Source organism: Sus scrofa, chromosome 12 (genome assembly GCF_054392235.1).
Source record: "Sus scrofa isolate SSC_HxYL_T2T_F1_AM1 chromosome 12, Sscrofa_HxYL_maternal_Yorkshire_Landrace_v2.0, whole genome shotgun sequence".
Classification (NCBI taxonomy): domain Eukaryota; kingdom Metazoa; phylum Chordata; class Mammalia; order Artiodactyla; family Suidae; genus Sus; species Sus scrofa.
The window spans coordinates 65,287,072-65,837,890 of NC_139394.1; the positions used below are offsets into that span (position 1 = coordinate 65,287,072).

A 550,819-nucleotide genomic window follows, 5' to 3' on the forward strand; every position below is an offset into this window, starting at 1 on the left:
CCTACCGGAGACCCCTGCTGGCGCTCTCTGGCAGGTTCCCCTGCAGCAGCTGCCTGCGGGGCCTCCTGATTCTAAGCCCGCCCACACCCGACAGAGGGGGCGTCTGGAGGCAGGACTGGCCTCTGATCTGCTCTGGGAGCGCATCAGCCAGGTCAGAACAGGACGCAGGATCCATGGTAGGTATTTTTAATAGCAAGAGGTTCAATAGAGGGAATTCGGTCTCTACCTAACACGGGAAGGGGCTGGAGGAGCAGGCGCTGGGTGAGGCCTTGGGAACCGCTCCCAGGACACAGGAGAAGGGCCCGTCCGGAGAGTGACCCTCTGCCTGGGGAATCTGAGCCACCTCTGGGCTCACTGCCGTGGGCAGTGGGCTGGGGAGGGGCACTGCCACCCTGACTGTTCTTGACCACAGCCCAAGCTGTTCCTGAGTCCCAGCTCCTGCTGCTCGCCCCTCGGCAGGTCAATAAATCAAGAGATGGGTGCTGAGGCAGGAATACCGACTTTATTTGGGAAGCCGGCCGATGAAGAGCGTGGACTAGCGTCCGAAGAACCGTCTAGTCTGGGCTAGAATCCAGGCTCCTTTTATACTAATGGGGGAGGGAGTAACGTGAAGCAGTCCCTGCGCCCCTGGAGGGGACGTGTTCGTTTTCTGCCTGCCCGCAGTCCTTCACAGGTGGGCCAGGTCAGGACGCTTCCTGGGGCCGAACCAAGGCCTTTGAGGTTCACGCTCCTGACCTGCGAGGCAGGGGGCCCAGAGACGGGCCGTTATGCACGATTAGAGCTGATAAGCAACATCCCTGTGTGATTAACCGTGATAGAATACAAACTTCTGCCTAATCACGGTGCCTGGGCACGTGATGGTTGGGCAGAAAACTTGACAACTCAAGCAGCCTATCCTGTGTCTAAGGACAGACCTGAATTCTCAGCTAGAGCCCGGGGCCGCAAGGGAGTCTGGGAAAGGCAATTTTTAGCCACATGGAAAGCGGCTGGCCTGAAAGCAATAGATGCTAAAGGCCCGAGGACCTGTGCAACGCTCCAGAGCTGCTGCTTCATCTCCAAGTGTTCTGACTTCAACCCTTCCCTCCTAGGGCTGGTGAGAGGATGGAGGGAGAATTGCCGAGCATGCACGTGGCACAGCGCCCGAGCAGGGGCTGCTGAGCATTCCTCACTGTCGCTGAGACGCCCTCCTGCTGGTGGCCTGGTTCTCCAAGCCTCTCTCCGAATCGGGCCCCGGAGGTCCCCCCTGGGTGGAGCGTTTGCTTTCGGAAGTTTAGCACCGGTGGTCTTGACAGGGCAGCCCCGCCATGGCCACGGCCAACCAAGGCTCTCCTTCAGCACCAGCCTCCCTAGACGCGCCAGCCACTCGGCCATGCCTGGAACTACTGGCTTTCCAGGGGTGTTATAGAAGCTGCGTATTGACTCTTCTATAAGAAGTTTTGGAAATATCCACTGGGTATGGCCTAAGCTGCTCAATTCCTAAAGGCAACAGAGATGTTTCCTGTGGGCGAGGAGGCCACGTGCACAGCCCCTGCCCAGGCTGAGGGCCAGGCCCGGCAGGACAGGCAGGGCTGGCAGCCTCCCCGTCAGTCCACTCCCTGCTGGGAATTCCTGTGTGCGCTTGAGGGCAGGTCCAGCCGCCCTGGCTGAGGGCTGAGCGGTGCCCCAGTTCCCTGCTGGGCAGCAAATTCTCTGAGGTGAAGCCCCCCACCGCCCCACTGCCAGACACTGAGTGTTCACTCCAGGCTGGCATCAGCTCTTCCAAGTGGCAACAGCCTTTCAGCAAAGCGGGAGGGGAGGGGGCTCAGGGGTGTGTGAACACGTGTTCTCCGCTCTCTGGCTTGACTCGAGCTTCACACGCTTTGCTCCCTCACATGACAACGACGCCCTGCAGGTGCCAAGCTCCCCCAGGGACTGCCCTGCCAACCTGGGAGCGCTGCCCAGGCCTGGTCCCAGGGCGCCTCCGCCCTTTCAGCCAAGGCCGGACATGAGCTCACGAGTCCTCATGTGACCTTCTGGGAAATAAATGTTCACGCTGCTCGTTGTGCTGGAGAGACAATAGCCCTCAGTTCCCCAAGCCTGTCTGCCTGGCAGGAGTTTACAGGGCCGGGAACTGGTGGAAACTGGACTAACACGTCTTCTCGGAAAGGCAGAGAGTGGGAGCAGAGAAGACCTGGCCCGGTCAGTGGGTGTCCTGGCAGGAGGAACATTTCAACACGGAGCTCTTTTTCAGAGGACAGGCCAGCACTTGCTAGATGGGCAGATACCCATTGCTTCTCCTCGGCCCCGCGCCCCCAGCAGACATTGCCAGCTGATCCCAGACTCCACTGCTGCACTGGCTGAGGTTCCCAACAGCCGTGCCAGGCAACATCCATGGAGCGGAGCTGCCAGGCTGGAGGAGAGTGCTTTGCCATCCCAAGTGGAGCAGAAAGCACACGTACTTTGGAGACAATACAGACCCAGCCTCATATTCTGCCCGCCCCCCACCCCTTTATTTGGGCAAGTACCGTATTTCCCTGAGCTTTAGTTCCCTCATTTGTACAACAAAGATAAGCAAAGCCACCTGAAAAGACTGGTACAAGGTCAAATGCCATCATGTGTCTAATATTGCTGGTCCAATTAGCATGTAATCAGGAAACACCTGCAACACACACCATTTCACAAACACACACTCCTCTCAACACACATTTTGCAGGAAATCTATGGACTCAGCTTTCTCTAGATTCTTCTCCTTCCAAAAGATTTGTGGTGCAACATTTGTTATGTAGATTATTTAAACTGCTTAAGAAACCCAAGGACTTGTGCAGCGTTCACTCACTTAAAGGTAAAATCTGGGCTATTTTTAAGTTAGTCTCATCTAGTCTGTAACTTTAGAACATTGGGAGTCAAAAATCAGACTCTAAGGGAGTTCCCGTCGTGGCGCAGTGGAAATGAACCAATCAGGAACCATGAGGTTGCAGGTTCGATCCCTGGCCTTGCTCAGGGGTTAAGGATCTGGCATTGCTGTGAGCTGTGGTGTAGGTCACAGATGCGGCTCGGATCCTGTGTGGCTGTGGCTGTGGTGTAGGTCAGCAGCTCTAGCTCTGATTAGAACCCTAGCCTGGGAACCTCCATGTGCCGTGGGTACAGCCCTAAAAGGACAAAAGACACACACACACACACACACACACACACACACACACACACAAATCAGACTCTAAGGAAGAAAGGCAGAGAAAAGACTCTAACAGCTAATAAATGCCTGCAAGGGTCCAGGCACTTCTGCAAATGTTAACTCATTTACTTCTTGTGTCAATACTTTCCGTGAGGCTTGAAAAAACATTTAAAAAATTTTTTTAATTGCGGTAAAATGCACATAACCTAAAATTAACCATCTTAAATGTTTTAAAGTGTACGTGGTCCAGGGGCGTTAAGCATATTCACCCCAGAACCCTTTTCATCTTGCAAAACTGAAACTCTAAACTCATTAAATATCCCCCCTCCCCCCCGTGAATGTGGTGACTCCAGAGCCTCATATGGTACTTCATACTGTGTTGGTTTTTCGGCTCAGTTCACCCAAGATGTTGTCTTTAGTGTTGATACTGTGGATGCGGCATCTGTCAGGATTTCCTTCCTTTTTTTAAATTTTTTTTTTTTGCCGCACCCCCATGTGGAAGTTCCTGGGCCAGGGATCGAACCCTCGAGCCACGTGCAGCCTGCCCTACTGTGGCAGCAACGCTGGATCCTTAACCTGCTGAGCCACAGGGGAGCCTCCCAGGATTCCCTTCCTTAGGAAGGGTGCACAGCGGTGCACTGTTTGGATAGGCATGTGGTTTATCCATTCATCATCAGTGGCCGCTTGGAATGCCTCCCCTTTCCCTGTGGCTTCTTGAGATTGGCGGTCCTTAGGCTTTGATTTCCTCACCTTGAGTCATTTCCAGGCGTGGGTTTGGGTTTGCTTACGTAAGCCTTCTTGTTTAGCTAACATAACACTCCTTTGCGCAAACGGCGGGTTCAAAAAACCACCTCAATAAGGGGCTGTAGGTATGACGGAGTGGGGGAGGGGGTGTCCTCTTTCCTCCCAGGCTGGCTCTGATCAGATGGGTGGGGAAGCTCTTGCCAGGTGGCCCGGGAGGTCTGCTTCCCTAGCAAGACTCACGTGGAGGACAGTAAGGCTCAGTGGGGTCGCTGCGGAGACACGACGCTGGGGGTGGGGAGAGAGCCGCAGGTGCAGAACACCTGGCGGGCTCTTTGTAGTCAGGGGTCGCGGAGTGGCAAGAAACCGACCTCCCCTCGGGTCATCTCATGAGGACAGAAGGACGAGGCATCATCTTGTAGGGAAGAGTGACAGCCAGGCCACAGAGTGACCAGACATGGAAAAGATATTGGGGAAAAAAAAAAAAGAGTGCCTGACTGACTGAATGAATGAATGCTGTTGTGGCCCCTCACGGGGACCGCTCTTCTTTTTCTCCCCCACTGCGCTGCCTTCGCGGGCCCAAGCCTCCAGCCCCTGATTTTGCGCGGGACTCACTCGCCTTGGCGCAGAGCAGAGGTCCAGATCCGCCTTTCCTCTGACCCACCCCCTGTTCCAGGCCCACCCCCGAAGTCCCGGGAGAGAATCTGATTGGCCCGGCCTGGCCGAGGGGGCCAATAAGCTGCAGCGGCGGAGGCGTGTGGTCACGTGGCCCCGGGGCCCTCCCCGCCGGGCGCCATGGGCGGGGCCTGCGGGCGCTGGAGCCGGGGGTGGGGCTGTGGCGGCGGCGGCGCTGCTGAGGGCGCTGGTGCCCGCGCGCCGCGTGCTGGCCCTGCCCGAAGCCGGCTCCGGAGGCTCGGCTTCGCGGCGGGGTTCCCCGGCCTTGGCTGCGCGCGACGCTGGTGTGAATTAAGGCTTGTTTGCAGAACAAGGAGATTTTTCCCACCTGGGCCGCCTACAGCTGGCGCTTGGCTTCCTGTTGCCGCTTTCAGGTGGGTCCCGCACCAGCCCTCAAGGCGGTGCGCTGGCTCGGCCTGCCTTGACCTTAGGAGCCCCTTGTTTGGGGCCAGCGGCTTACCGCCTGCCGACTACAGAGCCTCGGGATTCTCACTGGAGAGGGCACCCAAGTCCCCAGTCCCCTCCCTGGATGGCACCTGCTGGGGCTGCACGGACCTCATCTGGCAAGGCTGAGGGGTCCCCGAGGACTCCCCGCAGCACGTGAGCAGCAGCCTCCTGACCATGCGTCCCCCCAGGATAAGCCTTCCTGGGAGCTGGGCTCTCCCAGCCCACATGCCTTCCAAACCCACAGGTGTCGGAGGACCGGGGGCCAAGGTCGGAGCGGGCGAGTAGCAGGTAACTGAGCCCAGAGGGCCCGGCAGTTTCTGGAAGAGACATGCATCTCTGGACAGCTGGGGTCTCTGGGAAGAACCACCCGGAGGCCAGGCTCAGGAGGCCCCTGCTGCACCGGAGCCCTGGGAGAAGGTGAGTTGGGACCTGCCTCAGTTTACTGAAGTAACCATTAAGCTTGGTGCCGCTGAACCCCTTCATCCTTCCTTCGAGTGGGGTGTGCCAGGGCAGTGCTGTGCTGGGAGCATGTGTAAAGGTGACCCGGCCAGGGCTTCTCAGCCTTAGCTGCCCTCAGGACAATTACCTGGTGACTCTGAAAGAATGCCTGGAAGAGGAATTCCTTGGCGCTGAAAATCAAGAGAGTGATTCTCCTCGGTGGGGGCTCGTAAAGTCCCGTCTCTTGAGCTGGCAGCTGTCACTCAGGTGCATTTTAATTTATGAAAACTCATAGAGCTGTATCCTTAATACACGTGTGCTCCTCTGTGTGAGAGGTATACTTTGAATGTTAAAGGAAACAAAATTGCTGCCTCAGTTAATTAAGTCAGAACATCTGAGGTGGGACCTGGGTAGTGGTATTTTTTTTAAAGCATTAAACTTTTTTCTTTCTTTCTTTTTTTTTTTTTTTTTTTTTTTTATTTGAAGGGCCACACCCATGCCATATGGAAGTTCCCAGGCTCAGGGTCGAATCGGAGCTGTAGCTACCGGCCTACACCACAACCACAGTAACTTGGGGTCCCAGCCGCGTCTGCGATCTACACCACAGCTCATGGCGGTGCCGGATGCTTAACCCACTGAATGAAGCCAGGGATCGAACCCACTTCCTCATGGATCCTAGTCAGGTTCGTTACCACTGAGTCACTAAGGGAACTACCAAATTTAATTTAATTTTATTTTATTTATTTATTTATTTATTTTTTTTTTGGCCTCACCCTCGGCATGTGAAAGTTCCCAGGGATTTAGCACAGGATCCTTTAACTCACTGCACTGGGCCACAATGATCACGAGCCACTGCAGCCAGATTCTCAAACCACTGCGCCACAACAGGAACTCCGAGGGGTATTTTTTGGAAAAAGCTTCCCAGGTGATTCTACAATGCAGTCAAGGGTTAGAACGGCTGATTTCACCCTAAATTCAGTAACCCCAGCCCCTGGCGATGAGCTTACGTTAAGCAGGGGTGTGTGCGATACTAGAGGAAGTTGGAACTTCTGGGAAAGGTAGCTTTGCTCCTAAAAGGGGTCGGAGGCAGAGACTGGAGTACGGGTGTTGTCACCGGGGAAGAATAAGGTGCTCGGGGCTGCTGCAGCCGTCTTGTAGTCAGGAAGAAAAAGCCAGGGGAGCAGCGACGAGCTGACTCATCTGTAAACACTCCCTGCGTCTGATTTCCTGCTCCGGTACAATACACAAAGCCTACATTTTCCAGTGTGTTCCACCACCTGGATCTTGAGTCTGTCCCCCACCCCACTGCATTTTTTGGGGGGAGGGGTACCTCCTATGGTGCACGACACACCACAGCCCCCTTCCACCTCCTGCTGAGCGCCCTCTCCGGGAGGGTGTCCCGGAAGTGCTGGGCTGGGGACACAGTGCGCCTCAGAGCAGCACCAACTGGGGCAGGATGGCTCCCTGGACCTCTGGGTGTCACAAGCTTCGGGTTCTCTAGGCACTGGGGGGCTTCTTCCTCCTTTTCTAGACTGTTTTATTTTTATTTTATTTTTTGCTTTTTAGGGCTCCACCTGTGGCACATGGAGGTTCCCAGGCTAGGGGCTGAATCAGAGCTGAAGCTGCCGGCCTCCACCACAGCAGCAGGGGATCCCAGCTGCATCTACAACCTACACCACAGCTCACGGCAATGCCGGATCCTTAACCCATTGAGCGAGGCCAGGGATTGAACCCAGAACCTCATGGATGCTTGTCAGGTTCGTTACCACTGAGCCACAACAGGAACTCCCGTAGATGGTTTTATTTTTATTTTTATTTTATTTTTATTTTTTTGGTCTTTTTGCCATTTCTTGGGCCGCTCCTGCGGCATATGGAGGTTCCCAGGCTAGGGGTCGAATCGGAGCTGTAGCCACCGGCCTACGCCAGAGCCACAGCAACGCAGGATTTGAGCTGCGTCTGCAGTCTACACCACAGCTCACGGCAACGCCAGATCCTTAACCCACTGAGCAAGGGCAGGGACTGAACCCGCAACCTCATGGTTCCTAGTCGGATTCGTTAATCACTGCGCCACGACGGGAACTCCCGTAGACGGTTTTAAAATGTAGGTTTTATTATCGTTCAGGTGCAACAAGGCCCATAGAGCAGGAGATGATGGCCTTTGAAAAGATAGTTCGTTGCAGTTCCCAAGCGGCGGGGGCAGCACCTGCCCCTGGGGACCACCGGGGGTGGCACCAGGGTCCGTGGCACGGAGCAGAAGGCGCCTAAGAGCCTTTAACGTGCTTTCGGGGGACTGTGAGCGGCTGGGAGGGGCAGTCAGGCTTGAGATTGGTTCGTCTGAATAACTTCCGCTGGCTCCGAGGCCTAGGACTGTCCGCCTGTGTCGGGTAGCTGCCTGGGGTGATGAAGGCAGGCGGGTGGCAGCCTAGTCCATGGAGGACACGGTGCAGGTTCTGTCAGCGGGGCAGAGCTGTCTGTATTTCTAGGAATTAGTTGGCCCTGGAGGGGCAGTCTGTGCAGGGTCAGCGAGGCCCCTGAGATGTCACTGAATGAAAAGATGGGGTCCACGTAGGGATTGCTGGATGTGCCCAGACCTGCCGTGAGGGGGCACCTCTCCCTTTTCCCTCGCTAGGCGCTGACTGAAAGTTCCAGACTTTGTTGAGCAGTCCTACCGGTTGTTGCGGGCGAGGAATGGGTTGGAGGGACGCCGGCCTGGGGGCAGGGAGGCCAGAGACGCGAGGCCCCGGGGGAGGAGGCCGCGTTGGGAAGGAGGGTCGGGGTGACGGGCAGGAGCCCGTCCCCTGCGTCCCCAGGAGTGGAGAACGCCTGGTCAGGGCTGCTCTGCCCGGAGGTAGGAACCGACCGACCGGAGAGTATCCGTGACAATTTGGCGGCCGTCAGCCCGTGCCAGTTCCCAGCAAGATGCATGTGGCATGTTGGGGACATTCATGTGGAAACTGGGGTGCAGGGAATGCGAAGGGCTTTGGGGTGGGCATCTCAAGGTCAGCCAGAGGCGGCCCCGGGGCCGCGGCGTGCCAACTGGGAGCTCACGGAGGGGTCCACGTGGGCGGGGCCCTTGCTGTGGCCGGGCCGCCAGGGGCCAGTGGCGAGGATGCCACATGCGCCCCGGGGGCCGTTCTGTTTCCAAGGCTGGAGTCTCTGTTCCCTAAGCTCATGGCCTCCCCTTTGCGTCTGTTGAGGTCCAGCAACCCCCAGGCCAGCTCTCCTGCTTCTCAGGTTGTGCTTTTTTTTTTCTCTCTTTTTTTTTTGTGGCTGCCCAGGGGCACATGGATGGTCGGAGCCAGGGACTGAATCTGAGCCCCAGCTGCAAGCAACGCGGGATCCGGGATCCCTTAACCTTCTGCCCCGGGCTGGGGATCAAACATGCGCCTCCACAGCAACCCGGACCTGCGCCGCTGCTGTCGGATTCTTAACCCACCGCACCCCAGCGAGAACTCCTCTTAAGCTGTGCTTTCTTGCACTTTGCAACCTTGGCCCCCGACTTGGAGCGCAAGGCTGAGGGAGATTTTATCCCACAGCTGAAGCATTTCTTCTGTCGCCCGTCTTGTGACTTAAGCTTCCTCCTTGGCTTTTCGTGCCTTGATGGTTCCTTTCTTTTTAGCACTGAATAGTATTCCTTTGCATTCCTGTAAACGGCTCCCTGGCGGGGCATGCCCCCCTCAGGCTTTGGGAGCCCTTGCACTTGGCGGCTCCCCCGCGAGGGCCTCCAGAACTGCTCTGACCCTCCCCGCAGTGTGGTCTGGCTGGAGGAGGGAAGGCGAAGGATGGAGGGAGAGGTGGGGGCCGGGGGGCCGCAGGCCTCTCGCAGCTCTCGGTGCCGTGTCCTCTGCCCTGGAGATGTACGTGGCGCTGAGGGGCCAGGCCAGAGTCCCTCACTCCCCAGGGAGAGCTGGGGGTTGGGCAGTCACGGGGCCGGGAGGAGGGGACAGAGAGAGGGATGTTGGCCCCCTGGCCAGGGTGCAGGGCTCAGGGCAGCCAAAGGGCAAGTGCAGAGGCATCAGCCCTGGTGAAGGGTAACCAAGTGAGGAAACGCTTATAGGGGCCTCCAGCTGTGCCTGGCAGTTAGCTGAGGGCAGAGCCCAGAGCCAGGCCCGTCCCCAGGGGGACGCAACCTCCTGGTGTTGCAGGACTTGCGGATGAGACAGGCCCTCTTGGGGTGGCTCTGTGCTGGCATTTGGTCTGTGGCAACAGGGGCGCCCAAGCTCCTCTCGCCCTCCCCCTGAGGTTGCCAGGTCACCCACTTTGCCCAGGTCAGTGGCTTCGGGCCGGGTTCCACACGGGCTTCCTTCCTATACGTGCCAGTGCCTCATAGCACAGTGAGGCTGCCAGGCACCAGAACAGCTCCAGGGGAGGCTCTCCCTCCCTGGTTAGAAGTCTCCCCAGTCCCAGGGTGGGGGGGGCTTGCAGCGAGTCCCCACCCCCCATCCCCAGGGCCTGGGGCTTTGGGCCCTTCTTCCCTGTGACGGTCCTGGCAGCCCTGAGAACCTCACCTCTCTGCTCTGGCTCTGGGCCTGGGCGTGGGGAGGGGGATGCGAGGTGAGCAAATCCCAGGGGCAGCAGGAGGTGGCAACTCTTTCCTCTCCCAACAGGCACAGGTGACCTGTGTAGCTTCCCTGGCTTCCTCTTGCGCTCCTGAAACGTTCCTTGTCATGCCAGCCCCACGCCATGGGATGCCAAGCTGCCCAGAGAGGTCTGGGGAAGGAAGACAGGGCCCCAGCCGAGCAGCCTTGTGGACCGTCCTGCCTGGGCGAGCCTCAGGGCAACAGACACAGAGACGAAGGTGCAGCGAAAACCCCAGCCAGCTGATCCCAGCCCACGTGGTATAAATGGTGGCTGACTTAGGACCTGAACGGGGGTCCTTTTTATGCAGTGGTCTAAGTGAGCAGGATGTACAGGAGGTCCCATTCTTATGTTCAGCATCTCATCCTTTGGGGGGACCAACCTGCCCCTCCAGGAGGTCCCCAGCGCCCCCCCTCTGTTCTCCTCATGGGTTGGCTCTGACCCAGCCTCCTTTCCGGGAGTCTGCCTCTGGAGCTGAACGGGCTTGCCCTTAAAAACCCTGGTTTTCTCATTCTCAGCTGCGTTCTAGATCACCTGCCAGTACTGATCCCCGCCCTCCACATTGTCTCGAGTTAGCTTTGTCCTGCTTCCATCGAGGAACCACGACGGACATACATTTGGCAGAAGGGGGAAATGGCAGGCCGCGGGGGACGGGGGCTCGGGGACAAGTTCTCACCCGAGAAGGGAGAGGTTCCCAAAGTCCTGGCATCCGTCTCCACTGGCGGGGTCGGGGGGTGGTCTCTGAGCCCCGTGGACGAGGGACCAGGGGCTGCAGGCCACTCTTGGCAGCTGTGGACAGTAGAGAGGGGCGCACGGCCCTGCAGTCCTTACCCGGCCACAGTGCGCTGCCCTGCTCTGAGACTCCGCGCCCGCGGCCGTGGGCAGAAACACTGGGAAACCAGACTGAGAGGCTGAGCCTGCAGGGCTGCTGAACTGAACTGGCGCTGGCTGGATTTGCTGTCGCCACAGCTCAAGGAAGGCATTCATTGGAAAAGCCTGGAAGCCGTGGCCTGAAGGTCAGTGTGTGGGCACCAGGAGGCCTGGGAAGCCCCCGCTGGAGGGGATGTTGGTGGGACCAGACTCCGAGGACCTTCAGCCAAGAAGTTGCCCTCCAGGCAATGAGCTGACCTTGACCGGCTCAGCACCCTTGGGGAGCACCACGTAGATCCAGACCTGCTTGGGGCCCTGGGTTGAAGCGGCCGCTGGCAGCTCCACTGAATGCCCTCCCCTGGGGGGCAGAGAGGGCTTTGCCCCTGCCCCCTCCCACCGCACCCCGCTGGCTGCAACCCGGCTGGGTCCCGGAGCCGCCCTGTCTTCATCTGTGAAATGGGAGTTGTGGCCCCATCTCACCGGGAGGTAAGACCCCTGAGGCCCAGACCCGCCCCATGCGTGTTCCTCCTGGGCCTTGGCTGCTGACTCCCGCGGGGTGACTGGGAGGCTGGGGGACTCCGGGTGCCCAGGGCTGTCCCGTCAGGGCAGCCGGGCTGCGGTACCTGGGGGGCAGGGCCGTGCACAGGTGGCCACCTCGGCCCCTCCTCCTCCTCCCCGTACTCATTAGCCAGGCTGCAAGGCCACCCGGGCCAGCGGAGCGAGGCTGGCGGGGAGCGCTCAGGCGCGCAGTGTGGCAGGCGGGCTTGGAATGGACGGTCTCCAGGACACAGTCCCCCCGGGCCGAGGGAGCCGCTGCCCTGCCCTCCGCAGGCTGGTCCCCGTGGGCTTCGGGGCGGAGGCGCGGATACTGTTTGTTCTTTCGGGACCCCTGGTAAGGAGGAGGGGTGGGGGGCCAGCTGCTGTCCAGGCACAGCCTGCGGGCACTCACCGCCCTGCTGGAGGGGACCAGTGCGGCCCTGACGCGGGAGCTTGGGGGTCCCCCCTGGGGTCTTTGCCTGCTTTGTTTCCAAAGGGAGAACGGCCTTGGATGCTTTTAGGTAAAGACAGGTGCATGGGTGCTCCCTGTAAGAGTTTCAGGCCAAATGGAAAGTTAGAAGGAACTTCTTTTTTTTTTAATTACTCAACGAATTTATCATATCTGTAGCTGTACAATGATCATGACAATCCAATAGAAGGAATTTCTTTCTTTTTTTTTTTTTTTTTTTGTCTTTTTGCCATTTCTTGGGCCGCTCCCACAGCATATGGAGGTTCCCAGGCTAGGGGTCTCATTGGAGCTGTAGCCGCCGGCCTACGCCAGAGCCACAACAGCTCGGGATCTGAGCCACGTCTGCGACCTACACCACAGCTCACGGCAACGCCGGATCCTCAACCCACTGAGCAAGGCCAGGGATCGAACCCGCAACCTCATGGTTCCTAGTCGGATTCGTTAACCACTGAACCACAACGGGCACTCCAGAAGGAACTTATTTCTAATTCCAGCACCTAGACAGAGCCGTTCCTGAGGCTCTGGTGCACGCGATCCCGGGCTGACAGCTTGTGGCCTGAGGAGCTGTCACAGGCACACCTGCCTCTCCCACAGGGAGACGGGAGCTCAGAGCATAAGCCGGTGGATGGCCTCAGCCACACACTCGCTGCCGTTCCCCCCGCCCACGGGTGACTCGCGTGGGGGCCTCGAGGGGCTATTGAGGGCCTTTGGCTCCGCCGCGCAGGACCTGGCGAGCCTCTCCTGGGGGGCTGGGCTCTGAGGGCTCCGCGGGGCTGAGCGGGGCCCTTGACCCTGGCCGCGTCCTCCAGTTCCTCTTCCAGATGCTGAACTTCCTGATCTATGTCGTCAGCTCCGTCTTCTGCGGACACCTGGGCAAGGTGGAGCTGGCAGCAGTGACCCTCTCGGTGGCCGTGAGTACAGCCAGGCCCGCAGGGACCTTCTGCCCCAGGGAGGGGTGCCGGCTGCCGTCCCAGCTGGACCGCAGGGCCTCTGTCGGGGCACACAGTGCGGGCCGGGCCCGGCCAGGAGGGTCTCCAGCCCCGAGCAGTCCCCTTGGTGGGGCCCCCTCCTCAGGCTCCACCTGACAGCCTGTCCTCCCCCGTGTGCGCCTCCAGTTTGTCAATGTCTGTGGTGTGTCCATTGGATTCGGCCTGTCCTCGGCCTGTGACACCTTGATGTCCCAGGTAGGTGGGCTTCGGGGACCCGGGCAGGGGTGAGGCCCCTCCTCAGCTGCTGCAGGAAGTGTGGGGGTGGGGCCTCCCCAAAGGCCCCTCAGTGCCCCCTGGACCTGGGAGCCCGTCACACAGGCCGGGGGGCGGGGGGGCAGAGGGGTGGGCAGCTGTCTGGTCCCACCCCCGAGGGCCACGTGCTTTCGGGGACCAGAGACTCCCCTTGAACAGACTCTGGGCAGCTGGGCAAGAGAGCGGTGGAGGGAAAGGCCGTTCCCTGCCCTCCGTGTCCCGTGCTGAGGGCGCACGGGGGGCCTCCTGCCCGTGGGGGCCCACAGCCCGGTGGGCTGAGCTCTGGGGACTCGGGGCTCGCAGTGGGCCTGGCTGCCGCTCGCCCCCACGGAAACTTGGCGGGCGCTCCGGAGCCCCTTTGCCTCCGCTGCGGCGGGGGCCGTGTCCTCCCGACCAGGTGCCACTGGGGACTGGGCAGCATGGTGGGGACAGAGATGGGAGTTCCGCCAAGAGTCGCTGCTGTAGCTCCGGCCCCTCTCCCGGGCTCGGGGCAGAGGGCAGGTGCGGGGGCCTGGGGCTGACCCGGCTGTTCTGCAGAGCTTCGGCAGCCCCAACAAGAAGCACGTGGGGGTCATCCTGCAGCGGGGCGCCCTGGTCCTGCTGCTCTGCTGCCTCCCCTGCTGGGCGCTCTTCCTCAACACCGAGCACATCCTGCTGCTCTTCAGGCAGGACCCGGCCGTGTCCAGGTACCTGCGGGGACCCTGGGGAGGGAGCCCCCGGGGAGCCCCCCCACCTCGGGCCGGTAGTCTCCGGGTCCCAAGCACAGCCCCTCTGGGGGTCTCGGGGGGCTGGTTTGGGGTCTCCCACCCAGCCTGCTGCTCCAGCTGTGACCAGCAGGGGGCAGACAAGCAGCCCGTTTAAATGGAGGAGGCAGAAGGGAGTTGCCTGAGTTGGCAGCTGTGTCCCAGCGTGTGTTTGGAGCCTAGAGAAAGGAAGTATGTACTCCTGCCCATTCCCGGACCAGAGAAAGAGGACCGAGCCCGATTTCTGATGAATCACACAGTCTGCTTAATTTTCGATTCCCTGGCAGGGGAACCCCTTGCTTGTTTTCTGTCACGCGCACCTCATTGGGTTATGTCTTAATAAGCCATAACCTTTTTCCACCTTACAAACTGTGCCTCTCCCCAGGGTTCAGTTCCCTGGCCCTGGGGCCCCAGGGTTGGGTCCTTGGGCCCCACCTCCGGGTGCCTTCTAGCTGCTAGCACGTTGGCGGCGGCACCCTGGTGGCTGAGGCTCCGTTGTCTTGGCTGAAGCCTGTCCTCAAACCCGAGATGCCCAGGGGGGTTCCTGGGGCAGCCGCCCAGGCCCACGTGTCGGGGCGCAGGCTGCTCAGCTCAGGGCTCTGGTTCCTGCAGGCTGGCCCAGGACTACGTGCAGATTTTCATCCCTGCACTCCCGGTGAGGGCCCCTCTGAAGCTGCTCTCTCCCGGCCACACTCCCCACCTGCCGGTCCCCCCCCCTCCCCCCCTCCCTAGCGCGCTTCCCTGGGGTTGAACGGGAGACTCGGGGCCTCCCTCCCACCGTGGGAGGGGGCAGGGTATACTTTAGTGAAGCCTCTGCCCCAAACTCGGCTCAGAAATACCTGTTCGTGTCATCTGGTGGCGTTTGGGAATTTACTTGTATCTGTGTGTTTATTTGATACAGGCGAATTTTCTTTACTGCCTGCTGGCAAAATACTTACAAAACCAGGTACGCGTGGCTGCCCCTCCCTCCCCCACCGCCCTGTTCCTCAAATAGCAGCCTGCTGGGCCTGCATGTCCAGCCCACACCTCACCCCCACCCCAATGCACCTATTTCAGGGTGTCGTCTGGCCCCAAGTTCTCAGTGGCATCGTGGGCAACTGCGTGAACGGCCTGGCCAACTACATCCTGGTGTCCACGCTGGGCCAGGGGGTCAGGTGAGCTGCAGGGGCCTGGTCTCGAGCCCTGCCCGCCAAGCAGCACCCCTGACCAGGAGGGCCAGGCACCGTCCTGGCCTCTCCTACCGCAAGGACCCTGGGGGCTGCCTGTGCTGCCCAGAGGTGGGGGCCGTGGAGGACTGGAGGTGGGGAGAGGACACTGGTGGCTCCTGGGTGAGGCGGATCCCAGGAGGCGGTGAGGCCCAGCCTGGCCTGTGGCCCCCCTCCCCGCCCCCCCTCCCCCAGGGGCCAGAGTCCACCCTCCGCCCAGCCGGCTCTCCCTCCTCTGCCTCTTCTTCCAGGGGCTCGGCCTACGCCAACACCATCTCCCAGTTGATGCAGACAGTTTTCCTCCTGCTCTACATTGTGCTGAGGAAGCTGCACGTGGACACGTGGGGAGGTGCGGGGCTGCCCTGCGGGGGAGCGGGCACGGGGAGGGGGAGCATTGGCTTGGAGGAGGGGGCGGCCATGGAGGGGCCCCGTCTGGGGCGGGCTCCGCTGCCCTCAGGGCCCGCCCTCTGCTCCACCCCTCGCACCCCCACCCCCAGAGGCCTGGGGTTTCCCGTCCAGGGTGCCACGGGGCCGAGCCCTGCGGGGACGGGCCCGGGAGCCGTCAGGATGGAGGTGGGAGTCTGAACACGGGTAAAAGCCCAGGTGGCAGCGGCGGGACGTCCCCGGCTCAGTGACGCCTGGCCTGGTTCTCCCCATTGACACGGAGGAAGTTGCTACGGAGTTGGAGTAATTTGCCCCCAAAGCCAGAGGTGGGACCCGAGGGGCCAGGACTCGCCCCAGCGCCCGGGCCTCGATTCCAAGCTTTCAGCCCCGGAAAGCCCACTCTGCGGACCGAGCGCTCCTCTCACGGGGCTGCAGGAGCAGCTCTCTGCCGGGCGCCGGGGGCTGCGGTGGGCTGCGGGAGCCCCGCGCTGCACAGCCCCTTCTGCCTTGGCGCCCCCCGGACAGCCTCCCGGAGGCGGGCAGAGCTAAGGACTGACGTTTTCAGATGAGGAAATGGGGCTCAGAAAGGGCACGGCGGGTGTCCAAGACCCTGTGGCATCACAGGCTGCTGTCCCACGCCCGCTGGTGCCCTGTCCCCGCATCCCCTCCCCCGACGCTGGAGCAGCTGGCCCGGCCCTGCAGGCTGGCAAGTGCTGGGTCCTGGCAGGACTGCGGCTCAGCCGGTGGGCTTCTGCTCCTAGGCTGGTCCTGCCAGTGCCTGCAGGACTGGGGCCCCTTCTTCTCGCTGGCCGTCCCCAGCATGCTCATGACCTGCATCGAGTGGTGGGCCTACGAGATCGGGAGCTTCCTCATGGGTACGTGGAACCGTGTGGGTGGCCCCCCAGCTCAGAGGCCTCCATTCCCAGATGGGCAGTTCACCAGCCAGGCCCGCCTCCTTACCAGGCTGTGAGGCCCAGAAGCAGGCCTGGCATGGAGCAGGTGCCCAGGCAGGGTGGTCAGTCAGTGGGGACCTGAGATTTTAGGAGCTGCTGCGTGAACAGGCCTGGCAGGTGTGGGGCGTTCCCTGGCACACCGTCTGCTCAGCAGTGGACTCGGAACAGAGTCCAGACAGCCAGGGCTGCAGAGGCCCCGAGAGACCTGCCTGTCCATCCCGAGCCCACTTACAGATGGGAAAATCGAGCCCCAAGAGCAAGAGTGTCCGGAATCACACCCCAGCGGGCCTGAGACCTGAACTCCTGACCCTCCCTCACCACACCTCCTACTCAGAAGAGAGACCCTACCTTGACCCCCTGACCCTGACCCTGACCCTGACCCTGGCCCTGACCCATCAGGGAACAGCCTGTAGGAAATTCTGTAACATCCCAGCAGGGCTCTGGAAGGCTGAAGGTCGAGCAGGGATCCTTTTTGCTGGGTTCCTGCTCGGAAACCATCTGCCCCTAGAGCACGGGGCATCCTGCCAGCCCAGGGCCGGCAGGGGCCTGGCTGGACACTGACCGGGCGCCTCCCCGCAGGGCTGCTCAGCGTGCTGGACCTCTCTGCCCAGGCCATCATCTACGAGGTGGCCACTGTCACCTACATGGTGAGGCTGCTTGAGAGTGCCCTGTCCTGCCCCCTGGTGGCCTGGGCTGTCAGAGGAGGAAGGGGTGGGTCTTCCCTCCCCCAAGGGCAACTCTGTCTCCTGAGGGACCCACCCGGCCCAGGCCCCACCAGACCTCGCCCGTGGCCCACAGCCCCACCGCCAAGGGTAATAGGGAACCTCGCGGTGCTGGCATTTTTAAAAAATTAATTGGCACCCCTTAAAAGTGGGAGATTGCGTAACACCATCTGGAGTTTTGCATTTTCTTGAAAGATGGGACATTCCATTTAGCAGTGAGCCCGCGTTCCTGTACGGCCCCGCCTCCGGGCCTGGGGGACAGCGCCCTTCTGGGGGCCCTTCCTTGCCTCCGCCTCGGTCCCTGCAGCTCCCTCCCCTCCCTGGAGACCTGGGTTGTCCCAGGTCCCTTGTGCCCACCCTGCCAGCCTCCTGGGGCACGCAGTCTGTGACCCCAGCTGCAAGCAAAGGGAGTCACAAAAACCTGCAGGTGCAAAGCTAATTTGTAAGGCGATTCTTGCTGTTACAAATGGTTTCCACCAAGTCTTATTCTTAAGAGCAATTTTTCTGCCACACACAATCACACTCACCTCTCTAAAAGGGGTTTGCTTGTGAGTTGTGGGCAGCGTGTTGGGGCTGCTCAGGATGTCTGGGGCAGCGGCGGGTGGGCTTGGCTGGCGCCCTGGGGGTGTCTCAGGCCTCGGCTGGTCACCAGCAGCAGCAGTGCCCCAGCTCCTCAGGCCACCTGCCCCCTCGGCCTGGGGGCGGGAGGGGGCCCCCCTGACCACACCTTCTTCTCTCTGAGCCCAGATTCCCATGGGACTCAGCATCGCGGTCTGTGTCCGCGTGGGGACGGCTCTGGGAGCTGCAGACACGGTGCAGGCCAAGCGATCCGCCGTCTCAGGCATGCTCTGCACGGGTGAGTGGGGTCAAGGCCTCGGCCAGCGGGGGGCCTGTGAGCCAAGAGTTGGCCCTCCAAATCTGTCACCCTGCCACAGGCCCGCTGTCCCCTCCCCACCTTCCCCTGCTGCTGCCTCTTCCTGCAGCTCCGAGGGGCCTGGGACCTGCCCATCCCAGCTCTGGGGAGGGACCCACCTGGGTCCACCCCGCCTCTGCTTTCTGTGGCTGGCCCCTCCCGGAGAACGTTGCTTCTCAGGCTTCAGCCCTGGGGAGGGGGCGCTGTTTCAAAACTCCCAAGTTGCCGGCTTGGGAGGTGGGAGAATCTGCGTGCCTCACCAGCCCCCAGGCGAAGCTGGTCCGGGAACCCCACCGTGAGACCCCGGGACCACACCCGAGGGTCTTGGTCCAAAGGAACGCAGGCCTGGGCTGGCGCGGCCCCCGCAGCCAGGCTCCTCCACGGGCGGGGGTGGCCCTGCTGGGCTTGGTCTCTTGCAGTTGGTGCTGCGATGGTCGTGGGCGCCCTGCTGAGCATCCTGAGGAATAAACTGGGCCACATCTTCACCCATGACGAGTAGGTAATCAGTTCTCTCTCCTGGCTGGTTCTCGGAGCCCTGTCGCCCGCCTGGCTCCCCAGCTCTGCTCTCTGCTGGTCCCCAGGCCACAGGCTCCCCCACTCGCCCGTCCACAGACGAGGCGCTAAGCGACACCCTGGTTGGGGGGCGGGTTAAGACGTGTCCCCCAACCTAGGGAAGCTCAGAGACGGAGGGTCCGTTAAGTTGGTGTGGGACAGCCACCTGTACGCTGAAAACTAGGGGGAGGGGCGGGAGAGAAGGGACACGAGTGCGACCCTGTGTCGCGTCTGCCTGCTGCACATGAGGCCTTTTGCGTCTCTTCTGCAGGGAAGTGGTCGCCCTGGTCAACAAGGCCCTGCCGCTTTATATCATCTTCCACCTGTTTGAGGCCACCTGCGTGAGTCCCGCTGTCACACACACCCGCTCCCCGCCAGGACCCCTCCCTGAGGCAGTGCAGGGACACACGGAAGGGGCCACCACGGGGAGTAAGGCTTACAGGGTCTATTGTTACTCAAACAACAAGCCCCATTTCTCTTCTGCAACTTCACCTCGCCAGCGATGCAGGCAGGTCAGCGAAACCCTGACCCCCCGGCCCCGTGGAAGCTCACAGATCTTCTTCCTGGTTCCCCAGGAGCTGGGCCATCCCTGCCCTGCCCAGTCAGGAGCACTGGGGCGAAGGGACATGTCTGAGGCTGAGTCAGTTCGGAGTGGGAGGGTCCTGAATTTGCGCTCCTTTGATCACGGGACAGGTCCCATGTAGTGCAGGCTTGATTTATGGCTGCTTTTAAAAGCATGGCATAGCAAAGGAGACACACAAAGCCCGTCTGAGAAGGAGATTGGAGATCCCGTGACTTCTGCTTTGTACGCAGGTCACGTGAGTTTCCCAGGAGCGCGGCTCTGTGTGTGAGGGGGGTTGTCACGAGCAGATGGAACAAAACAGCCTTAAGGGAAATTGTGTTCGTGGAGGATTTGCCCTCGTTCTCTGTCCGGGACAGAGGGTGAATGTTCCGGGATTGGCTTTTGAATCCAGCCAGGCGCAGGCTTGGACCGTTTCTGACCGCAGCAGCACTGCTTGCTCTTGGCTGCGTTTCCCCATGAAATCCTGCAGCTCTTGCTGCAGGGCATTGAAAGGGATGACCTTATGGATCCTGTTACTGCTGGTGTCGTGGGACAGGTTCAAGGACCTGTCACTACTTTTCCTCTAGCTCTGAGATGAGGTCACAGCTGAGAAATTCCTCCCACAGTGTAAGGTCAGAGGGAGCTCTGCTTTACCAGATGCTTCTAGGGCAGCACCCCTCTTTTCCCTTGGCCCACCAGGGAGCCCAGAAGCAAGCTTACAGCCAGCAGTTGTGAGGGGCCTGGTGGCTGGTGTCCCCACTAGCTTTCCTCCCTGCTGTGTTGTTGTTAGTTTATGTTTTCCGTGGACCTAGTTTTTATTTCCTGTTTTCACACCTTTCCTGGGTTGTAATTTACATGCCATGACATTCATGCAAGTTAAGTACATAATTCAGTCCTTGAAGATACAGTTGAGGTGCACAATCAGCGCTGCAATCCAGTTTGGGGCTGTTTCCATCAACCCCACAGATGTCCTGGCGTCTGTTTTGCAGTCACTCCCGGCCCCACAGCCAGGCCCAGGCAGTCCACGGACCTGCTTCCCGTCCGTATGAACCTGGCATTTCTGAACACCTTGTAGAAATGGAATCATACAGTTTGTAGCCTTTTGTGTCCGAGCTTTTATATCTCTCCGCATGTTTCGGAGGTTCATCCTCGTTGGAGAGGACTTCGTTCCTGTTTGTGGCTGCGTGACAGCCCCTTGTGTGGCTCTGACACCTCTCAGACCACCAGGTGCTGGGCATCTGTGTTGTTTTTTGTGTTGGCTGTGGCGACTAAGGCTGCTGGGCACGGGCGCGTACGAGTCATTGTGTGGACGTGGGTTTTCACTCCTCTTGGTGGAGTCCTAGGAGTTGAATTGTTTGGGTGAAGGACGAGTTTATGCTTAACTTGCTGAGGAGCCATGAAACTGTTTGCCGCAGTGGCTGTACTGTTTCGCCTTCCCATCAGTGACACGCAGGGTTTCCAGTTCCTGCCCTTCCTGGTCAATTGTTGATATTGTTTGTCTTAAAGGTTTTTAAAAACAGATGGTTGTTTTTTGTTTGTTTTTTTTGTTTTTGTCTTTTTGCCTTTTCTAGAGCCACTTCCCACTGCATATGGAGGTTCCCAGGCTAGGGGTGCAGTCAGAGCTGTGGCCACCGGCCTTTGCCACAGCCACAGCAACGCGGGATCCGAGCCTGCACCACAGCTCGTGGCAATGCTGGATCCTTAACCCACTGAGTGAGGCCAGGGATCGAACCCGCAACCTCATGGTTCCTAGTTGGATTTGTTAAACACTGCGCCACCACAGGAACTCCAAAAACAGGTTTATTTTTAAGAGCAGTTTTAGGCTTACAGAAAAATTGAGAAAATGGAGTGTTCCCATAAATTCCTCCTCCCATTTCCCTGTTTATTTATTTATTTGCCTATTTGGGGGTCTGTATCTGCAGCATAGGGAAGTTCCCAGGCTAGGGGTCCAGTCGGAGCTGTAGCTGCCAGACTACACCACAGCCACAGCCACAGGGGGTCTGAGGCATGACTGTGATCCAGACCACAGCTCACAGCGACGCTGGATCCTTGACCCACTAAGCGCGGCCAGGGATCCAACCCGCATCCTCATGGATACTAGTTGGATTCATTTCCACTGTGCCACAGTGGAAACTCCTCCTTGCGTCTTGATCTGGCTTGAGTATCAAGGAAGGTGTCAGTGGCCTCATAGAGTGATTCGCAAGTGTACACTTCTCCTGTACATTTTGAGTTTGTGAAGCATTGGCCTTACTTCTTTAAACACATGATCGAATTTACCTGTGAAGCCGTCTAGGCCCGGGCTTTTGTCAGAAGATTTTAAATTAATTCAGTTTATGTACTTGTAGAGATCTATTCACTTTCTGTGACTTGTTGCGTTAGTTTTAATAATTTGTGTCTTCCTAGGCATTTATTCACTTGAACTAAATTGTTTAAATCTCGGACGTGAACTTGCTGATGTTATTCCCTTATAATCCTTTTTTTTCATGTTCAGTAGTAATGTCCCTTCTTTTATCCCAGATTGTGGTAATCTGTAACTTTACTTTCCTGTTTTCTTGGTCTTGTTTTTTTTTTTTTTTTTTTTTCCTTTTTCCTCTTGGCCTTATTTTAATGAGGTCAAATCTTTAGTACTTGTTTTTCAGTTTTGTGGATCAAAGAACTAGAATTTTTGGTTTCATTGATTTTGTTTTTTCCTGTTTAGTCCAGTGTTTCCCACTCTAATCATTGTTTTTCCTATTCTTCTGCTTAGGTATAGTTTGCTCTGATTTACTGGTTTCTTAGGGTAGAATATTAGGTTACTGGTTTGAGACCTTTCTTTTCTAATGTAAAGCTATGCATTTCCCTCTAAGTATTGCTTTAGCTGCATCTGGTAAATTTTGATACATTGTTTTCTTATTCGAAATGCTTAAAAATTTTTCTTGTGATTTAGTCTCTGACATGTGGGTTTAGAAATGTGTTGCCTCGTTCCCAGATATTTGGGGGTATTCCCAGATTTCTTTGGTGGCACCTCTGGTTTAATTCTGTTACGGTCAGAGAACATACTCTGTATGAATTCAGTCTAAGTGTACTGAGACCTGTCTGGTGATCTAGCCTAGGTCCATGCAGAGCCCGTCCTTTCCCCAAGGACTGCTGTTTTGTTTAGCGATGTGCCTGGACTCTTCTTTTTCTGTGCATCCTGCCTCCTCCACAAACTGTAGCCGCTGTCTCTGCTCAGTTTGGTATTTTCTTTCTTGTGTTTAGTTTTGCTTTTTTTTCTTGTAGGGCCACACCTGCAGCATATGGAGGTTCCCAGGCTAGGAGTCCAATCAGAGCTTAGCTGCTGGCCTATGCCACAGCCACAGCAACACAGGGTCCAAGCTGCATCTGTGACCTATACAACAGCTCTTGGCAACACCAGATCCTTAATTCACTGAGCAAGGTCAGGGATTAACCTGCCTCCTCATGGATGCCAGTCGGGTTCATTAACCATGGAGCCATGACAGGAACTACCCTTGTTTTTAGCTTTCAGCTTAGCTTCCTAGGGATCACCCCTGTGTCTACATATCTCAGACTGAACAGCCCATCACTGTTTGGAGGTGGTGTTCAGGCACCTCTGACAGCTGGTAGGGCCTCCAGTCTCTGCGGAAGGGTCCGAGTGGGGGCGGGGGCTGTTTTCAAGTCCGCCCCAGCTTTTACATTCTTCTGGGTCCTCCTGCATCTTCTGTCCACGTGCCAGGCTCCACGTGCCACTGCCCTGTGCACTCTGAGATGTTTGGCAGCCTCCCGAAGCTTAGCTCATGAGCCCACAGACCTTGGCACCCTGGCCCCTGGCCCTGTAGATGTTACGTGGCAAGAGGGGTCTCTGCAGACATGACTGAGCCAAGGGTCCTGAGGCAGGGAGGCTGTCCTGGGTTGTCCAGGTGGCCCAGTGTTGTCACGAAGGCCCTAGGAAGTGAGAGAGGGAGCAGAGTCAGGAGATGTGATGACAGGAGCAGAGGTCAGAGTGAGGCCTTTGCTGCTGAGGGCCCATGGGCCAGGAATGTAGGTGCCTCTGCTATCTGGAAAGGAAAGAATTAGGTGCCCCCAGGGGCCTCCACAAGGAACCGCCCTGCCTCTATCATGGACCGTTTCAGCCCTTTAATCTCAGGAGCTGAAATGTGACATACATGTCTTTTTTTTCTTTTTCTTTTTAGGGCCATACCCGAGGCATATGGCGGTTTCCAGGCTAGGGGTCAATTCAGAGCTGCAGCTGCCGGCCTACAGCCACAGCCACGCCAGCTCCAAGCTGCGTATGGGACCTGCACCACAGCTTATGGCAATGCCGGATCCTTAACCCACTGAGTGAGGCCAGGCATCAAACCTGCGTCCTCATGGATACTAGGCAGATTCGTTACCACTGCGCCACAACAGGAACTCCCACGTGTCTCGGTTTAAACCACCTATATTATTGTTATTATTGTATTATCATAATATAAAAAATAATAGCATCCTTATTAGAAGCTGCTGGTAACCTGCTGCCACAGCAACAGGCATCCAGCCCCCCACACTGTGTCTCGGACCAGCGTGGTGGGGAGAGGCACCCCCTTGCCCAGTCCTGGCAAGGCAGCCACAGTGGGGAGCCTGGGGCTGTGGCCTGGGGAGACGGTGCCGGCAACGCAGCTGCTTCTGGGTAACCCGGGCAGGTGCCCATCCTGGGCCCGTGCCGTGGGCCTGGGCGGCGGCGGGGGTGGGCAGAGACGCAGGTGTAGTCCCGCAGGTCCTCCCGGCGTCAGCCTCGGCGCCCCCGACCCTCCCCTGCCTCCGCAGTGTGTCTACGGCGGGGTCCTCCGAGGAACCGGCAGGCAGGCTTTCGGGGCCATTGTCAACGCCATCATGTACTACGCCGTCGGCCTCCCGCTGGGCATCGTGCTGACCTTTGTGGTCAGGATGGGCATTCTGGGTACGTGGTGTGGGGGGAGCCCGGGGGAGGCCTGGGAGGCCGTTGTCGGAGGCGCCCATCGGTCACCTGTGTCCCGCAGGCCTCTGGCTGGGCATGCTGGCCTGCGCCCTGCTGGCCGCTGTCGCCTTTGTCACCTACACGGCGCGGATGGACTGGAAGCAGGCTGCAGAGGAGGTGAGTGGCGGGTCCCTGGGGTGGGCGTCAGAGGGCCCCCCGTGCCGCAGCATCGGCTCCGTCGCCGCCTCCAGACCCCAGGTGGTGCAGTGTCAGCGGGGGCCCCTCAAGCTGCAAAGCGAAACCCCGCCAGACACTGCCCCCTGCAGCCCTGCTGCCAAAGGCCAAGCTGAGCAAAGGGCTCCGGCCCGCTGCCCCCGGGGGAGCCCTGAGGGTGGCCGGGACTCGGGGAGAGGTAATGGCAGCAGCCTGTCCACATGCTCTTGGAAAAGCTCAAACAGGGCAGGCTGGCACTGGCCTTTCTGACACACTTAGGCCACAGCAGAGGCTGAAGGCCAGGTGTGGAGGGTGGCCTTGGACTGTGGATCAAGTTCTCCTGGCGTCTGAGACGGCAGATTAACAGAGATTGCAAACACCACCGCTGGAAAGCCTCCCAGTTGTGAACACAGGCTGACCTCACTTTATTGCAATTCAGACACTGCAGTTTCTCCAAGTTCAAGGTGATCCTGCACTGAGCAGGTCCGTGGGCGCTGTGTTCCCAGCGGCAGTTGCTCCCTTTGTGACTCTGTGTCACATGTGGCTAATCCTCAGCACATTTCAAACTTTCTTCTTCTTATTCTGTCCTTAAATTGAGGTGTGATCTGTTACTATTGCAAAAAGGTGGTGACTCAGTGAAGGCTCTGAAGACGGTAGTTAATTTTTAGCAACAAAGTACTTTTTCTTTTGGTTGTACCCATGGCATGTGGATGTAAGTTACAGGCCAGGGACTGAGTCCTTACCCCGCTGAGCTACCAGGGAACTCCAGAGTGAAGTGTTTTTTAATTAAGGATTTTTTTTTAGGTATAACGCTATTGCACGCTTAACCGACTGCAGTATAGTGCAAATGCAACTTTTACATGCGCCAGGAAACCAGAAAACCCTGTGCACATTGTGATGTGTGCTCTATTGCGGGGACCTGGGGCCTCCGAGGCATGGCCAGGTGTGGCTGGGTCCTGCTCAGCCCGCAGGGCGTTCAAGGTGAGGCAGGAGCACGGAGGCCGGCAGGCTGACCCAGGCGCCTCTCTCTCCAGGCTCAGAAAAACGTGGGGCTGCCGCCGAGGAGCACCGAGAGCACGGCCCCCAGGCCCGGGCCCGAGAAAGTGGTCACGTCTTCAGGTAACAGACCCTGGGTGTTGCTTTTCCCCCTCAGTGTGATGGAACATGCGTCCTAAGTGCCAGGAGGGCCAGTGGACGTCTGCCGTCTAAGCAGGTCCCGGGAAGCAGGTCCCCTCTGTCCTGGCCTGGGGGGCAGTGGGCCTCGGTCCCATCTCAGGTGGGGAAGCGCTTAGGTCCCCTCCTCGTCCTGCAGCTGGAGAGGAGGGACGAGGTCAGGGCCTGGGCCGCCAGGGCCTAGAGCGTGCGGTCACCGGTGGCCGCATCCCAGCCTGCAGCTGGCTGTCCAGGCAGGTCAGCCTGGCTCCACTAACTAGCCTGGGGTGGGGGCACCTTCTGTCTGTCTCTCTGCACCTCATCAGACAGGCACTTCTTAAATATGTCGTCTGCGCGATCAGGTGACAGCCTGGCTCAGGTCCCAGGTGCTCTGCCGCCCCGAGGGATGCTGAGCGCCAGGTGGGCATGGCCACAGCCCAGAGCCCTGGTCACCTAGGCGCCTCACCTTGGCCTGGGCTGGGCGTCGATGGGTGCAGCAGGGAGCCTGGGCCATGACCAGGACGTCGTGAGGCAGCACGAAACGTGCCGTCCGAAGTCGCCGGTGAAAGTTCCCGACCATGTGTCAGATGTCACCACCCAGGCTCAGGCCCACATGGCGTCTGATCCCAGCTTGGCCTGGGCGTCAGATCTGCAGTTTAAGATGCTCTCCCACGTGACTCCGCCCTCTGACCCTGCCGTGCAGCCCAGGCCGGGCCTCCCCCGCCCTGCGGCTGAGCCTGCCCCCATTTGCCTCTGCAGTGGCCACAGGCAGCCCTCCTGGCGTGACCCTGACGACATACTCCAGGCCCGAGTGCCACCTGGCCCTCTCGGGGACTCCAGAGGCAGCGCAGGCTCTGCCGGCTCCTTCCAGCAGACTGTCAGCCACGCAGCTGGCCCTGCGCCGCGGGGCTGCCCTGGGGGTGGCGGTAGCCACGCTGCTGGCCGGGCTGCTCATCAGGGTCCTGATAGCCAGGCCCTAGCCCGACAGCTGGACACAGGAAGGAGGCGAGGGCAGGCGCCCACCCATCAGAGCACCGATGGGACCCGGGAGCGGGGGGCGCCTGGGGCCACCCCCAAAACCAGGCCTCCCTGCAGGGACGCCTCTGGGACAGGGACTCGGCTTCGCGGCAGATCGCCTGGTCCTCTGACTCGGACTGCTCTTCAGACGACACCAGCCAGTTGAGCGATGGCCCTCGGGTGTCGCTACTGTTACTCAGTAATGTAAATGGTTTCAGACGGGAGATTTCGAATCAAAATTGCAAACGTGGCTGTAACATTAAAAAGTACGTGTTTCTAGGCAGTTGGCTGCAACCCCCATCCGCGTCCTGCGCACGCGCGCCCTGCAGGTGGGGGCGGGGCGGTCGCCTAAGCCCCGCCCCGCTTCCGCCAGCCCTTCCTTGGCATCCGCGTTGTCACTTGTCGCAGACCTTGAGAAACCGCCTCTTTCGGCAGCGCTGGGATACAAACAAGGCCCGTGAAACCCGGGCGGTTTGGCCACGTGGCTTCAGGATGGACTGTGGCGCTGCCCCATGTTCTAGGATGCTTCTGAGCCTGGGGACAGGCTCCAGGCCGCGCCCCACCGCCCGGGTCGGGGTCCGTGTGGCCTCTGTCACCACTGCCCCTGCGGCGTCGGTGGCAATGAACACGTTGGCCAAACGGCCAGTAGGGGAAAGGGTGTGTGAACCCCGGTGCCGAAGCATCCCCGTGCTGTGGTTCCAGCCCCCGAAGCCGGCACCCTCGCCTGTGACACAAATAGCTTAGCTCGCGCCCCTAAAGCAAGGGGCCAGGGGCAGCGCCATCGTGTGTCCTGAGAGCGAGGACTGAGGCAGGGGTTGGGGCTGCAGGAAGTCTGGGAAACCACAGGCGCCAGCGCGGCTCAGGTTCTGAAGCCCCCAGACTGCAAGCACCCTGCTGGGTGCTCTGGCCACGCAGGCGGCAGGGGATCGGGGTGGGGCTGGCGTCCTGGGAATGTGCCCGTGGTCAGCACGTGGGAGAGGAGAACACAGTGGGGAAAAACCCACTCGCTGTGGAGACGACTTGAAAAAGCAAAGACCTACGAGTGACCAGGTAAAGCTTGAGAAGATCTTCTTGGGTGAGAACTTAAAAGGAGAAAGCCGGACCTAAAGACAGCTGGCTACGGGCCATCGTTGGGGGATAAAGGCAAAACATGGATTCAGAGTTGGAGAAAGCGTAGACGTGTCTCCCACAGAGCAGCTCTGAATAACCAGCATTTTTATCATAATTCATGGCAATTTCACTAAATGTATTTATTTCGAAGCAGAATCTACTAGTAGACAAGTCAGTATCGTTTAGCTAGAAAGTGATGTACAATCGAATGTATCAAATGAACATTCCGTGGTGGAGTTTTGTCTGAGATGCCTTGTGCTTCTGACAGGTGGAGCCCGTCTCAGCAGCTTGTTCCTAAACCAGCCTCGTGACTAATTCTTGACACCTCGCCCTGTGAGGCAACATCCTCCAGACAGACGCCTAATGAGACGCAAAACACACTCATCCCCCAGAGTGAATTATACGTCCTGTAAAGTGAGTCACATTTGCCGATTCAGTGGTGGATTTTGCCAAGCACGTGCATGCGTGCGTGTAGGGGTTGGGGGTGGAGGAAGTGGGGCCTGTGGCCAGGACCCGCCCCAGGCTCTTTGTGAGACTTTCCATTTGGCTAAAGAACCCCGGCGCTTCCTGTCTTCTGTCCCCTTCCGTGGGGCCCGCGCTGTCCTCGCAGAGTTTACAAGCACTTTTGTTACAGCGTTAAAATGCACGTTAGGGTTTAAATTCTGCAGCAGCTCCACTTGAGGAGGGCAGATGAAAGCCGCGTGCACGCGTTGGCCGCTGTCTTCCAGGAAGCCTTAGGACGCACTGGACGCTCTAGCGACGTCGGAAACCGAGTGTGGACAGCCACAAGGGACCGTCGCACCCCAAGCACAGGACAGGACGGAGCAGAGACGAGAAAGGGAGATGCCCGCGGGTCTGGTCTTCAAGTCTCAATGGTGAGCGACGGGGACCCCAGCCCGACCCTAGCTCGAGGGCCTCGAACCTGGAATGGAGGCTGGGAAGGCCTGGAAACCAGGGCGGGGCTGGCTCTGGAAGGTTTCCGGGTGATGCTTCGCGGGGGGGGGGAGTGGGCGCTGCTCCCCAGCCCAGGGCTCCAGGGCCCGGGACCCAGCGGGATGGGGTCCTCCCAGGACCCTTAGCCCTGGGTGGGGGCGTGGGGCTCTGGCTGGAAAGACAGTGAGTGGCAGTGACTCTCAGGTTCCATCACGGTGCGTTTGTGTATCTTCTACTATTTTTGTTAGGATTTAAAAATTATTGGTTCATTAGCTGTTTAATAGAAAAATGGAAGAGACAAGGCGTCGGCAGCACAGGCAGCTCCTTCAGCGGTATCCAGCCTGGGGAGAGGAGAGAGGCGTCCGGTCACCTGCAGGCTCACACCCACCCGCCCTGCCCTGGATCGGGGCCCTAACAGGTACCTCCTGCGCCACTTCCTAGGAGCCTCTAAAGGGCCCGGGTACCCCGAGGAGTCTAGTGTGGGGGGCTGAGGATGAGCAGTGAGGCCTCCCCCGAGAACGGCAGCAACAGGACAGGAGGAGAGGAGACAGGGTGCTGGGCCAGGGCGAGACAGGAGTGGAAGGGACTCATTCGCCGGCCAAGGTGGGGAGCAGGGGGCTGCGTCTGCACGAGCTCCGACCGTGACGCACCGTTTGCTCCCCAGACTCCTGGGTGCGCGCGGGATTTCACCAGCGCCCCTGAGGTTTCAGAAGCTGCCCATCCTCAGAGTTCAGACGTCTCGTTTAATTTTCAAAGGCCTAACGACCCCGATTCATTTTAACTTTTTATAGTCCTCAACTTTTTAAAGCTCTTCCAGTGCCTTCTGTAGCTTATGTCGAGTTTTGCTGGGACTTGACTGTGTGTGTGTGTGTGTATTTTTGGCCAAGGCGTGATGTGGGATCTCAGTTCCCAGACCAGGGACTGAACCCTGGGCCACAGCGGTAACAGTGATAAGCCCTCACCAGTAGACCACCAGGGAACTCCCCCCGCCCCGACCGCGCGCCTTCTCTTGAGATCTGAGCCCGTGGATTATGGAAATATGCTCTGTGTGGCCCACCCAGGGCCCAGGCTAGTAACCTTGGAGGAAAGCTGGTTTCTGGAAACTCGCTTCGGGCAGCGAGTACTGTGAACTTAGAGCTCTTTTCAAATTGCTTGAGATGGGCTGAATTCAGGCGGCAGCCCCTGGTGTTACGGCGATGGGAGGCAGAGGAATGGGAGAGACGGTTGTTTGCCACCTGGGAGTGGGGCGCAGTGGCTTCTGTGTACTTCTGTACATATTTTTAAGTGGACAGAGAAAATCCCCCTCAACTGAGGTTCAAGGTGCTCCTGCTGGATTGATAGTCGCTGCTTCCTATTTCCATTCTAACACCAGTCAAGTGATATTAAAATCATACCCAAGGAAGTTCCCAGCAGTAATGAGCCTGACTAGCATCCATGAGAACGCGGGTTCAATCCCTGGCCTTAGATCCTGGATGGAGGATCTGGCGTTGCCGTGAGCTGTGGTGTAGGTCACAGACACGGCTCAGATCCCGCATTGCTCTGGCTGTGGTGTAGGCCGGCGGCTACAGCTCCGATTCAGCCCCTAGCCTGGGAGCCTCCATATGCAGCAGGTTCGGCCCTGAAAAGCAAGAAAAAAAAAAGCCCCCCCCAAAATCATATCCAAGTATACAAACAAATAACTACAAAGTGCAAAAAAGCAATTTCAGGAAAATGTGTGGCAATTACAGCCAATAAAGCTTTCTCAAGTAAATGTACAGTTTAGATTCAGAATCGTTTTTTTTTTTTTAATTTTTTGGACCACACCCACAGCATGCAGGGATTGAGCCCAAGCCACGGTAGTGACAATGCCCAATCCTTAACCTGCTGAGCTACCAGGGAAACCCTCAAGAGTCATTTTTTAAAAGTAAGAAGTGATTTGAGAAAGATGATTAAAGCCTCAAGAGCAGAGCAGAGAAGCAGCAAAGAGGAAAAACCTCAAAGCTTGACCCGGTTCCGGCTCCCAGGAAGGAGAGCAGGGAGGTGGGGCTGCCGGGGCACCGGCCTCCCTCGCACCCCCACCCTCCTGCGGACGAGCAGAGGCTGAGGCCTAAGGACGGGCTCGGGAGACGCTGTCACCCTGCCCAAGGCCACAGTCAGGTCCCTCTCAGAACCTGAAATCAAAGCCGCACTTTCTTGTTCCCAACTGAATGACACCCTGCTGCTTCTCTAGACCCGACCAGAGAAAGGCTGGTCTGCAAAGCCTCCCGGGGACTCTGGGCGGGCTACCTGGCCTGCCCAACCTGTCTGGGAGGGCCTCTGTACCCAAAGGCCTCCCGGGAACCCCGTGCCTGGGCCTCTGGATTTTCCACGAGGCTAAGCAACTCCATCCGGACAGAGAAGATGTGTGTCAGGCTGGGGACCAAGGTCTTGGGAGAAGGTGGGCAGATCGGACCAGAGACCCAAGCACACCTCCGACCTCAGGAGGATGCGGAAGAAAGAAAAGACGGAAAGTTCTAGATCCCCGTGTTTTGATTCCCCAAGTTTGCTACATGAATTCTAAGTTGACCTTTTTTAATTTTTGCCTTTTTTTTTTTTTTTTCTCCTTCAGGGCCTCATCCGAGGCACATGGGGGTTCCCAGGCTAGGGATCCAATTGGAGCTACAGCTCTGGTCTACGCCACAGCAACACCAGATCCCAGCCGTGTCTGCAACCTGCGCCACACCTCATGGCAATGCTGGATCGTTAACCCACTGAGCGAGGCCAGGGATCGAACCCGTGTCGTCGTGAAGACTAGTCAGGTGCATTACCACTGACTCAAAACAGGAACTCCAAGTCAAACTTATTTAAAAAAACAAAACAACTGAAAACAAAAAGCGACTCAGGGCTTTTTATAAGATTTTTCTCAAATTGTGAAACAAGGAACGGTGACTAGGCCTAGCGGGCCAGCGGGCAGGCCCCCAGGACGGTAGACACACCTGTGACTGTCCTTTCTGGAAGGGAAGCAGGCCTCACCTGGACCCAGAGAAGCCAGTACCTCTCACCCTGAGAAACGCGGGCTAAGAGCCAGCACTCGGATCCTCAAGGCCAAGTCCGAAGGGACTGGAGATAGGCTTTCTTTGTGGATAACACGTAAGCCTCCACATGCAGAAAAACAGCTACAAGGACACACACCCTGAGCTGGCCTGGGTTATGGGAAAAAGGAAACGGGAGCCCTGCCTCCTCTATGGGAACCGGTTCTGGGAGCTGGGCTTGGTCTGGGAGCCGCCAGCAGAACCAGCAGGGCCTTTGTCCTCGGCACAGCCTGGGATCTCTCAGAAAACCCAGCTGATTCCAAATGCAACCGGGAGCCCAGCTCCGACAAGGCTGCGCCAAGGCGAGCCGGCTTCTCTCCCACTTTAAACAAAATAATGGTACAACCACAGCTGCTTCCAGGAAACGCCCGAATCCCGCGGCCCCGGGGCCAATTCTTCATGGGCTCGAGGCCTTTTCAACGCACCCCAGCGGCCGGGAGACCCGGCAACTCCGCCCGCTCTCACCGCCCCCTTTTCTCCATCACCCAAGTTTACAGACCGCCCTGGGGAGCCCACCTTGCGACCGCTGATCTCCAGAGGCAGACTCTCCGCGGCGCTCAGCAGGAGGGGTCACGGTCAAGACGCTTCCCCAGCACAGAAGCCCCCGTGCCGGGTCCCCGCCCAGCCCAGGCCACAGCTGCAGCCGAGGCACCCAGAGCGGACGGCTCCGGGCCCGCAGCTCAGGCTCCAATGCAGGGGGTGGGCTCACGCCCCCTGCACTGACTGAGGCTCGGGGCCCGACGGTCCCTGCGGCCACGACTCAGCCCTGTGGCTGGGACCCCAAAGCAGTCGGAGATGCGCAGGGCCGGACCTGAGGCCCAGAGGGGTCATAGGACGCTGTTCGTTTCCAAGGTCGGGGCTCCCGGGATGGAAGGCGCCCCCGCACCCACCTTGAGGAGCACGGCCAGCACGACGCCCAGCAGCGCGAGGAACAGGAGGCCCAGTCTCCCTTTGCTGACCCGCTTCAAGAAGAAGAACTTGGCCCAGTCCACCTTGGACTGGCTGTTGGGGGGGTACCTGAGCTTGTTGGCACCTTCCCCCTTCAAACTTTTTAACAGGCAGGGCCGGAGGTGGGAGAAGGTTTCGAAGCTGTGCTTGCCGTGATAAGCTCCCATCCCACTGGAACCTGAAATGAAGGGAGACAGGACACCAGAGGTGACAGGCTCCTTCCGGCCTCACGGTGGCGGAACCGGGAGCCCCGGCTGCTCCACCAGGACCCCCGCTCGTTCCAGGGCTGTCTCCCCGAAGGTCGAGCCGGGACTGGCAGCTCCCAGGGGCCACGTGTCACTGGTGCTGGGGACAGTGCTCGTTGTCACCAGCACCCCTGCTGCCAAGCAGGTAACCTGCCCAAGGTGAAAAGTGCAAAGCCCAAGCGTGACCCCAGACGTGCCGAGTCCGAGGGCTGCGGGCGCCTATCCCCACGGTCACACTGTCCCTGCCCCCCTGGCCATGGCCCCAGGGCTCCTGGAAAGTAACCAAGGCCAGGACGGCAGGGCGACGCGGCCACCTCTACCCCTCACACAGCTGCGCTCTCCACTCAGGCATGTGGCCCAGGTGACGGGGCCAGGGCACGGTTGACTGGGGCCAGGCTGTGGGGCAGCATTAAGGGGGCAGCTGAAGCTGCCGACAGGTGTCCCAAGGTGTGTGTTCTAGAGAAAAAGCTCAGCTGTATTTCACGACACCGCCCGTGTTTGTGCCTGGAAGTCAGGACTTCTTCCTCCTAAGTGGCCCCGGGTCCTGCCTCGCAGACACCCGCAGGGAGTGGACTTTGGCACGTGCGCCGGACGTTAGCTTCCAACAGTCGGGTCTCGGGGAGCCTACATTTCCTCTCTGGGCTCTTCTTCCCCAGGTTTTCTTGAAAAGGCTGTCTTCCTTTTGCACTTAGGGGAACAAGGGTGCCGTCTGTCATGAAGAAGCACGTGTGGCCATGCCGCCACGTGCCGCTGCCTGTCGTGCAGGGGGCTGACCCCACGCCACCAGACTCGCCCTTGGAGCACCACTGATGTCACAGGAGCCGCGAGGTGGGGTCAGAAGCGTGCGGGGCCTGAGGAACTAGAGGTGACACAGTCCGCCCTGGTCCTTAGGGGATCTGGGCAGTGAGAGCATCCTAACTCCAGCCCCGAACCACCAGCCCTTTCTTTCCTCCACCACCTCTTTCCCCGCGACGCGTTCAGCCCATCAGCAAATCCCAAGGCCTGACCCCCGGAAACACCTGCAGGCTCCCCCCACGGTCCCGGTCCCCGTCTGCCAGCTCCGACCCGGTCCGATGAGTCCCCATCCCCTGACCTGGCACCTCCCCACCCCTCACACTCGCCAACAGTGCCAGGCGCTGGCGATACAGCTACACCAGAACGGGGGGACACGTGGCCACCAGGGGAACTGTGGGACAAGTGCCTCAACCAGGCACAGGCCACCTGGCCCCTGCATCCCTGCGGCCTGAGCTATGGAGCTATTACAGGCGAGAGGGGAACGGGGAGCTTGAAGACCCAGGCTTCTGTTGTCTGCTCTTTGCTCTACAGGTTCGCCCTTTGGTAATAACGCCATCAGATGGGAGAGAAAGCAGCCACCGCCTGTGCCCCGAAGGGAAATAATAGGCTGGGCCCGTCCTCTCGGGTGTGGCCAGGAAGGCAGAGCACAGCCCAGAGGGGGCAGCAGGGCCCCGCTGTGTCCACAGAGCTTCACCGAGAACAGGTTTCGCCCTGCCTGACCCCTTCTGGGACAGGGGCGCTGGCTTGCTCTTCTAGAATCATGAAACACCTTGGGGGGCGCTGTGCGGGCACTGGGAGGGGCTCAGGTGGCAAAGGGACACTCCTGCCCCCAGCTGATTTCCCGCTCCTCACTCAAAACGCGACAGGTGCTTATAAAGCAAGAAAAGGGACATGGCCGCGCGGGGGCGGGGCGGTAGGACACAGAGACCTCAGCGGGGCCCCGCTGGGAGGGCAGGGGGCCCCTCGGACGGGCTGCGGGGGCACGGCGGCGGGGGGCACTCACCCACGCCTCCGAAGGGCAGGGAGCTGAGCATGAAGTGCATGATGACGTCGTTGCCCGTGACACCCCCGCTCGACGTCGCCTCGATCATCCGCTTGATGAGCTGAGGAGCAGCACAGAGGCCCGCGTCGCTGGCACCCACGGCTGGGATGCACGCCCTGGCGCGGCCAGCAGCCCCTCCAGTCGGGGCAGCGTGCCAGCCTGAGCCCTGAGAGGGCACGGCTCGGCCAGCGTGACGGCTGCCGAGTCCCTCCCGCGGGGTCACGCTGCACCCCGAACCCGCCCCAGCCTCCTGCCAGGGACCGTTCAGGACGTTTCCCAGGGTTTAAGAGTGGCTGCTCTTTCTCTGCTCTAAGTCACAGCATGGGGTTAACAGATAGCATCTGATTCTTAGGAAATGCAAAAAATATTTCAGATTTCAGACACAGCATCCTACTTGTGAAGAAAGCAGTTGGTTGGCCCAGGTCGTGAACAGGCACAACCTGCCTGACTGGCAGATGTCGCTTTCACCTGGCTGCCCGCCAGCTAGGTCCTCTGTGCCAATGTCACCGCCACCCACAGCTCCTGGGACCTCAGCACCTGCTCCGTCCACCGCTGCTTGAGGTCACCTCATCTGTCAGCTGCTGTGGCTACAGTCCGCCCTGTGTCCGTCCCACTGGGCAGAGCTGCAGAGGTCACGACCCCGACAGCATCGCAGCTCTAGACATGGTCCCAGGACCGTACTCGGCCCGTGATGTGGGATCTGCTTGCCCTCGCCTGCCACACCTGCCCTTTCTCCAGGGGCGCCTGAACCTACTGCCCACCCGGAGGCCGCTGCCCCTCAGCAGCAGCCAGTCGCCGCCTGTGCGGATGGTCGAGCTGCAGGCAGAGTCGGGGTGGGGTGGCCAGGCCTGGGGGATGTGGTGTGATCTGCCGGCCAGGCCTGGGGGATGTGTGATCTGCCGGTCAGGCTGGCATGGCAGCACCGCTCCAACCACAGAGTCACGCCACGGAGTGAACCGTCTCGGAAGACGTCTCGACCAGTTCCTGAGCCTTGCTGAGTGGCCATGGGCACCAGGCAGGGATTAGGGAGGCTCCGTCTGGGAGGCCCGAGGGACCAACAGCGAGAGCTTCTGAGGCTGGCGTATGAAAGTCTCCCCAGGACGCGGGAGTTTGTGCCACTCCCAGGACGTGCCTCTGACCCCAGGGCCTTATCACCCAAGACGGCGCCGGTGAGCACAGCCCCACGGGGGCGGGGGGGGGGTGTCTGGCATCACAAATAACCACCCCCTGCTCTGCGGCAGAGAAGGAACGGGGGTCACGGCCACGGTCGTGGCGTCTGACCGGGGACCGTCCGCTGTAACGTTTACCTTATTGTTACGAGAAAATACGTAGAAAGCCAGGGGCTTTTCACGTTCGTTTATGAATTTTACGGCTTCGTCTGCATTCTTCACAGGCACTATTGGAAGAATGGGTCCAAAAATCTCTTCTCGCATCACCTTGGCTTCAGGATCAACATCGGTAAGTATTGTTGGGGCTGGAAAAGAAAGCAGCAGAACGAAAACGCTGGAGGAGGAGCAGCCCAGGATGCTGGGCTCATGGGGTCCCCTCCCCGCCTCCCACCCAAGTGTCATCTCCTGAGAAAGGTCCCGGGTGCGTGGGTGAGCTGTGCAGATGTTAAAATCTCCAAGCAGGTACAGTGGGGACCCTCAGGCAGCCCAAGGGGAGAGACTTGGGTGAATCCTGTACACCTGTGACCCCGCTGGGTGCTGTGTTCCCACGTAACAGGAGGTGATGTTTACGGCCAGTGCAGACAGCCCCTCCTCGGGTCAAACCAACACCAATTCCTTGTTGTTGTTGTTGTTGTTTTGTCTTTTTAGGGCTGAACCTGCAGCATATGGAGGTTCCTAGGCTAGGGGTCGAATTGGAGCTGTAGCCGCCGGCCTACACCACAGCCACAGCCGCGCGGGATCCGAGCCACGTCTGCAACCTACACCACAGCTCACGGCAACGCCAGAGCCTTCACCCACTGAGCGAGGCCAGGGATCGAACCTGCAACCTCATGGTTCTTAGTTGCATTCAACTGCGCCACGACGGGAACTCCAATTTTAAATGAATGTGTTTAAAATGGCAATACACTCTTGTGGCAAAAACCAAAACACACAAGAGAGCACCAGACGACGAGGTGCAGCACAGCAGGGCGCCCGTGGCAGTCGTGGAGTTAGAGCTCCTTCCCTCCCTGGGCTGCTCGTTCTCACAGCCACAGCTGCCATCGCGGGGTTTCCTCCTGCTTCTCAAGGATGCCAGGAGACAGAAAATGCGATGAAACGTCTGCAAAACCATACGCAACCAGTGCAACCCAGGGGGCGCTGTGAAACCCATGTACGTCGCCTTCCAATGCTTTGTAACAAGGGGGTGACCAGAGAGCAGTGCTGAATAGCTCAGGAAACACTGTGCATCCCTGAGGCGGTTTTGTGTCGGGAACAGGAGGAACCGCTCCACTGCCTCTTCCCACAGGGAAGCTCCCGTTACCTATGTAGCGAGTGGCCTCGTCCGTCTCCCCACCGAAGGCTATCTTCTGTCCCTCGAGCAGACTCTGTATCCTCTTGAAATGACGGAGATTGACGATCCTTTCATAGTCCGGAGAGTCTTTTATATTATCTCCATAAAATTCCTGTTTAAAGCAGAATTTCCTCATCGCAGAAGGCCCGGGTCTTCATTTCGTAGTCATCACAAACTCACGCACGCCCCCAGACCAGGCCTTACCCCCCGCCTCCCGGCTTCTTCAGCAGCGGCGAGACGAAGCTCTTTGGCACGTCGAGGACAAGCACTCACGCACCCCCACACCTCCCACTTGCCAGGGGCTCCTCTGCTCCCTCCTGGGGTGAGCTCCAGGCAGGCCCTGCCCTGCGTCAGCCTCTCTCCTCCGGCAGGGAGCTAGGTGGCGGCGGCAGAGACCCTGTGGTTGCAAAGCTAACTATTCACCGAGAATCGTGAAGCCCCTCAAGACATCACAATGTAGTTTGGCTGAATGGTCCAAAGGAAACGGGGTTCCCGTCGTGGCTCAGCTGTAACGAACCGACTAGGGTCCACGAGGATGCGGGTTTGATCCTGGCCTCGCGCCAGGGGGCTAAGGATCTGGCATTGCCCTGAGCTGCGGTGTAGGTTGAAGATGTGGCTCAGATCCCGCGTTGCTGCTGTGGCTGTGGTGTAGACCGGCGGCTGTAGCTCCGACTCGACCCCTAACCTGGGTATTTCCATATGCTGCGGGTGCAGCCCTGAGAAGCATTAAAAAAAAAAAAAAAAAAAAACACCCAAAAAATTTTCCAAAGGAAAAGAACCTCAAAAACCAAGCAATCAGCAGGACATCAAGCCCGTGGGAACTCTCAATTACGCTCCCACCACAGGCTGTGGGCTTGCCCCCCACTCACGGACTCCATCTGGACAGCGAGTGGACACGCATGTCCTTGGGCCCCCACTCCGGAGCCACAAGCTGCAGCTCAGGACCCGGACACCTGGGCCCCAAGTCGGTCCCGGGGGCGTGAGGACTGGAAACCCCGTCCACAGCTCCTGGTGAAGCTCGGCGAAGACCCGCGGGCTGAAGATTTGCAACGCCTCGGAGCACGGCTGCAGGTGCTCGGGGGTCACCACGCTCGCCCGACGTCCACACCCAGACCCCCCGCACCTCCGTAGTTCCTGTCTGCGCCGAGCTGTTCCAGTAACTTCTCCCCGCGGGGGCTCCGTGACCCGCTACCACCACCACCACGGAGCTGTCAGAGGGCCTCGCCCCATCCATTCTTCCAACCCAAACCCCCCGTTTCTTCAGGCTCAGCCCAGGACACTGCCGTGTGGCCTTCCTCAACCCCCTCGCGAGAGTGCATGGCTGTAAACACCCCACAGGACGGGTGGCCGTGTCCAGAGCTCACCAGACACATCTGAGTGCCCCCCCCCCCCGCCCAGCTGGCGACCACGGCCAGCAGCACCCCAGGCCAGAGGCTGCCTGCCTTGCAGGGGGCTGGCAGCATCCTCCCAAACCACCAAACAGCTACTTTGTCTTAAAGCAAGAATTCCACTAAGGACTCTTGTCCCCGGCAGACCCCCTGGACAGCGCAAGTGCGTGTGACATAGACCCAAGCCCGCGCCGTGGACCCCCCAGGAAGAGCGTGCGGGGCATTCGCTCCTCAGTTGGGAGGTGAGTTCAGCCACACGTGCTCCTGGAGTTTTCCTGGGGGGGGGGGGGACAGCCCCTGCGAACAGCTGATTTCATTTCACTCCAGGTCCCCGTGAAACACACCTTCACGGCTTCCTTCGTCTTCTGCACGACCTGGTCCTGGAGGGACGGCTCGCAGAGGACGTAGTCGGGGGCGATGCAGGTCTGCCCGCAGTTCATGTACTTCCCCCAGGCGATGCGTCTGAGAAAAGCCCCGAGAGCCACAGGGTTGAGCCCGCCGGTCACCCGCCCGCACGCCTGCGCTGGCTGAATGGTCTTCAGCCAGCTCTCCTCGCCCACGGACTTGGTAATCTTTATCGAAAAATGTTTTAAAAACTCATCGCTCCATCAGTCCATTGGAACTGAGGCTAGAACGTGCTAAGGAGCAGGGAAAGCCCCGTGCCAGGGCACGCGGGGGAGCCGCTGCCCACCGCAGCAAAAGGGAGCGACAGCCTCGGGCACCTTCCCCTCCCTCCAGCCAAGGGGACATCCAGCGGACAGGACCCCACGCAGACGCCACTGCTCCTGCGGAGGCTCTGGGCCCCGCTGCAAAACGCCAGGTGCAGGCCAGACAAGCACCCGTAAAGCACCCGTGCCCCGCGCTGGAAAGCTGTGCCCCAGATGCGCCCCCTGAGGGGTTCCTGTTCCAGCAAGTCGACGTCTCCTTACAAAGCCACCCTGGGCCCGGGCCCAACCCCCGCCCCCTTCTCTGAAGCGGGGAAGGGGCCCTGAGCACTGGCGGCTGTGGCTTTCAGCACTTGCTATCAGCTCCACTGATTGAGCAGCGAGAACTTGAAACCTTTCGTCTCCCAGCTCATGGGTGCGAGATGCTGCTCTACCCTGAGGGGTGAATAAGACCGGCTTTTATCCACATGGGAACTCGGTTAAGAGCTGGGCTTAATGCCCTTCTCGCCACTGTCTACTTCTGGGACCGTCAGGCAGCAGGGAACCTTCTGGCCACATCTACCACCTCGGGAACAGAAAGAACACTGCGTCATCCCTGCGGTCAGCCAGGGGCTGTCCGGACCCCGTGTCCCTCACTTGGGGCCACGGTATCGGGAAGCGCTCTGCCAAAGAGCCCTGTTCCCCCGTGAGGACACCACCCACCCCGGAGCAGGAGGCGCAGGGTCCAGGGCAAAGAGGCCCCGGCGGCCCCAGCGGAGGCGTCTCACCGGGCTGGGACACTCGGGAAGCCAGAGGGCCAGTCTCACCTGCAGGCGACGTCCAGGTCACAGTCTGGGTCAATGTAACACGGGCTCTTCCCCCCCAGTTCAAGGGTCACAGGGGTCAAATGCTTGGCAGCGGCTTCCATGACAATCTTCCCCACCGCGGTGCTTCCCGTGTAGAGAATGTGGTCAAATCGCTGCTCCAGCAGCTTCGTGGTTTCCTCGACGCCGCCATTGATGACAGCGTACAGGTCCTTGAAGGAAGAAGCACAGACACCTGCACCTCCCGCTGATCCTGCCGTCGGACACGAGCGGTAGAACTTGGGAAGACGCGGCAAGGGTCCGATGGCAGCGGGGAACCACAACCTGCAGTGGGACTGACCGCAGAGCCCAGTGGACGAGAGGGGCGGCTGGACCCGACCCGGGGAAGGCACTGCGCGAGTGAAACGAGGCTTCCCTGAGACCGCGGCTGCTGCCGGGGACCAGGGGACGGGCCCCCAGCCGGGGTCTTAACCTGGATGTCCCTCTGCACGGGGCTCGGCCCGTGTGGGAGCCAGGTCAGTGCCTGCCGACCGAACAGGTGCCAGGCTCCCCGGTCAGGGCCCAAGTCCCCAAGTGGGACCCGGGCTGCACCTGCACCCTGAGCCTGCCGGCTCCCAGCCTCAGCCTCCTCTTGGGGCGGGGGGAACAGCACAAAGGGGCACGCCGGGCCCTTCTCAGCACTGTGCCATCGGGAGCAGCTACATAAAGAGCGGGCATCTTAGATCACGACAGCAGGAGAAGCCAGGTGGCAAGGACGGCAGCAGAGGGCCAAGTTGGGGAGACTCTGAGGCCTGGGCCTGGCTCCCGCCGGCTCCCTGCTGACGCCTCGTCCACCCGACCTTCACCGGCCCAGTTCTGACCTGCCGACGGCTTCGTCCGCAGAGCGTGTGCGACTGCCCCCTCCCTGCCACAAGCACAGTGGGCCTCCCCCTGCTGCTTCCAGATCCTGCTCAGGCCGGCTCGCTGTCTCCCCACCCTTCTGAGCTGCCCTTGGGCTGTGAGCCCCAAGGACGTCGGCAGCCGTGACGCTCGCCCAGGACGCCTCCTGGCAGCAGCTCCGCCGGGCATCACAGCCCCTCCTCGGAGGCGCCGGGGCCACCGCAGATCGCGTCCTGCCCCGGCTTCGGGTCACTGACTCCGGGGGAGGGTCCACGCTCAGTCCAGGGGGACATTTTCCTTCTGTAGTTTTCGGGCCACCAACACACCCGCTTAGACACGGACGTGCTCGGTGAGGACTGCGCCTCGGCAGGTCCCTCGGTCGGTGAGGGCACCTGAAGCCCTGTCGGCGCAAACAGGGTCGGCGTGAAACGCCAGATGGCGGGGGGTGGGGGTGGGGTCTGCCCACGCTGTCATGGGCCTAAACAAACCTTCCCCCCCAGTAGCTGAGCCATCCTTCAGTTTGTCTTGGAACCAAACTCCTCCTGTTAAGCCAAGCGCGCGAGTCTTACCCCGGAGGCCTGGCCGCCAGGACAGGTGCTGGCGGGAAGGGCACTGCAGGTTCAGCCTGCCAGGCGGATGCGCCCAAGAGACGTGAGCTGCTCTCACCTGGTCTAAATACTGGGGGAGGAGCTTCGCCAAGATCTTGGCTGTATTTTCGCTGATTTCGGAAGGTTTGATAATCACCGCGTTTCCTAGAGAGCACAAAGTGGGCAGCGCTGTCGCGGACTCGGGGAGCTGACCAGGCGCCCAGATGGTGCCCGCGGAGAGGGCACAGGCCAAGCCCTCCAGTGGCCCGGGCTCTGCACCCTGCCCCGCCTCCTCAGTTCCCACCATCAGGCCTGGCCACATCAGCCTGTCTCCTCCCACCCTCTCCCACCCTCCGACTTTCCTGCTTGCCCTGTCATTGTGCCCTGTCATCTTGTTGTGCAAACAAGATAAGAACTTCATCTCCCAGCATGTGCTCCACGCCCAAGCTACCATGACTCCCGCAGCCCGTATGTGACTAAAGAAACGGGTCAGACCCCAAAGCCAGAGGTGGCAGCTGAAACCGCAGGAGACCACAGGTGCCTGACTCCAAAGCTGGGCCTGCCGGGTCACGCCTGCCTTTGCACCCTGGCAGGTCCATTCCCCGAGGCTTCACAAAACAGTCACCCTACACATGTTTGGAGCCCACTGCACAGGTAATGGACACAGTTACAAATTCTCAATGCACTGCCGCAGTAAACCAGGGCAAAGCCCCCAGGCGAAAGTACTCAACTAGACACACTCCTTAATTTACAACCAATCAGAGACTAAGCCCCTGGAGGAAGGTGTGCAGCCGGGGGCAGCCGTCAGACCTGCAGCGATGGCTCCTATCAGAGGCTGGATGGAGAGAACCAAGGGGTAGTTCCACGCGCCAATGATCAGCATGACACCCAGGGGCTCTGGCTGGACATACGCCTCGTCAAGCATGGTTAGCAGGTTCTTCTCCGCTGGCCGAGCTGCAGCCCATTCGGGAAGCTTCTCCAGCGCCAGATCAATTTCCCCAAGAATCGTAAGGACTTCTTGACTGTAGGCATTGAGTTTGCTCTGTTAGGAGAGGATCACAATTAACCCTCCTGAGCCCGCAGTGTCAGAAGCTCGGGGCTGGGCACGCCCACAGAGGCAGCTGGAAGGTCGGACTAGCTGCCAGCCACGCAGAGCCTTCTGCCCCTCCCAGCCCGCGAGGAGGACTTGCCAACTCCCTTTCTAATATCTTCAATCCCTCTAAATCCTTCTTTACTGATCCAGACCATTGGAAGTCAGATTTAAACATTAACACTCTCGGAGTTCCCATCGTGGCGCAGTGGTTAACGAATCCGACTAGGAACCATGAGGTTGCGGGTTTGGTCCCTGGCCTTGCTCAGCGGGTTAAGGATCCGGTGTTGCCAGGAGCTGTGGTGTAGGTCGCAGATGTGGCTGTGGTGTAGGCCGGCAGCTACAGGTCTGATTCGACCCCTAGCCTGGGAACCTCCGTAGGCCACAGGAGCGGCCCTAGAAAAGGCAAAAAGACAAAAAAAAAAAACAAAAACAAAAAAAACCACTCTGGAGAAGACGTCCCTAATTAAGAGTGTGCCTTGATCACACTTTATAAATGACAGCGACGCCACGCTGATCTGTTTCTTAATATTTCACTGGCTTTACGACTGCATATTTGTGTACATTTTGTTTCCCAACCGAATTTAAAACCCTGAAGAGCAAAGAGTTTAGTATATTCTTTTTTTTTTTTTTTTTTAGGGCCGCACCCGCAGCATATGGGGGTTCCCAGGCTACAGGTCCAGTCGGAGCTGTAGCTGCCGGCCTGTGTCACAGCCACAGCCATGCCAGATCGGAGCTGCATTTGCAAGCTGCACCACAGGTCAAGGCAACGCCGGATGCCTAACCCACTGAGGGAGGCCAGGGATGAAACCCGAAACCTCATGGTCCCTAGTCGGATTCTTTTCCACTGAGCCACAACGGGAACTCCCCTTTATACTTCTTTAGCAATCCTGCATATTTACACACACACACACTCACAAATGCTTTTAAAGTGAACGATTCAGACTTTGGAATCGTACTTAATCCACCTTGATTAACAGGCGTCCCAGGCCCTCTGCCCCAAAAGTACTCTAAAGGAAATTTTATAGTCGCTGTTGTCACAACTGATGTTACCACCTACCAGGTAATCTTTGGGAGTAAGTGAGAACCGTTTCTCACAAAGAACAGCGTGAGAACGGAGCTCACAAAGCCAGAGCAAGGCCCTGTTACCCCTAGAATGAAAATAAAAAGTAAAAACAAAATGCTAACGAGATTATTATGAAACACAGGGAAAGTGTGTGTATCCCAAAGGCCACCCAAAGCCGTGTTGCTCAAAGCATGGTTCCCAAACAGGCAGCACCGTCTCATCTGGGACCTTGTTAGAAACTCTGACCCGCCTCCCAGACCAACCGAAGCGTCATTTGCATTTTAACAAGGTCCCCAGGTGACTCGCCGGGGGGGCGAGGGTCTGAAACACTAAGTCATGGAGGAAAAATCTGAGTACGACAAGCAAAAACCCCGTGTCTACATAAAAACCACAAAGTTAAAAGACAAGAAAAGCCTCGGAATCAGAGGTCTGAAAGAAACGAAGCTGACACAGGATGTTCGGGGGGAACGACCGCAAACACGGAGGGGAAAGGGCAGGAACGTGTAGGGCAGCGCAGAAGGGGGGCCGCGGGAAGCCACGGCCCGGCGGGGCGCACCTTGCTCAGATCCGCGGCGATGGCCGCCAGCAGGTCCTCCTCGCGCTCCTGCACCATCCTGCGCAGGGCCTGGAGCTGCTGCAGCCGGAAGGCCAGAGGGCGCGATCGGCCCGTCTGGAACGCGGCGCGCAATCGCTGGACTTCGCGCTCCATGGCCGGTCCTGCGGGGACAGGGCGATCGGGCGCCGTGGCGGGCCGCCCGGACACCGGGAGGCCGGCGGCGCCTCCCCCATCTCCCGGCTTCCCACCCTGCCTTCCGGACCCCCGCCATCCCGGCCCCTGCCACCCCGGCCGCACCTCGGTCCCGAGCGCGCTCGCTCCGCCGCCACCAACTGCTCGACCCGCGCCCCGCAGGCCGGGTTCGACACCGAGGCGTGCGCCTATTGGCTGGCGCGGCCCACGTGACCGCCGCAGGCCGGACGCCGCGCGCAGCTCCGCCCCCAGGACTCGGACGGCGGGGGCGGCGGGTGGGGTTGGGATGCGGGCTGCGGGGTAGCGTGGCCCCGGGGGCGAGGGGCATGGGCAGGCGCGGGGCCCACCGGCTTCGAAGCCTGCGGGGCTGCCCTTGGGCCGCCCGACAGCCCCTCCTCCGCCGGAGCCGCCTGGACCCCGCTGCGGACGTCTGCAGGATCCCGCCCAGGTGAGTGCTCGCCCCAGCCGCCCGGAGCCCTCCTTAAAGGGTCCCGCAGGCCCCTTCCGTGGGCGCAGCTCCTCCAGGAAGGGGCTGCTTCTCGGACCCTGTCCTGCTGCCCCCCTGCCACATCCGCGCAGCTCCGGTCGCTCTCTGCGCTTCACCTGTGCGGGTTGGAGGACCCTTTCTGGCCTGTACCGGGGCTGCCGTGCACTTCGTCTGCCCGTGGTCTGTTTGTCGTGCCCTGTGCATCTGCTTTACCCTCTCCGGGAACGAATGCGGTGTCCAGACGGGTAGGAGGGCCCCTGCCTGGGACGCCAGGGCTGGTGCTCCTTCAGAGCTGGGGCTCCCTTCCCAGACGCCGGCGTCTTGCTGACTCGCTGCGTGCTCGCTCCTGTGCTTCTCTTGAAACCTTCAAGGAATGTATCCCGTCGTGGTTGGGGCATATTCTTTGTCCGGAAGAGATAAAACTGCTGGAAACCGTGCTTCTCCAGAGCGCTTCCCTCCGTGGGGGAGACGGGGCCCCTGGGTGTAGTCCTGGGTTTGGCCAGGAAAAAACTCTTCTGGCCTTACTATCCGCTGTTCTTTGGTTCCTCTTCTCAGCGCAGTCGCCCAGCTGGTCATTTCCATTCGCTGGAGACACCGGCTGGAGCGCCAACACCTGTGCGCTTCGCGTTTCCATTTCTCTCCCTGGGTTTTTCTGTGCTCGACCTTCCTCCTCTCACAGACGTTAAGTGTTCAGTGCCCTGCGGTCCAGTCCTTGGGCCTCTTCTCTTTCCACAGTCAGAACCTTATCTATTCCCATGGGTGGCAGTCAGAGAGGGTTTCACAACCCATCTCCACTCCCGCCCCCGCCCTCCCCCCTTTTTTTTGCTTTTTAGGGCCACACCTGCAGGATATGGAACAACCCCGGCCAGGGCTCGAATCGGAGCTACAGCTGTGGGCCTGCATCACAGCCACAACAACGCAGGATCCTTAACCCACGGGATCAAACCTGCAACCTCATGGTTCCTAGTCGGATTCGTTTCCGCTGTGCCAGGAAGGGAGCTCCCCAGTCCCACCCTTGGAGCTCCAGCAGCTGTGCTCAGCCACGTGCCACTCATCCTGAAAGTTGTCATGGGCATCTTTGAACGTGGGGTGTATCCGTATCCACCAAACATATTCGCACACCTCCCCCAGTGTTGCTAGGCTCGGTAAACGGTGCCAGGCTTTATCCCGTTTACTAAGGCCGCCCTCCTTGGAATCATGCTGGATGCTTCTCTGTGGCCCTAGCTTTGAAAACGTATGGCATCGAAGCCCTTGTGCCCTAGTGGAAGCCATCATCCTTTTCACCTGCAGGTTGTATGGCATCCTGCTGGGTTCCTTGCTTCTCCTGCTCCGTCTTGCACAGGCCCGTTTGCAGTCTGTCCTGCAGACCCCAGAGGGTGTGAACAGCTCTCCCCAGGGGGCAGGAGGAGCAGGAGTCAGAAGGCAGCAGAGGACAGCAGCTCTCCCCACGTGCACCCACGTGGCCTGTAGTGAAGTGAAGCTCAGTCGGTTCCTGACTCCAGCAGCCCTTTCCTCGGTCCAGGGCCCCTCTGTCCTGAGTACAGGATGCCAGCCAGGGCATCTCCGGGGGGGGGGGGGCACAGGCACTGGCTTGTGCAGCCCCCTGGCTTCCAGCCAGGGGTGTTTTAGCTGCCGTGAGTCTAGGATGTCACCCGTTCTTGCTTTTGCCGTCTTACTCTTCAGATGCTCTCTGGCTGCAGTAATGAATGCGGTTTCTCTTTCCAGGGCTGGACCCTGACACGCTCTGCCACGGCCTGGCCTCCCCTTGGCTGTGATCCTTTCTCAAGGCCCTTGATCTTGTCACGTCCCTGCTCAGGGCTTTCCAGTGGCTTCCTGTGACATTTAGAATAACTGGGTGCTTTTCGGACCGTCTCAGCTGTTGGGTTCAAGTCTCTGGCAGACGTGTGAGAGGCGCGAGCCGCTCAGGTGTGCTCTGGTCATTTTCCTGGTAAAGCGTAACCTTTTCTTGTTAAGTTCATCCTTCACAGTTTCCATCCCTTTTGTTTCCTTTGTGGGCGTGGCCCTCTCTTTCCTTCCAGATTCTGAAGGGCTGTTGTTTGTCTGTTGAGAGGTGTTAAAAGTCGGCGCGTGAGGTTTTTTTTTATGTTGAAGCAATTCTGAATTCCTGTCTTTGCTTCTCCAGGTTTTGCATCGATGCTCCGTGCTCCCTGTGGTCTCGTGGTTGGGCAAGCTCATGGGTTTTTCCAAGGACACAGTCCTAGCAGCGACAGATCCTTTTATATTCTCGTCTCCAGATGTCATGCCACTGATGGCTTTTTTCTGGGTGCCGCCTCCGCTGGTATAATTGATGGGGGGTGTTGTATAATTAGTATTAGGTTCGTCATGTAATTAATTGAGGTGGCAGTGCTTGTCGTCTTCAGGCGTCAGAGGTAGTGCTTCTCGTGCTGCTCTGCTACATAGCAGCCTGGGTTTGGGGCTGACGTAAACCCTGTCGGCAGCAGTGATCAGTAAACAGTCTGTATCCGGGAACCAGAGAGGGTCTTATCTGAGCAGTCGCCTGCGAGACGCAGACTCGGGAAGCCCCTGGATTGTTTTCTTCCAAGATTACGAATCGAGAGGCTTTCCAAAGGCATAAACTGCATCAAGAATTGGGCTTGGCGCTGGCAAGAAGCAAGCCTGCTACTGAGCCCGGGATTGCTTGGGGTTGAAACGGGTGCGATTGTGTAAGGGGGACTTTGAGACCATAAAGCTGCAGTTGGCAGCTGCTGGCAGACACTATTCTGAAGTCAGGTGTTGGTGTCCTGGACTCTGACATGGTTGAGAAAACTCAGGTGCCCAGGGTGACACGAACGTGTCTGAAGCCACCTCCACAGCAGCCAGTCGGCTCCATTTGGGGTGCCTGACCCGTGGTGGCTTCCTTTCTGATTTTTTTTTTTTTTTGTCTTTTTTGTCTTTTTTGCTATTTCTTGGGCCGCCCCCGCGGCATATGGAGGTTCCCAGGCTAGGGGTCGAATCGGAGCTGTAGCCGCCGGCCTACGCCACAGCAACGCAGGATCCGAGCCGCGTCTGCAACCTACACCACAGCTCACAGCAACGCCGGATCGTTAACCCACTGAGCAAGGGCAGGGACCGAACCCGCAACCTCATGGTTCCTAGTCGGATTCGTTAACCACTGCGCCACGACGGGAACTCCCCTTTCTGATTTTTAAATGATCTTAAATACATCCTTAGCACATAAACACACACACACATAAACAAATTAATGTGTGCATCTTTTAAAAAACCGTGTCCAGGAAGTACCCATGGGGTCAGCTTCATTGGATGTTTTCAACAAGGAGGGTTGAGGATTTTGTTGTGACTCTTCCCCGCCCCCCTTTTTTGCTTTTTAGGGCTGCACGTGCAGCATATGGAGGTTCCCAGGCTAGGGGTCCAATCAGACCTGCAGCTCCCAGCCTACGCCACAGCCACAGCCACACCAGATCCGAGCCGCATCCGCAACCTACACCACCTCTCACGACAATGCCAGATCCTCGACCCACTGAGTGAGGCCAGGGATCAGATCCACATCCTCGTGGATACTAGTCCGCTTCTTAACCCCCCGAGCCACAGCGGGAACTCCTGTCTTGACTCTTTGGTGCCTCTGGCGGTGACCCTCTCATTGTTCTTAAATGTGCTGGGATGATAAACCATATTAAGTGGTTTCCTCGTGTTAAGTAATCCTGAATATAATGTGCTGTTCTGAGCTGCTGGATTATGTTAATATTTGACTTAAGAATTATGCAATGGTGGTTTCAGGTAACATTGATCGTGGCTTCAGTTTTTTGTGTAACATCTTCCTAAGGGTTGATGGTGATGGCATTCATGTTACACGCATACTGTACATAAAGAAAATGAAAGCTATTTCCTTTATGAAGGCTCTGAAACGTTTCCAAAACACAGGAAAGGTCTGTCTGATAAAACGCGGGTGGAATTCTGTGCGGTTGTCACGGCTGGTGTTTTTGAGGAGTTTGTCGTTGCAGCTTTCACAGTTTCTTCTCTGAAAATCAAGTTCCTTTAGACTTTATTATCTTGGGGGGGGGTCAACTCGGCAAATGATACAGAGTTGCAGAAATGTATCCATCTTGTCCAGATTCTACGCGTGCATAATTCTGCAGCACAGCCTGTCACGTGCTTCTGGGGCAGGTGGCTGTGTGGTGACACCCACATCTGCATTCCCTGCAGTGACCAGGCTTTTACCTCCTTCAGAAAAGTCTGAGAGCAGGATGGACCAAATGCTGGCGAAGGTCCTTGAGGGACTGCTTTTGCTCTGGGTCCAGCCAGTAGCTTTTCACCATGCAGACGGGTCTGCATCTGCCCCTGCTGCTCTGTGGAATTTCAGTCCTACAGCCATCGAGAGCCTTCCGTGTCACACACACACACACACAGGTGCTCCGTGGCTTTACCACGACTTTCTGGAACTGCTGTCCTTTGATGGCTTAATGAGTAACTGACCTCGGCGTCATCTCTCTTGGGTGACCATGGGGCACTGGGCGCCTGCGGGTATCAGATGCATGTCAAGGTGGACTTTGTCATACTCTCTTTGGGACACAGACCTGTCACCTATTTATTACTGTCTCATTTCTACCCACCCCCGTCCTGGACACAGGGGACATTCTCTTCCGCCAAGCAGCAGGAGCCTCTGCCCCGATGAGCTGCTGGGGTTGCATAAGCGGCTTCACTTGAAAAAAGCAAAACACCTCAAGGACCTCGTCTCAGACTCCAAGCTCCTTTAGCATAAGAACGGATCAGATTCCCTTCCTGTCCTTCAAAGTGCTTCTTGCTGTTGTATTGAGCAGGTACTCAGGTTTGTTAAACAGCACCTGCTTTTAAATGTTTAAAGTTATGCAATAGGGAAATTTGCTGAAAAAACATAAAAACACGAAGAAAGTTAAAATTACCTCTCGTTCACACCTCACATGTAAAAGCTGAGGCATTTCAAGGTGTCGTCTCTCAGCCGTTCCGAATGCTTTGTATTCCAGCACTTCTTCTGTGATTGAGAAACGCGGGGTGATGCTGAGTCTGTCCCCCTATCCAGCCTCTCCTCAGGATGGATTCCTGGCAGCGGGCTCCGTCCGTCCCAGGGTGTAGACAGTCAGCCTGCCTGCTGCTCGGTGCCAGAGCCAATTCCCGTTAAATGCCAGGTCTGTGGGAGGACCTGCCTCCGTGCTCCTTTCCCAGAGTGGCCCAGATGCGGGAGGATGAGCTCAGGCTGACTCCCGGTTCATGCCCTGTCCCAGCTCAGGTCTACACAGCCTGCCTGTGCCCCGCTGGGGATGTGAGCAGCTCTTTCCTCTTGGAGACATAAGGATCCCTCAGTGCTTCAGGAGAGGGGCATTGTTTGTACGTGGGGGGCCCTTTGTTAAGGAGACAGGCATTGTTTGTATTTGGGGGGGCCTTTGGTTCCCAGTAATCTCTCCCCCACAGCAGTTGGAGAGGCAGTTTCCAAGGGGGTTTTGAGCACGCTGGGGGCTCACACACTCACCGCAGTCGGGAAGCTCCCGGTGGGGGTGGGCTCGCACCTGACTTGGCATCAAGCCTGGAGCCTTCAGGGCTGGAACGCTCTTCCCTGACCTCCGCCCCCGCTTTCTGCCCCCCCTGGGCCCAGCCTGCCCTCCCCTCTGCCCGCGGGCCCTGCCTGGAGCCCCACCACTGGCCCGTCTGCCCTCTGCCCGCACCCTCCTCCTGGCGGGGCTGCAGGTCACGGCTCGGCCCACGTCCTGCTGGGCCCTGGTCACTCTTAGCAGCGTCGTGTTTCCTTGGCCACCGGGTGTCTCCCCAGGAGCTCCTAAGCCTCGTGAGGGCGCTGACCCCCTCGGCCTGTTCCTTCCCATGTTTCCAGCCCTTCCACCACCACCCAGCCCAGACAGAGCCCGGGAATACTCGTCGGGGCCGCATATAAAGCAGCAGACAGTCTGGGGGGCGCTTTTTATTGTGACTGATGGACCGACTGCCCCGGAGAGGCCAGGGCACGCAGGCGGCTGACCCTGGTCCCTAAGGACCGCGCGTCTCGGGGCGCTGTTCTAAGTGCCGTTTGCTGTGTGGACACCACGGGGCCGGGACAGCGCTGCGCTGACGGTCGCAGGATGGAGAAAAGCGAAACGGGGTCCCTCGCTTTGCACCCGCAGGTCTCTGGTCCGGACTGACGGTCTGCGTGTCCCTGCAGACCCTCTTCTACCTGGTGCACATCTGGAGGACGGACTGGACCAGCGCCGCCCAGCAGGTGAGGGGCAGCGCGGCCCCGGGGAGGGGGCCCCTCGGGGTCAGAGGGCAGCCACGCACCGGCAGCCTGACTCACCTGGGCTCGTGGTGCGCGTCGCGTGTGGGTCGGGGCCGAAGAAGGTCTCACGCCAGCAGGTGTTTGTTCCGTCAATACTGAGCCCTTTGCGTCTGCTGGGGAGGCTCGGCCGGAACCAAACCAGCCTAGAAAATACTTTGCAGAGTTCCCGTCAGGGCTCAGTGGAAACCAGTCTGTCCAGCACCCGTGAGGACGCAGGTTCCATCCCTGGCCTCTCTCAGTGGGTTAAGGATCCGGTGTTGCTGTGAGCTACAGTGGGGCTCGGATCCTGTGTCGCTGTGGCTGTGGTGCAGGCCGGCAGCTGTAGTTCCGATTCGACTCCTAGCCTGGGAACTTCCTTCTGCTGTGGGTGCCCCCCTAAAAAAAAAAAGCCGTGGTGTCGTCGCCCTGGGCGAATAGCGGTGTGTCCTGTTTCTCCTGCTCTGTCGTCCGGATTAGGCCTCCTGAGAAAACCCCGTGGTCGGTGGTTCCCTGTAAGCAGGGCGAGCAGCCCGTGCCCCGTGGGAGGGACGCGGGACCGACCTGCGGGCAGAGGCCCGGGCGGGACCCTCGGCGTCTGGGCCCGGAGTGCCCTGTTGGCTGGTCGGGGTCTGGGGTGAGCGGCTGGGGGCGGGATCCCCGAGGAGAGGGGCCTGGGGATGGACAGAGGGCGGGCAGGTCCTGTCCGCCTCCCCCGGACTGACCTGCGGACACGGCAAGTGCCCAAGACGCTAGTCTGGACCCTCGGCCCCGAGCAGCCGTCGGTGCTCATCTTTAGACTTTCTTCCGTGCGTCGGTGGCGGGAACAGGGCGCAGCGCGGAACCTCGGTTTCGCCTGCACCTGTCGCAAGGGGGACTTCTCTGTGGCGGCGTCGGTTTAGCCCTCGCTCTCTCCCTTTCGCCTCCCTTTTAAGAAATGTTTTCTTACATGTAAGGATAACCTGACCCCCTTGCTGTACAGTGGGAAAATAAAAAAAATTATTAAAAAAAAAGAAATGTTTTCAAGGACCGGAACTAAGCCGGGAGGCGCGCCCACCGCCCCCGCGCCGCGTGGGCGATGATCCCGCGGACCCGTCATGGTCACAAAGCTGACGACGATCCTAAACGGGGCGCTCGCGACGCCGCCGCCTCGCCTGGTCCGCGGCTTCCACCCGCTGCGGTGCTTCCGATGCCCGTGTGTGCCCATCATTGGGAAGGTCCGCAGTGTCCTGTTGGAGACCTTGCAGGGCGCCCGAGTTTTAAGTAAAAATTTCTCCTCGACGTGAATGCTCCTGTGGCTTTTAAATGTACAAATCCGATTGTCCCTTTGGAGTGTTCATACTCCTCCTTCTTCTTCTTTTTTTTTTTTTGTGGTTGTAATGTTTTTAATCTTTAGTAAAGCGCTGTATATTAAGAAAAAGTCTTTTGAAAACACATACCAGCCTACTATACAGGAGTCTTTAAATAGTATGCCTTTTAACGTGAGCAGTAACCTGTTAAAGTTTTCTTAATTCCTGAGATAATTATTGTGGTTTACTAGCATGTTATCCTGACAACATGCTTTTTTTGCCTTTTTTTTTTTTTTAAAGGGCCGCACCCACAGCATCTGGAGGTTCCCAGACTAGGGGTCGAATCAGGGCTGCAGCTGCCGGCCTACACCACAGCCACTGCCAGATCCCAACCCACTGAGCGAGGCCAGGGATTGAATCCACATCCTCAAGGATACTAGTCGGATTCGTTTCTGAGGCACCATGATGGGAACTCCATGACAACATACTTTTTTTGGCTGCACCCGCAGCACATGGGAGTTCCTGGGCCAGGGATCAAATCAGAGCCAGAGCTATGACCTGTGTCGCAGCTGCAGTAATGCCGATCCTTAACCCACTGTGTCAGGTCAGGGATCGAACCCACACCACTCGCTCGATTCTGCTCGTTTTGTTATCTATAAGTGCTTCCATAAACGTCTGTTTTGTGCTTGAGTTTTGCATGTTTTTCCCACTTGTCTAAGTGGAGCCGTTCTTACATGCTTCTTTGTTCCCCATTTCTTGAACGTAGCTTCGCTCTTGTGAAATCCACCCATCCGTAATTCAGCCACTTCCCCTTCTGCGTAACACCCCGCTGACTGCAAACACCACACTTGTCGTTGCTTTTTTTCTCTTTGTCTTGTCTTTTTAGGGCCGCAACCGAGGCATATGGAGGTTCCCAGGCAGGGGTCCAATCCGAGCCTCATCTGCGACCTACACCACAGCTCACAGCAATGCCGGATCCTTAACCCTCGGAGCGAGGCCAGGGATTGAACCTGCGTCCTCATGCATGCTAGTGGGTTCGTTTCCACTGAGCCACAGTGGGAACTCCCTGCTTTCATTTTTGATTTTGGGGAATTTGGCAGCTGCCTACTTGTTTGCTTTCCTCACTGTACAAGTAATGCTGTAGCTCTGATTCAACCCCCAGCCCGGAAACTTCCATATGCTGCAAGTGCGGCCCTAAAAGGCAAAAGAAACAAACAAAAAACCCCGCATACCTCTGAAGTATCCACTGTTAACATGCTGTAAACTTCCAGGCTTCTTTCTTTGTGCGCCTACTGAGTTTGGCTCCCAAACTCTGGGCCACGGTGCTCAGGGGACAGCAGTACATCCATAGGGATGATTCAGGGTACATGAAAATTTCAAGGGCAACAGAATGAGGTGTGACACCTGTCAGCCACCACGCAAGCTGTCAGCTAAAGGTACTCACAGTTCTAACATTACACGCATCGTGTCTTTCGTCACGCTACCGTTATCTTTGCAAAACTGATGTCAGCAGTTGCTGTGATAAAAAGTTACTGTGTGAAGTCAGCGTGAAATAGGAAGTGAGGGTAGCAGGTCCACCCCGACCCCAGCGTCTGAGAAGTTAAGTGCCCGACAGGTGCAGGCGTCCCACTAGGAAGTAATGGCGGTTATTAAAGAATGAGACCGAAAGACACTATAATCTTTTAAAATGTATGTGTATTGTTTTAAAGCAGCTGCTAAAGTGTTAGCACATAGGTAATTATTAACTTGTTTAGACCTAAGTTACAAACAGGTATGTCTTTTGTCCTTGGGGTGCCCTGAAGAAAAACACTGCAACACTAAGAGTGCCATTAACCAAGAAAGCATGGGAATCTCTATCATAGACATTTTTTAACAAAGTGAATGTGGGGTCACATTGTGACACTCTGGCTTTCAAAGGGTCAAGGGACCGTCTCCAAGTTGTGAGTCCCTGATGGGGGTCCACAGAGATGCAAGCGTCGGGTGTGGTCTTCGCCTAACTCTCCGTTTCTGGGATAACTGCTGCCCTGGAGAGTTCTTGGCCATGTCACGGCCTGTAGCACATTCTCTGGGGCATGGACGGGCCAGTTGCTTTTTCACGTATGTATATAATCCCCTCCACCCCCGTCATCAGAATAGCTTTTAATTGGTTTTTAAATTTAAAAAAACTTTATTACAGCATCATTAATTTACAGTGTTGTGCGAATTTCTCCTGCACACTGAAGTGACTCGGTCGTACATGTACGTTCTTCTTTTATCTTCTCTTCCATCCTGGTTTATCCCAGGAGACTGGATAGAGTTGCCTGTGCTGCACAGCAGGACCTCATTGCTCATCCACTCTGAATGTCATAGTTGGCATCTACGAACCCCAAACTCCCCATCCATCCCACTCCCCGCCCAACCCTTGGCAACCACAAGTCTGTTCTCTATGTCTCTGAGTCTGTTTCTATTCTGTAGATAGGTTTATTTGTGTCATATTTTAGGTTATACATATGAGTGACATCATAGGGTGTTTGTCTTTCTCTTTCTGACTGACTTCAGTTAGTGTGAGAGTCTCTAGTTGCAACCATGTTTCTGCAAATGGCATTATTTCGTTCCTTTTTATGGGTGAGTAGTATTCCATTGTATATATGTACCACACCTTCTTTATCCATTCATCTGTTGATGGACATTTGTGCTGTTTCCATGTTCTGGCTATTGAGAATAGTGCTGCTATGAACATAGGGGGTCATGGATCTTTTTGTATTAGAGTTTTGTCCAGATATATGCCCAGGAGTGGGATTGCTGGTTCACATGGTAGTTCTCTTTTAGTTTTCTGAGGAAGCGCCATACTGTTTTCTGCAGCGGTTGCACCAATTTACCATCCCACCAACAGTGTGGGAGGGATCCCTTCTCTCTTCACCCTTTTCATTGTTTGTAGACTTAGCAATGATGGCCGTTCTGACCAGTATGAAGTGGTATCTCATTGTAGCTTTGATACGCATTTCTCCAGTATTTAGCAATGTTGAGCATCTTTTCATGTGTGTTTTGGCCACCTGTGTGTCTTCTTTGGAGAAATGTCTGCTTAGATCTTCTGCCCATTTTTTGTTTGTTTGTTTTTTGATATGGAGCTGCATGAGTTGTTTGTACATTTTGGAAATTGATCCCTTGTGGGTGCATCGTTTGCAAATATGTTCTCCCATTCTGTGGGTTGTCTTTTTGTTTTGTTTGTAGTTTCCTTTGCTGTGCAAAAAAAGCTTTTGAGTTTAATTAGGTCCCATTTGTTTATTTTTATTTTATGACTTTTTTTTTTTTTTTGTCTTTTCTAGGGCTACATCCACAGCATGTGGAGGTTCCCAGGCTAGGAGTCTAATCAGAGCTGTAGGCGCCAGCCTACGCCAGAGCCACAGCAACGCAGGATCTGAGCCGTGTCTGCAACCTGCACCACAGCTCACAGCAACGCCACATCCTTAACCCACTGAGCGATGCCAAGGATCGAACCCACAACCTCATGGTTCCTAGTCAGATTCATTAACCCCTGAGCCATAACAAGAACTCCCCGTTTATTTATTTTTGTTTTCATTTTTATTACTCTAGGAAGTGGGTCCAAAAAATATCACTGCAATTTATGTCAAAGAGTGTTCTTCCTATGTTTTCCTCTAAGAGTTTTATCATATTCAGCCTTACATTTAGGTCTTTAATCCATCTTGAGTTTATTTTTGTGAATGGTGTTAGAGAATGTTCTAATTTCATTCTATTACATGTAAGTGTCCAGTTTTTCCAGCACCACTTATTAAAGAGACTGTCTTTCCCCCCCTTGTATATTCTTGCCTCCTTTGTCATAGCTTAGTAAACCACAGGTGTGTGGGTTTAGTTCTGGGCTTTCTATCCTGTTCCACTGATCCGTATGTCTGTTTTGTGCCAGTACCATATTGTTTTGAGGCCTCTAGCTTTGTAGTATATTCTGAACTCAGGGAGCCTGATTCTTCCAGCACCATATTTCTTTCTCAAGATTACCTTGTCTGTTCAGGGTCTTTTGTGTTTCTATACAAATTAAAAATTATTTTTCCTTCAGTTCTTTGAAAAAAATGTCATTGGTGATTTGATAGGGATTGCACTGAATCTGTGGCTTGCCCTGGGTAATGTAGCCATTTTGACAGTATTGATTCTTCCAATCCCCAAACATGGTGTATCTTTCCGATTGTGTTGTCTTCTATTTGTTCCATCACCATCTTGTACTTTGCAGAGTACAGGTCTTTGCCTCCTCCTTAGGTAGGTTTATTCCTAGATATTTTATCCTTTTTGATGTGATAGCAAGTGGCATTGTTTCCTTACGTTCTCCTTCTGAACTCTCATTGTAGTGTATAGAAATGCAGGCGATTTCTGTGTATTAATTTTATATGACGCAACTTTATTGAATTCATTGATGAGCTCTAGTAGGTTTCTAGTAGCATCTTTATGATTTTCTATGTATAGTATCATATCATCTCCAGACAGTGAACGTTTTAGTTATGGTTTTCCAGCTTGGATTCCTTATATGTGGTTTTCTTCCCTAATTGCCAAGGCTAGGACTTCTAAAACTATGTTGAACAGCGGTGGTGAGAGTGGACATCCTTGTCTTGTGCTTGATCTTAGAAGAAATGCTTTGAGCTTTTCACCATTGAGAATGATGTGAGCTGCGGGTCTGTCATATATGGCCTTTATGACGTTGAGGTGGGTTCCCTCTAGGCCCCCTTTCTGGAAGGTTTTATCATAGGTGGGTGGTGCAGCTTGTCAGAAGCTTTCTCTGCATCTATTGAGATGACCGTGTGGTTTTTACTCTTCACTTGGTTAATGTGGTGTGGTGTGTCACCCTGATTGATCTGCAGGTGTCAGAAGGTCCTTACGTTCCTGGGATGAATCCCACTTGATCCTTGTGTATGAGCCTTTTAATGTACCGTTGGGTTTGGTTTGCTAGTATTTGGTTGTTGAGGACGTTGGCATCTGTTTTCATTGGTGATATTCGCCTGTGATTTTCTTTTTTCAAGGTATCTTTGTCTGGTTTTGTTATCAGGATGACGGAGGCTTCGTAGGATGAGTTTGGAAGCATTTCTTCCTCTACAGTTTTTGAAAATAGTTTCAGAAGAGTAGGCATTAACTCTCCTCTAAGTGTTTGATAGAATTTGCCTGTGAAGCCGTGTGGTCCTGGACTTTGGTAATCACAGTTTTAATTTGAGTATTTGTGCTTGGTCGGTCCTGGAAGATTGCACCTTTCTAAGAACTTGTCTGTTCCTTCTAGGTTGTCCATTTCCTTGGCATGTGGTTGGTGTACCAGCCTCTTCTGATCTGCTGTATTTCCATGATGTCAGTTTTAACTCCTCCTTTTTCATTTCTAATTTATTGATTTGCCTTCACTTTTTTTTCCCCTGATGAGTCTGGCTAAAGGTTTATCGGTTTTATCTTTTCAAAGAACCATCTTTCATTTCATTCATCTTCTCTATTATTTTCTTTGTCTCTATTTCATTTATTTCTGCCTTGAGCTTTCTGATTTCTTTCCCTCTACCAACTTTAGGTTTTGTCTGTTCTTTGTCTGGTTGCTTCAGGGGTAGAGTGAGGTCGTTTGGGATTTTTCTTGTTTCCAGGAGTAAGAGTGTATTGCTATTAACTTCCCTCTTGGACCTGCTTCTGCTGTGTCCCCTAAATTTTGGATTTCCCATTTTCATTCCCGTCTTGGTATTTTTTCATTTCCTCTTTGATTTCTTCAGTGATCCATTGGTTGTTTATAGCATATTCTGTAGTCTCCATGTGTTTGTGGGGTTTTGCTGTTTTTCTTTTCAAGTTTTGTTGAAGTTTAGTTGACTGCCAGTGTTGTATTGGTTTCAGGTGTAGAGCCAAGTGGATCAGTTCGGGGGTGGGTGTGGGTGTGTGTGTGGGTGTGTGTACACACACCTCCGTTCTTTTTTCCCATGTAAGTTGTAACAGACTGTTGAGTAGATCTCCCCGTGCTCTACGGTGGGTTCTTCCCGTCTCTCTTCTGTGTCAGTGTGTGTATAGGTTATTCCCATCCTCCTAAGCCCCCCCGGTTTCCCCTATGGTGACGGTAAGACTGGTTTTGACATCTGTGAGCGTGTTTCTGTTTTATAATTTTTGTCTCATTTCTTATTAGATTCCGCATGTAAGTGATATCATCTGATGTTTGTCTTTCTCTGACTAGAAATGATCAGAGGACAGGACCCTCGTCAAGCTACATGCGCCTTTGTACTGCTTTTTGGGGTACAGACGTCATGCTGTTTTTCTTGCTTGACCTCTTTGCTTCCCTTTGTCCTGTTCCTTTTCCCCAGAACAGCAGCACATGCGCTGGCGTTCATTTTCCTGCCTTTCATCTTTTTCGTTGTCTGACAATATGCACAGCATAAACTCTGTCACTTTCGTCATTTTGAAGGGTAGATGTCCCAGGCATTAACTACATTCAAGAGCTTGTTCCGTTGCCACGGCTCTCCACTTGCAAATCTTTTTCTCACCCCAAACAGAAACTCTGCACCCACTGAGTAACAGCGCCCCATTTCCTCCTCCCCCGACACTAAACCACAGGTGGCTCTGCTCACGGCATGACAGGCCAGCAAATTCAGGAATAACAACTTTAATCAGAAAGCTAGCAGACTAAGAAGGTGGCAAATGGGGGTCTCAAAAAACCGTCTTGCCTCAGAGCGAATTCGGGCTCCTTTGCACTGAGAAGGGGGAGGGGCCAAAGGTCACTCACGAGCTGTCACTTGCGTGGGGGCAGGGCTCACTGCAGTGCTGACCCGTGGCTGAGCAGGGCCACTAAAGGTCGCTCACTGGCGGTCTGTCGCTCACAGCTCCCCCCGTCCACGTCCATTCCACGGGCTCGTGGGAAGGGGGCCTCGACCTTCCTGGCGACTTCCTGCTGACCATGGGCGGTGGGGGGTGATGATGGATGGGACTCATCAGCCTTGTTCTGGGAATAGGAAGCAATACAGGTCTCTTTACCTTCAACTATTTAAACCTAGTAAAATTCCTGCTCCACTGAAGCTCTGATCTCAGCACCTATCCTTTTTCCAGAGCAACCATATGTCTTTGAAGGGGTCGCAAACCCATGGCTCCCTGGGCCCCTCGGGAGTCAGGTCATTGCCTGGTGGCAGTGGGGCTCCTCTGACCGTGACGAATCCGAGGCTTTACTCCGGCTATAACCTGACGGGTGAGTGCGTGTCGGTAACGCCACGTGGGGTCCTGCCCACCTGCAGTCAGCTGGCGCTCGGGCCCTTCTTCTCTCCAGGTGTAAGGAGGACTCCGTCTCCAGGTCAGAAAGGGTGTAAGCTACCTCAGGTGCATGGGCAGACCTGCTGGAAGCAAACTCCTGAACAGAGGTTGGCGGAGTGCCCAGAGTCCTGGCATGGTTGGCAACTGCTGGAACTTTCAGAGCACTTAGAGACAGACAGACAGACAGACACACCCCACCCCCCGCCCCCACCACACACTGTTTCGAGGGGGCTTCAGTCAAGCCTGCTTCTGGGAGCCGCTGTGACCCACAGCAGGGCAGCCGGCCCGGCCTCATCCCCAGGTAAATGGTCTCCTGACACTCTGAGCCATGCTCCTCTTTAGCGTCGGCTCGTTTTCTCGGCCTTTCCTGGGGCTCGTGGTCTCCAGGGTGAATGTCGCTCCCAATTAACGGGCGGGGCTTTCGGCACTTGCTGGGCCGTGCTAGGGACAGAAGCAGGCCCATTGTCCCTTCGAAGGGAGTTAGGGGGCCCACCTCGGGGCCCGATTTCCTTCAGGAGGGCTTTAGCCACCTTGGAGGCTTTTTCTGTGCTGATAGGATCGGCCTCCACCCATCCTGAAAAAGTGCCCACAAATACTAGCAGGTATCGGAAAGGTCCTGCAGCTCGATTCTATTTGCCAGTCTTCTGGGGGGCAGGTCCCTCTGTGTTGGGTCCCCATCTGGGGAGGCCTCACAGCAACCTTTGGATTATTTGAGCACAAAGCATGCAGTTTTGAGCGACTCGCTGGATGGTGCTTTATAGGTCAGATCTCATCATCAGTTTTTGAATCCGTGGCAAGCTGGCACCTCTCCCGTCGCGGGACGCTTAGGAATGCGCTGGAGCACTGGGTCCAGGAGGGTCTCGGGGGTTGAAACACCTCCTCGTGCCCTGCATTTCCAGCCAGGCGAGGCCTGGTCAAGACTGAACCCCACTCTCTGGCCCTCTCCTGGTCCTTTTCTGGATGTACCGGCTGCTATTCTGACAAGTCCGTCCGGGCGAAGGGACCCTGACGGCTGGAGAACCGCCTTCCTTTGCGGCTCCTCTGCAGCTTGCTCAGCTGTCTGCTTGCATTTCATTCCCTGAGCGTCGCCCTTTCGGTGGCCTGGGCGGGGCATCCTGGCCGCTTGTGAGGGCGTATGGACTGCCTCTGACAGGGACAGGTTTTGTGTCTTTATGGTTTGAAGTGGGGAGCCCCTGTCTCCGGACTGCCCCGAGGGCGTGCGCCCCGGAGACGGCACGCTTAGGGTCTGTGCCCGTGTGTCTGCATTTTCCCCCGGTGGCCGCAGGGCTCCTGTCAGAGCCCTGGTCTCTGCCTTCTGAGCCGAGCTCCCGGGCGGCAGGGCTTTTGCTTCAGCAGCATTTTCAAGGGTCACCAGCGCATCCTCATGGCGACGCCGCCCTCGGTCCATGAAGCCGTTTGCCTCGTGAACCGTCCCACGTGTGGCTCAGCCAAGGGCTGGTCCGTTGGGTCCCGTGTCCTGGAGCTCACCAGCCCAGCGACACGGAAGCAGCCGCGTTCTGGGGACGGTGTGGCATCGACCGGGAGCAGCGCAGCTGGACTCGGGGCTGAAGTGACTTGAAGTCGTAGTGAGAGTTGTCTAAGAGGACGGCTTGGTGCTTTCCCGTCCTCCTGGGGGTCAGCCAGTAGCCCCCTTGTTGTTCCGGTAAAGAGAGGACAAGGGACAAACACAGAGGTGGGCGGCCCCGGGGTAAACGTCTCAGCTTCCTCGGGCGGGTCACAGGTAGCTGCCAGAGCTCGGAGGCAGTCTGCTCCAGCTGTTTTGAGAAGCAGGCAGAGGTCGGGGGAGACTCCCCGGGGACTGAGTGAACACCCCGAGATGTATCTCATGGACGCCCCATTTGAAAGGTTTCTTAGGTCTGGCAGTCCCCAGGCCGGGGTTCCACTGACCTTGTCTTTCTCGTCGCCAAGGCTCTTTGGCGCTCCGTAGTCCACGTGAGGGGCTCAAGGTCATGTCCCTTTAAGGCCTCAGAGGGGCTTTGACGATGAGCGCATCCGATGAGGGGGTCCAGATCCTGCAGAATCCTGCCATTCCCAGAAACCCTCGCGGGTGCCGGCGAGTCTCAGGTGCGCCCAAGCCTGCAGGTGCCTGTTTGCTGTCTCGGGCAGAAGACTCCGCTGTCCTTGGGAAAGGGCCAAACCCAGACGCGAGACTCGTTGCTTTCAGACTGGAGCCTCCGTCTGGGAGGAGCCGGCTTCTGCGGATCTTCTGCCGACACGCATGGTAGGGCGGGCTTGCTGTGAGCAGGCCGTCCATCCGCATGGTGGGTAAGAGTCCTTCGTCCTGTGTGAAGTTTCCAAGGTCCCTGGCCAGCATTCCCCCAAACGAGGTGGGGGGACTCTGAAATCCTTGGGCAGGACTGCCGGGCAGTGCTGTTTCTGGGCCCTCCCATTCCAGGCCCAGCAGCTGCTGTGATTCTTTTGCAATAGGGATGCAGAGAAAAGCACCTTTCGAGTCTAAAACCGTCACCCAGCCGCCTTCTCCCGGCACAGGTGTGAGTAGGGGGTGGGTCAGAACCACAGGGTGCAAATCGTGGGCCGTCTCGGTAACAGCCCTCGCGTCTTGGGCAAAACGATACTCTTGCTGGGTTTGGATTTTTTTTTTTACCAGGAGGATGGGATGTCATGTGGGGAGCTGCAAGGTTTAATCAAACCTGTTTTCAAAAACTTTTCGAGGCATTCCCGTCGTGGCGCAGTGGAAACAAATCCGACTAGGAACCATGAGGTTGCGGGTTTGATCCCTGGCCTCGCTCCGTGGGTGAAGGATCCGGCGTTGCCGTGAGCTGTGGTGTAGGACGCAGGCGCGGCTCAGATCCTGTGTTTGCTGTGGCTCTGGTGCAGGCTGGCAGCTGTAGCTCCGATTCAACCCCTGGCCTGGGAACCTCCATATTCCTCAGGTGCAGCCCTAAAAAGACAAAAACAAAACAAAACAAAAACACTTTTCGAGAATTGGCTGAGCTCCCTTTTGGCCTCTTGCCTCAGAGGGCACTGTTTTAGATGAGGTGTCTCAGCATCCCTTTATGACGGCATTTGTATCAGCCAGGCGTTCTGGGCCGCCCTGGGTGCCTTCAGCCCATGCTTCCGGCCTCACCTCTTTGCAGGCCTCTGGGGGAAGGGGCGCTGCCTCCTTTGTTGGGGCATCCGCGAGTGCCATGTGTAGGCTCACGGTGCGCTCCCGTGGGACTCTGATGACAAGCCCTTCTGGCAAAATAGTGACTTGAGCATTTAATTTACAAAGAAGATCGCGGCCCAGACGATGGATCGGACGCGCTGGCGCGTGTACGCAACTGGGTTTCAGGGTGAGGTCCCCTCATCGGCGTTCTAGCCGTTGTAAGAAAGAGCAACTGGTCCTTCTCCAGAAACTCCCAAAACTGGGATGGATGGGGTGTTTCCTGTGCCACCCGGGTGTTTACCACAGGGTGTGTCGCACGCGTATCTATCGGAAAGCCGGTCCACGGGCCCCGCCGTCGGAGTCACCCGGGCTCCTGTGGGGATGTTGGAATTGGGCGCCTCAAGTCCAAGGGAGCCCCTGGGCCTGTCCGTTCCTCATCAGAGGCTTCTCTTGCTCTCCCAGCAGAGGCTCCCGCCTTTGTTTTAGCGGTTTTGTCCTACTCTCCAGCCTCGGGCGCTCTGCTCCCCAGGCCCGGGTGGCTCCCTCTCTTACTAGGTTCCTTGGCTTCGGGGAAACCAGTGCTGCTGCCAGAAGGCAGCCTCGTCTCACAGCCTCTGGCTTCTGCCGTTGGTCCCTGTGGCTGAACACTTGGCGAGCACCCTCTCGCTGTTGTCATTCCCCTCTTACATCTGGGGCGCTCTGTTTCCATTCTCGTATTTTCGGGGGCCTCAGGGTCTGCAGCAGTGTAGTGCCCATAAGCTGGATAGATTCCTCCTGCCAACTCGGATGGGTCCTCATTGGGTTCTGGTGCATCTCCTGGACTTTGTCTCAGCTCCTTGCCCAGGCAGCCCCCTTGGCAGACCCACCGAGACGCCTGGCCGTAGTGCCAGGGCGGGGGGGGGGGGGCGTATCCCCATCAGGGGACCCCAGTCCGGCTCCGCAGTGGCAGCCGCCACACTTGCTTCCGGGCTCTTCCGCCGGGGCCTCCTCTCTGGCCTTGTCAGCACCATCCTCGGGTCGTGCCAGCCAGCGTCGTGTTCTACGAGTGTGAACGGCTGCCCGGGAGGGATGGCGGGTGGCAGGGCTGGACGTGAAAAGGTCCGCCAGGTGAAGGGGGGCCTCTCGGCAAGTAGGACGATTTAGCTTTTTCCAGTTAAACCCGTCAGAAGTCGAGAATGGCCTGTGTGCCATAGAAACCCCGCAGCTGGCTGTTTGCATTAAGGCCTTCTGCGGGTCGGTGGCACAAGGGAGACTGTCTTGCTGCAGACGTGGCTCCGGGTCCAACGTGGGTGCCCTGTGGGGTCTTAGATGGTAACACCAAACCAGACTCCCTGAGCTCCAGGGGTTCAATAGAACCTTCTAGTTGATCCCCCCTAAGGAGGGGAGACAGGAGAGGGTAAAAACACTCCTGGCAGGGGAGCTCGCTCAGCGACAGGGCGAGTGGGGCTGGCTGGAGGGGTTCAAGGCTTGAGCCGGCAGGCCCTCGCTGGCACTTACTCCCGCCCCCGCTCGTGGAGCCGGTTCTCCCTCGGTTTTGCCCTCAGACAAGGCGGCAGCCGTCTGACTCCTTTTCCTCCTGATGCAATAACGTAAATGCTTCTACGTCTGCAATGTCACCTTTTTCACCTGCGCTTTCTCAAAACCATTCTAACTGCGGGATTGTGTAAGCGAGCCACTCAGGGGCCACTGCTCTCCAGATCCTAACCCCTGTGGGAACCACGCACCGCGGCAGTAGCCGACCGTCTCTTTCCTAGTCCCAGGCCCCAGCCCTCTTTTGCCCAGCTGTTTAAGATACGCCCCGAAGGGCCTTCCTTAGGGACAGATGGAGTCGTTCCCGTATTTATAAGTTGAAGAAGCACCAAGCACAAAAAGCGCAAATTCCAGTCCCAAAGGCGCGAGCAGATTCCGTCGTGGATGAAAGCAGAACAAAAGCAAATGAACCGGTTCGCAGATCACATCGGGTAGAAGCCACCAGGAGTTCCCCTCTGTCACACGGTACTGCGGTCAGATGCAGGACAAACTGGCTTTTCCCTAAAGAGCCCACATTGAGAGGGGCGTGTTCCCGGTGACACACACCAGAGCGGCCTACCCGACCGCGTGGAGCCCGCTGGCTCCCACATGTCAACTCCTTGCTCCAGCTGCCAAGCACGGGGGCGGCCGGTGCCACTTGAGGGAGTTTCGAGGGCAAGAGCCTCAGGACGAGTGGTCCTGGCAGCTGCTAGGAACGTACCAGAAAATTGCCCCAGCCAGGCTCCTGACTGCTCTCCAAAAAGTGTTACGAAAGCCAAGTTCGCTCTGCTCGCCGCACAACAGGCCGACGCATTCAGAGAGCATCGTTCAGGCAGGAATAACGACTTTGATCAGAAAGCTAGCAGGCTGAGAAGCTAGCAGACTAGTGTCTCAAAAACCATCTTGCCTCAGTCCGAATTCAGGCTCCTTTCATACTGAGAAAGGAGAGGGGGAAGGGGCCAAAGGTCACTCTCTGTCACTTGCTTGGGGGCAAGGCTCACCCCAGTGCTGACCCGAGGCTGAGCAGGACCTCTAAAGGTCCCTCACTCACTCATGGTTCTCGCTTACAGTATCTCTTTGAGTCCCTGCTTTTAAGTCTTTGGGGAATAGCCTAGAGGCAGAACTGCCGGCTGAGAGGCGGCTTCTCCGTTCAGCTTTGTTGGGAGCGGCCAACCGGGTTTTCACAGTGGCTGCACCGTTTACATCCTCGGCAGCAGGGCACGGCCGGTGCCCCTGACTGCATCCCCTCACCGACACTCACTTTTAAAACGGTTACTTTCCGGTTGCAGCCGTCGTGATAGGTTGTCAGGTGATCTCTCCTTGTGGTTTTAATTTGTGTTTCTAAATGGCTGAGACTGTTGGGTACCTTTTGACGTGCTCATCGGCTGTCTGCGGCTGGCACCTGCACTGCAGCCTTTCTGGAGACCTGGCTCCCTAGCTTGCGGGTCTGATGCTGTTTCCAGTTAGCGAGTGTCAGCCTTGAATGGCGTCGTCCACTCCCAGTTGGTGTCAGCACTGCCCTCCCGCCTTCCAGTTCTCGGCCTGCTCTCCTGCCTGGCCCAGCGGCCACAAACTCTGCAGGGGCGTTTTCATTTCTGCTGTCACACTACTTCAGCTCCAGGATTTCTCTTTGGGTCCCGTGCTTTCTTCTCCTTTGATCCCATTGACTATTTGTTGCTGATGAAGTGACTCTCGGTGGCTCCCAGATAGAATCGAAGGGTCAGGGGCCAGTTCACAGCTGGCCCGCGGAAGGTGCGGGAGGTCTGGGCCCACAGCTGCTCTGACGTCGGGGACAGCCGCTGGATGCCTCCCCCTCCGGGTAGTTCGTGGCAGGGCTGGATGGCATCAGGATCGTCCTCTGGCGCTGGGAGATTTGGGGACTCGGTGGTGGGCGTGCAAACCCCACAGTCTGGGGGCAGCGTGGGAATGACCCGTGGTGCCATGTGCCTTTTTCTGAGGACGGATGCTGACCTCCAGGCCCCTCACCCATCACACTACACAGGCTCTGGTCTGGTCTTAAATTTCTTCCGCGGTATTTTTCTATTTCGAAAGTGCTTGGTTTCTTCCTGACAGTTTGGCAGTGGAGCTCTGGCCATGTCAAAAGTGGATGCAACACAGGAAAAAGTAGATAAACTGGGCTTCATCAAAATTGAAAACTTCAAGGAAAAAAAAGGAATTCCCATTGTAGCTCAGCGGGTTAGAAAGCTGACATAGGGTCCATGAGGCTGTGGGTTCCATCCCTGGCCTCGCTCATTGGTTAAGGATCTGGTGCAGCCTAGGCCTGCAACTGCAGCTCCAATTCACCTCCTAGCCTGGAACTTCATACGCTGCAGGTGCAGCCCTAGAAAAAAACTGAAAACCTTCTGGGCATCCGAGGAGACACTGTTAAGGAAGTGAAAAGACAGCCTCCAGAACGGGGGGAAATATTTGCAAACCGTCCATCTGACAAGGGCCTGGCATCCAGAGCATATTAAAACTCTCAGAGCTCACAGCAGAATGTCGCATGATTCAATTAAAAAATGGGTCATTGCTCCAAAAAAGATACACATTGGCCAGGAAATTTGTGGAAGGTGACGATGCCTTTGGTGACGTGCATTAGAAATGCAGAGGCTGCAACGACAGACGCTCCCGGCGGGCTCGGGGGAAGCGAATCTGACGGGCATCCATGAGGATGCAGGTTCGATCCCAGTCCCCGCTCAGGGGGTCAAGGCTCTGGCGTTGCCGTGAGCTGTGGTGTGGGTCACAGATGCGGCTCGGATCCTGCGTGGCTGGCACGGTGGTGGAGGCCGGCAGCTGTAGTTCCGATTCGACCCGTGGCCTGGGAACGTCCATATGCCGCAGGTGCGGCCCTAGAAAGCAAAACAAACCAAAATACCAAAAAACCAATGCCACTGAATTGTGCCCGCGGAAGGTTAATTTGAGGCGAATGTTCCCTCGGTACGTGTGTCTTGAGTGATTATCCCGCAGCATCGCGGTCCATGTGGTGGGGACAGTGGTCGGCACTGTCCCGCAGGCTTTGTTCCTTCCAGCCGTGTTCTCGAATAACTGCCCTGCCCGCGCTCCCCCCAGGGCCTGCTGCTCACCGGGGGCTGGAAACAGCGCTGCGCTCTGCTCGTCCCCTGGGCTTCGTGTCGGGAAGCTCCGGCGGCCGTCCCTCTTCTCAGGACCGCCTGTGTGGGCCGGTCACATCCCCTGTCCCAGGCTCTAAACCCCCCAGGGAGGTGGGGACGCACCTGCTGGCATTTGGGGCCTGGGCAGCGGGAGAGAGCATAGGCTTATTTTTTAATTAACATGAAAGCCGAACAAAAATTGGCTAAAAGGCAAAAAAAAAAAAAAAAAATCCTAAAAGTTATCATTTAGGTAAAAATATTATGCACACACATTCGACATTTAAGGTGTTTATTTTATCAGAGCTTCCCCGAGACAGGACCTCCGAGCACCCCGTCCACCCGCCCAGCGGGACGGGTTCAGTGAGAGGAGCGCCACAGGCAGAGGCTGTCGCACTGGGTCTGGGCAGACGGGGACCCGCTGTCCTGGGGGAGGACAGACCCTAAACACAAGACAAGACAGAAGGGAGCACCCGCGGAGGCCGAGTTGCGCTGGGGGAAGATGGGTCTCTAGAACTGTAACCCCCGCTCTCCCGCCAGACAGCGCGAAGTCGCCGCGGGACAACGAGGAAGCCGTCGCTGATGCCCCTTGGCACGCGGCTGAGGGCGAACTCGCTGCGGCTGCCGAGGCGCGGCCCCGCGGCGCAGGCTGGCGACGGCTCTGCGTCACCCGCGGCCGTGGAGAAGCCTGACTGCGACTCCCGCGGCCAGAGTAGCGACCGCGAGGGCACAAGCCAGCCCGCGGTAGAGAAGCAGCTGGCCCCCAGTCAGGACCGCCCCGACGGTGGGCACCGCGTCCTGGTCGCTGCCTTCCGTCCCCATCAGCTGCGTGGCCTGGCGCTCCGGTCGGACGACGTCCGGCAGGATCACCCCGCGGGGCCCGTCTTTTTCCAGGATGGGCAGCTCTGTTCGCAGAGAACGAGAGACGGTTCCCGCTGTGCTAGTCCGAGCACAGGGACCTTCCCGGAGGTGACACAGGCACACGCTGTGGCCGGGACAGCAGCACTGGCTGGTGCCGGAGGGATCTCGAGAACGGCCGTCCCCAGGAGACCCAGGCGGGGTCTCCAGGTAAGGGCAGAGACAGGGCAGCAGCTCCTGTCCCTTGTCAGTGTGCCCTGAGCACCTGGGCCGCGCGAGGTCCCGGGTGAGTGAGGTGGCAGCAGAGGGCACGGGTTGGGGGGGGGCCTTACCTGTGCCAGTGGGCTCGGCCGCTCTGACCCTGCGCAGCCCGGCTCGAACCTGCGCCTGTCGCAGAGGTAAAGGCAGGGTGGTCAGGTTAGCCCAGGGCCTGGTGGGAAGCTCGCTTCAAGCTCCCGCTTGGGGTTTCAATCCAAGCACGTCCGGAAAACGCCAGGGACGGCAGGGCCGCACCCAGCACTCGGCTCGCCACTGGCCGCTCCCAAAAATGACCCAAGAGGCGGCCCTGCTTTAGACTCGCAAGCGAAACCGAGGTTCCGCGCTGCGCCCTGTTCCCGCCACCGACGCACGGAAGAAAGTCTAAAGATGAGCGCCGACGGCTGCTCAGGGCCGAGGGTCCAGCCTGGCGTCCTGGGCACTTGCCGTGTCCGCAGGTCAGTCCGGGGGAGGCGGACAGGACCTGCCCGCCCTCTGTCCATCCCCAGGCCCCTCTCCTCGGGGATCCCGCCCCCAGCCGCTCACCCCAGACCCCGACCAGCTAACAGGGCGCTCGGGGCCCAGACGCCGAGGGTCCCCCCCGGGCCTCTGCCCGCAGGTCGGTCCCGCGTCCCTCCCACGGGGCAGGGGCCGCTCGCCCTGCTTACAGGGAACCACCGACCACGGGGTTTTCTCAGGAGGCCTAATCCGGACGACAGAGCAGGAGAAACAGGACACACCGCTATTCGCCCAGGGCGACGACACCGCGGTTTTTTTTTTTTTTGGGGGGGGGCACCCACAGCAGAAGGAAGTTCCCAGGCTAGGAGTCGAATCGGAACTACAGCTGCCGGCCTGCACCACAGCCACAGCGACACAGGATCCGAGCCCCACTGTAGCTCACAGCAACGCCGGATCCTTAGCCCACTGAGAGAGGCCAGGGATGGAATCTGCGTCCTCACGGGTGCTGGACAGACTGGTTTCCACTGAGCCCTGACGGGAACTCTGCAAAGTATTTTCTAGGCTGGTTTGGTTCCGGCTGAGCCTCCCCAGCAGACGCAAAGGGCTCAGTATTGACGGAACAAACACCTGCTGGCGTGAGACCTTCTTCGGCCCCGACCCACACGCGACGCGCACCACGAGCCCAGGTGAGTCAGGCTGCCGGTGCGTGGCTGCCCTCTGACCCCGAGGGGCCCCCTCCCCGGGGCCGCGCTGCCCCTCACCTGCTGGGCGGCGCTGGTCCAGTCCGTCCTCCAGATGTGCACCAGGTAGAAGAGGGTCTGCAGGGACACGCAGACCGTCAGTCCGGACCAGAGACCTGCGGGTGCAAAGCGAGGGACCCCGTTTCGCTTTTCTCCATCCTGCGACCGTCAGCGCAGCGCTGTCCCGGCCCCGCGGTGTCCACACAGCGAACGGCACTTAGAACAGCGCCCCGAGACGCGCGGTCCTTAGGGACCAGGGTCAGCCGCCTGCGTGCCCTGGCCTCTCCGGGGCAGTCGGTCCATCAGTCACAATAAAAAGCGCCCCCCAGACTGTCTGCTGCTTTATATGCGGCCCCGACGAGTATTTCCGGGCTCTGTCTGGGCTGGGTGGTGGTGGAAGGGCTGGAAACGCGGAAGGAACAGGCCGAGGGGGTCAGCGCCCTCACAAGGCTTAGGAGCTCCTGGGGAGACACCCGGTGGCCAAGGAAACACGACGCTGCTAAGAGTGACCAGGGCCCAGCAGGACGTGGGCCGAGCCGTGACCTGCAGCCCCGCCAGGAGGAGGGTGTGGGCAGAGGGCAGACGGGCCAGTGGTGGGGCTCCAGGCAGGGCCCGCGGGCAGAGGGGAGGGCAGGCTGGCCCCAGGGGGGTGCAGAAAGGGGGGGGGCGGAGGTCAGGGAAGAGCGTTCCAGCCCTGAAGGCTCCAGGCTTGATGCCAAGTCAGGTGCGAGCCCACCCCCACCGGGAGCTCCCAGACTGGGGAGAGTGTGTGAGCCCCCAGCGTGCTCAAAACCCCCTTGGAAACCCGCCTCTCTCAACATCGTAAAACCAAAACCACAACCCAATTAAAACATGGCAGAACTGCTTGGGTATTTTGCCAAAGAGGACATAAAGATGGCCAACAGGCACACGAAGAGATGCTCAGCGTCGCTCGTCACCAGGGAAACGCAGATCCAAACCGCAGCGAGCGACCCCCGCACACCTGTCAGCATGGCCACCACCAAGGAGACCAGGAATAGCACTCGCCGGTGAGGATGTGGCGACAAGCGCGCTCTCCTGCACGCCGGTGGCATGTAATCGGGTGCAGCCACTGTGGAAAATAGCGTGGAGGTTTCTCAAAAGACCACGAATAGAAGTACCGCGTGATCCAGCAACTCCGCTCCTGGGCACACATCCAAAAAAGCCAAAACACTAGTTCGAAAACACACATGCATCCCAACGTTCTCAGCAGCAGTACGTACAACAGCCAAGATACGGAAGCAACCTCAGTGTCCATCAACAGATGTGTGGAAAAAGAAGATGGGGCATCCATGCCTATGCACGTGTGCACACACACGCACACACACCGGTCCCACACACATCTGGGAGATGAATGAAGGAATCGTAAACCTTGGAGTGAGACAGACACCACGCACTGCAGAAACGAGAGTGGCTCTAGGGGCAGCCACCTGGGTCGGGACCTTGTCTTATCACCTACTGTCTGTGAGTCGAGTTATCTAAACTCTTGAGGCCTTGGCTCCTCCGTGTGTAAAGGAGCTGACAGGAGAGCGTATCTGATGTCGTACATTTAAATGACGTATGTACCTGAAAGGTTAGCGCACTTCTGCACAGACCCTCTGTGAAACTCTCCCACCCTATAGATTATAGCCTTACCTTACTTTTTTAAGTTAAAAGTACTGGTGGGTGGTACAGACAAAAGGTTAAGATTTTATCATAGAACAATAAGGCAAGAAATAGAAATAGGAGTTCCCATAGTGGCACAGTGGTTAACGAATCCGACTAGGAACCATGAGGTTGAGAGTTCGATCCCTGGCCTTGGTCGGGTTAAGGATCCGGCGTTGCTGTGAGCTGGGGTGTAGGTCGCAGATGTGGCTTGGATCCTGCATGGCTGTGGCTCTGGTGTAGGCTGGCGGCTACAGCTCTGATTAGACCCCTAGCCTGGGAACCTCCCTATGCCGTGGGAAGCGGCCCTAGAAAGGGGGGGAAAAAGACCAAAAAAAAAAAAAATAGAAATAAAAGGCATTAAAATTGGACAGGAAGGAGTAAAATGATTTCTGTTGACATATGGCATCCTCTATAGAGAAAGTTCTAAAGAATTCACAAAAAATACTAGAGCAAATAAATGGATTCAGCTCACTGGAAAGCTCAGCGCACACAAATCAGTTGTGTATTACCATACCAGCAAAGAACAATCTGAAACGGAAATTAAGAAAACAATTCTGTTTCCAATAGCATCCAAAAGAATCAACCCTCTAGGACTACATTTAACCAAGGACGCGGAAGACTAGTACAGCGACAACTGCAAAGCATTGGCGGAAGACCTGCAAGACCCCCGTGAATGCAAAGACGGTCCCCACCCATGGATTAGAAGACTTAGCCTCGTTGAGAAGGCAGTATCCCCCCAAAGCAGTCTCCAGCTTTCGGGCAGCCCTGACTTAAAAAAAGAAAATTCCAGTGGGCTTTTTTGCAAAAATGGAAAAGCTGATCCTCACATTCCGTGGAAACGCAGGGGCCCTGAATGGTCAAGACAAAAGGGAAAAAGAAGAGCCAAGCAGGACGAACACGTCCTGATTTCAAAGCTCTCGGCCCAGCTACCGTCACCCCAACGGTGTGGCACCTGCGTGAGCAGAACAGAGTGCAGAAATAAACCCGCGCCTCTGTGGCTCGTTGACTTCTGGCGAGGATGCCAGACCATGCCACAAAGACCGGCTTTTCAGCAAATGCCTTCACTTCCTCTAGGCAACTCGAGTGGCATCTCAGGTCTCAACCGATGCGTTACGACCCCAGGAAGCTGTTCTCAGCCAGCTTCCTCCAGCCCGTCACAGGTGCTCACAGCACCCGGTTCTTCTCTTTTGCAGTATTTCACCCAAATGGAATACGGGCGTGATTTCTTTCTTAATCTCAGTCTCATCCTGGGGGCGGGACCGTGCTTATTTTCTCCAAGACCCAACATTTCCAGTGTGTTTGTGTACAGCATACACAAATTGCTTTTGTATACAGAATATACCAATTGTGTATTCTAGATACAGAGTAACTATTTAGGGAGAAAATACTGTTTTCTATCCCCTGGGGCCCACTTTCCAGACAGCCGCTGTGTTCCTCATCGGTTTGCCTGAACCTTCAGGTGAGACTTGAGCATCACCAAGGAACCAGACACTCACCTATTATCCCATGATGAGCAGCAAACATCAGGGATACTCCAAGGGGGAAACCAAAGACATAATAACCAATGGCATTCGAGAAGGCCCCCATCTTTTGCTTTCCAGTGCCTCTCAGGACTCCGCCAGAGGTGCCCTAAAGAGAGGAAAACCAAAGCCAGCGTTGCCGTCATGCAGCCGGGCATCGGGTCAGAACAGCACCCTGACAGTTCACAGCTCTGACCGGGCTCAAAAGAGAGAAAAGCATCTGCTTCTCCAATGGCATCGACAGCGGCTCTAGCATCTCTCACCAGAAACCCACCCGCTTATGGCATTTAAATCTCTGTTCAAAAATGTTTATAAAAGCGTATGTGTTTTTTTTTTTTTTTTAATGTAGGGGTTTCACGGATGGAGCGCTCATCAGAAACTAGTCTGATATCAGGGCTGAAGAATATTAATGCAATCACAGGCTTCAGAAATGCCCAGAGCCAGAGTGGTGATAACCATCTTGCTGTCTTTTGCACTTTTTTTTTTTTAATGCCACAGCCAGCGTCCAATCATGACGTCACATCTTCTGAGTCACCGTGACTCAGCAGAAGAAAACCCTTGGGAAGAAAAGCAAGGTGGCACGTGGACCCAGAGGTCATGTCATCAGGACTAATTGCTGAAACCAGGAATAAGCCTCAAGGAATGATTCCAGGGTTTAGCAGAAGGGCCTTTAAATACCTGTAAATCTACAGAGGAACAGCCAGGAGAAGAACTTTCTCGTCGGCAGAGTTGCCTCTGAGGGAGCATGGCCCTCCTCGGAGGCCACGCAGAGGTCCCCTCGCCATCTGGCTGGGAGGTACCCAGAGCATCTGCGCCCAGGTGCAGCCAAGGAGGCGGGCTAACCGGGTCTCTCCCGCCTGAGGCGCTACCCTCTTGGGTCAGCTGCCTGCCCCTCGCACAGCCCCAACCGTTGCCAGCAAAGATGAAATCACAGCCATTTCAATCAAAACCAGAAACGCAAAACAACTTTTTCTTCATAGAGGCAGTAAAATCCGTGTACTCACTGCAAGTGCATCAAATAGATGAAAGGGAGCAAAAATAGGCATCACACGGCTCACGAGGGAGATAATTGCTCTGTGGGAGGAAGAGACAGCAGTCAGTGACGCAAAAGCCGTAGTGGAGTGTGCAGCATTTATAACCACCACCGACCCGCCCAACCGATCAGTCAGCACAGTCCAAAGGCTGCTTTCCTGTTTGATAAAATGAGGACGTGAGAAAACCTCACTCACCCAAATTTTACTAGTCAGAGTGTAGGTGACAAGGGATGTGGCTAGACTTCCGCTGTAGCAGGTGATTACTGAAGTTTGGTCTGAGTATAAACCGTGGGTCAGGAAGAAACAGCTGCAGGTTTCCACCTGTGCGCGACCACCCTCCTCGGCAAACCAGAGTCTTCCTCAGAAAGGCACTTGGAGGCCAGGGTTTTTTGTTTTTAATGTTTTTTGGCCACGCCCACAGCATGCAGAAGTTCCCGGGGCAGGGATCAAACCCACACCACAGCAGTGACCAGAGACCTAGCAGTGACGACATTGGACCCGTATCCCACTGAGCCACCAGGGAAGGCCAGTGTTTATGTAGAAAACACCTCAGTGGGTTAAGAACCTGACATAGTGTTGGTGAGGAAGCAGGTTTGATCCCTGGCCTCGCTCCGTGGATTAAGGATCCAGGGTTGCCGTGAGCAGTGGCGTAGGTCGCAGAGGTGGCTCGGATCCGGCGTGTTGTTGCTGTGGTGGAGGCCGGCAGCTGCAGCTCTGTTTCAACCCCTTGCCTGGGAACCTCCATGTGCGGCGGGTGCTGCTATAAAAGGGAAGGAGAGAGGGGGAGAGGAAGGAGAGGGGGAGGAATGGAGGAGGCCTGTGCTTCCCCCTCTGGCTGAGCGTGAGACTCTGCCCAAGCAGGAGGCGAAGGTCAAGGCTGAGCTGTGGGCTGCCTGGCTGAGCGCTGGAGGGGCTGCGACACCTGCAGAGAGCTCCCCGCCCCGCCAGCAAAGACTGGGAGGGGGCTGGGTGCAGACGTTGAAGGAACTGTCCAGTCGTGGTGGACCTCTAAGGCCACGCAGCAGAGCCCTCAGTGGCCACACTCAGCAGACAATGCAGACTCGCCCACGTTAGGTCACAGAAGTCACTGAGCCAACAATAAGCAGCAACAGCAAAGCCCAGGGAAAGGGAAAATATGATTTCCAGAATTGCCACATTATACCACTAAAAAATACCTAGTTTTCAACAAAAAATGATGAGTCCTTTAAAGAAACAAGTACGCATGCGCCCTACCCAGGGTACAAAAAGGAATGAAAAAAATCGTCTCTAAGGGAGCACAGACCTTGGACTCACTAAAAAATACTGACATCAGCTATTTTAAATATGTTCAAAGAGTTAAGGAAAACCATGTCTAAAGCTAAAGGAAGGAGTACCTGTTGTGGCTCAGTGGGTTAAAAACCCGACTAGTATCCATGAGGACACGGGTTCAATCCCTGGCCTCCATCAGTGGGTTAAGGATCTGGCATTGCTGTGAGCTGGGATGTAGGTCACAGATCCAGCATTGCTGTGGCTGTGGTGTAGACCAGCAGCTGCAGCTCTGATTCCACTCCTAGCCTGGGAACCTCCATGTGCTGTGGGTGCAGTCCTAAAAAGACCAAAAAAAAAAAAAAAAAATCCCACAACTCAGTGAACTTGAGGGTAGGGTACTTGAGATTATTCATACCAAGGGACACAAAGAAAAACGAAAGAAGGAAAATGAAGAGAGACTGTTGACACACCCAGGAAACCAGCACACATAACAGTGGGAGTGCCAGAGGTGAGGAGAGAAAGACAGGAAAAATACTGGGAGAAGGAATGGCTGAAAACTTCCCAAATGGGGAGGTCAGAGGTTACTGGGGCGAGGACAAGGGCACTAGAGAGAGGGGCTGGGGCAGTGGGTAGCTCATCTGTGTGGATACCAAGCTCAACCAGGATGCTGGTAGAATTGACAGGAGGGGGCAGAAGAGCCTAATGAAGATGCCAGAGATTTAGGCAAAAGAGGACATGGAGATATCAAAGCATATATCAGGAGTTCCCCGTGTGGCTCAGCAGGCTAAGAACCTAGCTATTATCCATAAGGATGCAGGTTTGATCCCTGGCCTTGCTCAGTGGGTTAAAGATCCAGCATTGTTGTGAGCTGTGGTGTAGGTCACATATGTGGCTCAGATCCCGTATTGCTGTGGCTGTGGTATAGGCTGGCAGCTGCAGCTCCAATTTGACTCTTAGCCTGGGAACTTCCACATGCCATACAGATGCCAGAAGTAGGAAAGAATAGGAAATACTGTCACTAACAGAATTAGGAACGAAAAATGTCAGGATGAGTCCCAAAATAATAAAGACTCTGGGTACAAATGAAATGTAAGCTCTGCATTTCGGCTCAAGAAAACAGCCACATGAAGGCAGGGTGTGGATGCTGGGCTGGTCACAGCACACCCACAGTCAGACTGACTGTGGTATTTCACTAGAAACCCATCATGTAGAACGAGGTACAGTGGACATAGTTCTGCTCTAAATGGGCTAAGAGCACAGCCTTCAGGTCTCACAAATTCTAGATGGTGGAGACTCAAAATCACACTCCATGGGGCAGGTCAGAAGGAATTCCAGATGGTTACATACAGAGCCTAAGAGACACCTTCAAACATCCGCCAGCTGTAATTCAGAAATGGATTTAGACTCCTACAAGCACTGGAATAAGTGGGTGGAAATTATGGGTAGATTTCAGTTCAAAATAAGAAAGGTGCCCTGAGAATGATGCTTCCTTGGAGGGGGGCAGCACAACCTCACCACAGGGGTTATGAAAGTGGAGGTTGGACAGCCCAGCAAGAATGATTTGGAGGGATCCCAGTGTAAGTTGGGTAATTATATATCAAATAGACTCTTAGATCCCTTTAGTTCTAAGATTTTACCAAATGAAGAAAGATTTGCCAAGTTTTTTTTCCCTGTCCTCTCTCTGCTTAGAAAATGATTACATTCTTTTTTAGGCAAATCACATCTCACGGATATTCCTTTATCCCAGTCTTTTTTCTCGCTGCATTTCCTTTAGAATATGGACTATTGCTATATCTTCAAGTTCACTCATCTTTTCTTCTGCAGTGTCTAACCGGCTGTTACTGTCATCCAAAATGTTTTCCTTTCAGACATTTTTTTCAGCTCTGTAAGTTCAATCTGTTGTTGCTTTTTTTTTAAAAAAAAAATCTTTGATGTTTTACTTGAGCATGCTCATGTTTTCCTCTGCCATCTTGAAAATACAAAACATAGTTATTAAATCTTTTAATATCCCTGTGTACTAATTCTATCATATGTTTCATTTCTGGATCAGTTTCAGTTGATTGATGTTTCTATGGATTTTAGTTTCTTGCTCCTTTGTATGCTTGTTTTTTTTTTTTTGGCTTTTTAGGGCCACACTCATGGCATATGTAGGTTCCAAGGCTAGAGACTGAATCAGAGCTGCAGCTGCTGGCCTATGCCACAACGTGGCAACGTGGGATCCAAGCCGTTTCTGCAAGCTACACCACAGCTCACGGCAACACCAGATCCCTGACCCACGTCCTCATGGATACTAGCTGGATTTGTTTCCACTGCACCACAACAGAAACTCCAACTTAGTCATTTTTAATTAGATGCAGGCATTGTGAATTTTACTCTGCCAGGTACTACATATTCTTGTATTATTTTAAATACTCTTGGACTGTGATACAGTTAACTCTCTTGGAAGCAGTTTGATCCTTTCCAAGTCTTCTTTTAAGTCTTGTTTGGTGGGACCAGAGCAGCCTTCATCCTAGGGCTCGTTTTCCTCCATTGTAGAGGCAAAGGTCCTTCAGGGAACTCCCTTAGCCATCCCACACACTACAAGGCTTAGTTTGTTCTGCCTGCTCCTTTCTGGTGTCCCCCCAAGACCCCCACCCTGCTCCCCCAGCCTCAAGTAGGATCCTTACAGGCATGATCAGCTCAGTGGTCAACTAAAGACTCGAAGTCTGCAGCCCTCCAAAGCTCATTCTCTGGGCGCCCTCCCTGCACTGGGACTCTGCCTGGGAACCCGGCCGCATGGCCTCCCTGACTCCCAGGAGATGGAGTGGCTTGGCAGGGCCCCGTCTGTGCTTTGTCCTGGGAATCCCCTTGCGGTAGGTACACTGGGGCAGTCAAAGGGTTCTCCCCATCCGTCTCCCTGCACGGTTTCTCTGTGCTGCCTGCTGTCCAATGTCTGAAACCATTTTTTGGTTTTGTTTTGTCTTTTTGTCTTTTTAGGGCTGCACCTGTGGCATATGGAGGTTCCCAGGCGAGGGGTTGAATCAAAGCCATAGCCACTGGCCTATGCTAGAGCCACAGCAATGCGGGATCCGAGCTGCATCTGCAACCTACACCCCAGCTCGCGGCAGTGCTGGATCCTTAACCCACTGAGCGGGGCCAGATACTGAACACACATCCTTATGGATGCCAGTCGGCTTCATTCACCACCGAGCCGTGGCAGGAATCCCCATTTCTTTAAATACAGATTTTGTCCCCAAGTTTAGTTGTTTCAGATATGAGGGTAAATCTAGTTCCTATTACTCCATCTGACTAGCTCCTCGGTCCTGAGATTTGATGAGAATATGTTTAAGCACTCGTCGAAAACCAATGGGGTCGGGTCAAACAAGGGGAGCACATTTGGAAGTAAAAAAACTGATTTTCTTTACATGCGGAATCTGAGGCAACTGGTTTAAATTACTGAAGCTTTTTCATGAGGATTTGGCTAATTCAAGATAGTTTCTTGTATCTAAATAATTACACACTCATAATTACAGAGAATGCAGTGACATTCAACCTAAGATTGGGTCCATGGTTTATGCAGACATTGCCCAGATGACCCAGAGGTGCTTGGGGATGCTGTGCCCTGGACAGGGAGGTGCCTCTCCTGGGAAGAGGGTTTTCCCTTTGCTCTTCCTGTGTGTCTCTGAGCAAAACCACACTGAGCACAGGAGAAACCCCACTTGGGTTTGATGGATGAATGAACGGGTGTCGGAGTGGCTTCCATGGGCTTCCTTCCTCCCACCTTGTTCAGATTTAGGTACTGTGGTTCGCTCTCCCGGCCGCCTGCAGATTTTCCCGAGAAGTAAAAAGTGACCCACCTCTCAGAGCCAGAAAAGCACAGCAAAGAAAGCAAGCATCTTCGAGAAGATGGTACCTACTTGTCTCTGGTAAACGCATAGGCAACCACATCCTTTAAAGCAGCAAGCACGGTGCTTATCACAAGTGCACAGACACCTGGAAAATACACACAAGACAACGGGAAATGGCAGCTCTGCAGGCAGGGATCAAGCCCTGGACTGACTGCTCACGAGGGATCTGGGTCAATAATTGAAGAAATGTAACCACGAAACTGTTTCTTCTCATCGCGGAGGAAAAGAGCAACTAAGTCGGGAGAGTCTAACTCCTTTTCTGAAGGGAGACTCGGAGAGATGCTCAGTAGACACCACCAAACTCAGGAAAGTCTCTGATGCGCAGATTCCAGGACATTCCAACTGTCTGAGAGGCAGTGGTCCAGGGACCAGGAGAGCTGGACACACAGACTCTGGTCAGAAATAAGCCTGCCCATGATAACAACTGCCTTCGAAATAGTCCCCTTGGTACCAAGTGGAACAGAATTTAGTTGGTACCTAGTAGCAGAAAATCACGCTTAGAAGCTTTACTTAACTGAGTATCCTGGAAATGGCGTAAAGAACAAAGATTTCGGTTGAGTTTATATGTGTAAGTCAATTACTAGGGCAAATCTGATATATATATATTCTTTTTAAATCCTTTTACTATCCTTTACTTATTTATTTTTCTAGGGCTGCATCCGCAGCATATGGAGGGTCCCAGGCTAGGGGTCCAATCGGAGCTGTAGCCGCCAGCCTTCGCCACGGCCACAGCAACATGGGATCCGAGCCGCATCTGCAGCCTACACCACAGCTCACGGCAACGCTGGATCCCCAACCCACTGGGCAAGGCCAGGGATCAAACCCTCAATCCTCTGGTTCACAGTCGGATTCATTAACCACTGAACTAAGACGGGAACTCCTGACATATATATATTTTTTTAATTTAAAAATGTTTCATGGCCACACCTGCAACATATGGAAGTTCCCAGGCCAGGGGTCAAATTGGAGCTGCAGCTGAGGTCTACACCACAGTCACAGCACCTCGGAGTCCGAGCCCCATCTGTGACCTGCACCACAGCCTGAGGCAACACTGGATCCTTAACCCAGTCTGGAGTGCAGCCCGGGATCGAATCCACATCCTCACAGAGACCACGGTGGGTTCTTAACCCCCCGAGCCACAGGGGGAGCTCTATGTCATCTAGACACACTTACAGCTGCATGATACTCAGGACGGAAGCCAGCGGGCAGAAACGCCACACTCACCTGCACACAGCAGGACGGTGACACCAGAGTGCCTCGCCTGCTCAGGATTCCCTGCCCCGAGCGCGTTGCCCACCCGGACGCTGGCTGCCACGCCAAAGCCAAGGGGCACCTAGGAATGAACGAGCACAAGTCACGAGGAGAGGTGAGAGGATCCCAACATCCGAATATGTGGGTGCCCTGGAGTCTACCTGGAAGGCAGCCAGAGCCCGTCGGAGACCGGGGTTCTAGACCTGCTTCCAGCACGTCCTCTGCTGTGCGACTGGAAACAAACAGCTCGGCCCCACCCACCCAGGCTCTGCCCCGCACAGGCGGTGCCGACCGCCCTGGCCGCTGCCCACATCCAGGGCATCAGAGGAGAGCCTCGTCAAGGTGCCGGACCCGAGGACAAGCACCTCTTTGCTTAGCAAAACACATTCTTTCGAAAGTCCACTCAGCCCCGTCTCACTCCACGAGATGGAATGGGCCACACGCAAGTAAGCAAGCTGTAAAAATTAAGTGAACCGTGTGCCAAAGCACTTGGAACAAAGCCTGGCACCCTGGGGGAACTCCACGAAAAGTGATGAAATCTGACTCCGTCACACCTTGGGTGCCCAACTTTCCATGTGTCTCATTACCCGTTAAATTGAACCACGTGGGAGTCCCGTTGTGGCTCAGCAGAAACGATTCCCACGAGCATCCATGAGGTTGTGGGTTCCATCCCTGGCCTTGCTCGGTGGGTTAAGGACCCGATATTGCCGTGAGCTGTGCTGTAGGTCGCAAACACAGCTTGGATCCCGCGTGGCTGTGGCTGTGGCGTAGGCCTGCACCTGCAGCTCTGATTCGACCCCTCGCCTGGGACCCTCCATGTGCCGCAGGTGCAGCCCTAAAAAAATTAATTAATTGAATCATGTCCCTTCAGATGCCAAAACCGTATTAATTCATGATTATGAACATCTGACGCTATAAGCTTGCTTGCTGCTTAAACGAACCGTTCTTCCAGCTGCAGGCTCACCTCCTGGACCCCCTCCTGTTACCCTGCAACACGGCGCTGCCCTGGGGGGCTGTTTGTGAAACACTGGCTGTGTGGTAATCTGGTTTTAGCGCCCGCGTCTGCCTTCAGTAACTTATACATCAGCTTTCACTTCGTGTTCCCACTAGAAGCAGCCTCTTCCTGAGAGCTAATTTGTTGCGGTTTGAGAACTAGCCTAAGTTGATTTTTAAAAAAGCATTAAAAATGGTTAAGATTAAGAACTGGAAAGACAATGCACCTGGCGATATAAAAATGTGCAAGATTTGCACACCCCAAGTACACATTGTGGCTTCAGCTCAAAACGAATGGCCCGTTCACACGCGGAACCCTCTTCTGTCCCCAAATGCCACCAAGATGTCCGTGAGGCTGTTTACCAGAAAATGAACCCATCAACAGCAGTGAGAGTAGAAACAGACCAGCTTCCGGAAGAGAGAAGCCCACAGGAAGCGGAAGTCCAGAACAGAGTCAGGAAGGGCCTGGTCCCTGTATTCTTCGAGGGGGCGCCCAGGAGGCGGCAGCCGTGAGCAGTGCTGGGGACAGACAGCTCGGCCAGGCCGCACTGCCCACTGCACCGTCCTCTCAGGCTCCCTGCACAGGGCCTGGTCGACCTGAAGGCAGTTATTTGTATTCTTTGTGAGTCCACGTGAGGTCCTAGCAGTCGGTCACAGGGACAGAGGTGCTGGTGGCTGCCACCCTTCTCAGAAACAAAGACCAAAAGGGAGTTTCCATTCTGGCTCGGCGGGTGAAGAACCTGACCAGTATCCAGGAGGATGCAGGTTCGATCCCTGGCCTTGCTCAGTGGGTTAAGGATCCGGTGTTGCCATGAGCTGTGGTGTAGGTCGCAGATATGGCTCGGATCCGGCGTTGCTGTGGCTGTGGTGTGGGCCGCACCTGTAGCTCCGATTTGACCCCCAGCCTGGGAATCTCCATATGCCGCAGGTGCAACCCTAAAAAGCAAAAAACAAACAAACAAAAAAAAACGAAAGAAAGAGAGAGACAAAAGAAAGAGAAACTCAGTGTTTACAAGGATGTGGAAATATCGGTATGTACATACTGCTGGTTGGAATGTAAATGGTACAGCTCCTCAGCCCCTGACCTCTGCATGTCGGGGTTGCTCCAGACACTGTCCCTTTTCGTTCCTGGGTGACCACATCAGTTCCCACTCACCCTTTCCTTCATTTTCAAGATGAAAATACACAAGTCAATGGAAACAAAAACAGCTTATCATCCCACTGCCCAGATGGCATCTGTGTTTAAAAAATAAGGAACAAACAAAGCCAAGGTCTTAGGTGTACGGGCTGGAATATTCACAAAGCATCAAAAGGTACAAGGCGTGACCCCCACGCAGCTGTTCAAGCAGAAGCCCTGGGGTCCCTGGCAATCCTTTCCGTTGGCCGCCTTGCCTTCCGCGTCCAAACCTGGTCCTGCCCCTTCGGCTCTGCCCCACCATGTAACTAACGCCGCCGCTTCCCCCTCCGGCACCTGCAGCCTTCTACTTGCTCCCCTGGACGATTCCAACAGCCTCCTTCCTGCCCCCACCCACCACCCCCGCACTTGTCCTCCAAGCCAGCTTCTGCACGGTGCCAAGAAGCTTCTTTGCTCACTAACCCCTCAACCAGGTCCCTGAACACGCAGGGCTCTTTTCCATCCTGGAGCCTTTGCTCAAGCCTGTGGTCTCCTCTGTCCATCAGCTTCCCAGGCTGGTCCCCTCTCACTATCCAAGTCTCAGATTAAATAGCCGCCTAGAAGGACCATTCCCAACCCATCTGAAAAAGCGTGTCCCTCTGTTTTCAGGCAAGTTGGACTCTTTTTGCTTCTTTCGTGTACACGTCATGTGTCTCCATCATGCTTTTATTCACCTGTTTACCTGTTTGTCTCTGTCTCACCAGACCAAAAGCCACAAGCTGCTGGCAGGGACTGCCTCCCTCCCATGTTTGCTGAATTAGCCTGCCAGGTGTTGTGCTGAAGATTTCATATGCTTTATCCTATTCAGTCTTCGCCTGCCAAGTTGGGATTCTTTTTCCCATTTTGCGTATGAGGAAACTGAAGCTCAGAATGGTTAAGTAAGAAGCCCAGCAGCACACAGCTGGGAAGCCTCCTGGCCAGGACCCACACCCAGCAGTGAGTCTGGCTTCCCTGTCCCTGTGCTGTCTCACTTCTATCCCAGCGGATGGCACAGCACCGCCTTACCGTGTAGGCTGCAGTAACCAGTTCATAAACCACGGCCTGGGCGCCAAGCTCTGTCACGCTTATCAGTCCTGAAATGTTCAAAAAATGGAGTAAAGTGAACGTTTTCCTTACAAAAACTAGAGAAGAGGAGATCGCCCCTGGAAGCATAACCCAGTGACAGGAGTCACTGTCTGTGCCGAGGACAACCCCAGAGTCCACTCCACTTCTGAGAACCTCAGCAGCTATGCTGTCATATAGGCTTGTTCCCGAAGTGCCTACTCCACCCGGGAACAGCGCCCAGGGCTTATGGTAGAAAACAACGAGGTGCCCAGAGGCACAGGTCATCCCTCAGGAGGACAGAGGGCCACAGCGTGCATGGGAGGACAGAGGGCCGAGGAACCCATGAGAAGTGATGGGGCCGTTCATGTGTCTACAGAAACATCCACTCAAGTAGTGTCCTCCATCTCTGTTTTCTCTATTCCTTCACTAGCGGTGGAGGCCAAGGTGAACGCCCATGACCAAAGGCATTACAAGTCTCAAAGAAACAGAGCAAGGCTACAACAGAGCCAAATCAGTCACTTTGCCAATGCCCTGGCCACTTGGCACGGTGCCTAGCACAAGTCAGCTGAGACAGAAGGTGGCCAAAGAGTCGAGAACTAGACTTGGGTTTTGTTCTCCTGCTCCATGACCTTGGCAGATCACTCCATGACCTTGGAAGGCCACTCCATGACCTCAGCACTTCACTCCATGACCATGGCAGGTTGCTCCAAGATCTTGGCAAGCCTCCCTTGTGAAGCTACGAAATGAAAGGGAGTGGAGTAGCACAAAGCCTCACCAAACTGCAGATGCTTATGGTCGGATGAAGATTTAAACCCAAACTGAAACCTTCCACAAGAGCCCAATGAAGCTGAGAGGAAGGAGAAGCCAGCTTGGGTTCCCGGAAAAGCTCTGGAGACATGGTTAGCCAGGCTATTGACAGGTTTCCTCTGAACTCTTGACAAACCTGCAAGGAAGGTTCCAACCTCAAAGGTCCACCACTCGATGCACACCATGAACATGCTGGGGATGGCCAGCTGGATGAAGGACCCCCACTCCTGGAAACAGTCCATGGTCCAGCCTAGAGGATGGGGACAACAGCACTTAGCTTTCCATGGTTTGGTACCAGCAGTTCCATTCTACATGCCTGCCTCCCCCAAATGCCCAGAGACAGGGAGGGACCACTGTTCACCAGAAAAGTCATACAGTTCAAAGATGTCAACGAGACCAGTGTTTGTGTGCTGACACACACAGCAGAGAAACTTTCATTGAGCCCCATAAGAAACCTTGGAGGGTATTCACTGGGTTGGTGTGCTTGTATGGGGGTAGGGGGAGAGACAATCACTAGGGAACTAGAAAAATGTGGTGGATGCGTACTACAGGTAAAAGTAGACCACTGGGTGTACACATGGCAGTACAGATAGGTCTGAAATATGCTATACTCACAGACAACTAAAGTAAAAATAAGATGGATTGGACTACATCCAAATGTAAAACTTCTCTGTGTTAAAGGACACGATCAACAGAATGAAAGGTAGCCCACAGAACAGGAGAAAATATTTGCAAATCATCAATCTGATAAGGATATCTGGGTCTCATAATATCCAGACTATAGAAAGAACTCCTACACCTTGACAGGAACAATGATTTTAAAAATGAGCCAAGGGCTTGAATAGACCTTTCTCCAAAGAGGATACACAAATAGTCAACAAGAACTTTTTAAAAAAATGATCAATGCCACTGATCATTAGGAAAATGCAAATCAAAACCACAATAAGATATCATCTCACACCCACCAGAATGGCTGCTTAAAAACAACCTACAGAAAATAACAAGTGTTGGTGAGGATGTGGATAAATTGGAACCTTTGTACACTGTTGGTGACAATGTAAAATGGTGTAGCCACTGTGGGAAAACAGTATGGTTGTTCCTCAAAAAATTAAAAAATAGAGCTACCATATGGTCCAGCAATATTATTTCCAGATACACACACACACACACACACACACACACACAATAATTGAAAGAAGGATCTCCAAGATTTTTACACCCATGTTCATAACAGCATTATCTGCAATAATCAAAAGGTAGAAGCAACTCAAATATCCATTCACAGATGAATAAATAAGGAAAATATGGCCTATACATGCCATGGAATATTATCCAAACTTTAAAAGGAAGGAAATTCTGACACGTTACAAAATGGATGAATCTTGAGATTATTATGCTAAATGAAATAAACCAGTCACAAAAAGATACATACTGTATAATTTTACTTATATGAGGTATCTAGAGCAAACACATCAAGTCAGAAAAGAAAATCATCATTACCAGGGGCTGAGGGTAGGAAGCATGGAGAATTGTTAAAAGTGTAGACATAAATGAAGAAACTGACAATAACACAATAATAGTATTAATACCACACTTACATCAATGGACAGAAGAATCAAGAAGGCCACAGTGGTTCTAAATGACAGAATAGGCCAGTTGGACTCAATAGATATCTACAAGACATCACATCCTCAAACAGCAGAATACGTATTCTTTTCAGGTGCAAGTGAGACATTCTGAGGATAGATCACATGCTAAACCACAAAACAAGTCTCAACAAATTTAAGGGCATAGAAATTATATCAAGCATTTTTTTTTCGTCTTTTTTAGGGCTGTACCCATGGCATATGGAAGTTCTCAGGCTAGGGATCAAATCGGAGCTGTAGCTGCCAGCTTATGCCACAGCCACAGCAACTTGGGATCTGAGTTGTGTCAGCAAACTACACCACAACTCACAACAATGCTGGATCCTTAACCCACTGAGCAAGGCCAAGGATCAAACCCACGTCCTCATGCATACCAGTCAGGTTCGTGACCACTACACCACTACGAGAACTCCTCAAGCATATTTTCTAACCGCAGTAGTATGAAACTAGAAATCAACTACAGGAGGAAAATGGGAAAGGAAGAAACATGTGGAGACTAAACAACATGGTACTAAAAGACTAACTGGTCAATGAAGAAATCAAAGAGGAAATCAGAAAGTACCTCAAGCCAAATGAAAATGGAACACAACACTCCAAAAAGCTATGGGATGCAGCAAAAGCAGTTCAAAGAAGGAAGCTCATAGTCTTATAGGCTTTACACAAGAAACAATAAAAATCTCAAATAATCTACCTCCCAAAGGAATTAGAAAAAGAAGAAAAACCAAACCCAAAGTCAGCAGAAAAAAAAGAAATAATAGCGATCAGAGGGAAAATAAATAAAATAGAGACTAAAAAATCTCAAAAAAGATCGATGAAACCAAGATCTGATTTTTCTAAAGGATAACAAAATTGATAAACCTTTAGCCAGGCTCACCAAGATAAAAAAAGTGAGAGGGCCCAAATAAAACAAGAAAAAAAAAATAACAACTGATACCACAGAGATACAAAAAATCATAAGAGAATATTACTATCAGTTATATGCCAACAAACTGGACAACCTAGAAGAAATGGATGCATTTCTAGAAACATACAACCTGCCAAGACTAAATTAAGAAGAAACAAACTATTTGAACATGCCAATCACTAGCAGTGAAATTGAATTTTTAATTTAAAAACTCCCAGCAAACAAAAGTCCAGAACTGTACAGTGTAATGGGGAAATTCTAGCAAACATATGAAGAAGAACTAATACTGATCCTCAAACTATTCCAAAAAATTGAAGAGGATGAAACATTCCCAAATTCACTCTATTAGGCCACCCTCATAATAATTTTGGTATTACCCTCATACCAAACCCAAAGATATGACAGAAAAAAGAAAATTCCAGGCCAATAACTTTGATGAATATAGATGTAAAAATATTCAATAAAATATTAGCAAACCAAATCCAACAATATATATCATGATCAAGTTGGATTTATTCCAGGGTCACAAGGATGATTCAAGAGTCACAAATCAATCATGTGATACACCACATTATCACAAGGAAGAATAAAAACCACATGATCATCTCAAAGAAAAAGCATTTGAAAAAATTCAATATCCATTCATGATAAAAACTCTCATCAAAGTGGGTATAGAGGGAACATACCTCAACATATTAAAAGCCACTTATGACAAACCCACAGCCAACATAATACTCAACAGTGAAAAGCTGAAAGCCTTCTCACTAAATTCAAGAACAAGACAAGGATGCCCAATATCACTGCTTCTATTTAGCATAGTATTGAAAGTCCTAGCTGTAGCAATCAGACAGTAAAAAGAAATCAAAGGTATCCAAATTGAAAAGGAAGAAGTAAAACTGACACTATTTGCAGATGACATGCTACTCCATATAGAGAATCCTAAAGTCTCCACCCCGAAACAATTAGAACTAGTAAATAAATTCAGCAAGGTTACAGGATACAATATTAATATACAGAAATCTGTTGCATTTCTATACACTAATAATGAAGTATCAGATAAAGGAAGTTAAAAAAAAATCCCATTTGAAATCAAATAAGAAAGAATACCTAGGAATAAATTTAAGCAAGGAGGTGAAAGACCTATACTTTAAAAACTATAAAGCACTGATGAAGGAATCTGAAGGTGATACAAAGAAATGGAAAGATATCCCATGCTCTTGGACTTGAAGAATTAATATTGTTAAAAGGGCCATACTACCAAAGCAATCTACAGATGTAACACAATCCCTATCAAAATACCTGTGACACTTTTCACAGAACTAGAACAAATAATCATAAAGTTTTTATGGAAAACACAAAGGCCCTGGCCAAAGCAATCTTGAGAAAAAGGAATGAATCTGAAGGTATCACCCTCCCAGACTTCAGACTATATTACAAAGCTACAGTAATCAAAACAGCATGGTACTGGCATAAAAACAGACACAGGTCAATGGAACACAACAGAGTCTAGAAATAAACACAAACGCACAGTCAACTGATCTGCAACAAAGGAAGCAAGAATATACAATGGAAAAAAGACAGTCTCTTCAACAAGTGGAGCTGGGAAACGACCACTGCAAGTAAATCAGTGAAGTTAGAACATGCTCTCATGCCATACAGAAAAATAAACTCAGAATGGATTAAAGTCTTCAAAGTAAGACCTGAAACCATGAAACTCCTAGAAGAGAGTATAGGCAGAAAATTTTTGACATAAATCAGAGCAACATATTTTTTGGATTTTTCTCCTAAGGCAAAGGAAATAAAGGCAAAAATAACCAAATAGGACCTAATTCGACCTAACAGCTTCTGCACAGCAAAGGAAACTATCAACAAAACAAAAAGACAACCTACCGAATGAGAGAATCTATCTGCAAGGGATATGACCAATAAGGGGTTAATATCCAAAATATATTAATGGCTCATTCAATTCACTATCAAAAAAAAAAAAAAGGATAGGAAAACTGAATAGATGTTTTTCCAAAGACATATAGATAGTCAACAAACACATGAAAAGATACTCCACATAGATAATCATCAGAGAAATGCAAATTAAAACCACAGTGAGGTATCACCTCCCACTCAGAATGGCTATCATCAGTTCCCGTCATGGTGCAGTGGAAACGAATCCAACTAGGAACCATGAGGTTGCGGGTTTGATCCTTGGCCTTGCTCAGTGGGTTAAGGATCCGGCGTGGCCAGGAGCTGTGGTGTAGGTCACAGATGCAGCTCAGATCTGGTGTTGCTGTGGCTGTGGTGTAGGCCGGCAGCAACAACTCCAACTAGACCCCTAGTCTGGGAACCTCCATATGCTGCGGGTGCAGACCTAAAAAGACAAAAGGACACACCCAAAAAAAGACCACAAATAAATGTTGATGGGAATATATGGGCAAAACAGAACCCTATGCACTGCTGGTGGAATGTCAACTGGTACAGCCATTAGAGAAAACAGTATGGAGGTTCCCCCCAAAACTAAAAATAGAACTACTGTATGATCCAGCAATTCCGCTCTGGGTATCTATCCAAAGAAAATGAAAACACTAATTCAAAAAGATACATGCATGCCTGCATATTAAAGGCAGTATTATTTACAATAACCAAGATACGGAAGTCACCTTCGTGTCCAACAAGAGAGGATTGGATAAAGAGGACATGGAGTCTTCTGTACACACACACAGACACACATCTGCACAATGGCATGCTTCTCAGCCATAGAGAAGAATGAAATTTTTCCACTTGCAACAACTTGGACACCCAGAGGGTATTATGTTAAGAAAAATAATTCGGAGAGACAAAGAAAAATACTATATGGTATCACTTATATGTGGAATCTAAAAATAAAACAAAGGAATGAATATAACCAAACAGAAACAGACTGGGAGCTGCCTTTGTGGCTCAGCAGTTAACGAACCCCACTAGCATCCATGAGGACGTGGGTTCAATCTCTGGCCTCCCTCAGTGCTTAAGGATCCGGCGCTGCCATGAGGTGTGGTGCAGGCTGTAAACGCAGCTCGGATCCCGCGTTGCCGTGGCTGTGGGGTAGGCCTGCGGCCACAGCTCTGATTCGACCCCTAGCCTGGGAACCTGCATATGTCGCAGGTGCAGCCCTAAAAACCAAAAAAAAGAAAGAAAGAAAGAAATGCAGAACATGGTAAGAGCACTGAAGTGTACACTTAAAATGGTTAAAATGGCAAATCTTACATTCTGTATACCTTAACCACAGTGCCAAAAAATAGACAAAAACGAATCTATTTCACTCTATTCGCCAATGGATGGTGAACTATTTAAGGGAATGTAGCTGAGCCGTGAGTGGTACTGGTTGGTTGAGTGAGTTCCATCTGTTTGTGTGATCTGATAAGACATTAATCAAACTTGACTTTGATAGAGCAGGATGATGTTTGGAAACAGCTGGGATTTTTTATTCCCAATTTTAATTCATGTAATACTCATTCTTACAGCCCCGTAGGCGCCTCTGAATAAAGGCTACCTCCAGAGATGAAAAAAATATCTCATACCGAACCTGTAACTTTTATATTTTCATCGGCTTTTAATTATTTTCTATAACTTTTAAATGTATCAAAATAGAAAAAAAAATCCAGAAACCAGAGTTACGTACGTTTTTCTGAATAACGAATTACATGGAAGAAAGCGACGACCTTCTTACCGCCCCACGTGTCGACATGGATTTTCTTCCACCGCAGGTACAGGAAGAGCAGCGCGCACAGGAAGAACTGGGACGTGGTGTTGGCCCAGGCTGATCCCCTGAAGGAAAAAGGGTCTTTGTCACCTGTCAGTGTCTTCCTCCCAAATAGGAGTAAACCGACCCCAACACGCTTCGGCTGTGTGCAAGGATCAGGGTTATCAGATGAGCCCGGGGCGCATCGAATCTGCCGTCTTTTAATACTTTAAACACTGGACCCACTTATAATGGACGTGTTTTCTTTCCCCCAAGGTTGAATTCTGTGTTACTGCTCATCAATACAAAAGCAGAAGGACATAAAGACGCTCACCCTTCCTTGTCCTGACAGCTTTAAAGAACCCATCAGGGAGTTCCCGTCGTGGCGCAGTGGTTAACGAATCCGACTGGGAACCATGAGGTTGCGGGTTCGGTCCCTGCGCTTGCTCAGTGGGTTAACGATCCGGCGTTGCCATGAGCTGTGGTGTAGGTTGCAGACTCAGCTCGGATCCCGCGTTGCTGTGGCCCTGGTGTAGGCCAGTGGCTATAGCTCTGATTGGACCCCTAGCCTGGGAACCTCCATATGCCGAGGGAGCGGCCCAAGAGATAGCAAAAAGACAAAATAAATAAATAAATAAATAAAATAAAATAAAATAAAATAAAATAAAGCACCCATCAAATCAATTCTTACACATGCTCCATCAAAGAGCACATAGTAGGAGTTCCTGCTGTGGCTCAGTGGCAACCAAACTGACTAGTATCCCTGAGCACGCAGGTTCGATCCCTGGCCCTGCTCAGTGGGTTGGGGACCCGGTGTTGCCATGAAAGTGGTGTAGGTCACAGACGTGGCTCCGATCCTGCATGGCTGTGGCTGCAGTGTAGGCCGGCAGCTGGAGCTCCGATTCGACCCCTGGCCTGGGAACCTCCATATGCTGCAGGTGCAGCCCTAAAAAAAAGGAACATAGCTAACAGCTCTTGTATCCAAAAACTGGTGTCGGGTCATCGTGGGTCTGTTTCCTGGGATTACAATAAATTTGTTTTCTCCTAGAGACTAACCTTCAAGCATCTTCAGTAGAGGCCTTCTTGTCACCACAAAGAGGTTGGCGCCCCTCTGGCACAGGAAGCCAAGGACTCTGCTTTTTCTGCTATTTTTCCTTTCACTCCTGACCAACCCTCAGGTTTTACCTTAATCTGCGTCTTGTGGTTCTCTCCTCTTCCCCACCTGCTCCACACGGCCCTTCGTGTCCCTGGTCAGGAAACGTCGCAAAGACGGGCCCCGAAGTACACCCTCAGGGAGGCCGGCTCAGGGGCCCGCGTGCGTCAAATCACCGCGACTCAAACTTGCCCCCTCCCCAACTTTTAACTCCCCCTCGGCCAAGGCCTTGGCCGTTTACTGGAAGGTGTTATAAATGTTTTTCACTGCGTGTTCTTACATTCCGACTCTCCCTTTATTTTATTTTACTTTTTGGCTTTTGAGGGCCACACTCATGCCATATGGAGGTTCCCAGGCTAGGGGTCGAATTGGAGCTGTAGCCACCGGCCTACGACACAGCCATAGCCACGTGGGATCCGAGCCGCATCTGCCACCTACACCACAGCTCACAGCAACGCCGGATCCTTAACCCACTGAGTGAGGCCAGGGATCGAACCCGCATCCTCATGGATTCTAGTTGGATGCGTTTCCGCTGCGCCACGACGGGACCGCCCCGACAGTCCTTTAATTAATGGCCTCTGTATATATTTTCCCCTGTGACCAACAGGAAGAAATAAATTTCCATCACTACCCAGTACCCCCACGCATGTGTGCACACAGGCCACAGAAACCTAAGGCTCATAAAGAATACCCCGTAGTGCCACCTCTCCTCTTCTGTTTCCCCCACGACAGATTTCATTCTGTAAAGTGCTGCTCATGCCCCACTAAACTGGTTTCCACTTGTAAAGAAACATGCTGCAAACTGCCGGGGCCGGTCTATGCGTGCCAGCAAGGCCCGCCTGCCACTCGGGAGCCGGCCCTGGGGTCCCCGGGTGAGAGAGGGGCTGGCACATGGGGCGCCGGCAGGAGGGCTGTCTCTGCGTGACCCACGCGGGCTCCAGCTCCATCGAGGCGGGATCTGTCTCGGCTCCTCACAACCCAGAGACGACGGGACGGTGAGAAAGAGGTTGCAAAGGTCTCTGGGCCCCACGGACGCTCGGGTGGCCGACGGGGTCACGACTTACTGCATCCCGAGGTCCAGGGCGGACAGCAGGAGGGCATTCATGCCCACGTTGAGGATGTTGGCCACGATCCCGGTGATAACCTGAGGCAGGATGATGCCCTGAGACCCCCAGACAGGACAACGTTAGCAGGTTCAAAAGCGCATCCGTTCGGTGGTGAAACAACAGAAAACACGTCTATCGGTCTCCGCCCCCAGCCCCGGCACAGGGCCCTCTGGCCCTTGGAATCCCCTCGGGGCGAGGCCACCGGAAGCATCTCGTCCCCGGCTCTTGGGTCTTTGATCCCAGTTCCTGACAGGGCTCTGGAGTCCCTTGGAATTTCCTGGGTGACAGGAGCATCTTTTGTCCCAATAAGGTGACCCCGGTGGGCTCCTGGAAGGGGGCTGGTCCCCCCGATCAAGCGGAAGCTCTGCATTTTCAGGCTCCCCGTCCCCCGTCCTCCAGAGAGGGGCGAGGGGCAGGCAATGGACTTAAAGGACCACGCCCTTGGTAGGCAGCCTCTGTAAGGTCCCAACGGCTCGGGGCTCCAGGCAGCTGCCAGCTGCCCCGAAAGCGTGGAAGCCCCAGGCCCCTCCTGTACCTGCCCTGTGCACCACCTCTGCCCGGACGCTCACCCGTGCCCTTGACCGTGTCCTGTCCCAATGAACTGTGACAGTGGGACAGTGTCCCTGAGTTCTGTGACGAGCTCTGGCACATGGTCCACTCCAGACAGGACCACGGGAGCCTCCGGTTTATAGCCACAAGGTCAGCAGCACAGGTGACCTAACCTGGACTGGGGATTCGCGTCTGGGGTGTGGGGCGGTCACTCTGGGTCTGACGCCTGACGCGCCCCCAGGCACGCAGTGTCGGCGCCGGGCTGAACGAGGGCACCAGCCAGTGCCTGGAAACCCACCTTCAGGCTGCGGGAAAACTACACGATCTGGGAGTTCCCATCGTGGCTCAGCGGTAATGAACCCCGCTAGTATCCATGAGGACACGGGTTCGATCCCTGGCCTCGCTCAGTGGGTTAAGGATCTGGCGTTGCCATGAGCTGTGGTGTAGGTCGCCGACGCGGCTCAGATCCCATGTTGCTGTGGCTGTGGTGTAGGCGGGCGGCTACAGCTCCAATTCGACCCCTAGCCTGGGAACCTCCGTATGCCGCAGGTGTGGCCCTAGAAAGACAAAAAGGAAAAAAAATTATACAATCCGACGTCAGACGTTGTGAGTGTGGACATGTAAGCATAAAGGAGAAACAGGAGAAGGAATTCTTCTCACACAGGTGACAGCTGAACACTCAAGAGTTAAACAAGTGACCACGTTACATGACAGCAAAGTGACACAAGACCCACAAGAGCCAGGAGCGGGAACCATGGGGCTTCTCTGCTGGTGCTGCCTGAGCCAGACCGACCGGAAGCTGGGAGATGCTTCTGCACACCTGTCAGGTCCCAGCTTCCGTCACAGTGGCAGAGAGGACCACCCCAAAGGGCACACCCCAAAGGGCACACACCCCTGGGAGGCACCTGAGCCCAGTCCGTCCAGGTCCTGCAGGCCTGCGGTGAGGGGGCCCCAGGTCACCGCATCCAGAGCCCGCAGCGATGCTGGCGGCACAGCGGGGTGCAGTGAGTGGTCACCCCTTTATTTTGCTTGGCTCCCCTCGCTTGTCCCTGTTGCCCCTTTGACTGGTACTTTCTGGAAGTAAGACCTCTGCATTCAAACCGCCGACCACTGTCAAGGTGGAGTGGCCTGGGGGGGGCAAACGGTGATGCGGGTACAGCAGGGGGCTCACGGTGGGGGCAGGGCGGGCCCTCACCTCCGTCCCCCACGGGCCCTGTGCGTGGCTGGGAGGGTGGCCGAGGGATGCTGGGTCCTCCTCCCCTAAAACAGAGGCTCCGGGGCCAGGCTGAGGCCACAGCACAGCCAGCAGGTGGCCCCCGGCACCACTGGGGTGGCGCGCAGGCTACGGAGAGAAAGCAGGTGGCCTGGAGGATGGGACCGACTGGGTATCTCTTGGGCGAAAAACCCTTCTCCCAGAGCTGGGAGTGGAGCTTCAGGAAAAAGGTGTCCGTTACTTTAATGGACAATTCCCTAAGCTACTTACTCTGAGGGGGGCCGGGAGGACACCTCGGTTTTCTGCGACGAGGTGCACCTCTGTCTAAGCACAGAGGGGGTCGGGCAGAGGATGCCACCAGGATGGAGAGGTTGCAGTGGAGGGGCAGAGGCAGGGGGCAGGTCCCAGGAGCCCCCAACTGCACGGAGCCAAAGGTGCGGTTCTATCAGGCCCCCGCGTCTCACTTAGACCAGGGGAGGGGCAGGTGTGAGATGGGACTGCCCGTGTCAGTGGCCTCCGGTCCCCAGCCCACCCCGCCTTGCAGCCCCCTCCACTGTAGCCCTCAGGCCCAGCCCAGCGCTGGGCTGCTGTGTTGGAAAGAGAAATACTCCACGAGGGTCCTTAAGGCAGAAGCGTTTCATCCTAGTTGTAGCAAAAAATCCGAATCCCGAGTCGATCCACCCTCTCCAGGCCTGACGCTTCTCTTCCGTAAAGCTGGGTAAAAAATTACTCTCTTGCAAGATTCCAAGAGACAAATAGCGACCCTCACTTGGCATGGCGTTGGGTGTGTCTGCATGAAACCGGAGCCGGGGAAAGCCTGTCCCAGAAGGACAGACGTCTGAGTGTGGAAAACTTTGATGGTGACTTGGTGACATGGTTCAGACTGTGGAGCCAGGATGAGTGCACCTCCCTGCTCTGTGGCCAACGGTCCCCGGGAGCTCGGGCACGTCACGCAAACTCCCTACCACAGTTTCCTCACCCGAGAATGGAAGCAACAGCACCTACTCATACTGCGTGTGCTTGAAGTTAATGTAGTTATAAAGCATTTAAAACAGTGTCTGGCACAGAGCAAATGAAACAAACTATTGTTCATAAACAAATAAAATGCAGACATACCGGGTTGAGATGGGGAAAAAAAAACAAACATTTACTATACACTTTTGGTATTACGGAGGAAAAATAGAAAATCTGTACCTGATTTTGTAAATATTTTGCCTGCAGCTGGAACAGGAATGTTGCCTGCAAATAAAATAGGAAACAAATACATCTTATTGATAAAAAAAACTATAATGCCAACCGTTCCCATCAATTCTGGCTTTTAGTAGGATATTTACTCTTGTTTTTGGGCCATGCCCAGAGCAGGCAAAAGTTCCCCAGCCAGGAATCAAACCCACACCACAGCAGTGACAATGCTGGATTCTTAACCCACTGTGCCACCCTGGAGCTCCACGATGAGAGCTTTTAAGGTCTACTCTCTTACGAGTTCCCGTTGTGGCACAGTGGAAACAATCAGACTAGGAACCATGAGGTTATGGGTTCGATCCCTGGCCTCCCTTAGCAGGTTAAGGATCCCGTGTTGCCATGAGCAATGGTGTAGGTCACAGATGCGGCTCGGATCTGGCGTTTCTGTGGCTGTGGTGCAGGCCGGTGGCTACAGCTCCAATTGGACGCCTAGCCTGGGAACCTCCATGTGCCTCAGGTGCGGCCCTAAAAAGCAAACATAGAAATAAACTTTTTAAAAAGCTCAACTTCTTCATGAACGGCTCTCTGATAAAATAAACAAAGGCGGGGAGGTGAGCACAGGACCTGTTCCACGAGCTGCTTCCTTATACAAGGATGCGCTTGACACTTACAGGAAGAGAAGGGATTAAAGTCATCACGTAAATCTGGGCCATCCTGAAAGGAGCAAGAAAACAGCCTCAGTCACCACCGGTACACCTGCTGTCCATGCTGTTTCCACATCGGGTCCACAGAGCATTTTGCAAAACTACCGTAAATAACTTATATGGGAGAAATGGAACAATTCTAAGTGGACTCCCATCAGACGCTGAAATGTCTGCTTATTAACGGGAGCTGGACTTGACATCGTTCAGCTCATTTCAGGCAGGAAAGGTGGAAGGAACGCAGCAGAATCAACTAAAACTTGGGCAAAGGCCAGAAGCCTCTTGAAAGAGCCAGGGCTGAGCTCCCTCAGGGGAAGCAGCCCCCACCTCCCGCCTCCCCAGCAACACAAGGGAGCATCTGGAATTGTGGGTTGAGAATTCCAGCTCCGGAGTTCCCGTCCTGGTGCAGTGGAAATGAATCTGACTAGGAACCATGAGGTTGTGGGTTCGATCCCTGGCCTCGCTCAGTGGGTTAAGGAGCTGGTGTTGCCGTGAGCCGTGGTGTAGGTCACAGACATGGCTCGGATCTGGCATTGCTGTGGCTGTGGCTGTGGCCGGCAGCTGTAGCTCTGATTCGACCCCTAGGCTGGGAACCTCCATATGCTGCGGGTGCAGCCCTAAAAAGCCAAAAGAAAAAAAGAAGAATCCCAGCTCCAACAACAGGGAACTGCATTCAATAGCCTGTGATAAACCATCATGGAAAAGCCTAGCCCACCTGTGGAATATTCTCTCTAAATTAACTTGCTTTCACTTAAACAAAAAAAAAATGGCAAAGATTATGTATGTGCAGAAATGAGTCACTGTTCTATACAGCAGAAATTAGCATTGTAAATCAACTATACTTCAATTAAAAAAATTTTTTTGGGCTGCCCCGCAGCTTACGGAGTTCCCGAGTCAGGGATCAAGATTAGAGCCACAGTTGCAGCCTAAGCTGAAGCGGTGGCAACGCTGGCTCCTTAACCTACTGTGCTGGGCTGGGGATCGAACCCGTGTCCCAGCATTCCCAAGACACTACCCATCCCTTTGCGCCACAGCGGGAACTCTCGATAAAATTTTTTTAAATAAAAAAATGTAGCTGCTATAAAAAAAAAAATCCCAACTCCAAAAGTAAACGTGACGGCAACCGCTTGTCTCTTCTTCATCAGGAGAAGGATACGCTGCGTCTGCCAAACGGAGAGACTCCGGGCCGGGCAGCTGGGGCCACGACCCGGCCAAGCCAGGGTCCCAAAGGCCACAGGCACAGCTTCCACCTTCCAGAGGGTTCAAGGGCAACTGACTGGCCGGGGACGTGAAGCCATGGAAGGAAAGCAGAGGGCCGCTGTCTCCGCCCGGGGGCCTCGGACGCTGGGGATGCTGCTGACCTGGAGACCTCGGGGTCTTGCTTGAGGAGCCGCAGGAGGCTCTCAGTGTTGATGAAGATGGCCCAGCACGGGAGGCAGCAGAGCAGCAGGATGAGGACGCCTCGCTGCAGTATGACCCCCACTCGCTTCAGGTTCCTGCCGCCAAAGGACTGGGGAAAATCAACCCGGTGATGGAGAAGGCGCCGCACACAGGCCCCCGCTGCGCACGCGCGCGCGCACGGCCCCCCGCAGGCCTGCGGGCGCTGCCTGCCCTCTCTCCCGCCCTGGCACCCGAGCTGGGCGCCCTGGGAACCGGGCAGCAGAGCCCCCAGCTTGAAAGGGGTGAGAGGAAGGGGGCACGTATGAGAAGCTCCCAGACTCCTTCGACCAAGGCGTCTGGAACACCTGCTGCGTGCCAGTCATGCGTGCGGCTGCCAACTAAGCCGGCAGGGAACTAGGCAGGTGGGAGCCCGGGTCTCGTGCAGCTGACTTTCTAGCGGGAAAGGGAGACGGTGACCCCGGAGAGAAACCAACAAGATGAGCCCAGAGAATGAGCGGGGGACCCCTGGGGGGCTGGGGGCGTGGCTGGGCAGAGCCGGGGAGGCGTGGGCCGCTGGAGAGTTCCCAGTACCGGAACCACCTAGAGGCAGAGAGGGAGGAGAGGAGCTGTGCGCGAGCAGCTGGGAGGCCCAGCCTGGCAAGCTGGTGGTGGAGATGGAGGTGCACCGGCCTGGGCAGCCCCTTCCAGGCTCCTGTTTCTGCAAGTAACTGAATGGTTGTCTCTTTCTGCAGCCAAAAAAGAATCTGCTTCCACACCCACTCAAAGAGACAATGGAGGAGGAATTCCCATCCTGGCACAGCAGAAATGAACCCCACTAGTATCCATGAGGATGTGGGGTTCCATCCCTGGCCTCGCTCAGGGCGTTAAGGATCCAGTGTTGCCATGAGCCGTGGTGTGGGTCTCAGACGCGGCTTGGATCCTGTGTTGCTGTGGCTGTGGTGGAGGCAGGCGGCAGTAGCTCTCATTCGATGCCTAGCTTGGGAACTTCCATACGCTGCAGGTGCAGCCCTAAAAAAGACGAAAAAAACTGAGAGACAGAGACATAGACAGAGACAGTGGAGGAGATCCCTGGTGGCTCAGCAGGTTCCAGCATTTTCACGGCTGTGGCTCTGGCTACTGCTGTGGCGTGGGTTCGATGCCTGGCCCAGGAGCAGCTTCATGCTGTGGGCATAACCAAAAAAAAGAGCTACAATGGAAATAAATATTCCACCACAGACGAATGGACAGGGCGGTGACATCATACAGAACATTATGCAAATATTAAAAGGGGGAATGTGCACCAACTTATGGAAACAAAACATTCTCCAAACACATGGTTTAACAGGAGGAAAAGATAAAACCGTATGTAAAGTTTAGAATTGTGTGGGTCTTTCAATGTTCACAGGCTGAACTATTTGTAGGAGACTCCAAAGCTAATAGAGGTAACTTGGGAGCAGGGATAAGATTTAGAGATTTCTTTTTAACTTTTTAATATTTTCCTAGATGACCTAAAGTTTCTAAATGTGTTTGGCCTTTAGAAGCTCTTTTAGAAGCTATTTAAACATCTGGGAAACAATGTGTGTTTGGAAATATATTCAATAATAGAGGAAGATGCCCAGTTTATATTGATAGATGGGGAAAGAAGTGAAAGGTAGTCTTTTTTATTGTTGTTTTTTTTTTTTAAAAAAAAAAAACCCATATGAATAAAAAATGACTGAGGGAGTTCCCGTCGTGGCGCAGTGGTTAACGAATCTGACTAGGAACCATGAGGTTGCGGGTTCGGTCCCTGCCCTTGCTCAGTGGGTTAAGGACCCGGCGTTGCCGTGAGCTGTGGTGTAGGTTGCAGACGCGGCTCGGATCCCACGTTGCTGTGGCTCTGGCGTAGGCCGGTGGCTACAGCTCCGATTGGACCCCTAGCCTGGGAACCTCCATATGCCGCGGGAGCAGCCCAAGAAATGGCAAAAAGACAAAAAAAAAAAAAAAAAAAAAAAGACTGAAATGGTACCAAAAAAGGGACAAAACTATTTTTTAAAGTAACATTTCCTATAGCATGCCAATCCAGGCTTTAGCCTAAATCACATTTAGTTCTCAGAGCCGTGCTCGGCTCGGCCCTTAAACACCTTCTCAGGATGCCTTCATGCGTTACTCAGCAGGAGCCCAGTGCAACAGCCTAGGGCTGCTCAGGGCTGCTCCTTCCTTGGTAGGTAACTCTCACTCTCCCGGGCTCTGGGCTTAAAGATGGGACTCATCCAACCACCCGCCCATCACCCCGTATATCCCCCTGCCCATCCATTCATCCATCCACCATCCGCTCATCTTTCCATTACATACCATGAACCCATCCGTCACCTACCCATCATCCATCATCCGTCGTAACACACTCCTGCACTCATCTGCCCACCCATCCGCCATACGCCCACCCCCTCATCCACCCGTCCACCCTATACTATGAATCTGTCCCTCCACCATCCGTCTATCCATCCATCCATCATCCATCCACCCGCCCAACTCACACAGCCACTCGCCCACCCATCCATCCCTGCCTCCTCTCCCTCCCTGTCACTCATTCAGCAGATTCCACGGTACCAGCTACCCAGCAAGCACAATGCTGAACCACAGGGATTGGATGACTGAAAGGGACACAGCCTTTCTCCTCAAGGAGCTCGGAGTCTAGAAGGAAAATCACTGTGGTTATAGACCAGGCGGGCGAGAGGAGAGACAGAGCCAGGAGCGAAAGGCTTCGACCAGCACTGGCCTCTTCTCCGGTGATGCTTGCACCCCAACCCAGAGCGCCCAAACCCACGACAGGCACTGAGGATGAAGAGAATTAGCAGAGTCGAGAGCAGAGTCAAAGTCAATACTAATCAATAGTTCTGCTAACGTGTGGACATGCGGATGAAGCAGAGGGCTTCTGTCGAAGCAGAGGGTGGTACGTTCCTGCAGGAGGAAGCGGCACAGGAGACTCGGTTCAGCGTGGGGAAGACGGTGGGCTTAGCCCTCGAGGAGCTGGGTCTGAGGACACAACAGACATGGCATCCGGCCCACAGGGAAGAGGTGTGGGCAGCAGCGGGGGATGTCAGTCTTCAAGATCGGGTGGAGACGAGCTGGGGAGGGGGGCATGGTGGGAGGTGAGGGCAGGGGGCTCTGAGGGGCAGGAGGAAGCACGGCCACCATGGAAGGAGAGGGACCCGCCAGGGAGGATCCGTAACCATGGCAACCAGGGAGTGGAGGAGGCAGCCCGCTAAGCGTTCACCTGAGGACCAGGCTCGGGGGGATGTGTGGGGACGGAGTCGAGGGTGGTGTCCAGAGACCACAAGAAACATCTTCAAGCAGTTTGGCGTGAAGGGGAGGAGAGTGTGGCCGAGGGCAGAGGAGGATGGTTTAGGGAGAGCTCGGACAGGATGGAAAAAAAGAAAAACAGCCCCTGAGCAGATGCACCTGGAGGCGAATTAGTAAAGCCGGCTCTGCTTCATTTACAGCCGTTAGCAGCAGGTGTCTGACAAATTAAAGGCAGCAAAACCTTAGCCTGTCCAGAGTCCCCTAGACCAGCTCTAAGTGACAAAAAAAAAAAAAAAAGAAAGAGTCTGGGGGTGGGGCTCTCACCTGAGACATTAGCGTGTCGCAAGCTGAGGCCAAGCCCGTTCCGATGGAAATGCCAGAAACATTCACAACCTGCAAGGAACAGCAGACTGGGGGTGGCAGGCAGCCGGGGACCAGGCCGGAGCAGCGGCGCTGACAGGCGGCTCCCCCGAGGGACCCGAGGAGCAGCCTGGGACTGCATATGCTGGGGCTCCACGGCCTCGCTCGCGAGGGGGTCCACACCCCGCCTTGTCCATCACATACAACAGCCTCCAGCGACAGGATCGCAGTCACTTGTGTTAAGCAGGGGTGCCGACAACCTAGGTGTTCTCAAGCAACACAGCGCAGTTTGTACCTTTGAAGGTAACGTGGTTAATGCCTGCAGGGGTGTGGATTTAATGACAGCGGCTGCCAGCGTGGCCGGAGCACGTGTCACGGGCAGGGGTGATGCCAAGCCCTTCACATACATGCTGCTAGGATCGCGGCTCCCATTTTATGGGTCATTTGAGTGAGTCACAGAAAGTTCAGTGACCGACCTGAGGCTGGGAGCCTGACATCAGGCTCTGGTCCTCCAGTGAAGAAGAGGAGGAGTTTTTGTTTGTTTAATTTTCTAAGTTATGATTATTATTATTATCATTTGTAATATAGTTGATTCTGGGAGTTTCCATCATGGCGCAGTGGAAACGAATCCGACTAGGAACCCTGAGGTTGCAAGTTCGAACCCTGGCCTCGTGCAGTGGGTTAAGGATCCGGCGTCGCCATGAGCTGTGGTGTAGGTTGCAGATGCAGCTCAGATCTGGTGTGGCTATGGCTGTGGCTGTGGTGTAGACCAGCAGCCATAGCTCTGATTCGACCCCAAGCCTGGGAACTTCCATTTGCCATGGGTGTGGCCTTAAAAAAGCAAAGAAAAAAAAAAAAGAAATATACTTGATTCCCAAGGTTGTGTGATTTCAGGTGTACAGCACAGTGATCCAGTTAAACGTATTTTTTCAGATTCTTTTCCCTTGTAAGTCACCAACAAATACCAAGTAGAGTTCCCTGTGCTGCTCAGTAGGTCCTTGTTGGTCATCCCTTTTACATGCAGTGCTGTGTATGTTAATCCCAGACTCCTAATTTACCCCTCCCCCCTTCCCCTTCAGTAACTATAAATTTGTGTGTTATGTCTGTGAGTCTCTGTTTTGTACATAAGTGGATTGGTATCATTTTTATCAAATAAGTGACAACATATATTTGTCTTTCTCTGACCTACTTCATTTAGGATGATAATCTCTAGCTGCCTCCATGTTGCTGCAACCTACATTGTTTCATTTTTTATGGGTGAGTAATATTCCACTGTGTGTATGTACCATCTCTCTCTTCATTCCTCTGTTGATGGACATTTAGGTTGCTTCTATGGCGTGACTATTGTGAATAGTGCTGCTATGGACACTGGGGTGCATGTATCTTTTCAAATTATCATTTCTCTGGATATGTGCCCAGGAGTGGGATTGCTGGATCATACGTCAACACTATTTTTAGTTTTTTAAGAACCTCCATGGGTGGCTGCACCGATTTGCATCCCACCACAGTGCAGGAGGGGAGCAGGACTGGCTTTGTGTCACCCTCTGGCCTGGACCCCACCCAGCACCCCTGACACCCAGGGTAAAGCCATAACCTTGCGGGTAAGGGTCCGAGCCCAAAGTGCCGATCTGCAACAGAGCTGGTGGGGTGGGGAGGGGGAAGACCCTGGTTCCTCCTGGGCTCACAGGTGCTGATCCGCCCCGGGCTGACCTCCTTGGAGGTCCAGGACCACAAACTCCAGTCCACGGGAGTCAGCAACAGGCCACCCCCAGAATAGGAGGCAGCATCCACCCCAAGACGCCTTCTGCTCTGAAACCGCTCAGGGTGGCATCAGGACGAAAGCGCCCGTCACCCTGACCTTCCAGGGAGAGACGAAGATGGAGCAGGGCAATTTCTGAAGGGTGTTGCCCGGAGAAATGGGCTTCTGGTCGCCGGGGGCATTTGGGTGCCACGCTCCCCTCGGGCTTAGAGTCTTCGCGAGTCAGGTTCCTCGGCAGAGGCGGCTCTGGTCAAAGCCAACGAACGCCGATGCCACATCTCCCCCCCACGCAGCCCACAGACGGCTCCCGAGTGTCCCCCAGGACCTGTCCCGCAGCAGTGGCCGCTTTATGAAACCCCACCAGACAAGCTCCCTGTGACTCAGCACGGGCAAGGCCGTCCCCCCAGCGCGCTGGCTCAGGCACTCTGGACACCTGGAGGGGGAGCTGAGAGCCGACTGGCAGCCTCTCAGATGCCACACACTGCCCCCCCTTGCATCTTCCCCCATCTGTGTTTCTTTGACCCGATTCTGCAACCAGGTTTTTATCCTTCTGCATCAAAAGTATTTTTATAAACCAACTCGAATTCTTTGTAGAACAGGTGGCCATAAATGAAGCTTCTTCAATTTTAAAACCAAACGCTTTTATAAATCCTCACCTACTCTATGCACAATTTTCCACAAAGTGAAAAAAAAAAAACAATGCAACCGGTGTCTGGCTTGCATAAAAAATTCGCTCAAAATGACCCTACTGTCTCCCTAGCAGTTGGTTACTATTTGACAGCTGATTAAAAACAAAGTATCATCACCCACAGCCCAAGGGAGGAGGCACAGATTCCCCCCTATCTAAGACGCTGCCCACAGAAACCCTGGCTTTGGGACATACCACCTCCCACCTGTGCTTTTCAGCCCTGTCTCTCCAATTTTACGCTTGTATTCACTGTGTTCCTATTACTATTTTTTCTCGTTAGTCACACACAATCTCTTTAGTTTTTATCAAAATATAGTTGATTTATAATGTTGTGTTATTTCCACACATACAGCAAAGCAATTCAGTTATATATATGCACAGGTATGTGTGTATACACACACACACACACACAAAATTTATATAGTTTTATAGATTCTTCCCCATTACAGCTTATTACAAGATATTGCATATAGTTTCCTGTGCTATACAGTAGGTCTTTGTTGGGTGTATTCCTATTAGTTTTGCTTCAAAAAGTAGGAATGCTTTTTTTTTTTAATAATATTTTTTCTTTTTTTTTTTTGCCATTTCTTGGGCCGCTCCTGCGGCATATGGTGGTTCCCAGGCTAGGGGTCAAATTGGAGCTGCAGCTGCCAGCCTACACCACAGTCACAGCAACGTGGGAATCTGAGCTGCGTCTGCAACCTACACCACAGCTCACAGCAACGCTGGAGCCTTAACCCACTGAGCAAGGCCAGGGATCGAACCTGCAACCTCATGGTTCCTAGTCAGATTCGCTAACCACTGAGCCACGATGGGAACTCCTAGGAACGCTTTTTTTTGCCCTCTTACCTTTGGGTGATGGGCGGGGGGAGGGGCAGAGAGAAAGAGGGGAGCATCACCCAAATCTTAATTCCGTTCCCTCCCCCAAGATAGGCTTCAAAATACTTCTGATGAAATAAGCGAAAGAACAGGAGCTGAGACATGTTACACTACACACGACCCGCCGACCTCAAACCCTCACCACGGCACAGATGGGAAAACAGACGTGCCTCAGGGCAGAAAAAGGTAAGTTCAAGAGACACATGGGCGAGAGCCGGCTCCCAGGGTCCCCCGAGCTTTGCATTTCTGAGATGTCTGTGCAGCCAGATGAGTGCCAGCAACCAGGCCTCGCAAACCCTCCCAGGGACTGGCCCATCACCCGAGAGCAGGCTGGGGCCGGGACAAACCGTCGGCAAAGCACAAAGCAGCCAGGACAGGGGGGACACAGGACACTAGGCACTGTGGAGGGTCCTTGGGGGCAGCTTTCTGCAGGTGCCCCCAGCCCCATTGAGCCAGACATGCCCGGACCTCGCAGGCAGGTAATGGAAGTGGGTACCACCGCAGGGGCTGAGGCGGGCTGACATCCCTGTCACCGAAGGGCGCCAAGCTGCGTGGGTTTAGACGCTGGCCGTGGATGGAGTTGGGGTGGGAGGAGGGAGGCCAGTCAGGCTCGGGGGTGAGGGGGGGATGAGGGACTGGCTGGGAGAGTGTCGCAGAAAACAGGAAGAAAAAAAAGAGGTTATTTTAAGAAATGTGGGGAATTAAGGTAGCAGGGTTTGCTGATGGAGATGCAGGTGTAACATGGGGGCAGGGGGTGCAGGATGCTTCCTGGGCGCTGGGGGGAGCCCCTGGTGCGTTCCAGCAGATCCATCCTCAAGTAGCAAGACACCCATCAAGGACAGAGTCACAACCTGGGGGCCCCGACAAACAGCAGGGTTGGAGGGGCGGGGAGCCGGGCTCAGAGTTCCCGGATGGAAGCCAGGGAGGGCAGGTCCTAAGCCCTGGAGGTTGCTGACAGCTTTTGAGAGAGGGGGTTAAAAGAAAATGAAGCCATTCTGCAAAGAGCCTAAGTGAACAGAGGCCGGGATGCGGGGGAGGGGGGACTGGGCAGGGAGGAGACGGCAGATAAAGATGTTTTTACAGAGAAGGAGAGATGCGGGTATGTTTACCCTAATTCAGTAGAGCTGCTACTTAAAAGGAAGGTGCTGGAGGAGAAAGGAAAGTTCTGAGCCTGGGGGGGGGGTGGGGGGACCAGTCTTAGGAGAGTGATGGAGCCCAGGGGGCAGGGCTGGAGGCCAGGTCGGGGGCGGTCAGGGTCAGGCACGAACTGTTTGGCCCTAGATTCCTGGAGGGGACCAGGTGGGGCTGCTGTGGAGGGATCAGAGCACCGGGAGATGCCCTGAGGTCAGAGGCCAGGCTGGAGAGGGGTGAGGACTTGGCAGGCTGAGGGGTGAGAGGTGAGTGGCAGCGTTAAGCTGAAAGCGTCTGCCCTGGGTGCGCACTGAGCCATACACATGCAGGGGGTGGGGCCTGACTTAGATGTGGGGGTGCTGGAAGCCAGTACGATGGAGGGAGGGGACCCACACACCCAGGAAGACAAGCCCTCAGACCCTGCAGCCTTCAGGGAACACAGAAGTGGCCACAGAGATACCAGTGACAAGGAAAAGCACAGGACAGCAAACCAGGTGGATTGTCCAATAAATGGGTGCAGGAAAGTTTAACAAATGGTGTTGGGAAAACTGGAAGCGACATGAAAAGAAGGAAACTGGACGCTTTTCTCACTCCACACACAAAACCAACTCAAAGTGGATAAGAGACTTGAACCTCAGACGTGAAACCATAAAACTCCTAGAAGAAAACAAACAGGCAGTGGGCTCCTTTAATGGATTTTAGGGATGATTTTTTTTGGGGGGGGGTGACACCAAAATCAAAAGCAGCAAAGCAACAAATGCAAAAATGCACAGGACCACATAAAACTAAAGAGCTTCTGCACCGCAACGGAAACCATCAATAAAATGAAAAGGCAACCTACAGAATGGGAGGAATATTTTCAAACTATATATCTGATAAGGGGCTAATATCCAGAATATATAAAGAAATCATATAACTCAGGAGCTAGGGAAAAAAAAAAACACAATCAATCCGATTTTAAGTAGACAGAAGCTCTGAATAAAAATTTTTCCACAAAAGACATACATGAGTTCCCGCTGTGGCACAATGGGATCAGCTGTGTCTCTGCAGCACCAGGACACAGGTTAGAGCCCCAGCCTGCCCCAGTGGGTTAAAGGGTCTGGCACTGCCGTAGCTGCAGTACAGGTCGCAACTGTGGCTCGGATCTGATCCCTGGCTTGGGAACTCCATATGCTTCGGGGAAGCCAAAAAAACAAAACAAAAAGCCCCCAAAAAGACATAGAGATGGCCCACAGGACTCAGTATCACCAACCATCAGGAAAATGCACATCAAAACCGCAATGAGATATCATCTCGCACCTGCCAGAATGGCTCTCGCCAAAAAAGATCATGTGCCGTCGGGGATGCAGAGACAAGCGTATCCTTGTGCACAGCTGGCAGGAGTATAAGCTGGTGCAGCAACCATGGAAAAGAGTACAAAGGCGCCTCCGGAAAATCAAAAACAGGACCACCTATGATCGAGCAATTCCATTTGTGGTTATTTATCTGAAGAAAATGACGACGCTGACTTGAAAAAACACCTGCACCCCATGTTCAGTGCAGTATTTTTTTTATTTTTATTTTATAATGATTTTTCCCAGGTATAGCTAGTTAAGTGTTCTGTCAATTTTGCTTATCCATTCCAAAGGCAATAGTTTGCACCCATTAACCCCCAATTCCCAGTCCCTCCCACTCACTCCCCCTCGGCAACCACAAGCCTGTTCTCCACGTCCATGATTTTCTTTTCTGTGGAAAGGTGCATTTGTGCCGTATATTAGATTCCAGATATACGTGATATCATATGGTATTTGTCTTTCTCTTTCTGACTTACTTCACTCAGTATGAGAGTCTCTAGTTCCATCCATGTTGCTACAATGGCATGATTTTGTTCTTTTTCACGGCTGAGTAGTAGTCCACTGTATACACGTAACACATCTTCTTAAGCCATTCATCTATCAATGGACATTTAGGTTGTTTCCATGTCTTGCCTATTATGAATAGAACTGCAGCATTATTTAAATAGCCAAGACACAGAAACGACCTAAGTGTCCACTGATGGATACGTGGATAAAGAAAGGTGCTATATCCAGACAATGGAATACGCTTCAGCCACAAAAAAGGAAATCCTGTGTTTGGGAAAACGTGGACCTTGAGAGCATTATGGTAAGTGAAATAAAGACCAAAAAAGACAATTACTGTTTGACCTCACTTGTAGGTGGAATCTTTAAAAAATTACGACTCAAAAGAATGCCGAAGATACAGAGAACAGACTGGTGGTTTTGCCAGGCATGGGAGGTGGACAAAAATGAATGAAGCAAGTCAAAAGGTACAAACTTTCAGGAAGAAGATAAGGAAAGCTGGGATGTAAGGTCCTGCGTGGTGACTGCAGCTAAGAATACTGTGAATAGTGTGTTGCATGTTTGAAAGGTGCTCAGAGAGCAAACTCTCAAGGTTTCAGAAGCAAGGAAGAACATTCTCTGCGGAAGGTGACAGGTAGTCTTAGTGTGGTGATCACTTTGCAATATGTACAGATACCGAATCATTACGCTGCCACCTAAAACTAATAGAATGTTATATGTCAATTATCTCCCAATGTTTTTCCCCTGCGTTTTAGGGCCGCACCCACGGCCTATGGAAGTTCCCAGGTGAGGGGTCGAATCGGAGCTGCAGCTGCCCGCCTACACCACAGCCACACCGGATCCTTAACCCACCCAGCAGGGCCAGGGATCAAACCCACATCCTCATGGATACGAGTTGGGTTCGTCCACTGAGCCCCAGTGGGAACTCCTATCTCAATGTTTTAAATTAATTAATTTTTAAAAAATGCTAACGGCCCTGAAGAATAACGGTTTGGAAGCAGTGATAGGAAAAGGTGGACCCCACCCCCGGCCCCTGCGGAGAAACTGGTGAACGTGTCCCTTCAAGATTCAGATAATGACCCATTGCGCATGTCCATTCCCAGGGAGCAGGGCGACCAGACGATAGTCTGTGCCAAGGCCGCGTTGCGCTGCGCGGTAGAGGCATCAAGCTCGTCCTTCCTGGACGGATAACAGGAAGCTTCTCTTCTTTCCGGACTTTCTAGCGGCCCAGTCAAAACGTCCAAAGGAAGCTGCAATCTCCCTTAACCCGAGTTAATTCACCCAGTAAGAGACCTGCAGATTATCTCACTCCACATCCCCAGGGGGCTCAACCCTAAGAAGTGTGGGCCCGCCACGCTCTCAAGGCCACACCCACCTAGGTGGGGACAGCCACCATCACCAGCAGAAGGAGCATTTTTCACCTTCTTTGAAATCCCCAAGGAAAGCAGGAGAGAGGCGACTTTCCACTGCATCACCCACAAAAATGCAGGGACACAGGACTTTAAAGGAGGTGTCATTTCAAGCCACGGCAGAAAAAAGATGATTTAGTACAAGGATGAATTAGCGCGGCCCTCAGCGAACTGTATGCTTCAAACGAACGGCAACCAACTTGATAGTCTAAGTTCTCTGGTTTAACTGCATACACCACACACACACACACACACACATGCACGCACGCGTGCACGCTGCAGTTCTTTTATTTTTGCCAGTAGAATTTTTCTCATTGCTACACAACTCCTTGCAACACCTTGTCCCCCCCGGGAATTAGCGCTCAGCCACCACCGGGTGGTTTGAGAGGAGGGGGCCCGCGTTTTCTAAGGAGCTGGCACTTTGCAAGTCTAAGCTAGGGCAATGCAGCCTCCTGGGTCAAGCGGGAACCCCGCAAAGGAGCACGTGTCAGACATCATGCAATTCAAATTCCAGTCTTTTCCGTGTCCTCAGCCCAAAGAAGAAGATAAGAAAGTCAAAACCTACCGAGACCGCAAGCATAACGGCGTCCAGTTCAGCCCTACCCAGGTGTCCGCAGAAGATGGAGCTGACGATGCTGATGAGAAAGGTCATCAGCTGCGCGAGGAACTGCCGAGGAAGCGGAGGACAGCGCGTTACTCGACCCTCCGGCCCGAGGGACCGCACCGGTGCACCGGCCAGACCTCGGGGGACGCGGGGTCCGCGGAGAGACGGACCGCCGGGGAGGAGGGGTGGCTGCGGGGAGACACGGCGGGACCTCGGGGAGACGCGGGGCGGGGGAGCCGGGCCGCGCACGCACCACGGGGCCCGCGAGCATCATCAGCTCGACCACCTCGCGCCCCACGTCGGGCGGCAGCGCGCCCCGCAGGCCCCGCAGGCATCTGCGCCAGCCGGGGACCCTGGGACACTGAGCGCCGTCGGGGGCGGCCACGGGGGTCTCCGGGGCGGGGGCGGCGGGGGTCTCCATGCGGCGCGGGAGGGCCTGGACGGCGGGGCAGCAGCTCCGGGAAAGCGCGGCAGGCGGAGGGCGCGGCCGGGGCGGTGGGCGGGGCTGGCGATGGATGGCCCCGCCCACCGTGGCCCGCGGGCCTGGGGGAGGCCGGTGAGAAAAGTACTTCTAAGGGGCCGGAGAGGGGCCGGCTTAGCATCCGCGGGCTCTGCAGGTGGCTTCGCTCCCCCCCCCCCGCCCCCTCCCCCGCCAGGTCAAATAATGAGCTCCCTGCTGCTGCCTTTGCGGCTCCCTGGGAAGGGAGGCCTTGAGAAACTTCAGCTGGGCTCGGGGTGCCCGGTGCGAGGGCGTGGAAAACTGGGACCCGGCGTGGCCACGGCCCAACTGGGGGGCCACGTTCGCTGCAGCCCTTATCTTGGTCCCTAGAACATGGCCCTCCACTTACGGACCAAGAGGAATGAAGCGCTCCGCGTGGGGAGCCCCCCCAGAAACGTACCCTAGGGTGTTTTTCACTCGCCTGAGCTAAACTTTCTCGGTTTTGTCCACGGTCTGTTCCTTCAGGGCAAAAGCCGTGGCCGGCTGTTTGTAGCCACCCCAGCGAGCAGGTACTTGGCCCGCCCTGAGGCTTGCTAACAGCGTGGAGCCTGGCAACCTGCATTGCAGCATCACCGCTGAATCCAAGGCTGCTGTGGAAGGGTTGCCCTCCCACCTGCTGAGAGGGGTGAGCAATGGTTTGGATTCTCAGAGCTCCACTTACCTAAGGACTTCCAAGGCCAAGAAGGGCGCATTCATTAAAACCTCATCTTTTTTTGCTTTTTCTTTTTACAGCCGCACCTGCAGCCTATGGAAGTTGCTGGGCTGGGGTTCAGGTGTGGGCCTACACCACAGCCACAGAAACACTGATCTGAGCTACATCTGTGATCCACGCCACATCTCACAGGCAACGCGGATTCTTAACCCACGAAACAAAGCCAGGGATCAAACCCGCATCCTCACGGACACCATGTCGGGTTCTTAACCCACTGAGCCACAGTGGGAACTCCAAAACCTCATCTTTTTGAAATGGGACCACACACAACCTTCTGGATACACCTGTGCCTTTTTTAAGATGAGGACACACCCAGGAGTTCCCGTCGTGGCTCAGCGGTTTCAAACCTGACTAGTATCCAAGAGGATGAGGGCTCAATCCCTGGCCTTGCTCAGTGGGTTAGGGATCCGGCATTGCCGTGAGCTGTGGTGTGGGTCGAAGACGTGGCTCGGACCTGGCGTGGCTGCGGCTGTGGTGGAGGCCGGCAGCTGTAGCTCTGATTCAACCCCTAGCCTGGGAACCTCCATATGCTGCAGGTGCGGCCCTAAAAAGCAAAAACCAAACCAAACCCAACCCGGGCCCGTAAGAGGAAGCATGGATGGTAACCGATGCCCCCCCGGCTCCTTCCTTCGTGGCCCTCTGTCTTCTCCCCTCTCAGTTTCTCAAGCGTGTCCACCCCCCTCAGCCCCTGAGATCTGGACCCCAAAGGAGTATTAACGAATGACGTCACCCGCTGAATAATACTCAAGGCAGCAGGAAAGATACATTGTAAAATATATTTTAAATAATTCAGAGAGTAAGAATCCTTAAGTATCCTCGGTATGTGGGATTGTGTCTAAAGAACAAGAAACCAGTAAGCAGAAGAAACATCAAAGCCCTCCATCCAGGCAGCCAGCGCTTGGGGTCCTCGGTTACAACAGGTGCTGTCTTGGGCTAACATGTATTTTTTTACATTAGTTCCTTTTCTTCATCAGAAAATACCTTGGAACCCTCCCTTCGGGACATCCATAAAGTCCCCTGCAAACGAACTGCCGCCTCAGGGCCGGTGAATTCTTTGTTCGGCAGCACAAGCATCACGTGACCTGCCGGTCTCCCTCTCATCACGTGACCTGACCCTCTCCTGCCCCGTCACTGAATCCTGACACACACTCTCACTAAAATCCCCACCAGCAAGAGGGACACGGCCCCCAGGAGCAGCAGCCCTCGACGCAGCAGCAACTGTCTCCCGGACAAGGTCGGCTCGGCTCTGGGATGAACCTCGACGTGCTCTTCCTGGGGCGGCTGCTGACCCAACGGGGTCGCCTCTTTTTTGGCAACATCTCTCAGCAAAACTCCTCCGAGGTTTTCAGGGCCCACTGGAGGGGAAAGGAACTTAGCGAGCATCTTAATATGTATTTTTCATCTGTATAAAAGCAGAGGCAAATGTGAGCTACGAGCTGGGAGGCTGTTAATTTGGGAAACAGGTGCTGCCGTGGATAATAAGAGATCGTAACTCAGGTGCTGTCTGCTCACTCAGACACAGATCAGCTTGGCTCCTCGGGGGCTCTGCCCCAGCAAATAAGGTAGCTCTTTAGGTTAAGGGTCTCAGGGAAAATTTTCAAGGGGCCAGCCCCCTTGAACTAGCATCTTGGAAAGAGAATAAGGCCAGCGGAGGAGAGAGATCTAAGGGATTTTTAAAAGCCGATAACCGCCCAGGGGAGAGAGGGCCTGCTTAGCACCACGCAGGCTAGAGACCCAGACCTAGACTGAGCCTCCCGACCCTGCAGGAGCAACAATGAGGAAAACAGCCTAAATGCTGACCTAAGTACCAAACTGGCCACCTGCCGCCTTTCATCACCAACAGCGGTACCTCTGTGTCTGCAGTTAAAGCAAACAAGCTTCAGATCTGTGGACCTGAAATTGCGTGTTATCACTTGTTTCTGAAACATCATGGCCCTATTTACACGGGCACCCAGGAGCTCCCCTTATGGCTCAGCGGAAACGAACCTGACCAGCATCCATGAGGACGCAGGTTCGATCCCCGGCCTTGCTCAGTGGGTTAAGGATCTGGCACTGCCGTGAGCTGTGGCGTAGGTTGCAGATGCAGCTCGGATCTGGCCTGGCTGTGGCTGTGGTGTAGGCAGGCAGCTACAGCTATGATTTGACCCTTAGCCTGGGAACCTCCATATGCCGTGAGTGCGGCTCTAAAAAGACAAATAAAACAAATAAACCGGTGCCCAGAGCAGCCAACGGAGCCGTGTCCCCCAGACGACCCCTCTGAGACCACCTGGGCAGGCCGTGCTCCAGGAGCGGAGGCAGGTGTGACATACCTGGGTAGGGTGGCTCCCTCGAGAGAACTGCGGTCCCGTCCTGGGCCACGTTTAGTTTCAAATTGGCATGGACCTGAGCCTAGGAGACAAAATGAAGTCAATGCACAGGCTTCACCACAGAGCTGCCCCGACACTTGGCTTGACTGCCCCGTTTAGGAAAAACAAGCCATTTTCTTTTATCGGCACGTAACATTGGCGCTTCTCTAGTTACCAGTCTTTCATGACGACCCACGTGGGGTCAGTGGGCTGGGAAGGTGGGGTGGGGACCGAAGCCCGAGGAACCCCCCCCTTCCTCATTCTCAGCTATTTCCCACCCTATGTCAACCGTAGGAAGTGGACAGAGAGAGAGGCCCCGGGAATCTTAAGGGAATACTGTGGGTCATAGAAACAGTACCAGGATGGACCGGTGGCCCCCCACCTGTCCCTCCAGTTCCAAACCTCCTCCTGAAATTGGCGTCTCAGGCACGAGGGCGGAACCCTCGCATAGGATGCAAGGAAGAAAGCAGCCCCCCATTTTTCTATTCAATGAAATAAACAAGGGGAACGTATAGAGCCAGGCTCCCTGGCTCTTCACATCTGCATAGAGCCCAGGAGATCCTGCTGTGGCGCAACGGGACCTATGCAGCGCCAGGACTCAGGTGCGATCCCCGGGCCAGCACAGCGGGTCAAGGATCTGGCGTTGCCGTGAGCTGTGGTGTGGGTCGAAGATGCAGCTCAGATCCCGTGTTGCTGTGGCTGTGGTGGAGGCTGGCAGCTGTATCTCCCATTAGACCCCTAGCCTGGGCACCTCCATATGCTGCGGGTACAGCCCTAAAAAGCAAAACAAACAAAAAAGAATGAAGTCGAGTTAAAACAATAGTGACGGAGTTTCCTGGTGGCTCAGTGAATTAAGGACCTGGCATTGTCACCACCGTGGCTCAGGTTCCAGCCCTAGCCTGGGAACGTCCATGTGCTGCTGGCATGGCCAAAAAGAAAGGCAAAAAAAAAAAAAAAAAAAAGTAGCATTTATAATAAAAGAGAAAAGGACCTTCCAAAACCAGGGAGAGAGAGGCAAGGCTGCTTCTGTGTTTTCAGGGAGAGCAGAGCAAGGAGCAGAGTACCTGCTGGCAGGCTGTTTTCCAGTTTAGCCGCGCAATGAAGCCCAGAAAACACACGGCCTGGGAGATGGTGCAGATGATGATTCCGAGCCAGAGACCTGGAAGACGAGCGGTCGACAGTCGCCGGTTCCGGGAGAGCCATAAACCTGCCCCTTCCCTCTCCTTTGGTTTCCAGAAGCTTCCAGGAAGCCCAGAAGCCCCGAGGCCACCTCCCCGGCTTCTGGACGTCAGAACAAACATCCAGAGGCTCTTTTGGTGGCCTTTTCCACCATCCTGCTTGGCTGGCTCGAAAAGTGCCAATTATAGGAAATACTCCAGGACAAGCGATATTCTATTCTTAACAGGACTATACCCAGTTTCCCTCAAGAAAGGGAACAAATGGGAGTTCCCGTTGTGGCTCAGCGGGTCAAGAACCCAACTAGTATCCCTGAGGATGTGGGCTGGATCCCTGGCCTCGTTCACTGGGTTAAGGATCTGGCAGAGCAGCCTAGGTCCCAGATGTGGCTTGGCTCCTACGTTGCTGTGCCTGTGGTGGAGGCCGGCAGGTGCAGCTCTGATTCGACCCCTGGCCTGGGAACCTCCATGTGCCGCCCTAAAAAGAAAAAAAAAAGGGGGGGGGGACTACCCTTTAAAACTGCAGCTGTCCCCAGCCTCTGTCCCTCCCTCCTGCTTCATGCTGGACCTGACCTGCTCGGTGACCTTAGGACCTCATGGGACAGTTATGCACACAGACATTGAGTGGGGGCAGAGGATGGGAGCAGCTTTGCCGATCTCAAAGTACCCAACAAACGCTGTCCCATAAACCCCACACCAGGACTCAGGCGGAGACCCCAAGTGACAGGGTTTTTTTGGTCCAGATGGAACCAAGGGCAGAATCAGAAAGTCCAAGGACAGCCGTGAGAGACAGCACGCACAAGTGAACACACACCGAACTCTGGCCCACAATGAAAGGCAACCCCTTTTTCTGTAATTAACCACCAGAAATAGCCTGTCCTATGTCAGACTTACAAGAGGCCAGATCGCTATCTTTAGGGACAGGCCGTGACCCGAAACTGACAACTTCCCTAAGTTTTGTCCCTGCTTCCAACTCGGGACCACAGAGAAAGGCACACATGCCCCCTGACCCATCACACAGGACGACCCCTTCTGGTCGGCTGGCCTCCAGGCTCCCCAGGCCAACAGCCTCCACCAGGCGGCCCTGAGGCCCCCCTCGGTCCCACTCTGACTCCTTCCCCTCCTCCGCCTGCCTCTGACTCTCTGCCAAGTGCAGGGGCTGGAGGCTGAGTCCCTGCTGCAGCTCAGCATACATGGCCTTGGCATTCCTCGGTCTGCATTACTTCCCGTTAATCCCAGAGGCCCCGCAAGACTGATCTGCGCCACCTGTCACCGTGGACCCCAGGGGTGGCGCCCTCAGAGGCCCCTGGCGTCTTTTGGCCTGTGGCTCGTCCCGAGCCTGAGGACGGGATGCGGAAGGGCCAGGTCTGGGCCCCCGTGGCTTTGCACCGAGCTTCTCGCTGTTTCTTCTTGGGTTTGGTGACTGGGTCTGGTCGGGTCCCATTCGCTTGGCATCCCTGGTGGGGTCGGCCTCATCCTTTTCACCCTTTCTGCTGCCTTTTGTGCCCCTGCGCTGTGCCGTGTAAAAGCGCTGTCCTAAGAAGGGGATTCGAGAGCAAAACGCAGGCAGAGGCCCGCTAATCCCACGTGGAAGTGGGTCTCACAGGCCCATGAGCTTGTGGGTCCCCACCTGACGAGCAGCCTCTGGGCCCCCTTGGCTGGGAGTCACCGCTAAACCCCACGAGGTCCTCTCTGTCTCAATTCTGTGTCCTGAGAGCCTGGCTTTGATCCCGGGGCCATTCTCTCTGTGTTCCACCCGCTGGGGGACACAGCATATCCGTGTGCACTTTGGGGGCAGCCAACCATCAGGCTGAGGGCCTGAGACAGGAGACACACAAATTTCCTGCCACCTGGGGTCACCTCTCGTGGCCACCGGCGGCTGCAGCCTCTCCTCTGCCTGCAGAAATGCCTGCTTCATCCGTGCATTCTCACCCACATCCAAATTCTCGCACCGCTCCTGGGCCTCGTGGCTCCTGGGCCACCTCCAGTGGCCTCTCTGGGAAACACTGCCTTGGACAAAGGTGTCCGTTGAGAAATACCTCCGAAAAGAAAGGCATGCGGGTTCGCAAGCCCAGTGGCCAGCATCACAGGGACTCGGGAGGAAATTCTGAAGCAGAGGTGGCTTCACTCAAAGAGCCGCTGGCTACAGTTAATGAGCAACTGGACAGAGTAAGCAAGAACAAATTTGACCTGCTGCTGGAGGAAAGCCTCTCCCTCCCTGTCCTGCCGCTGCCTCCGAAGAACCAGCTCCCCGCTTCTGTCCTCTGCCCTCTCCCCTCTGGCACCTCCATCCTCTTGCCCTCGTCTAGACCCTTGACCGGCACCCTGACTCTCCTAAGACCCCCAAAGGCCAGCTGCCCCTAAGCACCCATTCTTCCCATGAACCAGGGATGCGGGCAACTGTGGCAGGTCCAGAGACCCTGGATCTGGGCTGAGTGAAGAATTCTGAAGAGCTCCCTAAACCCAAACAAAACCAGCACATGTTCTTAGAAGTGAGAATTCTCCTGGGTACCCCGGGTCACCCAGCCTGTACCATCTTGACCATGTGCTGGTTGGAACCTCAGATCTTTTTAGCAGCAAAAGCTGACAGGCCTGGCTGGAAAGGGACCTCCAGGATGAGAAAAGGCCAGAAAAATCAACCAAAGCCCCTATGTGGAGCCCGCTGTCGAGCACAGAGAACCCTACCCAGTATTCTGCGATTATCTACGTAGGAGAAGGACCTGAGAGAGAATGGATGTAAACTCAAGCACAGGAGTTCCCGTCGTGGCTCAGTGGTTGACAAATCCGACTAGGAACCATGAGGTGGCAAGTTCGATCCCTGGCCTTGCTCAGTGGGTGAAGGAGCCGGCGTGGCCGTGAGCAACACGATGTGGGTCGCAGATGCGGCTCGGATCCCGTGTTGCTGTGGCTGTGGTGTAGGCCGGTGGCTACAGCTCCGATTCGACCCCTAGCCTGGGAACCTCCGTATGCCTCGGGTGCGGCCCTAAAAAAGGCAAAAAGACCAACAACAACAAAAACCACATGCGTAACTGAATCACTTTGTGGTACAGCACAAGTGATCACAATTTTGTAAGTCAACTATACTTCGATAAAACTTTAAAAAAAAGAAGACGAAAGTAAAAAAAAAAAAAAAAAATCCACACCTGAAAGCTTTCCAGTAAAAACTCACGGGCCCATAATTCAATCATGCAAACAAAACCAGGACGCAACCATCAGAGCTTTCCAAGATAAACTAGAAGATAATCTTAACAACGTTCGGGGGTTCAAGAAGGCGCCTTTCATCTTATTCTGTCCGTGAGACAATTACACCTGAAACCGGAGACCTAGTTGAGAACAGAAATTGGAACGGGAAATAGTTCCTTTTGGCTGAGTGACAACACCTGGCAGAACATTTTGCAAAGGCTTCAGCACCAAAACGCCAGGAGAACCAAAGGCGACATGAGCTGCCCCCCGCCCCAGTGCCCCCCATCCGCCGCTCAGCTGCCTGCTGACAAGGACTTGCAGGTGCTGAGACGGAAGGGACAGCCGGGAGGACAAACCACTAAGGTGGGGGCCCAGGGTCCCGCCATCCTCTCCGATGCTCGGGGTGAACCAGCCGCAAACGCCCAGCTTCCATCTTCCCCAGTTCCTGCTGGGGACGCGCTGCTCTTTCCACGGCACAGCGGCCACCGCTGCTCAACCTCTGCCTCGTGGCAAAGGCACCCCACAGGTGGCAGGTGTTGCCAAAAACCAGGTTTCCCCAGTCCTGCATCCTTAGCTCTCTCCCTCGGGCCCTTGACTAAAAAACCACACCTGTGGCTCAGTGGCAGCTGCCTTGCAGGCTTCATAGGCGGCGGCTTCCTGTGCAAAAGGAAAGGTGATATTAAATATTAAATGCACACAGGGCCATTATTGATTGAGGTCCCGGAGGACACGGCTCTTCAGAATCCAGGTGTCCATTCTGGATGTAACCTGCCTCTCATTTATTTGCTGCAGATCCCGAGGCTCTTAACCCTGTACCTTACACCCCAGGGTAAGTGGAGCCCCCTGCTTGGAGCAGGGTCCTACTTGCGGCAGGACCCGTAAGAGGTCAGACAGCTATCAAATGCCACCCACACTTCCCAGCATCCCACGCAGGCAGAAGCAGGGGAAGAGACCAAGCCTAGAAGGAAAGGCTTTTCTCCGGAGGGCCTCTCCTGATCCTGCCTGCCTCCCAGGGAAGGGGGCCGGTGCGGTCTGCCCTCAGCTGGGGGGTCTCAGCCCTCACGCAGACTTACGAGAGCCCCTGCTGACAGCGCCGGCCCAGCGTCCCCTGTTGCTAGGTCGCAGCACAACGCTGGTTGTCAAGCAGATGTGCTGTCACTATGGAAGGTCTCCTTTCGCCCTCGGCCTGTGGCGACACCCGCCCCAGAGTTACTGTGCTCCCTTGAGCGGGCCCGCCAGCCGAGGCCCGGAGAGCAGACTTCCGCACGGATGGCAGGCCAGCCGGAGGCCGGGGGTAAGGACATGGCTTTGCGATGCCTCTGGCCTCCGTGAGCCCCAAACAAGCTCAGGAAACTTGAGACGTGCTTGTGCTCCTCCCCCCAGAGAGGCCGGGACCTGTCCGGCAGGTCGCTACCCCAAACAAGCCTCTCCGTCGGGCTGTAATCCCATCTAAACCCTCAAAGGATAAATCTCTGGAGCATCCAAAGAGGTTGTTATAAAACTTCAAGGTCTAGCCCCGTTTTGAGAAGGAAGAACAGGATGGGGTGGCACCCCAAGGGGCAGGGGGTGCACCTCGGGCCGGTCAGGATGGCCGTGGGCCTCGGGATGATTTCGAATAGACACGAGCCAGGGAGTTCCCTTTGTGGCTCAGCGGAAACGAGTCCAACTAGTATCCAGTGAGGACATGGGTTCGATCCCTGGCCCCGCTCAGTGGGTTAAGGATCTGGCATTGCCATGAACTGCGGTGTCGGTTGCAGAGGCGGCTCGGATCTGGCGTGGCTGTGGCTGTGGCTGTGCTGTGGTGGAGGCTGGCAGCTGCAGCTCTGACTCGACCCCCAGCCTGGGAACCTCCATATGCCACAGGTGCGGCCCTAGAAAGCAAGACAAAATGAAACAAAAATACAAGCTAAGTTGCTGCATGAAAATACTCAGCTAGTTGCCAGGGTACTTAAATCCACCTTGGATTATATAAAGGTAGAAATTGACCTGTTAGCTGCTATATTTCAGGCATGAACCATAATGGGGGGTGACTTGTACGGATTATGAAATACTCACTTATCCAGTTAATATTCCTCATCACATAATTGCAGACTTTTTCCTTAGATGGGAACTTTTTCTGTGACTGCTCTCACGGCATGCAGAAGTTCTGGGGCCCAGGATGGAACCCGTGCCACAGCAGTAACCCGAGCCACTGCAGGGATACCTCTGGCTCCTCAACCTGCCGTGCCACCAGGGAACTCTGGGATGAGAATTTTTAAGATCTACTCTCTTAGCAACTTTCAAATATACACTACGGTATATTAATTATAATCACTGCAAGTTCGTACCCTAGTATTTCTTTCTTTTTTTTTTCTTTTTTTTTTAGGGCTGCACCCACAGTCTCGACTGCCACCTATACCACAGCTCACGGCAACGCCCGTTCCCCAATCCACTGATCGAGGCCAGGGATCGAATCTGCATCCTCATGGACACAAGTCAGATTCATTTCTGCTGCACCACACAGGGAACTAACTCCCTGTCCCCTAGTATTTCTCTTGGCTCCCTCTGCTCTGCACACACTGGGTTTTGTTAAAGGGCAGAGTGGGCGGCGTACAGCTCTGGAGACACAGAGGGAGCTATATTTTTAAGTGGATTCCTCCAACTTTTCCCTTAGCTATGCTGCTGGTAAATCCCAAAAAACATGAGTGATGCCAGAAACGCAGCCTCGATCATTTTCTGCACCGTGAACCTTGCGTTGGCAACGCCATTCTTTGAACATCGCCTGTGTTTTTCATTAAAATATTATTGAACCTCAGAAACATGTGTAGCAGAATGAAGTACGCTGAACCGAAAGCTGAGTCTCGGTATCAGATGGCGTCTCATGGCCTCTGATCCAAGTCCTGAGGGATACAAACGAGCACGGTCACACCCGCGCCCCACGATAACATGTTCAAGTTTCAACATAACCGTGGATTAACTCCCGGTGTGTTTCAAATGATTATTTTAGAAATCAAACCCGAGCAATCATGTGTTTCCCTAGTCTTTTTTTTTTTTTTTTTTTTTTTTTTTTTTTTTTTTGCCCCACCCGAGCCATGCCGACATTCCCGGGCCACGGAACTCATGCCACTGCAGTGGCAATGTCCGATCCTTAACCCCCTGAGCCACCAGGGAACTCCTGTTTCCCTACTCTTTTAATGACTAGCTCTGGTACCTTCAGATGCTATAGATGAAGTTTTTTCCTCCAAGTGTAGGAAGGGGCTCGAGTTCCCCCACCTGCCTTTGTCCTGAGCTGCTCACCCACGCCCCACCTGCCAGAGGACGGGGTGGGAGAGGTGATGGGGGTCACGGTGGCCTGGGCTAAGACCCGGGGCGGGGGTCGCTCTAGGGCAGGTACAGCCACCACGGAGGCCACCCCCTTGCCGCTCCCCCACCGGCTCTGTCTTCCTCGGGGCCCAGAAGGAACGCGGAAGCTCCAGCACTCCAGAGCCACGTCTCGTGCACAGCCGCCTGCTGCGCCCGTGGAACTCCCACCCTCGAGGCTTACCGACCACTCCAAGTCCAGTGGCAAACATCAGCGAAATCCCGATGGGAAGGCCGACCACATAATACCCGATGGTGTTGACAATGGCCCCGACCCGCTGGTTTCCGCTCCCCCGCAGCACGCCGCCACAGGTGCACTGCGGGCAGAGGGCACTCGTCAGTGTGGACACCGCGGGTGCCGCCAAGACTCCGGCCCCGGCAGCCCCCGCTCGGTGGGACCCTGCCTCAAATCCAGGATCTGGGCAAGCGAAGGCCCCAGCCCTGTGCCGCGTTTGCACATCCACCCTCATCCGAGGCAACAGCACGATCGCAAAAGATGTTTTAGGAAATGCCGCAGGATACTCACCGCCAGACCCTCAAAGAGATGGGAAACAGCGTAAATCGGAACCACCTGGGCCACCAGGGCAATGATTTCCCTGCGAGGAAGACAAGGCAGAAGCTCATCAGGAGAGCAGAGAGCCGGGGGCTCCCAGTGACGGTGACAGTGACAGCCCCGCAGGGCTCCGTGTGCAACCCAGCTCAGGCACTCTGCCCGCGTCCTACTTAGGGGCAGTCCCACTGTTTCTGGGCCTGCAGAGGAAACCTCTGCATGCTGCATGGCATGCCGTCTAGAAAACACGCAGTCCGGGGGCTTGGCACAGTCAGTCCCATCAGTGGTTTCGAGCCGAGGTGTAGCGCCATCCTTCTTCTCGCAGGGTCCCAGGCGTGTCCCTCCGTGGGTCTGAGGGACACACGGCAGAATAAGGCTCAGGCTCCTCCAGGGAACCCAACGTGGCCAGTCCTAAAGGCCAGAGATGGAGCGGACAGACCTGTCCTTGGCTCTGACCTCTAAAGCCAGACACTGGGGCTTTAACCACACACGTGGGGCGCCAAGTGCTCTCAAGTGATTATCGAGTCAACCTAGGATGTGGTCCGGAAAGAAGTATTTGCGGCATGAATGAATAAACAAGAAATCTGGCATGGACCAGGATGCCACTGCCTCCTGCCAAGAAAGGACGGAAGGACAGTTCTGATCAGTTCTCGTATTCGAACGGTATTCTATGTTTTTGAATACGAAACAGAGGCAAACGGTTAAAAGAAACCAGACGAGATGAAAAGGATTTGGAGAAAGAGTTTATATCCACTCTCTTCCCAGGCCCCCCACTGCCTGCCCCTGAACGGTGTAATAATTCTTCCTGTATTTGTCCAGCGCCGATGACAATAAAAGCAAATGCAAACACACGCATCCTACGTCCCTTCCAAACTCGTGTGATTTCAGGTTACAACTTTTTTTTTTTTTTTTTTTGGTCTTTTTGCCATTTCTTGGGCCGCTCCTGCGGCATATGGAGGTTCCCAGGCCAGGGGTCAAACTGGAGCTGTAGCTGCTGGCCTACGCCACAGTCACAGCAATGTGGGATCCGAGCCGCGTCTGCGACCTGCACCGCAGCTCATGGCAACCTGGATCCTTCACCCACTGATCGAGGCCAGGGATCGAACCTGTGTCCTCACGGATGCGAGTCAGATTCAGTTCCACTGAGCCCCGATGGGAACTCCTTATTTTGGATTTTAAAATCACTATTAAGTAAGATCAGTCTGCAGCTTGCTTTTTTTTTTTTTTCTTTTTTTTGGCTGTGCCCACAGCATGCAGAAGTTCAGGGCCAAGGACTGAACCGGAGCCACAGCAACGACAGTGACGAGGCTGGACCCTTCACCTGCTGTGTCATCAGGGAACCCCCTTTCTGTTTTTTCTTTCTTTTTTAATGTGCAAACTCTGTCAGATTTTGGTACCAACATTATACTTCATAAACAGAATGAGTGTCCCTTGTTCTGGGCTCTGAAACTGCCAAAGCAGCACTGGGGTTAGTATGTTTTAAAAGTTTTATAAAACTCTCCTTTGGAAGCCTCTGGGGTTAGCACTTTCTGATATTTTGAAATGACTTTTTCTTATTTCTTCTAAGGAAATCGGTCTACTTAGATCTAGCTTAAGTTCAGGTAAATTATATTCCTAGAAAATTATGTATTCCTTCTAGATGTTTAAGCTTACTTGCAAAAGTTGTGAAAACTCGTCTCTGATGCTTTAGGAAAATAATGGGTTTTTTAAGGAACTTCCCCCGTTTCTGACTCTGCATGGGGTGGGTGGGGCATATGGCCTTTTCCCCTTTGATTGGGTCAAGCATCTGTGTCATCGTCAAAATCTGTCATTGGTTCTGCCAGCTTCAGCTGAGTCTGGTCAGCTCACAAGTAATTTGATTTTGTGAATTTTCTCTTTTTTTCAAATTAAATTTTTGTTTTAGATTGGAGTAGATTTGATTTACTCTGCTGTGTTCGTTTCAGGTGCACAGCAAAGTGATTCAGTTATACACACATATATCCACTCTCTTTCAAATTCTTATCAGGTCATTACAGGATATTGAGCCAACTTTGCTGTGCTCTACAGTAGGCCGTTGTTGGCTGGCTGTTTTATATATAGCAGCGTGCAGATGCTAATTCCAAATCCGAATCTCCCCCCATCACACTTCCCTCTGATAACCACAAGTCTGTTTTCAAAGTCTATGAGTCTTTCTGTTTTACAAATAAGTTCATGCATATCTTTGGGTTTTTTTGCTTTTTAGGGCCACACTTGCCCCATATGGAAGCTCCCAGGCTAGGAGGTGAAACGGAGCTACAGCTGCCGGCCTACACCGCAGCCACAGCCACAGCCACATGGGATCCAAGCCACATCTGCGACCTACACCACAGCTCACAGCAACTTTGGAAGCAAGGCCAGGGATCAAACCTGCATCCTCATGGATACTAGTTGGCTTCGTTTCCACTGAGCCACAACAGGAACTCCTGGTTTGTTCTTTTTTATGGCTGAGTAATATTCCATTTTGTATGGACCACATCTTAATCTAGTCCTCTGTCAACAGACATTTAGGTTGCTTCTACGTCCTGGCTATTGTGAATAGTGCTGCTACGAACACTGGGGTACATGCATCTTTTCAAATTATGGTTTTCTCTGGATATATGTCCAGGAGTGGGATTGCTGGATCTTATGGTGTTTCTATTTGAGTTTTTAAAGCACTCTCCATACTGTTTTCCATGGTGGTTGTACCAGTTTACATTCCCACCAACAGTGCAGGAAGGTTCCCTTTTCTCCACACCCCCTCCAGCACTTGTTATCTGTAGACTTTTTGAGGACGGCCTGATTTTGTGAATGTTCTATGTCTCTCAATCTCATCAAAAATACAGACTGTGGGCCTTTGGCTTTTCATTTTTTCCCTGCTCTGCATGGTTTCAGGCGGTGGACAGATTCAGAATTAAACATCTGGCACATTTCCCCAGAAGCCATCCGTGCAGGATCCCCTTCTGATCAAGTGAATTCTGACCCCCTTTGAAGGCCGTGAGGACGGCTGCTGGTTTTGCCTTCCCATTCACTCTGAAGTGAGGGATATTTGAACATCTTTCTTCCACACAGCCACGTGGCAGAGAGGACATCCACCCTCAGAAGTCAAAGGACAGAGGCCTGGGGAATACACCGTGCGAGTCGGATCTGTCCACACCACCTGCTTTGTGAATCCGCAGAGACAGTCAGCTCTGCAGGTCTAACTTCTGATAAATGATCACGAATGGGGGGCAGCCCCTCAGTACAGCTTCCCAGGCAGAAAGCACCAGCTGGCCTCACTGATCAGCAGGCAAACCCACCGAACCGAACCCAAAAACCCAACCAAACCGAACCAACCGAACAGAAACAACCCCCCCAAACCCCAACCAAACAGACCCTGCAAAGCCACCCAAGCAGAACTAAACAACCGGAAACAAACCCCCAAAACCAGCCAAACAGAAACAAAGCCATAAAACCCAGTCAAACAGAACCAACCAAATAGAAACAAACAAACAAACAAAAAAAAACAGAACCCACCAAACAGAACCCGCAGAGCCAACCAAACAGAACCACCCAAAAGGAAACAAACAAACAGAACCAATCAAACAGAACCTGCAAAATGAACCAAACAGAACCAAACTGCAAAAACCCAACCAAAAAACAAATCGAAACCAACGAAACCCACCAACCAGAGCCCACAGAGCACAGGGGAGCTGCCCAGGGCCAGGTCCCCTCAGTAACCAGCTGTGACAGAGCACAGGGGAGCTGCCCAGGGCCAGGTGCCCTCAGTAACCAGCTGTGACGTGTGGGGACGACGGCTCAGAGGTGAGATTTGCACCTCAGTCCGGGCTGACAAATGCATCTGGTAAGCTGCACTCCAGGCACGTGTGGGCTGGGCTACCAAGGTGAAATAATTGACTGAAGAGGTAGCCAGGCCCCCAAAAGGAGCTTCCTCCTTTAAAACACATGAGCGACCCGACAGCCAGACCACCAGCAAGCTGGCCCCAGATCCCAAATCTCTCCCTGGATGTAATCGGCTCTTGCCAGGTAACAACCTAGGTACCCAGCCTCGCAAGGGACTCGGGCATCCCCAAGGGCGTGAACGCCCACGAAGCCCGGGGTGGAGGGTGGGGAGGGAGCAGCTGCCACCCAAGCGTTTCTCTGCCACGGGGTCACATCGTCCCAGCGCTCACCGGTCCTTGGTGAAAACGTAGCCCACAAGGTCCTTGCAGCTCAGGAGCAGGACGCAGAAGGTTACTGCGAAAAGCTCTGCAGGGGGAACAGCAGAGGGAACCGCACGGTGAGACGGGAGGCCGGCAGGGAGGGCGGGGGTCTCGCGGGCTGCAGCACGTGACCGAGAGTCTAGGCACCTGTGACCACCAGGGCGACAACCGAGGACCTTCTGGCCTGCTCGATGTTTCCGGCCCCCAGCGCGTTCCCCACCTGGACGCTGGCGGCCACGCTGAAGCCTGTGGGTACCTGAAACGAAAAGGGAACCGGGCAGGGATGCTGGGGGTGGTGTCAGAGCCTGGCCTTCCCTGCATCCTCCTGGGAACAGGGACCCAGGGGCGGTGCCTCACTCCTCAGGGGTCACACCTGGTCTTCGAACTTCTGAGGGGACTTGGCACCATCCCCTCTGTCCAGCTCCCGTGGGGCGTGCAGGCCGGGCTGGGACCCACCTCGCACACTGAGCTTCCAGCCCATGCGGGGAGCCCCCACAGCTCCAGCCCTGGGGACCCAGGAGCCCCAGGTCTGTTCTCAAAGACCTTCGGGGCTCGAGGTGAGAAGACAGAGCCCTGAAAGGGTGACCTTTCTCTTCTTCCCCCAAATACAGGATCAACGGAACTTAGGAAAACAGGAAGACACCATGTCGGTGGCAGACAGATGCTTTTAGTGAGGAGCGGGTGGTGCGAGAGGGGACACAGGGGCGGTGCTGCAGGGATGAACGGAGGACCCTGGGCTCAAGCCCCATGACCCTCGGCTGGTAGACGCCTCCAGATCTCGGCTGTTCCTTCTGCAAAAGGGACCCTCTCCCTTCCAGGGACCAATTAGTGTAACACCTCACACACTCTTACCTATTCCATAAAGACCAGCCTATTCCATTGCGGTCTATACACAATGGAATACTACTCAGCCGTAAAAAGAACCAAATAATGCCATTTGCGGCAACATGGATGCAGGTAGACTTTCTCTTGCTGAGTGAAATAAGCCAGACAGACAAAGACAAATATCATACGATATTACCTATATGTGGAATCTAAAAAAGTCCTACAAACGAACTTATCTACAAAACAGAAACAGACCCACAGACACAGAAAACAAACTTACCAAAGGGAAAAGTGGGCAGAAGGCTAGATTAGGAGCTTGGGAGGAAGAGATGCCAGCTGCTGTATGTAGAATAGATCGTCAAAAAAGCCCTGCTCTATAGCACAGGAACTCTGCTCAATACCCTGTAAGAACCTACACGGGAAAAGAAGCTGAGAAAGGATGGATGTGTGTATGCGTGCGCCTGGATCACTTGGCTGCACACCTGAAACTAACACGACACCGTAAATCACCTCTACCTCCGTAAGCAGGTGGGTTTTTGGAAATCAACTGAGAAACGAGCACTAGTAGAGAAAAAAAGAGTCATCACTCGTTTGCAGACGAAGGATGCCTTCGCGTCAAGACGGCTCGACGACAGCGTCCCCGAAAGTCTGGGGCACACGTCGAGGAGGACGGAAGACCTGAGCCCCCCGCCTAGAAACTCGCTGGTGGGAACAAACCTGTGGGTCTCACAACCAATTATTTATTTCTTCCAGCGGGAAAGCGAGTAAGCTGACGATGGAGAGACCCAGCGGACCCCACCGTCACCGAGTCACTATCACCAGTAACGGGATATTGACTGGATACGAGGCACAGAAAGCAGGTCCCGGCTGTGCTATTCCTGCCAAAAACAGAGCGTCGGGGTCTGTCTGTGAGGACACGTCAGCGACAACACGTCTCCAGAGAGCCGCCTCCGCTCTTCGCAAGGTCAAGGTTGAGAAAGGCAGAGGATCCGTTCTAGATTAAAGCACACGAGGGAGGCCAGACACCTGCCTCCCAGGAGGCAGATAAGGATAAAGGTGAACAGAACACGGGCTCAAACACGGACGTGGAGAGAGAGGAAGGCAGAGTGAAGAAACAGGGCAAAATGTGAAAACCACTGGTGACCGTGCGTGAGGGTATCAATCCTTCCTTCAATGAGGGAGAAATAAAATGTAAATTCTTTTTTTTTTTTTTTTGTCTTTTGTAGGGCCGATCCCAAGGCCATATGGAGGTTCCCAGGCTAGGGGTCCAATCAGAGCTGTAGCCCCCGGCCTACACCAGAGCCACAGCAACACGGGATCCGAGCCGCGTCTGCCACCTACACCACAGCTCACGGCCACGCCGGATCCTTAACCCACTGAGCAAGGCCAGGGATCGAACCCGCCACCTCATGGTTCCTAGTCGGATTCCTTAACCACCGCACCATGACGGGAACTCCCAAGGAGAAATAAAATGTAAATTCTTATAAAGCTGTCAGAAAGCATACAGCAAGATTTGCCAAAGACCTAAAGCTGTGATTAAATTTCACCTTCAGGAATGTATCTTAAAGAAATAAAGCTCACGAAGATATTTGTCCTAAGATGTTCACCCAAGTGTTATTAGTAACATCAAAACATTGGAAATAAACTAAATAGCCAACAAAAGGAGATGGGTTTAAAAAGTTATATGCCGTACAGTAGGATACCAGGCACCATGAAGCTTTTTCATGTTTTCTTTTTGGCTGCCCCACGGCATATGGCGTTCCCAGGCCAGGGATCAGATCTGAGCTGTAGTTGCAAACTAAGCCACAACACCAGATCCTTAACCCCCTGTGCTGGGCCGGGGATCAAACCTGCGTCCTCCCAAGAGGCCGCCGATCCCATTGGGCAACAGCCGGACCTCCACCATGAAGCATTTCGATTTGCATGTACTTACGAAACTTACTGAAATATGAACTATATGTAAAACATAACAAGTGTTGGCGTTTCCAGTGTAGCGAAGTGGATCCAGGATCCCGTGTTGCCGCGGCTGCGGCGCAGGTCGCGGCTGTGGCTCGGATCCAATCCCTGGTCCAGGAAATTCCATATGCAGTGCGGCCCAAAAAGAAAAAAAAAATTAAATAAACGAATAGTGTTGCAGTGATAAATATGAGTTTAAGAATTTCTGCAGAAAAGAGAAAAAAACGAAAAGCATAGGTGCTTAGGGGAGTGATTTTCAAGGAAACAGGAAATGCATTATTCTATGTACTTTTCAGATATAACCAGTCTGGGGCGGGGAGGAAATCCTACCAACAAACAAATGTGGGCCTCGGTCCTTGCCACCCTGCATCTCCTCTCTGTCCCCACCTCCCTGCTATGCTGCTAAAGTGGCACTGGTGGAGCAGAACACCCTTCTGAAGGTCAGCGGGTGTTTTCAATACAACAAAGACAGAGGAAAGCGTCCAGAGACCAGGGTCCTTCTCCAGGGCATCATGGCACCCACCGGGTGCAGAGCCCGCACTGGCACCCCTGTGGGCACCTGGGCACTTCTGCATTCCTGTGGCTGTGAACAGCGCCCCTAGGAACTTTCGTACAAACACCGGCTCGAGCCTCCACTCTCCTTTCTTTGGGTCTAACCTAGGAGTGGTGCCCCCACTTTTCAGCCGCATCTCAGGAGAATGGACTATCCTGGGAGTGGACTCAGGGAGACACGGGCGCTTGGCCCTGCCGGCCCGCACCCAGCGCCGCCACCTGTCCCCACGGCATCTGTGCTGCGACAACCGCACGTCCGGCAGTCAAATCAAACCCTTCAGACCTGATCCGTGTTAGGAGTCAGAGGACCAGCCATGACCGAGCCACCCGGAGCCTCACCTAGACCCCGCCAGGCCCACGCCAGAGGGAACCTCCGCGCCACGCACCCCCGGCTCAATGGTTCCACCAGCGGCCGCCGCTCCGAACACCCTCGCTCGGGACTCCCCGAGGGAAGACCCGCCCCCGGGACCGGCCCAGACGCTCACCATGTACACGATGACAGCCAGCTCGTACACGACGGACTGGGCTCCCAGCTCCACCATGCCCAGGGTACCTGCGGGGACAGGGACCGCTGACGCCGTGCTCCCGGCCAGGCCCCGCCCCGCCGGCCCCCCACGGCCGTGGCCACACTGACCGCTCAGGAAGCTCCCGATCTCGTAGGCCCACCACTCGATGCACAGCATGAGCATGCTGGGGACGGCCAGCGAGAAGAAGGAGGCCCAGTCCTGCAGGCACTCCCAGGACCACCCTGCGGGCGGACACAGACACGGGCGCTCCAGCCGAGACTAAAGCCCCGTCCAGCCCCGGGCGCGGGGGGGGGGGGGGGGGGAGGGGCACGCGGTGGGGGGGGACGCAGCCTTTACCTCCCCAGGTGTCGCGGTGCAGCTTCTTCACCACGATGTAGAGAAAGAGCAGCAGAGCCAGGGCGAACTGGGAAACCGTATTTGCCAGCGCCGAGCCCCTGGGGAGGAGAGGGCGGTCCTGGTGAGAGGGGCCCGGCCCCAGCCTGTCCCAGCCCTGCCAGCGACGCGGCGGGCCCCGCGGGGACCTCCACCCAGAGAGCATCCCCGCTGCGGCAGCCAGAGAGGCCCAGAGGGGGCACCCCGCGTGGACACCCTGCCCCCCGCCCCCCGAGAAGCCACGTGAGGCCACCCTGCCCCCTGTCCCCAGACTCACATCACCCCAAGGTGCAGCGGATAGAGAAACAGGTAGTTGGCGAGTGCGTTGACCAGGTTGGCTACGACTCCAGTCACAATCTGGGGCAGGACGATGCCCTGAAGGGAGAGGCCGCGCTGGGGACCCGCGGGCAGGGCCGCCGACTTCCACCCCAACCTGCCCCACACGCTCCTACCGCCCTGCCCGGCCCTCCTGTGTCGCCCGCGATGTGGGGGTTCTGGGGGACGAAGAGAGATGCTTGGGCACAGGAGCTTGCTGCCCGCCGGGACCACACAGCGGGATGGGTTCCCTCCCCCTCCAGCAGCACCAACGCCGAAGGTCGGGACCCTATGACCTGGGGTGTGGGTGGACCCCGTCTTGGCCTCCCTCATCTCGGACGGAGACTTAAAAGCTGAGAGTGGAATGACATCAGACCAGGGGCTAAAAATCTGTCCCTCGGTCGTCCAGATAGAAAAACACACTCCGATGAAGCCAGCGCTGATGCTGAGTGAAGAAGCACCACTTCTCCCGGGTGAGGACACGTCCCTGCAAGGCGTCACCTTAACAGGTGAGTGGACACGGAAGATGTGGTGCCTGACAAGGGAATACGACTCAGTCGTCAGCGAACAGTGAAATCTTGCCATTTGCAGCAACACGGATAGACTTGGAGGGCTGAGCATACTCAGCCCTTAAGTGTAAGTGACTCAATTATACTAAGTGAATTAAGTCAGAGAAAGACAAACATACTACGGTATCTCTTATACGTGGAATCTAAAAACAGGACAAATGAACTTATTTCCAAAACCCAAACAGACACACGGACATAGAGACCAAACTAGTGGTTACCAGTAGGGAAGGGGGGGTTGGGGGGGCAACTGAGGGGTACAAACTCCTATGCAGGAAATAAATAAGCTACAAGGATATTCCGAATAGCACAGGGAATGCAGCCAGTATTTTATAGTAACTATACCTGGAGTACAACTTTAAATATTGTCACTACGTTGCATGCCTGGAACTCATGGAATATTGTTACACCCACTGTACCCCAATTTTTTTTTTCTTTTTACCGCTGCACCTGTGACATATGGAAGTCTCCAGCCTAGGGGTCAAATCGGAACCCATACCACAGCCACAGCAACACTGGATCCAAGCTGCATCTGCGACCTACACCGCAGCTCATGGCGACACCGGCTCCTTAATCCACTCAGCGAGGCCCACATGCTCGCGGAGACTACGCTGGGTTCTTAACCCACTGAGCCTCAATGGGAACTCCAACTATGTCTCTCTTTTTTTTTTTTTTTTTTTTTTTTTTTTTTTTGGCTACCAATGACTACTCTGAGAAGCTGGTTTTCCAAACTCATGGACTGCTTGAAACTTTGCTATTTGAAATCACATCAGGCCAAATAAAACATCCACTCTTGCCCAGGGGGTGAGGCCACTTTCACACAAAAAGGCAGCCTGGATTTCCCAGGCAGGGGCCGAGCCTTGAAGCGTTGCCAGCTCTGCCATCAGCGGGGAGGGTGGGCTCGGGTCCGTCTGCAGGGCAGGCAGGTGATGGCCCCTGAGTCTCACCTGCTCTGCTCTGACCTGAACCCTACACTTCAGAGCTCAGGAGACCCACGCTCCCCTGAGCCCCCGCCCTGTCCTGCAGCCCTGTCTGCCCGGGGCCTGTGGTCTTGGGCTCAGGCGCGGGAGGAGGGCGTGACCACAAGGGAATGCAGTGCATTTCCTGATGTGCCTTTAGGGATGGCCCTTGTGGGCCTGGCTGCAGGACCGGGGAAGATCCCGCCCGAGGTAAAGCAGAGGAGGAACAGGAGCGAGAATGAGGAGGGGGTGCAGCTGGGACCCCTAGGCCGGGTGTGCACGTCCCCCTGGGCCTCATGGGCCTGCACCTCACTGCCCCGCATTCTCTGCCCCCGGGGCCCCCGCAGCCTGTCCCTCACACCCCGCCGTCTGTGGCTCCGTCTTTTCCTCCTTTCCTGCATCTGCTTGGCCCCCCTCCCCCTCCAGGAGCCCCCTCTGTGTCCCCCACAGCCCAGGTCACACCCCCTTACCCTCAGCTCATAGCCCCTCCTTCTCGGGGTCTTGAAGGCGCGATTCTCCAGCCACCCCCTCACTAGATGGCTCAGGAGCCCGCGGGGAGGGGTGCTCATGTTTGCTGGGGGCTGAGAGTCAGAGCAAAGGACCTCAAACGAAGTCACGGACTCTCAGGAGACAGCCCGGGGCACCCACAAACGGATCACCACCTCCTTGTTTTACTTTTTTGTCTCTCTCTCTCTTTTTTTTTTTTTTTTTTTGGCCACGCCTGCAGCATGCAGAAGTTCCTGGGTCAGGGATTGAACCCGCGCCACTGCACTGACCCAAGCCACAGCAGTGACAATGCCAGACCTGAACCCGCTGAGCCACCAGGGAACTCCCTGTTTTCCAGCTCTTCATGGGCATTTCAAGCATATAGTTCTGAACACCAATAAAGATTTGAAACGTCTTTCTGTGACGAGGGCAGTATCTTAATTTTAAGACCGTCCAACAGGTAGGACGCTTCCCTTTCTCTCCTGGCCCCATCCCCACCACAGGTGCCCTGGAGAGCCTGCCCCTGTGGCCGGGAGCCCCCGCCTGGCACCCTATTTCCCTGGGCTCCACCTGCAAGCAAGCGTACAGCCCCACACACGCTATCCTCGTGAATCCCTTCCTCCCGAGCCGGGCAGCCGCCCCCCAGCCTCTGGTCACAGCTGTCAGTCACCTATGTAGGGTCCTGACGACCTGGGGTCCCATCATCCCAGGGGGGCTTGCACGTCCCCACTGCGGAAAGGGGACCTGAGCTGAGAGGTTGGCCGGCTGGATGGCAGAACAGGGCCAAGAGCAACGGCCCCCTCCCGCCAATGAGAATATTTCCAAGCGGGAATCGGATATGAATTTTCCGGAGCCAACGATAACGCGTCCTTTCCCCGACACCAGTCCGGCATGCACCACTCCGGGCCATGCATCTCTGTGGCTCCCCCGCCGCCCACGGTCTGCCGGCGCCCCCAAAGGTGGAGACGCCGTTACCCCTTAAAGAAAAGGGGGTCTAGCATTACCTGGTTGAGCAGGTACTTCACTTGTAAAGTGTACAGGAAGGTCGCCTGCAAGAGAGAGAGACAGAGGGCAGCTCGGGCCGTGCAGCCGAGGGCTGGGGGCCCGGGCCTGGCCGCCTCTGCTCCCCCCTGCACCCCCAGAGCGCCAGAGGGGGGCCGTCTCTCAACACCCCTCTTGCGGACCCACAGGGTCCTAGCATCCCCGGGGTCCGGAGAAGGGCAGCTTCCTTGCGCATCTGGCCCGGACTCTTGGGGTGGGGGGCGGGGAGGAGGGCTGCAAAGGGGGCCCCTGCACAAACTCTTGGGGGCACCCCCTTTTATCAACTGGGCTATAGTCTTATTCGGTGGACTGATTCAAGAACGCTACCTCTTAAAGGATATTTTAGAGACCACAAAGCCAATTTTGTGGCATTTTGTTACAGACGGCCACTTTTAAGAGCTAAGCTGTAACCCCTTCCGAGGCACGTGCTGAAGCCCGAACGCCCAGTGTGGCTGTATTTGGAGACACACTTTAAAGAGGTGATGACATTGAACAGGGGCCACCAGGCTGGGCCCTCATCCACTAGGGCTGGTGTCCTAGGAGGACATGCCAAGGGCGCAGGTCCACGGGGAGGGCGGGCACCACGGGGAGAGTCAGCAGGACAGCAGCGTCTGCAGGCCAAGCAGAGCGGCCTCGGAGGAAGCCAACACCCCTTTGTTTTTTTCTCTTTTCACCTCCAGCATGTGGAAGTTTCCAGGCTAAGGGCTGAATGGGAGCTGCAGCTGCCGGCCTACACCACAGCCACAGCAACGCACGATCCAGGCTGCATCTGTAACCTATGGTGCAGTTTGTGGCAACGCCGGATCCTTAATCCACTGAGTGGGGGCCAGGGATGGAACCCACATCCTCATGGGTACTAGTCAGGTTCTTAACCTGCTGAGCCACGATGGGAACTCCTAGAAACCCACGCCTTGATCTGGGACCTATCAGTTCCCAAAACCGCGAGGAACCAGGTTACCGATGTTTAAGCACCTGGCCCGTGGCATTTCGTGACAGCAGCCCAGACTCACCCGGCTACACTGCTTATCTGAATAAAGGTAGCTCTGATTGGCCACTGCCCAGGTGGGCACAGGCACGGGGTACCAGTGTCACATTCAGCAAGCAGGAGTCTCGGGGTTCCGAGGGGCCCTCGGGGTTCCGGGCTGGGAGGAACTGACGCCTCTGCAGAAAAGGTCTGACTCCCCACCGTGCGTGAGCCTGGGGCTCCCAGCTCAGGAGCTGGGGACAGCGGCCTCTGGGGTCGCCCTGCCCCTGGTGTTTCTCTAGGAATGAGTGTTTGTGTCCTTCTGGGCAGAATTCACACTTCGATCCCTGGGAGGAGCTGGCACCACGTGGGGCTCCCAGGGCTGAGCCCAGCAGCTCAGCTGCCTGTTACCTGGGACCTCGAGGGGGGACCCCCTCCCCCAGAAACTTACAGGAAGAGCCGGGATGAAGATGGTCACGTAGCTCTGGGTGAGCCTGGGCGACGGAGGGAAAAACCGCGTCAGAGGCCTCCCTCAAGGGCAGCGAGGGCAGCGGGCACCAACACCGCCTCCTCGTTCTTGGCTCGCCCTCAATTCCTGGGCGTCACGTGCTGGAGCCACGGGAACACTGACACAGAGCCGGGCCCCTCACAACCCCGGGGGCCCTGCTCGGTTCCTCCGAGTCTTTAGATCCAGGACAGTGGGTTCAAACGGCACTGCTGGGTAATTCTCGCCGAGGGAGCCAGCCTGTGCGTCCAGAGATGTCTCGAAGCAGCCTGGGTGTCTACCAGCAGCAACGCCCAACACCAGTTCTGACATCCAGAAAGGTCTCCTGCCTTTCAACTCTCCCCCCTCTCTACCCGCCGCCCCCCACCGCTGGATTCAGAGCCACAGGTCCAGCCCCAGGACCTAAAGGTCTTTAGCAACTAAACCATCAGGTCGCAAACCCGGCAGCACCTGCAGACTCACCCAGGGGAGGTGTGACAACACAGATGCCCAGGCCGCACCCCAGGCCAACGAAACCAGAATGCTGGGTGGGGTGGGGGTGGGGGAACCACGCCGGGGGTGGGCTTTAAAAGCAGCCAGGTGCTGTTTATATCCGCCAGGGACAAGAACCACAAAACCAGGAACACACACCACAAACTACTGTCGCACACGGAGGGGTGTGCAACTCTTATTTCACCCAAAGCTGTTTTGGCTGGATGTCACCCAGGTGGGGGCAGGTCGAGATGCCAGGGGCCAAATGCGGAAAGTCAGCTGAGGAGAGCTGATCCCCCCACCACAGGTACAGCCTTGTCCCTGGCCTGAAGAGCAGCAGGCTGGGTGGGGGACCCCAAACCGGCCCCCCGAGGCCCCCAGAGGGGCTGCGCTTGGGACCCGGAGACTACCGGCCCGAGGTGGGGGGGCTCCCTCCCCAGGGTCCCCGCAGGTACCTGGACACGGCCGGGTCCTGCCTGAAGAGCAGCAGGATGTGCTCGGTGTTGAGGAAGAGCGCCCAGCAGGGGAGGCAGCAGAGCAGCAGGACCAGGGCGCCCCGCTGCAGGATGACCCCCACGTGCTTCTTGTTGGGGCTGCCATATGTCTGCGGGCACAGCCAAAACACACCTGTCAGCACAGGAGGGCAGCCGCCCCACCTTCAACCGCGCCTCATAACGAGGCGGATAACCTCATTCTTCAGATTCCAGCGGTTCTCGAACTTGGCTGCACATTAAAATCACCGAGGGAACTTTTATTTTAGTTTAGGGCCGCACCTTGGAGGAAACCAACACCTTTTTTTTTTTTTTTTTTTTTTGGTCTCTTTTTACCACCAGCATATGGAGGTCCCCAGGCTAGAGGGTGAATCAGAGCTGCCGCTGCTGGTCTAGGCCACAGTCGCAGCCACACCACATCCCAGCTGTGTCTGCAACCGACCCCACAGCTCTCGGCAACGCCGGATCCTTAACCCACTGAGTGAGGCCAGGGATCAAACCCGTGTCTTCATGGATACCAGTTGGGCTCATTACTGCTGAGCCACAAGGGGAACTCCCTAGGGAACATTTAATTTCTCTTTCTGATGTGTCATCCTCGGTGTACAGAATGCAACCCGCTTCTGTGTATTAATTTTGTATCCAACATCACCAGACGAGTTCTAGCAGTTTCCTGGTGGCACCTTCAGGATTTTCTTTCTTCTTTTTCTTTTTTCTTTTTTTGTCTTTCTGTCTTTTCTAGGGCCACACTTGCAGCGTATGGAGGTTCCCAAGCTAGGGGTCGAAAGGGAGCTGTAGCCACCGGCCCACACCAGAACCACAGCAATGCAGGATCCGGATCTGAGCTGTGTCTGCGACCTACACCACAGCTCACGGCAACGCTGGACCTTTAACCCATTGAGCAAGGCCGGGGATCAAACCTGAAACTTCATGGTTCCTAGTCGGATTCGTTAACCACTGAGCCATGATGGGAACTCCAGGATTTTCTATGTATAGTTCATGTTGTTTGCAAAGTGTAACAATTTCACTTCTTCCTTCCCAATTCGGATTCCTTTTATTTCTTTTTCTTGTCTGATTGCTGTGGCTAAAACTCAAGACTATGTTGAAGAAGACTGGCGAGAGTAGACATCCCTGCCTGATTCCTGATCGTAGAGGAAATGCTTTCTGGTTTTCACCACCGAGTGTGATGTTAGCCGTGGGTGTGCCATACATGGCTTTTATTGTGTCGAGGTAGGCTCCTTCTGTGTCCGTCTTCTGGAGCGTTATCATCATAAATGGTTGTTGCATGGGGGGAACATTTTAAAATCACTGATGCCGGGAGCTCAGTAAAGGTAAGTCTGGATTCCAGGCACCAATAATTGCTAAGAGCTTCCAGTGTCCATGTGATCCTAACGTGCAGACGGGTTGCAGCCCCTGGACCCCTATTAGAAAAGCTGCGTCTTGGGCCCCACCCCAGACCTACTATGCAGAGCCGTGGGGAACAGCCCGTGGGGGGCCGGGGCCAGTGCCCACTGCTTGTGAGCCCACGGTGCCCATCTCTCCCCAGCTCCCTGCTCAGTGACCTCTTCGGGAGCTTGAAAGGAGCTGTAGCGGGAGACCTCGCCCTCCCCCGCCCAGACCTGGTGATTCCACGTTCCCCCGCTTCACGACTGTGGACCCCTGGAGGGTACCAAGCTCAGAGGCGGAAAGCGATAAAAGCGACTTTTTCAAAACGTCCCCTTGTGAAAATGTGGCTTAAGGCAGCAGTGCAGATAAAGCCTCTGCAGCCACACTTCAAAGGGACAGCGGAGAGCTAGAATGCGGCAGGGTTTGCCTGGGGGGCCCCGCCCTCTGCCCCCCTGGGGGTTCCTCCAGCTCCAGAGGTCACAGCAAGGGGACCCGGGGCTTCCATTTACCTGGGAGATGAGGGTGTCACAAGCAGACGACAAGCCAAACCCCACGGAGACACCCGTAACGTTGATCACCTGGAAACAAGCACAGGGAGGGCCGGACAGTCAGCGGAGGCAGGAGGCAGCTCTCGGTCCGCCCCGATCGGAGCCCGGGTGCGGCCAGCGCGTCCGCCCTGCCATCTGCCTGGGGCCCCTGTGCAGACAGACCCCTCGGACCCCAAATTCGAGGGCAGGCAGGTGCAGAGAGGAATGGACATGCCAAGTCAGGGGTTATCAACTGCCTTCTTCTCTCTTAAGCCTTTGGGCTTTTGCTCCTGGTTTCAGAGGAACGTGAGTCCTTCTCAAGGGGACTGCGGATGGCACAGAGGAGTCCCGGTAGGTCCACCTGCCAGAGACCGAGCACCACCCAGATCATGTCCTGAGGACTCTGGGAGCACAGAGGCAAGTCTCAGGGTCAAGGCTACTGCCCGAGGCCTTTCAGGGTCAACAGCAAAGCCCCGGGGCCCCCGGCAGCACCCCCAAAGCAGAAAGTGGCAAGACAGGACAGCTGGCGCTCCGCCTGCCCCCACCTGCCGCCTCCCCCAGGGACCACGGCCAAGGCCGGCCCAGCCCACGCGCACCAGCTTCCCTGCACCTCCTTGGCCAAGAGGATCTGTGGGAGGCTTGCCGAGTCCCCTCCAAATTCCCAAACATCAGAACCAAATGGGGTAGTGACACCCAGCTTGTCCATGCTGCCCTGAAAGCGACACCATCTGTGGATACCTGGGGACTGCTTCGGCGCGGTCTTGCCTGGCTCACAGGTGGTAAACCCAAAGGCCCGAGGGACCGGGCGGGTGAGGCAGACGTGCGCCTCCCGGGGGTCTCAGGGAGGCCCAGGAAGGGACCCCCACCCGCAGAAAGCCATTGAACCCCCTCCCCTAGAAACACCCACCTGGCTGAACCAAACGAGCTGGCAGGGCCCTCTGGCCGGCCAACCCCAGCCAAGGTCAGAGACCGCTCTCTCGGGTGGTGGGGCCACATCTGGAGAGCAGAGGGGACGTGGGGGTCCCTCCTGACCTTGGGTTTGGACACCAGGACCAGGGTTTCCTCTTCCAGTTGCATCTCAGGGTGGCAGACACACTGGGTGTGTGTGTGTGTGTGTGTGTGTGTGTGTGTGTGTGTGTGTGTGTGTGTGTGTGTGTGTGTGTGTCAGGGCTCCTCCTGGTGAGATCAGACCTCAGCCCCCTCGCGATGCCTGCCTCCCAGAAGTGGGGCCGAGGGCGGGAGCCAGAGCTCCATGAGTGACAAATCAGCTGGTGTTGCAGGCAGAATCCCGGCCCTCCAGATGTCCCCCAACTCCGGACCCTGGCACCTGGGCACTGCCAGTCCACCTGGCCAGGGAAACTTAGGCTACAGATGACATAAGGTGGCAGCTCTGCCCACGCCTGGATCTCAGCCCAGCGAAGCCCCGCTCCGACCTCAGCACTGCTAAGATGTTTGTCTTATGTGAAGCCCCTAAGTGGGGGTGACGGGGTGACAGCAAAAGAGCAAACGGACAGGCAGGCGGGCCTCCCACCTTGGAGCCAGAAAGCCCCACACGTACCGCAATCGCCAGCGTGACCGCGTCCAATTCCAGCTTCCCCAGGTGCCCACAGAACACGGAGCTCACGAAACTGATGAGAAAAACCATCAGCTGGGCCAGGAACTGGGAAGAGACAGGAAACCAGAAGCTGCAGGCGAGGGACAACACTATGGGGGTGGGGGGTGGGGGTCCCAGGCACCCCCCCACCCTCCCCGAGTCAGCCCCCCGGAGAGGAGAGAGAGGAACCCGCCCCTCCTGAGCCTCTCCCGACTCCTGTAGGCAAGGAGCTGTTTCTGGGGGCGCTTCTTGAAAACGACTTGAGTTCCTTGGTTGCCGCCAGCAGAATCACGTCTCTAAGACCCTGCTGGCCTTGGAAATTTCTTTTCCACTCTAGAGTCTCAGCCACAGACTGCGTGTGTATTTCCTCTGAAACTGCCGCCTCCTGGGAAGGACCCCGAGCTCGGAGATCCCGGCTGAAGGCGGCGGAACACAGCCTCGACAGCCAGCAAGACCGTCCAGAGCGAGGGGGAACGGAGGCGGAACGGAGGGCACGTGGTCGCGAGGCCGGGGGACCGGGGGGCTTGCAGGCTCTGGGGTGAGGCCGAGCAGCCTGGATGCTTGGATTCGGTGAGGCCTCAGACATGCGGGCAAATGCAGCTTCTGGAACCCTGAGCCAATCTCGCTCACTTTCCAGGACCTTGGAGCTTCAGCTTTAGGCCCGTATCTTGCTGCCTTAGGTTCATTTAAAAGGACCTCCCACAGTCTGTGGGCTAGGGGCAGGGGGGCCCCCAGAACCTCCTGCGAAAGCCCCTCTCTCCTGGGAGCCTCTGTGGCCCAAGAGGGGACTCATCTGACTCTGACCACCCCCCCTGCCCGGGAGACAGAATCGAGGCCCAAGGATGCCAGTCCGCCCCACGAGCCCCGTTCAAAGCTGACCGCTAGGGTCCAGCGGGCACTGCTGCCTCTCAGTCCCCCAGGGCAGGCGCCGCTGCTCTGAGCCCAGAGAGGCTCCCAGGGGTCCTCATGCCACCACCACCGGCCACCCCGCACCTGCCCACGCAGCAGTCACCCCAAATCGCCACATGGGGACCAGATCTGGCCCTGCCCAGGGCAGTTCAGGTGACTGCCCGCTTCCTCCCACTGCATCTGGGAAGAGGCGGCTGCTGCTGGGCCCAGATCTTCAAACCCTGAAAGACCCACTCCTACCCGTGGGGCTGGGGGGGGTGCATACCTCTCCTTATCAACCTCCCGCTGTGCCCCGGGGGCCTTCTGCCCTCCCCACTCGCTTCCCAGAGAAAAAACTCCCCAGAACAAAAGGCAGAAGATGGGGGACAAAGACAAGCTGGGGGTCAGGATGTAAAGAAAAAGCTTTTGGTGTGAACCACCCAGTTCTGTAGAACCCAAAGCCAGAGCGGTGTCCCCCCACCCGGTGCTCCCCATAGGCCTGAACCCAGGACCGGCCACAATTTAGGTACTGTTACCACCTGGCAGATATTCTGTGGTTTCATTGAGTGGAACTGGCGTCTCTTTGTGAAATATATCACTTTAAAGGTCGCGGGGCCCTTAGTGGGTAAATTCAGCATCATTTTCAAATCGTTCCAGGTTGTTGTTTGGTTTTTGGTTTTGGGGGGGGGGTTGTTTGTTTTTCTTTTTTAGGGCCACACCAAGGTATATGGAAGTTCCCAAGCTCGGGATCTTATCAGAACTGCAGCTGCTGGCCTACACCACAGCCGCAGCAACACCGGATCCTTAACCCACTGAGCGGGGCCGGGGATCGAACCCTCAACCTCATGGTTCCTAGTCTGATTCGTTTCCGCTTCGCCACGAATGGGAACTACCGCCCCAGGTTGTTTTTAAGCCTCTACATGCAAAGACAACTGCAAACTGCTGTTGTGGACCGTTCTCCCCACCTCCGTGCAACCCATACGTCCAGAACTCAGCCCCTGTCCCCCAGGGGGCCACCTGACGGCGGCTTTTGTTCCCGTCCGGCACGGCCAGGCCTCTGGGCCATTTCCCAGGTCTTGCTTTTACACACCTGCTGCGGGGAACGTCCTCTGACTTGGGTGGAGACGGGCATTTTCTCAGGGTGAGTGCCCCGTGCAAGGGTGCAAAGAGCAAGCTCCCTCAGATCAGAAGCCAGGAAGTCTGGCTGAGTTGGGTTTTTCTTCTCCGTCGCTGCCAGACATAGTCCTTCCTGAGCCCCGTCTTGGGGAACCCGGCCCAGGGCTCATGTTTGCTCACCACACACTTGTTCTCGGGTCCTGGTTTCAGGCCTCTGGGGGTTGGAGGGGGAGGCACCTGAGGGTCACCTGGGGGTGTCGTCATTCAGCATGCTGCCCGCCCCCATCTCAAGAGATGGATGGGGGTTGCAGAGTGGCTGTAGATCTGTCTTTCAACATATCCCCCCAAAACACACACCCAATCAAGAGGCAGCGTCACAGACCAGACCGTTCAGCACCATCCCATCCACACCTGCCACTGTGCCCGGAGAATTAACCCATCGGCACGCAGGTCTGCTCCCCCCGCATCTCAAGGGCCGCTGTCGGGGGCTCAGAGGGAGTCAAGGGGGCCAGAGGGGCAGCCAGGCGGACTGCGCACCTGTCTCTTCCTCTGGTCACAGACGCCCTGCTCACGTTTGGCCATGCAACCATGAACAAAAGTCTTACCCCGGGGCAGCTTTGGAAGGGTGCTCTCCGGAGCCAGATGCCAGAGGGGCAAGGGGTGCCCCCCCACCCCGCTGTGCTATACGGACTCAGTTCCCAAGGGGCCCACCCACCTGCAGTCCCAGGGATGCGGGAAAGCCAGCACTGGCAGGGCTGCCAGGTCATCAGAGGCACAAGCCCAGGACAAGGACCGGCGAGCAGGCTGAACAGCCGGCCCTGAGGCATGCAGCTAGTTCGTGGGTGCAGCTAGGACCCACCACCTGACTCTCCGCCCAGAACCACCAGCGTCTGTGGGCACAGAGTCCACGCCAAGCACGGGGGTACAGACATGGCAAGGCAAACACACGTGGTCATCCCCGCCCCAGGAAGCGCACAGCGCCGCAGGAGAGATGGTCACGAAACCACACAGCTGGTCGCACGGGATGGGCCTTAAGAAGGACACAGGGGCTGTGACAGCAAGCTGAGGTGTCACAGAAGGTTCTGGAGGAAATGCAGGTCCGCTGGAACCTGACGGCGAACAGGGGGGTGAAGACAAAGCGGCCTGTCCATCTGGGAGAACGTTCCAGGCAGAAGGAACAGAGAACAAGGCGGGGGTGGGGGTGGGGGCAGGGGCCAAACTCTAGGGCCTCACAGGACCGGGAAAGGCAGTGACAGCTCATTTGATAGGGGCGTCTGGTGGCTCCACGTGGGGCGTTTTGGCAGCCGGACTGGAGAGAGGAGAAGCCAGTTGGGGGCTGGGAGCAGGCAGTGGGCTGCGGGGAGGGGGCCACAGAGGCAGTCGGGGGAGGAGGCGGGGGGGGGGGCAGGACCACACCCACGCCCACCCAGGTCTCCCCTGCCCACTGGCCCCATCCCTGAATACCCCTCGGCCTCACATCCACCGCCCTGTGAATCGCCTCCCAGATGGACTGTCCCCTCCTTTCAGGCCCTGTCACTTTCTGCCCAGACTCTGCCTCGAGCAACCAAATCCTATATAATGTCACTAAGCGCTGCCTGGTAATTATCTCCTGCTGCCTACAGGATGAACGTCAGACCATCAGCCGGCAGGATGTGCATCCCGAATGCAGGGGACCAGTCTCGCCAGAAACCCTTCACCTGGCTGGTCTCTCCCGGCAGTCCTGAAGTCCCCACGCTCTCTCCGGGTTCCAGGCACTCCCTTCTCCAAAATGGAAATAAGGGCCCCTGTCCTCGCCCAGGCTCCGCCACCTCCCCCGTATCCCCACCTCCCCTGCATCCCCACCTCCCCCGCATCCCCACCTCCCCTGCATCCCCACCTCCCCTGCATCCCCACCTCCCCTGCATCCCCACCTTCCCTGCATCCCCACCTCCCCCGTATCCCCACCTCCCCTGCATCCCCACCTCCCCTGCATCCCCACCTCCCCTGCATCCCCACCTTCCCTGCATCCCCACCTCCCCTGCATCCCCACCTCCCCCGTATCCCCACCTCCCCTGCATCCCCACCTCCCCTGCATCCCCACCTCCCCTGCATCCCCACCTTCCCTGCATCCCCACCTCCCCTGCATCCCCACCTCCCCCGTATCCCCACCTCCCCTGCATCCCCACCTCCCCTGCATCCCCACCTCCCCTGCATCCCCACCTCCCCTGCATCCCCACCTCCCCTGCATCCCCACCTTCCCTGCATCCCCACCTCCCCCGCATCCCCACCTCCCCTGCATCCCCACCTCCCCTGCATCCCCACCTCCCCCGTATCCCCACCTCCCCTGCATCCCCACCTTCCCTGCATCCCCACCTTCCCCGCATCCCCACCTCCCCTGCATCCCCACCTCCCCTGCATCCCCACCTCCCCCGTATCCCCACCTCCCCTGCATCCCCACCTCCCCTGCATCCCCACCTCCCCCGTATCCCCACCTCCCCTGCATCCCCACCTCCCTGCATCCCCACCTTCCCTGCATCCCCACCTTCCCTGCATCCCCACCTCCCCTGCATCCCCACCTCCCCTGCATCCCCACCTCCCCCGTATCCCCACCTCCCCTGCATCCCCACCTCCCCCGTATCCCCACCTCCCCTGCATCCCCACCTCCCTGCATCCCCACCTTCCCTGCATCCCCACCTCCCCTGCATCCCCACCTTCCCTGCATCCCCACCTTCCCTGCATCCCCACCTCCCCTGCATCCCCACCTCCCCTGCATCCCCACCTCCCCCGTATCCCCACCTCCCCTGCATCCCCACCTTCCCTGCATCCCCACCTCCCCTGCATCCCCACCTTCCCTGCATCCCCACCTTCCCCGTATCCCCACCTCCCCCGTATCCCCACCTCCCCTGCATCCCCACCTCCCCCGTATCCCCACCTCCCCTGCATCCCCACCTTCCCTGCATCCCCACCTCCCCTGCATCCCCACCTTCCCTGCATCCCCACCTTCCCTGCATCCCCACCTCCCCCGTATCCCCACCTCCCCTGCATCCCCACCTCCCTGCATCCCCACCTTCCCTGCATCCCCACCTTCCCTGCATCCCCACCTCCCTGTATCCCCACCTCCCTGCATCCCCACCTCCCTGCATCCCCACCTCCCCTGCATCCCCACCTCCCTGCATCCCCACCTTCCCTGCATCCCCACCTTCCCTGCATCCCCACCTCCCCCGTATCCCCACCTCCCCCGCATCCCCACCTCCCCCGTATCCCCACCTCCCCCGCATCCCCACCTCCCTGCATCCCCACCTTCCCTGCATCCCCACCTTCCCCGCATCCCCACCTCCCCCGTATCCCCACCTCCCCTGCATCCCCACCTCCCCCGTATCCCCACCTCCCCTGCATCCCCACCTTCCCTGCATCCCCACCTCCCTGCATCCCCACCTCCCTGCATCCCCACCTCCCCTGCATCCCCACCTTCCCTGCATCCCCACCTCCCCCGTATCCCCACCTCCCCTGCATCCCCACCTTCCCTGCATCCCCACCTCCCCTGCATCCCCACCTTCCCTGCATCCCCACCTTCCCTGCATCCCCACCTTCCCTGCATCCCCACCTTCCCTGCATCCCCACCTCCCTGCATCCCCACCTCCCCTGCATCCCCACCTCCCTGCATCCCCACCTCCCTGCATCCCCACCTCCCTGCATCCCCACCTCCCCTGCATCCCCACCTTCCCTGCATCCCCACCTCCCCCGTATCCCCACCTCCCCTGCATCCCCACCTTCCCTGCATCCCCACCTCCCCTGCATCCCCACCTTCCCTGCATCCCCACCTTCCCTGCATCCCCACCTTCCCTGCATCCCCACCTCCCCCGCATCCCCACCTCCCCTGCATCCCCACCTCCCCTGCATCCCCACCTCCCCCGTATCCCCACCTCCCCTGCATCCCCACCTCCCCTGCATCCCCACCTCCCTGCATCCCCACCTCCCTGCATCCCCACCTCCCCCGTATCCCCACCTCCCCTGCATCCCCACCTTCCCTGCATCCCCACCTCCCTGCATCCCCACCTCCCTGCATCCCCACCTCCCCTGCATCCCCACCTCCCTGCATCCCCACCTCCCTGCATCCCCACCTCCCCCGTATCCCCACCTCCCCTGCATCCCCACCTCCCTGCATCCCCACCTCCCTGCATCCCCACCTCCCCCGTATCCCCGCCTCCCCCGCATCCCCGCCTCCCCTGCATCCCCGCCTCCCTGCATCCCCACCTCCCTGCATCCCCACCTCCCTGCATCCCCACCTTCCCTGCATCCCCACCTTCCCTGCATCCCCACCTCCCCCGTATCCCCACCTCCCCTGCATCCCCACCTCCCCTGCATCCCCACCTCCCCTGCATCCCCACCTCCCCTGCATCCCCACCTTCCCTGCATCCCCACCTCCCCCGCATCCCCACCTCCCCCGCATCCCCACCTCCCCTGCATCCCCACCTCCCCCGTATCCCCACCTCCCCTGCATCCCCACCTCCCCTGCATCCCCACCTCCCTGCATCCCCACCTCCCTGCATCCCCACCTCCCCCGTATCCCCACCTCCCCTGCATCCCCACCTTCCCTGCATCCCCACCTCCCTGCATCCCCACCTCCCTGCATCCCCACCTCCCCTGCATCCCCACCTCCCTGCATCCCCACCTCCCCCGCATCCCCACCTCCCCTGCATCCCCACCTCCCCTGCATCCCCACCTCCCCCGTATCCCCACCTCCCCTGCATCCCCACCTCCCCTGCATCCCCACCTCCCTGCATCCCCACCTCCCTGCATCCCCACCTCCCCCGTATCCCCACCTCCCCTGCATCCCCACCTTCCCTGCATCCCCACCTCCCTGCATCCCCACCTCCCTGCATCCCCACCTCCCCTGCATCCCCACCTCCCTGCATCCCCACCTCCCTGCATCCCCACCTCCCCCGTATCCCCACCTCCCCTGCATCCCCACCTCCCTGCATCCCCACCTCCCCCGTATCCCCGCCTCCCCCGCATCCCCGCCTCCCCTGCATCCCCGCCTCCCTGCATCCCCACCTCCCTGCATCCCCACCTCCCTGCATCCCCACCTTCCCTGCATCCCCACCTCCCTGCATCCTCCACAAGGCAGTGCTCAGCCCAGGCCCCCTTGGGGATTATTTTCACGACTGACAGTTCAGTCTGGCCGAGAGATGCTAACGACAAAGAGGACGCAAGATGGAAATGCCTGGGGCTAGATGACTGCAGCGAAGGCACAGTGGCCGCTAAGCTTTCTGCTGGTCCAGGGAGGATGTGCCCCAGCCTCTGAGCAGAAGCGCTTGGCTCATTTCTTTCCTTCCTCCCTGTTGGGCATTAATCTCGCTTTCCAGCCCTCACGGCGAGCTCCCGGGGAGAGAGAAAGTCCAAAGGCCTCAGCCTGAAGCCTCCCTCGGATCCCCAGGGGGTCAGGGTCAATATGAGAGGCTTGGAAGGGAGAGTGGGAAGGCGAAGCCCCAGAGACGAGACCCCAGAGCATCACGCCCCTAACTGACAGTGGAGCCTTGGCGAGCAGAGCGGGGGCCACCGCACCGGCAATGTAGGGTACCTTTCCTCTCCCTCGTGCCCCCAGAAACGGAAAACCCACAGCAGAGGGTTACAGAGATGGAGACAAAGCAGGAGGCGGCCCCCGCACAACCCACAAGAGACTCAGCAGGTGCCACAGCTGTCCAGTCTCACTGGGTAAAGCGGTCCCTCGGAACGAGCCCTTAGAGGGCCGGAAAGAACATTGCCCAGTTCTCTCTCAGACCATCTCAAACTATCTCAGACACTTTTCCTTTGTTTGTCTTGGTTCTCTGTTTTTCCTGGAGGAATCTATGCTGCACGCGTAATTAACACATGGACACACATATACACACATAAAGGGGGGGGGGCGGCATTGTCAGCCTCGTGTGGTCCCCCTGGAGACCACAAGGTCCCCTCCATCAAGGGGACCAGGCGATGGCGGGGGGACAGCAGGGACAAGAGGCCTGCCCTGGGAGGGGCTGGGTCTCAAAACACTGCCTGGCTTACTCATTTATTCTTTGGTTCCAGCAGAGCGGCGCAGTCTTGGCAGGTCTTTCTCAGAGCAGCTCTGCGGGAGCGCGTTGGGCAAAGCACGTCTTATTACCCTGGTTTTGTGGATGGACGAGCAGAGGCTGGACAAGGTTCATGCCTCCTCAGTACTCAGGTTCACGCAGCTGTTTCCTAACCGCCCCCCCGTGAGCTCACAGCAGGGAGCTGGGCCCCACGCGGTGACATTCGTAACCAGGTGTTCCTTTGTGGGTAGGAGCACGGCACCGACGGCTCCGGCGACACGGATCTTCATGCCACTGCTTTGTCCCTGGCCCTGTCCTTGCGCCCGTGCACAGCACAGAGGGCATCTCAGGGTCCCACGGCAGCAGGGTCCCCATGCCCGGTCATGCCCACCAGCCTCGGCCTCTGCAGGTGCAAAATACCCTCCCGTGCCCAAAGGCTTATTCTTGCCTTCAAACCACATCGGATTCCTCGCGTTCACCTAAAGGGCTCCTTCTATCCCGTGGACACGAAAAGCACCCCAACTGGCAGAACAGGGAAGGGATTATATATTTTGTGGTTCTTGTGGTTTTGAAAACCCACATTACTTGTGAAGAGACAACACGGAAAGAGCCCTAAACTAATGATAAGACAAAAACCTCCACCCCAAAGAGAACCACATCAAAACTCTTTTGAACACAATCATGGGGTCGGGGGAGGGGGGTCGTTCCCTTCGTGGCTCAGCTGTTAACGAACCCGACTAGGATCCATGAGGATCCGGGTTCGATCCCTGGCCTTGCTCAGTGGGTTAAGGATCCGGTGTTGCCGTGAGCTGTGGTGTAGGTCGCAGGCGCGGCTTGGATCTGGTGTTGCTGTGGCTGCGGTGTAGGCTGGCAGCTACAGCTCCAATTTGACCCCTAGCCTGGGAACCTCCATAGGCCGTGCTGGAGCGCAGCCCTAAAACAGCCAAAAAAAAAAAAAAAAAAGAGAAAGAAAGAAAGGAAGGGAGAAAGGAAGGGAGAAAGAAAGAAAGAAAGAAAGAAAGAAAAAAAGAAAGAAAGAAAGAAAGAGAGAGAGAAAGAAAGAAAGAAAGAGAAAGAAAGAAAAAGAAAGGGGGGGGGAGCGTGGGACAGAATGCCCGTGGTTTCCTCGTGCTCAGGCTGGCTCTAGAAAATTCCGAAGAAACCGTTCTGGGGATGTGAATCTGAGACAGGCCATCCACCGCCCTCCTCCTGCCCCCAGCGACTCCGCAGACCTGAGCTCCGGGACTCGACTGCTAGTTTTTCCGTGTTTTCAAGTTTTCCAGGGTTTTGCGTTTCCGGTGGCTTCTGTCCGCTTCGCGGGAACCGTCACCCGGAGAAGGTGCCGGGGCGGGAGCCTGGAGGTGGCCGGTCCCTGCGCTCCAGCTGCGCCCGCTGTGCACGCGGAGGCTCAGGGACCGCCCGCCTCCGGGCTCCGGGAACCGTGGCCCGCGCCCGCCCGCCTGCCCGCCGCCGGCCCGCTCTGCGCCCCCTGATCCCCGGCCCCCGGCCGAGGTCCCCTACTCACCGCGGGGCCCGCCAGGAACAGGAGCGCCCGCAGCTCCCGGCGGAGGGCGGCCGACGGCAGGCTGCAAAGCGCGCGGCGCTCGGGGCCGGGCGCCGGGCCTCCCTGCCCGGGCGCGGACGTCTCCTCGGCCGCCTCCATGTGCCGGGCGCCGGCGGCGGGGCGCGCGCAGGCGGCCGCGTGGAAGGCAGGGCCTCCGCGCTCCAGTCCCCGCCCCGGGTCGCCCGCCGCCCGCGACCTTGGGCCCCCGCGGCACCGTCGCAGCGCCCGGGCCGCCCGCGCCGCTCGCCGAGGCCCGCCGACCTCCGGCCTCGGAGGCAAAGTCCCGAAGCTCTGGAAAGAGGCGGAAAGCGTCGCGGGGCTGGGTCCTCGGAGCCTTAGGCGCCGGGCTCGTCGGCTCCGCGCCTCCCCCCGGGGCTCAGGGGCTGCAAGTGCGGCGGGGAAGCCCTGCGGCCAAGGGCGCTGGCTGGGCGCACGGCCGGCCGGCGCCGACACACCCCTTGGCTCTGAGGGCGCGCGCCCCGCACGCAGCCTTGGAGACGGACTCGGAATGTGTGTACCCCTCTTCTCCCACGAAGGAACGTCGACTCTCCCGGGAGGGAGCAGCAAGGCCGCTTTTCCAAGGGCGGCGGTTCACGGTTGCTGATCTTGGGTTGTTTATCCATCAGCCCGATGGGGAGCACAGGAGGCTGTGTGCGGTCAGCAAACGTGCGAGACACCTGCCGCGTACCCCCCCCCCCCACCTCCGAGAGTGCGGGCAACGTGCTGGCCCCTTAGAGTCTCAGCTTTCCCACCTGTAAACTCGAAGTCATATCTACACCCGCCCGCTGTGGTGAGGATTCAGTGGGACGGTACAGGTGGACCACCGTGCTCTCAGCCTGGTGCCCAATATCTGTCTAACAAATGGTGGGTTACCCGCGCAAGGAATATTTCAGTAACCCTCAAAGTTCCTTCTCTTGTAAGGGACCCAGCATTAGCAAAGAAACAGGAAGGCATAAATCTGGGGAGCCTCACATAACCCACAAGCTTGGCTTCGGGGACTTTAAACCAGGTCACGAGTGTCCAGCTCCCTCCCCTGCCCTCCTCTCCCATATTCTCTGTTTTCTCCTCACCCATTCTTTCTCTTAGGCAGCTTCTCTTTGCTTGTTCAGGAGGGCCTCCCCCAACCCTCACCCCATCTTTCCCACCCTGTAATACAGATAATAAGGCTCTCCCCGCTTCTCCTTAGTTCCAAACAAAAAACAGGGAGAAAAACTGGCTGGCTCTGGAGTTCCCGTTGTGGCGCAGTGGTTAACGAATCTGACTAGGAACCATGAGGTTGCAGGTTTGGTCCCCGCCCTTGCTCAGTGGGTTAACGATCCGGCATTGCCGTGAGCTGTGGTGTAGGTTGCAGACGCGGCTCGGATCCCAAGTTGCTGTGGCTCTGGTGTAGGCCAGTGGCTACAGCTCCGATTGGACCCCTAGCCTGGGAACCTCCATATGCCGTGGGAGCAGCCCAAGAAATAGCAAAAAAAAAAAAAAAAAAAAAATTGGCTGGCTCTGTGTAGTTTTCCTGCCCACCTTCGGAACAGTCAGGGAAATAGCCCCAGACCTTGTGCTCAGCTCTGTACCCGAAGGGCTGGGTGTCTGTCACCGGAAGTCATGCCACCAGAACTACACATGGGATCCCGACAGACAGAAATCCTAGGATGTACCCTACATCTCCAATCGCTGCTCCTCGTTAATCCTCTCCTGGAGTGCCAGCCAACGCAATAAGACACGAAAGCGAAACGTCACGCGTACACGGTGAGAAAGAAGAGACCGAAGCCGTGCTCACAGTTGTAATTCCAGACAATCCAAGGAAATTACACGGGGAAAAGAGCTCACAGGATTAACTAAGGGGTTTCATCACGTTGCTACACCTAAGTCCTCCAATCGATACTATCAGCCCTCTGGACTGGTGATACCGTATACAAGAATAGTGGAAGGAGAAACCGCGTTCACAACAGCCGCAGATAAACATCCCTGCCGTCACATGGCCTCCTTGTGTGTCTGCTTTGGTGTCCCTGTTTTCTCTTCCTATAAGGACACCAAGCATTGGATCTGACCCACCAACCCATGCGACCGCATCTTAACCTCATCACATCTGCAAAGACCCTGCTTCCAAATAAGGTCACGTGCTGAGGCTCCAGGTGGACGTGGATTTGGGGAAGGGGACCCTGTTCAACTGAGGGCCTTTGACATGATGTAATGAAGACGGTACTTTGACCGCCGAGGTCCTTCCTTCCCCAACCCCCCCCCCGCGCACCCCCCCCATCTAATCATAGGGAAAATATCAGAGTCAGGCAGGAGTTCCTGCCATGGCTCAGCAGTAACGAACCCGACTAGTATCCCTTCGGAAGCGGGTTCAATCCTTGGCCTCACTTAGTGGGTTAAGGATCCAGCATTGCTGCGAGCTGTGGTGTAGGTCACAGACACGGCTTGGATCCTGTGTTGCTGTGGCCGTGGTGAAGGGAACTTCCCTATGCCAAAGGTGCTGCCCTAAAAAGACAAAAAAAAAAAAAAAAAAAAAAGAAGAAGAAGAAGAAGAAAAAGAAAAACATGAGGCAAATCCCAACTGAAGGACATTCTGTACAAACACCTGACCGGTACCCCTCAAAACTGCCAAGGTCAGCAAAACCAAGGACACTGTGAGAAACTGTCACAGCCAAGAGCAGCCTAAGGAGACAGGAGGACAAAAGGAAACGTGGAGCTTGAGCCGATCTGGGGACAGAAAAAGGACCTTAGGCAAGAACTAAGGAAATGCGATCGCGGCAGGGACCTCAGTCGGTGATGGTACATCAGTGGCGGTTCAGCGCCTGGAAGTTACTGTTTAGCAAGACCCGGAGCACCCCCTCCAAGTACGGGCAAATGGCTAGAAAACGCCCTCCAGGGAGTCACATGTGATGGCAGCAAAGCCAGCGGAACAGGCTGGGGGCGTGAGGAACACTCTTCCACCTGCAAAGCAACTCCTGGGGCTTGCACGTGTCTTCTGGGGCTTACTCTGCATAGGGAAGAGCATGCATACGAAACTGTTCACCGGTCTGTGTGCTGGGATGTTCTTCAGTTTTCAGCCACTGGATTAAAAGAATCAAAGCGAAACGCACTCCAGCCAGAGCACAGGCATTTCTGTGCTGGGGCGGATCCTCAAAACTGCTGGAGAAGAATCTTAATGTGAAATATATGTGATGTCCATTTATGAATTTTAGAAAATATTTTAATTAGAAACACATACATGATTTTTTTTTTTTTTGGCCGCACCTGCAGCATGCAGAAGGTCCCAGGCCAGGGATCAAACCTGAGCCCCAGCCGTGAACTGAGCCCCAGACGTGACAAGGTCAAGTCCTTAACCACTAGGCCACCAGGGAACTCCTAGAAGTGCATGATCTTGAAGAGACCAGTCTTTTGCAATGAATAGATTGGGGTTTAGTCCCCTCCAAAACAATTCACGCTTTAAAAATTCTTAATAGTGATTATAAGTGCCTGTGAGAGTGTAAACAGGCAGAGACGCAGAAAAAAAAATTTTTCTGAGAAGGTAGTGGGGAGAGAGTTCTGTTGGCTGATAATTAGTTTTGTTTTGTTTTTCACTTTGGCCACCCCATGGCATACAGAGCTCCCGGGCCAGGGATCCCAGCCACAGTCTCGGCATAAGCCGCAGCTTCAGCAACACTGGATCCTTACCCAACTGCGCCAGGCCGGGGATCGAATCCGGGTCCCTGCGCTCCCAAGGTTGCCCCCAGTCCCGTTGCACCACAGCGGGAGCTCCCCAATAATTAGTTTTAAACCAATATACAGTTAGCCTAAGACCAGACATTTAGACCAAGGGAAGATCGGGCAGCCAAGAAGGAGGTCTTGCCCAGGGACCTTGTCCCCCGTGAGACTGTCGCGGATGTGACAGGCACTGGACTCCACGGAGAAGGGAAGGGTGACCTCATCCGGGGCTGGGGAACAGCCTGCTCAACTTGCAGCTGTTGGGGTTTGACTGACCTTGCATTTTATCTGCAGCTTTATTCGGAAAGAATGCGCCTCATTAAAACACGGACTCTTGGGAGTTCCTGCTGTTAAGAACCTGCCTGGTGTCTATGAGGAGGCGGGTTTGTTCCCTGGCCGGGCTTGGTGGGTTAAAGGCTCCGGAATGGCCAAGAGCTGCAGTGTAGGCGGCAGACGTGGCTCAGATCCCGCATTGCTGTGGCTGCGGCGGAGGCGGGCAGCTGGCAGCTCTGATGCGACCCCTCATCTGGGAACTTCCATATGCTATGGGTTCAGCCCTAAAGAAGCAAAAAACAAAACAAGACAAAACCAGCAACAACCAAAAGAACCACTCACTCTTCGAGTCCAATCGGCTCGATTCGCCTCCTCTGCAATTTGCTGATTTTACTAAGGAGTTTTGATAAGCAGTCATTATCACATTCAAATGTGGCTCTTAACTTGCTACGAGATTTTTTAAAATTTATTTATTAATTTGGCCTCCCTGAAGCATAGGGAGTTCCCAGGCCAGGGATCAGATCCAAGCCACAGCTGTGATCTAAGTAAGCCCCAGCTGTAGAGACAGCACCAATTCTGCTGTGCCACAGGGGAAACTCCGAATTTTTTTAAAAATTTTTTGGGCTAAGAGATTTTTTTTTTTAATTATGTATTGAAGTTGACTTTTATCATACTTTTATTTTTTCAGTGTCCTTTCTATTAGGGCAGGAAGTGCATGGTCGCTTTCCTAGCATGTAACCGCCACTGATTCCTGGAATAAACCCCCCTGAGTCGGGGAGAAAGGCATTGTGCTGGACCCTTGGAGGTTCTCTGGCTGATCTAAGAGTTAAACTGACATGAGACAGATGACCAGGAGTTTAAGAGCCTGTACACATGGGAGAGACCCAGGAAAACTGAGCAAGTCACCCAAGGACCAAAGCCCTTCCCTGAAATTCTATCCTCCACTAAAGACACAAGAGGGTGTGAAGGGTGGGAAGTTAGTTATGTGGGGGGGCGGGGGGGTGACCCGGAAAAGCCGTCTCCCCTTCAGTAAGGCTTGGGCAAGAGTGGCAGCCTGTAAGCAATTTTTACCAATCCTTCTGAATTATTAAAAAAAAAAAGTCAGAGTTCCCTGGTGGCTCAGTGGCTTAAGGACCTGGCTTTGTCGCTGCTGTGGCTTGGGTCGCTGCTGTGATGCAGGTTCGATCCCTGGCCCAGGAACTTCCACGTGCCATGGGTGTGGCCAAAAAAAGAAAAAAAAAATCATTGTAGCTCAACATACATGAATCAAAGTGTGGAGAGCACGGGCCCGGAGTTTGATGAATTTTTGCAGCGCGGACGCACCTGTGCAACGGTACCCAGACCACTCCCCCCGCCAAAGCCCCTGTGGCCTGTCAGTAAACTCCCCAATAAAAGCCTGGTCTCGGCTTTCAGCTGCACAGTAGTGGGCTGAATGCCTTCCACCAGACAGAGCCAGGCGCCAGTCTCCAGAACAGGGGGGGACCGTCAGCTTATTTGGAAACGAAGGCTTTGTAGATGTAATTAAGAATCTGGAGGGGAGACTGTTCTGGGTCAGCTGGGTGAGGCCCAAGTCCAGTGACAAGTCTGCGCAGGGACAGAGGAGGGGAAGGCACGGACGCAGAGCAGAAGGCCCTGTGCCGTGGAGGCCGAGACTGGAGGGAGGTGGCCATGAGCCACGGGCAGCCCAAGACCATGGGGAGCCCATGGCCACGGGCAGCCCAGAGCCACGGGGAGCCCAGAGCCCCAGAAGCGGGAAAAGGCAGTGATGTTCTCAGAGAGGGCAGCCGTACGTTCACCCTGACTTTGGACTCCTGGTTTCCAGACTATAAGAGAATGGACTTTACTTGTTTGTTTATTTATTTATTTTTTTGTCTTTTTAGGGCCGCACCTGCGGCATATGGAGGTTCCCAGGCCAGAGATCGAATCAGAGCTACAGCTGCCGGCCTGCACCAGATCTGAGCCGCATCTGCGACCTACACCCCAGCTCATGGCCACGCTGGATCCTTAATCCACTGAGTGGGGCCAGGGATGGAACCTGCATCGCCATGGATACTAGTGGGATTCGTTAACCACTGTAAACTTCTTTTATTCAAAGTTGTCAAGGAGTTCCCGTCGTGGCGCAGTGGTTAACAAATCCGACTGGGAACCATGAGGTTGTGGGTTCGGTCCCTGGCCTTGCTCAGTGGGTTAAGGATCCGGCGTGGCTGTGAGCTGTGGTGTAGGTCGCAGTCGTGGCTCAGATCCCATGTTGCTGTGGCTGTGGTGTAGGCTGGTGGCTACAGCTCCGATTGGACCCCTAGCCTGGGAACCTCCATAGGCCACAGGAGCAGCCCTAGAAAAGGCAGAAAGATCCAAAAAAAAAAAAAAAAAAAAAAAAAAAACCAACAACAAAGTCATCAAGGTTGTGGCAATTTGCTACAACAGCCCTAGGAAACCAAGATAAGCATAGATTTGGTTTCCCGTTTTCTACTTATGCCAACAGAATTTACAGAGCACACGTGTTTGGGGTCTGACTTCTTTCCCCCCTTGTTATCTCAATGCAGGGGTTTGTCTGCCTTGAAGGACGCGTGGTTGCAGGTTGTTCATTGATCATGACTGTACTACGTAATTATGATGATACCACATACCTAACCCTAACCCCACATAACCCGCCGCACAGACATACCCACTGGCAGTGCAGGAAATGTCCATTTGCTAATAAGGTTGGTCATCTTTTCAGATATTTTTTGGCTGTTCGAGTGTATTCTTTTTAAAGTGCATTCACATCTTTTGTGTCTTTCTCTATTAGATGAGCTACATGTTGCCTATTTTTCTTATGGATTATAGGACATCTTTATATATGTTGAGTACAAATCCTTTGCAGAATGTGTGTCCTACAAGAATGTACTACTATTCTCTGAGTTGCAACCTACTCTCTTAATTTCTTTCAATGAACTTGTGATTTTAACGGCCAAGAATCCATGCCGAAGCAATCCTGAGGAAAAACCATCAGAGCTGGAGGCATAACCTTCTCAGACTTCGGATGATACTACAAAGCTACAGTCATCAAAACAGTGTGGTATTGGCACGAAAAATGGTCACATGGGTCAATGGAACAGAATTCAGAGCCCAGATATAAACCTACACATCTACAGCAGTTAATCTACAACAAAGGAGGCGAGAATATAGGATGGAGAAAAAACAGTCTCTTCAACAAATGGGGCTGGGAAGGCTGGACGGCAGCATGTCAACCAGTGACGTTAGAACACACCCTCACACCATGCACAAAAATAAACTCCAAATGGCTTAAAGACCCAAATACAAAACATGACACCATAAAACTCCTAGAAGAGAACACAGGCAAAACACTCTCTGACATCAACCGTATGAAGGTTTGCTTAGGTCAGTCTCCCTAGGCCATAGAAATAAAAGCAAAAATAAATAAATAAATGGGGAGTTCCCCCAGTGGCTCAGTGGTAACCAATCTGACTAGTATCCATGAGGATGCAGGTTCGATCCCTGGCCTTGCTCAGTGGGTTAAAGATCCTGCATTGCCGTGAGCAGTGGTGTAGCATGCAGATATGGCTTGGATCCTGCATGGCTGTGGCTGTGGTGTAGGCTGGCAGCTGCCGCTCCCATTCAACCCCTAGCCTGGGAACCTCCAGATGCCACAGGTGTGGCCCTAAAAAGACTATATGAAAAATAAATGAGACCTAATCACACTTATACGCTTTTGCACAGCAAAGGGAAACCATAAACAGAATGCAAAGACAGCCTACAAAATGGGAAAAAATGTCTGCACATGATGCAACCGACAAGGGCTAATTTCCAAAATATACGAACAGCTCGTACATCTCACTAACAAAATCACGCAGCCCAACCCAAAAATGGGCAGAAAGCCTAAATAGGTGTTTCTTCAAAGACACACAGACGGCCAATAGGTCCATGAAAATATGCTCATCATTGCTAATTATTCGAGAAATACAAATCAAAACTACAATAAAGTATGACCTCACACCAGTTAGAACGGCCGTCATCAAAAGGTCTGCAAGTAACAGGAAGTTCCCATTGTGGCTCAGTGGTAATCAGCCCAACTAGTATCCATGAGGATGCAGGTTCCATCCCTGGCCTCGCTCAGTGGGGTAAAGGATCTGGCATGGCCGTGAGCTGTGGTGTAGGTCACAGATGCGGCTTGGATCCCATGCTGCAGTGGCTGTGGGGTAGGCCAGCAGCTGCAGGTTGGATTCAACCCCTAGCCTGGGAACTTCCATACGCCACAGGTGCAGCCCTAAAAAGACCCAAAAAAGTCCACAAATAACAAATGCTGGGGAGGGGACAGAGAAAACCGAAGCCTCCTACACTGTTGGTAGGAATGTAAATTGGTGCAGCCGCTGTGGAAAACAGTATGGAGGTTCCTTAAAAAGCTAAAAATAGAACTACCATATGATCCAGCAATCCCTGAGCCTATATCCAGAGAAGATCAAAAAGCTACATGCACCCTGATGTTCACAGCAGCCCTACTCACAATAGCCAAGACATGGAAGCAACGGTCCATCCACGGATGAATGGATAAACAAGACGTGGTACAGTTACACCATGGAATACTACTCAGCCGTAAAAAATGAAATAAGACCATTTGTAGCAACATGGATGGACCTAGAGATGACCAGACAAAGTCAAGTAAGCCAAAGACAAATATCATACCATAGTATTTATATGTGCGATCTAAAAAATAGTACAAATGAACTTATTTATAAAAAGAGACTCAGAAAACAAATTTACGGATACTGAAGGGGAAGGGTCGGAGGGATAACTGGGGCTGTGGGAATTAGCAGACGCACGGCACCATTTATAAAATTGATGGGTACCAAGGAACCAGATTCAAGATCTTGTAATAAGCTACAATGGAATGGAATTAAAAATATACATGCACATATATGTATAACTGAATCACTTTGCTGTACACCTGAAACTAACACAATATTGTATTTTTTAAAAAATAAAGGCCAAGAAGTTGCCTCCTTAGCGCAGTAGGCAGTGTGTCAATCTTATTTCTAAAAAGTCCAAGAATCTATAGATTAAGGAAATTAAAGTCTACAACAGAAGAAGGATTCGTTCTCATAAAACATAAATTCCACACGCACTGCATCTTTAGCACATGGTTAAAGAGAGCTGAGGGGAGCAGGCTTTTGCACCAGCCTGGGGGAAGACAGAAGAGGCTTAAGACACAGCATCCCCCAGCGGAGACAGAGTACCCCGTCCTCCATTCTGGAAAGTTCTGTGCAGCTAAGAATGGCAACTTGGAGTCCTCCGAGGGACTGTTTTTGTAAGAATCACAAAGACTCAAATCTCAGGCGTCTCTGAGCCACGTGTGTGAGGTGTTCCCTAGGGCTCAGGGCTCCATCGGCCCCGAAAGGAAATCTAAGAGATGGGGCAGGGACCTTTCAGGACGTGGGGGTTATTCGGGGGCAGCGCTGGAAGCATTTTCTATCCCTTAGCCCATCCGACTCTATCCCCAGGAATATTAATCACAACCACAACGGCTTCCGGACCCTGGTGGCGGCGGCGGGTGGGGGAGGGCTCCCTGCCACCAAACAACCCTTTGGCACCAGCTGGGGGACCTTCCACTCCACGGACACCGTCTACCCGGAGATGGTGTCCGAGCCCACAGGTTAGGGGTTCAGGCCCACGAGGCGGCCCCTCCTCCCTCGGACACCCATGGCCAGTCAGGCGGTCGCCTGCGCTTCTGACCCACAGGCTACAGATTGGAATCTATGGATTGTAAATTCCAATAACCCCTTCTGGGGTCCAACCGGTTTGCTAGAGTGGCTCAGAGAACTCAGTTTACACACTGCGCGCCAGTTTATCATAAGAGTGAAACAGACCGGGACCCCGCGGTGCCCTCCTGGGAGCAAGTCCCCTCTGTGTCCCCTGTTCCTCGTTTGCAGGAAAGAGGCTTCACTCGCCTTCACTCAATCTGTTCAAGAGAGCAGATTCCAAGGGTTGCTGATGGGGGAAGGAGCGGGACAGGGTCCCGGTTCCTCCTCAAGGAATCTATGTCCTATTATCTTTGAGTTCTTCTGCCCCCAAGGCTGACGGGCATGCTCGGGAGTGACCTCCCCACCAGCCAATCAGAAGAAAGCCACACACCTGCCCCCCTTGGCCCCGACTTTGCCTATAAAACCATCTATGAAAACCGTCGGGGACGTTGGGGTTTTGAGCGGGAGCCGCCTGCCTGCCCTGGCCCTCGCCCCGCGCGCCCCTTGCCCAGACCTGCAGCCACCCTTTCTCTGCGGCAAAATTCCGACATCCCCGCTCGGCTGGCCTCCCTGTGTGTCGGCCACACAACCCTGTGTGTGGTGACAAAAGGAAAGAACTCAGGAACAGCCAGCGGGGAGGGTGGCACAGGGCGAGGGGCGGGAGAGGACACATCTCCACGTGGTCTGAGGACCACACTGCCAGCAGCAGGGCTGGAGGGAAGATTCCAGGGTTCACACTGGATACAGGCCATACAGTATCCAGGGTGTCCTCAGGGCATGGCCCTGAGACCAAGCGAAGCAGAAAAACAACACTGTCCACTGGCCAGCATCCCCACGAGACTAACCCCCATCAGAGACCATCTCCAGTGCCAGCCCCTACAACAAATTATCCCATTTGGTTCCAAGAAAGAAAGGAAGAAAAGAAGAAGGAAGGAAAGAAAAAAGGGAAAGAAAGAGGGAGGAACACAGGCAGGCACTGTTATTCCCTCTAATTATCATTCACAGATAAGAAAACTGAAGCCTGTACAGAAGCAACACAATCCAACCAGGATTTGAACGGAAATATACCTAACATCAGGACACACGTTTCATGCCACTTCAAAGCGTCTAAGACCACGCATCCCATAGCACCTTCAAAAAGCAGGGATTCAACCTGCATTCAATTCCCAACCATCACTGTTTTTCAAAATTAAAAAACAATTAGGGGAGTTCCCATGGTGGCACAGCAGAAACGACTCCGACTAGAAACCATGAGATTGCGGGTTCAATCCCTGGCCTCCCTCAGTGGGTTAAGGATCCGGCGTTGCCCTGAACTGTGGGGTAGGTTGCAGACCCGGCTCAGATCCTGCATGGCTGTGGCTGTGGTGGAGGCCGGCAGCTGCGGCTCTAATTCGACCCCTAGCCTGGGAACCTCCAGATGCCTCCGGTGCAGCCCTAAAAAGCAAACAAAAACAAAAACAATTAGGAATAACAAGGTCCTAATGTGAAGCCATATAGCACAGGGGACTATACTCCATACCCTGGGATAAACCATAATGAAAAAAAAAATACTAAAAAGAATATATTTGTACTGGAATGACTTTGCTACACAGCAGACATTAACGCAACACTAAATCCACTAAACTTTAATAAAAACAATTAGGTGGTTTTCAAATGTTTAATTAATTTATTTATTATTTATTGGTTTTCAAATATTTTAATTTCCCCACATTCAAACTGTGTTTACATGGCTTACTAAAAATGTAAATTCTTTCTGTGAAGATTTCTGAAGTGCCAAGAGGACATTTCAAATTACTGGATCAAAACTCAGTATATTTGTCTAGTTCGTATCAGCGCTGTGCTAATATTAATGATATTAATTCACTGGTTATTCATAATTACACTAATTATTAGTAACATCAATCGCACAGAAACATCAACACTTCAGGCCTCTGAGATCTCAGGAAATGAGACATTTGTACTAATGTTTTACAGCCTGTATTTGTGTCTTTGTGGCGAGACCTATGGCAGAGTGTATGTAAATAAAGATTTTCAGCCTAAAAATATGTTATCATAAATGCATGGGGGGAGGGAATGGAACTATAAAGAGAAAAAGGAGACATGCAAAACATCTATTAAAGAAAAGCTCGTTCTTGTACTTTTAAATCCCTCCTAAGATCAACTCAGGGTGGCGTTTATACCTTGCAGTTTATATTTAAAACAATGATGTAACCGTTTCATTTTAACATGTTACTATTTCCGTCATGCCAGCCCTCGCCACGCTTACATAAGGGGTTAGATGACCACTGGACAACATGCGAGGGGTACGCCGTTTTCCGGAAATCCTTTGAAAGGCGCTCAGACAAAAAGGCTCAGCACGCACGTCTCACCTTAAAGGGACCAGAGGTTCCGAATTCGCGGTCCCGCTTTTGTTGGCTTTGCCTCTGGCGCCCTCTGCTGGCGAGCTGCGTTTCTGCGGCCTCTTGGTTCTGGTCCCCAGGGCGGTCCGGATCCCCGCCTGCGCGCCTCGCCGGAGCCAGGATGCCCGCGGCTGCCCAGGAGCAGGAACAGGTCAGGGATTTGAAGGACCCGTCCCCAGGGTCAGAGAGGCGGCCGTCTGCTCTTACTCATTCATCTAACAGGGGTTTCTAGCCTTGGAAATAGTACCGACGTTAGGAAGGTATACGAACCACAGAGCCAGGCCCCGTTTGAAGCACTCTCGGCAAACTCACTCACTCAGTTCTTTTATTCGGAGGTACGTGAAGATCCAGGCCCTCCCACTCCAGGTGGAGACACTGATCTTTTCTTTTTTTTTTTTTTGTCTTTTTAGGGCCGCGCCCATGGCACAGGGAGGTTCCCAGACTAGGGGTCGAATTGGAGCCACAGCCGACACCGCAGCTACAGCCATGCAGGATCTGAGCCTGGTCTGCGACATACACCACGCCACAGCTCGCAGCAATGCCGGGTCCTTCGCCCACTGATCGAGGCCAGGGATTGAACCCGCAACCTCATGGTTCCTTAACCACTGAGCCACGATGGGAACTCCTGGCCGTTATTCTTTACAGAAGGAGGAGTGGTGCAAGGGGATCCGTGGTGCCTCTGAGCGCTGGGATGCAAGTTCGATCCCCGGCCCAACACAGTGGGTTAAGCAGCTGTGGCTCAGATCTGATCCCTGGCCCAGGGACTCCACAAGCCAAGAAGACAAAAAAAGAAAAGAGAGAGAGAGAAAAAAAAACACAGGCTGCTGAACTCTCTCAGCTTGGTGACTTGAACTCAGCCTACTGGGAGGCAGGTTCTGATGCCCAAGCTCACGGCACCTCCCTGCGGCCAAGGAGCAGGATGCAGCCTGTGTCCTCTTGAGAGTCCTGGCCCTGCAGCAGCATCAGCCTCAGCACACAGATCCTGCCCCAGGTCCTGGAAGGTACAGTGCCCTGGGCTTTGCCACCCTGGAGCCTGCAGACCTGGGGGAGGCATGGCCCCAGCACTTGGGGACAGAAGGCCCAGGGATGGAGTCACTTGTCAGGAACTGTGAACCCTTGTCCAGGCTGCAGTTTCATTGATGTAGGGAGGCAGCTGGGGAATTCACACCCTTTGAGAGACTGAATATACATATGGATGACAGTCAGACCAATGTAAACAGACCTAGGAGTTCCCGGCATGGCTCAGAGGCAATGAACCCGACTAGTATCCATGAAGATGCGAGTTCTATCCCCGGCCTCACTCGGTGGGTTAAGGATCCAACTTTGCCTGCAGTTGTGTAGGTCACAGATGGGGCTGGGATCTGGTGTTGCTGTGGCTGTGGGACAGGCCGGCAACTACAGCTCCAATTCAACCCCTAGCCTGGGAACCTCCATCTGCTGCAGGTGTGGCCCTAAAAAGCAAAAATAAAAATAAATCAAATAAAATAGAACCCAACCCACACTCTGCAGTAACCAGCCCAGGAAACCAACCTGTCGTCTGCGACCACCAGTCCAGGAAGCAGGCTGCCGCCTCCAGCAACAATCCAGGAAGCTGAACAATAACGCCAATTACAATGACCCCCATGTGTCCAAGCCATTTTTTTTTTCTTTGTCTTTTTGCCTTTTCAAGGGCATATGGAGGGTCCCAGGCTAGGGGTCCAATCGGAGCTGTAGCCACTGGCGTATACCACAGCCACAGCAACGCCAGATCCTTAACCCACTGAGCAAAGCCAGGTTTCGAACCTTGAACCTCACGGTTTCTAGTTGGATTTGTTAACCACTGAGCCATGAAGGGAACTCCTCCAAGCCTTGATCAGTAACTGAGAGCTTCCCTAATTTTTGTCCCTGCTTCCACCTCAGGACCTCAGAGAAAGGCAAACACGCCCCCTGACCCATCCCATGCACGCCCCATTTCCCATCAGCCTCCAGATTTCCAGGATAATGGCCTTCACCAGGGCCTCCCCAAGCCTCCACTCCGGCCCACGGACTCCTGCCCGCCTCCACCTGCCTCTGAGTGGCTGCCAAGTGCACATGCCAGAGGCCGAGCCCTCGCCCCAGGTCAATGTGAAGAGCCTTTGCTGGTCTCATGTCCACACCTTCTGCTTCCTTCCTGCCCTGTGCCCTGCACCAGCCAGCTGGTTGGAAGCCAGACGGCAAGGGTCACGTGACCAGTGCACAGCGGTGTCACATCGGGGGAGGGGGGGGTCATACACTGGGTCAGACACAGGGGCTATAAATGCAGACACACATGGGAGACCCAGGAGAGAAGTCGCATTGGAACAGGGTCAGGGACAATGGGTCACATCCACGACATACAGAAGTCACCCATGGGGTCCCACGGGGGCCTCCACCCATCCTCACACAAGCCACCACCAGGGCATCCCATCCCAGAGCGCTTAGACACCTCTGTCAGAGATTTTGTTCTAGAACCTTCTCTGCCTGACCCTTCAGGTGTCCTGGGTCCTTCAGCCCCTGACACTATTTATTGTCTGCCTTTCCCGCCAGCCCAACACCCTGCCCTCAAAAACTATCCACAACCAAGTGTCCCTGGGAAGGTACGACATTCAGTGGCGTTAGGGACTGTTTGGGATTAGGTAACATACTCATACTGCGGCCAAAAATCAAAACATTATAAAAAATGCATGTGCAACGTTTGGTCCCATCTCTGCCCTCTTGCAAACGTATTCCTTCTAACTCGTCATTGGTGGATTTTATTAAAACTATCAGTTTCTGTACCATTACTTTTGTATCTCGCTACCTTTCTGACTTCCTTTCTTTTTAATAAATTTCAGCTCTTTTAGGTTTTCTATGCAATCATATCTTCTGCAAATAATGAGAGTTTTATTTCCTCCTTTGCAATGTCTACACCTTTTTTTTTTTTTTTTTTTTTTTTGTCTTTTGTCTTTTTTTTGTTGTTGTTGTTGCTATTTCTTGGGCCGCTCCCGCGGCATATGGAGGTTCCCAGGCTAGGGGTCGAATCGGAGCTGTAGCCATTGGCCTACGCCAGAGCCAGGGCAACGCGGGATCCGAGCCGCGTCTGCAACCTACACCACAGCTCACGGCAACACCAGATCGTTAACCCACTGAGCAAGGGCAGGAACCGAACCCGCAACCTCATGGTTCCTAGCCGGATTCGTTAACCACTGCGCCACGACGGGAACTCCTGTTTTTTTTTTTTTTATTAGGGCCACACTTGCAGCACCTGGAGGTTCCCAAGCTAGGGGTCGAGTTGGAGCGACAGCCGGCGGCCTACACCACAGCCACAGCCACATGAGGTCAGAGCCACAACTGCGACCTACACCACAGCTCACGGCAACGCCAGATCCTTCACCCACTGAGCGAGGCCAGGGATCGAACCTGCATCGTCACGGATCCTAGCCGGGATTGTTAACCGCTGAGCCTATACCTATATCTCCTTTTTAAAAACTGTCTAAGTGTCTTTGACCTATGGAGTAACTTGGAATAGTTCTCAAATATCCTCATTTGAATAACCTTATTATGTAAGCGGAATTTGCTGAGCGAAAATGGCCTGAATAATACATACGCTTTGAAATTCGCTCTTTCCTTTATAGTCTAGAAGGCGATTGTGTTTCCCACTGTTCCATGGGACTCGAGAGCATCACTCTCTAATTATCCTACGCAAAGTTCTGCGTCCGTCTGATCAACATGATTAATTAGTCAAATCTTCATATCATTACCTGTTCTGTTTGCATCATCAACCAATTAGCTCTGCTGCTTTAGAGATTACCCTACATTTTCACATACTTAGTGGCCTCTGGTGAATAAATATCTTTCCTTTAGGGTCAAACAATCACAGGGGAATTATACCCAGGATCCTGAGACAGACCGTGATGGAAAGTGACATGAAAAAAAGAATGTGCATATATAGATCTACACACACACACATATATATGTGACGGAACCACTTTGCGGTACAGCAGAGATCCGCACAGCTCTGTACATCAACTATAATTTTTCAAAGGTCAGAAAAAGAAATAAATATCCTTCCTTTCACGCAGTAGCACCCCCTGAAAAGGCTTTACTCCCAAATTATGTTCGCTCTGGCTCGGTGCGGTTCTCGTCCAGGACTGTGCTTCTACTGGCCACTCCTGGGCCTGCTCTCCCTGCTCTCCCCCACCCCACCCCGGATGCAGAGGCTCGCCCCCACCTCAAATCTCCTCGGACGCCGGTGCTCCCTGCCACCCCTTCGTGCTTCCCTTCGGGACTTCTGCGAGGGCACAGAGGTGCTTGCTAGGCCCGTGCCCTTCCGCCCCGCCGGGCTCAGCCGACCGGCTGCTAGTCTGCAGCCGCGGATGCTACCGCGCAGCATTGAAGACTGCAAAGTTCTTCTTTTTGGCCGGCTCTCCTGCCCACCTGGGCACAGGGCCGGTCCTCGTGCCCGGCGACCGTCGGCTCAGGACCTGCACACGATCGGGCAGAAGCGGGCTTTGCCGGCTGCTCCACATCGCGGGGAAGCCCTATCCCACCTCCCGGGACGATCTCGGGGCCTCGGGGCTGCGCAGAGCTGCTGGCGGTCCCCACGTGCCCCGGGGCATTGGTCACCTCGGGGGGCGCCGCTCTGAGGGCCGCAGGGAAGTAGGAGCTCCCGGCGCGTCAACCACGCTCCCGGTGCGGGTTCGACCTGCGGACCAACTTGCGGACGCGGACTTCCAGGCTCACGAGCGGCCGGACCCGCGACGCGCGGGGAGGGGGCATGGCTCGCGGGGACACGTGCGGAAGGCGCCCCGCCTCCCGGACCCGGGTCCACCTTCTGGCCGGAGAACGTCCCCCGACGGGCGGGGCTCGCGGGGCGGGGAGACGGGCGGGGGACGAGGGGCGGGGCAGCCCCGAGGCACCGCCCCCTGCCTGTCCCCGGCCGAGTCGCGTGTTCAGAAGGAAAATGAGCGCGTTTTCAATTCTGTCGGAGGATAACTACCCTGCGCGAGGCCAAATCCCGGCTTTAGGGCCATCGTTCGGCCCCCTGCACTTGGGAGGAAAAAAAGCCAACGTGACCCCGACGTGACTTGAACACGCAACCTTCTGATCTGGAGTCAGACGCGCTACCATTGCGCCACGAGGTCACAGCAAGTGAGTGCGTCCGCTTAGCTAAAGGCTTCGTTGAGGCGGCGCCGGCGCGCGGCCTGGGAGACGGAGGAACTTCGTCCGCGTCGCCCGCCCTCTCCCGAGAGAGGCGCCCGGGCCGCTCGGCGCCTGCGCGACCCCGGGACGGAGGCGGGGCGGAGCTTGGGGGACCCGGCTCCCTCCAGTGACCCCCAAACCCGCAAAGGGGTGGGGTCTCCCATCGCGGAGAAACTTAGGGCTTAATAAGCGAGCTTGCGAAAGGCAACAACTTTATCCTTTCACTCATCAAATCAGCTCATTGTATTCGTATTTTTAACTGAAGCTTAAGAAATTGATTTACAATTATGATTTCTAAACTGTAAGAGTAAGCATTGTCTTTGAGCAAAGTCAGAGCGGGGTCTGGAAGAAAATTAGAATCTTTGACCATCCACCATCCAGACAAAACCACGGCTAATGCTGCAGATCTTTCCCGGCCGCATCTACATCCCAAATGCCATTGAACTTTCAGTGAACCCGCAGCACACATCCAGAAAAACAGCCGTGCATCTTCACAAAGTGCGAACGCCCGTGTGTGTCCAGCGTCCAGATCCAGAAAGAAAACGTGAGCGCCGCCCTCCCAGTCACTTCGAATGCATTGCTGAGATGCTATTGCCCTAACATCTTGTTAATGTTCTCACTTGTCACTCGAGAGTCCGCCTGTTTCAGTTAAGATATTTTATAGCATCATTTTAAAGGGCTCATTGTCCACCTCTTGGGAGTCCTAAGTCCCTGCTTTTGGACAGGGACGTTTTTCTTAAATGAGAACGATACAGCTATTCAATACACGAGTAAATACGGTCTTAAAAAGCTACTGAACAAGAAAGCCCTACTCCAGTCTAAGGACAGGAAGCATCAGTCAGCTCAATAAACACAGCAGGCACAACCTTGGTGTTCTTTGGAGAAGGCAAGACCCAGCCTTTGCTGAGGAAGAGGAGCTGCGTCTGTGCTCCCTGGCAGCTGGGGCTGGGGTGGGGGGCGCTCACCACCCCTTTTGGGGGGAGCTGAGAGCCCTCCTTGTCTCTCGGGAAAGGACTCTGGCAGCTTGTGTTTGTGGCCAAGTGTGACACCTGCAGGCATTTGGGATTCACCCCAGGGCTGTCAGAGATCAAGGCTCCACGGGGCCCTGGTGGGGACAGCCAGCCAGCCCAGTGCATGATTTCTGATTCCATGTCCAGATTCCTAGGTGCCAGAGACCAGTCACCTCCTTTCGGCTTTTGGTACCCAGGGGGTGAAGTGGACCCTGATGGGGGCGGGGGTGGGGGGTGGGGGGGAGAGTGGTGGGAACCAATGAGGCTTGGTTCGGGCTGACCACACATCCCCCGCTTCTCCCGGCTGAAACCCTCTGGCACTTGCTGCACAGCCAAGCCGCTGAGAGCCTCCCCACCGAGGTCCGGGGCCGAGTCCACAGCAAGGAATGCCTCGACCCTCTGGCACTTGCTGCACAGCCAAGCCGCTGAGAGCCTCCCCACCGAGGTCCGGGGCCGAGTCCACAGCAAGGAATGCCTCGCCCCCAAGAAAAGACCAGAGATGCTCCTGAAACCCTGCTCAGAGCTTTGGATACACACACGTCCCAGCAGTGGAAGCAAAACCCGGCTTTTAATCCTGGCACCGCCGTGCCCCCACACAAGTTGTGAGGTGCAGTCATGACTGGGACCAAGGGATTAAAGTGGTCGGTGCAGACAGGGTGGGGGCGCCCGCTGCGCACAAGGCTGCAGGGGTGAGGCAGCCATGCAGCTGTGCAGGTCAGGTCCTCTTACTCAAAATTTTGATACCTTGTTCATCGTGGATTTTTTTTGCATCAATTTTTTAAAAAATTAATTTCTTGGGAGTTCCCGTCATGGCTCAGCGGTGAGCGAACCTGACTAGCACCCACGAGGATGGGGGTTCGATCCCTGGCCTCACTCAGTGGGTTAAGGATCCAGCGTTGCCGTGAGCTGTGGGGTAGGTCACAGATGTGGCTCGGATCCTGTGTGGCTGTGGTGTAGGCTGGTGGCTACAGCTCTGATTGGACCCCTAGCCTGGGAACCTCTATATGCAATGGGTGAGGCCCTTAAAAGACAAAAAGACCAAAAACATAATAATAGCAGCTTTTGGCTGCGCCTGTGGCATATGGAAGTTCCGGGGCCAGGGATCAAACCCAAACTGCAGTTGGAAACACTGAGAGCCGTGCTGGGTAATCCAGAGCCCCAGGCTGAGGACAGGTCTCCTCGGAGCTGTGGCCTCCTGGTTGACTGACAAGAAAGGGCAGTCACAGCCTGTGAAGGAAGATCAGGACGCCTCTGGCCTCAGCAGATCTGGGGACAACAGAAAAAGTCCTTCTATACCGAGGAGTGGGGAAGCCACTCCGGCTTAGACGCGATTTAACCCAAGTGTATGGTAGCTAAGACCGCCCGCGTGAAGCCTCGGCTCACCCTGCCCATCTGCCTTCACCAGGAAAGAACAGGCTGCAGTGACCAGAAATCAAGAATGTCTCCGTGAAAAATCAAGATGGGAGTTCCCGCCAGGGCGCAGTGGGCTGAGACTCCAGCTGCAGCCTGCTGCTAATTACTGTTCACGTAGGCCAGATGGCACAGCTCCTGTCTCCACTCGACGTTGCTTCTCTCTCTCCTCTGCTTTTGAAACTTTAGTTGCTGCACCCGCAGCATGTGGACGTTCCCAGGCCAGGGATCGAACCCTCGCCGCAGCAGGTTCAGACAATATTGGGTCCTCAACCCACAGAGCCACCAGGGAACTCCTCTCCTCTCTAATATGTATTTTGTTCTCCTCTGATTCGGCTGTGATGAGATCCAACCAAATCACCCCAACTGCGGGCCCGGACTAGCCAGTGTGACCTTGTGTCATCCGATGGCTGAGGACATGGGGAGTTATGACCCCAAAGTATCTCATCGACCCGATCTGAGTGGTCTGGAAACTCAGACCTTTGCAACATTGCCGATGACTTTTTACAAAGCCCCACTGTGTCCCTGGCACCATGGGAGGCATCTTATACGGTCCTTCATCCCCTGCCTCACCCTCACCTTATGGGCATGACTGCCTCTCCTCTGAATCTGAAAGTTCAAGCAGCCAGCGCCTCGCGAGCAGCCCGGCCCCCAGCCGACCGTCCCAGCCCTCGGACGGGACGGCTCCAGCACGTTCTCTAATCAGCAGGAAGCACTGGCTCTTAGGCCAGCGGCGTTCCTTCCAGCAGCCCCCTGTCACCCACGCCCCCCTTGGTAATGTCACGCCCCTACCAGGGACAGCCTCCCCCCCCCCGTCCTCTCTGCCCTACGGGGGGCCGGGGGTCCTCCAGGGCCTTCGCCTTTCCCTTGAAAGAGTGTCCGTCCAACAAATCCTCGTGTCTCAGTCCGGACTCCAGGCTCGATCTTCCGCCCACGGCTGGGCGAGGACGCGGCCCGCGGGAGCCAGCGATGGGCCGGTGAGGACGCGGACTGCAGCCCAACAGCAGTCTCTGTGCACTGTTCTCCGTTCTTCCTCATTCTCGAAATAACTCCCTTTGGGGAGCCTTTGCTGGTGGGTTTTGTTTTTGTTTTTTTTTTAAATTTCCGGAGGGATTTTTCAGCTTTGGGCTTCCATTCGCATCTTGGCAGCATAAGGACGCCTGCGTTTTCGCAGAGATACTGTGAACGCTTGATCTGTTGTCCTGTCTGCTGAGATGCTCTCTTTCTGAGGGGGCGTGATCCTAAGAATAAAACAGGAATAATTACGGGCGCCCAGGAGGCTTCAAGAAGTTCCGGCCGGGGCCTTGGGCTCCCATCTCCCTCAGGACAACCACTGGCCAGCCAACCCAGGGGTCCCTCCGGAGGGAGAACTGCACCCCCGCACCTCTGCGACCCGGGGTTCGAAGCCCAATTCTGAGGTTCCGACGTTTCTGCAATGTTAGGCTGCCTGCACCTGTCAAAACTTCTCGCCACTCCTGGGACCCGGTTCCTCCTGCTCCACTTGGGTTTCTTCTACAGGCCATGAGCCTACTGTAGTTCCCATATGCTCATTTTTTTTTATTTTTATGTTTTTTAGGGCCACACCTGCAGCATATGGAAGTTCCCAGGCGAGGGGTCAAATCAGGGCTGCAGCTACCAGCCTTCACCACAGCCAGGGCAACACCGGATCCGAGCTCCATCTATGACCTACACCACAGCTTGTGGCAACACTGGATCCATAACCCACTGGGCGAGGCCAGCAAGGCAGCCTGCGTCCTTGTGGATACCAGTTGGGTTTGTACCTTGCTGAGCCACAACGGGAACTCCTAATTTCCTACAGTCTCAATGCAGTTTCTTGGATGGATGTTTCCAGAGGGGCAGTGGGTCCTGAGGCCATGGAGCTCTCCTGCTGGCCATTTCTGCTGATGCCAAAGGCAGCCCGGGGACCGGACGCTCTCCCGGGGCATGGGTGGTGGGCTCAGACTGGGGATGTGAGTGAGAACGGATCTGGGAACTTGAAGATGAAGGGTGAAAACTCACACGGCGAGCAGAGGTTCCCAGGAGCGTGGGGGCCCATGGCCCAGGGTGGGTGGGTCAGAACCACCGCTGCAGGTCCCTGTCCACCCAGGCCTGGCTTTGGACCATGGACTCCGAAGCACCAAGGCCATCTGTGTGCCTCTCCTCTTCGACCTGGCATCTCTGAACGGAGGTAGAGCAAAATGCCTCCTGCTGAGTCTGTGACTTTCAAAAGGTTTCCGTTTAGGGGTCTTTCACGGGTTTGGGAAAGTGAGGGCCTGGACTGATCAATCTCAGGCTGCCACCATTTCTCAGGTCCCCCGTCTTTAAAATCTGCTGCCCGGAGGTGGAGGAGGGGAAGAGACCCCTTTAAAGGAGAGACGGGAGGCTGTCACCTACCACAAGCTCCAACCTCACGGGCGGGGGCTGCCAGCTCCAGAATCCCTGCATTTGAATGAGTTGAATGACGGGTCGTCTCAGCTGGTCCTTTTTTACTCACTCAGTGAATTTGACTCCATTTATAGGTGTACAAAGGTCATCGCAACCCAGTTGTATCGCATGGCCATCCCAAACCCCCCAACCTGTCTCCTTTGGAAACCAGAAGTTTTGCCAAGTCTGTGAGTCAGTATCTGTTCTGCAAAGTCCATTGTCATCTTTTTTTTAGATTCCACATGCTGCGGTTGGCGTCTCACTGTCTGACTCACTTCTCGTAGCGTGACCATTTCTAGGTGGTTCTGGAGACTGAGACACCGCAAGGCTGCAGCTGACAGCCTGGAGCCCAGGACGGCCAGTGGCACAGGTCCCATCTGAGAGCTATGGTGTCACTCGGTCCGAGCCCCTCTCTGAACGCGAGAGACCAGGGGCCCAGCCGAAAGCCCCTCAGGGAGAGCAAGTGTCCTGCTCGGGCCCCTATAGATTAGACGGGGGCCACCCACAGGCGGAACGCCTTCTCAGTTAACCATTCCTTTCTTTTTTCTTTGGCTACAACCTGCAGCAGCTTGAGGTGGGATCTCAGTTCCCAGACCAGGGATTGAACCGGGGCCAGAGTGCCGAGTCCTTAACACTGGGCCACCAGGGAGCTCCCCCAATTCAAATTTTCATCTCATCCCAAAACACCCGCACAGACACATCCCACATAGTATCTGACTAAATATCTGGCATCCCGTGGTCCAGTCAAGCTGATACATGAAACAAAGCACAAACTAGAGAAGGACGTTTTCCAGGTCAATCTGACTGAATCTATCGACGTAAATTTTTTTTTTTGTCATTAGAACCAATAGTTTCATTATATATTTAGGTAACTCTCCTGGAGAAATATTAGTGCATAACCACAAGAGGCATGTAAAGCTTATTCCCATTAAATGGTTTGTATCAGCAACAGTGGAAGGATGTCTATGTGCCACCAAATGGGAACATAAAAACGTATTGCCATTCACTGAATGTGAATGTGGCGATTATGTGGCAATTAAAAATACTGAGGTAGGAGGTCCCATTGTCGCTCAGCGGTAACAAACCCAACTAGGATCAGGAGGACGAAGGTTCGCTCCCTGGCCTCACTCCATGGGTTAAGGATCCAGCGTTGCCACAAGCTGTGGCACAGGTTGCAGACTCGGCTTGGATCCTGCATGGCTGTGGCTGTGGTGTAGGCCGGCAGCTACAGGTCTGATTCCACCCCCAGCCTGGGGACTTCCATATGCCGCAGGTGCGGCTCTAAAAAGACCAAAAAATAAATTAATTAATTAATTAACTAATTAAATAAAATAAAAAATTGAGGTAGACGTATATTTAGCTACTTGAAAATATCTAATATGCTTTTTTTAAAAAAAAGTTGAAGAACTATGCATATAATACAATCTGATATTTTTTTCTGGCCACAATCGCATGCAGACGCTCCCAGACCAGGCATCAAACCCACACCACTGCAGGGACAATGCTGGATCTTTAACACACTGAGCCATTAGGCAACTGCAATCTGCTTCTAAACTGTATATTTTAAATATATTAAAGTATTACTGTAAGTAATACATAATACATAAGTACAAGAGCTCTAGAGAGAGTTATATAATTCTGGGATGGGAAATTTTCACTCTATGCATTTCTGTTTGCTTAATTGTTGTTTTTGCTTTTTGGGTTTTGTTTTTTTTTTTTTTTGTATTTTTGCCATTTCTTGGGTCGCTCCCACGGCATATGGAGGTTCCCAGGCTAGGGGTCGAATCGGAGTTGTAGCCACCAGCCTACACCACAGCCACAGCAACGTGGGATCCGAGCCGCGTCTGCAACCTACACCACTGCTCATGGCAACGCCAGACCTTTAGCCCACTGAGTGAGGCCAGGGATTGAACCATCGTCTTCATGGATACTAGTTGGTTTCGTTACCACTGAGCCACGACAGGAACTCCTCGCTTAATTGTTAATAGGAAAACAGTTCCTTGCATCCCTTGTGTTACAGGAGGTTTCCCTGGTGAGTTTCCAGGGTACCAGTACCTAGAAGACCAGACCTCCTGTCCTGTCTCTTGTCTAGCCACGGGCGAGTCCCTAGATTTCAGAGGGATTTATGGCCACATGTAACCATGGAATGGATTTTTCTGACACCAATTTCTCTGTGGTTTCCCTCCCAGTTGTTGGATTTTCTTTTTCTTTTCTTCTTTTTTTTTAGCCATACCTGCAGTTTATGGAAGTTCCAAGACCAGGGATTGAGTCTAAGCCACAGCTAGAACCTACACGGCAGCTGTGGCAACAGGGGATCCTTAACCCACTGAGCGAGGCCAGGGATTGAACCTGCGTCCTCATGGATACTAGTTGGTTTCGTTACCACTGAGCCACGACAGGAACTCCCATTACCAGGGATCCTTAATCCACAGCACTAGGCCGGGGATCAAACCTGCGTCTCAGCAGAGACCCAAGCTGCTGCAGAGACAGCGCTGGATCCTTAACCTGCTGCACCACAGTGGGAACGCCTGGCTTTTCTTTTTTGTAGTTTCAGTTCCTTCCTCTTGCGGCGAACAGTGTGGGTAATGGCTCAGGATAGAACCTCAGCAGTTATTGTTGCTGTTTCCTCTTGCATCTGAAAAAAGATGGGATCTGAGAACGTCCATCAGCGGAGGAACAGCAAGCCTGGGTCCCCACGGCAGGGTGACCTCGGGCTTAGAGGGAGTTTCCTCGGGGATTCCTGCAGACTCTGGTCCTTCACGGCTTCGTTAGACTGAAATGTCTACAACGGCTGCTCCTACGAAATAGTTAAGTCTACTACACAAAATAAAATTTACCGGAGGCGGACAGTCAGACGGCCCAACCAAATGTCTTTACAAGTTTGCTCTCCAACCAGTGACAAGCCTGGGACTTGTTTAAAAACAAAATTCAACCGAGTAAACTTGAAATTGACCGTGTTCAATGATTCCTGAATCAGGCACCTTCTCATCCAGCAAGGAGAAAGGCAGCCCGAGGAGCTGTACAGAAGGCAGGCTTTTATAGGCAAAAGGAATGGAAAAAGAAGTTTCCAACAAAGAGTGGACCGTTCCAGGCAGGGTCCCCTTCCTTTGAGGGGGGCGTGGGGGTCCATCATGCAAATGAGCTCCTAGTGCTGGTCTGGCAACTCCAGGTTGACTGGTTAAAGGTCTTATTCCTGGGAGAGGCTGATGGCAATTAGTTTAGATATTAAGTTATTCTTTGCGAGTGATATTAAGATAGTACGTTGAGATATTAGTTTAGATATTAAGCTATTCTTTGCAATTTGGGGCCTATTGTTCCTTTTTTTTGACAGACTCTACTCCCTTCTCAAGGCCTGTGGTGGGATTATGAGTAGAAGTTATGGCTCTGAGAGAGAGGTAAGATGCTATATTAGACCCCCCAGGCTGCTGCAACAAGGAACCACAAACTGGGTGGCTTAAAACAACAGAAATGTGGAGCTCCCGTCGTGGCTCAGTGGTTAACGAACCCGACTAGGAACCATGAGGTGGTGGGTTCGATCCCTGGCCTTGCTCAGTAGGTTAAGGATCTGGCGTTGCCGTGAGCAGTGGTGTAGGTCGCAGACGCGGCTCAGATCCCAAGTTGCTGTGGCTGTGGTATAGGCCGGTGGCCGTGGCCCCAACTGGACCCCTAGCCTGGGAACCTCCATATGCCATGGGAGTGACCCTAGAAAAGGCCAAAACAAAAGAACCCAAGAGAGATGTGTTCTCTCACAGTCCCAGAGGCGGGAGGTCCAAAGTCAAGGTGGTTGCAGGGTGGTTCTCTGGAGGTTCTGAGGGCGCGCCTGTTCCCTGCCTCCCTCCTGGCTTCTGGGGTTGCTGGAAGCCCTTGGCCTGAAGCCACACCCCTCCCATCTCAGCCTCATCTTCACACGACGTCCTCAGTTCTGTGTCTGTCTCGGATCTCCCTCTCCTTTCTCGCACAAGGACATGGGTCACTGGATTTATGACCGACCTCAAATCCAGGGTGACCTCATCTCGAGATCCTTAGCTGAACTGTGTCTGCAAAGATCCTGTTTCCAAATAAGGCCGCAGCTGAGGTTCTTGGTGGGTATATGCCTTTTTGGGTGACACTATTCAACCCACTGCAGATCCGTCTCTTGCTTGCAAATGGCCTGGGTCTCTGGTTGCTCCAGACTAAGACTTTGACCTTGGGCATCTCCCATAGCCTTCGTGATGTTTCGTTTCCTCACTACCTAAAGGAGGTTTGGTCTTCCCTTGGTCTGCATCACTCACTCAGCCTTGCATTCAACAGATATGGCATCATGGGCTCTGTCCGTCTTTGCCGCCTCCCGGGAGCTTTCACAGTAAAGAACAGGAGCCGGGGGGATGCCAGCAAGATGGCAGAATAGGAGGTCTCATCCCTTACTCCCAACAGAGACACCCAATTAACATCGGAAACACCAAAATACCTTCAGGAGAACTCCAGAAACTGGCTAAGAAGTTGCAGAATCCCCAGGCAAAGGCAGAGCCAAGAACAGTCACGCTGAAACGTCTAAGAAGAGCCTTGGCTTTGTTTGTGCTTGCCCCTCCCCCAGCTAGCACAGCCTGTCCCTGGGGGTGGGGGTGGGGGGTGTGTGTCACCATTCTCCGGGGAATGGCTTCTGTCTCTCTGGACTCAGAGGGCAAAGAGGCCAATGCAGTTTGGATGTCCAGAGGGTGCAGAAAGCAAGGATGAATGAGGGCAGCTGTCAGCAGCACATGGGACCCGTGGTGCTGCAGAGGGAGGCCAGGGCAGCTCAGTGTGATCAGAAGATGCTCAACTTAGCAGCTTCTTCCCCAGGAGAGAGGGAGACACGAAGAGCATGAGTCCAGCAACCTGGCTTTTGGAAGATCTGCCTGAGAGCTGGTGTCTATCTCCTTCGCTTTGGGGAGCTGACAGGCAGGGGGCCAACTCTGATGCCTGGGGGCTGCAGAGAACCAACAGAGAACCAGGGAAATGCAGTACCACACACAGACACCAGAGGGAGCAAGGGATTATGTATTCAAAACAAAACAAAACAAAACAACCACCCAGAGAATTTGCACCTGCTCCCCAAGATTTCAGAGGCCCAAGAATCTCTGGATGGGCTAATTAGTGAGGATCTTTCTTTGTTTGAAGACAGTCCCTAAAGATTAGGAGAAATTACTTTTTCGAAGCATAAAACTCAGCAAATAATCACAAGTCACATGAACAAAAAGAAAGATGTTTCAGTCAAAGGAACAAAATTAATCTCCAGAAACCAACCAAAAGAAACAGATATCCATGAATTACCCGATGAATGATTCAAAAGTAACTGTAAAAGAAGCTCAGTTTTCTACCAGACAACATAGACAGACACCTAAATAGAATCAGAAAAATGATGCATGAACAAAATGAGAACATCAACAGAGAGAAACTATTTAAAAGAAACCATACAAAGTATAAACTGCAGAACACAGTAACTGAATTTCAAAGTTCACTTGAGGGGTTCCATAGCCAACTTGATCAAGCAAAAGAATCAGCAAACTCAAAAACAAATCATTTGAAAGTAGAGTCAGAGAAGCAAAAAGAGGAAAAGAGTGAAAAGTGAAGAAAGCCCAAGTAACTCATAGGATGTTTTCGAGTTAACCAATACAGACATTACGGGAGACCCGGAAGGAGGAGGGAGAGAGAGAGAGTGCGCATGCAAGGAATGAAACATTCGTTTGAAGTTATCATGGTCAAACTCTGAGGAAGGAAATGAACATCCAATTTAAGAAGCCAGAAAAACTCCAACTAAGATAAACCCAAAGAGGCCCACACTGAGACACATTTTTTTATTAAACTCTCAAAGGTAAAAGAGATGAAGTTCCCACTGTGGCTCAGGGGGTTAAGGACCTGATGTCTCTGTGAGGATGTGGGTTCAATCCCTGGCATTACTCAGTGGGTTAAGGATCCAACATTGCGTCAAGCTGTGGTGTAGTTTACAAATATGGCTCAGATCTGGTGTTGCTGTGGTTGTGGTGTAGGCTGCAGCTGAAGCTCCAATTTGACTCCTGGCCTGGGAACTTCCACATCCCACAGGTGCAGCCTTAAAAAAATATAAGTAAAAGAAAATTTTTTTCTCTTTTTAGGGCTGCACCCATGGCATATGGAAGTTCCCAGGCTAGGGGTTGAATCGGAGCTGTGGCTGCTGGCCTACACCCACACAGCCACAACAATGCCAGATCCGAGCCACAACTGCAACTTACACCACAGTTCACGGTAATGCTGGATCCTCAACCCACTGAGCAAGGCCAAGGATTGAACCTGTGTCCTCACCAGTGCTAGTCAGATTCATTTCCACTGAGCCATGACAGAAACTCCAAAAAATCTTGGGAGCAGTTAGACAAAAGTGACTTGTCATGTTTAAGGGAGCTCCCATTATATTATCAGATTTCTCAGCAGGAACATTACAGGCTGGAAGGGAGGGGGTTGGTATATTCATAGTAGTAAAAGAAAGAAATCTTGCCAACCAAGAATACTATAGCCGAAACAACTATCTCTCAAGAATGAAGGAGAAATAAGGGACTTCCTAGATAATCAAAGGCTGAGACTGTTCGTCACCACAAGACTTACTGTATAAGAATTGCTGGAGGGCATCCCCTCAAGTTAAAATGAAGGATGCTAGAGAGGAATGTGAAAGCATATGGAAACATAAAGTTCTCCGGCAAACAAACAGGAATCCTGTAATCCTGTAACATTGGAGGCCAATGGCTCCTAGTCAGATTTGCTTCTGCCGCGCCTGGAGGGAACTCCAAGAGACGTTTTTAGACGTAGGAACACACAGGCTGAAAATGAAGGGATGGAAGAAAGTGTTATGCAAATGGTAGCCAAAAGAGCAGGGGTGGCCATGCTTACATCACACAAAACAGACATTCGGTCAAAAATGTCAGTGAGGGAGTTCCCGATGTGGCTCAGTGGAAACGAATCCAACTAGGAACCACCAAGTTGTGGGTTTGATCCTTGGCCTCACTCAGTGGTTAAGGCTCTGGCATCGTCCGTCGTGAGCTGGGGTGTAGGTCGCAGATGCGGCTCGGCTCCTGTGTTGCTGTGGAGCTGTAGCTCCAGTTTGACCCCTCGCCTGGGAACCTCCATATGTCACCAGTGCGGCCCTAAAAATCAAAAATAAAATCTCAATGAGACCAAGACGGACATTATATAACGATAAGAGTAATTCCCTAGGAAGATATAAGGATTATACATTGGTAGTCTGCAGGTCTTACAATTGAAGAGCAAGACAGATGCTCTTGCTGTGTAGTTTCTGTAACACTGCCCAGAACATCAAGTCCACGAAGCCAAATCCAATGAGGATGCTAGACAAAGGGATGCAGATGTTTCTGGACACTTTTAGAAGGATGGCAGCATTAAGACATAACCTCCTTCCCTTAATCGTATATACATGACTCATGTAACAGAGGGGAATTTTTTGAAGGCTTATCTTGACGAGATTTTTCTTGACTAGCATCCAAGTTAACCAGGTGTGTCCTTTGCAAATTACCACTGGCGAGTTTATCAACTGCTTAAAAAGACAGAACATCAAAATATGTCTTTTCTAGAACAAGAAAGAGAGTTGGGGCTCAGGAATGTGGTGATTGTATCCTTGACAACAACCCAGTGTCCCTAGATTTCCCATTGATTTGGGTTCTGGTGAGAACTAGAACTTTTCCCAGGCAGGACAGTCCTACTTTGTTTCAATCGAATTATAGCTGATTTACAATGCTGTGTTAGTTTCTAGTGTACAGCAAAGAGATTCAGTTATATATACGAGCCTGAGATGTGAGAGAAGCCCAGGAAAAAGTCAGGTCCCAAAGGAGGTCATGGAGTATATTTTATATATATAAATATATAATTTTCCATTAGAGTTTATTATAAGATACTGAATGCAGTTCCCTGTGCTATACAGTAAATCCTTATTGTTTATGTATTTTATATACAGTAGTGTATAAGGGTAGACCTACTGTATTTCATAAATTTTATTTTACTTTTGCTCTTAAGGGCTGCACCTGTGGCATATGGAAGTTCCCAGGCTAGAGGTCAAATCAGAGCCACAGCCACGCAGGATCCAAGCTGTGTCTGCCACCTACACTGCAGCTCACAGCAACGCCGTATCCCTGACCCACTGAATGAGGCCATGGATTGAACCCACATCCTCATGGATACTAGCTGGATTCATTTCCACTGCACCACAAACAGGAACTCCTGTTTCATCAATTTTAAGTCTGAAAATAACTGTCTCATCTGCCTACGACAGGCAATTTTTAGGGAAAGGACATTGAAGTCCAAGGCAGATTTGTGGGCAAGGAATTCCTCTGGATTCATAATTCAGAGGGAAATCTGCTTTACTTTAGTATCCTGGGGTTGATTTTTCTGCAGTTGCTCCAGTAGGAGAATAAGGAAAGAAAGAAAGAATTGTATAGTGATAAAAGAGATAAGTCTGTATTGAAGGTAGCGTTTTATTCAAGAAAACAGACAAAAAGAAGGCAGAGCAATGGAATTTAGGGTGGAGTTCAGAAAAGAGGTTTCTGAGAAATTAACACCAGCCGAGACTGAAAGAACATGAGAATGGGATAAGACTGTGTTGGACATATGGCTCAATGTGGAGGTCACAGCAATGCTTAATTGTGTAGTTCTGAGAAGAGCTTCAGAGCTTAATCTCCGGATGCCTGGGGACATATTAACTGAGTTGTGACTAAAGGAGGAATAATCTCTGCTGGTTTGGGGGTAGGGGAAGGTCTGGCTTCCCTAGGAGATGTTACTTCATTTTAGGTTCCGACAGGGAAATTCATACAAAGGTCATGGACACTGCTGTGCCCATTAGATAGTGATGGGCTAAGAAGCAGCAACAGGGGAAACAGGTAAGTCAATGGGACAGTGTGTAGGGTGAGAGGAGAGTGGGGCTAGGATTACGTCTTGAGATGTTCCAGAGGTACTTACTGAGGCGTTCTTGGCAGAAGAAGTGGCACGAGCAGTCTGGAGATAGACAGGAGCCTGAGATAGGAGAGAAGCCCAGGAAAAAGGCCGCCAAAGGAGGCCATGGAGCCAGGTTTGAGCTACACTCATTGAACTTATTTATGGGGGTTTTCTAGGGATGTTATCAATATCTATTTCCAGAGACATCATGGGTGATACTAGGAGGGAAAAAGGTAAGGAGGATGTAAGGCTAGGTGCCTTCTTTTTCGGTTTGTTATTTAACTTCGATTTTATTCTCGCCATCGTAGATCTGTTTTGTGGCCAAGCGTGTGATCTACCCTGGGGAATGTTCCATGGGCACTCAAGGAGATGCATATTCTGTTGTCTGGTGGCGTGTCACAAAGCTGCCTGTTGGTCTAATTGGCTCATGGTGGTGTTCAAATCTCACTTATTGACCTTCTTCTCATCCATTGTTTTATCCATTATTGAAGGGGGGGTGGGGTATTGAAGTCTCCAATGATTAATATGAAATTGTCTGTTTTTCCCTTCATTCCTGCCCATTTTTGCTATGTATTTTGATGCTCTGTTATTAAGTACAAGAATGTTTAAAATTGTTGTAGCTTCTGACGGATTGACCCTTTTATCATTATAAACTATCCCTTTATATGTCAAGATTTTTTTGTCTTCTGTCTTTTTAGGGCCATACCTGCAGCATATGGAGGTTCCCAGGCTAGGGGTCGAATCAGAGCTGCAGCTGCCAGCCTCCACCACAGCCACAGCCACGCCAGATCTGAGCCATGTCTGCGACCTGCACCACAGCTCATAGCAATGCTGGATCCTTAACCCACTGAGCAAGGCCAGGGATTGAACCCCCAACCTCATGGTTCCTGGTCAGATTCGTTTCCACTGCACTACGATGGGAACTCCCTCAGGAATTGTTTTAAGTTTATCTGGTCTGATGTTAGTACAGCCATTCAGGCCTATTTGTGGTTCCTGTTTACATGATACCTGTTTTCCACATTTTAACTTTCAATCTATTTCTATCTTTAAAGTGTATTTCCTGTGGACAGCGTATAGTTGGATTTTTTTTTCTTTTTTTGGCCATAGCCATGGCATAGGGAAGTTCCCGGGCCAGGGATCAAACCAGCAATGCCACAGGGAAAAGCCAGGATCTTTTTTTTTTTTTTTTAATCCAGTACAACAAACTTTGCCTATTGTTTGGATTGTTTTATTCATTTACATTTAATATTACTAATTTGGGGGGAGCTTTTTTTAGGGCCATACCTGCAGCGTATGGAAGTTCCCAGACTAGGGGTCCAATCAGAGCCACACCACAGCCACAGCAATGCAGGATCCGAGCCGTGTCTGTGACCTGCACCACAGCTCACGCCAATGCCAGATCCTTATCCCACTGAGTGAGGCCAGGGGTTGAACCTGCGTCCTCATGGCTCTGAGTCAGGTTCGTTAACCACTGAGCCACAAAGAGAACTCCTAATACTGCTATTAGCATACTCAGATTTACCTGATGTTTGCTTTTTGTTTGCCTCTTATGTGTCTCGTGTGTTTTTTGTTCCTGTTTCTCCTTAATTGCCTTACGCATTATGTGGATATTTTCTAATACAGCATTTTAATCTCTAATGATTTTTCTCACTATATATTTTTTAGTTATTTCTTTAGTGGTCACTCTAGGGCTTGCCATATCCATCTTAATTCATCAGAACTGGCTTCAGATATTGCACTAACTTAATTCCAGTGAAGTACAGAAACTTTACACTTTACACTCCCAGTTCCCCATTTTCATGGTGCTGTTCTTGTACATGTAGCATCTATAAATTTTACTACCCCAACAATGTGTTTTTATAATTACTACTTTATATAACTTCGTCTTCTAAAGAAGCTGAGAAAGGAAAATAAAAGCATATATTTATTGCTTTGGCTGTTTTAACCTTATATCTATCCTTTCTGCTTATTTTCGTTTGTTCTTATTAATTCTGGAATCATTTCCTTTTGCACCCACTCACCCCCTTGTGCTGGTATTGGCAAAAACATCCCATTTTAATATGTTATTGGCCCAAGCATACATTATATACATATTTTGTTACACGACTGCTCCTTAAGAGAGAAAAGGAGGAAATATGCATTTACCACAATACTTATGTAATTAGCTTTACTTTTTCTCTTTGTTTTTTCATGTAGATTTGAACTACCATCTGGAATCACTTGTTTTCAGCTTGAGACTTTCCTTTAGAATTTCACGTAAGGTTAGTCTGCCAGCAACAAACTCTCCCAGCTTTTGTTTATATGGGAATGTCTTGTTTGGCCTTCTTTTTTTGAAAGATAGCTTTGATGGACACATGGTTTTGTGTCTCACACTTGTTTCCTCGGAACGCTTTGCATCATCCCACCGTTTTCTGGTTTCCACTGTTTCTGGGGAAGGAGTTAGCTGTCAGCCTCATTTGAGTTTCCTGATAGAAGATGTCTGTTTTTCTCTTGCTGTTTTCAAAACTTTTTCGGCCTTTGACTTTCAACATTTTTACTATTGTGTTTCTGTTTGTAGATATCTTCCCATCCACCCTACTTAGAGTTCAGTGAGTCCAACTGCACATGTTTTTCTACCAAGAAATCGGGGGGGGGGGGGCTTTCAGCCTTTATGTGTCCAATACTTTTTTCAGTTCTTTCCCCTGTCTCTATTATGTTTATGCTAATGCACTTAAAAGCATCACACATTTTTCAAAGGATCTGTTCATTTCTTGTTCATCCCTTTTCCCCTCTCTCTGTTCTTTGGATTGCAAAATCTCTATGGACCTGTCCTCAAGTTCACAAATTCTTTCTTCTTCCGGTCCAAATCTCCTGTCAGACTCCCCTAGTGATTTTATTTTTCAGCTATTGGCCTTTCAATTCTGGAATATCCATTTGATTCTTTTTTTTTTTTTTTTTTTTTGTCTTTTTGCCATTTCTTGGGCCACTCCCACAGCATATGGAAGTTCCCAGGCTAGGGGTCTAACCGGAGCTGTAGTTGCCAGTCTACACCAGAGCCACAGCAAAGCGGGATCCGAGCCGCATCTGCAACCTACACCATACCTCATGGCAATGCCAGATCCTTAACCCACTGAGCAAGGGCAGGGATCGAACCTACAACCTCATGGTTCCTAGTCGGATTTGTAACCACTGTGCCATGATGGGAACTCCTGATTCATTTTTTAAAACAATTTCTATCTTTGTTTTTATTTTCTATGTGATGCAGCACTGTCATCATGCCTTCCTTTATTCTCCGAATTTATGTATAATGGTTATTTTGAAGGCTTTGTCTGCTAAAAGCAACATCTGGTCTCATTCACTGTCAGTTTCTGTGTCTGCTTTTTCGTCCTTCTTCTGGTGAGTGGGTCATACTTTCCAGTTTATTTGCATGTCTCATCTTTCTTCTGTTGGACATTGAACATTTTGGAGGATATGTGATAGCAACTCTGGGTCCTGGTCCTCCTCCTGGACTTTTAAATTTGTTTAGTGATTAGATGAATTATTTTAGTCTATTTCCAAGCCTGTGGCATTAAGCTTATAAGGTTCTTGGGGGCACAGCCTCAGATGTGCATGCTGTCATCTTGGAATGACACTGGTTTGGGCAGGACTCTCTTTGACTCTCTGTTTCCCTGACTGCATCCAGCTGTTACACACCACTAATTATGTGCTGATTCTTCTATTGCTTCAACAATACCCTGGGGTCATAAATTGCCCCACAGCCTAAACTCATAAAGTTCCCACTCCTTTGAAGGGATATTTGTAGAGTGTTTGAGATCAGCTATCTCCCTTCCTGATTTTTGGGCAAACCATGCAGCCTGCAGTTAGCTAATGTGTCCGGTGATCCCACAAATCTCCTTCTAACTGCCTTTCACCACATCCTCCAGTGCTGAGAGCTCCCTTAGGCTTGAACTTCTCCATGCTCTACCGAAAATGAAGTCAGTTCCTCTGGGAAGAGTTGAGACTATATCTGCTTTGTGGCCTGCATCTGCCCTGGGCAAAATCTCTTGAGCCAGAGTCTGGACCTGAGGATGACTGAAATGGTTCCCTTCTGAGTGCTATCAGCCCAAGAGAAGCTGGGCACTCAGTGGGAGGGGTGGGCAGTTAACACAGCTCTTCTTGGCTTGTCTCTCCGGGTGTGGAAGCACCACCTTACAAACTCAGACAATGGCAGTCAGGACCTTGGTGTTCCTGATGGCGGTGAACCCAGGGTAGAGACCCTGTCCCACCAGTAGGGCCTGTGGAGGAAGGGACCCCCACCTCGTGGCCGCACTTGCACAGAACATAACTTCCACGGCAGGTAGCTGAGGGCAGGTAGCTGAGAAATGCTGAAGCCCTGCCCTTCCTGGGATGATAGACCTTCTTGTGGAAACGGGAGTGAAAGGGAGCCCTGTGCTGCCCCCAGCCTCACTGAGCTGAGTGGGGAGGATGGGTGGGTTTTGATTCAAAGACTACCAACACTTGGCATGCTTACTGACCTCTAGTCGATCTTCTTGAATAAATATTTCTTCATTTTGTCTATGCCCCCAGATGGCTCTAGAGACTTTAAATGGTTGTGCTTTTATAATTTTCACCAGCTCCACTGGCGAGCAAGTCCACGTCGTCCCTCACACTGATGTGTTCATCACCTCACTCTTCATGCATATTTTCTCCTTTTTCTTTTTTGAGTGATGTTTTATTCTGCTTGTACCAGGAGCCAAACTGTATACCCCCCCTGCTCTCATTATCCTCCACAATCATCACCCACCAGCTATTTGACAGTTATTCAAACATTAGCAATAAGGACAACCTGAGCCCTATGAGGCTGGAAAACAGGGACCTATACAAATTTGAGGGTCAGACTTTCCATTTTTTGCAAAACAAAGCCAATGGGGTTTTGAGTGATGTTGCCTTGAATAAATAATTCACTAGGGAATAATGTCAGCCTAACAATATTCAGCCCATTAACACAGGATGTCTTTCCATTTGTTTAGATCTTTCAGCAATCCTGGTGTTTTTAGGAGTATGAGTATTAAACTTCCTTGGTTCAATTTACTCCTAAGCATTTCATTCTTTTAGGATGCTATTTTAAGTGCAATTGTTCTCTTAATTTCCTTTTTGGTTTTACTCATTGTTATCATGTATAAATAGAACTCGTTTTTGTGTGTTGATCTTATACTGTTCTGCACTGACACTGCCCAGTAATGACTCTGGAAGGAAGTGTATTTAGATCACTGTGGTCATGGATTTTGGAGGGATTTCTCTCTCTGTGAGACCCTACTTTCAGGACATGTTATGCATGTTCTTGCGAGTGAGATATGTGGAAACACTGTGCCCTAGGGAATCAGCTGAGTGGCTCTTCAGTGCTGAGATGTCTCTGTGTGGAGAGTGGCTTCCATTCCTTAGGGACACAGAGATGGGGCATCACTGATCCAGAAGAGTGATGTCCCTTCAAGCCCTGTGTTTGTCCCTGTGCATACACATTAAAACACTGTGTTTTAAAGTATATGTGCATCAACCCTGACACCTAGGGTCAATTAATCTTTGACAAGGCAGGCAAGAACATAAAATGGGAAAAAGAAAGTCTATTCAGCAAGCATTGCTGGGAAACCTGGACAGCTGCATGCAAGCAATGAAACTAGAACACACCCTCACACCATGCAAAAAATAAACTCAAAATGGCTGAAAGACTTAAATATACGACAGGATACCATCAAACTCCTAGAAGAAAACATAGGCAAAACACTCTCTGACATCAACATCATGAGTATTTTCTCAGGTCAGTCTCCCAAAGCAATAGAAATTAGAGCAAAAATAAACCCATGGGACCTCATCAAACTGAAAAGCTTTTGCACAGCAAAGGAAACCAAAAAGAAAACAAAAAGACAACTTTCAGAATGGGAGAAAACAGTTTCAAATGATGCAACTGACAAGGGCTTAATCTCTAGAATATATAAACAACTTATACAACCCAACAGCAAAAAAACCAATCAATCAATGGAGAAATGGGCAAAAGACCTGAATAGACATTTCTCCAAAGAAGATATACAGTTGGCCAGCAAACACATGAAAAAATGCTCAGCATTGCTGATTATAAGAGAAATGCAAATCAAAACTACCATGAGATATCACCTCACACCAGTCAGAATGGCCATCATTAATAAATCCACAAATAACAAGTGCTGGAGGGGCTATGGAGAAAAGGGAACCCTCCTGCACTGTTGGTAGGAATGTAAACTGGTACAGCCACTATGGAGAACAGTTTGGAGATACCTTAGACATCTATACATAGAACTTCCATATGACCCCGCAATCCCACTCTTGGGCATCTATCCGGACAAAACTCTACTTAAAAGAGACACATGCACCCGCATGTTCATTGCAGCACTATTCACAATAGCCAGGACATGGAAACAACCCAAATATCCATCGACAGATGATTGGATTCGGAAGAGGTGGTATATATACACAATGGAATACTACTCAGCCATAAAAAAGAATGACATCATGCCATTTGCAGCAACATGGATGGAACTAGAGAATCTCATACTGAGTGAAATGAGCCAGAAAGACAAAGACAAATACCATATGATATCACTTATAACTGGAATCTAATACCCAGCACAAATGAACATCTCCTCAGAAAAGAAAATCATGGACTTGGAGAAGAGACTTGTGGCTACCTGATAGGAAGGGGAGGGAGTGGGAGGGATCGGGAGCTTGGGCTTATCAGACACAATTTAGAATAGATTTACAAGGAGATCCTGCTGAGTAGCATTGAGAACTTTGTCTAGATACTCATGTTGCAACAGAACAAAGGGTGGGGAAAAAAATGTAATTGTAATGTATACATGTAAGGATAACTTGATCCCCTTGCTGTACAGTGGGGGAAAAAAAAGTCTATGTGCATCAGAAAAATGGCAAATTAGGAACCCTCAGGGCCCAGCAATCCTCAGCATGACTATCAGTCATTTCTCAGCAGCAATCCTGGAGGCCAGAAGGCAGTGAGATGACAAATTTAAAGTACGGAGGGGGGGGGGGGGACTGTCATCTGAGAATTCTATACCCAACAAAATTGTCCTTGAAAAAGGATGGAAAACTGCCCAAATTTGCTGAAAAACATTAAGCTACATATCTGATAAGATGAAGGAACTCCAAAAAGAATAAATACAATGAGATCCACACCCAGACACATCATAGTAAAAATACCAAAAGACCAAGAGAAAATCTTGAAAACAGCCAGAGAAAAATGACTTGGCACATACGAGGGAACCCTGATATAACATTTCATTAGAAACAATTTTTCATCAGAAAAATGCTCAAAGGAAAAATAACTGTCAACCAAGAATCTTTCTATCTAGCAAAAGCATCTTTTAAGAAGAAAACATATCCTCAGAAAAATTAAAAATGAATCATTGCTAGTAGATCCACCTTTAAAATATACTAAAGAATGTTTTTCAGGCTGAAAGCAACTGAACCCAGATGGAAATTCATACATACACACACACAAACAGAGAGACACACACACAAAGACACACACAAAAACAGAAAGAAAAAAAAAAGAGAGGGAATGTGGAGAGATGATTTGTGATTATAAAAATTGATGTAAATGCCTATTTCATCTCCTTTCTTAACTGATTTCCAAAAATTTTTTTTTTGCTTTTTAAGGCCATACCTGCAGCATGTGGAAATTCCCAAGCCAGCAGTCGAATTGGAGCTACAGCTGCCAGCCTGTGCCACAGCCACACCAGATCAGAGCGGCATCTGCAAACGACACCACAGCTCACGGCAAACCCAGATCCTTAACCCACTGAGCAAGGCCAGGGACTGAACCCGTGTCCTCATGGATCCCACTTGGGTTCTTGGCCTGCTGAGCCACAACCGGAACTCCTACAAACTAATTTTTGAATCAATGACCTAAATATAAAGAGCTGAAACCATAAAGTTCTTAGAAGAAAACCTGGGGATAAACCATCATGACTTTGGATTTGGCAATGGGTTTTATATATGACACCAAAGGCATGAGCCGCGAAAGAAAATAGACAGATTGCATGCCATAAAAATGAAAAACTTCTGGAGTTCCCGTCGTGGCGCAGTGGTTAACGAATCCGACTAGGAACCATGAGGTCGCGGGTTCAGTCCCTGCCCTTGCTCAGTGGGTTAAGGATCCGGCGTTGCCGTGAGCTGTGGTGTAGGTCGCAGACGCGGCTCGGATCCCGCGTTGCTGTGGCTCTGGTGTAGGCCGGTGGCTACAGCTCCGAATCAACCCCTAGCCTGGGAACCTCCATATGCCGCGGGAGTGGCCCAAGAAATAGCAACAACAACAACAAAAAGACAAAAAAAAAAAATTAAAAACTTCTGTGCAAAGAACACCATTAAGAAAATAAAAGGACAACCTACAGATGAGGAAAAAAAATTGCAAATTATATTTGATAAAAGTCTAGTATCCAGAGTATATTAAGAACTCTTACAACTCAACAAGATAAATACAAATAATCCAATTTTAAGAAGGGAGGGGGGTAGACAGACATTTCTCTGAAGAAGATACACAAATAGCCAAGAAGCCATGAATGATGCTCAGTAGGGTCAGTCGCTGGGATAATGCAAATCAAAACCACAATGAAATACGACCTCACACCCATTAGGATGGCTATTTTTTTTTTGGCCACAGCCATGCCACAGCAGCAACCCAGGCTGCGGCAGTCACAACACCAAATCCTTAATCCACTTCACCACAAGGGAACTCCAGGACAGCTATTATTCCCCGGTGGCCTAGCAGTTAAGGATCTGGTCTTGTCACTGCCATGGCTTGGGTTCAGCCCCTGGCCTGGGAACTTCTGTATGCCGTAGGTGTAGCCAACAATTCTGTTTTAATTTTTTGGAGTTCCTGTCGTGGCTCAACAGAAATGAATCCGACTGGCAACTATGAGGATGCAGGTTTGATCCCTGGCCTGGCTCAATGAGCCGATGATGCCGTGAGCTGTGGTGTAGACCACAGACACAACTCGGATCTGGCGGGGATGTGGTGTAGCCCGGCAGCTACATCTCCGATTTGACCCCTAGCCTGGGAACCTCCCAATGCTGTGGGTGCAGCCCTAAAAAAAATTTGTTTTAATTTTAAAAATTAAACAAAAATAGAAAACAGCAAGTGTTGGTAAGGAGGTGGGAAAATCAAAGCCCTTACGCACGGAGAGTGAGAATGCGGAATACTGCAGCCACTGTGGAAGACAGCCTGGGGGTTCTTCAAAACATTAAATGTGAAATTAACACATGACGCAGAAATTCCATTTTTGAGTATGTATACCCAGAAGAATTGAAAGCAGGCACTCCAACAACGTATCTGTTTATCTATGTTCACAGCAGCATTATTCGCAATAACCAAAAGGTGGAAATAACCCACAGGTCATCAAAAGATGAATGAATAAATAAAACATCGTGTAAACACCAAATAGAACACTATTTGGCCATAAAAAAGGAATTAAATGCTGACACATGTTACAACATGGGTGAACCTTGAAAACATTATGCTAAGTGATGTAAATCAGTCACAAAAAGATAAACACTGTGATTCCACTTAAGTGACAGATCTCAAGTAGTCAGACTTAGAGAAAGCAGAATAGAGGTACAACCACTACAGAAACAGTGTGGAGGGTCCTCAGGAAGCTAAACACAGAACCACCATGCGATCTGACAATCCCACTCCTGGACATATATCCAGACAGAACTACAGTTCAAAACGACACAGGCACCCGTATGTTCACAGAAGCACTATTCACAACAGCCAAGACATGGAAGCAATCTACATGTCCATTGACAGATGAGTGGATAAAGAAGATGTGGTCCATACACACAATGGAATACTACTCAGCCATCAAAAGGAACAAAATAATGCCATCTGCGGCAACATGGATGCGCCTAAAGATTCTCACACAAAGTGAAGTCAGAAAGAGAAAGACAAATACCATACGATGTGCTTATATGCAGAATCTAAAATATGGCACAAATGAACCTACAAAACAGAAACAGACTCACAGACATGGAGAACAGACCTGACTTGTGGTGGCCAAGGGAGAGGGGGGAGAGAACAGGATGGACGGGGAGTTTGGGGTTGGGAGAGGCACACGATGACATTTAGAATGGATAGCAATGAGATCCTGCTGTACAGCACAGGAAACTCGATCCAGTCTCTTGGGATAGAACAGGATGGAAGATAATATGAGAAAGGGAGTGTGTGTGTGTGTGTGTGTGTGTGTGTGTGTGTGTGTGTGTGTTCACGTGCGCGTGCGTATGGCTGGGTCACTTTGCTGTACAGCAGAAATTGGCACATTATTTTTTTTAATTAAAGTATAGTTGATTTATAAAGTAGAACGGAGGTGCCAGGCTAGGGGAGTCGGATGGGGAGGGAATGTCTAATGGGACAGAGTTTCAGTTCAGGAGAAGGAGAAAGTTCTGAGATGGGTGGTGGCCATGGTTGCACAGCGGTACAAACTGTACTCAATGCCACAGAGCTGTGCGCTGAAAAATAGTCAAAAGAGTACACTGCGTGTTATGTATCCTTATCACGGTAACAACCAATAGATTAATCTTTCCACTGAAACAAATGTAGACGTGTGGGTGAATTAAAACGTGCAGTTCCCCCTCCCCCCGCCCTGGATCTGGGTGGAGGATGTGGGGGGTTGGGAGGGAGGAGACCTGTTGCAACCCCCTCCATTCTGCCACGGGGAGGACGGGCCAGAGACGGGGTTCAGCCCCAAGCACAAGGTGGGGTCTGACCACCTGTTCCTTTAGAAAACACTGTACCCTTTGGTGGAGCTAGGAAATCACTGGTAGACCCCAGGGGGTGAGGCTGTGTTGGGTGCCTGCCTGCGGGCGCCGTGCACACCTAGAGGATGAGTCTTCCCTGAGCCAACGTGGCCCACCTGGGGGGCCTGGGGAGCCGCGGTGCTGGCTCTGGACCTCGGGGCCCTGCCCTATGAGGAGCTTTGCCTGAGCTGCCCGGGCCCATGGCCAGCACAGCCTGCCTTTCCCCTCCGCCTGGACCACCCTGCCCGCCACCCCAGGGAGACTGTGGGCACCACGGCCAGGGTCCTGGCCGGCCACAGGCCTCTTACTGGGCCTGGACTCATTTGGTCCCCTGGGAAGACAGGTGACCTTGATTGAGCTGTGGTTGGAATCATGCAGAACAGTGACAGGCGAGAGCAGTGACACGTGGGAGTAGTGACAGGCAAGAAAGCTGTAATGTCACTGTTACCTTTTGTTACTTCTGGGGCCTCTTTTTTTCACTAAAAAAAAATGGTTTTTTAAATTATAGTTGATCTACAATGTTGTGCCAACCTCTGCCGCACAGCAAAGTGACCCAGGCGTATATACACCTGTACATATACACGCATTTTTTTCGCATGTTCGCTTCCATCGTGCTCCAGTCGGGAGCCTCTTCTCACTCCGCCACAAGCCCCCTTTGAGATAGAATGTTCCTATGGTCTGCACAGGGGGGCCGGGGGCCCGGGGAGTGGCAGTGGCGGGACGAGGGAGCGCAGCAGGAAAGTGGCAGAGCCCGGCACACCTGCCCCGTGGACGGGCACTCGTGGGCGCGTCCACTCGCCCTGCGGCCGGCGCATCAGGAACGTGTGTGAATGACCACGTCGGCCTCTCACAGGCTGGAGGGAAGGTGGACACGGACCGTGGGCAGCAAGGGGGCCTCAGCGGAGGGGAGAATCCGGTACAGGCTTTGCGCACTGGGCAGGGGGTTTGGTGGAGCATCTACAGAGGCCGGGATTTGCTCTGGAGGGACCAGCACCAGGCAGCTGGGGACAGTTCCATGCCTGGGTGCTTTGAGGGTCACCTTCTTTGTGTCTCTGCTCTTAGACAAGATTACGCAGTGGCCTCGTCTCGTTTCATTTCACCCTGGTCTCTGAGTAACCTCGGCAACCTCGGAGGTTGACAGCCTGCGAGGGTTTGGGGGCCAGCGGCACACAACGGCCTGGCCGTGAGCCTCAGACAGCTCGTGACGGTGCCGAGATCCAGCTGCGAGGATCAGATCAGTTCCAGATGTCCGGGCCTGCTTTCCCCCCCCCCCCCCCGCCCAGTGCCTCTGCTGGCTGAAGACGGATGTCATCAGGCCACAGAACATTCACCCGTGATGTCGTGATTTTCACCCTTGTGGAGACGGTGGACTTAGAACAGAGATTGTACTACACGTGCTCTTTCGTTGCTTCCAGGTTAATCCCTTTCCTTTCTGGGCAGGATGCACTGCTGAAACGTGCCATGCGACAATGGCTTGCAGTAGCATTTAAAACTCTGCACCGAACACGTATGCACAGCAGAGGAAAGCATCGACAAAACCTACCAAATGGGTGGAGATATTTGCACAGGATGAGTCTGGCAAGGGGTTAACATCTAATACCTATCAACAGCTCATACAGCTCAACATCAAAAAAGAGTCCAATTAAAAAAAAGGAAAGAGGCGTTTCTCCAAAGAAGGCACACAGATGGCCAGCAGGCACATGCCAAGATCTTCAACGCTGCTCGTTATTACAGACATAGAAATTGAAACCACAGTGAGCTATCACCTCACACCAGAACGGCCATCATCAAAAAGTTTACAAATAATAAATGCCAGGGAAGGTGGAGAGAAAAGACGACCGTCCCACACTGTTGGTATGAAAGTAAACTGGTGCAACTACTGTGGAGAGTGGTGTAGCGGTGGTTCCTTAAAAAAAAATACAATAAAAACCGAGTTGCCATATGATCCGACAATCCCACCCTGGTTATATACCCAGAAAAGAAGAAAACGAGTTTGAAAGGATACATGCACCCCGATGTTCAGAGCAGCACTAGACACAGAAATAACACATCAACAGGTGAATGGAATACTACTCAGCCATAAAAAAGAATGAAATACTGCCATCTGCAGCAACATGGATGGACGGACCTAGAGAGGATCATAGGAAGTGAAATAAGCCAAGGACAAAGACAAACATCCTGTCATTTATATGTGGAGTTTTTAAAATGACACACATGAACTTACCTACGAAACAGAAATAGACTCACAGACACAGAGATCAAAGTTATGGTCACCAAAGGGGGAAGGTGGGAGAAGGATAAACTAGGAGTTTGGGATTAACAGATGCACACTGCGATATATAAAATAAACAACAGGAGTTCCCGTCGTGGCGCAGTGGTGAACGAATCCAACTAGGAACCATGAGGTTGCGGGTTCGATCCCTGGCCTTGCTCAGTGGGTGAAGGATCCGGCGTGGCCGTGAGCTGTGGTGTAGGTCGCAGACATGGCTCAGATCCTGCATTGCTGTGGCTCTGGCGTAGGCTGGTGGCTACAGCTCCGATTTGACCCCTAGCCTGGGAACCTCCATATGCCACGAGAGTGGCCCTAGAAAAGGCAAAAAGACAGATGAAAATAAAAATAAAATAAACAACAGAGACCTAGCGGATAGCACAAGGAACTCTATTCAACATCTTGTAATAACTTATAATGGAAAAAAAAATCTGAAAAAAAAAATTCTGGATAAGCTAAGGGCAACTCAAGGGCTATCTGATCCCCAGTGTCTGCTTTAGCAAATGCATTTCGATTAGTCAGTGGGGCCTTCAGAACACATGCGGCTCATTGATGCCTTGTGTGAAGGCTAGAGACAAGGCTGAACCACTTTTTCTGGTGGTTTTGGTTCCCTTGTGGGAATTGTTTCTTGTGGCGTTTGCATGAAAAAGGGAATCGATGCTCCCTTCTAAAAGTTATTTTTTAATGACTTGTGTTCATATGTTTTAGAAGCTTCTGGATATTCTTTTTTTTTTTTTTTTTTTTTCCTTTTTTCCTTTTTGGCCACCCCATGGCCGATGGAGTTCCCAGGCCAGGAATCAGCAACACCGGATCCTTTAACCCCCAGGGCCAGGCCAGGCATCGGGGGCTGCAGAGATGCTGCTGACCCAATGCGGGACCTCCTGAATAGTCTTTTTCAGACTTACGATTGACTGGAGCGGTGGCGGTTTTAAGCATCTGGATGGCTCTAACGAGCACTCAGAATACACTCGGTACGTTAAAACATGAGAGGCAAGGGTAAGCGTGATGTGAACACGAGAAGTACCATCCCAGAGGAGCTTGCGTTGTTCTGGGAGTACAAGCATCCTTTATTATAAGAGGCATCGGTCGACCGGACCTGTGTTTTTCATTTATGGTGTCTTGAGGCATCACCAACACCAAAATGGTATTTCAAACGGACCTTGCTCCATGCCCCTGAGGTTGTGCCCCACCCCCAGCAATCTGATCTGGAACTTGTAGAGGCCCCGTTGCTGGGGCTCCCTCATTGCTGGGACGCACTCCAGCACAGCAAAGACCCCATAATTCATGAGGCTGGATACTGCCTTCCTTGACAGGCTGCTGCATTTTTTTTGGGAACACAGTAAAGCTACCAGGGATTGGTGTGATCCTTTCAAGCTACTTATTCACAGAAAATCCCACACCTCTTTACTGGAATTAATACCTTGAACCCCAAAATGTCACTCTCATCATGTCAAAAGCATCCACCTGAAAATCAACAGGCATGGCCTAGAAAGGAAGGGAACTGCGAACGTGCTACAACCTGGATGAAGCCTGGGTTGTTAAGCCCCAGGAAGCCAGCCCGTCACAAAAGGACAAGTACAGTGTGACTCTACTCGTATGAGGGTCCGAGAACTGGCAGACTCACAGCGTAGAAGGGTGGCTTCCAGGGGCTTCAGAGATGGGGAGAGGGCAGTTAGGGTTTAACGGGGACAGAGTTTCAGTCGTGCAAGAGGGCTGCTGACTATAGTTAAGGCCATCGAACTGTACACTGGAGTTCCCGTCGTGGCGCAGTGGTTAATGACTCCAACTAGGAACCATGAGGTTGCGGGTTGGATCCCTGGCCTCGTTCAACAGGTTGAGGATCCGGCATTGCCGTGAGCTGCAGTGTGGGTCACAGATGCAGCTTGGATCCCACGTTGCTGAGGCTGGGGTGTAGGCTGGCAGCTACAGCTCTGATTAGACCCCTACCCTGGGAACCTCCATATGCTACTCATGTGGCCCCCGAAAAGGCAAAAAGAAAAAAAAAATGATGAAGGTGGTCAATTTTATGGTACATACATTTTACAAACATTTAAATTATAATAAACCAATAGGCGTGAAAAGAAGCAGGAAGATGTGACAAGTAGGAGAAAATTGTATCAGTAGAATCACACCCGGCAACAACAGAGAGGAGGCAATTACAAGACAAAGACATAGAGACAGCTCTCACAAAGATGCCATGGATGCTCAAGAAGGCAGATGACCAGGACAGAAAGAAGACATTACAAGACAGACTAGTTGAGACTAATAACAGCAGAGCAGACATTACCGAGAAGAGAGAAGAAAAGACAGGCAAAGGATGAACAAAGTGGGAAAAAGAACACCCAGGACCTGTGAGACAGTGTCAATGAGTCCCTCAAGTCTTTCAAGTCCAAGGACAAGAGGGAGCAGCACAAACCTTTTTTTTTTTTTTTTTTTTTTTTTTAAGGGCTGCACACTCAGCATGTGGAAGTTCCCAGGGCAGGAACTGACTCGGAGCCAGAGCTGTGACCCACATCTCAGCTGCAGCCATGCCAGACCTTTAGCCCACTGCTCCAGGCCAGGGATCAATCATCAAACTCATGCCCATGCAGAGAACTGAGCCACTGCAGTCAAATCCTTAACCCACTGCACCACAGCAGGAACTCCTGGAGCAGAAAACTTTGAAGAGTAATGTCCTGAAATTTTTCAAACTGATGGGAATGAACAGATGCAAGACGCTCACCACACCCTAACCACAGAAACCATAAAGAAAAATAATCACACAAAGACACATCCTATTGCAATTATTTTAAACGTAAATGACCTAAATGCTGCAAACACAAGGCAGATACTATGAGAACGTGTGAAAAAAGCAAAACATATGCTGCCCCTAAGAAATCACTTTCAGTATAAAGACAGAGATACTTAAAAGTCCAGGAATGATGAAAGATATTCCACGCAACGACTGAATCAAACACAGCTGGAGTAGCTTTTTTTATTTTTATTTTTTGGCTATGCCCATGGCATGTGGAAGTCCCTGGGCCAGGGATCGAACCTGTGCCACAGCAGTGACCTGATCCACAGCACCAACAACACTGGATCCTTATCAACTAGGCCACCAGGGAACTCCTAGAGGAGCTATTAATGTCAGACAAAGGGGATTCAAAAGGACGATAACCAGAGTTACAGATAAAAACGCTATCACGCTGCATTCAGAAGACGACTGAACATTTCTATAATGGATGCACCTAGACAGCAGAACTTCAAAATTCAGGAAGCATGGAGGCAGAGACAGGTCCACCTGAGAGCTAGCGGTTCAGCCTTCCTCTCTCAGTATCTGATAAGCCAGTAGGTTCAAAATCAGTTGAGATACAGACTTGGCAACACTATCAACATTGACCTAATTAACATGTTAAAACAACTCCATCCAACAACAATAGAATCTTTTCAACAGTCTGTCTTTGTCAGGGTTCCCCATGCAGTCAGGTCCTCTGAGAGAGGAAAGACAGTCCTGCTTTCTTTACAGGTTTCTAGTACAAATCCGTGGGGAGAGCCCCCCCTGCTGCCCTAGTCTGGATGGGTGAGAATGTCACAGAGCCTGACCTGGTCACCCGGTGCCTGGGACAGAAGAGAGCAGTGGGTGGCGTGGTGGCACCCATGCTGGAAAAGAGTCCTGGCCGAGGCAGGTCCATGCACCTCTTGGGCCCCCAGGAATAATGATGCTGGTTTAACCGAAGATAAAGGACCAATAAAAACTGCTCCCAGGGAATCGGGGGTGGGAACCCAAGGCCATGTGTAAACCCTATGCTTTGCCAAGGGCCCAATTCGAGGAAATCAAACCAGTTATTTAAAAAATTCAGAGAAACAGGGATAATTTTTAATAAGACACTCATGCTGTCATACTCCCAACGCCCTGTCAACATTTTGGAGAGAAGTTTGGCCACTGTGCAGATCCGTAGCAGGTCTCAGAGAGGTCACGGGGCTCACTGTTCTGCTCTCTGCTGCCTCATCCCTTTAATTCTGCAGCTCTTTCTGACGTCAATTCTGTCACCTGCAAACTTGTTCTCTGCAGTCAACCTGCGTTCTGCTTTTTCCTTTTTTTTTTCTTTTCTGTCCCTCTAACTCATGGGTCCACATTTTCATTGGCTTTCTACCTATGCAGGAGTTCAGCATTTATAGCGAACAGTTCCCAACATTTTTCGGGACTCCCAGTGTTTTGTCTAGACTTTGACAGCACAGCTTAGGAAAATCTGCCCTGTGGGAGAATCCGAAATTATTCAATATGTAGATGATTTACTGGCAGCCTTGGAAACTAAACAGTCACACGAAATTGATGCTCCAGTTTGTTACATTTCCTCCCCCGCCCGGCAGAGACCCAGACCTCACTAGACACACTGCAGGATCGCCAGTCTGAGGTCAAATACTCAGGGAAGCTGCCAGGGAAGACCACAGAATGCTGGCCTCTAGGAGTTGGCCACCTTTGCAGATGAAACGCCCTCCGGCAGAGGAGGAACTTAGACAAGTGGGGGAATTTGTAGATTTTCCATAGTGGATTCCAGCTTTTGCAGACAAAGGCGAAAACCTCAAAAGGACCAATTGATTGATAAGAGTCTAAACCCTCAGATTCGATCCGTAGAACCTGAAGAAGCTTCTGAATGGTTGTGTTTGCCTGGAATCTCTCCCCAAGCTCTGAGGAGTCCACATATTGAAGAAGAAAAAAATTCCACGTGATTTGCTAGGAAAACAAAGTCAGCCTCAGACTCCAGGCCCCAGCCTGCTTCCCAGGGCTTCTGGATTTATCCTCAGAGCTGCAGCAGCGGACGCACGTGTTGAAAGGGCTCAAGCCCTCTTTGGGTCATGGGATTTATCTGCATGCCCCACGTGTCATGAGAACCCTCTCTCAAGTGCGTGGGACCCCGCTCTGTGCGGCTCACTGTGGACCAGCGTCATCAGGGTGATGGCCCAGGTCAGCGGCCAGGCGGGCGACACAACAGCAGCTGAGGAAGACACCAGACACAGTCTGACTCACCTGATGTTGCTGCCCCGTGTTCAGATTCGATTACGGTCCCTGCCGGGTCACGTGCGGGATGAGAATGACTGAGACTTCCTGTGCCACCACGGGTGCCCCTGGAATCCTGGAAGCTTAGGTCCTGCCTGGAATGAAATAAGCACAAACCCAGTTAACTGCCAGCATTTCTGGGACCACCACTCTCAGTCCAGGACTTAAATCTCCAGACATACAAACATCTGTTCTGGGCTGTTAGGCAGCAGGGCAAATTTGGAAAACCAGGGGATTCTTGGCAGCGGCGGGAAATGAACTATCTTACAGTTCTTCATTAGTGGACAGCTGAGCTGTCAGGGGCTTTACAGCCAGTGCATTGGCACATGGGGGCATCCACGTGGGTTTCTAAGGGGGGCGGATTTGCTGACACAGCCGCAGAAGCCCTGCCGAAATGTTGCGGTTCCTCCTTGTGATACAGTAACTGCTGTTCATTTGCAAAAAAACAAAAAACAAGAAAAACTTCACGAAGGGGATGGAAAAAGAGGTTGAGAAAGGGGCTGAAATAAGTTCAACCAGACACTGGCCATCAGCTAACAAAACAGCTCCTGCGCCACCTCCTGCCCGCCTGGTCGCAGGTGTCATTGCAGAACCATGTGGGTGGACTGTCCAAGATGGACCCTAGAGTCACCACACAGGTGGCAGCGCCCACCATGTACCAGAGCCATGCTGCTTGTCGGTGGAATCTTTGCAGCCTGCTGCTAGGCAAGGCCAGGACATTTCCTGGGCCCGCTTTGCCAGGCAGCTGGTGGCCGTGGATTCCACGGGACTGAGGCCTACAAAGGTGGGAGGTTTCGTGCCGAGGTTTTGCCATACGTCCAGCTGGCCTGATATCCACTGTCATTCAGGAATCGAGCTGCACACACCCTGGCCCCCGAGCCCTCCAGACAGTGGGGTGGATGTGTCCAATTCTGGAAGCTTCACACGCCATCTAGCATGTGGGAAGCCTGGAGCAGCCCTTCCAGCAGCACCACCATCCCCTCTGAACCTACAGACTTCTGTTCGGCGAGTCCATGACCTTGGGTCTGAGTCCACATCCTGCGGGCACAGGACTCCTGTGCTGGCTTCTCTCATAATCAGGTTCAAGACCAAAAAGGGCTGCTCTCCCTGGACCTCAAGTCAAAGAACAAGACAAGAATGCCCACGCTCACCTCTTCTATTCAGCATAGGATTGGACATGCTAGCCACAGCACTCAGACAAGAAAAAGAAATAAAAGATATCCAAATTGGAAGAGAAGAGGTAAAACTGTCACTATATGCAGATGACATGATATTATACATAGAAAACGCTAAGGACTGCACACAAAAACTACTTGAATAAATGAGTTCAGCAAGGTAGCAGGATATAAGATTAACATTCGAAAATCTAATTGCATTTCTGTATACTTACATGAAAAAGGAATATGGGAGTTCTTGCTGTGGCTTAGCCATAACAAACCTGCTCATGGATGTGGGTTGAACCCCTGGCCCTGCTCAGTGGGTTAAAGATCCAGTGTTGCTGTGAGCTGTAGTGTAGGTTGCAGACATGGTTTGGATCTGGCATTGCTGTGGCTGTGGCATAGGCTGGCAGCTGCAGCTCTGATTCGACCCTTAGCCCAGGAAATTCCATATGCTGTGGGTGTGGCCCTAAAAAAATAATTAAAACATTTAAAAATAGAAATGGGGAATATGAAAAAACAGTACCTTTTAAAATTGCATCCCCCCAAAATTAAATACCTAGGAATAAATCTGAACAAGGAGATGAAAAACTTGTTCCTTGTTAATAAAGGCAATTAAAAAGAATTCAAAGAAACAGAAAGGTACCCCATGCTCTTGTACTGAAAACGGACATACTACTCAAAGCAATGTACAGATTTAATGCAATCCCTATCAAATGACCCATGACATTCTTCACAAAATTAGAATGATCCTACAATGCAAATGGAATCACAAAAGACCTAGAATTGCCACAGCAATCCTGAAGAAAAAGAACAATGCAGGAGGCATATCCCTCCCAGAATTCAGACAGTACTACAAAGCTACAGTTATCAAAACAGCATGGTATTGGCACAAAAACAGACATGCGGATCAATGAAAGAGTAGAGAGTCCAGAAATAAACCCACACATCTATGGTCAATTAATCTACAACCAAGAGGGCAAAACATACAAAGAGAAAAAGACAGTCTCTGGAAAATGGTATTGGGAAAGTTGGCCAGTCACATGTAAACCAACGAAGTTAGAACACACCCTCACACCATGAAACGTAACCCATGATACCATAAAAATCCTAGAAGAGAACAAAGGCAAAACATTCTCTGATATAAATCACAGCGATGCTGTCTTAGCTCAGTCTCCCAAAGTAATAGAACTACAAACAAAAATGCACAAATGGGACCTAATCAAACTTAAGGTTTCTGTACAGCAAAGGAAGCCATAAACAAAGCAAAAGGTCACCCTACAGAATGGGAGAAAATATTTGCAAATGATGCAACCCATAAGGGCTTCATTCCCAAAATATAGAAACAGTTCATATAGCTCAACCACAACAAAACAAACAACCCAACCAAAAAATGGGTGGAAGATCTAAATAGACATTTACCCAAAGACATAAGGATGGCCAATGGGCACATGACCAGATGCTCAACCTCACTAATTATTAAAGAAATGCAAAAATCCAAACTACAATGAGGGACCACCTCACGGCAGTCCGAATGGCCCTCGTTAATAAGTCTACAACAAACACAGGCTGGAGAGGGTGTGGAGAAAAGGGAGCCTTCCTGCACTGTTGGAGGCAATGTAAATTGGTGCAGCCACTTGGAAAATAGTACGGAAGCGCCTCAGAACACTAAAAATAGAGCTACCATGTGATCCACCAATCTCCTGGGCATATACCTGGAAACAACTATTCAAGAAGCTACACGAACCCCCATGTTCACAGCAGCCAAGACATGGCAACAACCTACATGTCCACGAACAGATGAATGGATTAAGAAGATGCGGTGCATACATACAATGGAAGACTACTCAGCTATAAAAAAATTATGAAATAATGCCATTTACAGCAACATGGGCGGACCTAGGGATTATTATGCTAAGCAACGTACGTCCAAAAGGGAAAGATAAGTACCATATGCTATCACTTATATGTAGACTCTAAAATATGACACAAATGAACCTATCTCCAGAAGAGAAACGCACTCACGGATACAGAAAATAGGCTTGTGGTTGTCAAGGTGGAGGGGGGCAGGGGAGGACGGAGTGGGAGTTGGGGGTTAGCAGGTGTAAGCTATGATACACAGAATGGATAAGCAATAGGTCCTACTATAGAGCACAGGGAGATATATTCAGTATCCTGCCAATAAAACGTAATGGCGGACTTCCCGCTGTGGCGCAGTGGTTCCGACTAGGAACCACGAGGTTTGTGGGTTCGATCCCTGGCCTTGCTCAGTGAGCTAACGATCTGGCGTTGCCGTGAGCTGTGGGGTAGGTTGCAGATGCGGCTCGGATCTGGCATTGCTGTGGCTGTGGCTGTGGCGTAGGCTGGTGGCTACAGCTCCGATTTGACCCCTAGCCTGGGAACCTCCATATGCCACGGGAGCGGGCCTAGAAAAGGCAAAAAGACCAAAAACAAAACGAAACAAAAAACCATAAAGAATATTTAAAAAGAATGCATATTGGAGTTCCTGCTGCGATGCAATGGGATTGGCAGTGTCTCTGCAGCACTGGGACACAGGTTCGATCCCTGGCCCCACATAGTGCGTTACAGATCTGGTGTTGCTGCAGCTGCAGCATAGGTCACTACTGTGGCTCGGATTGGACCCCCGGCCTGAGAACTCCATATGCCACAGGGCAGCCAAAAAATACAGGAAAGAAAAAGTGTTTACCTATTATAACTGAATCGCTTTGCTGTGCGGCAGAAATTAACAGAACATTGTAAATTAACTTCAAATACTTCAATAAAAATGAACAAAGTAAATGAAGGACCACTGAGGTCAGTGTAGGAACCTGCAGTAGGAAAGACTGGGCTCAGTTCCAGGTACAACAAGTGGGAGCTGGGTGGGAGTCAGGGGCTGGAGAATGACTAACAGGAAATATCAGGGAACGGGGGGAGCCTGGCTGAACCCAGCTCACGGGTGTCTTTGCTGAAGGTCAGCCAGGGTGATGGGACATCGCCTGCGGGGCCGGGGGACGGAGATCCAGGGCGGTCAGATACCGAGAGACGAGATGCTGGCTCAAACGACTGATGCTAAGAAGGAAACAGCGGAGGCAACACAAATCAGGGCCTGGCTGAGACGAGAGCTCCGGTCAAGGCGAGGGTCTCGGTCACACCCAAACCCCAAGGCAGACGCCACGGTGCTAATTAACACCATGACACTCGGAGTCCGGTCCCCTGGAACCTGTTTACCAAGCAGCCCGTTTGGGGTCATCCAAGGACAGAAGGAGACCAATTAGATGCAACCCTTGCAGGAATGAGACAGGCGCGATGGAGCTGGTGCTTTTGGATGCTAATACTTTGACTAATAAACGTAGTCTTTTGAGACAATGGCAAAAACACGTAACACCGCTGCCGTGGAAATGAGGGGACTCTGGAATTGGGCTCTTGGAAATAATTTCACGCTGGAACAAAAACCGCCCACAAGGTCTCGGAGGCACCACTGAGCTTTGGCGCAAGGCAGCCCTGAGGCCCCATCGCTAGTTCAGCGTGACGGACCCGCCCCAACAACCCCACTCTTGATTGCAATGAGATGGAAAATGGCCCTTCGGTGGGCTTGTCCTTGAGACGTCAACCCACCCGAGCCCTGCAAAGGGAGTCTGCACCCCGCCCAAGGGTACCTCGCAGCACTGCTCTGATGCTGGGTGACGGCCAGGGTGTCTTTGCGCTTCGTGTCTGGGAAAGGACTGTTACGGAAGGACTTAACTTATCCTGGAAGCACAGGGCTACCCGTGTGACTGAGGGAATTCAGGACAAACGTGCCAGGTCTTACAAGGAGGGCACCTAGAATGTTAGGTTCTTAGACCCTAGAGTTACCCTCTCCCCGAGGCCAAGACTGGGTGAGACTTAGAGTAACAACCAAATTACACTCAAGGATAATTTGTAGTTGAATGTCTTCAGGTGCCAGCCATCGAGGGATGCGTTTGTAAAATTCACATGCAGAAGGGCGGAGTTCCCTGGTGGCCTCACGGCTGAGGACCCCGCACTGTCACAGCTGTGCCTTGTGCTCCATCCCTGGCTTGGGAACCACAGGCTGTGGGCATGGCCCCCCCCAAAAAAAAAGTGCCTCAGAAGGGGAACTTTTGCATGTGGCTTATCGAAGGGGTTCAGGACACGCTGCCCCCAAATTTGATGCCTTGGCATACTGAATATTTTAAGCTGAAGGACTTTGAGAAACAGCACATTCAGGAAGCACTTTCTGAACCTCCCCCAAAACCTGTGCAACTGTCACGTGAGAGGTGACCCCCTCCCACACTGGGAGGGAAGGAGCAGCCTTATCGCCAAGGGTGGAGGGAAGAGGGGAGGAGAGGGCAGGTCAGGTCTCGCCAAGTCCCCCCAGGTCACCCCGCGTGGCTCTCGTCTGTTCCTCTCTTCCCTGTTTCTCCAGGACCGTCCCCCATGGTCCAGCCCGGCCGAAAAACCCAGGGGTCACCCCTTTTTCAGGCTCCCGAGTCGCAGCCAACTTACATCAGATACATCTGGGTGCTTTTCTCTAGTTACTCTGGCTTTGGTTACGGGGGCCCCAGCTGAGAATTTAGATGATTATGTTAAGAAACAAAATGCAGGACATTTTCAAGCTCTTATTGGCTGTCTTCAATGACTCATAAATTATGGACAGCATCCCATCCAGCAGGCAGCACGGGGCCCAAGGACCTACACAAAGTGAAAGACAGAGGGGAGAGGGAGTGCAGGCTTGGTTGCTGCGGGTCAGCACCCTTCAGGGATGGCAGAGGTCTCCAGGCACGAGACCTCATTGGTGCCCAGCAGCGATTCCTGATTCATTGGTTTAAGATCCCATTTCCGGGAGAGGCCGAAACTGCACTTAAGCCCAGTTTCGTGATGTGGAGCTTAGCATCAGTGACTCCATGTTAGAACTGGTGTCTGGTTTTAACAAATCGAAGGCAAGATTATCCCGCTCATATCATCGAGAAAGTTTTACAAGTTTAATCCTGGTGTCCGTTGAAAGAGGTCTCCCCAAATCCCACAGTGGACTGAATTTTCGAATTCATCCACTCGTGGTTCCGATCCTCTCTCGGCTTTGCATTTCACCATAGCATCGGTGACCACTTCAAGGGCTGCAAAATACCAAGAGAAAGGTGGACACGGCAGCGGAGATCATTAGAAACTGTGGTGTTCATGGGACCCGCCCAGGTCCTTGGACACTTTCATCAATAGATTTATCCTTTTAAGTCCTACCAGGTAGCTCAAAGGCTGGATCTCCAGCAGTGTGGGCTTGTCTTGCATTTGGAGGCATAAAGGGCAGCGGAGACTCAAGGCTGGATGGACCAAACCACATCCAACAGAGATCATTTTAAATTCCCTGACGGAGACCCAACGTGAACCAGCAACAGAAACTTCAAGACACGGACAAGAAGTAAAGAGAAGGTCTCGCCACGCATGGTCCCCGGCGGACTTTGTCCAGCCCAGATCCTCTCTCAAACGGCCCCTGTGCCAGCCGGAGCTGGGAACCCAATGCCGAAAAGCGCCGGGGGTGGTGAAAAAGGGGACCCAGCACAGAGTCTCCAGGATGAAAGGGATGAGAGCGTGAGAACCGAGGGAGGGAGGAGGGAAGAGGCATAGAAGGGACAGAGAAAAAGGCACAAAGAGGAGGGGTGGGGGGAGAGAGGGACTGATGGCTGGTTCCACCTGTCCCCTGCCGAGGTCTCTTTGGGCCCCAGGCCCTGCTTCCAGAAGGGGCCAGTGAAGGAGGGCCACCCTGTCCACTGCCCCCCAGGCTGCGCAAGCCCGGAAACCGGCCAGTTGTGTCTTTATGGAGAAACCTGTGCCCAGCCCATTTCCCGCGGGATGTCTCTTGGCAGCAGGCAAGTACAGGTGACAAGACTGGGCGGATCAGACTCGGCCCGCTCAGGCGACCATCAGAGACTGCCCGCAGGGCCACGATCTGCACGGTCCCAGGCAAGCTCGCCCACCCGCCTGTCACCTGTCCAGGTGGTCTTGCCGGCCGGAGGGAGCCAGTCTCATGGCTGGGAGGAGCGGCGCTGTAGCTGCCCCACAGCCACCCCTCGGGAGGACAGGGTGCGCGAGGAGGTGAGATCCCGAGAGGGGGACAAGGGGCGGGGCGGCAGGGCCTGAACGCGGCGCTGAGGCCTCGCGGTGACGAAGGCAGACCTACCAAACGGAGATGCAGAACCAGGAGGTGCAGGCGGCGCTTACCGCTGGCAGGGAAGCTGCGTCAGGTGGTCCCAGAGGTGCCTGGCCGTCCGGGAGGTGGAAGGGCAAAAGGCCCCAGGGACAGAGTTGCCACCAAGTGTGTTAGCAGCCTGCTTTGGGCTCCTTAGACTCTGTAATCAGTCGAAATTGATCAGAGGGCAGAGGCGACACGGGTAAGACTTTTCCGGGACTCAGGCTGCAGCCCAAGAGGCAAAAACAAGTAACCGACGCCAGACTCCATCAGAGAGAGGAGAGCCGGTCCTTACATAGGGGGCGAGGGGGGCGGGTCTAGGGGGCGGGGCCGTGTGCAGGGAGCATGCGCAGGACCCTGCTTTTGCTCCCCGTAATTGATTCGTGGCCTGTTTGTATCCTGCTGCTTTGCGTTGCCCCGACGGCACCTGCGTGGGGTTAGTGTCCTCGTATTTTTGTTACCTCCCTTGTACTTTTGATATTTTTCTTTTGTTATTGCGTTACTTCCCTTGCAGTTTTCTTGTTTGTTACCTAAGAGACTTTGTCCAGGTGCAAGCCCTCCAGGAAAGAGTCCCAGGTCCCAAGCTACCTCGTTGCTCTAAAATAGCAACAGCAGGGGGACCTTGTCAGGGTAAATAAGGATAAGGTTGGATTTTTCTTGTGACCAAAGGGAAAGAGTTCTTCTCGCCCCCTGTTTTCTTAGGGCTTTTCTGAGAGAAAACTAGTATTTGTAAATGCTTGCTCTGTCCTTTTGGTATGTATGCAAATGTTTTTAAAGGCTAAATAAGCCTCCTACCAGAATTGAAAAGCCAAGGATTTTTTGCTTTTGCCCAGGGAAAGACCCCCTCTTGTCAATGGCAACAGCAAGGCACTGCTGCAACAAAATCCACAGATGAGGCCGCTTCTAATCCACTGTCATGACTCACAGGTGTGCGGTCAGACGTCCAGGACCCGGGCCAAGAGACACACTGCAGAGACAGCCGTGTCCTCACGTGTGGAAGGGGCTAGGGAGCGCTGCAGGGACTCTCATTTCTTTTCTTTTTTTTTCTTTTTTCTGTCTTTTTTTTAAGGCCACACCTGCAGCCTATGGAGGTTCCCAGGGTAGGCGTCCAATCAGAGCTACAGATGCCGACCTACACCACAGCCACAGCAACACGGGATCCAAGCTGCATCTGCGACCTACACCACAGCTCATGGCAATGCCAGATCCTTCACCCACTGAGTAAGGCCAGGGATTGAACCTGTGTCCTCGTGGATATTAGTTCGATTTGTTTCTTCTGAGCCACAATGGGAACTCCAAGGACTCTGATTTTTTTTTTTTTTTCTTTTTGTCTTTTTGTCTTTTCTAGGGCCGCTCCCATGGCCTAAGGAGGTTCCCAGGCTAGGGGTCGAATTGGAGCTGTAGCCGCCAGTCTATGCCAGAGCCACAGCCACAGCAATGCAGGATCCGAGCCGAGTCTGCAACCTACACCACAGCTCACGGCAATGCCAGATCCTTCACCCGCTGAGCAAGCCCAGGGATCGAACCTGCAACTTCATGGTTCCTAGTCAGATTCGTTAACCACTGAGCCAGGACTCTAATGCCTAACGAGGGCTGAAACCCCATACACGAGGGCCCCACCCTCGAGCCCTGATTCCCTCCCAAAGCCCCACCTCCGAATACCATACCCCTGGGCCTTAGGATATCAACATGGGAACGGGGTGGGGGCTGCGGTGGGGTGGGGGGACTCCAGACCACAGCAGGATTGAGGATGCAGCTGTCCTTGTCTCGTGGTGCTGCCGTGTCCTCAGCACAAGGGTGACCTCAAAGGCAGGCACTGCATCACCAGGTCTCCAACCCCCGACGCTTGTCACAGAAGTGACGGCAAGAAGAGACGCCAGCCAGCTTCAGCAGGCTGGGACGCCGCACACAGTCACGTGGGAGCAGTGGGCTTGGGACCCGGAGTCCCGGTCTCCGGATCTGGGAGACGGTGGGGGTGGAGGCGGGCTCACCAAGCAAGGAGTTTGGCATCCGAGATGGCGTGTCCCAGCCCTGGCTCATCTCTGACCATTTTTTTTTTTTTTTTTCAGGGAGACACGTCATCTCTGGGAGCGTCTGTAAAACCGGGTACTTGATGTACCGCGCAGAGTGGCTTCCAGGCTCTGGGGGGTGACGTTGGGAAGATGCTTTGGAAGCTGTAAGACACGAGGAGTCTTCCCTTCTGTCCACAGAGAAGGGGAGCAGCCCTCTGCAGGGCCCTCCGTGCTGGGGGTGGGGTTCTAGCTAGGCGGCCCCCCCACCTACTCCTCTGAGGCTTCCCCAGGTCCTCAGCCTGCCAGCCTCAAAGTCTGGGGGGTTCTGGAGTTCATGGGTCCACAGATGACAAGGGAACAACATGGCGAGATGCTTCTAGAAAACATTTCTCGACAAGCACAGAGCTTGGGCCCCAACCCCAGAAGTTAGAGCCACGGCCAGCCCAGCTCTGGGGCCTCTTATGCTGTCCCCGGCCGGCTGATGGCAGCCCCACACCCCTGCCCCCACACTGCTTCGCCAAGCTGGACCTGGCAGGTGGAGCATCTCCGTTTCAGCGCAGCTGACCCTCTGCAGGGAAGGGCTGCTCAGGGATCAGGAGTTCAGAGCTCCCTGGCTTCTGCCATCGGCCAGCCTGGGGGCATCAGCTGGGACTCCCCCTCCGCGGGCTGGTGTCTGTCAAATGCAGGGTTTGGATGCAGCCACAGCTGCTATAATTCTGAGGTGGGGGCTGGGAGCGGAGCAGCAGGGACGTGCCTGGCTGGCTGGCCCAAGGGAGCGGTCCTTGCTCCTCCTGCCTCAGGCTCCAGCAGCCACTCCCCCTCCTCCGCCCTCTCCTGCTGCCAGCCAGATGCCAGGTGGCAAACTCACCGTGAGAGACCAGGGGAGAGGACCCCAGGTCCTAGGGGACAGGCCTGGGAAGATGGCCGTGCCCTCAGCTCCCAGATCTCTGGAATTTCAGTCCCCCTTGCCGTCCACAGGTCGCCGTCACGGAGCGCCTGGGCCCTCCTCCCGCAGCCCGCAGCCCCGTGGAGGCTGAGTCTGGGAATCTGCGCAGTAACTTACTGGGAAGCTGACATTCACACACACATTTTATTTTTCATTTAATGCGCCCTTTGCTGCTTAATAGCCTAGAAGTCCTCCCCGTGGGACTTCCCTGTCCTGCTCAGGTTGGCTGGGGGGGTGCACCCAGGTCTCCTGCCAACGCGGACAGAGGGTTCAGGGGGTGTGTTCCGCGACCGTGTCCCCTCCGCTGTGCCCTGCGGGACTTCCATAGGACCTGTTACGGGGCTGTCAGCGCAGCTCAGAGTGCCACGGCAGGCGTTTGTCTTTGGGATGTGACCCATTGCAGGGACGGCCATCCTCCAAGAACACGGGCGCCGACCAGGCTGGACAGAGGGCACAGCCACGAGGCCCACATACAGGGACCCGTTCACAGCGCACGTGCGGGCGCCCTGGGGCTGGGGAGGAGGGGCCCTCCGACCCGCTGCGGTTGCTTTGGAAAGAGTCTGATCTAGGGGTTCGGCCCCTGTCCACCTCAGCCGGACTCTTTGGTTTGGCCCCAGCCCCTCCTCAGCGCCCCCTGGCCTTGAACCTGAGCTCACCCATCCTAGGGCTGCTGCCATCTGTGAGAGGAGACACTTGCAGGACGGCACCCGCTCAGCCCCCTATGACCCCAGAAGAAAGCCAGGGTGGGGAGGGGGCCACGCTCCTGGTGGGAGACTCCAGGGCCCAGGTCATCTGGGAACTGTGGCAGGTTAGCAGTCGTCTGCGACAGAAAGCCTCCAGACGCTGTCCCAGCCCCAACGCTGCCTCCGGCCCGAGGCCTCCACAGGTTCGCAGGGCCGCCTGTCTGTCTGTCTGGACGGGGCGTTCAGCCAGGGAGGAGGGGCACTCGGGGGGGGGCCCTCCGCCACGTCCCCCCTCCCCTCCCTGGAGCTCCCGGGCGGTCACTCCTCCTGGAGCAGGGGCTCCCGGTCCCCCTCCTGCACCCGCTCGTCCTCCTCCTTCTCCATGCAGCCCACCGTGGCCGCCAGCCCAGCACCCACGCCTCCCCCGACCACGGCCGCCCCCGTGGCCCCCACCGCAGCTCCAGCGGCCACCATCCCCGCCTCCGCGGCCAGCGCCGCTGCGGCCATCCCCGCACCCACCACGCCACCGGCCAGGCCCATGAGCCCCGCACCCACGGCGCCGCCCACGGCGGCCAGGTGGCCGCAGAAGCGCACGGTGTAGGAGTCCATGAAGGCCTTGGCCTCGGCCTGCAGCTCGGCCTCCAGCGCCTCTAAGGTCTGCTCCCGGCCCGCGCACAGCAAGGCCGCCCCGTGCCGGGCCAGGAGCGCGTCCTTCTGGGCCGACAGGAGGTTCCGCATGGTGTCTGGCAGCACCCGGAGCGCAGAGAATATGCGTTTGGTGGCCACGTCCTGTGACGGAGGAGAGAAGGGGCCCTGACCAGAGCCCAGGAGCCGCGCTCTGGACCCCTGGCCTCCCTCCCTCTGGACCTCTGGGCTGCCACCTGCTGGACACCCGGCCTCCCTCCCACCAGACCCCTGGTCTCTCCTGGGCCCTTGGCTCACCTGCTGCCGCACGTACTCCTCGAACTCCTTCTTAGCAGCTTCCACGGTCCGCAGGTCGTGCAGCTGAGCAGCCATCTGTCCACGGGAAAACCCGGCTGCCTCCCTCCTTCACCCCCGCCAGGCGCTGCCGGTTCCCGGGCTCCATCCCAGGTGCCCGCCCGCCTCCTCCCGGTGCGTCCTCCCCGCAGCCCCGTACCTCGTCCGGAGAGGCGCACCCGGGCCCCGTCCTGCCCATCCAGCCCGAGAGGTTCTGCAGAGACAGCGTCGGAGGGTCAGAGGGCGCGGGGGCCAGTGGGGCTCCTGGGGCTCCGGGGAGCTGTCACACCTTGATTTCCTGAGCCAGCTGCTGCCCCGTGAGCAGGCGTCTGTCCCCCCGGGCCACGGGGCGCCCCTCGCTCCAGTAGCCCTGGCAGCGGCTCTTGGCGTGCTGGGGGGCCGCACTCAGCACATCGGCCACGTAGGCGCGGAGATGGCCCGTGTCGTCCTCTGTGTCTGGGGAAGAGAGTCCTCTTGCTGAGGGGGAGCGGTGGGGAGCGGGAGCAGCTTTCGGAGGAGAAGGGGTGGTGGGCTGGGCGGCACCGGCTGTTCACCGGGAGGAGGGCAGGCTGGGCGGGGGAGGGAGGCTTTGCCCCTGGGGACACTCACCGCTGGGGCTTCCGTGGCCTTTGCTCACCCACCGCCTCCCGGGGGCAGGAAGGAGGTAACAGCGGGCGCGCCGCCCTCGGAGCAGCTCCTGAACTTTGGGGTACTTGCCGGAGGATTTCTGAGAGGGGGCAGAGAGCGCTCTGAGCTCTGCAGGACCCCGCCGGCCCCCCTGAATCCCTGCCCCGCCCACTCGGCCCGGCCCCTCCCTCACCTGGATGATGTCACCCACGTGTCCCTGCCCTGCCTTGCCGGGGTGGGAGGAGTCGCGCACTAAGAGGTCCAGGTGCTGTAAGAAAAGGGGTGCTGATGCCAGCAGCCAGGGGGCCGGGGCCTGGGGTGGCGAGTCCAGAAACGGGCATCTCACCTGGATGGGCACCATCCCATAATGTCGGCCCATCACCTCGGCCACACGGACGAACATCTGGGGACGGGCACAGAGGGTCACGGCTGGGTCACCCCAAGGACCCTGCCTCCCCTCCCTTGGGGCTCCCAGCTCCAAAACCTCCCACCTCTCCCCACCCGGAGGTCCACCCCTCTGCCTTCGACCCCCACCCTGCTCCAGGTCTCGAAATCCTGGGCCTGAGCCAGAGGACACCTGATTCCGGCTGGTCCAGGCCCTGGCCTCGCGGTTACTGCAGGGACAAGGCGGCAGCCCCAGGACCAGGGGTCTCACCTCCAGATACTCCAGGTCCGTGTCCTTCAGCTCCTGGGAGGCGGCGAGGATCTGGAACCAAGGAGAACAAGGCGGGGAGGGTGGGGGGGGGGGTCTGTGAAGGCAGAGAGGCGCTGGGAAGACCCCGCCGAGGAGGGACCCGGGCAGACCGCGGGGCTCCGTCCGTGCGAGGGACCAGCCCGGGCCCCTGAGCCTGCAGGGCTGGCCGGCCGTGAGGGCTGGAAGGCAGGCCGGGCCTGGGCGCACAGACCTTCAGCTGCCCCCAGGGACCTTGACCTGCCTTTACGACCTACCACGTTCCCGCTTTCGCGGACTGGGGGCCCCCCAGCCCCGCAAGGACCGCAGACCCAGAAGCCTCTGGGATCAGGGGGTCCTGGCGCTCGGAGGGCCAGGTGGCGGAGATGCCAGGTGTGGAGAGCTGGGCGGGCCTCACCTGGTAGGAGCTCAGCATGGAGGTGAGCGCGCACAGCCTGGTCCGTGTTTCCCTGCTCAGTTCGGGGCTCATGGCATCCCCCGTGTCCACCAGGAACACGGCCACCTGGGTGGGGGCGGGGTGCGAACCGAGGGGTCAGCCCGCCTCGCCCACCCCCGCAGCATCCCTGCGGATCCCTGCCCTTTGGTCCATCTGCTCAATGCCCTCCCCAGACCCCTCACCTTCTTCCCCTCCTTCCCCAGCAGGAAGGGCTGGCTCCACATCCAGATGCCCCTGGAGAGGCTGGTGGCCCCCCATCTGAAGCCCTGCAGGGAGCCCCCTCCCCTCGGCCAGCCGCCCTCGCCGGACTCCTGCGGGGCAGAGAAACACAGCAGCCATTGGACCATCCGGCCCCCGCGCCCTCCCCAGGCCAGGCTGGGACCCCCTCCTGCCCCCCAGGCCGCCCTCACCAGGCCAGGCAGGCCCCGGAGCAGGTGGTTGAGGACGAAGTTCTTTCCCGAGTGCTGCTCCCCCAGGACGGCCAGCAGGCAGACCGGGGTGTCCCTGGCCAGGGGGTGCTTCAGGCAGCGGTTGATGGCCCCCATTCTCAGGATGAGGCCCCCAGAGGCGTTGATGCGCACCAGCAGCAGCGGCTCAGCCCTCACAGCACAGGTCTCCTGGGCCCGGAGAGGGGGCTCCTGAGCACCTGGGCTGCGGGTGCGGGCCCCCCAGTCTGGAGCGCGTCCCCCCGGCTCCATCCCCGCCCTGGCACCTGCAGCGCAGCGGGCAGCGGCGTCCGCGGCAGGAGCCTCATCCTCTCCCCCAGGCCCCGGAGGCCCTTCCTCTGCTTGCACGTCTTCTTGCACTCGGGGCAGCAGGGTGGCCCGCCGGGCACACGGTGGGTGCTGAAGCACCGCGGGCAGAAGTCGTGGCCGCAGTCCAGCGACACGGGCTCGCGCAGCCTCTCCAGGCAGATGGAGCAGGCGGGCAGCTCCCGGGGTGCCGCGGGCCGGGACCCCAGCCCCAGCTCCAACTTGGGGAATGGCCTGTGGGACCTGGGGGCAGGCGGGCCGTTGGACAGCGGCATGCGGGGTGCAGGGACCCCGGCGAGGCCGTGAGAGCGAGCCCCAGAGGGGAGAGCCCGGATGGGACCGTCTTGGGCAGGTCCTGCCCCGTCCAGCCCCTTTGCAGCGGTCCAAGAGGGGCGGCTGGCAGCACCTGCCTCCCCACCAGACAAAATGGAGCTGGTGCAGTGCCCTGCCCGGAGCCCGGAGATGCCCACAGTAATCCTCTCCCACGGCCTCCGGCTGCGCGGGGGGCCAGGAGCACCGACTCCTCCAGACCCCGAGGGAGCAGAGAAGCCTCTACCACCTCCCTGCGGCGGCTCAAACAGGCCAGGCGGTGGGACCAGAAGGAGAGGGTGGGGGCCTCCGTGGTGGACAGATGGCTCCGACTCTGGGAAGATTCCAGCTCTGAGCTGGAACCAGCCTCCCTGCAGTGCCCACCGACCCCCATCCCTCCCTCACAGCCTGGCAGAGCCAGCTTGGCACCCCTCCCCCGCAGGCCTCTGCGCTCCTGCCCGGCCCCCGACCCCGCAGGCCCTGCCACTTACCAACTGTTGCTGCTATTGCCCATGAAGCTACGTTTTCTCTCCTTGGAGAGAAAATTGTGGGGGGGACCCCCAAAACGTTATTTAGAAGAGAATCCAGACTTCTCTCTTCATCCTGGGTTCCATTCGCCCCTCCTCCCCCTCCGCAGACCCATCCCCCACCCCCAGGTGGCCCCTTCCCAGCCCCCCCCACCTCCCCCATCTCAGGACCAAAGACTTGCCTGTTTGCCAAGCCGGTGACAAAAGGAAATGACAGACAAGGCGGACCTCGGCATGGGAGGCTGGCTGCGGGAGAGGGTCTGGGAGCAGAGAGAGGAGGCCGAGAGGCCCTGGGGGGCCGGGAGGGGGGCTTTTCTCCTGGCAGGGCTGGCCGAGCTGTGGCAGGTGGAGGCTGGGGGGGGTGGTCCTCCCCGGAGGAGCCGACTCGGCAGGGCTGGAAGATGGATGTGACAGTGACAGTCGGGAAAGACAAGGCTGCCTCTGGACTCACCCCAGGGGCGGAGACAGGACTGCGGGAACCGGGGCTCCGAGGAGGAGGGACACCGCCAGGCTCAGAATCCCTGGCAGAGGCTGGGATGCAGGCAAGCCGAGGTGGTGAGTCGCCATGGAGACGGAAGGGAAAGATAAGGACAGGGCGGGGGAGGACGGATGGAGAGGGAAGCCATATGGGTGCGTGGCAGACGCGCAAGGCAGGCTGGCACTGCCCCTGCTGGCCCAGGGGGCTGTTCCGGGGCCCTGGGGCAGGGGGTGCAAAGGGCAGAGGTGTGGGACCCGGCGCCGACCCAGGGTCTCGAGGGCCTCCTTCCTCCCACAACGGACGCTGCCCTGCGCGGCTGCCAAGCACAGGGACTGTGATGCCATCCCACGGCACTCGGCCCGCGCTTCCTCCCCCAGCAGCCTCGGCTGACCGAGTCTTCCTCTGCTGGGGGCTTCCATCGTCCAAGCTTTTGGCGGTTACTCCTGGGCCTTCTGACTGCCTCTCACCTGGGCTCCTCCCGTTCACCCCCATCGTGTGCGGCCAGCATGGACGCCTGAGCGCGGCCGACCTCGTGCTGCTCAAACACCTGCCATGGCTCCCTACTACCATCGGCTCAAAACCCACAGTTCCCGGCCTGCGGCCACCAGCCTGAACTGCCGTCAGCCGCCCTGCCTCCCCCACCTCCACCGCTTTGCTCAGGGAGTCCTCTGCCTGTAGTGCCCGCCCCCCCATCTCCCGGAGACCCTCGCAGGCCCAGCTCAGGGGCCGCCTCTGCTTGGAGCTCCCTGCCTCGCTTGTCCTGCTGGACCTGGTCTGAGGGCCCAGGCACCTGACCCTGGCAGATTCGGCGTGGCCCAGGCTGACCTAGCTCCCTCGCAGCTGCGCCTGTGAGCCGGGCCGGGGGCTGCCCCTCAGCTCCTGGAGGGGTCACAGCCGCAGACGGAGGCCACCTGTCCGGATGAAGAGCGCTCTTCCTGAGCCGGGATGCAGGCGTGGGGGTGGGTTCCTATCCTGAGACGGCAGGCGGGGACCCTCTGCTGCCCCGGCTGGGTCTTCTTCACCCCAGCCTTTCGAACCAGGGACCGGAGGACCCCCTCTGTGGACTGAATCAGAGCAGAGACGCAGCAAGAGGCCTCGAGCCACTGGTCGGCAGCAAAGCCTTGCTGGTGGTAGAGTCGGGAGGGCAGGGCTGCGTCCACTGCGCTCCGTCCGCAGGGGAGTCACGTGGCCTCACACCCCTGGCAGACGGTGGCCGGGGGGCCTGGGTGCTGGACACATCAGGGCACGTTGCCTGCCGCCCTGTCCCCTCGGAGCCTCCGTTCCCTCATCTCAAGGCACCCCCGGTGGGGGCATTTGGATTGAAAACCAATCTCCCCTTCCCGCGGGCCCACTACCCGCACCCACCTTCCCGCTGGGACCGTATTGAGCCTGGGGGCAGATGTGGGTCCCAAGGAGGGGTTTGGGCCTGCCCTGCCCCACTCCAAAATGCCCAGCGACAGTTCGGCGGTCCCCAGTTCTGCTTGAGCCCACGCTCAGACCTCTGCATGGAGGGGTGCCCGGGGCCAGGAGTGGGAGCCGGGAAGGCAACCTGCAGAGCCCCAAGATCCCCAGAGAAGGCTCTGTTTCCCACTAGAATTCGCTGATAAAACAAACTCAAACTGAAATCAGGAAGAGCCTCCGGACAGGAGGCAGAGGCGGCAGCCCCCGAGTATGGCACCCAGGCCGACGCGGCTGCCTCCGTGCCCGGGACCACCCAGCCTCACCAAGGTGTGTCCGTGCCAGACCCCCATGGGAGCATCAGAGACCCGGCCCCAGGGGTCAGGCTGCTTTGGGGGGAAGGACAAGGGCCAGGCCAGGGACAACAGAGCTGGGGGGAGAGGCCTGCTCCCCACAGCAGCCCTGTCTGCCTGGCATCTGTCTATTTCCAATAAAGATGAAGATGAGGCCTCGTATGGTGGGGAAGCCCTGCTCTTGCAGAGCGAAAACCAGGCTTCCACTTCCTGGATGGTCCCCCCCAGGGGCCACCAGTCCCCTCCCGTGGAGGTGGCTCCCGCCCTGGCCTGAGACGGCTCTGCGACTGAAAGCCGCACTCCAGGGCGGTGGCCCTCCTGCCACCGGCCAGGGGTGTGTCCTTTCCGCCTCTGTGACCAGAGGCAGTGGGGAGCAGCCAGCAGAGGGGGGCGCCGAGCCCGGTCCCTGAGCTTCACGCCGGGCGGGACACAGTCCAGACACTGGAGAGGCCAGTGTGGGCCCGGAACCCTGACCCTGGCTGCACCCCCTCTCCTGCCAGCCGCCAGGGACTTCCCACGGGCAGCAGGAGGAAAGCCCCCCTCCCCGACCCGACCTCCCACATCCCGTTTTCACAGCAGGAGTCCTCTCCTCTTTGCTCAGCGCTCCAGGGTCACAAGGTCTTGCCGAGAGCTGCCTCCGCTGATTCCCGGACAGAGGCAGCCCAGCTCCTCCAGCGGGAAGGCCGAGGCCCAGGAGGGCAGGCCCAGGCCTGTGGCGCCCCCTCGCCGCCCTCGCGCTGTGGGCTCCGTGCAGACAGAGGGTCCCCCGCAGCCCCCAGGCCGGCTCAGATACCCTTCAGGAAGCTTCTCCGTCCTTTCTCCCCATCTCCGTGCTCAGATATCTAGGAAACGCTCCCTATGTACCAAGCACGGAGCACGCTGCCAGGCCCACAGGGCACAGATGGGGTTCCCGCCCCAGGAGCTCTAGGCTGGGCTCAGACACGAAACACGGAGACAGACCACTGCCCTCATTGTGGTCACTGCTGGCGCCAAAGCCCAGGGGACGCTGGGACCCAGGGAAGCCCCTCACCCAGACTTGGGGCCACTGAGGCTGCCATGCAGGAAAGGAGCTGGGGGCGCGGGCCGGCCACCAGGACAGCACGTGCACAGGCCAGGCTGGGGTCAGGGGAGTGAGGCAGGGTCCGGGGTCCGGGGTCCGGGGTGTGGTCAGCAGAACACAGAGCACAGACGGACACCGGGCAGATCCCAGACTCCCCTCGCGTGACCCTAGGAACCATAAGTGACCTTGAGCAGGAGGCACGTGACAGGGTCTGCATCCCTGAACCACCGCCTTGCCCACACGGACAGACCCGAGGGACCTCGCTGCTCCCGGCGGCTTCTCACGGGCACCTCTGGGCACGTAGCTCGTCTGTAAGCCAGCCTCCAGGGGACAGCGTCCAGAGCGTCGCCAGCGTCCTGCTGTAACGCTGACGGCTGTGCTGCACGCTCCCGCCCGACGCCAACCCTGAGCCTTGCCAGCTCCAGCCACCCACGATGAAGACGAAGCTGGGTGTTGTCTCTGGATCTGGGGGCTCTGGGCTTCGCAGACTGTCAGGCCGCCCAAAGCACACACGGTTCCTGATCATGAGAAGGCAGCGTGAACTTATCCTGAGTGTCCAGCTATAAATACGTAGTTACACTGCGGACACAGGCTCCCGTGGGCGGAGCTGTCGTTGACCACGAGGCCCCCAGCACCGGCCCCCTGCCACCGAGGCTGAGTGCCTTTCCGATCAGAACATACGAGACACACGGGGCACCCGCCGTGGGCAGACCTCCTGGCACAGCAACAGCACCAGAGGCGCCTCGTGCGCGGGCCTGGGCAGGGCAGGCCCTGTGAGGACAGGGCTCCCAGGGACCTTAGGAGAAGGGGGGACGCGGCCTGCAGGCAGAGGGAGGCCCAGCGCCCTGTTTGAGAGGCTCTGGCCTGCGGATAAATGAGGCCCCGCCAAGCAGGCTTGGAAGGCGACGCGTGTTCTCTGAGTTTACAATGGATCTTTAAACAGAAAGGAATTCAGCTGGCAACGAAAGTCGGAGATCGGAACGTGAGGCCCTGGGCTAGGGGCCTGTCCCAGGCCCTGGAGGAGACTGTCGCCCCCGCCCGGGACCCAGACGGGCGGCTTAAACCACAGACCCATATTTCCCACGTCCTGGAGGCTGGGATCGGAGATGAAGGCGCCAGCCAGCTTGGGGTCTCCCGAGGCCCCCCTTGGCGTGCAGACGTCCGCCTCCTCCGTGTCCTTGCGTGGCCGTCCCTCTGTGCACGTCTGCGTCCCCGCCTGCTCTTCTCGGGAGGACCCAGGCTCTGGACCAGGGCCAGCCCAGTGACCCCATTCTGGCGCGGTGACCTACTTAAAGGCTCTGCCTCCAAAGACAGTCCTGCTCTGAGGTCGCGGGGTTAGGGCTGCAATGCATGAATTTTGAGGGCGCACACTGAGCCCAGAACGGGGCCCGAGTGGCCCGCGAGCGCGTGACGGCGAGGAGAGGAGCGTGGAGGGTCCTGGGGTCAGGCTGAGAACACCAGGCCCAGACATAAAAGGGCGGGGTGACAAGACTGGGCTTTTTGGGGTGCATCTGGGAGCTGCCCTGGCAGGGGCAGGGGGCCCGTCGGTGGGGCTGGGGGGGAGGGGGCACGGGGGAGAGACCCACCTCCTCACCCTCACAGCCCGCGCCGCCGACCAGGAGGCTGAGTGGGTCACGGGTCCTCACGCAGAAGCTGGACGCGCCTGCACAGGAGCCAACACTCCGACCTGGGGGCAGGAGTTTGGGCTGCGGAGCTTGGATGCACAGGCTGGGGGCACGGGTTGCTGTGGGGGCAGCAGGAGGCGACATCAAGGATGCCCGAAGACCCCCGAGCACCATTCTGGGGTTCACACCGGCTGGGAGTCCCTGGCTGCCAGCCGACCCACCCTCATGCGCGGCTGTCCGGGCTCCAGGCCCTCCCCCACGCCACCCTACTGGGACTCCCAGCCCCCACGGGTCTGGAGCATCGGGCGGGTGGCCAGGATGCGAGGGACGCGGCCAGCTGGCCCCTGAGGAGCAAACGGCCCCCCGCAGGTTACATGCAGCTGGACCCGGCCCCCCAGGCCCTCCAAGGTGGACACGGCCAGCCAGACTGCACGGAGCCGGGCCCTGCGCGCCCAGCCTCTGCATCCAGACCTCCAGTGGCCTGTGGGCCCAGGCCCAGGCCACCCCCCAGCGCGGACCGGACCAGCGGCAGGGTACTGGACAGGTTCAGACACCGATTCTGCCCCGCCCGCCCGCTCAGTTTCCCAGCAGTAAAACCAAAGACAACAGTTCCCCCCCGGGCAGGGTTATTATGGAGAGCCTGCATGCAGCTGGTGCTCCATAAATGCCAGCCTGGGCTCCCCTCACTGGGCCCGCACCTCCCCAGGCGCTGCGCCCCCTGCCTGGACCCCAAGGCCTCCGTCCCAGGGCCTAACCCCTTCTCCGTCAAATGAAAGCCACGACGACAGCTCCGATGCGACCCCTAGCCTGGGAACCTCCACATGCTGCAGGAGCAGCCGTAGAAAAGGCAAAAAGACCGAAAAAGAAAAGAAAGCCAGGAGACTCCTAAGGAAGGGGTACGGGGGTGGGGGGCTCGTGCCCGACGCCCACAGATGAAGGTGCCATCAGCTCGTTCATCCACTGATGAGAGTGAGTGCACGCAGAGGGCTTCAACCAACAGGATCCCGCTTCCTCCTGACCTGGAGGAAAACAGGGGAGACACTGCTCCATTGTACAGACGAGGAGACTGAGGCTGCCCGGGGCACAGGCAGGCAGCCTGGCTTCTGCCGGCCTCCCTCCCTGTCTGTCACACTCACACACACACACACACACACACACACACTTTGCCCGCCTCTCTCAAACCCCGGGCCGGGCTGAGCGCAGCAGCCGGGCCCCCGAGACCCACCACAGCCTGTTTGTTGACCAAACGAGCGTGCAGTGAGATGAGGTCACGGGCACTGATCAGCTGACCCCGGAGGTCACAAAGGCGGGATCCGAAGCCCGGAATGTGCTTCTGCTCTCCGCCAGCGGCCGCCGCTCCCTCCCCGGCCTCCTGCCAACCCACCCTCCTTGCCCAGCCAGCCAGGGTTTTAAAGAAAGGAAATCAAAGGGAGTCCTTCCTGGGACAGGGGACCTGCCGGGCACAGGGACCGGGGCACACAGCACCGCATCACCGCTGGGCTGAGTGACTTCCAGGCGCGGGGACGGGGGCGGAGAGGGTGCGCCTTCTCCTGTTCCTGTGCGAGGACCGCTAAGCCCTGGACACAGGCAGAAGGTGAGAGAAGACTCTAGAGGCAGAGAGGAGAGCGAGGGCTGGGGCCCCGAGGAGCCAGGCGGGGGTGGGTGCCCTGGAGTTTCTTTCTTTCTTTTTTTTTTTTTGGCCACCCCCCAGCCTATGGATCTCCATGACCAGGGGTCAGACTCCAGCCCCAGTTGCAACCTAAGCTGCAGCAACCCTGGATCCTTAACCCACCGTGCTGGGCCGGGGATTGAACCTGCGCCCCAGAGCTCCCCAGGCGATGATGCTGATTCTGGGGCGCCACAGTGGGAACTCTGTGCCTTGGGTGTTCTTTTCGCCTGTTCCAGACCAGGGGCAGCCTGCAAACACCCATGGACACTGACAAAAGCAGCCCCGGTAAAAGCCTGTCTCCCTAGCCGACAAACCAGGGGAGGGACAGCCTGGCAAGGCGGGAACTTGTAGACAACAGACGCTCAAGCCACACACTGCAGAAGGGACGCAGCCCCACCCCGTCCACGCCAGCAGAGGCCAAGTAGGGCGCCTGGACTTTCTCTCCAGTGACCAGCGCTCTCCTGACCCCAAAGCAGTAGTGAAAGCCACCCGGGAAGCCCAAACTCAACCCGCTCAGCCATCACAGCCCCTCCTGGGGTGTCAGGCAGGTGGCATGAGGACCCTGGACAGGTACCTGCACCTGCATCCTCAGGCAGCACACTTCCCCTGCCAGGGGGCGCCAGAGAAAGTGCCAAGGCAGGTTTAAACAGTGTCTTAGAGGCGTTCCCATTGTGGCTCAGGGGTAACGAATCCGACTAGTATCCATGAGGAGGCGGGTTTGATCCCTGGCCTCACTCAGTGGGTTAAGGATCCAGTGTTGCCGTGAGCTGTGGTGTAGGTCGCAGATGCGGCTCAGATCCCTCATTGCTGTGGCTCTGGTGCAGGCTGGCAGCTGCCGCTCTGATTCGACCCCTCGCCTGAGAACTTCCATATGTCGTGGGTGCGGCCCTACAAAGCAAAAAACAAGAACAAAATGAAACAGAAGCAGTTACAACGTAATGTGATGAGACGTCAAAACCATCCAGGTGTCACCTCGTCGAGAACCAGGAAGACCTCTCAGCGAATGAAAACAGCAGTCAATAGAGGCCAAGACGACAGAGATGCTGAACTAGGCGGTCACCGACTGCTGGGCGGCCACGCTAAGAGGCCTCAACAAGCAGCAGCCCACTAGGAGCTAATGGAAACAGAGACCCTCAGCGAAGGCTGTAAAGAGAAACCGGGTGGACACTGGAGGGCTGAAACGTACAAAAACCGAAAGCAAAGGCTCCGGGGGTGGGATCCGCAGTAGCTGGGATAAAACCATAGGCATTCCCCGAGCTGACGACAGAAAGAAAAAGACGCACCAAAGAGAAATGAACAGAGGTGTTTCTGTCGTGGTTCAGCAGTTAACGCACCGGACTAGCATCCATGAGGCTGAGGAACCAGCAGAGTCAAAACCATTTTGAAAAAGAAAAATAAAGAGAGACAGAGTCCTTTGCCCAGTTTTAAGACACACACAGGAGTTTCCATCGTGGCGCAGTGGAAAGGAATCCGACTAGGAACAATGAGGTTGGGGGTTTGATCCCTGGCCTCGCTCGGTGGGTTAAGGATCCAGCGTTGCCGCGAGCTGTGGTGTAGGTTGCAGATGTGGCTTGGATCCTGCATTGCTGTGGCTGTGGTGTAGGCTGGCAGCTGTAGATCTGATTGGACCCCTAGCCTGGGAACCTCCATATGCCGTGGGTGCGGCCCTAAAAAAAAGACTTACTATATCATTATAGTAATCAAGACTGTGTGGGAATTGCTGTCGTGGCGCAGTGGTTAACAAATCCGACTAGGAACCATGAGGTTGAGGGTTCGATCCCTGGCCTTGCCCACTGGGCTAAGGATCCCGTGTTGCCGTGAGCTGTGGTGTAGGTTGCAGATGCAGCTTGGATCCTGCGTGGCTGTGGCTCTGGTGTAGGCCGGCGGCTACAGCTCCAATTCGACCCCTAGCCTGGGAACCTCCATATGTCGTGGGTGCAGCCCAAGAAATAGCAAAAAAACGAAAAAAAAAAAAAAGACTGTGGGGTATTGCCAGGCAGATAGACACACAGGTCAATAGAATAGATAGGGAGAAATATAAATACATGTAATATAAATACATTTCTCTCTCTGTTGCCTTGAGCACAAATATATCCAAAAGAAACGCAGATACAGCCAACTGACTTTTTTACAAAGGTACACAAATAATTCAACACATGATGCTGGAGCGATGGGGTCTATCTATTGGCAAAACCAAACCAAACTTTAGACCTAAGCCCCACACTTCATTCAAAAGTAACTCAACAGGGATCATCAGCCGTAATGCAAAATTGTTAACCTTTAGGAAAACGAGAGGAGAGGAATTCCCACTGTGGTACAGCCACTCAAGGGTCCAGCATTGTCTCTGCAGTGACTCGGGTCGCTGTGGAGGTGCAGGTTCAATCCCCAGCCCGGTGCAGTGGGTCACAGACCTGGCGTTGCTGCACCTGCAGTTTAAGTTGCAGTTCCGGCCCAGATTCGATTCCTGGCCTGGGAACCTCCCTATGCCGTGGGGGCAAAACGAAAAAATGAAAAATAGGAGAATGTCATTGGGACCAAGAAGTAGCCGCAAAGTTGTCAGACAGGACACCAAGAGCACAATCCGTAAAAAAAGGGCTGAGTCAGACTCCGTCAAAATGGCAAAGGCTTGCTTTATGAAAGACCAACCCTGCCGAGAGGGTGGAAAGGCTAGTCACAGACTGGACCATCTATCTGCCCACCCGGATCTGACTGAGGCCTGCTGTCTAGACGCAGAGAGACCTCCCAGACCTCGGCGGCCAAAGAGCAGACGCCGCAATCCCAACGTGAACAAAAGCCACCAGCACAGACGTCTGCCTGCGAAAGACGCACGGCTGGCACGGGAGCCCGTGAAAACACCTTCCACGTTATCAGCTGTTAGGAACCCTGGAAGCACAAGGAGCCACCCCCACGGGTCCATCAGAAGGGTTCAAGTACAAAGCAATGGCACGATCGAATGTTGGCACAGATGCGCAGACACGGGACCACTCGCCCACAGCGGGCGGCCGACCACGCTGGAGAACGAGCCGGCACCCTCGTCACAAATGAAACAGGCGGAGCTCCTGTCGTGGCTCAGTGGCTAATGAATCCGACTAGGAACCAGGAGGTTGCAGGTTCAATCCCTGGCCTCGCTCAGTGGGTCAAGGATCCAGCATTGCTGTGAGCTGTGCGGTAGGTCGCAGACATGGCTCGGATCCTGCATGGCTGTGGTGTAGGCCAGTGGCTAGAGCTCCGATTAGACCCCTTGTCTGGGAAGCTCCATGTGCCACGGGGTGCGGCCCTAGCAAAGGCAAAAAGGCAAAAAAAACCGAAGCATGCAGCTCAACAGCACCCAGCCATCGCGCCCCTGGGCGGCGTTTCTCCTGCGCACGAGTGTTTGGAACAGGACACAGCAGAACGCTGGAAACGACCCGGCTGAACAAAGCACAGGTCCACCTGGGGAGGCCGCCCGGCAATAACGGGAGGGCCTCCTGACGCACAGCGACCCCCGAGAACCGACGGAAACTCAGGTTTGAAACAGCCAGGTCCGCAGGGCTGCAGTGTGTTGTATGAGTCATTTACGCGGCATTCTTGAAGCGACAAGGGCAGGAATGGAGAGCGACCGGTGGCGGCTGGAGGGTTGAGGAGGGTGTCGGGCGAGGGACGTGAGTGTGGCCGTAAAGGGGCCACACAAGGACCCAGCGGTCCTGGCAACGCCTGGCATCCGGCGCTCTCCCGCTTGTGGAAACGAAGGACCATTTTCCGAGGAGTCCACGGGGGGACCCGGGTGTGAGGCGCCCTGGCTCCCTCTGTCCGTTTGCACAACTGCGCGTGCATCTACGACCTTCTCAGGACCAGGTCTCAGCTGAAAAGGAAAAATAAACATCTAAAAGACAGGTGTCCCCTTCTGCTGGAAACTGGACAGGTTTCTGTCACCCGGAGGGCAGTCAGACGGTCCCCCTGACACGGCCTGCCCCCCGCCACCACGCGTCCCCCAGCCCCCACCTCCTCGCCCACACCTCAGCCTCAGCCAGCTCAGCCCACAGAGGCCCCGCGGCCGTCCCTGCGCCCCCTGCCATCCGTCCAGCCTGCTCTCTGGAGCTTCCAGCATCCTCAGGTGTCTGCTCGGACCTCCTGGGCTCCCCAGGGGGCGGGTCCCCTTGCTCGCCCGGCTCACAGCCCCCCGGGGGTACACGCTGCGCCTGCGCGGAAGGCCACCCACTGTGCATGTTGGTGGGACGCCAGAGTGACCCTGTGGAGAAGCCACTGTCTGCCAATGCCGGACTCAGCACAGCCACCAAACCCAGGGGCATCAGGGCCACGCTCCCAGGACACCGTTGACGTGAGCGGCACAAGCGCTGGGGACGGTGGCAGCCGCCTCTCCCCACCGCCCCCCGTCGGTGAGTGCGGCCACCCCCCAGCACATGCCAGGGGAGCCAGGCTTTGTCCATGAAGACACGTCCACGCACGTCCACAGCAGTCTCATCCACAATGGCCAGGCTGGAAACAAGCCGAATGCCCACCACAGGCCAGCGGGAAGGACACGCACGGGCCCCCCGGGGAGCCCGCGGCCCGTCCACTGTCCGAAAGGAAAAGTGACACCCCAACACGTGTACTTAGCAGTTCACTGAAAACAACAACAACACACCTGCTCACAGAAACAACATCTCCCTAAAAATGACCGAACGTCAGGAGTTCCCGATGGGCCCCAGGGGAGACGAATCCGACTGGCAACCATGAGGATGCGGGTTTGATCCCCGGCCCCGTTCAGTGGGTTAAGGATCCGGCGTCGCTGTGAACGGTGGCGTAGGCCGGCAGCTTCGGCTCCAATTCAACCCCTCCCCTGGGAACCTCCATATGCCGAAGGTGTGGCCCTCATAAGGGAAAAAAAAGGATTTCCCAGCACAGAGAACAGGGAGGAGGAGGGCTTGGGGGCCTGTGTCTCTGTTCAGCCTGTGGCCGGGGGCAGGGGGCACAAATGACACACCACGGTGGCTGTGAAAACGCTTCTGCAAGCTCAGGCAGTGGCGGGAAAGGGCCTGGGAGACCCTCAGGAGCCTCCAGGTGACACTGAGAGCGACTCCACGGAACCATAAAAACGCGAGAAGCTTTGGGGCTGAGCGATGACTGGTTCCGGTTCTGGGAAGCTCAGGAAGAAGCGGAGCCGCCGCAGGCAGACAGCGTCTCCCTCGCGCTGGGCTGGGCCCTCCAGCGCTGGGAGCCTCCTGCCTCCTGACCCAGGAGGTGACACAGCAGCGTGGCCCAGGGGGAGCTCGCTGAGCTGCAGCCCCCGCACGATAAAAAGAAACCCCCTCCACCCGGCTGGTGCACCTTGGTCCTGGATTCTGCCTCACTAGAAACGCCAGGGCGGGCCGGGCCCAGCCCACCCCTCCCCACACCAGCCTTCAGCTTGCCAGGATCAGAGGGCACCCCCACCCCCCCGCAAGAGCCAAGATGACCCTCGGCCAGCCAGGACAGACCTGGGAGGTCATGGGACACCCTCTGGCAAGGCCACTGCTGGATCCGGGAGAGCTGGGCCCTGGGGAACCCACAGGCCCTCCCCACCCTTGCCCAGCCCCAGTCTGCTGGGTGCTGGCAGGGTGCCTGCCCTGCGCTCCCCCCACAACGCAGTGGGGGGGGGAGGGGCGTGAAGCGAGGTCCTCCTCCCCCACGGAGGCTCTCTTTTTTCGGGAGCAGCTCCCTTCGCAGGAAAAAGAACAGGCTCTCAGCTCCACCTCAGGACAATGAGGCCCGGTCCTGGCACCGGTCACAGCACCCCCCCACCCCCGCCTCCCGCTGTTTACACACAAGCCGAGGACGTCCTTCCGGCATCTACGAGGCCCCGAAGGACCTGCCCCGCCTCCTCTAGCCTCTCCTGTGTCCCCATGTGTCCTCGCAGCCCGGCCAGCCAGCTGACACCCTGCCGCTCAAACACAGGGCACCTCCCGACTCAGGGCCTTTGCACGAGCCGCCTGACCTGCCGTCGGCGGTGAGTCTGGGCGATTACAGGTTCACAGACATGCAGCAGATGTCCCCTCTGGGGGGCACCGTTGGCGGAGGCCGTGCCAGGTCAGGGCAGGGGATGGCAGGAGGGCTCTGTCCCTTCTCTCTCAGTTTTGCTGGGAACCCAAAAGTGCTCGGAAAAACCACGTCTTTTTTTTTTAAGGGATAATTGTTGAACTGTGTGCTCACAGGGGGTGGGCTTGACAGCTTGTAAATTACACCTCTGTAACCAAGCAGGACCCTATGGGGCCTTCCCAGGACAGACACGCCCATGTCCCCCAGCCGCCTCGCGTCTGCAGAAAACCTTTGGCCTCCTCGGCCTGGCCTGACCTCCAAAGAAGAAATTTAATCACAGGAGTGAGAAGATGCAGAAACAAAGGGAAAAAAGCAAGGCGGAAGAACACAAGTTTGGCCCGAAGACGGAGGCAGGATCTCTCGTCCCCCGCTGTGGGCTGCAGACCGGACCCGAGCCCGGCTGCGAGCTGTCCTGCGGGCACTGAGTCGCCCACCAGGGGGGCGCAGGAACTGCAGGCTGACCTCCAGCACTCAGACCCCAGACGGGCTGGGACCCCAGGGTGATGACGGAGTCTGCAAACACCACCCTGCTCCCTCCAGCCAGTCAGAGAGCGGGGCCCAGGCGGGTCAGGCCCCTGCGACCCTCAGCCCGAGGGTGGCCTTTACAGACCCTCCCCTGGGAGCCCTGGGGAGGGGGGGGTCAGGCCCCGTGAGCACGAGCTGCCCGGTCTCCTTGCTGGGCCTGCAACTCACGCTGTCCTGCCCTTTGCACCACCTGGAGCCCGCGGACAGGCTTTGCCACACAGCGGGCAAGCAGACCTGAGTTCGGTTCGGTAACACCCCCAATAAATCATCAAAACAAGAGAGTTCCCTTGTGGCACAGTGGGCTAAGGACCTGTTTGTCACTGCAATGGCATCGGCAATGGGTGTGGTGCTGGTTTGATCCCTGGCATGGGAACTTCCGTGCAGCGCAGGTGGCAAAAAAAAAAAGTTATCATCAAAACAGGGAAGAACTGGAAAATAAAAATACTATGATTGCTAATTTTTTTTTTTTTTTGTCTTTTTGCCTTTTCTATGGCATATGGAGGTTCCCAGGCTAGGGGTCGAATTGGAGCTGTAGCTGCTGGTCTACACCACAGCTCACGGCAACACCGGATCCTTTACCCAGTGAGCAAGGCCAGGGATCGAACCCGCAACCTCATGGTTCCTAGTCAGATTCGTTAACCACTGAGCCACAACGGGAACTCCTGATTGCTAATTTTTTTAGGTCAGTAGGAGAGCTGGACATTAAGAGTGCACAGAAATTAGAATGAAAAACAGAAATGAAATGTTAGAGAAAAGATAAGAACAAGTAAGGATGAATTTATTTGGGTCGCCTGGTACCCAACCAATAAAATCATCAGAGAGAGGAGTTCCACCGTGGCAAAGTGGGTTAAGGACCCAACTGCAGCAACTCTGGTCGCTGCGGAGGTGTGGGTTCAACTCTGGCCTGGTGCGGTGGGATTTTAGTCTTTTTTTTTTTTTTTTTTTTTTTTGCTTTTTAGGGCCGCTCCCACGGCATATGGAGGTTCCCAGACTAGGAGCCGAATTGGAGCTGTAGTCACCAGCCTACACCACAGCCACAGCAACACCAGATCTCAGCCGGGTCTTCGACCCACAACATAGCTCATGGCAATGCCGGATCATTAACCCCCTAGTGAGGCCAGGGATCGAACCCACATCCTCATGGATGCTAGTCAGATTCGTTAAGTGCTGAGCCACGATGGGAACTCCGGTGCAGCGGGTTGAGGATCCGATGTTGCTGCAGCTGCGGCTCGGATTCAGTCCCTGGCCTGAGACCTTCCATATGCTGCAGGTGTGGTCGTAAAATTAAAAAAAAAAAAACAAAAACAAAAAAAAACACCAGGAAGAAAAGAGAGAAGCCAGACGGAAGGAAACAGCTAAGAACGGTCTCCGGAGGAAGACGCAGGCTCCCACATGGAAGGGCCACCAAGTGGCCACACGACGAAATGCGAGGACTCGGACACCAGGGCGGGCACTGCCCGCGGCGCGAGGGCCCTCAAGCATCCTTTGCCCCAAGATGTGCCGCGGTGATTCGATTTAGAACAAATCCCCAAACTTCCATTTGTGTTTTCTCCCCCGTTCCGTGCGTCCCCGCAGTTCAAATGCAGAAATAAAACTATGAACGCCAGTGGCGCGAAGCCCCGACCCTCCAACCCCAGAGGACTCGGCGCAGCTTCCCTGGTCTGAGCCCCGCATCGACGGCCCCACACACGACGCGGGTTCTCTTGGCCACACTCGGAGCTCCAGCCACTGAACTTGCCCCCAACCCAGAAAGGGGGCCCCCAAATCCCTCCCAACTTCCTCCCTTCCAGGAAGACAAACACGGGACTGAGGGACGGGACCCCACGCTGGAGGCCTTTGTCACCTCCCCCAGGTGGCCGCCCCTCCCGCCCACGTTCACCCCGCTGTCCCCACCCCTGTCACCTTCTCTGGCTCCAGAAGGCTGGGGCTGTGTGTCCGTCCACTGCTGCCCACGCAGGGCTTATGGGCTGGCTCGTGCGCCCTGAAAGTCACGCCGAAGCCCCGACCCCAGGACCTCTCAATGTGACCATCTGGAGTCAGCGCCTTGAGGGAGGTAAGTTAGAGGGGTTCCAGGGTGGGGGGCTGACGCCACCTCCGGGACCCCGAGGGACATCACGTCCTTGTCCTGCAAGGACCACCAGGGCCCTGGCCTCTGCCCGCTGCCATCACCCCCACTGCCCTCCCTCCCGTGGCAGCAGCAGCCCCAGAGGAGGGGCCTGGTTTCAGCGGCTCAGCCAGACTCCCCACTTCCCAAAAAGGCAGCCCGGCTCCCCCGCACCCCCTTGCCTCCCCCTCCCCTTCCCCCCTCTCGCCTCCTTGGGCCGAAGGTGGCAAGTCCCACGAGAAGATCCAGTCTCTGCGGGGCCCTGTCCGTAGCTGTGCTCGAGTCATTCCAAGGCTGCTGGGCTTTCAGGCAAAACCCAAGGAAGGCTGTGGGTCAAGCAGGGTCCTGGCAGGAAACAAAGGCAGCCTCAGCTGTTCTGTTTTTAAAGGCATTTCGTGACAGCCCCGTCACCTGGGTGTGGGCCTTAAGGAAACCACTCCTGGGGCCACCGAGGCTGCAGGGAAGGGACAGGGGACAGGTGATTGGGGAGGGGGTTACGGCAGGAGCTGTCACCGGGGGTGAGGAGGGGGCACAGCCATTACCACAACCGCAGGCCTGGGCAGGACAGGCCAGCGAGAAACACCCCAACCTCTCGTCCCCTTGTCCTGCCAGGGCCTCCCATGGGCCAAGTCCAGCCGGGAGCCAGAGACCGTGGGAACCGCGTCGCCCTTGGCATGGCACAGGACAGAGAAAGGGGGCGTGCAGAGGCCAGCGCCAAGGGGTGGCACCTGACCCCAGGAAGGCCCTGGGAGGGGAGCCCCATCTCCTGGAATGGGGCTCCTCAGCAGACGACACCTCGGGCCCGTCCAGTGGGCAGCAGCACCCTGACAGCCTGTCCCCCACGAGCCCCTCACTCCTGCCCACCCGGGTCTCCCAGGCACACGCAGCAGGTGGGGTCTCTCAGACTCACAACCACCTGCAGAGCACACCAGGCTCAGGGCTCGCAGCCCAGGCAGCGCCCACGGGACTCAGCATCTCGCTTGCAAAGCCACCACCAAGCGGCCAGAGACCCAGGATGCTGGGGCCCCCGGGGTGACCGCCACCCCGAGGACAGGTTCCTCCCGCTCCTGCTCAAGTCAGCGCCTTCCAAAGTGGAGCCCTCAGCAGTGCGCTAGATCAGCTCGAGCAACCAACTGCACCCCCATTCCAGGCAGGGGACTCCCAAACACAGGAAGAAATGCCCATGCTGGGCAGCCAGAAACACGTCCACTGACTGCCCCTCGCTGCTGTTCTTACGTCCGAGGGTCGCCTTCAGGCCGTAGCTTCAGAGGGAGAGCGGACTCCCGGTACCTGTGCCCGTATTTCTTCCCCGAAAGCATTAAACAAACCCCCAACCACATCCCAAAAGCAGCGTGCCTGCTCTGCACACGCGCACACGCTCAGGTTTTAGGAAAAAACGAATGGGCCAAACATGACTGCTACCGTCTTGCTCAATTCTCTCTTTCCCTTTCTTTTTTGTTTTTGGGGTTTTTCTGATTGGCTTGGGTGGGTTCCCGTGTTTCTTAGTTGTATTCAGCCAACGACTTTGATACTTGACTCAGGACGTATGTTATTATTTGTTCAGATGGCTGATTTTTCCTTATTTTCCCTTCTGTAGCCTGGGCTAAAATTAGCTGGCATTGGCTGAAAAGAGAGCTGTCTTAGGATTAGATTCAGCTGTGTGTGTGTAGCAGAAAAAACAACAGAGGCTTAAACTAGATAGAGGTTTCTTTTTCTGCTGCAGGAGAGGCCCCGAGAAGGGCAGTCCGGAGCAGGTTCTGGATCCGCTCACGAAGTCCAGGGGACCCAGCTCCTCCCCCCTGATCACCGCCCCCACCCCCGCCGCCGCCCTGAAGGGGCCTCATCCTCACGGTCCAAGGTTGCGGCCGGAGCGCCAGCCATCAAGCCCAGCGACAGGACGGAGGGCAGGGAGAGCGAGCAGCTGCTGCCTTTCCACATCTGCATCTTCTTGGCCAAACGCCTCCCCAAGATCAGGACCGTTCTTCTCAGGACGAAGGGAAGGAAGGGTTTCGAGAGGAAGGCAAACATGGCTCCCGCAGCCAAGGGTACAACTGCACCCAGGGCGGTCCATTCCCAGGACGGTCGCTGCGACGGTGACAGCAAATTTACCAAACCCCTGGTGGGCGCGGTGCTGGGACCTGGTGCGAATGACCCAATCCTCAGCCCGCCTTGGAAGGAGACACTTGCTATCCTGCTTCTACAGAGGGGCAAGCCGAGGCACAGAGAGGCTAGGTCACCTGTCCAAGGTCACCCAGCTAACAGGCGGCACAAGCTGGATTTGAATGCGGGCAGCCTGCCCCCTTCCCCCCGGACATGGCCCATCGACCAAGGGGCACCTCTCTCCAGGTTACAGAATGGGGTGCCTCCAAGTGGTCCCTGGATTCGGGAATGAGGTGGGGTGGGGGGCCAGAGCTGCTCTCTTACTTTGAGCCTCTGCACCTTTCAGTCACCCCTCAACACCCCGCAAAAGTTCTCACGACACGTGCAATGTGCTCGAGAACCTTCTGGTGCTTTGTTAGCCACCCCGGGGCAGCCAGCACAGGCAGGTGCTCAGGAGGCCGCGGACGTGAGTGGACGCAGGTGCGGGCCCGAGATGCAGAACCTGACCCCACGCTCCAGGCCAAGGGGGGAGACGGAAGCCTCTCGGCTGGGGGGGCTCCAGGGCGTGGAGTCCGCGGGGCTGGGGCATCCTCTGAGTCGTGAGCAATAAGGAACTAGGTCCACGAGGTAGGCCCGAGCCAGACGCCAAACTCCTCTCAGGTCCAAGGTGAGAAGCGTGCCTCAGCCCTGAGGCTGGGGGTGCAGAGCGGCCCCCCAGGAAGACCGTTCTGGCAGCCTGTGCAGAAGGGCGGGGTCCTGGGGAGGCCGGGACCTGAGGGGGAGATGGCTGGGGGTTCCGCGGCACAGGGGGGCTTCCAGGGCTGAGGACACTGCTGGGGGCGGGGGGGCTGAGGGGGGTGCGGGGAGGAAGGCGTGGGGGAGGTGAAGGAAACAGAGGCGGCCTCTGTGAGAGGAGAAAGGAGGGGGCCTGAGCAGGGGGGGCTGGAAGGGGCCCTGGCTCGGGCTGGGCGGCCGGCACTTGGACGCCTACAGGCTGTGCTCACAGCTCAGCAATGTCCCAGCCCTGCCAGGAGACGCCTGGCCCTGCGGCCCCTGCCCACCCCCGCCCCCCCCGCTCCCTGCAAGCGCCTCCCTCCCCCGGACCCAGACATACCCACACCCTCCACGGCCGCTCAGCACCCCCCCACCCCGCCTCCGACGGCTAATGAAACCCAGCCAGGGACGGAGAGGAGACTAACAGATGCGTGCAGGGGGGTGCCGTGGGGCCTGAGGGGGCCCGGGCAGGGGCTGGGGGCGCTGGGGGCCGGGCTGCGGGTCCAGGGGCAGCGTGGAGGGGTTGGGGAAGCAGTCTGAGCCCGCAGCCGGGGGATGTCTGCCCGGGGGCGGGGGGCTTGGCCCCGTCAGGTCTAATGAGACACAGGTGGCCCCTTGGCGCAGGCCCGCCCCCCGGCCCCAGACGGGCCCCCAGACAGCGAGCTGGTGCGGGGCCGGGGGGCGGGGGCCTCGCAGCCGCAAGGGCGGGCCGGCCCGCTGGCCGGGGCCCAGCGCATAACTCCGGGCAGCCGCTGTCTGGGGCGCAGTCTGGGACAGCAGCCGCCCAGCCGCTCGGAGCTGAACCGGCAGCATGAAGGTACCGGGCACCGGGCTGGGGGACGGAGCCCACCCCACGGCAGGGCCCTGGCCGCACAGGCCCGTCCCACAGTGGGGTTTCCAGAGGGCGGGGCGGGGGCGGGCGGCAGGGCAGATGAGGGGTTCTCGGCAGGGGGGCTGGGGTGACCCCATTCTCCTGTCGCCAGGCCCTCCTGGCCCTGCCGCTGCTGCTGCTCATATCCGCTGACCGCTGCGCCCCGCAGGTCTTGGGGATCCGGGGAGACGGTAAGCTGCCACCCGCCCGCCCCGAGCGCCCCATCTGGGAGTCAGGCCTGGGCCCCCCCGCAGGACGCCGCCTCTGCTCTGCAGGCCGGGCCAGGCGGTCCCCCCCGACCCCGAGACGGCGGGCGCTGAGGGGGTCTTGACGCCCCAGTCCCTTCTCCCCCCCAGCCCTGGACAAGTTCTGCCCGCAGCAGCCCCTGGACTGCGACGACATCTACGCCCAGGGCTACCAGATAGACGGCGTGTACCTCATCTACCCCTCGGGCCCCAGCCTGCCCGTGCCCGTCTTCTGCGACATGACCACCGAGGGGGGCAAGTGGACGGTGAGTGGGGGGGGCACCGAGGCCTGGTCCTCCCCCGGCTGTGCGACCCGGCCGCACCGCTGCGTGCCTGGGCCCGCTGCTCTCAAGTGGGGCCAAGGCTCACAGCAGAGTCTGTGACGGCTGCCGCCCTCACCGCTGGGGGCTTAGGGTGCGCCTGGGAGCAAAGAACCTTTCAGCAGTGAGGACCTGAAGCCCAGAGAAGCGCCGTACTTTGCCCAAGGTCACACAGCCAGGCCCGGACTCAGCCCCAAGTGCCTCAACTCCACAACTCCCCTCGCCGCGGGGCCTGGTGCCGGCACGTGCCTTGTCTTGGCCCCCAGCTCGGTCCTTTCCCAAACCGCCTCGGCGTCCCAGGGGCCGTGCCCCCCGGGGCCCTCCATCTCCCAGGCCCATCCTTTCTGCTCCAGGTTTTCCAGAAGAGGTTCAACGGCTCCGTGAGTTTCTTCCGGGGCTGGAATGACTACAAGCTGGGCTTCGGCCGCGCCGACGGGGAGTACTGGCTGGGTAAGTAGGGCCCACGTGTGTGCGGGCGGGGGGCGCCGGGCCAGGGCTGTGCTGACTGGCTGCCCCTGCTCCCAGGTCTGCAGAACCTGCACCTGCTGACCCTGAAGCACAAGTACGAGCTCAGGGTGGACCTGGAGGACTTCGAGAACAACACGGCCTTCGCCAAGTACCACGACTTCTCCATCTCCCCCAACGCCGTCAGCGCCGAGGAGGACGGCTACACCCTCTACGTGGCCGACTTCGAGGACGGCGGCGCAGGTACCCCGGGCCGGCCTTCACGGGGCGGGGGGCGGGGGGAGGCGGTGGCGCTGGCCGCCCTCTGGCTCTGGAGGGGCCCCGTCCCCAGGCTGCCGCCCGCCTCAGCAGCCCCTGGGCCCCCTGCCCTCCGCCAGGCGACTCCCTGACCTACCACAGCGGCCAGAAGTTCTCCACCTTCGACCGGGACCAGGACCTCTTCGTGCAGAACTGCGCGGCCCTGTCCTCGGGCGCCTTCTGGTTCCGCAGCTGCCACTTCGCCAACCTCAACGGCTTCTACCTGGGCGGCTCCCACCTCTCCTACGCCAACGGCATCAACTGGGCCCAGTGGAAGGGCTTCTACTACTCCCTCAGGCGCACGGAGATGAAGATTCGCCGGGCCTGAGGGCGGCCTCACGCCCGCACCTGCTGCCGGCCCGCCCGCCCTCAGCCTCCCACCTGGTGCTGCTGCTGCCCTCCCAGCACCGGCCTCGCCCAGGGGCCCTTGTGGCTCCAGCCCAACCGTTCCCGTCACCCCCACGGCGTCCTGCTCTCGGCCTGGCCTCTGCATCCGCCCCTCCCGCCAACCGGAGGCGACACTGCCAGCAGCGCCCCAGGCCTCCTCCAAGTGGCACAGCCAGCGGCCTGGACCTGGACTCTGTCCCAGAGCCTGAGGGCTGGGCGCTGCTCTCCCAGGCTGTGGGCCTGTGGCCCACCTCGGCCGGCCTCGGAGCGTGGCCTGCTCGTCTGGCCGGCGCAGTCAGGCCCTCCCTGAGCACACGCCAGGCCGCCGCCGCACCCCAGCAGTCCCGCCGGCTGGCAGAGTATCTCCCGTCCTCACCTTCCTCCCGCCAGCTCGCTCCCCAGCAGTGAGCCCAGGGACCCCCGCTGCCCCCGCCTGCCCGCCCCGGGCACCAAGCACAGCCCCAAAGCTGTGTTCCGCTACAGCTACCGCAGGCCAGCCCGCAGCAGCCCCAGCCAAGGTAGGCATGGAGCGAGGGCCCCCTGCCTGCCCTGGGGGGCGGTTGTGAGCATGTGAGGGCAGAGGGCCGCCTCTGTGGGGCAGGGCAGGTGGCGAGTGGCGGTCTCAATAAACCTCAGGACCTGGCCTTGGCTGTAGTGCATGCAGCGTGTCTGGTGCCCCGTTGACAGCACCCTGCCCCCAGCTCCAAAATCACGCCCTGCAGACGACGCTAAAGGAACCTTGTATTTCACAGGCTTCACTCTGATGGCAAAAACTGTGTAATAATAATAATAACAATAATAATAATAATAAAAATACAATACTGAGAAGAATCGCACGGGGATAAAGGCTTCCCCTCCTGCTGTGGCTCGTGCTGGCTCAGGTGGCTGCTTAAGGCTGCAGGGTGGGTGTGAGATGAACCTGCAGGAGAACCGAGCTGAGCTTCCTGGCTGGGCTCGGCTCCAGCCCTGGAGACCGTCCCTGTGGGTCCCGGAGGCCTGGGGACTGTCCCTGTGGGTCCCGGAGGCCTGGGGACTGTCCCTAGGGGTCTTGGAGCTGGGTCTGCCCCTGGCAGCAAGGCACAGACGAGGGGCCTCAGGGCTCCTGGAGGTCGGGCAGGTCAGCCAGCAGCATCGGGGAGTCCATCTGGATCTCACGCTGTAGGGACTCGATGTCAGCGGGGTTCATGCCGTGGCCCTCGAGCCAGTCGGCAAGCAGGGAGGCCGAGAGCGAGGCCGAGTCTGCCTGGCTGCTGACACGGAGGGTGGGGAGGCAGAGGCGCCGTCAGCCTGTCCCACAGGCAGGGCCCCCGGCCCGGGGAGCCGCACCCCCTGCCCCAGCGGAGGCCCAGCACTTACCCGTCCTGGGGCCCATCAGCCACGCCCATGTCGAAAGACTGGTTGAGGAATTCCTCCAGGTCAAAGCCGACGCCATAGCCAGCCCCGCTGCCCTTTGGGGTGCCCGAGAACACGGGGGGCAAGGGGTCTTCCACCTGCAGGGGACGATGGCAATTTACAACGCAGGCACCGTCCAGAGCTGCCAGGTCTGCAGGGCGCCTGTCCCAGCACTGCCTGGACACCCGCTGAGCAGCTGGTGCCCCCAAAGACCCGAGTTCCTTCTGGGAGCAAGGGGACCCGTCAGGAGGGATGGTGCCCCGCCTGCCGCTCGGTTCGCACAGAACAAGGGCCTCCCAAACCCTCCCCCTAGGCTCAGATCCGCGTGCGCCCACAGCCAGGCCTCTCCCCTCACCTGTGACTTGGACAGTTGCTGGGTCACGAGGGTGACGTCGGGGGACTCTGAGGTGGAGGGTTGAGGGACGCCCCCGGGGTCTGGAGGGGGTGGGCCAGAGGGGAAATAAGGCAGAACGCTCAGGCCGCTGGGGCCGGGCAGCCCAGGGGGAGGCACCAGCGACGGCGGGGCCAGGAGGCCGGAGGAGGCAGCGGTTTGGAGTGGAGCAGGCCCAGGCCCAGGGCCCGGGGCCGGGCAGGCAGGCTGCGGCGGGGGCGCAGCGGGCTGGGCTGCGGGGCCAGAGGGTGGGCTGGGAGGCCGGGCTGGCAGCGGCCCTGGAGCAGGGGCCGGGGGCCGGGCCATGCGAGTCCAGCGCTCCAGCAGGCTGCGATCATTGTCGCTGAGCACCAGCCCGGCCAAGGGGTCGGCGGAGGGGCCCCCCGAGGCCCCGGCTCCCCGCTCCTTGCGCTCCCGCTCCTGCCGCCGCTTTTCCCGCTCCTTGGCTCGCTCCTGCCGCCGCCGCCGCTTCTCCTCCCGCTCGCGCTGGCGCTCCTGGGCTGTCACCGGCTTGCGAGGCTCAGGAGCTTCCAGGGGGGCGCTGGGGCCATCTGTGGGGAAGACGGGCAGGGTGACACTAAGAGCCCGTCCAGGCTGGGGGGGGTCCCCTCGGCCCCACTCCCCAGCCAGCCACCGCCTCTGCCACGCACCTCGGAGCCGGCTCTGCAAGGACTTGAGCAGGGCGGCCTTGAGGGCGGCCTTGGTGTTGTCCGAGATGGCACCCTCCCTCTTTGGAGGGGCTGGCTCACTGGCCGGCGGGGGTGGCTGCAGGGTCAGATCGATGGTGTCGGGCGCAGGGCCGGTGCACGGCAGTGGGGCCGGCGGAGGGGACTCCATGGCACAGTCCCCGCTGGGAGCCCAGGGACTGGGCATCTCAACGTCGGGGCAGCCGGGCTCACTGGCCACAGGCTGCAGGGAAGGCTGGAAGCGGATCTGCTGGCGGATGCCCTCTCGCCGCGCGTGGAAGTCCTCGATCTCGGCCACAATGGCCTCCTTGATGCGCTCCCGGGTGAGGGCTTCACGGTCAAAGGCAAAGTCAAAGGGCGGGGCACAGTCGGGCTCGTCATCCGGGTCGTGGTACTTGGCCAGGAAGGGGTGACGGAGGGCGGCAGCGGCTGAGATGCGGGCACTGGGCTCAAAACGCAGCATGTGGCCCAGAAGGGAGAGGGCCTGGCGGTCGGCCCCCGGGTACACGGTCTCCCAGGGCACGGGCTGGCGAGGCGGCAGGCTCTGGATGTAGGCCCGCACCCGCTCCGCCCCCACGGCCTGAATCACGGCCGGCGACGGGGTGCCCAGCACCATCATGATCAGCTGCAGCTGGTGCACGTAGTTTTTGCCCGGGAAGAGCTGGCGCCGGGCCAGCATCTCCCCAAAGATGCAGCCCACGGACCACAGGTCGATGGCCTGCGTGTACTCGTGCAGCGAGAGCATGAGCTCGGGGGCGCGGTACCAGCGCGTGGCCACGTACTCGGTCATGAAGTACTGGTGCTCCGCGGGCGAGGTGCACAGGCCGCGGGCCATGCCAAAGTCCCCGATCTTCAGCTCGCAGTTCTCATTCACCAGCAGGTTGGACGGCTTGAGGTCGCGGTGGATGACCTGAGCCGAGTGCATGTACTTGAGGCCCCGCAGCAGCTGGTACAGGAAGTAGCGCACGTGCTCCAGCGTCAGCGGCTGCGAGGAGTGGATGATCTGGTGCAGGTCGCTCTCCATCAGGTCCAGGACCACGTAGCTGAGGGCAGGGGAGAGGCGGGGGGCGGGGGGTCCTGGTGACGCTCCAGCCCCATCCTCACCCAGCTCTCCCAGCTCCAGACGGGTCGGGGCCTAACTCTCAGATGCTGTAGGCGCCACCCAGGTGGTGTGAAGATTCTAGATGTCCTACAACTTTCCATGAACTTAAGGGAAACTACTAGTGTCGCCACCAGAGAAAAGGTGGGCTTGGGCTAAACCCGCCTGGCCAATAGGTTTTGTCGGGGGAGGTCTGGTAGTGGCTCATGGAAGACGGTGATGGAGACGGGAGGGGCTTCCGTAGTCTGTGATTGATTAGTGATGTCTGCTAGGGGAGCAGCCATGGTAGACACGGAATGCGGGGCTTCCCTCTGCCAGCCCGCGCGTTGCCATCCTACGCAGCTACCTCACGCTCTTCCGGAGGAATCTCGGGTGGCCCCGGCAAAACCCCAAGGGAGCCCTGGTCTTGGGATGGTGGGAGGTTGCCCAGCCTGCCTTGCACAAGGTCCAGAACTTGAGCGCTATGGCCCCAGCCTTCCGAAAAGGTGCCCGCTCTGCCTCCCGCCGCCCCTCCTTACACAGACTTGAACTCGCCGTAGGGCACGGTGGGCCTCAGGATGTCCTTGATGGCGATGATGTTGTCGTGCTTGAAGTGCTTGAGGATCTTCAGCTCCCGGAGGGTCCGCTTGGCGTTGGTCACCACGTCAAAAGCGTTAGGGATCTTCTTGATGGCCACCTGCTGGCCTGGGGCGCAGGGAAAGCGGATGCCCTGAGGGACCTTGGCGGAGCTCGGAGTGGCGCGCGGCCCCTTTCACCCCCTCCCTTCTAAGACGCAGGGACAACAGCTTCCCTGCACCGAGCGCCTACTGTGTGCCCGGTCCTGGGCTCAGCACAGCACCTGCACCACCAGCTGCCCCTCCTCCTCTCCCCGGCAGGTGCTCAGAGCCCACGAAGACACGTGGAGCCGGGGCTCCCTGCGGGCGGCGCTGCCAGCCGGCGAGGGGTAGAGTCTAGACTCCAACGCCGTGCTAGCGCCCTGCTCGGCCCATCTCTGCCCCCAGCTATGGCACCGCCAACCGCCTGCGCCAGCCTCGGCTCCGGAACACGTTCCGGGAAATCTGCACCCTGGTCTCACCCGGACGCTCGACTTTCTGAGGAGGACGCGAACCGATGCGCTGGCACCCACCGCGCCGGGGCTGCAGAGACCTGGGCCCTGCACAAGCGGGCACCGGGCGCCTGGCCCCCAGTGTGCACACCCCGGCCCGCCCGCCGGCGCTCACCCGTGAGGCGGCGGCGCGCGGAAGACACCACCCCGTAGGCCCCGTTGCCGATGGTCTCGATGATCTCGTACTCGTCCCCCACGTCGAAGGTCACGTCGAAGGAGCGGGCCTTCAGCAGAGCCAGGTTCTTGGCCGCCACGGAGGCGGCGGGGCCGGCGGGTTCCGCCTTCACCGGCCCGGGGGGCTCCCCGGAGCCGTCCTCGCCGTCTTCCTCCTTCAGGGGCTCGGCCATGGCGTCTGCGCGGAAACGCTGGGGAAGAGGGGCCCGCCGCCGGGCTCAGGGGCCCCGCACCCGGCCGGCCCGAGCGAGCGATGCGCGCAGCCCGCGTCCCCCACCGCGCGCGCGGGCCCCGGGCTCAGGTCCGCGCGGGGCGCGGGGTCGGCGGTGGGGGAGGTGCCGCGAGGCGCGGTCCAGGAAGAAAGCGAGGGGCGGGGCGCCCGCTCTTCTCGGGCCGCGCTCGGCGCCCGGCGCCTCACCCCGACGCCGCCCGAGCCCTGGAGGTCGCGGGCCCCCGCCTCCTGGGGTCCCCGGCCTCCCGGCCCCCGGTCGGGGTGGGGGACCCGAAGAGCCTCCCGCTCCCTAGACCGCCGCCTCCACCACCACCTCAGCGGCGCGCATTCTGCCGGGCCGGTCCCCGCCCCGCCCCCCGAGACCACGCCTCCGCAGGCTCTGGCCAATCCCTGGATGGCCTCGGCGGAGGCACCCACCCCTTCCACTGGCTGAGCCCAATCCGGGCCCCCCTGCCGAGGAAGCCCCGCCTCCACCAGCGCGCGCACCGCCGGCCAGTCCGCTGGCGGGAGCCGCCCAGCAGGCACTCGGCGCTCCACAGGGGCGCTGCGGCCTGGCGCCGGCCTCGCACGCATGCGCGCTGGCAGCCCCGGGCGCCGCGAGACTGGGAGGCACCGCCCCCCGCGCGCGCGCTCCCCACGGGCAGGGGCATCTGCGCCCAGCTGCCGCGGCTGGTCCCGGGAGCTTGGGGGGATGAGGTGGCCGGATGCCACCCTGGCGGCCGCATCGGGACGTCCTCCTCCTTTAGGCGCCTCTTCCCTTGTCAGCCCCTACCTACCACCCCTGGGGTTACGTCCTCCGTTTCCCCGATGGGTCCCGGGAACCCAACGCTGGGAATCTGTCATCCCAGGTAGCCGGTGGTCGGCCACATCCCACCAGAGATCCCGGTCCTCCGGTGGCTGGTCCTCTCCGCTCAGCTTCCGGCGGCCCGGGGCCTCGGCCTCGGGCGCGACCCCTCCGCAGGGTGGCTGGGTGCAGCGACTCCCGCGCCGAGGCTGCGGGGCAGCAGACAGGCCCGCAGGGTCAGCTGTGCCCGGAGAGGGCAGGGCGGGGCCCGAGCCGATGCGGCGCCCCAGGCCGCAGGGGACCCGATGGCTGGCTGTGTGACCGTCCCGTCTGATCCGGGAATAAAGCAGAAAGTATCAGAAGAGGTTGACAAACTGTGAATCGTTCAAGTGCTTCCTCTGCATGTTTTAGCTGGGATGGGTAGACAAGTTACAGGCATTCTCTGGCAACAACTCCGTTTCTCACTCACTTTTGAATGCGCCATGAGCTGCTTTACTTCCACCGTGACTCCGTCCTGGAAAAGCCATCAATCACCTTTTTTTTTTTTTCTTTTAGCCACGCCTGAGGCATGCGGAAGTTCCCAGGCCAGGGATCAAACCCAAGCTACATCAGTGACAACATTGGATCCTTAACCCGCTGAGACACCAGGGAACTCCAAAGTCATCAGTTAACCAACATTCTTCAGCCTTGCCTTATGAGCTCGCTGCATCTGACAACTGACTACTTTGAGAAAAAGTTGTTTCACATGGCTCAAAACTCAAACAATACTCAAGTGAAAAAAATCTTGGTCTCTCTCCCTCTTTTTTTTTTTTTTTTTTTTTTTTGCTATCTCAGGGCCGCACCCGTGGCATATGGAGGTTCCCAGGCTAGGGGTCCAATGGGAGCTGTAGCCACCAGCTTACACCACAGTCACAGCAACGCAGGATCCGAGCCACCTCTGTGGCCTACACCATAGCTCAGGACAATGCCGGGTCCTTAACCCACTGAGTAAGACCAGGGATAGAACCTGCAACTTCATGGTTCCTAGTCAGATTCGTTAACCACTGCACCATGACGGGAACTCCATTAATATACATTCTTATCCACCTCCCCTTTACAAGAGATAACAAATCATTTACTCTTTTCCTGATGATCACTGAGTATCAAAGCTAGGGGGATCTCTCACTCTTTAACAGCTTTTTTAAGATACAATTTTCATACCATAAAACATATACTGCGTACAGTTCAGTATGTGGATTTAGTGTGTCCGCAGAGTTGTGCAACCATCACCACTGCCTGATTTCACAACATTTTTGTCACCCCACCCCCAAAAAACCCCATCAGTCACTCATTTCCCCTCACCCGGCCCCTGGAAGCCACTGATCTATTTCCTGTCTCTGGACTTGCCTATTCTGGATGCTTCCCATCAATGGAATCCTATGTTTGTGACCTTCTGTGCCTGACTTCTTTCACTCGGTATAACATTTTCAAGTTTCCTCCTTGTTGTGGCATGTGTCAACCTTTTTTTATTTTTCTTTTTCAGACATTTAGAGTCCTTCAAAACTTTTGCTATGGCAAACCAAGTGACGATAACATTATCCTGAACACCTCATTCTGAGTGTATAAAATACCCAGAGGTGGGAGTATGCCAAGTTAAAGAGTATTGCACTTGCGATTTTTTTTTTTTTCTTTTTTGGCTGCACCCCGTGGCACATGGACATTCCTGGCCCAGGGAGCGAATCTGAGCCGCAGTGGTGGCAACGCCAGATCCCTTAACCGGCCACGCCACAGCGGGAAATCCACTCTTGTGATGTTCATGTGTGACGTCACATTCCTGTCCTTAGAAGTGACACCAGTTGGGATTCTTTCCCGAGCAGTGCGCAAGAATGAGCCACAGGAGGACCCGGCGTTGCTGTCGCTCTGGTTGTTGCTGTGGCTTGGGTTCCACCCCTGGCCCAGGAATGTCCCCACGCACAGGCAAGGCCAAAATATAAATAAATAAATAAATAAATAAATAAAAAGCCTGAAATCGTTTGCCCGTGTTAACAAGGGGGAGACATCCCCTCAAAATCCTGATGTCTGGTTTCTTGTGGAAAAAGTCAGATCTGTCCACAAAAGCTGCATTTCCACAAGGTGTTAGTGGACGGTAACCGGGCAGCAGCCCCACCACTGAAAGGGGGGGGGGCTCTCCGGCTCACCCCAGTCCCCATGGCTCCCCGACCGCCTCCCCAGCAAAGGCTGACGGTCCCACGGCATGTATCGCTGTTCATGGACCACTGTTCTTACATCTTATCAAGAGCAGGAAACAGGGAGGCTGGGAGGGCACGTCTCAAAAAAGGAGGAGAAGAGGAAGAAGAGGCCAAGGGCAGCCCTCGGGGGCACAACGACCACCCGTTTACAGACCCGGGCTCAGCCCTCCGGGCCGCATGCACGTCCAGGGTCGCCCGCAGAGGGCGCGGGGGGAGCACAGGGCACATCCGAGGACAGAAAGACCTGCGTGGAAGCGGCCGGCAGAGGGTCACATAAGGTGACGGGCCGAGAGGGAGGGCAGAGGCCCTGTCCTCGGGCTGCAAGCGGGACGGTGGGACCTTCCTGGCTCTAAGAAATGACAGCCAGGAAAGCCCCAGGCCCTGGCCTGGCCCTTCAGAGGCGCTGGTCCAGCCATGGTCACTCCCGTGGCCGCCCCACCCCAGACCCAGGGGCATCGGAGCCGTGTCTCGGGGGTGTGCACCCCTGCACCTTCGCCTTCTTCCAGGCGGAGTCCTGGTTTACAGCTGAGAAATGGGCTCAGCGGGAGTGGGAGAAGGTGGGCTCCCCGGCCCCCCTGCCGCCGGGACTTCCTGTACCCAAGTCCCCTCTCCCGACACAGACACGCCCCTCTGATGCAGCCGTGAGTCACCCGTGAGTGGCTGGGGTGCGGCCAGAGGCAGCTCACACCCGCTGCCGTCTGCAGAGGCCAAGGAAGCTGCTCCAGGGCCCACTCTCTGGAGAGCAGATGCTTGTCAGCCTGTAGCTCCTCCGGGTCCCTCGCCCTCCCGCTCCTGCCGCCATCAGAGAGGGTAACCCATGGGCACTGTGGACAGAATGAACCCTGCCAAGAAGGGCACCCGCAGAGCGGAAGAACCTGCAAAGAACACTGGCTGCTCTCAGCGGGGCCCTCAGGCACTAGGAGGACAGGGTGGTGAGGGGCGTTTGGGAACCAGAACTGCTTTCACGAGCCCTTGCAACGACTCCCACGGCTGGTGGCTTTAGATAAGCCTCCGTCTCCCTGTCTGTGTAGTGAGGTAGTGATCCGGTGAACACAGAGCCGGTCTCAGCTATAAGTGGTTCCAGGCCTGCTGTTAACCACACAAAGGCAGAGGCTGGAGTGGACAGGGCTCTGGACAGGCTGGAGGGACAGGGCAAGCCAGGGCAGCTGGCTCTCCCAGGCTTCCGCCTGGTACAATCATGCTGGAAATAACCGTAGGCCACCAACCATGGCCTAAACACATGAAGATTCGTTTTTCCTACATCGCAAGAAATCCAAAGAACTTTGTTGCACTCGGTTTGGCTGCTTGATAAAGCCTGTCAGGAGCTAAGGCAGTATCCCTCTGCGTTGCTATGATCTTCGTAACATTTTGCCTCTCTTAACTCGTGGCTGCAAAATGGCTGCTGCACTCCAGCCATCACATTCATGCTCCAGGCAGGATAAAGGGATAAGGACACAGTGCCACATCTGTCCCCTTTCACCACAAGAGCAAACACCTTCCTGGTAGCCCCCCCATAGCACTTCCATCCCCTTACACAGAACTGTGTCACATGGCCACCCCCAGTTGCGAGGGAGGCTTAGAAAGGCACATTGCTGCCCCCAAATCAGGGTTTGTCAGGAAGAAGTGGAGAACAGATACCGGGTGGGCAGCTCACAGGTGGAAGGGGCAAAGCCGCATCTACAGGTCGGGAGGGCCAGTGGCAGGTGCCCTGGTGACAAAGACCAAGGCAGAACTCTTCTAGGGGCCCTTGGGGGCTGAGACCCTGGATCCTTTACTCTGGGCCGCAGTCTCCCCAGTACATCCCCCAGCCCTGGGCGCCCCACGTTCCTTCCCAAAGGTGGCGGGCGCCAAGGCCCCCGCCGGCCCAGAGCCACTATCTCCAGGTGACGAGCAGTGTGGCCGGGCTGGGAGTGAGGCAGGTGCTGGCTGCCAGCTCTGGCTACCCCTCCAGGTCACACACAGTCACACTGTGACATGCATAGGCTGGCATGGGGCAGTGCTAGACACACATGTTCCACACACAGGGCTGCGGGGACACACACACACACTGCAACACAGATTCATAAAGGCACAGATCTGCGCACGTGGGCAAACACGTGCACACAGGGACACACACAGGTGCACGCATGACTGGGACCTGCGCTCCGGGAACACACACACACACACACACACACACACACACACACTCCTCCCTCCAGGGCTTCTCGTGGGTCTGTTTGGCCTCCACACCCAGAGTTCCAGGCTGGCTCCATCCCCACAGGTCTCTGTCTGAAAGCGCCTCCAACCTGGAGAGCTGAGCCCAGGCCAGGAGGGATGGGGCGGGGGCGCCGCCCAAGCCCAGCTGCAAGGCCGCGGCTGGATGCAGGGCAGGACTGCCCACGGGACACAGAGTGGGGGAGCCGGGCGTGGGCAGGGGCCACGGCTCGGTCTCCCGAGGGCAGGGGGCTACTCCCCAAGGCCGCCTGTGACTGGCTGCAGTGTGCTCTTGGTGGGCGGGACAGCAGGAAGCCTGCAGGGGGGTGGCTGTCCCTGGCCGCCCGAGGCCCCTCCTGGCCTGACAGCTTCGGCTTGGGCCGCTTGTGCTTTCTCAGCGCCCGCTTCCACCCTCTGCACACCCGGGCTGCCCATGCCCCTGGTGGGGGGGTCCTTGTGGTCCCCTCACTGGGCCTGCCTGTCCTCTGTGAGGGGGATGCCACCTGCCTGTCCTGTCCCCTCTCGTGGCCCTCCTCCCCAGGCTCTGCCCTGCTCCAGTCCAGCCCCCGTGCTCCCCAGACACCTCCCGGGGACACCCTGCAGGTGCTCCAGTTCCTGGGACCACTCGCACTCTCCGGCACCCCACCCAGGCCCCTCGTGTCACCCTCACACCGAGCTGGCACTTTCGAAGCAGGCCCCAAACCCCAAACCCGTCATTCATCCCGTCACCAAATACCCAGCGCATCGGGCACTGCCCGGGTGCTGGGGAGGCCGCAGGAACAAAACGGGTGAAATGCCTGCTCTCGAGAAACTGAGGCTTGCGCAGGAGGGCACCCACCAGGGGTCGGCGTCTCAGAAGGTGACAGGCACCAGCAGAGAGACGGCCGGGCACAGACGTGGGAAGTGTGACGTCCAGAGGAGCGTGTGATTTCACACCAGCCGTGGTATTTCCACACGACCATACAAAACAGACGGTGAGGGAAGCCCCTGCAGAGGACAGGGGCATCCACTCGCCAGTGTGTCATAACCTCGTGGGAGAAGGAAGGCATAGGCTTGTATGGACGACGATTCTCTCTGCCGAACGCCCGAAACCCACACTGTGAGTCCATTACACCCGGATAAAACTCAGTCACGACACAGAAACACATGGAACTCGCAGGGAAGGCGGGACAGAGACGGTGACGCTGGAGCAAGGCCTCGACGGGGTGGGAACGGGCCCTGCGAGACGGGGCGGAGGGGACAGCGAGTGCCCGGCCCTGGGCGGGATGCACCTGGCATGGCCGCTGCACCCGGAGCAGCAGAGGAGGGGAGCGGGCAGGACTGGTGGACAGTCCCAGCCCCAGCGCTGTCTCCTGAGCTGCTGTCCTCTCCGGCCTCCTCTCTGGCCTCTGTAACCCACTCTCCGCACAGCAGCCGGAGTGACTTTTCCGAACACACAGATGAGGCTGCGTGTCTGCAGCAGCGCCCGCGTCTCAGGGGTCAGGTCCACCCCGCGCCTGCGAGGCCCTGCTCGGCCAGGCAGGGGCAGACGGGGGAGTGGCAGTGGCAAGGGGCCGGCCGGCTGGCTCCTGTGAGATCACCCCTCCACTCATCCGCTGACTTCCGCAGACCCGCTGGGAAGCCCCAAGGGACCGGCTGACGGACGGATGGGCAGGTGGGGCAGGTCCAGGGTAGCTGGGGGTGGGCCGGCGGGGAGGAGGGGCCAGGGTCACCCCAGGAGGAAGGGGCCCTGGGGGAGGCCCCTTTGGGACCGGGCCAGCCTCTCAGCGTTGCCGTCCACCTCCTCTGGCCTGGCACCCACGGCTCGGGCTGCCGGTGAAACGCAATCCCCGGTTGCGCTTGACCGTCAGATTCACCGTGAGGGCTCCTTTGGCTTTGGATGGCCCACGTGCACCCTGTATTTCCGTTGGCGAAACCTGGCGGCCCTCCTGGACGACCTCATCCTCCCCCGCCTCCCCCACCCCGCCCCCGCCCCACGCGGTGGCCAGAGACCCAGTCAAAGCCCTCCTCAGCTCAAAACCCGCCCTGGGTGCTCTCTCCACCTGCCTCCGACACTGGTGCTGCGCAGCCGCAGCCACGCCAGAGCTGAGCCGCGTCTGCGACCTACACCACAGGTCAGGGCAACGCCGGCTCCCTAACCCACTTAGCCAAGCCAGGAATCCAACCCGCAACCTCACAGTTCCGAGGCAGATTCGTTCCCACTGCGCCACGATGGGAGAACAAAGTGCCCTGTGATTTCAGCACTTGCCGGTTTCCGTGGTGGCGGACTTCAAGCTGGCAGCACATCACTAAAGGCAGAGGTGCACACAGTTCATTGGTGTGTCCGCATGAGGCTGTGCAAGCAGGCGCCAGTCTGCCTCTGCTCCTCAGCACATCGGGCCCCAGGGCCTTTGCACACACTGTGGGGCGGGCACGTCCACCCCACATCCACGCACGACTCGCCCCTTCACGTCCTTGAGGACTTTGCTCAGAAAGGCCTTCCTTATGCACCATCTACAATAACAGCCCCCTCCTCCTTCCCTGGGCACCAGCTGTAGCCCCCACCCCCTCTCCAGCCGTCTTCTCTGCTTTACTTCTTTCTTTCTTTTTTTTTTTTGTCTTTTTGCCTTTTCGAGGGCCACTCCTGCAGCATATGGAGGTTCCCAGGCTAGGGGTCAAATCGGAGCTGTAGCCACCGGCCTACGCCAGAGCCACAGCAACGCGGGATCCGAGCCGCGTCTGCAACCTACACCACAGCTCACGGCAACGCCGGATCGTTAACCCACTGAGCAAGGGCAGGGACCGAACCCGCAACCTCATGGTTCCTAGTCAGATTCGTTAACCACTGCGCCACGACGGGAACTCCTACTTTTTTCTTTACAGCACTTACTTCCTCCCAAATTATCACGAACCGTTTATCTGTTTGTCTCCCCGGCAGAAAGTCAACTCCATGAGGGCAAAAGCTGTGCCTGTCTTACTTCCCACTTCACTGCAGGCACTGAGCCCAGTGCCTGGCACACAGGAGGTGCTCACTTAGTGCCTGCTGAGCAAGTGATCTCGACTCAGTGAGCTTGGCTCCCATGAGCTTGATGGTCATTTTGTATGCTTGGCTGGAGCAATTCAAGATGCCCACGAGCAACCCATCCGACGGGACCCTTCCCCTTGCGCCCTCCCCTCCTGGGACATCCCCCGCCCCCCTCCAGGAACCAGCCAGACACAGGCAGGGAGGGATTCCAGCCCAGCTCTCCTCCCCCTCTGCTGTGCAACCACGGTGAGGCTCTCTCCATCTCCGAGCCTCGGGGTTTTGCCCCCCCCCCACCGCGAGGGGCAGTGAACTTCGCCTCCTGACTATTGTGGGGACCACGCGGCCGAGTGTGGCGGCGGGAAAGCGCTTTGCAAGTGACAGCGCCTGCTCTCCGGGAACCGGGAACCGTCCACCCGCCCCCACTGGGAGAAGGACATCCGCAGCTGTCAGACACACCCCAGAACGGACAAAAGGACTCACTACCAGCTCCGTGTGACGAAGAAGCGTAACTCATGCGTAACTCATTCTGCAACAGCGTTTTTAAAAAATCACCCATTTTTCACCAAGTAAGAAATGGAGAAAAGTGACTTTAATGAGGCAAATGCCACTCAGATTCTTCCCGACCACGTGGGGACACTTACGTGGCCTTGTCTCAACTCGGGGCCCAAAAAAAATCGCCCTCAGTCTCCTTTCATACCCGGCAGGCTTCGATTCATTTAAAATCGACTTCGTTCTCAGCAGCCTCTCTCCCCAGGGAGCCCCTCCCTCCACCCCGTCCCTATTTTTCCTTCCCTCAAACCCCTGTCTCTCTCCCGGGCTGAGATTCCTGAGCACCCAGGAAGGATCCCTCTGTCCAGGACCATGGAGAGCGGCCGGCACGCACTGCTGCCCCCCCCTGCCCCCCGGCCCCCCACCAGCCAGTGAGTCCTACATCTGCCACGGCTTGACCCAAAGATGAGGGATGATACACCAGCGCCACAAACGGGCTTTCTGTGCCCTACACAGCATCATCTAAAAATTCGCCCGCCATGGCAAAATTAGACCTCAAGGGAAGGTAAGAGATTTCCCAGCCGCCTACGGGCACAGCTGCTGTCTGCCGCTGTGGCTTCCCGGCTGCCAGCAGGCATCCTTGGGGATGTATGTTGGGTGTATGTTTTGATCAGCTGGGCATCTGATCAGACTGGCCGGTGCCTTGCCACGTGAGCTCTTCAGGATTTGAAGTGCCACCCACCCTCAACAGCTGCCTGGCACGAAGCACACCTCGTTACCCCTTTGCACGCCTGAGTGGCTGTGTTTCCGGAAGCCGTGTCTTTCAACATGGGAGGGACACAAGTGCTAGACGGGAGGGGTGCCTGCTCAGATCAACAGAGGCAAGCATGGTTCTTCGTGGGCCTGGAGAATTGGCCGCTCCCACTCGTTCTGCCCCTTGCCCCCCTGAGCTCAAGTTCCCAGACTCCCTTGCAGCTGCTGGAAGTGGCCCCGAGACTGCGTCCTGGCTCATGGGTTGTGGGGGAGCCCCCCGCCGACCAGCGGCTTGTGTGTGATGTGCTGTCCCACGTGAGGTCTTGCAGGGGATGCTCGGCTTCCCCCTTCCAGCCCAGAACGGGGGCCTGTGCCTGGAGCCGCATCAGCGGTCTTTAGGACAAAAGCCATGTGCTAAGGAGGTGGGGTGGGAAGATGGAAGGAAGCCCGGCCCTGGAGGCACGGCCGAGCCGGTGCCAGTTCTGGGCTGTCTTCATGTTTGAGACAAGGCACCCTTCATTGATTTAAGCCCCAACTGGGTTTTCCATCACGAGGCCTAACTGCCACGCCATTCGGCCAGCGTGAACTCCCGGCTCCCTTCCCATATCTGCCTGGCTTTGGCTGACATTGAGTTTATACCCAGTGGATTGAAACTGAAGTTTTTACAGACCTACAATGTTTTCCAGAATTTGGCCAGCAGTTCAGCTTGCCCGTCTCCAAGCAAAGCTGGGCTCCCGTCACAGCATCACCACTTGCTGAGCCCTGTGGGGTCAGGGTCTTAGGATCCATCCCTGTTTTCCCGGAAGCTGCGAACCAGAGACGTCAAGCCATTAGCCCAAGGTCACACAGCGAGTGAGGGGTGGCACTTAGATGGGAACCTGGCTCCCCCTGCTGGTTAACTCCTGGAAGAGGCTGCTCCTGGCATTTCCCCCAGAACCGCAGGGTAAAGGGAGCACGCCCCACCCCCGCTCTGGGCTGTGGAGCTTTGAGGGGTGTGAGGAGAGGGATGGTGGGACGACTGGTGACCGACGTCGGCCAGCTGGCCTCTGGGCACCAGGAGGGGCCAAGGCCTGTCCGTAGGACGCCTGCCCCCTGCCCGCACCCTGGTGCAGACCCGGCTTCCTCTTCCCCAGGCCAGTTCCCCTTTGCCCGTGACATGGGCCTTCTGGGGGTGGGGGTGGGCGTGCTGGAGAGGTTAAAAGTCCTGGGCTGACAGAGGGGAGGCCAGACCCAGTGGGGCCGAGACCCAGGGCCGGCTCTGCAGATGCTGCCCGTGCTGCTGCCACCGCTGCTGCTGCTGCTGCTTAGTAAGGAGCCAGGGCAGGGGCCCTAACGAGATGGGCAGGGAGGCAGGGAGGGAGGTGGTGGCAGGGGCCACCCACCCCTTGCGGGCTGAGAGTCCGGTTTCTCCTAAGACTGGTAGCCCCGTGAAGGACAGAGATGGCGACAGGGGGCTGGGGGTTGGGGGGGAACCTCTCCGAGGGTGGGACCGAGCTAACGGTCAGGAGGGAGCCCCCACCCTGTCCTGAGAGAAATGCAAGGAGGCTGTACAGGCTTCTGGTCAGGAAAGGCAGGCAATCTTCCTGGGGGGTTGGGGGAGAACGAGGAAGCCTTCCTAGTGGTGGGCTTTGAAGGCTGAATAGGAGTTCGCCAACTTGAGAAGGTGGGAGATGGTGTGCTAGCTGGAGGGAACAGCATGTGCAAACCCGGAGGCATGCGTATGCTCGGAACTGCTCTCAGTAGGAAGAGGAGCCAGAGTTGGTTCATTGGTGGTTCATTGGTAACAAACCCCGACTAGAACCTATGAGGACGTGGGTTCGACCTTGGCCTTGGTCGTTAAGGATCCGGCGTTGCCGTGAGCTTCGGTGTAGGTTGCAGTCACGGCTCGGATCCTATGATGCCGTGGCTGTGGCACAGGCTGGCAGCTGTGGCTCCAACTCAACCTCTAGCCTGGGAACCTCCACGTGCCGCGGGTGCGGCCCTAAAAAGACCAAAAAAAAAAAAGAAGAAGAATAACGATGCGCTGGTTCAGCCTCATCCAAGCAGGTGACCTGTGTTTTACCACATCTAATCTTCTCACCAACCCTCGGGCAGATGAGGAACTGAGAGGTTAAGTAACTTTCTGCAGGTCACACAGGAATCCAGTGCAGGCCATCTGACCTCAGGCTGGAGGGCTGAGAGGTGGGTGCTGGGGCTCAGAGGTTAGCGAGGACCCCGGTGGAAAGATGGGGGGCAGGGAGCAAAGAGACAAACGTCCAGGACCCCGGGGCCCAGCTCAGCCGAGATGCGTGCCTCTCCCCTGGGCGGTCAGGGCCCAGGCTGACGGAGGCCTACAGCAGGAAGGACCCGGCCACGTGGCCTTGGCAGGCAAGCATCTTTCTGGACAGCCGGTACCGCTGTGAGGGGGCCCTCATTTCCCCAGAGTGGGTGCTGACAAGTGCCAGCTGCTTTGGCAGGTGGGTGCAGGGCCAGGGAGGGGGTGGCAGGGGCTCTGGGAGGGCAGCTCCCAGCCTCGTCACCTCCCGCTCCACACAGCTGGCCGCTGGCCCTCTTCAGCGTGACCCTGGGCCCAGATCGGCTGGCGCTGGACACTTGTGGCAGCAAGGCCAGCGTGGAGGCGCTGCTCCTGTCCCCAGGAGGGCCCAAGGCCTCGGGATCTGGTGCCCTGGCCCTGGCTCGGCTGGCAAGGCCACCATCTCTCAGCAGTGCCATATGGCCTATCCCTCTGGCCACCGGGCCCCAGGGGCGGGTCTGCTGGGCCCAAGGCTTTGATCCTGACTTGGGTAAGGACAGGAGCAGGTACCTGGGCTGGGTCAGGGAGACAGCCAGGGTGGAGCTGGGGCCCTGCATGGGGACACGAGAAGGGGCGCTGGCACCTGCTACGCCTTCCAGGGGCACTGGGCCCTCTCTGGGCCCCTCCCTGGGGCTGCTGTCCCCCATCTCAGTGGGCCTGTCCCTGAGACAGCGAGAGTCCCACAGAGGATGGAGCTGTATGAGACGGGGCTGGGGGCCAGGAGAAGCCCAGCGGGGGCTCTTCTGGGGCCACGCTGCTGAGGGTCTGCCCCATGCCGCCACGTGCAGACCCCCACGCCCCACCCCCAAGGCTGGAGAGCACCCCCCTGAGGCTGCTGCACACCAACACCTGCAGAGACACCTTCCGCCTCCAGCCCGACTGTCCGGACCTGCAGGCCCTCCTGCCCAAGGGCTCCCGGTGCGCGATCGCCCCCACCGGCCCAGCCCAGCTGGTGGTGAGGATTCCAGCCGGGACCTGAGACGTGCCCCCACACACCCTGCAGACCCTCCTAAAGCCACCAGACCTGGTCACCTCTCACTCTCCCTTGGGCTCCCACCCCTCCCCGATCCGCCCCCAGGGGAGGCTCCCCCTTCCGTTTCTGTGCGAGGCTGAAACTACTGGGAGCCCCCGGCTGCCTGGCAACCGCAAGCAGGGTGCTAAAAACCGACTTGTGTGACACCCCAAGGCCACAACGAGAAGGGAAGAGCTGCACCAGGGCGGGAGCATCTGTGCAGAAGCGTTTTAACTGCAAAGGGAGCGGGTGGGGCGGGGGAGGCAGGTGACCCAGGCCTGGGGAAGCGGACTCCCAGGCCCGCCTCGCCTCGGAGGTGTGAATGCTAGCATCTTTGCTCACCTGGGTGGGGTAGGGGGGTCCGTGGGCCTGGCTGGCCGTGACCACGCCTTCCCTCCCCCACACAGGTGTCTGATGGGAGCCCCCTGGTCTGCTTCCAAGCTAGCAGCTGGCGGCTGGAGGGTGTGATGACCTGGGGTCCCTGCTCCCGGCCTGGCCTCCCTGAGGTCTACACACGTGCCTGTCCCCTCATTTCTTGGATTCGGGAGACGGTCTCCAATGCCACCTTCGATACCTCAGCCAAGATGCACTCTTGGGACCGGCCCAGGACCAGGCAGAGGAGGCAGTGAGGGTCCTTCGGGAGTTCTGGGTTTGAAACCTGGCTCAGCTCCTTACCTGCTGCTGCGATGGTGTCCCAGTCACCTCCCTTCTGAATCTGCTTCCTCTTTTGTGCAACGGAGATGTATTCAATTATTCAGTCGTTCCACAGCTGCCACATGCTCCCTACACAAGGTTGCTACAGCCCCTGTGCTCATGGAGTCTGGGGGGCGAGGCGAGCATTAGCCAGCGCTCTCACAATAATAAATGTGCAAATGCGAACCGTGACGGGTGCTTTAGACGGACCGCCCGGGGCGGCCAGGATCCTGGCAGAGCCCGGTGCTGGGGCTCACATCACCCCGGCGCAGGTGCCGGAGGGACCAGGTGCGGCCCCTCCATGGCTTGTGTCCCGGCCTCGCTTCGCCTCACTCGGAGGAGCGCTAGCTTGGATTTAAGGATTCTCGAGGTCCCTCCACTGTTTGTTTAATAAACTTTTGGGGGCGAGGGTCTCAGACGCCACGAGGGAGCATCCGTTGACCTGACGCAGGAAGCTGCCTGGTCGCATGGCGACTCTCGTAACCCGGGCCCGGACCCGGTCCATGGCGGCCTGGCCCTTAAGCCCCACGCGCGCTGGTTGTCGTCTCCGGCCGGGCTGGGGAGGGCAAGTACGAGTGGACACGCACTCCCCGCGGAGTAACCGGATCCGGCGACAGGCCGGGTGGCGCCTGACCCCTCACACTCCGACGGGCGCCCTGCGCCGACTGTCCCCGCGCCCGGGGGAACTCCTCCCGCCGCGGAGCCCCGCCTCTCGCCGCCCCGCCCCGCCCGCGCCTGCGCGCGCGCCCTCGCGAAGCTCCTGCGTCCGGGAAGCTTGTCCCGCGCGCTACACCGTCCGTCTCCAGGGCAACCCGGCGCCTCCTAGCAACCGAGCGCAGCCCTGCCATGGCGGCCGCGGGGCCTAGCGTCTTCCTGGTCATGGTGAACGGGCAGGTGGAGAGCGCCCAGGTGAGCGGCCGTGGACCCCACGGGCCGCCCTTGTCCCTCTGGGACCCCTGGCCCCCGTGGCCGGCCCGCGGAGCCACGCCAAGCCTGCGGGGGAAGGCGAGGGAACCCGCGTGGGAGACCCTTGGCGCGAGGACGCGCGGACCCTCCGTCCCCCGTGCGGTGTGGAAACAGGTCTGGGGGTGAGCGAGGCCGAGGCCACAGTCGGCCGAACTCGCGGGGAGTCCGGGGCAGGGGCCTCCACCTCCGGCGATCCGTGCGGGTCGGTGCGCGGCGAGGCCCCGCACGCGCGGCGCTCAGGTCCTTGAACGTGGGTTGGAAGGGAGGAGACCTGCTCGACCCGACGCAGCGGTGGCGGCGGGCTGCCGAGGCCTGGGGGGCGGTGTGCCCGTCGGAAGGCAAGGGACCTACCCCCCATCCACCCTCCTCGTCATAGGAACCCTTTTGTTATTTCTGTGTATCGGACGCAGTATAAGCCAGACTCCGTGCCCAGCATCGCGCAGTCAAGGCTCCCATCCCCACTTACACGTGGGAAAACATGCCCAAAAGGAAGGGGCAAGACTGGGATTTGAAGGCTAGCCTGCCCTTCGAGGCTGTTTTAAAAACGTGATTGCATTGTGAGGGCTGAGGTAGTTTAGGTGAAGCTCTGCCAGGGCCTCAGTGGGCATCTCCTGCCTTCCTGTTCCGCCACGATGCTGCGCCATGCTCCCACCCTGTCCACCCCGCTCCTTGGCCTAGTACCCAAGACCAACTTCCCCACTCTTGCTCTGTCCCCTCGGGGGCCCTCATCTGGTGCCTGTGCTCCCAGCAGCCACCCGTCCCCACGCTTCCTCCCACTCTGCGTGGGACCCTGCGCTGGGTCATCAGCCCCACCCAAGCCTCTGCCCTGGGTCCTGGTAGCACCTTTCACCTCAGCACCATTTCCTTAGACCCCTGTTGTACTCACCCCCGGGGCCAGGAGCTGGGGACACGGAAAGCGCTGATTTGCCCCTTGTTCACAGTCTATTGGAGGTGGCAGAAATAAACACAGTCAATAAAATATATTGAAAGAAAGTCAGGCAGTGCCGTGAGGGAGGGAAGCCCTGGGGGCTGCAGGAGCCAGGAGGTGGTCCGGAGGACAGCCTGCAAGCTGGACCCTCCCTGAAGGGGGAGCAGGAAAACTCGGGGTGGACAGAATGCTGTCTCTCAGCCTCGCAGGTGCCTCGCGCTCAGGGTTCCTGGTGGCGCACCTGCCTCACGCAGCCAGTCCAGGCACGCGCCCCTGAAAAGGGAACCTGTGTGTTTACTTCCAGTTTCCCGAGTACGACGACCTCTACTGCAAGTACTGTTTCGTGTACGGCCAGGACTGGGCGCCCACGGCGGTAAGCTGGGCCCCTAGCCTCCCAGCCGCCACGACTGCTGTGGTCTCCAAGGCTCCTTCACCCCGTTCCCTCCCAGTTCGGCTGTGTCTCGGGGAGAGGCAAGCATGTGTGCGCTCCTGGTGGAGCTGGGGCAGAGCAACCCCGCTGGCCCCAGCACGTGCCCCGCCCTGGGATTCGCGCCTGGCTGCGGAGAGGGACACGTGGGCCACGCCACACGCAGACCCGAGAGAGCTGGCCTGGAGGCGGCCGAGTGGCAGACCCTCAGCTGGTCCGTCCTTGCTCAGCCTGCACCTCTCTCCTGTGTGCGGGGTCCCAGGTTGAGGACGCAGGGACCCAGCTTAGCCTCTCTGAGCCTGTTCCCTGTGCGCCCTGGGCGGTACCTGGAGGGTCTCGGGATGGGACCCGTGGGAACGAGGCCAGGCCAGCCCCGCTTTGCCTGGCTGCCCTGCTGGAGGGGGAGACAGACACTGAGCAGTGAATTCCGCAGTCTGCTGGGGGCGGGGGGGCAGCGCTGAGGGGACATGAAGCCAAGAAGCTGGGGGATGCGGGAGAGGCCGGGAGCCTCCCCGAGATGGTAACTGCGCACAGAGCTGCAGGGGTGAGGTGCAAGCTCGTGGAGGGCAGTGGGAGGAACTTGCCAGGGGGAGCACAGGGGAGCTGGAGCCTTCAAGGAACAGCGAGGGGCCAGTGTGGCCAGTGCCAGAGGTGGCGGGGCCGCGGCCAGGCAGGTCTCCAGGGCATCTTGGAGCAAGGACCCCCTCAGAAGCATTGATCAGAGAGAAAAAGGGGTCTGACTTGTGTTTTTTAAAAAATCCCTGATCAGGAGTTCCTGTCATGGTGCAACGGAAACAAATCCGACTAGGAGCCATGAGGTTGCGGGTTTGATCCCTGGCCTTGCTCCGTGGGTTAAGGATCCGGCGTTGCTGTGAGCTGTGGTGTAGGTTGCAGACTCGGCTCAAATGTGCTGTTGCTATGGCTCTGGCGGAGGCCGGCGGCTACAGCTCCAATTAGACTCCTAGCCTGGGGACCTCCATATGTGAAGGGTGTGGCCCTAAAAAGCAAAAAAAAAAAAAAAAAAATTCCCTGTCCAGAGGAGAGTTGGGGGCACAAAGCAGGGAGAGCGAGGCCCAGCAGGCGAGGGTGGTGGTGGGGACCTGGTGCAGGTGGGGCGGTGAGAGGTGGCTGCACTTCAAGTGCAGTTTGAGGACAGAGCCAGTGTGGGACACGGAGACAGGAGCACCCCTCTGTCCTCTGGGCAGATGTGGGCAGGAGAGACAGGCGTTCACACCGCCTGAGCCGCTAGAAGCAGAGTTGCCGCTGGGTGAGAAGCCTGCAGCCGGAGCAGACCTGGCAGTACCTGCAGAGCTTGGCCGGCCTGTGCCAAGGCTGGTGGGGCCGTGGGGTCGGCAGCAGAGCCTTGGCCACGCTGACCTGGAGGCCAGGCCAGACACACGGGCTGGGCATCAGCACACAGCGTATGCCGAGATGATAGGTGCAGGGGAAGGGTGCCCGGGGGCCGAGGTTCAGGCCGCTCCAGACCGAGGAGGAAGCAGGGAGAGCGGGGGGCAGAGCCCGGGGCCCGGATGGCATGCAGGAGTCGTGTCAAGGCTGGTTGGTGACATGGGGACAGGGAAGGGGCCACAGACACAGCAAGCCAGGCCCCTGGTGACGTGACAGAAACACTTTGGTCGTGCGGGGGCCAGAGGTCAGGGTGCGGTGGGTTCAGGGACGAAAGGCCGAGAAGGAACTGGAGCTGGTGCGTGTCCGCATCTCTTTGAAGAAGCTTTGCTGGGAACAAGCTGGGGGGGCGGGCAGAGGAGGCAGGATGCGGGCACGGGCTGAGGGGGACACCCCACCCCCCGGAGGCGCGGTGGAACTCGGGCACAGGGCCAGGTGGCCCTGAGGGAAGAGAGCCTGGCAGCCGCTCCCCGTCCCTCAGCTTCCTTTGCTGGAGGAAGACAGGTCTCCACCCCGGGAGCCGGCCCGCCCGCGTCACCGTCCCTGTCCTCGCAGGGCCTGGAGGAGGGCATCTCCCAGATCACGTCCAAGAGCCGGGATGCCAGGCGCGCGCTGGTGTGGAACTTCCCCATCGACGTCACCTTCAAGAGCACCAACCCCCACGGCTGTGAGTCTGCGGCCCTCGCCCTGCCACCGCACGTCACCTGGGCCCCCGACCAGCCTCGCGACGTGCTCGCAGCCACCCGGCGACGGCCCCTCCCCTCCCCTTCCCGCCCTTCTGCGCGAGCTCGACCTCTGCCTGAAGCCCCGGATGGCACCTGCCTGCGGAGGGCGGGCTGGCCCAGGGCTCCCCTGGCGGCCCCTGCCCTGCTGCCCCTCCAGGCCCCTTCCTCCGCTGCCGCTGCCGGGCCCACATCCGCCCTCTGCCCCCTGGTCGGCGGGGCTTGCTGACCACTGGTGGTCAGGGATCGCGCTCACACAACAAGCGCCGGCCATGTGCAAAGCCTGGGGCGGCTGCTCCGGGCTGTGGCTGCCCCCATGGGCTGGGCCAAGCCTCCCCATCCCACCCGGGGCTTCTCCGCTTCTCCCACGTCAGGCATCGGCAACTCAGAGCCGCCATCCCTTGCTTCAGCTTTACCTCTGGCAGCTGAGCATGGATTTGATTTCAGGTCCCTCTATTCCACAGTCCAGGCCTTCATGCTGGGTGTGACTGGGCTGACCGGATGCCAGGCTGCCTGGCGGTCCTCCTGGGCGAGGGCCGCCATCCTGTTGTCACCATCCGTGAGTAGGAAACCTCCATAGGCTTCCTGGAACAGGGCACGAGATGTGGCCCAATCTGCTGAGACCAGCTGGGGAAGGCGAATAAAATATTAAAAAGCAAAACCAGAAAACAGCTCCTTGGAGGCAGCAGAGCTGCAGAGTGGTGGCGACCCGGCAAGCCAACACCCAGGACAGAGGCGGAGCTGCGAGTGCTGGCTGATCCCCGGCGAGGTGACTGAGAGGCTGACGGAGACGTGTCCTGGCCGCTCTGGGCCAGGGACCCACGGAGCTGGAAGATCCTTCAGTGGGTCGGGCGCTCCGAGCCCCGAGCACACAGCAAATTCATCAGGATACCAGAAGGGTGACATGTCATGAGCAAGTAGAGTTTGTTCCAGAAGTAATGCATTTGTGTAAATCTAAAATCAAACACTGAGACTCACTATAGGAGCTCCCGTCGTGGCTCAGCAATAATGAACCACCCATGAGGACGAGGGTTCGATCCCTGGCCTTGCTCAGTGGGTTAAGGATCTGGCACTGCTGTGAGCTGTGATGTAGGTCACAGACGGGGGTTTGGATCCTGCGTGGCTGCGGCTCTGGCGTAGGCCGGCGGCTATAGCTCCGATTCGACCCCCAGCCTGGGAACCTCCATGTGCCGAGGGTGCGGCCCTGAAAAGCCAAAGAAAAAAGTAGAGAAGAGATTCACTCCTTTAAAAAGAGTCACCACCATCCCCATAAATGCAGAAAAAGCAACATTCAACATGCATTCGTGATGAACATGAAGCAAACCGGGAGTAGAAGGAAACCCCTTCATCTGATAAGGCTGCCTACGCAAGCTCAGAGCAGACGTCACGTTTTTACAGTGCAACGTTGGAAGAGTTCTCTCAGCTCCGTCACCACCACCACCAGCGCACAATTCAAAGGCATGAGAACCAGAACCATTTCGCCCATGAATGACAAGGCGTTATGTACGCAGAATTTCCAGAAGAGCCGGCAGCAATCATTAGGATTAATCAATTGGCATGACTGCCAGATATAAGAGCAGTATACAAAAGTCAGTTGCTTTCCGTGTGAAAACAGAACATGTATTCTATATGAAAAGGGGAATTGACATCTTACAAGAAGGTCCTTTTCAGTAATGCCGATGTAACCCAGGGTGCCAGAGGTCCAGCTCTAACTGCGAAGCACAGTCACTAAGACAGTCGTGGCACCAGGACAGACAGACAGTCCCGTAGGAGCCCAGGGCAGAAGCGAGCCCGTGGGGAGGGAGGAGGGTCTTGGGACGTGGCCCTGGCACAGCTGGATACACCAGGAAGAAGAGGGAGGCTGCTCCCTGCGTCCCATCGGATGCACAGAGTCCCCAGTGATGAGGCTCCAGGAAGATTCCATGGGGGCACCAAAGGACCCCACAGGGGAAGGTCCGTGCGTTCAGCTGTGTTAGAACTCAGGGCATCTGTTCAGCAAAAGCCGTCACTGAGGGTGACGAGCCGAGCCATGCAGCTCACACCGGCTGCACACCGATGAGAAGACCGGCCGGTGGAGCAGCTACCGCCCCGCGGCAGGGGGTGCGTCCGAGCGCCCGAGGAGCAGGCGAGGGCTCGGCTTTATTTCAGGAAGAACAATTCCAGTTAAGGCCTCTGCTTTCTCTCTGACCCCCGTGCCCGTGTGGCACGCACTTGAGTCTGACCGCCCCTCACAAGAGCAGGTCCCGGGAGCAGGCCATCTGCCGGGTCACGCTTGGGTCCCCAGCTGCGGGTTGGGTGCGTCGAGCCCTGCAATCCAGGCAGCACCCCGGGCCCCCGGGCCGTGCATGGGCCCTGGCCGCCCCCGCTCCTGGGAGGGCCGAAGCCCTGACCTGCCTTGTCCTTCCCAGGGCCCCAGATCGTGCTCAGCGTGTACGGGCCGGACGTGTTCGGGAACGACGTGGTCCGAGGCTACGGGGCAGTGCATGTGCCCTTCTCCCCCGGCCGGTAGGTCTCCCCCGGCCGCTGGGCCCTGGGACGGCGGGGCATGTCCTGGGGCCTCCCGAGAGGGGCCCTTGGCGTCTGGGGTTCATGTACGCCTCCATCCCTGCGAGGGGGGCGAGGGGAGGGGGCAGGGGACCACAGCAGGGGGTGGTCAGGAGCTCCCTGGAGGCAGGGCGTCCCCACCAGGGCTGGAGGATGGCAGCGCCGGGAGGCACCCCGGTGCCAGGCGTCCTCCCAACCCTTGAAAAGAGGCTCGCTCTGCAGGGCCGCCCGGGCGCCTTGGTTCTGACCGGGGACCGCGTGACCTGCTCCCACCCGCCCCTCGCCGGAGGCCCCGGCGGGTCCACCCCTCTCGTGTCCCTCGGCTCAGCCCGCGGTGAACACTCCTGTTTCAGGCACAAGAGGACCGTCCCCATGTTCGTCCCGGAGTCAGCGTCGCGGCTGCAGAGGTTCACCAGGTGAGCTCGGCCGCCCGGCGGGGTGGCGGCTGGCGGGCCCTGCCTCGCGCCGCCCACTCAGGCCGGAGGCCTTCACCCCCCACCGAGCAGGGGTGACACCCCCAGGTGGGCAGTCGCAGGGCGGAGCCCCGCCCGGCGGAGGGGCTCCTGCCTGGGTGAGGCCGCGTGTGCTTGGGGGACGGCACCTGGGGAAGGGGCTGGATGGACGGAGGCTCCCCGACCGCGGCGGTCCCTGAGTAACCGGCTCCAGCACCGCCGCTGCTCCGTCCCCGAGAACCAGCGCCCCACTGGCCCTCTGCCCCCAGGCGTGCTTCCTCCACCCGCTGGCCTGTCCAGTTCCCTTTAACCAGTCACCACAGGGCTGGTGGCTTCAAAGAACAGAAACTCACTTTCTCAGCAGGACCTGGCACCTATGGGGCCACTACCCGTTGCCTCCGAGGGTCTCCACGTAGCAGAAAGGTTTTCCCAGAGCTCCCACGGCGGCTTAGTGGGTTAAGAACCCGACTAGGATCAGTCCCTGGCCTCGCTCCGTGGGTGAAGGATCTGGCGTGGCCGTGAGCTGTGGCGTAGGTCGCAGACGCAGCTCCGGCCCCGTGTTACTGTGGCTGTGGTGCAGGCCGGGAGCTACAGCTCCGAGTCTCCTCTTGACCTAGAAACATCCATCTGCCGCAGGTGCGGCCCTAAAGAAAAAAGGAAAGAAAAGCGGTTTTCCCAAGACCCCACTTCAGAAACGCCCTGCACACCCCTGCTTTGGGCCGTGGGGCACGTTCCGCCAGCTCGGGGCCCTTGCCCGTGGGGCCTGCTTCCCAGCGGGTCCTCCCCACAGCCTGGGGGCAGATCTCCCTCACTGCTGCCCACGGCCTGCCCCATGCCGGCATCGGCACGGAGGTGCCAGGCCCTCGGCGGTGCGGGGGCCTCACCCAGCCGCCGGCTCCCTGAGAAGTTCGCGTTTTATGGCCGGAGACCTGTGGGGTAGCGACCGCCTTTATTTCCCGGTTACAGCTGAGAACACCGGGGCTCAAAGTGACTTGTCCTGGGTGCCACTCGGTTAACGGACGGAGGGGGGAGCCCAGGTTGGTTGCTGGACTCTGGGGTGGGACCCTCCCCCCAGGGAGGATGGGGGGTCACACTGGCCCGGCTGCTGTCACCTTTCTGGTTCTCTCCAGGTCTAGGCTGTGCACCCCCCCGCGCTCGTGTCCCAGTGACTCCCGTGGAGGCCTGAGTGGGGAGGCCTGGCATCCAGCCAAAGCGGGGCAGAGGGGCTGGGGAGGCTCTGCCCGGGGCCCTGCTCACCCTGTTCTCCTGTCTGTCTTCCCAGCTGGTTCATGGGACGGCGGCCTGAGTACACAGACCCCAGGGTGGTGGCTCAGGGGGAAGGCCGGGAAGGTAAGCTCGACCCCCACACCCCGGGCAGCTTGACGCTGGGGGGACCAGGTGGGCCCCGGAGAATCAGCAGGGAGCAGGGCGCAGCTCTGTCCCAAGGCAGCCCCTTCTCCCAGTGAGCCGCAAGGCCAGGCACTGTCCCTGCTCTCCAGGGGACGAGAGCGGCTGCAGACGCCCAAAGCGGCCTGGCTGACCCCATCCTTCTGTCCCCAGTGACCCGCGTCCGCTCCCAGGGCTCTGTCACGCTCCTCTTCAACGTGGTGACCAAGGACATGAGGAAGCTGGGCTACGACACCGGGCCTCCGGACACACGCAGCGTCTTGGGGCCCAGCCCGCCCCAGGGCCTCCCCCGGTGACGCCCCTGGAGGGCGCAGCCACCTACCTGTCTGCCTGAGCAGCGGCGGAGTGGGGCGGGGTGTAATAAAGCGTCGCCTTCTCACGAGTGCCCTCGGCGGTGCCCGGGAGCCGGGAGCCTCCTCTGCACCTCCGCAGGCTCAGCCCTGAGACACGCGTGTCCCTCCTCAGCGCCAGGCACTTGTCACACTGGCCGTGCCACGTGGCCGCCAGCCTCCCTCGGAGGAGAGGCCCCCAGCGGCCCAGAGAACGGGCTGAGAGCTCGGTGGGGGGATCCAGCTTCCCGGCAAGTGTGCCATCTGCCCTGAGCCCGTGCCAGGCCCCCTGACCGCCCCCCAGCTCCAGGCGAGCCCTCTGGACACACACACAGCTGCTCCAGTGTCCTCCCGTCAGCAGGATTTGACGGGAGCGCCCCCAGTGACCCCAGGCTCCCACCCCCCACCGCCTGGCTGTCTCCAGGTCATGCCTTCGCCCCACACGTTTACGCTGCTCAGGGCCCCCAGCCCCGCCCCGCCTCACTCTCCCATCAGTAAAGTTCCCAGGATCCTGACCCTCTCCAAGTGTAAAGTGCCTCCACCCCCTGCCCCGCTGCCGCCCTGGCACTGCCCACGGACAGGCCATCCGGCCGCACCAGGCACGGCAGGCCACGCTGCCGGTCCTCTCCAGCCCCGGCTCAGCACCATCCGCCTGATGAGCCTTCCCCCAGCTCAGCCGCATCCTCAGCCCCTCCCTGCATGACCCCGACCCCCGCCCAGCGTCCCCGTGGCCCCTCCTTGCCTGACGCGCAGAGGCTCACGCAAGCAGCAGGCTCTCTAGCCCGCCCACCCCTCGCCAGCGTCTCGGGGTTGATGAAGGTGGGGGGAAGGACACAGCCGGAAACCACGTCGTGATACAAATGATAAATTATATTTCTACAGTAAATAAGTATCAAGAGTCAACACAAGCTCGAAACCAGCCACCTGCCCCGGGACTGAGAAAACAGCTGGCTGACACCCCTACCACGGTGCCCGGCAGGAGGGGCCTTGATGGCACGTGTCCCACGTGCGTGGCAGTGCCAGTGGCTTCATGATCAGTGCAATGGGTGACAGGGACATGGCGCCTGGGGACGGGCCTGAGACCGGGGCTGGGGGCGCCTGCTTGGACCTTGGTGGCCCAGTGGCTGTAAGTCACTGAAAGGTCGGGTCAGGACGGGCTCATGACTCTTAGGAGTCACTGCCAGGAGCGCGGTCCCGGCGCCTCCCTGGGAGTGTCCTCCCCCGGCCGCTGCGGAGGGCCAGAGCCGCGGGAGTAGGTGCAGCCCCCTGTCCAGCCCCAGGCCCCCGCGCAGGCAGGGCCGAGGCTGGGCCGGGTAGCAGCCGGGGCAGTTCCCAGGCATCCTCGGCGTTTCTAGGGGCCTGTGCCCAGGGCTCAGGGTCAGACCTGGAACCAGAGAGAGGGGCCGAGGGGCCCCAGGGCTCAGCTGCCCTTGGTGTCAGAGGGGAGACGCCCACCAGGCCAGGTGCCCAGACCCAGGATTTGGGGAGGGGCACGTCCCTTCTCTGGGGAGAAGCACGCCTTCTCTGGTTTTTAGTTTGTGACTTAATACTCTTTTGCAGAGGCGGGGGGCGAGGAGAGCAGGGGAGGGAGGTACGATTAGGGCCCGTCTGTGACGCGTGGCTCCTGCGGGAGGTGCGGCGTCTCTTCCTCCCCGACGTCAGAGGAGACCACGGCTACGGCGCCGCGTGTCGGGAGTTGGCAGGCAGGTGGGCTGCGGCCAGCCCTGGCCCCTCGCGCCCTCAGCCCAGGGCTGTCCCCTCCCTCCTGGTCATGCCGTCCCCACACTGTCCCCACCCCTACCCGGAGCGTGGCCAGGACAGAGGAGGACACGGACACGGGGCTCCAGACGTCTCGCCCGTCCCAGGCCCCGCTGGCCGCGCGCAGGCCTTCGGTCCCGACACAGAGCGAGCTGACAGGCCAAACCCGGTGCGTCACGTCCACACGCCGGGTTGGGTCTTCAATTTCTTGATGTTGGTCTAGGAGTGTGAAAACCAGCCTCGTGCGCAGGACCCAACCCCAAAGGCTGCGAGTCCCTTGGTTTGGTGATTCTCAGCACAGGGAGCGGGAGGAAGAGGCACCGCGAGGCCAGGAGCTCTCGGTACTGGGGTAGTTTGTGTCTTTAAAATAAACACCCTTTACGTGTAATCAAATTCCCGTATTTTTCCCTATAAAGAATTTGCTTTAGTTTTTCCATAAGGCATTTTCCGTCTCTTCCTATTTAGATTTTCTTACAGAGTTAAAACCATAAATAAGAGCTTTAGACCACTTGCAGGACACCGCCAATGTCTTAGTTCAGCCAGACCTGGTAAGTCCTATCCAAACTAGACAGTTAAATAAGAACCACGTTATAAAAATATTAGCCAAAAAAAGACTATTCGATAATTCTGCAAACTCAAATGTGAAACGGCACTGAACCCAGTGTGCGCAGGCGTGTACAAGCACGGAGCACGGGGCGGGGTTACGCTCAGGTTAGTCTAAAGCGCGCGCTAGTGGACTTCATTCGAGCTCTTCCGCGGTGGCGGCGAGTGCGTCGGACTCACACACGAGTCAAAGAAAAGGACGTGATGCACAAGCGCCGCCCCGAAGGGTCAGGGTCTGAGGAGCCGGCACCCCGTCCCGGCCGCACCCGGCGCCGGGGTGTCCCGAGGGCTGGGCTGGGGGGCCGAGTCCTGGGCAAGTGGGGTCCCAGAGGCCCTGGGCTGAGGCTGGGCCAGCACGCGCACCGCCGCCTCCCTGTCCGGGGCCCCAGGGAGCCCGTGGGTCTCCGCAGGGGCCGGAGTTGCACCGGGGTGGCGGCCAGGGCGGCCGGACAGGCTCGGAGCCCGCGGGCTAGGTGACACCTCGTGGGCCCGCCACCCCCAGACGGAGGGCCAGGGCTGCAAGGACAGCCTTTGATCAGGAAGCTGGACAGGGAAGCCCTAACACCCACCCCCCAACTCTGGGACCCCACGACGGGGGCCGGGCCGAGCACTAGAGCAGGAACGGGTTGGTTGTGCCGGTGGCCTGCGCTGCTGACGGGGGGACGGCCATGGTGCCCACCATGCCCACGGCGGCGGGGCCCAGGGGGGTCAGGGAAGGACCGCTGGGCCCCAGAGCTGGGTGTGAGGCTGCGGAGGGCACAGAGGCCACGGCGACGGGCTCCACCCCAGGGCCAGGCCCGAAGGACGCACTGCTCCCCAGAATCGGGCTCCCCCGCAGCTGGTTCAGCGTCAGCGGCTGCGGCTGGTTCACCTGGAAGGGGTTGACCGGGGCCGAGGCCGCCGCGGCACCTGGGGAGAGAGCGGAGCGGCGGGGGCCTTGGTCAGAGCAGCGGAGCCCCAGGCCTGTGGGCTGGCAGAGCACAGCCACGGCGCTCGGCGGCGCCCAGCCTGGCCTGCCCGATGTCAGAGGGGAGACTCCGGCCACGCGACCAAGAGAGCGGCCGAGGTCACAGAGCCGGGCGGCCGACGGGTGGGCAGGCGCCTCCTCCAGGCCAGCGCCCCAGCCTCCTTCAGCAGCGACGGCCAGCACTGCTCTCCGCAGGGGCTGGGGGAGAGGGCAGCCACCGGGCAGGTGGAACCACAGCGTGTGGCCGAGAGCCGCGGTCCCACGCTCCACTCTGGGACGCTGGCATAACGAAGGCTCTGAGAAGTCCTGCGGTCATAAGCGGACACAGCTCCATCCTCCCCAGATGTGTTTCTACACCGTCTCTCGTATCAGAAAGGTTTCTCCCCTTTCAGCAAAAACACCTACGACACGCGGCCAAAAACACGGGAGCTGCTGGCCCTGGGGCTCCACAAAGCCCACCCTGCTCACAAAGGCTGCTGGGAGGCACCCCGGTCTCCGGCGGGAGACACCGCCCCTTCTCCCCAGGACACCCCAGTGTGCTCGCATCAGCCGCGCCTCGTGGCCTTAGGAGGAGCCACGCAGATCCCCCTCAGCGAGAGACGAGCACACAGACTGCAGAGCAGGAAGGGGACGGGCAGAGCCCGGAGAGGCCCTGGCGGCCTGGCGGCGCCCCCACGGCCCACCAGCAGGGTTCCCGCACGCGCCCGCCCAGAGCAGGAATCTGGGGTAGTGATCTAGCTCTGCCCCGGAGCCACCCCCGAGAAGCAACCACAACCCCACCCATCTCAGGACCCAGGCACGACACACCCCACTGTTGCCTGCGGGTCCCCAACCTCAGCCCTGCCGAGTCCGCACGTCTGAGGTCAAACTGTAACCCGTTCCTGTCCGTGGGGAGCCCAAGGCCTTCCTGGGAAACCTTTGGGGAAGGTGGGGGTTCCTTAGAGGAAGAAGGCGGCCTGACCGGGCGCTGAACGGTGGGTCCGAGCACCGCTCCCCCCAGAAGAGGAGGGCGACTCCCAGCAGAGATGACCGGCTCCGCAGCAGGGGGCAGCTCACGCAGCTGAGGGCCCGAGCACGTGGGCCGGGCGGGGGCCGGGCAGGGGCCGGGCGGCCACCACGGGAGGGTGGGGCTTGTCGTCCAGCCCACACGCAGCCCCTGACGGGGGAGAGCCGGCCGGCAGGGAGGGGGGGTTGGGGGGCCCAGTTCCCCGACCCCAGCACTGTCGTTCAGCTGACCCAGAACCAGTGCTGCCTAGAGGGTCGCCCTGGCTGGGCCAGCAGGCCAGGGGCAGCTTCTGCTCAGCGGCCCCCCACCGAGAGGACAGGGGCATCTTCCAGCCCATCCCCAAGGCCCCAGAGAGGTGGGGCTGCTGGTCCGCCCTTGGGGAGGAGCCCCCAAGCTGCCGCAGAGGTCAGCGCCCCCAGGCCTGCCCCACAGCCCTTCCCAGGAAGGGCAGGCGGTCAGAGGGAGCCCGGGAAGCAAGCCTACCTGGTGCCAGGAAAGGGTTGAGGGACTGTGCCGGCGGGGCTGGCCTGGTCACCAGCGAGTCCAGGTTCACCAGGGCTGCGTTGGGGCCCAGAAAGGACTCGGGCGTTTTCCGGGCGCTGCTGGGCTTGCTTGAGGTGACGGTCAGGGGCTGAGACTCCAGGGCGTCTGGGCTGGCGGTCCCACTGCTCTGGGCTGGTGGAGAGGCCGCCTTGGCTGCAAGACAAGGACACGCGGGCTGGTGAGTGTGGCGCGCGGGGCCCAAGACCGGCACGTTGACCCGGGAGCGCCTCCCGCCACCTGCGCAGCTGCCCTGAGGACGGGGTGTTCCCTGCAGCGTGGTTTCCAACAGCCCCAGACTGGGGCTGGCAGGCAGCAGGGCAGGGTGGGCACACCCAGACCCACGCTAGGGCCAGGGCCGGGTGAGGACAGAGCCAGGCCACCTGCCAGCTGAGAGAAGCAGCAACCGGACAGAACAGCACAAGCTCCCCAAGCAGGAAGGGGCTCTTTTGGGGTAGTGGGTTGATGTGAGTAATTTACATGTTTTAATGCTTTCCTTTTCTATTTTGTTTTTTTTTATTTAGGGCTGCACCCACGACATACGGAGGTTCCCAGATTAGGGGCCAAACGGGAATTACAGCCGCTGGTCTATGCCACAGCCACAGCCACAGCAACTTGGGAACCAAGCTGAGTCTGTGGTCTACACCGCAGCTCACGGCAACGCGGGATCCCTGACCCACTGAGCAAGGCCAGGGATCGAACCTGCATCCTCACGGATACTAGTTGGATTTATTTCCACTGTGCCATGACGGGAACTCCCAATGCTTTCATTCTCTAAATATTCTACAATGAACATGCATTTCTTGACAGTAGGAAAAAAGCAAATTATTATTTTTTTGGTCTTTTTTTTTTTTTTTTTTGTCCTTTTTGTCTTTTTAGGGCTGCACCAGCAGCATATGGAGGTTCCCAGGCTAGAGGTTGAATTGGAGCTGCAGCCACCAGCCTACGCCAGAGCCACAGCAACGCAGGATCCGAGCCGCGGCTGCGACCTACACCACAGCTCAGGGCAACGCCAGATCCTTAACCCACTGAGGGAGGCCAGGAATCGAACCGGAAACCTCATGGTTCCTAGTCGGATTCGCTTCCGCTGCGCCATGACGGGAACTCCAAAGCAAATTATTTTTAAAAATTCAGCCAACAGAGGGTGTGCCGAGACAGGCCCAGGGGCAGGGGGCTGCTCTGCCAAGATGCGAGACGGTGACGGGGACACAGGTCCCTAAAAATGGTCGCACTCTCCACTCAGCAGCCCCGTTTCTGGGAACCTGACGGGGGGAAATAACGCCGCGTGTGAACAGGGCTTTGAGCGGGGGCGCATGCGGCCACGTCGCTCCCTTCAGCACAACCTGACCCCCTGAGACGCCCTCCCCGCACTCACAGTAACTTATCGCTCAGCCACAAGGAGGTGCCACAAGGCCACTTCTTTTTTTTTTTTTTTTTTTGTCTTTGCTATTTCTTTGGGCCGCTCCCGCGGCATATGGAGCTTCCCAGGCTAGGGGTCAAATCGGAGCTGTAGCCACCGGCCTACACCAGAGCCACAGCAACGCGGGATCCGAGCCGCGTCTGCAACCTACACCACAGCTCACGGCAACGCCGGATCGTTAACCCACTGAGCAGGGGCAGGGACCGAACCCGCAACCTCATGGTTCCTAGTCGGATTCGTTAACCACTGCGCCACGACGGGAACTCCCACAAGGCCACTTGTAAAGGATTTTTTTGGCTGTACCATGACATGTGGAAGTTCCTGGGGCAGGTATGGAATCTGCACCACAGCAGCAACCTGGGCCACTGCAGTGACAATGCTGACTCCCTAACTACTGGGCCACTGGGGAACTCCCTCAAGGATTTGTAATGTCACAAGATGTTGCATCTGCTTTGCCACAGGAGTGGCGGGGACAAATACAAGCTCAGCCAAAGGCTGTCCACACGCGCCGTTCAGAGCAAGAACCGAAAGGAAACACAGCGGCTCAGCGCGGATGCAAGATTCAGAGATGACTCTTCTTCTTACTTTTTAGGGCCGCAGCCGTGGCATGCGGAGGTTCCCAGGCGAGGGCTCGAATCGGAGCTGTGGCCGCCGGCCTACACCACAGCCACAGCAACATCAGATCCAAGCTACACCTGCGTCCTACACCACAGCTCACGGCCACACCGGATCCTTAACCCACTGAGCGAGGACAGGGGTCAAACCCGCGTGTTTAGAGATGATTCTCATGTTCCTCCAGAAACTGTTCCCGACCCACTGAGGTGCGGACACCTGCACAGGCACAGGGAAGGGGTCCGGGAAGCAGACAGGACAGCTAAGGTGACCTCTAGCCCGTGGAGGAGACCCAGGAATGGTGTGGCCTTTACTGCAGCACAAGAAGGGCCCCGGGAAGCGGCAGCCCCGGTGCCTCTGCCCCTCCCCCCGCCCCCGAGCAGAGAGGCCCAGGCTGCTCCCACCTCAGACCAGCCCACAGCCTGTGGCTGCTGCTGGGGAAAAGCGAGCCAAGTGGCGGTGGGGCAGGGAGAGGACAGGCAGGGGAGAGAAAGGAGAGAAGGGGGTCCGGGGAGGGGGAGGCGGGTTCTGGGGAGGGCAGGGCCGAGGGCTCCGTCCCCAGCTCCCCGGGGCCGTGTGAAGAGGGCTTCCGGCCCAGTCTCCGCACCCCGCCCTGTGTGGGTCCCCAGTCCACCTGCAGCGGGGCGGTTCTGGGAGAGGGCGTGCCTCCGGGGAGCTGGGAGGCGCAGGCGGTGGAGACGGGGGCCGGGCCGAAACCAGAAACAGCCCGGCAGGAGGGGCGGGTGATCGGACCTCAACCACAGTCACAGCCGTGAATTCCCGCGCCCGGGCCCCTCGCCCCACCAGACCCGAGGGAAGACATGGAGCTGCCAGGCTCGGCAAGCCGACGCTCCCTCCCGCAGGAACGCCAACGGCCCGGCTGGGCGAGCGCACGGGACGCAGCGGAAACCACGACCGCCTCTACGTACCCGTCTTCTGCGCAGTTCGGAGGCTGTCAAATTCAGAAAAGTCATCCTTAGCGGTGCCGTTCAAATTACTGAAGAGATCAAAGGCCCCTGGAGAGAGAGCGGCAGTGACTGCGGGGACATGAGCCTTTGCTCCAAAGGTGGGCTGGCATCTCTCCCAGGGCAGCAGGGCGGGGGGCACCAGGAGGGGCCGGGCCTCCCCATGCAGGGCGGGTGCGTGCCTGCCCCTGCTCCTCCCGTCCCACCCCAGACCAAGCCAAGGAGCAGAAGGGGTCTCACCGGAGGCGGAGGTGGGCCTGGCGGCCGAGGCCACAGCCCAGGCGTCAGTGGCTTTGCCGGCAGTGGGGGCGGGCTGCTGCGGGGCGGCCCAGGGGTCTGAGCCCTTGGAGACGGAGTGTGTGCTGGCTCCAGTGGGCACCCCCCATGGGTCAACAGAGGCAGCTGGCTTGGCACCTGCGGAAAGGCGGGGGCGGCTCGGAGATGCCCCCAGAAGGTGCTGGGCAGCCGGAGCACGGGAGAGGACCCTGGGCCACGTGGGGAGAGCGAGCTGGTGGCGCCATAGAGAAGGGACCTTCCCACCCGCCTGGGCCACAGCAGGGGAGCAGCTTCAGCAGCGCAGGCTTTCAAAGGGTGGGTGACCGCAACCTGGCGGGGGGCGGGTCTCAACTGGCTTTGCCCTGAGGGATGCAGTGATGCCAACACCCAAGCGAGTGTCCCTGGAGAATCAGCTCTGCACACACGTGTGCACACAACACACCACGTGCCTCGTCTCCTTCTGCAGGGCACCCCAGGCGGCCACAACCAGCCCCACACCGGGGCACGGGCCCTTCCCTCAACGGCTCTGTTCACCACGGAGCGGGGGTGGGGGGTGGGGGAAGCAGTGTGGCCCCTGAGGACAGGCGAGCACGTCTCCCCGGCCAGGACCACCTGAGCCGTGCTTGCGAGAGTAGCTAGGAGGTCACTGGACACGATACTGAGTGAGGACGGGCATGGACAAGGGGTCCAGCTGCCCCGCCAGGCAGAGGCCGTCTGCGAACTCCAAGGCCACCCACTGGCCCCGGACACGGAGGGCTGCCAAGGGCAGGGAGGTCACAGAGGCTGGGGAACAGCAGGCGGCACCGCCCGTGCTGACACCCAGAAACTCCCCAGGGCGCGCAGAAGGAGGTGTCCACACACAAGACACTGCACGAGCTCGGACCCCAACCGCGGGGAAGACTCTGGCCCAGGGAGCAAGGAGGGGAAAGGCGAGCACGCGAACACGGGCTCTCTCTCGATGCTGCAGGCTGAGGAGCATCCCCGGGCTGGGGGCCTTGAGCACCAAGCCCGCCCCTCGCCTGCTGTGTGACCTCAGTGCAGCCAACAGCCTCTCTGGGCTCTGATGGTCTGCACTCCCCGGTCACTGGTACAAATGCATGCCACGTGCATCAGAACTGAGAAGATGGCCCTGGATTGGCAAGTGGCAAAAGATGGCAGAGTGGCATCCATGAACCACAGCGGCCACCGCAGATGTGCTCTGATGAGCCCAACCAGGTTCTTGATGTTTAAAATTCAATGTCACCATTTAAACATCTGATGCCCAGGTTTCAGCTTTCAATCTTCCCTTACTGCTAAACGGCCACACAAGACATGGTTTCTCTCCAAGACGGAGTATCACTCAACCACAAAAGGGGACGGGGTACGGATGTGTGCCACCAGATGCGTGAGCTCTGAACACAGACCAAGGGAAGGTGGCGAGGGCCCCGGGTCCTGTGACCCCAAGACACGTTCGAGACGCTGGGAGCAGGCAGGCCCGCAGGCAGGAAGGCGGCTGCGGGGGTCGGGGGGCAACGGGGACCGCCTGCCTAGCGGACGGCTGTGTCTCCGGGGCGGTGGCGGCCCTGGCTGGAGCCCTGGGGCACACAGTGCCGTGAGGGCTGAGCCCTTGAAATCGGACACGACGGCAAGATTCTCGTGTGCGTTTTAGCTCAGTCGAAAAATGTCACAGCATAACCACGGGCCAGGATTCCCCGGGACGCTGAGCTGCCTCGGGGCCCCGCCTCTCCCAGCTGCTGCCGCTTTATGCCACCTGCAGGTGTCTGAGAGCCCCAAGCCCCACCAGCAGGAGACCCCCAGGTGACCCGAGGGCGGGGTGCCTGGCCCAGCAGTGCCCTCGGGTCCAGGGCACAGCCCCGCCCACCAGCCAAAGGAAGGCCGGGGCAAACCTGCTGCTTTAAAAACACACATCCCTGGGAGTTCCCGTCGTGGCGCAGTGGTTAACGAATCCCACTAGAAACCATGAGGTTGTGGGTTCGATTCCTGGCCTCGCTCAGTGGGTTAAGGATCCGGCGTTGCCGTGAGCTGTGGTGTAGGTTACAGACGCGGCTCGGATCCTGCGTTGCTGTGGCTCTGGCATAGGCCAGCGGCCACAGCTCCGATTTGACCCCTGGCCTGGGAACCTCCATATGCCGTGAGAGCGGCCCAAGAAATGGCAAAAAGACACAAAAACAAAAACAAAAACAACACACATCTCCTCTGTCCGGACCAGGTAAGACACACCCCTGGCAAATCAATCGGTTAAACAGACCACAGACCACGACAGAGGGCAGAGGAAAGGCCGCCTCCCTCCCAGCAGCCCAGGCCCAGCCCCCGCCCCCGTGCAGCTCCCAACTCAGCACTCTTCAGGCTCCCGGGCTCGCACGCTCTTTCCTGGGCACAGACACCACCCACCCGGTGTACTGGTCCCGTCACGGTCCTGAAAGGGACTGAGGGTCTCTCCTGAGGAAGAGCCCACCCGAGATTTTACACGAGAACTCTTCTCAGATTGAAAAATAAAGTCCGACCCACTGTCTAGAAGGGCCCACCGTCCATGCCCATGGGCAGTGCCAGGGGCGTTTCTGGCAGACCTGCCTGGGGGCAGAGGACAGCGGCCACAACGAGAGAGCCAGGGTACTGGCGGGGCTCCACCCAGGCCCTGAGGCCACCCGTCCAGGGGTCGGCCCCACTCCGATGCTGCCCATTTCACACCAGCAGGCCCCAGACGGGGACCCACAGCACAAGCGCAGCCTTCTGCCGAGCACAGCGGGCCCCCGCGTGGCCTGGCCAACCCCGCACCAGGATGCGTTCACAGAGCCGCCCCGAGCCCAGCCGCACGCGCTGCTCCCGCACCACCCAGGACGGAGCTCGGGGCCCCCGGCGAGCTTCCAGGGCACCGAGTTGAACACAAAAGACAGCTCCAGTTTGGGGAAACAGAGACCTCGAGACACAGGGAACGTGGCACACGACACCCTCTCAATGCTACGAGACCACGTCCAGAGACCAGCCTCGGCCACGGGGCCCAGGCACCCAGAGGCCCCCCAGAAGGGCGGGCTGAGCGGGAACCATCCCGAAACCCTGCAGGAGGAGGCCCCCTCGCCCAAGATCTCCAAGGTCAAACACACGGCGCCACCCTCGTGTTCCAAACCTCCCAGCAGAGCCTCTCCCTCCAGCAGAACTCGACAGCGCCCAGTCCAGCAAACCGCTTTACTGCTGCTTGAAACGCCAAGGAGAACTGCAGGCAGCAGGTCCCCTCTGCATCGGCAGGTGGGTCAAGCACCGCCCAATCTCTGCCCAGTGACAGCCACGTGACTCGGCTGGCCCGGGCTGGGTACTGCAGTCTCTCTGCCCGGGGTGCGGTTCTGAGGCCGAGAGCGCTGACACCCGTCCCGGAGGAAGGACAAGCCCCGTGGGACGTGTGTGGGAAGCAAGCAAGAAAGGACGAAAGAGGAAACCCTTTCACAGGGGGACGCAGTGCAGCCGGACCCACGGCCCTCGCGAGGGGCTGCGGAGGCCTGGAACCCACCGCCAGCGCCCCCGCCCTGCAAGCCCTCCCCCTCCAGCGGGTGGCAGGGCGTGAACAGGGGCTCTTTACCGAATGCTGGCCAGGGGTCCGAAGCGCTGGCCTGGGCTGCCGGCCCGCCCCAGGGGTTGGTCTGGCCGGCTGAGGTGGACGGGCCCCAGGGCTCTGCTTTCTGGGCAGCAGGGCCCGAGCCAGGCAGGGCATCCATCAGGTCCAGCAGCGTGGTCTGCGGCGGGTGGCAGCCGTGCTTTTTGACAAGGAGAGAAGGGGCAGGTTTACGTCGCTGGCCTTGCGTGGGGCCTGCACCAGGCGTGGAAGCTTTTGGAAGGCCCAGCTCCCCTCTGTCGGCCCCGCCCCCACCCCCGGGGCATCGCTGAGTCCCAGTCAAGACCAGCCCCAGCCACATGGAGCTAGTCCTCTGGGCCAGGTGCCCTGCCCTCTGTCCACGCTCCTCAGGGCCCCCTCCCCAGATGCTGTCCCCAGACCCGCCCTGGCCCCGCTGCCAGCGCCGTCCACCCCGCCCTCACCCCCCAGGGGAAGCCGCTGGAGCGCTGGGGCCGGGGCCTGGGGTGAGGGCGCTGTCTCCTGATGGGATGACCAGGGCGTGGAAGGAAAAGCCACCGCAGCCGCCTGGCATTCGGTCCCAGGCAGGAAGCCCGGCACAGAGTAAGGAGACTCCAGGCACTTGATTCGCCACGTAAGCCACCCCCGCCCCATGAGGCACTCACCTCTTTCTTTGCTGGGCCTTTCACTGTGTCTCTGCGGCTTTCTTCCAGGGCCATCTGCAACCTGAGGTCATCGCCCCGCCTGAGGCGCTCTTCCTGCAGAGGACAAGGGACCGCAAGGCTGGCGGTCACCCACACCACTCCAGAGCCAAGCCCTCGGGGCCATAGCCGGAAATCAAAGCTGCGCTACACGGGCTTCGAGGGGGGGTCCGAAGACACCCCGCCCGCCGTGTGGCTTCCACTTACTTCTGATCCCACCGAGGCGGTTGCAGGCACCACCGAACGGGAAAAAGGAAATACTTCCTCTAAAACGCCTCTTCTCACGTGAAGATGGCTTCGCAACCCTCTCTAAGGGGAGCAGCGACCTGGCTCCTCACGGAACCCGAGAGTCTGACAGCCCAGAAGGGCCTCACAAGAGGACAGGAGCCACAGCCACCCCAGCCCACTGCGTGCGCTTCCGGAAAACGAGTGTCTGTATTTGCTATGGTTTCTAATGGCTGCATTCACATTTACTCCGGGCAAAGTCACCACCCACAGAGAGACTGGGCTGCCCGGCTTCCAGATACGGACCGACTACACAGGAACACACGTGCCAAATCCGACTGTGAGACGCGGGTACTGACCCACCGGGGACCGCTGTCTCGGGGGCCTCGCTGCGCCCCCAGCCTCGAGGGCAGAGCCAGGATCCACAGGGAGGTCTGACTGCACGTCCCAGGCGGCCGGAGGGGCCGGGGCGGGACCTTCTGTGACTATGACCTTCTGACTTGCAGTCACGGTGACACTGGCTTCCATCCGCCCCTGACCCACCTCTCGGGACCACTTCTAATGGGGGCGGCGGGGGGGGGGGGGGGCTCGGGCCCAACGCACCTCCCTGCCCTTGTAACCAGAGCCAGCCCAGGGCCGACGCCTGGGAAGGGTCTCCCGTGGCTCCGCGCCTCCTGCTCCGTGGGAACTGGGCGCAACAGCGCCCACCCTTCTGCACGTCGTCTGGGCGCCGCTGCGTCTTATTCATTCTCAGGCTCCAGCTGCTCCCGACCCACCTTGGGGACTGCAGCCCGCACGGGCCTGGAGGGGCTGCAGGGTTCCCGGAAGCACGTCCTGAAAGCCCTTCCTGATGTGACTCAGCGGGGCCCCAGGGACACAGGCACACATGGGTGCAGCCCCGGGTGGCACCTGGGGATGCTCACCTGCTCAGCCACCTCTCTGCTCATGGCCAGCGCCAGCTGCAGCTGCAGCTCCTCCTCGCCACTCGTCTGCGGTCGTGCCTGCTCCAGCTCCGAGGACACCCGCGGGGAGGTGGCTGTGGGGGAGGCAGGGTCAGCGCGGGCAAGGACCGCGGTCACCCGTCAGACAGCCCACTCCCCACGCCCACGCCCACGGGCAGGGCCACGACAGGGCCACCCAAGTTCCAGGGGTCAAACCAACGTCAGAGGCCCGCGAGCCCTCGGCACAGCCGGCGCCAGGCCTCCTCCTCTGCGCCCGGGGCAGAGGCGCACAGCTCCCGGGAGAGCACAGCTCGGAGAAGACGGAGCAAAGCCCCTCCAGAAGAACAAGGCTTCAGAGGGCCTGGAACGCCTCGCAAGACCCCGGGCAGGGAAGACCCTCACTCTGAATCTCCTGGCGGAAGGGACCATGGAAAGCGAAGGCCATCTGTGCAGTGACCCTGACACTTCTTTTTCTTTTTTTGCTTTCTAGGGCCGCACTCATGGCCATACGGAGGTTCTCAGGCTGGGGGTTGAATCGGCGCTACGGCCACACGGGATCCAAGCTGCAGCTGGGACCTACACCACAGCTCACGGCCACGCCGGATCCTGAACCCTCTGAGCAGTGCCAGGGATCGAACCCGCATCCTCACAGATACCAGTCAGATTTGTTTCTGCCGTGCCACCACGGGAATTCCACATCCTGAAAGTTTTCAAGTAAAACTGCACACTGACCTGAAGCAAAAAGTATATAGGGACGTTTTTGCTTAAGCTGTTGACCAAGTGCGTTTAAACCCTTGGAAGCCAGCTCTTCCTGAAGGGGTGAGATGGGAATTACCAGCGGACCCCGACACAGCCCCACGCGGGAAAGGCCGGGCCGGCCCGGCATCCTGCTGTCCACGTCGGGAGCCCCGGCGCCGTGGAGACTGGACGCGGGGCTCTGGGAGCAGGAGCCGGGTGTGCGCCCCCCCACCCCTGCCCCCAGCCCAGGAGAGGGTCCCGAGGCCGCCGTCCGAGGAGGTGTGGGGCCACCGCCCTCTGGGCCTCGGAGCAAGCTGCTGCTCCTCCAGGTTCCGGGGCTGGGCTTCCCGTCGGGTCCACGAGCATCTGTCCCGCGGTGCGGCGGGTCCTGCTGCAGGTGCTCCCAGGGGAAGGCCCAGGCTGGGCTTCTCACTGTCACACCCGCCCCCAGAGTCTGACAGAGCAGCTGGCAAACACCCAGCGGGCGGATGGAGGGACGCGGGCAGGGACAGAAGCAGAAGCCCGTTTCGCGGCCGGGAAGACGCGAGGACGGTACTCTCACCGGCGCTCTCACATCGGGTCCAGCAAACCCAACCCCAGGCCGCCCCCCAAACGCTGCTTCACTCCACCCCCAACCTGAGCGGGCGTCTTAGGAGAAAGTAAAAGGTGAGGAAGGATCCTGACGGGGGGGGGGGGGGGGCGGAGGGGGGTCTGGATGCTGTGCTCTGGCGACAGTGAATAACCGGACAGGCCATGCGGGGAGGGCCCCGAGGAACCCACCCCAGAGCAGGCGGGGCCGCGGGCAGCAAGGGCCGGTGCTGTCACGGGCACCGCTTTGTCCAAGCGCGTAGAAGAGACACAGAACACACAGCAGTGGGATTTCACTTGGAACAGTCGCAGGGCCAGTGTGTTCACGATGATTCATCATCAACCAAAAGGAACATTTGGGAAAAAAAAAAGGCCGGCAACCAAGAGCCTCCTGTCTACTCTGAGCCAGTGAACAGGTCAAGAGCAAAAAATGCCGCAGTTACAAAAACACAAACACACTTTTCGAAATAAGATCAAGTCAGATTCCAGCCTAGTGCATCACCCCAATTTCCAAAGCTCTTCTTTAGAAATAAAGCGAGAGCCACAAAAGTCCTCAGCTCCATCGCGACAACCCCGCTTCTTCATGACGTGTCGAAGAAAAGCACGTTTGTGCTGGTTTTCTTCCCAAACGTCACCTCTTCCCATGAGAGGTAGCAGAGCAGACTGCTGGGAACAAGGGATCGGACGGGTGGGGGCACGGCTGCAGGGGGACGCTGGGAGGGTCACAGCTGGGGAGACGGCCTGAGGAAGGCAGCTCTCTGCCCAGACCACAGCCACTCAGGCCGCCCGTGCCCAGCATCCTTTTTTTTTTTTTTGTCTTTTGTCTTTTTAGGGCCACACTCGCGGCACATGGAGGATCCCAGGCGAGGGGTCTAACTGGAGCTGGAGCTGCGGGCCACAGCCACAGCCACAGCAACCCCAGATCCGAGCTGCGTCTGCAACCCACACCACGGCTCACGGCAGTGCCGGATCCTTCACCCACGGAGCGAGGCCAGGGAGCGACCCCGCAACGTCATGGTTCCTGGTCGGACTCGCTGCCGCTGCGCCGCGGCGGGAGCTCACAGCCTCCTTCTCGATGAGCCGTCTCGGAGGCCGCTGCACAAACCCTCCGTTTATAACACACTTGGCACATCTGGCCCCTTCCTCACTCGCAAAAGGAAACCGTGAGCAGACACAGAGGACAGACCCCATCCCGCCCCCCGAGCGGCGTGCGCCCCCGTCCTGGCGGGGACTCGGCTACTTGGCCGATTGAGCGGGGCCAGGCTCAGAGCGGGGACCTTCTGGAGAAGTGAGGCCTCCCTGTCCCCGGTGCCTCTCGCCTCTCTCTCGGCAGCACATCTGCGAGGCCAGCCTGGCTTCAAATGCAAATGTGCGCGCCTGCAGCGGCGGCGGCAGTGGTGGCAGCGGCGCAGCTGACAGCGGGATACTGTGCGGCCGGCCGGCCGGAAGCGGCTCGCCACATCCGTGTGCAGCCAGACAAAGGGTCTTCCCCTACAGGCTGTGGTTTCATGAACGGATGCAGGGCTCTCAGCTGCGCAGATGCCAAGGCTCGCGGCCGCCAGCGAGTGTCAGCTGAGCTGCACACAGAGGTCCCAGGTGCGAGGGAGGCACCCCGGCCCCACAAAGGGGCTCCTGTGCCCGTGCACGTGACAGTGAACAGAGAGGGTTGTGAGACAGGCCTGAATGCACCCTTCCGACCCCTGAGCCTGGGCCGGGCCCTGCTCCGAGGAGCCCCACGACTCGCGGGGACGGAGGAAGAAGCAAGCGTCCTGGGGCCACCTGCTCCCGGGCGCCCCCTGCAGGCAGGAGGGAGGACAGGCGCTAATCACTCAGGGGGCCCCAGGGAGGAGCGAGAAGCTCTGCCAACCGTGCCTGGGGGAGAGGCCGACAGGGAGCCTCAGGAAGAGAACCAGAACACCTCCCAGTGCTTCCCGCACGCAGCCCACTCGCCTGCTCCAGGATGGGCCGGCCCTGTGCTGCAGGTGGACGGCGGTTCCCAGCTGTGCCCCTGAAAGAGTCAGGTGGCCAACATCGGGTAATTTCGAAAGAAGCAAGCAAAGCAGTCAAGGTAACAGAAACACAGAAACTGCTGCTTCTCATCGGCTCCATTGCGCAATTTTCCTAAAAAGCACTTCCGTCTGCAGTCACGCACGCTGATTAAAGGGAGCCCGGCTTCCCCACAGGGGCTCTGGACGGTGACCTGGGACCCGGTGACTCCCGGTGAAGCCCGGGGCTCGTGGGCTACAGGCGGGCTCCTCTGACAACTTGGCAAGAATGCCAGGTCACCAGGCCTCGGGGCCCAAGCCCTGCTGCCACTCTGCCAACCCCATGCCCACCGGGTGACAGGACACCGGGTTCCAGCCCTGGCCCCAGCCCTAGCCCTGCCACTGAGCAGCAGCGAGGCCAGCCTCTGTGCTTCTGCTTCCTCATCTGTGACATGCACTGGGGGAGGGGCCAGGAGTGCCCACGACACAGCTGCCCCCATGCCCAGGGCCACTCTCCGCTTCTCCCGCAGCCTAGACTGGTTAGGCAGGGCTGTGGTGGGCACTCCGCTCTCCATCTCACAGTGGCCCAGTCCTTTCTGGGGAGGCCGTGGTCTCTGCCCTCCTGTCCCTGCTGGCCCTGAGCGAGGGCTGGGACTGCTTCTCCCCTGCCCAGTGCCCAGTTCCCCAGCCCAGCTAGGTTCCCTCCTCGTGCTTCCTGCGTCTTGCTCAACCTGGTGACACCTTCCTGTGCCCCACAGGCCACCTCCTGAATTAAGGGCGACCCTTGGGCATGGAGGACACGCCCACGCAGACTCTCCAGGGTCCTCGCCCCCCAGCTCACAGGGTGGGCAGAGGCGACAAGTTATGAGAAAAGCTCAGTCCCCTGGGCTACGGAAAAGCCAGAGGGTGCAAGCTGCAAAGAGCACCAGATACGAGCCGCCAGGTGACCTTCGGCCAGAGGCGCTATGACGCGGCCACACCCTGCCTGTCACCCATCACCCCGGGTCCTGGCACACCTGACGTGGCTCCAGTCCAGAAGTACAGGGCGAAGCGGCGGCCAGACAGACCCAGACCAAGGCTGTCCAGCCGTGCAGCCTATCAGGGTCGTGGGGACAGCAGAGCCAGGGGACAGGACCCCCCCCCCCGAGTGACGTGGGACCCCAGGGGCTCAGTGTAGACATTTGCTATCGGGACAGCTGCCAGATGGGCACACGAGCTGGGGGCGAGCTGAGACCGCCCGCCGCTGTCCACTCTGTCGCGTGGGACGGTGGCCGGCTGACGGGGGAGTGGCCAGAGCTCCAACTCCAGCGTGAAAGGAAGTGAGGGCCTCCCTCCACCCTGCCCTCTCCTCTCCCCAGAGGAAACAGCTGTGCACGTTTTCCTGCGAGTCCACAGAAAAGGTAAACGCATGTGTGCACATGCGCGTGCTTTCCTCACGCGCCTGCGGGACCCTGGCCACTCCTGCTGTGCGTGGCTCCCTCCCGCCAGGGCCCCACCTGGGCCGGGGGAACAGCGGCAGCCCCGTGGAGGGGGGCGTCTGAACGCCCGGCCTCGACCCGTGACCCAGGCCTCAGCAGGGCATCCTGAGTGCGCCCCGGCCCAGCACCTGCCACCTGACGGCCTTATAACACCAGGTGGCATCTCTCCAAACCCTCAGGCCAGGTGGGGTCCTGCCCTCAGCCCGACTCAAGACCAGGGCCGAGGCCTAGAGGCGGCTCAGCAGGGTCCCCAGCTGACCTGAGTCCTCCCCACGGAAAGGGGGCCGGGGCTCAGAGCTGGTAGGAGAAGGGCTCAAAGCCAGTCTCCGAGGCCACCCCCTGTCCATGCAGGGCCCTGAGGTGCTCTGCGCCCTGGGGCCCTGACACCAGCACACACCACGCTGGCAGCTCTCCTGGAGCTTCTGTTCCAGTGAGGCAGACACCGGGCAGGGAAGGCCTGCCCTGTGTTCAGGTCCGACAGAGACACGAGCAGGGGCCTGCGGGCAGCAAGGCTGCCAGGCAGAGCGCGGGGGGGGAGGGGGCTTCGCCACGGGGTGGAGGGCCCCAAGGCGGACGCAGGCAGGGCGCTCAGAGGGCTATGACAGGAGGGCCCTGGCCGTCTGGACAACTGAGATTCTATTACACCTGGAAACCATCTGGCGCGGGGCCCCAAAAGAACACGTGTGGCCCTGCCCGGCCTGGTTTGTGCTGACCCTGGCCAGCTGGACCTCACCCTCCACCACGAGCAGCCCATGCTGCTGCTCTACGTGGGGGCTCAGCATACGGAGCATCTTCCTCCAACCAGGGGCGGGGCAGCCCTGAGCCCCAGGACCTTGGAACGGGAGCTTAGCTGGAAACAGCTAAGCTGCTGCAGATTAATGCTGACACGGCGTCACACTGGAGCAGGTGGCCCTGGATCCAAGGGGGCCAGTGTCCTTATGAGCAGAGAAGTCGCAGGTGCAGACACGGGGGTGGGGTGAAGCAGCTGTGGCCAAGGGAGACGGAGGGGGCCGCCAGCAGCCCTGTCGGGAAAACGCCCCCGAGGCGGGGGATGCTCAGGATGCCCCCCTGCGGGTTTCGGGGAGCACGGCCCTGCCAATACCCTGATGTGGGGCTTCCGGCCTCCAAAGGGCAACACAACCCACGCGTGGCGCTGGCACCCCTGCTCTGCGGCCCTCGGCTCCCGGGTCACAGCCTCCCCCGGCGCCCCTCCTCCCCACTCCCCACGGCTGCGCTCTGTCACCCTCCCTGGCACCTGCCTTGCTGCCCACGAGGGTCCCAGGTACCTCTGGCTCCTCCTGCCGTCAGACCGAGCTCCTCCTTCCCTCAAGAGGGACAGCGCCAGGGCCGCCCTCCCAGCAGGACATGGCCCAGCAGGGGCCCTCTGGCCTGGCTCACTGGGGACCCCCATGGCCCCTGGGCACCTGCAGCAGCGCCAGGAGTGCCGTGGCCCCGAGGACCCTCTGCGAGCCACGATTCTGTCTGCAGTGGAGCCGTCTCCCCGCCCGGACCGCTCCCCAGAGGTCGGAGGTCCCGCTCCCTCTCTGCCCCACACAGAGCGGGGGCTGAGACACCGGTCTGTCCGTTTTCCAGCTGAGTTTCCAGAGAAACGACAGCTGTGACTTCCAAGGGCACACCTCCCACACTGGCCACCACGGTGAGAGGCTGGTGCCACCGCCTCGGCCTACGGGTGTGGAGGCGGGGGCGGGGGCGGGGGCGGAGCCGACCGCAGAGGGGGGAGCGAGACCGAACTGTGTCCCGTGACGCAAAGCCCATCCTGTGTGTGTGCAAAGAAGCAGGTCTGTGGCGCTCCCGTCGTGGCGCAGTGGAAATGGATCCGCCTAGGAACCACGAGGCTGCGGGTTCGACCCTTGGCCTTGCTCAGTGGGTAAAGGACGTTAAGACCCGGCACTGCCATGAGCTGGGGCGCAGGCCAAAGGCACGGCTCGGATCCCGTGTGGCCGTGGCTGTGGCTGTGGTGGAGGCCGGCAGCTGTAGCTCCGATTACACCCCTAGCCTGGGACCCTCCGTGTGCCACAGGTGTGGCCCTAACAAGCAAAAAAATTAAGAAAAAAAAACAGAAAGCGGGCAGATGTGCGCTGTGCTCGTGGGGCTGCAGGTGCCATCCTCTCTCCAGGACAAGTCGGCCGGGGCGGGGGCGGGGGCCGGGAGGAGGGGCTGCTCCGAAACAGGAAGCAGTGTCTCCTCACGCCTTCCCAGGGGACCACGCGTCCCTGGAGCCGCGTCCACATCCTCTGCGAAAGTCACGCCCGGTGGGGGGGGGGGGGCGCTGGGCGAGGGCGCCACACGGCTCTCCAGGCAGGTGCCCCAGAGGGAGGCGGGGCTCTGAAGAAATTTCGCTCTTCAACCAACGTTCTTTCTTAACTCGATCATAGACGGAGGTTAACCGCCCGTGGCAGTTTCTTAGAGTAACGCAGGCAGGAAATCAGTTTTAAAAGGAGCGTTCTGAGGGTGATTTTCATCTACTAAACTGGTAATGATTTTTAAAAACACGTCAGCACCCGCTCCGGGCTCCAAGGCCATCAGCGGAGCACGCCACCCGCGGTGGGCGCGCAGGAGCCCGGTCCGTCCGTCGGGCGCACCGGTACGGGGTTTCGAGAGGCAGGGCTGTTTCCTGGCGCTTCCCGCTAACCTCGCGTTGGGAACGCTACCTAGGGACACCCTCCAGAAGCCTCACAAAAGCAGGCTTCCCCCCCAAGGACGCTGACACCCGGTTATTTATTTACACTGAGAGAACCTGAAACCAACCCGATGGGGCGGGAACAGGAGAGACCCGCTCAGGAGCCTCCCTCGGGCAGGGCCTGCGCCGAGCGTTAGCACAGGAAGGCGCCCGGGACGGGCAGTGTCCTTGCCCCCGTGGGAGGGGCGCTCAGGCCTGCAGCAGCGAGCCACCTCCCCCTCTAACCTCGGAAGCCAAGTGCACCTGGGGCAACAGGAAAAACGCACTCGGGAGGGACGTCGGTGAGAACAAGGAGCAGGTGCAGCGTCTGCTGGGAATCCGGAGCCCAGGCCTCGGGCCGCCGCACGCACCGCTGGGCGCAGGGTTAGAACCCGCTCCGCGCGGGTGCCGCCTCCCCTGACCAGAAGCCCGCGGCGGGCGAGGCCTCGGCTGCCGCTGGGGGCTGCTCCTGGCAACTGCCGGCTTACAAATGAGCAGGAGGATGTGCCAACCTCCTGAGGCCCGTGCTTTGAAGAGCTCGCGGGGCCACGAGCAAGCTTCGGGTGACGCTGTCCTGCTCCACACGACCCACAACGTCGCGACGGCCTGGCTCTCGCGGAGCGCTGCTCTCGTGGACCCTCTTCTGACCTGCAGTCCAGTCCCGTCTGGACGCGCCTTCAGGGCGCGGGCTTGCTCTGCCTGCACTTCCTCTTCCCAGCAAGCACCTGCTGGCTGGCCGCCCACAGGCAAAGCCCCGCAACCGGGGGCTCCCGACCCCCAGGCAGCCGCTGTGACCTCACGACACGGAAAGCAGGGGTGCAAAGACGCATCTGCAACGTAGCTGTAGCCCTGGAAGAAAAGCATCCAGACGGACGCACACCCTCTGACGTCCGACCCGTGGACAGACGTGTCGCCAAACCGCCACGTCTGAAGGCCCGCTGGCGCTGCACACCAGCCTCCTGATTCCACTGCCCACCTGGACACTCAGGACACCGGCTCCAGTAAGACAATGCCACTGAACCCCTGGGGCAGCGATGTGCCGAGACGGAGCCCCAGAGCCGGGGGCGGCCCGGAGACAGGGGCACAGCCCCGCCAGCTGGCTGTCCCTGCCTTTCCCGACCCCCGCAATCACCTGGCCGGGCGCCACCCTCTCACCCCATGCCCGCACCTCCAGCTCCACTCCCCGTGCCCCCTGGAGGCCTCCCCAGCCCCAGCTTTTCCAAGTCCAAGCCCAGGAGGGCTTCTGAGGGACATGCCATCTGGGTTTCGACTTTTTTTTTAAAACAACTAAATGTATTTTCCACATCCTCCAGTTGCAAAAACAGACCTAAGAGGACCGACATTCTCAGGTGCCTAATTCTTATGCCAACGTCCTCGGCCCTGTGCACACGGGCGTGTGGACACAATCCAGCTCCACCCCCACAGGCGGGCTGGCAAGGCTGGGGCCAGAGGCCCCCCCACCCACGGAGGGTCCAGAGAGCCTGCTGCCCGCAAGGCCTCCCACACACGTGCGAGGAGCACAGAGCGTCCAGGCGCTTCACAGGCCCTGGCACGGCGACCGCCCCGAGGTCCCCCTGTGGGGACGCAGCCAGGAGAGAGGCCCATGCGGGCGCCCTCAGGCCCCGTTCCTCCTCCTGCCCCGTGAGCACCTGGCCTCCCCAGACCTCCCCTGGACCCGGACTCTGGTCCAGCAACTAGAAACTCGGTGCTGGGGGCTGAGAAGTTCAAAGTCAAATCTGGACCCCTCTCCGGCGGTCACCTGTGACCCTGGCCTCATCTTATTTCGTGCCCTTCGTCCCCTCCTGCTACCTCGCCCCTGCGATCTTTTACTCCTCTAGCGTTGCAGGTGGTCAGTAAGCCAAGCCCAGTCCTTTCCAGAGGGGAGCAGGCAGAGGAAGGACCGGGCACCTTCGCGAGTGACCGCGAGTTGCTGTGGACGCCACACGAGGGCTCCCCACCCAGGGAGGCGCCGAGACCCCCAGGGCAGGCCTGAACCGCACACAGAGGGCCGCAGGTGCCACCAAGAGCAGCCGCAGGTGGCCGCACACAGCTGGGCCAACCGCACATCTGTCTCTGGGACGGCAGGTAGGTTCGGGCGCCCCCGTGGGAAGCCCAGGGCGACCAGGCTTCCATTCCCTGTCCTCTTCCTCTTCCTTCCTCTTCTGTGAGAAGGAGGATGCCAGCCGGCAGCTGCCCTCCTGCCCAGCGACAGAGGGCACGCTGGTGCTGCAGCAAGGCCAGCGTGGCTCTCGCCCGGAGACGACTCAGCTCCGCGAAGGGAGCCGACCCCAAGCCGGGGGTGCCTTCCTGCCCTCAGTAGCCCTCTCTCCACGGAGGGCAGTCCAGGGCACAGAATGAGCCTGGGGGAGGTCTGGCCCTGACCCTGAGCGTCCACGTCAGAGGACCGGCCGCTCTTCACATTCCAGAGCCCACGGTGGCGCCGGAGCCGCCTCTGATGCAGAGCTTTGCAGTTTCTACAGGCCCGCTGATGGGCGTGCACGAGGGAGCGGGCGGAGCTCCCTCCCCTTCGGCTGCCCCGTCCGGTGGTCTAAGCCCTACGCCCGAGAGGCCTCCTCGGGGGCCCCACGGCCTCACCTACACGCGGTGGTCCTGAGCACAGACTCCGTGCCAGGCCAGGCGAGGCACAGGCCCAAGGCCACGGCCTCGGGCGGGGAGGACAGCGGGTCACGAAGCCATGCACATGAGCTCCAGGAGAGGCCAAAGAGCTCAGGGACCGCCAGCGTGGGGTTCTCCCCAGGCCCCGGTCTTCTCACCCGCACCCGCCGCCCTCCAGGTCCTGTGGCCACGGGGAGGTCCAGGGCGCGAGCCGCCTCCACGCCCCCTGCTCCACTCACGGCCACCCCCACGTCAGGGGACAGCTGCTCACCCAGCCGGGCCTCAGGTCCTCTGGGCTCGCCCTGAAAACATCCCCAGGCCTCCTGGGCCCCATCAGGTCCAGGCGCTGTCGTCTCCCTCCTGGTCCCCCTGCCCCCGTCAGAGGGTCCCCCTCGGCCTTCTCCTCCTCGAGCCCCTGCCCTGCCTCCCAGCTTCACAGAGGGCCCCCCACCAGGCTGCCCTGTGCTGGGAGGCGAAAAGCTCAGCAAGGGAAGGGTGGCAACGCTCCCACGGCAGCCACGGCCAGGACGTCCAGCCACGACGGAGGTGGGTCCATCCCGGCTGCGCAGGAGCCGCAAGCGCCGCAGCCCCCGCGCCCCCCCAGGCCCAGCCGCTCCGTCCTCTGCCTGGGATGCCCTTCCGGACCTTCAGGGGGCCGTCCAGGTGTGTCCTGGGCCCTCCCGGCCCTCAGGCCACCCGCCCAGGCTGGGTTTGGCTGCCCCCTCCAGAGCATTCAGGACGCCGCACGAGATGTAAGCCCCTCCCCAGGACGGGGGAGGGGGGGCACCACGCAGCCGACTAAGCGGGCAGAGGGTGTGGTCTGCCATGTCCAGGGCTCTGGGCTGGACCGTGCAGGTGCCCTCTGAGAGCCAGGATCGGGGCATCACTTAGAAGAGGGAGGTGGGTAGGCAGGGGGAGGCCAACAGCGAGGACACCAACCCGAGAGCTGGCGCTGAACCGCGGCGGCGCATTGGAGGAGAAGGACGGGTCTGGGGTCTTCGAGGTCAGCTCCGCGGTTGCATTGGCGGGGGAGCCCCAGGAGGACCAAACAGACATGGCTCATGACAGGAAGCCCTCCTGCCACACGGTCTGAGGGACCCAGCCGCAGACACGGTGCCAGGCTGCCTGCCACTCCCACTCCGCCCCCTGCCCACCAGGCCTCCCCTGCGGGGCCTGGGCTCCTAGGTGCGCCCTCACCAAGGTCTCGCCTGAATCACAGCCCGCATTTCACCAGGCCGGCGTCAGTGCCACCTCTCAGTGTCAAAGTCCAAGCCGGCGTGTTCACAGCAGCCCCGCCCGGGCCCAGACCACACCGTCCCTGCAGCCTCGCCGTGGGGGTGTGAGGTAAGCAGGGGAAGGCACCCCCGGAACCTATTTGCCCAAACTCACCCAGGGCACCAGAAACTGTGGGAAGACAGGCTCACTCCCTCATTTCACTCCGAATTTCCACCAGAGCCAAAGGAGCCAAGACCTTCGCGTGAGCTGTGGTCAGAACAACGTGCCAGATGGGGGGGGAGCTGGGCTCACCACGCAAACAGCACAGGAGAGCTGGGGGCCGGGGACACGAACACACCTCACCAGCTGCTGAGGGGCGGGCAGGACCTGGGAGCGCGGGGGCCCCAGCCGGGCAGCCCCAAGGCCCTGCAGGGAAGAGGCGACAGCGCGAGGCTGGTCCTCCCCGCCGCGTCCAGGACAGACCGGGGGCGGGGGGAGGCGAAGGAAAGACCCCAGAGCCCAACGGCCACGACTCGAGGCCGCAGGCCAGGCCAGCCGCGGCGTCAGTGGCCGGAGTGAGTGGGAACTGTTTCCAGGGCGGCCGGGCCGCCTCCTGGTCGGGGAGCCGCATGGAGGCTCTCGGCTGGGGCCCTTCCAGTGGGGGCAGGAGAGAAGGGGAGGCCCCGGGACCAAGGCAGAGCAGACCGGGCGTTTCCCGAAGACGGCAGTGCAACCTGGTTTCAGCGCCCCGGCAACAGCTGGGTCTGCCCAGGATGCAGTGTTGACCGTTTCAGTTCCGCACTGAGTTAGAACCTTCAGACACCGCGACCCGCGATGGCCAGTACAGCCAACTCTCTCTTCACCGCGGTAACGGGCCTTCAGGAGCGGGGGCAGTGAACCCAGGAGCAAGGCACCCCCACTTCGTCCTCAGCAGGCACTACCGCTGCACAGGCCTGCCAGCTGGTGTCTACCAAACCCGGGGCTGTGGATGGCAGCACCCCCCCAACTTTCCAGGGTGGGGGGGCCACAGGGAGAGCCCGGACAGTCACCCCATGCCTCACCCAAACAGCGGGCGCCCTCTTAAGCCTTGGGCAGCACTTGCGGCCAGTAGCGTGGGCCGGCCTGGGCTCCGGGGAGCAAGGGAGCCGGGCCCCGAGGCCCAGAGGCAGGGGGAGAGAATTGGCTGTACCGACGGACGAGCACACCCCCAGCAAGCTGCCCAGCGGCTCCCACCTCGGGCTGCGCGGTCACACGCGAGGCAAGGCTGGGAGCAGTCGCCGTCGGGGCGCGGGGCCGGCCCCAGGTGCTGCAGGAGCGGGGGGCGCTGGCTCGGCGGCTGCGGCTCCTCGCTCTGCCCCAGCGGGGCGCCCAAGCGGTGCTGGGGACACAGCGAGGCCTCGGGCGCTGCGGGGCAGGGACACACACACACACACATACACACAGAGAGAGATAGGCCGTTAGAGGGACAGGGAGCAGCAGAGGCCGGGCGGCGCCAACAGCCGTCATCACACGCGGACCCTGAACCTGCAGCGCACGCTCAAGGCCAGAGGGACCAGGACTCCGGGCCGGCGGCAGCATCATCGGGCAGAGCGGCAGGCCTGCCACCTCCTCCCCACACCTGCATGGGCAAGACGCTGCTCCGGCTGCCCCACGCGCAAGGACAACGACCGCAAACGGCAGGTGGGGAGAGGAGCGGGTCCCGGGGCCTGTCCCCGGGAGCCCCCAGGGGATGCAGGTTGCACCTGTCATGAAGGTCACGACCTTTGCCCCAGCAGAGCCCTTCAAATTAAGCAGGGAATCAGGAGCTGACGTGGGACGAGAAACACTGGCCTCTTTCTTTGCCAGACAAACCCTGGAAGCTCCTGGACCAGGCGGCCCGATCACGCCCGGCCGACCCCTCCTGACACGGGAAGCGGCCTGCGACCTGAGCAAGGGTGACGGGGTCTGTCAGATGGCAAACCACCTCCTCTGAACACAACAAGTTTCACGCTGAGAGGGGCACCCATTCCAAAACCAAAGGGTGCAGACCGCGCTTCCGTCTTCGCAGCCAGAAGATGCAATTTCTGCAGCCCCCAGGGCTGCCTCTCCCGCCACCACACGGCCGAGGCGCCACGTCGGCGAAGGGCCCGGATGCTGTCGTGGCTTCTGGACCGGCGGCCATCAGGTCCCGCCCCCACTCCGCTCCCTGGCGTCTCCGGGTGCTGGGCAAAGACCCGAGGGACAGACATGCACGGTGCGGCACCAGAGCCACCCCACCCAGCACGGACCCAGCCATGCAGCCGCTTCCCCGTGGGCTCTCGTCCACGGGCTGGGGAGGGCCCTGCCCGCAGCGGTGGGTGACCCAGAGACAGTCCCTGCCCTGAGATGCTCCAGTGCAGCAGACACTGGGCTGGGCAGGAGACCCGCAGCCCGACGGGAGAGGCCCTGCGGCTGAGGCTAAAGAAAGCAGTTCACCCAGAACCACCAAGCCCCCGCTGCCGGGCAGCAGGCTGGTCCCTCCGCGCCCCGCCTCCGCCCAGGGCCAGCCCTGCCCACGCGGAGCCTCTGTCAGGGAAACTCAAGGCAGACCGAGAGCGCCCCGTCGGCTGCCAGCAGCCGGAACGGAGGCGGCGGCGGCGAGCCCTGGCTCAGTCCCGGGGCCCGGGCCACTACTCACAGCCGTGGTAGGAGGCCGGCGACCCCCCGGCCTTGCCGTACTCCTGCTCCGAGTAGCTGGTGGAGAGGTTGGGCTGGCTGGAGCCCCGGCCGAAGGCGACCTGGTGGCTGCCCATGCCGGTGGCCACCTGCGCCATGCGCTCCTTGGTCTTGAGCGCCTGCGCCCGCTCGGCCTTGAGCCGCTCCTCGTCCCTGAGCAGGGCCACCAGCTGCTTGGCCTTCTCGCGCACGCTGACGCCCTGGTCCTTGCCGTCGCGGTCCACGTACTGGAAGTCCTTCAGCGTCTGGATGGCGAAGACGTTCTCGCGGCACTGCTGGGCCACGCGCTCGGAGCCCGTCTTGATGAGGTAGTCGAGCAGCGTGAGCGCCTTGTACACGTGCCGCCAGTTCTTGCCGTGGTCGTTGAGCCGCCGCCACGCCATGCTCATGATCTCCGAGAAGGCCACCACGTTGTAGGTCAGGTCCGCGATCTCCGTCATCAGGGAGCTGGACGGGCCCCACGGGTCGTTGGAGGTGGCCTCCCGGACCTTGACCTCGGCCTCCGAGTAGTTGTTGACGATGTTCTTCATCTGCCGCCTGATGGACGAGGTCGCCATCTTGGGCTCCGTCGCCCCAGACGCCGAGCCCTTCAAAGACGGAAGCAGCGTCCCTGCGCCGGGCAGGCTGGGGCCCCGCCGAGCTTCGGCCTCTGCAGCAGGTCTGGGGCGGGGTCGCAGACGGTCATGTCCTCTGCCGGCGCCGCGGGTCCGAGAAGCCGGAAGCCATGACCTAGAGGGAGAGACGCAGGCGTCAGCGTGGCCCAGCCCCGCGGACGGCAGGCACGGCCAGCCAGGGCGACAGGGGGTCGCCCTGCAGGCCCACGCGGACGCAGAGATGCCCCTTCAAGACTCAGGCCAGACCGATACCACCACTGAAGCGTCCACTCAGGCGTGAGCCTCTGGAAGGAGAGCAGTGGCGCTGTAACCACTGCTCAGTTGTCAAAACTCTTCCACGGGTGTGTTGTCACTGGCTGGCGAAAGCCGCCTACAAGGACCGTGATGCGGGGCAAAGTCAGGCTGACGGATTTTATTTTATTATCTTTTATTGCTTTCAGGGCCACGCCCGTGCCACATGGAGGTTCCCAGGCTAGGAGGTTAATATCAGAGCTACAACTGCCGGCCTACGCCACTGCCACAGCCACGCCGGATCCGAGCCACGTCTGCGACCTACACCACAGCTCACGGCAACACCGGATTCCTAACCCACTGAGCGAGGCCAGGCATCGAACCTGCAACCTCATGGTTACTAGTCAGACTCATTTCCTCATGCTACAAGGAGAACTCCAGGCTGATGGATTTTAAATTAGCTTTGGGAGTGAGAAAGCATCTCATTTCAGGTCTATCTAACCCATGTGCCCGTCTACAGCGGCCTGGGCACCACCTGCCAACTGCGAGGGATTCTCCATGACCACCTCGTCTCCTGGCTTCTCCTAGAGGCTCCCGACTCCTCTGCAGGAGCACAGCTCAGGCCTCCCCACTGGCTTCAAAAGCCTCCAACATCTGGCCCGAGCCGTGTCATACAGCCTGATAAATAATCTGGTTCCAGGAGTTACCATCGTGGCTCAATGGAAACAAATCTGACTAGTAACCATGAGGACGCAGGTTCGATCCCTGGCCTCGCTCAGTGGGTTAAGGATCTGGTGTTGCCGTGAGCTGTGGTGTAGGTCGCAGACGTGGCTCGGATCTGGCATTGCTGTGGCTGTGGTGGAGGCCGGCAGCAACAGCTCCGATTCGACCCCTAGCTGGGGAACCTCCCTGTGCCGTGGGTGCAGAGCTAAAAAGACAATAAATAAATAACAGCCCAATTTCCTCACTTCAGAAAGAAGACTGAGGGCTACACATTAACAGGTGCACCCAACCCTTTGCCACAAACACGTGCACCCCCCCTCCCGAGAAGAAACATCTATGGAGCTGGAGTGAGGGCCACATCTCCCAGCAGGAGGTTCAGGCTGTGGGGACCCCATCTGGCTTGGTCACCAGTGAGCACCCGGCACTGCGCCTGACGTGGACAGAAACACTGAGATACATTTCTGAAACAGAACAAGAGGGTCCCTCCCTCCAGAAGGCACAGGCTGGCAGGGGGCAGAGGTGAGCACAGGGGATCTGAGGAAGCAAAGCCAGACCTCGGCCGGAGGGGGCGCAGCCAAGGCGGCAGGGAAAGGGCGGCACACATAACCCCCAGGGCGGCCTTCCGAGGGGGAGACCCGAGGGGCGGAGGGCAAGGGGCGGCCTCGGTGACCCCTCTCCTGGACGACAAGGCTGCTCCAGCCAGAGCAGCGCAGCTGGGGCCCAGGCACCCAGGGGGCCCTTCCGCCTCCCGGCCCCCGGCCCCCCGCGGCCTCCAGCCGGGAGGTCTCGCTCCGCGCTGGCAGAAAACCTTCCAAAAACCTTCCGGGGAGGCTGCCCCTCCCCGGGTGCAGACGGGAAGCTGAGGCCTGGTCAGGAGGGCAGCGGACCAGGGCGGCCTGCGGGGACCCGCTCCCTCCTCCCGGGGTGGCCCTCGGGCTGCGCCGCTGCTGCCCGAGAGGAACGGACGCCCGCCTTCCTCACCCCGGGCCTCAGCCATGAGGAAACGGAGGGACAGGAAACCAACGACCACTTCTCACACGGGGACCGCACAAATAGGAGGCCGCTCGGCACACCTGCCGGCCCACGCAGCCTCCCAGCCTCGGGGGCGTCGGGAGCCTCCCCTGCAGCCCAGAACCCCAGAGGCCGCCCTCCCTGCCCGGCCGGCCTCCCAGGACCCGGACAGATGCTCCGACGGACCCGCCCAGCCAGCGTGGTTAGGCTGCTGGCTCACGGTGACACCCACAGCCACACGGGACCCGGGACGGGCCTCAGGAGAAGGAGCACTCTGACCCCATAAGCACAGGCCCGCCGGGGCCCTGGAGACACTCGGTGTCCTTACGAGCCAGGGGACACTGGCTCCCCACCTGTCACCCACGGGGGACAAAGCAGGGGGGACTGTCCCGCCCCTCGAGAAGCAGGTGGCCTGGGGTCCGGCGCTGCAGACGTCCCCAGCCACCCTCCTCCAAGGGCAGAGGCAGCGCTGATGAGGCCCGAGAACAAACTACAGGCCTCACGAAGAGCACCAGCTTTCCGCGGGAGGACCGAGGCCTCGGGGGCTGCTGTCCGCCCTCTGGCCCTCTGGTCGGGGCCAGGGCACCCCCGAGCCTCCAGGGTTCATGCAGTATTTGTTCTGAAAAGGAGCAGACACTGTGAACGGCTGCCTGCGGGTCCCCAGCTGCGGAAGAGTGGCCCACAGGACGAGATGGGAGAAGGGGCCCCAAGGGCACCTCGGGAACCATCTTCAGGGCCCACGTGCCACACGCCTCGCCCGACGCGGGTCCGACGCTGCCCGGGCCCCAGAGGAGGACGTGGGCCCCGAGGCTCCATCACCCCGCCCCGAAGACCTCATCGCGTTCTCCCGTTTCAAAGCTTCGCCCTCAACCTCAGGACCGGGTGGACACGCCCAGATGTCTTCCTGCCAGCAACACCTGCCGGTCCCCGCCAGGCCCCGGAGCCCCCCAGGGCCCGAGCTCTGCTCCGTCCTAACTAGCTGGCAGGCTCCGCTGTCCAGACTCCCGGTCCTGTGTGCCCGCTGCCTTCCACTTTGGCCAGCAGAGCCTGCCCAAGCCAAGGACACGAAAACAGGACCACTTGAGCCCTTCCGGCTCGTCACTCAAGCCTGGGGACCTGGGGTCGCTCACAAACGTCCAGTCCTTTAAGAACCTCCAGGCCAGATGGCTCGGGGAAGGGGACTGTCAAAGCAAGGAAAAATAAACACTGTCAAGGGTTTAGGCCAAGATAGCCACCAGAAAAAAAAAAAAAAAAAATACGAGGCCTTATTTTCCTAAGTTACTTACTGACAACCAAAGGAACATCAGCAGCCAGAAATGCCCTCGGAAATCTAGTCCAATCACCGGGTATTAATGACTACCTCACAAGCTACGGTAAATGACGCACACACGTTTGTACAATTCTGTTACAACTTAAAATATTTCTGGGCAGAGACAACAAAATGATTTCAAGTTCAGACTTTCTATTCAAGACACACAAATCTTTCTGCACCCACCCAGAGAGCTGGGCCAGCAGCCAGAGGACAGGCAGTCTTTTCCCTGGATGGGGGGACCAGGGCTCACGACCACACCTCTCTACTCCCTGAAAAGCCTATTTTGAAACTGCAGTAATAATTACTTTTATTAAGAATAAGGAGTTCCCTGGTGGCTCAGAGTTAAGGATCTGGCATTGTCGCTGCTGTGGATTGGGTTACTGCTGTGCTGTGAGCTCAGTCCCTGGCTCAGGAACTTCCACAGACCCCAGGCAGGGCCAAAAAAAGAAAAGAAAAAGAAAAGAAAGAACCAGGTTGTGGGTTTTTTTGGCATTTTAGGGCCATGGAAGTCCCCAGGCTAGGGTTCACATCGAAGCTGTAGCTGTCAGCTTACACCACAGCCACAGCAATGCCAGATCTGAGCCACGTCTGCGACCCACACCACAGCTCATAGCAACGCCAGATCCTTAACCCACCGAGAGAGGCCAGGGATCAAACCCGCATCCTCATGGATCCTAGTTGGGCTCGTTAACCGTCGAGTCATGATGGGGACTCCAAGAATCAGAGTTTCTGATGTACATGAGACAACCACTGGTAACCACACAGAGCTGATAAAGGCCAACCAGCCCCAAAGACAGTGAGCATCGGCTGGCCTGGGGAAGCCTCCCTGTGGGTGGCACGCCCGTCTGTCAGGCTCCAGAAAGGCCGCGGGAGATCTGCAGATGCCATGGCAAAAGCCAGACTGTTCGGCTGCACAGACGGAGAGCCGATCCTTGCTGTTCCGGAGGCAGAAGGAGGGACCGGGCGTCTGGGGACAGCAGATGCAAACTGCCAGATCTGGAATGACAGCGAGACCCCACTGCAGAGCCCAGGGAGCTCTACCAGTCTCCGGGGATAAACCATAACAGAAAGGAGCATTTTAAAAGCATGGAGACAGTATGTACAACTAAACCACTTCAACAGAAGGTAGCACAGTCCCAGAAATCGACCGTAATTTAAATTCTTTTGCAAGAGCCCGTCTGCTCGGTATGGAAAGGAACACTCCTGCCTCCAGTCCGTGCCCGGTCCTGGGGGTGGTTCCTTAAGCCGAATTTCACTCCATCCTGGAGACAGCAGACTCTGTCTGCCGCTTCCACCTGCCCAACGTCCTGTCCCTTCTCCGAGACAGAGCCCGGGCTTCCCGTGGGGAAGAGGCGGGGAGCGGGCCCAGCCCCGGCCATCAGCGCACCCGGGCCCAGCCACCATGGGCAATCCAGCCTGGGCTGCCGGAGACCCCGCTGGGGAGGCCCCCAAACCACAGGGAAACTCAGCAGCCTCAGGCCCCCGCAGGGCCAGGTTTCCCAGAGGCTGAACCCAACACAGAAGCAAGGAGCCCAGGGACGGAGCCGGGGCCAGACTACCGCTGCCTGAACCCATGGCCGTCTGCACCTGAAGCCGTTTATCCACACAGCAACTGTGCACAGCCCCGAGCAACAGCCAAAGCACAGGCAGAGCCTCCAGGACAGGCACAGGGACTCCCGCCAGGCCCTCAGCCCTGGCTGAGCCACGGCGGGAGCAGGGTGGGGCCCCTCCCTCCTCAAAGTGCAGGGGACCCAGCCAGAGTCTGGGATCATCACTCTTTAGAGGGCAGCTTGTAATGGTGACCATAACGCAGCAGCTGTCCCACTTGCAGGGGACAGGCTGGGGCAGAAAAGTTCTGGCACATCTGAAAACACAACCAGAATTCGATAGACAGCGCCTACTAGAAACAGATAATACAACAGCAAACAGAACAACGCTAAAAAAACAACAAAAAATTCCAAGGCTCGGGTGATACCCCTGGAGGCAGGAAGAATTCGGTAACAACTTGGTCCAGGGCCTGCAGAGCGGGCGGGGAAATTCCTCCAGGCCCAGGGCTCCGGAGGGAGGAGCAAGCAGCCCTCGGGGCCCAGGTGGGTCACTGGTCAAAGCCCACGTGACAGTGGCGCGTCTGTGACGGGGGCGTGGCCGGCCTGGCGCCAAGCAGCAGCTGGCCCTGCCGGTCAGGGTCTCCGCCAAATCGCCACAGTGGTTTTGGTGGCTTTCCAGGGACGGAGGATCTCTAGCAGGGACCAGGACCAGCTACGAGGGAGGAGCAGCAGACCTAACAGTCACAGGTCACCCAGTCACAATGAGAGGCATCACCAAACAAACCGAAGCTCACCCCATCCGCGGCTGGGGGCCTCCTGGGACTGTCTTACGGCAGGTGACAGGAGCACAGTGGGGGGGTGCTGCCCCCTCCCCTGTGGTGTCTGCCACGCAGTGGGGCCTCTGACCACAGACGCCAGAATCTCCAGGGGACACGCTGGGACAGCCAGGGTAGCACTCGGGATGTGACACCCTTTCCAAGCTCCTGGGTGACACCCAGGCTCACTGTGTGACAGTCACCAACACCGAGGTGGGACCCACTTGGCTTTCACTCTCCTCCCCGCCGCCCAAAAGGTGCCCCACGACAGCAGCCCACGTGCCCCCCCCACCCCGTCACAGTGGGACAGCTCGCTCAGTGCAGCTTTCTTCGCCACAACGACCGCGGGGGCCCAGGGAGAAAGGGCCGCCATGAGCCACGTGCCAGCAGGGAGAGAGCCTGCACAGGCCACTCGCTGGACGGGGGGACGCAGCACCACAGCCTAACGGGTCCTCGCAGGGCAGAGGGGTCAGATTTTACCCACCAGCCCCAGACTGGGCTCAACCACACGTCCGGAATTCCTAAAGCAAACATGGAGAGGCCCCTGGGCGCCGACAGCGCAGGCACAGGGAAACTGGCCTCTCCCTTTGCGGGGACGAGCCCCGGGGTGCCGGTCACCTGGCCTTAGAGGGGACGGACGGCCCTGCCCCCTCCAGCCCCCACCAAAGAGCCCCGGGGGCTCCTCCCCGCCACGACGGCCATGGAGCCAGCGAGGTCAGACAGCCGATGGCCTAACGGGAACCCGGTCTTCCTAAAAGCAGACAGCGCGGCGGACCCCGCGTCTCCTCTCCAGCGGGGCCGATCACTTGGCCTCTGGGAAGGGCAGCCTGCGGCACGGGTCACAAAACGCCCAAGTGCGGTCTTTCCAGAGACCGAGCGAAGCCAGGGTGGGGTCGGGAGACAGGGTTCTGGCCGTTGGACACAGCCACTGAGAAAGGGGGTGTGACAAGCTCCCCCCGCTTAGAGGGTCGAGGATCACACCCCGAAAGCTGGACCAGGCGGATGCAGGGGCCTGCCACGAGGGACAGGGAGCTCCTTGAGGCCCCCCCCCACCTCCGCAAGGCTCCGCAAGGCAGTTCTGCAAATGACCCGTCCCGGACGAGGTCCTTTTTTGGCTTTTTAGGGCCGCACGTGCGGCATGTGGAAGTTCGGACAAATCGGAGCCGTAGCCTCCAGCCTACACCACAGCCACCGCGCCAGATCCGAGCCACGCCACAGCTCACGGCAACGCTGGATCCTTCACCCGTGGGGCGAGGCCAGGGATGCAACTGAGTCCTCGTGGATCCTGGCTGGGTTCACAACCCGCTGAGCCCCAAGAGCAACTCCCGTGGACAGCGCTCTCCATAAGCCCTGCAGGAAGCCAGCGTCGCGGTGGGTGCGGCAGGGCACACACAGCCAGGGGCCGGGAGGCAGGGACAGGGACCAGACACTCAGCACGAGCCCTTCTGCCCCCAGGCCCTCTTGCCATCTCCGTGGTGTCACCGGCAGCCCCAGCCCCAGGTCAGCCACCAAGGCTAGAATTCCGGCGACAAGCCAAGCCTAGCGGTGGACGTTTTCCTGGCCTGTGGGCTCCGTGAGGCAGAAAGGCAGGGCTTCCTGGGGCCCTTGGGGAGCAGGAAGAGCAGCCCTGGGAACGCTTCTGTCCTCGAGGAAGGCAGCTTGCGCACGAGAGCCCGGGGGCCAGACCCCGCCTCTAACGTGCTGTGACTCTGCCACCAGAAATACCCGCTAATGGCAGATGGCAACACCACCGGAGACTGGGGATCACAGAAGGGGGCATCTGATGGCTTCACAGCCCCCACCGGGCAGGCACAGCGGCAGATGAGTCTGCTCACTAGAACTTTCCAGCTCGAGACATGGGGGGAAAGCAGGCTCCTGGGGAAGATGTAGAATTCCCATGATTCCATGCTCGCCTTAGGCCTGGCCGGCCACTGCGGTGGTGCCAAGTGCTGGGCTGCTGCCACGGCTGAGCAGCCAGCAGGACAGCGGAAGCTAACGGGGGCTGTGGACCCCACGGCCAAACCCTGCTCAGCCTGACACTTCTCTCAAGAGGCGCTCAAGATGCTTGCCAGGTGCAACCTCCCGGCGGGTCCGGGAAGGTCCCTGCACGCTGTGAAGGACCAGCCAACGGCCAGGGGAGCAGGGCGCCGTCTGCTCACCTCGGCCCTCGAACCAGCGGAATTGGTGGCCACATCCGACTCCCCCATGTAGCTCTTTGGGAGGGGGGCTCACGGGCTGGCCCTGTCCCAACCCCCACCCCCGGCAGCAGGGGGTGCAGTCGGCAGAGCCCCCAGAGACCAGCTGACAGGCGACTTCAGCGAAAGGGCACAAGATAAGCCAATTATCCCCCATGTGGAAAGTCACTCTCCGTGCCCCCGGTGCCCGAGCTGGGCCCCGGCTCCTGGTCGGCCTCCCATGGGGCTGCGGCGACACCGGCTCTTCCCTGCTGTTCCCCATCTGTTCATGAACAGCGCCTGAGGGGGGTCTGCCCGTGGCCCACCGCGTCCTCGCTAAGGGGGACCCCGCGCCCGGTGAGCGCCCCAGCGCGTGCCCAGGGAGTGCGTGAGAGGCAACCCACCGCTCAGACTCGCAGCTCACGCCCGGCCCGTGTCCCGGGTCCTTCCCTCTGGGCCTCCGTCGCTCGGTTCGGCCCAGCTGCTCCGCTCACCGAGCTGGTGAAACACAGCGATGCTGTCAGCGCTTCATGACGCAGAGCCGAGGACACAGGACAGGCCGCAGACAAGCCTGCGCTGCGGGCAGGCCCACCCCGCCAGGCCACAGTGCCCCGGAGTGGAGGCCCGCGCGGCCGGGTCAGGAGGGCAGAGGGGCCTGTCCGTTTGGCAGGGGGTGTCGCAAGCCCGTTCCCGACCACACATACAAGCGCCAGCTCTTCTCCCGTGCAGCTGGCGTTTCCAAAAAGGTCTGAGATGTGCTCGCTCTGATACCGGAGCAATCGTCAGAGAACAGGCTGAGGACTGCGCCCGAAAATAGAAGCTCTTGAAACAGAAGCTGGAGCCTCCTAGCTGAGCCCTGCCTGCATGCCAGGGTGTCTCTCACCGAGCCGTCCGTCGGGAGACGGTACGAGGGGTGACTCCCCAGTGCCACATGTCACAGGCCAGGCAGTGGAGGCGCGGAGAGGTTGGGTGACTGGCCAGGGGACACGCCGGCAAGTGGGAGGACCGGGGCTGATCCAAGGTCTCTGGCTTCTGAGTCCACCCTCCAAGCCTTCCGACGGACCCACTCGGAAGGCACGAGAAGGGTGAACGAAGGGAAGCGAGTCTGCGGGCCCGGACGGCCCTCCCGGTTAGGGGCCCAAGAGGCTGGGAGATGGCAGAGAAGCAACCGGTCCCCTCCCTCCTGTTGAGCTGGCCAGAGGGGATCCTGCCCAGCTCAGCAAACCGAGTGCTGGAGGCAGAAGGCGACGCGGGCGCAGGCAGTGCAGCGCTGCACGGGGCTCAGACCCTGGCGCCCGGGCTCCTTCCAGTGTCGCCAAGGGAAGTGAGCCCCAAGGCTCTTCCGAGAAAGCCCCACCCCAGACGGTCAGGGCCCGCAGGCGGCCAAGTCAGGCAGCGACTTTAAAATGTGCTCTTCAGAACTCAGGCCTTAAGAAAGAGGGTCTCTGGTTATAACCCTGTCTTCTGCTAAAGCAGCCACACTGGCTGTGACAACCTAAGAACTCTGACTCTTCCTTTAAAACAGCCTTCACCTAAAATGCCACCAAGAAAAACACTCTTGGAGCGGAAAGGTAAACTTCCTTTTTTGGTTCAGAATAAAAATACGACTTCGCTCCTCCCCCGAAGCTGGAAACATGCCCAGCGTTGTACTTACTCTGGGACACGGGCTGGACTCTGACGTCCGTCGGCCCCAGAAGAGGAGCGCCGGCCCCAGGCCCCCGCGGCCCCCCGTGCCCATAGGTTGATCATGTGCTGCCGGCACCCGCGGAAGGGCCAGCGCCAACCACACGTGAGGCCCGGGACCAGGTCCCACACGCCTGGGCTCACTCTCCAGTCCACAGACGCCCGCACGAGCGCGTGTCTGCCGCCGGGAGCAGCGCGGGTGTGCACACACGTCGCGGGTCACGCGCCAAGCGTCCCAGCCTCTGCTCCCAGGAGCAGACCTCATGGTGCACGTTACAAACACCGTTCGTGGCTGGTGCTGTTCTGCCTCATGACACCATTTCGTCATCACAGCGCAGACAGAGGAGCAGTAGCGATAATGACACGTCTGACAGCACGTTTCAGAGCCTGGGCGGATTAAGGACGCCGCCAGCACAGCAGCACACCACGCGGCTTCGGGGCTGGATCGGGGACAACCCCACACACGACGACAAGCACAGACGGTGAGCTGGGTGCCCCGAAGCTCCCAAGAAGGTCTGCCTGCCTGAGGGCAGGGACACAGAAGGACCAAAGCCAGGACCTGGGCCTCCCTCCATGGCTAAGCAGCCTGGACGTGCCAACTTGCTCCCGTGCCCACCAAGGAGCAGGACGGCGGCCCCACTGGCAGGGCGCCTCCCGTGGCAGGGCTCTTAGGGCCCTCCTTCCATCCCCGCTATGGGCGGCAGGACGGTTTTCTCCTAGTCACTGCACGGTTAAACTCAAACACCTGCTTCAAGTGTTAACACGCACGAAATCGGGTACCACTGCCATGGTGGGGGGGGGGGTCTTTCCGTTTCTACCAAGATGTCATTCACGCCCTGTGAAATTCACCACTTCCAAGGGTGCGGCGCAGGCTTAGGACTGAGTATCCTCCCCGTGTGCCCACCCCTCCCCACTGGCACGTCATCTGTGCCCCGGAAGAACCCCTGAGAGGCCGTGGTCACGACCCGGGCCTCTCGCCGCCGCTCCTCGCGGCCGGTCCTGCTCTCCGTCCTGGTCCCTTCACTCGGCACACTCTCGGGCTCACCCACGCTGTGCCCCCGGCGGTGCCTTCTCCCCAGCAGGGCAGAGGAGCTTCCCCGTCGGGACAGACCACTTCCTTTACCCAGACCAGCTGGAGGACACGGGGGCACTGCCACCGCTTGGCCCCCACGCATAACGCTGCCGTGACCTCCGCGCTCGGCCTTTGTGGGGACATGGGTGCTCAGGTCTCCCGGGCAGACCCCGAGGAGCGGGCGGGGGGCCGGGGCACACGGCAGCTCCCTGGTTCGCTTTCGAGGAGCAGCCAGAGGGGCCAGGACGTCACCAAGATAAAAAACTCCTAAGATGAGTAACAGTCAACGCCTGCCACTTAAAATCATCTTAAGAAACACGGCTGCCGTCAAAGCCACTGGAGTGGGTTTGCATGTCAGGGGGCGGAGGTGGCGCCATCGAGGGGGGGCTTCCTCGTCCTGATGGAGCTGCACCGGGGGCGGGGGGGGGGGGGGCTGCGGGGGAGGAAGGGAGCAGAAGCCCACGCCAGAGGCAGACACCGAGGCACAGGCTGTCCAGGTGGGGAGGGTTTCAGGAGGAGGAAAGAGGCAGGACAAGTAGCTTAACGGCGGACGAAGGTAGCGGGAGGCACAGGTGCTGGCAGGACAGGCACGGAGAACGGAGCCGGCGAGGGACAGGAGGGGCCGGGGCGGGCGCGGGTCAGAAGCAGGCACGTGGCTATTGCTGAAGCCCAAGAAGGGCCAGGAGGGGCACAGCACAGGAGACCCACCGGCTGCAGGGAGGGGAGCCAAGCGGCTTCAGGATGATGCTGACCTGCAGGGCTGCAGGGAACGGGGCAAGACGAAGCCTTCGGGATGGGAGGGCGGCGGCCCCTCCTCCCAGTCATGCCAACGAACAGCTCGAACACCCTGGTGTGGGGGCACACGGACCGCCCCCAGACCTGCTACACGGTGGCCAGGGCCTCTGTGGCACAAAACTGCGCCTGCCACCCCCACCTCCCCTGCCCTCCAGGGAGCCTCTGCTGGGCTCCCCCATCTGCTGCGGCTGCAGGCGCCTGAGGCCTCGAGGCCGCCCGCGCTTCCGGCTCCCCGGCCCCTTCCTCCCACGACCTCTAGACTGCGGGCTCGGGGGACAGAGGCCCCCACTGTCTGCGCACTGAGGCTGCCTCACAGGGCCTGGCACGGTGCCGGGCACACATCTGCCGCAGAAATGAATGGCTCGAACCCCCACCTGCTCGCACGCCGCCCCCAGCTCAGCTGCTCTCCACCCCCTCACCCCGCTTCCTGGCCAGGACCGCGAACACTCTCACGGAACAGGAAGCGCGGCCCGGGATGCTGCTGCGCTTTCCAAATCACGGCTGGCAGAGGGAAGGCTGCCCCCACGCCTGCGGCCTCCTCTGGAAAATTCAAGTGGCGCCCTGGCAGCCCTGCCGCCAACGGCCTGAAAGAGCTGCGCGGGCGGCGGCGAAGCCCCCTCCCCCATGGGGTCCCCACGTGCCTCGGACGGACCCCCTGCAGCCCGCGGGTCCCCCCACACCCGGCGGGGCGGAAGCCCAACAGGAGAGGCCGTTGTTCGGGGCAAGCGGGGGGCTGAGTCAACGTCACACCGAGCGGAACAAGCAGAAACAAACCACGGCTCCCGTACCATGTAATTTCTTTAATTCTTAAAAGACTGGAAGTACACTGCTGAACGTCAAACACAAGAGCCCGAAAGAAACTACAGCTGGTCTCTTCCTCTGGGTTTCACCTCCATCAGCCAAATGCTTTTGTTCAAACACTGTTGACACTGCCTTTGTCCTACTCTGTTTGGAAAAACAATAATGCAGCTCACTTCCAGCACAGACGACCGCACACACATGCAGATCTGCCCAGAGGGCGCCCTGCCTCGGCCACCGGGAGAGCAGCGGGGCCTTCGGCACAGCTATGCCTCCCACGGACGACCCACCAGGGCCTGGGGAGCCGGGCCTGCTCCGCGACCGCGGGCTCGGCCGCCGCTGGCCAAGCTCACCAGGGACAGCTGCCATCTCCCTCAGGCCCCTGTGTGCAGCAGCCCGCAAAGGACGCCCGCTCCCGGGGAGAGGAGGGCTGGGTGACCCGGAGCCAGGGCACCTGCCACGAAAGCTCAGCGGGCCCCGTTCTCAGCCTCGGGAGCGGGGGGCACTTCCGCACGGCTGCCCTGCCCTCTCCGAGACCCCACCCGTTTCTCAGCTGCTCCCTGACGCTTTCACGGCGGGCCCGTGAGTCGCAGACCTTACGAGGGACCCCCTCCAGAGAGAATCACCCTCCCGGGCTCCGGACGCGGCTTCTCTCCCCGCAGTCACCGGTTCTGGGCATTGGTTCCAGCTGACCGCTTCCCAGGGCTGTGACGGAAGTGTGCTCCCCACCCGCTCAGAGCCGGTCACCGCCACGGCCGGCACTCGTGACGCCACATTCCCGCCCCGCGGCGCAGATTCGGTGGAGGCCTGGGTCTCTACCCAACAGCAGGGACAAGCAGCGGCCGCACGCGCGTGGCCCCCGGGTCCCGAGCAGCACTGAGCACAGGGCTTCCCTGCCCCAGAGGAAGCGGCAGGTAGAGAGGGACTAAAACGCGCCGCTCCAGCCCCCAAGGAAGGAGGAGCAGGTGCCGGCTTCCACACGCTGCGCTGCGGGAACCCGCTGCGGGAAGCCAGACTCGCAAGGCCACACGCCGCAGGTCCAGATGTGGCAGGTCCACGGAGACGGAGGGGACCGAAGGCGGCCGGAGGCCAGGGGACGAGGACGGCGAGCGGACGGCTTGACGGGTACTAGGTTTCTTGGGGGGGATGAAATAAGATGCTGCCGGCTGCCGTACGGCTCTAAACACACTCAGGCGCTGAACTCCGTGTTTCAGGTGACTGGACTTTATTTTGCGGCACGGCATGCAAACCACCCGTCCACAGGGCTGGGACCAACAGAAACAGGGCCTCCGGCAGCCGGGCCGCGAACGATGACGGCGACCACGGGACGCGCAGCCTTCGCGGCAAACGCAGCTGAGACGGGAGGGGCTGGCTGTTTTCCCGGCATCAAGCAGCGCCCCCGCCCCGACACAGACTCAGACGCATCCACACTACTGTGTGCTCACGCTGAAAACATGTCTGTGGCCGATCTGCTCAAAGTCCTGGAAGGAAGCCGAGGTCTTGGTTCTGTCCCAGTAGGACCAGACTCCATTCCAAGACCGGACTGAATCTTTAAACACAGGAGGTGGGGGTAGGGGTACTTAGAAGAATCTGGCTAGGGCAGAATAATTCCTACCCTGAAAAAACATTTACGACGCAAAACACGATGAATGAAGCTTGCAAAAACGTAACTCACAGAAATTGAGAAATAGGCAGCCAGTGACCTGAGACAAAAATGGGAAAAGAACTGGCCACCAAAAAATGTAAACAGCCCTTAAGCAACAGCCTGATCAGCTCACACTTTAGAAAAAGGCAAATTAAAACTATACGCTGCGGTGCAATGGGTTCAGCAGCATCTGGGGGCACTAGTCACAGGTTCGCTCCCCAGCTGGGAACAGTGGGTTAGCATCCAGCATTGCCACAGCTGTGGCTTAGGTGGCAGCTACGACTCAGATCTGATCCCTGGCCTGGGAGCTCCAGATGCCGCATGGCAGCCAAAAATGAAAGCAAACACACTGTACCGAGGAGCTCCCTGGCTCCGTGTTGTCACTGCTGGGGCACAGGTTTGATCCCGGGCCCCAGAACTTCTGCATGCTGCATGCCACAGGCACAGCCAAAAACAAACCAAAAAAAAAAAAAAAAAAAAAACTCTACGGAGAAATCCTGGACAAAACAGCAGAATAGACACATTCAAGCTCACCACCTCTCCTGCAAACAAAAATCACAACTAACTGCTGAACAACCATGGACAAAATGAACTGAAAACTACCAAAAGAGCTACTCTACACCCAAAGACAAAGCAGCAGCCCCAATGCCAAGGCAGGAAGGACGCTTTTGTGATAGAAGCAAAGGCCACACCCGCTGGGTGGGTGACCCGCAGACTGGAAAGGAACTGTCACAGAGACGCTCCTCCAAGAGGGAGAGCTCCAAGCCCCACGTCAGGTTCCCCAGCCCAGCGGCCTGGCACGGGGAGGAGGAACCCCGGAGCACTGGGCGTTGAGGGCCAGCGGGCGTGTGCACAGGAGCTCCACGGGGGCAGGGGGCAGACTCCACTCTTGCGGGGCCCACAAAGGACTGCATGTGCCCTGGGTCCCGGGGCACAGCAGGGACTCCGTCAGAGTCCGGGTCAGACCTACCGCAGGTCTTGGAAGGTCTCCTGGGAAAGCAGGGGGCGGCAAGGGCTCCCTGCGGGGACAGGACACTGGAGGCGGAGGCCCTTAGGGGACCATCACTGACGGGAGCTCCCCTGCAGGCTGCTCTTTTGGAAGAACGGCCAGCAGGCTCCAGTGCTGAGACACTCCAGGCCAAACAACCAATGGGGGGGAGCAGACACAGCTCCCCCCCAGCAGCCGACAGGCTGCCTACAGCCACCGCAGGCGCACGGCTGCCTCTCGTCACACAGCCCTGCCCACCAGAGACAAGACCCAGTTCTACCCACCAGTGGGCAGGCACAGTCCCTGCCACCAGGAATCTTGCATCAGCCCCCGGATCCACTGCACCCACCAGGAGACAGACAACTGCGCAGCCTGTAGAAAGGAGACCAGAAACACTGAAAGCCAGACAAAATGAAACAGCAGAGAAGTATGTTCCAGACAAAGGAACGAGACAAAACCCCAGAAGAACCACTAAGTGAAGTGGAGATAGGCAACCTACACGAAAAACCTTCAGAACGACAACAGCAGGGATGATCCAAGATCTTAGGGGAAGAAGCAGAGGCCCAGATGGAGACGTTACAAGAAATGCTTAACAAAGAAACAGAAGGGTAAAGAACAGAGATGAACGATACAGCAAAGCGAAAAGAAGCACACAGGGCGTCATCCACGGAGGATGCGCGCAGACCAAGGAGTGGGGGAGACGGGAGACGGACCAGCATCGAGAAAAAGGAATGCAAGGAAGTGAGGGCAGTCCGGGCCGCCGAGACAGCGTGAAGTGCGCCAACGTTCCCATTTTAGGGGTCCCAGAAGGAGGAGAGAGAAAGGGCTGGAGAAAATACATGAAGAGAGGACAGCCCAAACCTTCCCTAATGTGGGCGGGGAAGCACTCACTCAAGCCCAGGAAGCTCAGCGAGTCCACCCAGGACAAACCCCAGGAGAACGCACGGAGGCACGTATTCATCAAACTGACCAAAACCAAAGACAAAGAGCAAATATTAAAAGCAGCTAGAGGAAACCAGCCACACACAAGGGAACCCCTGGAGTTCCCGCTGTGGCGCAGTGGAAACAAATCCATCCGGGAGCCATGATATTGTGGGTTTGATCCCTGGCCTCCCTCGGTGGGTCGAGGATCTGGCGGTGCCGCGGCTGTGGCACAGACCGGCACCTACAGCTCCGGCTGGGCCCCTGGCCTGGGAACCTCCACGTGCTGCAAGCGCGGCCCTGAAAAGAAAACATACAAACAAACAAACAAACACCAAGGGAACCCAGACAAGGTTATCAGCTGGTTTCCAGCAGAAACTCTGCAGGCCAGAAGGGAGTGGCACGATGTCCTCACAAAGTGATGAGAGGAAAAAAATCTCCCACCAAGATGACTCCACCCAGCAAAGCTCTCATTCAGATCTGAAGGAGAAATCAAAAGCCTTACAGACAAGCAAAAGCTAAGAGGATTCAGCACCACTAAACCAGCTTCACAGCCAAGGCTAAAGGAACTTCTCCAGGTGGGAGAGAAAAGGCCACAACCAGAAACAAGAAAATTGCAAATGAGAAAGCTCACCAGTAAAGGCACATATACACTAAAGGTAGGAAGTCAGCGACACACAAAGATGATGTCAAAACCAGCCATCAGGAGAAGATATGAATGCAGGACACTGGAAAGGCGTTTGACATTAAGAGACAGTAACTTAGAACAATCTCTTATAGATAAATATATGTATATAAACACACACATACAGACTGCTCTATCAAAACCTCGCGGTAACCACTGACCAAAATCTGCAACAGCTACACACACAAATAAGAAAAAGCAATCCAATCACAACACTAGAGATAGGTGTCAAACCACAAGAGAACAAAAGAGGAATGGACGCAAAAAGACTAACCAAAACAAAAAGGACTAAAATCCAAAACAAGGAGCAAAAACGGCAGGAGGAACATACATACCAGGAACTACCTTAAACGGAAATTAAATGCTCCTACCAAAGGACAAAGACGGGCTGAACGGCCGCAAAAACCAGACCCATGCATACGCTGTCTGCAAAAGACAGATGAGGGCCAGGGAGACGCGCAGACTGAAAAAGCGGGGGGACGGACAGAAGCACCACCGGCAGGCGGACACCGAAGAGAGCTGCGGCAGCAGCCCTCCCGTCGGGCCAAACAGACTTGAAAATAAAGACCCTCTCAAAAGGCGTTCCGAAAAAAATACCCAAGTACACAAGGGAGTGCCTGCCTCAGCCCAGTGGCTACGCACCCACCCGATCAGCGCTCATGAGGATGTGGGTTCGGCCCCTGCCCCCGGTCAGCGGAGGAAGGATCCGGCACCGCCACGGACGGTGGCGAAGGCCGCAGACACAGCTCAGATCCTGCACCGCTGCCGCTGTGGCGCAGGCCGGTGGCTGCAGCTCCCATTTGCCCCCTCATCTGGGAACTTCCATGTGCCCTGGTGCAGCCCCAAAAAGCCAAAAACAAACAGACGAAGAAGGAGCCTACGTAACCATCAAAGGATCGCTCCAAAAAGGAGACCCAACGAATGACTGTAAACGGATAAGCACCCAACACAGGCGCATCTCAACACACAGGCGACTTGCTAAGAGCCCTAAAGAAGAAAGAGACGGCCACACACCCGCAGTGGGGCTTTTCACACCTCACCTGCAGCAACGCACAGACAGCCAGTCAGAAGACCAATGAGGGAGCACAGAGTTCCCGTCGCGGCGCAGCGGAAACGACTCCGATAAGGAACTGTGAGGTTGAGGGTTCGATCCCCGGCCTCGCTCAGTGGGTGAAGGATCTGGCGTGGCCGTGAGCTGTGGTGCAGGTTGCAGATGCGGCTCAGATCTGGCGTTGCTGTGGCTGTGGTGTAGGCTGGTGGCTACAGCTCTGATTCAAACCCTAGCCTGGGAACCTCCATATGCCATCCATGTGACCCTAAAAGATCAAAAAAAAAGGAGAAAAAAAAGGGTCACTGAAGAAATCAAAGAGGAAATTGAAAAATATCTAAAGAAAAATAAAAATGAAAACACAAAAATCCAAAACCAGGAGTTCCCGTCGTGGCTCAGTGGTTAACGAATCTGACTAGGAACCATGAGGTTGCAGGTTCGGTCCCTGGCCTCGCTCAGTGGGTTGAGGATCCGGCATTGCCATGAGCTGTGGTGTAGGTTGCAGACGCGGCTCGGATCCTGCGTTGCTGTGGCTCTGGACCCCTAGCCTGGGAACCTCCATATGCCGCAGGAGCGGCCCAAGAAATAGCAAAAAAAAAAAAAAAAAAAAAAAAAAAGACAAAAACCCAAAACCTATGGGATGCAGCAACAGCAGTTTCAAGAGGGATGACGTTTACAGCAATACAATCTTACCTCAGGAAACAAGAAAAAATCTCAAATAAACAACCTAACCTTACACCTAAAGCAACTAGAGAAAGAACAAACAAAAGCCAAAGTTAGCAGCAGGACAGAAATCAGAAAGATGAGAACAGAAATAAATGGAAGAGATGAAGAAAGTAGAAAACAGCAATGAAACTGAAAGCGAGTTCCTCAAAAAGATAAACCTTTAGCCAAGCTCAGGAAAAAAGTAACAGGAGTTCCCGTCCTGGCCCAGCGGCTAACGAACCTGACTAGCATCCATGAGGATGCGGTTCAATCCCTGGCCTTGCTCAGTGGGTTAAGGATCTGGCGTTGCTTTGAGCTGGGGGGTAGGTCGCAGACGCGGCTCGGATCCTCTGTGGCTGTGGCTGTGGCTGTGGTGCAGGCTGGCAGCTGTAGCTCCGATTCGACCCCTGGCCTGGGACCCTCCATATGCCATGGGTGTGGCTCTAAAAAGACAAAAATAATAATAGCAATAATAAAAAGGAGAGGGCTCAAATCAAGAAAATTAGAGGAGTTCCTGCTGTGGCACAACAGGATTGGTGGCATCTTGGGAGTGCCAGGATGCAGGTGTGATCCCCAGCCTGGCACAGTGGGTTAAGGATCCAGCGTTGCCACAGCAATGGCTTAGGTTGCAGCTGCAGCTCAGATCTGACCCCTGACCTGGGAACCCCATATGCTGCAGGGTAACCAATGAAGAAAAAAATCAATAAAATAAAATTAGAAATGAAAAAAAGGAGAACTTAGAGCTGACACCATGGAAATGCAAAGGATGCTAAGAGACTGCTCCCAACCTCAGTGTCACACACCTACTCCCAAAACCACGGTGTCACACACCTACTACCAAAACCACGGTGTCACACAGCTACTACCAAAACCACGGTGTTACACACCTACTACCAAAACCACGGTGTCACACAGCTACTACCAAAACCACGGTATCACACACCTACTCCCAAAACCACGGTGTCACACAGCTACTACCAAAACCACGGTGTCACACACCTACTACCAAAACCACGGTGTCACACACCTACTCCCACCACGGTGTCACACAGCTACTACCAAAACCACGGTGTCACACAGCTACTACCAAAACCACGGTGTCACACAGCTACTACCAAAACCACGGTGTCACACAGCTACTACCAAAACCACGGTGTCACACACCTACTCCCAAAACCACGGTGTCACACAGCTACTCCCAAAACCACGGTGTTACACACATACTACTACAAACCACACAATCACACACCTACTACCAAAACCACGGTGTCACACACCTACTCCCAAAACCACCGTGTCACACACCTACTCCCAACCACAGGGTCACACATCTACTCCCAAAACCACGGTGTCACACACCTACTCCCAAAACCACCGTGCCACACACCTACTCCCAACCACAGGGTCACACATCTACTCCCAAAACCACAGTGTCACACACCTACGACCAACCACAGGGTCACACACCTACTCCCAAAACCACGGTGTCACACACCTACTCCCAAAACCACAGTGTCACACACCTACGACCAACCACGGTGTCACACACATACTACTACAAACCACACAATCACACACCTACTACCAAAACCACGGTGTCACATGCCTACTACCAAAACCATGGTGTCACACGCCTACTACAAACCACAGGGTCACACACCTACGACCAACCACGGTGTCACAAACCACAGGGTCACACACCTACCACCAACCACAGGGTCACACGCCTACAACCAACCACAGGGTCACACACTTACTACCATCCACAGTATCACACACCTACCGCCCAACCACGGTGTCACACACCTGTCAGGTTGGCAAAAACCCGAAAGTCTGACTCTCCCCTCTGCTGGTGAGGCCAAGCACGCTAATCCCAGGAGGGCCTTGGCAAAGTCTATCAAAACGACAAACGCGTTTAGCCTCTGACCCAAGCACCTTCCCTGGGGCACATGCCACCTGCACACCCCCTGCGCAGGCGGGAAGACGCGTGTGGAAGGCCACAGCACGGGGAGAGGGGACAATGCCGGGAGCCTCTGTGCTGGGGTCGGCATTTAGCACGGAACAGAAGGCAGGCATCACAGCGCCGCGGCAGCGCTCAGCGAGGACAGTGGCTCTCCGGGTGCGACGTGCAAAGTCTCTGGGCCCCACGACGTGGGCCACGTTTTGTTTGAACAAAGAGGGAGAGACACGAACATAAACTTGCTCTTGTTTTGTTTACACAAAGACGCCCTGGAAGGCGATGCAGCTACTACAAGGGTTGCTATCGGGAGAAGGCAGTGGGGTGGGGAGGTCAGAGGTGAGAGGTCAGAGGTGAAGGCCAGATTTCCCAGAACGTGCTTCAACACCTTCTCATTCTAGACCGACGTGAACACATCACCTGCTCGAAAGAGCGCAGCATTGTTTTTTGCAGTCCCATCCTCATTCAAAAAGAAAAAAAATCAAAGCCTTTGGCCAAAAGCCCAGACGCCGGCACCGCGAGCAGCACCAGGATGAGCGGCAGCCCAGGGGCTCCCGGCGCCCACGCACCCACCCCACCTGCTCCCCAGCCGGCTGCGTGGTCCCGGCCCACTCTCCCGGGACGGCCCAGCGGGGCCCGGCCTCACCCCACCAGGGACAGAGCCCCGGCACCCCCTGTGCGGCAGGTGTGCCCTCAGCACCTGCCGGCTGCCAGGCTGACACAGCCCCCAGCGAAGCGCTCGTGTGGACACAGACAGAAGGTGCCTTGGGCGTGGAGCACGAGGGGTGGCTGAGGGGGTGACTGCAGCCTCTAAGCGCAGAGAAGGCCACGCAGGGACGGCCCTGGAGGCCAGCGACAGGTGACAGACGTGGCTCGGATCCCACACAGACAGTGTTGGTTTCCCCCTTCCTGGTTTTAAACCTTCCTGGTTTTAAACCGAGGTCTTTTCCTCCCTCCGTGGGGCCTTTAACTTCCCACTACAGGGATTGCTTCCACACCTGCCTGCTGGCCCTGTGAGCCACCCGCAAATCCAGGCAAACCTTCTCTGACAGGCGCTCCAGGCCACCCTCCAGGGACAGGCATCCCAGCACCGGAGAGCTGTGCAGAGGGCACTGTCAGGGCACAAGCAGCATCCAGGCCAAGGGCTCCAGAGCCGCTGGCTTGGCAGCGCGGTGACCGGGGGACCTACAGCCAGGCTGGGGCGGACGGAGCCGGTGCCCCAGGCCAGCGCCCTCCTGTGGAAAGGCCTGTTCTCTCCTCTGGGCCATCAACTGCCCGTCACCAACGCCTCATCTCAGCCAACCGGACCTCACCTCCAACGGCAGAGCCACTGCCAGCCTGGCTGCTGCGCTCACCTGGAGCGGCAGGTGCGGAAGACGAAGCCGAGCATCCCGGCACCGGGAAGGGCCCCGAGGGCACATGGTCCCCGTCTCTCCCCATCGTCGTCAAGGGGCAACCGAGGCCCAGAGAGCGGGAGGGACCGAGCCCAAGGAGGCGACGCCCCACGCTGGGCCCTGAATCGGCGCAGTGTGCTCAGTCTCAGGCCCACGGGCCTCCCCACGGGCCCGGCCCGCCCCCCACGGCCAATCTCGGCAGCAGCGCTGGCAGCCGCCCGTGGTCAGGGCCCCCCCCCATCCCCCAATCAAGGGCCGCAACAGCCCCGCGGGTAAGGCGAAGCCCCTACCTCACAGGGGTCCCCTCCTGAGGCCTCTCGGGGCTGCGGACCCCACCGCCCGCCCACAGCAAGGGCGAAGGGCCGACCCGCAGCTGGCTCGTCTCAGGGCAGCCACTCAAGGGGCAGCAGCGTGCCATCCCGCGACGGCCACGCAGGCCCTGGCACCAGACAACAACCACGCGGGGCGAAGAAACCACAACATGAACAGGGGTGCTTGGGCTGCGGGATGGAACGCCAGCGACACGGGACTGTTACGATCATGACACAACGACAGAGGCGATCCCTCCGAGCGATGAAAGAACGCGACCCGTGATTACAGTGACAGGGCCGCAGGTGAGGCTCTCCTTTGGTCCTTCCGACTGAACGACCTTTTCAAATCTTCTTGCAGAGCCACCAAAACAGGCATCCTGAACTCTCCCCACGAGGCTCGGGGCAAAAAAGAAACCCAGCTTGGCAAGGCTGTACTGGGTTGTCTCTTGCGGTTGGGCTGGCTGGCGGTAATCTCTGGAAACTACTGATAATCTGACGGTGGAGAAGAAAAAAAAAGTTAACAAGATTTTGTTCACAGTCAAAGAACTAAATGAACACAATCTAGGATTTTTGGAGGGAGGGAGAAGGAATAGTGGGTTTGGTTTTGTTTGTCTCTGTTAAAATCTGCCCAATGCTTTGCAGCCTGAGCCCCTCCCGGCACAACCTCTGCAGCACCAGTCCTTCCTGCCCAGCCCCCGAGCTGGGGCTTCTGTGGTTCCACCCCAAGGAGAGCTTTCCCACTGGGTCCACTGACAGGAAAATCACCAGAAGCTACATAATCCTCTTTGCTGGGCTTCCTTTGGGTCCTACCCTCCCCGCTGTCCTCCCGACTCCATCCTTTTCATCTATTTATCCTGCCCTGTTCCTAAAAAGATGAGACACAGCCTGCAGCAGTGGTTCTCAAGCCGGACCACAGTTCGAGTCTCCAGGGCACTCCGGAAACAGGCTCAGGCTCAGGCTCACGCCCCACCCAGATGATGTGAGCATTTGAGAACTAGTGGCTTGGAGAAAGCCAGAGGAGAGTGAAAAGCAAGTCACAAGAAACCTGGGAAACAAAAGGGGGAGGGGAACTGGGCCACAAAGTAAGAAGGAACCTGAAGTCCAGGCCACACCAGAGTTGGGACGAATGCTTGGCCCTGAGCTGAGCTTCCTGGTGGCCAAAGCAAAGAGGATTCACACCGTCCACAAGACAGAAATAAACTAGAGCCACAGAAGACTCTCCTTGTCCTGGGGGCCTGTGGTGAATACCTCTCCGGGGGGAAACACAGCACCACACAGATGACAGCGTGCTCCCAACACCAGCAGCAGGGGCATCCAGCCAGCAGATGGCCCCTTGGACTGCCCGCTAACCCCTCACTGGAAATACACTCCTAACAGAAACCAAGGCCCAGATATAAACCAGGCCAGAGCAGCCCTGCATCTCCCCACTGGCATCGGTGTACCCCACCAGCCATCCTGAACTCGGCACACGGCCACAAGGACGCCGGGGCACCGGCCCTGACCGTCTCACCGAGGAACGCGGTAAGTAAAGGTGCCGACTCCTCCAGGGAGCAAGTCCTACGACTGCCCGGCTCAGAGAGGCCAGCGTCCGTCCCCAGACCCGCAGCCACAGAAGCTGGGCACCGATAAGTCCCGAGCACAACCCTCCGTGCAGGCCGCGTCCCGGGTCTGCGCGTCCCCGGCGGTGAGCCGCGTGAAGCGTGTGCGCTGAATCAGTGGAGGCGAGGGGCCGTCACTCTCCTGCCCCCCTACACGACGCTACTTTGGATCCACGCGCCGCACATTTCAACTTGCGCACCGACAAGTGACAGGAGCGGCTGTGCACAGCTGCCCAGTGTCCAGCAACAGAGAGACGGGCAAACAAATCACGGTCTATCCACACCGTGGAGCATCGCTCATACAGAGGCGCAGAGCCCTGACGCACACGACCGGGGGCGGGGGTGACCCTGGAAGCCCGACGCTGAGTGAGAGAAGCCAGGCGCAGAGGACGGCCCAGGCCACGTGGTTCCCTGGTGTGCAAACCCGGGAACAGGAAGGGGCCTGCTGGCAGCCGGGGGTGGGGGAGAGGGCGAGGAGGGCGTGGCTGCTGCGGGGCCAGGTCTCCCGGGGGAGCTGGGTGCTGGCGAGACCGCCTGGCACTGGCACTGCGCTCAATGCCACGGACGTTTTACACTTTAAAATGGTTGCCATGGTCAAGTGTGACACGTCTCTTACCCCAAAAATTAAAATAGCAAAACTCTCGTCGTCTCACCACAATAAAACTGCGAACAAAGTTCAATCCACATCAAGCGTTTGTATAATCACTATTCCACACTGAAAACATTCAACCTTGAACCCAGAGCACACCAACATCCGAGTGCGGGCCGCTGGTGGTCAGTCCTCACTTAAAAATAAGTCTGTATCTGTGAGCGATACACACTGAGGCGCTTACCAGTGGAGGGAAGGCTGGGGTTCGCTTCGAAAGAATCCAGAGGGAGCGGGGAGGAACCTGGATTAACACAGCCGAAGCCAGCTGGGGGTTCACCGAACTAGGCTGCTCGGCTGAGCGGGAAATCCTCCATGACGCGAAGTTTTGCTTTGTTTTCAACCAAGTCTCCAAAGACCTCTGACTGACTGACTGGATCACAGTCTGCCGAGAAAGAACGAGATGCCCCTAGACTGTCAAACCCAGAGGCTCAACGCTGCGCCTCCACCTGTGCCCCCTGCATGGGGTCACCTGGGGCAGGCCCAGCCACGAGAGGCCACACGAAGGGCTCCCCAGAAATAATCAGAGCCCCAGTTCAGACCACCGGACCCAGCGGCATCTGGCCTGGCCCCTCCCTCTGCCATCTGGGCCTCCGAAATGCCTGCCATCAGCTGGGGTCCAGGTGATGTCTGCACACAGGGGGAGCTTTCGCCGACACACCTCTGCTGAGCCCCAGAACCTCCCAGGACCTGCAGGCCAGGGCCTCCCTCCCGAGAGGCAGGAGGGGCTGACACCGCAACTGCCCGTGGGCTCGTCTCACCTTCTCGCTCTCCCAGCGCTAGGTCTGCAGCCATCCCACCTCAGCCTGGCCGTGTTCCCAGAGCCTAGGACAGCACAGGGCACAAAGCAGATGTTCAGCTAAACGTGCCTATGTGGTCCCGCCTCACGGACACTGCTCTGAAGGTGCGTTACACAGACCTACTCTACACGAACGCTGCGAGACAGAAGACGGAGGGCCCCAGGATGCACCTGAGTTGGACGCCAGGAAAGGAGGGGACAGGAGACAAGGAGTTATGGTGCCAACACTACCACCTGCAGTAGCAGCAGAGATGCTCTGGAATGCGGAGCCTGAGTCAGAGAGGGGGGCATGGACGGGGGCCAGGCTGTGTGCCAGGCAGAGGCAGCTGTGCGACGAGGGCCTGGAGGAGGCGGGGGTGGTCGAAGTTGTGCAGGAAGGAGGAGGAGGGCACAGGAGAGGGAGGGAGGCAAGCTCCAGCACCCCGAACACGGGCACTGTCACAACAGGATGGGTAAGGCCTTAGGTCCCCGGAGCAGGGCCCAGGCACTGAAGGGAAGGGAGTGGGCACCACGGGAGGGGTGGGGGCTGTAGAGAGCGGGCGCACGCAGCCCCATCCAGAGACGGCGCCGAGCCTGGCACTGCCCCAGGGTTGCCAGGCAGCAGTGCGGGCCCTGGCTGCCCAGCGTTCTGATTTGTCAATGAAGCTGCAAGCCTGGACTGCTATGCAAGGCCTCCTGATCTTCAAGCTGGCATCTGGGGCAGACAGAGCAACGGCTTCCCAAAGATGCCCACATCCTAATTCCGTGACATGGCAGCAGACGAGATTAAGTTTCTCATCAGCTGACCTTAAACCAGGGAGAGCGTCCTGGCTTATCGGGGCTCAAGGTGATCCAGGGACCTCAAAGCCCAAGTAGGCGGCAGAAGAGCCAGTGTCCGAGTGACGTGGCCCGAGAGGAACAGGACGGGGACAGGACCGGCTACCGCTGGCTTTGAAGAAAGAGGGGACCACGAGGCAAGGGCTGGTGGGCCTCTGGAGGCTGGAAAAGGCAAGGGGACAGAAGCCCTAGGGCCTCCAGAGGGAACCAGCCCTGATGACACTGGGACTTCAGCCCAGCGAGAGCCAAGCAGGGATTCTAAGCCAGAGAACTGCGTTGTTTTAAGCCACTGCATTCACGGTTAAGGTGTTACAGCAGCCACAGGAAACTAATACAGAACCAAGCTGAATTGTTAACAGACACAGTAGAACCCAAACCACACGCATCCGTGGGATCAGGCCCCCGGGCCACGTCTGTCTAGCTCACACTGCGGAGCGGCAGGGCCGGGCCATCTCTTGGGCTCCTGGGTACCCAGGGGCCCTCTCACATGCACCCTCGCCTTGACAAATCTGCTCATCAAGGGCTCCAGGGACTTCTGGAAAACAGAGCTGCTGGGCTGGAAGGAGTCCCTCCTCCAGGGCCCGTTAACCGCGGCGGCACGAGCTCGCTGCCGATGCCACCCTGGGACCTGAGAAGCCAGCACTGAGGAGGGGGAGAGGGCCAGAATCCTTTCCAGCTCCACCTTCTCCGGCGTTTCGGGTCTGGGGAAGCCTCCAGCACCGCCAGGGTGGCTCCCCGGCACCACAGCAACGACTTCGCCTTGGTTTTTCTCGAACAGCTGAGTGACACTGCTCAGATCAGCCTTTCCCGCTCCCCTCGCTCAACCAGGGCTGAGCTGCTCTGAGCAGAGGCCGGGGGAGTCACCGCCAAAGACTCAGAGCTGCGAGGGCCACACACACACACAGCCAGGCCAGCCCTTCCTCCTCCACGCCGCCCGCCTGGCTCGCAGAGCCTGCCGCTCCCCTCTGGGCCCCCCCGGGCTCGGCACAGCCCACCCCGCCTGCAGCCCCGCGCCTTTCCTTCAAGACTCTGCTCACATGCTGCTCCCTCTCTGGCACCCAGGGTCACTCTCAGGGTCCGACACCCCCTTCTCAACGTCGCCCTCAGGCTGACATTACCTGGCCCGTGTCAGAAGCCCCCTCGCCCCACCAGGCCAGGAGCCCCTTGAAGGCAGAACTTACTCCTTACTGCGTGCGTATTCCCAGCCTAGAACGCACGACGCACACCGCAGACCAAACGAATGGACTAGCAACCAACTTCTTCTGGAAACACCGTACGTTGCGGTTTTGCGGTTTGTGAGAGAGGCACCTGGTAAAACCGCACGCTAATCTCCGGCCAGCAAAGTGAACCCGCCGAGGTGAGGAAGTCTGAATTACAACCATCTCTGGTATAATTACGTTAAAGAAACGTAGCTTCCAACCTCGCCAGCAGGGTCAGCGGCAGTTGCAGCATCAGGGGCGCAGGAAGGAGCCTGGCTCCCAGGCTGGACGGAGCGGCCGAGGGCCCGTGAGAGACGCTGCCGAGGGAAGTCCCCAACAGGTGGGTGGCGTCCCCTCCGCCCTCACCCGTGCGCCCTCTGCGAAGCAGTCCCCCTCCCCCGAGGCGGCTCAGAGGCGAACCTGGCAGCCAGCCGGGTGTCACCCCACTGTCCCCGACCTCCTCCAGCACGACTCCAGCTCACCGCGGCGCCCTCTCCGCGGGCCCAGCACAGTGGCTGGCCGGTAGCTCAGGGCCCCGGCACCCTCCCACGTGACTGCGAAGGCTTCCTGCTCCCTCCGGTTCCAGCCTTCTCCCTCCTAATCCCTGACCCTCCCAGAAGCTCCCCGATCAGACGGTTCAGCTTCTCAGCCCACACAAAGCTTCGGAATCCTTTGGAGCACTTCTAAAAAAGCCACCGGCTCCCCCTCCGCCGCATGGGGTGGGGCCCCATCACAGGCATTTTTCAAAAGCTCTCCGGGCCACGTGATCTGCAGGTGCAGCCAAGGCTATGAGCTCGAAGGGCGTCCCATCCAGCGTCCCAGCAGGCAGTGAGGCCCCGCCGGGCCAAGGCACCGCCTCTCCGCACACAGGAGGGCCTCTGCCTCGCACCCCTGCGCGGGCTCCGCAACAGTGGCCCGTCCAGCCTCCTGAAGCCCGCCCAGCCCAGCCCTCGCCTGCGGGCCTCTGACAGAGCCCCCCACACACACACCTGGGCTCCCTGCTGCCACCACCACCAAATCCCGAGGCCGCAGCCTCATCAGGGCCAGCGGCCATCTCGGTCCTCTCGAAAGGCATCCACCAGGCAGAGCTGCTTCCAGAGCCCACGCCACGCAGCAGCCACCCCCCGCCCCGAGAAACACACACACACACACGCCCAAGGCCACCCCAGCTCCACTTCCCGCTGTCCCATCTGCCTCTGCTCCCAGGCCCAGCTCCTGGTCCTCCAGACCCAGCTGCAATCCCACCTTCTCCCCGACTCTTCCAGATTTTTCTCCATTCTTGACCTCTCAACCAAGAATCAAAGCCACAACTCAGCGCGCCACCAGCTTCCGTTCCACAAACACTAGCTCTGTCTTCTCGGGGGGACCGAGGTCCTGGTGGCGGAAGCCACAGCACTTCACGTCGCTCTGGCCCCGAGGCCACGTGCTGCACAGCCTCCAGGCTGACGCTGACGGCAGGTATTTATATTTGCACAGCTGTCGTGCAACTGCCCCGGATGTGATGCCCATTCTTCCACACCAGCTGACTGCCCCTTATAAAGTGGCACAAACTTTCCTCCAATCGTCTCTTTCCCAAACCTGTGGGCCCAAAGCACCGTCAACAGGCCCACGGCAGCGCTGGGCATCAAAGAGGCGCTCGGTGAGGACGCGCTTTCAAGAGAAGTGTCAGAATCCCCTCACGGCCACGATGCTGGAGGAGGGGCCCGAGGAAGGGGCCAGACGCTGGAGGGGAGCTCTTCACGCCAGGAGTCATCACCCCGGCCTCTTCAAGAGTTCCCGGAACAACAAATTCCTGTCCAAACCTCCAGGGCCTCCCAGGAGCAGAGGGCAGGTACCGACACATGGCCCTTTCCCAACCCTCGGCTGGGGCTGCAGGCAACTTTCAAGCCTTGGGAAAGGGAACACACCCCAGCCTCCTCACACGTGGTAAGACCAGAAAAATGACCCATTTTCTAGAAGTCACGCATGAACTGCCTGCTGAGGAAGGACAGCAGTGGCTTCCTATTTCCGTTTACATGCGCCATTTAGAGTCGATCAAACTTTTCGGCATGAATTTGACCACTTTTTTTTTTTTTTTTTTTGGTCTTTTGCCATTTCTTTGGGCCGCTCCTGCGGCACATGGGGGTTCCCAGGCTAGGGGTCCAATCGGAGCTGTAGCTGCCGGCCTGCACCAGAGCCACAGCAATGCGGGATCCGAGCCGCATCTGCGACCTACACCACAGCTCACGGCCATGCCGGATCCTTAACCTGCTGAGCAAGGCCAGGGATCGAACCCGCGACCTCATGGTTCCTAGTCGGATTCGTTAACCACTGCGCCACGACGGGACCTCCGAATTTGACCGCATTTTAACAACAGCATGACCAGATGATTCCTCAGCCCCAATTCCCACAGGTCACGTTTACAGAACAGAAGTGCAGAGCCTCAGGACCCCAGAGGGAAAAGAAAGAGCCCTTTCCGCAAAGAGCGGTCAGGGCAATTATTTGAACACCGCTCCTGCAGCCAAGCCTTCCCGGTCACACAGACTTCCTCCCAGCAGCCCAGCGGGGGTCCCCCAGGTCCCCGCGCAACACATCCAGGCAGCTCTGGGTCTCAGGATGGACTTCTGCACCGCTGGCCAGGGAGGTGAGGTGTCACGGAAACAGCCTCCTGAGGCGTGAGACGGCCAGTCACGGGTGGGTGCACGTGAACCAGCCTGACCCCTCCGAGCCTCAGCCCTGCTCCCTGGGAAGCGCCTGCCCCACGAGGGCTGTTGTGAGGGCACAGTGAGGGGACGGGAGCACCTGCCACAGCTGCAGGGGGAGGCCACGGAGACAGCGTGGTTTTGAATCTGACACAGGTGGCAGCAGACACCAGCTGGGGCACCGACGGGCGGTGTGGCCCGAGGCAGGCTGCCGAACCCCTCTGCGTCTTAGAGGTTGCACAGACAAAAGAGAAACAGTGACAGGCCTTGGAGGAGGGAGATGACATACAACAAATACTGGGCATCAAAGGAGCCACACAGAGCCTGGCACACAGGGGACACGCCAAAGACCCCACGTGTTTGATGTGGTGGACTGGCTGAGAACTGCCCCTGGAGGAAAATGAAAACGTTTTCTAAACTCTAAACGCCAAAGAACGTTAAATTACTCTGAACTGCTGGAGGGAGGAGGGACTTCCACACTCACGCCGGTGGCCGCCCTGCGACCAGCACCGGGGCCTGACCCTCCCAGCTGCTGGTCCAAAGAGCCTTGGCAGCGAACATCCTGCCTGATGTGTGGGAAGGAAAAATCGGCTTTTCAAAGAGTCCTGGACTTGCCGCCTCTTCGACGGGTGCTGAGGTCTCCTTCGTGAAGACTAACCTGAGCGGCCACGCCTGTGCCCGCAACCCAAGGGATAATCACGTGAGAACAAAGCGGAGACGCGGCTCTGGGGAACCAGGTTCCCTTCCCAAGGGTCCTGCCTCCATCTCCAGAGCAACATTCAGAAGCATTTCGGAGGCAGGAGAGACCTGCTGCTCTGGAGTGTCCCCTGCACGGCCAGCGCCGACACCCCACGTGCCTCTGCACTCTGTCCTCTGGGCCGGGGCTCCCGAGTCTGGTCCCAGGACCAGCGGCATCAGCATCGCTGGCAGAAAACGCCCATCTTCAGGCCTCGCTCCAGCGGCACTGAATCAGAGCCCCGGGGGTGGGGCCGCAGTGTGGCCCACAGGCCGGCTGGACGAGGCCGATGAGCGGCCTCGGAGAAGCACCGCTCGTCTGTCTGCAAAGAGGCTATTATTGGCCCTCTTGAGAGACGAGGGCACCAAAGCTCCGTGATTAAAGGGCCCCAAGCCATCCAGCCAGGAGACCAAGCTGTACCCACACCTGACTCCAAAGCTATTTGTCACGTGGCCTTCGGAGCCAAACTGTGCCATGTGGTGCCCTGCGAGAACACCTCCTTGGGAGGGTGGGGTGAGAGGAAGCATGAAGCCTGCGCTCAGAAGCGATCCATCACAGATGCTCTTAAACCCCGATCAGGCATCAGCCCGGCTGGCCCGCCATGCCTCAGGGCGCGCCTGCTGTTCCGCCATCCACTTACTGGCCAGGGGGCCATGACGGGGACACCCGGAGTCCCTTGTTTAAGGCCCTCTGCGCACCCAATCCCTACGCCTGCTTCGAGCGGGGAGACAGCCGCGCCGCGCGTCCCGTCTCCAGAGGGCGGGAGGACCCCTGGCAGGCGCAGAGCCGGCTCTGGGGCCTGGGTGCGCGGAGCGCGGCGAGTGACCAGGAAAAAGCCCCCGTGTGTGCAGGGAGCCCTGTAACCACGCTGCAGGCCTGCTTCCGGGGAGCCAGGCCTTTTACCAAAGGGACGCCAAGCTAGCCTGTCACTTCAAGGGGCCCACTAAACGCTGGACATTCAAACCTCAGTGCCTTCGCCGAGCCCAACGCTGGGAAAGGACAGCTCCTCGTTCACGATGCCCAGCCTTCTGCGTCCGCCGGGGCCTCCCAGCTCACACGTGTATCCTCCAACTTAAGCGAGCGCCGGCTACACGTGGGGCTCTCTGCAGCAGCTGGTGGAAGGGGGCACGGGGTTTGGGACTCACCCAGACCGGGGTCTGAGGCCTGGCCGGGTCAGGTTCTCAAAGGGGACCTAAGCGCTCGGGGCCTCGGGTTCTCTGCTCAAGGATGGGGGGCTCCCGGCGTCACCCGTGGACACGAAGACAACACGCAGTCACGTTCGCCAAACACGTCTGCTCACACAGCCTTGCCTTTCAAGACATCGGGAACCCAGAAAACTGGTCTCGGCAAGAAGCCCGAGGACCGGTGCTCCCAGCCACACCCTCCCGCCCCGGGGACCCTCACTGAATTCGCTTCTCCGAGTTTCTACCTCCAGACACCTCGAACAAGCTCATCAAAACCAAGGAAAACTCCACGGACAAACTTAGCAGGAAGGCCGTCCGTTTCCAAAAGCTCAGCAGGCGGAGATAAACAGTCACTTCCCCACACATCGGACCGGAGGCCCCTCCCTCCTCAGCACTGGAACCGGGTCGCCCGCGCCACTCGCCCCACAGCCAGTCCCTTCGCCACTTTCGCAGACGAAGTAACGGCAGCCACAGGGTCTGGGAGCCAACAGCCCTGTGTGAACCAGCCCCGTCGCCTACCGACCGGGGGACCTCGAGCTCGCGACTCGCGCTCCTCGCCTCGGGCCCCGCACCCGTGCAAGGGGCCGATGCCCCTGAGACTGACACGCGGCCGCGGGACCAAGAGCAGCGGGTGGTGCGAGAGCGAGACAAAGTGGCGTCCGGAATCAGTAAGTGTGTTCCCTGCCCCCCAGGGCTACTCAGTCACACCGGAGACCTTCGGCCAGCACCCGCCACGTGCCAGGAGAAGGAAAAGCGACAGAGGCACCCCTGGCCGCAGAGCTGTCACAGTGTCACAAGAACCCAGGTACCCAGACAACGTGCTGAGGGCTCCAGAATAAAGTCTAGGCAGTGCGGCTCAGGGAGCAGAGCTGGAGGGCCAGCCGCGGGCGCTGTCGGTGGCTGAGCCTGGGCAGAGCGGTTCAAACAGAACGCGGGAGCTGAAGGCCCAGGTGGCAGGTGCGAGAGAGGACGGGTTAAGTCCTCGGCTCCTCCCCAACCTCAACCCCGAATCCAAGCCCTGGTTTCCCCAAGGCTCAAGGTCACCAGGTACTCAGGCCTAAAACCACAACCACCAGGCTCAGCCACACCCCACCAAGCCGACAGGAGGCTCTGGGCGACCCCCGAGAACAACTGCCAGAAAGCGCTCGACACCTGACCACGTTTCCAGAGTGACAAGGACCACAGTCCCAGGCAGAAATCTCTCGGCACTCTGGGCCACCGAGAACTGAGAGCTACGCCTTCTAATGAAACCTAAATAATGATAGGACCTGGCCACTCTTCAGGTTCAGGAAAAGCCAAGCCACAAAAGTAAATCAGAGTCCCAAATACTTTTCAACAACAGGTCCTCATCAGAATCCCAGCTTGGGAGACACGCGTCTCGTGTGGAAGGCGGTTACATTAGGACTCAGCTATGTTTCTAGAAGGAACGTCGGCAAACGATGGGTCATGTTTCAAGACCATCGACCATGCTAGGTTGGCCACGTGAAGCCTCTCTCACGCCTCAGGCACGTGCTCTTCCCAGAGCGCCCCCCCCCCGTGCCAGCCTCGGGGTTCAGGGAGGCACAAAGGCGCACCCACAGCACCATCCAAACCGGCTCCCCGGGAGGGGCCCGCGGGACGCAGCCCCAAACTGTGCCAGCGAGAAACCTGCATCTCACCAAACGCTGACAGCTGAGAGCTCATTTACCGCCTACAAAAGAAAAACCTGGGGGCACTGGTTAGAGATGGCTAACCCAACATTACAGCTAAAGCAGCAAATCAGCTTTAAAAACGGCAAACTAAAACCACGGATAAATAAGAGAGGAGACGATGCGGGCGGCGCCGGCGCCGCCACCACAGTCACTGGAACAAGTGCCATTCACTCACGGCAGTCCCTTCTGAGGTTCATTTAAATACAGATGAAAACTTAATTATCAGTGCAAACTCCATCACTGCTGTGCGGGGTTCCAAGCATGAAACCTGTCAGCGCCGACCGCCCGTATCTAGAGCTGAGGCACACACGAGTGTGCTGCCAAATCCTCATTATCTTCAATAACGGCGGGGGGGGGGGGACTCAAAATTAAGATTCATCTTTTGCAGTCATTCTAACCTCCGGTACCAATCCCTTCTTTCACGGGCATTCGCGGGAGGTGCAGAGGAAAGAAAGAACTCACGCGTCTCATCTCTTACTGTCCATTTTCTTGTGTGAGGGTGAAAAAGAGGAGGGGTGATGCTGAGCATCCCTGAAAAAGAATCCCCAAACACCCCGGGGAGCGCCCAGGAAACCAGGCTTCCAGCCCGGGCCCTGACAGGTATGGCTTCCGGACCGTGGGCCGGTCTCTCCGGGGCCTCCGTTCCCCCCATCTGAACTCTCAGGATGGCCAAGCTCCATTCTCCCTTCCAGCACAGGCTCAGACGCCTCCCCAGGGCAGCAAAGGGAACCCCTGGGCGGAGGAATGGGTTTCTCCGCTGGCGTTTCTGGGGAGGGCAAGGCCGCGGCCCCCCGCCCCCACAAAGCCACCGGGCCAACTCCGGGTCACAAACAAAACCTGTTGGCTCAGACTCCTCTAGGAAGGGCCGGCCTCTCCCAGGGCGCTGAGCTCCTGGGGAACCGCCCCGCCGCGAGCGAGGAAGGGTCTCCTGGAAGAGGCGGCCCCACGCACCCATGCCCCCACCCCGACCAGCCCAGCAGGACAGCCGGGCGGGGTCTCTGCCATCCCACGCGGAACAAAAGGCAGCTGGAGCCTGGCTCTGCCGCCCCCGTCCCCGCTGTGCCGTGGGGCGGGGGCGGGGAGGGAAAGCCTGGTCCCCGGGGAGGGGAGGGGGCCCGCAGCAGCCCGGAGAGGGGCACCGCCGGCATCCCCGCCAGCGGACCAGCGGACCCCTCCCCCGACTCCCGGAGGGAAGGGGCTCCCGGCCCGGGGGAGGGAGCAAAGTGCCCCGGGGAGGAGGGGTGGGGTTGTTCCAGGCAGAAAGGTAGACGGTGAGGCCTGGAGGGGCTCCCGGATCTGGGGTGGGAGCGGGGGGTACCCCAGGCCCCGAGGATGTGAAAGACAGAGCCCCCCGAAGGGGAAATGGGAGGTCCCTGCAGCGGAATGAGGGAGCCAGATGGGGAGTGGGCCGCGCTCCAGCCGGCGGGGCGGAGCCTGTGGGGCAAGAAGGGGTCCCGCCGGAGGTGCGGACCCCGCTCGGGCGGCGGGGTGCAAGCTCTGGGGGAGGGGCCGTGCTCTGGGGGCGTCCTCCCGGGGAGGGGGAGGGTCCGCGCCCTGGGCCCGCTCCGGCCCCCGAGCCTCGCGGGCCTCGGCTCACCTGTGCTCCTGCCCCTCCGGGCCGACCCGGGTGCGCGGCTGCGGGCGCCCGTAGCGCTGGGCAGACGGGAGCGACGGGAGCCTGCGGAACCGCCGCCGCCGGCGCCGCCGCGTCCAGCTCCGTTTGACACCCACTCACCAGCCAACATGGCGGCCGGGAGGGGGCGCGCCGGCTGCGTGCGCGCGCCCGCCGGCCCCGCCCCTCCGCCCAGCCCGGGCCCCGCCCCCGGCGGCTCCGCCTTCGTGCTGCGCGGATGCCCCGCCCCCGCCCTCAGGCCCCTCCCCATCGTCCAGCCCTGGCCCCGCCCCCGAGCCTGCTGGCCCCGCCCAAGCCCCGGCCCAGCCGGCCCCGAACGCGGGGCGCCCCCTCACCCCAAGACCTCCCCACCCACGGAGGGTACCCACGACCCCACGCAGACGACACAGCACCACAGCCTATGCGCCAGTAGTCTAAGCAACCCCCGAAACCCAAACCCGCGTCCCAACGACCCCAAACCCCCACAGAAACCCTGGCAAAGTCATACCTGAACCCAGGCACAAGGCAAACTTCACTGAGACCCCACAAATCCCCCCCACACCGCAGCTCCACTCACCCCTCTCCAGCCCCCGACCCCCCCCCCACACACACAGCCCCCAGGCTGCGCTAAAACGCGCCTCCCCTTGCAATGAGCGCTGGGGAAGAGCCCCAGGTCCGGGAGATGGAACCGGAAGGCGGGGCTGCCAGGTGCTGGGGTACATGTGGTCACTGTTCACTAATGTCCCCTTCAGATGTGTCACTTTAATGTGTGTATCTGACCTCAATAAAACACACACAAAGATTATGCTGAGAAGGGCGGGGCTGTGCCCTAAAAAGGCGGGGCCGGGGCCACCGCCCTCCCCTGAGGGGCTTGTAGACCCTCTGATGCAGGCGCCCCCGTTCCAGAGCCTCGCTCCCCCGTTGCTTTGGTTCAGCCAGTGCCGCCAAGACTCCTACTCTGTGCCACTCCCTAGGCCCGGAGGAGAGCGGACCCTGGAGAGGTGCCCAGCATTTCACAGCTGCTCCAGTCAGGGTGGGGTCAGCAGAGACCCCCCACCGCAGGGTCTGGGAGGGATCTGGGCTTGCTGGGTTGGCACACAGCACTCCCCTGCCGCCTGTGCGCCAAGGAGGCCCTGGGAGGCATCGACAAAATGCCAAGGTCTGGTTTCAGGGAAGCCGTGTCCAGAAGTCCTACTCTGCCCTCACTTACCAAGGCCGCTAAGACAAGTCACTGCCCTTCTGGAAGGGCGGGCAGGGGTAGGAGAGAGGCCCTAACACTGCAAATCCACTGGCCATTATTCCTTTGAAAAGCCCAACACTGGAGTTCCCGTCGTGGCGCAGCAGAAATGAACCTGACTAGGAACCATAAGGTTGTGGGTTCAATCCCAGCAGGTGAGGCCAGGATCCAGCGTTGCCGTGAGCTGGGGCGTAGGTCCCAGAGGAGGCTTGGTTCCCGAGTTGCTGTGGCTGTGGTGTAGGCCGGCAGCTGCAGATCTGATTCCACCCCTAGTCTGGGAACTTCCATATGCCATGTGGAGCCCTAAAAAGACAAAAAGACCAAAAAAAAAGCCCAACACTGATAGTTCTAATGACTCGAAACCCCTTCTGACAGTTCACTGCCCCTTCCCACTGCTGGGTGTCCCTTCTCCGCCAGGGGCGTGATGAAGCCCTAGTGTCCTACCTCGAGGCCGGAGCCTGAGCTCCCCATTTTGAACCTGGTCCACCCTCCCAGAGAAGCCCCTCAACCAGTCCCCACCTTCTCTGCTGGCCCTACCCTCAGAGAGCTTGCGGCTTCAGATGAACTTCTGCCAACACATAGTGGGTGCCTGGTGTGGGCTCGAACTTTCTGGGAGGCTGGAAATTTTGTCTGGCTGCCCTGTCCACATGTAAGCCCTTGAAATGTGGCTACTGTGACCAAGGAGCTGCATTTTTTTTTTTAATCTTTTTTTTTGGTCCTGTTGCCTTTTCTAGGGCCGCTCCCGTGGCATATGGAGGTTCCCAGGCTAGGTGTCGAATCGGAGCTGTAGCCACCGGCCTATGCCACAGCCACTGCAACGTGGGATCCGAGCTGCGTCAGCTCACGGCAACGCCGGATCCTTCACCCACTGAGCAAGGTCAGGGATCGAACCTGCAACCTTACGGTTCCTAGTCGGATTCGTTAACGACGACGGGAACTCCCAGGAGCTGCACTTATTTAAAGACCTTCTTTAACTGATGAATTGAAATAGCCACCTGTGGCGAGATGCTGCCACACGAACAGCACTGGTCCCCAACCTCACCCCAGCCCCTCGAAGTGAGTGTGGTTCAGGTTTGCATTTTACGGAAGAAAGTGAGGTTTGGAGAGACGGGGGACCCCCACCCCCGCCCCGCCCACTCGCGAGTCCCTGTGGCCACAGAGATAAGATGTTTAGGAAAGCGAGGACAAGCCAACCCCAGCCCAGGAAGTGAGTTGAGAGCAGATTCACTGAGGGGGTGGGGGAGGGCCTCGGAGGCCGGAAGACCACTCGCGCCCCCCTCCCCCCGCCCCGTGCAAGGTCAGAGGGGACATTCCTGCATTCCTCCAAGTCACTTCTTCCTGCCTTCGCCCTCTCTCACTGGCCTCTCTCAACTCCTGCTCCTGAAGACCCTTGAGGTCAGCAGCTGAAATTTTAAGCCCAATTTACAGATAAGGAAACAGGCAGCACATGGCAGGGCTGGGGTTCAAACCCAGGCTCTTCATGTAAGCAGCCTTGCAGAGGAAGGTGCTGGAAAAGCCAGGTATTTTGCCCGAGCCCAAAGCAGTCCCAGGGCACGGGGCTGGGGCAGGCACGCTATCCACCCTTCCCAGGATTTGGAGGTCGGGTCCAGATGCCCAGCGGAGGCAGAGCCACCAGGGCTGGTCGGCAGGTGGGGGGGGTTTCAGAAGCAGAACGAGGCAGGCAGGGATGTCGCTGGGTTCAGGAAGGAAGGCTTCAAGGGGGAGGTGCCACGGGCAGGGAGCCAGTGAAAAGAGTCTCCTTATTAAGATGCGGAAAGAAGAGTTCCCGCCGTGGCGCAGTGGAAACAAATCCGACTTGGAACCGTAACGTTGCGGGTTTGATCCCCGACCTCGCTCAGCAGGTTAAGGATCCAGCGTAGCTGTGGCTGTGGCTGTGGTGGAGGCCGGCAGCTGCAGCTCCGATTAGACCCCTAGCCTGGGAACGTCCATATGCCACAAGTGTGGCCCTAAAAAGACAAAAAAAAAAAAAAGATGCAGAAAGGTCTCCGGGATCTTTGATCAGGGTTTGGACTCTAGATTCAAATGTTTGTCCAAAAAGACAAAAACAAACAAACAAACAAATGTTTGTCCAGCATGACAAGCCTATGCTGGGAGCCCCCAAACAACTAACTGTTTTGTTGCGTGACCTGGGCCTGGCACCGCTCCTTCCAGGCCTCAGGGTCCTGACCTGTGATGCAGGAGTAAGGACCCCGCGCACCTTGCAGGATGACACTTTGGTTCAGAAGGAAAAAGCCGAGAAGGAAACGCTTTGGAAACCATAGAAGTCCTAGACCAGTGTTGGCAGTGGTTCTTCCTAAGATGCAGAGACAAAGCTAGCCCACCCCCTCGCACCCCTCAGGGCTGGAAGTGAACACAGGCAGAAACTAAAACACTGAAATCACATAGGAAATCGTAAAAGAAAGGGCTGTGAGCTCGAAGGAAACTTCCTTCTAGTTTGTGGGGAAGGAGTGATCAGGGCAGACTTCCTGGAAGTGGAGGTACTGGAGTAGGAAGTAGTAATAATGACAAGAACAACACAGCAGTGAGCCCTGTGCAATGCTTTGCATGGATTACCTCATTTCCTCTTCATAACAGTCCATCATTATCTGCATGATGGAGGCTCAGAGAGATTCAGCTATTTGCCCGTGATCACACAGCTTGAAAATGGCAATGCTAGAAACCCCAGGCCTGACTGAGTCCAAAGCCAAATTCTTGAGAGGAATTTGGACAGGCTGAAGGGAGATTTCCTCTCCCCTCCAGCTCTATAACCAAGGCTGAGCCAATCAGAGCATCTCTCTTGGTCATAGTGATTGGTTTGCAAATGGGCACATGATAAGATGGACCAGAGAGACTGAAGACCAGGACTTGGGGTGAAAGCATCGGAAAAGAGGAGTTCCTCTCCCATCACATTGCTGAGACAGTGTGAGATAAGCCTGGGAGAGCCAACCTGGAAGGGGTAAGAGATGAGAGAAGATAAACTTCTGCTGATATTGTTTGGGCACCTTGAACCAGCCATGCCTGAAGCTTCCCCTAGTCTTTTTAGCACATAAGTGAATACCTCAGTTGGGACTATTTCAATAGAAAACTCAGCTCAAACTAGCTTAAATGATCATTGGAATCAATTGGTTCACTTAACTAAAATCTCCAGAGCTAGGGCTTCCAAGTACAGCCAAATTCCAGGTCCATTTCTTTGACATATACCTACTAGGCACATCATAATTTTCCTTGGCTAATGTCTTGACTAATGTAAGTTGGCTGTAGCAGATCCATGCCTCACATCAATAGCCAGAAGCAGAGTGTCTCTTTCTCCCAACCAGCAAAATAAAACCCAAGACTTGCTCTGATTGGAAAACCTTGGGTCACCTGCACATCTCTGAGCCAACTGTGGGGAGTTTGATGAGGAATTAGGGTGATTAGCTTAGGCCCCTCAAGGGACAGTTACAGGGAACTACCATGGTGGCTCAGCAGGTTAAGAACCTACTCGTATCATGAGGATGTGGGTTCAAACCCTGGTCTCACTCAGTGGGTTAAGGAGCCAGCATTGCCATGAGCTGTGGTGTAGGTCGAAGATGAGGCTCAGATCTGGCGTTGCTATGGCTGTGTTGTAGGCCAGCAGCTGCAGCTCTGATTCAACCCCCAGCCTGGGAACGTCCATATGCCTGCCACGGGTGTGGCCCTAAAAAGCAAAAAGGGGAGGGGAACAAGTGGTGGGAGGTGTAAGGCAGACCCACCGCTCAGCTCAGGTGAGTCCCCTCTTCTCCCTCAGCCAGTTGACTGGGAACCCAGACCTCACAGTAACAGCCATCCACCCCACTTCCAAACAGTTTTTATTTCATGTTTGGACAGCTCCAGGCTTTGACATTTGCAACATTTACTAAATCAACCAATAAACCGATAATTCTGTTGAGGCTGCATAACACCTTGCTCCCAAAGCTTCCATCAGGCCTCAAGGACACGTTTCTCTGACCTTCTTCCCTAGGGCAGGAAGTGCAACTAAAACAGCATTACCTTAATATAGAGTTTCCCATCTATGACCCAGCGTTTCTAGTTTTCAGCGACTGTGACTTGTCCGGCTTTTTCCCCTGTAGTGATGAACATTCCAAACAGGCCACTTATAAGTGTTTTCTTCAAGCTGCAGGAACTAAACATCGTGCATGAATTATTTCACGAGCAGTCCAGAGGCGGGCATATCCCTGGCTGGCCAATGAGAAGGTGCATCATGATTGGTTCAGGGCTGCACATGTGACCTAAGCCCAGCCAATAAGAGCCTTCCCCAGGATTTTAGCTAAAACCATCAGGAAAGTGGCCCTTTCTACTTCTTCCTTCTTCTATCTCTCTTCTTTTTTTTTTTTTTTCTTTTGGCTTTTTAAGGCCATTCCCACGGCATATGGAGGTTCCCAGGCTAGGGGTCCAATCAGAGCTGTAGCCGCCAGCCTAAGCCAGGGCCACAGCAACGCAGGATCCAAGCTTCAACTGCAACCTACACCACAGCTCACGGCGGTGCCGGATCCGTAACCCACTGAAAGAGGCCAGGGATCAAACACGAGTCCTCATAGACGCCAGTCAGGTTCACTAACCACGGAGCCACAACAGGAACTCCAAAGTTTTCTTTTGACAGAAACTTCAAACTCTTCCATTCCTCTCTCTCTTTTTTCTTTTTAGGGTTGGCTGCACCTGCAGCATATGGAGGTTCCCAGGCTAGGGGTCGCATGGGAGCTGTAGCTGCTGGCCTACGCCACACCACAGCAACACCAGATCTGAGCCACATCTGTGACCTACATCACAGCTCATGGCAACGCCAGATCCTCAACTCACTGAGTAAGGCCAGGGATCGAACCCACATCCTCATGGATGCTAGTCAGATTCGTTAACCCCTGAGCCACAACAGGAACTCCTGAGCCTTTTTCTCTTTCACTTCTTCTCTCCCCTTCTTGCTTTCCACATCTTTTTCTCTGTGTCCCCTCTCTTTTTTACATTATTGGTATTATTTCATTTTGAGAGCCGCACCCGCAGCGTATGGAAGATCCCAGGCTAAGGGTCGAATTGGAGCTGCAGCTGCCGATCTATGCCACAGCCACAGCAAGGCAGGATCCAAGCCAAGTCTGCAACCTACACCGCAGCTTGTGGCAATGCCAGATCCTTACCCACTGGGCTGGGCCAGGGATCGAACCACAATCTCGTGGATATTCGTCAGGTTTCGTTACCACTGAGCTCCAGTGGGGAACTCTCATTATTTTTTGATTTAGTAAACGTCTTTTAAAATAATCCTTAAAAAATGCATGCACACAGTCTGCAAATACCCAGCCAGTACTTTTCAAAACTGCCAAGGTCATGAAAGACTAAGCCGGCAGGACAACTCAATGCAATGCCATGGCCCCTACCTGCTTCTCAGGACTGAGAGGATGGAGAGAAGGCATTTGGTCCAGGGCCCCGTGCCGAGTGGGCCACCGTGCACTCAGGGCACAGCGTTGTTGGACGAATGCCAAGAGGGCGGGCAGGGGCCCCAGGCCCGGGCTGATGGGTAGCGCGGCAGGATATACCGGTCTATCCAGTGACCCTGGAACACATCTCCAGACCGGTTCTGCCTCCGTCCTCTCCACCCACTCCCTCTGCTCATTCCCACAACCGTCCGTTTCTGAGCCCCTCCTTGTGAAGCTGGGACTCAAGCTGAGACGGGCTTGTACCTGGGGCCGCCAGGCTGCGGGGAGACTAAAGACACAGCAGTTTAAAAGCCAGGACATGGGGGTCGCGAAAGAGGGCAGGAGGCCAGGGACCGCAGAGGCTGCAGCCCATCTTCTGCTTTTTCCGCCTCTTTCTCTCCTTCCTTATTTCCTCTCCCCGCTGCAGCCCCCTCCCCTGCCTTCCACCTCTTTCTCCAATCCAAAGGAGATAGACGGTGAGGTCGGAACGCACATATTGTTATTATTTTTTGTAAATGTGCTTATCTGAGCAGAAGGCTGAGGATAAAACTGCATCTCCATCCGCTTCCTCTGAGTGGCCGGACGAGCCGCCCACACACCCAGACAAGGGCAGGAGGGTGCGCTGGCCAGCTGGGACCTGCCAGCCCCGCCCGGGCCTCTCCCTGGGGCGGCCTCAGCTTCCCGGGGCTCCCCACGGGAGGCACCAGGTCCCTGAGCCCCGGGGTGGGGGGAGGGGCTGCCCGGCTCCGCAGCCCCTCCCGTCTCGGGTCCTGCTGCCTCTGCCTGCAGCTCCCCCTCCACCCCCAGGCTCCTTCTGCAGCCAGCCTGGCTGAGCGCGGATAGGCTTTTAGGATCTGTAGGCATCTCCCCTGGGAGCCCCTTGGCTGGCTGCCACGGGCATGGTGGCACCTGCGCCCCGCTGGTGACAGTGTGGGTTCCGGTTTCTGTGCTCCAGTAGCTTCTCGCGGGAGGGCTGGGACGGGCTGGGACTGGCCTCGCTCACCTGTGTCTCTTCCTCTGCAAGGTTCTGGCCCCGGAGTGTAAGGTCCCAGTGTGTTTGTGGAGTAAAAATGGAAGACAGGCCATCCCTGGGGGAGACCCCTGAGCCCAGGGCCCGCTGACTTCGGCCGGCTGGGGAGGTGCCCCAGCCCCAGCCTGCAGCCTCACAAAGGGGACAGATTTGGGAGCCGGGTCCCCTCGCAGCGCAACACACACGGGGATTCTTGGAGCCTCGGCTTCCTCACCGCAGGTGGCAAGGGCCGCTGGGGAGACAAAAGAGATGTGGGGCCCCCCCAGCCCCTCCGAGGACCCTGCACCACACTTAGAATCAGTCGAGAGCCACCCCGCCCTGCCTCCCCCCCCCCCACCCCCAGACGCCCCGTCCACTGCCTCCAGCCTGTCTCTGGAGCCGCATCCCTCCTGACCCCTCAGTCGGCGCCCACCTCTCCGCCTCCCCTGCAGGCTTGAGGTCCAGCTGCCCCATCCACAGCGGGGGACCCAGAGCCGTCTAGCCCGGGTTCCAGTCCCAACACCCCCCTCACCAGCTGTGAGACTGTGGGCAACCCACAAACCCTACCAGCCTCTCGCACCTTTGAAGTGGCTGCCTCCGGGTGAAGGTTGGTGGCAGTGACGGGCAGGGTCACTGCACGGGGTTGGTGTGGCGCCCACATGGACACCACCCCGCAGCCCCTCTCCTGAGCGCCTTTCATCTCCTTAACCTTCACGTCAACCCAAGCAGAAGACACCCCCCGATCCCATCTCACCAGGGAGACGAGAGACACAGGCTGGGCGGGGTCACGGCTGAGGACTCGCCGACTGAACGTTGGCACTTGGCGCCTCCAGAAGCCCACGAGGACACAAACGGAAGTTGTTTGCCCATGACCCCAGGAATCTTTGGGGACGGGGCGGGGGGATGAGGAGCCCACAGTTGTGGGCACCAGACACAGCCCTTTTGCTGTGTGGTCCTGGCCCTGCCACCATCCCTCTCTGAACCTGAGTTTCATCTTCTCGAAAACAGGGAGAGCAGCCTCAGCATCCCAGATGGGACGGCTCCCAAGACTGAGCCATGTCCCATCTGGGCTCCTGGCCCAGGCTCTGGGAAACAGAGCCCCAGCGAGGGCTCTGTGGGTGCAGAAGCCACAGGAGGCAGTCTCAGCACCCAGGCTGTCACCACAAGCGCCCTGGGGAAACCACATCACGGCCACCACAGGCTCCACCGTCCCCCGGCGACTTCCGCTGCTGCCTCCCCCAGGGCAGCATCTCCTGCCGGCAGTTGGCTGGCCCACCGCTGTTCCTGGAGGCCGTGCAGTGGTCACAAGCCAGGGAGACACCTGTGGCTGAGCTCTTGTCCCTGCATTCCACCACCCGTGACTCTGGGCAGGTCACTTCCGTGCCCTGATCCTCAATGGCCTTTGGCTCTAGTCCACTGCCCAGCAGCCGGGCCTTCCTGCAATCTCCTGACTTTCAGCCTTTGCACTTGCTGTTCCCTCCACGGGAACCCCTTTCCACCTCATTGCTTAAGTGACCACTGATCATGCTTCAGCAGCCTCGCAAGGCCCTCTAGGGCAGCAAGCCCTCACGGAACACCTTCCTCGGACTGGCACCGGCACCCCTTCTCCTCCCCTCCCTCCTCTTCCTCAGGAGCCCTGAGCCCGGGTTGTGCCACCTCCTCTGACTCCCCCACTGCAAACGCTGTGAAAGCACAGACTCATCTTGCCTCCGGCCAAACCTCAGGGCCTGGCACACAGGAGGTGCTCAATAAATGCTTGCTTGTTTTTTCTTGCTTTTTTGTCTTTTCTATGGAGGTTCCCAGGCTAGGGATCTCATCGGAGCTGTAGCCACCAGCCTACACACCAGAGCCACAGCAACGCCAGTTCCAAGCCACATCTGCAACCTACACCACAGCTCACAGCAATGCCGGATCCTCAATCTACTGAGTGAGGCCAGGGATCGAACCCGCAACCTCATGGTTCCTAGTCGGATTCATCTCCACTGCACCACGACAGGAACTCCGATAAATGCCTGTTGAATAAATGAATTCTTTTCTGAAACACTTGTCCTGGGTCAATTCCTTGGTCTTCTGGCCCAGACTTAAATATCACCTTCTCCAGGTAGGCCTCCCTGATTGCTTCCCTGATTTCTCTTCTGGGTTTCCAGAATCTTGCCACCATTTTTCTCAGTCGCCCTGCCTGGTGAGTGCAGCCACCCAGTTACCAGGACCCCAGCCCTGCACCGCATCCGCCTTTTCCCAGGAAGCGAGGAAGGAAGAAAGAGCTAGACGGAGACGGGGGAGGAGGCGGAGGAGGCGCGGACCCTGCTGAAGGCTCGGGCGCGGTGCGCAGCGAGCCTGAGCCGAGGACAGCGCTGCAGCGGGTGAAGCCAGGCCCTCGCCGCTGCCGGAAGGAGGTAGGGGAGGGGCGGGGAGGGTGGTGTTGGGGGGGGTTGCTGGTATTTCCTGAGGCCGCCCGGAAATGCCTGGGCCGACCTGAGGGCAAGGAGGGGGCAGCCCGGAGGGGAGGGGAGGTCCGGGCCCTCCCTCCACGCTTAGGTCACTGCAAGCCCAGCAGCCGCGGAAAGGCTGTCCTCAGGACAGAGGAGCAAACAGGCCCAGAGGGCCAGCGGGTCACACTGCTTCCAGGGCCAGGCTGCACCCTTTGGCCCACCTGCCCCCCTCGCCCATCAGGGCGGGCCGCCCACCAGCCCCCCTCCGCCCCAGCGGGGAGGGGCTCGGACCTCGGGCTGCAAAGGGCGTGGTCACCCGGCTGCTGGGCCAGCAGACGCCAGCTCCCGGTACTGGCACATACTGGCACATCACACTGCCTCTGGGGCCACACCCGCAGGAGGCAGGCTCGCGGGGTCCCCTTTCACACCGGAGACCCAAGAAGGAAGCAGAGTCCACCACGGGCTGGACAACTGCTCTCTGAATTCAAATCCTATCACACTGCCGGTGGCTGGAGGACCTCTGGCCGAGCTGCCTTGCTTCTCTGGGCCTCAGGACCCGCCACATGAGGGGGTAGGCCTGGGCCTAGCTCACTCGACTGTGGCGAGGGGTACGTTGATCTGTGTAAATCCCTGGTCGGGAGTTCTTGTTGTGGCTCAGTGGTTAGTGAGCCCGACCGGCATCCATGAGGACGCGGGTTTAATCCCTGGCCTTGCTCAGTGGGTTAAGGATCTGGCATTGCCGTAAGCTGTGGTGTAGGTCGCAGATGTGGCTCAGATCCCACGTGGCTGTGGTGCAGGCCAGCAGCTACAGTTCTGATTGGACCCCTGGCCTGGGAACTTCCATACGCCGTGGGTGCAGCCTGAAAAGACAAAAAGACCAAAACAAAAAACAAAAAACAAAAAAAAACCACCCAGTTCGGGGCACACAGTATACGCTACATAAATACTGCTTATTACATTAGAAAGATGCTCTGGCCTCCCCACCTCCAAAGGAAGTCTCTCCCCTCAGACTCTACCCTCCACAGACTCCTGCCTGGCCTCTCCTCTCCCCTCCTCTTCTGAGTTCAGTCAAATATGCGTCTTCTATAAAGCTATGTTTGACTACAAAAAAAATAGAAAACAGATCATAGCGGCTCAGACAAATACAGAAGTGTCGTTTCCCCCACCCCAGGGAGCGTGGAGATCAGCCATGGCTGGCACTTCTTTACCAGGCCCGTGATGTCAGGTTTCCTATCTCTGAAATGTCTTGGCTTTTCTCTTTTTGTTGGCAAAATGGCTGCGACTGCACCTGGCATTGCATCTGCATCCACATTTAAGACAGGAAGGAAGAGGAATGGTTGTTAAGGGTCAATTGAAAGGTTTTTTGTTGTTATTGTTGTTGTTGTTGTTGTTGTTTGCTTTTCAGGGCTGCACCTGAGGCATACGGAAGTTCCCAGGCTAGGAGTTGAAACTGGAGCTGCATCTGTGACCTACGCCTCAGCTTGCCACAACCCTGGATCCTTAACCCACTGATGGACGCCAGGGATTGAACCCACGTCCTCATGGATACTAGTCAGGTTCGTTACTGCTGGGCCATGAGGGAACTCCACGAATCAGATTCTTAACCTACTGACCCGCAATGGAAGCGCTAGCATTTGTCCGTTTTATCATGAAGAGATTGCATTTGCCAGAACCTCCCCCTCCGCCGGAAAAAGACTCCTTAGGGAGTTCCTACTGTGGGGCATGGAGTTAAGGATCCCACTGCAGTGGCTTGGGTCGCTGTGGAAGTGGCACAATTTGATCCCTGGCCCAGTGCAGTGGCTTAAGCAGCCCGTGTTGCTGTAGCTGCGGCTCAGATTCAATCCCCGGCCTGGGAACGTCCTTCCATGTGCTGCAGGTGTGGCCAAAAAAAAAAAGACTCCTAATGGGCCAGAACTGTGTCACCTGATGACCCCACTGCAAGAGGGACTGGGAAAGGGAGCCCGCCCCCTTTTCCATTCTCCTAAGTGGCAGGCAGCAGGGGAGGGGGTTGGGGACACAGTAGAGGAGCCAGACCACCCTTCCCCGTCTGCCCCCAGCCCGCCGCTCCCTGGGCCACGCTCTCCATCTGCCTCGCCCACGGCCACCTCATTTCCAGGGCTCCTTGGAGATGAGAAGCTCTGACATCTGCACACACGTCTGCAGGCAGCCATGTGCTGACACCAAGCAGGGCCTCCCGGGACATGTCCCCACCACTCCCTAATGGCTCACAGGTGACCATCACACATATTCAACTTCTCGTCGGTGTCGGAATCTGCGCCCCTGAATTAAAATATTTCTTTTCCCCTCCCTGATCTTATTTCAGGGAGGTAACACCCCAAACCATTCCTTTTACGTATTTCCCAGGTGTGCAGCAAAAAGGTGCCTTTAACCACAGACCCCAGGCACCCAGTTCCTCTCCTGAGGAGTAACTAATCAATACCTTAGGAAAAACCTTAGAGGAGGAGTTCCCTTCCTGGCTCAGCAGTTAAGGAACCCGACTGGGATCCGTGAGGAGGCGGGTTCGATCCCTGGTCTCGCTCAGTGGGTTAAGGATCCGGCATTGCCACGAGCTGTGGTGGAGGTCGCAGAGGCAGGTCAGACCTGCTGTGGCCGTGGCTGTGGCTGTGGCTGTGGTGTAGGCCGGCAGCTGGAGCTCCGAGTAGACCCCTCGCCTGGGAACCTCCATAGGCTGCAGGTGCCGCCCTAAAATAGCAAAACAAACCAAAAAAACCTCCCAACTTTATAGACATTCGATGCATATGGAGGCACATCTGCCTATATCCTCTGTCCTCACGGCCCGTTTCAGCTCCAGTGTGAGCGTGTACCATACACTCTTTGGCACTTTGGTTTTGTTTTTAGCCCCGTGAACAATATCTAACAGGATCACGCGGAGACAGCTTCCTACGAGCACACAGACGCCCTCTTCATTCCTTCTCTGGCTGCAGAGCAAGCCGCTCCCCCTCCAGAGCGGATCTGAGCACGGTGCCCACCCAGAGGACTAGTGGCAGAATCGAGAAGCACCGCTCTGTGGTCTCTGAGTCTCGAGAGCAGGTTCATCGCCCGCTCTGCTGAAGGGGAGGCCAGAGGTTCCAGGACCCGGAGAGACGGGCACCCAAGCGGAGCGCCGGGCGAAGCAGCCGTTGAGTGCTTTCTGTGTGCCGTTTTATCTAATCCTTGCGGCGAGCTTCTAAAGGAGGCGCCATCCATCCTACCCGTAGGGAAACAGAGGCACAGATCAGTGAGGTGACTTGGCTGGAGTCACACAGCAGAGAGTGGCACACACAGTCAGGACTGTAGCCCACAGCTGCCCTGCCAGGGCCCGGGCCCGGCAGCCGGGCACCATCCCCTGATCCAGGGCTGACGCCCACACCCAGCTGAGCACTCCCCTGGCTGGAGGGCGCCCCCTCCGTGGGCCCTCCGGTTCACTCTGCCTGGGGGGGGATGTCTGGGGCCGCGTGTGTCTCTGCTCAGAGCAGGACCAAGTTCAAGATCTCTTTATCTGCGGCATGTGGCTGAGGCACTTGAGGGGCCTTAGGGACCCAGAGGATCTGGAGCCAGACTGTTCCATCCCTGCGGTGTGGCTCCGGACAAGCCACCTCCCTCTCTGAGTCTCAGGCTTTTCACCTGGAAACAAGGGATCAACCATCGCTCTTCCCTCGCGGTACTGTTGTGGGATTAACTTCTCTAATAAACACCTTCAGCACTTAGGAAAGATCCCCGAATATAGAACCATCAAAACAAACAAACAAAAATCATTACTATTCTCATTGTCCTCATTGCTGACATGGTCCCTGGAAGCTGTCCCTGCAGAAAGCGGGCGGGGCACCCAAAGAGCCAGTCCTTCTGCTGGCCTTGGACCCAGGACGGAAGGAGCCTCCCACCATCCTGAGAAATCTGCTCTCCAGGGGGCGAGCCTGAGGCCGGGGGAGAGGCAGCCCCTGCCAGCCCACCCCCTCTTCTCCCCAGGCTCAGGAGGCGGTCACCTCAGCTTCTCCCCCAGTGACCACAGACCTCCCAGGCCGGCAGGCAGCGCCTCGACCTCTGACCTGCAGGGACCCCAGGCGGTGGCAAGAGAGCGGCTCTGCCATCATCACCCCTCCAGGGAGAGCAGGGGAGAGGGTGCTGGGTAGGCCCTGGGCACTCCCTTGCAGGCGATGGCTCCCACGGTGCAGGCCCTCTGCTCAGATGGCTCAGAGCAGGTGGGGGCACAGGGGCGGGGCGGGGGTGGGGTGGGGCCGGTGCGGGAGCGCCCCTGTCCCAGGCAAATCAGCAGCGGAAAAGCTAAGGGCTTTTAAGGACAGGGCACGGGGCCTCCCCTCCTCGCGGCTCCGGAGCGCATCAGCTCCGGGGGCCACTCGTGTGGTCCCAGCAGATCCCCGGCCGCCGTCGGCCGAGGCGTGCCCTGCTTCCCCAGCCTGGGGAGCCGCCCGGGCCCTCGACGTCCCTCCACCTGCGCCCCCCGCCCTTCGCCAGCGCCACCTCCCCCTCAGTGTTCGGGACACAGTTTCAAAAGTCACCTCCTGGGACACCTGCCCTGAGCCTGCCTCCCTCCGCAGGCTGGCAAAGGTCTTCCTGCTCCGGGGGAGCCCGCCCCGGCCCGGGTCTCCCCGGCCCGCCCGGCGCCGACCCTCAGCCCCTTTTCCGCGGGGTCCGCCCGCCCGCCCGGGGCGCCAACGCGCACCGGCAGCGCCCCCTGCCGGCGGCTCCCGCATCACAGCGCCCTCTGCCCGCCGGCGTGGCCGCCCCGCCCGGGGCCCAGGCCCCCAAACGAGACGAGACCGGAACGAGGCAAGAGCGTCAGAGGCCTGGGCCTGAGGCCACAGACCCTGCCCAAGCCCCTGCCCTGCCTCCAAGTCACGTCAGCACATCGCTGCCCTCCCGAGCCTGTTTCCCCGCCTGCAAAGCCCGTCCCCCAGTCACCTCCATCTCCGGAGCATCCGCTGGTGCTTCGCGCTGAACCCGGCCCTGAGAAGTCGGCACAGCCCAGGACGGGCAAAGTCACGGCCTCAGGACCCAAACAGAGCAAAGAGGGGGTGGGGGCCCCACGGCGGCCGAGGCCACGCTCTGGGTCGGGGGCTGGAGGCGAAGACGTCGGAGCCTAGCAGGCTCACCGCCCGCGGCGTCTCTCCTCCCGGTTCCCCACGGCTGCTCGGCTGGTTCCTCCTCCTCTCGCCGGCCCGTTACTGTCGAGGCGCCCCAGGCCTCACCTCCGCTGCACGAAGTCCCGCGGTGACCTCCGTCTAGAGTCTCTAGACTCACGGCCAGTTGGGCCCCGACGGTTCCTAAGTATCGCCTCCACCCCAGGCTCCTGCACCCAACACCCCACATCCGCAAACTCGCCCGGAGTCCCTCCCGGACCCACCGCACAGCACAGGGGCTTGGGCAGGGTCTGTGGCCCACGGGACTCTGAGCCACGCCTGCGCTCCTCCTGGCCCCCAACAGCCTCCACCTGGACTAGAGCGGTGCCGCCTCACCTGCCTCCTTCCTCCACCTGTGTCTCCAATCTGGGACCCCCCCCCCACCTCAGAGCTCATCCCTTGGGCCTCCCAGGACCCTGTCTGGGCTCCCAGCTTGCTCCCAGTTCGTAGGGCCTCTGACCTCTGACCTTCTGTTGGGTCTGAACCTTCCTAAAGTAGGAAGCCCTCTTTTTTTTTTTTTTTTTTTTTTTGGCTTTTTTTTTAGGGCTGCATCTGCAGCATGTGGCAGTTCCCAAACTAGGGGCCAAGTCAGAGTTACAGCTGCCGGCCTATACCACAGCAACGCCAGATCCTTTACCCCCTGAGTGAGGACAGGAATTGAACTTGCATCCTTTATTTTTTTGTCTTTTTGCCATTTCTTGGGCCCATCCCGCGGCATATGGAGGTTCCCAGGCTAAGGGTCGAATCAGAGCTGTAGCTGCCGGCCTACGCCAGAGCCACAGCAACTTGGGATCTGAGCCGCGTCTGCGACCCACACCACAGCTCATGGCAACGCCAGATCCTTAACCCACTGAGCAAGGCCAGGGATGGAACACCGCAGCCTCATGGTTCCTAGTCGGACTCATTAACTGCTGAGCCATGATGGGAACTCCCAGGAGGGCCTCTTTAAGCAAAAGAATGCAGCCTTACAATTACAAAATGAGGGAACCTGGGGAGAGTCAGATTGGCAGAGGGTGGCTTTAACGACTTGTGATAACAGCTTGCTTGCCTGGTGCGGCCTCTTGGGGAAAAGCAGCTTGGTGGTACCTCTCCAAGCCCAGCACACGGCCTCTGCATCAATGCCCAACAGACACATGTTCTAGAACGTTCATGGCTCTCTTCCTAATAGCCTCCCACCACCCCCACCCCGACCCTGGCCACGTGGCCTCCCAGCTGCCTCTAAATATTCTTTTTAATTTGCAGCTTCTGAATAGGCACAAAAAAAGGGTGAGTCTCCATGTACCACAATCCAGCTTCCATTCCCACCAACATTTTTTTATATGTGTGCATCTACCCACCTTTGAGCATTTAAAAAAATAAAGTAGATTGAATAAAATAGAAAACATCCGAAAAAGAAGGGTATTCTTCTGAAAAATGTTTGCCTCATCTTTGTGTCTCTCCTGTGTCGGAATATTAAGATGTGTTTGAAAAATGCTTTTCTGATACTTGGTTAATCTCGCTTTTAACATACCTTTTTTCCTTTTTCGGGCTGCACCTGCGGCATGTGGAGGTTCCCAGGCTAGGGGCAGAATGGGAGCTGTAGCTGTGGCTGTGACGGACCCGAGTCACATTTGCAAACGACGCAGATCCTTAACCCACTGGGGGTGGGCAGGGATCAAACTGGCATCCTCACCGAGGGCAACGCCGGGTCCTTAACTGGCTGAGCCACAACCGAAACTCCTAGTCTTCCTTTTGAACAAAGAGCAGGCCATGCACTTTTTTTTGGTGATAAACAGTCTCCAACAGCATTTCATAACCTTTTCTCATTTTTATCTCAGTTTCATTGTTATGATGTATAAAGTGACACAGATGTTTCCACTTAAGAAGAGCAGTATGGGGAGTTCCTGCTGTGGCTCAGCCAGTTAAGGACCTGACCTAGTGTCCCTGAGGATGCAGGTTCCGTCCCTGGCTTCACTCAGTGGGATAAGGCTGTGGGGTAGGCCAGCAGCTGCAGCTTCAATTCGACCCCTAGCCTGGGAAGCTCCAGGTGCAGCCCTAAAAAGACAAACCAAAAAAAGCCATCTGTTCATGGAACAAATTTTTTTTTTGTCTTTTGTCTTGTTAGGGCTGCCCCCGAGGCACATGGAAGTTCCCAGGCTAGGGGTCCAATCAGGGCTACAGCTGTCCATGGAACAATTTTAAGTTTTATTAAGCAGTAATAGTTTGAGGATTGGGGGGGTGAAAATCTGAGAGTGGCAGGAGAACGACGCGAGGGAAAGGCTTCGGACCTTGGCCTGGCCCAGGCCCCAGTGTGGGACCCGCGGCCGGGTGGCTCTGCCCCTGCCTCCCCGTCCCCCCAGCCCCCAACCCCATAGGCCCTGCCTCACTTCTCAAGAGGAAGGCGGCCTGCAGTTCAGAGAGTCGCCGCGAGAGGGCAGGCGCACACGCCGGCAGATGCCGACGGAGGGGCTGCCAGGGACGCGGGCAGAGAAGAGGCAGCGGCCCGGCAGCCTCGGTTCGATCCCCGGTTCCTAGGCTCCCCAGGCTGCCTTTTAATCCCTCCCCCAGTAAAACAGGTTATCTGTAAAGAACAGATAACCTGAATATAAGATATAGTTTATGAGCCCCTTTCCCTCCCCAGCTTCATCTCAAATTGGAACTGTGAACCTCCAACAAGGGCTGTGAGCTAGAAGGATTTAAGGAATTTTTTATAGCTGGCGCGTGATACAGAGAGTTTGCGAGTAGAGGAATGACATGGTTAAACCATAGGAAAAAGAGAAAGAGAGAGGGAGGGAGAAAGGAAGGAAGAAAATGCAGAGTTCCCGTCACGGTGCAGTGGAAACGAAGCCGACTGAGGTTGCGGGTTCCATCCCTGGCCTCGCTCAGTGGGTGCTGTGGTGTACGTTGCAGGCGCAGCTTGGATCCGGCGTGGCTGGGGCTGTAGTGGAGGCCGGCAGCTCTGATTAGACCCCTTGCCTGGGAACCTCCATATGCCGCCGGTGAGAAAAAAAAAAAAAAAAAAGCAATTTAGAAAGTACAAAGAAAACAAGCAGCAGAACCTCATAAGAGGGATTTTTCATGTCATAAATATTGTCCTAGAATTCTCCCTACACAGCCTCACTCATCTCTCCAGGATGAATGAATCCATGGACAGATGCAATTATTAAGATTGGGTCTCCCAAAGCAATAGAAATTAGAGCAAAAATAAACCCATGGGACCTAATCAAACTGAAAAGCTTTTGCACAGCAAAGGAAACCCAAAAGAAAACAAAAAGACAATTTACAGAATGGGAGAAAATAGTTTCAAATGATGCAACTGACAAGGGCTTAATCTCTAGAATATATAAACAACTTATACAACCCAACAGCAAAAAAACCAATCAATCAATGGAGAAATGGGCAAAAGACCTGAATAGACATTTCTCCAAAGAAGATATACAGATGGCCAACAAACACATGAAAAAATGCTCAACATCGCTGATTATAAGAAAAATGCAAATCAAAACTACCATGAGATACCACCTCACACCAGTCAGAATGGCCATCATTAATAAATCCACAAATAACAAGTGCTGGAGGGGCTGTGGAGAAAAGGGAACCCTCCTGCACTGGTCGTGGGAATGTAAAATGGTACAGCCACTATGGAGAACAGTTTGGAGATACCTTAGAAATCTATACATAGAACTTCCAGGAGTTCCCGTCGTGGCGCAGTGGTTAACCAATCCGACTAGGAACCATGAGGTTGCGGGTTCGGTCCCTGCCCTTGCTCAGTGGGTTAAGGATCCGGCGTTGCCGTGAGCTGTGGTGTAGGTTGCAGACACGGCTCGGATCCAGCGTTGCTGTGGCTCTGGTGTAGGCCGATGGCTACAGCTCCGGCTGGACCCCTAGCCTGGGAACCTCCATATGCCGCGGGAGCGGCCCAAGAAATAGCAAAAAGACAAAAAAAAAAAAAAAAAAAAAAAAAAAAAAAAAAGAACTTCCATATGACCCCGCAATCCCACTCTTGGGCATTTATCCGGACAAAGCTCTACTTAAAAGAGACACGTGCACCCGCATGTTCATTGCAGCACTATTCACAATAGCCAGGACATGGAAACAATCCAAATGTCCATCGACAGAGGATTGGATTCGGAAGATGTGGTATATATACACAATGGAATACTACTCAGCCATAAAAAAGAATGACATCATGCCATTTGCAGCAACATGGATGGAACTAGAGAATCTCATACTGAGTGAAATGAGCCAGAAAGACAAAGACAAATACCATATGATATCACTTATAACTGGAATCTAATACCCAGCACAAATGAACATCTCCTCAGAAAAGAAAATCATGGACTTGGAGAAGAGACTTGTGGCTGCCTGATGGGAGAGGGAGGGAGTGGGAGGGATCGGGAGCTTGGGCTTATCAGACACAACTTAGAATAGATTTACAAGGAGATCCTGCTGAGTAGCATTGAGAACTTTGTCTAGATACTCATGTTGCAAAAGAACAAAGGGTGGGGGAAAAAATGTAATTGTAATGTAAGGATAACCTGACCCCCTTGCTGTACAGTGGGAAAATTTTTTTAAAAATTTAAAAATTAAAAAAAAAAAAAGATTGGGTCATGGCACATGTAAATCAACTGTACTCTAATTTTTAAAAAAGCTGGGGTCATGATCCGTGCTATCCCCCCACCGCCCCTGTGTACAGCTAGTGATTCTCCCCCCCCCGCCCCTGTGTACAGCTAGTGATGTGTTTGTACGTGTGCATAGTTTTTAACTAATGGATAGATTTCGGTGGGAAGTTTTAGGTTTACAGAGAAATTGAGCAGAAAGTACAGAGAATTCCCACATATCCCCTCACACCCCCTGCCCCATTTTCCCCTTAAAATTTTGCATTGGAGTGCAGGACTTCTGCTGCCACGGAAGTGCAGATATTGACATGTAACTATCAAATAAAGTTGATACATTCCGGTTCATTTTCTGTGATCTACCTTCTGCATTTGAGAAACGTGTAGGGACTCGAATTCACCATTACGGTCTCGGTCTCGTATAGAGCAGGTTCACTGCCCCCCGTCCCAGGGTCCTGTGTACTCACCCCCCCCCCGCCCCCGCCTCGAACCCCTGCCAACCGCTGGTCTCCTTCTGTCGTGTGACCGGAACCATGCAGTCATCTAGACTTTCTCCTATGAGATCCCTCAATGCTGTTGTTTATTTTGTTTTGTGTTTTTCAGCCGCACCCCCCCCACCCCTGGCACATGGAAGTTCCTGGGCCAGGGATCGAATCTGAGCCACAGCTGCAGCAATGCTGGATCCTCAACCCACTGTGCTGGGCCGGGAATGAACCATGCCTCTGCAGTGATCTGAGCCACTGCCGTCAGACCCTTAACCTGCTGAACCTCAGCAGCAACTCCAGGGTGCCCCCCCCCCTTTTTTTGTCGTTTTAGGGCCACACCCGTAGCATGTGGAGGTTCCTAGGCTAGGGGTCTAATCAGAGCTGTAACTGCCGACCTACACCACAGCCACAGCAACATCAGATCCAAGCTGTGTCTGTGACATACACCACAGCTCACGGCAACGCCGGATCCTTAACCCACTGAGCGAGGCCAGGGATCGAACCCACAACCTCATGGTTCCTAGTCGGATTCATTTCCGCTGCGCCACGACGGGAACGCCCAGAGTGCCCGTTTTAATTATTATTTTTTATTCTCGCCATGGAGATTTTAAGGTCTACGCCCAGGAACTTGCAAATATGCAATACAATACGATTAACTGTTGCCACCATGCTGACATTCTTTCCTGTGATGCCTTGGTAACTGCAAGTTTGTGCTTTTTAACTTCCGTCACCCATTTTGCCAACACCCAACCCCCCACTTGTAGCACCCACCAATCTGTTCTCTGTATCTTTGAGACTGGCCGGGGTGGGGGGAGTGGTCATTGTTATTTGTTTTTGAGTTTTGGTTTTTGATTGTGTATCGAAGTGAAATCATGCCCTATGGTATTTGTCTGTCTATCAGACTTATTTTAAGGAGCATGATGCCCTCATGGTGCACTCACATTGCTGCAGATGGTGAGGTTTTATCCTCTTTTGTTTACCTGGGAAAATATTGATCTCACCTTCGTTCTGGAAAAGAGAGGAGAGAGCATTGCCGGATGTAGGATTCTTGGATGTCAGCTTTTGGAGCATTTTGGAGGTGTCATCCCACCGCCTTCTGTCCCCCATGGTTTATGCTGAGAAGTCAGCTGTTCGTCCTATTCGGTTCCCCTGTAAATACAAAGTCAGTTTTCTTCCTGCTTCAGGATTTTCTCCCTGACTTTGATAATTCAGCATTTTTGCTATGCTGTGTCTTCGTGGCTCTTTTTGTATTTACGTTATTTGGAGTTTGTTCAGCTTCTTGGGTGTGTAGGTTACAGATTTCCAATATATTTTGGCAGGTCTTTTCATGTTTTGTCTGCTTCTTTTCCTCTCTCATCTCCTGGTAATTCCATGATGTGTGTGGTGAGGTGCTTATCAGTGTCCCCCATTTCTCTAGGCGCTCTTCCTTTTTTCTCTCCTTTAATTTGCATAAGCTCCGTATCTACTGTTAAGCCTTTGTAAACATATTTAACATGCCTGTTTTGAAGTCCTTTTATGATAAACCTTTTAAAAAGTCTTTTTATATAAATCTGACCTCACAGGGAGTTTCTGTTGCCTGGTGTTCCCCCCCCCCCCCCCAGTATAGGTCATGCTCTCCTGTTTTGTTTTTACTGTTTTATTTATTTATTTATTTTCTCTTTTCTAGGGCCGCCCCCGCGGCATATGGAGGTTCCCAGGCAAGGGGTCTAATCGGCGCTATAGCCACCGGCCTACGGCAGAGCCACAGCAATGCAGGATCTGAGCTGCGTCTATGACCCACACCACAGCTCACGGCAACACCAGGTCCTTAACCCACTGAGCGAGGCCAGGGATCGAACCTGCAGCCTTATGGTTCCTAGTTGGATACGTTAACTACTGTGCCATGACAGGAACTCCTGTTTTTACTATTTTATACATAAATATATATATATGTGAAATTGGACATTTAAGATCATATATCGTAGCAATTCTGGGTACGGGTTTCCCTACTTTGCTATTGTTACTTGTTTGTTTAGCAGCAAGTGGATTATTATTATTATTTTATGCTTTTTTAGGCCACACCCACGGCATGTGGAGGTTCCCAGGCTAGGGGTCAAATGGGAGCTGTCGCTGCTGGCCTACACCACAGCCACAGCAATGCTGGATCCTTAACCCACTGAGCCTGAGCAAGGCCAGGGATCGAACCTGTGTCCTCAGGGATCCTAGTCAGATTCGTTTCTGCTATGCCACACGGGAACTCCTGACAAGGGGATTATTTCAGTGAGGTCTCCGTGGTGTTCAGCCTCCGGAGTTCCTCCTCAGGGAGGCACCACTTGGGAAAAAGCCCGGAGTCCCCGGGGTTAGAAATTGCTCTACCAACGAATCCAGTCACATGCTGGCTCCTCTGAAGGAACAGGCTGTGATCCATATTTGATGATGTATCCCGAGCCCAGAAGGGCTCCAGCTACCTGGATCGTTCCCCAGTTCCCTCCTGAAAACTAGCCTGTATCTCGAATCTCTGTGGCCTTCCCCCAGAACCGCCACTGTTTGTCAGAGAACTTGGGGCTTGCATTTCTTCACTCTGTGTTGCAAATGAGGTCAGTCCCTTCGGGAAGAGAGTAGGAGCTGTTGTTTTATGGCTGGTTTCTATCTCCAGGCAAAACCTCTGAGCCAGGGAACAAGGTGGAGCATTCCTCTGAGTAAGAGGTGCTGAGCACCTTGGGGAGAGGGGAGGCGGCAGCTGGAGGCGCCTCGAGGAGCTACCACCTCACGAGCCAGGGCAGGCTGACCAGGCGGCCGGGAAGCTCAGCCCACGGCAGTCAGGGTGGAGCCTCAGTTCCCCCAGAGGGGTGCCCCACCTCTCCACCAGCTCGCCCAGTCTCAGTCTCAGCCTCAGCAACAGGCAGCTGGGGCTGCTGGGGAAACACTGACATCCTGCTCCTCCCAGGAAGAAAGCCCTACTGGGAGCTGCGGACCTGAGGGAGGGGCCCTGTGTTCTTGGCCTAGGGGGAGGGGCCTGTGTACTTGACCTGGGGGGAGGGGCCTGTGTACTTGACCTGGGGGGAGGGGCCTGTGTTCTTGGCCTGGGGGGAGGGGCCTGTGTACTTGGCCTGGGGGGAGGGGCCTGTGTACTTGGCCTGGGGGGAGGGGCCCTGTGTTCTTGGCCTGGGGGGAGGGGCCTGTGTACTTGACCTGGGGGGAGGGGCCTGTGTTCTTGACACAAGTCCCAGGGGAGAGTTGGAGCCAGGGTGCTGGGAGGAAGCTGAAGGGAGGGAGGGATTTTGATTCAAATACCACAGTCTCACTTTTCTTACCAAATGTTCAAAAATGTTCTTAAACAGCTGTTTCTTCATTTCTGTCCACCTTCTGGACCACCTCCAGAAACGTTAAATATTTTCGTTTTGTTCACCAGTTTCTTGGGAGTAAATCGGTGAGATTCTCATGCTTGTCCTGCTGGGTCTCCATCTCTGAAGGCAGAGGTGCTGGCATTTACTTTGTCCTTGTCACCATTAGATGCACAAAACCTTTCACATTGCCGGCCTGGACGGAGGCTCAGGGAGCAGTTCCTGAATGAGTGACAAGAGGACAGCTCCATTTTCTCTCCGTTCTCCTGTTAAAACTTTCCCAGGATGACTGTTCAGGGAGGGCCGTTATCCGCTCACCAAAGCCCCTCCCCAGCGTCTCTGGAGCAGCTGAGGGTCTGGTCCGTCTCATAATGACGCAGCTCCAGCTTTCCGTGGACTCGAGGTCCCCTGGGCCCCCACCCCAGCTCCGGGCCTCGAATGGGAGGGAGTGGTCCCCTCTGTCCTCATGTCCTTGGTCTCAAGCTGTCCTTGGTCTCTGACTCAGCCCTGGACCAGCCCCGAAGGAAGGGGGGGCTGTTTCCTGTGGCTGCTGTGACAAGTCACCACAAGCTTCAGTGGCTTCACAACAAAAGATGATTCTCTATTGTTCCGGAGGCCAGAAGCCCCAGCTTATCATTGCTGGGCCCAGGAGGAGGTGGGGGCAGGGCTGGTCCCTCCTGGGGCCTCTGGGGAGGGTCCCTGGCACCTTCCCAGGTCCCAGAGCTGCCGGCCTACCCTCTGTCCCCCAAGCCAGCGGCTGCCTCATCCTCCAGTCCCGAGACCTGTGAGTCCGTCCTCTCACAGGACACCTGCCATCACGCTCTCGGCTCACCTGGATAGCCCGGGACCAGCTCCCCACCTGGAGACCCCCCCAACTTCATCACATCCACAAAAGTCCCTTTGTCACCTAAGGGAAGGCTCACAGCCTGAGGGGCCAGGACCTGGATGGCTCTGGGCAGTAATCAGCCTGTCACAGGGCCTTAGGCCCCAAGGACTGAGACGGTCTTAGTTGGCTGGTTCCACCTTGGCCCAGTGTGGCCAGTGGCCAACAGTGATTTTTCGTCCTGGGGGCGGCTTTTGAGGGGCCTCCCATGGGGACCCAGCTGCCACCCTCGACGGACTTGCTGCTCCCAGCTGCCCCCCACTCGAAGCCCCCAGGGGCCCGCCCAATCAAGTCCCATGTGTGGGGGCCCGTCTGGTCCCTGGGAGCTGGGCATGTGTGCCCTCCCATGGGGACTGCAGCGCCCCACACCATCCCAGCCCTCTTGCCCCCCTGCAGCCCGGCTCCACGGAGGCACGCGGCACCCAGGCCACAGCAGCCTGGGCTCGGCTCTGCTGGGCTGAGCCCCAGCCCTGCCGCTTCGTAGCCACCAGCCCTCAGGAGAGCCGCTGACCTTTGAGTTCAGGACTTGGTACCGAATTGGTGCTTTGAAAAACACAGACTAAGCCAGCCACCCGGCCCACAGGCCCAGAGGACACACACTCAGCTTCCTAAGAGGGGCCCTCCCCACTCGACTGCAGGTGCCTCAGATTCAGGAGGGTTGGACACCGAGTCCCTCCCCCAATCCCCAGTCCCCCCCGACCCCCCCCCCCGTCCACAACCCCCCCCAACTTACCTCCCCAACTTCCACCCCGTTGCACCATTCTGAGGCTTTGAATCAGCTGCAACGGAGCCAAGCCAGAGAGTAGGGCCTTATAACATCCCGTGGGCCTGGGGTTCGGGCAGTGGAGGGGAGGGGCTGGCGGTGAGGCGAGGGGGGCCTGGAGGGGCCGGGGGGGCGGCCTGGGCGCTGCCCCATCTGGCCTGCTGACATCTGGGGCTCCAGGAAGGCCACGGCTTCTGCATCTTCCTCTTCTTTCTCGTCAACTTTTTAAAAAAAACTAAACCTTTTATCTTGAGATCCTTTAGAACCACCCGTATCTTATCAACACTTTTTCTTTTTAAATGGCCACACCTGCCGCATACGCAGTTCCCGGGCCAGGGACTGAATCCGAGCTACAGCTGGGGCAACACCGGATCTTTAACCTACCGTACCAGGCTGGGGATCAAACCCGCGCCACTGCAGTGATCTGAGCTGAGCTGGTCAGATTCTTAACCCACCGCACCACGGCAGGAGCGCCCTCTTATTAACTTTTTACCTGGAAAAATGTCAAACCTGGTTGAGCCTGGAACCGTTGGGACGGCGGGAAGTGCTCAGAGGACCATGGGGGCTGTGCCAGGAGGACCGGGAGGCATCTGGAAGGAGTCTCGCTGGCCAGTCTGGGACAGTGTGAGCATCAGCAATAAATGACAGGAGTTCCCGTCGTGGCTCAGTGGTTAACGAATCCAACTAGGAACCATGAGGTGGCGGGTTCGATCCCTGGCCTTGCTCAGTGGGTTAAGGATCTGGGTTGCCATGAGCTGTGGTGTAGGTCACTGACGTGGCTCAGATCCCGTGTTGCTGTGGCTCTGGTGGAGGCCGGTGGCTACAGCTCCGATTTGACCCCTAACCTGGGAACCTCCATATGCCGCAGCTGCAGCCCTAGAAAAGGCAAAGAGACAAAAATAAATAAAATAAAATAATGATCATAACAATCCAATTTCACAGGATTTCCATCCCATAACCCAAGCATTATACAACTACAGATGTGATAAATTCACCTGCGTAATAAAAAAATTTTTTTTAATAAAATGAAATAAAAGCTGATGGTACCATTTATTTAAAAAAGAAATAAATGATGATAGCGGGGAACCCTGATGCATTGAGGTATGAAAGCATAACCTACTGATGCCCACGAGGAGGAAGAACCCTTGTTTATAGAAGGAGACCTGATCTGACTTTACCCTGCGTGGTCCGATCCCCGTCCAGCACCGCGGGCTCTTCCCTGATTCCCCTCCCGGGCCGGGCCTCCCGCCCTCCCTGGAGAGAGCCAGCACCAGCTGGGTCCTCTGTACGTCCCTCCTTCCCACGGGGCTCGTGCACCTGTCACAGAATCGCTGCACCCAAGTCACTGGCCCCCCGCAAACCTAAGGAAGGAAAGGTCAAGATTTATGGGCTGTCCTTTTTGACCTTAAGATGCCATCCCACCTTCTAAGCGGGGCTTGGACGGATGAATAGGAGTCTTCTGGGAAGAGAAAGGGGACAAGAGCGCCAGGCAGAGGGAGAGCCATGTGGAAAGGCGGGGGGGGTGACATGGATGTGGCGGTGTCCCCCCCTGCTGCGGCTGGAGCCCACGTTTGCGTGGAGGGAAGGGGAATAAGGTAGGATGCAGAGGCGGGGTTGGGGTGGTGGCTTGGAAGGGCCGGTTTTCTGGCAAGGAGCATGGGGTCCATGTAGCAGGGGGCGAGAGGCAGGGGTTGTGGGAGGCATGGAGTTTAGAAACTGCAAGACAGGGAGTTCCCGTCGTGGCTCAGCAGTAATGAACCAACTAGCATAAGGACACGGGTCCCATCCCTGGCCTCGCTCAGCTCACTGGGTTAAGGATCCGGCGTTGCCGGGAGCTGTGGTGTAGGTCGCAGACACAGCTCAGATCCTGCGTTGCTGTGGCTGTGGTGGAGGCCGGCGGCTGCAGCTCTGATTCAACCCCGGGCCTGGGAACCTCCATATGCCGCAGGTGTGGCCCTAAAACGACCAAAAAAAAAAAAAAAAAAAGACCCTTGAGGACAGATGGGCAAGTTGATGGGGGTGGCTGGGCCCATAGGACACGGGGCCTGAGCTGGGATGGCCTCGCAGCGTTTCCACCCTGGATCCTCAGTCTTGTCACCTGTGAGGTGGGCACAGGAGGCGGACTTCCAGGGGACTCCCCGGGGTCTGGGGCGGGCCCGCGGCTTGCACCCCCTGTCCTGGGACATCGCTGCTTCCTGTTTCTCTGTCAGGGGAAGTCTCAGTCTCGGCTTCAAAAGCACAAACACGCTCTCACAGCAAAGGAAGCCAGTCCTTGACTGCAGAGGAAGCAGGAAGCGGCCGGCCCCGCTCGCAGCCCAGCGGCCGGGGCTCAGGGACAGCGGCATGGAGTCGGTGGCCCTGTACAGCTTCCAGGCCACGGAGAGCGACGAGCTGGCCTTCAACAAGGGGGACACACTCAAGGTAGGGCGGCCAGAGCTGAGCGGGCCCCGCACGGGGCAGGGGGCTTAACATCGGGGCCCGGACAGGCCCCCAAACACAGTCAGGTGTCTGGAGGAAATGGGCCCGGCTTCGCTGGTTCTCTGCTCTGTGACTGTGGACCAGCCACCTCCCCGCTTTGAGCCTCAGTTTCCTCACCTGGGAAATGGGCAGACACTCAGGGATCCTTCCTTTGGGGCCAGTGAGGACTCAAGGATATCGTAGCCAGTTTCCCAGGGGAGAATTTGAAAGGACAGTTGGAGACAGACAGACAGATGGACAGACAGAGACACAGAGCGAGGAAATTAAGCACACCCACGAACCTACGGGGCAAAAACACTTGTGACCCGGGGCCAGCCAGGCGCCCCACAGGCGGGAAAGGGGAAGATGAGCCCCATCCCCGCGCGGGGGCCTCTGTGGGGAACAGCAGCCCATGGGTTCCAGGCGCACCCGCTGGAAGAGCCTTTCTTACAAGTGTGCATCTGGGAGCAGAGCTCAGGCACCTGATTCAGGAGCGGCCATGCCACGAGTCGGGTGTTGGAGCTGCCACCGAGTCACACTCAGGAAGTCCCCTGCTCGAGCCTCAATCTGGGCAGCAGCGTGAGACTGGGCGTTCTCCACCTCTGAGCCTGGGGCCCTGTCTGGACGCCAAGCTTCAAGCGAGGGAGGGGACAGAGTCTCCCGTGTGCTGACCTGCAGAGCCAGGTCCCAGCCCAGCGGTGGCCCTTTAAGCAGCGGAGGCCCCATGTCACAGGGGACACAATGAGGCCACGGCAGGTGGCTGGGCTTGCCTGGTACGCAGTCAGACGGGAGCCCTCTTCCTCTGACCTGGCACCTGAGCTCCAAACCTCTGGAGACGGAGTGGGCTGGTCTGGGGTCGGGAGGTTGATGGTTCCAAGAACAATCTCTTTCTGAGGAAGCCTCCCTTCTCTGGGCCAGGATGCTGGGCCTGGGTCCCCCTGGCTGGTGGGGGGGTGCTGTGTACGCGTGGCCAGCTGGGGACAGGGCAGCCTTGGTGTCAGTGCCATCTAGCCAGGGCGTGAGACTCTGAAGTCTAGGTCTAGCTTAGAGGCTTCACTTGCTAATCGGAGAGCAGTTCGGGGTCTCAACCCAGACCTGGGGCTCAGGCGGCAGAGGAACGGGGGACACTGGAACAGGATGGGCGGCGGGCTCCAGGGAGGCTGGGGTGATGGGCGGGGTGGATGGGGTGGGCCTGTGGGGTCTCCAAGGCCGTCCTTGTAGAGGCCATGGTGGCCCGCTTCCCTCCCAGAGCCTGAGCTCACGACCCGGCCCGGGGGAGCCGAGGTCCCCACTAGACCTCACTGGAGCTGACTGCCGCTGGGTCCACGTCTGGCCAGGCTCACGAGGCAGGGATAGAAAACCGTGCCTGGCGTGGAGCAGGTGCCCAGAGAGACCTGGGGGCCCAAGGAAAGAACGGGGCAAGGAGAGAGGTGCCAGCTGGAAGGGATGCGCCCCCGCCCCAGGGGCACTTGCTCCTTGTGTCCCAGGAGACCGGGAGGGGACCTTTCAAGGAATGACCCAGGAAACGGCTGCCTTGTCTTTCCTTTGCTCAACAAACACTTGTCGAGTGGCTGCGCCCCGGCTCTGCCCCAGGCCTTGTCCTAGGTGCCCAGGGTACAGCAGGGGACAAGCCTGTCCCTGCCCTCCTGGCCCTGATGTTCCAGAGGGTGAGAGGTGTCTGGAGGTGGCAAAGGGACAAGGAATCACAGGGGAGGTGATGGCAGAGGGTCCGTGGGGGAGGGCAGGGGACAGCTTTCGATGGGGTCTCTGCAAGGAGGGGCGCCCCGCACCGAGCTGGGGGAGGAGAGTGGGGCCGGAGGGGGAAGGAGAAGCGGAATCAGGCGGGGGTGGGGGTGGAATCCACCCACCTGCGATGGCATAAAATATTCCACAGGCCCTGCTGCCACTCTTTAGGGCGGCGTTTGACATAAAACTGCTCCTGAAGCAATGTTAAGTCGCAAAAGCGCAGAATGCGCACGTGTGTGTACACCCAGAGCCAAGGCTCACGCGCAGACATTAGTTTGAAGAGAGGGAAACAGACATTCACACGCTGGATTTGTGCCTAGAGAAGAAAAACCGCACGATGGCCTGATAAGCTCGCATCAGCGCCGGGCACTGTGCCCGGCCGGAGGTCGTCCTTCCTTCCTCTCCAGGCCTCTGCCTTTCCCAGATGGCACAGAGATGAGCAAGCACCCCTCCCAGGGTCACATGCAAGGGGGGGTCCCCCTCCCTGACCACTCTGCAGGTGCCGGGTCAAATCCTGCCTTGATTTCAGAGTTTGACGGATTTTGTGCAATTTTGGGGGGGGCTTTTTTTTCTTTTTAGGGCCACACTGGCGGCACATGGAGGTTCCCAGGCTAGGGGTCTAATCGGAGCTGTAGCCACCGGCCTACACCAGAGCCGCAGCAATGCCAGATCTGACCTGCCTCTGTGACCTACACCCCCGCCCACGGCAACGCCAGATCCTTAACCCGCTGAGCAAGGCCAGGGATCGAACCTGCATCCTCATGGATGCCAGTCAGGTTCGTTAACTGCAGAGCCACGACAGGAATGCCTTGCAGGAATTTTTTTGCCCCGCGCCCATGGCATGGAGAAGTTCTGGAGCCAGGGATCAGACCCAAGCCAGAGTGGTGACAACACGGATCCTTAACCCGTTGAGCCATCCGGGAACTCCTTTTAAATTTTTAATTAAAATTTTAACTAAGGCTGTTTTTTAGAACAGTTTTAGATTTACAGAATAACCAAGAAGGTGGTACAGAAAACGCCCATCTGCTGCCCGCCCCCCACGCTCCCCCATGACCATATTCAGAATTTTTGCCGTGTTTCATTTTGTAACACATTTTTTGCCTTAAAATATTGTTTATCTCGACCCCTGCGTGTTTCGGAGCTCCCTTAAATTATACACCGCACCCACCTCATGCCAGTCTGGGGTCTGCTTTCTGTAACCATGAAAACGGGACCGTGATGTCACCCTGCGTCCCCGCCCCCAGGCCAGGGCCAGCGCAGGGGGCTGGCGGCTGAGCCCCACGGCCTGTCCGTCCCGAGCGTATTTTCCTGAGCATCGGGGACAATCAGTCCCAAAAGTCACTGCCCTGGATCGAGGCCCCTCCCCACGGGACAGGCCTTTCTGGGGCCCAGCTGGAGGGGGGAGATGGGTGGTGGTGGTGGCTTCACCCCCCTCCCTTCTCGGACAGCCAGGCCCCCAGAACCCAGACGGGGAGCCCACGACCTCCTTGGCGCCTCCCTGGGGACAGCCGGCCACCTCGGGCCCCACACAGCCCACCCTGAGCTCCCCCACCTGCTCCCCGCAGCTGTTCCACCTGCCGGCACTCGGGCGGACCCTCGGGCTGCCTCGGCTCCTTCGTCTCCATCTGTACCCAGCCCGTCAGCCCTCCTCAGCACCCCAGTCCAGGGCCCCCGCTGCTCTCCTGGGCCTGCTCGGAAGCCCCTCCCTGTCCCCAAGAAGCAGCCCTGACTCAGGGCCTGACCCTCCCCCAGGGGCCTTGACGGCTCCTCTTGGCTTTGAAAGTAAAACCCGCGCTGTCTCCCGGGAGAAAAGACCTTTTGCTCACCCTCCGTTCACGACCTGGCACTGCCCTCCTCAGCACAGACACACTGGCCTCCCTGCTCCAGGGACAGAACCTGCTCCCTACTCAGGGCCTTCGCTCTGGCTGTTCCCTCTGCCTTGGACACTGTTCCCCACCTCTTCTCACGTCTAGTCCTTCCTGCAACACGAGCCTCAGCTCACATGTCGCCTCCTCAGAGAGGCCTTTCTCGAACCCCCCGTCTTACCCGGATGTCTGTTCTCACCCAGGCACCACTGCGTTAAGTCCCCTGTTTATCGTTCCCTCCCTTGGTTACTGTCCGCGTCTGCTCACAAAAATGTGGTCTCCTTGCTGCCAGCTGTGTCCCTGGGCTGGGCACAGCAGCTGGCACCTGGCGGGTGTTTGTGGTCACAGGGCCAGGGGACAGTGGCACAGGACAGCACGCACGAGGAGGGCAGCGCAGGGGCAAAGCTGGCGGCAGGCCGAGCTGTGGGTTTCACCAGGAAACCGGGAGGATGGGGAACCCTGCGCCTCAGACGGCCTGAGGGCTCTGAACAAGTCAGCTCAAGGAACGTTCCTGGGTCTTTCCTCCGAGCAGAGGTGATAGGAAAACAAACGAACGAACACCCCAAACGAAGCAAAACACGATGGAAGTGATGGATGACATTCAGAGGCCCGCCCAGGACTTTGCAGTTCACCAAACACTGCCATCCGCAGTGCAGGGCACAGAGGGGCCCATTTTACAGATGAGGAGACTGAGGCCAAGAATGGGGCGCGAGGGGCAGGCGAGCGGCCGAGGGCCTGAGGGCCTCACTTCATCAGTGATCCTGGCGCCCTACGCGTCCCATGAAGTGGGGACAGTTTTGTGTTTTGCGTTGTTCTGTTCTCAGCAAGAGTTTTCCTGAGTCAGCCACCTGCTCTGTCTATCCCCGGGGCCGCTGGCCTTGCCCAGACTGTGGGGCAGGAAGGAAGGGGCTCAACGGGCCGGCAGACACACAAGGGAGGGCAGCCTGCCCGCAAGGGTGGGGCCTGGGCCCCGGGGAATGTCGCGCCTCCTCCTGGCAGGACCCGCCTGTCTAGGTCTCTGCTCCCACGGGGCTCCCACGCGGCTGCTGCTCTGCCTTTGAGTCTTTGTCTCAACAAATGTCCCCACTGGGGGCTGAGATCCAGGACTGATGGGGCGATAGCCCCTGGGCAGGTGCCCAGAGACAACGCAGGAGGACGAATGGGAGGAAATTGGGCAGTGGGGGGGCAGGTCTCAAGACCCCCCCGCTGTGTGGCCCTGCTTCTCCCCCCCCCCGCCCCATCTGGGCCTGTGTCCTCCCCTGTGAAGTGGCCTTTGGTGATGTCGGTCTCAGAGGCTCGGCTGAGGACAGGGGAGGCGCGGCAAGCTGGCCCGAGCCTCCTGCCGGCCCTGCTCCCCACCCCTGCTCCGGTTTCGGTTCCTCTCGGCCACCTGCGGGGTGTGGGGCCAGGGCGAGCGTGTGACCCGCGCGCCAGGCCTCGTCCCGGCCCAGAGGCCTCTCACTTGCTCACGGGTGCCTGAATCCCCCACAGATCGTCACCCCGACCCCAGAAGTGAGGGCTCTTTCCATGCAAGTGACCCCAGGTGACCACTACTAGGCGGGGACCTCGAACCCCCTCCCCCTGCCCCCGGCTCAGGGCCTGGCGTCAAATGCCGGGGGGTGAGAGGGGCATGCTCGCCTGGGAGCCCCGGGCGGCCCTGTGACCTTTGCCCTCACCCGGAGGCGGGCCCCGGGGCTGGCGTGGGCCCTGGGCAGGGGACAGGCATCCCTCCGCGGTGACCCGGTGCCCGTGTCTCTCCCACGGCAGATCCTGAACATGGAAGATGACCACAACTGGTACAAGGCGGAGCTCCGGGGTGCAGAGGGCTTCGTGCCCAAGAACTACATCCGTGTCAAGCCCCACCCGTGAGTGACCCAGCCCTGCCCGCCCCGGGGCCTCAGGGCACCCGCCGTCACCCTGCGGCCAAACGTCCCCACGCAGCCTGGCCCAGGCCGAGCCGAGCTGCCCGCCAGGCTTCACCCCCGCCCCATCTGTCTGGGGCCCCCGGTCTCTGCCCTGAGTGGAGGTGGGGGGACAGAGAGGGGAAGACCTGCCCAACGGGGTGGCGTCGGGGCCGCCCAGGCCACAGCCCTGAGCACCTGGAATGCCAGGGAGTGTGCAGGAGGGCCCTGGCGCTCAGCTGGCTGGGCCACCGGCGGCTGTGTGGCCTCAGGCCGGCACGTGCTCTCTCTGTTCCTGTTTCTCTACCTGCATCTCTGAGGAGCGCTCCCCAAGGGGCTGGCTCAGCCCCTGCAGGGGTGGGTAGTGAGGGGCGATGGGGGGCTGGATGAGGGGCAGGAGGCAGACCTGTGGGCCTTGCCTTTGGGGCAGCGGCGTGGGGGGCAGCTGGACATTGGCTGAGCAGAGTCTGGGATGGGCTGGAGCAAGAGTCACGTGTGAGGCCCTGTGTCCCCAGGCGGCCTGGACCCACCGGCTTAGGGAAGCCCCCAGTCAGTCTTTCAACGCCGGATGCCCTGTTCTCGGCCCCACAGTCTGTGAAAAGACTAGGTATGTGTGACGGGATGGCTGAGGTGGCCCCAAGATACAGCCTCTTCGTCATGCACCAAACCCTGGGCATGGCTCCAGGGGACCCAGCCTGGGTGCTGCTGGAGACACACGATGAGATGCTGCTCAGAGCAGTCCCGTCCTGCAGGAGAGACAGGATGACGAGGGAAGGTAGTCAGCACTGAGGTAATTAACTAGAGAGGGCTTCTCAGAAGAGGTGGCAATGAGCGAGGTTTTGAAGGATGTGTAGGAGTTTGCTAAGTCAAACGGAGAAAGGCATTCCTGGGAGAGGGGAAAGAGCAACATGGGAGAACCCCTGGCAGCAGGACTGGCAGGAGGGCCTCAAATGCCAGGTGGAGGGTGGTGGGGCCGTAGGGCGGGGCTCAGTCAGATGTGGAGGCAGGTGACAGGGCCAGGCAGGCTGGGTGTGTGTGTGTGTGTGTGTGTGTGTGTGTGTGTGTGCGCGAGCGCGTGCCCGTGCGGCTGTGGGGTGGAGGCAGAGGGAGGAGCAGGGCCAGGGTGGGGCCTGGAGGTTATTTTCTCTTTATCTGTCTTCGAGTGATTTCCAAAGCTGCCACCACCTCCGCTTCCTGTGTTGGGCAAGGCTCAACCTACCCAGGTCCCTGCCTGGGCTCCAGGTGACCCACCGCTCCCTCAGGGGCTGCGGCCCCGGGCTCCAGGCCCGCAGTGTCCCTCTGGGCTGAGTGACTGTGGGTAGGTGCCCACCCCCTGGCCTTCCAGGCTTTCTGCCCTAAAGGGAGAGAGACAGAAAGAGCCCAGCCAGGATCAGGCTGGTGGCCACGGCGGGAACCCCAGGTGGAGGCGGGGGCCCCAAGAAGGCCAGGGGCTGGGAGGCGGGAGGCCGCTGAGAAGCCCAAGCAGCGCCTTCCGTTTGCTCGGGAGGCAAGAAAAGCTGAAGGATTGGGGGCTGGGCCTGTCAGGGCGATGCCGGTGGTTCGCAGGTCTCCACCCGGGCAGCAGGGAGCCATGGGAGGCTCCAGAGTCGATGGCCCTGGAGTCCCGGCCCCAGCCACTTGCATGGGGGACAGAGCAGGGCCATGGCTCAGGCCCCCAGCCAACCCACCCGAGGCCTGGCCAGGTGCCTTCTTGGCCAACCTCGCCCTGCCCTGACCCACCCCAAAATAGCCGCGGGGAACTCCTGCTCAGAGCCTGACTCAGCCCAGCGGGCTCCAGGGTGCTGGGGAGGCGCCGGGGCAGGGGTCCCAGGGGGCCTGTGTCTGCTCCTTCCCTGGGAGCCGCTATCACCCCCACCTGCCCATGGAGCCCCCAGGGGACGCGTGATGCAGACAAGCTACTCCCAGAGTGGGCCCCACAGAGGTGCTGACCCAGTCTCGTAGCCGGTGGGGGTGGAGGAGGGCTTCCCGGAGGAAGGCACGGTCTGCTGGGCCTGGAAGGCAGAGCGTGAGTGCGGCCAGGAGCGGAGCAGACGGGGTGACGCGTGGGAGGTCGCAGCAGCAGCAGCAGCGAACACCTGCAGGCTGGGTGCTCTCGTCCCCATCTCCTGGGTACAGAGACCGCGGCACAGAGAGGTGGAGCGGCGTGTCTGGGGTCACACAGCTGGCGACAGGCAGCGTGGGATTTGCAGCCAGTGCTGTGGGCCCGTGGGCGGGGCGCCCGGGGCAAGAGAGTCTGAGGCTGGAGACTTGCCCTGCAACTTTTAGGGGGATCCCTGCCCTTCCCGGGGGACTGAGTGAGGCGGCCCTGTCTGGAGGGAGCCGGCTTTGCTGCGCCCTGTCCTCGGCGGCCTTGAGGACCCAGTGGGGGCAGGGCTGGCCTCCTTGAGGCTGTGGTTGCAAAAGGCTTTGAGGGTGGGAACCGCCCACACGTTCATGCCTCCTGTGGGGTTTTGCGGGTTCTTTGGAGACATCCAGGGCTCAGGAAATTCCGCCCCCGCGGCCCCATTGGACCCCCGCCCCCACAGCAGCACTGGCACCTGTGCCCCTTCCAGGGCCCCCTGAGCCTCTACCTGGAGGCTGCATCCAGGCCTCCCAGACTCCAGAGACCCAGGCCCGGCGCGCAGCAGTTCCTTGGGGCCCCCACCCTGGGCAACCACCTTGTCGCCTCCCCTCCAAGGGACCCGCCGTGAGATGGGCCCAGGTCCCCACAAGTTCAGGGGCAGCAGTCAGCTGGTCGGGGCTGTGGGCTGCCCGGGAGCAGCAGCTGAGCTGCCATGTCGGGGGCGGGGGGGACTTTATTTTGGGCTGGAAAGTGTGCAGGAAGGAGCTGCTAGCGCCAGTGACCGTGACCGTGACCGTGACCGGCACTCCCTCTGGCCAGATCCAGGGACCCAGCAGGGGCAGCCGGGCTGGGGGTTCCTCTACCTGCTCCGCGGGTCATCAGTTTGGACGTGTGCATCGTGTGACTCGGGGCCGGGTGGCGGGGCGAGCAGGGTGGCGGTCCGCCTGCACCTGCGCCTCTGGGCTTGGCTTGAGGTCTGGCTATCAACATCCTGATACGGCAGGAAAAGTCCCGCCTCCTACGACCGCAAGGCTGTGCTCAGACTCAGGAAGCCTCTGCTGAAGGAGGGGAGGGGAGCAGAACAGAGAAGGGGACTCCGGGCCGCCCCAGGGCGCCGAGGTCCCCCCAGGGGACTCTGGTGGCTGTGGGCCTCAGTTTCCCCGTGCGAGCAACACAGGGGCTGGGCCAAAACCCAGGGGCTAGGAAGCCCGTGGGGGACCACCTGGCCCCTCCGAGGGGGGGCAAGCCCGAAGAGCAGGATGGGCAGAGCTGGAAGAGAAGCGGGACCCCAGCCCCCGCCCCAGGGCCTGCCCGACTTCCTGGGCACCCAGTTCTGTTTGGTTTGACCCTGTGAGGAGAAGTCTAGGTGGCCTCAGTCTGCGCATCTGTGAAACAGGCACAGGGAGAGACCCTTCCTTACCAGATCAGAGCTGCTCCTTTTTTGGTCATCTTTTAAAAGAATGTTTCCCTTTTAACAATCGACCATGTGAAACGGAAGCATTCCGCTGGGGCTGGCGGGTCAGGGCTCCCCACGCTTGGGTTTTTGTTCCCGTAGGGGTGTGCGCTTGCCCGGTGCGGGGGCACAGCTTGGGCAGGGCTTGGGCCCCAGCTCCTGCCTCTCGCACCTCGGGGGGAGGGGTCCTCTGAAAAGTGGGTGCCATTGTACCTCCTGCATCTCGGGATGCTGTGGGCAGCTGGCACGGGGACAGACAACCTCACCTGGCTGCTCTCTGCAGGTGGTACTCGGGCAGAATCTCCCGACAGCTGGCGGAAGAGATTCTGATGAAGCGGAACCACCCGGGAGCCTTCCTGGTCCGGGAGAGCGAGAGTTCCCCAGGGGAGTTTTCCGTCTCGGTGAAGTGAGTTCTGAGCCGGGCAAGAAGGGGGGTGGGCAGGGCCAGCCCGGCAGAGTGTGGAGGGAACAATGGGCTCCTGGAAGCAGGTGGCCGTCACAGGGTCCGGGATGACCCAGGCCGAGGGGTCAGCCATGTCCCCAGAGCAGCCAGTCCCCAGGAGGTTAGGGTGGCGGGTGGGGCCGGGAGGGCAGCAGGGCACCCAGGACACGGTTCCCCGGGTGTGGGAACAGCTGACAAGATGGACTCTGGGGCCGGGCTGCTTGGGTTCAGAGTCTCTGCCATTTCCTGACCGTGCGACTTTGGGCAAGTCACTCAACCGCTCTTATTTCAAGGAATAAATGGGTCATTATTTAGAGCTGTCAGAACCGTGGCTGCACTGAAGCTGGTGGCAGCCTCCTGACAGCACAGAAGCCACTCCCAGGGGACATGGCTGGCCGTGGAGGAATGAGGCTGGAGGGCAGGGGCGGGGATGGGGGGGCCAGGACCGGGCTGATCTGTCCTCCCTGCTCCCGGGGCCCCGAACCGTAGGTCTGGACGCAGCAACTCAAGGACTTTTCACGGAGCTGCGTGCCACGTGCCAGCCTGTTCGAGGGACTTGGGAGATGACAGTGAACAAACCAGAGTTGCTGCCCATGTGGGTTTATGTCCTAGCGGGGGAGACAGAGCGTGAACAAATGATGAAAGCAGACCAGGAGTCGGGTGGGTGGGGCGGCCTCAGAGGAGTGGCGTTTGAGCCAAGTCCTGAGCCTGGGACGGGGAGTCAGCACCTTGGAGGAGAGGCTTCCAGGCAGAGCCAACAGCAGATGCAAAGGCCCCGAGGTGACTGGGGCGGAGCCAGCAAGGGTGGGGTGTCACATGTCATGGCCAGAGAGACGGGCTGTCCGAGTGGGGGATGGGTTTGTCTGGGACCCTCTGGCTGCTGTGAGCAGGGAGGCTGCCAGGGCCCCGGGAGGAGCCAGGCGGAACCACAGTGGTGGCTGGGACCTGGGTGGGGGCTGCGGGGCTGGGGAGGCAGCAGGTGTGTGGTCTGTGAGGTGGGCACCCCCAGCAGCAGCCCTGTCAGGGCCGCAGTGGGCCCTGGGCCTGGCACAGCTGCAGCTGGAAGGAAGGGTGCGGCGAAGGCTGAGCTGGGCAGCGAGGCCTCTGCAGGCAGTGGCCGCTCCCAGGGCTGTGTGGCTTCACGGGGATGGCTTGGCCGCTTTCCTAGGGCTGGGCTGCTTCCCAGCACGTGGCTGGGTGATTTTCTAAAAGATAAGCAGACACAGGGTTGCTCTGGCGGGTAAGGTGGGGGCGAGTCTGCTGGGGCGCAGGGCTCAGGGGACCCTCAAGGCAGTGGAGGGGGCGGCATCCTCGGCCTCTCTGCCCAGGCTGGGCTCCGGTTTCTGCTGGGCGCCCCAGGCCGCTGTGAGCCCCGCGATGGGTGAGGTGGCCACCGTCCTGCAAGGAGCTCGTGGAGCCTGCACACGGTCTGCTTACTGGGCCTGAGAGGTGGGCGCCTCCCCGCCTGGGCCCGGAGGTGCCCGGGTGGGGGGGCGGGGGGGCACCAAGGCCGGGAGTGCTGCTGGCGTCCCAGCACTCACCTGCTCCCCTCCCAGCTCTGGGACCGGCCGCGGGCTCTTCTGCTCCCCTGGGAACAGGCTGCTGTCCCGGATTGGCATGGCCTTCCCCCCTCTGAGCCTCTTTCCTGCATCCTGAAAACGGGCGTCCCCTCGTGAGGGGGGGGGCACAGGAGTTCTTGGTCCTGACCTCCCACCCCCGGGGTCGTGGTGTCTGGAGCCCCCTGGCACCCTCCCTCCCCAGCCCAGCCCCCACTGTCTAGGGGGGCCCCCTACGGAAGCAGGAAGTGGGGGTTTTCCCTGCGATGGCTTCCAGGGCCCTGCCATCTCCTGGGAATGGCACCTGCCAGGCGGGCTGATCTGGCTTTCAGTGGCTCCTGGGAGCAGCTCCAAAGCCCAGGGTCGCCCGGCAAAACAGCCCAGGGGACTCCCCGGGCCGCCTCCGCAACCTGAGCTGAACCCGCACCCCGCCTCTCCCTCCCCTGTGAGCGGATCCCGCGGCCTGAACTTCCGCCACGGGTGCCTCGGCCCTGCCTTCTCCTGGCGCCTCCCTGTGCCTGCAGCCCCGCCGCCCACGGGCACCAGGTGAGCCCAACCGTCTCGACCTTGGGGTGCGTGTGTTTGTGTGCACACAGGGCAGAACGGGCACTCACCCCAAGGAGTGTGGGACCCGGGGGTCTCCATGACACCTGGCTGAGGAAAGTTCAGGGCACAGGGTGGAGGAGGCGACATCTGAGCTGGGCCCTGAAGCACGAGTAGGAGTTTGGTGCATGGAGAGGAGATGCCGGGCGCTGGGAACAGCATGTGCGAAGACGTGGAGGTGGAGAAATGAGGGCGGGCTTGGACGGCAATGCGTTTGTCCGACCAGGAGGGGCGATGGGCCGTTCCAGGGAGCCGTTTGCGAGCTAGGGAGCCAGCACCAAAGCGGTCTTGGTAGAGGGGGCTGGGAGTGTCCCTCAGAGAAACCCCAGCACACATGCCTCCCCCAAGCATCCTGGCCAAGCCCCCCCCCCCCCCCACATGGGAACACACAGGAGCTTCCTGGGCCTGGCGGCTGCAGTGTGTGCACAGCACCACCAGGTGGCGCCCTCCCACCTTGGTTTGGTCCCTCTGGGTGTGGGGGTCCTGCCCCCCGTCCCCCGGGGGGGTCCCTTATGTCTCAGGGGCCTTTTCAGGGCCCTTGGAGAACCAACGGACAGGGCTCAGAGCAGGAAACAGACTCAGGGTGTCTGTGGCTGGGACAGTGGACTTGTGAGCAAGAATCTCGGCTCTAGGCAGGTTCCCCCCAGCCTCAGTTTCCTGTCTGTAAAATGAACACCCATGTACAGAGTTCCCTGGTGGTGCAGTGGGTTAAGGATCCAGGGTTGTCACTGGCTGCCTGGATTTGACCCCTGGCCCAGGAACTTCCTCATGCTGGGGTGTGTGGGGGGGGACAGCAAAACACCCCCAACCCTGTAACGTGCTTATTGTGACTGCAGCACGTGGTAAATGCTCCCCAAGCCAGCTATAGAAAGAACCCTCCCGCTGACCCTCCCGCGGCCACGCGTCCTGCCCCACCAGCCCTGGGCTCTTAGAGAGGGGCCCGTGGGACGTGGGGGCGGTGAGCCCAGCTCCCGTCCCGGCCCTGCTCTGGACCTGCTGGGTAACCTCAGCAGATCTGGCCCCTCGTCGGCAGCGGGGAGACCGTCACCCTGGATGTCACGAAGTCCAGGGACCTGGTGACGGCAGCAGGATCCGTGTGAGGGCATTTCCGCCCTCGCTGGCTGGGCTCTTGAAGACTCTGACCCCACACATGTGGCATCTCCCGCATGCTCCCGCCAAGCCCCATAAAGCTGTCAGAGGTGGGGCTTGGGGCCCCGTTCCGCCTCGCTGATGGGTAGTGGCCATGGCTGGCTGTCCTTTATGAGTTTACACAGGGCTGTCCCCTCCACCTCCAGGAGCATGTCTGAGCAGGTGCCGAGCGGGCAGGGCTGGGGCACGTGGCTGGGTAACTTCTGCACGGGCTGCCGTGGCTCCTCTCTCGGAAAGGATGGTTTGTTCCCAAGTGAGACGTTTTGCTTCTTTTCAGGCCAGAGGGGCCCTGGGGTCAATGACGACTTTGCTCTGCCCCTGGGGTCACTGAGCCCCTTCTCTATGCCAGGCTCTGTGCCCGGTGCTGGGATTCGGCCACCAGCAAATGGGACAAGCTCCCTGTCCTTCAGGCACCATGTTCTCGGGGGGGTGGGGTGGGGGGGGCTGGCAACATATACATGCACCTGTACATACGCTCGTATTATGTACAGAACTGAGTAATATCAGTAAAGAGCCTAAAATCTTTGAAGATGATAAAGGTTCTTGGGAAAAGGAAGCAGGAAAGGAGTGGCGGGGGCAGAATTTTATGCAAAGACGAGGAAGCGACCCGAGAAGCCCAGTGGGAAGGCAAGAAGCCAAAGCCCAGAGACATGCAGCAGCTTGCCCAAGGTCACACAGCCAGAAACAGCAGAGCTTGAGCCCAGTGACCCTCTGTGACCCGAGGGACAGGGCCAACCCTTCCATTCTCCCTCCCTGAGGCCCAAAGACCCAGGGGGAGTCTGTCTCCACCACTTGCCAAGGTCAGTTTGATTTTATCTCCGTCTGCTGGTCAGCCGCCCCTCCCTTCTTATGGACGGGAAAAGTCTAGAGAAGGGCCATGCCTGATGGCAAATGACCCAGCGGGCAGGTAGCACCCAGGCCTCCGCTCGGGTCACAGGCCTTGATGGGTGGCGGGGGCTGGGGGACTCCTGACCCTACCCCAGCTTTGCTTCTCTGCCCTGGGCCGCCACCATGGCCACCACTGCCTCTGCTACTGCCGCCACCAGGCCAGAAAAACCTGCTGAGCAGGACCGGGTAGCATCAGGCCTGACTTAGTCCGGCCAGCCCTCAGGCGCCGGGCAGGTGGGTGTGGGGGTCACACGGGGAGACAGACACCCCCATGGCTGCTCAGAGAGGGACCTAGAGTCCAGGGCGTCCCACAGAGCAGGACACACGTGCAGGTCCAGGGGCACAGCACAGACACACGCGCACACGCCCCAGGCTCCGCTCGTGGTCGTGTGGCACCTCCAGGTGTGTCCCCCCCCACCTCCCGCTTCTGGCCACGCCCAGGCCAGGCCGCTCAGGCTGCCCTTCCCTCCGCCAGCTCAGCGGGGCAGCCTGCACCAGGCCATCCCGGCAGTTCAGTGGCCATCTGGACAGGGACCCGGGCCTGGGGGGTGGGAGACAGGCTGGCTGGGAGAGGAGATGGCCCAGGTGCCGGGTCCTCAGGCCTGGCCCACGGAGGTGCGGTCACAGGTCAGGACAGGGGCTGGCCCAGCAGGAGGGCCACGCTGGTCACAGACGCAGCCGTACTGCCTGCGGGGCTGTCCCCGGCTTTGGGCAGGGTCCCCTCCCTCTGGGCCCCGCTCTCCCACCACTGGCTGTGGGCTGGACCAGAAGGGCTTCCCAGGTCTGAGATGCCGAGATTGCAAGGTTCTCGAACTCCCTGGCTTCTTCTCACATCGAACCCTTGGGTCTGGGTGACCTTCTGGGTAACTGGAAGGTCACCTTCAAACACCAAAGTGTTCGGAGTTGTGCTCATTTGGGGTTGAGGTGTTTTCAAACCGCTCACCCCTGGCCTCGCCCTTCCCCGGAGGACAGGGCCACCTGCAGCCCAGGCTTCTCCTTCTCCCTGAACAGGGAGTCGGGGTCCCCGTTCTGCTGGTTGCCTCCCCTGCCCCCCCCCCCCGCCCGCTGCTAAGAGACACCCCCAGGCACCACGGCCGCAGCCCGGGGGCAGCCTCAAGAGCCAAGGCGGCCAGATGGGGCGGGGGGCAGCGTCCCTCCTTCCATTCGGCACGTGGACACGCATGTCCCACAGCCGGCAACACAGCGGCTTAGTCACCTGGGAACCACGCTTGCTGATGGCACACGAGCAGCTTTGTCTTGGGCTGGGGACGGTGGCTCGGCCTGGTCACAGAGCCTCGGGCGTCTCCTGGCCTCTGTTCTGTGCGGGGAGCCGGTGGCCCTGAGAGCAGACACGTGTTAGAGAGGCGGGTTCCACAGCTCGGAGCCTGCAGGGGGGGTCCAGGCCTCGGCGCTCTGATCCCTGAGTCCAGCCTCTCCCATCGGGGCTAGACCTGGGCCTGTTCCTTGCCTCCTGCTTTTGGGTGTCTGGCAGGCAAGCATTGCGAACAGCAGCTTCTAAGTAGGATGTACAAGGGGCTGAGGAACCCAAGGACTCCCCAGACTCTGACTGAGGGCATCTGAGGCAGCTGGTAGAGGTGGGCCATTGGACCTGGGCCTTGAAGCATGAGTAGGAGTTTGACTTAAGGAGCATTTGGAAGAAATTCTCTATGCAGAGGCCTGGAGGTAGGTTGGAAAGTGGAGAGAGAGGAATTCCCGTTGTGGCGCAGCAGAAATGAATCTGAGTAGGAACCATGAGGTTGTGAGTTTGATCCCTGGGCTCGCTCAGGGGGTTAAGAATCTGGCGTTGCCGTGAGCTGTGGTGTAGGTCGCAGACGTGGCTCGGATCTGGCGTGGCTGTGGCTCTGGCGTAGGCCAGCGGCTGTAGCTCTGATTCGATCCCTAGCCTGGGAACCTCCATATGCTGCTGGTGCGGCCCTAAAAAGCAAAAAAAAAAAAAAAAAAAAAAATGTGGAGGGAGAGGTTCTGTGGGGTGTGGACCTTTGAGTTGGGCAGGTGGGGGGGGTGGGCCCCACCCAGGCCCCTCCCCTCCCCTCCCCCACCCCAGAGGCACACAGACCAGAAGGTGTTACCTGGAACGCATCTCGAGCTTAAATCTTTCCTCTTAACCTGTAGCAAGGCAGCAGACCAGCCCCGGGGCTCTTAGGGGGACGAACTGAGCCACGAGCAGCGGGGGTGGGCAGCGGGGGTGGGCAGCGTCCATACCCCTGCGCAGGCCCTGGAAGCCCAGGACAGTGGGCTGGCAGAAACTCGGGCTGCCCCAGTCCTGCCCGGCTCGGGCTGGCGTGGAACGTGCCGCGCGCGTGGGAAGGTGGGAAGGGGGCAGGCAAGTCTTCGTGCCCAGCCCCCCGCCCCGGGCAGGCTCCGCCCCGCTGGGCCGGGCTGGGCGGGAAGGCAGTGGGCTGGGCTGGAGGCTGGGCGGTGAGAAGGGGCTCCTTGAAGGCATCCAAGGGTGTTGGAAGGAAAGAGGCTGGAGGTGTCATCAGAGCCAGAACTTGAGACTGAGGTTTTCAGATTTTATCCTGAGGGCAATGGGGAGCCATAGAAGGTTCTTGAGATTGGGGGGGGCAGGGGACAGGGTGGGGAGGACAGGAAGCCTCCCATACCCCTGAGCCTTTGCTCTGAGTCAGGATGGCCGTAGGACTCAGTCCTCGGGGCCGTAGGGGCTGTAGGGCTGAGAGGGGTGAGTGGGGTGTCAAGGCTGAGGGGCTGCTGTGTGGAGGAGGTGCCGTCTGATCACCGCTCTCAGAGGGACCTTGAAGGGTGCCAGGAAATGAGTGCTTACCCGGAGGGAGGCGTTATGACGAGGGAACTGAGGTTCAGAGAAGTTAAGCGATTTGCCTAAGGTCACACAGCAAGGAAGCGGCCTGGTCCAGGGCCTGCACCTTTAACTCCGCACTCTGCTGCAGGGGGACGGACTGCGTCTTTCCTGGAGCCGGTCAGTGGGAAGCGGGACCCCCTCCCCTCCCCACCCCTCCCGGCTCCAGGCCCACCCGGTGGGGGTGGTGGGCAGGGGCCAGGGCCCCGGCTGCTGTGGGTCCATCTGCGGTGACCTGGGCCCTCTCCCCCAGCTACGGGGACCAGGTACAACACTTCAAGGTGCTACGTGAGGTCCCGGGGAAGTACCACCTGTGGGAGGAGAAGTTCGACTCTCTGAACGAGCTCGTCGCCTTCTACCGAACAACCACCATCGCCAAGAAGCGGCAGGTGTTCCTGCGGGATGAGGAGTCCGTGGTCAAGGTGCGTGGGCGGCCGTGGGCAGGCCAGACCCCGGACCCCAGGTGTCAGGAGGGGAGTCCTGCCCCGCTGGTAAAGTTCCCTCCTGGGGACGTTGCACCGGGTGGGGGAGCAGGGAAAGGAAGGAGCAGGGGGCGACTTGGGGCGGACGGGGCCTGGCTCGTCCTCGGGCCCCTGGACCACAGCAGGTGCTCACAGCAGGTGCTCAATAGTGTTTGTGTTGTGAGTGGAGGTCCAGAGCCTCCTGGGAGCCTCCTGGCCCCCGGTGCACAGGCAGGAAACTGAGGCTCAGGAACCACGTGACTCAGCCAAGGCCACCTGCCGGCAGGGTCAGGGCTGGCTTCGGCTCCCAAGGAGCTGGCCTGGGGCGAGGGTGGGGCAGCGCCAGCGATCTTGGGCGAAGTCCTGAAGGGTGGAGGGGGTCGCCGCCCCTCGTCCTCAACAATAACAGCAATTTGCCAGCCAGCTCTTTCATCAAGGGGCCCAGGGGCCAGCTCTCTCATTAGGACGATGACACCCGCCAGTGGGGTTGTTAGCTGTTTCCCCAGCGTGTTTCCCCTGGGAGGGGGAGTCGGTGAGGCCCGGGGCTGGAGGTCGGGATGCTGCGTGGCCCAGTGGACTCGGGTTCTGCAGAGCACGGGAGCACGGGGGGCTGCCGCTCCAGTCCTGCCCTGTCCCTACACCCTGCTGGCCCGCCCTGTGTGACCGTAGGGCCGGTTCTTCACTCCCCTGGGCCTCAGTGTCCCCTCTGCCAGCAGGATGGGCCTGGGACCTGATATGCCAGAAGGTCAACTAGCGCCTCAGGAGGACCCCCCGTGCCCCATTCCCACAGCCTGCTCTGCCCACTTGGCCTGGTCCTGGGGCCTGGGCAGCTCCCAGCTCAGTCTCGGGGATCCCTCTGCTTCCCAGACCCCCGTCCCTCCCAGCTCTGCCCTTGGGGAGTATGAGGGGCCAGGATGGAGCTGGGGGCCGCCGGAGGGCTCCCCCATACCCACTGCCTTGCCCTGGCCTGGCCCTGGGGTCACCCACCCTGTGGGCAACTGCGGAGTTGGCTCAGTCCCCTGGGACCCATGCCGCCTCCTCCTTCCTGGGCAGAGAACCGCTAATTACAGCCTGTCTGGGATCCTATCGCCTGTCCTGGATAAGATTCTGCAGGCTCAGAGCAGAGAGCCTGGTGGGCAGGCAAGGCCGGGCGCCGGGCACAACCGTCACGGCGCCAGGCTGATGTGCCTGCGAAGAGACCCTGTCCACCTGCCACTTGCAGGTGGGGATACAGTCCCACAGGGACAGGGACTTGCCCAAGGTCACCTTGGGCCGTAGCGAGGACTGGAACCAGGGCACAGGCACATCCTCCCCGCTCAGAGCCTGGCCACTGGCAAGAGCAGGAAACTCTGCCCCCAGCTACATAGCCCTTGACAGTTTATAAGGCCCATCCCTGTGCTCCTGGAGCCTGGAGTCAACAGTTGGCACAGCTGCTGCAGAGTCTGGAAAGAGACCCCAGGTTGGGCAGGGACCCAACCAAAGTCCCACCCTGAGGCCCAGGACTCAGGTCCCTTGACCGCCGGCCGTGGTGGTCCAGCTGGGCACTGGGACAGTGGCTGGTCCTGTGCTGACGCAGGGTCTGTGCCGCGGACATGCGGGAGGCGGGAGGGAGGAGGCAGGAGGCCCGTGGTGGGGTGGCCTGCGCCTGGACCTGGACGCAGAGGTGGGTTCAACCCCAGGGCTGCCTGGAAGCCCCCACCCGTGGGAGTCACTCTGGGGCCTCCGTGGGAACAGCCCAGCGGGGGCTCCCAAAGGGCCCCACCGACTGCTTCCTCCTCCCGCAGCCGCCTCGGGCCTGCTATGCCCAGGCCCAGTTCGACTTCTCCACCCAGGACCCCTCCCAGCTCAGCTTCCGCCGCGGTGACATCATCGAGGTCCTGGAGCGCCTGGACCCCTGCTGGTGGCGGGGCCGGCTCTGTGGGCGCGTCGGCTTCTTCCCTCGGAGCTACGTCCAGCCGGTGCACCTGTGACCAGAGAGGGCCCGGGGCGGGGCCGGCAGACGTAGGTGCACCGGGCGCTGAGGGCCAGAAAGAGGACACGGGCGCCCCCAGCCCAGGGCCTCAGACTGCGCAGCCGGCCTCCTGCGCTCCATGCAGACTGGGATGGGCCCACGCTGCGTCCCGGGCCCCCCGGACTTGGGGAGCCCCGGGCCCGGCCATCCTCTTCCCACTGGCCGCCCGCTGTGACGTCACAGGGTGGCCGGCAGGGCCCGTCCACCCGGAACACCAGTGGCCCCTCCCAGGGAGGGACCCCTAGGTCCCACCCACCTGGGGCTCGAGCCGAGGACCCACGGCTGGGGGGGTGACTTCGCCTTGGGGCCCGCCTGCCCCTCCATCCAAAAGCCCCAAAGGCTGGCTGCTGGGGAGGTGGCCGCGGCCTGCACACCGTGTCCTGGACTCGCTGGGCAGACTCCAGGTGGAGATGGACTGCTGGGCAGCCCCACGAAGCCTTTGGGGTCCCCCCCGGCCTCCATGGCCCCGCTGCCCCAGACACACTTGGTGGGGCACGGAGGCCCTGAGGGAGGGCGGGCAGGAAGTCAGGGAGGCCCCGAGGGCAGACTGGCTGTGAGGGGCCAGCCCTGGACATGGCCACCTGGGAGACGTGGCTGCACCTGCTTGTTTGTTCAGGCCCTGGTTCGGCACAGACCCAGGGCCTCGGGAGGAGTGAGGGGCTACAGGCCCGGTAGGCAGTGGAGGCCAGAGCTGGGCTTGGAGGGCCAGCAGCACCCAGAATGGGGTAGGCAGTCTCGGTGGGGCCCCGGCTGGAAGAAGGGCAGGGTGTCCCTGGGGAAGGGGCCACCAGCAGGAGGTCCAAGCAGCACCTGCTGGGACCCGGGGTCCCTGGTGCCCAGGCAGACGGAGGGAGCTCGGAAGGGGCTTCGCATGCCAGGCCAGTGGAGGGGCGGTGAGCTGTGCCCGGGGAGGGGAGGCTCCAGGAGCAGGTGGGGTGGGGAGGAACCCGGGGGGCTGGGGCCCGAGACCCTTCTAGCCCTGAGCTCTGGCGGGTTGGGCTGTTCTGACCTGGGCCCGTGAACCCAAAATAAAAACAGTGAGTCTGAGGCTGTTCATCAAAATCTCATTTGCTTCCAATTATGACTATTTGTGAAGTTTCACAGGCTTTTTTTTTTCTCCCACTTCCTCCTTAATTGGTCAGGGCTCCTGCTTTGCTGGCTCAGCAAGGCCCTGGGCACTGACCCACCAAGGGGCGCCACCTTCCCCGGGCCTCGGGGCGCTTGGTGGGAGCAGGGGCCCCGGGGGCCGCGTCAGGCGAAGTAGGCGTAAAAGAAGAGGTTGACACACACGAGGAGGACGGCGTTGAGGCTGCAGACCCGGGCCCAGAAGGCGTGTTTCTGGGATGCTGGGCCGTCACCTGCAGGGGGTGCCAGGACGGGCCGGATGAGGGTCGCCGGATCATACCGGGCGCCCTGGCCTCCAGCCCCGCCGTGGGGTGGGAGTGAGGGGGGCACCCAGGGCACACACACCTGTTTTGGCCCCCGAGGGCCGGTCCCGAGCCAGGGTCCACCACGTGAGGTTCTCGATCTGCAGGGAATGGGGGGGGTCAGGGGTTGCGGGACGGGGATGGGCCCCGACAGGACAGAGTCAGGGAGGGGAAGAGGGCAGCCGAGTTCGAAAGGGGCCGGACGGGGTTACGGGTCAGGAGCCAGAGGCAGAGCGGGTCAGGGGTCAGAAGGGGCCCAGAGCCACCCCTCAGTGGTCAGGGGTCGGGGCAGGCTCACCTGGACGCCCGCGGGGGGCGGCGTCAGCAGGCTCACGGCCGCCACCACGGCCCCGCTGAGGACGAAGAGCGCCACGGCGAAGTGCAGGTAGTGGACCGTGCGGAGCAGGGCCGGCCGCACGTCGGGGTGGCCGCAGGGCGGGGCGGGGTGCAGGAACTCCAGGACCAGCCTCCAGGCGCCCACCGCCAGCCCCACCATCAGGCCCCAGAAGGCCCCCTGGGGAGGAGGAGGCAGGGCAGCGGGGGGCCAAGAGCGGACGGCCCAGGTGGCGGGGAAGTGACCCCAGCGTGCCCCCCGCCCCCGCCCCCGGGCTGGACCTGCCCCAGCTCTCCCCACCCCCGCCCACCTGCTCGTTGGCCCGCCGCCAGAAGATGCCCAGGACAAAGACCGCGGTCACCGGGGGGGCCAGCGAGCTGGTCACCGACTGCATGTAGATGAAGAGCTGCCCGCTGTTGGAGCCTTGCAGGACGGGGATCCAGGCCACGCTCACGCCAATGAGCACGACGATGACCAGCCTGCGGGCGGCAGTGGGCAGGCCCCCCTCGAGACCCCTCCTGGTCACTAAGGCTGGCGCTCCACCTGTCCCCTGCCGCCCCAGCTCCAGCCCTCCTCCCGCTGCTCCAGGGGCTGGCCAGTCCTGCCCGCTCCAGACCCTCCCAAGGCTCCTGGCCGCCTAAGGGGGCCGCCCCCGCCTCGGCCTGCCTGGCCCCTCTCATCCCGGGGGTCCCAGGGTCTCCGGCTTCTAGGCGCCCCCTGCCTGTCCCCCACGCCTGGCTGGAGGCACGGGCCGGCCCATCCATTTAGTGGCGCCCTGGCACACAGCGGTGCTCGAGGAACACGACCCCAGCCCTACACTCAGGCCAGACTGGCTGCCAGGTGGTTCCTCTGGGGCAGGCGGGCCTTCGAAGGAGCTGAGGCCTCTGGCGGGTACCTCTCCCACCCCGTGTAGCTCTTGGCTGTGGACTTGCAGCCCCTGCAGGGAGACCTTGGTCCCTGGGACTCTGGGTTCGGGTGGAGCCCCTCCCCCCTCTCCCCCCCTCCCCTGCATGGGGTCCTCCTTCCAGCTCCTGCCTGCCTCCTGCTGGGCGTGGGCCCCTCAGCAGCAAGGGCGCTGGGATGCGGGGGCCTGGCCCCTGCCCACTACCCAGAGTGGAGCCAAGAAAACAGATGAGCCTGTCACCCCACTAGGACTGTGCTGAGGGAGCCCAGGGGAAGCCTCAGTCTAGGAGGGCTGCCAGGAGGAGGGGGCCCTGCAGCCTGTAAGCATGTGGGACCCGGCTAAGGTGTCCACCTGCCCCTCTCTGGCTGACTGCCTCCCGCCTGTGTCTTGGGTCTGCTGGGCGCTCCCGTCCCTGCGGTGGGTGATGGGTGAGACCCCCTGGAACCCCAGAGTGGGCAGCAGGAGTAACAGAGGCCACGTGCGCAGCTGGGATGGGTCCTCCGCCCGCCTGCCCGGCCGCCTGCCGCCTCTCCTTCCAGGCCCGAGGGAGAGGGTGGAGGAAGGAGGCGCCCCCTCGACTCAGGCTAATTAACCCTCCGCCTGGCCTGGCGGGCGGCCAGGCGCGGCCCTCTTCAAAGGCAGCTCCGCCTGCCCTCCTCGCACAGGCCCCGCGTCCAACCCCAGACTCAGCATCTCTGGAAGGGTGGGGGCGGGGCCCTGGCCTTGCTCCTGGCCTCTCGGTTGCTCCTGTGACTCGGCCACCACCGGGCTACCAGAGGGACCTTAAATCCAAGGCCGATCCCTCCACTTGGAATGTCCTTCTCAACTCTTCCCCCAGCAAAACCCTTTCATCTCCAAGGCCCAGCTCGAGGCCCTCCTCCTCCGGGAAGTCCTCCTGACCCCCCATCCCTCCACTCGGCCATCAGGGCGCCTGGCCCCTTCTATTGTCCCTGGGCTGCAGCCGCAGTTGCGGGGGGTGGGTCCTCAAGGGTCGGGGGGCTCTGAGCTCTTTCTGGACCCCTTAAATTGTCCAGTTGGATGCAGGACACCAGGGAGGTCTGGCACCAGTGGACTGAATAAGGGGAGGTAGACAGAGGGGCGGGCGGGGGTACCAGGGAGGGAGGCTGGGGGCTGGCAAAGATAGGGGCTCCAGGCATGAGAGTGCCATGTCCCCCAGCCCGAGGAGACCAGTGGGGTTCCCAGCATCTTCCGTAGGCTTCTGGTGCCCTCGACCCCCAACTCTGTCCCTCCTTGGATTGAGGCTCCAGAGATTGGAGCCTACGGGGCTGGAAACGCAGCTTGAATGGTGCTGCTGTAGGCAGGAGGAGACCGGAGGTGTTGGGGGCGTCCTGCTTCTTCAAGATGGCCCAGCACCCAGCACTGAGCCCCCTCCACCCCACCAACCTGGCAGCCGAGATAACTGCGGCCCAGAGAGGGTGAGCAGCCTGCCCGGCATCACACAGCATGTGCCCCTGGCAGGCTGGCAGGGCCCAGGGCAGGCTCCCCTGGGTGGACGGGGTGGGAAGGAGACCAGCTCTGGACTCAGGCTTCAGGTAGAGCAGGAGGCTGGGCACGCGGACCAGCAGGGGGCACGGAGGGCTGCAGGTCCAGGCGGGGGGCCAAGGCACACCCTGGGGCAGGGAGATGTCGGGGTCCCAGCTCCTGGGAAGCGAGGGGTGGAGGGGCTCAGAGGGAGTGGGTCAGATGCGGTGGGCACCCCCTGGCTGGGACGGGCGGTCCGGGTGCTGACACGGGGGCCGCTGTGAGCCGCGGGAGAGGCTCCCTGTTCCCGAGGAGGCGGCGAGCCTGCTGCGAGCTCACACCTGCTGCCGGCGTGTCCTGACACAGGCTGCTCTTCTGCGTCACTGGGACGACTGCCTGGAGCCCCGGGAGCCCCCGCCCTGAGGAGGGGGTGTGGTTGGCCAAGCCCAGCAGCAGAGGCTGGCAGAGCGGGGGCAATGCGGGGCGACTGGCACCCCTGAGGGGGCACGACTCCTCTTCGCCCATCGCCCAGGTCACACCCCAAGGCACTCGGCCGAGCACGGGGCTGGAGGGCAGGCCAGACCGGCCGCCCCTGCCCCCATGGGGAGGGACATCGGGGCGCTGGTTGGACCCACAGACGCTGTGGGAGCAGTCAGGCTGCAGCTCCTGTGGGAGGCGTCCAGGGGAGGGGGCTCGTTCCTTAGTCAGGGCTATCAGGGAGGGCTGCCTGGAGGAGGGCCACTTGAGCAGAGAGAGCAGAGTCTGGAAAGATCGGGTGAGTCACGGAGGTGACTGAGGAGGGGACAAGCAGGGCTGGGAGGAAATGTGCAGATGCTCTGCGGGGCCAGGGGCACCGGGCCAGAGGGACAACTATGGCCTGGTTGTGGCCGCGCCAGAGCCCAGGCCCCGGCCCTCCCTGGGGCAGCTGGGAGCCATCAGGGTGGGGGTGGGGCTCAGATGTGGGAAAGAAGATCTCCTGATGGTTAGGGAAGGGGACCCCACCCGCCACCCCGCCACCCTGCCGAGACTCCCTCAGGGACAAGAGGTGCTCTCGAGATGGGGGCTGTGGCTGTGAAGTGGGGGGCAGGAGAGCCATGGAGAAGGTGCAGTGGACAGGGTGTTCCAGCCGCTTCTTTCCTCTCTCTCCCAGCATCGTCCTTTCTCCAATCGGCAAACTCCTATGCATCCCTCAAAGCCCAGTCTGGTGGGGCCTCTTAGGCTGGTTCTGTGGCCGGGGAGGCCCTTGTCCCTGCCCCTCCCCTGCCCGTACCGTCCCACCAGCAGCAGCTCCCGCTCGCCGGCGCGGGGCCGCAGCCGCCTCCAGACGTCCATGGTGAAGAGGGTGCTGCTGCTGTTAAAGATGGACGTCAGCGAGGACATGAGCGCGGCCATCATCACGGCGACCATCAGCCCCCGCAGACCTGGGGCGACAACGCGGGGCCGCTGTGACCCTGCCTGGGCTCCCGGCCCCCGCCAGCCCTCCTGCCCAGGGCCCTCTGGCTGAGCCCCTCCGTCGGCCTTGGCCGCTCGCAAATCCCTGTGCACAGACCTGGAGGGAGGAGGTGTCGGGGGAGGGGCGGAGACCCCAACACGGAGGCTGGGGACAACTGTGGGACTCCTGCCTCTGCGGCCTGCCCCTGCGGGCTGCGGGCCACCAGGAGCTTCCAGCTGACCAAACACTCTCCCACCCAGACTTCACTTGAGGCGGAGGCTCAGAGAGGGGCAGAGAGCTGCCCAGGACGCACAGCAGTCCAGAAACAGGACCTTGGGGGGGGGGCAGAGCAAGGCCTGGCCGGGACCCTCAGTCTGGAGGCCCCACCCTGGGCAGGGCCCAGGGCCTGGGGTTTCCTGCTACTGCCTGCGTGCGGCCGCCCTGGCAGGCTCGGGGGTCCCCTGTCTGGTCGGCTCCGTGGAAGAGGAGGCGTGGTCGCCCAGTCAGGAGAGAAAAATCCATCTGGTCATTGGCTGGAAAACGAGTGAGGGGCCCACTCGCTGTGGGCGAGGCCCTGCTGTGCGAAGCCTTCTAGGGGTTGTGGGCTTGAGAGGTGCTAAGGGTGCAGAGGCCTCGTGCTGTGTGGCTTCAGGCTGGTAGCCTCCCCTCTCTGGGCTTCCGTCTGAGTCTGTCTCCAAGGCTTCGGGTGCTTTTTCTTCAGGTGTCAAAGCACCTCCGCCACCTCCGCAGATGCCCGGCTGCCTCCAGCCTCCCCCAACTTCTCCACATGCCCCCAGCTCCGAGCCTAGGAAAAGCCACCTCCCCAAGGCCTCAGCCTTATAGCTGCCATTGCTTGCCCAGCCCTGGTTCCGCCTCTGACCTGCTGTGTGACTTCCAAGCATCGCCTGGCCCTCTCTGTTCCCTTAGGCTGACAGAGGAAGGTGAGTTAAATCCGTTTCCTCCACACCCTTCTCCACCCTCCTTCTCCGGCTCAGGGAGGCGGATGCTCCTCCCACTTCTCAGGCAGGGAGCTCAAGGCCTGGAGAGGGGTCATGGGGTCAGCGCTGGGGGCTCAGGCAGCCCCCAGAACAGAAGGGGCAGGCGAGGCCGGCAGGTGGGAAGCCCGCGGTGTGGCCAAGCCTTGTGTGGGGCCGTTTTCCTGCGCTGCTGGGTTTAATCCCAGCAACAACGCTGCTGAGGGTGGCTAAGCGTCATTATCCCCGATTTATAAACGAGGACACTGAAGCTGCAGGCAGGGAAGGGACCTGCCCCAAATATCTCAGCCAGTGAGAGTGGCAGAGCCCAGGTCTGCGCTGGGAGGGAGGAGGGAGCAGGGCAGGGCCGGGGAGCGCCCATGGGGGACGCTGGGAATCCGGAGGTGAAACGGGGCTGCAGAGGGCCTCGGAAAGTCATCTCCTCTTTCGGTTTAGGTGGGACCGAACCCCTGGCTTGCATACCTCCTGTGACAGGGAACTCACCACCCCACATCAGATTGGCAGGGAACGTGGAGAGGGCCAAAACCAGCCCCACATTCTCGCAGGTGGCCCGCATGGTCTCAGGGATGGGAAGCTGCAGGCTCGTGGTGGGCTGGAGCCCCCAGGAGCCTGGCAAAGTCACCAGTGGGCTTGGGGCCAGATAGGCTGGCGTTTGTGTCTTAGCCACAAGCTACAAGCCTTGGACAAGTCACTTTCTACTGTCTGTGCCCCAGTGTGCCCACGTGTAAAGCACAGCTGAAAACGCTGCCTCATAGCCTTAGACGAGGAGCAGTCTGGAGACGGCCTGGTGCCCAGGAGGCCTCGAAAAGGAGAGCGGCGGCCTTTCTCGAGGGCGGGGCAGCCCAGGTTAGGAGGACGAGCCCTGGACGCCGACCACCCACACTCAGACCCCAGCTTTGCAGCTCACCTGCCACATGAGCCCGGCCAGGTCGCCCTGGCTCTCAGCCTCCCCACCTCCAAGCGGACAGGATGCTAAGAGCGCCAGGGTTCTCGGTGCGCGGTGGGTGCCGTGTGCACCTTCTGCCAATGTCACCCTCCTCTCTTCCCCTCTGAGCAGAACTTCCCAGCTGGACGTCGCCCGGCATCACCCCGGATCCAGAGTGGCTCCGTGGTCCCCAGGGTCCCTCCCCAGACCCGCCAAAGCCTCACCTGTGGGCATCAGCTCCATGACCAGCTTGGGGTAGGCGATGTTGGAGCAGCCAATCTCGGCCCCACAGGCCCGCAGGCACTCGGATGGCACCACGCAGCCCACATCATCTACGCGAAAAGAATAACCCGACGTTCCATGCTTGTCCCACCATTTCTGGGCCAAGGGGAGGAGCTGGCCGCACCTGCCAGCACTGCCCTCCCCGTGGGCGGCTCAGAAGTCATCCCTCCATCTGGAATAACGCCCCCTCCCCAGCAGCTCCCTCCCCCCACCCCCATCACAAGTTCTGGTCCCTGGCCTCCCCTGGCCCACTGGGGCGCTAAGGACTAAAGACGGGTCGTGGTTTGGCTACGGACGCTGCCCAGGGGCTGGAGCATCACCCAGCCTCGCCCGCTGAGCGGAGGAGGAAGGGATGGCTGTCCTGAGCCTCAGCCCAGCCCCGGACTGGATCCCAAAGCCCGGCCTCCGCGCCAGCCACTGGAGCGCTGCCCGGGTCGTGGCAGGAGGCCCCCGGCGCCCAGCTCTGGGCGAGGGTACAGAGTCCACCCCCTGTGCTCTTCTTCCTCCGGGAAATGCTCTTTGGACACCTTTGACCCCCTGACCCTCTGGATGTTCTGCAGGGCCCGCGGAGGAATGCGCAGAGCAAGCACACGAGAGATGGCCGTGATGGGAAAAGTTCAGAAACAGGAGTGGCCCGCCCAGCACTCAGAGAGGAGAACAGGGGGCAGGAATGCAGCCGCTCGGCCACAGGGGCCCGTGTGGGGCCCTGTCCATGCGGCAGGCACCTGTGACTCACGTTCTCTGCGTGGACCGGGCCCTCCTAGGTCAGTGTCCCTCCTGAGATGCCCAACCCACCGTGGAGGGTCTCAGATGCCCTCCTCCGGCCCGGCGCGGCTGGAGCAGCAACGCCCCTCCCTGCCAGCCCGGGCCTTGGCCCACATCCCTCTGCTAGGGCAGCCTCTCCTGAGCCCCAGGTCCCTCCCGCTCAGTGCATCCCTGGCGCCCCAGCCAGTGGCATCTGCCCCCATCGCCGGCGCACTCCTCCCAGGAACCTGGGCACCAGCTCCTCCCTGCCCCCATCCTCCCAAGGTGGCAGCTTTGCTCAAACCACTTGCTTCTCAGGAACCCCTCCCTCCCCGACCCCAGAGCCTGCAGCGTCCTGGAAAAAAAGCCTTCCTGGGACATTAGAGGCCCTTGACAACTGGTCCCAGGTTCTGCCACCCAGCTGCCCGTGCCAGCCACCCTGACCCGCCTGTGTGTTCTCACACACGCCCAGCACGCTGCCACCTCCATGCCCTTGCAGAAGTGTCTCCTCCTCCTGGTGCTCTGTCCCTATGCTGTTTACCTCCAGCGTTGTGGCCCTGGCCAGGGGCTAGTCCTCCAAGGCTTCCGCAACCGCCACCCGCCCCCTGCCCACCCCCCGCCTCCCACGGCAGACCAGCTTCCTCCCAAGGGCCTAGGGTTGAATCACAGTCATGTGTTTGCATGTGGGAGCTTCCAAGGGCGGGCACTGGCTTCGGATCTCTGGGATACTGGCTCTCCCAGGTATCGCCCAGCTCAGGGCTGGGCCTAGAGGAGAGGTTCTGTGAACCTCTGTGAGTGAATGAGTGAGGAAACGAGTGAATGGTTGGGAGAAAGGAGAAAGGCACAGAAGGAGAGGAGGAACTGGGAGAAAGGATCCCAGAAAGGGTTATGGAGGAGTTCAGGCACTGTTTGATCCAGCTGCCCTACCCTTCCACCTCTAGCCCACCGGTTGTGCAGATGAGAACTCAGGACCAGAAAGGGTATAACTTGCCTGGGACACAGAGTCAGACTCAGGATAGAGCCTGAGGTCCCCTGGGACTCTGGGGCCACTGGGGTCCAGCATTCAGAGGGCAAGTGACTGGCCCCTCCTGACAGCTTCTGGGGTTGGACTGGCTGGCTCTGGTGCTTAGACGACCCAGCCCTCTGGGGAGGGACAGGTGAGGAGTCACAGCCACATAATGGCCCAAAAAGCCCGAGTCAGGAGATCCTGGCTGAGTTTATTCAGCCTATTTCAGCCCGTTCCAGCCTCCCAGGACAGGGCACTGCCTCTGGGCACCGCTGGCTTGCCTGCCTAAGTGTGTGCTGAACAGCAAGAACAGACAACCTCTCCTTTGTGACGGGGCAGAAATGTCACCACCTAAATAAAGTCCCCTGTATGTGCCAACTTAGGCATGAGCAGCCCTAAGCCAGGGAGGGCCAGGGACTGAGCAAAGGGCTTCTGGCCTGGCAGAGTACCTGAATCTGCAGGCTCGGAGCCCCCCACTGGGCTCCACCTTGACACCAGCAAACCCACCCAGCCAGGGTCCACACCAGAAGCCGGAGGTCGGCTCTCTCCCTGTCCCCCACGTCCTCCCTCCCCGCGGCCAACGCCAAGTCCCGCCGTTGGGCTTGGGGACTGGGGAACTGCACCACCTTGCCTCTCTAGCCCACCTTCTCCGCGAGCATCTGAAGGAATTTCTAGAACCACCAGTCTGCCAGGCTCCCCCGTTCAGAGCCTCTGCAGGAAGAGTCATGGGGCTCTAACTGCCTCTACAGTCTTCTGCCCATTGGTCACCCTCGCCCCCAGCTCTGGGCCCCTGTGACCACGACTCCTTCCTGCTGGAATATCCTTCCCATCCCTCCAACTCACTGTGGGTGTCGGGGAGCTCCAGGCTTTGGGGCCACACCCTCCAAGGCACCAATAACTCTGTGAATTGTGTCCTTCCTGCCTCTCCATAGCCTATGACCATGGGGCCCATGGAGGAGCCTGGACCCCTGCAGTGCTCAGCACAGGCTAATGTGTAGCAAACTCTGCTGTGTTTGTTGACTGACTGAATGACCCTCTTCCAAGATGGTCACTGGACACACCACCCTGAGGGGTCCTCGAGGTGCTCCCCACTCCCCAGGCTGGCCTGGCACATTCCTGGGAGCCAGTCCAGATGCTGATGCCACAGGAGGGAGCAGGGGAAGAGCACAGAGACCCGGGTTTGAGTCCAGTTCTCTCAACCCCTTACTGTGTCATCCTGGTTAATAATTCTCTGTAGGAGGCTCTGTCCTTTCAGGGGGCATCCTTAGGCCAACAACCCAACTTCAACCCAAACTCACACCTCACCCCAAAATGAACTCAAAACAGATCACAGATTTAAAAGTAAAACTATCCAACTTTTAGGAGCAAAACTGGGAGGATATCTTTGGGACCTAGGGCAAGGCGAATGGTTTTAGACTTGACATCAAAAGCATAATCCAGGAGTTCCCGTCGTGGCTCAGTGGTTAAAAAATCTGACGAGCATCCATGGGGACGCAGGTTTGATCCTTGGCCTCGCTCAGTGGCTTAAAGATCTGGCATCGCCGTGAGCTGTGGTGTAGGTCACAGATGCGGCTCAGATCCTGCGTTGCTGTGCATGTGGTGTAGGCCGGGAGCTACAGCTACAATTCGACTCCCTCTCCTGTGTTTGTTGACTGACTGGGAATTTCCATATGCTGCAGGTGCGGGCCCCCCCCGACCAAAAAAAGCATAATCCATAAACTTAAAGACTGACAAATCAGAGCGCATCAGAACTGAAGCGTTTGCTCTGTATAAAACACCTGTGAAGAGGATGAAAAGAAAAGCTGCAGAAACAAATTCAGTAAACTTTCAGGAAACAAGTTGCATACACAAGATCTGTTGCGTTTCTCTACACTAGCAATGAGAGAGAAATTAAGAAAACAAGGCCATTTGCAATAGCATAAAAAAGAATAAAACACCTAGGAGTAAATTTAACCAAGGAAGTGAAAGGTCTGTACGCTGAAAACTGTAAGACACCAGCGAAAGAAATTCAAGAAGACACATGAAAAACAGAAAGATAACCCATGCTCCTGGAGTGGAAGAATTAATATTGGTAAAATGTCCATCTTCCCCAAAGTGATCTACAGAGTCCCTGTAATCTCTAACAAAAGTCCAATGATATTTTCCACAGAAATAGAAAAAAACCACCCTAAACCACCTGCCTGGAACCATAAAAAAAAATCCTGAGTCACCAAAGGAATGTTAAGAAAGAAAAACAAAGCTGGAAGCATCACATTTCCTGACTTTAAGCCAAATCACAGAGCTACAGTGATCAAAATAGGGTGATACGGGCACAAAAACAGACACACAGGTCAAAGGAAAAGCAAAGAGAGCCCAGCAGCAAGCCTGTGCACAGATTAGCAAGTGATTTACGACAAAGGAGAGAAGAACACACGATGAGGAAAGGACGGTCTCTCTCTCTCTCTCTCTCTCTCTCTCTCTCTCTTTTTTTTTTTTTTTTTTTTGTTATTGTTGTTGTCTTTTTGCCTTTTCTTTTCTTTTTTTTTTTTTTTTTTTTTTGTCTTTTAGCCTTTTCTGGGCTGCTCCTGCGGTATACGGAGGTTCCCAGGCTAGGGGTCTAATCACAGCTGTAGCTGCCAGCCTACACCACAGCCACAGCAATGCCGGATCCGAGCTGCATCTGCGACCCACACCACAGCTCACGGCAACACCGGATCCTTAACCCACTGAGCAAGGCCAGGGATCGAATCTGCAACCTCATGGTCCCTAGTCGGATTCGTGAACCACTGCGCCACGACAGGAACTCCCTTTTTGCCTTTTCTTGAGGGTTCCCAGGCTAGGGGTCGAATCGGAGCTGTAGCCACCGGCCTACACCAGAGCCACAGCAACGCGGGATCCAAGCCGTGTCTGCAACCTACACCACAGCTCACGGCAACGCCAGATCGTTAACCCACTGAGCAAGGGCAGGGACCGAACCCGCAACCTCATGGTTCCTAATCGGATTCGTTAACCACTGCGCCACGACGGGAACTCCGAAAGGACGGTGTCTGAAATAAATGGTGGTAGTAAAACTCGGCGGCCACGTGCAAAAGAACAAACCGGACCCATTTCTCACACCACACACACAAATCAACTCGAAATGGCTTAAAGGAAAAGAAAAAAAAAAAAAAAGGCTTAAAGACCAGCAACCCTAGAAGAAAACTTAGGTGGGAACTCCTTGACATTGGCCTTGGCAATGATTTGTTTGGATTTGACACAAAAAGCAAAAGCAAAAAAAAAAAAAAAAAAAAAGGCGAAAACCAATCCTCCCTGAAAAAAACCCCCAAACAAGTGGGACTACATTAAACTAAAAGGCTCCTCCACATAAAACAATCAACAAAATGAAAAGGCAACCTACAGAATGAGAGAAGATATTTACAAACTGTATATCTGACAGGGAGTTGATATCCAAAATATGTAAAGATCTCATTCAACTCAATAACGAAGACAAAAACCTACAAACAGAACACGGAAATGTGATTTAAAGATAGGCAGAGAGGAGTTCCCATTGTGGCCCAGTGGTTAAGGAACCTGACTAGCAACCATGAGGAGGCGGGTTCGATCCCTGGCTTCGCTCAGTGGGTTAAGGATCTGGCGTGGCCTTGAGCTATGGTGTAGGTTGAAGATGAGGCTCGGCTCCTGCGATGATGCTGTGGCTGTGGTGGAGGCCAGCAGCTGCAGCTCTGATTCGACCCCTAGCCTGGGAACTTCCATATGCTGCAGGTGCGGTCCTAAAAACACAAAAGACAAAAAAAAAAAAAAAAAAAAAAAAAAGATAAGCAGAGGAACTGAACAAACATTTTTCCAAAGGAGGCACACAAACGGCCGACGAGTACATGGAAAGCACCTGTTCAGCATCGCCAACCATCGGGGAAACTGCAGTAAGTTATCGCCGCGTGCCCATCAGAACGGCCATCAGCAGAGAGGGAAGCGATAAGAAGAGGCAGCCACGATGTGCAGAAAAGGGAGCCCTGGTGCTCGGATGGTTGGGCTGCAAACTGGTGCAGCCACTAGAGAAACAGCACGGAGGTTCCTTAGGCAAGTCATAAAAAAACTACACGGGATCAAGCAACCCCATCTAGTTTATACAGTTCAGGGAAATGAAATCGCCACCTCGCAGGGACATCTGCGCTCCTGTGCTCACGGCAGCCAAGATACGGAAGCAATCTAAGGCCTTCGACACGTAGGATGAACGGATCAATGAAGATGCGACATTTAGACGTATAAGAATGTATTACGCAGCCAAGAGAAGGAAAGACATCCTTCCATTTGCAACAACGCGGATGGAACTTGAGGCTGTTACCCCGAGTGAAGTAAGTCAGACAGAGAGAGATAAATACTTACACGTGGACGCTAAAGATGCTAGAGACTAGCACACCACGGAGTACCAGTCCGTCAGAGAAAGCTGCCCATACACCCCCACCTGGACCAGTCACCAGAGAACAGGGGGGTGGTTGCCGTGGTTAAGGACGGAGGTGCGGCTGCAGAGGGACAGCTCTGCATCTGATGGTGCTTTACCCAGGAGAGACAGACAGGCAGGCGGTAGTAAGGGTCCTGGGGGCGGGGCGAGGGGGGGCCTCAGCAGCACAGAGCAGTGTCCCCAGGGCCCCAATCCCAGCCAGGCACAGAGCAGCCCCATCCAGGGCTGGGCGGGAAGGGGTGGGCCGGGTGCCTGACTGACTGGCTGCAGCCTGTGACGGGGAGGGGGGGGGGGCTGTTGTTGGACCAGGTTTAATGGGCTTTGCTGTCCCTGCCCTGGGAGCGTGCTTTCAGATGTGGTCCCCACACACCCCCATGACCAGGGTCCCAAGCCCCAAGGACGCGGGGCCGAGAGCTGGGCCTGGCCTCAGCCCACAGCCACCTGCTCCCCACCCCCAAGACTCAGACGGGGCGCTGCTCATCACGCAGGATGGGTGCTGGTGGGGGCCCTCTCAGCAGGGAGCGGGGCTGAGACCTAGAACAAGAACCGGCTCTGTCCACAGCAGGCTCTGTGAGGGCTGCTGAGGCTGCGGAAGAGCTGCCTTACCCCGCCTTGGGGGCTCCCAGCCCAGCGCCCCAACTGCACTTCCACAACTGGACAGCAGAGCATCTGTGCAGACTTTGCATCCTACCTGGGAAACTGGACACAAACAGGGTTGGACCAGGGTCATCAAGAGGCCGGGGGGTGGGGGTGGGGGGCCAAGGCTGTTGACTTGTTGCGTGTCCTCAGGGAGAACACTGTCCCTCTCTGGACTGCAGTGTTCCAGGATCTCTTGGAATTTGGTGTCTGAGCGGTTCAGAATTCGGCCACCTGGGGCTGGTGGCAGCAGAGGAGTCAGACGCACACTCGCCCCAGGTCTGTGTCCGTCGGGGGTGGGGGTGAATCAGCTTCCGGCTCCGCCCCCGGCCGCACGTGACCGCAGGTGGCGGCGGCGGGGTGGGCGGGGCGGCACTTAGTCACCGGCCGCCGCCCGCGCCGCCCGGTAAGCGAGGCCCGGCCCGCGCCTCCGACCCCGGGCGACCCGCGCGCTGCCGGGCGCCTCCTCCGCGCAGGCCCCCGGGTTGCCGATCGCGACGCCCAGGGGTTTGGCGACCCCCCCCACCCCCGGGCCCTTCCCGGAAGCCCTCGGGATGCGGGGCGCCGCCGAGCGGGGCCAGAGGCCGTCCGAGGGCAGACTCCGGTCTCCCACTCTTGGGAACGTCTGGGGGGGGGGTCCCCGCCTGCCCCAGTGCCCCCCAGCAGCTGCCCAGCACCTCGAGCAGCGCCAGGGGCCCTCGGCGACGCGGGGCCCGGCGCCCCGCAGGCCCCGGCCCTCGGCGCGAGGGGCGGGCCGCCCCCTCGGCCCGGCCCCTCCTCCGCGCCGCCGCCCCTCCCCGGTCCCGCCTGCCCTCTGACCTGACCCTCCCGGCGCGCCCCGCCCGCAGGCTCCCGAGCGCAGAGGAGCGGCGGCGGCGGCGGCGGGAAGCCCCAGAGCGCGCTGCGCCCCCGCCGAGCGAGCGTCCGCGTCCCGCCGGCCGGCCGCGCCATGGCCTTCTCCCAGGTGCAGTGTCTGGACGACAGCCACGTCAACTGGCGCTCCAGCGAGTCCAAGCCCGAGTTCTTCTACAGCGAGGAGCAGCGGCTGGCGCTGGAGGCCCTGGTGGCCCGCGGCCCCGACGCCTTCTACGAGGTGCTGAAGCGCGAGAACATCCGCGACTTCCTCTCCGAGCTGGAGCTCAGGCGCATCCTGGAGGCCATCGAGGTGTACGACCCCGGCTCCGAAGACCCTCGCGCCGGCGGCCAGCCTCGCGGGCCGGAGGACAGCGGGGGCGGCCAGGGCGGCGACGAGGCTAGCGCGGCAGACGGGGCCCCCACCGAGGCTGAGCCGCTGCCCTCGCTGGAGTACTGGCCCCAGAAGTCGGACCGCTCCATCCCGCAGCTGGACCTGGGCTGGCCGGACACCATCGCCTACCGCGGCGTGACCCGGGCCAGCGTCTACATGCAGCCCCCCATCGACGGGCAGGCCCACATCAAGGAGGTGGTGCGAAAGATGATCAGCCAGGCCCAGAAGGTGAGTCCCCGGGGCGGAAGCTGGGCCAGGGGGCCTGCCGGCGGGCCAGGGCGCCCCCTCAGAGCCCAGCCCGCTCCTGCCTCTCCTGCCTGCGTGGGCCCCTCCTTCTCCTCCTCGCAGAGGGCTAGGGGGCCCAGTCCTCTGGCAGGTGACAGTGGGCTGCCCCATCTCAAAGGGCCATTGTGCGTTTTGGGGGGTTGTTTCTGATCTCCCCAGACCTGGTGAGCAGGTTCCCCAGAAGAAGGTGCAACGTGCGGTGGGGTGGGGTGGGGGGACGAATCACACAGCTTTCTCTCACTGTCCCTCAGGATGGCTCTGATTCAGGCCCGAGAAGCAGGAAACTCCCTCCTGCACACACTGGGGGTTTTCTGGCATCGGTTTGTGGGGTGGTGGAGACAGTCTGGGGTGTGGACTGAGAAGTAGCCTGAGTCCGCCTGCACCTGCCTGGAGATCCAAGTTCAAATGTGCCTGTGTCCTGGCTGTGCTGGGCAACTGAGAGCAAGTGGCTCACCCTCTCTGAGCTTCTTCATGAGCTCTGCAATGGCAGGACCTTTCCAGGTTGGGATGGGGGGGTGTTGGCGATGGTGCAGTCCTCGGGGTGGAAGCGGAGTGAGTCCAAATAGGGTTGAAGGGGCTGTGAGCATCGCCTGCACCTCCTCTGGAGTGACCCCTGCCGAGCCGTGCGGTGTGGGGACACGCCGACACACGCTCTGAGAAGGGGTGCGCACCGCTTGTACTGACAGCCAGGCCCTTGCTTCTTTCCTGGCTTCAGAGCCGGGCCTGGATGACGATGACACCTGTCTGGTGAGCTGTGTGGAGGGTGCTGAAGCCAGTCGCGGCTCCGCAGAGAGCAGTGAGTGGTCAGCGGGGTGTGTCCTGGCCTTGGGTTGCGGGGTGCCAGGCCTCGCGTGAGACCACGTGGTGGCTTTGGGGACCATCCCGGCTGACCGACAGGGCCGAGGGGAGCTCTTGGGCAGAGACCAGAAGTGGGTCAGGAGCCAATGAAGTGGTCATGGCTTAAGTTTCCAGAAAGGTGGAGTCCCTGCCCCGAGGGGGCCGGCCGGCTCGGGGAGCCTGGTTCTCGGCCTGATCCCCGGAAGCTTTGGGGCTTCAGGTTTCTGGTCTGTGAAATGGGGGTGGCGGGGATAAGAGCTGCGAGGATGGAATCGGGTGACGGCGTGAGAAAGAGGTGGAGGAAGAGGAGGGGGGGGGAGGGGCCTTCACAGTGTTAGGGCTGAATAACCCGCCCCACACCTGCCATGGGGCAGAGAGGTGCCTGGCTTGAGGTGGTGGAACCCAGTCCCCTGGGAGGGCCTGCTGGGATCCCATTACCAGCCTCCACCCCCTTTTGCAAAATGGGGAAACTGAGGCCCTGGGCAGGGGGCTTGACCGCTATGCTCAGCTTCCTCCTCCTCCGGGCCCCTCTCCCCAGCAGGAGGAGGACGAGGCAGATCCCAGACCAGACTGTGTGGGGAGAGGAAAGGGCTGGAGAGTCCATCTGCCCCAGACAGAAAGACAGACGGCCTGGCCCAGCGACGGGGCTGTATCGGGGCACCCAGGGCCAGGCTGGGCGTCGTCCCTGCATCTCTCATCTCTCTGGCAGGGACTGAGACCCAGCCCCCCCCCCCACAGTTCCACGCGACCCCTAACTTCATCTGCTCCCCACAAAAGCCCCACAAGACTGTTGGCATCAGCTGTGACAGGTGACACAGCCAGGAGGAAGAGCCTCCCAGGTCTGAATCTCAGTGTCCCCTGCTGCCCCCGCAGGGGAGCCTCTGCCCCCTGCTTCCATCCCTCCCAGAGTGGGGCTCGCTGCTGAGACCCCTGCCCACTCAGACAGCAGGGAGCCGCAGACCCAACACGGGGCCTCAGAGGTGCTAGAGGCCAAGTGCCTGCTCTTTCAAACGGGCACACACACCGCAGCACGGAGGACGTGCATCTGCTCACACCCGACAGCATCGTGGGGAGCCAGTCCCCTGCTTTCCAGCCCACGTGCTTCTTCCCTGCCACATCCTTCCCGGGACCCGTGGCCTAAACGGCTGAGCCTCGGCCACGCTGATAAAAATAGCTGCTGTTTGCACGTAGCGTTATCTGCTCTGTTTTTCAGCTGTAGCAGCTGAGGTCTGTCTGGCTAGTCCCTGCCAGGGTCCCTGGTTAGCTCTTGGGTGGAGGGGTAGGGGACGCACCAGGCCTGCCTTGTCCTCAGATTCTAGGACAGGTCCCCTGCTTGTCCTGCCTTGGCCTTGACAGGACAGTGACAGGCAGGGCAGGGAAGGGCTGCTTATCCGAGCTACCTGCCACCCCCCACCTCCCCCGCTCCGCTGCCTCCCAGGCTCCCGGGGGCCGGGCTGTGACGCTGATGGATGCTGACGGATGCTGACGGCGCACTTTGCCGGGCGCCCGCCCAGCCGCCCGGAGCGCTCCCTACCTTGTCTCTCCCCGTGAATCACCTCTCCCCCCCCTCGCATTCTCCTCTCGCCCCCTGTATCAGTGCGGGGAGGGGCCCCCTGTCCCCCGCTGGGGTGGGGATCCGGCTGCCTGGCCAAAACACTGGCCGCCTGCCCACCGGGGCGTCTGGGCTGGGCTGCTGGCGCTGAGTCAGGGCGGCCCAGCCCACCAGCTCCTCAGCTGGCCTGTTGTCAGCACGGCAGGCAGACCCCGGGGCAGGGAAGTGACACAGCGTATACTCAGCCATCCCAGCTCTGCCGCCAGCAGCAGCTGTGTTCCCGTCAATGTTAACGCCGGGTCCCCCCTTTCCCAGGAGATCTGAGTGGAGGGACTGGGCCACAGTGCCAGGAGCCAGGGGCCGCTGTGTGACCTGGCGCAAGCCCCAGCCTCTCTCTGAGCCCCAGTCACCCCATCTGTCAAATGGGCACAGGCACGGAAGCCCATTAAGGATCCCTTCAGCTCTGCCACCCTGCTGCCCTGGCCTCCTAGACGCCTCTGGGACAGAGGCTCACGGGTCCCGAGTCTGACGCCACCAGCTCTGTGGCCCTGAGCAGGCCCCAGGGATGGAAGGTCATCGGCCCGCCCCTCCCCCAGTGCCTGGGAACCAGTGATTTCTCCGGGGGTGAACCTGCCACGGGGTTCCAGCTGCATACCAGAGCCTGGGCCTGTAGCATCACGCCTAGGCAGCTGCAGCCTCTGCGGGAGGGGTGAGGCCAGGCTGGGTCGGAGCTGGGGGGGCCTGTCTCAGCTGGAAAGGGTTCCGGTGTTCTAGCAACTTGCCTTCCCCCCCCCCCACGACCCCTTCCCTGGGGGCCCAGGGGCGGGGGCCCAGGGGCAGGGGCCTGGGGGGCGCAGGCGAGGAAGCTCGGGGAGCACGAGGGAGCGTGGCAAAGGCTGGACCAGAACCCCAGCCTGCCTGCCGGGCCAGGGCCAGACCCAGAGACGTTAGGTTTCTTGCCTAAGGCCACACAGCAGGACGGGACCGGCCCAGGCTCTGGGCTGCCCAACTGACCGCACGCCTTTTCTGTCAGGCCTGCCTTCCCACGCTGAGGGCCTGGCTCACGGCTTGGCTCCAGGAGAAGAGAAGAGCTTGATAAGGCAGTTACTAAATGCCAGCTGTACCAGGTGCTGAGCGGGCACTTCACCTGCACTGGAGCCCTCCCGGCTCTGCCGCGGGGGGGTCGCCCTCCCTGTGCAGACGAGGAACCCGAGGCGTGGCGGGGCTCACAGAGGACACACGGCTTGTCACAGAGCCGACACCTAGAGGAGCCGGCCCGGAACCCAGCTCTGCGGGCCCGGAGCTCCCTTCCCCCTGGAGAAGCAGCGTTTTGGCCGTTCTTTCTGACTCTGCCCGTCAGGAGCCTCGCTGCTGGCCCCCCAGCAGTAGAAGCATTTCCTTGAGGCCCCCAGACCTCTAGGTCCCGGCCGGGGCAGAAGCCTGACTGCACCAAGGCCTGGGGCACACAGGGCGGTGGGCACCAAGGCCCCTGCAGCCCAGGAGGGGCTCTCGCTGTCCCCGCGCCCGTGGTACCAGCCCAGCCTCAAGGCCATGAGAGGCCCAAGGGTGGCCCAGGCCCAGCCTCCTGCAGCGGGTCTGGGGAGTCCCTCTCGCCCGCTCTGGCAGTTCCTGGCCCAGGGCCCACCTGCCAGCGGGGGAGCATCTGATAACGCAACCCAGGTATGACCCCCGTCTTTTCTAAAGGTCTCTTGCCCAATGGCGTTTGCGTCTTCGTTGTTTGGGGAGAGTCAGCAGCAGCTGTGCCAGGAAAGAGGGCTGGCACCTCTGGGCCGGGTGCCTGCCAGGCTCCCGGGGCACCCGGGCAGGGAGCCCCACACCCCGGGAGTCAGGGCATCCTCATACGCGTATCGCAGACGAGGATCCTGAGGTTCAGAGTGGGCCAGGGCCTGCTAAAGGTCCCCAGGGTCCTGCGGCCGAGGGTCCTCCCCCTGTGCCAGACGAGGGGAGGCTGGTCCCTCAGAGGCTGCTGGCTCACCCTCGCCGTGGCTGCCTGACCTTGGGCCCCCATTTCTTCATTTGTAAAGATGCGGGTTGGCCCTTGTCTTGAGGCGGTAGCAGCTGTGAGGATGCTCCTTGTGGGGCAGGACCGCCCCCTCCTGGGACCTCGCCCCACGTCCTGGCAGGGCCTGGCTGGTGGCTGGCACCTGCCACCTTCGTGACGCTCGAGTGATCCCTAGGCTCAAGTACCTTCGCAGGTTAAATGCCACATGCGGTGGTGGCATCCCGGGGCCCAGGCCTAAGCCCCAGCCCTGCTGTTGTCCAGCCACCCTGCCCCGAGATAGCCACCTGGCTTCTGACCCTCGGCCCCTTCCTCCTCTGGCTGTTGGGCTTGGTCAGTCCATACAGGGCTCTGCCCCTGCCCGCCCTCAGCCCTATCCTGAGGCCTCTCCCTGGGAGGGTCTGGCTTGAGAAGCGGTGACCCCTCCCTGGGGGCTCAGGCGGGGGTTCGGGGGAATAGAGCAGCCTCCACCCCGCTGGGCTCGCTCTGCGACCCTGGGGGAGTCCTTTCCTGCCAGTCCTGGGGAGTCAGGATGCTCCACCCCACAGCCTGTGCTGCTCTTGGACCCTGGAGAAGCTAAGGTTTCATGCACTTTCGGATTTCTGATTCTGAGAGCTTGAAAACCCTTGGCCTGTGCTGTCCTCTGATGGCTGTGGGTGATCTGGATCCTGCGGCTGCGGGCCTGGGGGCCTGGGGGCTCCGAGGCCCCTGGGGGCTGGCCGGACGAGGGAGGGGCTTGTCCTCCTGGTCACCTGATGCCACGCTCTGCCAGCCTCGGGTCCTGGCAGCATTCCTGAGCTGTGGCGAGGAGGCTGGCTAGGTTCCTCTGGAGACGGCCGGGGACTTGGGGCAGGGCCCACGCCGCTGGGCTGGGCTGGGCCCCGGGTCAGGCGGCCCTGGGTGGGACCTGCCTCTGCTTCTTGACCCCTTCTCGCTGCACCCATTTGGCGCTCAAGAGGCCTGAGCCTCCTTTAATTGGCCTTAATGAGGCTTCTGTCTTAATAGTGCAGAGGGAGGGTGCCAGAGCCCTGGCCAGAGGGGGGGGACCGCGGGTCTTTCAGTCCAGCTCCCCGTGTGACAGCAAAGGGAGGGCTTTGCCGTGTACCCCCCCCACTGCTGCCCCCCCGAAGGTGTAGCCCTGGGTGCTTGCTCTCTGGGCAGTGCTGATTGTCAGGGGTTTGTTTCCAGACCCAGGATCCAGGATGGGCTCCCGGGGGTGGTGGGTGGAGCCCCAGCTGGGTCCCCACTGGGACGGGAGGCCTCTACCACCTGCTGACTGGGTGGCCCTGGGATGGTGACCACCCCCCGGAAAAGGGACAGCTCTGCAAGCGTCAGCAAGCTGGCCTTGCTTGGGAAGGCCCTGTTACCACGTGCACCGACTCCCTCTCCGGCTGCCTGGGAGGCCTCCCCGGCCTTTCCCATCCTGCCCGCGCCAGGGCTCTGGCCCAGCAGCCAGGCCTGCTCCGTCCTGCGGGGCGGGAGGGGCTGGGGCAGGAGAGGCGTGCTCCGGTCTCCAGGCCGCACGCACCCCAGTGGGCGGGGGGCCGCTGCAGCCCCTCAGCGTCCGTGCAGGTGACAGCTTAATGCAGGCCGGCCCGGGCAAAGTCGGCGTTCGTGTCCCTGCAGAGGTCCTCATTTCGGCTTTGGCTCGGAAAGCTGCTTTCCCTGGGTCCGGAGCGCCGGGCTCCCGCGTCCTCCGGCTCGCGGTGATGCCACTTGTCTTCGCTCCTCCAAACAAGACGGTCCTTCCCTCGGGCCATTTTGTCCGTCACCGATTTCAAGCGGTGGGACTACGACGTGCTTTGGTGTGTTCGCCTCACGTCTCTTCTGCTTAGAATTCATCAGGCTTCCGGGACTCGGGGATGAAGAGTTTCCATCACACGTGGAAATGTCATTATTACCATTTTTTCAAATGGTCTCCGCCCCCCCCCGCACCCGCCTTCCACCCCAGCGCCTTCTGAGACCCCAGTTCCACAGATCCCAGGCCTTTGGAGGTGACCTGAGTTCACGGACGCTCTGGTTTCGGTTATTCAGTCTCTTCTCTCTCTGAAGGTCATTCCGGATCATTTCTACTGACAGGTCTTCAGGTTCAGCAGTCTTTTCCTCTAGAGTGTAGAATCTGCTATCAATCCCGTCCAATGCATTGTTCTTTTATTTTTCACCTTGGCTGCTGAGTTGTTTCACCTCTTGAGTTTCAGCTTGGTGTTTGTTCGTTTTAAAACATCTTCCGTGTCTTTAAGTAACTTTGTTGACAGAACACGTTCATAACTGTTGATGTTTCTTTGCCGCTTCTAACTTCTGCATCCATTCCGTGCTGGTTTTGATAGATTTTTTTTTTCCCCCTCATGTGGGTCACTATTTTCCTGTTTCTTTGTGTGTCCGGTAGTTTTTGATCCGATACTAGACATGCCGAATTTGATGCTGTGGGAGCTTTGATTTTTCCTTTAAATATTTTTGACCTTTGTTCTGGGTGCAGTTAGGTTGCTTGGCAGCAGCGTGACACTTCTGAGGCTATTAAGCTTTATTAGGTGGGAACGGAGTAGATTTAGCCCAGGGTAGGGGGTGGCAAACTATGGACCAGAGCTGCCTACCGCCTGCTTCTGTAATTAATGGAACAGAGACGGGTACTTTATGAGCTGTCCACGGCTGTGTTCATGCTGTGACAGCAGAGTTGAGGGTGTGTCGGAGACATGCGGCCTGCGAGTCCGAGACACTTACTGTTTGGCTTTTATAGAGAGCTTGGCATCCTTGTCCACCATGTGGGGTGTGTCCTGCGGGCCCTCCTGTGGGCACTGAGTGTCAGAGGGGCCTGCACCCTGGCTGGGGGACGTAGACAACTCCTGGTCCTGTGTGGGCACTGGCCACCATTCCGGCCGCTCCTTCCCATTGGTTCTGTTCCAGTTTCCTCCTGGCGTGTGCTGCTGGGCCTCCAGCCAAAGGCACCCTCTCTCAGCAGCCCTCTCTTCTCTTCTGTCCTGAAAATTCTGGCGGCCAGGCTCTAGGCAAACCCTGTCTCTTCAACCCAGGGAGACCGCTGGACTCTGCAGGGCCCCTGCCTGTGCCCCGGCCTGGAGGGGGTGGGGGCAGTCCTGCAGGTGACCTCACCTGTCTCCCTTCTCCCAGGGGGTCACTGGACATGCTGCCCTGCCTGTTGGCCGTGGCTTCATAGCTTCTGCCTGGTTTTTATGGCTAAAGGAGGGGCGGGGTGGAAGTGCAGGCTCTGTCATGCCGTCATAGCTGGAAGCGGAAGTGGGAGCCCAGGGGGCGAAGGCATCGTCCCCCGCTCAGCACAGGGTGCAGCATGCCCTGTGTTCCCGTGGGCCCTTCCCGCTGGCACAGGGGGAAGCAGGAGATGTTGATGACGCCCGTCCGTCCACCTGCGGGTGCTCTGGGTCTGGAGGATCAGGGGTGGTACAGCGAGGGGCAGCAGCATGACCGCCGTCATCTGCTGGGCACGGCCCTCGGCGCCGAGCGGGCTCTGTGCCTGCAGGTGGGCGCCGCTATCATGGAAACCAAGGTGGCTTCCCAGGACAGTCTGGAGCCCGCACTGCCACTGTCCCGTCTGGTGTCCCTCAGCGCCTTGGGGTGCGACCCGGAGGTGCAGACCCGCCTCCTGCCTTTCCTGGTGTTGAAAGTGGCCCAGCGCGAGCCGAGGACTTGCCCCCGTGCGCCGTGTCTGCGGCCGCCCCTGGGCTCCAGGGCGGTGGGGCCTGCCTGTCTGCCAGGGAGCCCTGTGGGGGGAGGGACCCCAGCCAGCGCGCACTGAGCCTCCTGCAGCCGCGGCCGTGGCCTTGGAGGGTGGGCCGGCAGGGTGGCAGGGAGGCAGCCTGCCCACTCTGACTGGCTCTCAGGTCCAGGCCTTGGGGAGAGGACATGCCACTTGGTGGGTGGCTGTGGCTTCGACATTGACATAGACGTGGCACCTGCTTGTGGTGGCATCTGTGTTGGGTTTCGCAGGACGGAGAGAAGGAGGGGAAGGCGCCCAGCCGGAAGGACGGGGTGTGTGGCTGAGGGGTGCGGAGGGCGGGGCCGAGGGGGTCCGGCCCCTGTGGGAGGATGGGCTGCGGCCAGTGCAGACCCCGTCTCAGCCCTTCCTCTCCCCGCCGCAGCCCTGCTCTGCCCGCTGGCCCCGTGAGCGCACTTCTGCTCCCAGCGGGACTGTGTGGTCCCGGGGTCTCGGCAGCAGCTGTGGGGGCGCCAGGGGCCCGTGCTGGTGCGCAGAGGTGGGTGAGGCGGTGGAGGCCAGAACTGCGGCGCCCAGGGCCCCGACCTGCTCCTTTGGGCAGGCGCGTGGCAGACGGGGCTCAGCCGAGGCGTGAGCGAGCCAGGCCACCCAGACAGATAATTAAGCAAGTGAGAGGGTCCCTCCGTGCCTCAGTTTCCTCATCTGCAGAATGGGTGAAACAACTGGCACCTCACAGTGTTTGGTGGGGACTGGCCGGGGCCACGGCTACAGGACAGAAGGTGCGGCAGGTGGGCGCAGGGTTCTGGGTTCTAGCCTCTGCCCCCGCTCTCCACATACCAACCAGAGACGGGCACACAGGTCCCTCGAGGCCTCTGCAGGACCTTGTAGCCTCCCGTGGATAAGCCTGGAGCCCCCCTAGGGGCACCACGCCCCCTCCTCACCCCAGCATCACCTGGCACCTGTTCCAAGCCCTCCTCCTGGTCCAGGCACCCTGCCTGCCAGGGTGACGTGGGGAAGGTGCACGTGAGGCTGGCCCTGCTGGGGCACGTCTCCCAGCCTGGGTCCAGGCCAAGAGCGAGTCTGCCACGGTGGGCAGAGCCTGGAGCCAGGCCTGCTCCCGGGAGAGGAGTGACAGCCTCCTTAGGCTCCCGCAGGAGGCTGGAGGGGCCTCGGGGCCGTGAGGTCTGTCTGGGCAAGGAGTCCCGTCACCCCTGACTGGTGAAGCCCAAGGTCCCTGGGAACCCACCAGCTCTGACTTCATACCTCATTTGGCCTCTTATCTGCCCCCTCGCCAAACAGTCTCTGGCCTTTGAACACCTCCTGGGATGGGGTGCTCACTCCTTCTCGAGACCCCTGCGTATCTCGGGTCAGAAAGCACGTCCCCCCACCTGGTGCTGGCGCCTGCCCCCTGGGGCTCCCCTGCTGTCCCAGCCCCTGTGGATGGAGGCTGTGCCTGTCCTTGGCCCTGCCTGAAGCATCCTTCCAGGGACCAAAGACAGCAAGCTGTTGGAGGAGACCCCGGGCATCGACCACCAAGGGGCCCGGCTGGTTCCCCATGAGAAAGCTGCCCAGAGAAGCTGGGTGTCACAGGGCCACATGGAGATGGCGTCTGAGGAAGGCAGGGCACAGGGAGCCCCCAGAACAGGCTTTGGTGCCAGGTGTGCAGGCAGCGTCAGCAGAGGCCTGGGGCCCGGGAGGAGCCCTCATGGGCTTGCAGGGGCCGGCTGGGTGAGCTCACCCGAGTGTGCAGACATGTCCCCGCCAGGTCCCAGGCCACCGGCCAGGCCACCTCCTACAGGGGCAAGGGTGAGCCTGGCTCCCTGGAGGGCCCGGGTGGGTTCTAGCCTCACTGTGCCCAGCTCACCCTGTGGCCCAGCACACGGCCTAAGGCTCCTAAAGGGGGGTCTCACACCCAGGACCTGCCACGGCACCGGCCTTGGGGGCGGGCGGCGGGGGGACTTCTGTTTGAGTCAGCACAGAGGGCCTGGGCTGACGACGGGGAGGGGAGAGCAGACTGGGGGCCAGGCCCTCCCCTCCTGCCTCGGCCGAGGCCAGTGTCCCTGCTGCCAGGCCTGGGCGTGTCCCTGCCCGCGGTGGGCAGCAGCCGGGCTGCAGTGGGACAGGTGCACTCTGACCTCCGGGCCCCGCCCTGACATCCGGGGGCTGATGTCAGCTGCTGTGGCACATGTTGTCAGATGATAGGAAGGGCGCATGTGCTGTCTGGGCTCTGTCCAAACCAGACAGGAGAGGTGGCAGCGAGGGCACCTGCCAACGTCCATGCCAGCCCTGGGGCCCCCTTGGCGCCCGGGCCGGGCTGCTGCTGTCCCCCTGGCTGCGGATGCCTCTGGCTCATCTCAGCGTCCCGGGTCGTGAGCAGGACACGCCGGGCCCAGCCGGGGGGCCGCCCCATCGCCTGGGAGCGCTGGGCCTCCCCGACTCCCGCTCTTGGCAAGGCGGCCGCTCCCGCAGCTCCCTCCTTCCACGCTTTCTCCCTGCCCGCCGCCCGCCGCCCACCGCCCGCCGGGCCTCGTTTGCTGCGGTCTTGTGTCACGACAGCTCCCTCCTCCAGCCGGCGCCACCCTCGTGTCCTGCGTGTTGCGTCCGCCGCCTGCAACCTGGGGGCCGTCACCTCCCGGGGCTGGCGTGGGCACCTGCCGAGGGGGACCGGCGCGGGGGCGCTGGGCGTGCCGCTGCGGTGCCGGCTGACGGCCCGTCTGCTCTCCTCGCTGCCCGCAGGTGGTCGCGGTGGTCATGGACATGTTCACGGACGTGGACATCTTCAAGGACCTGCTGGACGCCGGCTTCAAGAGGAAGGTGGCCGTGTACATCATCGTGGACGAGAGCAGCGTCAAGTACTTCCTGCACATGTGCGCACGGGCCCGCATGCACCCGGGCCACCTCAAGGTGAGCCGGCGGGCCGCGCGGCACCCGCCGCCACGCGGTCGGGTGGCAGGCACGGGGCGGGGGGAGCCCCGGGCTTGTGGGCACAGAGCCAGGCGCATGGCGTCCAAGGGTCCTCAGGCCTCCACCAAGGGGTCCCGTGGCCTCTGCTTGGATGCCCCGAGGGGCAGGACACTTCCCGCCACCCGGTGCTGAGGCCCACGCCAGGCGCAACAGGTTGTGTCAAAGCAGCCCTTGCCGCAGTGCTCATCTGTCTTGCTGGCACACCTCCCGTGCCAGGGTGCTCGCCCCCGGCTCTGGCCGCTCACGCCCTACGGGAGGGCTCCGACTCCAGGGAGTCCTTTCTGGGGTTGAAGCCGAAATCGGTCTCCGTGTAGTGGCCGCCCGCGGGTTATAGGGTCTGGCTCCAGCAGGGGGTGCTCCCTTGGGCTGAGGACAGGGAGGCCTGCTCTGATGGCGTTGGAGGCGAAATGGGCAGTGGGCAGGGTTGTCCATAGGAGGACATCGTGGAGCCGAGGTGCAGGGGCGGGTGGGCCTGGGCTCCGCACTGCTTTGCTGTGTGTCCTACAGCACGTTGCCGCCCGTCTCTGGCCTCCCAGATCTCGTCGGTCCAGCAGAGGGGCAGGCGGCCCGTGTGGCTGGATTCTTCTGCAGATGCCCTGGCGTTCGGGGCCTTGCCTGGGGGTAGAGGGAGCCCTTCTTCTGCCCAGTCATTGCTTGGCACCTGCTGTGTGCTTGGCACCTACTGCGTGCAGCGCCACCCCCATCACAGATCGGTATGCCCACGACGGCTGACTCTCGTACAGCTCCCGTCCTGGGCACTTGGCGTGGTCCCTTCACAGCAGCCAGTGGGGAAGGGCGGCCAGTCCGTGTTGCAGATCCGGGGACGGCAGCACGTGCCCCGGTGTCGCACGTGGCTAGTAGGGAAGGATGAGGAGCGTGGGGGGCCGGCGCCATGCCCTCTGGCCCAGCGCAGCCTCCAACAGGTCGGAATTCCTGGGGCGATGCCAGGCTGGGTGATGGGGCTGGGCTCCCACGCCTGTAACGAAGGCACCTTCAAAGACCCCTTCCCAGCCGAGCCCTTCAAGCGGCTCTGAGCTCTCCCCGCCGCGAGTCTCGGGCTGGCGGGGGTTTTTCATGTGGTCTCCCTGGTGGGTTGACCCCAAGCCCCACGGTCGCTGGCTGTGCTGCCCGCTGTGTAATTAGGACCAAGAATCAACTCCCGGGCAGACAGCTCATGCCCGGAGGCCCCGGGGTGACAGGCGTCGTTTGCCAGGTGACTGCAGAGGCCTCAGCCCTGTGGGCAGCAGGTCGCAGCAGCTCAGGGCTCTCCGTCCAGCCCTCTGCCCATGCTGGAGACCGAGCAGCCCGCCCTGCTGCGACCCTGCCCTGCCCAGTGGGCACCTGCACGCCCCTGCCGCCCCCCACTGCGTCCCCAGGTGTGTGGGCGAAGAGGCAGGGAGTGGGCTTGTCCGTGCTGAGTGGGGCTCCAAACCCCGCGTGGCCACCCCAGAGGCCTCGCCCCACCTGTTGCCCCGGGGAAATCTCAGGTGCCAACTCCTGGGACTGTCCGGGAGCCCCTAGGAAGTGGGGGGCAGGGCTGGGAAGGTGGCCCAGAGGGCTGCCCGGTACCCTCCTCGGGAGGCCGGCTCCTACCCTGCCCAACCCTGGGCTCCCCGGGCCAGCCAGGAGCCTTAGGATCTGCGTGTGGCCCCAGGACTCCACGGGAGCCCGGAATGCCTGAGCTGGAAGGGGCCTTAAGACCACCCAGGCCAGGTGACCGCAGGACGGACAAGGACACTGAGGCCCAAGGAAGGCTGGGACCTGCCTGGAGGCTTTCCACCAGCCGGGGCTGAACCTGGAAGCCAGTCATGGGAGGTTGGCACAGACAGGGGGCCACACACCCTTGGGGTCTAGTGTCTTTGGCCGAGGCTGCACCTGCCAGCGGGGCCGCCAGGTGCTGCCCCCACTGGTGTCCTGACCGCTGACCCCCTGGCATGGGGCCCCACCTCCCCACGCCCCCAGCGCTTCGTGGCTATAGGATGCCTCCTGGCGCGGTTTGAGGATGAAAGCGGAGGAGACAGTGGCTCGAAGGCGCTGTATGAGCTGAGGGGAGGTGCACGGCTGCTGGCGGTAACCCCTGACCCTGGGCGGAGGGCATGAGGCTTGAAATGAGGCTACAGCCTGAAGTGTGGTGGGGGCAGCTGGCACTGGGGGGTCTCTGGCTCAGCCTCTCCCGCTTGCCACCCACCTGCCCCGGGGAAGGTGGCAGGTCCACAGGGTGCCCTGCCCAGGAGCTGGATGCTGTGGGAAGGCCGGAAAGCATAGGAAGAGCACGTGGGACTCTGGCCGCCTCGTTCTCACCTCTGAGCCCGCCCCCTCCCTGCCTGGGCAGGTGGCCAGAGGCTCCTGTGGGCCCAGCCCTGGCCTAGTGTCACCTTGTTGAGAGCCTGCCTCCCTGCCTGCAGGCCGGCCGGGCCTGGGCCTGTCTCGGGAGCACTTCCTTTGCCGGTAATCTCTGGGCCCGCCCTTGGCGCCCGCCGCCCCTGCCCGGTTCTGCAGCGACCTGCCCTCAGGCCCTGTGGGCCCAGGGGGAGCCACTGCCTGGTGGGGTCATGCTGGTGAGCACAGGGTACCAGGTGACAGTCTGGGGGCAACGCTAGGAGCCAGGCCTGGGCCCCAGCTCTGCCACCTGCCCTGTAGCACTGGGCAGAGACACTGATCTTTCTGGGCCTCAGTCATCTCGTCTGAAAAATGGAAGGACTGTCACTCATTGGCAGGGCTGCCGTGCAGAGTCACGGCGGCCACGTGGGGGTCGGGCTCTAGGTAACGAGTCCCTTTCCGTCTCTCTGGTCGGGGACGGCGCAGCCCCTCCCATGAGGCCCCGGCTCTGGTCGAGCGCCAAGGGGCTTCCTGTCCCCCTTTGAGCTGTGGTCTGGCTGGGGACCGCCCCCCCCCACAGCTCCCCCTCCAGGCAGCCCCCCAGCCTGAAGCCCAGAGCTCACACCACACGTGTTGGAAATGGCCTTGGTGCTGCCCAGGCCAGCCCGCGCCTGGTTCCCAGGTGAGGTGGGAGGACATCGCCAGCCCCTCCCGGTGCCCAGCTGTCCCCAGGCACCTCTGCCCACCGGCTCTGCTGGCCCCTGACTCCTCAGGCAGGAAGTGTGGAAACGAGTGCCCGTGTTCCGGTGGGGAACAGGCCCAGGGCCGTCACACCAGGGGCTGGACCGTGCTGAGCGAGGCCCAGAGCGGGTGGGAACCAGGCTGGGCCTTGAGGTTCACAGCTTAGGATGGGCTCAGAGCTGTGAGCTGCCTGCTCGGCTGATGTGAAAAGCTAGTCGGCTTTGTGCAGCCAAACTGGAAAAACCAGCAGCCACTTGGGCAAAGGCTGGACCCGTTTCTGATGAGCACGGAAGGGCCAGGCGGCGTGGCCGGGGGAGGGCGCTGGCTGGGGCAGGGGTGGGCATTCAGGCTGCAGGCTGCACAGCTAGCCCCGGCCCCCTTTGGGTGCCCTGCGCTGCCTCTCCCGACCTGCCTTCCCTGACCCCGGCCTGGCTCCAGAATGGACCCAGGGCAGTGCTTTTCAACCAAAAGCCTTCCTGGCCAGGGCCCTTGGCCTTGTCCGGAGACGTTGGCAATGGCTGTGACCAGGAAGGAACTGCTGGTGTCTGGTGGGTGGCGGGCAGGAGGCTTTTAAACAGCCTGTGGCGCACGGCGGCCCCGACAGAGGTCCACCCGCCCAGAAGGCCGCAGTGCCTGGCGGCCTCGGCCAGGGAGAAGCCAGGAACCCCCGGCCCCGCCGCCAGCAGTATTTCCATCCCAGCTTCAGGACGGCCTAGGGGAGGCCAGGGTGCGCTGGTCACCTGCCCCATTACAGAGAGAGAGGAGGGCAGAGGCTGGCCCGGCGCCCAGCACATGGGGACACAGGCTGTCTGTCCCCAAGCTGGTCTGATCTCACTTTCACCGGTCAGGCCTGGTCAGGGAGGTCTCTGGGCCTCCCCACTCCTCCTCAGGCCCAGGAGGTGCCAGCAGGCCCCTGGAGGGTGAAAAAGCCACCAGCGTGCAGCTGCGGGCTGTCCTCAGTCCCCGGGGGCTGGACTCCGGGCACCAGGAGGCCTGGGCCAGTCCCTCCGCCCCCGAGGCACCTGACCACAGCGAACGGCTGACTCCCGGCCTCCCTGGGCCCCAGATGCTTTCCGGTCCTCCCAGCCGGTTCCGCACTGCCCCTCACGCAGAAAGGACGACACGCCTGTCAGGCCGCGCAGCACAGCCCGCTCAGTCCCGGCCGTCCCGAGCACAGCGCAGCAGCCCTGCAGCGGCGGGTCGGGGGAGGCCCATTTCACAGACGAGAACGCGGAGGTGTGTAACCACGCCAGGACTGGGGTCGTGTTGGACCAGAGCCCGAGAGTGACCCACTTGCCTGGGCTTGTCCCTTGGCCTCCCACCAGCCCGGTGTGAGCACAGGAGGCTCCGTGGAGGCTCGGGGTGCTGGGGCCACCCCAGCCCTCGGGTCCACCGCGTCCTGCCCCGTACACGCTTGGGGCAGAAGTGCCCTGAGCGGGGAAATGCTGCCTGGCCATCCTGACCCCCCCACACAGGAGGGAGCCAGCTCCAGAGGCTGTGGGGACCCGCCCAGAGCACCCCACATGTCCTCTGTGGCCTGCCGCCGGCTCTGCGGGGGGCGCCAGGCGCAGGGACAATGGGACCCTGTGGCTCCTCCACCTCTGCTCGCCCAGGCCTGGCTCCCGAGACGTTACCTCATCTGGGCCAGGCCCCGTGGGGCGGGGCCCGCCCGGGAGCACACAGCCCCCGCCCGCTGCTGAGCCCAGGCTGGGTGGGCCTGCAGTTGGCGGCCAGCCCCCAGCGTGCGGGCAGGGCAAGCGCGGCCCAGAGGCTCGCTCAGAGTCACACAGAGCATCCGGCGTAGCCCAGGCCGCCCCTGCCCCTCCAGGTGGATGTGGGTGTGAGCTTCCGAGGCCTTGGTGGGCAGGCTTTGGGGTGGGTGGGGCGGGCGCTGTGAGAGGGGAACTGAGCCGAGGGGCGGCCTGCGGCCCAGCACGCGGCGCTCTGGGCCAGGGACCCACAGAAGCCGCGAGCTGGGCTGCGGTCGGGTGCAGGTGGCGGGAAGGCCTTGCTCCGCCTCCAAGATCTTTGTTCAGGCTTCTGGTCCCTCAGCGTGCTCTGTGTTGGGTACAAAGTCACGGGCACTAATTGTCCTGGGCCGAGGCCAGCTTCCTGCTGAGCTGGCTGTGTGCAGACAGGCAGCTGCCAAGGGGGCCCAGGGAGCTGGGCTGGGAGCAGAGGTTCACCTGCCTTCTGAGCTGGGCCCCACGGGATGGCCGTGGGCATCCATAGGCCCTGCCCTTCGACCTCCGAGGGCACTGCCCTAGGGCTGCCCCAAGCCGAGCGGTCTGGGCCTGTCACAAAAGCCACGGGCTCAGGAGCAGAGGGGCTGCGGGCTGGAGTGGAGGCTGCCTCCAGCTCTCTGCTCTCTCCCGCTGCCCCTGCCTGGACTCAGGCCCGCCTCCTCCTGGCACAGGGGTCCCCTCTCTGCCCTCTGCCTCACTCCCTCTGGACGCCAAAAACCATCTTGATGTGCTGCCTCAACCCACCACTCCTGCTCTAAATGGTGCCCTGGCTCCCTGCTGCCCTCTGCCGGCCATGCCAGGCTCCGAGCAGCCGCAGGGCCTTTCATCAGCCTCTGGCTGGGCCCGCTCTGCAGGCCCCGTCACCCACCCTCCTCCCCCGAAGCCCCATGGGTCTCAAACAGGCCGTCGCTCTTGCCGCCAGGCCTTTGTCCTGCTGAGCCTGGACTGCTCTTTCCGGTCAGCTCAGCCTTCCCCAGCGCCTCTCCTGGCCTGTCCCCCTCCAGCGTGGGATCCTGGTGCTGCAGGGCTGCTCTGTGGACCCCTCAGGCCACACCAGGACCACCCTGTGCCCCCCCCTCCAGTGTCAGGTCCCACTGTAGCCACAGCCTGAGGTCCCCACACATGCCAGCCCTTTCTCCAGGTCCCGGGCTCAAGCTCCCACCTCGACGCTCTGGGCTGGGGGGGGGGGTCAGTGCCAGCTCGTCTAACTCGGCCTCCCGCCCCCGACGCAGAATCTCAGGGTGCGGAGCAGCGGAGGGACAGAGTTCTTCACGCGTTCGGCCACCAAGTTCAAGGGCGCCCTGGCCCAGAAGTTCATGTTCGTGGACGGAGACCGGGCCATCTGCGGCTCCTACAGGTGACTCTCTGGCTTTCTGCCCTTAATCCTGCCTTGTGGCGCCTCAGTTATTCCAGTTCATTGGTCCCCAAAATGCTAGGGTGTGAGCGGGACTGGGCACGCCCACACACTGCCCGCCCATCTTGGAAGCAGGCAGAGGCGGGCTCTTACCCGAGGAGAGGCTGCTCTTCCAGACTCAGGTGTCAGCGACCTGGAGGTTCGGTGGGGCCAGGCCCACAGGGTGGTCACCCCGAGAGCCGCCCTCAGGGCTGGGCCAGGATGAGGTCGGCCGTGGCCCAGCTTTGCCAGCCCCGTCGTGCAGGGGCCACTCGGGGTGGGCAGTGGCAAAGCCACTGAAGACCACCAGCTGGCCGGGCTGCACCCAGGAGGAGCTCGTCGCAGGCGGGGAGTGGCTCAGACTGGGGGGCTTGCAGGAGGTCCCAGATCAGGTTTGCCCCTTAGGCTGGTGCCCTGTGTCCTGCCCACTTCTCCGCAGTCCCTTCTGTGGCCACAGTCTGCTGGACCCTGGCCTGTGGGTGCACGGGGCTGGGGTCTGGCTCAGGCCCGCTGCAGGGGCTGGGGCCCGGGCCCCGAGCCTGAGCAGGCGGCCCGCCCTGTGTTGCAGCTTCACGTGGTCAGCGGCCAGGACGGACCGGAACGTGATCTCCGTGCTGTCCGGCCAGGTGGTGGAGGTGTTCGACCGGCAGTTCCAGGAGCTGTACCTCACGTCGCACAGCGTCAGCCTCAAGGGCGTCCCCATGGAGAAGGAGCCCGAGCCCGAGCCCATCGTGCTGCCCTCTGTGGTCCCGCTGGTGCCCTCGGGCACCATGGCCAAGAAGCTCGTCAACCCCAAGTACGCGCTGGTCAAGGCCAAGAGTGCCGACGAGCTCGCCAAGACGTCCTCCGAGAAGCAGGAGGCCACGAGGCCCCTGGGGGCACGGGGCCCCGACCCGGCCGAGCGGCCGGCGGAGCTGCCGGAGCCACCCCCGCCGATCCACCCGGGGCTGCTCAACCTGGAGCGAGCCAACATGTTTGAGTACCTGCCCACGTGGGTGGAGCCGGACCCGGAGCCCGGCAGCGACATCCTGGGCTACATCAACATCATCGACCCCAACATCTGGAACCCCCAGCCCAGCCAGATGAACCGCATCAAGATCCGCGACACCTCCCAGGCCTGGAGGCAGAGCCAGGACTCCAGCGCCGGCCCCGCGAACGGGGTGCCCGCCCAGAACGGCCTCCCCCAGGGCGACGCCGAGCCACGGCCTCCCGTGCCCAAGCCCCGGACGGTCCCCGTGGCGGACCTGCTTGCCCGGGATGGCGGCGGCCTGGGCTGGGCCCTGGAGAGCCCGGAAGAGGAGGCGCCCCAGCACAGCACGGACCTTGGGCCGCCCAGGACCGCGGGCCCCGGCCCCGGCCCCCTGCAGCGGCAGCTGTCCACGGATGCCCCGGACGGCCAGGGGGCGGCGGTGCCCAATGGGCTAGATGGGGAGGAGGAGGAGGAGGAGGACGACGACGACTACGTGACCCTCAGTGACCAGGACAGCCTCTCGGGCAGCTCTGGCCGAGGCCCTGGCCCCCGGCGGCCCTCGGTGGCCTCCTCCTCTGTGTCAGACGAGTATTTCGAGGTGACGGAGCGCTCGGCCACGCTCCGGAGGCGCCACTCAGAGCAGGTGGCCAACGGGCCGGCCCAGCCCCCCCGCCGACAGCTGAGTGCCCCTCACCTGACACGGGGGACCTTTGCCGGACCCCTGGGGGGCCCCTCGTGGGCCCAGGGTCGGGAGAGAGAAGAGGCGGGCACTCTGACGAGGATGCAGGCCCCACGCTCGGCGGACAAGGAGGCACAGGTGGGTCGGGGTCCCTGCGCACGGGGGTCCCGGGCGCCCTTCCCCGAGGGGCGGGGGCGGCAGCCGGGCGGGGCTGCACACTCGGCAGGTCGTTACCAGTGCCTGGGACCCTCAGCCCCGGCGTCCTGTAAAGGCCACCTGCGCCGGCCCCCGGGAGCCAAGAGGACACACCTCACACTCCAGAGGGTGCAGACGCGTGCTGTGACCGGGCGGTCTGCTCCCCAGTTTGTGGCCGGGGCGGCGGCACAGAGATGTTCTGCCTCAGCCCGAGGTCGCACAGCAGGAGGCGGTCTCGCCCGGCCTCGGGTCAGGCCCCGTGGGGGCGCCTCTGACTGTGGCTGCCCCAGGCGGGGAGGCAGCTGGCCCCTGCCTTCGCCTCCCGCTGCGGGGCCCCGCCAGCGCCCAGGGCCCGTCCTACCTGGAAACAGCACGCGGCTGATCATGCCCGGCATGACCATCAGGCCCATGGGCAGCATCTTGAGGTAGCTGGCCAGGATGGAGCCCCCCTTGGCGTGGTTCAGGTCCCGGGCCGACAGCGACCGCTGCACGATGACCTGGGGGCGGGAGGGGGGAGAGTGAGCCCAGGCCCGCGGGATGTCCCCGTGGGCCTCAGGGAGAGCCCCACCTCCGGCACGCCCGTGCCCCTGCCAGGGGCAGACACTGGCTCCAGCTGTGCTTTGTGTCCCTGGCAGAGGTCCGGACCTTAAGACCTGGATTTGGGAAGCTTGCGTTCAGCAGCGGAAGGATGCTAGGAGCCGCCGTGGGGCAACTCCTCAGGCAAACCCTATGTGGCCTCGGGTTGCAGATCTGCAGGGTTGTGGGGGGCGGGCAGCGCGGGGAGTCGGCACCTGCCAGCTGACGCTACGACTCTGCTTCCTAAAAAGCGCGACTCTAAACAGCTCTACCCAGACAGAATTCACAGGCCGTCCACCACGTAAAGGATACAATTCAGGGGGGGTTTCATACAGTCGCAGAGCTGTGCGATCTGTCACTTTTAAATAGAAGTATTTCCCCTTTGCTTTTCTGCGGTTTAAATCACCTCTTGCAATTTGCAAGTAGGAATTATTTGCGATTTTAACCTCAGTCCCAAACGCCCTCCTTTGCCAGCTGGCTGCTAGCATCTCCCTCTTGGACGCAGCTCCTGGGGAAGCAACAGTTACCGGGCGCCAGGTCAGAGCAAGCTCTCAGAAGTTGTACTGGTAAATCAGGCAGGGAGGGAGGAGGGTGCGGCCAACCGAACGCACTAGAATCTTCTTTGGTGTCCGCTTGGAGACCCCCCTTCCCCCGTCAGCGCCTTTTCATCACCTGGAGGGAACCTGGGCTCACATCACCACGAGCACGCAGCTGGGGATAGTGCTTTGCGGCCGTTCCTTATCAGAGGCGTTCTCGGCGTGGCCTCTCTTTCCAGGTGTGGCCTGGGTAGAGACGGGGTCCTTCCCAGCTGTGAGCTGCTCCTTGCCCCCCTGATGTCTGCTGGCTGGGAACAGCTGGTGTTGCTGGAGCAAGGGTAGAGGCCCAGTGTCTCTGCAAGTTGGGGATGAGCCTGTTCCCGTCACTGCGCTCGAAACACCCTTTTCTTTCATGAAAGCGGTTTTTGTAGGGGCTAAAAATTGCGAGGGTCTGTATTACTGTCCCTCTCAGAGGCTCCTCGGTGCCCATTTGTATCTAAAGTCCCTCAGAGAAAGTGCCACGGGCTTCTTCGGAGACCCACGGAAAGGCCTCACAAGATGCTGTGAAGGGTGTAAACGTGGAGCTCCCGCTGTGGCTCAGCAGGTTAAGAACCCGACTAGAACCCATGAGGTTGCCAGTTCGATCCCTGGCCTTGCTCGCTGGGTTAAGGATCCAGTGTTGCCATGAGCTGTGGTGTAGGTCGCAGACGTGGCTCGGATCTGGCGTGGCTGTGGCTGTGGCTGTGGTGTAGGCTGGCGGCTGCAGCTCTGATTCACCCCTAGCCTGGGAACCTCCATATGCTGTGGGTGTGGCCCTAAAAAAAAAGGTAAACGCTCTTATAAAGGAACCGTGGATCAGAGGCGATTACCCCTTAAGACGGAGGCGTATATGCAGGTTCCCCCCAGGTCCGCAGCATGCAGAAGTTCCCGGACCAGAGACTGAACCCACAGCACAGCAGCAACCTGAGCCGCTGCAGTGACAATGCCTGATCTCTAACCCACTGGGCCACCAGCCGTTTGTTTTCAGCATTCACCTCGAGATTCAGAACTGTGGAGCTCCCGTCGTGGCGCAGCGGTTCATGAATCCAGCTAGGAACCATGAGGTTGTGGGTTCGACCCCTGGCCTTGCTCATGGGTTAAGGATCCGGCGTTGCCCTGGGCTGTGGTGTAGGTCGCAGATGTGGCTCGGACCTGGCATTGCTGTGGCTGTGGTGGAGGCCGGCGGCTACAGCTCCGATTAGACCCCTAGCCTGGGAACCTCCATATGCCGTGAGTGTGGCCCTAAAAAGACAAAAAAAAGATTCAGAACCGTAACAAAGGCGGAGTCTTGGACCCGGGGAACGCAGCCTGCCACACAGAGGTCACCTGAGAGACAAGATAGCACGTGGCCGTTGGCTGGACCACACAGAACTCGAACTCCGACCCACAACCTGCCCAGGAAGCCACCTTGTATCGACCACAAACAGCTGTCAGACTTGCAGGAAGGCAGGGGGCTGCAGGAAAGCTTCTCTAACAGCCCCACATGGCCAGGGCCTAATTAATAACTGACAGTTTCTGGAACTTTTGTCCCCACTTTCACCTTAGGACCAATCAGAGAAAGGCAGACACGCCCCTGCAGCCCCGACCAATCACGCCCCGTTTCAGTCCGCCCGCCTCTGCGTCCCCAGGCCACCAGCCTCCACCAGGGCCTCCCGAGGCTCCCCTTTGGCCCCTATAAAGTCCCCTCCTCTGCCCGCCTCTGACTCTGTGCCAAGTGTGAGTGATAGAGGCCGACGCCCTCGCTGTAGCAAGCTCAGAATAAATTGCCTTTGCTTTTCTTTTTAAAGAATGACAAGGTGCGAGGGCCAGCAGCCTGGGCTGTGAGGACAAGCTGATTTCCGGGGTGCCTTAGCTCCTGAGACCTGGGACAGGTCCTTTCCTCCCAGTGGGCCTCCTTCCCAGCTGGACAATGAGGGGCCAGATGTGGTTCTCTGTAGAGCCTTCTGCTTTGACGTCCTGTGGTTAGAAGAGCCTGGGGCCGTGTCCTCACGGGAGAGGAGTTTCCCTAAGTCCAGCACGTCTTCCGTGACTTCACACCGTGCTCTCGGCAGCCCGCCCCGGGAGGTGGGTGGGCAGTAGCCGTCACCCATTCCACAGCTGGGGAAGCTGAGGCCCGGTGCCCCAGCGAGCAGGGCCAGGACCTGCCCTGCAGCACCAGTGGTGGCTGCCTCCCAGAGCCTCTCCGCACAGGCCCCGCCTGGCCCTGTCGGAGGCCAGCTCCCTCTTGCTGCCTGGCCACCTGAGCCCCCAAACCACTGTGTCCTCACCTGCCAGGTGGGGTATGGCCACTGACCCACAGGGTTGCTGCAAAGCCTGGGTGAGGCTGCGCCTGGCTGACTGCGAGTCACCAAGGTCAGAGGTCCAGCAGTGCTGGCCCAGTGGCATTTGGACCCTGGTGCCTCCCTTTGGGGCGCCTCGAAGTGGCCCAGCTGTGACGCAACAGGAGAGCCCCTGGGAACGTGGGGGAATGAGGTGACAGGCCAGGCAGGTGACGCTGCCCGGCCCTGGGGCAGGAGCCTGGAGAGCTGTGGCCTCTGTTAGGACTGACACAGCTGCTGCCTGGAGACAGCCTGACCGAAACTGTCGCAAGGGCAGGTGGCAAAATGTGCAGCAGTGGAGCAGGCAGGACCCCTGACCCTTCCGGTCTGTGTGCCTGCCTGACCCACGTCTGACAGCAGCTGTGGGGGTGGGGAGGGCACAGCAGTGTCCGCGGCAGCCCTGGGCAGTACCCTCTGCCCACTGGGCCTCCTGCTTCCTGTCTCATTGGTTTTGTTGGTTTTTGAGTGTCACCTGCACATCATAGATGAGCTGGGACATACTGAAAAGCCTAAAGAAAACGAAAAGTGCCCGTGGTCCCAGCACACAGAGCTGCTGCCTGGCAATGACCACACCGTGGGCATCCCTGAGGGCTGCCCTGGCCAGGGGCTGGGGACAGTCCTGCCACACCCAGGACACAGAGAGTGGTACCTGCATTGTGCGAGGCCCCGTGGTCCCCCAGGCAGACCCAGCCCGAGCGGGAGGAGAACGGGGACATAAGGCCAGACCAGGAGTGGCCCCTGGATCCCCTGGGTCAGCGGGATACTGCCTCCACCCTCCCAGGTGACCCTCTCACCCAGGAAGCAAGGCCCATCCAGCTCTGACCTCCAGGCCAGGCCGTGTGCTGACTCACTGGGCCTTCATGGGAAAATCTCCCCAGTGCCGACCCGCCCAGAGACGCCAGCGCCACGCCAGCCCCACGCTGAGCAGGGAGCGGGAGGCGCCCTGGGCGGGCCGGCATCCCCAGCATGCCCCCCTGCCGCCTTTCACCAGCCCCTGCCCCCCCCAAGCCCAGGCTGGCCCTCAGTCCTCACAGGGGCGCTGGCACAGCCCTGCTGTGGGCGCAGCCTATGAGGGACTCGGCTGGGAACACAGGCCCGCCCCGCTTTTCACCGTCACAGCCCAGGAGGGTGTCCAGCGAGCACCTTCGCTGGGGAGACGCAGCGCAGCCCTCACGGGCGGGGCCTCCCTGTCTGGCTGGTGGACAGGGCTGGCCCACAGTGACTCAGGCCGACTCGGGCTGGCTGCTCCTCCCCGGGTGGAGCCCTCAGGGCCGCGGCTCCAGCGCTGAGGCTTTCGAGGCCCCCTCCACCCGAGTGCTGCCCAGAGCTGCCCCCAGCCCCCGAAGTGGCCCGGGCGGGGGCTTCTGCCCAGAGAGGGTCCTTGGGAAGGACTAGAGCCGGACTCTGGAGGAAGCCCCGAAGCCTGGCCCGGGCTGGGGTACAGCCTCTATAGACCCAGGACCCAGCCGTCCGCTCCTGCGGTGGGAGGAAGAGGGGAGGGGCCCGGGGAAGCCCAGGAGCTGCCTTGGCACGACCTTCGCATGGGCCACGTGAGGAGCGCGGAAGAAACCTGTCTCGGGCCTCGGGTGCCAGGGCAGGAGGCAGACCCCGGCGCCCCGCTCTCACGCTCTCTGCTCTCTCTTTCCCAGGGCCTGCGCTTCCACCACTACGGAGTCTCGGGGGCCAGGGACAAAGACGGCTTCTCGCGGCCGCTGAGGACCCCAGGACCCCCGCGGTACCGCCCCGCTGCCGACAGCGCCCAGAGCTCCAGCAGGAAAGTGGGCCCGGCCGTGGCTGGCCCACAGCGCTGGCAGGCCAAGGCTGGCCCGGTGCCCCGCACGCTGGTGGGTCCCGGGAGCCCAGGGCTGGCCCGAAACGCCAGCCCCCCGGCCGATGGCAGGGCCGCCGAGGAGCGTCCCAGTCCTTTCGGAATCCCGTACTCTAAACTGTCCCAGGCGAAGCACCTGAAGGCCAGGACGGGCGCGGGCCAGTGGGCCTCATCCGACTCCAAGCGGCGGGCTCAGGCCCCCCAGGACCACAAGGAGCCCTAGCGCGCCGTGCCCGGGCTGGGAGCCTCCCCGCCCACGGGCGCCCGGACCTCCAGAGCCCACCCTGGAAGGCAGGGAGGCGGGGGCGGCGGCGGGGCGCTCACCTGGTCGGTGCACCAGTACCAGGTGGCCATGATGGTCAGGCCGAAGGTCATGCCGGTCCACGGCAGGTCCCCCGTGGCGGGGTCTCGGAACATGTGCATGGCGTCTGCCCGCGGCAGGTGGCACGTCGTGTTGGAGATGGTCTTGGAGGGGATGGCCTGGGCGTAGGCAGCTGCCAGCTGCTCATACCCGCCGATCTGCTGGAAAGCTGGAGGGGCGGGCGATGGGGCGGGTCGGTGGCTGGCGGCCTGACTCCCGCCCCCACGGCCCCCGTCTCACAGGTGACTTCCTGATGCCTCAAACTCGACGCTTCCCCGCCTCCCCTTTCCCCGTGTCTGGAAAGGCACGGAGGGCGGGGGGTTTTCAAAGAGGAATTCAAAGGACGGTTTTATTTGTATTTAAAATAATAATATTAAATGAGCATTTTGCATGTGGGCACCCAGTGTCCCGCTGGCCTCTGGGTGTCCGTCGGCCTCAGGCAAGGGCTTCTCTGCCAGGCTTCTGACTGTCGACGCAAAGAAGCCAACGCGTCTGTCCTCGGCATTCAAGGACTTGGCTGAGGCATCTGAAGGGCCAGCGTCCTGACCCAGGGCCTTCTGAAGGACCTGACTGGCAGAGCTGAGCATGGCTCGGGCTGGGGGGGGCACCGAGAAGGGAAACAGTCCCGGGAGGGCAGGGGCACCACCGAGGCCACAGCGCCAGCCGGTCGGGCCCGGGCCCAGACCACACCCCTCGCGGTTCCTGCCTGCCTCGGGGGCTGTGCCCACCCCACGCCCCTCCAGATGGGCCTGGCTGCCCGGGTCCCTCTCTTGCAATAGGTCCCAGGGACGGGCCCCTGGGCTGTGAGGGGGCAGGTTCACAGAAGCCCCGCCTTTCCCAAGCAGGAAGCCCGCTGCCCAGACTCCAGGCCCCCTGGAGCCCAGGCCAGGGCCAGCGCTCAGAGCTGCCGAGCAAACACCAGGCAAGGGATGGAACCTACCCGCCACCAGGTCCTGGATCTGAGTCCCGAGGGGACAGTAAAGGCCTCTGGTCGCCCTCCATGGGGTCGTCCTGCTTCGCTGGATGGGGTTCGCTGCCCCCGGCTCCCAGACCGGCTCTCCCGCCCTTCTAACCCCCGCTCCTCCCCCGCCTCTGTCACGTGATTTTAAACAGTGGGGGCAGACGCCAGGCAGTTTGCAGCCTCCGAATTGTCTGCGCCCCCGCCTGCAGCCCCACCTCGCCATCAAGCCCACTTCTGGAGTCAGTTCTGCAGCCAGATGCCAGTGGCCCGGAGCTGGTGACAGATGTACAGATGGGCGGCGGGCGCCCCGGGAGGCCGGCCGGGGCCTGTCTCCCACCTGACCTCGTGCGTGCCGACCCCTGGGCCCCGACAGGGCAGCACCCAGACCCCGCCAGCCGCTCACCTTTGACCGTGAGGATCACGGCCCCCACCACCATGATGAGCGTCTGCAGGGCGTCGGTGTAGATGACGGCGGCCAGGCCCCCTGCGGGAGGACAGCAGGAAGCTGGAGGGGTCCCGCCTCCCGCCGCCGCCCTGTCCCCGGGGGTGGGCTGTGGCCGCGGCCGAGGCCGCAGGGCCAGCTTCGGAAGCCCACCGTCTGCCTCCCGCCGGCCACGTCCCAGGCGGGAGGAGGTGGCCCTCTGCCTCCCGCCGGCCTCGCGCTTTCCGCACCCGCGCCCCCGCCGGCGGGCGGGCGCCGTACCTGCGATGGTGTACAGGGCGGTGATGACGAGCATGAGGCAGGTGGAGAGGTAGAAGTTCCAGCCCAGGCAGATGTGCACGAACAGAGCCCCCGCGTACAGGTCAATCTGGGGACAGGAGGGGGGCTTGTGCAGAGGCCCCGGGGACGCAGGGCCCGGGCGCCACCCACCTGCCCTGCAGCCTTGACGCCTCGCGGACGAGGAAGGGGACACCCCCACCCGCCGGGGGCTGCCGGGAGGTGGAGGAGGTCCCGGCTGTGGACAGGTGGGGCGCAGAGACCTCGCTCATGTCAACAAAGGCCCCGGCCCGCCAGGGAGAGCGCTGCTGTCCGGCCAGCCCTCTGCCTGGGGATGGAGAAGAAGGAGCCCCAGGCCTTGGGTGCCCAGAAGCCAGGACCATGCCTGAGGCTGAGGCTGGTCTCCAGGGGCTGGACTGGACACACGAGGGACAGGAGTCACAGCCCCGGGCTGAGCCTTACGACCTCAGTGCTGGGATGGGCCTCACAGACCAGAGGCCCACCCCCAGCACCGTGCAGCGGGGGCCTGGGAAGGAGGGTGGAGGACTCTGCTTCAGGAACCCGGGGCTGAGCTGGGGCTCCACCCCCTCCGCTTGCAAACCTGCCGTCCTGGGCTTGCCTTTGGGGCCAAGAGGCTCCCAAGAAGCCTGGGCAAGGCCCTGGGTCTGCTGAGCTTGCTGTGCGGGGGACGGCGTGCACACGGCCCAGGGCGCCGGCCCGGCTAGGAGCTGACCAGCCCTCCCAGAGCCAGGCTTGGGGACGCCCTGCTTCTGCTGAGCCTCAGGCCCAGGGGCTCACAGCCCAGATGGGAACCGGGCCTCACTCCAAGGACCACGCTCACCAGTGTGTGGGCTCTTCCAGGTGCTTCCAGGGGAACGGTGGCCCTTCGCTCTGGCCCCCCACTCTGGCTGTGTGTGTGTGGGGGGGGGTGAGCGGGGGTCTCCTTCCAGCCCAGGCTGAGAAGCCCACAGCTGCTGCAGGTCAGCGCAGGAAGGGCCATCCAAGCGCCCTGCCCTCGGACCAGAGGAGACACTGAGACCCAGGGAGAGAAGGGGCTTCCCCAGCTCAGGCCTGGCAGGTACCAGAGACGGCAGTTGCCAGGCGTTGGGAGCAGAGGGGCTCTGGAAAGTAGCAGCCCCGCCTCCCATCTGGCTCAAGACCGCTCCCGGAGGGGAGCCTGGTCTGTGGGCCTGGCCTTCAGGCTCTGGCCAAGCGTCCCTTTAAGAACAGGTGACTGGTCACCCCAGACTGGCTGCCATTCTGCCCTGGCGCCCTGCTGCCTCCAGGCCGTGGCTCGCCCAGGCCCTCTGCCGGGGCCTCCCAGGCACTGCGTCTCGCTGCTCAGGACACAGCCTTCCCAACGTCCTGCCCGGCTGCTCCACTCCTCAGGGACGTCCCTCCAGGGCAGCGGGTCCGAAGAGGGGCACAGTCCGGCAGCCCAGGAACAGCACGGGCAGAGGTGTGGAGGCGGGACCCCGGCGCTGCCTCCCCTCAGAACCCTACACGGCAGCGCAAAGGCTCGCTGCGGCCACGGGAGGAACCTTGGCGCCCCCAGCCCCACCTGACCACTCTCTGTGAACGGCTCTCTCCTGCAGGCCCAGGCCGGCTCCAGCCTGGTGGAAGCTGGGAGCCGCAAGCCCAGCGCCGCACAGCCTGTGTCTGCGTCCCTGCTTTGTGCGTCACCCGACCTCCCGAGCCTCGGGGTCACCCTGTCTGTAACATGGACACGGTTCCGGAAGTGGAGATGCAGGCCCCTGTGCCCGGCCCCCTCCAGCTCTGCTGGCCTCTGCACACCCCCAGGGCCAGGGAAGGGCAGACATCTGAGGAAGCCCCTCCCCTCCACAGCGGGGGCCACAGGGCCCAAAGCCCCCCAGTCAGTCATGAGGCAGGGCCGCGGGCTGTGGGGCTGACCCTGGGGGCTCCAGGGAGGGCGGACCCCACTCCTAGCACCATCCCAGAGGCTTGCAGGGGCCCGAGCCCAGGATGCGGAGGGAGCTGGGCTGAGCTGACTTGCGGGCTGTGCAGATACCCCGGGGCCCACGCAGTTTCTCACGACCCTAAGTTCCCCACGGGCACGTGCCGCCCTGCACTGGCCACCTCCCTGCAGGGACCCCGCTTCCCGCCCTTTGCGAGCAGCAGAGAAGCGGGGCTGGGCCCTGCACCAGCACTTACCACGAGTTTGTCCCTAAACTGTCCATGTCCCCGAGCGCCAACCTGGCCATCACTGTCCCTTCAGTCTTCTGGAAATCTCTCACCTTGGCCGCACTCCCTGCCCCCAACCCGCTGGCCGTGACTGTTGGTCTCCCCAAACACTTCCGCCCGCCCCTGCTGTCTCCACCCTGGGCCTCCCTTTATAAGCCCCTCGCGGGTCCCTCCTGCACTGGGCCTGTTCAGAGGGAGCCCAGAGGTGTCCGCGTCTCCACTGCCCAGCCCGAGGCCCTGCGCCACCCAGCCGTCGCTGCGCGCCCTCCCAGGGCCGAGGCACCGCGTGCTCCAGCCCCACCGGCTCCCCTCAGGGCCAGACCGCTCTCTGCAAAGCAAGTCAGGCCCCTGCTCCTCTCTCTGTCCAGACCTCAGCCCAGGTTTGCTGCTGGGATCACCCTTGCGGCAGTCACTGAGCCTGGACGGCTCTGCCAGCCGAGCTCACCTGCCTGGAGCCAAAGGTCCCGAGAGCTAGAAGTGGGTTCACCGTCACTGCCCCCAGGCCCCGCATACACTAGGTGATCGACAAACAGGCGGGTTTGCACATCTGGGGGGTCGGTGCTGCAGCCCACAGGCAGATCCGGTCAGGAGAGGAGGGGCCCGTGGAGGAAAGGAGGCAGCACCGGCTTGCTGACACCCCGAGGCCCACGCCCAGGCGGAGGCCCAGCCAAGGCTCCCGGGCTGCAGGGGTAGCGGCACAGGATGCCCCCACCGCCCTCCACTGCCTCCCAGTGCACCGGCCTGGGTGCCCCCAGAAGCCTCCAGGCAGGCAGGCCAGTCCTCACGAGGAAGCCCCGGGCTTGGGTCCACCCCGGCTCGCTCAGCCAGAGCGGGGAGCCCGGGACGTGGCGGGGCCACCTCGGAGCCCTCGCAGAGCGAGAGCTGGAGCGGCTGCACGGCCTCGGACAGGCAGGCGCCCGCACCCGAGAGGCCTGGGACCAGCTCCTCGCCCTCGCAGCCTCCCTCTCCCTGCCTGTGATCCAGGGCCGTGGACAGGACGTGCCCAGGCCAGCTTGTCCGCAGGACCAGGCCCGGCCCCGAGGGAAAGGAGGGTCCCCAGAGCCGGGGGGTCGGGGGTTGGGGTCGGGCCCGAGGGTCAGCCGACTGCTGGCGCTGGCGGAGCTGACCACCTCTGACACAGCCTCAGACCAAGGGCTCTGGGCGCCCCCTGGTGGGCAGTTCTGGCTCACTGGGTGCCAGCCTGAGCTGGAACCTCCACACCCTGTATCCAGAACCCGAGCGAAGCGAGACTCTCCAGGCCTGTGGTCTGCCCTCAACGTGCCCAGCTGCTGAGCCTACCTCGGGGCCCGGCACCAGCTGTGTGACCTGGGTAACTGGTGTGCCTCTCTGGGCTTCGCTTTCCCCAGCTGGGTCGGGGAGGCCGGGTCCCTTTGAGGGCCCCGCAGCAGGGGTTCGGGCTCAGCGGGTCCCCGGGCCAGGGGTGGGCGGCTCACCGATATCTTGGTGAAGATGGAGAGCAGCAGCGACAGGACAGACAGGTACATGCGTATCCGCTGGCCGCCGTAGCGCTTCTGGATGTACTCCGGCATGGTGACAATCTGCCGGGCCACAGGGACAGGCGCTAAGCATGCTGAGAGCGGGGCCAGTGTTCAAGGCCGAGAGTCTCTCGAGGCCCCGGCACCGGGGCGGGACGTTCAGGCTAAGGGTTCTGATTACTCGCCGAGGGGCACGGACAGGAGAGGGGCAGGCTGAGACGGGACTGCAGCTGGGGACAGAGCACACGTTTGGAGGCCACTGCGACAGTCCCAGGGAGCGCTGGCCGGATGGGGAAGGTGGCTGACCCACGGAGAGATCCAGGAAACGGAGTCCCGGCGCCCGCCCAGCTGGGGCTGAGGGAGCGGCAGAGTCAAGGACAGGGGAGCTCAGGGGTGCAGCCCAGGTGTGCAGCCTGTGTGCTGGGGTGGATGGCGCATCAGCCCCCGATGCAGCACGCAGGGGCAGCGGGAACCCACACTCAAGGCCCGGGGGGCTCTGTCTTCACGGGTCGACGGGAATGCTCGTTGGACTAACAGCAAGCCCAGAACCGAGAGGTATGGGCTCACTCAGCCGCCAGTGAGGGAAGCCGGGGCCCGCCCAGCACCACCGCCCTCCAGCCAAGGCCCAGGCCGTGCGGGGGCCGCGGGGCAGACTCACCTCCGAGGAGATGTAGATGGGCACAAACACCCAGGCCAGGGCCAGCAGCACGTACGTGGCCTGAGGGGACAGAGCCAGAGTAAGGACAGCAGACACGGAGACGCAGAGGGAACCAGGGGTCTGGAGGCCTGACTTGCCGTGAGAACCTGGGGCAGCCCTGTCCCCGCCCTGCAGCCCTGTAAGCAGATGGCCCAGCCGCGCCCGACGGCTCCCCCCACGTGCCCTTTGGCGCTCCGAGAACTGGCTTCCCCAGGGACGCCACCGGCGGGACGCTGGCTGTCCCCTGCGCCTGGGACCCGCCCCTCTGGCCGCGGAGGGCTTGACTGAGGACGCTCCATCCAGGGCCTGGCAAGGTGCTGCACCCCCACGGCCCGCCCCTGCCCTCTGTGGGCTCACATGCCACTCGAAGCCTGCCACCGCCAGGCCGCCCGCCGCGCCCGAGCCCGCCAGTCCGACGAAGAGGCCCGAGCCCTCGCTGCTGGCAAAGAGGGAGGCTCCAATCTGGAGGAGAGAGAGGAAAAGGCACCGGCTGCAGGCCCACCCGGATGCCCTACCCGCCACCTCCAGCGCCCTGTCCCTCCATGCCCAGCCTGGGGACCCACCCTGGGTGCGGAGGCCACAGGGACGCAGATGCCGGCTGACCACCGGAAGGGGTGGGAGGAGTCAGGGCACACTCACCGGCCACCACATCATGTCCCGGCCCGCCAGGAAGTAGCCGCTCACTGTGTTCCTGCTGGCCCGGCATGAAGACTGCAAGAACAGAGGCAGAAGTTGGGGCACTTGTGTGCAGCTGGAGGGACTGTGCAGAACTGGTGGCTCCCCAAAAAGCTAAACGCACAAATTAGCCCAGCACCTAGGAAATCTGTTCCTCCCGGAGAACTGGGAGCAGGTGCTCGAGCAGAACTTGTACAGGCTGTTCACAGCGGCCCAAATGCTCATCAGCTGCTGGAGGGATGAGCAAAGGGGTGCCTGTCGTATCCCAGGCAGGACAAGGAGTCCGTGGGGACACCTGTCCCGACGCGTGTCCATCCACGGCAGGGCTGGATCCTCCTGCCTCCTCCCCACTCCCCCCAGCGATGTGGTGCTCAACTGTCTGCCGCCACTCAAAGCTTTTGATTCGGCTGCGGCTTGCCTCTCCCTCAGCTGCGCCCCCTGCCAACTTCCTCTCTGTGTGCCTGTCGTCCAGCCTACGGAATGCCACGCAGTCTGAAGACTAGCAGTCTCAGGCAGGATGGCCACGTCCGGCTGTGTGGACTGTGCACTGCACAACCTCCAGAGCAGCTCTGCTCTTAGCCCCTGCTTTTTCCTGACATGTCTGCTCGTCTTCAAGGATAGAGTGGGCATCGCCAATTGCCTATTTTATTTCCACTTCCCTTCGCAGCAGCTGGCTTGAGTGGTCCTGACCCAACGTCCAGCTCCAGGGCTCCTGAGTCATCCAAGCCACAGAGCCCATGGCATTCCTGGTCTGGGCGGTCATGGGCTTAAGAGGATGCAAAGTGCAGTTTGCCCCTCGCCTCCAAGGAGGGGCGAGGAAGCTGGGGCCCTGGACCTGCTAGTGGTCACGTAGATCTAGTTAATATTCACCGAAGGCCCGAGGGGCAGTGTTGGTTCTGAGCGCTTCACCTGTGTGAAGTCGGTCTTTACAAAGCCCCATGAAGTAGGTACTGTGGTCATCCCCATGTTAGCAATACAACGCCAAGGCTTCCAGAGGAGAAGGACAGCTGGCCAGCGAGCAGTGGGGTCAGGATTTGAACCCAGACTCAGCTGACAGGCTGGACATCTCACTCCACCAGGGAAACGAGGCTGAGGACAAAGCCACACAGGGCTGGGCGCTGAGAGAACGCAGGGACGTGCAGCCATCGCCTCCCTGGAGCACACCGAACCTGAAGCCTTCCCTGTTGCTTGACTTTTCAGTATGGCCGTTTGAGCTCATTTGACATGGGTTTTCTCTCACTTGTTAACAGATATGCTGAGAGATGCAAGGGCTCAGCTCCAGGTCCCTCCTCCAAGAAGGCCTCTGTAAAGCCCCTCCCCAACCTACCCTCAGAGCCCCTCTGCAGGCTGCACCTGTCCAGCTGGCTCTGTCTGCACTGGGTCTTGAGCACCCCTGTCTAACCACTGCAGGGCCCAGCCCCAGCCCCCTCCTCACGGGACCCAGCTCCTGGCCCCCGGCCAGCAGCATCTCCTCCTGCTACAGGAGCAGTAGGGGTCTGCCTGGAGGGACAGTCAGAACTCCCGAAGCCCCACTGCCTGTGGTGCCAGCTGCAGTGGGAGAGGTGGGAGGGGTGGGACCTGGGCCGCAAGGCTGTCGGCCAATCACAGGTGGCAGAGGGCTTGGCCTCTGACACCCAGGACACCCTCTTAGAGGTGCACTTGCAACAGACCCCCCACCGTGCTGGCCTGGCTCTTCCAGGTCTTGGGGCCCTCAGCACCTGGCTCTCACCACTCGGCACCCAGGAAGCCTCCACTGCAGGCCCCCTCTGCGCCCCCCACCCCAGCGCGCCCAGGAACATCGGATGTTCATATCCCCTGACGCTTTGTGCTCCTCGGAACAGCCGTGAGACGTGGGCTATACAGACCGCGTGGTGTGTTGGAGGAAAGGGGCCCAGGAGGTTAGGTAAGGGCTCCAGGAACACAGGCGGAGCCGGCCCCCCTGACAGCCAGCATGGGGCTGCTTGGGCTTCACCGAGTTAACTCCAAAGCTGCTGCTGCTGCTCCCGGCTCTGCTCCACCTCCTGCGCTCACACCTCCCGCTACAGAACCAAGGGCGGCAGCGGGGCCCTTACACCTGGGCCGCTCAAGTAGGAAGGCCCCTGCCCCCACTCAGGGACGCGGGACTTGGGCCCAGGCAGGTGACACATCTGTCTTACAGATCAAGACCCTGAGGCCCAGAAAGCCAAGCGATGCCCTGGAAGCTGGAGCTGTGGATATGGCCAGGCTCCTGCTCTTGGGCCCCAGGCTTAGGCCCCGGCCAGGGGAGCCGGGAAAGGGGACTCATCCTCCCCAGGAGAGGACGGCCAGGGCCAGGGCTCAGGATGCTGGCCTGAGGGCCCTGGGGACAAGGACAAGGAGCCTGACCTCTGCAAATGCAAGGCTGCTGGCTTGTGTCCGCCTCCCACTGGGAAGCCACCAAGGTCAGCGCTAGGAGAGCAAGGAGCCCCTCCCCTCTGTGCAGGGCCCTGGGGTTCACCGGGCAGGGGGCCACCTGCAAACGGGGCTGGCCTTTGCCCGGACAGTGGGGGACAGGTGATGTGCCAGTGCCTGCACAGAGGGCACGGCCACCGGAGGCTGGTGACTAATCACTCCTCTCTTATCAATGGTGGCAGCATGGCCTGTGGACTCGGCTAGGCTGGCCCAGCGGGTGCGGGTGCAGCCACGAAGCCCTGTGACGTGTCCTGCAGGGAGATGTTCGCCCCCTGAGCACGTGTGACACCGGGCCCGAGGCCAGGAAGAGAGGGCGCTGTGCCCAGGCCCCCAGCTTGTGGGTGCCCAGAAGCCCACAGGGCTCCCGCTCAGCTGCCCTCAGAGACCTTCCTGCTCCTCCGTCTAGAGATTGAGAAGCTGCCGCCGGAGGGAGAGGGGCTTGGCCAAGGCCTCCCACGAAGCTCCCCGGGCTGGGAGGAGGACCCAGAGGGCACCCCGTCTCCAGGGAGATGCTGTGATGCCCGGGGACGCGCCGGCCGGTTCCCGCCCCCCGGCACCCGCCCTGGCCGGAGCCACCACCGTCCTCTCACCCATACGCCCACGGCCATGTTCACGGCGAAGTACACAGCGACGATGACGACGTCGGCCACGCTGAGCTGCGGCCCGGGAGCGTGGGGGTCGCTGGAGGAGTTGTCGGCCGCCATCCTGCAGCAGGGGCCAGCTCCGACTGAGGGCCTGAGGCCCAGGCCAGGGCAGAAAGCGCCTCCCGGCAGGCAGGCGGGCGGCAGGCAATTGATGATTAAACCGAGCTGACCGCAGCATCTCCAGCCCACGGCGGCGCGGCCGTGTGCGGGAAGCGGCTTCAAAGGGCAGCTCTCCCGCCGCGGTGGGGAGCGCTGGGGAGGGGCCTCCCCAACCTCCAGGGAGGCCTGGGAAGGGAAGGGAGTTTCGTGGACTCAAGGCAGCCAGGAGTCCCGGGAAGAAAGGGCTCATCACCGAACGGGTGGCTCGCCCAGCGTGTCCGTCGGATAAGGGGCCTGGAGGGCTGGGGACGCCACTGCCATGGCGGCACATCCCTCTGCAGCCATCGGGCCACGAGGACCGAGGCGGACTGGGGATGGTGACTGGCGTCTTGTGCCCACGTCTGGCCATGACAGTCCTGCTCCTCTTACGTCCTGCTGGACAACAAAGTCTTGTCGCCCAATCTCCTGCTCTCTTTTGACCAGGCCCAGCCCCACCCGACCCTCCTCTCAGGGGCCCACGGCCGTCCAGGACCTCGGAGGGACCCATACCCAGCAAGCGCCTGCCAGGGGGCGGGAACCACACTTGGCTTTTCTGCCTGTTGTCCCGTTGTGTGCTCAGAGTGGGCCATGTGGGTCGCGTCAAGGGACAGAGCAGGAGGCTGGCCACCCGTCACTGCAGGGCCACTTGAGGGGCAGGACTGGGCTTTGGCTCCACCTCTGACCCCAGATACTCCCTGGTTTTTTGTTGTTGTTGTTGTTTTTTAGCTTTTTAGGGTCGCACCCATGGCATACGGAGATTCGCAGGCTAGGAGTCAAATCAGAGCCACAGCCACCAGCCTACACCACAGCCACAGCAACACAGGATCCCAGTCGCATCTGCAACCTACGCAACATAGCTCACGGCAACGCCAGATCCTTAACCCACTGAGCGAGGCCAGGGATCGAACCCGCACCCTCATGGTTCCTAGTCGGATCCGTTTCCCCTGCACCATGACGGGAGCTCCCCAGTGCCCCCTGTTGGTAGCATTGATGGCTCTGGTGGTACCGGGTCCTCCCCGCTCAGAGGCTCGCTCCCTAACTGCATTGGTGTGCACAGCGGGATGGGACTCAGCGACACGGCCCGTGACTTGGCAAAGCAGTCGCAGTTTAACCGGGACCCGCAGCCCTGCCCGAAGTGTTAATGAGTGAGCGGCCAGCACCGGGAACTCCCTGGCCTGTGAAACCGACCGTGCCTGTTACTGAGGAGACAAGGCGAAGGGTTTAAAGATTAACCCTCACGTGTGCGACCAGACAGGGAGCAAGAATTCAGTCACTGCTTCCAGCAAAGTCAGGCGGGCTCTTCTCCAGCCAACCAGCCTCTCCTACGGTTCTACTGCCCAAGCTGTTGCTAGAAAAGTATCATGCCTGCACGCACCGGCCTGGGTGAGGTCCAGATTCGGAACTCTGCTCCCCCAGAGCAGCAGCAGCTGAAAGCAGTCTCTGGCCCGCTCTTCTCAGCCTGGGTCTCAGAGGGACACAAAGCGCTTAGAGGCAACCCCGCCAACACCTCCACCTTCTGCTCAAAAGGCCTGGGGAAAGGAGGCCGTGAGGAGCTGCCCGACAGGCACAGGGAGAGGGGGCTGTGGAGGAGACAAAGGGGAGATTCTGCAGGGAAGCCCAAGACCAGGAGCCCGACAAGGGAGCTCACCCACCGCGTCCAACATGGACCAGAGGCCCTGCCGGAGTGGCCGGGCCAGAAACAGACTTAAAGCCGTCAGAGCCAGAAAGGGAGAAGTAGAGTGGTCTCCATTTGCAGGCGACATGCGCATATGTATAAAAAGCCCTGGATAAGCAATGCGGTCCTGCTGCAGAGCCCTGGGAACTATATCCAGTTACCTAGACGGAGCGGGATAGAGGAGGACGTGTGCAGAAGGAGGGATGGACGGATGTGTGACGGGGTCACCCTGCCGCACAGGAGAAAACTGACAGCACACTGTAAACCAGCTGTAATGGAAAAATAAAAATCATTTAAAAACCCTCAACACGCCCCCCCAAGCCCCTGTTAAATCTAATCAACAACATCTGTAAAGTTGCAGAACACAAAACTCACAAAACTCAGTAGTGTTGCTACACAGTAACAACAAATGATCTGAAAAGTAAAAAAAGAAAACAACTCCATCTGGAGTTCCGGTCATGGCGCAGTGGTTAACGAATCCGACTAGGAACAAAGGGGTTGCGGGGTCGATCCCTGGCCTTGCTTAGCGGGTTAAGGATCCGGCGTTGCCGTGAGCTGTGGTGTGGGTCGCAGACACGGCTTGGATCCCGCGTTGCTGTGGCTCTGGCGTAGGCCGGTGGCTATGGCTCCGATTAGACCCCTAGCCTGGGAACCTCCATATGCCGTGGGAAGTGGCCCTAGCAAAGGCAAAAAGCCGAGAAACAGAAAGAAAAGAAAAGAAAAAGAAAATGACTTCATTTACAATAGCAACAAAAACAATAAAATACTTAGGAATAAACTTAACCCAGGAGGTGAAAGATCCCAACTCTGAAAACTACGAGACACTGATGAGCCTGAAAGAGATGCAGATAAAGGGAAAGGCACCCTGTGCTCACAGAGAGAAGAGTGACGATGCTGAAAACGTCGGCACTTCCAAAGGCTATTGACAGACTCAGGGCAAAATCCCTATCGAGAGTCCAAGGCCCTTTTTTTGCATAAGTAGAACAAGCAATCCTAAAATTTATATGGAACCCCAAATACCCCAAATAGCCAAAACAAGCCTGAGAAAGAACTACAAAGCTGGAGGCACCACACGTCCTGACGTTAAGCCGTACTATAAAGCTCTACTATCAAAACAGAGTGATACTGGCATAAAAACAGATGAATATGTCAGTGGAACAGAACTGAGAGCCCAGAAACAAACCCAAACATGCACAAATAATATTCGACAAGGGAGCCAAGAACATTTAATGAGAAAAGACAGTCTTTTCAATAGATGGTGCTGTGGAGTTCCCGCTGTGGTGCAGCAGAAACAAATCCGAATAGGAACCATGAGGTTACGGGTTCGATCCCTGGCCGTGCTCAGTGGGTTAACGATTCGGCATTGCCGTGAGCTGTGGTGTAGGTTGCAGACGCGGCTCGGATCCCGAGTTGCTGTGGCTCTGGCGTAGGCCGGTGGCTACAGCTCCGATTCAACCCCTAGCCTGGGAACCTCCATATGCCGAGGGAGCGGCCCAAGAAATAGCAACAACAACAACAAAAAAAAGCCAAAAGCCAAAAAAAAAACCAAAAAAACAAAAAAAACAAAAACAAACCCACAAAGAGAACCATATCAAACTAAAAGGCTTCTTTCTGCACATCAAAAGACACCATTGACAAAGTGGAAAGACAACCTACAGAAGGGAAGAAAATATTTACAAATCTGTATAAGGGATTAATATCCAAAAAATAATTCATACAGGAGTTCCCGTCGTGGCTCAGCAGAAATGAATCAAACGGGTATCCATGAGGATGAGAGTTCAATCCCTGGTCTCACTCAGTGGAATAAGGATCCAGTGCTGCCGTGAGCTGTGGTGTAGGTCACAGATGTGGCTCAGATCCTGCATTGTTGTGGCTGTGGTGGAGGCCGGTGGCTACAGCTCCAGTTTGACTCCTAGCCTGGGAACCTCCATATGCCACAGGGGCGGCCCTAAGAAGACAAAAAAAAAAAGTCCAACTTAAAACTGGGCAAAAGACCTAAATTGGTATTTTTCAAAGAAAGATACAGCGATGCCCAAAGGGTAACGTGAAAAGATGCCCACCATCACCAGGTGTCAGGGACGCGCAGATCAAAACGACAACGAGCTGCCACACAATGAAATTTTCACAATATTTCTGAAAGAGATTCAAGACCTAAGTGCATGGAAACACACCCCTGTTCATGGGCTGGAAGACAGTATCGTTAAAATGGCAACACTCCCAGCATTTCGCCCTTTGGCTGTCATTCCGAGAGGAATCCCACCGGCAGGCTGTTAATTTCCAGTGTAGAGAAAGAGCTGGTGGTCGCTTGCTGGTCTTACATCTTGCGCCTTCGCTGAACTTTGCGTTTACTGGGTTTTGGGTGAGGATTCTTTAGGGTTTTCTACAGATGAGACGATGTCACCTGAGGCCAGAGTGGGTTTTCCTCCCTCCGTTCCAGTCTGTGGGACTTTCGTTTCTCGCCTCATCTCCCTGCTTGGAGCGTCCAGCACAAGGACAAACAGGCGGAGCGAGACGACACCTTCCCTTCCCTGTTCTTGCGTTGGGGGAAGAGTCTGCCTCACACCGTCAAGTACAATCTTAGCTGTGGGGTTTCATAGAGGACTCCTCCCAGGCGGAGAAACCTAAGTGTTGTGAGTCTGAATGTTGTTATCCTTAAAATGCGTTGTTTTTCAACTGCTTCTTTGGCATCAATCGTGATGATCGTGTGCGGATCCCTCTTCATTCCATTGGTGTGGCCAGAACACTGAGTTTTTTTTTTAATGGAGATCGTTGAATGCCTGGGGTAAACTGCACGTGGTCACGGGCACAGTCTTCGTTACGATTCTGGATGTGATCTGCTAGTGTTTGCTGAGGACGGCCCATCTATGTGCCTAAGAGATGGGGCCGACGACTTCTCACGAAAACGCTGTCTTCTCTTGTGATGTCTTTGGCTGTGGCATCAGGGTAAGGCTGGCCTCACAGAAGGAGTCAGGAAGTGTCCTCTCCTTGTCTTAGTTCAGGCTGCCATCATGGCAAAACACCACAGCCAGGGTGGCAACAAAAACCATTTATCTTCTCAGAGCTCTGGACGCTGGGAGTCCCAGAACAAGGGGCCAGTTGTTTCTTTCCCGGTGAGAGCGCCCTTTCTCTCTGGTCGACGGCTGCCTTCGCACCTGTCCTGACAGGGAAGGGGGGGAGGGGAGGAGGGAGAGAGAGCAGGTAACACAGAGCCCGGGGGGGGGGGGGGGAATGGAGGGGGAGAGAGCAGAATGAGCTAGAGAGAGAGATCCTATCTTCTTAAAAGACTAATCTTACTGGAGCGGGGAGGGCCCCAACGTTATCACCTCATAATCTAACCTAAATCACTCCACAAAGGTCCTATCTCAAAATACAGTCACTTTAGGGGTTGGGGGCTTCAAAAGAGGAATTCTGGGAGGATGCATTTGGTCCGTAACGCTCCCCTTGAATTTTTGGAAGGGTTTAGGAAGCGTTGGTGTTGATTCTTTAACTGTTTGTTAGAATTCATCAGTGAAGCCACTGGGTACGGGGCCTTTCTTTGTCGGAATTTTTTGGGTTACTAATTCAATCTCCTCACTTGTTACAGGTGTGTTCAGACTTGGCTCCTTCTGGAGTCAGTTTTGGCAGCTTGTGTGCTTCTAGGACTGTGTCCAGTTCGTCTAGGTTACCCAGTCGGCTGGCGTGCTTCCTGCTAATCCTTCTTGCTTCTGTCAGGTCAGTAGTAATGGCCCCACTGCCCTTCTGCATTCAGTAATTTGAGTCTTTGCTGGTTTTTTCCTTAGTCAATCCAGCTAACAGTTTGTCAGTTTTGCTGATCTTTCCAACAAAAGATCTTTTGTTGCTTTCATGACTTTCTCCATTGTTTTTCGATTTTCGATTTTGCTTATCTCTAATTGCTGCCATTTACACCTCCTGCTCACTCTGGGTTTATCTTCAGTTCTTTAAGGGGTTCCATTAGGTTATTTATGTGAGATCTTTCTTTTTTCAATGTAGCCATTCAAAGCTATTCATTTCTCTCGGAAGAGTATTTTTTACTGTATCACACAATCTCATTTTCATTCATCTAAAAGTATTCTCTTTCAAAGTATTTTCTAATGCACCTTCTAATTTCTATTATCCTGAATTTTTAAAAATATGTTCTCTAATTTCCATGTATTTGTGTATTTTCCAGTTTTCCTTCTGTTACTGATTTCTGCTTCATTACACTGTGGTTAGAAAACATACATTGTATGATCTCAGGCGCTTTTTTTTTCCTCCCCAAACATGCAGCAGATGGAAGTTCCCAGGCCAAGGATGGGATCCGAGCCACAGCTATGACCTATACCGCAGCTGCAGCAATGCTAGATCCTTAACACACTGTGCCAGGCCAGAGACCGAACCCACACCTAGTCAGCAACCTAAGCCACTGCAGAGACACCAGATCCTTAACCTGCTGTGCCACAACCACAAGAGGAACTCCTGGTTTCAGTCATTTAAAATGTATTGAGACTTGCTTTGTGGTTTATCATATGGTCTATCCTAGGGAATGGTCTATGTGCACTTGAGAATATGTATTCTGTTCTTGTTGGGTCGAATGTTCTGTACATGTTCATTAAGTCTAACTGGTTTACTGCATTATTTAAGTCCTCTATTTGCCTAGTGACCATTTATCTAGTTGTCATTATTAAAGTGGGCATTGATGTCTCCAACCATCACCAACGATTGCTGAATTGTCTATTTGTCCCTTCAATTCTATCAGTTTTTCCTTCGTGTTTTGCAGCTCTGTTGTCAGGCACATACGTGATTTTTTTCTTTTTCTTTTTCTTTTTTTTTTTTTTTTTTTGTCTTTTTACCTTTTCTAGGGCTGTTCCCGTGGCATATGGAGATTCCCAGGCTACGGGTCTAATTGGAGCTACAGCCACCGGCCTACACCAGAGCCACAGCAATGCGGGATCCAAGCCACATCTGCAACCTACACCACAGCTCACGGCAATGCCAGATCCTTAACCCACTGAGCCAGGCCAGGGATCGAACTCGCAACCTCATGGTTCCTATTCAGATTTGTTAACCACTGCGCCATGACGGGAACTCCCACATACGTAATTTTTATATTGTTTTAATGAATTGACCCTTTTATAATCATATATCATTCTTTGTCCTTTGTGGGAATTTTTGTCTTAAAGTCTACTTTTTTTTTTTTTGTCTTTTGTCTTTTCAGGGCTGCACCCGAGGCATATGGAGGTTCCCAGGCTAGGGGTTTAATTAGAGCTGTAGCCACCAGCTTACGTCAGAGCCACAGCAACTTGGGATCCAAGCCACATCTGTGACCTACACCACAGTTCACAGCAACGCCAGTTCCTTAACCCTCTGAACATGGCCAGGGATCAAACCTGCAACCTCATGGTTTCTAGTTGGATTTGTTAAACCACTGAGCTACAAGAGAACTCCTCTACTTATTCTGATACATATATTTTTTTTGTCTTTTTGCCATTTCTTGGGCCACTCCCACAGCATATGGAGGTTGCCAGGCTAGGGGTCGAGTCAGAGGTGTAGCCACCGGCCTACACCAGAGCCACAGCAACGAGGGATCCGAGCCGAGTCTGTGACCTACACCACAGCTCATGGCAATGCTGGATCCTTAACCCACTGAGCAAGGCTAGGGATTGAACCCACAACTTCATGGTTCCTAGTCAGATTCGTTAACCACTGCACCATGACAGGAAGGCCATACTTTTTCTGATATTTGTATAGCCAATTCTCTTTTGGTTACTCTTTCCATTATGTATCTTTTCCCAACTTGTTACTTTTACCTTTGTGTTTCTGGAAACAAAGTAATTATTTTGTATTGTGTATATTTGGATCATTAAAAAAAAATCCATCTTGCCAATGTCTTTCTTTTGATTGGAAAGTCCAATTAATTTACATTAATATAATTACTAGCAAAGCAGCACTCGTTTCAGCCAGTTTTCCATACGTCGTATCTTCTTTTCAGCCTCCATTCCTTCACTGCTCCCTTTGTGGTGTTACACAGGTATTTTTAGTCTACTATTTTGATCTTCTTTTTTAAAATTTTTTCCTCTTTTCCTTTCTTTTGCTGTGCATTTTTATCTTTGTGATTGCCCTGGGAATTACAATCAATATCCTAATGTGATGGCTAATTTTACGAGCCAACTCGGCTAGGTCATGGTACCCAGTTTTTTGTCAAACCAGTCTAAGAGTTTTTGTGAAGGTTTTTTATTTTTAAATACTTTATTTTCAGAGCAGTTTTCCAAGCAACATCGAGCAGCAGGTGCAGAGATTTGCCATATGGCCCGAGCCCCAACACATGCACTGTCTTTCCACTGTCAGTACCCGCCCCCCGCCCCCGCCCCCCCCCCCCCCCCCGAGAGGTACATTGGTCACAACGGGTGAATGTGCACCTGCACATCATCACCATTCAAAGTCCACAGTTCAGAGTTTTCTCTCGGTGCCATACATTCTATGGATTTAGGCGTACGTATAATGACATACATCCATCATTATAGTATCACACAGAGTATTTTCACTGCCACAAAAATATTTCGTGCTCTACCTATTCCCCCCCATCCCCCCCACCAGCCCCCAATCCCAGATCTTTTTAGTTTCCATAGTTTTGCCTTTTCTAGTCATATAGTTGTCATCAAATAGTATACAGCTTTTTCAGATTGTCTCCTTTCATTTAATAAGATTCATTTTAGTTTCCTCCACATTTTTTCATGGATAACTTATTTCTCTTTGCTGCTTTGCTTTTGTTTTGAATAATATTCTATTGTTTGGAGATACCACAGTTTATTTATCCATTTACCTACCACAGGACATTTTGATTGCTTCTAAGTTTTGGCTGTTATGAATAAAACTGCTTATGAAATTCCACGTGCATGCTTTTATGTGGACATAAGTTTTTAACTCCTTTGGGTAATACCAAGGAGCATGACTGATCACACAATGAGTATTTTCAGATTTGTAAGGAACTCCCAGACTGTCTTCCAAAGTGGTCATTTTGCATTCCCACTGGCAATGAAGGAGCGCCACTACTCCATATCCTTATCAGCATTTAGGATCATTTAGCCAGTGATCCAGAGTTTGGCCTAATAAGTTTGTGGTATATCTCATTGTCTTAATTTGCAGTTCCTTGATGACATATGATATAGAGCATCTTTTCATATGCTTATTTGCCATCTGTGTATTTTTGGTGAGGCGTCTTCAATTTTTAATCGGGTTGTTTCCTTTTTTATTGTTGAGATTAATTGTTCTTTTTACCAGGTTTTTTTTTTTTAATTAGTTAAGTGTTTTTTCCAAAGATTTTCTCCCAGCCCATGGCTTGTCTTTCACTCTCTTAACAGTGCCTTTCACAGAGCAGTTTTAATTTTAGTGAATTCCAGCTTACCAATTATTTCTTTCAGGGAATATTCCTTTGGTGTCATATCTAAAAAGTCATTGCTATGACCAAGGTCACATGGGAGTTTTACAGTTTTGACTTTTTTTTTTTTTTGCATGTGAATGCTGTTATCCAAGCCCCATTTGTTGAAAAGGCTATTTCTGGTCCATCGTATTGACTTTGCTCCTTTGCCAAAGACTGGATGACTATATTTATGTGCGTCTCCTTCTGGGCTCTCTCTCTAGTCTGTGCAATTGGTCTAGAGGTAGTTTCTTTCCCCAACACCACACTCCTGATTAGCAGCTTTAGAGCTGTCCTGAGTGAGGCAGTGTTGAGTACTCCCAACTGGGTTCTCTTTTCGGTATGGCATTGGCTATTCTGACTGTTTTTTGTTGTTGTTGTTGTTGTTGTTGTTTCGGTTTTTTTTTTTTTTTGCCTTTTTTCTAGGGCCGCTTCCCGCGGCATATGGAGGTTCCCAGGCTAGGGGTCTAACTGGAGCTGCAGGCACCAGCCTCCGCCACAGCCACAGCCATGCCAGATCCGAGCCATGTCTACAAACTACACCACAGATCACAGCAATGCTGGATCCTTAACCCACTGAGTGAGGCCAGGGATCGAACCTGCAACCTCATGGTTCCTAGTCAGATTTGGTTTCCGCTGCACCATCATGGGAACTCCACAAGTTGATTTTCAAATGCTGACACAGCTGTGTATATCCTGAACCCACTTGGTTACACATAATTCTTTACATACTGTTGGAAATGATTTGCTAATAATTTGTTGTGGATTTTTGCACCTATGTTCTTGAGAGATTGGTCTTTGTTTTTTTTTTTTTCCCTTGTAGTGCTTTGGTCTGGTTTTTGTGCTAGGCAATGCTGTCCTCATACAATGAGTTGGGAAGTACTCCCTCTTCAGCTGGAGGGAGGAGGAGCTTGCAAAAATGGTACCTCTTTGCACCTCTGTGATCAGAAGCAGCTATTAGTTGTCAGGGCACTGATCCCTGCCATTTGAGGGATTTTGCTTTTTGCTTACCCTGGTTCCCATGAGCTTGTCAGACTGCTCCAGGAACATGGGCACAGCTGTCTGCCAACGGGCTGGGAGTGGAGGCTGGCTATCTGCACCTGTAGCAAGAGCTGGATTTGACCAAAACTAACTGCAATCTACTGCCCAACACTTCCCCTGGAAGTTGCAAGCCTTCAATAGACTCCAGCGTTCCAAAATCATCAGATGGATTTGCCACTGCAACTATCTGGGTGAAGAGACGGATGCCTGGTTCGTCCTACTCCACCTTCTTCAAACCCTCTGTTTGGTTCCCTTCTAGTATTTCTCTTCATTGATTTTCTTCATTTGGTGAGGCATAATTTTCGATGGTTTTCTTTAGCTCTGAGTATATCTGAAATAGTTGATTTAAAAGTCTTCGTCCAGTAAGTCTAACATCTCAGCTTCCTCAAGGAAGGACCTGCGTATGGGCCCAAACTTCTTGTTTGGTTACATGCCTTGGAATTTGTTGTTGTTGTTGAAAACCAGTATTTTTAACACTATAATGTGAAATTCTGGAAATCAGATTTTCAACCCTCTCCACGGGGTTTGTTTGCTTGTTGGCTTTTCCCAGCCTGAGTTTGTAGTCTGTATTCTCTGTTTGTGGCAAATGGTATTTCTGTACAGTCAGCCTACTCGTCAGCTAGGGAGGCATCACACTTCCTTAAAGCCCTGAAACAAAACAAAAACAAAAACAAAGAGAGAGAGAGAGCTCTCCTCATCTGCAGATAGGCTGTGGGTCCTGGGGCATGCCTTCTGCACTCTGCCAGGCACTTTACAGCCCTGCCTTGGGCCTCACTTCATGCTTGCACAGAACCTCAAGGTCAGCCAGAGGTCTTTCCTCAACATGTGCTCAAGGGTGGGCAATCATATGGCCTTTGAGGTTCCCAGGCGAGTATGGGAGCTTTTCAAAGCTCCTTTCCTCAAAGGCACCTCATTCTCCAGCCTTTCCTCCCAAGCTTTTCGGTCGTATTGTTTGTCCTGAGTAGCAACAGTTGATACATTTGCTTTTCAACTTTTCAATAACTGTCCCTCTGTGCCGTGGAGAGTTCTGAGTTAGATAAAATAAAGGCAGTCCTTTGAGGCACAGTTCTAAGTTCTGTGTGCTGTGTTAGCAACACAGACATCTACCTGGATTAGACCCTAACATCGGCACACACGTGTGGGAGCACAGCAGTCATGGGGAGTTTGGCCGAGACACCACCTCAGGAGGGTCCTGGGCACTGCTGGGTGTGATGAGTGCAGAGGGGTGCACAGGAGGCCATCTAACAGCTCAGGTGGCCCCAGAAGCAAAGCCCTCAGTGCCTACACATGCGGGGGCTCCAGGCCTGCTCTGGGGCAAGACCCCCAAGAGTCAGGCTGCTCTCAGGAATGTCAAGAAGTCCAGACATGGCAAACAGTAAGTGACTCATCTTAATTTTGTGCTAAGTCCACTGCTATTTTATTCCAGAGTCTAACACAGCCAGGCAGAAAGCAAAGGTTTAAGGTTTTGTGGAAGGAAAAGTAATCTTTTTCTAAGAAAATATTATTTTTTTCCTGCATGAATTGAGGGGACTGCTATTACATGATCACAGTGGCATAATTCATGCGACCTGTGTTTCCCAGCCTGGTCAACTCTAAGGTAGAGTTTTGGGTTCTGAACTCTTAGGACGATACCTGATGCCTGACAAGGACAAAGGTCACATCGCTTGCTCTCTGCAGCCCCCTCCCCCCCGCATCTCATCTGCCAGAGCATGCAGTGGCGCATTCTGTTGTGAGAATGCCCGGGCTGTCAAACAGGGAGCAGAACAAAGCCACACCACAATGCAGACGGCAGCTGGTGCCCACTCCTGACCTGCCCCCAGCGGCTCACAGCTGGTGCTCCGATTCCTCTCCTGCTGCAGTCAAGTGACTATGTGTCAAGAAGGCGCAGGGTCCTGGACAAACAGAACAGGGAACATTACATCCCGCGGGGACCACGGTCTTACCCGAAAAGCTGCACAAAGGTCAGCGAGCTGATGAACATTCTGACAGCCACAGCATGTATATTCAGCTTTCCTTTTATTTTAGTTATAAAACGACTGCCTAAACACAAAGTTTAAAAAAACACACGCACAGTAGTTTTTTATTCCTCCTTTTTTGTTGCGGAAAATAAATAATGGTCACACATTCCATATGCTTGTCTATAAAAGCATTTCTAAAAATGTAACTTACTGGATTTAATAGCATAAACTTTTTGGCTTTTCAACTACAGTATCATAGAGTAGATCATTTTATGAACTTTCAAGCACTTGGGCTCCAGCAACTTTGGAAAAGGCTGTTTGTGAGCTTAAAAAATCGCAGTCCAAGTTATTTTTTAAACAGTTAAACTGAACACAACTGGGTGTTAACTTACTTTATTTAGAGGAGATGATAGTTTGCCTTTTAAAAAATACCCCCCCCACAAACACCCAAAAGGACATAAAAAGGTGGTCTATCTTCATAGGGATGAACGAAAAGAAGGGACAAGACACCGACGGCCCCGGGAAACACAGCCCGAGGGCAGGAGCCTCACAGCGCTCACTCCCGCGGCCCCGGTCTGGCCCGGGGAGTTGAGAGGAAGGGAGCTCAGTCGTCTACACCTATGTTTCTGAAAAGGTAGGACATGGACTCCCCATTGTGAATCCGGCGGATGGCCTCCGAGAGGATCATGCTGATGTCCACCGTTTTGATCTTGGGGCACTGGAGCTTCTGGATTTCATGCGGAATTGTGTTGGTGACCACCACCTACAAACCAAGAGGAAAGAAATGAGACGATAAAGCCCAGCGGCCTCCGGCTTGCTCAGAAAATACCATCCAGCCTCACGTCTCTGAGGGCTACTCACAGGAGGACTGTGGGTCCCGTGCCTCCGCCACGTTCCCAGTCTGTGCGAGCGCTACCTGGGTCTCAGGGGAGGGCTGCAGGCCTCACGCCCCTACGGCAGCTACAGGCCAAAAGCTGGGCCACAGCAACGCCGGCGAGGCTGTGGAGAAACTGCAGCCCTCACTTCACTGCTGGTCCCGGCGCGTGGGAACAGCCTGGAGGGCCCTCGAAAGGTGCCACACAACCACCACGTGCTCGGCTGACAGCCGAGAAGCAGGAAAACACGTTCGTCTGAAAACGTGCACATGCGCGCCCACCACCGCGCCCTTCGCAGCAGCCGAAGGGCGGAGAACCACCCAGATCGCCGCCACCTTCCGAGCAGAGAGCAAAGGCCGCTATATCCACGCCAGGAAATACTCAGTAATCAAAAGGCAGGGGCTGCCGGCACCTGCTACCACCCGGGCGAACTTTCCCAACACGACGTGGACAGAAAGAGGCCAGACACCAAGGGCCACGTGGTCCAGGAGTCCGTGCGCACGAAAGGGGCCGACGCGGTAAACCCCCGACGGAGGTGGAAAGCGGAGGCCCTGCTCCCGCTGCGTGAACCGGGAGGGAATGGAGAGTGACTGGGGACGGACACAGGACTTCGTCGTGGGGATGGAGAGGTTCCACCGGCGAGCGCGGCGACGGCGGCACGGTTAAGCCTGTGAGTGGACGGAGAAGCACTCAGGGCCATTCCCTGGGCCAGCGGACCCGCGCCCCAACTCCAGATGCCACGTCCCGCGGTTTTAAGCACCCAGGGTCAACCTGCGTCTGAGAATATTACATGGAAAATTCCAGAAAGAGAAGATGTCTATGTTTTACATTGTGCGCTGTTGTGAACAGCGTGAGGAACTCTCACTGTCTGGGGCATGAACCACCCTGTGTCCGGCAGATCCGGCCCATCTGTTGGTCACTCAGTGACCAGCTCAGCCATCGGATCACAGTGCTTGTGTCCACATAACCCTTCTTTTACTTGAAACTGGCCCCAAGGCGCAAAAGTAGCGATGCCGGCAATTCAGATACACCAAAGAGAAGCTTGACTTAGGGAAAGGCTGCTAGGATCTGTAAGAAGGAGTTCTCCACCCATGAACGTGTGAGGAAGAAATCCGTGCGAGTTTTGCTGCCGCACCTTCAACGGCACACGTTACAGCCAGAGAGTGGTAAGGACGTAGTGACGAAAAAGGCTTTCACCTTGCACAATACGGTTTATTGTTAGTAGTTACTACTGCTCATCTTACTGTGCCTAATTAATAAATTAAACCATCACACGTGTGCACGTACAGGAAAAACCAACGGCACGCAGGGGTCAGTACTGACTGTGGTTTCAGGTGTCCACTGGGGGGCCTCGGAACGTGTCCCCGTGGATAAGGGGGGACCTCTGTTTATTTCATTAAAGCCGTTATTTTAAAAAGGTTTGATAAAAATCAAAAAAGAAAAAGGCATTATCAACATCTACAAATGGAAAAAATAAAAATACTCAGCCTTAAGAAAACAAGGAAAGAAATAATTTTTTTTGCTTTTATTTTTAGGGCCACACCCGTGGCATATGGAGGTTTCCAGGCCAGGGGTCCAATCAGAGCCGCAGCTGCCGGCCGCCACCACAGCCACAGCAACGTGGGATCTGAGCCACGTCTGCGACCTACACCACAGCTCACGGCAACACCGGATCCTTAACCCCCTGAGTGAGGCCAGGGATCGAACCCACAACCTCATGGATCCTAGTCAGATTCGCTTCCGCTGAGCCACAATGAAAATTCCAGGAAATAATTTTTAAGTTATTATATACAATGCCTACTCCCTATTTCCAAAATAAGCCTCAGGAAAGCTTCTAATATGAGAATACGTACACACATAATGAGGCTGCTGAAAGAGGCCCAGGTGGTCAGGAAGCAGCCAGAACCAGCGCTGGGGCCGTGACAACCTGGCCGATCCTAATTACTGTGACGCATTTTCTGCCTGATCTTGCTTGTAACCAGCGCAAAAATGGCAACATGAGGGGTTATGCAAGTCTCCTGGCCCGAAGAGCATAGTTCGCAAGGGAGAAAAGCTACCCGCTGGTATCACACAGAGAGCTCTGCGGCGCCCACACGCAGCAGCGGGAAGGGCAGCCCCGGCCCCCCGGGAGGAGGGTCCGTTTTCCCTCTGAGGACCTCCTGAGATGACCCCCCTCTCGACGACCCCCTTAGGTGACCCCCCTTAACTCCCCGAGGGTACTCCAGCCACTTGTAACAACCACCACTGTACTGAGATACATTTCGCTGCCACGTGAGTCAAGAGCTTTAGGCTTTTCAGAGCGGCGACCAGCGTGTCCCCAGCGTGTCCCCAGATGGCTGCACACCTGTCTCCTCATTCCACCCTCCCCACAGCCTGGCAACCACCCATCCACTGTCTTCACAGATGCCTCTTCTGGACATTCTTGTAACTACTTTTCATTAAAAACACAAGAACAACACTTCAAATCCTGAGGCGTCCAAGCGCAAGCACCCCCCGCGGCTGCTGCCCGGAAGGTCAGGGACCCGGCCTCGCTCCGCGGCCCCAGCCCGCTGAGGCTGCAGTGACGTCTACACCCTGTGGTTCGTCACGATCCACTGGCAGCTGCGCTTTGTCTGTAAGTTTATGTGGAACCCAGTTTAGCCATCGCTTACTGACCCCTCCCTAGCAGGGTGTCCGTGTCCCCACCCGCCCGGGCGGCCTCCCTGCACACTCCGGCCGCTGGCCTCGGGGTGCTGGCCTCCGCTCCTGCTGCTTTCCTGCTTCCTCTCCCAAGGTCGCGCTGCCCGAGGGGCCTGGCCCCCAGCAGCCCCTCCACGCGCTCCTTCCGACCTGCCCACATACTGCAGCAGAGGGAACCCCGCGAGTGCCCCGTGGACAGGCTGCGAGCACTGCCTTGGGCCACGAGTCTCCCACTTACTGTGTGAATTCTCCATCCGCTTCGCTGCCTGAGACGCCCTTCTCACCATTCTCGGCTCCCAGAATGCTCTGCCCAGTGGACTGGAGGCTGGACTGGCCTGAGCTGCGCCAGTGAGGCTTTCTGTCTATGCTAAAAGCACCCTGAGCCCTCAGAGACGGACACTGGATGGGCTCAGCGGGAGCCACTGCGGACAGCGGAACGCAGGCCTCGGGAAGTAAAAGGGTCTGACCTGAGAGTCAACACCGGGAACACACAGGGAACCGCGCTTCTGCTTCTTAAATGTAATGAAAACACGACTCACACATCAACACCTGCCGCCCCCTCGCCCCGCTGGCCTCTGGAACGAGGGAAGGCAGGGCGAGGAAGCCTGGTGGCCTCGCTGCAGCCACCCTGGGAGTGGAGGCCACTCAGGTGGGTCACCCCGTGTGCCTCCCTCTCTCTCGCAGCCTCACATCGCAGCGTCTGTGCCAGGGACAGGGCTCGGCTTTCGCATCAGGCAAACCAGGGTCTGGACCCAAACACTGGGCCTCCTGGCTGGCCGATGCCTTCTCACCCTCCCGCAGGGCTGTGCCCCGCCCCGCCAGGGCCGGCAGGCACCCCGGGCTCTGCTGACCAGCTGTAAGAACGATTCCCCACTGCCGTGGGCAGAAGATGGGGTGAGAGCGGACGTGGGCCGCAGTCAGGACACGCACACAACCCCCACCACGGACCCACTCTGCCTGCAGAGCAGCTCGCTCCCCGCCGGGTCCCGGGACCGCGGGCGGGAGGTGCCCAGGCGGCCCGGCGCGGTTACCTCGTCGATGGCAGATTCCTCAATGAGCCGGGGGGCGTCGGAGGACAACAAGCCGTGGGTCGCCATCACGAAGATCTTATAGGCGCCCCTCTCCTTCAGGGTCTCCGCCGCCGCGAGGAAGCTGTCCACGTCATCGATGATGTCATCCTGGCATCGCACAGTCAGCAGAAGACAGAGACACATTTGCGACAGTGGCTCGGGTCTGGGCCACGGGGAGAAAAGGGTGGACTAATGCTGCTGTGACACAGCTGCTGTCCACGCGGCGCGTCCAGACAGCGAGGGGACCGGGCTCCCACGGACGGGACGGTCCCCACGGCCATCTCCGTACCTCCTCGAGGAGCCCTGGGCCTGGTCTCTACATCCTGCCGTCCAGAACTACGCCCTGGCGGGCGGCTGCTCTGGAAACGCTCGCCGAGTGGGGTCTGACGCATCCTAAAGCGCTGTTCGACGCTTTTGCCTCTAGCAGGTCTTTCCTCTCTCACGGCTACCTGCCCTTATTTTCCAACCTTCTTCTACTAACTGTATGGACATTTTTTTTTTTTTTTTTTTTTGGTCTTTTTGCCATTTCTTGGGCCGCTCTCATGGCATATGGAGGTTCCCAGGCTAGGGGTCTAATCGGAGCTACACCTGCCGGCCTACACCACAGCCATAGCAACGCAGGATCCAAGCCAGGTCTGCGACCTACACCACAGCTCATGGCAACGCCGGATCCTTAACCCACTGAGCAAGGCCAGGGACCGAACCCGCCACCTCATGGTTCCTAGTCAGATTCGTTAACCACTGTGCCACGACGGGAACTCCCGGAAAATATTTTTTACATATATTTTTGTAATGGGAAAAATAATTATTATTTAACAAAATACTCAGACTAGGGGCTTCTGCTCTCACAGATCCCCAGCATGAGACAATGGGAAATATAGACACTGCTCGCCGGTCTCCTTCCCGACACGGGCCCTGGGTGGAGGCTGGCACCAGAAAGACCAGGCTACGATGAGAAGCTGGGAGTTTTCAGGCCCCGCCCCCCCGACTCCTCCAGACAGAGGAGGGGCTGGAAATGGAGCCAATGACCCATCACGCCTCCTTGAGGGGTCCCCACACGGTCCCAGCAGCACAGGGTTCAGGCGCTGCCAGGTGGCTGACTAGGCCACACCCAATGGGTGATGCGTCCCAACCTCACAGGGAGCCCCCAGACCTCGCCCTGTGCTTCTCTCCCCGTCTGGTGGCTCGTCTATGTCCTTTGCCACTGCCTTTAATAAACCAAAGTGTCCCCTGAGCTCTGGGAGACACTCCAGCAGAGGCTCAAAAGCCCACGAGGGGGTCCTGGGGGCCTCCGATTTGCAGCCAAGCTGCCGAATCGTCATGGGTCGCCCAGCAATTTTCAATTTTTAGACCAAAGTGAACACTTAGCACCAGGCACCAACCACCTCACGCGAGACTTGGCTGGCCACAGCCGGCCGCCAGCCAACAGAGCGACGAGGGTCAGCAGGGCCGCGGCAGGAGCGGGTACGTACCACGATGATGGCAATCCTTCCTCCCACGTCGCCGACAACCGTGATGGGAGGCTTCTCCTTCGGGATCAGCACTGCTCAGAAAAACACACACACCGAGGTTTCTGGATTAAAAGCTAGGCCGAAGCCTTGACAACGTCAGCAATGTCTTACGACACAGAGACTCCAGGAACGAGGGACAGACGGGAAGGGAACCTCCCCAAGCTGATGAGGGCAGCTGGGAAGACGTCACTGCTGACATCTTACTGGATGAAGGACCCCCCTAAGGTCGGGACCAAGACACGGATGCCCACTGCCACCCCTGCTCTTCAACAGTGCACCGGGTGTGCTAGCCAGGGCAGTCGGGCAAGAAAAGGAACTGGGAGACAACCAGATTGGAGAGGAAGAAGTAAAATGATCCTACACGCAGGAAAACACCAAACAATCCACCCAAAGCCACCAACACTAATACACGGATTCATCAAACTTGCAAGGTACGAGATCAACACAAAAATGAGTTGTGTTTCTACACACTGGCAATGAAGAGTCTGAAGTGAAAACTAAGAAACACAACATCAAAAAAAAGAGAGCAGAAGGGAGAGGACGAAATTTCCCCAAGGAGGTAAAAGACCTGGAGAGGAAGCTACAATCCTACTAAACGAAATCAAAGCAAACACCTAAGTGGAAAGACACCCACGTCCACGGACCCGAAGACTTCGTACCGTCCAGGGGCAGTGCTCCCCGAGGTGACCCAGGGGCTCAGTGCCTTCCTGTCGGAGTCCCAACCACTTCTGCACAGACGACCTGATCCTGCCATGCACATGAAGGGCAAGGGACCCAAAGAGCAAAAGCGGTTCTGTTGAGAATCCAGAAACAAGCCAGACCTCCAGGTCGGCCAATTTCCCCCCGAGCCTTAGCGAGACGGAATCGACACACAGCCTTTCCCGTGTTGAAGGTGTACAACCATGATGATCTGGCAGACACACACACACACACTCTGCCAGATGAAAACCACGGGAAGACTAGTCAACGCTTTCATCAGCTCCCATGATCACGTGTACGTGTGTGTGTGGGGGGCGACACTGAAGGGGTGCTCTCTCAGCAACCGTCAGGTACACAGCACAGTACTGTCCGTGATTCCACCGCCCTGGGCGTGACACCCCGGGACCTACTCATCTTCCAACCCCAAGTCTGTGCTCGCCGACCAGCGTCTCCCCGCCTCCTCCGCCCAGGCCCTGGCAACCACCATCAGGCTCTCGGCTCCGAGTCGGGCGCTGCCTTTAGATTCCAGGCACCAGCGAGAACATCCTCGGCCTGACTGACTTCAGTCAGCATAACATCCACCCATGTTGTCACAAACGGCAAAGGAGTGCCTCTTTCTTTCCTGTCTTTTTAGGGCCACACCCGCGGCACACGGAGGTTCCCAGCGAGGGGTCTAATCAGAGCTGCAGCTACCGGCCGACGCCACAGCCCCAGCAACACCAGATCTAAGCCGTGTGTGCGACCTACACCACAGCTCACGGCGACTTGGGATCCTCAAACCCACTGAGCGAGGCCAGGGATCAAACCTGCATCCTCACGGGTGCCAGTCAGATTCCTTTCTGCTGAGCCACGACGGCAACTCCGAGATTTTCTTTTTTTTTTCTTTTTAGGGCCACAGGTGCAGCATATGGAAGTTTCCCAGGCTGGGGGCCAAATTGTGGCCCCCCCGCCACAACTGTGGCTACACAATAGCCACAGCAACGCCAGATCCAAGCCTCGTCTATGACCTACACCACAGCTGCGGCAACACCAGATCCTTAATGCACTGAGCGAGGCCAGGAATCGAACCCATGTCCTCAAGACACTAGTCAGGTTCTTGACCTGCTGAGCCATGACGGGAACTCTATGATTTCCTTCTTTTTACAGCTGAATAACCTTCCACTATATACACACATTTTCTTTATCCACTCATCTGCTGATGGACACTTGGAACTGATTTTTAACAAGTGTGTCAAGACCATTCAATGGGGAAGGAACGTTTTTTCAACAACGGTGCTCGGACAAGTGGCTACCCACATGCCAAAGAGTGAGTCTGGACTCTTCTCACAACATGATGGATCAAAGACCTAAGACAGGAGCTAAAACTATAAACCTGAGTGAAAAAAACAGGAACAAATCTTCACAAACTTGGATCTGGCAGGAATTCTTAGATATGCCTCCATAAGACAAGCAACAAATAAATAAACTGGACCTTATCAAAATTAAAAACTTCTGTACATCAAAGGACACTGTCAAGAAAGTGAAAAGACAACCTACAGAATGGAAAAAAATAATTGCACACAAGGGTCTAGTGTTCAGAACACATAAAAAACTCTTACAGGAGTTCCCGTCGTGGCTCAGCAGAAAGGAATCTGACTAGTATCCATGAGGAGGCAGGTTCAATTCCTGGCCCTGCTCAGTGGGTTAAGGATCCAGTGTTGCCATGAGCTGTGGTGTAGGCTGCAGACATCGCTCGGATCTGGCGTTGCTGTGGCTGTGGCCAGTGGCTACAGCTCCGATTCAACCCCCAGCCTGGGAATCCCCATGTGGCCCTAAAAAGACAAAAAAAAAAGAAGAAGAAGAAATCAAAAACAAAACTCGTAACTCAACACAAAGAGAAATAACCCATTTTTAAAAATGGGCAAATGGAGCTCCCACTACAGGGAGCCATCTCAGGAGCTGCTGGGACGTGGGTTCGGTTCCCGGCCTGGTAGAGCTAAGGATCCGGCATTGCTGCAGCTACGGCTTAGGTCGAAACTGTGCTTCTGATGTGATCCCTGGCCCGGGAGCTCCACATACCTCATGGCAGCCAAAAGTGACCAAAAAAAAAAAGGCAAAGGATTTGAAGAGACATTTCTCCAAAGACACAGCAAGCACATGAAAAGCTGCTCAATGTCATCAGCCATTGGGGAAACGCAAGTCAAAACAGCAGTCAAGGGGCCCCCACTGTGCCTCGCGGGTTAGGACCCCAGCATCGTCTCCGTGAGGATGTGGGTCCAATCCCCGGCCTCGCTCAGGGCGGCTCGGATGCAGTGTTGCCTTGGCTGTGGCACAGGCAGGCAGGCGCAGCTCGCATTCCACCCCCAGCCCAGGAACTTCCACTGCTGAGGGGCAGCGGTAAAAAAAGAAAGAGCCCTACGTGAGGCACCACTTCCCTTTTATTACAGGAAGACTGTGATGAAAAAAATCAGAAATCAAGCATTGGTAAGGACGTGGGGAAAGTGGACTCTTTACACTTGGCGGGCAGGAGCGTAAGAGGGTGCAGCTGCTTTTGGAAGACAGTTTGGTGGCTCCTTAAACGGCTAAAATTACCATGTGATCTAGCGATTCTGATGCTAGGACCAGACCCCGGAGAAATGAAATCACATGTCCGCGGAAGCTTGTACAGGAGTGCACACAGCAGCGTTACAGCCACAAGGCAGGACAGACAACACCCGCCAGCAGACCAGTGGGTAACAAGGCTGTGGGACCGTGGAGTATTTCCCATCCATCACAGGCATGAAGTTCTGATACTTGCAGCAACTGGATACAAAAGACAACCTACTGGTTGCGTCCTTCCTGGCCTCTCATGGAACGGCCAGGAGAGGCGAACCCATGGGACGGACAGCAGACTGGTGGCTGCCAGGGGCTGGGGGCGGGGGCAGGGCAGTGACTGCTCAGCCCTTGTACTGACAATCAAAAACGTCCCGGGGACAAGAGAGAAATCCCGGAAGCACTCGCTCTAAGTGATTCTGCCCGAGCGTCTTCATGGGTCTTGCCTCGGGCAGACCGCTTCTAAGAGGCGTCACAAGGGCCCTTGTCCCAACCAGGCCACAGAGGGCGTCGTCCGCTCTTAGCGACTTAAAGCCAGAAAGACAAGTCATTCACACCCTCGGCCTGGCGTCCGAGGCGGCACTTACTGGGGATCTCCAGGCTGGGGTGGATGGCCGCCGCGCTCCTGACCATGGGCGGCGAGTGCCGGCCGTCCACCAGGTCCGACTCCGCGTCCTGCGCTTCTCCGTGAATCACCGCGATGCCCAGCCGCAGCCGCTCGGCGAAGGACTGTGCCCTGGAGAGAGCGAGACGCAGGTCCCGTCACCAAACCCGCTCTGTTAACGTCTAGGAAGAAGGACTAGGGACAGGTGACAGAAAAAGGCGAGTAAGATCATCGCAGACTCAGGAGCCAGGCCAAGGGCAGAGGCCCCGGGGATGGACAGCGGGGAGGGCAGTGGGCGTCCGCTCAGCCTCCGCCTCCCCACGTGCAACTGCCAGCTCCACGCCTCTACCCGGCGAACAGCGAGAACCAACTGCAGGGGAGGCAGCGCCCCAGCGAGTCACCCTGGCCCTCCTGAAGCGAGACAGAAAGGTGCGCACACGTCAACCCAACGACGGCATGCGGCCACGGGCACAGCCACGTCCGTGAAAATCTCTGCCGCTGCCCGGCGCTGCCGGTGCTCCTCAGCAATTTCTCCTTCTAGATCAGCACGCTGGGACCTGCCTCTGTCACCGGTTGTTGTTTTTTAACCTTTTCTCCTTCTAGATCAGCACGCTGGGACCTGCCTTCTGTCACCGGTTGTTGTTTTTTAACCTTTTCTCCTTCTAGATCAGCACGCTGGGACCTGCTTCTGTCACCGGTTGTTGTTTTTAACCTTTTCTAGAATCTGCCAAGGGGAGTCTGCAGTCCTTTCCCATCTTCCTTGGTTCGCTCAGCTTCACCCGCTGGGTTCAACCACATCACACGCGCATCTGCAGCCCGTGGTGTGGGCCCATCAGCATCTGTCCACTGACGTGCTGCGTCCAGTTGTTACAAAACTGTTACGGACACTCGGGCGCAAACCTGTCCGGATGCAAGCCTGCTCTTCTCCTGGATAAATACCTGGGAGTGGAATGGCTGCATCACCCGTTATGTGTGTGTTTGGTTCTTGAAAAAACCACCCGACTGCCTGCAACACGGTGGTTCCACCGTTTCGCCTCGCACTCCCACGGGCCTGTGCGAGCTCCAGCCCCTCCGAGGCCCCTCCGGCTCGGGCCATCGCCTCCGAGGATCCACCGGGGGGCGCAGTGCTTCACTGCGGCTTCAACGTGGATGCAACTCTCTGGACAAATGGTGTTGGCCATTGTTTGATGTATTTATTTGCCACCTGCTATATTCTTTAGTAAAGAGTCTGTTCTTCTCTTGCCAGTTTTTTTTTTTTTTTTTTAAGTTTGGAGAATTCTTTATATATTCTGAATAGAAGTCCTTTATTGGATATATGCTTTACAAATATTTTTCTCCCCATCTGTTCCTTTTCCTGCTATTCTCTTAATCTTGTCTTCTGAAGAGCGGTTTTAATTTTGATGACGTCCAATTTAACAATTTCTTCCTATGAATTGTGCTTTGGATGTTATATTTAAGGCATCTTTGCCTAAACCAAGGTCACAAAGATTTCCTCTTAAGTTTTCCTCTAGAAGTTTCATAGTTTCAGATTTTACATTTAGCTATGAGATTTTTTTTTTTTTTTTTTTTTTTTTTAGGGCTGCGCCCGTGGCATATGGAGGTTCCCAGGCTAAGGGTCTAATCAGAGCTGTAGCCACCAGCCTAAGCCAGAGCCACAGCAACACGGGATCTGAGCCCTGTCTGCGACCTACACCACAGCTCACGGCAACGCCGGATCCTTAACTCACCCAGTGAGGCCATGGATTGAACCTCATGGCTCCTAGTCAGATTCGTTTCCACTGTGCCACGATGGGAACTCCAGGTATACCATTTATTTAAAGTTGATTTCTGTGCATTATATGAGATTTGGCTCAAAATTCATTATTTTGCACACAAACATCCAAATAGTCCAACACCATTTGTTGGAAAAAAAACCACCCTTTTTCCATTAAATTGCCTTGTATAATTGAGAAAATTAGTATTCCAAATGCCTAAGGGTTTATTTTTAGATTCTCTATTCTGTCCCATTGATTTACTTTTCTGTCTTTAATCCACTATCACATAACCATACTTGCTTTAGCTTTGTAATAGTTTTCTTGCCTTCTTTAAAAAAAAATTTCATTATAGTTGTTTTACAACGCTCCGTCAATTTCTGCTATAAAGCGACCCACTCGTACACGTGCACACATTCTTTTTCTCACATTCTAAACGTTCTTCCCCAAGAGTCTGGCTAGCTCCCTGTGCTCACTGCTCACTCTCTAGGTGTCACGGTGTGCACCTACCACCCCCGAACTCGCAGTGCTTCCCGCTGCCTCTCCCTCCCCCGGGACAGGTTTTCAGTTCAGGTAGCATTAGATCTCTCAACTTTGTCCCCCTTTTTCCAAGATTTTTCTTTTCCTTTTCATTTTTTTGCTATTCTAGTTTCTTTGTGTGTCCACGTGAATTTTACAATCAACCTGTCAAATTTTATTTCTAAAAAAGCCTGCTGACATTGTACTGGGAAGCTGTCAATTCCATAGATCAATGTAGGGAAAAATGTTACCTCAAAGTACTGAGGCTTTCAAGCCACGAACACAGTACATTTCTCCATGCATTTAGGTCTTCAGTTTCTCTCAGCAATGTTTTTTATTTTTCGGTATGCACGTCTTGAACACCCTAGGTTTATCCCTACGTGTTTGACTTAATTTGATGCCATTTGGTTTTCTTTTTTTAATTTTAATTTACAATAGTTCATTGCTAGTATAGAGGCAACTGATTCTGTAGTGTGATCTTATATCCCGCAACTCTGCTAAACTGACTTATCAGCACTAACAGCGTTTTTATAGATTTCATCAGATTTGTCTACATAAAGAATCATGCCACCTGCGAAACAGGCCTGTTTCGAAGTGGTGCTGGCAAAACCGGACGGCTGCGTGTAAATCAATGGAACTACAACACACCCTCAAACCATGCACAAAATAAACTCAAAATAGCTTAAAAATTTAGACATAAGACAACATAAAACTCCTAGAAGCGAACACGGGCAAACATTTCCTGCCATCAACCGTACAAATGTTTTCTTAGGTCAGCGTCCCAAGGCAATAGGAATAAAAACAAAAATAAACCAATGGTACCTAATCAAACTTATAAGCTTTTGCACAACAAAGGAAACCATAAAAATAAAAAACAAACAAAACCCTGAAAAGATGACCCACAAAATGGGAGAAAATAGTGGCAAAAGATGCTGCCAACAAGGGCTTCATCTCCAAAATATACAAACAACTTGCACAATTCAATAGCAAAAAAAATAAACAACCCAATCAAAAAATGGGCAGAAGACCTAAACAGACATTTCTCCAAAGACAACACATGGGTGGCCAATAGGCACATGAAAAAATGCTCAACATCGCTAATTACGAGAGAAATGCAAATCAAAACGGCAATGAGGTACCACCTCACACTGGTCAGAATGGCCGTCGTCAACAGGTCCACAAATAACACCTGCTGGAGGGTGTGGAGAAAAGGGAGCCTCCTGCACTGCTGCTGGGGGTGGAAACTGGCGCAACCCCTGTGGAGAACAGCGTAGTAGGGAGGGGTCCTCAGGAAACTAGACACAGAACCACCATGTGACCTGACAATCCCACCCCAGACATACATCCAGACAGAACTACAGTTCAGAACGACACAGGCACCCGTGCCTTCCCGGAAGCACTATGCACAACAGCCAAGACATGGAAGCAACCTAAATGTCCATCGACAGAGGAGGGACACGTGCACCGTGGAATACTACTCAGCCATTAAAAAAGAACAAACTAATGCCATTTGCAGCAACATGGATGCAACTAGAACGTCTCACACTTAATGAAGTCAGTCAGAAAGAGAAAGACAAATGCCAGAGGGGAGCACTTACATCTGGAACTCAAAGCACAGACACACCTTCGCCAGAAGGGAAACGGAACAGACTGTGGTCGCCGAGGGGGAGGGAAGGGATGGGATGGACTCAACAGATGCAAACTACCGCGTTTAGAATATGGGGGACAGTGAGGTCCTGCCCTACGTGCAGCACAGAGAGCTACATCCGCTGAGAAAAAGAATGCTCGCACATGCAGGGCCGGGCCACTTTGCTGCACAGAAGCTGACAGAACCCCGTAAACCAACTATGCTTAAAACTCTTTAAAAGGACTGTTTTCCTTGTCACACTGGATTCCTTTTTGTTTAGCCTCCAGGATGCGGTAGTGAACAGAAGGGGAAGCAAACCCCCTGGCGCTGGTCCTGATCTGAGGTCGCTCGCCCCCCCCCGAGAGCGTCCGCTTCGCCCCCAGTGGCCGGCCCAGCACACGCGTCCCGAGCGAGGTGGCGCTGGTCCTGATCTGAGGTCGCACCGCCCCCCCCGAGAGCGTCCGCTTCGCCCCCAGTGGCCGGCCCAGCACACACGTCCCGAGCGAGGTGGCGCTGGTCCTGATCTGAGGTCGCACCGCCCCCCCCGAGAGCGTCCGCTTCGCCCCCAGTGGCCGGCCCAGCACACGCGTCCCGAGCGAGGTGGCGCTGGTCCTGATCTGAGGTCGCACCGCCCCCCCCCGAGAGCGTCCGCTTCGCCCCCAGTGGCCGGCCCAGCACACGCGTCCCGAGCGAGGTGGCGCTGGTCCTGATCTGAGGTCGCACCGCCCCCCCCGAGAGCGTCCGCTTCGCCCCCAGTGGCCGGCCCAGCACACGCGTCCCGAGCGAGGTGGCGCTGGTCCTGATCTGAGGTCGCACCGCCCCCCCCCCGAGAGCGTCCGCTTCGCCCCCAGTGGCCGGCCCAGCACACGCGTCCCGAGCGAGGTGGCGCTGGTCCTGATCTGAGGTCGCACCGCCCCCCCCGAGAGCGTCCGCTTCGCCCCCAGTGGCCGGCCCAGCACACGCGTCCCGAGCGAGGTGGCGCTGGTCCTGATCTGAGGTCGCACCGCCCCCCCCGAGAGCGTCCGCTTCGCCCCCAGTGGCCGGCCCAGCACACGCGTCCCGAGCGAGGTGGCGCTGGTCCTGATCTGAGGTCGCACCGCCCCCCCCGAGAGCGTCCGCTTCGCCCCCAGTGGCCGGCCCAGCACACGCGTCCCGAGCGAGGTGGCGCTGGTCCTGATCTGAGGTCGCACCGCCCCCCCCGAGAGCGTCCGCTTCGCCCCCAGTGGCCGGCCCAGCACACGCGTCCCGAGCGAGGGTGAAGTGGAGGCCAGGACGCTTCAACCACGCGGGGCCCCAGCCGAATCCCGCAGTCATCGCTGGCGTGGACTCACCCTAAGCGTCCTTACACGGCCTCCAGCTCAATCACCCTGGGCCAGTTTCTGCACCTCCCTGGGGTGGGGCGGGGCTGACTGTCCTCCCACCTGAGAGAGAGACTTGGGGAGCACGCTGGTGAGTCCCCGGATCTCTTCTGCCTCATCGCCCCAGACTTGCAGCTGCCCAAACCAAAGCCTGCTCTCCAGTCGGGGGACCAGGGGTGGCTCACAAGTCAGGAAACTTTAAGACAAAAACTGCCCACTCCAGGCCAACACTACAGGCAGATGCAAAGAGCAGTTCAGTTTGGAGTATGTTAAATTGGGTGTCCCTCAAACACGGAAACAAAGACTCTGAGCCCGAGGTACCCATCCACGCGAAGTGAGCGCACACGTCAAGAGACACCCACCCCTGTACACCAACGCTCACAGCAGGCGACGGGCGGAAACAGCCAAGTGCCATCCGTGGATGACTGCACAAAGCAGTCCATCCGTACAGCGGAATATTATTCAGCAATAAGAAGGAATGAATCCCCGATACCCACTACAACGTGGATGAAACTGCAGAGGAGGCTGAGCGAGAGAAAGCAGACACAGCAGGCCACAAGCTGTGTGACTCCACTCACACGGAATATCTGGCACAGGCAACGTCAGAGACAGAAAGCAGATGCGGCGCTGCCAGGGCCTGGGGCAGGAGGGGCGGGAGAGCGGGCACTTGGCGAGCAGAGAGCTGGTGGCTGCATGACGCTGTGAACGCCCCGTGCCGTGAGCTATGGACTTTAAAAAAGCTTAACTGTACGTTAGGTGATTTTCGACCTAATTTTTAAAAAACCGTGTCTACCAGAGAAAACCAAACTGCTAAATTAAAACGACTTCAGCCTTTGCGCAAGCGTCTGGAAAGTCTGTTTGGAGCGTCTCTATTCCTACTGGGCCCCCGTTTCCTATGTCTCCATCAAGTGGACGGAATGAGGCTCCCATCTGAGCTCTTTCTTGAAGGAAGTCGACGGCTTACAACGTGGAAGCCGCCCCCCACCCTTCAATGCCAGGGACCGCGGCCCAGGATGGAGGCACCTCTGCTTTCCTTCCCTCCATGGGACTCAACAAGGATCCAGGGAGCAAAGGTATTCAAGGCATTTGATCGTGGGAGGGTGTTTTGTTTTTTGGGGCCACGCCTGCGGCATATGGAGGTTCCCAGGCCAGGGGCCGAATCAGAGCTACAGCTGCCGGCCTCCACCACAGCCATAGCCACAGCCACGCCAGATCTGAGCAGCGTCTGCGACCTGCACCACAGCTCACGGCCACACCGGATCCTTAACCCGCTGAGGGAGGCCAGGGATCGAACTCCCACCCTCATGGATCCCAGTCAGGTCTGTTACCACTGAGCCATGACCCGAACTCCCAGGAGGTTTTTTTAAAAAGATCTCTTTAAAGGAAAACGCTTTCGTTCCTATGATTTTGTTCTTTCCCTGCCCAGGGGAGCAGCTTCTCCAAGACGCACGGGTGCAGGCAGCCCTTGCTTCGTGTGCTCCGCGGAACCCTGCCTCCGCGGGGCCGAGGTCGGGCAGGCCTGTCACAGCTCCATCGGTGCCTTCCTCCAACAGCATTTGCTTCCTTTGCGTCTCTGTGTCGCATTTTGCTAATTCTCCCAGCTTTTCAAGCTTCTTCCCGATGATTATTATGCGTTTTTACAGTGATCAAGGCCACCGATTTTGATGCAGAAAGACTGTGACTTGCTGAAGTGGCATCGTTTTTAGTAATACAGCATTTTTACGGTCTGTACGCTGTTTTAAATCCATGATGCTCTTACAGACGTCACAGATCACAGCGCGGTGGGAACAGAACTTGCATGTGCAAGGGGAAAGCCAAACATTGTGTGACTCGCTTCATTAAGACGGCCTGGAACCCACCTGCAGCCTCTCCAGCCAAACCCAGCCGGAAGGTCTGTATCGCTGGCTCAGCGGTGACCCCAGGCTTCGTGTACCTCTCGGCACGGCCCCGTTTGCATACCTCGTGGTGGCTAAGTTTTGTGAAATGTCACCTTTTAACACATACCCATCGGTGACCTCTTGGCTGAACATACTTCTGTTAATAAATCACCGCGCTCTCTGAGTAACAGCCAGTAAACAACCTCAAACTACATTCTCTGGTGTTTTAAATGCCAGACGAGAAGGTGAACAACGAGGGTCCCCAGACCCGCACGGCTTCCCAGCAGGGAGGGGCATAAATCCACACTCAAGAGATGGAGCCCGCGGACAACCTTTCAGGCGACCCGGTGGCAGAGTGAAAATAAGGGGCCCCCGCAGGGCTGGGCCCAGGCCCGGCTCTGGGGCGCCTGCCTCCCGAGCCCCCACCTACCTCTTGGCCGAGGCTGGAGACTTGGCCACGATCACCGCATTCCTGTAGTCCGGGATCTGCGACAGAGGAGAGGCGGGGTTACTGCCAGGCCTCCCCCAGGCCCTTCCCAGCAGCACGCGACAGTGCCCAACAGTGACCACCCAGCAGACTCGAGGATGGCATTCGGGCACGTTCAAGTTTTCCAAAAGAAAGGCGTTCAAAGTAAATTTCGTCTTTGGAAAACGAAGAAATGCCTACTTTGGGGGGAAAAAAATCCAATTATTACCATGAATCTTAGAGAGTTAAGAGTGGGGCTAATGAGTCGTTAGCTCCCCTCTACAGGGCAGCACGTCAGCGGGAGAGTGAACCCCAGGTTCGGTAGTTTCACCACCCAACCTGCACCCCAGGGAACCGTCAAGTTCCAAACCAAGAACTGCCGTTTCCGTGCCTCGGTCGCGGCGCCGTGGGGAAGGCAGTGTGTTCAAGGGGTCAGCCCAGCCCTGTCTGGTGGCGGAGGTTCGAGCCTCTGGGGGATGACCGAAGCATCGGTCTGCTTTGCCGTCTCCCTGTGACCACCTGAGGTGGCCTGGGCTCGGGGTCAGGACGCAGGACGCACCCATCCCCAGCGGCTGAGTCCAGGAGACAGAGCTACTTTCAGGGGCACGGCAGCTTGTTGTTTCTGGCTTCATCTTGGCAGTATTTTCAAATTATGTTCTTGAAATTTAATCACTTCATTAAATCATATTATGTCATTCAAATGTATGCCCATGGATTTTTTTTTCTCACAATGACCTAAATCAATGAATTTTCATAAAAATGCTCAATAACACCCAGCCTCTGCACAACGCCTGGCACCTCAGAAGCGCGAAATAATAAGCAAACAACAACAAAAAACCGGATACCTTTGAAGTTGGCTCTATCACAGATACATCCAGCATAACCACGCAGATCCGGCCTCTCTACATCTGACACATCCACACACACCAAAGCCCAATTCAGCCAACGTCATCAGCAAGTTAAGGCAGCCAAAGATATTTTCACTGAGGAATTCCATTAGGAATCAGGAATTCCTCAGGAATGCCCATTTTCGCAGGAAGTCTTTCTCAACTACTTCAGGTACTTCCTTTCCTTATCAAACATCATCGAATAGCACCAAACCCAAAGGAAGAAAAAAGCGAAAAACAGTTAAGAAACGAAAAAAAAAAAAAAAAAAAAAAGGAAACTTTGAAAGAAAGGACTCTTTAATAAAAACAAGTCTATTTTGGAGTTCCCGTCGTGGCGCAGGGGTTAACGAATCCCACTGGGAACCATGAGGTTGCGGGTTCCGTCCCTGCCCTTGCTCAGTGGGTTAAGGATCCGGCGTTGCCGTGAGCTGTGGTGTAGGTTGCAGATGCGGCTCGGATCCCGTGTTGCTGTGGCTCTGGTGTAGGCCGATGGCTACAGCTCCGATTAGACCCCTAGTCTGGGAATCTCCATATGCTGCGGAAGCGGCCCAAGAAATAGCAAAAAGACAAAAAAAAAAAAAAAAAAAAAAAAAAGTCTATTTTCTCTGAAGGCGTCAAAAGAGGAAATTACACACATAATGAAAGAAAAAGTTGTTAGGAAAAACTCAAAAACAAATCTAGAAGGTGGAAGTTACCGTGGTCCAAATAAGAAACTCAGTGGCTGGCTGGCTGGCGGGCAGGGTGGACAGAGCTGAGACACCACCGTGGCCAAGATCAAGCCACGGAACTTCCCACCATGCAGCACACAAGACCATAAAACTTGTTAAACAAGGTACAGACGCAATCCGAGATCTTCCCAGAGGAAAGGAAGAAACAGAGGGGTTAATACTCAAATTACAGGAAACAAAATCCACAGAAAATGAAAGGGACCCACTGAGCATCTAGAGAGATGAAGAGACAAGAGAGCCACCTGGACGGAGAAAACACTATTTTGTAGGGGAAACTGTTCCAGCGTAAATGAGTGCAGACAGCTGCACTTTCTGTCATTATCTATCACAGTACTAAAAATGTAGATCATTTCTGGAGTTTCCATTATGGCTCAGTGGTAATGAACCCAACTAGTATCCATGAAGACACAGGTTCCATCCCTGGCCTCACTCCGTGGGTTAAGGATCCGGCGTTGCTGTGGCTGTGATGTAGGCTGGTGGCCACAGCTCCAACTAGACCCCTAGCCTGGGAACCTCCACATGCCACGGGTGTGACCCCGGAAAAGACAAAGAGACCAAAAAGAAAAAAGAAAGGCAGACCTAAGAATTTCCAGTGTAGCATTACTTAAATATTTTTGAAAGTATTTCCCTTAATTGTTAATCAACTATAATAAAATTTTTTTAATTTCCTTTAAAAGAGTGAAAAATAAAAAACCTAATATCCAAGCAAGAGGGAAATGGTAGAAAATCTGCACACCTGTAACCTGTGGGTCCTTTAAACTGTGCTTCACATGTGTAACAGGTAGCTGAAATAAAACGAAGGCTCAGTTCTCCAGTTGCAGAAGGCACATGCGGCTAGGGCTAGAGGCCGCTGTGCTGACAGCAGATGGGCCTTTTTCACTGTCACAGAAAGTTCTACTGAATATGGTTGATCTACCCTTGGGAATACCAGGGAGTTCCCGCCGTGCTCAGAGGAAATGAATCTGACTGATACCCACGAGGACACGGGTCTGATCCCTGGCCCCGCTCAGTGGGTTAAGGATCCGGGGTTCCCATGAGCTGTGGGGTAGGTCGGAGACGAGCCTCAGATCTGGTGTTGCTGTGACTGTGGTGTAGACGGGCAGCTACGGCTCCGATTAGACCCCTAGCCTGGGAACCTCCATATGCCACGGGTGCAGCCCTAAAGAAAATAAAATTAAAATTAAAAAACGAACTTGGGATACTATGCAGCAAGTATGCAGAAAGAAGTAGTCTTGCGTATCTGAGCCGGGAAAGGCCTCCAGGCACCAGACACCCCATGGGAAAGGAAGAAAGCTGCAGAACAACACGAACCGTGTACCAACGGCTTCCTCGCGTCGCTGCTGTTTTCCAAAAAGCACCCACGAAGCAGCATCTCTAACTGTGTATGAAGACGGGAAGTCAATTCAAAGAGAAGCTCCAGAGGATTCAGAACACGAGGCAGGCTGGTGGCCGGGCTCAGCCGCGGGCAGAGGGGCCAGGCCGGGCTGCAGTCCAGGGGGCTGGCCGCTTCCTCACCACTGCGAGCAACCACGCACCCAGGGCCTCCCCCAAGTGCCCCCCCAACATATGCTTTCGCCTCTCCATTTCAGAAGAGAACTCTCATTATCAAGTGGAGGGGAAAACACCCCACATGCCAGGCACGTCTGACTTCGAAGCTCTTGAGCAACTGCCCCGAACCACTACGGGGAAACGCCACCGGCGCCGCCGTGGGACCGCGAAGACTCAGGCTGCCCGACAGCCAGGCTCCTCCGCCGCAGCCCTGCCTGCGTCCTGCTGCGCGTTCCTGGGAGCGCGAGAGGGAGACGGTACAGAGACACCAGGACGGGCACAGTGCGGACAAAAGCACCGCGGAGTCAGCAGCACCTTCCAAGTGCCCGCTTTAGAGGCTGGCGGATGGCATCTCACAGGCACCGCAGAAACACACGGGCAGCCTCCGCTTCCTGACGGCCGCAGAAAGTCCTGCTGCAGACCAGGGCTCACGAGGACTATCGCTGCAACACTCCGTCGTTTTTACAACACGAGCCCTGCACTTCGTCAGTACCCCACCTCTCTGGGGTCCTATTTTAATCTCCCCACAACCTGGGCGTCTTTGGCTCAGCGCTGCCTCACAGCCGCTTGCACTTTCACCCCTTGGCGTGAAGGCAGCCTCAGCGTTCAGGTCAGGCTTCGAGTCACATGAGCCACGGGCACTGTCGGTTCCCTGTGGGCTGGTGGCCCTGCCGTTTCAGGCGCCTCCAGAGTGAGCTAGTGCCACCGCACATGCACAAAGGCCCAGGAGGGGGCGGCAGGAGTGAGCTGCCTGCTCAGGAAGCAATGGTCATCCCTGGAGCAAGGACCGCAAGGCCCTCTTTTTCCGCAAGGCCAACAGCCAGGTGCTTCCCGGGACCCAAGAGAGGAAGCCTCCGCCAGCTTCCAGGCGAGGAAGCAGCCACTCCGAAGAGGAAGTGAGCGCCAAGAGCCAGGACAGCACCTACGGACCTGTCCCCCGACTGCTCCATTCTTTCCAGAACCAGACCGTCCCCCCCCCGCAGGCCCGCCTCGGCCTTCTCTGTCCTCCCGGGGGACAGCAGCTGGGCCCCTTCTCTCCATGGAGAGTCCGACTCAGGTCCCTTACATTGACACCGCTTGTCCTAGAGTTTGTACGTTTCTTTCCAACACCTTTAAAAAACAAGTATTTTCTAGTTTTCCCTTTCAACAACACTCAGGCCGAGTGCCCCGGGGAGGCCTGCACTCTTGGTGCGGAAGGTGCTGGGAAACCCATGCGGGGCCACCTTCTCAGTGGTGGAGGAAGACGTACGTCTACAGAAGAGGCATCAAGGGGGGACTAACCCACGCGAGGAAAGCGGTTCCCAATAAAGCAGAAGAGTAAGCGCGTCACACGTTAACCTTTTACAAGGCTTCCTAACTAGTGAGTCACCAAAGGGCTGTGACACCAAAGAATAACGCACGTAACGATGCTAAAACTACGTAGATCCGACCGATGACGGCCTACGTCTGATCTGTTCCAGGAACACGAGGGCTTCAAAAGGAGAAAAATCATCTTTGCGATACATCCCACATAAAATGAAGGAAACGAGTCCACATTGATGGCCTCGACGGATGCAGAAGACACCTGGCACATCTGACACCACGTCCCACGGAAACACTCCGAGAACTAGGAATAGAAGGGACGTCCTCAAAGGCATGTGGGAAAAAGCGCCGGCTGACATCAGACTCAGGAGAGCGGCGGCGAGCTTCCGCCTCGGCTCGGGAACAAGGCCTGGCCACCCACTCCACGCCGCTCCCGACACGCCGCTGAGCACTCGGGCCAGAGCCCTGAGACGAGCAAAAGAAACGAAAGGTGCCCACGCTGCAAAGGCAGAGTCAAGCTGTCCCTTCACAGAGGATCGACCTCCCGTGGAGAAAGCCCTGAGACTCCACATACAACACAAAACTCCGTGGCAGCCGACGCGGGAATTCGGCAGGGCTGTGGATCCACACACGGACCTCAGTCTTGTTTCTCTTCACCAGCGTGAACGATCCAGAAGGAACGAGTCCACCCACAGTGTCCAAAGAATAAGACGCCTGGGAACAAACTGAACCAAGGAAATGGAGAGAAAGACAGGTTCCCTGGGTGGAGGGGCACGAGGATGGGACGGAGAAGGACCCGCGTGTGGACCCAGGTCCCGAGGAGGGTGACCGCAGGCTTCCCGCTGGTGGTAGGACTGCGCACTCGGACGGCGGGGACGGCTACAGGCGGGTGGAGAGAGGCAGACGGAGGGGACGCCAAAGACACCCGGGACCACGCAGGGGCCAGGGAGGAGAGCCACTCGTCACCATCACGGCGAGGTGAGCCCAGGTACTGGGGTCCAAACGGAAAGCAAACCCACCAGGACAATCTCCAAGCGCTTTCGCAAAAGAAATAAATCGCAGGGTAAGAATTTTAAAATATGCCAAATTACCCAATTACATTTATAAGCAGTACTTTAAGCAGGATCCATCAAGTTTTAACCCTTTACAGACAGCCCAAGGAAAGGGAAAGGCACCTTTCAGCCTTAAATCAGACTGTTAAAAGTCTGAGCTAGCTCACCTCTTCCTGAATATACTGTAACAAGAACGGAGATGCTCTTAAATTATCAACAGGAATATTGAAGAAGCCCTGAATTTCCTTTTGGTGTAAATCCATAGTAATGAGATGAGTTAGACCTTTGAAAATAAAGCAGACACAGACACACAAATAGTTTCATAACCAGCTGCAGTGTAGGAATAAGTACTATACAAAACAAGATACCATATATAATAAGTTACTGCTGAAAACTACTCTCTCAGGAGTTCCTGCTGTGGTACGGTGGGTTAAGAATTGTCTCTGGGAGTTCCCGTCGTGGTGCAGTGCTTAACGAATCCGACTAGGAACCATGAGGTTGCGGGTTCGATCCCTGCCCTTGCTCAGTGGGTTAAGGATCCAGCGTTGCTGTGAGCTGTGGTGTAGGTTGCAGACGCGGCTCGGATCCTGCGTTGCTGTGGCTCTGGCGTAGGCCGGTGGCTCCAGCTCCAATACAACCCCTAGCCTGGGAACCTCTGTATGCCGTGGGAGCGGCCCAAGAAATGGCAAAAAGACAAAAAAAAAAAAAAAAAAAAAAAAAAGACTTGTCTCTGAGGTGGCACGGGTTCGATCTCCAGCCCTGCACAGTGGGCTGAGAATCTGGTGCTGCTGAAGCTGTGGCGCAGACTGCACCTGTGGCTCTGATTCCACCCCTGGCTCAGGAGCTTCCACATGCTGAAGGCGTGGCTGAGAAAGGAAGAAAAAAACTGCTTTCTCATCAAAAATTCGGCATCCTTATTTCTCAGATTTTTTTTGTTACAATGAGATCGTAAGACAATAGAAAACGTAAGTCTTGGTCTCTGCCCCCAGCTCCCCGCACAGAACTCCCTCCGGGTAAGATCCCTGGGGCAGCTCTAGCTCTAACCTTTGGCCTTTGGCCCCATCTCCGATGCAGAGCTCCCGAAAGCCTTACAAATTCCTCAGTGACTGGAGCACCAGGAGAACCTGACCCCGGATGGGGCTTGTCACCATGACTGAAAGCTCGGCACTTTCAGGCCCCAACCCTCACCCTCCAGAGAGGGGAGCGCAGCTGGGAGGAGTTAATAACTGACCACCTCCTCCACCCGGACGCTCACCCGTGCCCTTGACCGTGTCCTGTCCCAATGAACTGTGACAGTGGGACAGTGTCCCTGGGTTCTGTGACGAGCTCGGGCACATGACTCCACTCCAGACAGGACCACGGGAGCTTCTGGTTTATAGCCGCAAGGTCAGCAGCACAGGTGACCTAACCTGGACTGGGGATTCGCGTCTGGGGTGTGGGGCGGTCACTGCGGGTCTGACGCCTGACGCGCCCCCAGGCATGCAGTGTCGGCGCCGGGCTGAACGAGAGCACCAGCAGGTGCCTGGAGACCCACCTGCAGGCTGCGGGCAAAGGGCCCCTGCAGGGCGGGTGTCAGAAGCGAAGGCTTCTGTGTGGGGAGCACGGCAAGGTCACCGCAGGCGGGGAGCGGAGTCCTCCCCCCGGAAGGGAGCGCCTGCGTGGGGGTTCCCACACTCATGCAGGGTTTTCAGCTCAGTGTCGGGCCTTAAAATAGCCAGGACCACAGGAACGAAGACAGGCCCCCGATTAATCCTGCCGGAGTGGAGTCCATCGCCCTGAAGCTTTGTCAGCAGGCGTGACAAAGATGGTCTACCGGGGACCTCGACCCAATACTCTCTGATCATCCGTGTGGGAAGCGAACCAGAGGAAGAACGGACGCGTGACTGTGTACAGCTGAACCCCGCTGCTGTTCGGCGGAAATGACCGCCACCGCCTACATCAACTACGCATCAATAAAACTAAAAACAAACGGTGAAAAAAACAAAAACCAAAACATTGTCTGAAGACAGGAGGTCAAACTGCACAGGCCTGTGGCTGGAAAACAGGAAGAATCTCATGCTGTGACCAGGCTCAGCTGGCCGCAGGACCTAACAGTCACGCACTTGATATCGCTATGTGCTCCGGATGGAGATATAGGAAAAAAAAAAAAAAAGAATCTCCATCCCACCGGCTCCTTAAAGGGCATCTGAAATGATCACCTCACGAGTGTAAGGAAAATTCAACTGGAAAAATTTTGTAAAGCAAACCTTGCCCAAAGCAGCAGGAAAGCGGGCCTCGGGGCCCAGGAGCAGGGCTGGAGGGGCAGGGCAGGACCTTCCCGGAAGCTCAGGGGGCCCACCTGTCCCTGCAGTGGGTTCTCCACGGGCTCCTCCGGCTGCCGGGGTGCAGGCTTGGTTTGCTTTAGTTCTGACCCTTTGAAATGACAGAGCAGAAAGTGAGTTCTGCAGCGTCTGTGTTAAAATGTGGTGACGCGGAGGCGACTTTTTTTTTTTTTTTGCTTTTTAGGACCACACCCGTGGCCTGTGGAGATTCCCAGACTGGGGGTTAAGTCGGAGCTGCAGCTGCCGGGCTACACCACAGCCACAGCAACACCACCAGATTCGAGCTGCATCTGTGACCACACCCCAGGTCACAGTAATGCCAGACCCTTAACCCAGTGGGGGGGCCCAGGGATCGAACCCGTGTCCTCATTGATTCTAGCTGGGGCCTGAACCTCCTGAGCCGCAACAGGAATCCCAAGACTTGTTACTACTTCCCCTCCCTGCCAATCGTCTGCGATGTGGGCTTCCTGTAACCGCTCCCTCTCTCTCGCCACGCACACACTCTGAAGGTCATTAGCAGCGAGGAGACACGGAGGCCATTACCTGAAAGTACACAGCGCAGAGGGAAACAGATGATTTGGGAAACACACCCATCTGTCCAGGGGAAGAGGCCAAAATGCAAACGGCTACTGTATTAGAGGAGCTGAGTCCAGCGGCCTTTTCCCTGTAAAAACAACTTTGATATGATTGTAACTCACCATTTTCAATATGATTTTCTCAACAAAGAATTTAGGGAAAAAGAAGCTATTCTCGTTACCTCTGCGTCTGAAGGAGTTGCGAACAGGAGAGAGTTCTCTGCACTGTTCTCTCCTTACAAATTAGCTGTCTTTTTTTTTTTTTCTTTTTTGGCTGCACCCGCAACATGAGGAAGCTCCCAGGCCAGGGTCTGAACCCAGGCCACAGCAGCAACCCCAGCACCGCGTTCTGAACCCACTGCGCCACAGGGAACTGCCCCGATGAGCTGCCTGTACTGTGCTGGACGTCCTAACGCAGGGAAGGCAAGGCTCTACGGTTTCCGGGCCGGGCGGCCCTCCCTACCGGCTTTGCACATCATGGAGGCCAGCAGCTTGGAGACGATGGAGCCCCGCTTGCGCATCTTGCACTGCTTGCTGTAGGGGAAGTAGGGGATCACGCCGGTGACGCTCTTGGCGCAGGAGGTCTTGCAGGCGTACACCATGATCAGCAGCTCCATGATGGTGGTGTTGACGTCCCTGGAAGCCGAGAGAAGCCCACGGGGAGGGCCGTCAGACGCCTCGCTGCCAGCAAAGCGACTCCACAGGGCTACGCCCGCTTGGACCCAGCCAGGCTCCAGACCCGAGAGCAACCAAGCCCGTGGCCCCAGCCTCCGTCACCCCACGTGCCCTCTCAGCCCTTGAGCCTCCTCCTTGTCCACTGAGCCAAGTGACGCCAGGGAGTCCGGTGCGCGAGCACCACGAGGCCCCTCCAGGGCTGCTGGTGCTCCGAGCCCAGCCCCCCGGCGCCGGAACCCACCCCCGCCAGGGAAGGCCGGTCTCCCGCTAGTGGCAGCCCGACCGCTCTCCGCACGCGGGCTCCTGGGCAGCACCTCTCGGGGAGTCGTCTACACTCACCCTCCCACTCTCTCCCACACTCGTCCAGCCCAGGTCACCGACGACCCCTGTGTGGCTAAGGCCAAGGGCTGGCCTCAGGCCTCCCTGCGCACAGCGCTGCTCGCCCGACCCGCCTGCCCCCCTTCCCTCTGCTGGGCCCGCTCCTCCCAGCTTCTTGCCCTAACACCGTTCGCTGTCCTCCTCTCCCTCTCCCTCATCCCCTGAGCTTCCCGTCCCAGCTCACAGCTTTAGAAAGGCTGGACCCTCACACTGAGGGCTGCAGCCCAGGCTGCGCCACCCCCGCCTAACAGGTTCAACCGCTTCTTGACAATTTCACTGGACTGTCTGTTAGGCCGTCTGGAAACACACCCCAAACTGAAATGTCCTTCGCCCCCAAAGCCTGCTTCCTCGTGAAACTGCTGTCTCCGCTGATGCAACGCTCCTTACCCGGTTTACTCAGGACAAAACCCCCGAGAGTTACCGCATGTCACCACACTGCCGCCCTGGGGCCGAGCCTCAGTGGGCCCGGGCGACGGCGACGGCCTGCACCCACCCACCTCCGGGCACGCCTGCCTCCACACAGCATCCCTCTGGATCTGCAGGTCAAGGTCGGGTGGTCCCTTCTTGCACGCCCCCCGCAGAAGCCCAAGGCTCCTCGGGGCCCGCCCCACCGCCACCTGCACTCCGCTCCCCCCTCGTGTCCTCCTCCCGACACCGGAGGGCCCTGCCCCCAGCGGCTTCCTTCCTCGCCTTCTCGCAGCTTCCAGACGCCACCTACAGGCTCCCTCGCTCCATCCCTCCCTCCATCTCGCCCGTCCCCCCTGCGAGGGTCTGGGTTTTCACCCGCAGCATCACCACCGCCGACCAACGACACGCTCCTCATCTTCCGTGTCGCTTGCCTGTCGGAGAACACAGACGCCCTGAGGACAGGGCTCTGTGCTCTGTCGGCCCACACGCGCCCCGCACCTGTAACCGCGGCGGGCGCCCGGCAGACATGCACTCGGCTCTGTGAGTCAGGGGGGTACAAGCTGTCTGGGTGGGTAGAAGCTCAACCAGCCGGCTTCTGAGGCGGTGCGGCAGCCTGGCAGAGAGCATGCGACGCCAAGGGGTGAGGGCAGAGGAGCCAGCAGTAGCTGTAAAGTCACACCCGGGTTCCCCAACTAGGCTCCAGGAACACTCTTCCCGGGAGTTGGTTCAAGGCTTTTCCCATCACTAAACTCAAGTAATAACTTGTTTGAGTTACAGGAAACGTTAACGGGCAGAATTTTCTCAATTTAAATTTTGTCTCTTCATTTTAATGCCCACAACTAGTCCACAGCGAAAGGAAACAGAAGGTGGACCCAACGACACCAAACCTCAGCGTTAACCATCTAGGCTTCCTGCACCCTGGACGAGACCGAAAGCCCCTGAGTTACACAGGCTTACAACGCGCTCCGGAATAATCCGAGACAAGGAACGGAGAGAAAGCTGAGGGCATGGTTCTGGCTAGAGGAGTAAGGACTGACAGAGGGCAGCGGCGGGACAAAAGCAGCACTGAGCAGCCCAGTAACGGCAAGAACGGCAGGACCTGAAAACGCGAAGAGCCCGAGGGCCGCCCTTCTGAAGGCCGGAGCCCCAGGGCCTGCTTGGCCCCCGGGGCGAGGCTCCGAGCTCTGGGCGTCTGTCCCAAGGGCATCACACGTCTCTCTGGGGACAGGGAGCACTGCCAACACCCCAGAGCCGGAGGGAGCACCAGCCGTTCCACGGTCGCACCTGCCCCTGTGCCCAGGCTGAAGGCTGAGTGTGGGCCCGGCTCCACCTTCTGGTCTGCGAGGTGAGGGCAGCGGGCACCCCAATGCCCAGCTCTGCAGAGGAGCTCAGCGGCAGGACAAAACGCAGCCCAGGCCCCGCGGCAAAGGCCTGGCACCGGCCTTCCAGGACAAGGGGACAGTGACAGGTCCCCTTCGGCTCCTCCTCCCAGAAGAGTCTGACGGCTCTGTGATTTCACCCCAACAAACCAACGACCAGGACAGAGATGTGCAAACTACTCCACGTCGAAATGCCCCTGGAGCCTGGCTCTTGGCCGCTGTCTTCGGTAGTCACCCCACAGAGAACACCGACCGAGCACGCAGCCACCTTGGGACTCTCCAGGCTAACAGGTGCTGCCTGCACAGATGCATCTCTGGACAGAGCGAGAACCTTCACAGAGCGAGGCCTCGGGGCCACCCGCGGACGGAGTGCATCTGATCAAAACACCCCGAACCCTCCACCCCAGCCCACACATCTGCACCCGCAACGATCCCCAGCGCACGAGTGCGTCGTGTCACAGCCGACAGGAGCGCGTGCCCTCGGCGCCTTCTGCTGCCTCCGCTGCTCATTTCACTGATGCGACCAAACAGTAAGTGGTGACCACACCTGAACTGCCTGCAGCAGACGTTTAAGAGCCCCCAGGAAGCAAGCTCCTCTTCCCCCCGCCTCGCTCCTTTTCCGGAACCCGAAGGGCCTCCCTCCAAGGGTTGCGAAACTCCAGCTACCAGACCCAGGGTAAGGGCCCGCGGACACTGACAGCCTCGCCCCGACACTGGTGGTGTCTCCCCTTCGAGCACCCTGACAGGACACGCGAAGTCGGCAGCTCTGGCGGGAAAATCAGCAGAGTAAGGTAAGCCAGTTTTAAACCAACCTCAGCTCTGCCCGGCCAGGCAGCTCATGATTCTGAACGCACAAGCCCAGCCGGGGCCCAGGAAGCAACGGCAATCCCGCTGGCTCAGTACTCACTTTGAAACAGTCTGGATGATGAAAACATCCTTCCCCCGCACAGACTCTTGAATTTGCACTCTTGTTTCTGGCGGGAAAAGGGAAAAGAGGGCAGGGTGAGGAAGGCACGTCATTTCTAAAAATACACAGAACACCTGCATCACGCCCGGATGCTCTAAGACCCGGCAACTGGCACGGTTATAAAAACCACACTAGGAAGGGATGACATTTCCCACGTGAGCCAAGCATTTCCCCCTTCTCGCACGTGGGCGTGGGCGCCGTGCCCTTCGTGGAAATGCCACCCTCACTCGCTCAGCCGGGCCTCGCCGGCCAAGGGCGCAGCAGGCACGAATGACTGCGAGCAACGCTGTGGCAGGAAAGCCAGACACGGCCCAGATCCTACTCTCAAAGCCTTGTCATCAGCCACAAGGAAACAGTACGACGAATCCAGAGTGGGAAATTCCACAAGACAAACCCTCCGAAAAGTCAACGCCGTGGGAAGAACGAAGGGAAGGGAGGGAGGGCACTGTCCCAGACGAGAGCAAAACAGATCACACATCACGGAAGCGGGCCTCCCGGCTGACAGCCCCGAAACCAGCTAGGACAGCTGGGAAACCCGAATGACAGAGAACTCTCGTTAACGCCTTTCCACGTGACAACACTCAGGAGCGGAGTCCTCCTTCCCGGAGGTGCGTGGGCAGCAGGCGGGGCACGCAGCGCTGCCTGCGGCCCACCCCCGAGCGGTTCCACAAACACACCTTCCTGCGGCAAAACCTTCCCGCCGGATCCGGGCAGCGGACTTGCGTGTGGGTATTCACGGCTGCCCTCTTGCAAATGTTTTATAGGTGTGCACATTTTCATGAAAAACGTTGGAAAAAACGGAATACGTGTTTACGAAACAATGCGGCACCGTGTAGAGAAGATGAGCTGTGGCGCCAGGGAGGTCTAGGTCCGAACCCTGACTCTGGTCCGCCTGGCCTGGCCCTGACCTCGGCCCCGAATCAGCTCTTCGGAATCGAGTCGCAAGGACTCCACAGACACTGGCGCCCGCTTCCCGCCTTCCCCCGAACCCGATTCATGAACCTGGAGGGCGGCAGCCCCGCCCGAGCCCCCGCCTGCCTAGCCCAGATGAAGGTCACCACCCAACGCCCTTCGGCGGCAGAATCTCCTCCAGATGCCCTGCGTCTTTTCCCCGTTACACCTTCTCCCACGGAAGCCACGTGGGACAAGGGGCGGGAATGGGGAAAACCCAGGGCAGAGCAGCTTCGTGCCTTTTAAAGTGTCCTGTAAGTTCCCATGATGGAAAAGGAGCGGGAACACCAGTGTGGACCAAGCGCCTCCTCTGTGCCCAAGACTGCCAGGCACACGAGCCATCCCCTTTGACCCGCAGAAGGGCCCCATCACCCGCAGCTTAGAAACGGGCAATCACCTGCCCAGGGGGAGCCGGGAGGCTCTCAGGCCTGTGCGGTTGCCTGTCCTCCCGCTAGAGGAATCCCAACAGCCACCATCTCTACAGAAGGTACAGAGACTAACCAAGGTTTTTACAACTTGGGATGTTTACGCAACGACACAGATCAATTAGCAGAAAGCACTTCCTGACATGACACCACGGCGTCCGGCCTGAGCCAGTGTGGTCTGGGGTAAAGAAGAGCCGCCATCGGACACACAGGACACCCGCGCCGCACCCGCCGCAGGTGACGGATTCAACCGCCCCCTGAGCTACCGCTCCCTTCAGTTGGCCAGTGGTTCACGAACCTGTGCCCCTGCTACGGGAAGAGGCCTAAGGACGAGAGCTGAAGCCCCCGGGTGTGACTTGCCCTGGAATTCTCTACCTCACTGGCATTACTGGGAGGGGACACACCGCACTCGGCCCCCTCGCCTGCCTGTCTTCCTGGTGACAGAACAAACTGGATGCTGACCGTGACCCTGGGTCGGTGGTGGAGAAGGAGGGACCCATCCGGCTCGTCACGCACCACAAAAGCCCACCGCTGTGGGAGCGTGGGCTCACTCACCTCTGTCGGGCTCCTGGTAAACCTGCACCTTGCCCATCTCCACCCCCAGTCGCCTGGGGAAGAAAAAGACGAGAAATGCTGAAAGATACCGGAACAGACTCGACAGCTAACTCATTTCCAAATTCATGAAAAGAATAGAGATTTTTAAAAATAGGGGGTTTCTATCGTCAAGTGGGAAGTGGGCAGCAAAGGTTCGGGCACGCCATCACCTACCCCGCCCAGCCCGACCCTAGGCCCACCCAAGAGGCCCGCGCAGGCCTCACGGACCTGGCCCCTGGCCTCCCTGCCCTCCCGCCACGGTCCTGCTGTTCCCTCTGCCCCAGACCCTCCCGAGGTGCCTGCTCAGGTTTCCCAATTCACCTTCCATCCCAAGGTCCAAGGGCACCTGACGCCCAAGCTAAGGCAGATCACCTGCCCCCCTCATCACGCATTTGTCACCTCTGGGTGACCTGCTGCTCGTCTGGCCCCCCCACTAAAGAAGGAAGGGTTCCGTCTGGCTCGTGCACCGTTACTCCCATGATCCAGGTCAAGGCTGAGCACACAGCACACAGTGGGGTATTTATCCAGTAAATTACTAAAGTGACACCCAACTATAACCTACGAACTCTTTCGGAGAGTACATACTCTTCCCCATTCTTTATCCTGAAATAAGTCCGCACAGGTGGCACCTAACACAACCTCTGGCACGCGGGGGTCACCGAGGAAGCACCTGCCAGATGAATGCAGGGGAGTGAGGGCCGTTTACAAGAAGGTGAGCCCTTAACTCAGAGATGATAGGAGGTTACCTACAAAACATCTCCTTTCCAATTTGACAGTCGGGGCCAAGCCAGTTACCAAATGTAAAACATCACGTCATCAAATCAGATTTTTTTTTTCTTTTTACAGCCGCACCTGTGGCGTATGGACATTCCTGGGCCAGGGGTCAAATCTGAGCCACATCTGTAACCTACACTGCAGCTTGCAGCAACACCAGATCCTTTACCCACAAAGCACGGCCAGGGATGGAACCCACACCCTCACAGAGACAACCTCGGGTCCTTAACCCAAAGTTAACACAGGTAACCCCCAAATTTTAATAGTGTGATTAAACTCACTCGGCAATTTTCTTGGAAAGCTCCATACACGACGAATTAGAATTTGCTGAAAACAACACCAGACCTCCTTTGGTCACGTTCATTGTGGCTTCTAATTCAGGCGGCGCGACACAAAACATCAAACCTTCTTGGTTTCCCAATTCTCAGACCCTAGAAAGACACAAGAGAGAGTAAGAACGGCCATCCGATATTAAATACACCTGAAAAGTTTGTTTTTGTTTTTTTTTTAATAGCAAATGACTGAAGCTGAAGGAAATCAGTTTTTACCATAATGGAGTCCTTCGCACTAGACATGGACTGGACAAACAGAAAGTCTATCGGAACGTGAAGGTTCCAAATCTATGGAAAGGCGTTACCACGTGACTTAACTGGTTTTCACAACCACTGGGAATAAATGATAAACTTACAAGAAAGGTGGAGCTGAAGAGCTCAGTGTTTTACTGTGTGCTGTTCAAGGGCAATTACGACAACCTCCTTTTAGTCTCTGACAACAAAATTCCTCCTGGATTAACACACAGAGAAATGGCAGGGCCATTAGCAAGGACAAGGACTGACCGACCCTCAAGTAACGAGTAAGTAACTCTTCCACGCCCAGCTTTTCCGGTAAGGTCTGTCCACCAGCAAACCTCCCCCGGCCTTATAGCTGCCCTGGGTCCTGTCTAAGCCTGACCCTGCCGCCTGCATTTTCCTCAACTGGAATACAAGGTTGACCAGGGAAGAAGGACCTCAAAGGAAAGTCAATCAGCCACCCAGCGGGCCAGCAGCAGGGCACAGGCAGGAGAGTCCCCGGCCTGGACGTCATCAGAGCGAGGTTCCCCCCACAGGCCATCGGTGTGGCTCTTCGCCCTCCCCCTTCTGGGCTCAGTGTCCTGACAGCCAGGGACTAGATGTGTCAGCAACAACCGGGCAGGCCTTCAGCGAAGGAGGCACCTTCCCAGCAAGCCCAGAGCCTTCCCTCGGTCCTGTGTTTCCTCAGGGGGGTGCTGGGAAGGCGGGCAAAGAGTAGGATAAGGTGAAGCCCAGCACATCTTTTTTTGCTAATCTTAAGTTGAAATATACAAGTACATTCTTCTTGTAAAAAAAACAAACAAAAAAACTGAAACATGACCGTTTTAAGCTAAAGTCACTAGCTCCGGAGTTCCCATTGTGGCTCAGTGGTTAACGAATCCGACTAGGAAACATGAGGTTGCAGGTTCGATCCCTGGCCTTGCTCAGCGGGTTGAGGATCCGGCGTTGCCTTGAGCTGTGGTGTAGGTCACAGACGCGGCTCAGATCTGGTGTTGCTGTGACTGTGGCGTAGGCTGGCAGCTACAGCTCCGATTGGACCCCTAGCCTGGGAACCTCCACATGCCGCAGGTGCGGCCCTAGAAAAAGACTAAATAAATAAATCAAGTCACCAGCTCCAATCCCAGGCTTGTTCCCACCCGCCACCCTCCAAGTGAGAGTTACTCGTTAGTTATAGACATCATCAGGCTGCCACGCGCTGCCACGTGGTCCCCACCGAGAACAGGTAGAAAAATACATTTCTAACAGAAAAAGGGATCATTGTGCAAATCCACCTATAACCCACTTTGGTTAAACAATGTATCTTGACAACCCAGGTAGAAAGCACAGGCCCACGCGTCCTCCTGAACTGCTGCCAGTACCCCCGGAGCCGGCAGGTCACCAACCCCAATGGGCCTCCTAGTGCACGTGTGTCTCTCTCTGCAGTACCTGCCAGAGGGACCCACTGGGCCATGCGTGGTGCCACTCCCGGCCCTGGGGGCAGGCTAGGAGGGCACCTTTCCCCACAGGGCCCCTCTTCACGACAGGAAACGTGGGCCACCCCAGTGGACTTGACCGAAAGCCTATGAATCACCAACGGAAACAGATGCACAACCGACCAAAGCCCTGAGGAGACCACGGAGCACCACAGGTGCGTGTACGACGCAAAGAAGCTTTGGAGCAGGATCAGCAACGCACAGCCCACAGGCCCAAACCTGCGATTTCTGTGAATACAGCTGCAGGGGAGCGCGGCCATGCTCGCTGTCTACGGATGCCATGGCAGAACCGAAAACACTACCTGGCCCGCACAGAAACAGCGTGTCGACCAGCTACACAGCCAGCGCCGGGGGCACCGGAAAACGAAAGAAAGAATCAGTTTCCCCATCCGCACTCGGAATCGGAAGAGACCTTGGGTGTTGTCCTCTCGCACCACCTCCCAGCCACTCTAGGTCTGGGCTTAGGAACAGACGGTACAGGTCTGGAAAAGGAAACCACAGCAGAAATAAAACTCACCCTCCCGCAGTTGTGAACACAGGCTTCAGAGTCAAATCCAGGCGGTATCCTGACTCCTTGCTTCCCCTGAACTCACTGCGAGGCCTCGCATCAACGACCCTCCCAGCCTCAGCTCCCTCATCCACAGAGCTGTCAACACTGGCCCTACAGGGTTGCTGCACAGTTCGTTTCCATACAGCACTTAACACAGGGCCCCACAGCAGGAAACGCTTGTAAACGGAAGCCGTGATGGTCAACCTCAAATACTCTGGTTTTCCACCAAACACACACGTAACACGCCCGGGGCGGCCATCGTTTTATACCCCTGACCTTCAACTGAGAAGCTTCTTAAGGAGCTTCCGACGGGGCGCCGCGGAAACGAATCCAACAGGTAATTATGAGGTTTCGGGTTTGATCCCTGGCCTCGTTCAGTGGGCAAAGCATCTGGTGTGGCCCCGAGCTGTGGTGCAGGTCGCAGACGCGGCTCGGATCCCGCGTGGCTGCGGCTGTGGTGCAGGCCAGCAGCTGGAGAGTTTTCGACCCCTCGCCTGGGAACCTCCACGTGCTGCCGCAGGTGCGGCCCTAAAAAGCAAAAAAAAAAAGAAGTATCTTCAAGACCCATCGTGTTCTTTCAAGGACTGAGAAGACTGCAAATGAAAGCATGCGAGGGGCCGGAGCGGCCCTTGGAGGCAACGCCGTCCACCTCGAGGACTCGGGACTCTCACCACGGAGCCCGGCCAGAGACCGAGCCGCCTCAGGGCAGATGCCCACATCCTGAGGGCCCGATCGCTTCCAGTTCTTACTTAGAACACGACAGCATTCCTCTCCTGGCGGCCTCCCCTGCCTGGGCCTGGGCCGTTCCCTGGCCCTTTGCAGGATCCTTCGAAGCAGCTCCCTTCCCACAGGGCAGTCCTGTCTCAAGACGGCGCCCTTGCCTCTGCGCCTCTTCTCCTGGACCCCGGAACCTCTCCTTAATCGTCATGGCTTAAGGGTCCCTCACCACTGACTGGTCTCCGGGTTCCAGGAACAGAAACCCAACCCAAGAGCACACTCGCAATGGCACAGGCGGGGAGTTCGTTTGGAAACAGTCACCGATAAAGTCACATTTTGCATTTCACGAGCGGGTCGAACAATACAACTAGCTGCTAGTTTTAGCTGTCCTGTTGGAAATCAAGCTGTACTCCGGACCAAGCTTCAACAAGTGAGGCTTCAAGATGATCCTCAGAAACACGATCCCCATCAGGACGGGGCTTGCAGAAGCCTCCTTAGGACAAGGCGTCGGCGCGACACGGAGCATAAAGGCCACACCCCCAGCCCCAGCCCGCCCCTCAACTAGAGCTGCTTTCACATTTATTCGATATTTGCTCTAAAACATATGAGAATTCCAACACATGAACACACACCCTTTTCAGAGAAATGTGAGCACCTTAAAAAAGGCAAATCATATTCCTCTTCGAAGGAGATTGGGCAATCTGTTAAGCCTCGTGAACAAAACCGCACTGAAAGAGCCCTTGCTTTGCAAGGGCTGGCAGTCATTTCAAAACCTCTCATCCACAGTTCAGATGACGAAGGCCTGCATCCAAGTGTGTGCTCTCCCCCTAACACGTATGCTACGTAGACACTTCCCACTTGGCCCTGGAGTGTCCAGACTTGGTGTGCCCACCCCGGGTACCAGCTACAAGTCCTTGGCCTGCCCCTTCCTGACGAGAGAGAGAGATGCTGGGTAAAAACAGCTCCCCACCCCCATCCCGGGAGTTCCTGCTGTGGCGCAGTGTAAATGAATCTGACTAGTAACCACAAGGACACAAGTTCAATCCCTGGCCTCGCTCAGTGGGTTAAGGATCCAGCACTAACCTGACCCCCTTGCTGTACAGTGGGAAAATAAAATTAAAAAAAAAAAAAAAAAAAAAAAAGGATCCAGCACTGCCATGAGCTGTGGCGTAGGTCGCAGACGCAGCTTGGATCTGGCATTGCTGTGGCTGTGGCGTAGGCCAGCAGCTGCAGCTCCGTATCGACCGCTAGCCTGGGACCTTCCATATGCCACGGGTGAGGCCCTTAAAAAAAAAAAAACCACAATCAGCTTCCTCCACCAGAACTTAAGGTCCAGGAGAGCAGAGATTCCCTCCTCTATACCTAGGGCCTAGACCAGCACCTGGCAGAGGGAGAGGCTAAGTGTTTGTCAAATAACAAATGTTTGCTGAATGTAGCCTGACCTCATTGAGCTGCAATGATTAACAAACGGAGTTGAAAGCAACTAAAAGGCGTCACGGCATCATAAAGCATAGAGTTCTCTTTATTGGTGATGTACCTGCCTCGAAGAAAACTGGCTTCTGGGGAGGCAGTACCGACGAGACTCAGAAGGGCACAACTTAAAGGGAATGAATCCTCCCTCCACAGCCCTGTGCACAGCGCCCTGCCGCCTCCCCAAGAGAACGTTTCTTTTTAGCTAATACCATTTTTTTTTAGCACTCCGGATTCTTATGACAACTCAATCAAGGAGGTGCTAAAAGTGGATGCCTTTCAGACGTGGGGGAAGTGAGGCTTGAAGAGACACTTCCTTAAGGCTACATGTCCTGAAGCAGCAGACACCAGCGCAGCTTCAGCCACACTCTCAACACCGGGGAGGAGCGGCTTGACACCCCACGTGGGAGAACCCGATAAACACCCCGATTTTGATAAACGTCTGTAGCAAACACGCCTTGTTTGAAAAAAAATTATATCATGTGCCAAAGAAGGAACCCACAACTCTGATTCACTATTTCCCCTTTGGAGGACTTCGCTCTCGGAGAGGAAGAAAAAGCTCGAGGACCCGCACTGCTTCTAAGTGGAGGAACGCCGAACAAATGGAAAAGTTACAAAATGGCGTAATTAAGTAACACTTTGAATATACATTCCGTGCAACAAAGACGGAGCCACCGCAAAGTGCTTCTGGTGAGCGACCTGCACCGCCTCCGACCCAAGCTGGGTAATAAAGGCACAGACCCGGTCGGGACCCGAATCGCGGGCGAGGCGGGTAGGACTTCGCGGGTCCGGGAACGCGGGTGAACGCCTTCGATCTGGGCATCTAACCTGCTTCCACATTCGAGACCACCTTCCTCACCCCCAGCCCCTCCGTCCGAATTGCCCACCCAAACTGCTCCAGTGTTAACAGAAAGGGAAAAAGTCCCTATCGTCCGTGTGCAACACCGGGGACACCGTCGCAAAGCAGAACAGCGTCCCCGAGTCGCATCCAGGTCCCTGGCCACCTCTGCCGGGCGGGCTGAGCGGACGGAAGCACGGCCGGGCGGCAGAGAGGCCGCGCCCGGGGCCGCCAGCCCAGCGGCGCGAGGCCGTCAGGAGGGGCGTGCGGCTGGACTCCCGCCCGGGCCGCGGGTCCCGCACCGGCCGCGCGCCAGGCCCGCGGACCCCGACGGCCCGGACCGCGTCAGGGCGGCGCGCGGCCCGGGCCCGCCGAACCCCCGCCCCCTGCACCTGCGCCCCGCAGGGCCGGCTCCCGCCCGCCTACCTGGCCCCGACCCCAGCCCCGGGCCCCGCCGCAGCCTCAGCTGCCGGAGGAAGCAAGCGCCGGTCCCCAAGCGGCGTCTCCAGGAGCAAAATGGCGACTCCCGGCCGGAGAGCAGCGTCGGCGGCGACTGCGAGGCCCGGGGGCGGGGCCGCGGGCGGGGCGGGGCCACGGGGAGGGGCGGGCCCTCGCCTCCAGCTGGGAGAGGCCGGGCAGGGCGAGGGGCGGGGCCGAGGGCGGGGCCGAGGGCGGGAGGGGCGGGCCTTCGCCTCCAGCTGGGAGAGGCCGGGCAGGGCGAGGGGCGGGGCCGAGGGCGGGAGGGGCGGGGCGGGGCGGGGCTGAGCCTCGCGGCCCCGGGGAACGTGGTCAGCACCGAGCACGTGAAAGCTAGTTTGCACTCTCAGGATTGGGATGACGTGCGTCTGAGTCCAGGTCTTTATTGGCCTATGATCTTAAGCAAAGTCCCTTCACCTGAGCCTCAATTTTCTCATCTGAAAAATGGAGATAATAGCAGCACCCATCTCAAGGGCTATTGTGAGGGCTGCGATAACAGCTGAGGAGCTTCTAGCACTGTTCCTGGCGTGCAGCAAACACTCAGTATTACTATTTGCTTTGTTCCCCTTCCTTCTTTTATTATAAAGAAAGGAATTGCTGCTTTGGGTGTCCATTGTCCACATTCCTTTTAATTTCAGTATGTTTAACATTTATGTGTGTGTGTGGGGCACAATAATAGCAAACACGTACGGAGCCCTTACCAGGTGTCAGGCCAAGTCCTCTTAAGTGCTTACCACATATTAACCGAAACTTAGTCCTCATATAAGTATGAGGTATGTGCTATTATTGTCTCCGTTTTAATAGTTGTAGGAACTGAGAGACCGATGGTAAATTACGTGCCCAGTAACAAACACTCAACATGGATAAGAACTTCAGTCCTGGCGGCCTGGCACCAGGGTCTGCACTAAGCTAGTCTCTATCCACACGCCAGCTCCAGTTCTGCTTTGGATTTTTTACTAGAGTGAGGCTTGGAATTGTTCATCCGAGGGGGTTCCGCCAGCTAGAACAGCTGGTCCTCACAATCTAACCTCTTCATTTACAGCATGGACTCCCAGCATCTCAATTTATGAACTAAAAATTAATTGTAAAATACTTTCCGAAATGCAGTCACTTGAGACGTTTCCTTGCCCTGAAAGCTGTTCAGGATCCTACCTCTGCAAAGAATAAGGCCGGTGAGCACACAAGTAGATTCTCATGCAACACTGAATCCTCTCCAAGCGACTTCGGGTTCACTGACCGCTTCTGCACCAGCACAACCTCAACCCGGCCCACCTCACGGCTTCTGGCAGCACTCGCTCCACCCAGGGTTCCAAGCTGATGTGTGACTGGATCTGACCAATCAGGACCACATCCCTCTCGGCTCGCTGATTGGCTCCAAGGACTGGCCTCTGAGCCAACCGGAGCCCACAGTCTCAGGCAGTAATGGGCTACTTCTCTGCCTGCAGCTGTCAGGAGTTTCCTATTTATGGGGCCGCTGAATTCCTTCACTCACCCCTCTGAAGCCAATGTGGGCTGGATTCCCATCATCGCAGGGGCTTGCGTGTTCTCCTGCTTGCTTCATGTTGTTCTTGCCCATCCGCCTCTTCCTCTAGCCCTGACCTATAGGGTCTTTGCACATGCTGTTCCTGCCTCCAGAAACTCACTTCCTCCTGTTGCCCTATTCCCCCATTAACTCCTGCTTAAACTACATCTCAGCACAAATGTCACTTTCAAGCCGTCCCTAAACCACTCCCTTCTTCAAAATTTTTTTCCATGTATTTTTCCTTCATTGAGCTCGTCATGATTGCTAATATTACTAATTATGTGTTTGGGGTTTTCGTTTGTTTGTTGCTTGTGACTGCAGCATGTGGAGGTTTCTGGGCCAGGGACTGAATCTGCGTCAGAGCAGCGACCAGGGGCGCTGCAGTGACAAGCCAGAATCTTTTTTTTTTTTTTTTTTTTATTATTTTCCCACTGTACAGCAAGGGGGTCAGGTCATCCTTAGATGTATACATTGCAGTTACAGTTTTTTCCCCCACCCTTTCTTCTGTTGCGACATGAGTATCTAGACATAGTTCTCAATGCTATTCAGCAGGATCTCCTTATAAATCTATTCTAGGTTGTGTCTGATAAGCCCAAGCTCCCGATCCCTCCCACTCCCTCCCCCTCCCATCAGGCAACCACAAGTCTCTTCTCCAAGTCCATGATTTTCTTTTCTGAGGAGATGTTCATTTGTGCTGGATATTAGATTCCAGTTATAAGTGATATCATATGGTATTTGTCTTTGTCTTTCTGGCTCATTTCACTCAGTATGAGATTCTCTAGTTCCATCCATGTTGCTGCAAATGGCATTATGTCATCCTTTTTTATGGCTGAGTAGTATTCCATTGTGTATATATACCACATCTTCCGAATCCAATCATCTGTCGATGGACATTTGGGTTGTTTCCATGTCCTGGCTATTGTGAATAGTGCTGCAATGAACATGCGGGTGCATGTGTCTCTTTTAAGTAGACTTTGTCCGGATAGATGCCCAAGAGTGGGATTGCGGGGTCATATGGAAGTTCTATGTATAGATTTCTAAGGTATCTCCAAACTGTTCTCCATAGTGGCTGTACCAGTTTACCTTCCGACCAACAGTGCAGGAGGGTTCCCTTTTCTCCACAGCCCCTCCAGCACTTGTTATTTGTGGATTTATTAATGATGGCCATTCTGACTGGTGTGAGGTGGTATCTCATGGTAGTTTTGATTCGCATTTTTCTTATAATCAGCGATGTTGAGCATTTTTTCATGTGTTTGTTGGCCATCTGTATATCTTCCTTGGAGAAATGTCTATTCAGGTCTTTTGCCCATTTTTCCATTGATTGATTGGCTTTTTTGCTGTTGAGTTGTATAAGTTGCTTGTATATTCTAGAGATTAAGCCCTTGTCAGTTGCATCATTTGAAACTATTTTCTCCCATTCTGTAAGTTGTCTTTTTGTTTTCTTTTGGGCTTCCTTTGCTGTGCAAAAGCTTTTCAGTTTGATGAGGTCTCATGGGTTTATTTTTGCTCTAATTTCTATTGCTTTGGGAGACTGACCTGAGAAAATATTCATGATGTTGATGTCAGAGAGTGTTTTGCCTATGTTTTCTTCTAGGAGTTTGATGGTGTCCTGTCGTATATTTAAGTCTTTCAGCCATCTGGAGTTTATTTTTGTGCATGGTGTGAGGGTGTGTTCTAGTTTCATTGCTTTGCATACAGCTGTCCAGGTTTCCCAGCAATGCTTGTTGAATAGACTTTCCTTTTCCCATTTGATGTTCCTGCCTCCCTTGTCAAAGATTAATTGACCATAGGTGTCAGGGTTTATTTCCGGATTCTCTATTCTGTTCCATTGGTCTGTCTGTCTGTTTTGATACCAGTACCACACTGTTTTGATGACTGTGGCTTTGTAGTATTTCTTGAAGTCTGGGAGAGTTATGCCTCCTGCTTGGTTTTTGTTTCTCAGGATTGCTTTGGCGATTCTGGGTCTTTTGTGGTTCCATATAAATGTTTGGATTGTTTGTTCTAGTTCTGTGAACAATGTCATGGGTAATTTGATAGGGATTGCATTGAATCTGTAGATTGCTTTGGGTAGGATGGCCATTTTCACAATATTGATTTTTCCAATCCAGGAACATGGAATATCTTTCCATTTCTTTACATCTTCTTTGATTTCTTTGATTAAAGTTTTATAGTTCTCGGCATATAGATCCTTTACCTCTTTGGTCAGGTGTATTCCGAGGTATTTGATTTTGTGAGGTACAATTTTAAAAGGTATCATTTTTTTGTATTCCTTTTCTAATGTTTCATTGCTGGTATACAGAAATGCAACTGACTTCTGAATGTTAATCTTATATCCTGCCACTTTGCTGAATTTATTAATCAGTTCAAGGAGTTTTGGGGTTGAGTCCTTAGGGTTTTCTAGGTATAGTATCATATCATCTGCATACAGTGACAGTTTGATCTCTTCTCTTCCTATATGGATGCCTTTTATTTCTTTTGTTTGTCTAATTGCTGTGGCTAAGACTTCCAAAACGATGTTGAAGAGCAGTGGTGAGAGTGGGCATCCCTGTCTTGTTCCAGATTTGAGTGAGAAGGCTTTCAGTTTTTCCCCATTGAGGATTATATTTGCTGTGGGTTTATCATAAATGGCTTTGATTATATTCAGGAATGTTCCCTCTATACCCACTTTGGCGAGGGTCTTGATCATGAATGGATGTTGAACTTTGTCAAATGACAAGCCAGAATCTTTAACCCACTGTGCCACAGGGGGACTCTGTAATTGTGTATTTATGTGGATGTTCATTTTATAAATACCCCCAGCCCAGCCCCTGTAGACTATAAGTCCCTGTGGGCAGGTCTTTTGTCTCTTTTGCGGATCGCTGTTTGCCAATACCCAGCACAGTCCCTGGCACAAGGGTGGTAGTCAAGAAATGTCCGTACCAGGGGTGTCCTCCCAATTACCTGCCTTGGTGGAAAGGAGGTAGGCAGTAGCACAAAATTACATAGTATTTGGACCATACAGGGACTGAATTCCTCAAAAATTTTAAATCAGCTCTGCTGAGTCAGCATAAAATTGCTAGTTTCTCATCACTTTCTCCTTAGCTTACAGTCTCCTCTGCTCTATTATATCAGATACCAATTCTCCATCCACCTTCCATTCTCCCAAGACTCTTTTGAAATCTTTCATAGGCTGATGTCTCTCTCTCTCTCTCTTTTTTTTTTTTTTTTTTTGCTTTTTAGGGCCACACCCAAGGCATATGGAGGTTCCCAGGCTAGGGGTCCAATCGGAGCTGTAGCCGCCGGCCTACGCCAGAGCCACAGCAATGCGGGATCCGAGCCGTGTCTGCAACCTACACCACAGCTCACGGCAACGCTGGATCGTTAACCCACTGAGCAAGGGCAGGGACCGAACCCGCAACCTCATGGTTCCTAGTCGGATTCGTTAACCACTGCACCACGACGGGAACTCCCCTTCAACTTTTTTTTAAAGGAAGGAAAAGCATCTTTGCCACAGTTTTCCAACAGGATGATAAACCAGAAAATGCAGACTTCAAATGACTGTTGAAATGGGAACCCAGGGATTTGACTGTCATTCCCTAGACAAAGGTCTGCCTCCTGCCTCCTCTTTGCAGAAATGGCCTCAGCCATGGGTGAAGGCACCTGTCTGAGCTTCAGTTTCCTCACCTGAAAAATGGGCGCTGAGATCAGCAGCTGCCTGAGGGTTCCGGGTGGGGAATGACTTCTCCTTGGAGTCAATGAGTAAGAGGCCATCAGAGGAAAGGGTTCGGCCGCTGCCTCTCCGCCCTCGCACCTCTGGCCATCGGGAATGAATTAACAAGGCTTTGGCTTCTTCCACCCATGGAGGAGGACGGCAGCTTGTCTGGCCAGGGAGGCTGCAGAGGCCGGAGTCTGGGCACCAGACAAGGGATCTTGGAAGTTTCCATCGTTGGGTCTGTTCCCTCAACCTCTGAATTTTTGCTTTTTTAATTTCTCCCCAAAAGGAAAAAAAAAAAAAGGCTTCATTGTCTTTTACATATTATAAAAATTCAGACAAACAAGGGAAAATTTTAAAGATATTTGCCATTATCTAACCATGGAGAAATAACCACTCAACATCTCTCTTTTAAAAAGATTTAAGTATAGTTGATTTACAATATTGCATGAAGTTCTGCTATATAGCAGGGACTCAGTTATACACACGCATTCATTTTCACATTCTTTCCATTACAGTTTGGCATAGGATATTGGGTAAAGCTCCCTGTGCTATACAGGAGGACCCTCTTTGTTCATCCTGGAGATACTAGTTTGCATCTGCTGGTCCCAAATTCCCAATCCTTCCCTACCTCGGAGCCCACAGAGCACCCGCCTCAGGAGGTGAGCACTGCCTGGTTATAGCAAAGTGCCCGCTTCAGTGCCCGAGACTTGATGTGTAAGTGAGATCTTCAGGCATAAATATAGAATGGGCCTTTTGTTAATATGTAAATGATATTATTATCATCACTATATATGGCTTACTCTCATTATCCGGCTGGGTAACATTATATAGACATTGTATAGTCTCATGATCATTTTTAGCGTAGGACCTGAGCAGTCACTTCTCTTCTCCGACTTTCAGTTCTCTCCTCTGTAAACCAGCGAATGCCACCTACCTCTTGGCACTGTCAGAGGAGGGGGCCGAACAGTGCTGACGGTGCGGGCCAGCCTGCCTGCTGGCAGTGCCCGCCGCGCTCTGGGGCCTCTGCCCCGGCTGACATCCGGCTCTTCCACAGCTCCTCCTCTCAGCACGCGCCCCGACCGGCCCTGGGCTGAGCCATAGCAGCACCCCACCTACAGGACCGTTTTATTTTATTTTTTTCTCTTTTTTGCCTTTTCTAGGGCTGTTCCTGCATCATATGGAGATTCCCAGGTGAGGGGTAGAATGGGAGCTGTAGCCGCCGGCCTACACCACAGCCACAGCAACTCGGGATCCGAGCCACGTCTGCGACCTACCCCGCAGCTCATGGCAACGCCAGATCCTTAACCCACTGAGCAAGGCCAGGGATCGAACCCGCAACCTCATGGTTCCTCATCGGATTCGTTAACCACTGCGCCACGATGAGAACTCCCTACAGGGCCTTTTTAAAAATTACCTCCATGATTGGGAAGTGCAGAGCTGAAGGCTGGTGGACCCCAGAAGCCACCTCCCAACTCGAATCTGCATCCCTCCCCCCAGCCTGGAGTCACCGCAGATGCTCCTGCTCAGCCCTCTAAGCCGCTCCCTCCAGCTCTGAGAGGAGCGTCCTGAGCGGGCGTCTTGTGGTCCCCACCCCCTCCACCTGCAGTGCCAGCTGGAGACTCCCTTTGCCCCCATCCTGCCCCAGTAACTCCGCCTCCACCCCTGCCCTCCCCCCACTTCCTCCCGGTCCTTCCCTCCCAGGAGCATGGCCTGCCCCCTCCTCCACTTCCTTCTGGGGCTTTTGCTACTCATTCATATTCTGTCCTCGGTTGAGATGTAACAAGCAGAAAGTTTTTCCCCACTCATAACTGTTTATCTTGGGACTCTGGCAGTGAGACCCAGTTGGCACCAGCTAAAGATAAATGAGCAGCGACTGATGGGTTACCTAACTCAAAAGCCCCGAGTGAAGCTTCAGGTGTGACTGGATCCTGGGCTCCAAGACCCCAAGATTTTGTCTTTCTCCGTCTTAAAACCCTCTCTGCTCACTTCACTTCTGTGGCTTTGTTGTCAAGCAAGCTCTGCCTGTGTGATGGCAACAGGGCTGCCCACACTTGCGGGCTTGTCTAGAACGGTATGCCTGTGGCCTCAGCAAGCGAGACGTCTGGGCTGGTGCAGGGTCCTTTGCGATCTCTGACAAAGCACTTGGATGTCACACATGTACATGGAGATGTCACACACAAAGTGCCCCCCGCGTGGGTGGCACACAGTCGCACATTGCATGCTCACCTTACGCAGACATGACCATGTGCATACGGAAAAATCACACACCCTGGGACCCTCCCCACTTAGATATTATACTATGCTCATGTAAGTGCCACCACCGAGGGCTAATTCAGATTCCATGTATGCGCCACTGTTTCACACACCTCTTACGTAAAGCTGGGCTCTGAGTCTGATGTGCATCAGAATGAAATGAAATAGTACAGAGACTTTGTAAGGATTACATACATTAAATTAAAAAACAAGCAAAACTCTGCCTATGCTCCAAAGGCACAGAGTGAGAGCAAATGTCATAATATGTCCACCTGACATAAAGGACTGAATGTCTGGAATGTATAAGCACCCTTAAAAATCAATACTGGAGTTCCCATCATAGCTCAGCAGTTAATGAACCTGACTAGCATCCATGAGGACATGGGTTTGATCCCTGGCCTCGCTCAGTGGGTTAAGGATCCAGCGTTGCTGTGAGCTGTGGTGTAGGTGGTAGATGCAGCTCAGATCCCTTGTTGCTGTGGCTGTGGTGGAGGCTGGCAGCTACAGCTGCGATTCAACCCCTAGCCTGGGAACTTCCATATGCCATGGGTGCAGCCCTTGAAAAAAAAAAATCAATTCTAAGTTTCATTTAACACCTACTAGGATGCCCTTCATGAAAGTTGAGCCCAAGAGTCCAACGTAGCGTGACTGTGTGACTCCCCAGTACGTCTCCTCGGCGCCACCAAAAAGGGACCGAAAACAGATGCTCCAATACGTGTATACCAGTGTGAATAGCAGCACTAACCACACAGCCAAAGTGGGAAAAGCACAAATGTCCATCAGCAGGTGAAAGGACAAGCAGCGTGCGGTGCTTCCTCGCAGCGGAGTACTACTCACCCACAAAGAGGAGGGACCATGGCAGAACGCAGATGAGCCTCAGACACGAGATACTCAGTGGGAGAAGCCAGACCCAAAAGGCCACAGGGGGTATGATTCTGTTTATGGGAAATATCCAGGACGGGTAAATCCATAGAGGCGGAAAGCAGATTAGTGGTTGCCAGGGGCTGAGGAGTGACGGCTTAATGGCTATGGCGTTTCATTTTGGGGCAATGGACACATCTTGAAACTAGACAGAGGAGCTGGTTATACAGTCTTGTGAAAGTACCAAGTGCCACTGAATCATACACTTTAAAATGGGTCATGGAGTTCCCGTCATGGCGCAGCGGGAATGAGTCTCACTAGGAACCGTGAGGTTACAAGTTCGATCCCTGGCCTCGCTCAGTGGGTTAAGGATCCGGCATCACCGTGAGCTGTGGTATAGGTCGCAGATGTGGCTCAGATTTGGCATCGCTGTGCCTGTGGCGTAGACTGGCAGCTGTAGCTCCAATTGGACCCCTAGCCTGGGAACCTCCACAGGTTCGGCCCTAAAAAAATAAAAAATAAAGATAAAATGGGTCGTGATTGAATACACATTATTCACATTTTGCCTCAAGGAAGTCAACAGTAAGAAAGCAAATAATCCACTTTTCAGAACAGGCAAATCATTTAGACAGATGCTTAAATAAAGTTGATACACAGGGAATTTTCTGATGGCCCTGTGGGTTAAGGATTCAGTGCTGTCGCTGCTGTGGTGCAGGGGCTGGTTCCTGGCCCAGGAATTTCTGCATGCCACTAGCATGGAAAGAAAGAAAAAGACCTTCAAGTTGGGGGGAGGGGGGTACACGAAAAGATGGCCTAGATCATTAGTCTTCAGAGGAATGTGAATTAAAGCAACCCTGCCGTATCACTAAATACGCATGAAGATGGCTGAAGCTGACAGTGACGAGAGCAAATGCTTACGGGGTTGTGGAGAACCCTGGACCAGCTCGCTTTGCTGGTGGAGATCTGAGATGCCACAGCTGCTCTGGAAAACAGCTTGGCAGCTTCTTATAAAGTTAAACATACACCCCCCATAAGACCCTGCCGTCCCACTCCCAGCCCCGGGTGGGAAGAGAGTGAGGGAACAAGTATGGACCCAGGAGGAGGGTGAGGAGGCGGGCACAGGCCAGACTTCAGATCACAGAAAAGCCAGAACAGGGGTTCCTGTTTTGTTTGGTTTTGGTTTTGGTTTGGTTTTGGCCACAGCCTTGCCTGCAGCATTTGGAAATTCCCCGGCCCCGGATAAAACTTAGGCCACAGCAGTGACACCAGATCCTTAACCTGCTGAGCTCCTTGGGGGAACTCCAGGAGCACCTGTTGACTCAGCCTTTGAACCTGAGAAGGCAATCAGCATGGTGCATCAGTTAGAACACATCTGCATACAATGGAAAGCTAAATAACAGTGGTTTATGTAAAAGAGAAGTTTATTTCTCTCTCTTATATGGCAACTTCACAGGGTCCCAGGGACTCAGGGACTGTTATTAGCTTACCACTCCACCATTCCTAGGCCTCAGTCTTCACCCTCATGATCCAAAATGACTGCTGGAGCTCCAGCCATTACAACTGCATTCCAGACATGTGGCTGGAGGACAAGTCCAAGGAACAACCTTTCTTTTAAGGAGACTTCCTGGAAGTCTCAACACTTACATCTTGTCCATGTTTAGCCCCATGGCCACACCAAACAGCACAGGAAATGCTGGGAAATGAAATGCCTTGCTGAATTCATTGCTGCCCCCAGAGAGTATTGGCAGTGGTTCTTAAACTTGAGCAGCTGTCCTAATCAACTGGAGGGATTGTTAAAACAAAGTGCTGGGCCCAAGCCCAGAGTTTCTGACTCAGTAAGGCTGTGGTGGAATCTGAGAATCTGTATTATTATTATTATTTTTTCCTAGGGCTGCACTTGCAGCATACAGAGGTTCCCAGGCTAGGGGTCGAATCGGAGCTGCAGCTGCCAGCCTACACCACAGCCACAGCCACACAGGATTCAAGCCATGTCTGCGAGCTACACCACAGCTCACGGCAACACCGGATCCTTAACCCAATGAGCAAGGCCAGGGATCGAACCCGCAAGCTCATGGTTCCTAGTCAGATTCATTTCCACTGCACCACAATGGGAACTCCTGGGAATGTGTATTTCTAACAGGTGGCACAGGTACTGATGCTGCTGTGCCATCCCCATCGCAGGGGGGCAGCGACCGGAAACACATCCCTTGAAGGACCTCCCCAACTGTTCCCCCAACACCGCCCACCTCACAGAGGAAGAAGAGCTGCCCTACGGCTCAGCAACACTGACTCCAGCAGGTGCAGGGCTGGCTTTGCTGCGGATGATTCCCGCCCGCCGTTCCATGGTTGGGGGACCCTGCCCCGGGCGTCAGGTGGGCCTGGGGCAGAAGGAAAGTACACGGGTGAGAAGGAGACCCTCAGATACCCCTGGAGCACAGCATGCCCCACAACTGGGACCATGCGGGCAACGCCTGGTACCACACCTACCAGGAGCAGCGTGTGGCCGGAGGACCCACAGGGAATAGCGCGTGGGTGGAGGACCACCGGGTGATGCTGGCTGCGTCTCCAGCCCACCCCCAAGGCAGCCCTAAGAGGATGACCCAGATCCTGTTCCAGGCCTTCAACCCTCTGGCCATACGAGTGGCCAGCCAGGCCTCGCTGTCCCTGGGTGATGCCCCTGGCCACACCTCTGGTGTTGACATGGTCTCTGGGGGTAGGTCACCCACCTGCTGCCCAGCTATGCGGGTCACGCCCTGCCCACCCCTCCTGCATCAGGACCTGGCTACTGGGGACCTCACCCAGCATGGCAACAGCTTCACCACCGCGGCCGAGCAGGAATCATGCCTGACACCAAGGAGCAGTGCTGCTCCGTGGCCCTGGCCTTGGCGCAGGAGATGGCCACCGCCGTGTCCTCCCGCTCCCTGTGCAGAGCTACGAGCTGCCGCACGGTCAGGCGCTCACTATCCACCGGGAGCGGGTCCCTGTGGCATCCACCGGGCCGTCTGCTGCTCGGTAGTGTCCACCTCTGGAGGGACCTGCCCACCTGCACGGGGCTGTCTGGTGGGACCACCACGTACCCGCGCGCCAGGAACAGGATGCAGGGGGAGCGAGGGCCGAGGCCCCCAGGGAGACCATCACGATCCCCCCAGTTCGAACTCGGTACTCGGTGGGGTCAGGCTGCGTCCCGGCTTTGCTGTCCACCCTCCGCGGATGTGGATCGGCAGGCGGGAGTCTGGCCCGTCGGGCCACGCACCAGCCCCCGCAAATGCTTCTAAACGGACGGAGCCAGGATGGGCTGCATCTGCTGCACCAGCTAGTCCAGAACATGAACTTGTCCTTGCAGACTGCACACCTCAGCCAGCCTCCTGAGGCTGGGTAAGCCTTTGAAAGGAAATTTGTCCTCCAAGCCTGTGTCGGGGGTTGTAGAACTTGTCGCTGATCTTGACCTTGTGTTCAAGTTAGCTCTTCCCTTGGTGCGTGTTTAACGCCCCGTGCACATCTTTGATCTACTTACACGTGGCTCCGTCACCTTGTGGCTGAGGTGAGAACATGTTTAGGGATGAGAATCCTTTTGGCGGCATGAGATTCTGGGTCTCTCGATCTGTGCAAGCTCCTATTCTAGGATTTCTCTCGAGGCCAGGAAGGATCCTGAATCAGTTGCCACTCCCGTCTTGTCCGCCTGGTGGGGTTGAGGAGGCGGCAGCCCTGCGACCCAACTTCCTTTCTTCCCTGGAGGTTTCCTGCCGCAACATCATGGGTTGCGACTTGCCTTGAGCTGGAAATCGGTTTGCATTTACGCCTGTCAATGGATTCATCCTTTTACTTTATGGAATGGTGCTGTGTGCAATTCTCGATTCTTTGCGAGACGACAAGAAACTCTGGTGGGAGAACATGAGGACCCAGCCTTGCAGGAGGAAATGTCTGCAGAACTGAGAGAACCAAAACTAGGAAAACCAAGCAAACATACAAAACACCGTCTTTCAAGTCTTTCCCCCTCGGACGGTCCCTCCCTGTCCCCCGTTGACTATATGAAAAGGCACCCACATGTCTCAGAACATATAACTGTTTGCTGTAAAATAAAATTAGAAAACATGTTTATGGTTTTGCTTCTGAAATCATTTGGCGCAGGTGGTTCACTCAGTTCTGACGGGCGGTGGTTTCGAAGCAACCATCGTTCATCCTCGGGGGGAATTCTTGCAAAGTGAGAAAATCTAAGCCCCATGTTTTCCACTGGCCTGAAAGTGTTGTCCACATGAGAGTTTAAAAAATGAAGAAATTGACTAAAATGTTACATTTTGTAGGCATTTAATTAAGCAGCTATTAATATGAGTTTTGCAGGTTAAAAAAAATTGGGGGTTGTTATAGAACTTTTTTCGATCTCAAATATAAATAAAGGCCCTTGCAACAGTCATAAGTCCTGGATGTGGTGCCAAAAGCACTTGCCAGACAAAGTGGGAGTGCTTCCTGGAAGAAGAGGGTGTGGACTCCGCAGAGGCTAGTTCACCCATAAATCACTGCAGGGCTGTCCCATGCGAGAGGGCAGCTGGCCCCGCTCACGGCTGAGGCTGGAGCTGGGGCCAAGGCAGAGGCTAAAGGTTTTCTCTCAGCCTCAGGAAGCTTGTCAGAGTTGCCGACAGAAGGCCTGCCTGTCTCTGAGGCACCACCAGGTCAGGAGCGCCTGGGTTCTGCTGCAGTAACAAAAGAGCCCGGCTTCTCCCAACAAAGTCCTTTCACACACTCTGTCCATCATCGGACAACTGGGAGCACAAAGCCTCCTCACCCACATCACCTACCCTCAATGCCCCAGCCCCGGGGCAGCCCCTGCGTGGGACACTGCCCCTAACACAGCAGAGGGGAGAGAGAGAACGCTTGCTAGTTATGTTTTAAGCAGTAAAGCTTTGGAGGTCCCCTTATGGCTCAGTGGGTTAAGAACCTAACTAGTATCCATGAGGATGTGGGTTCAATCCCTGGCCTCGCTCAGTGGGTTAAGGATCCGGCATTGCCTTGAGCTGACATTGCCCAGAGCCTGCCAGTAGTTAAAGTGGTAAAAATAGGTTTTACGCAGGAACTACTGCAATAGGGGAAAAGGGGCCTCGTCGTAAGACCGGGCTCAACTCTGAGGAGGAGGAAGCTAAACATGGGAATACAACAAGGGTGGGGCTCGATGCGTGGAAAATTATTAAGAGGAAACATTAGGGTCAGGGGGAATTCTGGCTAAACAAGGTTTGGCCGAAGGCAGGCCGGAGCGGTCGGGCGTCTCTTAGAGGCAGTGGAGGAGGAGGAATTTGGGCGGATACACAGGGTGATCAGATAGCAAGGGTGGGAAATTCTGGCCAAACTGACTTAGCAGGATTCTTGCTGAAACTGGGCTCTTGGAGGACAAGCTAAAGCACGGAGCCAGCGAGGCTCGGGGGAGTCCGAGTAAAGTTTGGTTAAGGAGCAAATCTTGGCCAACAATCTTCCATTGGCTCTTTTAAACACCAGCGAAAAAGAATATTTTGGGGAAAGTTGAGGGAACTTGCAAACAGACTGGATGTGAGAAGCTCTTGCAGAATTTAAAGTTTTCTGGCATATGATAATGCCTTTTCAGTTGGGTGGGATAGCCGTATTTTTCAGAGGTGCATGCCTAAGTGTTTAAAGGTGAGAAGTCACAAGAGACCACAGCGGTGGGTTTTGGGTAAGACTGAGAGTGAAACTCTCAATACCCAACGCTCAGCCAGCGCCTCGCCAACCTAGAGAGGCTGTGGAACAGGAAGCCGCAGCAGTGCTGCAGAGGACACAGAGTACTCCACACAGCTCTCCACGGCTCTGATCACTGCACGCAGGGCACGTTCTGGTCGCTGCAACTTCAGCAAAGAGGAGCCACTGGCTCCAGGGTTCCCTGCCAGCTTCGTGAGGTTAGGAGCCACTTGCATGCTTCAGTGAAGCTACAGCCCAGGAGTTCCCATTGTGGCTCAGTGGAAAGAATCCATGAGGATGCGGTTTGATCCCTGGCCTCGCTCAGTGGGTAGGGGATCCGGTGTTGCCGTGAGCTGTGGTGTAGGCCGAAGACGTGGCTTGGATCCCGCGTTGTTGTGGCTGTGGTGTAGGCTGGAGGCCACAGCTCCTATTTGACTCTTAGCCTGGGAACTTCCATATGCCCTGGGTCCGGCCCTAAAAAGCCAAAAAAAAAAAAAAAAAAAAAAAAAAAAAAAAGCTACAGTCCACACATTTTAGGTCATGTCAAAATAACCCCAGCAGCCAAGGACACTGAGCCGAGGGGCGGCTGTGGGTCAGTTTAACAGCACATACAGATCCTGCAGGAGCCACCTCAGTGCGGACACACAAAAAAAGTCAGTTCTTGAGGCTGGAGGGGGGATTCACAGTTCTGCTGCGGAACCTCCCCCTCTAGTCATGATGTCTGCAAATGAGTAGCTTAACAAACCGTTAATGTAAATAAGACAAAAGGCTAACACTTGTTGAACCTAGGTAGTGCGTTTATCAAACCATGGGTTGGAAACTTTGATGACAGGAATCGAAAGACATAAAATCTAAAGTGGAGATGTTCACCTCTCGCTCTCATTTCCTGCGTGGTTTACTGGTGACTTAATTTTGCCCGTTTAAAGCTCCCTGATCTCAAGTCACAGCAAAAATCTCTCCTCTTTCCTGCAGCACTACCCCCACCCCTGAAATCGCCATCACTCCCTCCAATCCAAGGGCTCATCGTTCTGGAATCACGGGGCATCACACTCCTTCTGTTTCCTTCTTTCCGTGGCACAGCACTGGGGTCGGGTGGGGTGGGGGGAAATTGCCTTACCGCCAGAAAAGGAAACTTTCCCACGCAACCGAGTAGTCCTAGATTCCACGTCAGGCAGGCGTGGACCCAGCGATCCAAGCATGTGGCCGGGCACTGCTCCGGCTCCGTCACGTGGCTGTTGCTCCCCTTTGCAGACAGTGACCAGGTGGCGGCTTCCAGCTCCAGGGGCTGCCTCCTTAAGGAGGGAGGTTGCTGCCTTGGCGCCCTGCCCCACCCCGCATGCCCCGCCAAAGTCCCACGTCTCGCTCCGATTGGCCAGGCTTAGTCACATGCTCGCTTTCGAGCCAATCAAGGACAGTCAGCCCTGATTGGCCCGCCTCCGTCACGCGCTCCACACCTGACCTGAGTCAGCCACGCAGAGACCCGCGAAGGAACCCAGGCCGGTGACGGTGGGGCTGGGGTTTGGGGAGCCGGGAGGGGTGAGACGGGAGTGCAGGGGCGGGGGACCTGGGCCCAACCCACTTCAGAGGCCGGTAGGGCCCCGGCCGGTTCTGCTTTTTCAACCCGTGAGTCCCCGGAGTGAGTTCTGCACGCGGCCGGGGCTTGGCCGATGGGCGGAGCTTTCCTTCTGCTCGAGGTGCTCCTGAACCCGCCTCCCGGGCGCGCCTGCCCGCCAGCGCTGCAGTTCGCAGAGCGGCCGCCGGGGGGAGGCGGCGAGGCGGGAAACCAGGCTGCCGCCGGCTCTGCGGCTTTTGCTTTTTCCCTCCAGGGTGAAGGGTCATCTGGAAAAGCGCGTGCGCCGTCTCTTCCTCCGGAACCGAACGAGCCGGCGAGGCCGCGTCCAGCCCGCCGCGCGCCGTGTCCCGGCCCCTCCTCCCGCCCCTGTCGTGACTCAGCTTGTCATTGACCTTGGCGCCCCCGCAGGGCTCCGGCCGCCCCGGGAGCGTCCTCCGCGCCCTCGTGGGTGTGTTTGGCGCGAACACAGCCGTTCTCAGGGCTCCAGCGCGTTCGTCCAGCTCTTCTGCTGCTGGCGGCGGGCTGGTATCGGGCTTGGGCCATCGTGCATAAGTAGTGTCGCAGGAGCCTTTCGCAGGTGTGGGCACGCGTATTCGCACTTGCGTTGGGTGTAGACCTGTGAATGGGATCGTTGGGCCTCGGGTACTACTAACTTTTCAGCGTCTGCAGGTACGGTCAGGCGCACCCTTTAAACATCAGCCCCTTTATGCTCCCAACGCAGCCCCGCTTGCCTTGCGTACTTTCTGCTTTTTCCGCGGTAGCTACTCAAGTACTTTAGGCTTTAAAAAAACAACAGAGGAGTTCCCGCGTGGCTCAGTGGTTAACGAATCCAACTAGGAACCATGAGGTTGAGGGTTCGATCCCTGGCCTCGCTCAGTGGGTTGAGGATCCAGCGTTGCTGCGAGCTGTGGTGTAGGTCGCAGACGCCTCGGATCTGGCGTTGCTGTGACCTGTGGTGTAGGCTGGCGGCTACAGCTCTGATTCGACCCCTAGCCTGGGAACCTCCATATGCCGCGAGCGCGGCCCTAGAAAAATACAGAAAGACCAAACAACAACAACACAAACACAGCTTTGTTGGGGTATAATTTACGTACTGTTAAAAGTCACGTGTTTTTATGTGCATGATCCAAGGATTTTTGGTAAATTGATGGAGCTGTGCGACCACCACCAGGAACAGTTCCGACCATCTCCACCACGCCTAGCTCTCTCATGCCCGTTTTATTCTGTTTTTTAATCTCATTCCCCCAGCCCCCAAAGCAGTCTTTGGGCACTTGTTTTGTTGCCAGGCACTTTGCTAAGCAATATGGGTGATTTAAAGAATCAGAAGACCTGGTCCGTGCAGCTTAGAGAGAGACAGATGTGCAACCCAATTGGAGTGACGGGGCGGGGCGGGAGGGGGGAACAGAGCAGCTGGGCATGTGTGCCAAGCCAGAGGTGAGGATTTCTGAAGCTTGAACCGCAAACATGGGGAGGCGGGCATAATGGATCAAAAGGGAGGAGCCTCCACTTGGCCATCACCCTCGAACGAAGAGCTTAGCTTTCCAGGCCTTGCCTGAGCAACTCCTGCTCTAGAACTTTCCAGACCACAGCCCTGGAAGAGTCTCTGCCCTTTAGCCCCACAATCGCCTGGGCTTTGTACAGGTCTGCCAGCCCCCAGGACTGAGCGCTCTGAGAGAGCAGAAAGCTACGTCAGCCTGAATCATGGCTGTCTGTGGAGCCCCCGTAGCAGCCCTGGGCGGTCTGTTCTTGGCCTGTGATGTGTAAGCTGGCAGCTTCTATCTTGTTCAAGCCATTTCTGTGTGTTTCCTGTGGTTGCTGTGACAAATCACTGCACACGGAGTGGCCTAAGAGCGGCATGCACTTCTTATCTCACAGTTCTGGAGGCCAGATGCTTGAAATCTGGTCAAGGAGCCAATGAGGGCTCCCTCCCTCCAGAGGCTTTCAGGAAGAACCTGTCCCTGGCCTCTGCCAGCCTCTGGTGGCTGCCAGCCTGTCTTGGTTTGTGGCATTATCACTCCAATCTTTGCCTCCATCTTCACGGCGCCTTGTGTGTGTGTGTGTGTGCGCGCGTGCACATGTGAGTGTGCACGCACGCATTGTCTCCCCTGCCTCCCACTTAGAAGGACACACGTGCACTAAGGCCCAGCCACATAATCCAGGAAAATTGCCTCAAGGTCCTTCACTTGATCAGATCTGCCAAGACCCTTTTCCCAAGTAAAGGAATATTGGTTCCAGGGATGAAAGCCTGATATCTTCGGGGGCGCCGTCCAGCCTATTACACCCCTGCTATTCATGTCCCTGTTGCTGAGCGCTGAAACAACACCCCAGAGAATCGAAAAAATGCATGTAGGAGTTCCCTTGTGGCTCAATGGGTTAAGGATCTGGCATTGTCACTGCTGTGGCTTGGGTCGCTGCTGTGGCACAGGTTTGATTCCTGGCCCAGCAACTTCCTCATGCCACGGGTATGGCAAGAAAGAAACAGAAAGAAAGAAAAAGAAAGTAAAGTGAGTTCCTGCTGTGATTCAGAGGGTTAAGAACCAGACCTAGTGTTCATGAGGATGTGGGTTCCATCCCTGGTCTTGCTCAGTGGGTTAAGGATCTGGTGTCGCCATGGCTGTGGTGTAGGCCTGCAGCTATAGCTCCGATTTGACCCCAGCCTGGGAACTTCCATATGCTGCAGATACGGCCATTAAAAAAAGAATCTTGCTGCATAGCACAGGGAACTATATCTAGTCTCTTGTGATGGAACGTGATGGAGGGTAACGTGAGAAAAAAATATACATGTACATGTCTGGGTCATTTTGCTGTATAGCAGAAATTGACAGAACGTTGTAAATCAACTATAACAGAAAAAATAAAAATCTTAAAAAGAATGGAGTTCCCGTCGTGGCGCAGTGGTTAATGAATCCGACTAGGAACCATGAGGTTGCGGGTTCGATCCCTGGCCTTGCTCAGTGGGTTAACGATCCGGCGTTGCCGGGAGCTGTGGTGTAGGTCACAGACGCGGCTCGGATCCCGCGTGGCTGTGGCTCTGGTGTAGGCAGGTGGCTACAGCTCCGATTCGACGCCTAGCCTGGGAACCTCCATATGCTGCAGAAGCGGCCCTAGAAAAGGCAAAAAGACAAAAAAAAAATAATAAAGGAAGGAAGGAAAGGAAAGAACGCCTGTAAAGTGATGTTTTGTAGATTACGCGTTACAGCAAGGAGGATGGACGTGGCCTCACTGGTGAGCTGGCTTGGGGAATATGCACAGAGATTATGGCATTTCTGGGACCTTGTGCAGTAAGGGAAGGGAACGAGCTGAGTTTACTCACGTGATGAGCCCACTGCAGGAGGATACACTGAGCCCCCTACTATGGGCCGAAGGCCAAGAGCTGAATGGGACCCAGCCCTTCCTATAGGAGCCCCCAGTCCGGGGTTGGACCCAGACCCAGAGCCAGGCATAACAAGGCTGTGTGTGCACAGCAGCAGTGTGTCCTGGGACTGCTGGTTGTCCTGGGAGGTCAGGAAAGGCTTCACTGAGGTGGATATTGGAGGATAATCCAGTTGCTTGTGGGAAGGGCATTCCAGGTGCAGAGGCATGGGCTTGAGAAGAGCAGAGGGAGGCGGAGTTCCTGTTGTGGCTCATCGGAAACGAATCTGACCAGTATCTATAAGGACACAGGTTTGATCCCTGGCCTCGCTCTGTGGGTTAAGGATCCAGCGTTGCCGCGAGCTGTGGTGTAGGTTGCTGGCCCAGCTTGGATCTGGTGGCTGCGGCTTTGGCCAGCGGCTGCAGCTGCGATGCTACCCCTAGCCTGGGAACTTCCATGTGCCATGAGTGTGGCCCTGAAAAAAAAAAAAAGGGTAGGGGAGAAGCTTCAGTTGGGGTGCTGACCGGCTCAGGTGACAGAGGTCCTAACACAGGATGGGACTCCCTGGCTGAGCGACTCACACCTCCGCCTCCAAGGGTCCCTTCCTCCTTCAGCGCAGGCAGGAAAGACGTTTCCACCGCCGGGGGCGACAGTCCCCAATCAGCCCCGTGCAGCTGGTCTCCGTTTGCCAGGCACGTCCCTCCCTGGGACCCCGTCTTTGCCCACTCCTCAGCTTGGCGCTGCATCCTGTATCCACGTAGGTAACACAGAAGCCAGGATGGTTGCATTTTTGGTTTGTAACTCCTTTCTCTTATCTGAAGACAACTCCATAAAGCAATAGTTAGAAATCTAGGAGGGCGGCACATCGTGTATAAAGACACACTTTGTGACAATAACTGAGGGAAGGGGGGGGGGACGGAGCTACTTAGGAGCAGTCTTAGTAAACCATTGAAATGAACATTAGTCTTGCAAACACTCCTTTAACTGAATGAAGACAGACACAAAAAGCAACATGTTTTATGATTCTATCTATGTGAAATGCCCAGAATAGGCGAATGCTATAGATACAGAAGGTAGACCAGTGGTTGACAGAGGTTGGGTTTGCAGGGGGCGGGAGTGGGGAGAGGAATGGGGGTGACTGCTGACTCCTTTGGGGAGTGAAGAAAAGTTCTGAAATTGGTAGTGGTGAGGATTGCACAACCTTATGAATATACTAAACCCCACTGCATTTTATACTTACAAACGGTGAGTCCGAGGAGTCCCCTTGCGGTGCAGTGGGTTAAAGCTCCAGTGCTGTCCCTGCCGTGGCTCCGGGCGACGCGGTGGCATGGGTTCAGTGCCTGGTCTGGGAACTTGCGCACGCCGGGCATGCAGCCAAAAAAAGTGAGTTTTACGGTATGCAGATGGTTTCTCGGTTTTTCAAAGAAGAAAATAACTGCCCAATCCTACCACCTTGTGTGTAGCAACCGGAATGTATTCGGGTGCAGGTAGCATGAAAACAGACACCTAGAGCGGCTGCAGGAGGCTGCTGGCAGTGACGCGCAAACGCCGCCAGAGGTCAGGCTGCAGCACGGATGCTGACTCTGAGGCTGTCGCCCAGAAAATGTGAAGTTCCTTTTTTTGTTTGATTTTTCTATTTTTTCCTTTTTTAAAAATATCTGTTTATTTTTAAATGTTTTTGTTTATTTTTTCTTTTTCATTTGGTGGGCTTTTTCCTTTTTTTTTTTTTTTTTTTGTCTTTTTGCCTTTTCTAGGGCCACTCCTGCGGCATATGGAGGTTCTCAGGCTAGGGGTCGAATCGGAGCTGTAGCCACCGGCCTACACCAGAGCCACAGCCATGCCAGATCCAAGCTGCGTCTGCAACCTACACCACAGCTCATGACGACGCCGGATCGTTAACCCACAGAGCGAGGCCAGGGATCGAACCCGCAACCTCATGGTTCCTCGTCGGGTTCGTTCACCACTGCGCCACGACAGAACCTCCTCTTTTCCTTTTTTTATTTTTTGTTTTCTTTTTAAAAGTAATTAAATTTAACATTTTCTGGAGAATCTGAGTTCCTAATGCTCCCAGGTGAAGCTGACGCCTGCCGGTCCTGGGACCACGCTTCCCGTCGTAAAGCAGTTCAGGTTATATCTATTGCTACGTACCAGTCCTTCACAGAACACAGCAGCATAAAACACATTTTCACGTGTCATCGGTCTCTGGCTTGACTGGGCTCAGCTCAGTGGCTCTCCTATAGGCTCTCCCACACAGTTACAGTCAGGTGGTGGCTGAGGCTGGAATGTCCCAGAGGCTGCTCACCTTGGCTCGCCTGTCTGGTACCTGGGCTAAGAGGCGGCAACCTCTGGTCGGGCCTCGACCTCTCTCCAGGCAGCCGTTCCACGTGGCTACCTTCCCACGTTCCTTAGTCTGACGTGTGATATTGGCAATCGGCCTTCCCCATAAGAAGTATCCCAACCCATGAGTGGAGGCTCCGAGGTTGTTTTGGCCTGAGCCTAGAAACCAGCACATTATCATCAATCTTTGCTATTCTAATCGTCAAATCGGATGGTCTGGTCAGTCACAGGGCCACTCGCATTCAAGGAAAGATCACATAAGCCTTAGTGGGAGGGATTTGAAAACGATTCGGGCCATTTTTAATCCTCCGAAAAGGTTCCTATAGAATCCTCGGGAAGGGCTCCTAGGTGCACTGCTCGCTCCGACTTCTTGTACCTTCGAGAGTTTCCTTGCCCCTGGTTTTGTGGTAGATGCAGCCTGTGAGATTTCGGTGTGTGAGCCTGATGGAACTGTTCCTGTGCAGGCACGTGGGGCAGTGGAAAAACCACACCATCGCCGCCACATCAACAAAGACTCCTCCCTCTGGGTTTTACGTTGGATCTGAAGAGGTTTCTTCATGCCTGATACAGGTCATCGCCCAGTGTGGGCGCCACGGGGCTCGCGGGGACGGCAGGGATGTCCCGGCCGGGGACCCTGTGTCCGACGTTTGGCCTCGACCTCGCGAAGCAGGGCCTTGCTGGTTCCTTCCTTAGAAAATGAAAATACTCTCTTTGAGGAGATGCGTAACAAAACAGCAGATAGAGGCCTTTGGCCCATATCAGGCAGTTCATAACAGATAGGTATGAGAAACATTAAAAAATAAGACGGTTGCCCCAACAGACTGAAGAGAAAAACAAGGGAAAAGATTGTAGGTGTCGGGGGATGATGCCGTCAGGCCAATCCTTCTAGAGCCATCGGGAACTCTTAACAGCTGCTGGGCAGCTGTGTTTTCCTTTGGCCTGGAATTCCCCCATCTGGGAATAAATTCCAGGGAAATTGCTCCCAAGGGGAAAATAGGCAGGGTCTTGGCAGATGTTTTTAACAGCACTGTTCGTGATAGGAAGTAACTGGAAACAAAACAACTCATTAAAAAAAAAAAAGTCTGGAAAAAGCAGAGGAAGAGAGCAAGACAGCAAGAGAAAATGGAAGTGTAGCGAGTTCAAGAGGTTGGACCCTCCCCCGAGGCCACCATGGAGCAAAACTGGGGGGCGCTGGACTCGGGGGAGGGAGCACTTAGGGGAGGGTGAAGAGTGTGAGGTGATTGCGGGGCTCCCTTCCCACCTGCCAATCCCCACTGCCCTGTGCACAGGACCAGGCATCGGTATGGACTTAGTCCTCAAACCCTGTGCTGGACTGTTTTACCAATCTGGCGCTTCCCCGAGGTACGGGTGCAGAGGTTTGTGCCAGCAGGCTGACTCAGCTTTCCAGGAAGTGACCGGCAAAAGCATTTGAAGACAGAGAATCCCCCAGACCTCAGGGGCAAGGGACAGTGGGCGAGGCCCGCAGAGGCAGACTTACAGGGCTGGGAAGGAGGGCGATGCCGCGTGGACTAAGGGCTCTGAAGGACTATAGCTTATCCCAGCCTATTCGGACTGCGAAGAACATGCCCAGCGCCAGAGGCATACACGCGAGAAAGACCTCCCAGGACCCTGGCTTGCAAGTCTAGCTGACCACTGGGCCCTGCACACACAGGAGACGAAGCAGAGCTCTAGGCGGCCTGACCAAACGTCACGGGAGCACCCGAGGTCAGATCCCATCTGCGAAGACGGAGAGAAGGCTTATGTTTTTTTCTTCTTTTTGGCTCCGGGCATCATGCAAGTCTCTGTCCACTGAGATAATAGAACAGAGAGTTCAGTCACGACATGTGGCAAGGAGTAGTTCTTACAAAATAGTTTGGAAAAAGTCACTGAAAAGCAAACAAAACAGAAAATGTTCAGTTCTCAGCAATCAATAACAACAAACTCTGGGAAAAGGGAAGAATCTGATTTTCAGAGTTACCACTTTATAACAGAACATCCAGTGTTCAAACAGCAAAAAATGACAAGGAAAGCAAAGGGGTGGGGGGAGTATGTCTCATTCCCCCACACACACAAAGCAATGGAGACAAATTGCCCCTGACAAAGCCCAGAGAGTCAACTTACTAGACAAATACTTGAAAGCAGTTGTTTTCAATATGCTTAAAAAGCTAAAGAAATCTACAAGACTGATGTAGGAACAAATGGAGAACATTACTAAAAAGGACATAAATGATGAAAAGGAAATACTGGATCGAAGAGTACCACGTTTGCTGGGGGATCAGAGCCAGATCTGAGCACGCAGTGGAAAGAATCGGCAGCTTAAAATAGAGCAAGTGTAACCATCCCATCTGAGGCGCAGAAAGAAAACATCGGAGGGACAAATGAACAGAGCCTGAAGGATGGGACACCACCAAACACATCCTTATATGCATTAGGAGAACCCAGAAGAGGCAGAGAGGGGTGGGACAGAGGAGGAGGGGAACATATTTTAAAAAATCAAAAACAGGAGTTCCTGTTGTGGCATAGCAGAAACGAATCCGACTGGGAACCATGAGGTTGTGGGTTCGATCCCCGGTCTCACTCAGTGGGTTAAGGATCCGGCGTTGCTGTGGCTGTGGCATAGGTTGGCACCCACAGCTCCCATTAGACCCCTAGCCTGGGAACCTCGATATGCCATGGGTGCAGCCCTAAAAAGACCAAAAAAAAAAAAAAAAAAAGCCAAACTCTTCCTAAATTTGATGAAATTATAATCTGCGTTTTCAAAACCTCAGTGAGGGGGTTCCCATCATGGCTCAGCAGAAACAAATCTGATTAGCATCCATGAGGTAGCAGGTTTGATCCCCGGCCTTGCTCAGTGGGTTAAGGATCCGGCGTTGCCGTGAGCTGTGGTGTAGGTCGCAAATGGGACTCAGATCCTGCATGGCTGTGGCTGTGGTGTAGGCTGGCGGCTACACCTCTGATTGGACCCCCTAACCTGGAAACTTCCATATGCTACAGGTGCGGCCCTAAAAAGGCAAAAATAAATAAATGCAATTATATTATTTTGTGATCTATATTAAAGCGAATGGGACAAAATGTTGGAAACAGAATGTGTGTGGAGGAAACGGTAAACAAATGCTCTTTGTATTATTCTGATTCTTGGAGCGTTTCTGTGCCTTTGAAACGGTTTACAGACAGAACACACCTTTGTGGCATCTGAACCCTGATGTTTTCCTGGCTGGGTCCTCCCTCCACTGCCGCAAAGCATACCAAGCACCTCCCAAGGCCAGGCCCTGCATCAGCGCCGGGAGTCCCCGAGCAGACCCCGTTCCTCCTCCCAGGACTCTCCTGCCCCAGCGACAGGTCACACAGCGGAGGGGCTGCACCTGCACATGGCTCCCAGCCTGGTTTTCTTCTCACTGCACGTCTCCCACCCCAGCGTCTCCAAGCAGGAAGTTAGCCTTTTATCCTCTGCGGCTCCTGGGTTTGGGGCTGCTGGGCTGAGAGTGACACAGGACGACAAGAGCACAGCCATTTGGGAAATGGACGGGGGAACAGTGGCGTTGGGCAAGAGGCCTTGCTGGCTAAAGAAGCCTGGGTCCCAGAGACAAAAACCAGGCTCCCAGGAGTGAAAGATTCACGTTTTCTCTGTTAAGCTCACAAAAATACCTCGTTGCCACAAGACAAGCTCCACCCTGAATTTGTCCTTATCTCTTCCTGTGCTTTCCTGCAAAAAAATTCTCATGCATTCCTCCCCCTACAACAGAAGCGGTCCCCTCATCCCAGCAGTCATCATGGAGCCGCCTGCTGCTGATAAGAGACGCTGGATGGTTTCTGGAAATTATCGGTAATCCTGAGACAAGCCCTTTTGTTATAAAAAGCAACCTGCCCCTTCTCTTGAGGAGCTGGCCCTTTTATCCCTACCTTCTCCCGTGTGCCTCCTTTAATAAAAAGTCCTGCTTGCCTGAGAGCCTCGTGGAAGCAGTGTTTATTCCTACAGTATTACAAGGACCTGGAAATGGCCTTGTAACAAGAGCACTGGAAAAAAAAATCTTTCTGCTGCTATAGAAATTCCTTTTTTTTTTTTTTTTTTTTTTGCTTTTTTTGCTTTTTTCAGGGCCGCACCCACAGCATAGGGAGGTTCCCAGGCCAGGGATCCAATCAGAGCTACAGCTGCCGGCCTACGCCACCACCACAGCAATGTGGGATCCTTCATCCACTGAGCAGAGACCAGGGATTGAACCCGCGACCTCACGGATTCCTAGTCGGATGCATTTCCTCTGCGCCATGATGGGAACTCCCGCTGTAGAAATTCTGATGGGAGCCCTGCTGGGCAGTGGGGACGGTGATGATGTGAGTACAAAGGAGGAAGTGAAACAGTTTCTGTTCCTAGACGACAGTAGCCTGAATGTAGACAATGCTAAGGTATCCACCAGATCGTATTAGAAGCAATAAGTCCATTCCGCCAGCTGGCAGGATGCAAGATCGCTATGCAGAAATCACTTATAATTCTCTAGACTTGCCATGAGCAACCGCTGAGTGAAACTAAGACAACAGCTCTACTGCATGGAACAAAAAAAAAATTCTTGGGAATAAATTTCGCAAAGTGCAAACCGTTTTCCCTGAAAGCTGCCCCACGTTTTGCTAAAAGCAAGGCAAGACCTCAAGCAATGGCAGCGTGGGTTTCTCAGCCTCGCTCAGCTCTTCCTGGAACCCTGCACCGGCGTAGGGAGTCATGAGCAGCAGAACTGCTTGGGAACTGAGCTTTCAGTAATTATCACAAGGCCAGAAAGGACGAAGTGACAGAGACCCCTGCAGAGCCCGGGGGAGGGCTTGTGTGAGGCCGGTCTAGGCTTTGCCTGACCAAGCTTCCTGCCTGAGTTTGTCCCACGAGGATTTGTAAGCACAGGGGTGGCCACAGACCCAGTGCTTGCCCAGATGACGTTGCAGAGGTGGCCTTTTTTTTCAGCTGCGTGTCAGCGTCTCTGTTCTCTTTTCCTCACGCTGACTCCCCGCCTTCCCATCTCCATGTGCGCGAACGCAGAGATGCCCAGGGGGCCGTGCGGGGCCTCGAATGAATCGAAGGTGAATCTCGTCTCCGAGCAGCACGCGCTCCCTTCTGCTTCATGCCAACGCGGCTCGTTTCTCTGTTAAATCATAGATGTTAGGGCATTCCCACTGCAGCTCAGCAGGCTTCAAAGCCAACTGGCAGCCATGAGGATGCCGGTTCAATCCCCAGCCCCTCTCAGCAGGTTAAGGATCTGACGTTGCTGTGGTGTAGGCTGACAGCTGTAGCTCCGATTGCAGCCTTCACCTGGGAACGTCCACGCGCCTCGGGTGCAGCCCTCAAAAGACAAAAGAAAACAAATGCATGTTAGAGATGGATGAGGTCTCGCAGCCTCTAGCACCTCGCAGGACCTCAGTCCCCCTTTGTCCACTGCTGAGTCAAAGACGGAATCACAGAGAGGCGGTCTCAGAGGAGGGAGGACTTAGACAAGCACGTCCCCGGAGTTGGCCTCTGGGGACGGCTTTCCTTTTTGACCAAGATGTTAAGCCCATAGGAACTCACCTATGGGCTTAACATCTTTTTGGCTTTTCTTTACGTAATCAACTACAACACCTGCCTGTCATGCCATGTGCTCTGTTTTAAGCCATTGAGTGTGTGGTGATTTGTTAAAGCAATCATAGAAAACTAACCACGGGAGCTCCCGTGGTGGCGCAGCAGAAACGACTCCGACTAGGAACCATGAGGTTGCGGGTTCGATCCCTGACCCCGCTCAGTGGGTGAAGGATCCAGCGCTGCCGTGAGCTGTGGTGTAGATCACAGACGCAGCTCAGATCTGGTGTGGCTGTGGCCAATGGCCACAGTTCCAATTAGCCCACTAGCCTGGGAACCTCCATATTGCCGCGGGTGTGGCCCTAAAAAGCCAAAAAGAAAAAAAGAAAACTAACAGTGGAGAAACCATTAGGGCGGACACTTCACCGAATAAGATACACAGATGGAAAATAGGCAAGTGGATGAATGCTCCATCTTGTTAGGGAAAAATGCAAACTAAAACCACAGGAAGGGAGTTTCCGTCGTGGCTCAGTGGTTAACGAATCCGACTGGGAACGATGAGGTTGCAGGTTCGATCCCTGGCCTTGCTCAGTGGGTGAAGGATCCGGCGTTGCCGTGAGCTGTGGTGTAGGTTGCAGACGCGGCTACAGCTCCGATTCAACCCCTAGCCTGGGAACCTCCATATGCTGTGGGAACGGCCCTAGAAAAGGCAAAAAAAAAAAAAAAAAAAAAAAAAAGAAAGAAAGAAGAGTTTCTGTTGTGGCTGGGGGGTTAAGGACCCAATGTTGTCTCCATGAGCATGTGGGTTCGATCCCTGGCCTCGCTCAGTGGGTTAAGGATCCGGTGTTGCTGCAAGGCATGGCTTCGGTTTGCAGATGGAGCTCGGGGCCACCAGAATGGATGCCATTAAGATGACTGACTCCGCCAGGTGCTGAAAGACTGAGAAGGACCTGGAACTCTTGGGCCCTCCTGCTGGGAATGTAAACGGCAAAGCTCTTCTCGAAAACAGTTAGTTAGTTCCTTAAAAAGCTAGGTGTACATCAACCATACGCTCCAACTCTTACACTCCTGATGCTCATCCAGGAGAAAAAAGGCTGGTATTCATGCAAAGACTCATCCGAACCTTTTCATAGCGGCTTTATTGGTAACAACCCCGAACACGAAGAAACAAACATCGGTGTGTACCAGCTGATGGGTGGAGAAACTATTTGGCAAGCATAGAGTGGAGTATTATTTAGCAACAAAGTTATGAACTATTGATACATATCACAACCTGGCTGGGTCTCAATAATGATCCTGAGCCGAAAGAAGTCGGAGAAAGCGGATTGTACGTATCTTTGTATTTTTGGTTTGATTTCGTTTATATAAAAGTATAGAAAATGTAAACTAATCTAGAGTGACAGAATGCAGGTCACTGGTTGCCTGAGGACAAGTATGGGGGAAGAGGTGAGAAGAAGGAATTCCCAAGGGTGCAAGAAAACTTTTAGAGATGGCATTTATTTTCATTATCTTGGTTGTGCTACTTATTTTATGGATGATAGATGTATCAAAATTTATCAAATTGTACCCTTTGACTATGTACAGTTTGTTATATATCAATTATAGCACAGCAGAGTTTTTTAAAAATTTTTTTCCTTTTTTTTTTTTTTTTTTGTCTTTTTGCTATTTCTTTGGGCCGCTCCCGCGGCATACGGAGGTTCCCAGGCTAGGGGTCGAATCGGAGCTGTAGCCACCGGCCTACGCCAGAGCCACAGCAACGCGGGATCCGAGCTACGTCTGCAACCTACACCACAGCTCACGGCAACGCCGGATCGTTATCCCACTGAGCAAGGGCAGGGACCGAACCCACAACCTCATGGTCCCTAGTCGGATTCGTTAACCACTGAGCCACGACGGGAACTCCTCTTTTTTTTTTTTTTTTTTTTTTTTTGACCACGCCAGAGGCCTGCGAAGTTCCCAGGCCAGGGATCAAACTTGTGCCATGGAAGCAACCTAAGCTGCTGCAAGGACAACACCAGATCCTTAACCTGCTGTGGGAGAACTCCTAAAGTTTCTTTGTTTCGTTTTGTTAATTTGTTTGTTTTCAATGGCACGATCTGAACTAACACTGGACAGCCTATGAGAAGTACATGAGTATGAAGATGCGAATACGAATCCCAGCCGCATTCCTCTACCCTAGCAGAATGGCTTTAAAAACAAAACAGGAGTTCCCATTGCGGCCAGGGGAAACAAATCGTCTAGCATCCCTGAGGATGCGGGTTCCATGCCTGGCCTCGCTCAGCGGGTGGGCCATCCGGCATTGCCGTGAGATGGGGTGCAGGTCACAGACGCCGCTCCGATCCTGCGATCCTGCATTGTTGTGGCTGTGGTGTAGGCTGGCACCTGTAGCTCCCATCAACCCCTAGCCTGGGAACTTCCATATGACACAGGTGCAGCCAATGCTTTTTCCGCAAGTATTACAATAATCCTTTTTCCCACTTTTATTCTATTAATGTGGGAACCGGCATTGACTGATTTTCAAATGTTGGCTAAACTGTGGATATTGAGGATAAACATTTAGTCAAACGCACTTTCATTTTTATATATTGCTGGATTTGATTTGTCAATATTTTGATCATCGTAATACATGAACATACATGTCCATAACACATGGAACATTCCTTAAAAGACACAAAAAGTATTAGAAGAAAACTACACAGCACTGTCACTCATATCACTCGTGAACAGACGCAAAAATCCTTACCAAAATACTAATACAGGCGTTCCCACTGCAGCTCCGCACACAATGCTAAGAACCTGGCGGTGTGTGTGAGGATGCAGGTGGATCCCTGGCCTCGATCAGTGGGTCAAGGATGTGGCCTTGCCGAAAGCTGTGACGTAGGCGCCCGATGCGGCTCCAACTGGATGTGGCTGTGGCTGTGGCATGGGCTGGCAGCTGCAGCTCTGATTCGACCCCTAGCCCAGGAACCTCCATATGCTGCAGGTGCAGTCTTAAAAAGAAAAGAAGAGGGAAAAAGTATTAACAACTCAAATCAAGAAATATATAAAAATGAAAATACACTTGACTAAGTGGGGTTAATCCCAGAAATACAAGGCTTATGCAATACAGTAGTTTTTCTTCTAGTAACTTTTGCCTACTTTCTGCAAAGAGTAACGGTGGAATCATAAACTGTGTTGGAAGGTGTTTACCGCTTCTCTGTTTTTCCAAAAGACTTTGCCTGGAATTCTTTCTTTCGTAAATGTTTGCTAGATAGGAAAAGTATCTGGGTTTGGAGTTTTCTCGATGGGAACTTTAAAAATATATAAATTCGGAGTTTCCGTCGTGGCACAGTGGTTAACGAATCCGACTAGGAACCATGAGGTTGCGGGTTCGGTCCCTGCCCTTGCTCAGTGGGTTAAGGATCCGGCGTTGCCGTGAGCTGTGGTGTAGGTTGCAGACGCGGCTCGGATCCCGCGTTGCTGTGGCTCTGGTGTAGGCCGGTGGCTACAGCTCCGATTCAACCCCTAGCCTGGGAACCTCCATATGCCGCAGGAGAGGCCCAAGAAATAGCAACAACAACAACAAAAGACAAAAGACAAAAAAATATATATATATATATATATATATATAAATTCGAGGAGTTCCCATTGTGGCTCAGCAGAAACACATCTGACTAGTATCCCATGAGGACGCAGGGTTGAACCTTGATCTTGCTCAGCAGGTTCAGGATCCAGCATTGCTGTGAGCTGTGGTGTAGGTCGCAGACGCGGCTCGGTATGCGTGTGGTGTAGGCCGGCAACTGCAGCTCCAACTAGACCCCTAACCTGGAAACCTCTATATGCCGTGGAGGGTGGCCCTTTAGAAAAATAGAGAGACAAAAATACATAAATTCAAGTTCTTTACTTGATATGAAACTTCTTAATTTCTATTTCTTCTTAAGTTGTTTTTGGTCATTTGTGTCCTTCAAGGAATTTGTCCGTTTCATTTCAACTCCCTTATTATTGTTTAATGCTTACTTGATTTATAGTGATAGCTCCTTTTGCCATTCCTGCTATTGGTAATTTTTGCCTTCTCTCTTCTTTTCTTTTTTTTTTTTTTTTTTTTTTTTGGTCTTTTTGACTTTTCTAGGGCCACTCCTGCGGCATACGGAGGTTCCCAGGCTAGGGGTCGAATCAGAGCTGTAGCCACCGGCCTACGCCAGAGCCACAGCAACGCAGGATCCGAACCACGTCTGCGACCTACACCACAGCTCACGGCAACGCCAGATCGTTAACCCACTGAGCAAGGCCAGGGATTGAACCTGCAACCTCATGGTTCCTAGTTAGATTCGTTAACCACTGCGCCACGATGGGAACTCCTTCTCTCTTATTTTCTTGCTTATTCTGGCTAGAGGTTCAACGTCTTGATTTCTCCGCAGCTTTGATTGCGTTTCCTTCTCTTCTCCTTTACATGGTTGAGCGCAATTATAAAAGTTGGATTAGGAGTTCCCGTCATGGCGCAGCAGAAGTGAATCTGACTTGGAACCATGGGGTTGTGGGTTCAATCCCTGGCCTTGCTCAGTGGGTGAAGGATCCGGCGTAGCTGTGGCTGTGGTGTAGGCCGGCGGCTGTAGCTCTGATTATACCCCTAACCTGGGAACCTCCATATGCCTTGGGTGTGGTCCTAAAAAGAAAAAAAAAAGAAAAAGAAAAAGAAAAGAAAGTGGAATTAATATCCTAGTGTGCTAGTTTCCGCACCTCTGTCATCTCTGCCTGTTTCTATTATTGATGATTTTTCCTATTTGTGGGGCCCATTTTTCAGCTTCTTGGCACGCTTACTAATTTTTCATTGAACACAGGACATGGGATGTGATTTGCTGAGTATTGGAACTTTGTGGTCCCCTTTAAAGGGTGTTGGACTTTGCTCTGCTCAGCAGTTACTTGTGGTCAAACTCATGTTTGATCTCTTGGAGGCTTTTAGAAATAGTTTATCGCAGGAGTTCTTGTCGTGGCTCAGTGGCAACATACCTGGCTAGTATCCATGAGGACACAGGTTCGATCCCTGGCCTCCCTCAGTGGGTTCAGGATCCAGCGCTGCTGGGAGCTGTGGTGCAGGTTGCAGACGCAGCTCAGATCTGGCATTGCTGTGGCTGTGGTGTAGGCCGGAAGCTCCAGCTCCAGTTCGACTCCTACCCTGGGAATTTCTGTAGGCCGTGCATATGGCTCTAAAAAGACCAAAAAAAAAAAAAAAAAAAGTTTGTTTCAAAATAATGATGAAATAAGATAGTGCAGAGAGGGCCTGTGAGTCCTTTACCCAATTTGCCCCGCGCCTACGTCTTTCCTAACTATCCTACGGTATCAAACTCAGGAAATGTATACAATGCGTGTAGCAGCTCCTGCTGGGGCACACTGGGTTAATGATCTGGCTGGTCTCTGAGCGGGTGCCATCCCCAGCCTGGTGCCGTGGGTTAAGGATCCAGCATTGCTGCCGTTGGGGTGTAGCCCACGGCTCCAGCTTGGATTCCATCTCCGGCCCGGGAGTTTCCACCCGCCCTGGGGACCGTGGAAAAAGAAATAACATGAACTAAAATAGATAAATAAAACTAAATAGTGTCTATTTCTAAGTCCTTTTAGCACGTGTCTGGAGTCACAAGCAGTGGCTTCTCGTGTCCAGGGTTTTCCTCTCCATGGCAGCCCCAGCGGCCCTAACGTCGGGACTGGAAGGCTGCGGGGAGAAACAAGGCATGGTTTCACGTGGCCTGTCGCTCTGAGCGGCACAGAGAAGTCTCGCGCCATCTCGCCCGGGGCCATGAATGATCCGTTTGTCTGGCTCCGTCCACCTGTTCGGGGCCGAGTTGCCCCGTCTGTTATCAGATCAGCTGCGGCAGCGTTGCAGAGCTTGTGCTCAAGGGACCCCTGTTCTGCTGAATAACTGTCCGAAGGTGCAGGCACCGTGGCACCGGCAGTGGGGACGTGCCAGGGGGGAGACCGGCGGGGCTGCCTTTAAGCAAGAAGGGGAACATTCTCCCCTCAGTATGGAAAGAGACGAGGTGTGTGCTGACGTGGCTGAGACCTAAGGTAAGAAGGACCCTTTCAAGTGAGCTTCAGTGGACATACAATGTTGCAGGTTTCGAGGTACCTGGGAGTGATCCACGATTTTTACAGGTTTTACTGCACTTACAGTTATTATAAAATACTGGTTATATTCCTGTGCTGTACAATATATCCTTGCAGCTGATGTATTTTATACATAGCAGGTTGTATCTCTTAACTCCCTACCCTTCCCTCTTCTCACTAGTTGCTTCTTTGTATCTATCAGTCCCCCCCCCCTTTTTTTTTTTTTTGCTTTTTAGGGCTGCACCTGTGGCCTATGGAGGGTCCCAGGCTAGGGGTTGAATCAGAGCTACACCTGACAGCCTACGCCACAGACACAGCAATGCAGGATCCAAGCCGCATCTGCGACCTACACCACAGTTCGCAGCAACTCCGGATTGTTAACCCACGGAGCGCCAGGGATGGAACTCTCCATCTCATTGTTCCTAGTCGGATTCGCCTCCGCTGAGCCACGACGGGCACTCCTCCTGTTGAATTTTATGTAATCTTGATGTGAATACTTTTCAGACACACGGTTTGCAAATATGTTCTCCCGCTGAGTAGCTTTACCTCTTCATCCTCTTAACAGTCTCGAATAAAGTAAATATGGGGAGTTCCCGTCGTGGCGCAGTGGTTAACGAATCTGACTAGGAACCATGAGGTTGCGGGTTCGGTCCCTGCCCTTGCGCAGTGGGTTGACGATCTGGCGTTGCTGAGAGCTGTGCTGTAGGTTGCAGATGCGGCTCGGATCCTGCGTTGCTGTGGCTCTGGTGTGGGCCGGTGGCTGCAGCTCTGATTTGACCCCTAGCCTGGGAACCTCCATATGCTGCGGGAGCGGCCCAAGAAATGGCAAAAAGACAAAAATAAATAAATAAATAAAATAAAAAATAAATAAATAAACAAATAAATCTGGGTTGCCCTCCCCTTCCTCACAAGTCTGGGCCCTGTGCTGCTCGTGTCAAGTCTGAAAGGAGCTCTTGGATAAGGTTGTTTTTGTTTGTTTTGCTGATTTTTTTTTTTTTTTTTTTTTTGCTTTTTAGGATCGCAGCATATGGATGTTCCCAGGCTAGGGGTTGGATTGGAACAACAGCTGCTGGCCTGCACCACAGCCACAGCAATGCGTCTGTGACCGACACCACAGCTCATGCCAACGCTGGATCCTTAACCCACTGAGCGAGGCCAGGGATCAAACCCACAACCTCATGGTTCCTGGCTGGGTGCATTTCTGCTGTGCCCCCACAGGAACCCCTCTTGGAGAAGTTTTGCCCAGTTTCCTGGTTGTTTATCTGGGAAGGTTAAGTCCAGTCTGTCATCCGCCTGGAAGAGGGTGTCTGCTTTGTATCTTTAGCACACTTTTACACGGCAACACAGGAAGTGATAACAGTGGCGTTTCAAGTTCCTTTTTTTTTCTTTTTTCTTCAAGTGTTGCTGACTAGGGAAGAAAGAGAGGCAGAGGCAGAGGCAGCCTGATGGCAGGGATGACAGAGCGGACGGGGCTCCAGCTGTCTGTCCACCTCCCTGCTCCCGCCCTCCCTGGAGAAATCGGAGCCGTGAGGCGGCTGTGACCCTCGCTCAGGCAGGTTCCTTGTCCCCCTCGGGCAGAGTCAGTGGGTCTCTTCTCTGCCACCCCACCCCCGCCCCAGGATTTGTCTCTCCTTCTCCCCTCTCTGTGACACTTCCCCCAGAGGGTCAGCTCGGCCTGGGAGTGGACGAGCTGGTCCCGGGGAATGTGGGGGAGAACGAAGGCCGTGGATGGTGTGTCTGGAGAGCCCAACACCTGGAGGAAGGCAGAGGATGAGTGAGCAGGGCCCAAAGTGGACTCGAGAAGAGCTCAGAGAGGTCGAGCGACTTACTCAGGGCTGCCCAGCACATTCACTTCGCATACCTCTGCGTGCCTTTGTGGCAGAATCAACCAACTGGTTTGCCGGCCTCATCTGCCCCTGACCCGTGTGCCTCTTCTAATGGGTTAGCATCCGCCCCCCACATGTGTTCACGTGGGGAGCATAGCAGCCGTGGGCCAGGGAGTATTTCAGCCTCCTCACCCCGTATTGGCTGCAGCTCCATCTCCCCCTTCCTCTACAGTGGCAGGAAGAGGTGGCAGAGCAACAGGCAGAGAGAAGAAAGGTGTTGGTCCCTGAGAGTGGAGCCGCTCGGAAGCTCTTCACAGAACAGATGGTCTGAGTGGTAGAGGAGGGGCCCCGGGGTGACAGGGCCTTCCTTTCCTTGAGGTTCAAGGAAAGGAACCAGGTGAGCCGATGGCTTCCCACCCACCCCGCCCCGCCCAAGGCTCTAAAATGAGAGACTCTGGGGTTTCCCTGAAGGCTTAGCAGGGAAGGATCTGGTGTTGTATCTGCTGTGGCTCAGGTCACTTCTGTGGCCTCGGCTCAGTCCCTGGCCCAGGAACTTCCACATGCTGTGCGTGTGGCCAAAAAGTAAATAAAATCAGAGATTTTTAGGAGGAGCAGGAGGTGGTCTGGAGGGGAAGGAGCCGGACGCCCATTCTCCTGGAAGGGCTCTGCTTCCTGCGCTGCAGGGCTGGCCGGGCCGGGGAGGGACACGTAGAGACCCCAGGTGGCTCTGGCCAGCCTGGGAGTGGAGAGGGCTGTGCTGGGAAAGGCAGTCCCGTGTGCTGACACAGCCTGGTGGGGCACCGAGGAGGGCACAGGGAGATGGGCATCACAAAGCCCAGCAGGGTGGTGGGAGGGTGCAGAATGGACACGGCTGAACACCTCCGGGCCCAAGGCCATGGCTGTGCCAGGGATGCCAGGGACATGTGCAGAAGTGGGCACAGGCCCCTCACCCGCCCACGCCCGGGCAGCGCGGAACCCTTGGACTTAGACCCAGCGCCCGGAGCAGTGGAGGAGGCTGCGGCTGACTGAGGCCCAGCTCCAAACCCTCAGCGAGGCGAGCCTTAACCTGAAGTCGGCGTCAAACAAAGCTAAGGCCATGTCTCTGCCCCCGTGTTTGCCGTCTGAGATCCTCCCACACCGCCCCAGCCCCGACATCATCAGATGGCACTTCCTCCGCCCCGACAATGGAGCGCCAGGCTCCAGGGCGGCCCGGCGTTTCCGCCCAGGGCCGTGCACCCGGCCGGGCTCCTGAGACACGCCCGACTTGGAATCCGGTCTCCATCCCACCAGCCGTGACTGTGGGTTGTCTGAGTCTCAACATCTTCATCCGTGAGTGAACCTAGTGATTCATCTTCTTGGGGAAATGGAACTAAAAGCACAACCTCCTGGGAGTTCCCTTCATGGCTCAGTGCTTAACGATCCCAACAGGATCCGTGAGAATGAGAGTTTGATCCCTGGCCTTGTTCAGTGGGTCGAGGATCCGGCGTTGCCGTGAGCTGTGGTGTAGACATGGCTTAGATCCCGCGTTGCTGTGGCTGTGGTGTAGGCTGGCAGCTGCAGCTGCAGTTGGACTCCTAGCTTGGGAACCTCCATATGCTGCCAGTGCAACCCTAAAAAACAAAAAAACAAAAAACAAAAAACACCTCCTCCCAGCCCAGAAACTCCACCAAGGTAACAAAGAAAACTCTCTAAACTAGAACGTGACACGCATCACAGGCCATCCCTTACGAGACGGCAAAGACAGAAACGAGGGGTTCCCTGGTGGCTCAGCGAGTTAAGGATCCGGCCTTGTCACTGCTGTGGCTTGGGTCACTGCTGTGGGACAAGTTTGATCCCTGGCCCAGGAACTTCCTCCTGCCTCAGCTCAGGGGCAGCCTAAAACCCAGCAAGGAAAGCAGCCCTTACACAGCCACGCACATTCTCCTTTAACACAGGCTCTCCCCGCCCTTTTTTTTCCTCCCCTATTTTGGCTGCCTCGTGGCATATGGAGTCCCCAGGCCAGCGGTCAGTCACCAGCCACAGGTGCAGCAACATCGGATCCTTTTACCCACTGTGCTGGGCTGGGGATCGAACTTATGTCCTAGTGCTGCCGCGATGCCACCAATCCCGCTGATCTCCTTCACAGGGGCTCGTGAGATACGTAAAAACTGAGAGGACTCACCTGGTACCATTTATCACACGTGTAATTCATCCTAATTTTACCTGATGATTGGGGAGATTACCTGTGAGGTGATCAGAGTGTTGCAGGAGAACAGGTGAGAGGGAGGATGCTCAGGCCCCAGACCTTGGGCGAGTTCCTGGGTCGGGCCGCCCAGTGAGGTTCCTTGGCAGGAAAGAATTCAAGGACGAGTCACAGCGAAGTGAGAGAAGGTGAGGCTGGCCCCGGGTGGTGTGGTTGTTAGTTCTTATGGGCTGGGTAACTATTTGGCGGACGGGGCGGGGATTTCCAGGAATCGGGCCCCTGCCCACTTTTTGTGGTTAGCCTCAGACCTGCTAGGGCACCTGTGGGTGTCATATAGCGAGTGTATTACAGTGAGCGTATGATGAGGCTCAGGTGTACTGGTGGGCCAACTCTCTGCCACCTTGGGCTTAATTGGCTTTCATCAATTTTGTTGTATCCTTAAAGGCTGTGACATTATTATTATTGTTATTGCCACACTCTTGCCAGGGATCGAATCAGCTACACCACAGCTGTGGCGAAGCTGGATCCTTAAGTGACTGCACCGCAGTGGGAACTCCCTGCGTCATTCTTTTTCTTTTTTTTTTTTTTTGGTCTTTTTTTTAGGGCTGCACCCTTGGTACTCGGAGGTTCCCAGGCTAGGGGTGGAATTGGTGCTGTAGCCACAGGTCTACACCACAGCCACAACAATGCCAGATCCAGGCCGCATCGACGACCTACACCACAGCTCACAGCAAAGCCAGATCCCTGACCCACTGAGTGAGGCCAGGGATCGAACCTGTGTCCTCATGGATCCTAGTCATGTTCGTTCACTGCTGAGCCACAACGGGAACTCCCAGCCCCTTGTTTTAAGTCTGTGCTTGTCCTTACAACCTGCCGCTTGCTGTTCTAAATTCAGGGTTGGGGGCAGGGACTATTTCAACAGCTGTAAGGACTGCTGCGGAATCTTGCAGTTGGAGAGAGACTGGGCTCAACTCTGAATACAGCAGGGGCGGTGGGATTTATAGCCAAGGAGCAGAGTGGGGTTGGCGGATGGAAAAATTACCATAGGAAACATCAGGAGTCAGGGAGTCCTGGCTAAAGCAACCAGGCCAGGCTGATTAGACACCCCTGAGCCTGGTAGAGGATGAGGCATCCGATCAGATAGGGAGAATAGCTTTCAACTGACTTAGCGGGATTCTTGCTAAAATCCAACAACACGGACAACAGAGGAGTCCAAAGGCAGGATCCTGTCAAAGCTTTGTCGGCTCTTTCCCTATACAGCCCACCTGCAGTGTTATTGTCTTAACAGTGGCTGACATTGATTGAGCCTTATTATATGTCAGGCACAGTATAAAACATTGTATTTATTATTATTATTTTGGATCTGGCCCGGCATGTGGAAGTTCCTGGGCCAGGGATGGAATCTGAGCCACAGCAGTGACAATGCCAGGTCCGTAACCCACTTGGCTACCAGGGAACTCCATCCCTGAGCATTTTAGATATGTCTCTGAATCCTCTTAAACCGCCCTGCCAGATAGATATAATCGGCTCCAATTCAAAAATGAGAAATATGACATTCACAAAGCGAAATGACAGGTCTAACATTCTGTGTGTTGCAGGGCAATAAAGTCGGCGTTGGAACCCACGTTTGACTTATTTAAATGACCACTGAGCTAACCTGTAAGTAGGACAATGCAAAAGTTAAGTACAAGCAACAGAACTCAGCCCCAAGCCTCCGTCTTCCCCGAAACCCCCGCCTCCTGGCCCCTGGCCCCTGGCCCCCTGGCCTGCAGCCCCAGCCGCAGGTCCTCTGGCCCAGGTGAGCAGGTGCGCCACCAGGCAGCGCTGGGCGGAGTCCAGCCCGCCCACCGCCCCGCAGCAGCCAGTAGTGCGGGCGCCTCCGGGGGGCGGGCTCGCCCGTTCCGTGCTCTGATTGGACGCCCCGGGGGCGGGGCTCGCCGAAACGCGCGTCCTGATTGGCGCTCCCCCGGGCGGGGCCGGGCCGGAGTGGTGCGCGCCAGGTTCGGGTCCTGGCCTCGCGCGCGGGTCACGTGGCGGCGAGCGCTGGGCGGCGGGTCCAGACTCCCGCGTCGCCCACAGGACCTGGCGGTGCGGTGTCCCGGGCTCTGCCTCCCTGTGGCTCCGAGAAGTGGGATCGGGTGAGTGCGGAGCGCCTTGCTGGCGCCTGGGAGCGCAGCCCTGGTCCCCGCGGTGCAGGCGGGCGGCCGCGTTCCTCGCTGAGCATTTTGGGTTTCGGTGCGGGGAGTCACTTCGTTACAGTGTCCTCACGGCCAAGCTGCGGTCGAGTGCTGTCCTGAAGCCCATTTCGCAGACGAGGAAGGTGAGGCCCAGAGAGGGGAGCACACCCTGCGGGACCGGGCCTCCTCTGTCCCTCACCCTGGCCTTGGAGACAGGCGTTACCCGGGGTTCTCGGCCTGGGGCCCTGTGCGTCGAGGTCCGGGAAGCGGAGCGACCCTTGGTTAGCTGAGGCCAGCGCATACGTGTGCCTCAGTCAGGCAAGGTTGGCGGACTGGATCCACCAGTTCAGGTTCTTACGGACTAATAACTATTTTACTTGAAGGAACATGCACTGGAGGTGGGCGATTGTGCTTTTTTGGGTCCAGTGTTACGGAAAAGGAAGGGCTTTAGAAGGAAAGGTAAACCTGAGTTCAAATTATGGCTCTCACAGTTACATGACCACTTAGCTTCTGAGCCTGGTTCCTGCTCCACAAAGTAGAGAAGAACCAGATCTGTGTGTAAGACAAACTGCAGTTCCCTCAGGAGACTCCTGGCCGTTCCCGCTTGTGTCATGAGATACCTGAAATAGTCAGACTCATAGGAACTAGAATGGTTGTTCCCCGAGGCTGGAAGAGGGGAGGATGGAGTGTGTTTACTGGACAGGGTTTCAGTCTGGGGAGATGAGGACGCTCGGGGGGTGGTGGGGGTGGTTGCACAACAGCGTGAATGTGTCTCATGCACGTATATCAGCTTGTTTTGGTTTCAAGTGAGAGAAATTGACGGTGTTTTCCAGCTAACCTCTGACTTGAAGATGCTAAGTATGTCTTCCCTAGGTACAGCGGTATCTAAAAATGATGATCTTAAAAAAAAAAAAAAGACAGTTTCAGGATTGGCGTCTTACCTGCCAGCTATCCAGGCATCCCCAAGCCCTGTCGGGCCAATGCAGAAATTAACCATCACTTTCAGGATCTTTGCCTCCCTCCCTCCCTTCCTTCCTTTCTTTTTTTCCTCTTTTTAGGGCCGCATCCTCTGCCAAGTCTGCAACCTACACCACGGTTCACAGCAACGCCAGATCCTTAACCCACTGAGCGAGGCCAGGGATCGAACCTGCATCCTCATGGTTGCTAGTCAGTTTCATTTCCCCTGCGTCACGACAGGAACGCCATCTTTGCCCTTCTTACTGTAATTTAGAATGCCCCCGGACCTAATAGGTTATATCTGTAATAGATACCATTGGTTTTATTGACACAAGTCAAAGAATCTTGCAGTCTTTGAGTAAAGCATTCAGACTACTTTGGGGTTTTATAAGAAAGCTTAAGTGTAACTGAAGTTGGGTATGGATTTGAGAAGGTTGTGGACTAAGCACTCCATCCGAGGTGACTTGATCTGAGTGGTGACTGGATCCAGGGTAGAAAGGGTCGCAGCTAGCCTAGGAGGGGCAGCCGGCCACACAGACAGCCCTCGCCCGGGGTAAGAAGGGACTGACTCAGAGTTGGCATCCTAGGTAAGGAAGGGGTTTGCGGTGGAGACGAAGAGCGGCAGGTGGTTGGGCTGAGTGAGAACACAGGTGGGGGCAGACTTGGGTTTTTCCTGAGCAGAGGGCCTCTCAGCCTGCGGATCTGCTGTCGCGGAGGCGGGGGCGCGGGGGGTGGGGGGAGAAGGTCCAGATGGACTTTAGTTATTTGGTGGTTGAGAAAGAGCTGCTGCGTGTTGCTTGTCACCTTTGGATCCTTTTTAACCTTGAACAGTCAGTATTTAAAAGAAGCTTTTGTTTGGAGATTCCAGGACCAGAGGGCTGGTTTTATCTCTTGTGCTTTTTCTGTGGTGTGCCACCTGCCGAGGGCACATGTGAAGCCGTTTTTCAGTTCGGGGAAGCCACGGGCAGGGTGCCCAAACCACATTCACGTCTCTCCTCCCCCAGCAGAATGTGGACGAGGCCGCGGCACAGTGGCCGGTGCTGTTCCCGCCGCAGAAGCATTCGTGGCCCTGAAGTGCCAGCAGTCACTGCTGCTCTGTGTTTTGCTGGAGGGGCCTGTTTCTAATCCAGTTGTGCTGTGTTACGGTAGCAGCCACCGCAGTTCCCGTCGGGGCTCAGCGGTTAACAACCCCGACTAGCATCCATGAGGACTCGGGTTTGATCCCTGGCCTTGCTCGGTGGGTTAAGGACCCGGCGTTGCCATGAGCTGTGGGGTAGGTCCCAGACACGGCTCGGATCCTGCGTTGCTGTGGCTGCGGTGGAGGCCGGTGGTTACAGCTCCAATTGACCCCTAGCCTGGGAACCTCCATATGCCTCAGGTGCGGCCCTAAAAAGACAGAAAAAAAAAAAAAAAGAAAAAATAGCAGCCGCTTGGAAAGCCCCAGCTAGGAGTTTCCTGGTCGAAGGTGACTGGCGGCTCCTTTTCACTGGCTCTCCGGAGAGTAAGGAGGACAGCTCAGGTCTGGGACCAGCAGGCGGTGCTGCTTAATGGACAGATCGTCTAGCACGTTGTGCCGCACATGCCCGTCCAGGGACTGCGAGCCTCCTGCTGCTTCCCCTTCCCTCTCTTGACCGCCACGCAGGGCACTTCCCCCCGCCAGCTGCCAGGTTCCCTCCTCCAGCAATCCTGTGAAACCGGCTGGGTGCCCTACAATCCAGTTCTGACGCGAAGCAGAGTTATTGCTAGTGTCCAGTCCCACCAGACAGCTCCCCTGCTTCAGATGCCAGTATGGGGTCCCCGGGTGACCCACCGCTTCTGTCTGACCTGGCTACAAATCCGAGGTCCCCAGGACCCCCTTCTTGGCTTCGAGCCTCCACTGCAGCGGCTCCCAGAGCTCAGGGGACACTTAGGTTTATTAAAGGAGGTGACAGAGGACACAGACGAGCCGCCAGGTGGGGGGCAGGGCAAGGTCTGGGGGGCTTCTGTTGGGGTTGGGGTGCATCACCCAGTGTGGAATAGTCCCCGTGCTGCTGGGACTGTGTGGGGGCCCCTCAGAGAGGCACGAGGGGTCATTAGCTACAGTTCCAGCCCCCCCACGAGGATCGGGGGAGGGTGTGGCGTGCGAAAACCCCAAGCTTCTTCTCAGGCCTGGCCTTTCTGGTGACCAGCCCCCACCCGCGAGCCCCGGCGTTGCCTCGTTGGAGTAAGAGGCACTGCCACCGCCCAGGAAGTCACGGGGTCTTAGGGCAGAGACCCTTGGCCTGGGTGTCTGGGCGAGCCCGGCCCCAGCTCTTGCCCGCGCGGCACCGCCCTCCTTATCCATCTGCCCGGAGCGCTTGCTCTGACTCCTGCTCGTCCCCCGGGAGCCCCACGGAGGCCCCGCCCGCTGGTCGCCCCTGGGTCCCCACGGGGGAGGGCCTGGAAAAGCCACCCTCAAGGGAGCACGTCTGCGATGGAAACTGAGCCAGTTCGTGGAAAGTACTGAAGTGCTGCCGTTGTCGGTTAGAGGCGGTCCGGTGCTGGAACCGTCTGAGCTCGGACTCCTCTGTGGAAACGGTTTTGAGAAACGTGCATGGGGTTCCCAGGGTGGCTCAGTGGGTTAAGCACCGGACTCGTCTCTGCAAGGATGCGGGTTTGATCCCTAGCCTCACTCAGTGGGTTGAGGATCTGGTGTGGCTGCCAGCCGTGGCGTGGGTTGCAGATCCAGCTCCGATTCAACCCCTGGCCCGGGACTTCCATAGGCCGCAGGTGTGGCCACAAAAAGAAAAAAACCCCACCTTTCGAGGCCACCACACTTTAGAGATGACAGATGTGTGCCTCCGGCTGGGGGCCTCGTGTGTTGGGGTCCCAGTCCATGCAGCCCTCAGCTAAGCTGCTTCTCTTCTGAGCCTCGTTTTCATAACTTGGAAAATGGAAAGGGGTCAGACGCAAGCCAGCAGGTCGTTGTTTCCCTGGCGAATGGTAGCTTCCCCGTGCCTGTGCCGGCTACCGTGGACCTTAGAGTGACCCTGAGCCCTTGCCTTCGAGGAGCCTGGCTGGGCTGGGAAGCGGGGGCGCCGGGCTCCCCGAGGCTGGGGCGAGGGGCCCGTTGTCTTGACGCGCAGGGAGCCGGCAGGCAGTCCCACGGGTGTTCCTGCAGCGGAGCCCTGGGCCTCCAAGCGGTTCCGAGGGCAAGGCCCACAGCGAGTGACCTGGCGCTGCGGGAACGGACAGGTGGCCGTGCGCGGTGACTGAGTTTAACGTGGGACGTTTTCCCGTTGCTAGGCGACACGGAAGCGGTGCGATGGCGACTCCCGACAGCGGGGCCCCCTGGGATGCTGACCTGTGGTCCTCCCATGACAAGATGCTGGTGCAGCCCCTGAAGGACAGTGACCTGGAGGTGAGGCTGCGGGGCTTCTCGGGTGTTCTGAGCTCTGCTTCTCATCGCAAAGCAGCCGTTCTCAGGCCAGCCTTGTGGGCCGGGGTGAGGGGCTGACCAAGCGGCTGCGAGTCCTTCGAGGGTGAACTTAAATGTCTGAGCTTGCAAAGTGCACAGCACTGAGCCGGCGGCGCGGGAAAGGGGGAGAGGCTGGGGTCCCCGAAATCTGACCCTCTCCTCACCCTTCCGAGGAGTGTTTCCAGAAGCCTTTTTTATTCATGTATTTTTATAACAACTTTACGCCTGAGAGAAGGGACTACAAGCAACCCATTTGAAATACACAGTTCAGGGGTTTTTCATGTCCTCACAAGCGCTTCTAGAACATTTCAGTCCTTCCAACGTGAAACCTCAAACCCATCAGCAGTCATGCCCATCCATCCCCCAAACTCTCAGCTCTAGGCAACCGCCGGTCCATTTGCTGTCTCTGAATTTGTCCAAGCGTCTTGTATTTTAAGGAGGAGGAGCAAGGAGCAAAGTTCAGGAAGGGAAACTTGGTGAGAGGAAGGGAGGAAAGTAACTAGATGGTGTGGGAGTTAAAATTCGGCAGGATCCAGGTTTTTGTTTTGTTTTGTTTTTGTCTTTTTGCCTTTTCGAGGGCCGCTTCTGCAGCATATGGAGGTTCCCAGGCCAGGGGTCTACTCGGAGCGGTAGCCACCAGCCTCCGCCACAGCCACGGCCACGCCAGATCCGAGCCACATCTTCGACCCACACCACAGCTCACGGCAAGGCCGGATCCTTAACCCACTGAGCGAGGCCAGGGATCAAACCCACAACCCCACGGTTCCTAGTCGGATTCGTGAACCACTGCGCCATGACGGGAACTCCAGGATCCAGGTTTTAAAGGTCGTCCTTCTCTTTGGTGGTTCTGTTTTTCTTAATTCATGCTCTGAGTTCCTTCCCAGATGCTAAAATCCTTGAGAGGCCTCCTCCGGCCCTTGGGCGCCGTGGGTGCCCGCTCTGCTCGGCTGCTGAGGACGGAGCGGGACTCAGCAGCAGCGTCTCTTCTCTGTGCTCGGTCGTCGCTCGAATCTGAGCTCGTGCGAGGCGAAAACCTCGGGGTTGCTCAGCGCCTGTGTTCCGCTCATCAGGTTTACAACATCATCAAGAAGGAGAGCCACCGGCAGCGGGTGGGACTGGAGCTCATTGCCTCGGAGAACTTCGCCAGCCGAGCTGTCCTGGAGGCCCTGGGCTCCTGCTTGAATAACAAGTACTCCGAGGGGTACCCAGGCCAGAGGTGCGTGAAGGGGGTGCAGAGCCGCCTCTGACGTCGTGAAGGGAGGCGCTGAATCGGAGTCTAAAATGCGGGGATTTCAGAAAGCAGCCGGGTTCTCGGTCTCCAGGCCTTCTGTCTGCGGCCGTGCTGTCGACGGCAGACAGAGGGCGAGAGCCACCCGGCCGTCCACTGACGGGCGAAGGGATAAACAAGCTGCGGCCGCTCCCTGCAGCAGAAGGTCCTCGGGCCTCGAAGAAGAAGGCAGTCCTGACGGAGGCGCCAGGGGCACTAGGCCAAACGAACGGAACTCTCCGGAAAGACAAATACTCTGATTCCAGTTCTTCGAGGTCCCTGGAGTCAGCAAAACGGAAGGGAGAGTTGGGGGAGGGGAGTTGTTCAGTGGAGCCAAGAGTTTCTGTTTTCTTTTTCTTTTCCGTTCTTTTTTTTTTTCTTCGCTTTTTAGAGCTGAGCCTGCGGCATATGGAGGCTCCCAGGCTAGGGATTGAATCGGAGCTACAGCCACTGGCCTACACCGCAGCCACAGCAATGTGGGAGCCGAGCCACGTCCTTGACCTACACCACAGCTCACGGCAACGCTGGATCCTTAACCCACTGAGCAAGGCCAGGGGTGGAACCTGCATCCTTATGGATCCTGCTCAGGTTTGTTACCACGGAGCCACAGTGGGAAGTCCGAGTTTCAGTTTTGCAAGATGCAAGTGAAGTTCTGGAGATCAGTTAGGCAGCAGTGAGAATGCACTCGTCAATGTAACATCGCAGAACTGTGGGCTTAAAGATGGCAAAGATGGCCGCTGTTACGTCAGGTGTTTTTTTGCTACCTTCAAAAAATACATACACACCTAACTTAAAATGTTAAAAGCTTTTTGTGACCACAAGGCCTCGGCGTTAAAAATATTTCTTCTGGATTGGGATAAATTTTGACTATTAAACAAAAATTAAAGTTTTATTAGAAATGCAAAAAAAGGAGTTCCCATTGTGGCGCAGTGGTTAACGAGTCCGACGGGAGCCATGAGGTTGCAGGTTCGATCCCTGGCCTCGCTCAGTGGGTTAAGGATCCAGTGTTGCCGTGAGCTGTGGTGTGGGTCGCAGATGCAAGTCAGATCCCGGGTTGCTGTGGCTGTGGCACAGGCCAGCGGCTACAGCTCCAATTAGACCCCTAGCCTGGGAACCTCCGTCTGTCGCGGAAGTGGCCCAAGAAATGACAAAAAAAAAAGAAATGCAAAAAAAGCCCCAGCAACTCTCTTGCCCCCTCCCCAGCCCCTGGCAAGCACCATTGCACCCCTGTCCCTGTGAACTGACCGCTGGGCACCTTATAGGAAGGGGTCACTGCGTGGCTTGCCTCACTGGTGCAGTGGCCATGCCCTCACGGTCCATCCATGGAGCAGAGCAGATGGGGCGGTCCAGCCCCGCGGCTCCCCCAGGGCCAAAGTTTACCTTGGTCCCACCTGGAGCTCGCCTCCGTCCTAAGCGCAGGGTCGGGCTGGCGGCCCACGTGTGCTGCCTCCTGCAGGTACTACGGCGGGACCGAGTTCATTGACGAGCTGGAGCTCCTCTGCCAGAGGCGAGCGCTGCAGGTCTACGGCCTGGACCCCCAGTGCTGGGGCGTCAACGTCCAGCCCTACTCAGGTAACCCACGATGGGCTCTGCGCGGAGCCCCCGGGGCGACTGCCCTTAGCGATAGCTTAAGCAGCAGGGCCAAGCTCCTCCTGCATCGCCTGGGCTGTCCACCCACCTCCGGGCAGCCCCGTCCCTGAATGCCCCCTCCAGTTACTCAAGGGGTCTGCTGTGGGGGCAGCTGGGGGCTAGGCCTGCTCTGGCCACTCCTGGTCAACGGCCTCATGGGCAGAGCAGTGGCGCCTTCTCTGGTCTGCCCGCCCCAGGCTCCCCTGCGAACTTCGCGGTGTACACCGCCCTGGTGGAACCCCACGGCCGCATCATGGGCCTGGACCTGCCCGATGGGGGCCACCTGACCCACGGGTTCATGACGGAGAAGAAGAAAATCTCGGCCACGTCCATCTTTTTCGAGTCCATGCCCTACAAGGTAAGCGCGCGTCCACAGCCCTACCGCGCGCGTGGGGGACCTCAGTGCTGGCGCCCCCAGGACCAGCAGTTTGGTTCCTGGGGTGGCTCAGGAAGCATCCCCTTCACTGTCCCCTCCCCGACCTGGGGACCCTCAGGGACGCAGCTCTAGGGGCTGAGCTGAGGGAGATGGATGGGGAGGCAGCTGCCCAGGAGTTTCCGCTGCAGCAGGGGGCTGGCTGGTCTAGACCGAGCAGCCCTGCCCGGGACCCCGCAGGCCAGCAGCTGCCGCCCTGGCTCGGGCTGGAATGCCAGCAGCCCCGCCATCTGTGCACAGCTGTCAGAGCCAGCGCTGCCCGGCCACCTCGCCTGTCATAGTGGCTGTTGGGTGAGCAGCTGGCGTCTGCGCCCCACTTCCTGCATAGCCCTGTCCTCAGCCAGTGTCAGCCTACGGCCAGCAGGGACCGGCCCTCGTCATCATAGACAGTTTGGTCCAAAAACGCGTGGAGGATCCGTGGGCTCATGGAGACGGCTTCCCCCATGGAGACGACGGGCATCCTAGCTGGTGGTGCCCTCGTGCACGGGGTGCGTCCGCTTCGTGCCCAGGAACCGTCTCCTGAGTGGTTCTTGTCACGCGTTCCACGGGCCCTGGCCGCCATGCAGCTTGACCCTTTATCCCTGGCGGTATTTCAGAGACATAGTTTTTTCTTTTAAGAAAATCCAGCCAGCGTTCCCTCTGGGCATCCCTCTGTTGCATGCCCTGTTCTGCGGCTCTGTCGCCGTCCTGGTTGCCACGATGTGCTCTGTGTGCAAGTGGCCGCTGGTTTCTTCCCCTGGGACGCCTGGGCGTTTCCAGGCGCAGGTACCCCCAGTGGCCAGTGCTGACCTTGACGGTGGGGTCTGCACAGGACACTCGTTTCCCAAGGCTCTGTTTGTGCCCTTGGCACACAGAAGCCGCTTTTCTAGTTTCTTTCACTGCGGCGAGGACGGCGGTGGAGGAGCCACTGGCTCGCGTCTGGCCGCAGCGAGGCCGGCTGCCTCGGGCGTTTTGCTCCGTGCCGTGTTACGAAAGAGCGCCCCGGGCATTAGCGAGCCGGACTGTCTGTTTTCGGGGCAGGTGGAGCCCCGCTTTGTGCCGGTGGAGGAAGGCCTCTTCCTCGGGGCCGCTGGCGGAGTTCGGGTGGGGACGGGGCTTCGGAAGCCGCCCGAGCCGCCCTCTGCCCGGCCTTGCCAGGTGGACCCGGACACGGGCTACATCAACTACGACCGGCTGGAGGAGAACGCTCGCCTCTTCCACCCGAAGCTGATCATCGCAGGTGGGCGGCCGGGCGGGAGGCGGCCCCGGGCCTCTTGCCGACCAGACGGGACCCTGTCCCCGCCCATCCTCGCGCCCTGCGCGTCCAGACAAGCCCCCGTTGGTCCCTGCGGGCCAGTCCGCAAGCTCTGGACGTGGCGAGCCCTGGCTGGGTGGGGGCGGGAACAGCCGGGGGGCCGCTCCCCGCGGACCTGACTCTGTCGCCTCGGCCGGCCCAGGGACCAGCTGCTACTCCCGGAACCTGGACTACGCCCGGCTGCGCAGGATCGCCGACGACAACGGGGCCTACCTCATGGCCGACATGGCGCACATCAGCGGGCTGGTGGCGGCCGGCGTGGTGCCCTCCCCCTTCGAGCACTGCCACGTGGTGTCCACCACCACGCACAAGACGCTGCGGGGCTGCCGAGCCGGCATGATCTTCTACCGGAAGGGTGCGCGGCGCCGGGACGGGTCCCTCTCCTCAGGGCTCCCGCTGGGGGGAGGGAGACTCCCCTACGGGCCCGCAGGAGGGGCGGCCTCAGGCTTCAGGGGAGGGAGCGCCCGGAACCCTCAACACCGCCGTCGGGTCCTGGGGAAGGGGAACGTGCTGGCGGCCAGCGTCCTGTGGCTCAATTCCCCCTGGTGAGAAGCAGGCGCGGGGGCGACGGGGGCCTCGGGGGGCAGCGTCGTCTCGGTGAGCTTACGGCAGCATGTTTCTCCCCAAGAAAGACTCACCGTAGTCGAGCCGTAGGGTGCTGATGGATAAAGCAGCTTGTCCTCTGAGAAGCGTGTCCCAGTCCTGGAGCCCGTGTGGCTGTCCCGTTGGGATGCGCATTTCTCTCCGCCCGCTGCCGGGCTCCCGTGAGGCCCTCCCTCACACCTTTGCACCTGCTTGGGACACGATTGTTTTCCCGGCTCTGTGTCGGTGATGTGTGTTTGACCGGGCCAGCCAGAGCCGTCCTGGCGCTGCGGGATGTGCTGTGTGATCCCAGGCTGGTTGTGCGGCCTCTCTGTTCCTCATTTCCTCCCCTCCAGAGCAGGGACCATGGTAACTGCCCCCATCCCTTTGGGCGGCTGCTATGAGGGCGGAACGAATGCCCTCGGGATGTGTCCAGAGCAGCCCTTGGCGTTACTCTCACCCAAAAGTTAGGGCGCAGCTTGGCTCAGGAAGGAGGCTTCTTCCCGGATTCTGGCCAGATGAGCCTCGCCCTCTGCGAGGGTGCCCCCTTGGAAGGCTGCTCTCTGGGGCACTCCCTTGAGGAAGGACGCCCCCGCTGTCCTATCTGTGACACTCCTTTCATCCCCCCCGGGGTGGCCCCCCACCCCCGCCCAGGAGCAGGCACCCTCTCTGGTCCTCAGCGCCCTGGCCTCTGTCTTGCCTCTTGGCCTGGAGGTCAGACTGCGACTGAGACCAGTGTTCCCAACGCTGTTTCTTCCGTGATCCAGGAGTGCGCAGCGTGGACCCCAAGACGGGCAGAGAGACGCGGTACAACCTGGAGTCACTCATCAACTCCGCTGTGTTCCCAGGGCTGCAGGGGGGCCCCCACAACCACGCCATTGCCGGTAACCAGGGCCCGCCCAGCCCTGAGCCCTGGGGTTCCCGCACGGTTGGGTGGCTCCCCCCAGGACCGACTCCCCCACCCCCGCTTGCCCGCCCCCCCATGCATGCGCTGGGCCTTCCCTGCTGTCGGGAGGGAGAAGGCGAGCAGTGCATGGTATCCGCGGGCGCAGGGGGACGGCCACTTCACTGAGTCGGCCCAGGCCCCGTGTCAGACCCCCTGAGAAACCATGGGGGAAGGGGCTTGACGACAGATGAAGCCACAGCCAAGGGAGTGTATGTGAGCAGGGCGGTGGGCTCCCCCGCCCCTCACCTCCTCGGGGGGCGGGGGGCACCTGCCTCTGACCCTCAGCCTTGACGGTGAGGCTGCGCTCACGGGTGGAGCCTAAAAAGGCAGTGAAATCCGTCTTCCTGGGAACAGCTCTGCGGGGCAACCTCACCAGCAGGAAACCTTGTGCCAGGCAGGGGGTACCTCAGAAGAGAGGGGGTCTGGAGGGTTGGCTGGGTCACTGTGGGGTTAAAACAGGTCGTCTTGGGAGGCATGGGCCGCCCCCCTCGGTGACACTGCGAGGCCAGAAGGCTGAGGGGAGGCCAGCGTTTCTCTGATCCCAGTCTGTCCCTGACACCTGTCTCTCCCTGGCAGGGGTCGCGGTGGCTCTGAAGCAGGCCATGACCCCGGAGTTCAGAGTCTACCAGTGCCAGGTGGTGGCCAACTGCAGAGCCCTGGCCAAGACCTTGATGGGGCTGGGCTACAAGGTAGTCACAGGTAGGACAGGCCAGGCCCGGAGGACTGTCCCCGTCCCATCGGGAGTGGTGGGGCCCCGGCCCCTCGTGTGCTCGAGGCATCCTCAGCAGAGCCACAGATGTGTCACAGTTGCCATCCCCGCGGGAGACCCCTGGTCCTCCAGGCGGTTTTCTGAAAGGAGCCCGAGGCTCCCAGAGGGGCTGGGCACCGGCCATCACACTGCTGGGGGCTGGCGGGGGGGCAAAGGGGGGGCCTTGGCCTCGCCATCCTGGGGCGTCTGCACCCAGCTGCTTGTTCCTGGTCAGCACGCTTGTCCTCTCTGGCTGCCAGCAGGGCTGCCTGGCCGCATCTCTGTGGTGGCCTGCAAACACGTGCCCGCTGCCCTTCTTGGGTCCCAGGCGCCCCCAACCCTCAGCAGCCCTGCGTCCACCTCTGCCCCGCTTTGTGCCACCTCTTTTGTTTGCTTCCTCTACGTCCTCCACATCTTCGGCAAGAAAGCCCCAGGTGGACCGGGACCTCCATGGTCACAAACAAGTTTCTTGGGTCCACAGGCGCTGCCCGGCTCTGACCCGCGGGTCGGTGGGGCCTGTGTCTCTGACCAGCTCCGGGCGATGCTGGTCTGGGGAGTGGGCGCGCATCGTGGACGTAGGCCAGCTCCCTCTGGCTCTGGGCATCCGGCCTGCTCCGACCGCCCCCATTCCTGAGCTCCCAGGCTGGTCCCCCCAACAGGTCCTCTCTGCTCTGAGCAGGCGGCGGGGCAGGTGATGGCAGATCCCCGCCTTGTGCCTGGCTCTGGCCCAGGTGCTTCATGCCCTCCTCCAAACCTCGAGATGGCCTTGCCAATTACTGGTCGCCTGTGGGCGGCTGAGGCTCCCAAAGGTCCCACTGCCTGCCTGAGGCCGCGTGGCCGCTGAGGGGGCCCTGGGTCCAGAGCAGGACCGGGGACGGGAGGTGCGATGTGCAGGCAACGTCTGCGCTCCAGCAACACGGCGGCTGCCCCGTGGCCGGCCAGAGGGCGCCCACTGCCTGCTTCTCCAACGCCTCCTTAGACGCAGCCGCAGAGACCGATTCAGGACACATGGGACACCCCAAATGGTGCCGTTATCCCAACAGGCCTCCAGGTGCTGCCCGGCACCTGGCGCTTTGGGACAAAGACTCGGGCGCCCGGGCCAGCCTCTCCCTCAGCCCCTCCACAGGCCCAGGGCCCTTCTCAGTTCACCCGGAGGCCCTGGGGCAGGGGGTCTCGAGCAGGCACATGGGGTCCCCTCCAGCCTCTCCCCCATCCCTCTGCTCGGGCCCGGGGCGCCGTCTGCGGCCTCACACCGCCCTGTTCCAGGTGGCTCTGACAACCATCTGATCCTCGTGGACCTCCGATCCAAAGGCACGGACGGCGGCAGGGCCGAGAAGGTGCTGGAAGCCTGTAACATTGCCTGCAACAAGAACACCTGCCCAGGTGAGTGCCTTTTTTTTTTTTTTTTTTTTTTTTGGCCGCCCCGAGGCACATGGAGTTCCCGGGCCAGGGATCAGATCTGAGGCACAGTCTCGACCTAAGCTGCGCCAGATTCTTAACCCACTGTGCCAGGCCAGGGATGGAACCTGTGTCCCACTAGTCCCAAGACGCCATCGATCCTGCTGTGCCACAGCGCGAGCTCCCAGGTGAGTGCAGGTCCTCTGCTAACCGCGCTCCTCCTGGCTCACCGTGACTTGGCTCTGGGGACGGCCACCAGAGACGCGCTGTGCTGGCCGGGACGAGGCCGGGGCTTCGACCAGGACAAGAGGGAGAGCGAGGCCAGGGCCTGAGATGTGGGTGATGCACCTCAAACCCAGACAGATGCCAGCCTCCATTTGGGCCAAGGACCGTGTCTCAGAGGGGACTTCCATGCTGTTTAAAGTCGAGTGGCCGTGACACCCCGGCCCCTGCACCCCTGCTTCCAGCTCCAGCCTGAGACCAGCTGTCCCCTCCAGCCAGTGTCTGCGGCTCTGCTCCTCTGGCCCACGTGTCCCTGTCCAGTCAGGGCGCTCCGCGCGGAGACGTGCGGCCCAGGGTCAGAGCCTGTCCCTCTTAAAGGTGACAAGAGCGCCCTGCGGCCCAGCGGGCTGCGCCTGGGGACCCCGGCACTGACGTCCCGAGGACTCTTGGAAGAAGATTTCCAAGAAGTGGCCCGGTTTATTCACAGAGGTGAGGGCAGACGCGGGGCTGGCGGGCTGACCAGGGGGTTAGGATGCAGGCGGGCCCCCCTTGGCGGTGGGCGTGGGCCGAGCTGGGAGCATGCGGGGCAGCGGCGGCAGCGACACTCACCTGTCTCTTGCCGGCGCAGGGATAGAGCTGACCCTGCAGATCCAGGACGCCGTGGGTGCGAAGGCCACCCTGAAGGAGTTCACGGAGACGCTGGCGGGGGCCGGGGAGCACCAGCGGGCCGTGGCGGCGCTCAGGGCGGAGGTGGAGAGCTTCGCCGCCCTCTTCCCGCTGCCCGGCCTGCCCGACTTCTAGGCGCGCCCGCCAGCCCGCCCTTGGCCCCAGCCCGGCCCGATGGCTTCCCTGTGCCTCCCAGGGCGTCTCTCTGGACTTTGCTATGTTGCCTTCCTCACAAGCTAACATCTGTTAGAAGCTCGGTGTCAGTAATTCTGGGACAAGCTACCAAGGAGTTTAAACTTCAACCTCAGTGTCTCACAGCTACATAGAGAGTTATTCTGCAAAAATAAACTACGATTTCGCCATTTAGCCATTACTTTCTCCGTTGGTGTAGGGCAGGGCTATGAGGAAGATGCCAATTTTCCTCTCTGCTCTTAAAAGTCCTTGGGCTTAAGATAAGAAACACCCAAGTCTGGAGTCCCCGCTGTGGCTCAGTGGTAAAGAGCCCGACTAGTACCCATGCGGATGCAGGTTCGATCCCTGGCCTCGCTCAGTTGGTTAAGGATCCGACATCGCCATGAGCTGTGGTGCAGGTCGCAGGCGCGGCTGTGGCTGGCAGCTGCATCTCTGATTTTATCTCCAGCCTGGGAACTTTCATATCCCTCAGGCGCACCCCTAAAAAGACCGAAAAAAAAAAAAAAAAAGCAAAAGGAACATCCAAGGCGGGAGTTCCTCTGTGGCTCAGCGGGTTAGGGACCCAGCATAACTCCTGCAGCAGCTCGGGTTCCCTCCCTGGCCCAGGAACTTAGGTGCAGCCAAAAAGAGGAGAAGAGGAGACCCGAGTTCTGGCCATTGTGCCCTGCTCCCCGGCGGGCCGCCCGCCCTAGGAGGACGGCTGCCGCCGAGGGGAGTGTCCGACGCTCCTGCGGCGCTCCCGTCAGAGCTGCAAGTTAGACACGTCTGTTCAGGTGCCGCCCATTGGGCTCCGACTCGCGGCACCGGGGACCTGGTCCCTCCCCCGACCCGGGGCAGAGGAGCGCCTGCCTCCCCCGCCCTGTCCCGTCATCAGGAAACCAGATGCCACCTTCCCACGGACGCTTTATTTTTCACAAATCGCAAGTGCAAAACATAGATGACCATTTTTAATGAGCACAGTCAAATTTTTAACCACGGATCTACAAGAATGATAGCTTTAAAAATACAACCAATTTTTATATTTCAAAAATATCTCAACTGAAATAAATTAATTTTTTAAAAAGTACGCTTCTCATACTATTTGTCTGGCATGACTCTGGTTAAACTCGGGGCGGCCCCACCGGGAGCCAGCTGGCCTGGTGGGACCCCACACACACGACAGGGAACGTGCAGTGACACAACGGCTTTTCACAAAAGGATGCTTGGCCCCTCACACTCCGCTGCTCCGTGTAGCCTCCACGGCGGCAGCTGTCCTGGGCAGTCCTTGTGCTGCTCGGCCTCACCCTCAGGGCCTCGGCTCTCCCCAGGGAGACAAAGGGGCGCCCCCCAAGCTACAGCGCAGCCTGCAGCCACCACCCTGCCTCGCTGCTTCCCGCTGAACAGGTGAGGCCAGATCCGGTCGGGTCGGTGCTCTCGGGGGTGGGGGAACCAGGGCGGCCCCTGGGCTCCAAGCTTGGCTGAGACTGGTCTTGCTTCCGACCAGCGGCGGGTGTGCTGCTCTCCTTTTCTGCAGGCTGGTAAGAGCATCTCTAAGACTCCAGTGGGGTCAGTTTCTATCACAGTATGAGGGAGAAGCCAGGAAGCGAGCTGGTTTGCCTCAAAGCAGGAACCAAGGCACTTTCTTGAGCCTCTGGGGAGATGGGAGGTAACACCCGACGCTGGCTTGGGGACGGATGGATCCCCATCGGCGAGGGCTCCCGCCTGCGCAGACGAGGTGGCGGCGGCAGCAGCGTCGTGGACACGTGGAGAAGCTGATGGGCCAGGCGCCGTCAGGCCGGGGAGGTGGGTGCGTGCATCCGGCACTGGCGGGAGCGCGTGCGGGACCCTCAGCAGCCCTGGCACTCGGGCTGGACTCTGCGGGCCTTCCTACAGTTTTTGAGATAGGATTTGTTACTTGTTTGGGGGTGAAATCTGTCATCCCCTGCACACAGAGCTGATGTCCTCTTTTAAGAAGCCGAGGGCTGGGTGGGCCACTTCCGCCACCGCAGCGACCACAGCAAGACCGTCTCTCAGACCCCGATTCCACCGGAGGAGCAAGCTCCCCGGAGCCACTGGTGCCCTAAAGGGCACAGTGTCCACACAGGCTGCGAGCCTGGGCCATGCTCCTTAACCCGGGCAGCCTGAACAAAGCGGGGCGGGAAAGGGACTGGAAGTCGAGTTCCGACAAGCCCCGGGTTCAGTGGCCGGGCCTTGGAATCGTCACAGGCCGATAGTCTGCTCCTCAGAGCATCTCTCAGAGTTTAGACTCCTGCTGACCTATCGCCAGGGGTTCACCCTCAAGAGCCCTTGAAAGAGAAACATGCTTGGCGTGAAGCAACCCTTTGAAGCCGCCATGCTGCAGTCAGATTTTAACCAGAATTTTTTTTTTTTTTTTTTGGTCTTTTTGCCATTTCTTGGGCCGCTCCCGCGCCACATGGAGGTTCCCAGGCTAGGGGTTGAATCGGAGCTGTAGCCGCCGGCCTACGCCAGAGCCACAGCAACGTGGGATCTGAGCCGTGTCTGCAGCCTACACCACAGCTCACAGCAATGCCGGATCCTTCACCCACTGAGCAAGGGCAGGGATCGAACCTGCAACCTCATGGTTTCCAGTCGGATTCGTTAACCACTGCGCCACGACGGGAACTCCCGGCCAGGATTTAAACACTGGAGTCCAGCCGCCAGTCAGTGGAGCCAACTCCACTTCTTAGTGAAGCAGCAGCTCGGGGGAGGGCTCCCCACGCCCCCTGGGGCTGCTCGCTCACACCCGCCAGGCTCTCCTGACCTCCCGAGGCGCGGCTTCCATAGAAAGGACTCCTGCTTCTAGAGGCCAGCGTGACTGACCGCGGCTCCTCCAGCGTTCCAGGGGACAGGCCATCTGCACCGTCGGTGGCGGAGCCAGTGGCCGCTTTCCACCCAGTCATGTGAGCCCCAAGGAGCACTCTTCCCTCGGGAGGTTTAATGTCCCCAGCTCAGGTCCCCGAGGCCCAAGGAGACGGCTCTGAACCAGCTACCGAGAAGGACACGAGGGGAGGCGGGGAGGGTAGCCCTCCTGCCAGCGCTGCTGCAACTGGACGCAGGCAACAGCATGGGTCCCAAGAGCCAAGGCAGCACCACGGCCACGAGGGGCCCTGTCACGGGGTCCAGAGAACCACAGCCGGACAGGAAGCCTGGGCAGGATGGGACAGCGGGTCAGGACCGCGAAGCCCCCAGTCTCAGCCACGGGACCTGACGACTCGGAACACGGCCCCAGCGGACACAGACACACCCGCTCAGGAGCACCCGCTGTGGCTGCCTCGGGTCTGTCTCACCACGAATGGGGAACGAATGGAAAAGCAGAAATACCAAGAGTTCTCCCTACTCGGGGAAAAAAACAGCTTAAGAAAAAAGGTGTGAAATCTTCGAGGCTGCAAGAAACCATGCCCCTCCGGGCCAGTGGTGACTCGTCAAGGGCCTCAGGGGTCCCGGTGGGCAGAGGGGACCTGGGGACAGAACGAGGTGCACGGAGCCCCACCGCGGCCACCCCGGTCCAGGACACCCAGCGAGGTAGTGAAGTGCGAAGGTCTGCTGTGGGCGAGGGGACCGGGGGGACTCAGTTGGATCCAGCACGTCTGCAGGCCTCCCCAGGACAGTGTAACCTGCCCGCAGCACAGCTGGTGGACGGGGCCCGGAGCCTGCTGGCTCTTCTTGCCGCACAGTGGGAAGCCGGTGACACAGGGGCCCCGTCTCCTGGGCTTCTACCCCAGAGCAGTTCCGACGACAGGGGACCAGTGCCTCCTGTCAGTCACTCCTGCTGACCCCGGGAGCGACTTCCCAGGGCCCTCCATAGGCGCCTCCATGCCCGGAGAGGAGGTGAGGATGGGACAGGGTGCCGCGTGCTCCCCGCGGCCGGGGGCCGGGCTGGGCTGTCTCCAGGGACAGTGGCTCCGTGAGGCGGAGTAAAAGGGCCTCAGCTGCGCCTGAAAGAGGCAATGCATGGGCCGTGCTGCTTTCCAGCAAACACTCCAGGTAACGGCTGCTCCCCTTCACTTTGCTGCGTGCCCGAGAGTTTGGAGGCGCGGCCCGAGGCTGGTGTGGTCCTTGCACGCGGGCACCCTCCGTTCCCTCCTGGCACCCAGAGGTCTTCCTCTGGCCTGGCCCCAGCCCCTGGGAAGCCCGACGGGGGCCTGAGCTGTTACTGAACTTCCAGACGCCTCCAGAGGGCCAGCCCTGCCCCCACCCTCGCCCGCAGGCCCCTGGAACCACACCTGCCCCCGCGGTTCGCTTCCCGTCGTCGATGCCAGCAGTCTAAACAGCTCAGGGGCCCGCACGGCCATCCCCTCCCCCCCATCACAGGTCGTGGTCTCCGTGGCCAGGACTGACCTCAGATCTTGTACAGAAAGCTGGGGACGTAGTCGAACCTGAGCGCAGGCTGGCTGGTGCTGGGGGGCTCCTGCGTGTAGTGCAGCCTCAGCAGCTCGGCCAGGTGCCGGACCACCTTGGCGTCTTCATTCACCAGCCCCAGGTTAAACTGCAAGAAGCTGGCCTGGCGGCTGGCAGCCTGCTCCATGGCCTCCCTGTCGTGGGCGGGCAGGTGCAGGTGGTGGCAGAAGGCGAAGAGGAAGGCCTTGGCGCACAGCTGTGTGAGCAGGCTCTGCACGTGCAGGTAGTAGGTGCCGCCCCGCCTGATGTGGGTGCGGTGGTCCGCCAGCCGCGGCAGCAGGGCGCCCCTGTACAGGGGGCAGCGCAGCGTCTTCCGGTCCAGGTCCAGGATGCTCGTGTAGCGGCTGTAGCGGCTCAGGGCGTGGAGGGTGCCGGCGCCGGCAGGGGACGCCACCCTGAAACACACAGGCCGAGGTCAGGAGGTGGGGGGGTGACAGCTGGGGCTGGAGGGAGGGCGGCTCTTGTGGGGCGCAGCACAGCTGACGGACCCCCGCCCCCGGGCCAGGCACAGTGCTGGCACTTTACAGCCCTCGGGGAACACCCGGCAAACGACTGTCCAGTGACGCAATGCTCTTACCTCCCCAGGAGGGAAGGAGGGCACTGCCCGGGTGCCCACCATCAGGGAGCCGGCCCCCGCAACAGGGGTCCTGTCCACAGTGCACCTCGGGCAGGTGCCAGGCCTGAGCTGGTGCGAAGGCTGCCCCCTCTCGCCATCGGGCACTTTCTAAGGAGGCTCAGGGGAAGCCAATGGGAAGGGCAAGACATCCTGAGCCTGGTCCTGGATAAGTCAACTCACACCCACGAACTGACCAAAGCGTGTTTTCTTTCTCTTTTTAAAATCTCTTCTAGGGTCGCACCCACAGCATAAGGAGGATCCCAGGCTAAGGGTCTAATCGAAGCTGTAGCCACCGGCCTACGCCACAGCCACGCCGCATCCGAGCCTCATCTGCGACCTACACCCCAGCTCACGGCAACACCAGATCCTTAACCCCCTGAGTGAGGCCAGGGACCGAACCCGCAACCTCATGGTTCCTGGTCAGATTTGTTAACCACTGAGCCGTGACGGGAACTCATGACGTGTGTTTTCAATTCTCTGCCTTTTGAGGTGAAAAAGTCTAACGTTGAGGGTTGGGCAAAGGGTGTGAGCGGAGGAGGGAGGCGTGTGTCCTTCCACCCAGGACAGCAGCCAAACACAGGCCTGCCGCGCAAAGGCTAGTAACCCCCTGGCAGGAAGGACCAAGTCCGGGAGGACCCGAGTGTGGGCGCCTGGGCCCCTCGTCCACATCCAGCGCCCAGACGAGGGCTGCGGCCCCCAGGCCAGACAGGCAGCACGTGAAAGGCCCCAAAGAATCCGCTCAGCACACGTGGGGGATGAACAAGAAAGCTTCCGGGAGGACGAGGAACGAGACGGGGGTGGGGGCAGGGGCAGGACGGCGGCCTCTCCCAGCACGGCCACCGCCGCCGCCCCCGCCTTGGTCACTGACACGGTGGTGTGACCCGGAGAATCAGCAGCAGCCTGAGGGCTCCAGGTCCACACCAGGCTGACTCAATCAGGATCTCTGCGGGTGGGGCCCAGGAACCCGTGATTTAAAGTAAAGCTCCCAGACAATTCTGCCACAGAGGGAGCAGGGCAGGGCTGGCCCCCCCTCAGGAACTAGAGCCCCTCCTGGGACAGGCGGCCAGAGGCGGGGAGGCCTGGCCCAAAGCGACGCCGCAATCGGCCCCGGCCCCGGCCCCGGCCCCGTCCAGCAGCCAGGCCTCCTGATGCTGGGCCCAGCACATCGGCCTGGGAACCTCCCTGGGGAGCGGCCCCTGACGCCTCACCTCTAACGGGCCAGGGCCCATCCCTGCCCCCTGTAACCCGTTACCTCTGCAGGCCGATCAGCTTCCACTTCTGAAAATCCGTGATGTGCAGCGGAGAGGAGACCCAGTGCTTCACAGGTTTGGCACAGCGGCCGTAGTTGGGGACAAAGATGGACAGCGCTGTCACAAGCTTCCTGACTGTGGCTTCGTCCTCCCCCAGGACCACGAGCGTCCTCCCGCTGAGCAGGGAGTAGATGGCTGGGTGGGCAAAGGGGTACTGGCGGATGAATTTTAAGGCATTCTGGCCAGCCCTCTTCTTATGCCTCTCGGAAGACGGGCCGGTGGCATGAGCCGAGGGAGTCCTGTCCGAGCTGGCGGAGGCCACGCTGCTCACGTAGCTGGTGGCATCAGAGCAGTCGTCCAGGCTGGTCTTGCTGCCATCCCGGCTGGCCAGCAGGTGGCTCGGGTCCAGCTCGTAAGCCGGGAAGCCTTCGGAGCTGTTGTCTTGGGAGGAAGCGCTGGCGTTTTCCACCGCAAAGTCCACGTGGAAGCTCTGGTCCTTCTGCCTGTAGCGCTGCGGCGGGACGCTCACCACCTCGTCCTCGTCGGACAGCGCGGAGACAGGTGCGGAGAGTGGCACCTGCAGCCCGCCGCTCTCCTTCCCGATGCAGCAAGCGTCTGTCTGTAACAGCGTGTCTTCCGAGCTGCCCTCCTCGGCCTCCCCCAGCTCCGGCGGGCTGGCGCCTGCCTGGAAGCGGATGGCTCCCTTGCCGTCGTCTGCACACGACTCTTCTTCGTTAATGGCACTTGGGTAGCTGGCCTTAAAGTCGTCGGGGATGAGGGCCTCCGAGGGGCAGGTGCTTAGGACTTCAATGCTGTCCTCGCTGATGGTCCTGTGGCTGACCGCCTTGCTCCGGACCACCCGGGGGCTCAAGGGCACCATAAGGCTGGCCTGGCTGTCAGATGTGGACAGCACAGAGCCGGGCTTCTCCGCGCCCAGAACCTCAATGCTCTCCCCGCTGCTGACGCTCCCTTTCATGTCCAGATCCAGGTAGTCCAAGTTCTCCTGGGGGTCAAAACTGCTCGATTCTGCCGCCTCCGCCTCCCTGTACTCCTCCACGAGCTCCTGCTCCATCTTGATCAGCACAGACTCCACGCTGGACCTGTAGGAGCCCATGGTAACTAACACTTGAGGAACGGGACACTCTTCCAGAGCCCTGGAGGGCGGCCTGTCCTGACTGGGCTTAGGGGGGGTGCGCTCCTGCTCCTCTACTGCCCTGCCATCGACCTCCACGAAGTCTTCAAAGAGGAAGTTTGTGATGCGCTGCTGCTTCAGGAGCGCTCTGTCGATCTGGCTGGTCAGGAGGTAGCAGAGGTCTCCTCTGAACATGTGCTCGACGTGGCTGAGCTGAGCCAGGGTCTGGGTGAAGTATTCGGTGTCACAGAGCTCTTCCAGGGTCTTCAGCTTCTTGTCAAAACACTTGGTAGACTTTGCTTTGATGAGTTTCGGGGTGTAGGCGGGTCTGCAGGCGAAATGGTTTGCCTCGGCCAGCTCGTCAGGGTCAGAGGGAGTGGCTGCCTGGCTGGGCTGACCCTGGGTGTGCCCCGTCTCCCCAGGACTCGAATCGGAGCCCTTCAACTTCCGACGAGGGTACGAGCGGATCTGCTCCAGCAGGTCCTGATGCTCAATGATGGACTTCTCCACGCTGGCCAGCTCGTTGGCTTTCTCAATGGCCTGCGATGAATAAAAGCCTTTGTCGTTGGCTTTCTTCTGGACCTCCGTCTCGGTGTGCAGCACTGTCCGGGTATAATCCAAGTCTTTCAGTTTTTTTTCAAGTTCCCCAGCAAATGCCTTCCTGTTACCTGTTTTCAAGCACTCCGAAGCTTTGGAAAACTCAGCTGAAAGCTCCTGGAACTGCTGCATGATCTTGTGCTGGTCGGCTGAGATGTAAGCCATGCAGAAGGGCCGCACAAAGCCACGGGCCTCCAGGTCATACAGGGTAAGGTGGTGCACATAGGCAAAGGCTCCCTCCTTGGAGTCTCCCAGCACGACCTTGGAGTCCTCTACGAAGTTCAGCTTGGGGTAGGCAGAACCAGGGGGGTGGCCCACGAAGGAGGCCTGGTAATCCACAGACATGATCCGCAACGAGAAGTAATTGAGATCAAAAGTACCAAAAACTTTGCTGTCATTGGGGATGGTCAGTAAGGGCTGGGGTCCCACCTGCTCAGAGAACTCGGAAATAAGGATGAAGTCTCGAGAGAACTTGGCCCCGGACAGTCTGGACCATGGATTGGCTCCTTGGCTGGCGAAGGGGTAGAGGGGCACCGAGTACTCCTCGGGTAGGGCTGGCTCATTGTAAGGCTCCTCCTCGTACTCGTCCTCTCTGGTGAAGGCCACCACGTCAGGGGCGCTGATCATATTTCCAGGTGTATGGCGAGAACATTGAAAGGAAGTGGGAGACAATGCGGGAGTAGCCAACGCGTGGAAGCCAGGCCTCTGGAAGAGGAAGTAAAGTCCCCGCGGTCTTCTCTGCGCCCTCAGGGGTCCGAGGCTGCCTGTCACACACCTGAAGCCTCGAACGCCTGCAGCCCTTCAGAGCTGTGGCTCCTCTAGGGCCCTCGGAGGCCTCATGAACTCCGCGGGTCGGGAAGACCCAGGGGGACGGCTGCTCTTCTCCTCCGGCGACGGCGGCCGGCGCAGGGCACCTGCAGCGAGGTCACCGGCGCTCCCAAGAACCCAACCGCGATGGCAGCGCCCCCCGCCCGGAACGGGTGCCCGACGCGGGGCTACAGGCAGCCGCACGGACCAGCCCAGCGTGGCGGCCCCTACGGCCCGAGGGTAGAAACCGTCGCGGCTCCTCGGACACCACAACCCGGAGCAAACGACCGCGGCGCCGCCATCTTGGCGTCACATGACTCTCGGCGTCGCGCGCCGCGTGACCCGGAAGCGTGCGCGTCGACTTCCGCTGTGCCGAGCGGCGTCTCCCGAGGGCGGAGCGGAAAGGGAGGGAGGAGAGGGTTGCGGCAGGGACGCCGCGCGCGCGCGGCAGCCTGGGACTTGTATTGAGCGGCGCGGCGCGGTGGCGCCCGCGGAAGCGCCCCAGAAGGCGGGCGGAAGCCGGCTGCGGGCTGCGCGCGGGGCGGCGGGGCGGCGCGAAGCCAGGTCTCGGGGCTGGGCCCGCAGCATGCGCGCGGCCTGGGAATGAACTTCGCGGCCGGCCGCCGCGCGCTCCGCTGGCTGCCGCGGCCTGGGACCCGGCCGCTGACCCGCGCCGCCATGGAGGTGGCCCTCCGGGGCGCGCGGAAGATCCTCTGTGTGGCCGAGAAGAACGACGCTGCCAAGGGCATCGCCGACCTGCTGGCCGGCGGCCGCGTGCGGCGGGTGAGGAGGCCCGGGGCGGGCGGGACGGGGACGTGCGCCGCTGCTCCCGCCGGCGGCCCCCCGACCGGCGTGCGGAAAGGGCCTTAGCGTCTCGGCCGTTTGCTTGGAAACCGCGGGCCCGCCTTGCGCGGCGGCGGGCGCGGGGCTCGTCCGGCCCTCGAGCCGCCCGGGCAGGTCTGGCCGGCCTCCCGCGACGTGCTCTCGAGCCCAGGACCCCTCCGCTCCCCCGCCCTCAGCGTCCGGGGGTCGGAGGCGGCGTCGGCACGAATTCGGGGAGACGGCTACTGGGGCACAGAGGAGAGGGCCGGTGAGAAAGATTTGGGAAGGAGGTGGCACGGAGAGCTGTTCGGGACAGTCTGTCAGTAGCACAGGTGCATCCTGAAAAGCACCTTTTCTGGATGTTTCCAAGAGCACGGAGTGGAAGTCCCCAGCTCTTTTTACTTGGAAACCCCAGGGCTGTCAGGCCTGTGTCGCCGGGGTGTGGACAGTGAGAACAGGAGCCGAGGTTGTGCGGGTCCCGACTGAGAGCGTCGCCTCTTTTCCGGAGCTGAGAGTCTTGGCCAACTTAACGGGGTTCTGGGCTGCTTGAGACGGGCCCACCTGCACAGGGCTGAAGTCCGTATCCTTCGGGGAACCTTTTCCTCCCATTCGTCCCCCCGCCCGGGTCAGGGCAGCTCATGAGACGCTGTCTCGAGGTTCCGGGAAGGCAGCGACAACGGCAGAGAGAGGGCGCGGTGCGCGGGTTGCTTCTCCGAGCGCCTGCCACCCGGCCCTGGACTCCAAGCTCCGCGCGAGAGGGCTGTGGCTGCTTGGTCAAGTTGCTGGGTTCCCAGTGCCTGGCACCTGTCTGGAGCACAAGAGACTCTCAGGAGGTACTTGCTGGAGGAACATCTGGGCTCAGTCTTGAAAGTTTTAGCCGGCAGTGGAGCGGGCCTGTTCAAAAGCGGAGACGTTGGGGGTGTGGGTTGCTGGCTGGAGGAGCCAGGGAACACAGCCAGAGGGGTGCGTCTTGAGAGCGCCCCGGTTGCTGTGTGAGGGCACGCAGTTTGGCCACATCTCCTATGTTCCCCAGGTCGTGCATCTGTCACGCTAGTGAGTCCCCGGTTTCTCACCCCAGAGGAAACCCCACCCCACTCCTCCCAGCTGCTGGCAGTTACTCGTCTGCTTTCTGTCCCCAGAAATTTGTCTCTTCTGGGTATTGCATATAAAAAAAAGTTCGCGTAACACCTGGCCTCTTGTGTTGGGCTTCTTTCACTTGGCATTTTTGGAATCCGTTTACCCTGCGGCGTGTGTTAGTGTGTTAGTCAGGGAGATGGATCCGCCGTGTTTATCCATCCTTCAGTGGGAGGGTGAGCGGGGTGGTTTTGGCTGTTGGGAGTGGAGCTGCTGTAAACAAACATGCGCGAGTTCTCCTTTGAAAACCTGTTTTCAGTTCTTTGGGGGACATTCCCAGGAGCCGCTTGTTGGGTCATAAGTTAACTATACGTTTAACTTTTGAGGAAGTGCCAGACTTTTCCACGGTGGCTAAAACACTGCACACTGTCAGTGTTCCAGTTTCTCCACATTTCGTCAACACTTTTTCTTCCCCTCTTTCTTTTTTTCTTTCTGTTTGTGTGTGTGTGTCTTTGTAGGGCCGAACCCTCGGCATGTGGAAGTTCCCAGGCTAGGGGTCAAATCAGAGCCATAGCCGCCAGCTTACACCACAGCCATAGCAACTCGGGATCCGAGCTGCGTCTTCGACCTAGACTACAGTTCATGGCAATGCCGGATCCTTAACCCACTGAGCAAGGCCAGGGATCGAACCCGCGTCCTCATGGTTCCTAGTCGGGTTTGTTAACCACTGAGCCACGACAGGAACTCTGTTTTGTTTTTTTTCTTTTCTTTCTTTTTTTTCTTTGTTTTCTGTTTTCTTTTTTTTCTTGGTCTCGGCCTGCAGGGGCTTATTGCCTGTGGATCTTGGTTCTCAGACCAGGCGTTGAACCTGGGGTGGAAGTGCCGGGTCCTCACCACTAGATTGAGAACTCCCCCTCTTCTTTAATTTTCACCATTCTCGTGTGTGTGAGATATTTGTCATGGTTTTAATTTGCACTTCCCCAATGATAATGACACTGAGCATCTTTGCCTGTGCACGTTGGCCGCTGTGGCTCCATCTGCTTTGGAGACGTGTCTGTCCTTGTCTTTCGCCCATGTTTGAATTGCCTTTTTGCTGTTGAGCTGTAGGAGATCTTTATCTGTTCAGGATACTAGGTTCTTGTTAGATACTTAATTTGCGGATATTCTCACTCATTCTGTGGGTTGTCTGTGGCTGCAGCGTGGGGAAGTTCCTGGGCCAGGGATCGAACTCAAGCCACAGCAGTGACCATGCTGAGTCCTTAACCGCTAGGCCACCAGGGAACTCCTGTCTTCGCTTTCTTGATGGTGTTCTTTGACGAAGCCGGCCTAACTGTTGCTCCTTCGTTCGTTGGTGATACTTGCACTGTCATGTCTAAGAAACCATTGCCAAACCACGAAGGCCGTGAGGAGCTGCTCCTGTGTTTCCTCCTTTAGAGTTTAAGCTCTTCTGTTTAGGTCCTTGATCCATTTTGAGTTATTTTTCTATGTGGTGTAAAGTGGGCGTTGACCACCGTTCTTTTACATGTGGACGTGCAGTTTTGCCCAGCACCGTTGGTTGAAAAGACTGTCCTTTTCCCGCCACGTGGCTGTGGCGTCCTTGTCAAAATTCGCTTGGCCATGGATGTTTCTTTCGGGAGTGTCTCTTCTGTCCCCTCCTCTGTATGTCTGTGCTCACGCCGGTGCCACGCTTTTTCATTACCGTAGGTTGGGGGTAGGTCTTGAAACTGGGCAGCATGAGTCCTCCTACTTTGTGCTTCTCTTTCACGATGTTTTTTGGTGACTCGGGGCCCTTGCGGTTCCCTACGAACGTGCCGTCTTAATACCGAGTTCTCGAATCTGCGACCGTGGCTTGTCTCTGCATTGGTTGAGGCTTCTGTGATGTCCTCTAAGCGTGTGCTGTGGTTTTCGGGGTGTCGGGGATGGAGTTGTTTTCTCACTGTCCTTTCACTGTTCATGGCATTGGTTTGGGGCTGTGGTCTCGTGCCCTGCAGCTTTGCTGGCTTTGTTTATTGACACTGATCATTTCATTGTGGCTTCTTCAGGGTTGTATCTCTAAGGTCACGTTGACTACACATAGTTCTGCTTCTTCCTTTACAATTTGAATGTCTTGTGTTTCGTTTTCCTGTCCAGCTACTCTGGCTAGAACTTCTAGTAATTTGGGGTAACAGTGGCAAAAACAGGCATTCTTGTTTCGTTCTGATCTTAGAGGAAGAGCTTTCAGTCCTGCACTGTTGAGCAGGCTGGTGTGTGTGGGTTTTCTGTAAATGCCGCACTTCACTTTATCAGGAAGGGTGTTGCATTGTTATCAAATGCTTTTTCTGCATTCCTTGAGGGGAGCAGTGTGGGTGTCGGGGGGGTGGTGGTGCTGGGGTCGTATTTGTGTTTTATTAGGTGATTGGGGCACAGAGGACTTGATGGGTGAAAGGCTAGCGTCGGGGAGGCAGCTGTCGGGGTGCTCCCTGTGGGGTCGCAGGGAGCCGAGAGGGAGGAAGCGCAGATAAGAGCAGTCAGAGAGGTCAGAGTTCGCCGCGCTTTCCCGCAGTTTGGTCCTTCTTCCGGAAACGACTGCCATCATTCCCCTTTTCTCCTGAGGAGCTCCTACCTTTTAAAAGAAAACCAGAAGAGACGGCTGAAGAGCACCCTGCTCTGGGAAGTCTTTCCTCGGCGCCTGTGCCCCGGCCTTCTCTGTTTGCAGATGCGTCTGAGCCGCGGGGGGTGCTGGCGGTTGTCGTGGGTCGCGTTCTCGGTGGCTGGGCCCTCTCTCCCATGGTGTGTCACTCCCCAAGACGTGACAGGTCTGTTCCTTTATTGACCTCACGCAGCCTGCCTCGGATGACGTGGCCCTTGCCTTTGGGGGCCTTAAATTCTGCCGGAGGAGCTAAGTCCTCCGCACGCCCAGCTTGTGGGGGACTCAGACGCTGGGCCTTGCAGCTTTGTGACGGCAGGACCTAGCGATGGCTGTGAGCCACACGGCAAGCTGTACTTTCTTTGTTTTTCTTTTTTTCTAGGGCCGCACCTGTGGCATATGGAGGTTCCCAGGCGAGGGGTCGAATCGGAGCTGTAGCCGCTGGCCCACACCACAGCCACAGCAACGCCAGATCCGAGCCTCGTCTGCGACCTGCCCCACAGCTCAGAGCCATGCCACTGAGCGCGGCCAGGGCTCGAACCCGCAGCCTCGTGGCTCCTAGTCGCGTTCGTTAACCACTGAACCATGGCAGGAACTCCAAGCTGCACTTTCTGATGGCACTTAGACGGCCGTTTGGAAAAGGCTTTCAATCGGATCTCCTGATCTGTTCACATCTGAGAGAAATTCCCCAAAAGGTGCACCTTTTTTCTTCCGCAGTGGTGACCGTTGCCGGCAGTTCACGTCAGCCATCCCCCACCCGCCCCCAGCGACCACTGCTAACTGATGAGCGCTGCAGAGGACTTCTCTGCGGCCGCACGCTTTTCTCATGGCTCTGTTTTGGTGTCAGGAGGCGAGATCTCGAGCCCCGTAGGTGCCCAGTGGCCGCGTGCTCCATCCCTGCCCAAGCCGGGACTCCCCTGGCTCTTGTTTTAGTTCTCATGACGTGGGTGGCCCTGCCGGAGAGATCACCGAGGCTGCGTTCGCGGTCTGTCTGCTAGCTGTTGTACTTCTCGGCCCCAAAACTGCTGTAATTTGGGAGCAATGCGTTGCCCTGTGCGGCCCCCGGAGGTGGAGGCCCGCGTAGCTGAGGGCGGGCCCCAGCCGGGGAGGCGGGCTCGCCGTGCCAGGAAAACGCTCGACCTCCCCGAGACCGACCTCTGGTGGCAGAGGCTGCCAGGGAGAGCCCCGGACCCGGCTCGCACATGTGCGGTGGGTCCCTGCCGGGAGCGGGTCAGAACCGCAGCTCCAGACTGTTCTCAGGAGACCACCGAGCTGCACCTCGGGAGCCTCTGGGCTGGAAGGAGAGGCTGTGAGCCAGACCCGGCCTGGCTGCAGCCAGAGTCCGTGGACCGGTCCTGTGTCAAGTCCACGTGACTGTTCGGGGTGGCTTCGGAGCTTTTTTAAGAAGAGGTAGAGGAGTTCCCGTTGTGACTCAGTGGTAACGAACCCGACTGGTATCCGTGAGGAGGCGGGCAAGGATCCGGCATCGCACAGGCTGCAGTGTAGGTCACAGATGTGGTTGGGATCCGCTGTGGCTGTGGCTGTGGCCAGCAGCTGTCGTTCTTGTTTGACCCCTAGCCTGGGAACCTCCATATGCCACGGGCAGGCCTGAAACAAGCCAAAAAAAAATGGGGTGGGGGGGTAGGCTTCTCTTCTCGGGTACCAAAGGGCTTGGCGAGCAACGGGAGTTTGGGCCGAGGTTCTTTGCTTGGCAGCACCCGACCTGGGAACTGGAGTAGCCGGTACTGAAATCAGAGCCTCCTTTAGATGGGCGTTTTCTCTGGAAAGACAGTGTCCCGCACAGGAAGCCTGATCTTCTCTACCAGGTCCTTGGCCCTCGGAGGGTCCCCAGGCCCCACTTGGCCTGTGTCTTCTGTGCCATGTTGGGGAAGCTGCACGAAGGATACCTCGAGGTTCCCGGGGTGAACTGCTTGCCCGGTACCGCCGGTGTCTTGGTGCAGTTCTGTGGCCGGAAGTGTGCGGGGAACGGGGAAAACTGGCGAGAGACGAGTGTCCTCCTCCTCCCTGCGGCACTTTGTCCTGTGGCCTCGGACAGGCCCATTCTCAGCTGTGCGCAGCTGTCACGTGGTCACCTGCCAGCAGGGAAACTCTGTGGGCTCCCCCAGCACATTCGAGGGACCCCTTCATCAATGGTCTTAGTAACTCCGGAGGTGCCGTGCGGTTTTCATACCCCTGCTCATCAGGGTTTTGCTGGACCTCTGTGTGTGGAATCCTCTGTGTGGGGTGATGTATGTATTTTCTTTATTTTTGTTCTGTTTTACAGAGGGAAGGACTTTCTAGATTCAACAAGATCTATGAGTTTGATTATCATCTGCTTGGCCAGGTAGGTGCTGGAGTGTTTCTATCATAGCCGAGGTGACTTTTCAGAGCCATGTGCCGTTTTGGTGGTCATTCCTTGGATTTTAAGTTGTGGCTGTAAGAAAAGCAGCTGCTTACTACAAGCCCTCCTTAACTATTTAAACCAGAAGAACCAGCTCGGTCATTGTACTACATGTATCTTTTAGGAAGAACTATTGTTACCGCAAAGGAAAGATGGAGTTCCCGCTGTGGCTCAGCGGTAACAAACCCGACTAGTATCCATGAGGACTTGGGTTTGATCCCTGGCCTCGCTCAGTGGGTGGTGGATCTGGTGTTGCTGTGTGCTGTGGTGTGGGTCGCAGACGCGGCTTGGGTCCCACGTTGCTGTGACTGTGGTTAGGCCGGCAGCTACAGCTCCAATTCGACCCCGAGCCTGGGGACTTCCTTATGCTGAGGGTGCGGCCCTAAAAAAGAGAAAAAAGAAAAGAAAAAGAAAAATTATTGTTATGACCAGTGATCACTTTACACTTTATAAGGAAGTCCCTTTTTTTTGTTAAGATGTAGTCCTGATCTCAACTCTGTAACAAGGAGGACTCTGACACGCAGTAGCTCACGGTTAAAGTTCACAGTAGCAGCACGAGCGCCGTGATTGTGTCACTGGGGCTTTTGGCTTTGAAGAGCTGTATTTGTTTGTTTCTTCCCAATCCGCTGGGTTGTTTTGGTTTGTTGTATTTTCTTCTTGGCCACACTCAGAGCATGTGGAAGTTCCTGGGGCAGGGCTTGAACTCTGTGCCGCAGTGGTGACCTGGGCCGCTGCAGTGACAGCACTGGACCCTTAACCTGCTGCACTGTGACAGAACTCCTATTTTTCTGTTTTTTTGTTTTTGTCTTTTTGCCGTTTCTTGGGCCACTCCCGCGGCATATGGAGGTTCCTGGGCTAGAGGTCGAATCGGAGCTGTAGCCGCCAGCCTATGCCAGAGCCACAGCAACGCGGGATCCGAGCCACGTCTGCAACCTACACCACAGCTCACGGCCACGCTGGATCCTTAACCCATTGAGCAAGGCCAGGGATGGAACCCACAACCTCATGGTTCCTAGTCGGATTCGTTAACCACTGCGCCACGACGGGAACTCCTAATAGACTTTTTCAAGAGCGATTTTAGGTTCATAGAAAAATTGAGAGGGGAGCTCCCATTGTGGCTCAGTGGTAATGGACCCAACTAGTATCCACGAGGATGCAGGTTTGATCCCTGGCCCCACGCAGTGGGTTAAGGATCCAGTGTTGGCCCTGAGCTGTGGCGTACGTCACAGATGTGGCTCAGATCTGACGTTGCTGTGACTGCGGTGGAGGCTGGCAGCTGCAGCTCCGATTCGACCCCCTAGCCTGGGAACCTCCATGTGCCACAGCTGTGGCCCTAAGAAGAAACTGAGAGGAAGGTACAGGTATTTCTAGCCTGTCCCACCCCTACACATGCACAGCTGCCCCTTAGCAGCCGCCGCCAGCAGCTGGTATGTTTGGTCGGACGGAGGAACCTCGGGGCCGTCATCACCCCCGGAGCCCACGACTCCGTGGCGTCTGCCCCTCGCGCCGCGTCCGCTGTGGCTTTGGACGCACGTACCACGGCGTCGTGCTCCCGTCGTTGCAACGCGCCGAGCGTTTCCACCGCACTCAGCACCCTGTGTGCTCCGCCTGCCTCCACCCACCCCGCCACTCCCTGCTTTTCCTGTGGTGGAAGGTCCCCCTTTTCTCTGAACGGTTGGGCGAAATTAAGTTGCTTCGAGACTGACTGGAATTTGTTGTCACTCAGAACGTTACTATGATAATGACGTCGGTTTCGGGACACTTGCTGGCTCACGATTTCCAGATGCAGTTTCGCAAATGGTCAGTGCAGCTCCTGGGGGCGGTGGTGTCTCGGGAGGCTGGGGCTGTGGGTGCTCCTGAGCGACTTAGAGCAGTCGGGTGACGGCCTCCTTGCTCTCGTAAGGGGTCTCCCCACACCCCGGGCGGCGGGCAAACAGCAGGGATTTCTCCCGGTGATAGAGGCTAGACGTAGGAGGACGGAGCACCTGCTCGGTCCCCTGAGGGCCTTCCCCGGGCTGTAGGCCACTGCTCTCCGCGTGTCCTCATGCGGGGAGGGTCTAGGGAGCTGGCTGGGTCCCTGCAAGGGCACGCATCCCCTTCAGGAGGCTCCACCCTCACGGCCTAGTCTGGGGGGGCTTCTGACACCGTCACGTTGCTGTCGGGATTCCGAACCAGAGACCGCAGTGGTGACCTAGACTCACTGCTTCCTTGTGAGTCTTCACCACGTGGTTGGAATAAACGGTCACTTCAGGTGTGTCCCCAGATACCCAGACCTTTCTCAGGCCGCTGCTGCCGCCGCCAGCCTGCACGTAGCCTGTTGCAGGTGTGCAGGGAGGTCCCGGCGTCCCCCCTTAGCAGCTGCCGCTGATCGTCCTGGGCGTGCATTGTGCCCGGCTCACAGCCTTGCTTGGAACCCCCCAGCGTCTCCACGGGGGACGTGGTGGGGACAGGTCCGTGAGGGCCCTGGAGCCGCTTTCTCCCGTTAAAATGGAGGACTTTGCATCAGGTGCCGCAGGAGGATTTTCTGTGTTTTCATCTCTTTTCCAGGCAGAGCTGCAATCCTCTGGTGCTCTTTGAAGCAGACATTGAAAAGTACTGCCCGGAGAATTTTGTGGACATCAAGGTAGGATCTTTTGCAGTTATGCGGCACTGGCGTGGAACAGCCCCCACACAATCAAACCCCGTGATCGCTGGGTTTTGAATGCATTGGGATGGAGGGATGAGGTTTTCCACCAAGTACCACAACTTAAAGGGTTCCCACCTGCTGTAGAAGGGAGGCTGTTTAAGCGAATTGGCTCAGGGCCTGAGTGGCCCTTGGTCTGAGGAGTGGCCCTTGGTCTGAGGAGTGGCCGCGCGCCGAAGCCCCGGGAAGGAGTGCTGTGAGCTGCTCGGTGCCCCCGCCCCGGGTGCGAGTGCGGGCCGTGGGCCGCGTCCCTCGCTCACTGCCAGAGCGGGGCTGAACCCCGGCGGCGCTGTGGGCGGCTTCCCCCGTGCCTGCCTCTCGGGCTGGCGGCGTCCCGGCCCTCCGGAGCAGCGGGGCAGACCTGGGCAGAGCCGTCGACTGACCCTCTCCTCTCCCCCCGCCCCGCTGGGTGCCAGAAAACTCTGGAGCGGGAGGTGCGGCAGTGCCAGGCCCTGGTGATCTGGACCGACTGTGACAGAGAAGGTGAAAACATCGGGTTCGAGATCATCCACGTGTGCAGGGCTGGTGAGCATCCGGCGGGGACGGCGGGGGCGTGGCGGGGGGACGGCGGGGCGCGGCGGGGGCACGGCGGGGCCGCAGCGGGGGCGCTCCTGCCGGCTGCACGTGCGAGGCGTGGTGCCTGAGCCCCCCGCGCTCCCCCGTTGTATGTCGAGGCGTTCCTGTTGTGGCTCAGTAGCAAGGAACCCAGCTGATGTCCATGAGGTTGCGGGGTCGATCCCTGGCCTCGCTCAGTGGGTTAGGGATCCAGCATCGCCCTGAGCTGTGGTGCAGGTCACAGTTGCCGCTCGGATCTGGCGTGGCGGTGGCGGTGGCAGTGGCGTGGGTCGGCAGCAGTAGCTCCCACTCAACCCCTGGTCTGGGAACTTCCGTGTGCCCCGAGTACAGCCCCGAAAGAGAAAAAAAATGTTGCGTGTTCACGAGGAACGTGGACGGCATGTGTAAGGCGCAGAGACGAATTCCAGAATGTTCTGTGCAGTCTTGGTTTTTAGTGTTCTGTGCTTGTGCGATGCCTTTAATTAGTAAAGTGTTGAAATGCGCGTGATGACCCCTGGGACTCGGCGGGCGAGCAGCCTCCCGGGCTGCAGAGCGTGCAGGCCACCTTGCGCTCCGGCTGTTGCGCTCGCAGCTGCAGTGATGCCGTCTTCCAGGCACGGTGCAGCCCCTGAGTGATTCCCACAACGGGGCAGCCCCCGGACCTTCCTGTCGGTGACATCATCCGTTTCGCTGACGGTCTGAGCGCTGGTGAGGGTGGGGTCTCCAAGGGCCGCAGAGAGGCTCCAGATCGGGCAAAGCTGCTCTCCGCCGTGGCTGTGGACGGCTCAGCCCTGTCGTCGCTGCCAGGGTTCCCTCTGAGGCCGCCTGTGGCTGATGGAAGCGAAGCAGCTTCTCGAACGGGTCCGTCCCTCGTTGCGTGCGGCCCGGGGGTGGTGAGCCGACGGCCCTTGGACCCGCCGCCTCTCTTTCCGCAGTGAAGCCCGACCTGCCGGTGCTGCGAGCCCGTTTCTCCGAGATCACCTCCCGGGCCGTCCAGGCGGCCTGTGAGAACCTCACGGAGCCTGACCAGCGAGTGAGCGACGCCGTGGACGTGAGGCAGGAGCTGGACCTGCGCATCGGTGAGGGGCAGCGGGCTGGCGGGGGGCGCGGGCTGGGGCGTGGACCGTGTCGCTGGATGTGACCGCACCGCCCACCCCTCCTCCCAGGAGCCGCCTTCACCAGGTTCCAGACGCTGCGGCTGCAGAAGGTCTTTCCCGAGGTGCTGGCAGAGCAGCTCGTCAGCTACGGCAGCTGCCAGTTCCCGACGCTGGGCTTCGTGGTGGAGAGGTTCAAAGCCATTCAGGCCTTTGTGCCCGAGGTCTTCCACAAGATCCGAGGTGAGGCGGCCCTTTGTGCAGGGCGTGGGGCCGGGGCGTCCCGGGGCTGACTCAGAGGGCGGCTTGAGTCTCGCTGCCTCTCGGCCCCTCGTCTCCACGTTCAGAGCCCGGGGGGGCTCCCGGGTCGCAGTCACTGGCTCTGACCCTGCCGGACCTCCTCGTCCCCCCGCAGTGACGCACGACCACAGGGACGGCGTGGTGGAGTTCAGCTGGAAGCGGCACCGTCTCTTCAGCCACACGGCTTGTCTCGTCCTCTACCAGCTGTGCATGGAGGTAGGAGGGCTCGGGGCCCACCCCCCCCGAGTCCGCAGCCTCGCCCTCGCTGGCGGCGGGGGGACCCGTCCCTCTCTGAACTGAGCTTTCAGTTTCATCCTGGGTCGTCCCTTGGGCACCAGTCAGACTAGAGCCCCAGGAAAACAGCACTGAAGGTGGGGAAGAAAGGCCTCTGGGACTTCAGGCAGAACCAGAAACACTAGGAAACGTGTGGCTAAGATCCTGCCCGGAGCAGCAGCGCACGCCCACCGGGGGTGGGGAAGGGCCCGCCAGGCCCTTCTAGACCCGGGCTCGGAGCTGGAGGGAGGCTAGACTCCCTCTCCCGCTGGGCGGATGTCGGCTCCGGCCACGTGGACGGCTTCCTGCAGCGGCTGTGTCTGGAAAGGAGGCTGAGGGAGCCGGGGGGCGGGGGCGGGGTGGGCCTGCTCAAGGGCCGGGGACGCAGAAGGGCGCCCCGGCTGACCTGGCAGAGCCCAGCAGGAGGCGGCCACGGAGGGATGAAGGCCTTCGGCCACAGGCCAGCATCTGGTTTCCCCGCAGGCGGCCTGCTTTGCGGTGCTGGTCCGTCACTTTGCTTGTTGCAGCCTGTTTGACCCAGGGCTGTGCACGGCGGGTCCTGACGCACTCAGAGGTGTGTCGTCAGGAGCCCCGGCGGGTCCACTGTGGAGCTGGGGGTGGGCATTGAGCGCCTGCTCCGTGCTGTGCACTGTGTGTTCTGTCTCATCTGCCCCAGGTCGGGGGTGGGGGGGCGACCCATTTTACAGGTGGGGACGCTGGAGACGGTGGAGTGCGGAGTGAGCACAGACACACCGGAGCTCGTGGGGGGCCTCTCGGGAGGCACCCTGTCTCCCCCGCTCTGCCCTGTAACCTGGAGGGTCACACGGCCTGCCTGTTGGTGACCCTGCCGGAGCTGTCTGTCCTGTAACCAGGCCCGCCCTTTGTGTCCTTTGCTGGGATGCGGTGCAGGAGGGCGTGGCTGGGGGACACCTGGAGCTCCTGGCCGGGGCTCCGTCCCCAGTCTGCTTGTGGGGGGGAGATTAGGGTTCTGACGTATAAACCCCTCCATGAGCACATCACCTAAGCTGAGCCCCGCCCATGTGTGTTCTCTCCAAAATGTGAGGAGCTTGGGCTTTTTTCTTTTTGCTTTCTAGGGGTGCACCTGCAGCCCATGGAAGTTCCCAGGCTAGAGGTCCAGTCAGAGCTACAGCTGCTGGCCTACCCCACAGCCACAGCAACGCAGGATCTGAGCGCGTCTGCGACCTGCACCACAGCTCACAGCCACGCCGGATCCTTAACCCACTAAGTGAGGCCAGGGATTGAACCCACAACCTCATGGTTCCTCGTCTGATTGATTTCTACTGTGCCATGACGGGAACTCCTGAGGTTGGTCTTAAGATTAGGGTTCTTCAGTTGTATTATGTAACTTCTGTTTCTAACCCGTATTATTGGATTTAAAACGAAAAATCAGGAGCTCCCATTGTAGCTCCGTGGTAACAAACCCAACTACTATCCATGAGGACTCGGGTTCGATCCCTGGCCTTGCTCAGTGGGTTAAGAATCCGGTGTTGCCCTGAGCTGTGGTGTAGGTCGCAGATATGGCTCAGATCCTGCGTTGCTGGGGCTGTGGTGTAGGCTGGCAGCTCCAGCCCTGATTTGACCCATAGCCTGGGAACCTCCATATGCCACAAGTATGGCCCTGAAAAAAATAAACGAATGAATTAAAAAAACAAAGCCGTGACAGTGAGCAGGTGTAGGTGAGAAGCCACACTTAAGGGGCGCCTGGCTCCAGACAAGGAGCTTTGGGGCTTTTGTGAACTTGCTTTGACCGGGAAGGCAGCACTGGCGTCCGACACCCACCGGGCTCGAGGCCGTCACCCCGGGTGGGAGCAGGGCCTCTGGGGCAGTGCTGCGGGCAGTGCTGGGAGCAGGGCCCCTGCGGGCCATGTGGGGGGCGGTTGCAAGCAAGCCGGGGAGATGCTCCAGCAGGTCCCAGCGGCGCCTGCGTGTTTGGCTTTTCCAGGACCCCAGGGCGACCGTGGTGGAGGTCAGGTCCAAGGCAAGGAGCAAGTGGAGGCCTCAGGCTTTGGACACTGTGGTATGTTCGGGGCCGTGCGGCCGGGGCTGATGTCGTGGTTGGGACTGGCTTTCCGGGTGTCAGGAGGCGTCACTTCTCAGTGCGACACGAGAACGCGCTTGGGAAAAAGAGATGCTGAAGCCCAGGCTGCTGGCCTCTTAGTTACCTCACGACTTCGGGAAACGTGGAGACAAAGCAGCCGTCACTTGCTGTCCTTAGGTCGTTGCTGATGGGGTGGGTGGCTCCCCGGGATCCTTGTTTTTACAGCGTCAGAATTGGAATGGCTAGTTCTTCCCACCCAGGCATCTTTTAAAAATGTTTTTGTTAGAGGTCCCCTCGTGGCTCAGGGGTTAACAATCTGACCAGGAACCATGGGGTTTCGGGTTCGATCCCTGGCCTCGCTCAGTGGGTTAAGGATCCGGCATTGCCATGAGCTGGGGTGTAGGTCACAGACAAGGCTCGGATCTGGTGTTGCTGTGACTGGTGTAGGCTGGCAGCTACAGCTCTGATTTGACTCCTAGCCTGGGAACCTCCATGTGCCGCGGCAGCGGTCCAAGAAATGGCAAAAAGACAAAAAAAAAAAAAAAAAAAAAAAAGTTTTTGTGTAATTTACGTAAATATCACTTAAACAGCCACTATGTGAGCCTCCCCTAGAACAGGGCTGCTCAAATTTTTTGACCCCGAGAGGAGCCACCCCTGGGACACAAGTCTGAGTAAGCCACGTTGGGGGTGCCCTTCCCCGTCTCCACCTGGCAGGGAAATTCGGGGGTGGGTACTTTGGGGCCCAGTTCCAGAGGATGAAGTGCCAAACGTGCAGCGTGTCCCAGGGTTCGCGTGGTGGTCCCCGAGCAAGTTCCCAGGCGGCCGGGTTACGGATGCACGCCCGCAGCCTCGGTCCCGGCCGCCTCTGCCGGGGGCCCTCGTGCCCAGGGCCCAGGAATCTGGCCGCTCCCCGGCTGATTCTTGTCCTGCTCAGCGGAGTCTGAAGACCCCGGGCTGGGGGCTGGCCCTGCCTGCAGGCCCAGAAACCCTTCTTCAGCTCAGCCTGTCGCAAGGATGTGTGACAGTGGCTGGAGGGATGGGGCCGGCGTTCTGAAGATGAGGCGTGTGGCCGTCGTGCCTCTGGCTGTGCCCTCACCCGCCTGCCCACGTGTCAACAGGAGCTGGAGAAGCTGGCTTCGCGCAAGTTGAGAATAAACGCCAAGGAAACCATGAGGATCGCGGAGAAGCTCTACACTCAAGGGTGCGTGTCCGTCCCCGTTTGGGGACAGGCCTTGCCGCGACTTCCTTGAGGCGAGATGGTGTAGAAGGAGAGCCGGGGAGACACAGAGCCCCGCGGTGGAAGACTGGGGATAAACCGTCCTGCGGGCGCCCCGGCAGCGGCTGCCGTGTCCTGGGAGAGCCCACGCCTGCGCAGCCGCCGAGGCCCTCAGCAGAGCAGGTCTCAAGTCGCGTGTTGGCCTCGACTCCTCTTCTGGGACGCGGACAAGCCGTGTCGCAGTCCCTTAACCTGCTAAGAGGGGAGCCTGCAGAGCCCCTCTGGACCCTCAGCGGGCAGGGCCTGGGGTCCTGCCACCCTCAGGGGCTGTCGCTGCCGGCAGACCCTCCCGCCTCGGGTCACGGGCGCCCGAGTCGTCCAGGGACCGCGTGGCCCTCACTGGCTGGAGCAGCCGCCACGCGCCAGAGCTGGCTGTCGAGCGCGTGAGATCTGGGTTGTCAGGGTCGAGAGGTGCGGCGCCTGTGACCGTCCAACAGTGTCGAAGGCCTGTGGGAGAGGGAGGACGCCGGCGTCCCAGTGCTCCGCTGAACGCCCGCCGCGCGTGGGGTCCACGGCGCAGCCTGGCGGCGTCGCGCTTCCTCTGCTCTAAGGAAAGGGCGGGACTCACCCTGGTGCCCGTGCCCACCGACGCGGGGCCGGGGCTGTAGCAGGCGTGCCCTGCCCCGTGCTGCCTGCGCTCATCCCCGACCCCAGGGCGTGTCCCTGCTGCCCCCCGCCCACGGGGGAGCCACAGCGCAGGGCGCTCGCCGTGTGGGTCCCGGTGGGTCACTCGGGCTGCTGTGGGCGGCACCGTGCTCTCCGGCCAGTTGAGCCGTTCTGGACCAGTTTCGCCATTTTCTGTTCTATGCGTTTGGCTCACCCTAGGTACATCAGCTACCCGAGGACGGAAACAAACATCTTCCCCAAAGGCTTGGACCTGGCGGCCCTGGTGGAGCAGCAGACCTCAGACCCGCGCTGGGGGGCCTTTGCCCGCAGCATCCTGGAGCAGGGCGGCCCCACCCCACGCAACG

At 57.6% G+C, this 550,819-nt stretch overlaps 20 protein-coding genes, 4 long non-coding RNA genes and 1 other non-coding gene across 144 annotated transcripts in view; 11 read left to right on the top strand and 14 right to left on the bottom strand.

Moving 5' to 3' along the window:
- The first annotated feature begins 4,700 nt into the window (after nt 1–4,700).
- On the top strand, nt 4,701–26,758 carry SLC47A2 (solute carrier family 47 member 2). 17 transcript variants are annotated; one of them, XM_084986406.1, is made up of 22 exons: nt 4,701–5,167; nt 5,259–5,431; nt 5,939–6,135; nt 8,731–9,309; nt 10,060–10,250; nt 10,549–11,386; nt 12,716–12,817; nt 13,022–13,090; nt 13,685–13,833; nt 14,503–14,545; nt 14,792–14,836; nt 14,947–15,044; nt 15,347–15,444; nt 16,241–16,354; nt 17,012–17,079; nt 17,902–18,010; nt 18,487–18,562; nt 18,891–18,960; nt 23,964–24,096; nt 24,176–24,270; nt 25,341–25,425; nt 26,218–26,758. In XM_084986406.1, exons 6-22 carry the CDS (start codon nt 11,249–11,251, stop codon nt 26,436–26,438), a joined length of 1,713 nt encoding a protein of 570 aa, XP_084842532.1. In that variant the 5' UTR covers nt 4,701–5,167; nt 5,259–5,431; nt 5,939–6,135; nt 8,731–9,309; nt 10,060–10,250; nt 10,549–11,248; the 3' UTR covers nt 26,439–26,758. The 17 variants fall into 17 exon arrangements, 16 of the variants coding, with proteins under 16 accessions (XP_084842532.1, XP_084842523.1, XP_084842529.1 ...); XM_084986397.1 differs by adding an exon at nt 7,019–7,209 and having other exon boundaries at nt 4,701–4,941; nt 8,731–9,720; nt 10,060–11,386; XM_084986403.1 differs by lacking the exon at nt 8,731–9,309 and adding an exon at nt 7,019–7,209 and having other exon boundaries at nt 4,701–4,941.
- Nucleotides 26,759–27,700: 942 nt separating this feature from the next.
- Nucleotides 27,701–44,465, bottom strand: ALDH3A2 (aldehyde dehydrogenase 3 family member A2). 4 transcript variants are annotated; one of them, XR_002337385.2, is made up of 11 exons: nt 44,429–44,465; nt 44,132–44,292; nt 42,230–42,461; nt 41,499–41,584; nt 39,957–40,165; nt 38,830–38,947; nt 37,068–37,209; nt 35,906–36,072; nt 34,560–34,659; nt 32,459–33,448; nt 27,701–28,859 (listed from the first exon to the last, which is right to left on the bottom strand). XR_002337385.2 is itself a non-coding variant. In XM_003132032.6 (11 exons), the coding sequence occupies exons 2-11, from the start codon at nt 44,282–44,284 to the stop codon at nt 28,845–28,847; spliced, it is 1,458 nt and encodes a 485-aa protein (XP_003132080.2). In that variant the 5' UTR covers nt 44,285–44,292; nt 44,429–44,465; the 3' UTR covers nt 27,701–28,844. The 4 variants fall into 4 exon arrangements, 1 of the variants encoding a protein (XP_003132080.2); XM_003132032.6 differs by having other exon boundaries at nt 32,459–32,694; XR_014821978.1 differs by lacking the exons at nt 32,459–33,448; nt 34,560–34,659; nt 35,906–36,072 and having other exon boundaries at nt 27,701–30,015; nt 36,613–37,209.
- LOC146398431 (uncharacterized) lies at nt 28,767–34,422 on the top strand. The gene is made up of 3 exons (XR_014822071.1): nt 28,767–28,936; nt 31,106–32,906; nt 33,454–34,422. It is a non-coding gene; the product is annotated as an uncharacterized LOC146398431 (long non-coding RNA).
- LOC146398432 (uncharacterized) lies at nt 37,657–172,304 on the top strand. Of its 2 annotated transcripts, none has more exons than XR_014822076.1 (3): nt 37,657–38,727; nt 38,813–43,179; nt 172,234–172,304. It is a non-coding gene; the product is annotated as an uncharacterized LOC146398432 (long non-coding RNA). The 2 variants fall into 2 exon arrangements; XR_014822077.1 differs by lacking the exon at nt 172,234–172,304 and adding an exon at nt 43,312–43,690 and having other exon boundaries at nt 37,659–38,727; nt 38,813–42,717.
- LOC110256118 (uncharacterized) lies at nt 44,581–122,422 on the top strand. 13 transcript variants are annotated; one of them, XR_014822005.1, is made up of 6 exons: nt 44,581–44,771; nt 49,790–49,951; nt 50,936–51,030; nt 68,226–68,399; nt 68,667–69,589; nt 69,687–69,974. XR_014822005.1 is itself a non-coding variant. In XM_084986456.1 (6 exons), the coding sequence occupies exons 3-6, from the start codon at nt 49,945–49,947 to the stop codon at nt 68,021–68,023; spliced, it is 390 nt and encodes a 129-aa protein (XP_084842582.1). In that variant the 5' UTR covers nt 44,581–44,771; nt 49,417–49,606; nt 49,790–49,944; the 3' UTR covers nt 68,024–68,041. The 13 variants fall into 13 exon arrangements, 1 of the variants encoding a protein (XP_084842582.1); XR_014822006.1 differs by lacking the exon at nt 49,790–49,951 and having other exon boundaries at nt 67,872–68,399; nt 68,667–68,902; nt 69,143–69,589; XM_084986456.1 differs by lacking the exons at nt 68,226–68,399; nt 68,667–69,589; nt 69,687–69,974 and adding exons at nt 49,417–49,606; nt 59,388–59,523; nt 67,872–68,041.
- On the bottom strand, nt 67,610–110,291 carry LOC102157639 (multidrug and toxin extrusion protein 2). 2 transcript variants are annotated; one of them, XM_013981366.2, is made up of 17 exons: nt 110,013–110,291; nt 109,721–109,822; nt 101,416–101,484; nt 97,794–97,942; nt 96,403–96,445; nt 95,744–95,788; nt 92,746–92,843; nt 90,517–90,614; nt 84,403–84,516; nt 83,421–83,488; nt 80,222–80,330; nt 79,007–79,082; nt 73,833–73,902; nt 72,805–72,937; nt 69,665–69,759; nt 68,522–68,576; nt 67,610–68,236 (listed from the first exon to the last, which is right to left on the bottom strand). In XM_013981366.2, exons 1-17 carry the CDS (start codon nt 110,178–110,180, stop codon nt 67,998–68,000), a joined length of 1,731 nt encoding a protein of 576 aa, XP_013836820.1. In that variant the 5' UTR covers nt 110,181–110,291; the 3' UTR covers nt 67,610–67,997. The 2 variants fall into 2 exon arrangements, with proteins under 2 accessions (XP_013836820.1, XP_084842552.1); XM_084986426.1 differs by lacking the exons at nt 109,721–109,822; nt 110,013–110,291 and adding exons at nt 70,626–70,733; nt 95,319–95,366 and having other exon boundaries at nt 101,416–101,491.
- On the bottom strand, nt 111,733–205,643 carry SLC47A1 (solute carrier family 47 member 1). Of its 5 annotated transcripts, XM_084986432.1 has the most exons (19): nt 205,408–205,643; nt 198,011–198,135; nt 160,957–161,117; nt 139,257–139,358; nt 137,681–137,749; nt 135,753–135,901; nt 134,773–134,815; nt 133,321–133,365; nt 130,268–130,365; nt 129,955–130,052; nt 129,726–129,839; nt 129,577–129,644; nt 125,906–126,014; nt 125,729–125,804; nt 121,539–121,608; nt 121,197–121,329; nt 114,380–114,474; nt 113,280–113,358; nt 111,733–112,325 (listed from the first exon to the last, which is right to left on the bottom strand). In XM_084986432.1, the coding sequence occupies exons 4-19, from the start codon at nt 139,341–139,343 to the stop codon at nt 112,099–112,101; spliced, it is 1,560 nt and encodes a 519-aa protein (XP_084842558.1). In that variant the 5' UTR covers nt 139,344–139,358; nt 160,957–161,117; nt 198,011–198,135; nt 205,408–205,643; the 3' UTR covers nt 111,733–112,098. The 5 variants fall into 5 exon arrangements, 4 of the variants coding, with proteins under 4 accessions (XP_084842558.1, XP_084842556.1, XP_020923605.2 ...); XR_014821975.1 differs by lacking the exons at nt 160,957–161,117; nt 198,011–198,135; nt 205,408–205,643 and adding exons at nt 117,634–118,330; nt 148,851–148,993; XM_084986430.1 differs by lacking the exons at nt 160,957–161,117; nt 198,011–198,135; nt 205,408–205,643 and adding an exon at nt 165,589–165,816.
- TRNAW-CCA (transfer RNA tryptophan (anticodon CCA)) lies at nt 166,035–166,106 on the bottom strand. The gene has a single exon. It is a non-coding gene; the product is annotated as a tRNA-Trp (tRNA).
- A 2,820-nt stretch (nt 205,644–208,463) lies between the features above and the next one.
- On the bottom strand, nt 208,464–214,626 carry RNF112 (ring finger protein 112). Of its 3 annotated transcripts, XM_021067943.2 has the most exons (14): nt 213,519–213,922; nt 213,301–213,341; nt 212,461–212,743; nt 212,159–212,365; nt 211,931–212,059; nt 211,710–211,814; nt 211,277–211,327; nt 210,968–211,024; nt 210,815–210,889; nt 210,604–210,721; nt 210,284–210,450; nt 210,155–210,208; nt 209,959–210,033; nt 208,464–209,805 (listed from the first exon to the last, which is right to left on the bottom strand). In XM_021067943.2, exons 1-14 carry the CDS (start codon nt 213,570–213,572, stop codon nt 209,335–209,337), a joined length of 1,887 nt encoding a protein of 628 aa, XP_020923602.2. In that variant the 5' UTR covers nt 213,573–213,922; the 3' UTR covers nt 208,464–209,334. The 3 variants fall into 3 exon arrangements, with proteins under 3 accessions (XP_020923602.2, XP_084842488.1, XP_084842487.1); XM_084986362.1 differs by lacking the exon at nt 213,301–213,341 and having other exon boundaries at nt 212,159–212,362; nt 213,519–214,626; XM_084986361.1 differs by lacking the exon at nt 213,301–213,341 and having other exon boundaries at nt 213,519–214,624.
- A 7,316-nt stretch (nt 214,627–221,942) lies between these two features.
- LOC110255907 (uncharacterized) lies at nt 221,943–229,967 on the bottom strand. Its single transcript, XR_014822082.1, has 4 exons — nt 229,839–229,967; nt 228,811–228,947; nt 228,401–228,541; nt 221,943–223,760 (listed from the first exon to the last, which is right to left on the bottom strand). It is a non-coding gene; the product is annotated as an uncharacterized LOC110255907 (long non-coding RNA).
- Nucleotides 229,968–232,241: 2,274 nt separating this feature from the next.
- On the top strand, nt 232,242–234,892 carry MFAP4 (microfibril associated protein 4). Its single transcript, XM_021067955.2, has 6 exons — nt 232,242–232,293; nt 232,460–232,538; nt 232,704–232,858; nt 233,266–233,362; nt 233,438–233,620; nt 233,755–234,892. Exons 1-6 carry the CDS (start codon nt 232,288–232,290, stop codon nt 234,000–234,002), a joined length of 768 nt encoding a protein of 255 aa, XP_020923614.1. The 5' UTR covers nt 232,242–232,287; the 3' UTR covers nt 234,003–234,892.
- Nucleotides 234,821–239,451, bottom strand: MAPK7 (mitogen-activated protein kinase 7). 3 transcript variants are annotated; one of them, XM_084986363.1, is made up of 6 exons: nt 238,850–239,451; nt 238,148–238,308; nt 236,495–237,573; nt 235,809–236,395; nt 235,418–235,551; nt 234,821–235,308 (listed from the first exon to the last, which is right to left on the bottom strand). In XM_084986363.1, the coding sequence occupies exons 3-6, from the start codon at nt 237,552–237,554 to the stop codon at nt 235,155–235,157; spliced, it is 1,935 nt and encodes a 644-aa protein (XP_084842489.1). In that variant the 5' UTR covers nt 237,555–237,573; nt 238,148–238,308; nt 238,850–239,451; the 3' UTR covers nt 234,821–235,154. The 3 variants fall into 3 exon arrangements, with proteins under 3 accessions (XP_084842489.1, XP_020923612.1, XP_020923611.1); XM_021067953.2 differs by having other exon boundaries at nt 238,148–238,313; XM_021067952.2 differs by having other exon boundaries at nt 234,821–235,311; nt 238,148–238,313.
- Nucleotides 239,452–247,916: 8,465 nt separating this feature from the next.
- On the bottom strand, nt 247,917–253,306 carry LOC110256123 (uncharacterized). The gene is made up of 2 exons (XR_002337393.2): nt 252,572–253,306; nt 247,917–249,397 (listed from the first exon to the last, which is right to left on the bottom strand). It is a non-coding gene; the product is annotated as an uncharacterized LOC110256123 (long non-coding RNA).
- On the top strand, nt 249,712–252,578 carry LOC110256121 (tryptase gamma). Of its 2 annotated transcripts, XM_021067969.2 has the most exons (5): nt 249,770–249,898; nt 250,903–251,047; nt 251,127–251,374; nt 251,673–251,839; nt 252,304–252,578. In XM_021067969.2, exons 1-5 carry the CDS (start codon nt 249,856–249,858, stop codon nt 252,523–252,525), a joined length of 825 nt encoding a protein of 274 aa, XP_020923628.2. In that variant the 5' UTR covers nt 249,770–249,855; the 3' UTR covers nt 252,526–252,578. The 2 variants fall into 2 exon arrangements, with proteins under 2 accessions (XP_084842593.1, XP_020923628.2); XM_084986467.1 differs by lacking the exon at nt 251,673–251,839 and having other exon boundaries at nt 249,712–249,898; nt 252,304–252,439.
- Nucleotides 253,307–253,409: 103 nt separating the features above from the next.
- Nucleotides 253,410–263,969, top strand: B9D1 (B9 domain containing 1). Of its 4 annotated transcripts, none has more exons than XR_014822035.1 (7): nt 253,410–253,498; nt 254,788–254,856; nt 256,870–256,981; nt 259,445–259,541; nt 259,803–259,996; nt 261,315–261,382; nt 261,593–263,969. XR_014822035.1 is itself a non-coding variant. In XM_021067970.2 (7 exons), the coding sequence occupies exons 1-7, from the start codon at nt 253,436–253,438 to the stop codon at nt 261,733–261,735; spliced, it is 615 nt and encodes a 204-aa protein (XP_020923629.2). In that variant the 5' UTR covers nt 253,410–253,435; the 3' UTR covers nt 261,736–263,969. The 4 variants fall into 4 exon arrangements, 2 of the variants coding, with proteins under 2 accessions (XP_020923629.2, XP_084842598.1); XM_021067970.2 differs by having other exon boundaries at nt 259,934–259,996; XR_014822036.1 differs by lacking the exon at nt 256,870–256,981.
- Nucleotides 262,618–340,336, bottom strand: EPN2 (epsin 2). 26 transcript variants are annotated; one of them, XM_084986384.1, is made up of 11 exons: nt 321,946–322,027; nt 314,773–314,836; nt 314,199–314,396; nt 289,301–290,067; nt 275,327–275,439; nt 274,143–274,235; nt 273,487–273,661; nt 269,880–270,053; nt 269,604–269,690; nt 266,586–266,798; nt 262,618–265,038 (listed from the first exon to the last, which is right to left on the bottom strand). In XM_084986384.1, the coding sequence occupies exons 4-11, from the start codon at nt 289,893–289,895 to the stop codon at nt 264,740–264,742; spliced, it is 1,749 nt and encodes a 582-aa protein (XP_084842510.1). In that variant the 5' UTR covers nt 289,896–290,067; nt 314,199–314,396; nt 314,773–314,836; nt 321,946–322,027; the 3' UTR covers nt 262,618–264,739. The 26 variants fall into 26 exon arrangements, with proteins under 26 accessions (XP_084842510.1, XP_084842509.1, XP_084842497.1 ...); XM_084986383.1 differs by lacking the exon at nt 321,946–322,027 and adding an exon at nt 318,071–318,263; XM_084986371.1 differs by lacking the exons at nt 314,199–314,396; nt 314,773–314,836; nt 321,946–322,027 and adding exons at nt 287,878–288,048; nt 339,748–340,336.
- Nucleotides 340,337–352,347: 12,011 nt separating this feature from the next.
- On the top strand, nt 352,348–372,527 carry GRAP (GRB2 related adaptor protein). The gene is made up of 5 exons (XM_021067981.2): nt 352,348–352,435; nt 357,850–357,947; nt 361,803–361,925; nt 369,247–369,415; nt 371,239–372,527. Exons 1-5 carry the CDS (start codon nt 352,358–352,360, stop codon nt 371,422–371,424), a joined length of 654 nt encoding a protein of 217 aa, XP_020923640.2. The 5' UTR covers nt 352,348–352,357; the 3' UTR covers nt 371,425–372,527.
- Nucleotides 355,143–361,189, bottom strand: LOC146398433 (uncharacterized). The gene is made up of 3 exons (XM_084986462.1): nt 360,930–361,189; nt 359,934–360,109; nt 355,143–358,729 (listed from the first exon to the last, which is right to left on the bottom strand). The coding sequence occupies exons 1-3, from the start codon at nt 361,054–361,056 to the stop codon at nt 357,995–357,997; spliced, it is 1,038 nt and encodes a 345-aa protein (XP_084842588.1). The 5' UTR covers nt 361,057–361,189; the 3' UTR covers nt 355,143–357,994.
- LOC110256125 (uncharacterized) lies at nt 362,552–368,488 on the bottom strand. Its single transcript, XM_084986466.1, has 5 exons — nt 368,248–368,488; nt 367,374–367,496; nt 364,132–364,383; nt 363,503–363,613; nt 362,552–363,166 (listed from the first exon to the last, which is right to left on the bottom strand). The coding sequence occupies exons 1-5, from the start codon at nt 368,256–368,258 to the stop codon at nt 362,683–362,685; spliced, it is 981 nt and encodes a 326-aa protein (XP_084842592.1). The 5' UTR covers nt 368,259–368,488; the 3' UTR covers nt 362,552–362,682.
- On the bottom strand, nt 372,518–422,247 carry SLC5A10 (solute carrier family 5 member 10). Its single transcript, NM_001012297.1, is given in 15 exon segments — nt 372,518–372,823; nt 372,936–372,993; nt 373,191–373,406; nt 373,537–373,705; nt 376,883–377,033; nt 379,189–379,296; nt 407,063–407,198; nt 412,323–412,528; nt 413,724–413,804; nt 414,024–414,129; nt 417,695–417,799; nt 418,395–418,454; nt 418,791–418,895; nt 419,073–419,144; nt 422,129–422,247. Coding segments are annotated over 15 exon segments (1,794 nt in total). The 5' UTR covers nt 422,243–422,247; the 3' UTR covers nt 372,518–372,716.
- FAM83G (family with sequence similarity 83 member G) lies at nt 386,931–412,758 on the top strand. The gene is made up of 5 exons (XM_005654009.4): nt 386,931–387,544; nt 398,432–398,599; nt 404,697–404,821; nt 405,426–406,644; nt 411,820–412,758. Exons 1-5 carry the CDS (start codon nt 387,020–387,022, stop codon nt 412,219–412,221), a joined length of 2,439 nt encoding a protein of 812 aa, XP_005654066.2. The 5' UTR covers nt 386,931–387,019; the 3' UTR covers nt 412,222–412,758.
- A 10,466-nt stretch (nt 422,248–432,713) lies between the features above and the next one.
- PRPSAP2 (phosphoribosyl pyrophosphate synthetase associated protein 2) lies at nt 432,714–478,542 on the bottom strand. 33 transcript variants are annotated; one of them, XR_014821985.1, is made up of 15 exons: nt 469,302–469,481; nt 467,647–467,741; nt 467,240–467,389; nt 466,146–466,198; nt 464,155–464,221; nt 460,871–461,043; nt 457,679–457,794; nt 451,959–452,014; nt 444,380–444,528; nt 440,484–440,554; nt 438,180–439,119; nt 435,249–435,930; nt 435,035–435,150; nt 434,240–434,321; nt 432,714–433,077 (listed from the first exon to the last, which is right to left on the bottom strand). XR_014821985.1 is itself a non-coding variant. In XM_084986451.1 (13 exons), the coding sequence occupies exons 3-13, from the start codon at nt 467,356–467,358 to the stop codon at nt 434,297–434,299; spliced, it is 1,092 nt and encodes a 363-aa protein (XP_084842577.1). In that variant the 5' UTR covers nt 467,359–467,389; nt 467,647–467,741; nt 473,001–473,101; the 3' UTR covers nt 432,714–434,296. The 33 variants fall into 33 exon arrangements, 10 of the variants coding, with proteins under 10 accessions (XP_084842577.1, XP_084842578.1, XP_020923635.1 ...); XR_014821981.1 differs by lacking the exons at nt 435,249–435,930; nt 469,302–469,481 and adding an exon at nt 473,001–473,101 and having other exon boundaries at nt 438,973–439,119; XR_014821997.1 differs by lacking the exons at nt 457,679–457,794; nt 467,647–467,741; nt 469,302–469,481 and adding an exon at nt 473,001–473,101 and having other exon boundaries at nt 438,973–439,119.
- Nucleotides 478,543–505,661: 27,119 nt separating this feature from the next.
- Nucleotides 505,662–526,948, top strand: SHMT1 (serine hydroxymethyltransferase 1). Of its 16 annotated transcripts, XM_084986410.1 has the most exons (16): nt 505,662–505,891; nt 507,330–507,482; nt 507,989–508,153; nt 508,883–509,085; nt 511,537–511,597; nt 516,337–516,451; nt 517,579–517,724; nt 519,232–519,347; nt 519,602–519,762; nt 520,975–521,056; nt 521,274–521,486; nt 522,481–522,597; nt 523,236–523,358; nt 524,674–524,790; nt 525,406–525,516; nt 525,656–526,948. In XM_084986410.1, the coding sequence occupies exons 6-16, from the start codon at nt 516,356–516,358 to the stop codon at nt 525,826–525,828; spliced, it is 1,455 nt and encodes a 484-aa protein (XP_084842536.1). In that variant the 5' UTR covers nt 505,662–505,891; nt 507,330–507,482; nt 507,989–508,153; nt 508,883–509,085; nt 511,537–511,597; nt 516,337–516,355; the 3' UTR covers nt 525,829–526,948. The 16 variants fall into 16 exon arrangements, 12 of the variants coding, with proteins under 12 accessions (XP_084842536.1, XP_084842538.1, XP_084842537.1 ...); XM_084986412.1 differs by having other exon boundaries at nt 506,947–507,482; nt 507,989–509,085; XM_084986411.1 differs by lacking the exon at nt 508,883–509,085 and having other exon boundaries at nt 506,947–507,482.
- SMCR8 (SMCR8-C9orf72 complex subunit) lies at nt 526,811–535,000 on the bottom strand. Its single transcript, XM_021067988.2, has 3 exons — nt 532,152–535,000; nt 530,224–530,678; nt 526,811–527,751 (listed from the first exon to the last, which is right to left on the bottom strand). Exons 1-2 carry the CDS (start codon nt 534,503–534,505, stop codon nt 530,225–530,227), a joined length of 2,808 nt encoding a protein of 935 aa, XP_020923647.1. The 5' UTR covers nt 534,506–535,000; the 3' UTR covers nt 526,811–527,751; nt 530,224.
- Nucleotides 535,001–535,140: 140 nt separating this feature from the next.
- The window catches only part of TOP3A (DNA topoisomerase III alpha), a 23,671-nt gene continuing 7,992 nt past the window's right edge, over nt 535,141–550,819 (top strand). Inside the window, exons 1-11 of one of the 3 annotated variants that reach the window (XM_084986359.1) lie at nt 535,141–535,468; nt 539,925–541,551; nt 543,335–543,408; nt 544,156–544,231; nt 544,708–544,816; nt 545,782–545,925; nt 546,013–546,183; nt 546,356–546,456; nt 548,477–548,551; nt 549,691–549,773; nt 550,674–550,819. The exon at nt 550,674–550,819 is cut by the window's right edge and continues 62 nt beyond it. In XM_084986359.1, the coding sequence (XP_084842485.1) occupies nt 541,459–541,551; nt 543,335–543,408; nt 544,156–544,231; nt 544,708–544,816; nt 545,782–545,925; nt 546,013–546,183; nt 546,356–546,456; nt 548,477–548,551; nt 549,691–549,773; nt 550,674–550,819 (1,072 nt within the window). In that variant the 5' untranslated portion in view covers nt 535,141–535,468; nt 539,925–541,458. Of the gene's footprint in view, nt 535,469–539,924; nt 541,913–542,481; nt 542,790–543,334; nt 543,409–544,155; nt 544,232–544,707; nt 544,817–545,781; nt 545,926–546,012; nt 546,184–546,355; nt 546,457–548,031; nt 548,552–549,690; nt 549,774–550,673 lie in introns of all 3 variants that reach the window. The other 2 variants (XM_021067987.2, XM_084986360.1) reach the window with 2 other exon arrangements.

Excerpts from the sequence above, each read along its gene's own strand:
- SLC47A2 (XM_084986393.1), top strand. The coding sequence starts at position 11,249 with ATGCCCTCCCCTGGGGGGCAGAGAGGGCTTTGCCCCTGCCCCCTCCCA. Across the intron at positions 12,818-13,021 it reads CAGTGACCCTCTCGGTGGCC|TTTGTCAATGTCTGTGGTGT; the intron begins GTGAGTACAGCC and ends GTGCGCCTCCAG. Across the intron at positions 19,049-23,963 it reads GGAAGGGGCCACCACGGGGA|TGTGTCTACGGCGGGGTCCT; the intron begins GTAAGGCTTACA and ends CTGCCTCCGCAG.
- ALDH3A2 (XM_003132032.6), bottom strand. The coding sequence starts at position 44,284 with ATGGAGCGCGAAGTCCAGCGATTGCGCGCCGCGTTCCAGACGGGCCGA. Across the intron at positions 40,166-41,498 it reads TCCCCCAGTATTTAGACCAG|GACCTGTACGCTGTCATCAA; the intron begins GTGAGAGCAGCT and ends TCTTCCTTCAAG. Across the intron at positions 38,948-39,956 it reads GACCTGGACGTCGCCTGCAG|ACGCATCGCCTGGGGGAAGT; the intron begins GTGAGACTGGCC and ends GGCTTTTCTCAG.
- LOC110256118 (XM_084986456.1), top strand. Across the intron at positions 51,031-59,387 it reads GGACCAGCGCCGCCCAGCAG|AGCAACCATATGTCTTTGAA; the intron begins GTGAGGGGCAGC and ends TCCTTTTTCCAG. Across the intron at positions 59,524-67,871 it reads CTCCGGCTATAACCTGACGG|ACAGCGCGAAGTCGCCGCGG; the intron begins GTGAGTGCGTGT and ends CTCTCCCGCCAG.
- LOC102157639 (XM_013981366.2), bottom strand. The coding sequence starts at position 110,180 with ATGGAGACCCCCGCCGCCCCCGCCCCGGAGACCCCCGTGGCCGCCCCC. Across the intron at positions 101,485-109,720 it reads CCGTTATGCTTGCGGTCTCG|GTTGTGAATGTTTCTGGCAT; the intron begins GTAGGTTTTGAC and ends TGTTCCTTGCAG. Across the intron at positions 96,446-97,793 it reads CAAGACCCCGAGGTCTCCAG|GATGGCCCAGATTTACGTGA; the intron begins GTCAGCAGCATC and ends TGCTCCTTTCAG.
- SLC47A1 (XM_021067946.2), bottom strand. The coding sequence starts at position 148,988 with ATGGAGGCGGCCGAGGAGACGTCCGCGCCCGGGCAGGGAGGCCCGGCG. Across the intron at positions 125,805-125,905 it reads TGTCGCCCTGGTGGTCACAG|AGCTTTTCGCAGTAACCTTC; the intron begins GTGCCTAGACTC and ends TTCCCCCTGCAG. Across the intron at positions 121,609-125,728 it reads TACGTTTTCACCAAGGACCG|GGAAATCATTGCCCTGGTGG; the intron begins GTGAGCGCTGGG and ends TCTTCCTCGCAG.
- RNF112 (XM_084986361.1), bottom strand. The coding sequence starts at position 214,507 with ATGGGGGGGCGGGCACTACAGGCAGAGGACTCCCTGAGCAAAGCGGTG. Across the intron at positions 211,025-211,276 it reads CGGACCTGGAGTATCTGGAG|ATGTTCGTCCGTGTGGCCGA; the intron begins GTGAGACCCCTG and ends GCCCGTCCCCAG. Across the intron at positions 210,722-210,814 it reads ACGTGGGTGACATCATCCAG|AAATCCTCCGGCAAGTACCC; the intron begins GTGAGGGAGGGG and ends GCCCCCTCTCAG.
- MFAP4 (XM_021067955.2), top strand. Across the intron at positions 233,363-233,437 it reads CGACGGGGAGTACTGGCTGG|GTCTGCAGAACCTGCACCTG; the intron begins GTAAGTAGGGCC and ends CCCTGCTCCCAG. Across the intron at positions 233,621-233,754 it reads CTTCGAGGACGGCGGCGCAG|GCGACTCCCTGACCTACCAC; the intron begins GTACCCCGGGCC and ends GCCCTCCGCCAG.
- MAPK7 (XM_021067952.2), bottom strand. The coding sequence starts at position 239,081 with ATGGCCGAGCCCCTGAAGGAGGAAGACGGCGAGGACGGCTCCGGGGAG. Across the intron at positions 235,552-235,808 it reads AGCAACTGTCCAAGTCACAG|GTGGAAGACCCCTTGCCCCC; the intron begins GTGAGGGGAGAG and ends CGTCCCCTGCAG. Across the intron at positions 235,312-235,417 it reads GCTGATGGGCCCCAGGACGG|CAGCCAGGCAGACTCGGCCT; the intron begins GTAAGTGCTGGG and ends CCTCCGTGTCAG.
- LOC110256121 (XM_021067969.2), top strand. The coding sequence starts at position 249,856 with ATGCTGCCCGTGCTGCTGCCACCGCTGCTGCTGCTGCTGCTTA. Across the intron at positions 249,899-250,902 it reads GCTGCTGCTGCTGCTGCTTA|GGCCCAGGCTGACGGAGGCC; the intron begins GTAAGGAGCCAG and ends CTGGGCGGTCAG. Across the intron at positions 251,375-251,672 it reads AGGCTTTGATCCTGACTTGG|ACCCCCACGCCCCACCCCCA; the intron begins GTAAGGACAGGA and ends CGCCACGTGCAG.
- B9D1 (XM_021067970.2), top strand. The coding sequence starts at position 253,436 with ATGGCGGCCGCGGGGCCTAGCGTCTTCCTGGTCATGGTGAACGGGCAG. Across the intron at positions 256,982-259,444 it reads GAGCACCAACCCCCACGGCT|GGCCCCAGATCGTGCTCAGC; the intron begins GTGAGTCTGCGG and ends TGTCCTTCCCAG. Across the intron at positions 261,383-261,592 it reads TCAGGGGGAAGGCCGGGAAG|TGACCCGCGTCCGCTCCCAG; the intron begins GTAAGCTCGACC and ends TTCTGTCCCCAG.
- EPN2 (XM_084986368.1), bottom strand. The coding sequence starts at position 299,514 with ATGATCAACCTATGGGCACGGGGGGCCGCGGGGGCCTGGGGCCGGCGC. Across the intron at positions 274,236-275,326 it reads GCAGAGAGGTGGCTGAGCAG|GAAGAGCGCCTCAGGCGGGG; the intron begins GTGAGCATCCCC and ends TGTCCTCTGCAG. Across the intron at positions 273,662-274,142 it reads AAGGCCCAGCAAAGAAAGAG|CACGGCTGCCACCCGCCGCA; the intron begins GTGAGTGCCTCA and ends CTTGTCAAAAAG.
- GRAP (XM_021067981.2), top strand. The coding sequence starts at position 352,358 with ATGGAGTCGGTGGCCCTGTACAGCTTCCAGGCCACGGAGAGCGACGAG. Across the intron at positions 352,436-357,849 it reads ACAAGGGGGACACACTCAAG|ATCCTGAACATGGAAGATGA; the intron begins GTAGGGCGGCCA and ends CTCCCACGGCAG. Across the intron at positions 361,926-369,246 it reads GAGTTTTCCGTCTCGGTGAA|CTACGGGGACCAGGTACAAC; the intron begins GTGAGTTCTGAG and ends CCTCTCCCCCAG.
- LOC146398433 (XM_084986462.1), bottom strand. The coding sequence starts at position 361,056 with ATGTTGATAGCCAGACCTCAAGCCAAGCCCAGAGGCGCAGGTGCAGGC. Across the intron at positions 360,110-360,929 it reads ACTGATGACCCGCGGAGCAG|GAGATGGGGACGAGAGCACC; the intron begins GTAGAGGAACCC and ends CTCTGTACCCAG. Across the intron at positions 358,730-359,933 it reads CCCACCGGCTACGAGACTGG|GACGGGACTGCTCTGAGCAG; the intron begins GTCAGCACCTCT and ends TCTCTCCTGCAG.
- LOC110256125 (XM_084986466.1), bottom strand. Across the intron at positions 364,384-367,373 it reads TCAGCAAGCGTGGTTCCCAG|CTCGCAAACGGCTCCCTGGA; the intron begins GTGACTAAGCCG and ends CTGGCTCCCTAG. Across the intron at positions 363,167-363,502 it reads CAGAGCTGGGAGGGGAGCAG|AAAATCACCCAGCCACGTGC; the intron begins GTGAGTGCTGGG and ends CTTATCTTTTAG.
- FAM83G (XM_005654009.4), top strand. The coding sequence starts at position 387,020 with ATGGCCTTCTCCCAGGTGCAGTGTCTGGACGACAGCCACGTCAACTGG. Across the intron at positions 387,545-398,431 it reads TGATCAGCCAGGCCCAGAAG|GTGGTCGCGGTGGTCATGGA; the intron begins GTGAGTCCCCGG and ends CGCTGCCCGCAG. Across the intron at positions 404,822-405,425 it reads GCCATCTGCGGCTCCTACAG|CTTCACGTGGTCAGCGGCCA; the intron begins GTGACTCTCTGG and ends CCTGTGTTGCAG.
- PRPSAP2 (XM_021067976.2), bottom strand. The coding sequence starts at position 467,358 with ATGTTTTGTGTCGCGCCGCCTGAATTAGAAGCCACAATGAACGTGACC. Across the intron at positions 439,120-440,483 it reads GAAGGATTGCCATCATCGTG|GATGACATCATCGATGACGT; the intron begins GTACGTACCCGC and ends GTGCGATGCCAG. Across the intron at positions 435,151-438,972 it reads AGGAATCTGCCATCGACGAG|GTGGTGGTCACCAACACAAT; the intron begins GTAACCGCGCCG and ends CTTGGTTTGTAG.
- SHMT1 (XM_084986412.1), top strand. The coding sequence starts at position 516,356 with ATGGCGACTCCCGACAGCGGGGCCCCCTGGGATGCTGACCTGTGGTCC. Across the intron at positions 517,725-519,231 it reads GAGGGGTACCCAGGCCAGAG|GTACTACGGCGGGACCGAGT; the intron begins GTGCGTGAAGGG and ends TGCCTCCTGCAG. Across the intron at positions 521,487-522,480 it reads CATGATCTTCTACCGGAAGG|GAGTGCGCAGCGTGGACCCC; the intron begins GTGCGCGGCGCC and ends TCCGTGATCCAG.
- SMCR8 (XM_021067988.2), bottom strand. The coding sequence starts at position 534,505 with ATGATCAGCGCCCCTGACGTGGTGGCCTTCACCAGAGAGGACGAGTAC. Across the intron at positions 530,679-532,151 it reads AAGCTGATCGGCCTGCAGAG|GGTGGCGTCCCCTGCCGGCG; the intron begins GTAACGGGTTAC and ends TGTGTGTTTCAG.